The sequence below is a fragment of the Staurois parvus genome, unplaced genomic scaffold (assembly GCF_062004578.1).
Source record: "Staurois parvus isolate SC_StPar_1 unplaced genomic scaffold, SC_StPar_1.0 ptg000448l, whole genome shotgun sequence".
In the NCBI taxonomy this organism is placed as follows: Eukaryota; Metazoa; Chordata; class Amphibia; order Anura; family Ranidae; genus Staurois; species Staurois parvus.
Window position 1 is genome coordinate 3973054 of NW_028318244.1, and position 491715 is coordinate 4464768.

At 43.2% G+C, this 491715-nt stretch overlaps 2 protein-coding genes and 1 pseudogene across 3 annotated transcripts; 2 read left to right on the plus strand and 1 right to left on the minus strand.

Moving 5' to 3' along the window:
• The first annotated feature begins 26766 nt into the window (after window positions 1-26766).
• LOC149453566 (pro-opiomelanocortin) lies at window positions 26767-47021 on the plus strand. The gene is made up of 3 exons (XM_089688183.1): window positions 26767-26899; window positions 43264-43407; window positions 46034-47021. Exons 2-3 carry the CDS (start codon window positions 43279-43281, stop codon window positions 46685-46687), a joined length of 783 nt encoding a protein of 260 aa, XP_089544309.1. The 5' UTR covers window positions 26767-26899; window positions 43264-43278; the 3' UTR covers window positions 46688-47021.
• Window positions 47022-64032: 17011 nt separating this feature from the next.
• On the minus strand, window positions 64033-438573 carry LOC149453567 (protein EFR3 homolog B). Of its 2 annotated transcripts, none has more exons than XM_089688184.1 (23): window positions 438164-438573; window positions 221408-221484; window positions 208536-208663; window positions 169536-169686; window positions 153580-153701; window positions 149035-149184; window positions 143781-143915; window positions 140474-140552; window positions 139423-139558; window positions 133255-133416; window positions 126135-126246; window positions 123664-123715; window positions 120471-120643; window positions 112264-112339; window positions 109392-109553; window positions 105477-105608; window positions 102286-102353; window positions 94283-94410; window positions 90599-90690; window positions 85363-85411; window positions 76281-76387; window positions 71976-72025; window positions 64033-69647 (listed from the first exon to the last, which is right to left on the minus strand). In XM_089688184.1, exons 1-23 carry the CDS (start codon window positions 438201-438203, stop codon window positions 69542-69544), a joined length of 2487 nt encoding a protein of 828 aa, XP_089544310.1. In that variant the 5' UTR covers window positions 438204-438573; the 3' UTR covers window positions 64033-69541. The 2 variants fall into 2 exon arrangements, with proteins under 2 accessions (XP_089544310.1, XP_089544311.1); XM_089688185.1 differs by lacking the exon at window positions 438164-438573 and adding an exon at window positions 356750-356875.
• A 25024-nt stretch (window positions 438574-463597) lies between these two features.
• LOC149453568 (ras GTPase-activating-like protein IQGAP2) lies at window positions 463598-465339 on the plus strand (annotated as a pseudogene).
• Window positions 465340-491715: the final 26376 nt, after the last annotated feature.

Consider the following 491715-nt stretch of genomic DNA (forward strand, 5'->3'; position numbering starts at 1 on the left):
GTATTGGCACTCACATTGGTGGCTAAGGCCTTGAGGATATTTGCCGAGAAGATAGAAGCAGTTCTTTGGTCAGAAGCAGAGGTTCCATCAGTATTGAAGATCTTGACTTCGTAGGCCTGACCCACCGCTGGTGATCCTGTTGGAGGTTTAGTCCAGGGCCAGTGGGAAAACACTCAGATCGAAGTTTCCAATCTGATCAAACTGAGAGCAGCCTTTCAGGCCTTGAGGGCATTTTGGAGGCAGTTCCTAGGAGCCAATGTGTCCCTTCACATGGACAACAAGATGGTGGTCGCATATGTGCGTTGCCAAGGTGGAACACAGAGCCAAGTGCTCCTGTTGGATGTGTTGCCCATTATGTCCTGGGCTCAACAGAATCTGGCACATCTGTCAGTGGCTTACATTCTGTTTTTTTACTGGAACTGCAACCAGTGGGGCTATCCAGATTTGGATTTGACGGCAACATAAAATGCAAACTCTTCTTTGCAAGAGTGAAATTTCCAGAAGCAGAAGCAGAGGATGCTCTCAGCTCCAACTGGGTTTGCAAACTAGCATATGCATTCTCTCCAATACCACTGATCTTCAGACTGCTGAACAGGATTCGCAGGCATCCAGGCCTTGTAATGGTAATTTTTGCTCTGTGGCCTCTCTGGCCTTTATTCCCTCTACTACAATCTTTGGCAGTGGAGTTTCCAATCCTGCTTCCAGAGATACCAAATCTACTCCAACAGGGGCAGGTATTACACATAAGCCCAGTCAACCTCCATCTAGCATCTTGGAAATTGAGAGGTGAAGATTGAGGAGAACTGGATGCTCATCAGCAGCACCTGAAACTTCACTAAAGGCAAGAGCCTCTATGACAAAACATATTTATTCCAGTGTTTTAGAAAAGTTTGCTGCCTTTTCTGAAACAGGAAATTTTGATCCCATGTCACCGTCAGAATCACATGTATTACATTTCCTGCAAGCAGGCATGGAGTACATGTCATTGCTAACAGGAATAAGGTGGGCCACATGCCAACTAGTTTGCCAGTTTCTTAGGGTATGTGCAAAAATCTATCCTCCAGAAAGATTGTTTGTACCCCCATTGGATTTACAAGTAGTACTGGATGTGCTTTCCCAGTCACCCTTTTTGGTAGATAAATTATGGAATGCAACGTTCAAAACGATATTTCTCACAGTCATGTCTTTAGGACGTTGGGTGTAAGACATCCAAGCTCTAGGCTTCAAACTTTAGCTAGTCTTTAGGCTGATGACCCTACATGACAGGGCACAATTCCTACCATTGATAAGAATAATGGGGTGCTATTCCTTCAATTGACAACTATGGGGTACTATACCTTACACTGCCACTAACAATGGGGGACTATTCATTTAACTGATACCAACAATAGGAAACCTGTCCTCCCTCTGATACCAATGATGGGACACTATTCCTCCCTCTGATACCAATGATGGGGCACTATTCCTCCCACTGATACCAATGATGGGGCACTATTCCTCCCACTGATACCAATGATGGGGCACTATTCCTCCCACTGATACCAATGATGGGGCACTATTCCTTTCACTGACACCAATGATGAGGCACTAATCCTCCAACTGACACCAACAATGGGGTACAAGTTCTCCCACCGACACCAATGATAGGGCACCATTCCTCTCATTGATATTACCAATGATGGGACACTATTCCTCCCACTGATACCAATGATGGGGCACTATTCCTCCCACTGATACCAATGATGGGACACTATTCCTCCCACTGACACCAACAATGGGGCACTATTCCTCCCACTGATACCAACAATGGGGCACCATTCATCCCACTGTCATCAATGATGGGACACTATTCATCCCTCTGATACCAATGATGGGGCACCATTCCTCCCACTGACGCCAACGATGGGGCACTATTCCTTCCACTGATACCAATGATGGGGCACTATTCCTTCCACTGATACCAATGATGGGGCACTTTTCTTTCCACTGACACCAATGATGGGACACTATTCCTCCCACTGATACCAATGATAGGGCACTATCCCTTCCACCCACATTACTAATGGAGCACCTTTCCTCCCACTGACACCAATAATGGAGCACTACTCATTCCACTGATACCAACAATGGGACAATTTTCCTTCCACTGACACCAATGATGGGAGACTATTCCTCCCACTGATGCCATTGATAGGACACTACTTGTCCCACAGACAGCACCAATAGGGCACCTTTCCTCTCATTGACACCAGCAATGTGGTACTATTCCTCCCAGTGACACCAACACTGGAGCACTATTTTTTCCACTGACACCAACAATGCTACATTCATACAACAATGCTGGTGTTATGTGAGGTTCAATGTGGAAATATGCAGACATTCTGCATTATTAAGCTGTGCACCATTCTGCTGTGTGAATAGCTGAATTGAGTGTACACTTCCTAAACTTCCAATAAAGTTAAAAAAAAAACAATTTGTAAAATGTGTAAACAATATGATGCAATGTACTGGAAGAATGTTGTAGTGTGCAGGCATTGTAAATAGTTCCTCAAGGTTGCAATGTATAATTTGTTAGCACAGATGAAATCATGTTTTGTCTTCTTATGTACAAAGAGATGGGCCCATATAAAGTGAACATGTGCCAGTAAGCATGTCTGGGGTCTGGTTCAGTACTTGTGGAGGCCTATTAGTTAGGTAAGGCCACTGAAATATGGGCCCAATAAAAGTTAAAAAATGTTAAATACTTAGAAGTGTTTAAAGAAGAAAGTTCTTAAAATTTTTCTAAAAGATTTCCTGTCCTTTTGTATTTACCCCCTGCACATCTGGCTGGTATAAATATTGCAATGTGGATCTCCAGCCAGATGTTCCTCTTCTTCCTGCTGCCTGTGTGTGCCCAGTAGACTTTTATGGACCTGGGAAGGGGTGGGTCCTTGACACTGGAGGCTCACAGGAAGTGAGCTGAATGGTCAGACAAAGAGTTACTTCAACATGCTGTTTACTAAACAGGTAAAAATGTAGAATCTCTAAAGCCAAACAGGATCAGAACAGTAAAGGGCAGGCATACAGTGCAGACTAATACACAGTTCATATGCGAGCGAAGGCATGATCTGCAACCAGGTGAGAGGTCCTCCACTGTCAGAACCAGCGTGCAGACATCTTGGCCACAGCCTAACACTGTTAATTTTGATGTCAAATTTCAATTTAGTTTTAGTCATAGTCTTTTGACTAAAATGCCAGTTTAGTTGCATTCTAGTTATCTGAATTGTTTTTATTTTTATTTGTCTTTTAGTAGATTTAAATCTCCAGTATCATAAACAAACAAAAATATAGCTTTTTGAAAAACAGAAGTACAACTTTAAAATATAAAAAAAAAAAAAAAAACCCTGTAAACTCTATTAGCTGTAATGACATTGCACATGTTACCTGGATATAAAAACTTTAGCAGTTCTCTTTTAAGAATAAAAACAAATATCATGTAACATCTTTATAAGAAAAACCAAATTTCATAAACAAACAAGAATATTGATTTTTTGACAATTTTATGTTTAATCTTACTTTTATTGAAAAAAAAAAAAAAAATTTCAATATACAAACTATCAGGAGTTGCAACAAAAATCCCCACAATTTGAGTAAAGGGGAAGCATAACAATAAAGTAAACCAGATACCAACTGATAGTGCACACAAATGGGAACATGAAAACAAAAAAAGAAGAATATACAATATATGAGGAAACAGCCCATATCTCACTACAGTCGTAGGCAGCTGGGGACAAAATGGTTGACACTTATGGCAGGGCAGAGAAGTCGCAGAAACGATGAGGAGACATAAAGGAGAGTACTATCCATACATTCTGATCTCAGATCTGTGGGTATAGGATTATAATTTTTTTTTTTTTTAATGGGTGAACTGGATGGACTTTTGTCTTTTTTTCAGCCAGACTAACTATGCAACTAAGATCCAGATGACTACTAGCCACGAATACAAAGTGCAATCCCGGCCCTTCAAGCCGGGCACCTAGAAGCACCAAGAGGGTCCACCCAGTGGGCCAAAAAGAAAAGGACTAAAAGCCCCATCAACCCGCCAGGATGTCACAAAGCTCAGCTGATTCTCTGTACATATTCCTGGAGAGCCAGTGTGATGACAATGGTCATGCGTACCCAGTTCCTGTGCTATGAGAGACCCCATTGGCTTAATGTGATCCATTTCCTCAAGTGACTCCACTAAGGTTGGAACAGCGGTTGAGAGTCAACGGCAAGGTATGACTAATCTGGCTGCCGTTAGACAATGCCTGAGAAGACTCTTTTTAATGCGTTTATAGGAGCCAGGTAAGATAGAGAGTAGAACAATCTGTGGTGTGTTAGGTACAGTCAATTAAGTAACTGCAATGTATATGCGAAGGATCCAACCCGAAAAAGCATGTATGGTGGGGCATTCCTTCCAAACATGAAGCAAAGACCTGACTCCTGTAAGGCAACATCAGCCCCTGTCAGAGACCAAGGGGTAAATCCTGTGAAGAAAAGTGGGGCACCTTTACCATCGTGAGAGTAGTTTGAAATTAGTCTTCTGTGCCTTGCAAGCCAGCGACAGACGATGGGTGAAAGTGAAGGATTTCTCCAAGTTGGACAACTGGGTATAAAGGTCAGATGCCCATTTAAGTGTGTATTCCGGTGGGCATTGGTGGAATCTAGAGAGGAGAATTCTGTAAACCGCCGAGACTGACCACTGTTAATTATGACATCAAAGTTCTATTTAGTTTTAGACAAAGTCTTTTGGCTAAAATGCCATTTTAGTTTTAGTCATATTCTAGTCATATGAATTGAAGCTGAGTTTTATATTCGTTTAATTTTCATCACCGAAAACATACAGCCTGCAAAATCTATGCCAAAAATATTTTTGTCATAAAATTAACACTGCAGCCTAATAGCATGCAGCTTCTCCAGAAGCCTTAATTAAAACGTGTGGGGAGCACCTCCCCCGATTACTACCGGTCTACTGCAGTTCCAGTTGGGTGCCCCTCCGGTATCCTCAGTTCCTTGGTTCCCTCCAGCTGTTTGCCTATGTTATCAAAGATACCCTGATCTTCACTGTGAGGGACACTGTCTGACTATGAGGATAATTACAAGTAGCCAGGTTGTGCTACAATTTTACTGAAGTAGTGATAATCGGTTTGATTTGGTTGTTCTACAGTCTTATGGAGACTATACTATGCAGCTACATTACCCTGACTGAACCACAGAGACATTTCAGAGCCCATGTTTGTGCAGCTTTCATATGTTTGTGCAGCTTTCATATCAGTATCATCAGTTCCCCCAGAGAAAACAATAATTACCTGATGAATAAAGGTGGGAGAGAAAGTTGCTCCATTGTACAGAGAAGAGTTCAAGTAGCAGAAGAGGGTACCTGCCCTGTTTTCCCAAAAATAAGACCTAGAACTATTTTTGGGAATTGCTAAAGTATAAGACCTACCCAAAAATAAGACCTAGTTGTGATCAGGGATTTTTTTTTATGGAACTATTTTACTCAGGTCATACTTTCTAAAGGGAAACTGCAATGAGTTAAAAAGGGGATGATAGAGTTCTGTGAAGAAAGCAATGAAGTGTGACGGGAGTTTTGGGTGGAGTCAACCAGATTTGGTGACTTTCTTGGAAATGAATAGCCCCACCAATGACACCCTCTGAGAGGAATGGGAAGTTCTGAGAAGCCTGCCTGCTGTATATGTATGTAATTGGAGTATTGATAGGATGACTGCTTGTAATGTCCTGTCTTGGGACGAGCAGTATTGGAGCAGCGTTAGGCCTGGTTTCTGAGTAGGAATGAGCTCAGGGTTTCAGAATGATATGGCCAATGATGTCACCACTATCCCCAGCATTCAGGGAGCTGTAATTCGGCTAGTGGTACAATCGGGATGGTTCAGCCGTATGTGCTGGGTCATGTTTTTTTTGTTCTTTTTTTCACCGGGCAGCCGGCTTCATAGCTGACGATAGATTTACAACGAGGGACTTTTTTGGGATATTTTTATTTTTTAATAAAGGACTTGAGAAAACATTGAGTGTCTTAATTTCTCCATGTCTGCTGCTCCTGTAGGAAATTAGTTTCAGGTCCCAAGTCAAGGAGACTATCAAGCAACTTACTGACTTTGACCTGGGGAGAAACCCAGCCAAGTACATACTACACAACTGTGATCTCTTGAGAAAAAGAAAACCTTACAGGAAGGGTGAAACCTCTATATCTACAGAAAATGGTAGGCTGAGGTCCGGACCCAGACCGAGTGACTATCCAGACCACCAGTCATCCAGTCCCCAAAGCAGGGTCCACTTCTCCTCTGGATCCCCAGCAGCCTAACAACCAATGTTGTCTCGTGAGTGCCCCATCCCTCGAATCACAGGAGGATAGAAGTAGAATGTCCTCCGTCCAGACCTGCAGCCTGCTCCACCTTTTGGCCTCTGCCTGGCTAGCACTAAAAAGGTACAGGGACACTCTGATGGGGACACCGAATGTAAGGGGGCAATCTAACGGGAACACCTGATATAGTGGAGGGACTCTGATGGGGACTCCTAATGTAAAAGGGGCACTGTGATGGGATACACCTGATGTAAGGGGGCTCTATGACAGGGACACCTGATATAAGGGGGCACTCTGATGTAAGATAAGGGGGCACTCTGATGTAATGGGGCACTGTGATGGGAGACAGCTGAAGTAAAGGGCCACTGTGATGGGAGACAGCTGAGGTAAGGGGGCATTGTGATGGGAGACACCTCATACAAAGAGGCACTGTGATGGGAGACACCTGAGTTAGGGGGGCACACTTAAATTTGACAATAAATATTACTGAAATGCTATGGAAATTGTACATTACTTACTTTTAGACATAAAATGACATATATGAATACAGTATGTACTAGTATGTGAGTCATAGCACAAAAATGACCTCTGCTGTAAGAACATTTTACTGACTGGACCCCTTTGAACTTTAAATCAATACCCCTGCTCTATATGATTGTGTTGCCTTTACTAAAATTTCAGATTGGAGCACTCTGCAGGCAGCATGAAGGACAACTGTGGATCCGAAACTCCAATGTGCTGCCAACACAGGTCTATTGCACTCAGTAATAAAAATGTAAGGTTTAGTTTGACTTTAAAAACCTTTGAGAATCAACTTTTTAACAATCTCTGATCCGGCATCTCAGTTCAGGAAGTCCATGGTGATCCTGGATGATGCCTAAAGAAAGATGTCGCCATCCTTCTGGAGAGCAACGCAAATGAAGGCATTATCAGGGGTAGTACTGTGTGATCTGTATGAGACGCAATAAATGCTCTTTGCAATCTCCTTTAGACTTACCAACGCAGTTGTGCAAGGGCCTGCCTGATTGTTTACAGATTAATTAGATTAGGTAGGCTCATTACATTTTTTTTAGAAAAAAAACAAATTTGATTGTTTAGAGATTGATACAATCAGATTGTAATGTGTATGGTAGCCTTTATACACATAATTTGGCTACATTGATTTAAAGTGGTTGTAAAGGCTGAAGATTTTTTTACCTTCATGCATTCTATGCATGAAGGTAAAATACCTTCTGTGTGCAGCAGTGCTCACAGCCCCCCCCCCCCCAATACTTACCTGAGCCTCATCGTGATCCAGCAATGTGAAATACAGCCTCGACTGTATGGGGTCTCTGCCTCCTCAATGGCTGAGACAGCAAGTGGGAACCATTGGCTCCCGCTGCTGTCAATCACAGCCAGTAAGCCAATGAAGAGAGAGAGGTGATGGGGCCAAGTCAGGGCTCCGTGTCTGAATGGGGTGCCCCTATAGCAAGCTGTTTACTGTGGGGGCACCCAACAGACAGGAGGAGCCAGGAGAGCCTGCGGGGGACCCAAGTAGAGGAGGATCCAGACTTCTCTGTGCAAATCCACTGCACACAGCAGGTAAGGATAGACATGTTTGTTATTTTCCTAAAAAAAAAACAAAAACAAACCTTTAGAATTAACATGAAAGAACATTCAAGATACTTGGTCCACTTTAAGAGGTCCCTACCATCCCAGTGTTTTTTGTTTGTGCACACTTCACACGACCCTTGAGGGATATCCTATAGAGGAGCCAATCTTTTATTCCTACAGGGGAGATCCAGAATGCACATAAAAGTCCTAGAATCACATCCCTTGCCAATTTATTTTGGCCCTTCACACAAGTCCAAAAATGTTGTACCACATGTATGAAAATAGTTTGGCTGGTTTATTGGACGTTGGCTCGCAAGCAAAAAGCAAACCATCAATTGGTTGCGCGGGTTGCAGGGGCTTATTAGAGTACCAAATGAACCACAAAAATGTTTATCTAAAATGAAAAACAATATATATTTGTAGCACTGGTCGCTTAGTCTGGTTTCCACACTTGTACTTTCAGAGTCAGTAAAAATAGTTCTTGAACTAGTTTTTGTTGTTTAGGGGTTTCAGCTCAGGGTGGGCCTTAATCATAGACCACATGTATGAAAATAGTTTTGGTAGTTCATTAGACATTGACTCAACCACGTGATATTGTGGAATCTGCTCTTGGGGTAAAAAATCTTCCTAACACAGTTTTCTGAATGTTTCCATTTCTCCGCTTCCCCACTTAGCTGATGCAAATCACCAGGGCCGCCATTACAAAACATAGGGTACTGTACAGCCTAGCTGACGTTTACCTCCCCCCCCCAATCCACACAGGACAAAATAAATTACTCAATATCCATCATCACAGGACATAAATTGCAAGGTATCCAACCAAGGTGGACCCTCATGTTGTGGAGTTGGTGAGGGGGCATTGCTCTTCACTTGGGAATTCTAATAGAACCCTGCATAATTGGTAGAATTAGGGGTGGAACCAGAAACAGGTGGAAAGACTGGCTATGAAGGGATGACATTGCTGCTGGTGATTTGGCCACACATAGACATTTAAGGCACACGTGTTAAGCCTAGTACACACTATATAATTGGATGAACCATTGTCCGATTATCCACGAAGGTGTGTATTATGATGGCAAATGTAGGAAAAGGTAGCTACATACTAGCGTAGTAGGAGAGGAAGTGTAGGGTTGTTCTTTGCTTCTGAGCTTGAGCATTTTTTCTATTCTATCATTTCCATACGATTACTGTGCACATTGAGTAAAAATCGGATTTTGAGTTCATGTACGATACAAATTTTACAGCTTGCATTCTTCTTCACACACATGTAGAGTAGGGCTCCGTAGATTTCCCATCTCTCAACCCATCTTTCAGGAGACGTCCAGTGGTAGATTTGCTCAATTGGGGAAGGGGGCAAAAATTGAAGGGAAATGTTCCAAAAACTGTGCATGATCCAATTTGCTCCTGCAGGAAAAAAAATTCCTTCCTGATCCCCCGAGAGGCAATTGGATATTCCCTGGATCAACTTTACCTATAAATGTTATATCCAGTTATATTCTGTGTATCCAAGAAGCAATCCAGGACTTTTTTGAAGCAATCCACTGAGCTGGCCAGAACCAACTCTTGAGGGAATCTATTCCACATTTTCACAGCTCTTATTGTGAAGAAACCTTTCCGTGTTTGGAAATGAAATGTCTTTTCCTCCAGACGTAAAGAGTGCCTCCTTGTCCTCTGTGATGACCTCAGGGTGAATAGTTCTACACCGAGTTCCCTATATGAACCACTGATGTATTTATACATGGAGATCATATCCCCCCTTATGTATTATACATGGAGATCATATCCCCCCTTATGTATTATACATGGAGATCATATCCCCCCTTATGTATTATACATGGAGATCATATCCCCCCTTATGTATTATACATGGAGATCATATCCCCCTTATGTATTATACATGGAGATCATATCCCCCCTTATGTATTATACATGTTGATCCTATCCCCCTTATGTATTATACATGGAGATCCTATCCCTCTTATGTATTATACATGGAGATCATATCCCCCCTTATGTATTATACATGGAGATCATATCCCCCCTTATGTATTATACATGGAGATCATATCCCCCCTTATGTATTATACATGGAGATCATATCCCCCTTATGTATTATACATGGTGATCATATCCCCCTTATGTATTATACATGGTGATCATATCCCCCCTTATGTATTATACATGGAGATCATATCCCCCCTTATGTATTATACATGGTGATCATATCTCCCCTTATGTATTATACATGGAGATCATATCCCTCCTTATGTATTATACATGTTGATCCTATCCCCCTTATGTATTATACATGGAGATCATATCCCTCTTATGTATTACACATGGAGATCATATCCCCCCTTATGTATTATACATGGTGATCATATCCCTCCTTATGTATTATACATGGAGATCATATCCCCCCCTTATGTATTATACATGGTGATCATATCCCTCCTTATGTATTATACATGGAGATCATATCTCCCCTTATGTATTATACATGGTGATCATATCCCTCCTTATGTATTATACATGTTGATCCTATCCCCCTTATGTATTATACATGGAGATCATATCCCTCTTATGTATTACACATGGAGATCATATCCCCCCTTATGTATTATACATGGTGATCATATCCCCCCTTATGTATTATACATGGTGATCATATCCCCCCTTATGTATTATACATGGAGATCATATCCCCCCCTTATGTATTATACATGGAGATCATATCCCCCCTTATGTATTATACATGGAGATCCTATCCCCCTTATGTATTATACATGGAGATCATATCCTCCCTTATGTATTATACATGGAGATCATATCCCCCTTATGTATTATACATGGAGATCATATCCCCCCTTATGTATTATACATGGAGATCATATCCCCCCTTATGTATTATACATGGTGATCATATCCCCCCTTATGTATTATACATGGAGATCATATCCCCCCCTTATGTATTATACATGGAGATCATATCCCCCCTTATGTATTATACATGGAGATAACATCCCCCCTTATGTATTATACATGGAGATCACATCCCCCCTTATGTATTATACATGGAGATCACATCCCCCCTTATGTATTATACATGGAGATCACTTCCCCCCTTATGTATTATACATGGAGATCACTTCCCCCCTTATGTATTATACATGGTGATCACATCCCCCCTTATGTATTATACATGGAGATCATATCCCCCCTTATGTATTATACATGGAGATCATATCCCCCCTTATGTATTATACATGTTGATCATATCCCCCCTTAATCTCCTCTTCTCAAGAGAGAATAAATTCAGTTCCTCTAATCTTTCCTCATAGCTGAGCTCCCCCATGCCTCTTATCAGTTTGGTTGCCCTTCTCTGCACTTTCTCCAGTTCCCCAATGTCCTTTTTGTGAATTGGTGCCAAAAACTGAACTGCATATTCCAGATGAGGTATTACTATGTTATGCGTTACATAGTCCTACCCACTCCAATTGGTTGTTAAAGCATTTAAGGGGACCTGTAATGTTTTTGGGTCAGTTTATACACACACAACAAAATATTGTTTTTACAAAAACACATTTATCACTAAGAACCCCTCCATGCCCTTCTCCCTAGTCCCTTAAACTACCCTAAGCAGCACCTCAAGGGGAGGGTCTCTTACATCAGTAAGGATCTAATGCTAGGTTGCCCATACTTTTGTTCCATATATGTTCCATATACTTGAATGGGCCATTGCTCCAGCAGTACAGGTATGTTCCATTTAAGTCTATGATGTGGATGGCTCAGCATCTCTTTCCCTGCTCAAAGCAGACCTTCAATGGCAAGCGGAAAACCTGCTTTTTTTTGCCAGCCTCTTCTCTCCAACACAAATGGCTTTAAAAGGCCATTGCCCCCCACCCCCCAAAAAATCTCCTTGGTCAGAGCCTCCAAAGCATCCTGGAGACATGGGTGATGCAACCATACCTCCTAACAAAGCTGGGAGCTTCAAATTCCACAAAATTTTACCTTGGCCCCAGTCTCCAAAACATTCAAAAGGCAGAGGTAATGCAACTGTTACTCCTGACAGAGCTGGAAGCAGAAAATCCCACAAGAATGCACTACTGCCCATTGAAAGGCAGGTAAGACATGTCAGAGCAAGTCGTATCTAACTGGGCTTTTCCCCAACCATTCCTGCTGGCATTGTACCAGACCAGCCAGCCATCCACGAATCTTTTTACCACCATCCATGATGTTTTTTTACCATATGATTCTGTGTATGCAGTCTCTGGGGGGGGTTGAACCCTCCTGACCCCCCTCTTATTTACGTCCCTGTGTATAGCTATGTCTACATTACCTGGCATGACCTTTCCATTATTTTCATTTCCATTATTTTCATGCTGGACATTTCCAAGATATGCTTGAAAGCCTCCTTCCTTACAGCATTTTGTTGTGGCTCTCCAAGGCCATATGCCTAGTATCAAGCTACTTAACGTGTTACTAAATCCACAACAGTAAAATCAGTCTGTATATGCAGTAAAGCATGCTTGTTATATTCACTGTGGAACCTGAGGGGTTAATCACCTGCATTGTGTAAAAAGGCTGATCCTGATTTCTCTGCCCCTCCTCTTGTTGAAATGACCACCTGATACATACTGAACCCATGGTCACATGCACATGTTCAGTTTGGTGTGTATTGCTAGAGAGGGTTTTTTTTTTCTTGGGAGAGTGTGATCAGCACAGGGCCAATCAGCACTTTTCACTATATGTATTTAAGAGGATTCCTTGTGCAGAGCATTGCATACCATACTGTATTGTTCTCTACCCAAGTGACTCTTTATATGGATTGAACAACACAATATATTGTTCCTTACACAAGTGTTTTGTGCACAGTTGCATTGTTCATAAAATGTATCTTAATGTTATTTCATCATCAGCTCCTGTAGGGTCTATCAAGGCATTTTCAGCACAGTCTATTTATGCTGATATTCGCTTACCACTATGAACCTCTATGGTCGTGTCATTGAACTGGATTTTACAGAAGTGGCTTTACATGCTGATTTGGATCCCATTTGACAATCTTTGCACTGCACTGTTCTGGATTGATATATAAGCTTTGTGGAAGATCTGTCTGGACATTGTGGACACTCCAGCATCTACTTGGCAGGTTTGTATATTAATAACACCTGGATATGCTGTATATCTATTATCATAATATGTTGGTTTCCATCAGGGTATACTGGCATATGTACAAAACTCTACATACGTATATTTACATATCTAGGACATATAGAGGATTCTTATTGACACCTTTTGGCATTTTTTTTGCTACTATCTGGATGAAATACTTTTTGAGGCCGTCTTACAGCATGGCAAACATAAGCGTGGATTGTCACTGATGGACACTAATTTTTGTGTAAATTGTTACTTTGACATTTCCTGGGATGATTTTTGCTATAAACACATTTTTTCATAGGTTTTTGAGTTTGCATCCTAGTGTTTAGTAGTAAGCATTATAGTTGTTGCATGTCTTCATTGTATTTATGTTAGTGTTATGGATGGCAGATAGCAGAGATGTAGGGATCGGGATTCTATATGTAGTGCTATCCCCGAAAAGGCAGCTAGTAATAACTGTTTTTCACTAAAAGTACAGAGGCTGCCCACCACTGTTAGCACCTGTCCATTCATGCCGGCTCCAAAAACGCGGTCTAGATGTCTTTTTAAGATTTATTGCTTGAGGAAACTTTAACAGGAGGAGGGTTAGGGCATGGGATACTTCAAAATGATTAGCAGATACAGGACAATCTTCTCCATACTTAAACATGAATGTTGGACAGCCTAAACCCCCACAGCTGAAGACCATGAGGTAACTTTCTGAACAAGCTAAGACCTCACAGCTGGGGATCAGGAGGCAAGTTTCTGAGTAGTCTAAGGCCTCACAGCTGAAAACCATGAGGCAAGTTTCATAGGCAGCTGGTTACCTTGCGACTATGCAAAACTACTGGTAGCCAAAGCAATTTCCAGAACATTGAACAATCACAGGGATCAATTTAATTTCTTTACTCACAAGTCTCCAGGACAGTTGCCACCTTACGGCTTATTACAGAAATGGTCATGTGAAGGAGACAGTTCTTCTCCAGACCAGATCCCTTGTGGTGAGTTCCTGTAATAACCTTCTAAGCAGATCCATCCAGGCCCTCAATCCTGAATCAGATGAAGCCTCCAGAACAGCTACACAGTCCATAGGCTGCCTAAAGGCAGTAGAGTCTCGGGCTTTGGAACCCTCCTGAGGAGAAGGAACCCAGTTCTCCAGTGCCTCAGACTATTTATCACATCTCAAGTCCTTTCTGGACACACTTCTTTGGGGATTGGCTGGAGCATGATAAATATTCAGGCTGGTATTTTGCATCTCCCTACCTAAGCTCTGGAAGCTTCTTCCAAAGGCAGGGGGCAGCAATCAAACTCCTAGCCTGTGAAACTCTGAACAGACCAGTACAAATGTTCACCACTCCCTTGATTACAGAATGAGCCAAAAACAAAATTTACTCTCTTGATTACAGAAGGAGCCAAACACTAAATGTACCCATATATTTCTACTGTATTAATTATTTAACTTGCCTTTGCATATGTCACTGTGCCTCAGGATATGCTTTAGTGTTCTCCTTTGCTGCTTATTAAAATAGTCTTTTTTTTTTTCTTAACCATTTCAACACCGGGCACTTTTACCCCCTTCTTGCCCAGGCCAATTTTCAGCTTTTGGCGCTCTCACAGTTTGAAAGACAATTGCATGGTCATGCAACGCTGTACCCAAACTAAATTACTATCATTTTTTTTCACACAAATAGAGCTTTCTTTTGGTGGTATTTAATCACCACTGGGTTTATTTTTATTTGCTAAATGAAAAAAAAAAAAAAACATTTTGAAAAAACAAGTTTTCTTCGCTCCTGTCATAAAATTTTGCAAATAAATTGTTCATAAGTTTAGGCCAAAATGTATTCTGCTACATTTCTAGGGTGAAAATAACCCAAATTAGTGTATATTATTTAGTCTGTAGGAAAGTTATAGAGTTCAAAAACTATGGTATATATCTGAAAATCAACTAATCCTAATGTACTGCTGGCACTGATCTAATTTCTTGATGTGTTCAGGACAGTACAGATATCCCCCAAATTACTCCGTTTTGGAAAGTAGACAGTCTGGTATTTAGTGAAAGGCATGGCGAGTTTTTTTAAATTGTAATTTTTTGTAATTTGTTTTGGAAAATGAAGAAAATAAAAAAAAAAAAATCACAATTTTTTTTCACATACTGTCACTATGCAGTACAGCATCATCATGTAACATCATCATATAACTTTTTTTGTTTGTTTGTTTTCAACTTTTTATATTTTTTTTTGCTTTTTACAATTTTTTGGTGCAGTCTGCAAGGCTCGGGACATTTTGATAACGCTAGTGACGTTAGCTGTGTAAAGTCACGGTAAAAACATGAGTTTTTCAGCTTTTATTGAGCGTTTTTGCATTAGTGTTTAGTGGCATTTTGCCGTGATTAGCGACGTTTTCCTGCATTTGCATTTTTTTAGCATTTTTTGGACGAAAATACATTTTTTTAAATAAAAAAAGTCCAAAAATGCCGGTTTGTGGCAGTTTACCGCATTTTACTGTGTTTTGTTGCGTTTTTCAGTGTTAAAGTGTTTTTAAAACTAAAAAAAACTCCTCTAGAAACCCGCTAGTCCTGGGTTTTTTTCCAGCAGAAAAACGTTGATTACAGTCTATGTGTGCATGGACATTTAGGATAACATGCTGGGGGGTTTACTGTCTGTAGAAAAAAACATCAAAAGTCAAAAAGAGCCGCTGTAAAAATGTCAAGTGTGCATGAGGACTAAATGTGATCACTGGCAACACAATTGTATACAATGGATGGCATGAAATGAAGCCATCTATTGTTAACAATTGTCATGTGACCTGCTGTGATTGGTCACAGTGGTCGCATGGTACAGGCAACAGACCGGTACACAGATTGGTTGACCTGTGGGCACACACAAGGCGGCAATCAGGAAGGACGTCATATGATGCCCATCCGGATCGACGAAAGTCCTGCTTGGCCATCATTCTATTATAGTCCAGGCAGGAACTGATTAAGATAACTCATTGTGTACGGTACAGTACTGTTATCTACCCAAGTGACACTTGGATAGATCTCATGACTCTGAATAGTTAAATACTGTGATAGTCAATATCATTGCTTCTACAGTGCTTGCTTTTTTTTTTTTTACTGACTACTAGACAGCCTCTTTCAGCACTTGCTGCATTGTTGGAAGACGTGGGAGGATCACTGAGGCCCTGAGACCTGAGATGCTGAAAAAAGACTGGGGATCTATTGAGGACATAGTGGGTAGATGGAAAGTTAATGGTAAAAGTTAATTCCCTGCTCTGTTGCCCCTCTTTCCTGACAACTTCTGTCCACAGCTCTGCTTCCTAGTAATGTACTGGCTATGCTACCTGTCTTTAATTTAAGCCCAGTGCACATGGGTTGAAAATCATCTAGATCATATCCGTGTGTACAGCTGTCTGTTCAGCAGAAGCTGGTCTGATGACCTGTTAGAGAGATCCTTGCTTCAACATTGCTTGTATTGATGCGGGGATCTGTCAGTTTTTTTGTTCAATCCACTGGTTGAATGAAAAAAAAAACTGTATGTGTGTACCCAGCTTTAGACACACTTTATGTTAATATCAATGACAGTGGTGAGGTTGCTGGGGAGGCCTATTAGAATTTTACTTTAGGGTACCATGATCTGTGGTTACGCCCTCAAGAAGTCACCAAGTTTTCTGGCTTCCGAGTTCCAGAAATGCCTTGTTTGACATAACCCTGTACACCTACTGTAGCTAGGTTTCTTTTGCCTGTGTCTCTAAACTGTTGATATTTGGACAAACCACACCTATTTAGGTAAGCTCCACCCCTAAAGAGACTGGGGACTGGGACAAATAAAACAGCTAACAACTGTTTAAATATATAGCAACCATTGACCATTATGCAATGGAATTAAATTCTTGGGTGCCCATTCCTCATTGTTGGTTGCTGGCTTCCTGCTTCTGACTATGAACCTTTAGGCATACAGTGGTTTACGGATGCCCCAGTCTTTTCTTTGACCCATGACTTCTGACTCAGCTCCCTGTTCCAATGCCATCCAGCCAATGACTTTGTATCAATGTTTGGTTTGACTTTCAACATTGCTTCTGCTCAACTCCTAGCACAACACTTGACCAGATGGGAAGTTGAAAATAAGTGAGCGCTCAAACAACACAGGGAATAGCGACTATGCACCAAATAAGACCTTCAGGTAAACAGTAATATACTGAAAGGGTGCAGCGCTGGTAAATCACAAATATAATGTATATATGCTAAATTCATATATAGATAATTAATCATCAATAAGGTGACATTGTGCAAATTCATATGCAACTAGAATCTGTGACTAATATTGAAAACGAAAACGAGAGAGAAGCGTCAGTAGCTGTAAGCTGAATCCCTATGACTACGAGCCATAGCTTGAAACGCGTCAGATTATAGCTACAACTGATTGCCGCTACACCGCCGGCACCACGAGGAGTCCTGGCGGCCATTCTGTTTTGGTCAGTATTACTCTTTTATACCCATCTGCCTGAACTTTGGAATAAATATCCTTGACATACTACACTATTGGCTTCCTCTGTTTTTTGAGCCCCTGTGGGAGCTCATCATGATTGCAGAGCGTATGCTATTGGAGTATGGATTATGAAGCAGTGGAGGCTACATGACCAGATCTGACCAGACCTATGTGAGAACGTCTGATGCGTTTTTATGATATACATATGCGCATAAAGATTGCGTATCTGGTGAGTGCGCAGTCTTTACCTTATTTTCTCACCTTTTTCACGTTTCCGGTTATTGGACGCCTGAAGATCATCAGCGATCTTGTTCACATTTTTTGGACTCAGTTAGATTGGTTATAGATCTTTCACGATATTAGCCACATAATATAGTGGCATATATGCTTGCACAATGTCACCTTACTTATCTATTTATATACAAGGCTCATTAATTTGTGGACGTCTATGTGTCCGTCTGTGATTTCAACCACACTGTCACCTTTTGGTATGCTCAAAAAAAAAAAATGTTTTTGTTTTGCAATATTAGTCACAGATTCTAGTTGCATATGAATTTGCACAATGTCACCTTATTGATGATTAATTATCTATATATGAATTTAGCATATATACATTATATTTGTGATTTACCAGCGCTGCACCCTTTTAGTATATTACTTGACCAGATGGTTTGTCTCTTGGCTTGACTTTGATGTTCACTCAACTGGTTGGTATGACTTCTTTCAGTTACCAACAATTTTTTTGTATTACCTTTATCTGGGTACAGTTACTGTGGTTTTTATAATCTCATGAATACAAATTTGGGCAATATCTTACAATAGATGTCTAATTCCACATAACAAAATATATTCAATAGCGTCCAGCAAAGTCTCAATACAGTCAGGTCCATAAATATTGGGACATGGACACAATTCTAACATTTTTGGCTCTATACACCACCACAATGGATTTGAAATGAAACGAACAAGATGTGCTTTACCTGCAGACTGTCAGCTTTAATTTGAGGGTATTTACATCCAAATCAGGTGAACGGTGTAGGAATTACAACAGTTTGCATATGTGCCTCCCACTTGTTAAGGGACCAAAAGTAATGGGACAGAATAATAACTATAAATCAAACTTTCACTTTTTAATACTTGGTTGCAAATCCTTTGCAGTCAATGACAGCCTGAAGTGTGGAACGCATAGTCATCACCAGACGCTGGGTTTCATCCCTGGTGATGGTCTGACAGGCCTCTACTGCAACTGTCTTCAGTTCCTGCTTGTTCTTGGGGCATTTTCCCTTCAGTTTTGTCTTTTGGCTGAATATGAGCAGATAATATTCCCGAAACAGAAGAAGAGTATGGAGAAGGAAAGGAACTGCTCATGATCCTAAGCATACCACCTCATCAGTGAAGCATGGTGGTGGTAGTGGTGGTAGTGTCATGGCGTGGGCATGTATGGCTGCCAATGGAACTGGTTCTCTTGTATTTATTGATGATGTGACTGCTGACAAAAGCAGCAGGATGAATTCTGAAGTGTTTCGGGCAATATTATCTGCTCATATTCAGCCAAATGCTTCACAACTCATTGGACGCCGCTTCAAAGTGCAGATGGACAATGACCCAAAGCAGACTGCAAAAGCAACCAAAGAGTTTTTTAAGGGAAAGAAGTGGAATGTTATGCAATGGCCAAGTCAATCACCTGACCTGAATCCGATTGAGCATGCAATTCACTTGCTGAAGACAAAACTGAAGGGAAAATGCCCCAAGAACAAGCAGGAACTGAAGACAGTTGCAGTAGAGGCCTGGCAGAGCATCACCAGGGATGAAACCCAGCGTCTGGTGATGTCTATGCGTTCCAGACTTCAGGCTGTAATTGACTGCAAAGGATTTGCAACCAAGTATTAAAAAGTGAAAGTTTGATTTATGATTATTATTCTGTCCCATTACTTTTGGTCCCTTAACAAGTGGGAGGCACATATGCAAACTGTTGTAATTCCTACACCGTTCACCTGATTTGGATGTAAATACCCTCAAATTAAAGCTGACAGTTTGCAGTTAAAGCACATCTTGTTCGTTTCATTTCAAATCCATTGTGGTGGTGTATAGAGCCAAAAATGTTAGAATTGTGTCCATGTCCCAATATTTATGGACCTGACTGTATATTCCCATATAAACTAATGAAATCTTCATGCTTTTAATAACTTTCAAACTTCTTCAGACAAAATTCCTTTTCTTCCTCTTTTCACCTCACAACTACACAATTACCCTTAATACATAACTAAGACAAATTATAGTTCACTCACATCCAAGTGTTCAAAATGTGCTCCAAATAACCAAGTGTCCTTCCAGTGACTACTCATACCCACATCAGATGAATAACTTGCTTTGCATAATTTCTTGACTAGTAAGATCCTTCTTCAGAAATTCTTCCCAATAAAACCAGACCCTCCAAGAAATGTAAATCAAATATAGTGTAATATTGTCAACACATAATCATCATATCATGTGAATCAGTGCTTTAAAACTACACACCAGTGATTACCAAACAGTGAAACAGCCGAGTGATCCAACACCTGTCAATCCACTCACCTTACCAGAATGACAGGGAACAGAGGCTTTGATCAAATAGACTCCTGCTCCAAACACTGTGGCTTTCAATGCTCCAACGACAATGATAGTATATGCCCAGGAAAAGAATAAGCAATCATCGCATTCCAACTTTAAAAGCTCTTAATTTATTAATAAAAAAGCGCGTACATATGCAGATTAAACATCAGCGTTTGTGTGTTCCTTAAACCGGATCTCTTTTACACTGTGTATCCTAAGACCGGACCTCATCCAAAATGGCCACCGCTACACTTCTGGCAATGTCTGACATCACTTCCTGACGAGTTTAATCATCACAGCTTTATCAAAGGATGCATCAGTCAGACCTCAAAGGCTTCTTAGTTTGAGTTTAGAAAGTTTCTTATCCCAGCTGGTAATTGTTGGATGTAGGATAAATGTAGGATGTAGAAATATCAAAGCCTCTGTTCCCTGTCATTCTGGTAAGGTGCATGGATTGACAGGTGTTGGATTTGATTTACATTTCTTGGAGGGTCTGGTTTTACTGGGAATAATTTTTGAAGAAGGTTCTTACAAGTCAAGAAGTTATGCAAAGCAAGTTATTCATCTGATGAGGGTAAGAGTAGGAATTACAGTCACTGAAAGGACACTTGGTTATTTGGAGCACGGTTTGAACACTAGGATGTGAGTGCACTATAATTTGTCTTAGTTATGTATTAAGGGTAAAGCACTATGTGTAGTTGATCTCTTTGAGGTGAAAAGAGGAAGAGGAGGAATTTTCTTTGAAGAACATTGAAAGTTATTAAGAAGCATGAAGATTGCATTCGTTTATATGAGAATATATTGAGACTTTGCTGGACACTTTTGAACATATTTTGGTTTTGGACTTCCTGGGTGGAAAGGTTATCTTGGCGGCCAAGAGTACACTATTGCTATTGAATATTTAAATTTTGGAGGGTGCTGTGGTTCATATACATAATTCCACATACAGACCAAGATTTTGGGGGCATCTCCTCAGTTCATTTAGCGAGATACACCTGGCTTAATTCATTACTCTTATCTTATATTAGTTCTAAAACTGTGGTTAATGGCCCCAGAGGACTGTAGGGGGAGAGTAGTGGTCTAGTGCATTTCAAACCTAAAATATATGTAAACCCAGTCACGAAAATGTCATGCTTTAACATGTTCCTGCATTTTCAAAAGACACTTTTAATATTTTTACATTTGCATTAAAATAATAGCTGAATGTCTGGCCAGGAGGTTCTTTCTACTGGCATTTCCTGGTACAGAATGAAAACACTCTGTCCTTGCCTCCTAATTGTGCTCTGATGTTGTCACACAGGTCTTCAATGATGACTACAAGTGGCTAGTTCCATATATATTATGCAGGCATGGTCCACTGTTGTCACATACGAAAAGCCATGCAGCTATCATTGGAGTGTACATGGACATGAAGTGGTTGCACAAGGAGCTGCAGGAGATCTGCAACACTAAGATGTATGAAAAGAGGAGAAAAGGTAATACCAAGTGTTTTATGAAAAAATGGCAATTGTTCATGAGACACAGTGCTTTAGTAAACTAGAAATCATTCTGCTAGGGTTCAGGATTTTTACATTTCAAAAAGACTTGCATAATATTTTAGGATATGTCAAGATTATTCATATTAAAAAAAACTCACTAAGCGATCACAAATGACTTTTGTCAGTTACTTTTTAAAGTTTGGCCTGTTACTTTCAAAGCTGAGAAAAAGGAGAAATTCTAAAAAACTACCATTGCAGTAGAGTTCCCCCTCACTGCAAGAATTAAATTTTTTTAAAGTTAGGTAAGACCTTCTGTTCACAAGAATCCCCCTAGATGTTTAGCTCTCTTGGCAGCAGAAAACCTCTAAACGAGGCAAAAATATACTGCATTTACCTGCGTTTATCACTCGGACATTTATTTATTTGATTGGCTAGAGCAGTGGTGGGCAACCTTTTTTTTCAACTGAGCCAAATCTCGCCAAAACCACGATTGAAATTTATTTTGAGAGCCACATTTTTAAAACTGAAAATACATCTCCCATATAGTAATTCATCCCCCATAGTAATTCATCCCCCATAGTAATTCATCCCCCATATAGTAATTCATCCTCCATAGTAATTCATCCCCCATATAGTAATTCATCCCCCATAGTAATTCATCCCCCATAGTAATTCATCCCCCATATAGTAATTCATCCCCCATAGTAATTCATCCCCCATATAGTAATTCATCCCCCATAGTAATTCATCCCCCATATAGTAATTCATCCCCCATAGTAATTCATCCCCTATATAGTAATTCATCCCCCATATAGTAATTCATCCCCCATAGTAATTCATCCCCCATAGTAATTCATCCCCCCTATAGTAATTCATCCCCCATAGTAATTCATCCCCCCTATAGTAATTCATCCCCCCTATAGTAATTCATCCCCCATAGTAATTCATCCCCCATATAGTAATTCATCCCCCATAGTAATTCATCCCCCATAGTAATTCATCCCCCATATAGTAATTCATCCCCCATAGTAATTCATCCCCCATAGTAATTCATCCCCCATAGTAATTCATCCCCCATATAGTAATTCATCCCCCATATAGTAATTCATCCCCTATATAGTAATTCATCCCCCATAGTAATTCATCCCCCATATAGTAATTCATCCCCCATATAGTAATTCATCCCCCATAGTAATTCATCCCCCATATAGTAATTCATCCCCCATATAGTAATTCATCCCCCATAGTAATTCATCCCCCATATAGTAATTCATCCCCCATAGTAATTCATCCCCCCTATAGTAATTCATCCCCCATATAGTAATTCATCCCCCGTATAGTAATTCATCCCCCGTATAGTAATTCATCCCCCCTATAGTAATTCATCCCCCATATAGTAATTCATCCCCCATAGTAATTCATCCCCCATATAGTAAGTCCCCCATATAGTAATTCATCCCCCATATAGTAAGTCCCCCCTGTGTCAATTCACTTACCTTTGCTGCGCGTTCCTCTCGCCGTGTTCCCGCGCCGTTCTGGTCTTCAGGGCGGACTGTGAGAGGAGAGGAGTTTGTCACGCTGCCCCGCCTACATCCTGGCTGCCCCGCCTACATCCTGACAGCTGCAGAGTCCTGACTTTTAGGGCGGCCGCCCGAGAGGAGGGAGGGGCGCGGCCGCCTGAGAGGAGGGAGGGGGCGGCCTCCCGAGAGGAGGGAGGGGAGCGGGCGCCCGGCACACAGAAGAGCCGCATTGAAGTTTGTAAAGAGCCGCATGTGGCTCGCGAGCCGCGGCTTGCCGACCACTGGGCTAGAGTATTTTTCATTGACATGAATAAACGCCCAAGCCATTTAGTGTTTTTTGGCCAAAATGTTCCTTTCCTGAACAAGATTCTTCTGCATTCAGGAGAGGAACATTTAACTACCCCTAAACGATGCTGCTCCTATACTCTGGTGAAAGCCTATGTGTACATGGACACATAGGTTGTTGTTGAATTGAGTTCAGGGGCTTTGACAAAAAGACGCCAAAAGCTCCTAAACTCACATTTAGGAGCAGCAGCGTACATGAGGAATAAGTTTTATTAACCACTTCCAGTCCAGACACTTTTACCCCCTTCCTGTCCAGGCCAATTTTCAGCTTTCAGCGCTGTCACACTTTGAATGAAAATTGCGCGGTCATGCAACACTGTACCCATATGAATTTTTTACCCTTTTTTTGAGACAGATAAAGCTTTATTTTGGTGGTATTTATTCACTGCTGGGATTTAAATTTTTTTTGCTGTGTAAATGAAAATGTCCAAAGATTTTGAAAAAATGTGTTTTTCTTATAAAATTTTGCAAAGAAATAAGCTTTCATCATAAATCTTGGCCAAAATGAATTCCGTTATCTCTTTAGTAAAAAAAAAAATAAGCCAAATTAGTTTATAACCAAAAATTATAATTTTTAAACATTTTTTTTTAATTTTTAATTTATTTTTTTATATTATTATTTATGTTTTTTTTTTTACATACTGTCACCTTAGCAGTACAATGTCACAATGTACTACTTGTGGGGGGTGATGAAGATTTATTTATTTTTTTTACAGTGATTGCTTTTACACCCATATAGGATGTAAAAGCAATCATTTCTCTTTCTCTCTGTCTGCATTCTTGCAGCCATTGAGAACTACTGAGTGAGCTGTGATTGGTCACAGCTTGTCACATGGTACAAGGCTGTTGTGAATAGCCTTGTACCACGTGACCTACTTTGCATGTGATCACTGATTGGCCAATAAGTGAGCACATGATCGGGACCTCGTACAGAGGTCCCGTCCGACGATCGGAGGACACAGCGGGCACCGGATAGTGCTGCACGCTCCCAGGGAGTGCGCACATCTAGAAACGGCGGGTGCCGTTTATGAACGGCAACCCGCCCCAGGAGTGCCACCGTCCTGCTGTTTATAAACAGCAGGCGGACGGCAAGTGGTTAAAATTTTCTTAAAGTTTTTCAGAGCAAGTTAAAATCCATAGAATGTTTCAAGATTACATTATCAGCTAGAGAAAGAAAAATGAGGTCTAGCTGGGTATAGTGTGGTTACAATAGAAGAAATTGAACCTTGCTCCAAGAGATCCAACATACAGTATATGACTAACAACTACATTCAAGTACATAGCTAAGATGTTGAACAGGTAACAGAAGTCTATTCAATACAAAGTCAAGTGGTGATAGACCTTGCGTGGCTAACCGGTTATCCCACATTTAAATAGGGTTGCTGTACGTTACTGGTGGAAGTTGGAAAATGGTACAGCAGTCACATCACATGAAATACTATCCAGGGTTGCTTGACAGCACACAGTCAATCACGTTTAGTGTATAGTCTGCAGTAGTCACACGTGAAAGCATTGTGCAGCACTATAAAGCAACCATCTTCCTTCTGACAGTCTCTCCCTCCACCCGGGGTCATTAGTTCTCATTGAAATGGAATCTCTGCTTACACCTCCTCCATAGGCACACCTCTCCTGAGACCCTCCAGAGGAATAGCCTCACTCAGGGAACTCTTGGCCATGCCAAAAAGTCCTTTTGCAACACGTCCTAGCCCAACCTCCCTAAGGGTCAGGAAGGCCATAGCCAGCTCTCCTGGGTGCAGATCTACCTCTCCCCAGCCTCCAGCCCTGGCTAGGGCCTCCACATGCTGGTTACATCTGTCCTGGTGTGGGGTGTTTGGCCTCCATGCCCCAACTACACTAGGTCTCCTCCTAACCTGGCTTCTATCTTGGTCTTGACTCACCCATGACATAACCATAGGAGGGTTCTAGCTAAAAGTGGCCTAGCTCCTGATAACACCTTCTGTAACCAGACACATTTCTGGAAAAGAATCACCTAGTGGCAGACTACCTAACTGCACCTTCGTACAAGCAGCCTAGCTGGAATCATTGCTATCCTTTAAAGCAAACCTTGCACGCCAGTGATAAAGTCCTCCTCTTCAATAGGCTCTCCTAACTCCTCTCTTCTATGCTGGATGAAAGTGCAAAATAAAAAAGAACTGGGGGGGAGGACTTTATATAATATATTCACCTTTACCCAGCCCCAACTTCCTTTCGTTGTGCCTAGGCTAGGGTCAAATCACATCTCATGCTGAGTAGCCAAGATCTTGGGAGAAGAATCCTGCACTGAGCTGTAGCGAGATTTGGGCTACTCAGCATTCCCGGGGATCTTGTTGGCAGAAGGATGTCACCACCCCCACAGTATGGAAGTCATGGAAAGATGAGCCCGCCTGCCCTCACTTTTAAGGAAGGAGGGGCACATTGAGTAAGCAGACCTTGCCTGCAGAGCAAGGTCCACATTAATGACTACAACCCCATTTGGTAGCCACTATAGATCCTGCACCTTGTATCCTACCCCTCCAATGTTATTATTACTGACAGTGTCTTCCACTTACGGTGACAAACACCCCCATATGCCTTTGCTTGCTGTCACAGGGACAGGAAGTAAAGTTACAATGTAACCAAGGTCAAAACTTTCCCATGTAAATTTGGATAAGGTGGTAAGAGGCTATTATCACTGTCTTGAATGGGGTGGCATTCAAGATGAATTACACCGCAATGCAGTATATCACGTGTTGCGGTCAGAGTTACATTACCGCACCACAGAAGTTTGAATCTGGTCTTATTCTTTCCAAATGTATCCAAAGTAGAAAAGAAAAAAAGTTATAGAGTTGAACTTAAAAAACAAAATCATGTGTTAGGCAGAAATAAAAAGAAGTTACGCTTTTAATAGAACATTTAATCGTAGATTGTTTTGACACCTGCCCAGCAGGTGACTTACACCATACACACTAAACACACCACATATCCAGATTAGGGTGTGACAAAAACAGATTGGTTCAACCTATTTGGAAATAATTTTCCAAGGCACATTGATGTCATCCCTTAATACCAAATCAAAAGGGTCAATGATCGCTTAACACTCCGCTAATCTCAGTTATGAAAATCCAATCAAATATGATTGGAAAAAAAGGTTCATTTTAATACGAGGGGAGCTAATCCTTTCTGTTTACGGAGATATCACATACATAGGTTGAATCATTCCTTTTGATCACTCTATGAAATTCAATCCTTTTGCTATTCTTTTCCTTTCTCTCTGTGGTTTCAAGAAAGCCCTCGACGACTGTTAATGAAAGCACCTCCCTGCCCTAGACACACAAGTATAAGAAGACCTGGTCTGGTGCTTCCAGAGGCTAGGACACTCAGGACTGAAGATAAAACCCACTGCACACTAAGCTGAACAAGCAACAGGTAAGCAAGATTTTATTTTTATTTTAAACTTATGCTTTTTTTAAATTATTTTTAAACATTGTATTAGTACAGGCAACATTTATTTATTTACATACATTTAACAGATTGCAAAAAAAAGTCTGAATAAGCTTTTTTTTTTTTACTTTTGCTTTTATATTGTATTGCAATCTTTGCCTATTTAGCTATACATTTACATATTCTGTTATAATGATGTATTTTTTTTAAAGTGTTATCACTTTACACTAAAAGGAAATCAATTAAAATGTTACTTTATATTATGGCTTTTTTATGATAAATTATGCTTAAATATATTATTATTATTATATCTAATTATCTTTTATTACTATGAAAGACTAACAAAAAACATTTAAAATTTTAAATTATTTAACTGACTGCAAGACAATTATTTGAATAAGCATTTTTTTAAGCTTTTATATTCTATCAAGATCTTTGGCTATTTCGATATATTTTAAATACTTTTTTTTTTGCTTTTATGTTATGTCAAGGAACAGTTATTTTTCTTACCATTTTTAGTATTTTTTTCTGTTTTTAATGTGTTATTATTTGAATCTAATAGGAAGAACATTAAAATGCATCATATTTTTTAATTTTTTTTTTAATTTTATGATACATTATAATTGGGTATATATCAGTATATTACTATTAAAGTCAAGTATGAGAAAACCTCACTATACTGTATGTTTGTTATGTGTTACCATTCATACAGCATATATATATATATATATATATATATATATATATATATATATCATTTTCTTACTTTTAAAATTCAAAGAACAAAAAAGCAGAAAATGGAACTTTCTCACTGAGTAGCACATTGTCAAATTTTCTGCTTTTTCAATTTCTTCAATTATATATTGTATTGGGATGTAGTGCACAGTTGATCCATCCAAGCCACTGTAGCATTTATCAGGGTTTTAGATGCCTCATGGTTGTTTCTAGAATTCAAAGAATTTCTGGACAGTCTCACGCTATCTTTGCCTTTTGTTCAAAATTATGAAGTGGCCGTTATCCTGATTTGGCTGCAAAAGTGTAAATACACTTTAGGCTGTGCCATATGCTCATGAATTAATTTTTTTCAGCCTGAACAAAAGAAATCTAACAATCATCTATCCATGCTAAACAGTACAGATGGACAAATCTCCCACTGTGGCTACCGTATTCTGACAGCCAGTGTCAGAACACCCGAACAGTGCCTGCACCTTATTGGATGCAGGAGCTGTGCGGATGACAATTTTCTGCCTTCAAGTTTTCAATCAAAGGATGTCGGGTAAAGTAATGCCTACAGTGCCACCCACTGCTGGAATTTCAGCTGACTGATTTTTTTTCTTAATTTTAGTTTTGTTTTACCATATGGAAGGGTTGTTAATGAATTTTACAGCCTAAAAATTAAATGTATAATAATGATACTTGGTGGGGGGGCGGGGATTTACTAGAACTGGAGCAGACAGAATCTGGAGAAGATGTGTATAGCACCCAATCAGCTTCTAGCTTCACTTGGTAAGCTTTTAAATGAATTGTAAAAGCTGATTGGCTGCTATGCAAATCTGCTCCAGTATTAGTAAATTCCCCCTATTTGAGGTGTGGATGTTTTATCCAAAATTGTATCGTTTTTACGTTTACAGGAAATCTTATAAAAACTGAACAGCCTTTCTCAGAGTTTTAAGGAACTTTAGGGTTCCTCGAGAAGCTGCGAGGGGTTACTTGAGCAATGAGCAATTTCTGACTCATAGATAACTACTCACTGACACTAATGATCTTTTCTAGCTATCTTTAAAAGGGGGGCATTTTCCCCACTGACCGCCAATGAAAAGTGGTCTTTCTTCCACTTACCCTCCCACTGATCACTAAGGTAAAGGGGTTCTTCTTTCACTTTCCATCCCAATGATCACCAATGTAACAGGGTCCTTCCCCCACTGACTCTCCCAATGAGTATCAATATAATTGGGTCCTCACTAACCCATCAAAATAACCACCACTGCAATGAGGTGCTTCCTCCACTTCCTCACAGTGATCACCAATGCAGTTGGGTCCTTCCTCTACTTATCTTCCCAATGACCAATGACCATGAATGAAATGGGTTCCTTTCCCAACTGACCCTAAAAAAAACCCCATAAACAACAATGTAATGTAGTCCTTCCCCACTGACAATCCCAATGACCACTAATGTAATTGGTCTTTCCCTTACTGACCCTCCCAATGACCACCAATAGGGTACTTCCCTCAATGACCCATCAAAATTACCACCATTATAAGGGGGTGCTTCCTCCACTTCCTCACTGACCTTCATAGTCATCGCCAATGCAGTAGGGTCCTTCCCCTACTGATCTTGCCAATGATCATGAATGAAATGGGTTCCTTTCCCAACTGACCCTCAAAAAAACACGAATGTAATGTAGTCCTTCCCCACTGACCATACCAATGACCACTAATGTGATGGGTCTTGCCCTTTCTGATCCTCCCAATGACTACCAATGTAATGGGGTCCTTCTCCCACTGACTCTGCCAATGATTACCAATGAAATGGGTTCCTTTCCCCAGTGACTCTAAAAAAAAACACCAATGTAGTGTGGTCCTTCCCCACTGACTCTCCTAATGACCACCAATGTAATGGGGTCCTTCTCCCTCTGATCACCAATGCAAAGGGGTTCTTCTCCCACCGATCACCAATCTGAGGTAGTCCTTCTCAACTGACTACTCGTGTAAAAGAGAAACATCCCTCATGTCCTTCTTTTTAAAGTTTGAAAAAGCTTTATTGCCACTTGGTTACATACACAAAACCAAACACACAGCTCTCCTCCAGACCCTGCTCCATCTCTCCAATGCATTTTACCCCAACGTGGGCCAAGTCATAGAGGTGTAAGGGAGCACTAGTTTAAGAGGGCATTCTTCTGTCCATCATTGTAAAGGACTGTCCTTAAATGTACATGGATTTTTCTCTACTAAGCACCAGTATAAGAGAAACTACAAATTTCACTGTCTGCATTTCCTTTTCAGCCAAAACTGTTCATATCGAGAAGCCTTGGGCGTCAAATACACCAAGTATTCCACATTCCTTATCCTCAAACTTAATCTTCTATCTCAACCTACTGTACACACTGTTGTACCATGAGTTCTAAATACAACTCCATCCAAAAAATTAACTTACTTTTGTATAGAGTATAGCAGGGTTTAATAGGTTTTATAGCTGTCAGTGTCTTTGTTAGGGAAGATTCACCCTCTATTAGTCCTGGTGACCATTGTCCCTGGGACTGAAAGTGATGGGAAATATCAACATGTCCTCCTTATTCTTTTATTTAATTCTTAAACCACAACTAATGTACCATGAGCTAAAAATTGGAACTCCATTCAATATTTTAACTGGGTAGCATAGGGAAGGGTTTGAAAATTGTTTCTATATTCTTGGTACTTTATGTATTTTTTTGAAAGTTGGGCACCACCCAAAGATTTTTATTACTTGATACACATCATTAGGGGGTTATAATATATTTTCCTACTTAACTTAGTTTTTTTTATTGCTACCTCTGTGTTTGGGTGGAGATATTTCCCTTCTGAGTGAAAATCTGCCCAATAGAGACTAATGTAATGGGTCTTTCCCTTTCTGATCCTTCCAATGACTACCAATGTAATGGGGTTCTTCTCCCACTGACTCTGTCAGTGACTACCAATGAAATGGGTTCCTTTCCCCAGTGACCCTAAAAAAAGCCCACCAATGTAATGTGGTCTTTCCCCACTGACTCTTCTAATGACCACCAATGTAATGGGGTCCTTCTCCCTCTGATCACCAATGTAAAGGGGTTCTTCTGTAAAGATACAGAAAAGGAACTGACAAAGGTTCATCTATACATGAAAGTAAAAAATAAAGGTTCATCTATACGTGAAAGTAAAAAATAAACTTAATTACTGTCTAATGTAATGTGTTTTGACATACATTACTAATTCACCCACTAGGAGTTTTTTTTTTTAAATAATAATTATATTTTTTATAATTTTTTATAATAATTTTTATTTTTTAGTTAATAAAACTGTAAAATTCTTTTATAATTTTTGCCTTGTGGCCATTATTATACAATTTTGCGTGTTGATGCACAGTGAGCACAGATAGCACTGATAAGCAACAGTTAAACCCTGAGCAAGCCTTGAAAGGCAGCGAAACGTATTGGGTTATGGGGAAATAGTTTTAGGATGTTTTAGTTAGAAAGAAATACCAAGCAGAGCAGAGTATTTAGGAGAAGAGTGGTATATGAGAAAGAGATAAAGATAGCAGTGGAAGAACCTTGGAGAAAAAAGATGAGGAAGTATCAAAAAGAGGAAAAAACATGATAGTAGATTCCAGAAGGAGTAGCAACAAATGGGGATACCAATGTTGTATCTCTCCCCAAATTGAAATAAAAGCGTGTGTAAGAGTAGTAGAAAAAAACACAAATTTGATTCAAATTATAAAAGAATTTACAGGTTTCTTCAAATAAAATATGAAAGTTTGGTTTCACACAGCTTTGTAGGAGGTAGACATGCAAAACGTAGTGATGTATGTCAAAACTCTGTATGCTAGACATTCATTACCCTGGATTCGGATTAATGACTGTTCATAGGAATTAAAACCTCTTTATATATTTGATTATTGAACTTCTTTAGTTGTAAATTGAGAGGCTCTTATTCCAATATAGTTAATATTGGGCAATACAAAGCGAAAAAATGATAGAACAATACAAAAAAATTAATTTTCCTGTAATGCTGAGTACAGTGCATCACACTGTTTATTATTTTTTATTATTATTATACAGTATTTATAAAGCGCCAATAGTTCACTCAGCGCTGTACATTACAAAGGGAGACAGAACATGTGACAGAACAATACCAATACAATGCGATACATGAGGGGATCGAGGGCCCTGCTCTTTCGAGCTTATAATCTAGGAGAGAGGGGATGGTGGCACAGGAGGAGATAGCTGTGGGGGATGGAGTGGTAGGAAGAGTGGAGGAGGTCGGCAAGTTAGCAGGGGGTGGGGTAGGCTTCCCTGAAGAGATGGGTTTTCAGGGTGCGCCTAAAGGAGAGGAGAGTAGGTGATAATCTGATGGGTTGGGGCAGGGAGTTCCAGAGGATGGGTGACACCCTGGAGAAGTCCTGGAGGCGGGCATGGGAGGAGGAGACCAGGGAACTAGAGAGAAGGAGGTCTTGTGAGGAGCGGAGTGTGCGTGCTGGGCGGTACTTGGATATTAGGTCGGTGATGTAGTTCGGGGCAGTATGGTGGACAGCTTTGTACGTCAGCGTTAGGATTTTGAATTTGATCCGTTGTGCAATCGGAAGCCAGTGGAGGGATTGGCAGAGGGGGGTGGCGGAGACGGAGCGGTTGGAAAGGTGAATGAGTCTGGCAGCCGTATTCAGGATCGACTGAAGCGGGGATAGCCAGCGGCGAGGCAGGCCAGTGAGGAGGGAGTTGCAGTAGTCGAGTCGTGATATGATGAGGGAGTGGATGAGCTGTTTAGTGGTTTCTGGGGTTAGGAACGTGCGGATTTTGGCGATGTTGCGGAGGTGGAGTCTGCACGAGTTTGTTAAAGATTGGACTTGGGGCTGGAAGGATGGGTTGGAGTCCAGAATGACACCCAGTACTCTGGCCTGCAGGGCGGGTTTGATGGTAGCGTTGTTGGATGTGACGGAGAAATCAATGGGGGGTGGTGTCCGGGCTGGGGGGAAGACAAGAAACTCGGTTTTGGAGAGGTTCAATTTAAGGAAGTGGAGCGACATACAGTCTGATATGTCGCTCAGTAGGTGTGTGATTCGGGCTGAGACCAAGGGGGTGAGGTGGGGGGTTGAGAGATAGATTTGTGTGTCGTCGGCATAGAGGTGGTAGTTGAAGCCGTGAGAGTGTATGAGTTGGCCAAGGGAGGAGGTATAGATGGAGAAGAGAAGGGGTCCAAGGACAGAGCCTTGAGGGACCCCAACAGAGAGGGGGAGTGAGGGGGAGGTGGTAGCATTATAGGTAACGCTGAAGGAGCGTTGTGACAGGTAGGATGAGAGCCAGGAGAGAGCAGAATCTCTGAGGCCGAGGGAGTGTAGTTTTTTGAGGAGGAGGGGGTGGTCGACTGTGTCGAAGGCCGCAGAGAGGTCAAGGAGTAGGAGCACTGAATAATGGCCATTAGCTTTGGCGGTTAGCAGGTCGTTGGAGAGTTTGAGTAAGGCATGTTTACTTTTTTCTCAACTTTATTGAAATGACAATGTAACATTTTTATTCACCGTAGAGCACTGCGACATGCTGCGGTGAAAAAAGTACTGCACATCCTACTCTTTTTTTAAAAGCACACCACCATTATGCAGTGGTGTGAACTGAACAAACAGGACATAAGGCATGGAGTTCATTGGTATTAGCATTACAATTAGGGCCCATTCTAGGTCCAAAACAGGCTTGAAAAAATGTATGAATAAATCACTGGGACCAGATGGCTTACACCCACGAGTGCTCGGAGAGCTTAGCACTGTTATAGTCAAGTCATCATTTCATTATTTTACTGTACCAAATTGATTGACATGTGGAAAATGTGGTGCCAATACTCAAAAAGAGTTGAGAAGTATACCATGAAAACTGAAGACCAATCAACCTAACATGAGGGGTATTTAAAGGAAGACTAAGAGATTATTTCCAAGAATTTGCCTGAAAATGGTATCTTTTGAGGCAACCACTCCCTTTTTGTCTCAATGACAGGGTGTACCACAAACAGGACATAAGGCATTGAGTTGACTGGTACTAAATTTACAAATAGGGCCCATTCTAGGTCCAAAACAGGCTTGAAAAAATTAATGTGAATAAATCACCAGGATCAGATGGCTTACACCCATGAGTGCTCAAAAAGCTTAGCAATGTCAGTTCTTTTTTTTTTTCTCAGAGAATAGGTGCAGGAACTCAATCATGCCATCTGCATCTTCCTTGTCCCTGTTCTGCACTCAGTGGGATCTGCTCAGGAGATCTGACCTGCAGGAGTTGTTGGGAGACAAGCTATCACTTGTAAACACAAAAACCGAACTTCTGTGTTTACAAGTGATAGTGGTGAGCAGGGAGCAGAGTTCCACCATGTCCAAGCTGAATAAAAGCCCTGAGTACTGTTATAGTCAAGTCGCTGTTCCTAGCTTTTATGGTACCACATCATTGGCATACGGTAAATGAGGTACCAATATTCAAAAAGAGTCGAGACGTATACCAGGAAACTACATACCAATCAGCCTAACCCATATGGAAGTAAAATATATTTGAAATATATTTTAAAAATATTCTTCTCAAATATATTGACATATATTTGAAATGCTACAATTTTGGCCATATTCAATATATTTAAAAAAAATAAAATTTTATATATATATATATATATATATATATATATATATATATACACACACACACACACTGTATGTTGAAATGCATTTTTATTACAAAATATATGAAAAATATTTGTAAAAATACATTTCAAATATACTCCATGTCTCTAAAAATACAAATCCACATTTTTGGAATGCATTTACAAATATATGTAAAAATATATGTCAAGAATATATTTAAAAAATATATATTTTCAAAAATTTTAAGTATTTGAAGTATAAATTTGGGTATTTGAAGGAAGGCTAAGAGACTCTTTCCAGGAATTTGTCTGAAAATGGTACCTTTTGAGGGAACCATTCTCTTTTTTTGACTCAATGACAGGGTGTGCCACAGGGACAAGAATTGATGGAAAATATACTGTATACATTATTATTATACAGGATTTCTATAGCGCCAACAGTTTAAGGGAGACAGTACAATTACAATACATTTCAGTACAGAAGGAAGAGGAGGGCCCGGCTCGTGGAGCTTACAATCTAAAGGAAGGGGGAGGTGATACAAAAGGTAATAGCTGCGGGGGATGATCTGGTGGAGGTGATTCAAGTACAGTTCTTAGGTGGAGGTGGGGTAGGCTTCCCTGAAAAAGTGAGTTTTCAAAGATCGCCTAAATACATCGGGGACACAATCAATGAAACATTTTTTTTTACAAATTGGAAAAGGCTAGAATGTCTGTCATGTTCTTCCTCTCTGTGGCACCAGTTTATTTTTTGACAGAGAGTAAAAGGCAAATTAACATTTCACAGTTGTCTCCAAAACAATTTGACAGGTACCCGCTCCCACTTCCGTTGCGATTGCCTAGGCTATCGGAAGCGGAAGTTGTCCTCCCCCTTCCCTCCCCATAGTTTTCTGGGACATGTGACAGGTCCCAGAAGACTATGGGCCATTTAAAAGCGAAGCGCTTCTCGCACATGTGCAGTGGACACCCGGATGTGAAGCTGCAAGCTGTCACAGCTGGGTGCCCACACTGAAGATGCTGGCACCAGGGAGAGAAGACGGCCGGTGAAACCAGCGGTGGTGAGGACACCACTGGACCGAGGGACAGGTAAGTGGCTGTATTTTAAGAGTCAGCAGCTACAGTTTTTGTAGCTGCTGACTTTTATTATTTTTTTTTTTCAGGTGGAACTCCGCTTTAACTCACATTTAAATAATTAATTTTTATTATTTTTGAACTTTTTTCATTTTTCTTCTACTTCTGCTTTACAGTCATTTAAATTTAATTCAATGCATTTGTAGTTCCACATTAAAAAATGCAAATTGAAATTGAAAAAAAAAAAGCTTTCATTTATTTGTAAAGAACTTTACCTGTACCAGAATCATAGCAGTGTTATTTTAAAAAGAACAAATTAATTAGATTAAATATTTACTTTTTTCCTACAGTAACAACTTTCTTTAACTAACTAAAAATGTTTTGTTCCTTTATTTTTGTTTATGGATTGCAAAAATAAAATAATTTTTGCAAGACCTATCAGCAAAAAAAAAAAAACAGCCTTGTTTGGCCTACTGGTAAATAAACAGGCCCATAGCAGAAATGTAAAAATTGCTCTGATCCATATGTGGTGTAAAGGGCTGAGAGCCGAAATGCTTAGCCTTCTAGTTAAAACAACCCCCGACTTGACACAACACACAAAATGTCATGTTTGCTACTCTCTATACCAGAATAATAATAATACAGGGGAGGAAATCACAGACAATAGCTGTCTTCTGTGTGAATGGCTCCTGGCATTGATCTATATTTTTAGCTCTACATTATCTGAATAAAGGAATGGGAGTATTAAGTACTGGAAGGAACTATATGATCTAAGTTACCAACTGATACAACAATAAATAATTCACTAATGGCCTCTCCAAGGTAAAGGTACAGAAAATGTACTGCAAGGCTCACCTATGCAAATATGCTGCAATATAATGTGAAGGTACTTTATATTATATATCTTTTTATGTCGCTCTTTAGTGTAATAAAATTATGTATATTACGTAAAAGGCAAAGGATACAGTGCAGTCATCAAAGTTCAGTACAATTTTATAATAAGATGTTGTTGTTTGTTCAAGGTCTCATGAAAAGTCTGATTCCTTAATATGGCTCATTCATATCGCTCATTGAAACGCGTTGCCATGCTTTTTTTTTTCCACAGATATTTATGTAAAACAAATGGAACCGTAAAGGTACATCAATTCCAATCTTGTAAAATCAGTCATTTCTAATTTCTCTTCCATCTAAATTCGTGTACCCTGTTAAAAAAAAATCTAAACACATTATAAGGCTGGTAATGTTTGTCACGCAAAATAAATCTTGCATACAATATTTGATGTTCTACATTATTTTTGGCTGAAAATGTAACAGCTCCCTACACGTTTCATGGACAAACTTCACTTCTTCAGGAGAATGTAAAAATATTCTATATATCTGATGGAAAAATGTCATATTTCCTTGTTATTATGGCTAGCTAATATATACTAATGAATCCTATGCCTGTTTACCTTAGCTGACGTCATAATGGATTCTTTCTTAGATACACAAAATATAACTGGATACTAACATTTATAGGTAAAGTTGATCCAGGGAATATCCGATTGCCTTTCGGGGGATCAGAAAGGATTTTTTTCCCCTGCAGGAGCAAATTGGATCATGCTTTGCTGGGTTTCATTGCCTTCCTCTGGATCAACTGTGGGTATAGGATTCTAACTTTTTTTTTTAATGGTTGAACTGGATGGACTTTTGTCTTTTTTCAGCCAGACTAACTATGTAACTATAGGAATGTCATTAAAAAGTGACCAAATGACCAAGCCCCTTGAGGAATGTGTGTTATCTTCCTTAGAAAAGTAATAACATCTAAGGGTTATGATTGGTCAATACTACTAATTAGTCCTGTATATGCCATAGTCAAAACTTGGAATAAGTAGTCTCTTACCAGGGCTGCTTCATGCATGCATCTGGTTTGGTCATCATCTGCCAAGCCGTAATGAAAGAAAGCGGTACTCTTTGGTGAAAGGCATCAATAGATAAATATCTTGTTATGTTTTTCCAATATTATTACATTTGTTATCTTTAGCTATATAGTTACATAGTTAGTCTGGCTGAAAAAAGACAAAAGTCCATCCAGTTCAACCATAGAAAAAAAAAGTTATAATCCTATACCCACAGTTGATCCAGAGGAAGGCAAAATGTGGTGGAAATTGTTTTATCACAGTTATGTAATAGTTTGTGTTTTTGGTTTGTTTGTTTTTTTCAAGATGTGCAAAGAGAGATCACACAAACACTTGTAGGTAAAATCAAAATGTATAAACCATTTAAATAAGAAATTATAGATTTCATGCAATGCCAAGCTGCGGTTTCTAAAGCGAGCAAAATCCTCTCTGGTATTAAAAGAGGTATAGACTCCAGAGAGAGAGATATCATTTCCCCCGGTACAAATCAATAGTAAAACCACATCTGGAATATGCAGTTCAGTTTTGGGCACCAATTCACAAAACGAACATTGGGGAACTGGAGAAAGTACAGAGAAGGGCAACCAAACTGATAAGAGGCATGGAGGAGATCAGCTATGAGGAAAGATTAGAGGAACTGAATGTATTCTCTCTTGAGAAGAGGAGATTAAGGGGGATATGATCTACATGTATAATACATAAGGGGGGATATGATCTCCATGTATAATACATAAGGGGGGATATGATCTCCATGTATAATACATAAGGGGGGATATGATCTCCATGTATAATACATAAAGGGGATATGATCACCATGTATAATCATAAGGGGGGGATATGATCTCCATGTATAATACATAAGGGGGATATGATCAACATGTATAATACATAAGGGGGGATATGATCTCCATGTATAATACATAAGGGGGGATATGATCTCCATGTATAATACATAAGGGGGGATATGATCACCATGTATAATACATAAGGGGGGATATGATCTCCATGTATAATACATAAGGGGGGGATATGATCTCCATGTATAATACATAAGGGGGATATGATCTCCATGTATAATACATAAGGGGGATATGATCTCCATGTATAATACATAAGGGGGATATGATCACCATGTATAATACATAAGGGGGGATATGATCTCCATGTATAATACATAAGGGGGATATGATCTCCATGTATAATACATAAGGGGGGATATGATCTCCATGTATAATACATAAGGGGGGATATAATCCTATACCCACAGTTGATCCAGAGGAAGGCAAAAAAAACCCAACAATGCATGATCTAATTTGCTCCTGCAGGGAAATAAAAACCCTTCCTGATCCCCTGAGAGGCAATCGGATATTCCCTGGATCAACTTTACCTATAAATGTTATATCCAGTTATATTCTGTGTATCCAAGAAAGAATCCAGGACTTTTATAAAGCAATCCAATGAGCTGGCCAGACCCAACTCTTGAGGGAGTCTATTCCACATTTTCACAGCTCTCACTGTGAAGAATATTTCCATGTTTGGAGAGTAAATTTCTTTTCCTCCAGACATAAACAGTGCCCCCTTGTCCTCTGTGATGACCTCAGGGTGAATAACTCCACACCGAGTTCACTATATGAACCACTGATGTACATGGAGATCATATCCCCCCCTTATGTATTATACATGGAGATCATATCCCCCCTTATGTATTATACATGGAGATCATATCCCCCCTTATGTATTATACATGGAGATCATATCCCCCCCTTATGTATTATACATGGAGATCATATCCCCCCTTATGTATTATACATGGAGATCATATCCCCCTTATGTATTATACATGGAGATCATATCCCCCTTATGTATTATACATGGTGATCATATCCCCCCTTATGTATTATACATGGTGATCATATCCCCCCTTATGTATTATACATGGAGATCATATCCCCCCTTATGTATTATACATGGAGATCATATCCCCCTTATGTATTATACATGGAGATCATATCCCCCCTTATGTATTATACATGGTGATCATATCCCCCCTTATGTATTATACATGGAGATCATATCCCCCCTTATGTATTATACATGGAGATCATATCCCCCTTATGTATTATACATGGAGATCATATCCCCCCTTATGTATTATACATGGAGATCATATCCCCCCTTATGTATTATACATGGAGATCATATCCCCCTTATGTATTATAGATGGTGATCATATCCCCCCTTATGTATTATACATGGAGATCATATCCCCCCTTATGTATTTTACATGGAGATCATATCCCCCCTTATGTATTTTACATGGAGATCATATCCCCCCTTATGTATTATACATGGAGATCATATCCCCCCTTATGCATTATACATGGAGATCATATCCCCCCTTATGTATTATACATGGAGATCATATCCCCCCTTATGTATTATACATGGTGATCATATCCCCCTTATGTATTATACATGGAGATCATATCCCCCCTTATGTATTATACATGGAGATCATATCCCCCCTTATGTATTATACATGGTGATCATATCTCCCCTTATGTATTATACATGGATATCATATCCCCCTTATGTATTATACATGGTGATCATATCCCCCCTTATGTATTATACATGGAGATCATATCCCCCCTTATATATTATACATGGAGATCATATCCCCCCTTATGTATTATACATGGAGATCATATCCCCCCTTATGTATTATACATGGAGATCATATCCATCCTTATGTATTATACATGTTGATCATATCCCCCCTTATGTATTATACATGGAGATCATATCCCCCCTTAATCTCTTCTCAAGAGAGAATAAATTCAGTTCCTCTAATCTTTCCTCATAGCTGATCTCCTCCATGCCTCGTATCAGTTTGGTTGCCCTTCTCTGTACTTTCTCCAGTTCCCCAATGTTCTTTTTGTGAATTGGTGCCCAAAACTGAACTGCATATTCCAGATGTGGTTTTACTAATGATTTGTACCGGGGGAAATGATATCTCTCTCTCTGGAGTCTATACCTCTTTTAATACAAGAGAGAATTTTGCTCGCTTTAGAAACCGCAGCTTGGCATTGCATGAAATCTATAATTTCTTAATTAAATGGTTTATACAGTTTGATTTTACCTACAAGTGTTTGTGTGATCTCTCTTTGCACATCTTGAAAAAAACAAACAAATCAAAAACAAAAACTATCACATAACTGTGATAAAACAATATCCACCACATTTTGCCTTCCTCTGGATCAACTGGAGGTATAGGATTATAACTTTTTTTTTTCTATGGTTGAACTGGATGGACTTTTGTCTTTTTTCAGCCAGACTAACTATGTAACTATATAGTTACACTCCCCCTGAATTAGTGAATGTTGTTCATGAAACACGTAGAGAGCTGTCTCCAGGAAAGAATGATGCAATATATGCAGTTGGAATATGTTATTAATATGTGGTAATTTGTATGTAAGATATTCTTTGTGTGACAAACATTACCAGACTTATAGGGGTTTACTTACTAAAGCTGGAGAGTCCAAAATCAGACTCCCTTCTGCATAGAAACCAATCAGCTTCCAGGTTTCATTGCCAAAGCTTCATTGAACAAGCTGAGGTTAGAAGCCGATTGGTTTCTATGCAGAAGGGAGTCTGATTTTGGACTCTCCAGCTTTAGTAAATAAACCCCATAATGTCTTTAGGGCTCTTTCACACCTAAACGTGTTTCTGGAAATTCACATTTCCATGCGTGTTTCCCGGACCACTTTCAAAAAGCACTGCAGTTGCCATCTGCAGTGGGTGTCAGTTTTAAGTTAATGATACCACAAATGCAGTGTATTTGCCTGCACTGCATGGTACGTCTGTGATTCAGTTGCTCTGCAAAAAATAATTTTTTTCCAACTAATGCATGCAGTATTTTTTCTGCTGTCCGGTGTGATTCAGTCCATTCAAATAAAGTGGCTAAGTGGTTAGCACTTTTGCCTAGCAGAACTAGGAGTGTCAGTTCGAAGCCCAACCATACTACCTGCCTGGAATTTGCATGTTCTCCCTGTGCCTGCGTGGGTTTCCTCTGGGTACTCCGGTTTCCTCTCACACTCCAAAGACATGCTGGTTGGTTAATTGGCTCCTGTCTAAATTGGCCCTAGTATGTATGAATGTGAGTTAGGGACCTTAGATTTTACGCCCCTTGAGGGTTAGGGACTGATGTGACTGTACAACATATATGTAAAATCGCGGCGTAAATTGAAGACGCTATATAAGTTCCTGTTAGGGATCCGGGTATGACCAGAAATGTGTGGGAACACAGGTGTAGTCAGGGCTGGCGAGGTGGAATGGTCAGGCAGGCCGTTTGGTACTGTTAAGCACCGCCTGGCGGCGTCTCTAGCAGCCCACAGCACGGGGTTCCTCAGGGCGCGGGGTCTAAGTCCCAATCTGCTTATTCACCAAGGCCCCTGATGGTGGGGATGGACTTGGAGCAGACTGAGACCAGGTCGCCACCCCTGAGTACGTCCAGCAATGGTAGAGAGCGTTGTCAGAGGTGTGCGGGGAAAGGAGCCTGACATGAAGAGGCTGGCAGACCTGGTAACAGGGACAGATCCGTGCGGGATGGATCGTCTGGGTACTGTAAGGCGTAGTCAGGCAGGCCAGGTCAGCAACATGCGGGCAGCGAGGTACTAGAGGAGCAGGCAGAGAATGGTCAGGGTCACAAGCCGGGTTCAGTAACACACGGGCAGCGCGGTACAGAGGATCAGGCAGAAGGATGGTCAGGCATTGATATTACAAGATTGGAATTGGTGTACCTTTCAAGTCTCATCTGTTTGTATACATATTTGTTGAACAAAGCAGGGATGGAAGTACTAGGGTGATATAAGCCCATGGAGGGGATTTAAACCAGACCATTTTTTTGAAATTAGGTCAACTTGCGTCTTTCCAATTTTTGTAAAACTTCTATATTTTTCCATAACGTAGTAGTATGATGCATTGATGTGCACTGTAACATATTTTTTTTCTGCTGCATGTCTGCATTTTTCTCCAGTGCACACCAAGGCAGTGCTTTGGTGTGAACGTGGCACGTAGACGGCAAGAGTATTTGCTGTGTACTTGCATTAAGCTTACATTAATTAGCTCAGATCAATGCAGCTCAAGGCACTAGGCGTGAATGAGCCCTTAAAAGTTTAATATGGTATTATTAGGAAATGAATGCAGAACAGTCTTCAGTGTGACCTGGAAAAAACTTGAACCTCAAGGAGAAGCTTCCTGATCCTCAGATATGGGGTTGCTGGCATCTCAACTAACTCATCCAGCGGTAAACAGTATTGTGAAACATCCAGGATGCCATTTTCCTGAACCAACCTGTGTAAGATGAGACACTAGGTGGTCTCAGCCAGTGCTACTCCACTAACTATGCCCTTCTGACATGTTTTTCCGCGCAGAACAGTTTACACGTGTATTCTTTCAAGTCACAACAGCCTTTTACAATTCAGCTAATGTATTTTCTTCTTCGTGCTGATATCAGCCATAACAGTGGAGAAGTCTGCTCTGATGGGCTGAAAGATAGGCACACGGGAAGTGGGAAGGTTAGACAGCAGGGGCGGACTGGCCATTTAGTGACTCGGGCACTGCCCGAGGGCCTGGGTGTCAGTAGGGGGCCCCATGAGATGCCCCTGGTACCTTTCATAGGATTTTTTGGGTGTGGTTTGAGTGTGGGAGAGGACACAGGGGCCCCATGATTTCCTATTGCCCGGGGGCCCCATCAGTTGTAAGTCCGCTCCTGTTAGAAAAGTATGAATAACCCGAATGGCAGGCAAAAGGGTATCTGACACTAGACTATATGTTAGCTGCTTTCTCTTTGTGGAAAATAGTTCTCTCTCTCTGTAAAATGTCACATCAAGTAATTATTTATGGGCAACTGTACATTCAAAGCCAAAGAAATCAACAACCATTTACCAATGTTCCTTTAAGGCCATAAAACATCTATTTGGTTACCTGATTGTAGTGTTTATTAAAATATGTCATTAACTCTTGCATGCCTCTGTCATTTCCCAGCTGTTGGAAGGGAGAATGTTGCAGCCAGTCTGGAGCTGTATCCTGGCAATACTTGGGGTGTTCATATTTCATGTCGGAGAGGTCCGGAGCCAGTGCTGGGAAAGCAATAAGTGTACAGACCTTAGCAGCGAAGATGGCATTCTGGTAAGGAGAAGCTTCCTTCATCAAACATTATTACAGCTTACCAACTTTCCAGCTACGACTCCTCAGGGGTGAAGCTTATCTAAATAGGTGTTATTTATCCAGATATGGACAGGGCAGTCTACAGATACAGGCAAAAGGCACTCAGGTGTACAACGTTATGTCAAATTACACATCCCTGGAACTCTAAAGCTATCAAACAATTGACAGCTCAGTAGGGGTATAACTACAGATCATGGGGGGCCCCATTGCAAAATTGAAATGGGATCCCCCCAGCAACCTCACTACTGTCCTTCATCCTTACATAAAGTATGTAAACCTAAAGGAAAAGCAGCAGGGCAGCTGTCGCACAGTCAAGGACAGGAGACCAGGGCTGTGGATTGAAGCTGCCAGGGAAAAGCAGCAGTGGAGGGAATTAACTTTTAGTCATCATTTTACATGTAGCTGCTCTACCCTCAGTAGATCACCAATCTTTTTCATCATCCTAGATCTCAGGAGCTCAGTGTAAATACTGAGCCCTCTTACTCCTTCCACCACCACACCAAGTAGGTACTTAAAGAGGTGCTGCAGTAGTCATCAAAAAAGAAACAAGAATTGTAGTAGCAAGAATATTGAAAAGCAAAATATTTCATAGCATGACATAATTGTTAGTAGTCCTGCACTCAATTATTCTATAATTCCTAATACAAACTTCATTTTTTTCTGAAGAACTACAAAAATCAGTCCGCTTTTAGCAAAAGAAACACACTGGGATTTTTTGAGGAAGTCTACAATAGGCATACAGGGTTAATTTCAGTGCTGGTCAGGATGACCAGTGGGCAATAAACCTGCATTACTAAGACAGCTAAACAACTTTTCATTACTGCAATGGTGATCTGTGACTAGCGAATAATTATGAAGTTTCCTTCTGTACATCTGGGTTTGAAATGTTGCAGGGGGAACAAAGTCAACAGCAACCATTGTCATCCCAATAACACAGCACTGAAATTGTGTTGTCTTCAAATGTATAAAGATCGTCTATCTTCAAATTGCCTCACACAGCTCCTTTAATGGGGCCCCCTTTGACCCCCCAGGCCCCATAGCAGCCGCATGGGATGATATGGCTAGTTTTACACCACTGCAGCTTAGGGAATCCTTAGATAAGTTGTAATACTGTAGATGCCTGCAGCTTCCCCTACTTGTCTGTATTTGATTTGGAACACATTTTCTTCAGGTTTGCCAACATTTCTCATTCAGTACTAACCTGCCTCTATAGAGTTAAAAGCTACGGGGCTTATTAGACTTGATCTTTTTCTGTCTTGCATTTAAAGTGGTTGTAAAGACTCAAGGTGTTTTATCTTCATGCATTCTATGCATGAAGATAAAAAACCTCCTCTGTGCAGCATCCCCCACAGCCCCCCTTAATACTCACCTAAGCCTCCTCTCATTTCAGTGATGTGCACTGGAGTCTTGGCTAACCCAGGACTCCCTCTCCTCATTGGCTGAGATAGCAGCGGTAGCCATTGGCTCCTGTTGCTGTCAATTACAGCCAGTGAGCCAATTACAAGAGAGAGGGGGCCAGGCCAAGTTGAGACTGTGTGTGTGAATGGACACATGGAGTAGCGGCTTGGGAGTGCGCATGCTCGTGTGCCCCCATAGCAAGCTGCTTGCTGTGGGGGCACCCAGCAGGAGGGAGGGGTCAGGAGCGCCAAAGGGGGATCCGAGAACAGGAGGATCTGGGCTGCTTTGTGCAAAACCACTGCACACAACAGGTAAGTATAGACATGTTTGTTATCTTTTTTTTAAATTAAGCCTTTAGAATCTCTTTAAGTAGCTAAAGACCCTTTACTAACCATATGTCTGCAATTAAAGAAAGGGATTTGAATCTCTGGTATGCTGACTCTGGACATTGTAAAAAAATAATCCTCTGAGGCTCTTGGCCATTGAGGCATTGGAGATGAGTTATTAAACGCAATTAGGCTGTTTGCTTTGCAAGGAGTGTTGCCTCAAAGCTTAGTGAATGTGGTGAAGTTTTTGCTGGAAAAGCATGTAAGGAAAATTTAAAAAAAGCATTTTTATTTTCACATGATTGGATGATGGAAATCAGAGGCAGACTTCATCTCTTCCATTAATCTGGGGTAAATTTCGTTGCAAACTGCAACTTTCCTTGCACAGTGAATAGTTATTTGAGTAATTTAATTTCCTACTGGGTACTGAAGTGAAAGGATGGCCCCATCAAACTCTAAAGCATGCAAAACATCTTTAATTGGCCACCTTCTGATAAAACCCCGCAAAAAACTAGGTTTTTTGTTTCAACAATAAAGTAGTGATCATCACAAACCAGCATTTCAGGATGCTAACCTTTTTGGCCCATAGCTAGTAGTAGTTAGTCCACTCAACTGGACTTGTCTTGTAATGCTGAAGACGTTATAGAACATGCGCACCTGAATGTGACTAACTACTAGCTATACCATGACCTGGAACAATGAGAACCTTCGCAGACATTTTGGCACATGACTTTATATTCACAAAGGGTTTGATTTTTTGAAGAAAAGACCTCATTCTTGCAGAGGAGGTCTACTGGTGTAGATGGGTTGGACTCTTATAGTTCATGGAATAATTGACCATTCCTAATCCTTTTTTCTAACAGGAATGTATCAAAGCATGCAAGATGGACCTCTCCGCAGAATCTCCTGTGTTTCCTGGCAATGGCCACATGCAGCCCCTTTCTGAAAACATAAGAAAATATGTCATGAGCCACTTCCGCTGGAACAAATTTGGTCGAAGGAACAGCACCAGCAACGACAACAACAGTGGGGGCTACAAGAGGGAGGATATTGCCAACTACCCTATATTGAACCTGTTCCCTGGCAGTGACAACCAAAACACACAGGAGGGAATTATGGAAGATGAGGCTGTGGATAGGCAAGACAGCAAAAGGTCTTATTCCATGGAGCACTTCCGATGGGGAAAACCTGTCGGCAAAAAGAGGAGGCCTATCAAAGTCTTCCCCACAGATGCTGAAGAAGAGTCCTCAGAAAGTTTCCCCCTTGAGCTGAGAAGAGAGCTTTCTCTAGAGTTTGACTATCCCGACACCAGCTCTGAAGAAGACCTGGATGATGGAGAGCTGATGGATGGCCCAGTTAAAAAAGATAGGAAGTACAAAATGCACCATTTCCGATGGGAAGGACCACCCAAAGATAAGCGGTATGGAGGATTCATGACCCCAGAGAGAAGCCAGACACCTCTAATGACTCTTTTCAAGAATGCCATAATTAAGAACGCCCACAAAAAGGGCCTGTAGATGGGACAAGCTTCCATCTGTCCCCCTCTTCAGGTGAAACCAGCATGTCTCCTATTTCGGGTTCCATCGTGCACCTCATGATCAACTCTTACTGGCCCACTCTGTAGTTAGCTCTCTCCTGACCCCAAGTTTGAGTTCTCACTTTAGTAAGACTGTACTGTACAAACTTAGTACAAAGTCTGGAAAGATTGACCTAAAGCGGCATTGTACATAGGGAAAGTTAGATGTTTCTATCTGTTGATCTCTAGTTTTTGGTTTGCTAAATTATTTTCATATCTGACAAAAAATGTACAATACTGTAAATGAATTGGAAAAATAAACGTTTACAATCTTACTGGCTACCAGTCTGTTCCTTCTTTCTTCAAGTGTATATCATGGGGAAATAAAAACGCAGTACAGCTCTGCAATACATACACATTTCCCAATGGTTTATTCCTTTACAGTCCCATGATAAGGACTGGGAGGGCTAATTATTTTCCTTCAAATAACACGGGAAGATGACACTGAACATGGGGTAGCTCTGAATTTCTGATATGATCAATAGGTATTTTTTGCACTTATCAAACAGATTTAACGAAATACTTTAAAATGTATTTTTAACAGACCAAAACGGAGCAAATAGGAGAAGTCCATTGTGAGGGCTTACATACAGTACACTTTGGAGTAAATTTATTAAAACTGGAGCACTCATAATCTGGTGCAGCTGTGCATGGTAGCCAATCAGCTTCTAACTTCAACTTGTTCCATTAAGCTTTGGCAATAAAACCTGGAAGCTGATTGGTTTCTATACAGAGTTGCACCAGATGTTGCACTCTTCAGTTTTAGTAAATAAACTCCTTTAAGTCTGAGATTAAAGACTCTCTAGCTTTTCATGTTGATTTACACTACTCCCTCCTGAACCTGATGGAAGCCAAAGCTTATGTGTGTTTATGGTCTCCTTCATGCCAGTGGACAGGAAGCTCAGCATATGCAGAGCAGTAATGCTTCTCATTTCTAAGAGGTTAGCAACAGAAATGTAAGGCATGTATAAGTGTGTGTGTGTATATATATATATATATATATATATATATATATATATATATATACACACACCGGTATATATATATACACACATATATATATATATATATATATATATACACACACACACACACTAAAAGCACCAACCCAAATGGTAAAAGAATTCAAAACGCTTTGTTTATATATTAATCATATAATATATCCAACGCATTTCTGGGGTCAAACACACCCTCCTTCCTTTTTCAAAGTTTGCACCATTTAATTCACAGGTACAAATTGCTGCATCACAATCTTCAATCAACAACAAGCTAAGATCTATTTGACTATTGGCCTTGATGAGGGGGGAACTTATTTACAACAAAATGCATTGGTTGTTTTATAGGATCAGTTTGTGAAAAATTAAAGCATATTGGACTCTCTTACCATTTGGCTTGGTGCATGTGATCTACAGTATACAGTATATACTGTATACAGACATGCTGTAATTCAAATTCTGGGTCCCCATCAAAGGGGAATTTTGTTTCACGTCAGCCACCTTATCAGCTCATCAAATTATTTGTTTTTTCTGTGTTTTGGATGAAATAAGTGTTGAAGTCCCAGCACCTCTTTTGATATATTGCTTTGGAGCTACTGAAACCAGCCGTGATATAACCATACACCAACAAAGAAATAAGCAAGCTACCAGTGAGCATAGCTATGCATCTTCTTGGGCTGCACTGGTGAAGAATGTCAGCTTCAAGGCTGCTTTTTGCAAGGATGGAAAAGGTCAGCTTCAAGGCTGTCAATAATAATAGCATATGAATTCCTAGTATGTCCCTCTCATACTGTAGTAGGGTTGATATATATGTTCTGCTGTGTGAAAAAGAGCTCCCAGTTCTGCTAATTTCTGTTTTTAAAGCACCAATGAGCCATACGTAATATTCAGAAACTGCACACATGCTAGAGGAGATGGTCAGAGACTGCTGATATGATTTAGGTGTTGCTGGAGAATGGAAACCTGCTGTATGAGATGGTCAGAGATTGGGGACGTGTTTTGTGGGACTGTTAGAGATCACTGGCATAACGGATCTTTTGCAAATTAATGGTCCCATACCCACCACTTGGGTTGATAGAGTGCTACACATCAAGTAGTAAAGGGGCACCACTAGATAGTACACACCTGATGTGGTAACTTAGTTCAAATTAGTATAACCAAAATGTTCTAATTTTTCAACACTCTATACCTATTCATTACTGAGATGATGGTTATGACATACCTTACTCAATTCCATGTCCACCCTAAAGAGAGAACTTAAAATCAACCTTTAATTATTATTCAATAAAATTGTTGTGAATATACATTTTATCCTGTTGTGTGTTTTATGTAGCGCTACCCCCACAGGGGCCACTGATGTTAACTGGTTCTTTCTCAAACAGTACAGAGGCCACCAGCCACCCAAGCAACTGTTCATTAACTCGGGCTCCAATAAACAGTCTAACGGATGCCTTTTTGTAATTTATTGCTTGTAGAACTTGTAGCAGGAGTGGTTGGGAGTGTGGAATGCTCCAAAAACACTCGGTAGTAGTTAGTCATCATAGGACAGGCTATCCTAGTAGCAGTAGTTTTGATGGGAAGTCCAAGGTCCCACAGCTGGAGATCATGGGGTATGTCTTTGGGCATCTGGTTACCTTGCATCAATGCACAACTGTCAGTACCCATTGCAGTTTCCCGCACTTAGTCTCATGGATCAATTGAAAGTCACTACTCACAAGTCCCCAGAACAGCTGCTTCCTTCTTGCTTCTTCTGTCCAGAGAGTGAGAGGGCACCTGTCAAGGTTAAATCCCTAGTGGCGTGGTTCTGCAGTCAGCTCTGAACAAAGTCCATGCAAATCTTTAGTCCTGGCACTTCTGAGTCCTCATAGAGCAGCAGTTCAGCCCATGGGCTATCTGAAAGCAGCAGCCTGTGTACCTCTGGAACCCTCCTGGGCAGAAGGAACACTGCTCTCCAGTGTCTCAGACTATTTATCCACCTTCCAGTCCCCTACCAGACATGTTCCTCTACGGATAGGCTGGAACCTGATAAATATTTAGTCCGATTAGTTTGAATCTTTCGCCCTCTTCTCTTTCTTTTCCTCTCTCTTTCTTAATTCAAGAAATTTTGATCATGTATCTACTCACCCTTTGCCAGATTTGCTCCTTTTTCTCTCTCTTTATCTTTAGCAAAGCATCTCATTCTAACAGTTTTACCAAAAAATTAATTCCTACACATTTTGCCACTTTTTACAGATTCTGCAAAGGTGTAAAAGTGCTCACCATGTGCTCAAGGTGTAATACATACTTAATCATATAAACACTGCTCAAAGAAATTAAAGGAATACTTTTCAAGTCAATTGGGCTCCTGGGATATTGGAATGGTCAGTCGGGGGGGGGGGGGGGGGGGTTGTTAACCTCCCTGGCGGTATGATTATTTCAGATTTTTGGTGCTGAAAGCGGTACCATTATTTTGCATGGAAATATGTCGTTTTTTTTATTGTAGGCTGTAATTTTTAGGAATAACTCACTGAAATCTGTCCGAACAAGAGTCTATTAAACATCCCGGGTATGGTAAAATTTGAAACACGAAATCATAAATTATAATTTATTAAATAATCATAAAAAATAATAATATAATAATAATACATTTAATTCAATAATATAATCAAACCAAAAACACTGAAATTTGAAATAGAGCGCTAAGTTCGCACATTGCTGAGCAAAGTCGCAAAATCGTTTTCAGTGTCTGATGACGAATTTCCCCACAAATCATTATAACTCAATTCTGCAAGTGGTTCTGATTTACTATCGCTGTTCTCTAGCTGGTCTAAACCCGCTTTTGACCTAAAAGGACGCTTTTTGGACGCCATGGACTTTTCTAAGTTTCCAGGCAGAAAGAACAGTCAAAATGCAGGTAGGGCACAGGACAAAGTAGTAGGGACAAAATGTATGTGAAATGGGTTGAAACAGCAATGTTTTACTATGTAAAATTAGTTTGGAAAAAAAATGACATTTTTTAAAATTTTCAAATTTCGGCGGCGGCGCCCGTACGTCCCACCGTCACAGGGACCGGAACACAGAAGCCGGATGCCGGCATCGGCCAGAGGAGATGGCCAGGGACATTGCAGGGGACACATCGCGGGAGCGCAGGACAAGGTAAGCTCTGCAGGGAATCCCTATGCAGCGCCGCATGGTAAGCCCGAGTGTAGCTCGGGGTTACTGCTTTTGGTACTGACATTTTACCCCGAGCTACACTCGGGAATACCGCCACGGAGGTTAATCAGTTTCAGCTGCTTTGGTGTTCATGAAATTAACAACAGGTGCACTAGATGGGCAACAATGAGACGACCATCAAAACAGGAATGGTATTACAGGTGGAGGGGAAATGTTTTCCCCTCATCTTTTCTAACTGTGTTTCACTAGTTTTGCATTTGGCTAGGGTCAGTGTCACTTTTGGTAGCATGAGGCCATACCTGGACCCTACAGAGGTTGCACGGGCAGTCCAACTCTGCCAGGATGACACATCAATACGTGCCATTGCCAGAAGATTTGCTGTGTCTCCCAGCACAGTCTCAAGAGCATGGAGGAGATTCCAGGAGACAGGTAGTTACTCTAGGAGAGCTGGACAGGGCCGTAGAAGGTCCTTGACATATCAGCAGGACCGGTGTCTGCTCCTTTGTGCAAGGAGAAACAGGTTGAGCACTGCCAGAGCCCTACAAAATGACCTTCAACAGGCCACTGGTGTGAATGTCTCTAACCAAACAATCAGAAACAGACTCCATGAGGATGGTCTGAGTGCCTGACATCCTCTAGTGGGCCCTGTGCTCACTGACTGGCACCATAGAGCTCGATTGGTATTTGCCATTGAACACCAGAGTTGGCAGGTCCGCCACTGGCACCCTGTGCTTTTCACAGAAGAGAGCAGGTTTACCCTGAGCAATGTGACAGATGTGAAAGGGTCTGGAGAAGCAATTGGGGAGTTTTACTCTACCATCTACAATATAATATCCTCCTCAGCAGGAACCCAAATGATTTCTGGGATATCATTCAATTTCTGACACTAGACCAGGTTCAAAGTGGCCACTTAGATAATCCGCTTACATAGGATAAACTTAAAACTGCCATTCATTCATTACTTCCCGAGAAAAAAAATGGAGGCCCTGGTGGCCTTCCCATAGAGTGGTATAAACATAATTTCTCTCTCAGCTATTAAAGTCTTTTATCAGGGAACCCTACCAAAGGCTCAGTACTGTGCTGGCAAAGATGTAGAATTATGTGGCTCATATGGTCCCATATCACTATTTAATTGTGATATCAAGATTCTAGACAAACTTCAAGCCGATTGCCTCTCTAAAGATATTTTGAACTTAGTGGACCTAAACCAGATGGGCTTTGTACAGAATCAGGTAGATAATCAGGTTTGGGTAGCCTATGAGTCATTGCTATGGTGAGTTCAAATTCCTGAGCTTCCTGTATCAGGGCACGTAATAGTTGCTACAGGAAACTGTTCAATCCAGAAATAAGGATGGATTCAGGCACCCCTCGAAACGTAATATTATTTCGGCAGGACTTGTCCTCAAGGTCCACCAATTTTGCAAGAGTTTTTGGAAATCTGATTGTTGCTCTTTACATATATCCACTCTGGTATTGTGTTTGGACCCACATTTAACTAAATGATAACATTACTCTACACCAGTCTTTCTCAACCTTTTAACCCCAGAGGAACCCTTGAACTCATTTGCAGGTGTCTGGGAACCCCTGCTAATGTCAATTCATTGGTGGTCAATGGGAAAAATGAACCTTAAATTGGTGGCAGGTCACTGGATAGTCTGCTCTCTGTGCAATGTTGGTCAGAACCAGGGGTGGACTGACCATTTGGAAACTCGGGCACTGCCCGAGGGCCCGGGGTCAGTGGGGGGCCCCATGAGATGCCCCTGGTACCTTTTTCATAGACTTTTTTGAGTTTGGGCAAGGACACAGGGACCCCATGATCCCCTATTCCCGGGGGCCCCATGAGTTGTCAGTCCGCCCCTGGTCAGAACACACACCTTACAGAGAGCTAAAACGATTACTGGTGTCACGGAGCTGGCTTTATCAAGAGGCGCAAGAGCCATAAAATGGGAGGCCAGTCAGCCACAGCTCAAGGAACCCCTAGCAACCCTTGAAGGAACCCTATGGTTCCACGGAACCTGGGTTGAGAATGGCTGCTCTACCCTGACCCAGTTGCAAGGGTACATGCAAGCAATCTCAACTTTTCTTTCCTCCAGCCAAAACAGGGTACAATGCAGGGCTGCTCCTAACACCATTCTTATTTTTTGTTGGCAATAGAATAGACTTGCAAATCTAATAGGACAATATTCAAAACTCAAAGGGCTAATCCGGGGAGGACTCGAGGAAAGGATTTCACTCTACACAGATGACACCCTAATTTATCTACATTTGAAGAGGCAGTTCTATTTTAAACTTTTAGGGATTATTAAAATATTTGGTCTTTCTCAGGTTTAAAGAAATTAACCTGGAAAAATCAACTGTCTTTCCAATTGGACCAACACCACTCAAAATCACCCCATCAGACACACCAATTCAGTAGGTCGGTAAACTCAAATATCTAGGGATCATGATCCCATTACTCAAAAGCTACATTACACTGAACCTGACCCCTCTAGTTAAAACAATGTCAGACATACTTAAAGCCCAACTCCAGAAAACCTGAAAATTCACCCTTGCAGTGGGCTCATCTGTATGTAGATCTAGGGGGCATGGAAAAGTAGATTTTCTTACCCAATTTTCCGTTCCTCCACTCTGCTAGACTGGCCCCATAGGATTTTCTCCCTCATGCCCCAGAGATATATGATTGTGATATCATCAAGAAGGATGCGAGGTCCATAGAACTGCTTTGGATGGGAAGACACCGAGGGACAGTCCACCATTGCAGCATAAGGGAACACTGTCTCCTGGGGGACATAATATTGGGTAAGTAAGGGCAGTTACTCTCCCCTAGACCCAGTGTAAAGGAGGAATTTTCAGATTTACGATATTTTAAAATGTGGCAACACCTTCCAATAAAACTGACAGGGTGCATAAACTTAATCAAAGTGATCTACCTCCGGATGTTCTTGCATGTCCTGGATTTGGCACCAGTGTATATTCCAAATACTTTTTATCCATACACTCTTCACTGTTTTCATTTATCTAGAATGGTGAAACACATTAATTGAATCAATTTACTAGCCTATAAGGACATGGGAGGCTTATTGGTATCTACCTTTCAACACTACTATTGATTGGCCTCCCTCACTAGAAAACAAAACCACTGTTCTGGCAGCAGCTCTACAGGGTTCATGTGAAGGTATAGAAAAAAAATGACTGCTATTTGAAAAACACAAAATATATTTGAACAGGCAAACATTACATCTTTATTTAAGCAGTGCCTACAGATAAAGGTGATATACATGAATACAAAACCCAAGAAAATATTGCCTTCTGAACAATGTAATCAACAAAAAGATCAAACGATGCAATGGTGTAATGTGGGAGATGTAAGTACACCCTTGGTATCAGACGCTGGTATTGCCCCTGTAGCAGAAATGACTTGCAGACATTTTGTATAATTGCCCTTCAGTTTCTGACATCTACCTCCATGAAATTGCTGTTCTTCTCCTTGGAAACATTCATGGAAATGTTTGTGGGTTTATTCTCATGAACTGTCCGTTTCAACACTCACTACAAAATGTCAATGGGAATCCAATCAGGGCTTTGCCTAGGACAGTCCATAACCCTCTTCTTTTCAAGCTATACCTAGGTGGATTTGCTAGCGTGCTTCAGATCATTATGGTGTTGAAAGGCTCATTCCCACATATAGTACTCATCAAAAACTCCTTTATATGATCCAGAATTCATTGCTGATTTGATGACTACAAGCTAGCCAGACACTAAATCAGCAAAGCAACCCCAAACCATGACATTTCCACCATCAAGATTCACAATCGGTATGAGGTTCTACTTCAGTTTGTGTCAAATACGTCTTCAGCTGCTGTGGCCAAACAACTCTTTGTTTGCTTTATCAATTCATAGCTCATTATTCCAGAAGGTCTGGTCCTTGCCTTTACACCAATCAGCCATAACATTATGACCACTGACAGGCAAAGTTCACAACATTACTTTTCTTGTTCCAATGGCACCTGGAAGTTGGTGGCATATATTAGGCACCATGTGAACATGTTGCCCCTGAAACAGATGTGTTGAAAGGTAAAAAAAAAATGGATAAGCATAAAGATCTGTGAAACTTTGACAAAGGCCAAATTGTAATGGCTGAACAACTGGGTAAGTTATACTCCAAAACTGCAGTACTTGTGGGATGTTCCCAGGCTGCAGTGGTCAGGAACTGTCAAAAGTGGTCCAAGGAAACAAAACCTGTGAATTGGCTACAGGGCCACAGGCAGCCAAAGCTCATTGATGCATGTGGGGAGCAAAAGCTGGTCCATGTAGTCTGGTATAATAGAAGAAATGCTGTAGCTTAAATTGCTGAAAAAGTTAATGCTGGTTCTAATAGAAAGGTGTCAGAGAACACAGTGCATCGCAGTTTGTTGTGTATGGGGCTGCGTAGTTGGAGTGCCCATGCTGATCCGTGTCCATAGCCAAAAAGTGTCTGCAATGGGCTTGTGTACATCAGAAATGTACCATGGAACAATGGAAAAAAGGTATCTTCAAGGTGTTGACTTGGCCTCCAAATTCTCCGGATCTCAATCCAATCGAGCATCTGTGGGATGTACCAGAAAAAAAGTCCAATCCATGGAGGCCTCACCTTGCAATTAACAGGATTAAAGGATCTTCTACTGACGGGTTGGTGCCAGATACCACTAGCAGAGGTCTAGTGGAGCCTGTTCCTTGGCAGGACAGGACTGTTTTGCTGGCAAAAGGGGGACCTACTCAGTATAAGCTGGGTGGTCATGTTATGGTAGGTGGTCATAATCTTACAATGGTCTATGTTCAACAACAATCTGTACTCTTGATCTAATATTATTTTTGAAAAGCAAAGGCACACCTCCCATGCACTTTAAATTGATGCAATCTCTGATTGTAGAAGCCTGGATTTTGATGCCAGCTGTTGCGGAATTTACCTGCTGATCTGGCTATGACATTTGGGGTTCTCAGAGAATTCATTTAGCATCCAACTGTCAGCTCTTGGGTTGAATTTACTGTTCCTGGCAGTCCTGGAAAAATTAATAGTTGTCTGAAATCTATAACTTTTGTAGATTATTTTTGACAAAGTGGATTTAGTAATTTCAAATAATTTGGTGATATTTTTAAATCCCTTGCTGGACTCCTATGCAAGGGATTTTAAGGTTGTCAAATTATTTAAAATAAAGACTCCATTAGATAAATGCTCACTGTTCTGTTCACATCAACAGCAGATGTCCGCTATTATTCTAGAGGTTAGTCTTGAGAGGTATAATTTCTCTTTATTTTCTCTTTTAATAGCCTGAAATGATGCAAGTCTTCCCGCAGTAAAATATTTTGTTTTTTTTTGGATGGTCCCCTGAATGTCAGGAGGGGGTGCTGCATTTCCTCTGATGTAAGCAGTTTATTGGTGGTGTTTGATCACTTTGCTTGCTTCTTAGGCTGGTCCTGATGCAGAGTATTTAAAGGGAAACGATAAGGACTTTGGGTCAATTTTGTTTTTATTGTTTTTTTAAATGATATATAAACCCAAATATTAAAGTTGTGTACATGGCTCCCTTTTTGTCTTGGAAATGCAGAGGTGCAAATCTTTTATATAAATACCTGTTGATCCTACCATTTTTATTTTGAGGGTGACCACTATGTCCTGGCGTTGCAGGGCAGTGGTCACCCTCCTGTGTGAACTTGTTTTCTTCCAATTTGCTGTAGTCAGTGCCTCCTGCTGGTTAATTGGCAGCTGCCCTGACCATTTAGCAGCTGTGACTGGGGCTCCTGTAACTGTAATGGCCACTGGGCAGCTTGGCCTGTTAAAGTGTATGCAAACCTTAACAATGAACCTCTCCTATTTGCCCCCTTTTGGCCTGTTTAAAATACCATTAAAAAGAAATGTTGTTATATCTGTTTCATAAGTGCAAAAATAACTGTTGATCCTGCCAGAAATCTCAGCTGATAACTCTCCGTGCTCTCTGCCCTATGCTGAACTCCTATCAGTTACATTATTATAATTGATAATAACAATAATAATAATATATTATTACATTATTCCTATCTTTCTGTGAAGACTAAAGAACACCCTCCATGTTGTGGAAAAGCTGAGAGGAGTGAGGAGTGACAACATGTCCATAGATACAGTGCAGTAAGCGTTGTCATCCTAGGACAGGAAGTGTGTTACTGGCAGGGTGACCAGGTGAAAATAGGGGAAAAGAGCTTAAAAAAGAAAACAAATATAACTACATCTTTAGGGGCCCATTCACAACTTTCTAGTGCATTATATCGTGGTAGCTTGCATGCTGCCACAATGCACATGTGTTAGCGCACTGCGGTTCCATTCATTTTGAGTGGCAGCCCAATGCACTAATGCAAGCCATACATGGGTCGAATTCTGAATGATATTTTGTGCGAAAATCGAAAACGTCATTCGCTCGTTAATATGATGGTGGCATCAATGATTTCGAAACCAGGTCATAAAGTTCACCCCATATAACAGGCAAAACTTCTGTTCCTTCCAGGTCATGGCTCATGCGCATATTCTTTTCGGAAAAACAATCATACGTTTTGATCATCGAGTCGAAAATCGGTCGTTTTTTCACAAAGTTTTCAACATGCTGATCACCAAAAACCACAAAAACTGGCCGGTGCCATTGACCCACTAACAGAGTGAAAATCGCCTTGTTATTCTTAGGTCCGATTTTCGGATGAAACATCGGTTGAATTCCGACCCATGTATGGCCGGCATAAGGCATCACACCTCCAACGCTCATGCATCGCAGTGCACCGCCATGCAAGGTAACGTACCACCTTGTGTTCTTGTTTACTGCATTGCCAAAAATGGTGCATATCTGTTTTTATTGACATTTATTCAAAAGGGGATGACTTAACACAGTGCACTTTAATGTGTGAAAAAAACATTCATTAACATATGTGCATTATTGCAATGCACCAGCATGGCAAGGTTTGAACTTACCCTTCAGAAGGAAAAAAGAAAACGGATCACCTGACGGAATCAACAGGAAATAGATTTTGTTCCAACCCTGTAACTGTTACTTTTGTTGAACAGCTTGGCATTTTGCAGGAAGTGGAAAGATAACAGATTTACTGGCAGGATCAACAAGCAATAAAATGATATTACAAGGGGCACTTAGACAATAACTGCTGTGTTAATGCTAGTGACACACTGTATCATATATGTCATTTTGCAGGTTTCCCATGTTTTAAAATGCTTAAACTATAATTTTTTTTATAAATCTGTTTTGTACCAATATATATGTCCTGATGTTTATCCTGATGTTTGGGGTGATCTGGAATTCTATACATATTATAAAAAGAGATGAAAATGTTCACAATGTTTCAAGTAGAATATCATAAGTGCTGCTACAAGATTCATCCACCTTATCAAGCGTTCAGTGTCTGCTATCACTCTCTGCCAATCCCTCTGTTGGCTGCCACTCACCCAATGAATTAAATTAAAAATACTAACATCAACCGACAAAGTCATCCCACATCCCACTCTGCCCCAAGCTACAGTGAAGGAAATAAGTATTTGATCCCCTGCTGATTTTGAATGTTTGCCCACTCACAAATAAATGATCAGTCTAAAAATCGAATGGTAGGTGTAATGTAACACAGAGACAGAATAGCAACAAACAATTCAAAAGAAATGCATGTCTAACAAATGATGCACTGATCTGCATGTTCATGAGGGAAATAAGGATTTGATCCCCTTCACAAAACATGACTTAGTACTTGGTGGCAAATCCCTTGTGGGCAATCACAGAGGTCAGACGTTTCCTGTAGTTGGAACACATATCAGGAGGGATTTTGGCCCACTCCTCTTGGCAGATCCTCTCCAAGTCATTAAGATTTCGTGGCTGACGTTTGGCAACTCGAACTTTCAGCTCCCTCCACAGATTTTCATTCGGATTAAGGTCTGGAGACTGGCTAGGCCACTCCAGGACCTTAATGTGCTTCTTCTTGAGCCACTCCTTTGTTGCCTTGGCCGTGTGTTTTGGGTCATTGTCATGCTGGAACACCCATCCACGACCCATTTTCAATGCCCTGGCTGAGGGAAGAAGGTTCTCACCCAAGATTTGCCCCGTCCATCGTCCCTTTGATGCGGTGCAGTTGTCCTATCCCCTTAGCAGTAAAACACCCCCGAAGCAGAATGTTTCCACCACGTTTGACAGGTGGGATGGTGTTCTTGGGGTCATAGGCAGCATTCCTCCTCCTCCAAACACGGCGAGTTGAGTTGATGCCAAAGAGCTCGATTTTGGTCTCGTCTGACCACAACACTTTCAAACAGTCCTCCTCTGCATCATTCAGATGTTCAGTGGCAAACTTCAGACGGGCCTAGACATGTGCTTTCTTGAGCAGAGGGACCTTGTGGGCACTGCAGGATTTCAATCCTTGTCGGCGTAGTGTGTTACCAATTGTTTTCTTGGTGACTGTGGTCCCAGCTGCCTCACGTGTAGTTCTGGGATGATTCCTCACTGTTCTCATGATCATTGACACTCCACGAGGTGAGATCTTGCATGGTGCACCAGACCTAGATAGACTGACAGTTGTTTTGTGTTTCTTCCATTTGCGACTGATTGCACCAACTGTTGTCACCTTCTCACCAAGCTGCTTGGCGATAGTTTGGTAGCCCAGTCCAGCCTTGTGTAGGTCTACAATCTTGTCCCTGATATCCTTGGACAGCTCTTGGAATCTGATTTTGATTGCTCCTGTGGACAGGTGTCCTTTATACAGGTAACAAAATGAGATTAGCAGCACTCCCTTTCAGAGACTGCTTCTGTTCTCAGCTTGTTACCTGTATGAAAGACACCTGGTAGCCAGAAATCCTGCTAAATGATAGGGGATCAAATACTTATTTCCCTCATGAACATGCAAATCAGTGCATAATTTGCTAGACATGCATTTCTTTTGAAATTTTTGTTGCTTTTCTGTCTCTCAGTGTTACAATACACCTATCATTCGATTTTTAGACCGATCATTTCTTTGTGAGTAGGCAAACATTCAAAATCAGCAGGGGATCAAATACTTATTTCCTTCACTGTACATCACCAACCTCATCACAAAACAACACCCAAACCGTCCTCTCTGCTCTTCTAAGACCTTCTGCTCTCTTGTCACCTGCTTCCATACTTCCAAAACGTCTTCAGAGCCTCTACCATGCTCTGGAACTCCCTACCCCAATCTGCCCAACTATCTCCTACTCTATCCACCTTTAAATAATCCCTAAAACCCATCTCTTCAGGGAGGCCTGTCCCACCGATAATTAATATACTGAACTTTTACTTTCTTCATCATCTCATCCCTCACAGTTTTTACCTTTTGTATCACTTGACCTTTCCTATTAGATCATAAGCTCTAACAAGCAGGGCCCTTCATTCTGTCTTGTATTGAGTTGTTGTATAACTGTCCTGTCTGCTTCCATTTTGTAAAGTGCTGCACAAACTGTTGGCACTACTGTATATACATTCATATTAATAATAATGATAATAAATGAATTTTAATATAGTCACCTTTCCTGTGCTGAAAGAAGACCAGATGGAAGTGCGTCCTAGTATAGTTTTATGGGTAATTGATGGTGTACTGGAGACATTCAGGAGTTACTCATAAATAGGATTATAAGGACCTGGTTTAAAAAGACAATCTGCATAAACAATAAACAATCTGCATAAACAATAACTGTTAGCCTCGGTGTGACAACGGTGACATTTAATGTGAAAAGGGCACAAACGCTCTTCCTACATCAAGTATCTGAAACAGCAAAACATGGGACTCTTTCAGCACACTGTCTGTGTGATTTAATGAAGTTCAGGCTATCCTACATCCTTTAACGGGGATGAAAAGTGAGTCATTTTCTATAAAACAGCAGTTAAAAACATTGGATTACAGGAACCAGAAAAGTTTAAAGGTAATGCTTTTAAATTAGTAATATGAGTAAAGTTGGACACCATAAGGCCTAACAGTATGTGGAAACCCCAACAAGTTGAGTTCAGGTGTTTCCAGTGAAGGGTACTGGTAATACTACAACCTTATGGTAATGGTCTGGAGAAGGACCTTTTCTGTTCCAGCATTACTGTATCCTTTACACAAAGCCAGCTCCATAAAGACATGGTTTGACCAGATTGGTGTTGGGCAACCCAAGAGGCCTTCAAAAATCAGTGACTTCAACCCTAATGGACACCTTTGGGATGAATTGGAAGAGTGGAAGCTGTGATATACTCAGTGATGGAGCCAGCTCTATATTATTGGTCATGGTTTTGGACAGGGATGTCCAACAAAAAAGATATACCTGTGCTTAAATCCCAATAGCTAGTACATGCATTTATCCATCAGGTGCTAAAGAGGTGTAACCACATATTAACACTAGAAATTCTGACGGACCCTCTACACACTGGAATATATATGGGATGTCCAACAAATGCATATAGGTATTATAGTCATGTGTCCACTAACTTAGCCATATAGCATAGTTTTCTTTGAAACATCAAATCCCAGGGGGTGCTCTGGATTGCCCAGGTTCTGGTTCAAAAGACTGAGAGTCTAACTACACCATTTTCTCCTCCAAAGTCAACCTATTGCCCCATTATTGTGACAGACATCATTACTGGCCAGTATTTGGGCTGAGGAAGCAGGAGGGGAAGTAACAGGGTTTTGACCCTGGAAGCTGCACATGTTGTGATTCAGAGCATATAAACTGGAGGTGAACTTCATATGCAGGCATCTATTTGCTGACAGCTCCGGAGCAGATATGTCAGTGGCCCTTCAGATTCACTTTAAACACAAATTACATTTTTCATGTGAAAATGCGTTCACAAATTGTTATCTCAACAGATGATACCGATTATGAAGAAGTTGCTTGGCCTCTGAATGCATGGAGCTGCATGCATTGGGATATCCATCCATTATGTCTTGGTAATACTCTTGATCCTCCTCAGGGTTACATTTACAATCCTTGGTGATCACTCATACAATGGCACACAGTGGGAAGAAAGCAACAGGGTGGTCAGCGGGAAGAATGTTCCTTCCAATGGTGGTCAGTGGGAAGAATGTTCCTTACATTGGTGATCAGTGGGAAGAATGTCTCTTTCATTGGTGGTCAGTGGGAACAATGTCCCTTACATTGGTGATCAGTGAGAAGAATGCTCCTTACATTGGTGATCAGTGGGAAGAATGTTCCTTCCATTGGTGGTCAGTGGGAAGAATGTTCCTTCCATTGGTGGTCAGTGGGAAGAATGTTCCTTACATTGGTGATCAGTGGGAAGAATGTTCCTTCCATTGGTGGTCAGTGGGAAGAATGTTCCTTACATTGGTGATCAGTGGGAAGAATGTTCCTTCCATTGATGGTCAGTGAGAAGAATGTTCCTTACATTGGTGATCAGTGGGAAGAATGTTCCTTACATTGGTGATCAGTAGGAAGAATGCTCCTTACATTGATGATCAGTGGGAAGAATGCTCCTTACATTGGTGATCAGTGGGAAGAATGTCCCTTACATTGGTGGTCAGTGGGAAGAATGCTCCTTACATTGGTGATCAGTGGGAAGAATGTCCCTTACATTGGTGGTCAGTGGGAAGAATGCTCCTTACATTGATGGTCAGTGAGAAGAATGTTCCTTACATTGGTGATCAGTAGGAAGAATGCTCCTTACATTGATGATCAGTGGGAAGAATGCTCCTTACATTGGTGATCAGTGGGAAGAATGTCCCTTACATTGGTGGTCAGTGGGAAGAATGCTCCTTACATTGATGGTCAGTGGGAAGAATGTTCCTTACATTGGTGGTCAGTGGGAAGAATGCTCCTTACATTGGTGATCAGTGGGAAGAATGTTCCTTACATTGGTGGTCAGTGGGAAGAATGTTCCTTACATTGGTGGTCAGTGGGAAGAATGCTCCTTACATTGGTGATCAGTGGGAAGAATGTTCCTTACATTGGTGGTCAGTGGGAAGAATGCTCCTTACATTGATGGTCAGTGGGAAGAATGTTCCTTACATTGGTGGTCAGTGGGAAAAATGCTCCTTACATTGGTGATCAGTGGGAAGAATGTCCCTTACATTGGTGATCAGAGGGAAGAATGTCCCTTACATTGGTGATCAGTGGGAAGAATGTTCCTTACATTGGTGATCAGTAGGAAGAATGCTCCTTACATTGGTGATCAGTGGGAAGAATGTTCCTTACATTGGTGGTAAGTGGGAAGAATGCTCCTTACATTGGTGATCAGTGGGAAGAATGTCCCTTACATTGGTGATCAGAGGGAAGAATGTCCATTACATTGGTGATCAGTGGGAAGAATGTTCCTTACATTGGTGGTCAGTGGGAAGAATGTCCCTTACATTGGTGGTCAGTAGGAAGAATGCTCCTTACATTTGTGGTCAGTGGGAAGAATTTCCTTTACATTGGTGGTCAGTGGGAAGAATGTCTTTTACATTGTTGGTCTGTGGGAAAAATGGTCCTTACAATGGTGGTCATTGAAAAGAATGCCTCTTACATTGGTGGTTATTGGGAAGAATGCCTCTTACATTGGTGGTCGTTGGAAAGAATGCCCCTTAGATTGTTTGCTCAGTGAGAAGAATGCCCTTCTTACACTGGTGGTCAAAATGTTTTCCTTGCAAACAGCAAAAAAATGGCTGTGGACTGGAAAATACGCAGGCACCATCAAATGGGAGGTCAATTAGCTTAGTTTATGGAACTCCTAGAAACCTCCGGAGGGACCCTAAGGTCCAACCAACCCTGATTGAGAATGATTGTTATAAATTGTTTCATGAACTGATGTCAAAAAGTACAAAGGGATGACCAGGAGACTTCTTCACCTCCATTGGAAGGCATTCACCCACCAATCTTAACATGGAATGCTTAGATACTCTCTCACTCTACTGATGTCTCTGGGACAGGTGTAGTGACAGTCAGAATATATCACTAGAAATAAATGTATGACTAAGAGAATCTCCTACTCTACATTTCTATATCATCATCTACGTAACCAATATACCATGTTCCACTTGGCCTAGAACCAAATGCTTTGTCTTTCCACAATATTTTCTCCTAATGCCTTTTATTGGTTGGTAATATTTGTTTACATGATAAAATTCAATGAAGATTATAATATCTAAAAAAGGACACAGGCGGAACTTGTTCAGAAGGTCAACACAAACTTTATTCATAACAACTACAAAAAAAATGTCCATTCATTTCCTACATCCATCATTCTAACCTTCCTTCACAGATAAAATGGCAACAAGACATATAGACTTTGTACATCACTCTGTATATACATATTATGAGAATGACCTGGGACATTTACAGATATCATTAGGCATTAGGTGGGTTATCATTCTATTCCCAATAACGGACACAAAAATTGGTGTTTCACTGAAAACTAGGACATGGTAAAGTGAACCTGTCACAAAAAAACATAAGCAACCAAACTGTGCATGTGATTGAATATTTAATAATCAGAGGTGACTTTTCAAGAGATCAGTAAATCCAGAGGTAGTCAAGCAAGTCTAGATTCTTCTTGGAAATGCTTGACTTGCCCCTCCCTGCTCTGGCTCCAGAGACCTTATATTGGCCCTTTAATGTGCCTAATAAGGTGGCTGGCCAATCTCAACTAGTCAATATTTGCGTAAATATGCAACTGTATATATCTTTATGATCTACAGATCTGTATGACAAGGCTAATTTCTGCTTATGTATAAGCTCGCCATACCTTCAATCTGAGTTGCCCAGATTTGTGGCAGATTCCCTTTTAGGGGACAACCCTACAATAGTGATATTTCATGCTAAATCATCTAGTGCATATGTCTCAAGCCAAATCCAGCCCATCAGGCCATTTGATGTGGGCCTTGAACCCCTCCTCCTCCAGACTTTGCACTCTGCTTCCCAGCGCTACCCCTAGCTTCGTACTGGCAGCAGCACAAGGTAAGGGGGATGCACTGTGAATAAGAGTGTAAGGGACTCCTGATGGTGGGGGGGATCTTGACGTCTGATGTAAGGGGAGGGGGTTGGGGTGCTTTGGACACCTAGTCTTACAGATATAACTGGCCCTTTGAGGGCAACCATAATGCTGATGCAGCCCACAATGAAATTGAGTTTGACACCCCTGATCTAGTGGCTCCTCGCATATCGTGAGGATTGTATTTATGACAGGAACAGTAAGATCCTGATGTCACATAACCCTGTAGCTAGGGGAGTCAATGCTTTTTCTGCCTCTTCATAATATAGACCAGAAACTCCAAAGGTGACAAGCATCCCTTATGTTTTGGTTTAGCAAGTTGTATGGACTGCAGAGCTCAGACAGTTCCAAGAGATAAAAGAGCTCACCTGCAAAAACAAATAACTGACATTTTAGTTGGATTGATCTATGAAAAAAAGACAAAACCAGACTTATTCTTGTACCTTTTTAACGGGACTTCCTGACTAACATCAAGGACTGTCTCTACTCTTCATCAAAGTAATGAAAAATATTAGCTGAACTCCAGAACTTAGCTCCTCTTTCTGTATTTATTAACAAAAAAGACTGCATACTATCATGTCTCCACCCACAAACCAACCTTCCCTGTCATGTTTACCCACAGGGGCTGTGGTAGATGACACCTGGATCCATCTTTGATAAAGGTGCGAGTCTTGGGGGGAGCCATGGATTTAGGTATGTTCTTCTAACATCAAAGACTGATAGGGTGCCTGCTATCCAAAGTTCCTTATCATGCCTTCTAATCTTTCAATGTTAACATCTAAGAAGTTTCAATGATTTACCTGCTCAGACTCCAACCTAGTGTGACCATAAACTCCACTCACTGCGACTACAAATCCCTCCTTCAAACTCCACCACCAGCTGATGCTGATTACATTCAGGGAAAACTGTGGGTCCTTCTTTTTTTGTGGAAGAGTACCAGCAGATTTGTTCCCACCTGTATATCCTGATCTGAGTGGCTGCAAGAAAAATGTTAGGGGGGGGGGGGGGGGGGGTGAGCAGTGGAGAGGGTAATCATTTGCTTCATTGCCTCTTAGTCCATGGAAGAGGCTATGGAAGAGCAGTCAGCTATCTGGGGTACCTGTATCATGACCTGTAACAAACTAACTAGGTGGAGCATTCAGAGGCAGTGTTGGCCTACAGGTTCAGAGACTCCAATGGGGACTTTCACAACCAATATCCCAGGGTTTAGTTAGTGGGGAGGCCAGGTGCAGAGGGGAGGAAAGGGTGGACACATGCAGTAGGCAAGGTTTATCCCAATGGTGTAATACAGATAACCTGTCACTTGTGTAAACCAACACCAAAAGGTGATGGCACATAACGACTTATCGCTTCCTAAAGACTATGAATCCCCAAACCAATAAACTTACAAAAATTGTCTGTCATTCACCCCTATAACACCTACTGATTTACCTATAACGTATTGGAATCTTGTGAGCAAATCCTTGACAACTGTAGCATATCCTGTCAGGCTTATGTACATACACATACATAAGCCTGATAGGAAAATATATTTCTCAACATTTTGGTGCCTTAACCCGGATGTTATGACACCATCAAGTAGCAGCAAATGTGGACCTACATATATTAACATTTTCACCTGACATCTAATACAACCATGTCCTGAGACAGAAATAGCTCCAGTTCATAAGGGGGTGACAGGTACAATTAAACTGTACATTCTATGTGCAATCTCTTTCTGACTTACCATTACCTATGTAACAGAAGGGCCTACCTAAGCAATTCAAAAGCTTTGTATGCAGTCTAGCAGGCCATTTCACTACATCTGATTGTACAAGGTCCTTTAGCACCCAAGGCAAAAAAAGGCTAACGTGCGCCCCTGTTCTGTGAACTACCTCAGCAGCATAGGTTGCAGATCTCCTTTTTTGTGTACTCCCTCCTGCTGAAGCACCTCTTGGCCCTGCCATGTGGCTAGCTTTGGACCTCATTGTATATATCAGGCCCTGAGTGTCAGAATATCAGGATTCTTCATATGCTCTCGTCTTTCTAGAATATGGAGGTGACTTTACCAACACACAATCACACAATGTGGCCAACACAACTAAAACTAGTGCAATAACACAATGGTGAAATCACCCTCACTCACAGCTTGTTGAACACGTGTTTTGTGTCTGAAGATATGTACATACACGGGTTTATCATGTAACATTATCCAGAGAGCAACAGCTTGCAGTATCCCTTGGCTACAAATAAGAAATCATCTTATACAGCTCAGGGTAGGCAGACGTATGAAAGACGATTTCCGATTGGCTAACATTGCACACCATGTTATTAGAGGACTTGTTACTTACACAAACAAGAAACTTTATGTGAAAGAACTACTAGTAACATCAACAAATACATTTGTAAAAGTTTCCCAAATACACACAAAAAATATATGCTTCACATTACCATAATGTGGCTGTGCAACCTATGTGAGCAGCCATTACTGGCAAAATGAGGCTCAAATGTGACATTTGGCAGCATCAGTCTGTGAGCTTTCTGGCTAGAGGGTTATGTGTGTGCTGGAGAACATCGCTTTACCCATTGAACTGATATTTAAAAAATATATCATCCAAAACTTTGACATATTTATGTGTGCTGCAAAAGTTATTTTAAATACTGTATGCTTACTTACAGTTTATGCTTGGGTCATACTCACACCTATGAAGTTGAACTCCTGGCGGAATGTGAACACTATCATTATAGTGGTGCTCCCCCCCTTCATGTTTTGCATGGGTTAAATGCTCACTTTTGCTTAGGGTACCAATGAAAAGCACTTCTGCTTACGTTATCCCTTGCCCCTGCAGACTCCTCCTCTCTGCATGACAGGTTCGCTGAAGCCTTTTATTCCCGCGCTCCACCCAACACTCGCAGTCCAACTTCGTCATCTACAATGCAGGTCCGACAGTCTTGCATGGTAAAAACAGGATGCCAAGGGCTCGCCTACAACCCAAAGTACAAGAGGGAGGAGGAGAGCACCAGCTGCAGGGGGTCCGAGGGATAAGGGAAGTGAAACTTCCTTTTAATGGTACCCTAGACAGAAATTAATGCAGTGTAGGGTAACACCTCTGAAAAAGTAATTTTTTTTCAGCTTTAAACAAATGTTTGAGCATGTAGGATATTTTACTACATTCCTGAGTGTCTTTTACCGTACATGTGTTACAAGGCATGAACACAAAGCTACTGAACACACATGACAAATATATCAACACTTTTGCAAGACAAAAGGCTTGTATTATAGGTAGATTGGGGGCCGTCTATCTGTATAATACACCCGGGGAGGGGGAAGGAGAGCCTGCACTCCAATTTACACAGCTCAAACATTTAGTAACACCAACCGGATATCACAAAGCAACATAACGGGTCCATTTAGGTCATTTTGCGGCGCGTCTGTTTTAAAGGTAAATTGATGCAACGTCAAAGTAGATGCTAACTGGATGACATTTAGCGGTGTATTTACTTAAGGCGAACAGACTGTGCAAGTGCATTAGCTCCAGAGCTCAGTAAATGAGTGGAACCTCTGCTGACTTCCATCATCAAATCATGTGCAAGAAAAAAATACTGTTTTTTTTTTGTTATTTTCCTTGCATTTGATTGCATATACTTTGTAAAGTGAAGCTTCCCCTCATTTACTAAGCTCTGGAGCAACTGCATCGTCTGTTTGCCTTTAGTAAATCAACCCTATTGATTGCTAAAGCATTGTGTATCATAAATGTTAACACTATCTTTACCCATAACCAGGGGCGGACTGACCATTTGGAAACTCGGGCACTGCCTGAGGGCCCGGGGTCAGTAGGGGGCCCAATGAGATGCCCCTGGTACTTTTTTCATAGGCTTTTTTGAGTTTGGGCAAGGACACAGGGGCCCCATGATCCCCTATTGCCCGGGGGCCCCATGAGTTGTCAGTCCGCCCCTGCCTATAACCCTGCTTGTATTCCTAAATCTGGCCATAGATTCAGCAGGGAATGCTAGAGATACGAACCATGTATGGGCAGGCTGAATGTTGACTGATTGCAACCCGTGGTTGCAGGAAATAAAATTGCTCCATTTATGGCCGGCTTAACAATAAACCAACCCTCATGTAAACTCAACCCTTCTTTTGCATCTCACTGGGACCTTCTGCCCTTATGATCACTCTTCCTACCCCAAGAGATACCAGCACCAATATCTCCTACTTCAACTAGCTGGTGTTACTACATGTTTGGACCACAAATGCGCTGCATTCCAAAACCTTGTATTATAAATACATGTGTAAAACACAATGGTTTTTACTCAGGGAAGTGTGAATGGGGGTTTAAATAAGCCCAACACAATGCCGTCCTCTATCACTGACTACTGTAAAGGACCCGCCTAAATCTCATTAGTGACTGACAGGAGAGCTATACATACTATACATTACAGAATTAAAGGAAGTGTCCTTATGTATCTCTTCTGGCTGTACATCCTGCTTACAAGAACAAAGCAGCTTAATGTATGGAGAGGACATCCACAGGGTTTAGTGCAAACAGAGGAACATCTGAGCATATAGCGGTAATCTGGCACCGGGTGCTGCTGGAGAGGAAAGGGAGGATTCCCGTACCAACACTGCAGGTCTCTCACATAGAGAGGAACATGCTAACGATGGGAAGAAAAGGTGGCCGTACTCTGTCAGCTCTCATTGTTCAGTCAGTAGACGCAAAGGTCAGGGAACTTCATCTCGTAGACAGGAATCGAGTGGTTCTGTGTCTGCCCGTATGCTGCCGTGATGGTGCCTGAAGGACTTGGAGGGGGGCTGCAAAATATTAGAATAAATGTGACTATATTATTATTATTATACAGGATATTTATAGCGTTATGTTTGCAAAATAAAGGTAGACAGTACATTTACAATATATTTCAAGACAGGAGAGTTAGGGGGGTTGCCTCTTAGAGCTTACAATCGAAAGGGAGGGAGAAGTTATACAAAAGAAACTGTGTGGTGATGAGTTGTACCAGTAAAATTCAGTTGCTATCTAGAGGTGGGAGAGGCTACCCTTATAAAATAAGTTTCCGGGCTAAGGATAGAAAAAGCAGGAGAAAAATACACAGATTGGGGTAGGGAGTTCCAGAGGATGGAAGATGCTCTGGAGAAATCCTAGGTGCGAGCATCCAGGACTCCAGGAGGTGACAAGAGAGCTAGAAAACAATAGTGCCCCATCATTGGTATCAGTAGGAGGAATAGTTCCTCATCATTGGTATCAGTGGGAGGAATAGTGCCCCATCATTGGTATCAGTGGGAGGAATAGTGCCCCATCATTGGTGTCAGTGGGAAGGAATAGTGTCCCATCATTGGTATCAGTGGGAGGAATAGTGTCCCATCATTGGTGTCAGCGGGAGGAATAGTGTCCCATCATTGGTATCAGTGGGAGGAATAGTGTCCCATCATTGGTATCAGTGGGAGGAATAGTGCCCCATCATTGGTATCAGTGGGAGGAATAGTGCCCCATCATTGGTGTCAGTGGGAAGGAATAGTGTCCCATCATTGGTATCAGTGGGAGGAATAGTGTCCCATCATTGGTGTCAGCGGGAGGAATAGTGTCCCATCATTGGTATCAGTGGGAGGAATAGTGTCCCATCATTGGTATCAGTGGGAGGAATAGTGCCCCATCATTGGTATCAGTGGGAGGAATAGTGCCCCATCATTGGTATCAGTGGGAGGAATAGTGCCCCATCATTGGTATCAGTGGGAGGAATAGTGCCCCATCATTGGTATCAGTGGGAGGAATAGTGCCCCATCATTGGTATCAGTGGGAGGAATAGTGCCCCATCATTGGTATCAGTGGGAGGAATAGGGTCCCATCATTGGTATCAGTGGGAGGAATAGGGTCCCATCATTGGTATCAGTGGGAGGAATAGTGCATCATCATTGGTATTGGTGGGAGGAATAGTGCCCCATCATTGGTATCAGTGGGAGGAATAGTGCCCCATCATTGGTGTCAGTGAGAGGAATAGTGCCCCATCAGCGGGAAGAATAATACCCAATCATTGGTGTCAGTGGAAGGAGTGATGCCCCATCATTGGTATCAATATTTGCCCCACTGTTAGAGTCAGTGGGAGGGAATAATGCCTCATAACTTTGGGAGGAATAGTGTCTCAAAGTTTGGATAAAGGCTAGCAAAAAGCCGCATTTGGCCCTTGGGCCGCAGTTTGGAGACCACTGGTCCAGGAGAACAAAAAAGGAGATTTACCCATCCCAGCCCTCCCCCTCAGCTAGACTGGTCTCTGCAGTGTCTTCGTCCCCATGCTCCAGTGGTCTAAGGTCCTGACGTCATCAAGACCAAAGCTGGGTCTGTAATACATTGGATGTGATGATGTCAAAGGACAGTCCACCACCAAAGCGTGGAGAAGAGCCATCTGCTGGGGGAGCGGAGGATCAGTATAAAGGATTCTCCTCTGCTCTAGACAAAATCGGCAATGCCACTGCAAGGGATAATTTTATATTTTTCCAGAGCTGGGCTTATCGCAAATATACAGCCTCTCGGAGGGTGAGCTTTAATGCTAAGAGGCCGTAGATATGCGGCTCTAGGTAAACATTTTATTGTGCTGACAGCACACTCCCAGCACAGTAATGAATGTGAACCAAAAAGCTCTCAATGCATACTTGTGATTGGGAGCTTTCCAATCATGTGACCGCTGGGACAGCAAATCACAGCAGTCACATGATTGGAATGCCCACCTCTGCCTCCCAGCATTTAGTTTCTCTTAAAGGACTGGGAAGCAACGGCGGGAATTGTTTAAACAAAACCTTTGTTTGATTGCATATTTTAGACAGTAGTGTGGAATTGCAAGGAGTCATGCTGATAGGAGCAAAGAGCAAAGTGACAGAGTTGAGCTGGGGAGGGACAAGACCTGTAAATGTTACTGAACTGCAGTGGAGAAAAAAATCAGGTCTCGCCTCCAGCCCTGCTAGACAGGATTGTGTTGTGTGGCAGAGCTGTGTAAATCTCAGAATTGGATAGACAGAAATACAAATCCTTCAGCAGGTAATACAGCTCTCATAAACCTATTTAATCTGTATATCTTGCTGTTGGGAGTTCAGCTTTAATGGTTTATTTCACAAGCTGTACATGAAGATTATTACCGTATAGTCAGCTCAAAGATTTGGTTTAGTTTACTCTGCAGCAACGAGGCCTAGAAAAATAAGAGAAATGGTATAAGGTGCAGCAAAAGTAAATTAGAAGTAAACAAAAAGCAGCAAAGAAAGAAACAAAATTTCTATGTGATACAAATTCTCCAAAAAAGTGCTGGTGGCATGACCTGTCATTTATTTATTGGAGTGACCACTTACATCCTTTTCCCCTCCTACCTTATCTCCAGTTCTCTTTCCTTTTGGTTCTCAACATTTATTTTATTCTTTAGTTACCCTTAAAATACATGCTTTAATCTAATCTTCCAGGAACCACCAACACCTGACAAGGCCCAACCGCTTTCAAACTTTTTTTGGTACCATTTCAAATCCTTTATATATAAGCTGAACATTTTTATTGGACATTGCAAGAGGAAACATAAAATAAATAGTCAGAAGGGGCAGCAACTGGGGAGACTTACTAAAACTGGAGAGTGCAATATCTGGTTCAGCTCTGCATGGAAACCAGTTGGCTTCCAGGTTTTATTGTCAAAACTTAATTGAACAAGCTGAAGTTAGAAGCTAATTGGCTTCCATGCACCAGATTCTGAGTGCTCCAGTTTTAGTAAATCTCCCCCAAAGTCTACTCCACTGACACCAAAAAAATAAAGGCGACTCCAATAACATATATCAAAGAGGTGCTGGGGCTTCAAAACGTATTCATTCCAGCACAAGAAAAGTCCATAATCACTTACTCTGGTAAGCCCCGTACAGTGAAGTCGTACGATTAAAAATCGGGTGACATGCCGATCTCAGTTGCGATTTACAAGACATCTGACACAGATGTCTATGCAATTCACAACAAACGTAGGGCATGCACTAGAAACTTGGTTGGAGCCGCACCGATATGACTGCTCTAATAGCGGACAATAGGGTGTGACTTGGCATACAATTTGCAAGTCACATGGCATGCAAATCGCATGCCAAGTTGCACCCGATGTGATTGGAGTGTAAGGCTGCTTATGTGGAACATGCCTCCACAGGGGGTACCCAGACAATGACTCAAAACATGTATATACACTAAAAGACCAAGTGTCCAAAAATGCTTCAGTAGCTCGTAAAATTATCACATAAAAAAATCCAATGGGTTTCAGGGGCAAACATGATCTTCCTTCATCAGAGCTCAGTGATATGTGCACATGTTTAAATGAACATGTCTCTACTTGCATATTTCAGTCCTGAAACTTAAAAGGTTAGTTTACCTTCACCCAAAAACTGCCCATGCAGATAAGGGGCATCTGAAGAAAAAAACAAACTGTGCAGCTTTGATTAAAGTTGAAAAACGTCCTCACTATAGGTGTAGGCTACTTACGTACTTCCTGAAGCTTGGCTGGAAAACTCCCAGAGACAACATCATCCTGTCCTGCCTTGTTGCTAGGATGTTGCTAAGACACTCACAGCAATTACTGCTCACCCCCACCATCACGGGAGTAAGCTCTTTCTCTGATTCAAACCCTCTTACATGTGCTCTCTCTTCCCATCAGAGTAGCTCTGAGCTCAGCAATAATGCAATGGAGGAGATAGTGGACCATGCATGCGTGGGAGTTTCAAAGCTCACTCCTGTGATGGTGGGGTTGAGCAAAAACATCTGGGAGTGTCTTAGCCAAGTACTAGCAATAAGACAAGATTTGATGATAGCAACTTTGGGAGTCAGCCAAGCTTCTGGAGATACAGAAATGGCCTACACCTATAGCAAGGGTGTGACAACCCCAACCGGGACAGGAGCTCTTGGAGGGGGCTAGCCTTCTACCCACTGATTATGACCCATGGAGAGAGCAGATCATTACATTGTTGTCCATCATTAGAGAATGAACACTGGGAGCAAGGCTTGGATTAATTCTCTGCATAAATACAATACAATATTCTCTTCTGGACTGGATGGAAAGGTGTAATAGTAAAGTGTTACTAAACCCACAACAGTGAAATCAGTCTGTATATGCAGTAAAGCATGCTTGTTATAATCACTGTGGAACCTAAGGAGTTAATCCTCTGCATTGTGTAAAAAGGATGTTTGATCCTTTCTTCTCTGATCCTCCCCTTCTTCCAATGTCTCTCACATATCTCCTGATAGAACAGAGGCTAGGGACAAGCTGCACATGCTTAGTTTGGTGTGCATTGCTAGAGAGTATTTTTAATCTTGGGAAAGTGCATGTGATCAGCACAGGGCCAATCAGCACTCCCCAGACAGAGGTCAGAGGTCTTGTATCTTGCTACAGGAGAATGAAAACTCCTCCTACAAGTTTTAACCAGTGCTCTGCTGGACACTGACAGAAGTCACATTACTGCTCTAACTGCTGATGAGAAAAGGTATTCTTGTAGCAGTTTATATTTACTAAAATAGTTTCATTCCCATTTTCTGTGTACTGTGGGAGAGCACATATAGTGAATGTATGGTTCTGGGTTTAGTAACACTCTAATCATTTACAGGTTAATGGTCAGAGGAAATGTGGTGGCCCTCATGAGGACTGGGGGACTGAGGTGGTCATCTTCCCTCCCCAGCGGCAGTTCCACAGTCCAGAAGAGGAAGTGGTATCTCTCCCTCCCCAACAGTCAGCCAGAGTGAAGGATGTGGGGTCCCCAGTTGAAGCGCTGGTAACAGGGCAGAGCACCACTGGCCTCTGTCCAGCACCTCCCATGTCTTCACAGATCCAGGGAGTTGGGGCAGTCAGCCCCTCTCCCCAGCAGCATATGGAGCCCTGGAAAAGTAAAGACCTCCTAGCTGAAGTACTGGCAACAGGGCAGAGTGCCACTGGCCTCTGCCTAGCATTGAATGTGTCTTCATGGCTCCAGGGAGCTGGGGAAGTTAGCACCTAGCCCCAGCAGCAGACCAAGCCCTGGAATGGTAAAGACCTCCCAGCTGAAGAGCTGGCAACAGGGCAGAGCACCACTGTCTCTGTCCAGCACCTACAGTGTGTTCACGTCTCCAGGGAGTTGGGTCTCTCTCCAGTGGCCGACTGAGCCCTGGAATATTAAATACTTATCAGCTGAAGCGCTGGTAGCCGGACAGCGGGTCTACAACCTCTGCCCCTCACCTACCAATGACAGCTCTTCCCTGCAGACAAGAATGGCGATTGTGTGGACCGAATATGTGGGTTCACTCTGCCCGACTAATGCATGTCCAGACCAGGTGGAGGTCTGGGACCTGGTTAGCCGACTTTTGAGGGGGGAGATATGTGACAGACCCATATTTTGGCTTTTGGATGGGACCAGGAGCTAGCCTTCTACCCACTAATTATGGCCCATGAAGAGAGCAGATCATTCTTTAATGATGGACAACAATGTGATTAATGCTGAGAGCGAGGCTTGGACTAATTCTCTGCATAAAGACAATAAATCTTCCCTTCTGGAGTGGATAGAAAGATGTAATATTAATCTTGTAAAGGTTAATGGTCAGAGGAAATATGGTGACCCTCATGCGGACTGGGTTGGAGAAGCATCCCTATTTGGAACAGAAATGCTTATTAACAATCTCCCTCAAGTAATCTATGAAGATAAATTAATGACACTTTTTCAGACTGTTGGAATATTGTATGAGTTTTGTCTCATGATGGACAGATTGCACCGGTGGTGGCCAGACACCTGAAAGGCAGCATGTGTATTCCTATGTAGGCACTGGATTGTCTGAGTGGGCTCCCTGATTAATCAGCTCAAAACAACCTGATGCTGAGGATTCTTGCTGTATTCTGTTTATTAAGATGGGATGTGTTTACTGTGTCCTCGTCCCACTGTTAATTGAGTTAATTGAGTCACCTATTGTTTCTGTCAGATAGTCCCTAGAGGTGCCTAAATGATGGGATTAGCCTTGTGTCAACGTCACTTCATTATCTAATCAGTGTATGATGTTTATCCCAATGTATAATATTTGTTTTATTGTTCATGCAGGTACTGCCCCTATTTCTGAAATATATATAAAAACCTCCTGTTCTGTTCAATAAAGAGTTCCAGTTTGCATCTAAGCTAGTGCTGTCTAATGTTGGGTGCAATGCCCAGCTAAAATGCCTTGGTCATGTGTCCCAGCGGCGAGGAAACAGTTCTGTAATGGATTCATCCAATCGGGGTGAGAGGTGGTCCGTCACAAAAGGCATTATCCAACTCTAGTCAAAGCTGCACAGTTTAATTTTATCTACAGGGGTCCATTAACTGCATAGGAGGTTTTGGTAAGGTGAATTAACCCTTTAAGTTTTCTCTGGACCGCAGGGATCATCCTTACGCCTTTCTGCTTTTTGTAAAGATTAAAGGTGTGTGTTTTCTGAGTCTTACCCTGGCTCCACAATGAGCAGCGATTTCCTCAAATGGAGCCTTCTGGAACTTCTCAACCACTTGCCGCCTCCGCTCACGCTCTTGCTCTTCCACAGCCACACTGTCAACTACAAGCAGTAAAACACAGTGAGCAGAGTTTGTAAAGAGGACAGATGAAAAAAAATGAAAAATGTCAAAGCAGGTTTTATTTTTGGTACCTCACTCAGCGGTCACTTTATTATGCATACCAAGCAGCAAATGATGTAGCTGCGACTCAATACATAAAGCATGCAAACAATGGCAAATGCGCTTAGGTGCTCTTTGACTGAATGTTAGAATTGAAAGGACATGTTAATTAGAGCAAATCTGAACCTAAAACGATCATCTCTCCTATTGGAAATATATAGAAGAGAGGTATGTGCTTAATCAGTAACCTGAAAATCAACCTTTTATCTTGACGTCCTCCTGGAAAACAGCATTGCACTTCCAGTGCCTACACCTGTTTTGTAACCTCAAAGCTGTAAATTTTCATTGTGAGATCTGACTGCTAGTCTTGCCAGGTTTGGAGTGAGATTTGGTGATGTCACTGCTGTGCTTATCACTGTTCTCCTTACTGGAGGGGAAACTGTACCTGAGGACCTACAGTGTAAGAATTTCCATTCTTCTGCTTTGTTCATTATGTATATCTGTCCTTCCTCTACCTCTCCTTCTGCTTTTTGATCCTCACTCATGAGTAATCACATCACCAGTGATCAGGGGGCAGCAATGACACGAGGAAGCAAAAACTTGCTCCTCTACCAAGATGACCGCCTCTGTGCAGAACAAGGCATGGCAAGTCAGTAATGCGGAAAAAACATCAGATGCAGAGAAACTATGTGCAATACTGATAACTAGCCCTTTGTCCTCTGCCTGCCTATTTCGGGAATAAAGTAAAATTGGTGACATGGAAAGATGAAAGCTCTGGGATAAAGAAGTATTGGTGAGAAGGGAAGATGAAGGGTCTGGCATGAGTTAAGGTAGGTGACAGGGTCCGATGAAGGCTCTGGGAAATGGAAGATTGGTGACTGGGGAAGAAGAAGGCTCTGGGAAAAGAAATATTGGTGACAGGGAAGATAAAGGCTCTGGGAATAAGTAATGGTGACATGGGAGGATGAAGAGTCTGTCATGAGTTCACATTGGTTACAGGGTCAGAGGAAGGCTCTGGGAAGAGGTAGATTGGTGACAGGAGAAGATGAAAGCTCTGGGATGGGGTAAGATTAGTCAGATGAAGGCTCGTGGAAAAGGTAATATTGGTGACACGGTCATCTGGTTAGATGGAGGCTCTGGGATGAGGTAAGATTAGTGAGATCTCTAAGATGAGGTAGACTGGTGACAGGGTTAGATGAGGGCCCTGGAAAGAGGTAAATTGGTGACAAGGGAAGATGAAGGCTCTGGGAAAAGGTAAATTGGTGACAGGGTTAGATGAAGGCTCTGAGAAGAAGTAAATTGGTGGTGGGGTTAGAGAACAGTTCTGGAAAGAGGTAGATTGGTGACAGGCAAAGATGAAAGCCCTGGGATAGGGTAAGATTGGTGAAAGAGGTGAAGGCTCTGGGATGAAGTATATTGATGACAGGGTTAGATGAAGGATCTGGGATGAGATAAGAATGATGACATGGGAAAAGAAAGGCTCTCATATGAGGTAGATTGGTGGTAGGGGACAATGAAGGTCCTGGCATGAGGTAGATTGGTGGCAGGGGTCAATGAAGGTCCTGGGATGAGGTAGACTGGTGACATGGTAAAAATGAAGGGTAAGATTGGAAGATTCACAGCATGAATGTATGATGACAAACCAGCTGGAGTTGCTAGATCACTATCAAGTCTGTGTGAGGCTACACTTCCTATGCCTTGTTGAATCCATGCCATAAAGAATTCAGGTACTAGTCAGACATACCAATAAAAGCAACCACAGAGTATTTCACAGCTCTTTGCAACATTGAAAAAAATGAAAATAAACAAAGATGAATGTTATAAGATTAAGACGCTGGAATGCAAGATGGGAGAAAAAAATCGTTCATCTAATGTAAACTAGAAAAGTTTTTGCTATGTTTAGAGGGCAACTTTGGATTTCTGCATTGTGGGTGAAGTGGAGCAAGCTTTTATCACTGCTGGGTATTTATTGCAGTATGAAACCTATGCAGGAAGGTCTTATCCCTCTAGTAGAAAACCGTAAAAGGCCAAGTTTAGGTTTTGGCTAAGCTATTGTTGTTACTGCCTTTGAGCCTCCATATAATTCTAGACAGAATCCACTAGCAGATATGGAACAAAGAAACACTGCATCAAGTGCCTTCTAGTGGATTCTTCACAACAATGCAGTATATGGAGGACCCGCGCCCTGCCATATTATGTATTCTCAGTTAGGTCTAACCGCTACAATTGCAGCAGCAATCTCCTACTGTGTTTTCTTTCTATTTTCTATTATCCTAAACATTTTTGTTTATCTGCAACTGCAAAGTCCTACCATACAGCACTTTGATCATGCTCTCTATGCCCCTTGACAGTAGTTGGCAGTGGTAAATGAGCTTTTAGGATCAGGTGATCTTTTCTTTGCAGTCCTATTAGCCCCCAGCATCTCAAATGTGATGTTGCCTGTAACAGCCTGACCACACAGAGCATCCTGGGCAAGATCCTTTAGCACTCAGGGAGTAAAGGCCAGAGTGCCCCCTCCCTATCCCCCCTAATTGCATGGGTTGCAGGCCCTGTCCTTTTGGCACCCTCCTACCACTGAAGTGCCCAAGGTGATTAACATTTCTGCCTACTCTTTGGCCTGACCATGTTCGGGACATGCTTCCATGGGCATGTTTACCTGTGAAATTGCCTACTCTCAACAATGCGCACACAGGCACCTTAAATTGCTACAATAATGTCTTGGATTAAGGACTTCACGTGAGAATACTCTGCATTCTATGAGTTAAGGGATTAAAGAACAAAGGCAGCAAGTGCAAGAAATTAGTAAATTGTCAATGATAAGCAGCGAAAAAGTTATCTGCATTTATCAGCAGCCAGAATCCAGAAAACACCCTACAGTACCACTGGGAATATACAGTATTTTTTTCAGCCAAAGCAAATTTGCTCTCTCTGCTTCCAGTATTGCCAGTCACATGAAGAGGTCACAGAGTTCCTCTGTTGAAACAGGGCTTCTCAGATTGCAGAAATAAATGTCTGGGGTGGAATAGTGCATTACAGTAATGCATGCAAAAAATAATGAGATTTGTTCTGCACTGTACAAAGCAACCACATTCTGGGTATCATTATATGATATTGCTCCCTGCAAGGAGACGATCGTTGTTCATGGTTGCATGATCTACTTTATAAGCGGGATATTTTAATTCCTTGCTTAATATCCCGAATTTGAAAAAAAAAAAAAAGATAGAAATAAGCAGTAGAACTGTATTACCTTCATTTTCTTTTTTTTTTATAATCAATCTTTATTAACATTTTCAGATTATACAAAAGTATCACCAAATATGTTCACAGTGACCAGGTAAACAAACAAAAACAAGAAACTAGAGGACATACAGCAGCAGATATAAACCATAAATGTTGATTGTAAGCCCTACACAAGCTGGGTACCATTGTTACCCAGGAACACAATTCCTCTAAAAAAAAAAGAAAGAAAAAAAAATGGGGGGGGGGATTAGGGAAATAAGGCAGAGTAAGAAAAATCCCCTGCTCTAGGAACAAACAACACCCAGGTGGGTAAAACAACAAAATCAAGGAAATAGTTGCGTCCAGTAGATGGGGAGTGATGCTCTTTTTATGCAACTTCACAGAAGATGAGGTCACGTGAAAGAGGAGGCAAAGGGAGGTCTCTCTGTGTGGCTTAAGGTCAGTTTCTGGATCCAAGGAGTGATTGCATCCCAAAAGGCATTAATTTTGGGGCAGATCCACCAAAGGTGAAGAAATGTACCATGTTGATCGCAGCCTCTCCAACAGCGAACACTGGCAGTGGGAAATATCTGCGCCAAACGGGATGGGATTTTATACCATCGAGTGAGAAATTTATAAGAAGACTCCTGGATACGGGTACTGATGGAGGAAGTACGCGTCAATTTAATAATCCTATGTATCTGAAGTAGGGTAAGTTCCAAGGCCAGTTCCTTTTCCCATTCCCTTATGTAATACGGAACCGACGTAGAATGCATACTCAACACTAGTTTATACATTTGGGATAATAAAGGTCTAGAGTTTGGGTTTCTAGTGCACATAGATTCGTATGTCGTAAGGGTATGTCTAGGTCGCGGCTTAGGGTCCAACCCGGTTAAGAAGTTAGTCAGTTGACGGTGCCTCCAATCTGCAAGTGGAAAAGTCCCATACGTAATACATGGATAGGTAGGGGGTACCCTGAGGGGCAAATCTGGCACAGGAAAAATCTCCATCCACTCCCCAGGAGCGAAAGAATCCAAGATCCTTTCCTGGTGGGAACCAAGGATAACCCCCCAGTGGAGCTAATGGGGATGTCCCAGGATCATATAATCCGGACCCATTCATTCTATCCCACACTGCCAATGTGGTTCGAGTCAGGGGTGACGTCCAGTCAGAGAGTCCTCTGGAAGCAGTTGGGATCCAAGGGATACCCGCTAGATTCCTCCCCGCAATTGATTTCTCTAATGAAACTCACAGTTTAGTCGGGACATCATGCTGTCAGTTTAGAATGCGCACCAGAGCCATGTCCGGGAGCCCTACTCAACCATCCTTCTTATGTCTACGTAAGATGTCGTGTGCCAACCTAGGGTGCTTATCATGACAGATAAAAGTAAAAAATGCCCTACAGAGCCGTTTAAAGAAGGCCTGGGGCAAGGTAATAGGTATAGTATATAAAAAGTATATAATCCTTGCTAGGATCGTCATTTTTAAGTCACTCACCCTGCCAAACCAGGTTAAGGAGTGGATCCACCATTGCTGTAAGTCCTTTAATATGCCAGTCAGCAATGTGACGTAGTTAAGGTCATATAAAAGTTTAGGGTCGGGAGAATCCCCAAGTACGATAAAGAGTCCCTCCGCCACATGAAGGGGAAAGACTGTTGCAGCGATTCAGACAATGGGGGGTGGAACATGGATGGGAAGCACAACAGATTTATTATAATTTATTTTAAAGTTGGAATAGATACCAAACTGTTGAAGTTCTGTCATAAGTACCGGGACTGAGATATGGGCCTATAGTTGGCACAATATTAAGGGTCCTTGCCTTGCTTTTGCAATATGGTGATATGGGCCAGGAGAGCCTCTGGAGGCAATGGGTTGTTAGTGGCGAGTTAAAATAACTACAGATTGGGCTGGCAAAGATAGAGAAGAATTTCTTATAATCTTGATTAGTGAAGCCATCCAGTCCCGAGCTTTTGCCCAAGGAAAGGGCAGCAAAGCCTTTCCCAATCCCTCAGCAGTCATCTGGAGTTCTAGTTCCTCAATAATATGAGGGGAAAGCAGGGAAAGCGGAGTCCTGTATGTAGGCCTGCACAGTAGTAGTCTAAGTCATGTCATCCACAGTAGGGGAGTTGGTAGGGAGGTTGTAAAGAGAGGCATAAAACTGTTGAAACAGTCCATCGATAGCATGAGTGTCCTCCACTTGTCCATTCTGTGTTGTCAAGCCATGAACATGACGTATAGCCTTCTGTTTTTTTAATTGTCTAGCAAGGAGGCAGCCACATTTGTTCCCACGTTCATAAAAGCGATGGGCATAGAATCTACGTTTGTCCCTGGCTCTACGGTCTAAGCAGTGAGAGAGTGTGGTGTGCAAGGTTTCTAGCGCCTGAGCATCTGAAGGGTCAAAGCATGTCTTATGTTTAAGTGCTAGGGCATGAATTTTATCTAACAATTCCACAATCTCCCTCTGTTTTTCTTTTTTTAATCCTAGAGCCATGGGCTATCAGTTCACCCCTGAACACGGCTTTGTGACCTTCCCAAATCACCTGTGTAAACATGTCTTCAGGGGAATTAGTTTTGAAGTAAAACTGTAGTGAACGAAAGACCGCTTCAAAAACAGTTGGGCCACCCAGCAGGTTCTCATTAAGTCTCCACACCTTCTTTGTCTGGTAAGCAGCTGGGGGGCGAATAGACAACATCACAGGAGAATGATAGGAAATTGTTATGGAACCAATTGAAGAAGAAACCACATTACGCAGTTTAAATTGGTCAATAAAAAAAAGATCTAGACGCGAGTAGGAATCATGCATCTTCGAATAATAGCTGAAGTCCTTATCTCAGGCATGTGTCACCAGCCAGCTGTCCACCAAGTGAAGAGCATGTAAAAGCTGTTTAACATGCTTTAATGCATGGTAAGATAGAGACGTTTTGCCAGAGGACCTAGACAAGAATACAGGGCAATATTAAAATCACCCCCCAGAATCACCACACCTTCCCTAAAATCCATCAATTTTTTAAGGGTAGTAGATAGGAAATTAATACTATGGGAATTCGGGGCTTAAATCACTGAAAAGGTATATTTATGACCATGTATTAAACCTTTGAGAAATAGGAAACGGCCCCCTGGCCTTAGAAATAGGGGATGTACTATGATACCATTGGTCAAAAGTCACAAGAGGAATGCAGAGAGTGGAGTTGGCAGTGAAGTGCTGTCTAATGCAAGAATATAACATCTGGGGACAGGTGACGCAATTCCCGCCAAAGGCAGCCACTCTTCTACGTGGAGCAAAGCCCCCGAACATTATAGGACAAGATGTTCAATTTTCTAGCCATGGTAACAGCATAAAAGGGGTGCACAACCAACTATGTATAGCATACTTCTCCTTCAGATTAGCAGGGCTACATACACTGAATAAGCATTATCAGACAGATGAGTTCGGATCCTTTCAATCACCCGGATAAAAAACACATCGAACCAGTGAAAAAAACAAAAAGAGAAAAAGAAAAACAATCATTGTTTTGTTACTGTACTGTCCCCCACTATAATGTACAGCGCTGAGCAAACCTGTTGGGGCTAGATAAGTACTGTATAATAATAATAATAAGGTCCGCAGGGAAAAAGGCATGATACCCCTGGAGAGAGGGAAGGAACCTCTCACCGAGGGTGTCACCCCCACTGCAAAATCACAACATGTAAGTCCTCCACCAGAGGACCTGCCTAATGTGGGGGAAATGACCAAGGACATAGCAAAAACATCACTTAGCAACCCCTGAGCAAATCCAGTAAAATATAACAATATACAAAGCAGTGAAATCAGCAGCAGTGCATAATAGTTATGTTTTATAACAGTGCAAATAATAAAAGCATGACCAACTGTTATAAAACTAAGTGCAACAATAGAAGACCCAAATGCAGATATAAAGTTGACAAATGCATTTCCCGTATGAACTATCGAATAACAGCCATACCAGAAGTTTAATGAGAATGCAGTAGGCAAGCAAAAAGGAGAAAAGCACTTGAATCTAACCACAATTGTCAGAGCAACAAGTGCGGGAGAGGAACCTTACTTAAGAGATCAAGGGTAATCATGCTGGGGGAGAAGAAGCAGAGTCCAGGCCCCTGCAGCCTGTGCGGTTTCTCCTGCGGTTTCTAGAAGACGCTTGTTGACAGCGATCCAGACGTTGCGGAAGCGGGATGGAACTACTGTATGCAATATCCAGTCTGGGAAATCAGTTGGTGAAAGTTCCAGTGTTGTAAGAAAGTGCGATAGGTCATCCTTAGTATGCAGGATTGCGGTCTTGCCATTCCGGGAAGGGAAACCCCATCGGTATGGCACGTTCACTGCACGCAGGGCATCTAGCAGGGAGCGAACAGCACGCCTTTGCATGAGAGTCCTCCTGGATAAATTTGGGAAAAGGGCTATGCTGGCACCATCAAAATAGATATGTGGCAAGTTGTGAGCAGCTTTCATGACCGCTTCTTTCACAGAATATCTATGCAATTTGCAAATGATATCCCGTGGTTTATCCGCAGCTTGAGGAACAGGTAGGAGGGCTCTATGGACCCTGTCCAATTCAATCGTTTCAGAAGCAGAATCACCCAAGACTTGGCGAAACAGGCCTTGCACCGTAGGTAACAGGTCAGGTGTGCGGGTTGCCTCCAGAAGGTCACGAATACAGATATTCTGGCTCCTATCTCTGTTCTCATGGTCATCCAATTTATCTAATAAGGAGTTAAATACATCTTCATAGTGTATAACGGTCTCCTGCAGTGTAGTAACAGTCTGCAGAATTTCTTCATGATTGGTCTCCAGGGCCTCTACTCTATTCCCCAGGGCCACAGTGTCTTCCCTGATCCCTTCTATAGCCTGTTTGCATGAGAGCTCTGAAATGTTCCCTGATGTCCCCGTCAGCATCTGCGGTGTTAAACTCCGCTAGAGGGGGAGACCTGTCCACTGAGCAGGAGGGAGAAAAGGGACTAGGGCACAGTACCTGCGAGGAGGTGATGGTGCAGGAGAGCCACCACTGTGAGCAGGGGAGAAGTGCTGTGAGGCCTCATGTCCAGGCACCATCTTGGCTGCAGTTCTGGAGCCGGCTGTGTGCGGGGTGAAGAATGTCTGGGGTGTGAGGAAGTGCAGTGTTTAGAGAGCATAGTTTGGGGAGAGCAGGGAGGCTGAAGATTGCGCTGTGTAGAGGCATTTACCCAGAGCCAACGAAACTCAGAGCCCAAACATCTTCACACCATGCCACTAAGGCCTGCTTTAGCTGCTGACAGAGGTTCCTCCCCTGAGGTACTGGCTAAGACAGCAGAGCAACAATCTGCACAGTAACAATGGACAAACTATCACTGAAGAAGAATCCTGATTGATAGGTCCTATGCACGCCTCAGATTGTTGTAGCCCCTCCTCCCCATTTCTGCAGTTCTGTATTACCTTCATTTTCAGTGCTGATTAGATTGCACTCATAATAAAACTTACAAAATAAGAAAAAGGCTGTCATAATGATTTGGGCAGGTAGACAAGGTTGGGAACCCAGGTGCAAAAATTTCTCTTTGTCTACATCTAGAGTTTGCCAGATGTAGACAAAGCCGATAACCAGCCCACCTAGTGCAAAAACCTATGAAGCACTATAGAATAAAAAAAAATTGCAAAAATACTACAATTCCCCTTTAAAAAAATAATGCCGATAAGTTTGGTTCACTCACCTATTGCTTTTTTTAACGTCTCAAACGTTATCTCTTCTGCTGGAGCTTTCTGATAAGAGAAAATGAAAATAATTCACTATGGTTAAAAGAAAAACAGTACGAGAATTTCTTAGTGAGAAAACATAAATGCAGCATAAAACCATGTAAAGTACACATATAATAAGAAATAAAAATGTTGTGTATCTAAAGCCCACTTTTTGTCTCTGCTGGTGAGGTCCACTCTTTTAATTGTCCTGATGACCATTTTTATTGTGATAGGAAATGATGGGAAATCCAATATTTTGAGGTCTGATACCAGAAAAGGAATAAAGGGGAACTCTCCCGACAGAGATGCCTGCTCTTGTGGACACTGACTTACAGGATCAGAGTTAAGCTGTATGCAACCCTATGAACAAAACTGTAATATATTGCAGCTGTAGTCCATGTAGTGGCTCCATGATTTTGTTTTCAGGCTTTTTCCTTTATTTTCACCAGGTGATCCTGCCAGTAACGCATTCCCTGTCCATTTGTGTCTACACCGGTTTCTCCATCATATCTATAGAGGCATGGCTGTTTACCAGGCTGCACTTCAAACATGCCTGCTTTTGTTCATTTCCATTACATGGTGAACTGGCAGGACTAGCAGTTCACACAATAAAGATAAAGATGCTTGTGCTTTCTTTTCAGCTTAGAGGAAGTGACAAGGGCACAACATTTCTGGCAGGATCAGGTAAGCTGCAATATACATTGTGTGTACAATTATTAGGTAAGTTGTATTTTTGAGGATTTCATTATTGAACAACTACAGTGCTCTCGATCATGAATCCAAAATGTTAATAAATCTCAAACCTGAATATGTAAGAAAGTAAAGTGAGGTTTTGTCTTTCTTACGAGAATATCGATGTGTGCACAATTGGGAAACGGTAAGTGTGAAGAATTATTATGCAACTAAATGAAAAATGAAAATATTCCCATCTCACTTGTTTATTTTCATCTGTTAAAGTGAGAACAATAAACCAACAACTCAAAATTTACAAATAAACATTTCTGACATTTTAAAAAAAAAAAAATCATTGACCAATATAGCCACCCTTCTTTTCAATAACAGTCAATCCTTCCATTCACGGAGTCTGTCAGTTTCTTGATTTGTTGACGATCAACTTTTTGTGCAGCAGCAACCACAGCCTCCCAGACACCATTCAGAGAGGTGTATTGTTTTCCTTCACCATAAATATCCCATTTAAGAAGGGCCCACAAATTCTCAATAAGGTGTAGGTCAGGTGAGGAAGGGGGCCATGTCGTTATTCTTTCACCTTTAAGGCCTTTACTGGCTAGCCACGCAGTGGAGTACTTCAGTGCATGCAATGGAGCATTGTCCTGCATAAATATCATGGTCTTCATGAAAGATGCAGACTTTTTCCTGTACCACTGCTTGAAGAAAGTGTCTTCTAAAAACTGGCAGTAGGTTTGGGAGTTTATTTTGAGTCCATCTTCAACCCGAAAAGGTCCAACTAGCTCTTCCTTAATAATACCAGCCCATACCAGTACCCCACCTCCACCTTGCTGGCATCTGAGTCGAAGTGGAGCTCTGTGCCCATTACTGATCCAGCCACGGAGCCATCCATCCGTCAAGAGTTACTCTCATCTCATCAATCCATAAATTCTTTGAAAAGTCGGTCTTCAGATATTTCTTGGCCCAGTCTTGACGCTTCAAACTTATTTGTCTTGTTCAGTGGTGGTCAGGTTTCAGCCTTCCTTACCTTGGCCATGTCTCTGAGCACTGAACACTTTGTACTTCTGGGTACTCAAGGTAAGTTGCAGTTCTGGAATATGACAGCACTGGAGGATAATGGGTTCCTGGGGGCTTCACGTTTTATTCTTCTCAAATGTTTGGTAGTTAATTTGTGTCTTTGTTTGAAAAACACGCAACTCTGTTGACTATTTGCAACATAACGTTTGATGGTTATGTGATCATGCCCCCATATCTTAGAAATTTCTAGAGTGCTGCATCCCTCTGAAAGACTTTTTACAATTATTGACTTTTTAGAGTCAGTTAAATCAATTTTTTGGCTCATTTTGCCTGAGGAAACAAAGCTGCCTAATAATTATGCACACCTTGATAGAGGGTGTTGATCTCCTTAGGCCACACCCTCCCTCATTACACAAATACACATCACCTGATATGCGTAAATTCAATAAGCATTCGAGTATATACAGCTTGGAGATGGACAATATGCATAAGAATGATGATTCGGTCAAAATACTCACTTGTCTAATAATTGTGTACACACTGTAGTACTGGTTTGTTTTTGGATTTAGAAATGCTTTAACTCTATATTGTAAGCTTAAAGTGTATCTAAACCAAAAACCAAAAATGCAATACATTGCAGCTTACTAGTCACCTTGATGTGGTGGCTGCAATAGTTTTCTTTTTTCAAGCGTGCTTTATTTTCTTTAGTGATCCTGCAAATAACACACTTTCTGTCCCTGGATGGCTATGTCACCCTTCACTGTTATCTACAGTGGGAGTCATGGCTATCACCACAGACTGCTCTCCTGATATGGACTGAAAATATCTGCAGTATGAAAAAAGAAAACTAATGCAGCCACCACATCTAAGGACTAGTAAGATGCAATAGATTACATGTTTGTTTTTGGGTTTAGATATGATTTAACTCTGTGTTGTAAGCTTAACTTAGCCTAAGGGCTACTTCCGATAGGCTTAGATGGGCAAATGCAGCAAGCTTTTGACATCAGTTTGACAGGCGTATGTGACCTGCATTTGACATTCTTCTGACCTGCTTCAAGCCAGTTTTGCATTCCCATTGTCTTGTATGGGAAGAGATACAGTACAGCATGCAGGCCTTTACTATGTACTGTATAAGTAATGGTATATACAGTATATAAAAAAAGGAACATTCAAATACAGTACAAATGACTAAGAAAGAACGGCACCCCAAAGGGGAGACTTTCAGAAAAAAAATATATACCAAAGTTGTCTTTTCTGACAAGACAGGAAATGTTGACATAAGGTTTTATTGTGTATATTTGGTATGTTCAGCTTTCATGTTTTTGTATATTAGTAATAGAGCTTTGTATGTTAATCAAACAATTGTGAAGGCTCTAAAGCAAGGGTAGGCAACCTTACAGAGGTGGAGATCTACCTGAATAACATGGAAGAAGTCAAAGATCACCGGCCACAGTATTGCCTCCTCACACCTGATTTGAACATCTAATTTCCGTACTACCATTTAGCAATCGTATGCATTGCACGGCAATCATGGATTCAAATCAGATGGTGAGGAGGTAACATACCACCTCCTCATATCCTGTCAAGCACATTTGGATTGTTTTCAGAGAAGCAGCAGTGCCTGCTGCACTTGTGAATGAGCCCTTAGGGCTTGTTCACATAAAGTTGGGAAGTGGTAAAACCCTGTGGCCGATTCACGGTTTTACCTCCCCCAATCCCTCCCCCCTTTTGCTGCTGAGGCAGCAGCCAAAGGTGTACACGTGCCGCAGAAGGAATTCACCCCCTGTTGCTTTTGATGGGTACTGCTGCCCGCCAATCGCAACCCATTCAAGTAAATGGGGCCACAGTGCAAGCGCCCCACAACTGCATGCTTCTGCGGGCTCCAAGGGGTTAAAGTAGGAGGTGAGAAAGCAATACAATGCTGCCTTCTTTAACCCCTTGTTTGCTGTACTGCACAAGGTTTCAGGGCACTTGTAGAGCGGCCTCACTCACTTGAATGGGTCATGCTTGGCAGGTGCTACACCCACCAACCATGACAGGGTGTATAACTCCTGCTGCGGCTGTGACATGTGTACACCCCTGGCCACTGCAGCTAATGAGAGTGCGGTTGGGGCGGAGGTGGTAAAAAGTCTTAACTATGGGGTTTTACCAACCCCCCAAACTGCAAATGTAAATGAGCCCTTGCTGTTCTGAGCCTCCTATAAGGCTGCTTTCACACTGATGTACTGCGGTTTACCCACACCGGGATGCAGCACAGTACATCTGTGACTTTCCTGAGCTAGCTGCACTGTGCCATAGACTTATGTTATATCCTGCAGGTGTGGAGCACTTTCAGAAAGTGCATCAAACCCGCAGGATATAATAGAAGTCTATGGCTAAGCACAGCAAACCCCAGGAAAGCTCCAGGTACACTGCACTGCACCCGTGGTGTGGGTAAACCGCAGCACATCAGTGTGAAAGCCGCCTCATACTATTCTGTCCAGTGTATTGCTTTATACTGACCTGAAGATCTCTTCTTCCCTGCTGCTGGCACCACTCTGGAGGCTGCTAGCCGGGATAAGAGGTGGAGTGCGATTGGTATCACTGGTATGGGACAGGAGCCGGCATTACAGAGGAGGCATCGGCTCATGCGGCTCTTGCTCCCTACTGCAGCCCAAACTTTACAAGTAATCCCTCTGCATTGCACTCTGATACTCTGGGATGGTGGGTCACCAAGCCCAGACTGCGATCTACCAGTCACCTGGCCGTGATCTACTGGTAATCTATAGGTTGCTGACTCCTGTTCTAAAGAAAACTAAGCCAAATGATATATCCAGCCATAATTCTCTTTTCTTAATAACCAGTTGATTTAATTAGAATGTGATAGGTTTCCTTTAAAATGAAGAACAAAACTACTGCTCTGTTCCTGCTAACAAACTTGAAGAAGGAATTCTATGATCTTGCTCCACATGACAGAAAAAGGGATTTATTTATTAAAGGCAAAAAGTCTGTTTACTTTCAAGTGCGGTGGTTCCAGAGCTTAGTAAATGAGCAAAAGCTTTGCTGACTTCCATCATCCAGTCATGTGCAAGCAAAAATGCTGTTTTTCTATTTTCCTTGCACCCAGCACGAGTAGGCATTCCTAGGCACAATCCTTTTGTTTTGTTTTTTTCTGAGCTTGGATGGTTCGGAGGTAGGTGAACATATATGGACTCAAGTCTGTTTACATTTACCTGTCTATAGACCTCCATGCAACTTCTGATCAGGTCCGACTGAAGAACTGCCAGGCAGACCTGATCAGTGTGCCTGTGTGAAAATGGCCTTAAGCGGTTTCTAGTCAATAATTGTATGATGTTCATCATAATATAATCTGACTCCCCCTCATCTTTCCCCCACAGGTCCAGTGAATGGCCTGCAGTTCTCTCCTACTGCCTATTCACAATTTTACAGCAGCACTTAGCCAGCTTCATTCAAGGCTTTAAGAAAGGCGTTATAATATAATACGTCAATGCAGCAGATCAACATTACCTCCTCTTTCTCAGGGCTGTTCCGTGACTCCACTTCCACTTGCAAGGATATTGTCTCTCCAATACTCTTTCTCTTAGACAATCGGTCCTCATCTATAAGACAATGAGTAACTGGTTACTGCTGTCCTTGGTGCTCCGCTCTTCAATGGCAGCTGAGATAATGCAACCAATCCCTTTAAGGTGCATACATGGAATGTATTTGAAACTTCATCTCATTAAACAGTCAGGCCACCCAAAACTGATATGCATCTGTAAGGACTCATTTACAGGGCTCTTTTATGCTTCAAAATGTGGCTTTGGACATGCTTTTTTAAAGCACTCTTAATGCCAATCAAAGCACCTGCCACCAAATAAAATGGTAAGCTCACATTCCTGATTACACGTTGCTTTGCTTCACTACATATATGTTACCCCGTGTCGATTTCTTGGGGCTTCAAAGCCTCCACTGAAGTCTATAACAAAACTCACTAACAGCACCTGCTTGAGTTAGCTTTGCTTTGGAGGTATTGCAGGTATGATATATCCCAGGATGCACTGGAAAACCAACAATCAAACTGGAAGGACTTCATAAGCAGTCACTTCTGGCTCATGTGTATATATACTGGAAGTGTCTGCTGCAATCCTCACATCTAGTGCCTAGTGTGGAGCAAAAGGAAGGTGAGTGGGGTCCGGATTAGAGCGGAGCAACCAGCAGACAGTACACGTGGTCTGCAACATGGGAATGCTATAGTATAAGGTGAGCGGGGACTAGAGAGAGAGGACTGAGCAGCAGAGGAACAGCAGGGCTGGGGGACCGGAGCATGAAACACTAGCAATATCACACGTGGTGCTCACCGTGGGAGAAATATAGGAGGAGGTGAGTGGGGACCAGAGAGAAAGGAGGATCAGCAAAGCTGGGGGTTACTACTAAGCGGGGGTTCAGCAGACCTGGGGGTTGATACTGAGCAGAGGATCAGCAAAGCTGGGGGTACTACTGAGTGGGGCATCAGCAGAGCTGAGGGTACTACTGAGTGGGGCATCAGCAGAGCTGAGGGTACTACTGAGTGGGGCATCAGCAGAGCTGAGTGTACTACTGAGCAGGGGATCTGCTGAACAAGGGTGCCAATGAGCTGGGGATCTGCTGAATGAGGGTACTAAAGAGCTGGGGATATGCTAAGTTGGGGTACTCCTGGGCCCCTTTACAACAAAATCGAAATTCATCACACACACACACACAGGGCATTTGCTAAGCTTTATTAAAGCTTCAAAAAGCATCATTGAAGCATCACAGGAGCATTACAGAAGCAAAAACTAATCTAGGGGTATAGTGGTTACTTTTGAAGACAAAATGTAAGGACTGGTATAGAAAATGAATGTGGTTTATTTGAGTATAAATCCTTAATCAAAAATCTTTACATATCACATGTGAAAAACCTTTTAAAAAATTACCAGTGTAAGTGACAAGCACTGGCTAGCTTAAAACATATATAGAGATACATATAATGCAGGCAAACAGACTAGACAAAACATAAACAGATAATCAAAATGATTGCATCCAGACACCTTAATATGACCATACAACGGGATATGCCGTGGGTAATGCCACATGCAATTATTAGTAAAAAGCTAAATAATTCCAATTGTATGAGTATCGGGGTATATGGTAGCCTCTATTCCAATAATAGGTCCATTAGATAAACAATGGATAGTAAATGATGGTAAAGACCCACATGGTAATAATAAATTCAGGAGAAATAGATAAATAAAGCACACGTTATGTAGTTGTGTTGCAGTCCTATCCATCCATAAATAATAACCTCCTTGCCAGAGCAAGATGTATAAATATACATTCCACAGAGAGTGAAATATAATAGCCAAAACAGGATGAATGGTGTCCAATCCTTCTCCTGAATACTAATGGAGCAGCAGTTGAAGACACAGCAGGAATAAATTAGGGATATGCAGCGCAATAGCTTAGAAAGCAAAGCAATTCATGCCTAGCGGTAGCGGTCAGAGCAGACAGCAATATGTAAACAATCAAAGCTGGTATATGTAGCTTAGTGGAATAGGTAACTTCATAGATGTAAAGCTTCCATGACTGAGTACAAGTCCGGCCTACCAATCCACCATTCCAATATGTAGTTCTCCAGGTTGTACTAAATTAGGGACATTCAGCGCAATAGCTTAGAAAGCAAAGCAATTCATGCATAGCAGTAGCGGTCAGAGCGGAGAGCAAGTTGTATACAAACAAGGCTGGCTTAAGGAGCTTAGTGGAATGGGAAACTTCATTGATGTAAAGCTTCCATGACTGAGTGCAAATCCGGCTTACCCATCCACCATTCCAGAATACAGTTCCATGCGTCTCCAGGTTGTGTATGCAGTTATTTCAATACGGCTGCTCTACATCCACTCTCTGTGGACTGTATATTTATACATCTTGCTCTGGCAAGGAGGCTATTATTTATGGATGGATAGGATTGCAACACAACTACATAACGTGTGCTTTATTTATCCATTTCTCCTGAATTTATTATTACCATGTGGGTCTTTACCATCATTTACTATCCATTGTTTATCTAATGGACCTATTATTGGAATAGAGGCTACCATATACCCCGATACTCATACTCATGATTGCATCCGGACACCTTAATATAACCATACAAAAGGATATGCCGGCATATCCTCTTGTATGGTTATATTAAGGTGTCCGGATGCAATTATTTTGATTATCTGTTTATGTTTTGTCTAGTCTGTTTGCCTGCATTATATGTATGTCTATATATGTTTTAAGCTAGCCAATGCTTGTCACTTACACTGGTAATTTTTTAAAAGGTTTTCCACGTGATATGTAAAGATTTTTGATTAAGGATTCATACTCAAATAAACCACATTCATTTTCTATACCAGTTCTTACGTTTTGTCTTCAAAAGTAACCACTATAACCCTTCTATGGGGATTAGTTTTTGTGATAGGCTTTATGGGCTACGAAGGTATACTGGGTTCACAAGCTTTAATTACCCTCTTATTGAGTTTTTGTAGCATTACAGAAACTACCCCATTACATCAAAAAAGCATGTTGAAGCAGTAGGCACTTTAATGTGTGTTAAAGTCGAAGGGAAATTGATGGCGCTATGTAAGTAACTGAAAAAAATAAAAAAGTGCAAATGAGCCCTAAGTGTAAGTGACAAACTAATGTGGACAAGCCGAAACCACTGGCTGACACTTCTTGGGAAAAGAGGTGATTATGCAGATTAGAAAAACCAAGATAGGACAGAGTTGGGGGTGTCTGCACGCATTTACAATGTCCAAACAGCAGAGAGAGCTCTAGGATCCATTTCTTGTATTTACTAGGCTAACCTTTATTGCTTTGCTAAAAAAAAGACCATTGTTTACAGAGCTGAAGGTCAGATTAAACAAACAGGTAAATGATTAGTAATGATTCACAACGTCCTCCTCCATTCCTACTCTGTACAGCTGCACAAACACTTTCTTTTGGAGAGAGACAGTCTGAAAGCAAACTGATCCTGTTCTGCTTTTTCTCTTTTGAAAGCTGATAATACTGTGTGCAAAATTCCATGTGTTTATCTAGTGTTAAATATTTATTTATAAAGTGACTTATTTGCAAAAATAGTAAAAAAAAAAAAAGTTTGAAGTTACCATTTGCGCTTTTAACTTGTCTCTCCACACCTGAAAGCATTCTTACCTGTCAGTTGGGGCACATAGGGTGTGCTTAGCCTGTCGGAGTTATAACCGCTTCCCCCCAGGACCTCGCTGACTTTACTCTGCAGGAACAGTAGCTCTGTCTCAATGTGATCAACATTCTTCGACCACCTGTGGGACAAAACGACTCCATTGTCACTATGCATTTCATAGCGTGGATAATCAGATGAAATGCTAAGAGTGAAACTTCAGAGAGCAGTGATCTCTATGTCTGAACTGCCATTTGTTAGATTTGAGAGTGAAAAGTAGTTGGAGTACAGGGGAAGACTGGAAGCTTTTGACCACGGAGCCAAACACAACCAGCCAGCCCTGTCATGGTAGGGATGGTTCCTGTGGGCTAAAGAGAGTGAATCAGACAAAGTGTGCCACAGTGATTTGTGGGCATGGTGAAAGATTTTATCTGGCCCACAGCTAGGGTCAGTGGGGTATGTTCCATGTGCTATGACTGAGGTCAGCAGAGGCTGCCTATGGTCTCTGCTTCTCCTGCCAGTGTCCTAGCAACCAATCATGTGCTTGCCTCAGCATTCACAGGGGGACAGAACTTCCTCTGTCCAAACTGTCCTGCCCCTGTGCTCCTACAGCCAGGCTATAAGCCTTACAGTGGTATAGGGGAGCTCTGATGGGGACATTCATGTAACAGTGGATTCTAAAGTAAGGGGGTACTCTGATGGGGACACTGATGTAAGAACTCTGATGTAAGGGGAGGACTCTGATGGGGAATCTGATGCAAGAGGGACTCTGATGTAAAGGGGGATTCTGAAAGAGACCCTGATGTAAAGGGGGACTCTAACTGGGAATATGATATAAGAGGGACCCTGATGTAAATGTGGACTTATTCATTTATAAAACTGATTACTATGGTTTACGTTCAACTGGGTGCATGCCACCTAGAGGCTGTATCTCTTTATTTACAATTTCCATTTTTACTGAGCGCCAAGAGCATAGTTATTGGTATACTTCAGACACTTTGATTTTGGACCTTCTGGTCTCAGCTCCTGCAGCTCCAGAATCATAGGTAGCTGCTCTGCCCACCCCTCCCCTACTATACTTGTATTATGTGAACCCATTAGAAAAAAACCTTCTGTGAATGGATAGAAGAGGGGAGGGGCAGGCAGAGCTGCTGCTGTGTGAGAACGCAGCATCACTCCTGTCAGAGTGCAGAGAGTATAGTGATAGCTACACTCCCAGTGCTCACTAAACTGTCAGTTGTAAATAACAAGGATTAAGTCCATGTGGTGGCATGCACCTTTTTATGGATATAACCCAAAGTAAGACAGCAGATTTTAGAAAATGGCTAAATTCCTGTAGTTCAGCTTTAACAGCCAGTAGGTGGAGCTCCAAAAGCCTTGTCACGTTTGCCTGATTACTCTTAGATGCTCTGCTGAAAAAAAAGCCTGACGTCTGACTTATCAACAGATGAAGTAAAAACTTTACACACAGATAAATGAACCAGAGGAGTGACTACCTCCCCCCCTCATCTTTCTCTCTGAGGCTCTGTTCACACCTATGCAGTTTTTGTGTGATTGTGCGCATCACGTTTAGGACAGCACATTAAAATAAATGCAAAAATCTCACATAAGAAGTTCATGACCAAAACACACGGTACTTTGTTCCCATACCTTTTGGCATGCACGAAAATGTGCGACTTAGCAAGGTGCATTGGGGTGTATTAAGAATTAATTGCACTAGAGGGCACCTGCAAAAGGGATTCATGTTCTTTGTGTGTTGCAGGAATGTGCACAATTTCACTGAGTACTGGAATGCTTCTCGACTTTGGTTTACTGAAACTAAATATAATTTAGGCCGTGATACATAAGAAATATAAATAGAAGCCACCCTATAAATTAGGATCCCAAAGTACACCAAAGTATGGCAGGCCTGGACAGACAATGATCTTTAACTCTTCTAAAACCCTGACAGCACCCCACCACGAACCGACAGTAGCCTCTAGGAAACCTAGCTACCACTTAACACCCCAGGAGCCCCCTCTTCCCCTCTCTATCAATCCCTGCATGCACCCCAACAGTGCTTGGCCCTCCTTCCCCCTTCCCATTACTGATACTCCTGTATTAAAATGTTTTGCAGGTGCAAGCACTTATGAAAACATCATACCTATCCTTATGTATCATCATATGTATCATCAATATTGCACAATTTCAGTTGTAATCGCCCTATATTTCTTATTAAAACATACTGAATAAGAAAAAAAGAGCAGTTTAAAAACAAAATGTAGTAAAAAATAGTCAATATTAAATGGGATGAAAACAGAAGAGGTAAAGATAATAATGGAGTCTGAGTTTCCAGAAAATGCCCAATCAGGACGAAACGCGTTGAGACGTGGCTATTTGTTCATTACATCACTTCTGGTGATGTCACATCATCATTGGAATGCAAACCACTTCTGGTTTGTGTAGCGGTGGTGGCCATCTTTCCTCAGCAACGCTGAATATACCCAGTGCCGGTCTAATAGGCACACATGCAAGTGAGTGTATTACTAATATGTTTAGTATGATTTAAGAAAGTCAGTTGCTTTGTGCAATGAAAGTCTCTCCTTGGTATTGTTTCTCCTGAGTGGCAGTGCATGGTAACAGGAAGATTTGGACTTCTGATACCAAGGCCGAGTGGCTGGTAGGTCAAAACACTGTGGTGAGTGCAAGTCCACACCTGAAGCACATTGGGATTGAAGCTGGGCATGTGTTTATTTATTTATAGGAGCACAGGCACTCTTTAATTGCTGTTTGGCTACAAACAGTACGGTCACCGTGGGACCTATTGGACTTTCTTTTTTTTTTGGCTTCAAAATATTTTTTGGTTTCACATTTAAAATTATGGATTGTGAATCATAATTTATATGTACAGTTTGAGCAATATGCAAGTAATGGAATAACTGATCACGATCACACCACATAAATATTTGGTTACATTAACAAAAAATAGAGTCTGCCTTTGCTGACCTCTCCTTTCAAAAAAATGTAATTTTGCTTTGAGTTCAATTTTGTCTGACTAGTTTACCCTGAACAATTATAAGGATAAGGAATTCTCCTGTCGCAGTAGGATTGTACTGGGTCTGTGACACTGAAGTCACACACAGCCAAGCAACTAGCATTTTCAGGAAGAGGTCAACGCTGGCAGCCATCAAACATTCCTAAAAGATAGGCTCTCTTTAAGTCATAAGGCCTCTATAGAATGGTGGACAACATCCTACCATAACAGCTAGATGGTATTGTGCAATGTGGAGAGTATTGACATTCTGCAGAGAATATTACTTTATTTTAGACCACATGGACACAAAGCAATAACAATATAATACAAAATGCAACCCATTAGAGGGTGGGGTCAGCTTCTCAAGTGTTTAAGTGCTGCAAGAGCAGACAAAAAGCAAGAGTGGGCAGCAGCTTAAGTGCATTTAGACACAAGTGAGCATAGCTGTGCTGAAGTCTGATGAGTGGCTGGATGATGCGTCATTGTTTATTGCTTCCTGGCGATACAATTGTCTGCCATTGACATGCTTGTCCTCCACTAGTACATAGGCTATTGTTTCTGATATGAGATGATGTCACTCTATAGTGTGAACTTTCAAATAAAAAGTTACTATAGTACTAAAATGGTATTAAGACGATTTAACAATGGCTAGGGGCTGTCATGGTGGGTAAATCAGCCATTTTGTAAGGTGACAGAATGGCAGTCATTCTCTGAATGGGGAGAGCAGGCACAGTTCAAGTGTCAATGGCATCTGTGCCAACCAAAACAAATCTTAAAAAATACCTCTAAGCCAGTAGTGACAGATGTTTCCATAAATGTTGACAGCAGTAGGATGTCCTGCATATCTGGTGGTCCTGCCCAAGACTGGTAGGGTTCTTGTCCAAGGCTTTTGGCTTGCGCCAGACCCTTTTCCATCTAACAGTCCGTAAGGATGCAAAGTTGGACCTATTACACTGACCAAAACCCGGCTTATATGCATCACAGCAGAAGCTGGCTACTTATATTTTTATTTCAGCTAAACAGACCATAGCTCAATCCTGGAAGACCCAGGGCATAGCCTTCCAGGGGGTGAAGATACCTATGACTGCAATGATGCTTTACAAGCAAATGTCCAGTATTCTGAATGATTCACATGCCAAATTTCTCAAGTTCTAGGAACCCTCACTCCAACCGACCTGTTTGGGCCTTGCCTGACTCCTGCCCTTTTCACAGCTGATCAAAACAAAAACTACTGAATTAATCAGTGTCATTCAGTAAAAATGCTTGCTTATACCAATGAAATTAGTTGGTATAAGCAATCATAATGTGTAAAAAAAAAGAAAAAAAATCTTGATCACTTGCCCAGAGTAGTGCAATGTTACTATGGTAACATTGTATTGCTCTGGTCACAGGAGTAGAAAAAAAAATCATACAAAAATAAAAAAATGTAATAAGAAAAAAAAATCTTTTTTGTTGCCAGTCAGTGTCCCTGATCACCGTTACACCAGTTATATGACGACACTGTACTGCAATGGTGACAGTACGCAAAGAAAAAAAAAATGTTGACATTTTTTTTTGTCATTTCTTCATTTTCCACAAAATTAAAAAAAAAAAACGACAAATTCAAAAAACTTGCCATGCCTCTTACTAAATACCTCAGACTGTCTATTTTTCAAAAAGCGGTCATTTAGGGGTATTTGTACTGTCCTGGAGTTTTTGGGCTTCAAGAACTGAGATAGGCCGTCAGTACATCAGGATTTATCGATCTTTAGATATATCCCATAGTTTGTGGATTCTATAACTTTCCTACCAACTAAATAATAAGCACTGATTTGGGTTATTTTCACCAAAGAAATGTAGCAGAATACATTTTGGCCTAAATTTGTGTATAAAGATTATTTATTTACAAAATTTTGTAAGAACATAAAAAAATTAATTTTTTCCAAAATTTTATGTTTTATGTTTTTTTCATTTATAGAAATAAAAAAAACCCAGTGGCGATTAAATACCACCAAAAGAGGTCTCTATTTGTGTGAAAAAATGTAATATGGGTACAGTGTTGCATGACCGCGCAATTGTCATTCAAAGTGCGACAGCACTGAAAGGTGAAAATAAGCCTGGACAGGAAGGAAGTAAAAGTGCCCGGTAGGCAAGTGGTTAAAATTTGTCAGGTTCAGCAGGGACCAGACTGTCATGTTTTTGCCCAATGATCAGTGACGCCAGCTATAACCAGCAACACAGATCATTGTATTCTGATGGCAGGGAAGGCTCCACCCCATAAGAATACATAAGTGATTCTCCTATCTACCTCAAATGTGTGGATGAGGGAATTAGATAATTTATTTTTCATTCAACCCGCTGTTTAAATGGAAAAAAAAAGAAGATCAATGTATGGGCTGCCTTAGCCAAAATGTTTTTTTTTTTTTGGTTTGGATTGGTAGGAAATTGGTAAACCCCTAGTCAGTTTTCTTTTTTATTGTCCACGTTCTATTGGGAAGCTTTCTATTTATCTGGTATTAAGACAAACAGGAAGTGAGAAAAAATCCCCTCTGACATAGTTATCACCAGGAAAAATGTCCCCATTGAGAGATTTCTATTTCAATCTATTAGATTGTAAGCTCCAAGGAGCAGAGCCCTCCTTTCCCTCTTGTATTGAACTGTATCATTGCTGTTTTGTCTCCCTTTATATTGTAAAGTGCTGAGCAAACTGTTGGCGCTATATAAATCCTGTATAATAATAACTTCTGTTTCAGGGATAACTGTCAAATTTCGGATTTCCCATCCCTTATCGTTTGAGGAAAATTAGAGAGGGTAAAGAGGGTGGGGACACAACCACCAAAAAAAAGCTGATAGAGGGTCTAATCATTGCACAGTCTAATCAAAACTAAGAAATGCTTATCTAGCCATTTGAAGACTGCCTAATGTACCTGTATGTCAGCAGTTTCAAATGGTATACTGGGATCATGCCTGCAGCTACAGGCATCATCTCAGTATTGTTTTTTTCTTCAGACGATTGGCTTTTTTATAAAAGCAGTCCTAGCGGCTAATTAGCCGCTGGATTGCTTTGAAAGGCATGAGGGGGGTCATCCCACCCCCACCCACCAGTGCCTCTCCAGGCTCTACCATCCCACTGATGAAGCCGGCAGTTCAGCAGCCTTACCATAGAGCTGATCGAAGACTGAACGGTCCTCGATCAGCTCTATGGCATAGGAAACCGGAAGTGAATAGAATTTTGTCACTTTTTGACAGCAATAAAAGTGAAAGCAAAAAAAAAAAGTGTAAAATTAAAATAAATAATAAACATTTTTTTAAAGCACCCCCGTCCTCATGCACAAAGGCGAACATGCATGCTGGTCCTGCACAGATACGTAAATGGTGACTGCACCACACATATGAGGTACTGCCTTGAACATCAGAGCGAGAGCAAAAATTCTAGCAGTAGACCTCCTGTGTAACTCTAAACTGGTGACCTGTACAGGCTTTTGAAGTGTCACATTTGGAGATTTTTAAATACTGTAGTTTGGTGCCATTCCACGAGCGTGCACAAGATTAAAGTGTAACATATTAGACATCTATTTACTCGGCGTAACGTCATCTTTTATATTTTACCAAAAATTGGGTATTATATTGTGTTTGTGTGCATTAAAATTCATTAAAGTGTAATTTTTAGAAACCACTGCACAAATACAGTGTGACATAAAAAAATTGCAAAACCCACCATTTTTTTCTCTAGGGACTCCAAAAACATACACTATATTGCCAAAAGTATTGGGCCAGCCCTCCAAATCATTGGATTCCGGTGTTCCAGTCACCTCCATGGCCACAGGTGTATACAATGAAGCCCCTAGGCATGCAGACTGCTTCTACAAACATTGGTGAAAGAATGGGTCGCTCTCAGGAGCTCAGTGAATTCAAGCGTGGTCCCGTGATAGGTTGCCACCTGTGCAATAAGTCCATCCGTGACATTTCCTGGCTACTAAATATTCCACGGTCAACTGTTAGTGAGCATGAGTGAGTTTGGGGTGGAGGAACTTGACTGGCCTGAGTCCTGACCTCAACCTGACAGAACCCCTTTGGGATGAATAAGATGTTGTCCGACATCAGTGCCTGACCTCACAAATGTGCTTCTGGAAGAATGGTCAAACCTTCCCATAGACACCCTCCTAAACCTTGTGGACGGCCTTCCCAGAAGAGTTGAAGATGTTATATCTGCAAAGGGCGGGGCCAACTCAATATTGAACCCTATGGACTAAGACTGGGATGCCATTAAAGTTCATGTGCGTGGAAAGGCTTTTGGCAATATAGTGTATAATGTTTGGGGGTCCAAGTAATTTTCTAGCAATAATTTTTACATAACAAAAGTGTCAGAAAAGGTCTGGTCTTAAAGTCGCTAGAGATTCCTCCTATAGTCCTCTGCAAACTGACCTCTACCCCCTGCCCATATACACATACACACTTCCAGTACATACACAACCGTTACCAGCTGTCTTCTGGTTGAACACATAATGTACTAGGTCTAGGTGAGTGGTCCTGAATGATGCAGAGAAAGGACTCGCAGTAGTGATGTGTCTCCTGTTCTATCATTTTTCTGTGAAGTCAGGTGGGTGATGGTGACCACTAGGTATATGTCCATAACAGCTTGGGCTCACAGAAAGTGGTCTGATCGACACACAACGTCATTCAACTCAGAAGACAACAGTAGAACTGGATGCAAGTATTATATGAAAGAACACATCCGCAGGATCCCTTTAGACATACATGTTCTTCCATATATTACTTAAGAAAGGGCGCTGTGATGTTTACAGGAGCCTGTCAGCAGTCCCAGTCAACAAACCTGATATTACTATGGAGCAAAGACCAGAAAATAGGCCCAGCAATGACATTATTGGGTCTTAAAAATTTCTTGAAAACAAAATAATGCATGTTGATCAGGGAGAAGGGGCAGGATCATGGGAAGGTATAATATGCGACCATTACACCTCAGCTTTATAGTAACTATGTGGACAATTATGTAGAGCTTCTCACCTTGGCTTTTCCTCAAAGACGTCTTCTGGCAATAAATATGGAGCGTCTTTCTTCCTCATCTCTATCACCTAGTGCAGGGGAAGACATTAATACCCAAACATATCGCATAGAAAAATAGAAACTGTCCCCTGTGCAACTTGTTTTAAAGGGACAGGCTCCTTGGCCGTTACACCTATCCTGCCTTCATTACCAGGAAGCAGGCATCTAGGACAGTTTGATAGGTTTGAACTCCCTTCCTGTATGCTTGTTTCAGGACAGGGACTCACTAGGTACTGGAATTTACACCTTTACTGCCCAATTGAACCTTTAGCCACTTCCCGACCGGCCATTGCATAGAAACGGCCGGATGGTGGCAGTGCAGGGTCGGGTGGACGTTTACAAACAGCCTCCCCGCCCCCTGCTTGTGCGCGCTCCCTGGGAGCGCGCAGCACCACGATCCGGTGCCCGCTGTGTCCTCCGAACACAGTGAAACACCGATCGTTGGACGGGACCTCTATGCGAGGTCCCGATCATGTGATCACTGATTGGCCAATCAGTGATCACATGCAAAGTAGTAAGCAAGATGTCACTTGTGACATCATTGCTTACTACGTGTGAAATCTGTGAATGATCACAGAGGTCACATGGTACAAGGCTATTCACAACAGCCTTGTACCATGTGACAAGCTGTGACCAATCACAGCTCACTCAGTACTTCTCAATGACTGCAAGAATGCACACAGAGAGAAAGAGAAATGATTGCTTTTACATCCTATATGGGTGTAAAATCAATCAGTGTAAAAAAAAAAAAAAAAAAAAAAAATCTTCATCACCCCCCACAAGTAGTACAGTGTCACCATGGTGACACTGTACTGCTAGGGTGACAGTATGTAAAAAAAAAAAAAATAATATTAAAAAATAAAATAAAAATGTAAAAAAAAAATGTTTAAAAATTATAATTTTTGGTTATAAACTAATTTGGATTTTTTTTTTTTTTACTAAAAAGATAACGGAATACATTTTGGCCAAGATTTATGATGAAATATTACTTATTTGCAAAATTTTATTAAAAAAAACACTTTTTTTCAAAATTTTTGGACTTTTTCATTTACATAGCAAAAAAAATAAAAATCCCAGCGGTGAATAAATACCACCAAAATAAAGCTTTATCTGTCTCAAAAAAATGCTAAAAAATTCATTTGGGTACAGTGTTGCATGACCGCGCAGTTGTCATTCTAAGTGTGATAGCACTGAAAGCTGAACATTGCCCTGGTCAGGAAGGGGGTAAAAGTGTCCGGTCTGGAAGTGGTTAATGTAAATCAGCTAAATACATTGCAAGTGCATCAAAACAAAAGGAGTGCATCTTAATTAATATTTTTTTACTTCAGAAAGCAGCCACAACCTGAGCAGAAAAGTCTATCACCTGCCAGCATGTTGCAGATGGGGATCCTTGTTTTCTGTGTGGAAGCAGTGGTCTCACTTCTGAAGTCCTCTTGCTGAGTCAGAGCTAGAGCCCCTCAATTAGTAGGGAGCATGAACTTTGCAGTTTTAGCTCTAACTCAGTATGGGGCATGTTGGCAGAGAGACAAATGCTTCCACACAGAAAGCAAAGGTTCTTCTGTGCAGCATGCTGGCAGTGGGATAGGCTTTTCTACTCAGGCTGTGGCTGTTTTCTAAAACAATGCACCTGGAATATGTTTAGCTAATTTAAACTGAAAGTTCAACTGGGCTTTAAAAACAAGACAGTGGTAGTTGCTTCCACATTTCTATTCTCAGAGATGTGTTATTTCAATCAATTAATCTTTACAAAATATATGGCCAATCAACACTATATACACTATTCACTGAAGAGAAACTGTGTTGTTATTTATTTGTCTACAAAAGAAGTGTGGTCCATTTGTTAAAGCTACTCATAAGCTGGCCCTATTCAAGGATCAGTCCATCCAAACATGGTATTTTCTCTATAGGTAGAACAAAAAGGAATGAGCCACCCCCTGGCTTATGTTATGTCTTAGATGCTCAAGTTCCTCTGGTTAATATAAAATGAATACAAACACAAAATCTAGCAGGAATGGTGGGAACCGCTCATAATGGGCACAACAGGTATACAGACCCAGGAACATACAGAGGGCATAGTTACTGGGTCTGCATACCTGCTGTGCCCATTATGAGGGGTTCCCACCATCCTTTCACTGAGTTCCTGGGTCTGTATACCTGCCATGCCCATTATGAGGGGTTTCCACCATCCCTTTAATGGGTTCCTGGTTCTGCACCCCTGCTGTACCCAATATGATGGGTTCCCACCATCCTTCCACTGAGTTCCTGGGTCTGCATACTTGCTGTGCCCATTATGAGGGGTTCCCACCATCCTTCCACTGAGTTCCTGAGTCTGTATACCTGCTGTGTCCATTATGAGAGGTTCCCACCATCCCTTTAATGAGTTCCTGGTTCTGCACCCCTGCTGTACCCATTATGAGGAGTTCCCACCATCCTTCCACTGAGTTCCTGGGTCTGCATACTTGCTGTGCCCATTATGAGGGGTTACCACCATCCTTCCACTGAGTTCCTGAGTCTGTATACCTGCTGTGTCCATTATGAGAGGTTCCCACCATCCCTACATTGAGTTCTGGGTTCTGCATCCCTGCTGTACCCATTATGAGGGGTTCTCGCATGCCTACACTGAGTTCTGGGTTCTGCACACCTGCTGTACCCATTATGAAAGGTTCCCACCATCCCTTTAATGAGTTCCTGGTTTTGCACCCCTGCTGTACCCATTATGAGGGGTTCCCGCTAGCTACACTGAGTTCCGGGTTCTGCACCACTGCTGTACCCATTATGAGGGGTTCCCGCATGCCTACACGGAGTTCTGGGTTCTGCACCACTGCTGTACCCATTATGAGGGGTTCCCGCATGCCTACACGGAGTTCTGGGTTCTGCACCCCTGTTGTACCCATTATGTGAGGTTTCCACCATGCCTGCACAGAGTTCCTGGTTCTGCACCACTGTTGTACCCATTTTGAAGAGTTCCCACAATCCCTAGTGGATTTTAAAATATTTCTTATATTATAGAGAATGTAACAGGAGGACCTGGAGCACATAAAGGTGGGTGGAAACACCCAAAACTCCCAGGTGGACAGGAACAGAGACAGAGGTGGCACTAGACAGGAAGGACTGTCAGTATAGGAAGGGAAAGAATTGATCTGATATCTGACCTCATGAATATGTTGGCAGAAGGCGGGCACTGTGGTGAGCTGGCTGATCAGGTTCAGGTAAGCAGCGCAGAGGGCGTGCAATGCACAACGATTATACGCTGGAAGGTTATCCTCATTATTCAGAGATAAGTCCTGGAATACAAAAATGAAACTTGCTTACATCGCAATTACAGCCACTGCTTATTCTGAATCAAAAAGAATTTTGTTCTGACTTATATAAGAAGAAAGGAAAATTCAGTAAAAAAGGACTCATTTAAAACTAAACTCCATTAAAATATTAAGAACAAACATTATTGCAGCTCTGTATTGATTCATAATAAAAGTAATTAAATTTATTTTTAGATACAAGCAATGTAAGTACCTGAATGTGACCTGGCATCACCCTCTCGCAGTAGAGCTCAGACTGGGAGAGAGAGAAGCACCACAAGGAGCCAATCAGTTAATCTGCAATGCTTGTGTGCTAACAAGGTACATGCTGATAAAGAGAAAGCAGAGTGACAGAGAGATGATCTCATCAGTCTGCTGCTTCTCCTTTCATTGTCCAGTCACAGGCTGGAGGAAGGACAAGACCTGTAAACATTCCCGAACTGTAGCAGTTACAAATCAGGTATTCTGCCTTTCCAGATGGTGCTGTGTGGTAGAGGGCAGTGCATCATGGCCGATCTGTGCAGCGGTGTCTGGAAGGGTGACCAGGATATTCGGAGTTAGTTTACCTTTTCATATTTTGTGAAAAGGTGAACTTACCTCTTAAGGGCCGGTTCACATTGTAGAAACGCAGTCCAGATGTGTTTCTACATGTGTTTTTGTGTTGCGTTTTTGGCACATTCCGATTAATTATTTCCCCCTTTTTCTTCAATTGAAATAGGGACATGTGCGTTTCTGTGTGTTTTTGGTGCATTCCGATTAATTTCCCCCTTTTTCTTCAATTTAAATAGGGACATGTGCGTTTCTGTGTGTTTTTGGTGCATTCCGGTGTGATTTTTTTTATGCGTTTTACCGCATTCCATTACAGTTCTGTGCAGGAAAAATGCAGCCTGTTCTTTCTTTTTCTGCATCTGGAATGCACTGGAACTGCAAGCACTGATGTGAACTATGACATTGACAACCATATAACTTACTTTCTGTGCTTTTTGCACACTGAAACACATGTAGTGTGAACTGGCGCTTAACCTCCCTAGCGGTATAATTATGTCAGTATTTCTGTGCTCAAAGCGGTACATTTTTTGCATGGAAATATGTCGTTTTTTTATTGTAGGCCTGTAATTTTTAGGAATAACTCACTGAAATCTGTCCGAACAAAAGTCTAGTAAACATCCCGGGTATGATAAATTTGAAACACGAAATCATAAATTATAATATAATAAATAAATCATAAAAAATAATAATATAATAATAATAAATTTAATTCAATAATGTAATCAAACCAAAAACACTGAAATTTGAAATACAGCGCGAAGTTCGCACATCGCTGAGCAAAGTCGCAAAATCGTTTTCAGTGTCTGATGACAAATTTCCCCACAAATCATTATCACTCAATTCTGCAAGTGGTTCTGATTTACTATCGCTGTTCTCTAGCTGGTCTAAAACCGCTTTTGACCTAAAGGGACACTTTTTGGATGCCATGGACATTTCTCAGTTTCCAGGCAGAAAGAACAGTAAAAATGCAGGCAGGGCACAGGACAAAGCAGTAGGGACAAAATGTATGTGAAATGCTTTGATACAGTAATGGTTTACTATGTGATTTTAGTGTATTTAGTGAATGTCACTTTTAAAATTTTTGAATTTTCCACCGGTTCCATCCACCGTACATCCCGACGCTCGCAAGGACCAGAACCCGGAAGACGGATGCCGGCATCGGCCGGAGGAGATTGCCGGTGACGCTGCAGGGGGGACATCGCAAGAGCGAAGGTCAAGGTAAGTGCAAGAGGGATCCTGGAGCAACGCCGCATGGTAATCCCGAGTATAGATCGGGGTTACCGCTTTTGATACTGAAAGTTTACCCCGAGCTACACTCGGGAATACTGACAGGGAGGTTAAGGTTTGGGGTTAGGATATGTGGGGCACATCTTGGTTTCAACACTAAAAGCTCAACACTAAAAACAACAACACTGGGCTTTTGCTAGAGAAAAGCTGTGTACCGTGTCACTATTGCCACACTGGCCACATGATTAACATTAGAAAGTTTTGGAATTGGAAGAATCATAGCACAGATGTAAGCACCCTGCAGGGTGCTGTACATAGCGTCCTGAAAACATCACAGCACCCTGCCACTGTACTGTGCAAATGTGCAAGACTGAAGGGAAGGCTGGAGGTCAGATTTAACCTAACCTTTAAAGAGCAACTCTACTTTTGTTTAGAAAAAAAAACCATTCCCTTCTGGGTGATCTATGTACATTACAGGGATTTTTACAGAGTCCTATCTTTTGTTATTCTGAAGAAATAGCTGTTTGTTTTCCTGTGTCCATGTGCACAGTAAATCTACTGGGAGTGACTTTATAATTAGCAATCAGCTGCTGCACCTGCAGGGTTCTAATGAGGAAATTGGCAGCGTCAACCCCTTTAGACGTTTTTCCTTTGGGAGTATCTAATGAAAAATTTAATTTTTGTTGCAGGGGATGCCAAAAATATGACCTGTATCCTAGTGCAGACTTCTGGGAAAATCAGTCAGCCAAACACACAAGCGGGAAATGACATTCTCAGGAGGCGTTCTGTACACCATCTGTCTACAGAACACCTCCGGGTAGCCATATTGCATTGTACAGAAAATTACAGCTCTGCAGATTGAAAAGGAAAGGTAATTTTAATAACATTCAATTACAACATAACTTGTATCAAAATTATATATGCTATATATATATTTTTTATTTGCTAATATTTTTTCTGACGAAAGTGAAGTTAACTTTTAAGTGGACTTTAACACTTTATCTTCACTGGATTGAACATAACCTAAAAAAATGTTTTATACCTTCCCAAACATGTAATCCTTGAGCTATGGAGCTCTGTAGACATCAGTATTTTTACAACAAACAAATAAAAACTCAACCTGCTGCTGGCTGTATAGAAGATATACATACACAGTACAGGGGTGTATTTACCACAAGGCAAACAAGGCATTTGCCTAAGGTGGCATTTTTCAGGGGGGGGGGCAGCACTGCCCTTTGAAAGAAGGGACAGAAGAAGGGACACATGCGGCATGGGGACCTGGTGGGTTTCAAGATATGCTGTGGGTTTCATGACGGTGTTTTCACAGCCCGACTCTCGTTCCTGGGGATGTGCGAAGCTGTGAAGGCGAGTGTCTTTCTCTCTCTCGCCATAGGGGATGGCGGCTGGTGTATGGGGGGAAGTGGTAGTGGAAGGCTTGGGTGGAGGGCAGGGGTGTTCTTGGTCAATGTCAGGCTCTTTCTGCGGGGGGCGCCAATTTTTGTGTTGCCTAGGGCAGCACAAAACCTAAATACACCACTGACACAATATATATATATATATATATATATATATATATATATATATATAATTTTTCCCCCTTTTCTTTATATGCTAACACTGACTTAAATCCCAGTGCTCTCTAAAATCATATACCTTCTTTATAAGAGACAATCCCACATTTCCCACACCTAATCCTTACAGTCTGTGATGAGATTTTGGCCTTTTAGTAGATCCCAGGTGGCCAATATCATGTTGTCTGTCATATGGCCAGCACTGGAGGAGTTTGGAATTGGAAGAATTACATGACAAATATACCTATTTCACATTTATCTTCTAGTTTTCTTGCTATCAATATGGATAATGATTATATGATTATTTTTCCAGACATTGTAGGTTCTCTTAAATGAAGGTGTTATCATATATTTGTCAAACACATCAACACCATCACATACATGACTTATGACTCCATACTTCTTGCACTGACCACATTACCTGCACAGCAAGTACCAGTCGGACCAGATCCACCACCACTTCCTCATTGGCCAATTCAATACTGATCATGACAAGTAATGCATACAGAGCTTCATAGTGAGCCTGGACATTGCTGGGGTCATTACAGCTCAGGTAGATGTGCTGGTATAGCTGTTGGGAATGCTAGGAAAAAAGATACAGCAAAATTCTGTTTGACGGAAACAGTCCACATGACATATCACAGAATTGTAATAAATTACCTTAATTAATTGCAAATTTTCTGCAGTAAGCTAAAAATCTTTGTTAACTGCACCCTAATGCACATATACATTGTATTATAGCACCTCCAACACATAGAGATCTGTACCTCTGGCTCCCTCCATATTGGAGAAGCATCAATGACAGATACCAGTTCCAGTGTAGTGCCTGTCTGTGTGCTTTGCCATTCACAACCTATGATGACGCTGCAGTCAGCACAATGTTGCAACCAGGGGCAGACTGACAACTCATGGGGCCCCTGGGCAATAGGGGATCATGGGGCCCCTGTGTCCTTGCCCAAACTCAAAAAAGCCTATGAAAAAGGTACCAGGGGCATCTCATGGGGCCCCCTACTGACCCCGGGCCCTCGGGCAGTGCCCGAGTTTCCAAATGGTCAGTCCGCCCCTGGTTGCAACTGAGATACAGTGGATAGTGGGGCTGGGAAAGTCAGAAAGACAGGGGCATGTGACTAAAGGGGCAATATCACAAAAAAAAAATGAAATGTTTAGATAATAGGGATATAGCCCAAAGTCCTTATAATGCCAAAATGTTTGTGTTGGCTAAGGTCCCACAAGAACACTCAGAATGAAGAAGCCAGCTGTCGGAGATGAAACTCCTCAGTGATGAATGTAAACATGAAAAAACTGCAGCACTTTCTGATGGCAGTAGTCTGTAAAAGCAAATTTATTATTAAAACACAGAGCAACTCACAAAGATAGATCTCTAGGCTGGCATGTCACATAAAGGCTTCTCCTGCTGAAGCATTCCGGATTGTTGGGGGAATACTGATCCCGAGACCCGTCTGGTGGTTCCAGAGCTCCAAACAAGCTGAAGGATCCGGGGCTGATCGTGGTGATATCACCGGAAGCAGAAGCTGAGAAGCAGTCTGATTGGCGTGAGTTCGGAGCATGCATGCTCCTTCGTCCGCCTTGCTTTTACAAACTACTGGACTCCGAAAACGCTGCTGTTTTTTCACATTTACAATGTTGCAGCTGAAATCTGGTATAGATGCCTCTCCGATGTGGCAGGGAGTCAAAAGCAGAGCTTCCACTATATCTTATGGGAACAGCTTCATACAAGGTTAAAAAAAAAAAGAAGCATGAAACAATATACAAATCAAGATGCCTGGAGTTGGGCTCCAGTCCCTTCCTGCTGAGCCTATGCGTATGGGGCTGCATATATGCACAGCACACTCCCAGCCAGGGGCAGACTGACCATTTGGAAACTCGGGCACTGCCCGAGGGCCCGGGGTCAGTAGGGGGCCCCATGAGATGCCCCTGGTACCTTTTTCACAGGCTTTCTTTTAGTTTGGGCAAGGACACAGGGGCCCCATGATCCCCTATTGCCCGGGGGCCCCATGAGTTGTCAGTCCGCCCCTGCTTCCAGCACAGAAGCTGTAACCGACAGCTTTGCGTCCCGTGCCAATGACTGGAAACCAGGACAACTGAGCACTATGATAGCTTCTGATTAGCTATCACAGTGATCAGTCACTGTACAGCCCGCCCTTGTGGGTTTTTTTTTTCCTTTTGAATGGAGAAAAAGATACATTATATACATACAGGATATATTATATAATATTGTATTATATTTCCTTGCTAGTAAAAATGGTGTGCAAATAAATAAAACTAACTAAATAAATAAAATAAAGATAAACTAGATCAGGGTTTAATTTGGGCAAATGTCAGGGTTAGGGTCAAAGGTCATGCTCAGAGGCAAAATCAGGGTCAAAGGTCAGAGTCAGTGTATTTTAGTCCCAAAGTGAAAAAAGCCAAAAGCTCCAGCACATGAGTGTAGAGGGCTGAGGACAGGGAGGTATAGTGGAACCCAAATAAATTCGAAGTTTCAAGCCAAGCCAAGCCTTGCTGCTCCCGTGTATGACAGGGCAAGTCAGAAGTAACTGCAGGAAAAAATGGAACAAGAGTGCCCTGGCCTAGCGCATTATCCCAGATAACAATTTATTGAATGAAAGTTGAAATATACTCATATAGAAGAAGTGACAAATCACGCGACAAATGCAATCACTGGAAATATGCTCCATATGGCACCAAGGGCCCGACACAGAAGTGCCATGCAAGGGCCAAAGAAATTCTGACGCATTTCGAGGGCAACCCTCTCCCTCAGAGCCAGAGTCAGTGTATTTTAGGTAGGATTAAAAAATAAGCTTTTTTTTTAAATTTAGTATCAATATCAGGGTGTTTTAGTTAGGATACAAAAAGCAAAATGTGCATTACTGTTTCTACTACAGGTATGAACAACAAATAACAACCACACATGTGGCATCGCTGCTATCGTCACGGGCAGGGCAATGTGTTTTGGGTTCTTCTTTGATGATAGGTTATGGTAATAGCAAAAAATATCCTATTAATTTTTTTACATTTTTTTTTACCATTTTGTGCCAGTTTTCATTTGATAATAAAAAAGAAATCAGAAGATATCCATTATCATTTGCCATCAAATGAAATCTCAATTTGTCCTGAATAAAAAAAAAGGTATAATTATTCTGAATAACTAATTGTGATGATATGTACAGTTTTACTAACATTTGTCATACTTGCAAAGCTGTGTTCAGATGTTAGGATTTGTATTACCTTTGTTATGAAGGGGTTAATAATGCACATTATAAAAACAATCATACCTTCTTCATAAACAGCGTATCCGGCCTTGAACACTTGTCCACCTTCAGATTCAGGACAGAGATATCCGGGACTGTACTAGAATGACATTGGAAACAGAGTCAGTTGTCTCTTACCTGAACTCACCAGTGGCATCATGTTTTCTGGCCATTCTAATATACAGGGATACCTGGAACTATACTAGACTCACAATGGAAGTCTCTTCCTTGGAGGTGACATCATGTTCTTTGGGTAGGTAATGGGCAGTTTAAGTAGGACTGAAGAGTACTCATCAGCCACCTTACACAATCCCATCTCATGTGCAAGTAATGGCCCAGCTATAATGATCAGCATAACCATTGCTTTTCATGTATGCAGAATTTCTCCCTTACTATCACTCTGCTTGCCTGCACCTAATACATTTACACAATTTTAAAGGTTCTGCAATGAGGAAGGAACTTGGGACAGAGAAGTTTTATAATAATCAAGAAATTACAATAAAATTTACAAAAAAAGCAAAATATTATTTCAAACTTTTTAAATATGGCCCCCGATATACATAGTAGTAGTTGTCACATTCATCTAGACTTTAACTTTTTACTTGTTTGTGAACATGATAATTTGGGCAGCTCCCATCATCCCATCCAGACACGCAGCTCCTCCCACCCTCTGCCCTGCTGATAGGATGAAATTGTTGGCAGGGCCAGAGACCTTGGAGAGGACACACAGGCTGAATCCTGCTTCTGCCCTGCCAAAGGTAGGATTGTGGGAGAGAGAGAAAGGGCATGATTATAATGGGCACTGTAATTGGGAGGGGGGCTGTAATTGCTAGGGCCACTGTAGTATAAAGAGCCACTGTGATATAAAGGGGATTGCACTGTAAGGGAACACTGTAATCAGTACAGTACATTTCCTTTTATATCACAGTGCCCATTTACAGTGCAGTCCCCTTCACATCACAGCCCCCTTTACATTACAGTGCAGCCCCCTTCACATCACAGCCCCCTTTACATTACAGTGCAGTCCCCTTCACATCACAGCCCCCTTTACATTACTGACTGTTCTCCGAGTGCACCATCCTTCTCCTTCTGCTGCCTGGGTTTTCCTGTGTGCTCCCCTCCCGCAGCACTGCCAGCTTCCCTCCTCTCCCACTGGCTGCTGCAGGCACATGGGGGGGTTTCAGAATGGAGAGTGGGGGAAGAGGCTGGTTCTGCCAATGACACAAGCTATACCATTGCCTGATACAGAAGCCACAGGAACTTGGTTAGCGCCTTGGGTACTGTGATTCCTTCATACTGGATACACTGACCACACCACAGTCTGTATCCATTCTGTGAGTACCCCTCAAGGGAAGATTTTCACCTAGCAAAGGTGTGCTGCAGGCACTTGGGAGTGGGAGCAACAGGTATAGTTAATATTTGCCTTAAGGTGGACATTACAGTGCAAGTCCAATCATCTGAAAGTAAAGGCATTTAAGTCATGGTCTAGGAAGCAATTCCTGCGCGCTGTACTGTACAATTACGATATACGGTTATCTTTCATGTGTATACTGTTAATATCCCCATCCCCCTTTTAATAGAGAGTAGGAGAGGATGATGACCTATCTCTGTCCCCCTTTTCATAGAGAGTAGGAGAAGATGATGACCTATCCTGGTCCCCCTTTTAATAGAGAGTAGGAGAGGATGATGACCTATCTCTGTCCCCCTTTTAATAGAGAGTAGGAGAGGATGATGACCTATCTCTGTCCCCCTTTTCATAGAGAGTAGGAGAAGATGATGACCTATCCTGGTCCCCCTTTTAATAGAGAGTAGGAGAGGATGATGACCTATCCCTGTCCCCCTTTTAATAGAGAGTAGGAGAGGATGATGACCTATCCCCATCCCCCTTTTAATAGAGAGTAGGAGAGGATGATGACCTATCCTGGTCCCCCTTTTAATAGAGAGTAGGAGAGGATGATGACCTATCCCTGTCCCCCTTTTAATAGAGAGTAGGAGAGGATGATGACCTATCCCAGCAATGGGCAAACTACGGCCCGGCGGACCTTTTAATCCGGCCCGCAGCCAGGGCAGGCAAACATTGGCTGTCAGGATGTGTGTAGGCGGGGCAGCGTGACGAACGTGAGGGGAGCTAGGCTCCTCTCACAATCCGCCCTGAAGACCGGAACGGCGCGGGAACACGGCGAGAGGACCGCGCGGAGCAAAGGTAAGTGAATTGACACAGGGGGGACTTGGCTTACTACTTGGGGGGGAATAGTACTATGGGGGATGAAATACTATATGGGGGATGAATTACTATATGGGGGATGAATTACTATGGGGAATGAATTACTATATGGGGGATGAATTACTATGGGGGATGAATTACTATATGGGGGATGAATTACTATGGGGAATGAATTACTATATGGGGGATGAATTAGTATGGGGGATGAATTACTATATGGGGGATGAATTACTATATGGGGGATGAATTACTATGGGGGATGAATTACTATATGGGGGATGAATTACTATATGGGGGATGAATTACTATGGGGGATGAATTACTATATGGGGGATGAATTACTATATGGGGGATGAATTACAATATGGGGGATGAATTACTATATGGGGGATGAATTACTATGGGGGATGAATTACTATATGGGGGATGAATTACTATATGGGGGATGAATTACTATGGGGGATGAATTACTATATGGGGGATGAATTACTATATGGGGGATGAATTACTACGGGGGATGAATGAATTACTATGGGGGATGAATTACTATATGGGGGATGAATTACTATATGGGGGATGAATTACTATGGGGGATGAATTACTATATGGGGGATTAATTACTATGCTTACTATGGGGGAATATTACTATACTTACTATGGATGACACATACACATCATTCATCTACTCTTGGTCCGGCCCCCGGGTCCAATATATGAACCCATTGCGGCCCTCAAGTCAAAAAGTTTGCCCACCCCTGACCTATCTCTGTCCCCCTTTTAATAGAGAGTAGGAGAGGATGATGACCTATCCTGGTCCCCCTTTTAATAGAGAGTAGGAGAGGATGATGACCTATCCCTGTCCCCCTTTTAATAGAGAGTAGGAGAGGATGATGACCTATCCCCGTCCCCCTTTTAATAGAGAGTAGGAGAGGATGATGACCTATCCTGGTCCCCCTTTTAATAGAGAGTAGGAGAGAATGATGATTTATCCCCATCCCCCTTTTAATAGAGAGTAGGAGAGGATGATGACCTATCCTGGTCCCCCTTTTAATAGAGTGTAGGAGAGGATGATGACCTATCCCGGTCCCCCTTTTAATAAAGAGTAGGAGAGGATGATGACCTATCCTGGTCCCCCTTTTAATAGAGAGTAGGAGAGGATAATGACTTATCCCCGTACCCCTTTTAATAGAGAGTAGGAGAGGAAGATGTGTGTGGAGTCTAGCCTGGGTGATAACCACCACCTCTGCCCTAGATACAGTGCAGTGGGTGAGTGTTGTCACCCTGACAGAAAGTGTGTTGCTGGCAGGATGACCAGGTGAAAATAAAATTAAAAAAAATGAAATCTAATGCAGCCACCAAATCTAAGGACTGTAAACTGCAATGTATTAAATTTTTTATTACATTGCTTTTGAGTTATGCATTAAAGTTGAAGTCCAGAATACCCCTGCAGTGATCCCCATCCCCCAGACTGCAAGAATTTAATGCACGTTAAAAATTTAAAATATTTCAGCTTACCAATCATATGGCAGCTGCATTAGTTTTCTTTTTCTAAGCTGTTTTCACCACTCTGGGTGCCCCTACTATGGATGAAGGAGCACATGGGGCACCAAGGGACAGCAGCATTATCAGGAGTGTTAAGTAACTAGCAGGTTTAGATACACTAACACAGTGTTTCTCAATCTTTTTTATGACTAGGCACCCTATAAAATTAGACTGAAATTAAAATGAAGCTCTGAGATTTAAGACCCCACCCCCTAATGCAGCCACTCACATCAAAAAGACTTGTGATACTAAGCCTAGGATGTAAATTTTAAATAATAATGCAGCGCTACACCCTCCTGTGAAAAATAATTAAAGAGACATATATATAAAATGCCGTGCCAACATACAAAATTATTCAACAAAATTAAAAAACAAACAAGTGCATCAAATATTGTTATACAGTGACAATTGTAATTAGATGTGATCCCCATTCAGGGACATCAAAGTTCAATTGCTGAAAAGTCTTCTAATGGTCATCCAGTGCTAGTGAGACAGACTCTCGAGGTCTGCAGCTTACCAAATCCATAGACCATTGCTTGTTAAGGCAAATGGTCTAACAATACTTTGGGTTGTTCTGGTCACCCTCAGCCACGTTATCGCCACTCCTTCCATTAGACTTTCCAGCTTTGCACTCTTTAATTGAACTTTTTGGAAGTGGACTTATAACTTTGATGTCCTTGGTTGGGGAATCACATCTAATTACAATTGCCACCGTGTAGCAATATTTGATGCACTTGTTTGTTTTTTAACTTTTTGGAATTATTTTGTATGTTGGCACAGCATTTTATATATATGTCACTTTAAATATCTTTTGTGGGAGGGTGTATCGCAGCATTATTATTAAAATTGACACCCTTTAAAATGATGCACCCCAGGTGATACCTGGACCCTACAGAGGTTGCACAGCCAGTCCAACTCCTCCAGGATGGCACATCAATACGTGCCAATGCCAGAAGGTTTGCTGCGTCTCCCAGCACAGTCTCTGGAGCATGGAGGAGATTCCAGAAGACAGGTAGTTACTCTAGGAGAGCTGGACAGGGCTGTAGCAGGTCCTTAACCCATCAGCAGGACCCGTATCTGCTCCTTTGTGCAAGGAGGAACAGAATGAGCACTGCCAGAGCCCTACAAAATGACCTCCAGCAGGCCACTGGTGTGAATGTCTCTGACCAAACAATCAGAAACAGACTTCATGAGGGTGGCCTGAGGGCCCGACGTCCTCTAGTCTGCCCTGTGCTCACTGCCCGGCACCACAGAGCTCGATTGGCATATGACATTGAACACCAGAATTGGCAGCTCCGCCAATGGCGCCCTGTGCTTTTCACAGATGAGAGCAGGTTCACCCTGAGCACATGTGAAGGGTCTAGAGAAGCTATGGAGAACGTTATGCTGCCTTTAACATGTTTTGGTCCATCCAACGATACCAGGTTGCACCTGAGACTGTCCAGGAGCTCAGTGATGCCCTGGTCCAGATCTGGGAGGAAATCCCCCAGGACACCATCCGTCATCTCATTGGGAGCCTCCCCCGATGTTGTCAGGCGTGCATTAAAGCACGTGGAGGCCATACAAACTACTGAGGACCATTCTGAGTTGCTGCAATGACATTTCAGCAAAATGGACTAGTCTGCTGCATCATTTTTGCACTTTGATTTTCGGGGTGTCTTTGAATTCAGTCCTCTATAGGTCGATCATTTTCATTTCCATCAAATGATGGGGCATCCTTACATTCCTAACACATTACCCTGTCCATATCAGTATAGATATCCAGCAGGAGATTTTTCCCCATTGAGATCTGATGTGTTTTCAAAGTGTTTCTTTAATTTTTTTGAGCAGTGTATATTTGCCAGGTTTCGGAGAGTAACAGCTGAGGTTCCAGGGGCAGCTCATTGCTCTGAAACCGGTCAAATATATAATCAGTGTGGGAATCATTCCTATAATTATCATGCAGCAACAGCCCAAAATGCGTTGGCTTGATATACTTGTCGCTATTCTCAATAAACGCCTCTTAATCTACCATCAAGCTTGCCTTCTTTTAGACATTGGGTGCTCCTTCTTTCCTATCATTCCAAGTCTACATGTGGAAATTACCTTAAGACGGGGGGGGGGTATTTACTGTGAGGCAAATAAGACATTTTCCTTGGGCAGCAATTTTCAGGGGGGGCTGAAGAAGGGACACACGTGGCAGGTGACAGAGGATGGGGACTAGGTGAGGCACTGCATGAGCTCCGCCACATGGGATCCGAGAGAGTCTGCGGGCTGCTGGAGGGTGTAGGCCAACTCTCATTCCCAGGGATGTCCGGATAACTGTATTCTGGGATGAAAATCGGTGTCCGCTGAAGCATCTGAGCATGCTGTATGCCCGGATAATCTGTTGTTTCTGAATATCTCATCCCGGCTCCCTAATAACCCCAAGAAAAGGACTTTACGATAACCCAGTATCCAGTCTCCAGAGATGGAGCCCCTATACACCTGGTGAGCTGACCCGTCCATCCCTTAAAGGGATCTCTAGCATCTTTTCAGTTTACTTCAGAAGCCCTAGGATCCACACCTATCAAGTGAGGGATTTAACCGTATTCCTGCCCAGATTTGGATGACCTTGATGACATCAGGATTTTATAAATCAATGCACATTATATTATGCGTTCCGGTGAGTGCGCATTTCTCCCACACCTGATTGCACAAGCACTGAATCTTAGAGGATCACAGGATTCCTTTTTTGCACTAACAGTCTCTTATAAACTATATATATTTTAATTTACTTATTTTAATATTTGATTGATCTTGTTGCTTTTATGCACCTAGTTTTAGCGCTGCACTTTATTTTATCTTGTCTGTTTGAGGTTTATTGGTTACCTTTAGTGCTCAGCAGCTTTTTGTACTTTTAAGTGCGCTCGCAACCATCTTGTTATGTCCGGGTAAATGGCTGAGCTCAGTGCACAAGGACGACACTGGGCTTTCCTGACCATGGCTTCAGGGATGGCCAGCTGCTTTCATTCCAGGGAGTTGTGAAGGTGAGCACTGGGAGAACACATTGTTTTTTTTTACCTTCTTCTTCTTTCTCTCTCTCTTGCATGATGTGTGTGTGTGAGTTGAGATTTTAGTATTGCTTAGGACAGCACAAAACCAAAATACACCACTGCCTTAACCTCCTTAGCGGTTTTCCCGGTGTAGCTCGGGGTAAAATTTCAATACCAAGAGCGGTAACCCTGAGCTACACTCGGGCTTACCATGCGGCGTTGCTCAGGGGGTCCCTGCAGCACTTACCTTGTCCTTCGCTCCCGCGATGTGTCCCCGGCAGCATCCCCGGACATCTCCTCCGGCCGATGCCGGCATCCGGCTTCCGTGTTCTGGTCCCTGTGGCATTGGGACGTACGGGCGCCGGAACCGGTGGGAAATTTGAAATTTTTAAAAAATGTAATTTTTGCTGTCATTGCTGTTTCAATGCATTTCACATATATTTTGTCCCTACTGCTTTGTGCTGTGCCCTGCCTGCATTTTGACTATTCTTTCTGCCTGGAAACTTAGAAAAGTCCATGGCGTCCAAAAAGCGTCCCTTTAGGTCAAAAGCGGTTTTAAACCGGCTAGAGAACAGCGATAGTAAATCAGAACCACTTGCAGAATTGAGTGATAATGATTCGTGGGGAAATTCGTCATCAGACACTGAAAACGATTTTGCGACTTTGCTCAGCGATGTGCGAATTTGCCTCTGTATTTCAAATTTCAGTGTTTTTGGTTTGATTATATTATTGAATTAAATTTATTATTATTATGTTTTTATTTTTTTATGATTATTTATTAAATTCTAATTTATGATTTTGTGTTTCAAGTTTTATCATATCCGGAATGTTTACTAGACTCTTGTTCGGACAGATTTCAGTGAGTTATTCCTAAAAATTACAGCCTACAATAAAAAACTACATATTTCCATGCAAAAAAATGGTACCGCTTTCAGCACAAAAAATCGGAAAGAATCATACCGCCGAGGAGGTTAAGACCTTAAGAGGGTTTACCGCCCATGTCCACCACAGGGCACAAGCTACTGGAGGGGCATCTCCCTACCCACCCACACAATCACCCACCTATGATCAGTGACTGATTCAGTCAGTCCAGCGCAGTCTTCAGCACAAACAGGATATTAATCTTTAAAAAGTAAGCCTGCTTTGTCATTTAAACTAATTTAAGACTGAACATTTAGATTTTTGAATCAGCCCAGCTGTCCCATAATATTTGGTTTCTTTATACGAATAAATGTAGCAGTGGCTGTGGCACGTCCAGTGGGCTACACAGCAAAGATATCAGAGGAGCAAGGATAGGCAAGTATAAGGCAAAGGGGGTTGCAGGACAGGGGGCTTTTTAAAGGATAAATGTACTTTAATGCATGTTTAAATCATCAGGGTTGTTAAAAAAAGAGACAGGGATGAAAATGTGCCTGAGTACCTTCAGTATAACATTCAGTATGTTGTGGTACCTGATGGTGGAAAACTTGCGCCTGTTCCCATGGCGGTCTATCAATGAGATGAGAATCTCCAGTACAAACAGTCGGAGCTCAGCGTCTTCCATCAAGGTGGAGGAAAGCAGCGGGTCAAGGAAAGAGCTGGGTAACGCGGTCAGCATATTGGTACACTGGAAGCCCAGGGACACCTTTCAATTTCAGGAGGAGACAAAGCAATTAATGCAAAGAAAAAGAAATGAACAATATAAAAATGGAAGTAATCTGTAAGATATTGATCAGAAAATATCTCTTTTGCTAACCACAGTCATCTGAAATCTGATTTACTGTTGTATGTAATACTATCTGGAATTACTTTATTTGCCTTAAAGGACAATTTCACCTTTAGTTGTCAATTAAAGCTTACCCCCATAGTGTAACCCGCAGAGAAATCTACTTACATTTGGTCAAACTTAAGAGATCTCAGCTGTTCTGTCTTTGTAAGTTAAAAGTCCCAGCTTGGCCATATGCCTATGCATTCATTTCTATGGCTGGTTTGAGCTTATGGTGGCCCCCAGTCATCCAGTGGAGTTCAGCTCCAACCATAGGACTGAATGAGACCATGGCACACATGCATTGTAGGTGGAGGCCGTCCGCAACGTTTTTATTATTTTTTTTTGCAAATGTGGTGCAGCACTAGACAGAGCCACTCAGTAGGGAATGGTCACGGTCTGTGTCCCCAGAGATTCACTCTGCCTTTTTGTCCTACTGACGTCTTTGTTACTTTAAAGTGATGGAAAAATCGAAAATTTTGAGCTGTCTTCAAGTGTGCAATAGAGGGAAAAATCTCCAATCAGGTCTAAAACAGGATTTCACTTAATTTGGAAGGAGACCCTCTCACTTCCTGTCACTTCAAGGGTAATCTTTCCAATGGGACTCAAACAACAAAACTGACAGGAATTTTGATCACCCCCAATCTATTCAAAACCTTTCTTATTTTTGCTCTGAAAACTTCAGGTCAAGGTGAACCGTAATAATTAGATAATTACAGCCCAAGCCATTTACTGAACACAGATTGTGCACGCAGGGGAGAAAATGCACGTCTGAATGCACCGCAAAATCTGGAAGGTGAACAGACGCAATCCTAAAAAATGTCTACAAATGTTTGTTGCCTGCCTTCAATTTTTTCTGAAAGATCTGTCACAGATCTTTAAAATGCATTCTCTAAATTAGCAAAGCAAAGTGACAGTGTCGCTGCAAAGGCTACTCCCCCCAAAACACCAAGTGTTCAGTTTACCTGCGTTCCCCCTCTGCTGCATCCTCTGCCTCAACCAGCAACACTACCTAGTGCTTTCAGATATTATTATTATATAGTGTTTATAAAGCGCCAATAGTTCGCTCAGCGCTGTACATTACAAAGGGGGACAGAACATGTGACAGAACAATACCAATACAATGCAAAACATGAGGGGATTGAGGGCCCTGCTCTTTCGAGCTTACAATCTAGGAGATATAAAGCATATTTATCTTTTTCCCCTATGACAATGCTTGGGTCTAACAGCCAATAAAACCAAGCATTGTCACATGAGCAAGGCAGTGGCATCACTGCTCCTGCTGGTCGTTGACACTGGTGAATTTAGGGCTGGCTGCAACGAAGGATCTGCAAGAAGGCAGAGGTAAGGGGTATGGGGGGGTTGAAGGGCCTTTGCATGGACAATGCCACCTTGCTACATATAAGCAAGGTCACAGTGTTTCTTTAAAAGTAGGGTGACGTAGTATAAAACTAGCTACTACCCCTCTACTTGTTTGTGATGTAGATACTGGCAATAGCTTGATTTACCCCTTCACCTGTCTCACCTATTTACCACATATAGACCAGAACACTCATTTCATTTTATTATTATTATTATACAGGATTTATATAGCGCCAACAGTTTGCTCAGCACTTTACAATATAATGGGAGACAACACAGTTCAATACAAGAGGGTTAGGAGGGCCTGATCCTGGGAGCTTACAATCTAAGAGATTTTTTTGATTCATAAATGACTTATGTAATGATGTGATACATATTGGCCTTTTGGGGACAAACAATGCTTTCTCCTGATGGTACTGTCTTTCAACTAATTCTATATTTTTATATTTCTATTCTGTTTATTTTAGCTAGTTGGCATATGTAAATTAATGTTCTAGGATACAATATCTCGAACCATAAGAGCATCAATTTGTGCTGAAGTTATGAACTATTAGATGCACACTCCTAGTTTTGGGACTGTCACTGAGACATATAAGAAACCATTTAATGAGTTCAATTTCCATTTAATTAAAGTGGAACTAAACCCTCCTATCCTTTATCAATTGATGGTTTGATTGAGAGTACAAGCAACTGTGACAGTTTTCATTCATGGCATAACTTAAATGTAACTGTTTTCGGAAACCATCACTTCAATGGGTTTAGTACCATTTTAATTTCAAATATACTTCACTTGCTTCAGAGCACTAACCAAGTAAAGTACTAAACACACTTCTAAAACATATCACTGTTTATTATAAATGTGTTTTTTAACAGCTTTATCAAAGATGCAGCTAGTGGGACATCACTGCAATGCATGTGCATGAAGGTAAACAGGGCCTTAAAAGATAAGTTCACCTTTGGTAACATGTGACACCTGTATTTAGCGTGTAACTTGTTACCAAAGAGAAGCTGCCTGCACCCCTCCAATACCCTGCTGTGACAGTGGGCGGGAGATCTTCTCTCCGCAACCACTGTCAAAATATAAAAAGAGCACAGCCGTGTGGGGCTCTGCCCACATGGCCGCATCGTTTATTCCGGGAGTTGTGTGAATTAATGAACTACAACTACCATCTGCCATTGTAGCAAATGGTTTGTATTTCTCAATTACCTGAATGAGTGCTGGCGAGTGCTCTTGTACTTCACCGATCTTTCTCCTCGTACGGGAGATATGGGCGGACAACTATAATGAAATTCTACAGGAGCCTGACATTGCACCTGTGATCTGCTGATTGTGGCTGCAATGCTCTGCAGGCTCCAGAAAAAAAATAATAAAGGCTCATTTTTTTTAACTGCAAAAATATGAGCATTTATTATTTTTTTTAAAAAGTTGGACTTAGCCTTTATTCAGTCGCCACTTGTAATGCAGTAATAGGCAGATAAACAGTTCATTAGGCAACAAAAAAATGTATCTATTCATCAATGTAACCTATGAGGAGTACCTGAAGAAGTGACTTCAGAAGCATGACCTGAATCAGACGATTTCTGTTTTCTCTGTGGGAAAAAAAAATGTCTTTAATATTTTGAATTTTTAGTTCAAAGATGAACTGAAATGTAGAAGCTGTTTCTAAAACAGACAGGAAGTGGACTAAAGTCTAGTCACCGGTATTGCCTGTACTTTCCCATCAGCTGATCTTTCCACTGTATTGACTTACCATGCCTTGTTCTACATTGGGGATGATTTACTAAAACAGGAGAGAGTGCAAAATCTGGTGCAGCCCTACATATAAACCAATCAGCTTCCAGGTTTTGTGTCAAAGCTTAATTGAACAAGCTGAAGTTAGAAGGTGATTGGCTACCATGCACAGCTGCACTAGATTTTGCACTTTCCAGTCTTAGTAAGTCAAACCCACTGTGTCTCTGTGTGTAGGCAGCCATCTTGGTGGAAGCAGGGCTTTGCTTCCTCATGCCAAAGCCTCCAGCAAGGAAAACCATGAGCCGCACAAGAGTAACATCACAGAACCTCAAAAATTAGATATAAAGTTATGAATCTCACATACCCTCACATACCAGGAAGTGCGGTTACATTTCAGGAAGAATTCCAGTCAAAAGGTAGATTTTTCTGGGTAATGATTAGGCATGATTATCATTTCTAAATGTTCACTATAACATATTAAATCTTCACTTTTTATGTTCAGGTCCTTTTTTAATGCCAGGAGCGAATAGGGAATATTTATGACCCATGTTAGAAAAAACAATGGTATGGCTACTACTTGCAGTGTGTTGAGCACCGATAAAGTTGTCTGCTTCTCTAGTTATGCATTTGATCCAGCTAAGACTTTCAAGCTCATGGAACACCAATCAGCCAGCTACAATGGATATGACCTCTGACTTAGGGCCTGCGTTTCAAGCTCTTTATGTCAGAATTGCGTTTCTATTCCTACAAGTCAATAGGAAGTATTAAGCAGTTTAGAAAGAGGACAAAAACAGGTTAGAAGGCCAAAAGCAGCCTGGGGGCCCAATGTGGTGCTTTTGCACTTACTGTGCAGCCCTCTTGGCATCTGAGGTCAGTGATTTGTTGTGGTGCACACTCCGGCAAATGAAAGAACATTGTAGGCTGGATTTCAGTAGTTTATGGTTTGGTTTATTTCATACCATTCTGACCTTTTCTGTGCAGTCTAGTCCTTTCCTCTTATGTGCCGTTTTTGCCTCTGATCCTTTATGATGAATCTTGCTGAGAGAAATTTCAAATATGTCATGTGTGAAGTTTAAGGGTGCTGATTGGAGCACAGATGTGGAAGCACTGATTTGTAAAGTGGCTGTAATAGCAGTAACCTCTAGCAGGCTCATGTAATGCATCTTCAGTCTAGAACTGTTTCCTAAAGCATTTCTTCAGAGTTCAACAGCTGCTATAGCATGTCTGCAGGCTCTGACCATCTCCCATATCACGTCTGTAGTCTCTGACCATCTTTTGCATCATGTCTGCAGTCTCTGACCATCTCTTGTATCACGTCTGCAGTCTCTGACCATCTCTTGTATCACATCTGCAGTCTCTGACCATCTCTTGTATCATGTCTGCAGTCTCTGACCATCTCATATATCATGTCTGCAGCCCCTAACCATCTCCTATATTATGTCTGCAGTCTCTGACCATCTCCTGTATTATGTCTGCAGTCTCTAACCATCTCCTGTATCATGTCTGCAGTTTCTGACCATCTCATATACCATGTCTGCAGTCTCTGGCCATCTCATATACCATGCCTGCAGTCTCTGACCAACTTGTAAACCATATCTGCAATCTCTGACCAGTTCTTGTATCATGTTTACAGTCTCTAACCATCTCCTGTATCATGCCTGCAGTCCCAGACCATCTCCTGTAACCTTTCTGCAGTCTCTAACCACCTCATGTACCATGTCTGCAGTCTCTGACCATCTCTGGTATCATGTCTGCAGTCTCTGATCATCTCTTGTATTATGTCTGTAGTCTACACACGAAGCCATGGTGAAGACCCCTAGCACACAACTTACTGCTTGATGGCTTTGTGCATCTCCTTTAGAGACCTCAGCAGTCAGTAGTGGAAGCATTAATTTGTAAAGAGGCTATAATGAGAATGATCAGTAGCAATCTCATGTATCATGTCTCCAGTCTCTTGCTGTCTCCTGTAGTGTGTCTTCAGTCTCTAATTACCCTGTTGCATGTCTGCAGTCTCTGATTGTCTTATTTAGTATATCTAAATTCTATGACAGTATACTGTCATATAATGAATATTATGTGCTTCACTTTGGATCTATCAGGGGCCACAGTTGAGATCTACACTTTGTAAGTTGACAACCGCTGGTGTAGACCATTTAAAGCCCTTATAAAACACACTAAGGACACTTTTGATCAGAAGCCAGTTTATGTTTTAGTATGTTTTTGTAGAACATACACACTCCATTTAGAACGTAGTGTAAAGCTGGACTCAAGTCTTACCCTGCTTTTCCAGGTTCCATACTATGATGCACTGAAGGAAGTGGCACTTTTCCCATGATAAACAACATGACCTCTGACCTTTGGTAAGTGGGCAGAGTGCTGGCAAATGAACCTGCAAAAGAACACATGACTTACAAACAATGTTGGCTTACTAGGTCACATACACATACAATTAGCTTTGCCAGTCTGTGTCCAGTTAGGTCTAATGATGACCAGAGGTCAGGTTGTGGCTAAAATGTGGCCCTGGCATGTCAGCAGTCCATTTTCTTAAAGTAGTAGTCCATTACATGCCCACAGAGGGAGAATTCAGCTTGAATTCTAAATACGTTTAAGCCCTTGAAGAACTTTCGTTTAACTAAAGGTTCTGATCCATTAAACCTTTTCTTTTATTTCAAGAAGGCTGTATAACATGTGTTTGCACAATGCTGCCCTCTGCTGGACATTTATGGTAACAATGTGTAAGAGGATGACAAACTCTGTAAGGGACCACTCCTGAAATAAAAATATTACATACAAGTAGTAAACAACATTTTTCAAATATTTACTAACTAATTTAATTTATATTTCACAAAGTTTGGACTCTAAAACAAGACTTTCATGAAATATTTAATTGCAAACCTAAGAATATAGGGTTAAAGTGCTCCACGGAAACAGCCCAAAGTAAAATTCATATACATATAAGCTGCTTTACCTCTAAAAGGAATTGTAATTCTGTTTTCCTGGAGATGTGATTTACACATCTCTACCACAATGCACAGCCAAACAGGTGACAATACTATTTCAGATTCCTGTCACTCATCAACCTCTAGCCTTGCTCCTTGGAGAATGGATCAACATAATAATCATCTCTATTGAATCAGAATGAAGCTGATTCAGGAAGCTGGAAAAGTAAAATCAGGAAAAAGAAGAGTGATTTGTTTGGCTGTGCAGTGTGGGGAAGGTATATGAATCTCAAGACTGACTGAACAAAAGTACAAATATTTTGGTGGGCAAAACAGGTCACATACTGTATATATGCAAGATCTGGGATGAGTGGCGAGAGAGACCATTAAAGAACAGCAGTCTGAAATGTCAAGTGGAACTAAAACAGTTTTTTAGAGGCATTTGTACACCCCTTGCTACCTGCTACCCCAGTTAGCCACTTGCTTTCCAGAGGATTTACCCCCCTTCCTGACCAGGCTATTTTTCGCAATACGGCGCTGCGTTATTTTAACTGAAAATTGAGCGGCCATGTAACACTGTACGCAAATTAAATTTATGTCCTTTTTTTCCACAAATTGAGATTTCTTTCGGTGGTATTTGATCGACTGTGCGTTATTTATTTTTTACGCTATAAGCAAAAAAAACCTGACAATTTTCAGAAAAAAACATGTTTTTGACTTTTTGCTATTAAACATGTCCTGTAAAAAAAATTTAAAAAAAGCAAATTTCGCCATAAATTTAGGCCAAAATGTATTCTGCGACATGTCTTTGCTAAAAAAAAATCCAAATACGTGTAAATTATTTGGTTTACGTGAAAGTTATAGCATCTACAAATGGTGGTGTATATACAGTCAGGTCCATAAATATTGGGACATTGACACAATGCTAACATTTTTGGATCTATACACCACCACAATGGATTTGAAATGAAACGAACAAGATGTGCTTTAATTTGACAGACTGTCAGCTTTAATTTGAGGGTATTTACATCCAAATCAGGTGAACGGTGTAGGAATTACAACAGTTTGCATATGTGCCTCCTACTTGTTAAGGGACTAAAAGTAATGGGACAATTGGCTTCTCAGCTGTTCCATGGCCAGGTGTGTGTTATTCCCTCATTATCCCAATTACAATGAGCAGATAAAGGTCCAGAGTTCATTTCAAGTGTGCTTTTTGCATTTGGAATCTGTTGCTGTCAACTCTCAAGATGAGATCCAAAGAGCTGTCACTATCAGTGAAGCAAGCCATCATTAGGCTGAAAAAACAAACAAACCCATCAGAGAGATAGCAAAAACATTAGGCGTGGCCAAAACAACTGTTTGGAACATTCTTAAAAAGAAGGAACGCACCGGTGAGCTCAGCAACACCAAAAGACCCGGAAGACCACGGAAACCAACTGTGGTGGATGACTGAAGAATTCTTTCCCTGGTGAAGAAAACATCCTTCACAACAGTTGGCCAGATCAAGAACACTCTCCAGGAGGTAGGTGTATGTGTCAAAGTCACCAATCAAGAGAAGACTTCACCAGAGTGAATACAGAGGGTTCACCACAAGATGTAAACCATTGGTGAGCCTCAAAAACTGGAAGGCCAGATTAGAGTTTGCCAAACGACATGTAAAAAAGCCTTCACAGTTCTGGAATAACATCCTATGGACAGATGAGACCAAGATCAACTTGTACCAGAGTGATGGGAAGAGAAGAGTATGGAGAAGGAAAGGAACTGCTCATGATCCTAAGCATACCACCTCATCAGTGAAGCATGGTGGTGGTAGTGTCATGGCGTGGGCATGACGCCGCTTCACAGTGCAGATTGACAATGACCCAAAGCATACTGCAAAAGCAACCAAAGAGTTTTTTAAGGGAAAGAAGTGGAATGTTATGCAATGGCCAAGTCAATCACCTGACCTGAATCCGATTGAGCATGCAATTCACTTGCTGAAGACAAAACTGAAGGGAAAATGCCCCAAGAACAAGCAGGAACTGAAGACAGTTGCAGTAGAGGCCTGGCAGAGCATCACCAGGGATGAAACCCAGCGTCTGGTGATGTCTATGCGTTCCAGACTTCAGGCTGTAATTGACTGCAAAGGATTTGCAACCAAGTATTAAAAAGTGAAAGTTTGATTTATGATTATTATTCTGTCCCATTACTTTTGGTCCCTTAACAAGTGGGAGGCACATATGCAAACTGTTGTAATTCCTACACCGTTCACCTGATGTGGATGTAAATACCCTCAAATTAAAGCTGACAGTCTGCAGTTAAAGCACATCTTGTTCGTTTCATTTCAAATCCATTGTGGTGGTGTATAGAGCCAAAAATGTTAGAATTGTGTCCATGTCCCAATATTTATGGACATGGCTGTATATTGGGATTTTTTTTTTATACTAGTAATGGCGGCGATCAGCAATTTATTGCGGGACTGCGGTGGGCATTCTGACACTGGGGGGGAACTGACTAACTGTCACTGACATCTCCAGTGACTCTAATACAGTGATCAGTTCTAATGAAAAGCACTGACACTGTACTAATGACACTGGGCAGGAAGCGGTTAACATCTGGGACGATCAAAGGGTTAACTGTGTGCTGTTTTACTGTGTTTCACTGTGTCAGCACATTGCTTCATATTGCTCGGCTATGCCGAGCAATACAAAGCAATGTGCAGGAGCTGACAGGGGAGAGATCCGTATTGTTTACATACAGGTCTCTCCCCTGTCAGTGATTCTTGGTGATCGCCGGGTGCTGGTGGGGAATCACCGGCCAGGACCCGGCGATCGACAGCTAAAGCCGCCAATGGCAGCGTGGGTACGCCACGCATGCCCCCTACTTGAAATGCAAAATCATGTGTATATATGTAATTTTGCGTGGCCCTGCCACCCTGTACCAGTATGTCTGCTATAGGGCGGTGGGAAAGCGGTTAAAAAAAACAAACAAAAACAAAAAAAAGACTATACATACCCTTTTCCTGCAGTTTGCCTGCAAGTCTGATGACGTCACCCCTTCTTCCTTCATAGGCAGCAGGGGGTGGAAATTCTTTCAGGACACAGCTGCATTCACATATTGGTGTCTGCGTCTTAGAGTACTGTGAGCCCAGCCTGCGTGATGAGCCACCCTCCAGGGGAGAGTGCAAACAACAGGAAATGGGCAGAATTACATTGTTGAGTTTGTTCTGCCGAGAAGAAGACTGCCAGCACTGGACCGAGGAAGAAGTTGGGCAGGGTGGAGAGGGTAGGTAGAAACTGGGATTTTTTTTTAACACAGAAGTGCAGGGTAGGTATGAAACAAATGAAAGAAAAATGTTCTTGGAGTTCCATTTTAATTTGCTACTATGCAGATTATTATGGTAGAATAGACTCTGCGGGGGTTATTTACTTAAACTGGAGGTGCAAAATCTGGTGCAGGTCTGCATAGAAACAAATCAGCTTCCAGGTTTTATTGTTAAAGCCTAACTGAACAAGCTGAAGTTAGGAGCTGATTGGCTACCATGCACAGCTGCACCAGATTCTGAGTAAATCTCCCCCTGTATGTCTCTTCTGCTATAAAATCTCTCCCCCTGCCTGCTAGCTTTTTTTGCAAAATGTACAAAAAGAACAATGCATGTGCAGCTCAGTGTACAGTCCCAGAATCCTACAGTTAAGTGCTGAAGGAACACAGGCAATGGAGCGGTGAGGGGGAGCACTGACATATCACCTCTGGAGAACAGCACTTTGCAAGGAACAAGCGCCCTAATGTGCAAATATGCTGTATATACTTATGACAAAAGTTCCCAAGAGCCTCAAACGTTTAGTTACACTTTAACCCTAAATTTACAAGGATGGAACTTTTACCTCAGCATCTGAGATTATTTTACATGCTGCAGAACCTTCTTATTTTCCCACAATTAAAGAACCCATAAAGTAATTAGTTTTGTCTATAGAATTCCCTGCAATGTACACTTGTACTGTGCTGCCCTCTGCTGGACCTCCATAGTCACTAATAATCAAATTGTTTACATTTATGCACCCAACAGCCTACAACCTTGCAGGAGTATTAACCAACTCCCGTCCGGCCGTTGTATATAAACGGCCGGACGGTGGCAGTGCAGGGTTGGGTGGCCGTTTATAAATGGCCTCCCCGCACCCTGCTTGTGCGCGCTCCCTGGGAGCGCGTAGCACCGCGATCCGATGCCCTCTGTGTCCTTCGGACACAGTGGAACACCGATTGTCGTACGGGACCTCTGTGCGAGGTCCCGATCATGTGATCACTGATTGGCCAATCAATGATCACATGCAGAGTAGTAAGCAAGATGTCACTAGAGATGTCATAATGTTTACATTCCATAATGTAAAGCGCTGAGCAAACTGTCGGCGCTATATAAGTCCTGTATAATAATAATAATAATACTACGTGTGAAATCTGTGAATGATCACAGAGGTCACATAATACAAGGCTATTCACAACAGTAGTTCTCAAGAATGCAAGAATGAAGCAAGAGGGAAGGAGAAATTATTGATTTTACAGCTTTTATGGGTGTAAAAGCAATAAGTGTGTAAAAAAAAAAAAAAAAAATCTTCATCACCCCCCACAAGTAGTACAGTGTCACCATGGTGACACTGTACTGCTAGGGTGACAGTATGTAAAAAAAACAAAACAAAAACCCCATAAATAATAATATAAAAAAATAAAATAAAAATGTAAAAAAAATGTTTAAAAATTATAATTTTTGGTTATAAACTAATTTGGGTTATTTTTTTTTTTACTAAAAAGATAACAGAATACATTTTGGCCAAGATTTACGATGAAATACTATTTATTTGTAAAATTTTATGATAAAAACACTTTTTTTCAAAATTTTTGGACTTTTTCCTTTATAACAAAAAAAAAAAAAATCCCAGTGGTGAATAAATACCACCAAAATAAAGCTTTATGTGTCCCAACAAAATGCTAAAAAATTCATATGGGTGTAGTGTTGCAATTGTCATTCAAAGTGTGATAGCACTGAAAGCTGAAAATTGGCCTGGACAGGACGGGGGTAAAAGTGTCCGGACTTGAAGTGGTTAAAGGTAGATCTAAAGGTAGTGCAAGCTATAGATTAAAACATGTATTCAACAGGAATCAATAGGTATTTAGTTGCTAAAGGCTTTGTTAAAGACAAACTCCACCTTTTAGACTATGTTTCGTATTACACCCATATTTAGGTTGTGACATGAAACCTGGTCACATACAGTGGGGATGGAAAGTTTGGGCACCCCAGCTAAAAATTTGTATTAATGTGCATAAAAAAGCCAAGGAAAGATGGAAAAATCTCCAAAAGGCATCAAATTACAGATTAGACATTCTTATAATATGTCAACAAAAGTTAGATTTTATTTCCATCATTTACACTTTCAAAATAACAGAAAAAAAAAAAATGGCGTCTGCAAAAGTTTGGGCACCCTGCAGAATTTATAGCATGCACTGCCCCTTTGCAAAGCTGAGACCTGCCAGTGTCATGGATTGTTCTCAATCATCGTCTGGGCAGACCAGGTTATGTCAATCTCAAAGGTTTTAAATGCTCAGACTCATCTGACCTTGCCCCAACAATCAGCACCATGGGTTCTTCTAAGCAGTTGTCTAGAAAACTGAAACTGAAAATAGCGGACGCTCACAAAGCTGGAGAAGGCTATAAGAAGATAGCAAAGCATTTTCAGATGTCAATATCCTCTGTTCGGAATGTAATTAAGAAATGGCAGTCATCAGGAACAGTGGAAGTTAAAGCAAGATCTGGAAGACCTTTGGTCATGAGATCAATGTTGCCGCATTTACTACTTTTTTTTTGCAAAAGCAGAACATGCTACAGATAGCAGTCAAGTTAAGAACTGTCCTCAACGTTCCCAGAGAAGAGATGACAAATGTTTAGAGAAGTTCAGGAAATCAGTTCAGCCTGCTGACTGAATGTGGAGCTCTTCAATCAAGGGCCACAATAAATGAGAGGAGGTGACTACAAACTGCAATGGCTTGGCATCCATGCTCCCCCACAATTGCCATATAGCACAACTGTGCCTCCCAAAAATGACTAATGTATGAAGAGTAGCTGGGCGATCTACAACATATAGGTGGTGCCAAGTGGTTAAACGGCCCTTTGCCACCAAGGGGAACCAAGCCATGCTAGAGCGCCCTCATCCACCCTAGCGTCAGCTCCAGTGCCCACCTTTCTACATTCCCCAGAGCCCGGTAGAAGGATGTATTAGAAGGTGCCCTGATCTCCTCAAATTAGTTGCCTATATTTTTTCTAACCATCAATACGAAAAAAAAATTGGATCACAAATACAAAATCCTTTGACTCTGTACAAGGAACTCCACCACACACTGATCCCAAATGGGTGTTTTCATGTTTATGGCACCTTACTACAAGCTATTGCATCTTGTTGATGTAGAAGCATCTAGGAAATATTCTCCCATACCAATAGTCTTGATGACAGCTTCCTGGAACATTCTTTCTTCATGCTCTTTGATAATCTTGGTACCTATGTTGATGGCAGAGTCATAGCTGCCCGTAAGTTCATAGTCGATGCTCAGTCGCAGCTGCCTCAGAAGAGTGTTGAACACTTCCAGGACTGTAGGCCCTGAAAAACACATAAATAATGTAAGAATAATTATACAAGTCCAAACCAGTTGTCATACCAATGCAATACCCATCCGTGCCAGAAGGTGGTGACACAGCCTTACTGAAAAAAGAAAAACTCTCTGGAAACGTAAACAAATAGTAGATAAGAATCCCTATAATATAAAGAAGGGCATAACGATGAATTTGTATTGGGTCATAAAAAATTAAACATAAATTCTGCACAAATATATCCTGACTTCAAGACAAAGATCAACTCCAACCAAACTTTTTGTTCAGTTTTAGACAGCATGGAGAAGGGTTAGAACCTTTTTTGAGGCATGCGCCATTTTCGTTATATAAACACGCTGCTAGACGTCTGATGCTGAAGCACACCCCCTATGATTATGTGCAATAGCACGAAAAGCGTCAGGGAGGAGCTAAAGCGTCGTGACATCACGCCGCAGGCACCACGTGGGCCCCGGCTGCCATCTTTGCATTCTGCTCATGGTCAGTGATTTTGTTCTGTTCCCTATTTATCTGCTATCTATGTTGGAATAAACATACACCTTATCAAACGGTATCACGCTATTGGCCTCCTCTTTTCTGGGCTCCCTGTGAGCTTTTAACAACCCGCAGAGCTACATGAAAGGAGGGATAGAGCCATATTGACAGCGGAGTGAGCAGTGAGGGGAATACCTGACCAGACCATATACATCCATAAAGGGGCCTCCAGTTCATCCACTGAGAGTACTGTCTCTAAATGAGCTAATTGATTGCGCAACTGGTGAGTGCACAGTCTTTATATTATCGGTCACATCACCACAATACTGGATGGAACACCTATTATTGAAGATTATTTGATCTACCATACACTTATATTTGGACAATATGTCAACACTTTAATAGCACCATTGGTCACTATACAGTGACGGACTTCACGTTATCACTGAGTCACTTTATTTTGTATGATTTATTTGGCACCTTGTCACAAGTCACTTTATTTATTATGGGCAGCACAGTGGCTAAATGGTTAGCACTTCTGCCTGGCAGTACTAGGGTCGTTGGTTCGAATCCCAGCCACGGCACCTCCTGCCTAGAGTTTGCATGTTCTCCCTGTGCCTGCGTAGGTTTCCTCCGGGTACTCCAGTTTTCTCCCACACTCCAAAGACATGCTGGTAGGTGAATTGGTTCCTGTCTAAATTGTCCCTAGTATGTGTATGTAAGAATGTAAGCTAGGGACCTTGGATTGTACACCCCTTGAGGGTTAGGGACTGATGTTAATGTACAATATATATATGTAAAGCACTGCGTAAATTGACGGCACTATATAAGTACCTGAAATAAATAATAAAATAAATACATTTATATATTTATATGATTAATGTACAGAGTTTTCACATTGATGGTTGGAATTTCCACACGTAGACTTGGAATGATAGGAAAGAAGGAGCACCCAATGTCTAAAAGAATGCAAGTTTGATGGTAGATTGAGGAGTTTATTGAGAATAGCGACAAGTACATCAAACCAACGCATTTTGGGCTGTTGCTGCATGATAATTATGGGAATGATTCCCACACTGATTATATATTTGACCGGTTACAGAACAATGAGCTGCCCCTGGAACCTCAGCTGTTACTCTCTGAAACCTGGCAAATATACACTGCTCAGAAAAAATTAAAGGAACACTTTGAAAACACATCAGATCTCAATGGGGAAAAATATTACGCTGGATCTCTATACTGATATGGACGGGGTAATGTGTTAGGAACATAAGGATGGCCCATCGTTTGATGGAAATTAAAATTATCAACCTACAGAGGACTGAATTCAAAGACACCCCGAAAATCAAAGTGAAAAAATGATGCAGCAGGCTAGTCCATATTGCTGAAATTTCCCTCATTCCACCCTCATGAAGTCTGTTTCTGATTGTTTGGTCAGAGACATTCACAGCAGTGGTCTGCTGGAGATCATTTTGTAGGACTCTGGCAGTGCTCATCCTGTTCCTCCTTGCACAAAGGAGCAGATACCGGTCCTGCTGATGGGTTAAGGACCTTCTAAAGCCCTATCCAGCTCTCCTAGTGTAACTTCCTGTCTCCTGGAACCTCCTCCATGCTCTTGAGACTGTGCTGGAAGACACAGCAAACCTTGTGGCAATGGCACGTATTGATGTGCCATTCTGGTGGAGTTGGACTGCCTGTGCAACCTCTGTAGGGTCCGGGTATCGTCTCATGCTACCAGTAGTGACACTGATCCTAGCCAAATGCAAAACTAATGAAAAACAATAAAAAAAAAATGAGTAGGGAAAAAAATGTCAGTGGCCTCCACCTGTAAAACCATTCCTGTTTTGGGGGTCGTCTCATTGTTGCCCATCTAGTGCACCTGTTGTTAATTTCATAAACATCAAAACAGCTGAAACTGATGAACAACCTCCTCTGCTACCTAACTGACAAGATCAATATCCCAGGAGTTTCATTGACTTGATGCAATACTCTGATTAAAAAGTGTTCCTTTTAAAATTACTGTCTTGTAATGTCCGAGGCTTAAACTCCAAGATTAAACGATCTTTGATTTTTGATTATGTAAAAAAATATAAACCTCATATTATACTGTTTCAAGAGACACATTTACAGGGCTCCAGGGTCATGGCCCCGGAGTTCCTATATTATTCAAGTTTATCATGCGGATTACTCCACCTATTCCAGAGAGGTTGCCATTTTAATTGCTAGATCCTGGAATATACATGTCCTACGAATTAAGACTGACCCAAGGAAAAGATTTGTTATTTTGGTCTGTAAGATTTTTACTCAGTGTTTTACTATTGTGTGTCTATACATTCCCCCACCATTCTCCTTTACAGTGCTAGAGGATATTTTTTCGGTGGTGATCTCTGTGGCAGAGGAAGCTATATTGCTCCTGGGAGATTTCAGTGTGGTCTCTAATGCTGCTCTGGATCGCCAGGGATGTGTATCTGGATCTCATCCTGACTTGGCAACATGGCTGGAGACCTATGCGTTAGTGGATGTTTGTAGACATGGGAACCTGGGGATACGGGACTACTCAACCACTCAGAAAGTCACCGTAAACTTTCTCGAATTGACATGTATCTTACTAAGGTAGATAGCCTTCCATTGTTTCGACATGTTAAGTATCTACCGAAGGCAATCTCAGATCACTCTCCCATGGAAATCAATTTACAGCTGGGGGTTCGTTCAGGACTTAAACATTGGTGTATGAATGCTGGGTTGTTGCAGGAGAAATATGTGAAACTAGGTTGTCTGGAGGCAATAAATCATTAATGGACAACTATACTGAAGCTGATGTGTCTAAGCAGTGGGATGCTTTTAAAGCAACTCTTAGAGGTGCCTATATGAAAGTAGTGGGGGATTTCTCTAGAGCTTTGAGAGTTGATGCAGAAAGGCATTCCTACACCGTTCACCTGATTTGGATGTAAATACCCTCAAATTAAAGCTGACAGTCTGCAGTTAAAGCACATCTTGTTCGTTTCATTTCAAATCCATTGTGGTGGTGTATAGAGCCAACAATGTTAGAATTGTGTCGATGTCTTAATATTTATGGACCTGACTGTATGTAAGCTTATTTCCTCTAGGGACAAAATGACACAATTGCTTTATCTACATCAAATGTACTATACGCCTCAACGTCTCTTTCGTATGGGGAGATGTGATACAGCCACCTGTCATAACTGTCAGGCTAGTACAGGATCATTTTTAAACATGGTATGGGAATGCTCTAAAGTTAGGCCCTTGTGGTCTGAAGTCACTGCATTCATATCTGATACATTTGATTTAACTAATGTGTGTAGTCCTATGATATGCCTTTTAGGGGTACTTGAAGATGATACTATGAACATTGCTACCAAACATTTTCTGAGAAAGCTGATAGCGTTGCATTGGATACGTACTGATACTATTAACTTGATGGCATGGAAAAAATTGGTTAACTTGGATCTTCCGCTGTATGAAATGACTTGAAACAAGGGGGTGTACGGGGAAGTTTGGAAAGATATAGTCCATGTGGGTGGATTCCGCTGCAACAGTGACTGACAATCCTTAAAGCAGAGCTCCACACAAAAGGGGAAGTTCCGCTTTAAGCCTTTGTTCCCTCTCCCCATTAAGGATTGGCACCTTTTGGGGAGAGGGTACCCGAATTTGACAGGTACCTGCTCCCACTTCCGCTGCGATCGCCTAGGCCAGGGGTGGGCAACTGTGGCCCTCCAGCTGTTGTAGAACTACAAGTCCCATGAGGCATTGCAAACTGACAGTTACAAGCATGACTCCCAAAGGCAGAGGCATGATGGGACTTGTAGTTCACCAACAGCTGGAGGGCCACAGTTGCCCACCCCTGGCTTAGGCGATCGGAAGAGGAAGTTGTCCTCCCCACCTTCCCTCCCCGTAGTCTTCTGGGACACGTGACGGGTCCCAGAAAACTACGGGGCCACTCACAAAGCGCAGCGCTTCTTGTGCATGCGCAGTGGACACCCAGATGTGAAACCGCAAGCTGTCACAGCCGGTTGCCCACACTGAAGATGCCGGTGCCAGGGAGAGAAGACGGCCAGTGAAACCAGCGGTGGTGAAGACACCGCTGGACCGAGGGACAGGTAAGTGGCTGGATTTAAAAGTCAGAAGCTAGTTTTTGTAAGAATCTTACCGTGGACCTGGAGTGGATTGATTTTTCTAAACTAAAGTGGAATTTTACTTTAAATGCTTAGAATAGAAGTCCTATCAGATGTATATTGTTGTCTGTTTCCCTCAGTCTTGTCCTCATGAAAGTGATTATTGGGGCAGGAAGTCATGGTAAACCTAGCAAACAGGGACGCATGCATCAAAACAGACATCAGTTTTATTGATGTCTGTGACCTTACTGAGAAGAATACCCCTTACTACCTTTTTCTTTTTATATATTCTGGGAACACAGAAATGGAAATTTGGTTTTTGATGACAATACAGCAAAGATCAAAACAGTAAAGTGTATCACTAATGTTATATCTATTTGTCCACAATACGATCTTATGACAATAAAAAGAGTACACTGAACCTGATTTTTTGTTACAGTTTCTCATTTTGAGATTATCCTGGATTCACTTGTGAGGGTATTATGTCTGAACGGTCGCATAGTGCCCGGGTATAGGGGTATAACCAGGGGTGTATTTACCACAAGGCATTTGCCTAGGGCGGCATTTTTCAGGGGGGGCAGCACTGCCCCTTGGAAGATGGGATGGAAGAAGGGACACATGCAGCATGGGGACCTGGTGGGTTCTGAGAGATGCTAAGGGTTTCATAACGGTGTATGCACAGCCCGACTCTCATTCCTGGGGATGTCCGGAGCTGTGAAGGTGAGTGTCTCTCTCTCGCTCATCATGGGGGATGGTGGCTAGCGTATGGGGGGCAGTGGTAGTGGAAGGCTCGGGTGGAGGGCAGGGGTGTTCTTGGTCAGTTCTGTGGGGGGGGGGGAAGGCACCAATTTTTGTGTTGCCTAGGGCAGCACAAAACCAGAATACACCACTGGGTATAACTGGGGGGGGGGGGGGGGTGTAGGAGGGATAAGAGGATGGGGGCATGGGTTAGTCAGGGGAGGAAGGGTTCATGGGAAGGATAAGGCTGGGAAGGGGGGAAGCAGGGAAAGAGAGCGGGGGAGAGAGAAGAGTAATAAATAGGTGGATAGGTCGAAATAAGGCTGGGGAGTTGGGGAATATAGGGATTAGGAAGTGAGGTACAGGGACATAGGGGAAGGAGCCAATCAGATAGAGTCTAGGGAGCAGGTGGATGGGGCTAGGAATCAGTGTGAGGAAGGGGGGTGCATAAGGAATATGTACAGTATATTACTGATATGGGCAAAGTATGCCCTGTAAATGGTGGCCCCTTACATCCCATTTCATGTCAGTGGACCCTGGGGCAGGAAGTGACAGAAATTCCCCATACAGATCTAACCAGCAGCAAAAAACCTTTGGATGGAATCCCAAGTGCAACCTGCCATCAGGAATGCTGTTCAAACTTCCATACATACCAACAGGACCTGTGGCAGCTATGACCGCGGCCTCAGACAGGACCTCCACAATCCCAGCCCGTATGGTGGCGGCACTCTTGCTGTTTGCATCCAAGTGGCTGAGCAGCTGCTGGATCACCAGATGTGAGTGCTGGGGCTGCAGAATAGGTCAAATACACATGAAATAAATATGGTGCTCATGATATACTGTGGGGTAGTCATTTCATTGGCTGGAAGATGCTGGACTGGGCTCTGCCCCTTATACAAATATAAAATGAAATACTAACAAGGAGGTGTGGAAAGTCTATGCACTCTGAGCTATGACCTGTGCAGAAAGCAGAGGTGAAGCTAAGAGATCATAGAGAATGCCAGATCCTGCAATGGGCCTGCACAGCATCTGGGAGATCATAAAAAATACACTGGTCCTTCTGCAGAGGTCCAATATACACCCTGCTGAGTCAGTTTATACTCTCAGTCCCCTTCTAACTAGCTCATGCTTCTTGCTGATTGGAGAGCTCTAGCTCAAATTCAGGGGGTGCGTCAGACATCTGCAGAGAGACCACTGCTTCCACACAAAGAGAAAGGAGTTGATTTACTAAAGGCAAATAGACTGTGCACCATACAATGTGCAGTTACACTCTGCAAGTGAAATTGCTCCAGAGCTTTGTAATAAGAGATAATGATTCACTTTGCAAGGAATACCCAATCACATGCAAGGAAAATTGAAAAACAAAAGCACTTTTGCTTGCACATAATTGGATGATGGAAGTCAGCAGAGCTTCTGCACATTTACTAAGCTCTGGATCAAGTGCTCTTGCAGAGCACAACTGCACTTTGCAAAGTGCACAGTCTATTCGCTTTTAGTAAATCAACCCCTAAGTGTCCCTCTCTGCAGCATGCTGGCAGGGGAAAGATTTTCTACTCAGGCTGTAGCTGCTTTCTAAGGAAAACAACTGTAAGACTTTGTACACCTTTTTTTTTGATGTACCTGAAATGTATTTAGCTGGTTTATGTTGGGCTTTAAATGTAAAGTCAAATAGTTATTACACTGGTTGAGCTCAGTTTGACCTACCTGTATGGAGTACATGATTATCTTGAAGCATCGCACAGCGAAGACTTTAGGCTCCCACAAGGAATGGTTATCAAGGTGCCTGCAAAACAGGACACATCGATGTCAATGCTACAGAGAATCTTGGGTAGCTTTGCTGCTATTTACCTAAAAAGTGGTCCATATGCTGTACGCATGCAGCTACATTTCCATATGTAGAGCATAAATGGATCCTATTAACTGGGCTGACATGAAATATCAACAATGTGTAGCCAGCGACCCAGCCACCACTAGTTTCACAGTACTGAGGTTTATTAATCATTATTATACAGGATTTATATAGTGCCAACAGTTTGCTCAGCGCTTTATAATATAAAGAGAGACAGTACAATTACAATACATTTCAGTACAGAAGGAATAGGAGGGCCCGGCTCATGGAGCTTACAATGTAAAGGAAGGGGGAGGTGATACAAAAGGTGATAGCTGCGGGGGATGATCTGATGGAGGTGACTCAAGTACAGTTCTTAGGTGGAGGTGGGGTAGGCTTCCCTGAATAGGTGAGTTTTCAAAGATCGCCTAAAGGCAGACAGGGTGGGAGCTGACCGGACATACTGGGGTAGGAAGTTCCAGAGGCTGGGAGAGGCTCTGGAGTAGTCCTGGAGGTGAGCGTGGGAGAAGGTGATGAGGGAGTTAGAGAGGAGGATATCATGGGAGGAGCGGAGTGGGCGATATCTGTGGATGAGGTTGGTGATGTAGCTAGTGGCAGTGTTGTGGATGGCTTTGTAAGCTGTGGTTAGTATTTTGAATTTTATACGTTGGGTTAGTGGAAGCCAGTGGAGGGATTGGCAGAGAGGGGCATCAGTCGCTGATTGGCTGGTAAAGTGTATAAGTCTAGCAGTAGTATTCATAATAGACTGAAGGGGCGACAGCCTGTGTAATGGTAGGCCAGAGAGGAAGGAGTTGCAGTAATCAAGGCGGGATATAATCAAGGGTGGATAAGTTGTTTTGTGGATGTCCACCCTAAATGAGCTGGGCACGTGGTCGCAGCACACACGCAGAATGAGCTTGGACAAATCTTAATGACTGAAGGTCGAAGTCATTATGCACATTTGCCGCTGCTGCATGAATGACTCATTCAGGACCAACATGTAAGCATCAATATAGTGCAGTAAGTGGTGGTAGCGGCGCCAGCTATACATTGTTGATATTTCATGTCTGCCCTGAGCAATGGTGGCGGCTAGGGTCCATTTATGCTGTAGATATGTAAACGCAGAACAAACGTTTACATGTATACAGTGTAAAATACAGTCCAAAATTACGCTCCCTTAGCCTCGTACATAAGTATACACTGTACATGGCATTTTTGATGCCTATGAAAATATACACTAAATACACAGATGAAATATATATATGAGGGTGGTTTTACCTGCCAAAGGATTTGTATTTCTGTCCTTGCAATTCTGAGATAGACACAGAGCAGCCCTGTCTGGCAGACAGGAGATCTGATTTTTTTTATGCTGTAGTTAAAATGTAAGCCTAAAGTAGGCCAGAGATGGCTCGAATCCCAGCTGGTTCAGCAGGGACCAGCTGAGATTTGAACCATCTATGGGTAGGCTGATTGTAAAGAAATCGATTGTTGTATGACTTGGGTCAAACTAGCCTGGATCCTTCATGCGATTATTGCCAGCGGCTATAGCCACCCGCTACAATAATCGGTGTTCCCCCGGCAGGGACAGCCCCCTCTGCGCCCCCCCCCCCCCTCCAGCTGGGAGAACACAATAGCTTCATGGGAGGGATTTCCCCATCAACACTGACTGTGTTGATGGGGGAATCGAGCGATTTTCTTTCCTGCAACTGTGGTTGCAGGAACGAAAATTTCATCATCTAAAACTATGCTTAACCCTGGCGCCTCCCAGCCCTTTAAGAGTTTCAGAAGCCGGGAGACGGGACAGGCGGGGTTTAGGGATCATGTGACCGCCATGATGCGTCGTCACGGCGGTCACATGATCGGGAAAGGTCCCAATCGAAAGAGCAGACCAGGACCTTTCCGCGAGTACCGGACATGTGTGCTGGGAGCTCGCAGGGTGCGCGCTCCCAGCACATATGTTTTTTGTTAATTGCACGCAAATGTGCGGCCGCTCGGCGTCTAGGCCCAGATACCGGGATGCCGCACATTTGTGTGCAGCCGTCGTGAAGAGGTTAGAAATGCTCCCTTCCTCTACCAATCCTGCCTAACCTGTGTAAAAGAGATGTGCATACTTACCTATTTTTAACAGTCTGCTCCAGTCCAGTCACATGATCCCCTGTTTCAGTGAGCGGCAGCTGCAGAGGAGAGGAAGGAGCACTTGACAACAGCTGGGAATTCTGGGAGCCATGATGTCACACATGTCTGCACTGTCTCCTCTCCCATGCAGCCGCTGGTGCTACAGGATCACATGCCTGGACTGGACTACAAATAGGTAAGTGCACGCATCTTTTTTACACAGGTTTGACAGGATAGATATGAGAGGGAGGGGAAACATTGTAAAGCACAGTTAGACTGGAATTCTGTTTTAAATAAGCCTTACAGATCTTTCTGTCACTCTGCTCTCTACACCTATCAGCATGCCACATGTCAGCACAGTTGACTGACCTCTCCTCCTTTCACCAGTGTGGCTAAGTCAGAAACACATACTGGGGGAGATTTACTAAAACTGGTGCACCCAGAATCTGGTACAGCTGTGTATAGTAACCAATCAGCTTCTAACGTCAGCTTGTTCAATTAATCTTTGATAACCTGGAATCTGGTCGGTCGCTTTGCATAGCTGCACCAGATTCTGTGTGCACCCGTTTTAGTAAATCCCCCCCAATCTCCAAGCATATTAGAGCTTATTAGAAATGTTTGCATGCTTTGAAACTGTAGTGCCATTGAAGCAATACCCCCCCCCCCTTCCTTCCCATCTCCTGTAGCTCATAAGTGAGCTCATCTCTCTGTCAGCAGGCGCTCTCCTACTAATAGCATACTCCTTGTCAGAGCACAAGCACTGCAGTACAACTGTTTGGCCTCTCGTGCTGCTTCTCCCTTTCCCAGTCTGGGCTGTGCTGTCCAGGGACTGTAAGAGGGTGACACCAGTCAAATATAGGAATTTGCACTGTTTGCATTTAACAATGTCTTAATGAACGCAGAGCTGCAATAATTTGCTTCATCCCCATAAGGAAATATACATCTATCAGCCCTCCCTGTTCCAGAAACAAAATCCTTAAAATGTTTGAATACAGAGATCTACTGCTATAATGTTTTCCACAAACAGAATGTCTTCATGAGCCCGCAGAGGTCTGGCATGGTGCTTACATGAGAACTGGCTTAATGGCGTTCTTGATGTTACCATAGGCCGCTCTACCCAGCAGTTCCCTCAGACATCTCTCTGCCAGCTCCGCTGGATTCTCCTTCTCCTTGTCTGTGCTCTGCAGTGGCGATGGAGAGCGGCTGCAAATATAAAACACGTATCACACACAGTCTCACAACGACCACTAGATGGCAACCTAGACAAACCAAAAATTGCCCTGTGATTCTGAAGAACAATGAACTGTTTATTGGCTTTCTAACAATAATAATAGGGAGTGAGTGAGCCTGAATGAGGGCCAGATGACTAGTAACACTACACCTAGAAGTAAATGTTCACATTCTGTTATACTCATTTATGACAGGATGGCTGTTGCTTTGTGATTGGAGGAATTCTAGTGAAATGGGATTTTTGTGACCAGCATAAAATCCACTTGTTGGAGTCCAGTGAGGGACACGGGGAATTCACAGTCATTTTTGCAAGTGTCCAACCCTCCTGTAGGCATCAGAAATACCCAACAACTTGGAAGATCCTGTGTGCCTCAATGGATGAGAAAGAAAATGGAATTTTTGTATTTACTGTATAATCATTTTCTTGGAGTCTACTGGGGGGACACAGGAGTTCAGAGACTGATGGGTTATACTGCTGCTTACAGGAGGATTGAACACCAGCACAAACCGGCTGGATCCCTGTGTCCCTCAATGCATGAGACAGAAAATAAGATTTTAGCTTGCCATAAAATCTTTTTCTTGAATTAAGGGACACAGGAGACGCATTTAAGGCACATTAGGCAGCAGTATCAGCCAATGTCCCCAAATTACTTCTCTCACGTCCCTTGATGTACTCCCAAATTTTTTGGTGAGTTAAAAATAATATTTTCATAAGCCCTGGATGACACTACAATGATTTTCCAGCGATTTGCGACATTTTGGTGACATGTAAAATTGCAAGTGAAGTGAAAACACAGATTTCAATGGGTGGCATCTTAATTGTCGTGACTTGAGTCGCTGTGACAAAAAAAACTTTCTGCACTACTTTTCAACGATTCTTATACAGCACAACTCCCATAGACTTCAATGTAAAATCTCCAGCAAGTCGTACATTTGTCTTTAATTGCAGCCACTTTGCTGAGACTTCTGAGGCAGTGTTTTTTTTTTAACCCTTGCCTCTCCTCCCTGGTCATCCTTGCTGCCTAAAAACATCCTCCCTAGCACATCCCATTTACATCTCAGCGTAGCAGAAACACATGTTCCCGGTCACTTTTTTTTGGTGTGTTTTATACATGTAAACACGCATCGCATATAGGGCAGCCCATTCACTTCAATGAGCTACCCTACATGCGACAACCTCCCCAAAGCTCCTTTTCAGTCATGGAGCATTGCGCATTTTGGCAGCAAAACACATGTCTGCTAACCATTGCGGTGTCATTAACAATTAGCTTGCATTCACATCTGTGGGTTTCAGAACATGTGGCAACCCGCATTTAGGAAACACACGGCAAACGCGCATCACGCTTTTGTTGCCAGTTAGGCAGCATTCACATTTGCGTGATTCTGAACGCACACAACCCACACAGAAAAAGCATGCTTTATGGTGATGCAAGCGAAATGCGCAGTTGCAGTGCATTTCTGAAATGTGCGGCATAGCAAACGTTTTCTGTGTGGCTAGCTGCACATTGGAAACATGCAGATGTAAATGCAGCCTAATTGTTGATAGCACCCCATTCATGGTTGGCAGATGCGCATTTTTACACGCGACAAAATGCGTTACAAATGCGCCAAGGTGCGCACTGAAATTGTTCTAGAGCTACTTTGGAGCATTTATCGCACGTAGGGCACCCCGTTCAAGTGAATGGGCTGCCCTATATGCGACACACGTTTACACTTGGAAATTTTTAGGCAGTTAGGATGACCAGGAAAGAGAGGTGAGGGTTAAAAAAAAAACACTGATCCATCAAAGTTGCTTAGGAATGCTTATCAGTAAAGTCGCACCATGTGGCCTGGGAAGTCATATAGCAAAATTGCCTGGAAGTAGATGCGACTTTCTTGTTGTGCTAGTGGGAACCAGTTCTTGTTGTACGGTAACAGACACGTGAGAAGCAATTCAAGTACAATGGGTTATGCTGCAGCCTAATGTACCCGAATTACTTTTCCAATGTTCCTTAATGTACAATTATGAAAAATATTTTATTCATCTCTGTCTCACCTCTGACAGTGTAAATGGGTACAGACGATAAGTTTTCTCTTTATTTTTTGTAAGTTTTATTTATGCTGTAAGTAAAATAACATTCCAGAACATATAATGGTGTTAAATGTTGTTTTTCATTCCAATTCAACCCAAATCTAATCCATAGTTTATGGCTTGAAAATTCTTTGTATTGTGTTGTGTCTGATCAAGGAAAAATATGAGTGGGTGAGAACGATTTTAGTGTTTAGGGGTCAACTGATCCTTGTCTGAGTTTTAAATGGCTTCAGAAAAAGAAAATACCATAAAGATTGCTAAACCACAAAGGAAACATTAATTATTATTTAAATAGTTTGAAAAAAAACCATGCACCGCATTTCTGTAGCCTTTATCGGGGCTTAGATGTTGTCTATATTCTTGGAAAGACTCACACAGCACAATTAGCAAACTTTATGTGAAGTATGCATGAGTGATACAAGATCCAAAATTGTACTTTACCTTAAAGGATCCTTTACAAGATCTCCAAAAGAATATATACAACATCCATGCCCTGATGAGGGGGGAATGATCCAGGGGCGGACTGACAACTCATGGGGCCCCATAGCAATAGGGGATCATGGGACCCCTGTGTCCTTGCCCAAACTCCAAAAAGCCTATGAAAAAGGTACCAGGGGCATCTCATGGGGCCCCCTACTGACCCCAGGCCCTCGGGCAGTGCCTGAGTTTCCAAATGGTCAGTCCACCCCTGCTCCCCTGTCAGCTGCAGCACACTGCTTTGCATGGCTCGGCATTGCAAAGCCATACAAAGTAGTGTGCTAACAATGGAAAGCACAGACACTGGAATGATCAGACTCCCAAAACACCTTTTGGGCTGTTTTCTTTTCCAGTTATATGATGAAGGTTTCCTTGGACTCATTTGTGTTTTGTCGCTCTTTATGCTATCTTTCTATTTCTGTATTGTGATTATGGGTATCCTAGTTAAGGTGACCTAAGGTCACTGAGCCTTCAATACAGGGTCAACAAACTGCAACATGTCACCATTGGTTGTCAGTACTCCTTTCTGACTCTCTGATCAGTGGCTGCCAGCTTTTACCTGTTCTTTACATTGGACACAGCTCACGATTAGGGTAAGTCTGCAGTGTAGGAAAAACATGTAAGCCCAGGCTGCTCATGGGCAACCTCATAAAGCAAATAGTATCCGAAAAATTCTGATATCCAGGTAGAAGAGGCATTCCACCTTCCTCCTCCAACAAGGCAGTGCTATATGCCTGAGCAACCATTTACCAAGGGAGAAGGCTGGTAGCCATATCTAAACAAATACTGTATATTACTTGAATGAAGATATAAAAAAAAGGTAAATAAAAAAAATAAAGCATAAAATACCACCTTAAAAGGAAATGGGTCTTTGCAGTGGGAGAACACAGAGCCAAGATTTGGATTTAATTATAAAAAATACAATTGGCACTAAATGGTGCCCTTTATGCTAATGCTGATGTTTGATTCCTTCCCGCCCAGCCTCTGTGTCCCTTTAACAAAGTCTTTACACCTTGGGGTTGGAAAGGGCTAGCCAATCAATCATGTGATTGGCTGTCACAGTGGTCACATGATCAGCAGCCAGTCTCCCCAGTTTCAGATCATTAGTGGAGACTGAGATGTCAATGACAGCTCAATCACTGTACTGGAAGCATGCAGTGAGTGTGCCCTCAGCAGAGAAACCTCTGCCACCCATGAACACATATGTGTGGTTTGCAGGTGTTAAAGCCGGCCCTTTTTTCTGCTGCACACATGCATTACATGGGCGTCATGAGGTTAAAACTTACCTCAAGGCAAATGATTTTATTTACAGTTAAGATAAGTGGAAGTGTTTTGTCGTAATGGTCAAACGATTGTAATTTGTGATCCAGATACCCCTTCCAAACAGCAAAGCCAGGTCTTCCTTGTGACCTCTCTACAGACTGCACAGCAGATTAACAACACGGGCTAGTCTGGGACCCTTCCCAGCCTATGATTGGACAGTCACAAAGAAGCAGCACACAGATGGGGACATCACTCTGACCTCTGCTCCTGTGAGAAAGCTTCCAATGTTGGGTAGACAGCATGGTGCAATGCATGAGAGCCTGAATGGCTTGCAGTATTGCTTTCCCTAACTCGCTGTCTCACTATAATATTAAAGCTGAACATCAGCCAGATTTTTTTTCAATTAGTTTAGAGTAGAGAGGAGTTAAATATTTATACAGGTTTTTCATTTTTCTCTGTAACTTCAAAAGGGAGGTTTCCTCTCACTTCCTGTCCCTGTGACCCCTATACAAGGGAGTGAGTGGTTGTCACTGGGACAGGAAGGTACAGACATGAATTATTACATTATCAGAAGCTCTAATCCTTCTCTGCTCTACTAAATAGATATTTTTTTTATCTGTGCCAACATTGGAGAGATTTCTCATCACTTCCGGTCCAGGCAGGAAGCAAGGGAAAATCTCCCCAATAAGGACCATTAAAACTCTTCTCTCCTCTAAAATTGACTTTTTGTACTTACCTTAAAACTCTTTTTTCTTTCATTTATTGACTTGCACAACTGTTGATAGAAGATCAACCATATACAACTGGATTGTAGTGCCTACCCGTAGATGGCATTATAACCCACTCGATTTTTAATCAACAGCTGTGTCTCTCAATGAATAAAAGAGAAAATAAGTTTTGGGTATAGACAGGGGCGGACTGACCATTTGGAAACCCGGGCACTGCCCGAGGGCCCGATGTCAGTAGGGGGCCCCATGAGATGCCCCTGGTACCTTTTTCATAAGCTTTTTTGAGTTTGGGCAAGGACACAGGGGCCCCATGATCCCCTATTGCCCGGGGGCCCCATCAGTTGTCAGTCCGCCCCTGGGTATAGATGAGCTTTAAGGCATACTCACTCTCTCTTTGCCAGCTGTATGTAAAAACATTTAATTTTTAATGTATCTAGAACTAGGTAAATTGTTTTTATATCTGTCAGGAGTCTGGCTTTAAAAGATTTTACTGCCCTACAGACTGGCTTAACACGAGAACATAATTTCCAATCTTCTACAAGATGAGGGTCACCTCTCTGTCTCCTCCACATGCTGCAGATTGTACAGAAGTGATGGAACGATCTTGTCCATGTGTTGGGGCTCCCAGATGTTGGCCTGAAGTTCATCGTTCACAGTTTTCCTCACAACACCCTGGAGGCCCTTGATCCCTGACATCCGGATCCTGAAAAACACATTAAATTTTATTTATTTTTTCAAAAAAAGGAAGATTAATGTTTGCATGGTTGCAGAGAATTTAAACAAAGGTCTTACTAAAAGTGCTCACATAAACTATACCGCAGACATTTAAAAGTAGGATTTACTTACCGCTGACTATATATTAAAAAACATAGATACAGAAAAACTTGTTTTGTAATAAGAAAAACTGACATAATGATATGACATACTGTATATACATAATTTCTCTATAATTTATTGTTACACTTAACATTTTACCTACAGTCAGCTAGGATTTTCTACAATTGCCAAAAACCTTTCAAATGTCTCCCTCCCTTCCCCTGCTCCTGTAATTATCTCACTTTCTTTTCCAGAACACAGGCTGTTGTATAGATGTATGTGACAAATGCACTTCGCTTTACTGCTGGAAGAAATGCTTGCAAAGAGAGCTAAACACCTACACAGATGCAATGGTCTGGATTTACTAAAGGCAAATAGATTGTGCACTTTCCGGGTGCAGTTGCACTCATTTTCCCCAGAGCTTAGAAATTGTGGTAAAGCTCTGCTGATTTCCATCATCCAATTATGTACAAGCATAAATGCTGTTTTTTTTCCCTGCATGAGATTGGGTATTCTTTACAAAGTGAAGCTTTACCACATTTACTAAGCTCTGGGACAAACAAGTGCAAAGGCACCTGCAATGTGCAGTGTATGTGCCTTTAGTAAATCCATCCCAATGTATCTTACTGCACAACGTAGACTGACAGTGTGTGATTATAGTAAATCAAGATTTTCCACTCATTGTTCACTTTTAAAATGCCCTGATAAGGTCTTTTTTTAACCGCTTTACCACCGCCCTATAGATGAAATACTGCTACAGGGCGGCAGGGGTGTGCAAAATCACGTGTATATATATATATATATATATATATATATATATATATATATATATATATATATATATATATATATGTGATTTCGCATTTCCGGATAGGGCCTTGGCTGTCAATCACCGGCTCCCAACCGGTGATTACTCACCGACACCCGGTGATCGTCGAGTATTACCACCGGGGGAGAGAACTGTTATGTAAACAATACAGTTCTCTCCCCTGCAGGGGTGGATTGACAACTCATGGGGCCCCCCAGCAATAGGGGATCATGGGGCCCCTGTGTCCTTGCCCAAACTAAAACAAGCCTATGAAAAAGGTACCAGGGGCATCTCATGGGGCCCCCTACTGACCCCGGGCCCTCGGGCAGTGCCTGAGTTTCCAAATGGTCAGTCCGCCCCGGTTCCCCTGTAAGCTGCAGCACACTGCTTTGCATGGCTCTGCATAGCAAAGCCATACAAAGCAGTGTGCTAACAGTGGAAAGCACAGACATAGCCCACATAGTAAAACACACACAGCACACAGTTAACCCTTTGATCACCCCAGATGTTAACCCCTTCCTGCCCAGTGTCATTAGTACAGTGTCAGTGCTTTTTATTAGCACTGATCACTGTATTGGTGTCACTGGGGATGGCAGTGACACCAAGTCAGTTCCCCCCAGTGTCAGAATGCCCGCCGTAATCCCGCTATAAGTCGTTGATTGCCGCCACGACGTTATAACGTTAAAAAAAAACAATTAATTTACATGTATTGGGATTTTTGTTAGCAAAGACATGTAGCAGAATATATTTTGCCTTAAATTTATGACGAAATTTGATTTTTAACTTTTTTTTATTGGACATGTTTAATAGCAAAAAGTCAAAAATATTGTTTTTTTCTCAAAATTGTTGGTCTTTTTTTGTTTATAGCACAAAAAATTAAATCTGCAGAGGTGATCAAATACCACTGAAAGAAAGCTCTATTTGTGGGGAAAAAAGACATACATTTCATTTGAGTGCAGTGTTGCATGACTGCACAATTGTCAGTTCAAGTAACGCAGCGCAGTAATGCAAAAAATGGCCTGATCAGGAAGGAGGGTAAATCCTCAGGAGGGAAAGTCAATCCAAGTGCTCTGGGTCAGTGATTTCTAAACTATGAATCACGCTCAGAGAAACTGTCACGTTGGCCATGGAAGGCAAAGTGACAATGTCTCTGGAAAGGGCCCCTAGACCCACAGCTCCTTCTTCCTCCACAGCCATTGAGAAACCCTGATGCTCTCAGGTATGGGAGAGTAAGGCTTTGTTTAGATGGGTGCACCTATCCTGTGTGCAGACTGCCTTGTTTTGGAATCTGCATCCTCCCGGAGTTACTTGTAGGCAGTCTATAGCAGTGGATGCAGGGCAACAGCTGCCTGATAAAATATGACAGCCATGCAGGAGCGGCTGCATAACCCTGAATATACTGAACACTGCTCCTCTGACTGTACCTGGACCAGTTAGTAAATATGAGCACTGTCACATGACCAGAGAAGTGATGTCACCACTCAAATTATAATATTTATAATATAATAAAATATGAACAAAGCATATCCCTCTATAGTGTGTACTTGTCTCAATCCAGAGCACTAAGCGTCATTTCTGTCTGCTGCTTTGCTCCTCTGCTGTCAGCCTGAATTACTTCTGAGTTTCTGATACCAAGAGAAAAATGGTGACGGGAGGGACCTCCAGCAGACTGACAGCCTCAGCTCCGTTCCTGTGTGCTGTGTGATGGGGGTGTCTCTCTTCCCTCCAATGAGCTCTCAGAACTCTCCTCACTGAGCTCTACAGGGTGTAAATGCAGCTCTCTGACAGCAGATAAACAGGTACAACGTATGTAGGAGGATGTGTTTCCTCTCTGTGTATCACCTGAGGCCAGTCACTTCACTGAGTATTTGTAAGGGTTTACAACCACTTCAAGACAACAGAGTTGGGGTATTTGCACATAGTACTGATGTCTGAACATTGGTATTCCTGGCCAAAATTTCTTGCGCCCGGTTTGCACGCATTTTGCCTACACACATACAGGTGTAAAATAAATTCTAGCTCGCAGAATTCAATTCTAATCTCTTTGTATCAACATTGAGTGCATGTAAAACCCTGACTGGCAATGTAGATTTCTTTTATTTTTTTTTTTCTGATCTATACGCAGCGAATGATTAAGTGCCTGTGTGTACAGGCACCTTGAAAACAATGGTCTGCATTCACAAAAAAAAGAAGCCTACATTCCTACAAATGCTGCGTTTTTAGGCATCAGTGATATTATCTTGCAAAAATTATTTTATTTTTATGCAACTCAAAAAAGTAACAAAACTACTAACAACAAAAACTCAATTTTTTCTACTTGTGTTAGTTTAAAAAAAAATAGTGTCACTGTATAGAAAAAGTATGAAAGTTATTCCATAATTTGTCCTGTTTAAAATGATAAAGTGCTCATTCAGTTGGGCGCTGACACCTGTAGTCCATGGATGATTGCCTTTTTCAACGCAGGCTGTCTGTTTGGGGCCGCTCATCAGCACCTGTGCGGCTGTCAAACTGCAATAAGCGGCTGTGTCTGTACAGCTGCTGCATCCCAACAGACATGAATGTGCTGCCTGCATGCAGCACTTGGTGGCTGAAGCCGCATAAACAGGTTCTCAATCATGGACTATGGGTGTCAGAGCCCGTCTGAATGAAGCCAAAGGCTTTTTTCCCCCCCCCCCCGTTTTAGTTTTGTACTTTTTTTTAAGTACACTAAAAATGAATGAACAAAACAAATAAAAACGAAAAAAAGTTCAAATAGTAATGGTTGGAAAAACAGAAATAAACAAAAAAAAATCATCAGGAAAATAACAGCTAAGGGGAGAAGGGAAGAAGGAGTTAATTAGAGCTGAGTAGCGTAAATGAAGGGTTAATAAGAGGTTAAATAAGAACACACCTTTTTTTCAAGAAATTGCATTTTTTTTACTTGTCAGATTGCTTTAACTGATGTTATATGCAAATGGTTGCCTTTTGATCTGCAGATTAATGGAACAGAGTAGATAGAAAAGTAGCAATGTTACCTTGTATTACTCTGTCTGAACAATGTTTACAAACACTGTCAGCCTGTTTTTATGACAACAGAAACTTCTACAGCTTCTGTATTTACACAGCAACTCCCGGATGTCATTTTGACAGTCGTAAAATTCTAGAAAGTGCAAGGGGGGAAGCAACGACAGATAAAAAGACAGGGCGTACTACACATGTCCTTCTGTACTTCCATGAAATTTTTCTTCGGGCATGTGTAGCACATCCAACTCCACGAAAAAAAAAAAAAAAGAAATTCAGGATGAACAATTTCAGCCTCACTGGCTCAGAACTAACTGGCTATGATTACAGCAGTCATAAAAAGGAAACATCTGTCTGAGGTTCTCACAATGTTATTCTGCCAATGTGGACAGCAGATTATTACTGGTCTAACATTCATTAACTGCCCATGTGTGAGCAGGCCCCTGCACAAATAACTAGGTATGTGGTCCTTACTTGGTCCTTGTCTCCACATCATCGTAGCTGGAGTGGCACATTTCACTGAATCGAGACACGAAGAAGTCATAGCTCCGGTGGTAGGAGGGGGTGTCTTCTTCGATGTTTGCAAACTTTACAAACTGAAAGAGGAAAAAGGGTAAGGGGAGAGATGGAAAATGAAAAGACTGGATTTAGTTTACTTACAGTATACACAGCATCAGACATGTTTCATGTTAAGTCATTTTCAGGTATTTACTGGCTCTCTCAGAAATCAGAGTAGAGTACTCCCCCTGACAATGCCTTCATCTGTTTGTTTCAGAATGAAGGAGCCATAGTTGTTCAGGTCTCATCCATGGTCACTATCTACTTCCTAGACTGAGATGTCAGCTCAGAGATGATGCATTCATGTAAATCCTGGTGCCTATGCAGTTCTTAATTGTGTTCACAAATTTCTGGCGCAGATCAGCCCCTGCTGAAGCTGTCACCGTGAGACTTGCTACAAAATTGCAATGTTGAGTTAGAGGAGACTGATGAAATGCTGCCTCCTGGCTTCAGCAGATTGATGATGTCATCTCAGCGAAGACAAAGTCACTGTGCTGAAGGTCATAGGATATATATATAACAACTGTGCTCTATGTGTTACAAATCACTGTAAATATCATAGTGAGAGCAATAATTCTAGGGTCATAATTCATGGATAACTCTGCAATGGCAACTTGTAAAGGCTTAAAAGAATCACCTATGGACAATTTTGGGTACAAATATTTGGCACAAGACAATATGGGCACAAGAACATTTAAGGCAATTTTGATATGTATTTACTTATCACAACCTCATCTTTTTTGTTTTACAAAATTTGGGTAATATATTGCTTTTTCTTTGTGCAATAAAATTAACTTTAGAGTATTTGTACTGTAAATATGTGTTTGATAAATAGCTGCACAAATACCGTGTGGCACAAAATAATTGCAACTGCCACCACAATGTTTCCCCAGCCATACATGCCCACGCCATGACACTACCACCACCATGCTTCATTGATGAGGTGGTATGCTTAGGATCATGAGCAGTTCCTTTCCTTCTCCATACTCTTCTCTTCCCATCACTCTGGTACAAGTTGATGTTGGTCTCATCTGTCCATAGGATGTTGTTCCAGAACTGTGAAGGCTTTTTTAGATGTCGTTTGGCAAACTCTAATCTGGCCTTCCTGTTTTTGAGGCTCACCAATGGTTTACATCTTGTGGTGAACCCTCTGTATTCACTCTGGTGAAGTCTTCTATTGATTGTTGACTTTGACACACATACACCTACCTCCTGGAGAGTGTTCTTGATCTGGCCAACTGTTGTGAAGGGTGTTTTCTTCAGCCTAATGATGGCTTGCTTCACTGATAATGACAGCTCTTTGGATCTTATCTTGAGAGTTGACAGCAACAGATTCCAAATGCAAATAGCACACTTGAAATGAACTCTGGACCTTTTATCTGCTCATTGTAATTGGGATAATGAGGGAATAACACACACCTGGCCATGGAACAGCTGAGAAGCCAATTGTCCCATTACTTTTGTTCCCTTAAGAAGTGGGAGGCACATATGCAAATTGTTGTAATTCCTACACTGTTCACCTGATTTGGATGTAAATACCCTCAAATTAAAGCTGTCAGTCTGCAGTTAAAGCGCATCTTATTAGTTTCATTTCAAATCCATTGTGGTGGTGTATAGAGCCAAATATGTTAGAACTGTGTCGATGTCTCAATATTTATGGACCTGACTGTAGGTTTTCAGAGACTGCCTAAAAGTGGGCAGTGTAGGCGATAGTCGGATAGATTGGGGTAGAGAGTTCCAGAAGATGGGGGAGGCTCTGGAGAAGTCCTGGAGATGAGCATGGGAGGAGGAGACAAGGGAGCTAGAGAGCAGGAGGTCATGCAAGGAGCAGAGAGGAAGGTTTGGGTGATATTTGGAGACAAGATTTGTGATACAAATTGGGGCAGAGTTATAAATGGCTTTATATGTTAATGTTTTGAATTTTATTCATTGGGCAATGGGAAGCCAGTGGAGGGATTGGCAGAGAGGGGTGGGGGACACTGAATGGAGGCCAGTGAAGGGATTGGCAGAGAGGGATGGAGGACACTGAGTGGAGGCCAGTGAAGGGATTGGCAGAGAGGGGTGGAGGACACTGAGTGGAGGCCAGTGAAGGGATTGGCAGAGAGGGATGGGGGACACTGAGTGGAGGCCAGTGGAGGGATTGGCAGAGAGGGGTGGAGAACACTGAGTGGAGGCCAGTGGAGGGATTGGCAGAGAGGGGTGGAGAACACTGAGTGGAGGCCAGTGGAGGGATTGGCAGAGAGAGGTGGGGGACACTGAGTGGAGGCCAGTAGAGGGATTGGCAGAGAGGGATGGAAGACACTGAGTGGAGGCCAGTGGAGGGATTGGCAGAGAGGGATGGGGGACACTGAGTGGAGGCCAGTGGAGGGATTGGCAGAGAGGGGTGGAGGACACTGAGTGGAGGCCAGTGAAGGGATTGGCAGAGAGGGATGGGGGACACTGAGTGGAGGCCAGTGGAGGGATTGGCAGAGAGGGGTGGAGAACACTGAGTGGAGGCCAGTGGAGGGATTGGCAGAGAGGGGTGGAGAACACTGAGTGGAGGCCAGTGGAGGGATTGGCAGAGAGAGGTGGGGGACACTGAGTGGAGGCCAGTGGAGGGATTGGCAGAGAGAGGTGGGGGACACTGAGTGGAGGCCAGTAGAGGGATTGGCAGAGAGGGATGGAAGACACTGAATGGAGGCCAGTGAAGGGATTGGCAGAGAGGGATGGAGGACACTGAGTGGAGGCCAGTGAAGGGATTGGCAGAGAGGGGTGGAGGACACTGAGTGGAGGCCAGTGAAGGGATTGGCAGAGAGGGGTGGAGGACACTGAGTGGAGGCCAGTGAAGGGATTGGCAGAGAGGGATGGGGGACACTGAGTGGAGGCCAGTGGAGGGATTGGCAGAGAGGGGTGGAGGACACTGAGTGGAGGCCAGTGAAGGGATTGGCAGAGAGGGATGGGGGACACTGAGTGGAGGCCAGTGGAGGGATTGGCAGAGAGGGGTGGAGAACACTGAGTGGAGGCCAGTGGAGGGATTGGCAGAGAGGGGTGGAGAACACTGAGTGGAGGCCAGTGGAGGGATTGGCAGAGAGAGGTGGGGGACACTGAGTGGAGGCCAGTGGAGGGATTGGCAGAGAGAGGTGGGGGACACTGAGTGGAGGCCAGTAGAGGGATTGGCAGAGAGGGATGGAAGACACTGAGTGGAGGCCAGTGGAGGGATTGGCAGAGAGAGGTGGGGGACACTGAGTGGAGGCCAGTAGAGGGATTGGCAGAGAGGGATGGAAGACACTGAGTGGAGGCCAGTGGAGGGATTGGCAGAGAGGGATGGCAGATATGGAACGGTTAGTAAGGTGGATGAGTCTGGCAGCAGCATTCATGATAGACTGAAGAGGGGATAGTTGAAGACACTACAACTTCAACGCAAACCAATCAATGTACACTTATTGGGATTTTTTTTTTACCAAAGACATATAAGAAAATATATTTTGGCCTAAATATATAAAGACATTTGATTTTTAACATTTTTTTTATTGGATATTTGTTATAACAGAAAGTTATATCTTTTTTCCCCCAACAATCCTAAAAAAAAAAAATCCAGTGGCGAACAAATACCACTAAAAGAAAGCTCCTTTTGTGAAAAAAAATTATATAAATATAATTTGCATACAGTGTTGCATGACCACACAATTGCTAGTTAAAGCAGCACAGTGCTAAATAGCAAAAAACGCCCTAGTCATGAAGGAGGTAAATCCTTCCGGAGGTCAGTGGTTAAGCAATTCCAATCTCATTTTTAAAGGCTCCAGTTTAACACCATTTAGTTGTTTCCTATTTATTGACATTATGGGGTTTATTTTCTAAAGCTGGAGAGTCCAAAATCAGACTCCCTTCTGCATAGAAACCAATCAGCTTCCAGGTTTCATTGCCAAAGCTTCATTGAACAAGCTGAGGTTAGAAGCTGATTGGTTTCTATGCAGAAGGGAGTCTGATTTTGGACTCTCCAGCTTTAGTAAATAAACCCCTATTTGTCTATAAAAACACAGAGGAAGCCTCAGGATCAAAGCTTTTGTCTAATGGTGATGGAGTGGATTCTATTGGTCAGAGCTTGTCTTAGATCAGACATTAAATCCACCCAATAGTCATATTTTTCATTTTCTTCCTTTGAGTGTTTTGACAGTTTAGACGCTGCAGTCAAGCAGAGAGACGACGTGATAATTACATCATTGCGGCATCACTTCACAACATGACAAATCAAGCCTTGCTGTGCTGTATCCATGTGCATCTGTCATAGCATTGTCACTGCATGGCGGGAACAGATCGCAGGATTGCAATGTTACTAAATATCTGCGACACACACAGCAGAGATGAAGGAGATCTCTGCTCACAGTACAATCCTCAGCACTGTTTATGTATGGAGAACGGTTTAGCTACATCTGTCTCGCTCACATTTCAGTAGACCGTTGAGCATTGCACATTTGGTATTGTAGTGTGTGTTTTCTTTTTTGTTGCTCATTACTTGCTATATATGACTGTATTCCTCAAACTGACAAAGGCTGAGACCTCTCCTGGACTGAAGTGGCTTACTCTGATTTCACTGCACACTGTGAGCTTCTCACAATGTGCATTAGAAGCTGCAGAGAGTCAGAGAGAGCCCGCCTAATTCCAGGCTGGAGGGCGTCCAGCATCATCTAGTGCTTTTCACCCGAGCCTGGCTTGGCTTATCTCTTTCATTCAGTGAACTTCAGGTCTTTCAATCATGGAGGCTCAGCATTACATGTGGGTGTTACCTAGGGCAGTCTGCATGCAAATTAAGCCAGCATAGGAATGGCCACTTCTCCAGACTATCATTCTTCCCTGAAGGCATTTTCATAATTGCATAACCCCGCCCACTGATTGCATATGGGTGTTGCCTATGCAAATACAGCTTTCCGAGGAATGCCAACTCCTCCAAACATTTACCCATCAAGGCGTTTAGATTCTTGTGTAACACTTCCCAAGAGCTGGCACATTGCTTGCATCAGGAATGAGGGCTCTTGAGAGGAATACTAAGGCAAAGGCTGGTAGGTTAATTGGCTCCTGTCTAAAGTGGCCCTAGTATATGAATGTGAGTTAGGGACCTCAGATTGTACACCCCTTGAGGGTTAGGGACTGATGTGATGTACAATATATATGTAAAGCGCTGTGTAAATTGACGGCGCTATATAAGTACCTGAAATAAATAATAAATAATAAGGCAGGAGTTTTGCTGTTTTCAGGAAGCTTTGTACATCCTCCTACTGGCCCCTCCCACCAGTCCTGATCTGCCTGCATTGCATAAAGAAGAACAGTGACTCAATGATGACATCACTGGGTCTAAAATAAGGAATGCAATGAAAACAGAAAGGTATTTAAAAAGTTCATTAGCATGTTGGTGAGAGGGAAGGGGGAAGACAAAATATAAGCAGTTTTAAAAGTGCAGTCTGCATTATGACTGGTCACATCAAAAATCCAGCACATTTTCTAGCAAACAACCCATGTCCCAAAGCACACGTTGAAGAATTTTTCAAAAATTAGGATGTGTTTGTGTGACCATTCCTCCTCTTCAACATACAGTAGTAGTCCAAAGGCCTCATTCATACTACCAGACAGGGGCGGACTGACCATTTGAGAACTCGGGCACTGCCCGAGGGCCCGGGGTCAGTAGGGGGCCCCATGAGATGCCCCTGGTACCTTTCGTTGGCTTTTTTGGTTGTGGTTTGAGTGTGGGCAAGGACACAGGGGCCCCATGATCCCCTATTGCCCGGGGGCCCCATGAGTTGTCAGTCCACCCCTGCTACCAGAGCATTTTGTCCCAAAGTGCAACAGGGCTCAAGATGAAGAATCTCATTATTCTCAATGGACCCATTCACACCCTAGTGTGGTTCCACTTGTTGTCACGTGTTGTCTGTTGCATGAAGCGCAAAAACGTACACAAGCCTTAAATCAGGAACAAATAAGGGTCAGAGTTTGAGAATCATGGCAACCCTCCTACCTGTGCTCAATGTGTTAGCCAGGGTGATATAAGGAATTGGGGGGATATTGAAGCTCTCACTTATTTCCCTAACTCTGGGCTCATCTTTTTCCCTGCAAAAAAAAATTGAAAAACAAAAACACCTCTGGCTGTAATACTCACTTCCTCTTTAGCGCTGTCCCCCTTAGTAATTCTGTTCCACCAGTGTAGATCCTCAGTTTTATTGATTGGTACGTCATTTGTTAAAGTGACACTTCCAGGTGTTCATTACTTCTTGTACAGATCATAGTATTCTCCTGGACATTGCCTTCATCTGCTTTTCTCTCCAGAAGGACAGAGTCATCTTTTTTCAAGCATCATCAAGGGTCATCCTCTACTTACTGGTCTGAGATGCAGCTTAAAGTGGTTCTAAACCTAAACATTTTGTTACCTTAAAGTGATTGCAAAGGTTGGATTTTTTAAATTAAAATAAGAAACATGTAATTGAACAGAGCAGCCCCGAACCTCCTCTTCTGAGGTCCCCCGCCGCTGATCCTGGTTCCTCCTCTTGTCTGTGTGCCCCCATAGCAAGCCGCTTGCTATGGCGGCAGATGTGTGTGCTCGCTCCTGAGCTGTGTCTTTGGAGTCACCCTCCATAGACACACACAGCACGGCTCAGCCCTGCTCCCCAGTCCCTCCTCAATGCATTTGATTGACAACAGAGGGAGCTAATAGCTGGTGCTGCAGTCCAGGTCCCTGTGCGAAGAGGAAGAGAGGGGAGAGAAGACTGCATCCACGGCGCTGGATCCCTCATAGGCTCAGGTAAGTGTTTAGAGAAGGGAGGGGGAATAGTTAGTAGGATGTTTTTTTTTCCTTTAGAACCACTTTAATGCACTCCCTGCAATAAATTAAAAACATGTTTAAGTATTAGTATTGCACCTCCCCAATACTTACCTGAGCCCTCAATTGATATAGCACCGTAGCGACCTTCTCTGCCTTCACAGGCTTTTCGAAGGCAACAGGAGCCATTGTTGGTCAAATTCTGTGATGAAGAGGAAGGGGGGGAAAGCCGCTCCATCTGTGTCTACGGACGCAAGCAGTGTGGCTCGGGAATGAGCCAGCAGGTATGCCACAATAGTTAGCGGCTGATCAAAAACAAAAAACACAAAAAAATTTACGGATTCCCCCATCCACACTTTCAAGGTGGATGGGGGAATCTTCCTTGCTGTGCATTTGTATTCTGATAGCGGGACTTCTCTACTGCCAGAACACACTGATCAGTGCTGTAGGCGATTGGCTGAAAAATATTTTCCATCAGTCCCCTTTGTGAGGAGTTAATCATTAGTTCGACTTGAACAGGAATGGCCACAGATGGATCAAAATTCGACCACTCCCTACTGAACCAGCCAAATTTTGATCCACCCATCACCAGCTTTAGAGTGATGAAATCTGATCACTAGGGAAAAGAAGACTGAGGAAATGCTTTCTCCTACCTGCAGCAGACTGAAGACATCATCTCAACCTAGGCAAAGTCACTGAGCTGAGCTTAAGGACGGCTTTTTAATGACAAAAAGAAGAACTTTTCTGAAAAATATTATTGCTGTATATGACATGTCAGTGTTGTAAAATTACTGCTTCAAATAGCACATTTACTCAATTAGTTCAGATGCAAATACAAGAACCAAAAGAGGGAGTGTTGTGCAGAAAAGTACTAATGAAAAAGGACTATTGCACGCCGCACCCCATTCATAAAGCACCATCCAATTTAAATGGATTTTGAGCTCCGTGCAAAAGAGAAGCAACCCTCTGGAAGTTGACCCATGGCTCTTCTGTAGGACAGTCTGAAATAATGGGGAGATCAGATTGTAGAGACTGCTAAATATTCAGAGATGGGATACCTCCCCCCTCTTCAGCTATGTGGCTTAGTCAGATATACATGGAGTGTCGCCAAGCAAGTTAGAGCATATTAGAAAGCTCTGCATGCTTTCCAAACTGTAGTGTGATTAATGCACCCTGTCCCTCCCCTAGCCTATGACTGGACAGTGAAAGGAACAGCAGCATTCTGATGAACTCGTCTCTCTGTTCTCTCCTCCTATCAGCATGCTACTTTTTAGCACATGAACACTGCAATACAACTGACTGGCACCTTGTGCCACTTCTCTCTCTGAGCTCTGCTGTACCAGGGATTGCAAGAGGCTGATACAAAGTCAACCTTAGGTACTTGCAGTGCTTGCATGAAAAAAAAAAAGATTTATTAGGCTTCATTCACACAGTTGTACGGATCTGTATGCCTGTGAGAAGGGCCATCTTCTGTTGCTCAGGATGCACAGTTGAAGAGCATGTAGGCAGCCTGTTGATATCAAAGACAGGCAGTCAGTTGCAAGGACCTGCATGGACCATCCCACACATCCTGGAGTGCACATCCATGCGAGTCCGATGATTGGATGAAGATGTAGACAGATTGGTACATCCGAATGAATGAACCTCTAATGAATACAGAGCTGTATAAATTTGTCTTTTGTCTCTGCCTGGAGTTCAGCTTTCAACTAACCAATATAAGAACTCATAAACCGATTGCTGAGATGATTTGGCTGTTTGTGTTCCCCTCTGTTATTTGTACCCGGAGGACAATACAAGCACAGAATATCCAGCTGGCTGCATTGGATTTGATCACACAGTTTAAACGCTGTTTTTTTGTTGTGCTCATTGTTCAGCACTGAACTTTTTCTTCAGCATGAAGGATTTTCAGTGCTGGTGACTCATGTAATTCCAACTTAGAATACTGTACGAGTTTATCTTTCCATCAAACCAAAGTGTTTGTGCAATCAAATCTCACTCTGATGTCTGGGCCTGTGATTACAGAGCATTCATATTGCAACTGAAGCCTAAAGCCTGGTACACACGATGAGAATATTGGACGAATGATCAGCCCTATTTTTTTGTATGCTAGTCTCAAATTGAAAAAGAATAGGTTACTAAAGGTATGAAAATTCTCATAAGACAGCATACAACTTCCCACGATGATGTATTGTATTGTAATGCATTCCTTCATTTACGGGCATGCACGGTCTTGGTCACTCCATTTTGTATGGATGAATACTGTACTGATTAAACAAAAATAATTTGTTCTGTCATTTTATGAGAAAATGTTCGTGCTTGTCCCTTCAGATAATTTAGCATTATCTGTCGTGACCAGCTCTTGAAAGCTGTGTACTGGGTGCACATGCGCGGGACCGCCAGATTGCACACGTCTGACTGAGGGTCCACAACATAAGGGGAGAGGTAGCCGCTCGAGCGCTGCTCCCGGGCCCGCCACAGCAACACACCTTCTCAGGCAGCCTCCACAAGCATCCCGGGGCTTACTGAGATGATCCGCGGGGCCACCAAACACCAGCCCCAGGCGAAACCTATTAAACAGGCTCTAGCACAGGCCTTCTCCGAGATGGCGGTGGCATCTGCAGCACAGCCACACACATCACAGCAGGCTGCACATCCACAGTCCTGCTGCACTTCTGATGGTGAGTCTGACACTGACCTGGGGACCTCACCACAGGCTCCCACCCCAGACATGACCCATCCTGACCTGCTTAAATCAGTTTGAGAAAATGCTACATAAGGCCCTGAAACAGACCTCAGATCACATCACAACTGTCTAAAGAACTGGGGCAACGCCCCTCCAACTTGGAACAGCGGGTTGACGACCTAGACGCCACTGTACATTCTCATTCTGAAGAGCTTGAAATCTTACGTGATGAAAATCTAACCCTGCAGTTCCGATTAGAAGATTTCGAAAATAGGTCCCGATGCTCCAACCTCCGTATTCGCAGCCTTCCTGAAACCATAACGGATGTTTTGTCCACAGTTACAGCTCTTTTCCAAGAGCTAGCTCCCACAATTCCAATTGAACGTCTTGAATTAGACAGAGTCCATCGTGCGCTGGCCCCTCGCCGCCTGCACAGCCGGCCTTGTGATATCATCGCCAAGTTCCATTATTTTCACACCAAAGAACAGCTATTGCAACTCTGGGCCCTTAACCTTTCAGAGCCACAAGTACCAGCTATTCCAAGACCTGTGTCCTGCAACGATTGCCAAACACCGAGCCATGAAACCCCATCTACAGGTTCTCCAGCAACAACGTATTGCCTACAGATGGAGCTTTCCTTTCGCTGTCCGATTCTCCTATCATTCCCGCGACTACACCTGTAGGTCTCCAGATCTCCTTGCTACTTTGCAGCATCTGCAACTTCAACCCCTGGCAGCCTCCTGACGCGGATCACGCTGTCGCTCTGTGTCGTGCTCCCCGCAGAAAAGCCGATCCTCCCAATCTACAATGGGTCCACTTAGTTCCTACAAATGAGGGCGATATTCCTCTTCAACCCCGACTCCCCAGGACTCCATGAACTGAGATATACAATAGCTAGCTGGGATTCTTCCATGCCCTCTCCTGGGCCATGCCTCCTAGTAGGAATTACCTTTTCGGTCTTTCCCTCATTATATATCAGTCAAACTCTACTCTACCTGTTGAATTCCCCTGAAGTGCTTTCAGCCTTTCCTGGTTCAGAATCCATTTACCCTGCCTCTGACTCCTTTGGATGACAATATCCAGCAGCTGTCCACCTCCGCTCCCCCAGTTGTCCTATTCATCCCGAGCAACTGCCTTGGACTCTACGCACTCCACAGAGCCGCCAGTCAGGCAATTATCAGCTCTAGACCGGGTTTAACCTGGTCCCCTCACCCTAACAGTGGACCGATGTTGTTTAACCCCAACTGCCATCTCCTTTACTAATCTGTTTATGTAATTGAGATGTATTTTCTGGTTTGTTATCGTGTTAGCAATGTTTACTAAAGCTCTGTTATGCTCCCGGGAAGTCTTGGGCATAGATTTAATCACCACAATTTTGGTATTGCGGCTTTTGCCTCGCCTAAGCAGCCACTTTATCCAGTTATGATATTGGAGCCTCAGACTTCTTAGGCATACTGGGAGCTTACGGTACTTGTCCTCTTAACATATACACGACAACTTGTTTTAATGTTTTGGCTGTCTTCTCCCCAATGTCTGTCACTGAGCTCCTACCACTAGCCCATTCAGTACCAGACAGTTGTACTGTTCGGGCTATTTCTGGTCCCCCAGACATATTACTATGCATTAATCTTGGAGATCAGACTACAAGCCTTCGTTGTCCTTTCTCTTTCCTACCAGTCACTGTTCCCTGCTCCCTGTACTCTTTCCGCTTCTTCGTGTGACTACCCTTTTCTTTCCTCATCTCTTTATTTCCTTATCCCTCCAAGAGATCACACCAGGCACGCCATGTCCAGGAACTATCTTTTTTTCGCTGATTACGACATCCCACCATGGGACCCTTAAACATCCTTACCCTGAATGTGCAGGGTCTTAATGTCCCCCAAAAACGTACTAAGGCCTTTTCGATCTTTTCCCTCTAAAAAAAGCACACATCATCTGTTTACAGGAAATGCACTTTACTCCTGCCTCCACTTCCAAATTCTTTGACCCACATCACCCTCAAGTCTACACAGCCTCTGCCAATACCAAATGCAGGGGCGTTCTTATCGCTTTCCATCGCACAGTCCCCTTTACCCTCCATGCTGAGACCAAGGACCCAGAGGGTCGGTACATCATCTTGTCGGGACATCTCCTTGACTCTGAGTCACTAATGTTGCTTATTATGCCTTCAATCAGGGCACTCTCCCGTTCCTCTCACACTTATTGATTCTTACAGATTCACATAAGCGCGGTACCGTTTATATGCGGAGACTCCAACCACACCCTTTATCCCTTCCTAGACAAATCCCCTCAACCATCCCTTCCGCCCGCTTCGAAACACTCTGTTCAGCAACTCCTGCATTGCCACTCCTTGGTAGACTCCTGGAGAGAACTTAACCCGGTTAGGCACAATATACTTATTACTCTCACCCACACAAAACATTCTCTCGTATCGATCATATCCTGACCACCATCGGCTCCTCCTCTCGACTCCTTGCTTCTAAAATTCTCCCTATACCATGGTCCGACCATAGCGCGGTTATCACATCAATTTTGTCCTTGGCCCCTTCTACCACTGATGCATCTTGGATTCTCAACGACAACTTACTATCCCACCCATCTCATTGCTTAGACTTAGAGATTGCACTCAAAGAATATCTGTCCATAAACTCCTCCCCTGAGGTCTCTCCTCTACTCTTATGGGAGGCACATAAACCAGTCCTTAGAGGGGTTTGCGTCAGCTGCGCCAATGCCTTGAGGCAGCCTATAATCACTCCCATCTGGCATTCCAGTCCTGTCCATCTTCTGGCAACCAAAAAACCTTAGAACAGGCAAGATTGGAGCTCGACCTCTTCTTAACAGACCAAGCAGAACTGTCTCTCCGCAGATCTCGACATAAATACTATACTAAAGCGAACAAGCCTGATACTTTCCTGGCCCACTCACTTCGCAGACTAGACCGTGTCCCCAAGCCAATCTGTTTAAAGACAACTCAAGGTAGTTATACCAGCAACCCTGTTCGGGTACTACAAATTGTCCAAAAACACCTAGCCCAGTTGTACTCCGAAACAGAACCCTTTGATCAGTCACGAGCAGAAGGACTTCTCTCACCAGGAAACTCTTTAAGAAACCAATTTTACAAATGGAAACATTAAATGCTATTAAAGCCCTGAAGTCACGCAAGTGTCAGGGTCCAGATGAATTCTACGCCGCCTACTATAAGAAATTTGCCCACCTACGTTCCCCAATGCTAGCAAACGCCTTTACTGCTATCCTAGCCGGCTGGTCCTTTTAAAGCTGAAACCTTGACAGCCACAATAACCATGATCCCGAAACCAAACACAGATGACTCTACCTGGTCTAACAAATTTTTGTGAAATCTTGGAAGTCTCCTTCCCTTTGCGTCCTAGCAGCTACAAACAAGGTGACACAAGCAATGATCCATGCTAAAGTGGAAGCGATCATTACAGTCTCTAAATTCACGTCTATATGGGCTCCCTGGTTGGAACGATATCTTCCTCCTAATTTTGACGAATCATTGCTCCTTCCCTGACGACCTTCTGCCCAGATCCCAGAAAGCCTGGTTTGGTCCCGTGATCCTCCCCCCCCCCTCCTATTTGGTAGTCACACCCCCCTCCCCATGCCTTCCTCCGGGCCCCCTGCCCTACCACTTCTCCTCCCTGCTCTGCTTCCTTCCAGTCTTCTCCCCCGTTCCTTTCCTCTCCTTCATCCCTATTCTCGCATTTCCGCTAGCTGCCGTCTCTTCTTTCCTGGTGCCCCAATTTGTTCAAGGGAGCTACGCTCTTGTGACCGATCATAACGATGATTCACTGCTTTTTACAACGCAACATCTTTCTTCATTTAATTGTGGTTCCACAATGTTTAAACTATGATGAAACCTTCTGTCATATTGGTTCTCCCATTCCTGTATGCATTCTGTATGTTCTATGTTTGCTGTTGACTTGAAAACACAATAAAATGTTTGAACAAGAAAGCTGTGTACTGACGATCACTCCGAAAGTGGTATTTTTCATCTGATTTTCTGATTGTGTGTACTAGGCTTATAACTCAAGTCCTGCAGGGGCATTGGAGGTACAAAATATTACCCCAAGCAAAAACATGAAAAGCCAAAGAGCAATTGTAAAAACATCAAGTGTGCATGAGGACTAAGGCTGCTGGTGGGCGTTTCAACAGATAATGCAATATTTCCTTTAAAACAGAGTAGTGCCCCATCTTTGGTGTCAGTGGGAGGAATAGTGCCCCATCATTGGTATCAGTGGGAGGAATAGTGCCCCATCATTGGTATCAGTGGGAGGAATAGTGCCCATCATTGGTATCAGTGGGAGGAATAGTGCCCCATCATTGGTATTAGTGGGAGGAATAGTGCCTCATCATTGGTATCAGTGGGAGGAATAGTGCCTCATCATTGGTATCAGTGGGAGGATTAGTGCCCCATCATTGGTATCAGTGGGAGGAATAGTGCCCCGTCATTGGTGTCAGTTGGAGGCATAGTGCCCCCATCATTGGTATCAGTGGAGGGAATAGTGCCCCATCATTGGTATCAGTGGGAGGAATAGTGTCCCATCATTGGTATCAGTGGGAGGATTAGTGCCCCATCATTGGTATCAGTGGGAGGAATAGTGCCCCGTCATTGGTGTCAGTTGGAGGTATAGTGCCCCATCATTAATGTCAGTGGGAATAATAAAACTGGGCTTCAGCAAAATGGCCGCCTCCAGCAAGAAGAAACAGGTGCAATGCTGAAGGCAATTTACAGCATGCACTGATTTTGGGAAAATGATTAGTAATGTGGAATATATGTTCCTTGCTAAAGAAAATTAATTTTTATCAAGTTGTTATGGGGAAAGTTCCAGCATAACCACTCAGCCTCTGGAAGGTTTTACCCCTTCATGACCAGAACATTTTTTTGCTATTCAGCACTGTGCTATTTTAACCGTCAAATGCTCAGTCATGCAATACTGTACACAAATGAAATGTTTTACATTTTTTCACACAAATAAAGCTTTATTTTGGTAGTATTTGATCACCACTGGGTTTTATACTTTCTATTATATAGACAAAAAAGGCCAAAAATTAAAAAAAAACAAAACAAAAACCATACAGTTGTGCTCAAATGTTTGCACACCCTGGCAGAAATTGTGTAATTTTGGCATTGATATTGAAAATATGACTGATCATGCCAAAAAATTTTCTTTTATTTAGTGATCATATGAAGCCATTTATTATCACATCATTGTTTGGCTCCTTTATAAATCATAATGATAACAGAAATCACCCAAATACCCGATCAAATCTTTCCATCCCCTGAAATGTTTGGCCTTGGTACAGACACACAAGGTGACATACACACACAGGTAAAAATGGCAATTAAAGGGTCATTTCTCACATCTGTGGCTTTTTAAATTGCAAATAGTGTCTGTGTATAAATAGTCAATGAGTTTGTTAGCTCTCACATGGATGGCCAGATGCTGAGCCATGGGGGGCAGAAAAGAACTGGCAAGACCTGCGTAACAAAATAATGGAACTTTATAAATATGGAAAATAAATAAAAAGATTTTCAAGGACTTGAATATGTCAGTACTGTTCAATCACTTAATAAGAAGTGGAAAATTCGGGGATCTCTTGATACCAAGCCAAGGCTAGGTAGACCAAGAAGAATTTCAGCCACAACTGCCAGAAGAATTGTTCGGATACAAAGAAAAACCTACAGGTAACCTTAGGAGAAATACAGGCTGTTCTGAAAAAAGACAGTGGGATTGGGGTTTCAAGGAGCACAATACAACGATACCTGAACAAAAATTAGCTGCATGGTCAAGTTGCCAGAAACAGGCTTTTACTGCGCCAATGCCACAAAAGAAGAAACCCCTTTTTTCTGAAACATATGTGTATGAACAAAGGATATGAAATTATGAGAGAAAAGGCATGCTGACAACATGTTACATCTATTGTACATGGTGCCATCCATTGGTTGCTACATCACCCTACACCCAAGGTCCAGTACCAGCTGGGTGTGTGATGGAGATAACTCACAAATTTATGTTTTAAACACATTTTGTGTACTAAATCAGCTACACTGTCAAGCATACTGTATCTGCAAGTGTTTCAAAAGTGCACCTTAGCACTTCTAAGCTCGGTAATACTTCTGAGGTGAATTTCATAAGTGCTCTCGGTTATGGCTCAACATAAAAAAAAGATGAACATTTGCTATTTGGCAAAGCTGTAGCTTCAGAGGCAAAACCAACCCAAAGATTAATGCTAACATACTTGTACAAATAATTTGAACATCTGATTAGAGAAATGTGTCGTGCACATAACATCAGTGACACTAGATTGCCTCCACCTCTTGACTACATCTAAGGCCAGCAAACTCCAAAAGATGGAAAAATTGTTTCATAATGGGCTGCTTACTGAGTTTGTTCCTAGAATCTGGAGGTTTGGCTTTTCCGATTCTAAGAGTTTGGCCACCATCTTGAGAAAACTCTCCACGAACAGGTTGATGCTCTGACAATGACACGCCATCAGGAGCTGATCCAAGGCTTCCATGGCGATGCAGACATAGCTATGAAAAAAAGATGAAGATGAATCATCATTAAGAAGAAAGAACAAATAAATGCCGGAATTTTAAAATGATTTCCCAATACACAGGGAGACATTCATCAACTCTGTGGCACACAAAGGCAATGCTTAAAAGAAGACATAAGACAGATTATTGGAAAGATTTATTGTAATTAGGGAACTTTATTCATAAATTCTTCCTTTTACTGCTCTAAAGTAGCACAGAAAAAATCAGCCCCTGACCAATTCCTCATTGTGTGTATGCTTGGAGCAGCCTTTTTCAACCGCAGGGAACCCTTAAAATAACTATCGGAAATCAGGAAACCCCTGCTTACTATATCTAAAGCTCATTGAACATTGCATGATATACTTAAACTATTTAACACCCAGAGCTGCCCTATATAACAAAATTATTTTCAGTAATAATACTCAATGGAAACAGATAATAATTATCAAAAAAGAAATGCAGACAGTGGAATTATAGTATTCCCTCACATTGGTTGTCTGTGGAAAAGTGGCCCCTCAGATTGATGGTCAGTGGTTGAAGGACCACTTTAAATTGGCGATCATTGGGACAGGGGCCCCATTATGTTGGGGGGGGGGGTCAGTAGAAAGAATGCATCTTACATTGGTGGTCAGTGGGAAGAATGCTTCTTACATTTGTAGTCAAAGGGAAAAATACTCATTATACAGGTGATCATTTGTAAGAATGTCCCTTACATTGGTGGTCAGTGGAAAGAATGCTTTTTACATTGGTGATCAGTGGGAATAATGTCCTCCCTACATTGGTGTTCAGTAGAAAGAATGTCCCTTATATTGGTGGTGAGTGGGGAAAATGACTTCCTTACATTGGTGGTCAGTGGGAAGAATGCTTATTATGTTGGTGGTCAGTTCAGAAGAATGTCCACCAATGGGAAGAAGGTCCTCCTTAAATTGGTGGTCAGTGAGAAGAATGCTCCTTATATATATTGTTACAGGACCCTTTGTGATTACTTGCCACGGATATACAGGGGTTGGACAAAAATATGGAAACACTACATTATTTGCAGGTGTGAAAATGAGGCCATGAAAGAGAATGTGATGCAACATTCTTTTTCTTCCTCTGTGTGATGAGACACCTAGCTAAAAGGTGGGAAGCCTCACTTTCGTCATTAATTGCATGCGCTACTAGTAATACGGAGTCATGTTAGAGCTTACTGAGCTTCAAGGAAGGCAAATTGTTGGTGCCGCTGAGCTGGTGCCTCTGTGACTGAAGTTGTCAATTTATTTGCCGTGTCGCAAGGTACAGTATCAAAGGTTATAGCGGCGTATACAGTTTCCAGGAAAAGGTAGTCTGATAAGCATAGGCGTGGTTGACATGGTTAACTGACTGAAATAGACAAAAGGACATTGCACAGGACTGTGAACTGGAATAAGAAAACAACTGCTGCAAAAGTGACTGCAGAGCTCAATCTCAGTCTTCCAAAGTCCGTGTCCAGAAAAACTGCGCGAATGGAACACCATAAGCAAAACATTCATGGGCAATTGCCAAAACACTAGTGACCAATATTAATGCTCAGAAGAGGAGAGAGTGTTGCAACACACATAAATTGTTAACTATTGATCAATGGAAGACCGTAATATGGTCTGATGGAATCGAACTTCACACTGTTCCCAAGCACTGGATGTTTTTACATGTGGCAAACACCATTCCAAGCTTACGACAAGGACTGTCAATAAAAAAAAGAAAAAAGAAGGTTCAAAATCAACTTGCCAGCCAGCTTGCCAACAACCGAATTAACCTGTCTAACAGTATGCGTTAAAAACAGGGGTATTACGACAAGGACTGTCTTGTGCGAATGGTAAAGCATGGTTTGGGCAGCCATTTCTTGGTATTCTGCAGCCCCATCATCATCTTAAAGAGAGAGTCATTGCCAGCGACTGTATACAAATTTGGCCTGACAATGTGCATACCATGGTGCAAACATTGTTCCCCGAGACTACAATGCTCAGATTCACACAGCTGGTGTTGTCAAATCCTGGTTTGACAAGCATGCCACCTTCCCTGGGCGCTGTAGTTGACGGACCTCAATATCATAGCGCCACTACTGAAATATTTGAAGAAAGGTTCGGGCTCATTTTCCACCCCTGGCATCTCTGAAGAGTGGTGTCAGATTCCATTATTACCATCCAAGACTTATATTTGTCAATTCCCAGGAGAATTCAGGCCATCTTGGATGACAAAAAGTGATCCAACACCATATTAGGTAACGATTTTGTTTTTTAACCTGGTGTTTCCATAATTTTGTCCAACCCTGTATATACTTTTTATCTTGTGGTTAATGGTGTGCTGTCTATTAATTTTTTTTTCTCTCTTCCCTTTTTTGTTTCAATAGTTCTGAGCGGTATTCTGTGATTACATGTTATTCCTATTTGTCTAATCACCATACCCATTTGGGTGGGTGTATTTGTGGGGACTACAAAATTATAAACTTAAAAAACAGCGCAAAACACAAACTACCTCACACCAATCAATATATGTGAACAATGATAAATAACTTATTCATTAAATAATATTAATAAAGAATATTGCAATTTAAGTGTCACAAAAAAAAAAAATATATAAAAACAAAAGTCCAGTGACACATACAAAAACAAAAAGTCCAGTGACATATACAAAAAGAAGTCCAGTGCCCCACACAAAAAACTTATTTTCATTAAAAATCTTCAGTGCCAATAGTGATCCTTCCACCATCCACCAGTGTAAAACCAACATAAACCGCACTCACCAGATATTTGGTGAGTATAACGCCTTTCAGGATTAATTAGGGCTCCTGGACCCCCTTTGTAACCTCAAACTATTGCCACCTCAAAGATATGGATATTCCTCCAATTACTCCCCTCGCCAACTCCACCGGATTCCAGGAAGAAAAAAAACGAATAGTGTGATACTGTTATGACTCTCAATTATAATCAGCTTTAAGCCAGACCACTCACATTTTAAAAGGTAATAACCAGCATTTATTGAAGAAAAAAACGAATTCCACAATTCCTGTAGAAAGACCTCACAGCCTTGTACACAGCAGGATGACAGACCTCAAAGAAAACCTCCTCCACTGAGCAAAATGGCCACTTGGAACGCTCCGCTCGGCGTGCGTTCTACTCACCGGAACTGACGCAGGACGTTGGGATGGCCAGCCGGAAGTACGTCAACGCGTTTCGCCCCACCCACAGGGCGTTTGTGTGGGGCACTGGACTTCTTTTTGTATATGTCACTGGACTTTTTGTATGTGTCACTGGGCTTTTTGTTTTAATATATATATTTTTTTTTATGACACTTAAATTGCAATATTCTTTATTAATATTATTTAATGAATAAGTTATTTATCATTGTTCACATATATTGATTGGTGTGAGGTAGTTTGTGTTTTGTGCTGTTTTTTAAGTTGATAATTTTGTGGTCTCTATACCTGTGCACAGCGGCATTTCACTTAAAGAGTGTGGTAGGAAGGTGGTCCTGGGCGCTGTGGTTCTTTTTTGCATTTATTTGTGGGGACTACCTCTGTCCAGCATGCTCTTCCATTTGGTTTTACTATATGTTTACCTTGCACTTGATGCTGGGATGGTTTCTGGGTGAGCCTTTTCCTTGTAGGTAGGTTTAATAGTCATATAATGCTCATTGGCATCCCTTTTACTTTTATTAATATGATATATATTGTTGTTGCTTTATAATTTTTTAAAATTGTAGGTGTTAAATATAAGGACTTGTTGGAGGATTACATTTGAGATACAGTGGCCTTCTACAGTATATCCTGTATACACCAGTATATGTAGATTATCATTTGCTGTTTCTAGATCTTTCTAGTTTTTGGTTAAGATCAGTGTGTTCTGCCTTTTTCTTTCCTGCCTTTAGTCCCCCATTAGTGTTTGATTCCTGTTCCTTCTTGTGATCAGTGCAGTGCCGTTTGGGGGCAGTATTTTCCCTTCACATGTGCCTTTTTCTCTTTTCCCTTTTCTTGTTAGTCCGCTACTAAATGCTATATTGAAGACAAGAAAATTTATCCTGAAAAAGCTTTTTTCATTTTTTCAAGCAAAATGTGTTGATCCATCTGCTTTCTTCCACAAATTAAGTACCCCTTTTATTGGATGGTAGCTGATAATATATGGTTTTCATAATGTGCTGATTTTTAATGTAATAATAAATTGTATTTTTATTGATTTTTTTTCTTCTGGCATTACCTTGGCACTTAAATCCACATGTCCCGCTGTTCCCTTTGTGGTGCAGTGGAAATCTACAATTAGTTTTTTTAATGTCCCTTATATTGGTGGTCAGCAAAAAGAATACCCCCCTTACATAATGCTGAAAAGATCATTGGGGTCAGTGGTCACCAATCTAAAAGCCAGAAATTGCTAATTTCACATCTCCTCTATGTTATATAGACGAGGAGGTGTTCTGAAGTCCTAACACACTTGTCCAAGGATGACAATGTACCTCCTATTAAGATACAGTACAGTGAGTGAGCATTGTCACCTAGGACGAAAAATGTGTTACTGGCTGGTAAAAATAAAAGTAAAGAAGCCTGCAAACTAATGCAGATCACACATCTAAGAACTGATAAGCTGCAATAAACTACATTATGTACAAATGGATGGACTGCCTTAACGCACTGCATCAGACTGATTACAGGTGTAATGGGACTTTAAGACCCCGTAGCCTACTATTATTGATCATCAGATCTTAGGCTGTGCCTGGAGTTGTTGCAGACTGTGTTCCTTTCCAGTCAAATTCAGAATAGAGAGCTTGGTGCATAGGTTGGGATGTCGTTGGGAGACCTGCAAAGAATATAACTACAACATACTGGTGCATGGACAAACTGCATGGACTGCCACTGTTGGCTACCAGTTTATACTTTGAATATACCAGTAATACATTTATTCAGGCTGTAGAGACTGAGTAGGTCTTACAACCTAAAATCTGACAGATGGCAAAACTGATGTATGAACTCCTGTGGGGATGAGGTATGTGTGTGTGGGGTGCTCCTAATAATGCCAAGTGATGTGCATTTCTGGGAGACTAATATATATGGCATAAATGGACACTCAACTAAAATTGCACTGTGCATATGTCAGTTTATAAACTTGTAAATTTATTAAAAAAAACCCAAAAAACTAAATAAACCTCACCAAAAACACGGGTAAAAAAAATGGTGAAATGTCTGAGGGGTAAAACATATCAGGAGAGACTGCAGGAACTTCATATGTACAGCCTCAAGGAAAGAAGAAGGGGGTGGCATGATTGAATCCTTTAAAAAAATTTATGAGGGGCGCTTAGTTAGGATGTCTGCAAAATGAGAAACGGTCTGGCAGTGAAAATGGATAGAATTGTGGGGTGCATCACTAGGAGGAAGGAGGTCCCGATTCTCTTATACAAGTCTTTAGTTATCACTAGAGGGGTCACCAGCAGGAGGAAGGAGGTCCTGATTCCTCTATATAGATCTTTATATCACTAGAAGGATCACCAGCAAGAGGAAAAAGTCCTGATTCCTCTATATAGATCTTTATATCACTAAAGGGGTCACCAGCAGGAGGAAGGAAGTCCTGATTCCCCTATCTAGATCTTTAGTTATCACTAGAGGGATCACCAGGGGGAGGAAGGAGGTCCTTATTCCTCTATATAGATCTCTATATCACTAGAGGGGTCACCAGCAGGAGGAAGGAGGTCCTGATTCCTCTATATAGATCTTTATATCACTAGAGGGGTCACCAGCAGGAGGAGGGAGGTCCTGATTCCTCTACATAGATCTTTAGTTATCACTAGAGGGATCACCAGCAGGAGGAAGGAGGTCCTGATTCCTCTATATAGATCTTTATATCACTAGAGGGATCACCAGCAGGAGGAAGGAGGTCCTGATTCCTCTATATAGATCTTTATATCACTAGAGGAGTCACCAGGAGGAGGAAGGAGGTCCTGATTCCTCTATATAGATCTTTATATCACTAGAGGGATCACCAGCAGGAGGAAGGAGGTCCTGATTCCTCTATCTAGATCTTTAGTTATCACTAGAGGGATCACCAGCGGGAGGAAGGAGGTCCTGATTCCTCTATATAGATCTTTATATCACTAGAGGGATCACCAGCAGGAGGAAGGAGGTCCTGATTCCCCTATGTAGATCTTTAGTAAGACCTCATCTAGAATACCATGTCCAGTTCTGAAGACCTCACTTACCAAAAGATATCAATAAGATAGAACAAGTCCAAATTAACCTTAGAAAGTATTATTTTACTGAAAGAGGGAGTATATCAAAAGCAAGGTCTATGCTCACACAAAGGTTAAAAAATTTTGCTGTCACTTTTCTATGTTTTGCTACCCAATCCCATTTAAAGATCTATATCTAAAATACATTTAAACGTTGAATCCTGCAGTACTCTCATCCTCAGAAGCATTGCATAACCAGGTATTGATTGTTTTGTCACCAGTGAAATTATAAAACACAATTAGGAAGCATTTGTGGGTCATAGATAGCTTACAGACAACAAGAAGTCCCAAAAATCAATTTTTGACAACTTTAGCAAATCCATTTCTTTCCTAAAGCAAGGCACATTGCCAAACCTTCTCTAAAGCATAGATTTAGATTTCCAAAAAAATTACATAAATGTGAAATACAGATTAAACTGTGTTATCTATCAAATAATACAAAATTTCTAAAGCTATCACTTTGTATTGTACTTGCATGCATACTTGGGATCTTGCTGGCTTTTGGCTGGAGATGCCAGGTTTGCATGTGGTTTAGTGACTTAATCTCCAGCCTGTTGTGGTTTACAGGCTCATCTCCATCCTGTTGCATTGTTCACATACAATACAGGGCAGAAGGGGGTGGTGCAGGTTGTGATGGAGGCGGGGCAAGGACTCCCCTCTTAGGTGTTGACCAGAGACATATCCCAGAATTCCATGAGCTAGCCATTACAGCTCCATCACCGAGGGTGACCAATAAGACAAAGAGAACAGAGGTTGTGCAGTCCTAGAGAGCCAATCAAGACAGAGGAGGTGGTGTAGGTAAACTCTGGGGAACCAATAGCAATCAGGAGGGAGAACACTGCTGGAAACCCACCTGGTGAGAGACCAAGACAGCTCAAGGCACAAGCAGACTGCAGAAGTCAAGGGCAGAGAGAAGAAAGTGAGTGTAGCCAATCAAGTGGAAAACCGAGCACATTCCCCGCCCCTTTCTTCAAAAGGTTCTCAGGTATGCCTATATGTTGATTAAATTAAAGTGTATGGCGAGCCAAAAACTTTTTTTGTGTTTTGTTTTGGATAAAGTAGGGAAGGATTAGAACCCTGTCTGCTTTTACTGCTATCTGAGGCTGAGAATAAAATCTCAACTCTAGTAAATCAGCCCAATCATGTTCAGTAGCTAGCAAATAATGTTAGTGTTCCAAGCCACTAATGACTGCATTTGGAGCAGAAGCTGCACACTGCATCCACTATGGTGGCTTGGATTCTCAGGCAGGTGATATTGCAGATCGAACAGTATCAACGGTCAGTGTTATTTGTAGGATAAGCATCTATTTCGGACCCAATATCTCTAAAGAATTCCAGGTATGGATATATTTACATAGTTACATTGCTACAACTTGGACCAATGTAACTATACATATACCATACCTGCTGGATCCCTGTGGAAGCTGGAAATCATGCAGTTTTGCAAACTCCAAGCGGGCTTTCATTTGTCTTGCACTGAGTAGAGGCTTCTGTCTCGTTAGCCACTCTACCAGATTGGTGGAGGGCTGCAGTGATGGTTGTCCATCTGGAACTTTATCCCATCTCCACACAGGACCTCTGGAGCTCAGACTGAATATCGGGTTCTTGGTCACCTCTTTTACTAAGGCCATTCTCCCGATTGCTCAGTTTGTCCGGGCGGCCAGCTCTTGGAAGAGTCCTGGTTGTGCCAACGTTTTCCTTTTGAAAATTATGGGGGCCACTGTAATCAGAGAACAGAATTTTTTAAATTGCCTTCCCCAGATCTGTGCCTTGCAATAATCCTGTCTCTGAGCTCTGCAGGCAGCTTCTTTGACCTCATGGCTTTTGTTCTGATACAGTATGCATTGTCAGCTGTGAAGCCTTTTATAGAGAGGTGTGTGCCTTTCCAAATCACGGCCAATCAATTTAATTTACCACAGGTGGACTCTAATCATTTTCAATTTCAAGTGTTGTTGTACGGGGTCCGAATAATTTCAGACATTTCTAAAATTCGGTTGTTTTCACTTTGCCCTTATGGGGTACTGAGTGTGGATATCAGAAAAAAAATTAATTTAAAAAACTGTAGTATCAGGCTGCAACATAACAAAATTGAAAAAATCAAGCGGTCTGAATACTTTCTGAATGCACTGTAAATAATGCCTCGCCACAGGATATAAAAAGGAGAAATCAGCACATGGCAGACTCCAGCAAAACTGAACTGCTAGTAAATGGGCCAGATACACAGTCCAGTCTTTGGACTGGGTAAAGTGGTGATACAAGTAGTAAATAGAGTGGCACTATCACCAGCTTTAATGATTCGGTATAAAATGACTGGTGATGTTTGTAATACAATTTTAACAACATTTAACATTTTGATTGGAGTAAAATATTTAGTAAATCCCAAGGCTATCCCATCTATGACTTCATTAAACCTCAACTGGCTGACGCACTGCACTATATATGTATAAACTACCAGTAAATGATATCTTGGAGTGGTGGATGTATTTATCTAACAATCTGGTCACATGGGATGCGATTTGGAATGTGATTTGCATGCCATGCAACTTGCAAATCGTATGCCAATTTGCACCCTATTGTCCGCTATTAGAGCAGTCATATTGGTGCGGTTCCGACCAAGTCGGAACTGCAGCGATTTCTAAAGACTTCACTGTAAGTCGATTTCAAAATCAGCTTTGATGTGATTGGGGGCTTATCCACGCTCTACTGAAAAATAGAAGCAAACAGCAATGCTGGGATTGTGCCAAGTGCTCATGAGTTTACACCAAGCACCAGGATAGTCCAGGAAACACAGGAGAGCGTGCGCGTAAATGGAATTATTTCCACTATTATTGTTATTATTCGTAGATGTAAACCCAATCACTAATATTCCATAAAGTTAAACACGTTAATGTCATTTCCAAACAATTTTCAATATTTTTTAAATCTGCAGCTTTACATTTAAAATAATACCATGTGATCCTGCCAAGAAGGTCCTTGTTGACCATTTGAGAGCCCAAGGGCCTTTTTCTCCCTAATTCCCCTTCAGTGCCAGTTTTTTTTTTTCCATTTTGGCAATGTATTTTGGGTTATGTGATCTACCCTAATGTATTGTAACATTGTTTTTTTTTTTCCATGACTGATATACACTTAGGCTACGTTCACACTAGCGCTGTGTGCAGGCGGCAGAGAGGCGTTTGGGAAGCGTTTTTACCGCTTCCCAAACGCCTCTGACAATTCTGCACATTACAGCACATGGTGCTGTTCTAACGGGAGCGTTTGCGTTGCGTCGCGGCAAAACGGACGCCTCCGGACGAGTCAGGAGGCGTTGAAGCCTCCTATTCTCGTCTATAGTGCCGCTCCGCAAACGCCCGGCTGGCGTTTGCGGTGCGGTTGCGACGCGGTTGCGGGGTGTTTGCGGAGCGGTAACACCACTTAAACTGCATTATAGGTGTTTGTGGGGCGTTATTAACGCTCGGCAAACGCCTAGCAACCGCCGCTAAACTGCGCATGCGGCGTTTGCGGAGCGTTTGCCGAGCGTTAAAAAAAGCCCCGCAAACGCTGGACCAACGCTTGCCAAACGCTATAGGGGCGTTTGGCAAGCGTTGGCAAAACAGCCAAGTGTGAACGAGCCCTAAATTTGGTAACAGATGTGGATACATACTGTACATATGTTATTTTTTTTAGGAATAAATAGTAAAATATGGGAAAAATGCATTTTCCTGCATATTTTCCAATACAGCGTTTGTCATTTGCATACGACGACCCCAAAATATAACCAACAAAATCTGCTTAAAATGATGTCACATTAGTGTGACTGTAACGTACATGCATATATATGTTGGAAGGAATGCTATATACAGTAGACATAAAATTTTAACTCCCAGGGTATCATTCCATTAGCATAGGTCAATAAAAGTAGGTAATTTAAAATGGGACTTTAAATATACCCCCGGGGTTCACAAAAAATTATACAAGCAAAAAAAGATTTACAAAATGTATTGAATTAACATAAAAGAACCTACATCACAAGACACATCTTATATTTAAGAAAGATATTTATACCTATAGATGAATCTTCTTTTATGTTAACTCAATACATTTTGTAATTTTATACATAATCTTTTTTTTTTTGCTTGTATAATTTTTGTGAACCTCAGGGGTATATTTATAGTCCCACTTTAAATTACCTACTTTTATTGACCTTTTATGTAAAGTAGCAAAGTAAAAGTGTGCATTTAATTTTAGGAGGGCTTTAATCCCCTTTCGATGCACACAGGGAAAAACGGTTTGTATAAATTGTTAGAATAATGTTAAGATAAGATTAAGTCGGGTTGACGAGGACATACATTTTCACAAGTTTGCTATTACTAAACATTTCACTCATGTGTGCATTTTATGCTTGTGCAGTGAATGCAAAATTGTATCTGGGTCAACTGAGGACATTGCTGGGACCTGGAAATTTATCTTTCTGTTTGTTGATATATTTTTTTACAATTTTTTAAAACTTCTTCTTCCTTCATTGGATGGCTGTATCAGGTCAGTGGAGACTAGATCTAGACCTTTCCCCCCGATGCGGCTGTGCAAATTACTTCTAATACTGATCTATTGCTGGCTGAAATCTGCTAAGCAAACGTTCACTATAGCAGTGATCTACTGCTGTATGGAGAGGGTGGACATACTGTAGCTGTAACAGCTCTTTCCAAGCCTCCATCATGATAGGAAGTGCCATCATGCCACTACAATCCTAATGTAAACACTATGCAGAAGCATAGTGTTTGCATTTGTTTCTACAGCACATCCCTATGAAGGGATTTGTAAAAGCACTGGAAGCACAGCAGCAAATTTTTTCAGCTCTTGGGCTTAGTGCTGGACCCCAGCTGTTGCTGACAGCTGGCTATTCCAGTACTTTTTTTTAAAGTGGAGCCCAAGACTCAAGTGGTTAAGGCATTTCCTATTACAGGGTGACAACGCTCTGTTCCCTGTCTCCAACTTGTGGCCTTGCCTTTTCACCCTGTCACACAGGCTTCCAATGGAGGCTCAAAGTGACTGTTTCAACACATAATACGTATGTTCCCCTGCTGTCACTGCCAGGAAACCATTCCTGAGAACTGCCATGCACCCACCGGTGGAATGCATGTAGGCAAGATACCTACTGTAGGTATTTAGTTATGGCTGTCCTAGCCAGGGGGAAGGGGTTAATATTTTTAACGCCTTCCCTGGGCTACGTTTGCAGGTTTTTTGGGTCAGGCCCACCTGTGCTATTTCGTAATAAAAAGGGAGTCAGATCCCAGGGGCTCTCCCACTGAATTCTGCTTGAGGAACCGCATGAATGCCACAATGTAGAGGGACTACTGGGACTTGTAGTCAGAAGACACCGACTTGTCGGGACACCATCGTCATGGAGCACTACCACTCTGGACTTGCCACTATTGGATTCTACCTACGCAGGTATGTTGGGGCAGCCACAGTTAGAGTTAGCCAGTTAGGAAAAGACTCGTTGCCTATGTAAGCTGTTATGCTGAAGTGTTCTCTATAAAGCCTTTTAAATGTAGTCCTGCCTGGTCTGAAGGTATTCTAAAGGGGTGCATGAAAGTAACTGGCACACTACACGTAGTTATCTGAAGTTCAGGTCAGTTAAAGCACATTGGGGTATGAAGTCAGCCTCTTCAAGAGTTAACATGAGAAGCAAGTAGTGGAAAGAGTAACAAGAGTCTAACTAACCAGTATAAGCAGCCTGTCACGAAGCGTGGTACTAGTGCTAGGTGAGGTGTCCACTGGTAGCCAGGGGGTGCCAGCTTTGGGCTCCCTCCCCTGCGGGCCATCGCTTATAACAATGGGAGCAGATAAGCGTCATGGAGGCCTTCGACCTAGCCACCAGGTACAGGAGAGCAAGAAGAACAAAGTGCACACACGTTTGTGCACGGCGTTGACCTCATTTGTCACTGGGAGAGATGACAGAGGTACGCTGGACAAGTGGAGTAGGCAAGGGCTCAGAGTGTCCCTCCTAATTGCCAACAGTTACAGCCAAGGTGTAAATTGACACAGGATCAGAAGGTTAGCTGGAATCCAGTTTCTTCACTCAATGTATACGGAGTACTGCCCAGCTATAGGTTGGAGGACCACTTTAAGGTTGACTTTCCCTGAGAGGTCCCCGCCTTGTCCCTTGGCATTGATGGCCATGGCACAGCCAAGGTGCCCCATGTGCAGGGTGAGTGACCTTGTTCCCCAGAAGAACCCGCTCTGGAGTAGGCCTCTTATGTCACCCTACATTTTCGCGTTCATGGTGGGAGACATGGAGGAAGGCACACCTACTCTGCTTGCATGTAGACAGGTACAGTAGTAGCAGCAAAGTGACTGCAGCAAATCAGGAGCGTTGAGATGCAGCAAAAAATTAAAAAGAAAGGTGAAATAAAGTATTTACCTTTTAAAAATGTCAGTTGATTATGACACACAGCTCTTTAGCAAACTAATTATCATTAATTTAGGGTTTACATCTATTCAGAACCAACACTTTATGAATAAGACAAAAATGATAATGCTATTAAAACAGACAAATGGTAATCGTTTTGTTGATAAAAGTAATGGAAAAATAAAGGGATACTCAATGATTGGCACTGAGATGTCCATCAATGTTATACAACTATCTAAAAATGTACGTTCTAAGGGTTCATTTAAAAAATGTGTAAGGTTGAAGAATGTCTGATGGAAAGGGTACCATAAGAGGGATGCATCACTGGGAAGATGAAACCAGGAAGGACGGTTTCAGGATTCCATTGAGCAATCACAAAAATGTGCCAGATTGTCAATTGGTTCACAGGTTAGGACCAGAATTTTGAATTGCATCCCAAAGACAGTGAGCAAGGACCGAAAGCAATGAGCAGAATGCAAGCAGTAGAAGGGGGAGGCTGCACTACTTGAAATGAAGCCAACTGAACAGCTTTTTCTTAAGAGTACCTGCAGAAGCACGTCATCTTCGAGCAATGTGCGCCAATCTTCACCGAGGGAAAAAACACGAAGTACGCGGCACCTTCCCCAAAACGCCAAAAGCATCTGTAGGGTACGAGACTGGCAGGCGACAGAGGAGCCCGAATGAAGAATAGCCTTTACTGCTGCTTCTGTTCCAGCAGAGAACAGATGTGTCCCCTGAACCTATGATTCTATCACTAATCCTGAATCTCATGGCATTATCAGTGCAAATGGAGGACACAGCTGACATGCTGGCACTGAGCAAACATTTGCATTTATTAAGTAGAAAGCACTAAAGCTCTAGATATAGGACATACGATAACGTCCCTTTCGCTGACTATATACCCTGCATACGGGGGAGAAGAATACAAGTCATTGTGACGTTTCAACGCAAAAACCTTTTTACGGATTAACAAGGCAACTGCCCTGTGATTATGACACCAGCACGAATGGGGATTTGCGAGGCTCATGGCTGAGAAGATACTCCTCCAGTTCTAGAAGAGGCTGAGAGATTATCACTGAAATTTCTACATATTCATATCTGGGACAAACCACTGCAGAAACTTAGCTGGTGTTTTTCGGGCCCTCTTTCTCCCTGCTTGTGGTTTAAAGTGTTATTAAACCCAACAGAAGTTAGATATATTGTAGCTTCACTTACTTTTTTCTGTCCTAATAAGTCTTTATTATAGGTTAGTATCAGTTTTGCATTATAGGGTATTAGTGAAGAGTTTTATACAAGGTAATAGAATAACAAATGTGGAGGGAATTAGGGATTTATGGGACACAAACGTCTTTACAGTAGAATATAGAGCACCCCCTAGAGACAGCATAGAGCATAGATACATCTAGGAGAGAGGCTTCATTCCATCGTGCCTAAAAGGTAAATTAAGCAAGATAAACCTCTTTAAATGTACGGGTGAATGACTCTGGTTATTACTTGGTTAGGGCTTTAAAGTATTTGGGTAACTGTGACTTAATACAGCAGTATCAGGTTGAGAAGGTTTCTTCAGATTTATTTTGGTTAGATCACTCTTTCTCAAACTGTTCAACAACGAGGAACCCTTTAACCACTCGTCTACTGGGAAAATTCTGACATTCCTCTCCTACATGTAAAAATCATTTTTTTTGCTAGAAAATTATTCAAACATTTTATATATTTTTAAGCAGAGGCCCTAGAGAATAAAATGATGGGTGTTGCAATTGTTTATATCACGCAGTATTTATGCAGCGATTTTTCAAATGCAATTTTTTTGGAAAAAATACACTTTAATGAATTTTAATGCAAAAAACCCCAATATACAGTATAACCCAATTTTTGTTAAAATGTAAATTATGATATTATGCCAATTAAATAGATACCTAACATGTCTGACTTTAATATTTCACACACTCATGGAATAGTGCCAAACTACAGTACTTAAAAATCTTCATAGGCAAAGCTTTAACCTCCCTGGCGGTAGAGTTTTAGTACCAAAAGCGGTAACCCCGAGCTACACTCGGGCTTACTATGCGGCGCTGCATAGGGAGTCCCTGCAGCACTTACCTTGTCCTTCGCTCCCGCGATGTGTCCCCTGCAGCGTCCCCGGCCATCTCCTTCGACCGATGCCGGCATCCGGCTTCTGTGTTCCGGTCCCTGTGACGTCGGGACGTACGGGCGCCGCCGCTGGCGGCGGGAAATTTGATAATGTTAAAAGTCATTTTTTTCAAAACAAATTTTTCACAGTAAAACATTGCTGTTTCAACCCATTTCACATACATTTTGTCCTGAGTGCTTTGTCCTGTGTCCTGCCTGCATTTTTACTGTTCTTTCTGCCTGGAAACTGAGAAACGTCCATGGCGTCCAAAAGGTGTCCCTTTAGGTCAAAAGCGGGTTTAGACCAGCTAGAGAACAGCGATAGTAAATCAGAACTACTTGCAGAATTGAGTGATAATGATTAGTGGGGGAAATTCATCATCAGACACTGAAAACGATTTTGTGACTTTGCTCAGTGATGTGTGAACTTGGTGCTATATTTCAAATTTCAGTGTTTTTGGTTTGATTATATTATTGAATTAAATGTATTATTATTATATTATTATTTTTTATGATTATTTATTAAATTATAATTTATGATTTCGTGTTTCAAATTTTATCATATCCGAGATGTTTAGTAGACTCTTGTTCGGACAGATTTCAGTGAGTTATTCCTAAAAATTACAGCCTACAATAAAAAAACTACATATTTCCATGCAAAATAATGGTACCGCTTTCAGCACCAAAAATCTGAAATAATCAGACCTCTAGGGAGGTTAAAAATGTTTAGAGAGTACCTGTATAGTGTTACAGAGGTGGTCTAGCGCTATAATTATTAATCTCACTATAATACTTTCTTTTACATACACTATATTGCCAAAAGTGTTGGGACACCTCTCAAAATGATTGGATTCAGGTGTTCCAATCGCGTCCATCACAGGTGTATAAAATCAAGCCCCTAGGCATGCAGACTGCTTCTACAAACATTTGTGAACAAATGGGTCGCTCTCAGGAGCTCAGTGACTCCAAGCGTGGTACCGTGATAAGGTGTCACCTGTGCAATAAGTCCATCAGTGACATTTCCTGGCTACTAAATATTCCACAGTCAACTGTTAGTGGGATTATAGCAAAGTGGAAGCAACTGGGAACAACAGACACTCAGCCACCAAGTGGTAGGCCACGTAAAATGACAGAGCGGGGTCAATGCATGCTGAAGCACACAGTGCACAGAAATCGACAACTGTCTGCAGAGTCAATAGCTAAATACAGCTAAACTTTGCGTGGCCTTCAGATTAGCACAACAACAGTGTAGAGTGAAATGGGTTTCCATGGCCGAGCAGCTGCATCCTAGCCTTACATCACCAAGTGCAATGTAAACCGTCGGATGCAGTGGTGTAAAGCACACCGCCACTGGACTTTACAGCAGTGGACCTACATATGCATTCGCTTGTGTGCGCGAGCACGGGGGCACAGGGGCGCTTTAACATTTTTTTTTTATTATTATTATTTTATTTTTTATTTTTACACTATCCTTTTTCTTTTTTGATTACTTTTATTCCTATCACAAGCAATGTAAACATCCCTTGTGATAGAAATAAGGCATGACAGGTCCCCCTTATGGAGACATCTGGGTTTCCATAAGACCCCAGATATCTCCTCTACCCTGGAAAGCAGGAGATTTAAAAAAAATGATCTCTGCTTTCTAGAAATAAAAAAATGCCAGTGTTTACATCTGCCAGAACTGGAAATGACGTCAGGACGTTGCTTGCAGCCTCCCAGAACCATAGAATGGTCAGGGACCATATGGTCCACAGTCAGCTCAATGGCAACCTGGTGGCGCTGCTGGATTGGAAACCGCGCTATCCGATTGCACAGGAGAGTCCTGAGAGGCATTGGTAGGCGATGTCCCCTCCCACTGCCTGTAAAAGCAATCCAGTGGCTAATCAGCAGATAGGGTGGCTTTTACAAAAGAGGGAATCGCTTGCTACCAACTATGACTGCCTATAGGCAGTGCTGTGTTCTTTTTTTTTTCTGCCAAGTGTCCTACTCCTGTAGGTGGCAATATAACTCTACAATCAAGAATAACCAAGAGCTGTGTTCGTCAATGAACATAAGAGAAAGAAAGATACCGGGATGATCCCGGTAGCTGCAGCCATCATCCTGGTATTAGAAAGGAAACTCAAGGACATCGATAAATGTCTACCTGTTGGGAAGTTTTAAATAACTTTCCAATCTCATACAAACCCATCTAAAAACAACTATATCTATGATACATGTGTAGTGTGATGGTCAGTGTAATGGTCAGTGAGAAGAATGAGCCTTAAACTTGTGGTCACTGGAAAAACTTCCCCCCTCACAGAAATGGTGTCAGTGAGAACTTATCTGAGAGGCAGAAATTGTTCATTGCTCATGGAACCCCTAACAACCTCTGGAGGAATCCTGGTTGAGAAACCCTGGGTTAGATGCTAGCAAGGTCTCCATTGTAATCATATCATTTAAGATCTATTTGCCTTTAGTAAATAAACCCCAGTGTCTCAGGATGTCTTTCTTGATTTTAAAGAGGGATCTAGGTTTAACTGACAGGAGAGCAATGTGGGGGACAGACAGAGTGCTAGATATGCACATTCTTGTAAGAGGAGAAGACATCTCCAAAAGGGTATTGGAAGTCAGAATTCCCTCCAAATGTGGAGTGACCTCAACGGAGTACAGTACCATAGCTTTTTTTTCCTGAAAATAGGAAAACTCAATGTTTTCCTTTTAAGTGCCATCTTTGCTGCAGAAGAGAAGGTGAAGAAGTTTTTGTCAAGGTCCTACCTTTTCCCAGAGGTTATGTTACTCCATGTGCTGGCATCCATCTTGGATTTATGCTGAGCATGGTGGGAAGCTTTTATGCCTTCAGGTCTCTGAGGTCCATCCCCCAGAGGGGTGTGGCTGAGTACATATAAGCCTGTGATCCGCACATGCTCTTTGCACTTGTGTCTTGTGTCTTTGTCTTACTACAGCTCTGTGTATATGCTCGTGACTCTTCTGGTATTTGACTCGGCTTGTGACTAGACCATTCTCTGTGTTTTCCTTCGATCTGACCTTCCGTTGCTGAACCCGGCCCGTGACCTGTGATTCTCTGTCTACTGTTCTGTACTGTTTTGTCCCGTTGTTGTTGACCCGGCTGACTACGCTATTGTCATTCTCACCAGCTACACGCCATTGGTGGCGGCCATTACCGCAGCCGGGGTGTCTCGGGGGCCGCGACCTAGTTCCTGGCTGCGTCAAGTCCATCCCCACCATCAGGGGCCCTGGTGAAGGGCAGCCTGGGACTTAGACTCCGCGCCCTGAGGGACTTCGGTCTGTTGGTGGTGGTTGTCGTCAGCTAGTGCGTTACCCTGCCACTAGGCCTACCTGTCCGTTCCACAGCCCTGCCCTGACAGTTTTATAGTTCACGTCCTTCTATGGGATGGCTATAGTTCCTTCTACGGTGTCCCTGGTGGCCCAGTATAGTCGCTTTGATGTGTCCACTTCCAACCATGACGGCTGCTTTGTGTACAGACACACACAGGTAGCACAGAAAGGCTGTTCAGAAACTGGACAGCTTCTCCTTCTGTAAACTATAGATTGACAGCTGTTCTCAGCTTCTGCATCCTCCACTTTGTCCAGCTGAAAAAGCACGCAAAGGATCATGGGACACAACCTTTCTTAACTAGGATTTTGTGGAACCCTAGGGTTCCTCCAGAAGTTGCTAGAGGTTCCTTGTGCAAACAGCAATTTTTGACTCTCGGATAAGTAACCAATGACATCAATCATCTTTTTCATTATTACTGCAATCTACATGGACTGCATTTATTTTCTAGTCATTATTGCTAATGTTAGTTTCATCACATTATCATTGCAAAAAATGTTGTTTTATAGAACAGCCGAGTAAACCAAGTACAAATGAGACCTGGGGCCCATGATGTCTGAGAGGAAATCCTCCAAGCAGTCCCGTTTTGTCTTCCTCTCTCCCTCTCAGACTCACATAATCATTTACTGTACATAGAGCATATCGTACCCCAAATTTCCTCCACTGCAGAGGTTTGCTCCAAGGTTCCTGTTGTAGTAAATGTAACAGACCTCAAGGAAACCTGGCATATCTTTTATGGTGCTGCCCCAAACTCAGGCAATACGGGTCTGAGGTTATCACAACATTTAAAGTGTTATTAACCCCTTCACGCCGACGCCTCCCGGCCCTTTAAGAGTTTCAGAAGCCATGAGGTGGGGTGAGGTTTACGGCCATGTGACCACCACGACGTGCCGTCACATGATCGGGAAAGGTCCAGATCGAAAGAGGAGATCGGGACCTTTCCGTGAGTAACGGACATGTGTGCTGGGAGTGCGCGCTCTTGGCACATACGTCCTTTTTTATTAGAGCGCAAATGTGCGGCCGCTCGGCGTCTAGGCCCAGACGCCGGGAGGCCGCACATTTGCGTGCGGCCGGTGTGAAGAGGTTAAACCGACAACAGTAAAATCAGTCTGTAAATGCAGTAAAAGGTGCTTGTTATACTTACTGTGGAACCTAAGGGGTTAATCCTCCACCTTGTTTAAAAAGGCTGTTTGATCCTCTCTTTTCTGATCATCCCCTTCTTCCTATGTCCCCTAAATACAGTGAGGAACAGAAGTATTTGAACACCCTGCGATTTTGCAAGTTCTCCCACTTCGAAATCATGGAGGAGTCTGAAATTCACATTGGAGGTGCATTCCCACTCTGAGAGACAGAAGTTAAAAAAAAAATTCAGGAAATCACACTGTATGATTTTTAAAGAATGTATTTGTCTTGCACTGCTGAACATAAGTATTTGAACACCTAAGAAACAGCAAGAATTCTGGCTCTCAAAGACCTGTTACTGTGCCTTTAAAAAGTCCACCTCTACTCCACTCATTAATCTAACTTAGTAGCACCTGTCTGAGCTCTTTAAAGACACCTGTCCACCCCACAGTCAGTCAGACGCCAACTACTACCATGGGCAAGACCAAAGAGCTGTCAAAAGACACCAGAGACAAAATTGTGGACCTCCACAAGGCTGGAAAGGGCTACGGGGCAATTGCCAAGCAGCTTGGTGAAAACAGATCAACTGTTGGAGCAATTGTTAGAAAATGGAAGAGGCTAAAGATGACTGTCAGTCTCCCTCGGACTGGGTCTCCATGCAAGATCTCACCTCGTTGGGTATCACTGATAAGAAAGGTGAGGAATCAGCCCAGAACTACAAGGGAGGAGCTGGTCAATGACATGAAGAGAGCTGGGACCACAGTTTCAAAGGTCACTGTCGGTAGAATACTACGCCGTCATGGTTTCAAACCATGCATTGCACGGAAGGTTCCCCTGCTCAAGTCATCACATGTCCAGGCCCGTCTGAAGTTTGCCAATGACCATCTGGATAATCCAGAGGAAGCATGGGAGAAAGTCATGTGGTCAGATGAGACCAAAGTAGAACTTTTTGGTCTAAACTTCACTTGTCGTGTTAGGAGGAAAAAGAAGGATGAGTTGTATCCCAAGAACACCATCCCTACTGTGAAGCATGGGGGTGGTAACATCATGCTTTGAGGGTGCTTTTCTGCGAAGGGGACAGGACGACTGCACTGTATTAATGAGAGGATGAATGGGGCCATTTATTGTGATATTGAGCAACAACCTCCTTCCCTCAGTCAGAGCATTGAAGATGGGTCGTGGCTGGGTCTTCCAGCATGACAACGACCCGAAGCACACAGCCAGGATAACCAAGGAGTGGCTCCGTAAGAAGCATATCAAGGTTCTGGAGTGGCCTAGCCAGTCTCCAGACCTAAATCCAATAGAACATCTTTGGAGGGAGCTGAAACTCTGTGTTGCTCAGCGACAGCCCCGAAACCTGACAGATCTAGAGGAGATCTGTGTGGAGGAGTGGGCCAAAAACACTGTTGCAGTGTGTGCAAACCTGGTCAAGAACTACAGGAAACGTTTGACCTCTGTAATTGCAAACAAAGGCTTCTGTACCAAATATTAACACTGATTTTCTCAGGTGTTCAAATACTTATGTTCAGCAGTGCAAGACAAATTCTTTAAAAATCATACAATGTGATTTCCTGAATTTTTTTTTTAATTCTGTCTCTCAGAGTGGGAATGCACCTACAATGTGAATTTCAGACCCCTCCATGATTTCTAAGTGGGAGAACTTGCAATATCGCAGGGTATTCAAATACTTCTGTTCCTCACTGTATCTCCAAATAGAACAAAAGTTTTGAATCACTCTGCACATGTTCAGTTTGATGTGTATTGCTAGTGAGTATTTTTTTCTTGGGAGAGTGTATGTGATCAGCACACAACCACCAATTAGCACTGTCCAGACAGAGGTCAGGGGTCCTGCATCCTCCTAGAGGAGAATGAAAACTCCTCCTAAAAGCTGTAACCAGTGCTCTGCTGGACTCTGGTAGAAGTCACAAGATTGCTCCAACTGCTGATGAGAAAAGGTATTTAGCAGTTTATATTTACTAAAATAATTGCATTTCCATGTTCTGTGTACTGTGGGAGACCAGATATAGTGAATGCAGGGTCCGGGGTTTAGGAACTCTTTAATGCTAAAATGGGGTCCTCACTAAGAACCCTTAGAACACTGTAGATCCCTTAACATGTACCCATGGCTACTTTGATTCCTCTTCCCTGGATTAGTATGAATGCTTTGCAGTTTTCAGGTCACTCTTTGCTGCTTGTAGAATGCTAACTGTTAAAGAAGTACAGCAAAAAAGCTATTTTGGCTGTACTTCTCCTGTGCATCACAGGAGTGCATTTTGTTCTGAAACCCACTGTCAGCTGACGTCACCCAGCCGGTCCAGCCTAGGGAAACATCCTGACTTTAAATTCAGGATCCACTCCAGAGTCTGGAGCGGAACCTGGCTCAGCCTGTCAGCGATCTGCTGAGAGCCTGAGTCAGTTGCCCAGCAAGCCAATGATACAGGGACACGTTGGACACCCAGCAAAAGCACAACGGCAGCGGAAGGTGTCCAATGTGTCTGCACATCAAATTCAGCCAACAAGTTGTACAGATAAGTGGCAACCACTCCAATCTAACTAACCTTTGCAGTAAGGTGCACATGGAAGGGCCTTTGCACATTATAAACAACAGAAAACTACTCAGCACACTTACAAGCTAGCCTGCAATAAAACCAAATTAGCCCTGTCTAACAGTTCATGTTAAAGCAGAGCTGGTAAGTGTGCATAGACATTTTCTGTTGTTTATAATGTCCAAAGCCCCTTCCATGTAGGGACACATTGGATACGTTCAGCTTCCATTGTGCTCTTGTTGGGTGTCTAATGTGTCCCTGTGCCTTTAAGGAGGCATGGGCTACCTATAGGCAAACCTGCCCTTAATTTATATACTGTCATATGTGCTCCAACTTGGAGACTCAAAACTATAGAGTTAGGGCCACAGTATACAGAGGAGCCATGGCGAGGCACTGTGGCTTATACATACGAGGTGTGTCCAGAATATAATGAGAATGAAGTTCCTGCACTCAAGAAGGGCTCTGTGAAGAGAGAGCTGACCAAGGTCACTTGGGCTGGGGTACCAGGTATACACTAGAAAAATGATGAGTTGCATTCCAGCCTTGTCAGAGTTCTTTTTGCAACCCCGTTTAAGTGTCTCGTATAAGAAAAATGCAGTTTGGAACAGCGATACACAATAAAATGTTGTGTGAAATTGGGTTAAAGTGTATCAGAAACTTTGGAAATGGTGAGGAAAGCTTACGGAGAAGCTGCGCTATCATCTGCACAAGTGTACCAATGGCACAAGGCCTTCTAGGAAGGATGAAAAGGAAGGATGATTAACCAGGATGCCCCTCTTCGTCAAAAACGGAACATAATGTGGATGCAGTGAGGTCTGTTTTCAACCGTGACCAATGGCTCACTGGGAGCACACTTTGAAGGAGACAATGTTTAATTGTAAAATTTTTCAATAAAATAATTTTTTAAATATCTTTCTCATTACTTTCTGGACACACCTTGTATATTTTCAAATATATGCACCTCTGTTTTAATGCAAACTTTTAGACAGGGCCAATTTGGTTTGGTTGCAAACTAGCTGGTAAGTGTGCTGGAAATTTTTCTGTTGTTTGTAATGTGCAAACCCCTTCCATGTACCCCTTACTGCAAAGGCTAGTTATAGATTGGGGTGGCTGCCACTAATTTGTATTATGCTGGCTACATTGAAGCTGTTTCTAACAAATATGGGCTCTTTTCTTTTTACTTTTTTCGTTTCTTTCACATGTTATGTCTGAGTGTGTTTGTAACACTTTTAAAAAACTTTTTTAAAAATAAAATCTGATTAAAAAAATACACTGAGTATGCCTAATTCCTTAGTCTTTGCAACAGCAAATTTGAAACTTCAGGATCATGCTAATGCACCATGAGCTAAAAAAATAGTAATTATAAGCAGGGGTCTTCTGAGAACAAAAGTTATTTTTCCTATGTGTAAAATGAGTTCCTATGTGTAAAATGTGGTCCCCACATGTTGAGGGCGGGCACTCCTCTCTGCTCCTCTGCAAAATATTTGTGAATGAGTACTCACTGTCAAGTGGCATTCTGCAGCATTTCCATCAGTGACGTAGTGACATAAGTGAGAATTTTCACTTCTCTTTTTAGCTATCCTGTCTACGGCAATTTGTTGATCGCATCACTATTGTAAGTGTGATTGAATGAGGCCCCAACTGTTCTCCAGTTGATAAAAGCTACATTTCTTTACATAAATTTACAGTTAAAATGTTTATGGCTCCTTTCTGTAGACTAAAATGTTTTAAGGAGCTGCCCTTAGCAGCAGCAATGTGGCCCAGTGAAGATTTCTACTGATCAATCCATTTTTTTACTTGAGCTTGGAATTCTTTCTGAAAATAGGTGAGGGATGGGTAGGAGCAGCCTTTCTCAAACAGGGTTCCTCCAGAGATTGCTACGAGTTCCCTGAACAGTGGTGAATTGATCTCCAACCTGCATTGGCCACCAAGGTAAAGGGGCAACTCCCTTGCAAAAGGAGGTTCTTCTTTAATGAGCACAAAAGGTATGGATAATCTACACTGACCCTGACCACCAATGTAAGGGGCATTTCTCCACCAACGTCTGGTGAAAGAGGACACAAAAAATTTTCCCTTACCTTTCTGCATTTGTTTTTTTTATCTTTATTATTATTTTTAATTTCATGAATATTACTGAAAATAATTCTGTTGGATAGAGAAGAGGGGTGTAATAAAATGAACCAACCAGGAGTCAAATACTCTTATGTGTATGACACACCATGTTCCTTTTATTTCATATTATATCACCTCTGAGCTCTTATTTTGTGGACTAACAACCCATTTATGAACATTGCTACCATAAATTTGTCCAAATTGTACCTAGCGCTGCACTTATTTTATATACATTCCTTTTATTTCAAACTTTCTACAACTTTATGACCATGCAGATGTACTCTGAGCTGTAGATAAATAAATTTTTAACAGGGGTTCTCTGAGACCTGACATACCGTATTTTTCGCTCCATAAGACGCACTTTTTTCCCCCCAAAAAAGGGGGGAAAATGTCAGTGCGTCTTATGGAGCGAATATAAAGCGGCCGGTCTGGTATTTCTGCCGCCACCATGTCAGAATACCGGGCCGGCCGCTCAGCTGTTCTCTCCTGCAGGGCCTTACCTGTTCCTCGCTCCAGCGCTGCACAGTCTTCCCGCGCTGGCTTCTGTGACAGCCGGGTGCCCACTGCGCATGTGCTGCCCTTTGTGAATGACCTGGTGTCTTCTGGGACACATGACAGGTCCCAGAAATCGCCGGGCCATTTACAAAGCGCAGCGATTCTCGCGCATGCGCATTGGGCACCCGGCTGTCACAGAAGCCGGCCCTGGAAGAAGAGGGAAGGACAACTCTGCGGAAGTGGGAGCGGGTACCTGTCAAATTCAGGTACCCGCTCCCCCTCCCCCCCAAAGGTCCGCAGTCTCTGGTCATCCCCTGCGCTGTCTGCAGTCTCTGGTCATCCCCTGCGCTGTCTGCAGTCTCTGGTCATCCCCTGCGCTGTCTGCAGTCTCTGGTCATCCCCTGCGCTGTCTGCAGCCTCTGGTCATCCCCTGCGCTGTCTGCAGCCTCTGGTCATCCCCTGCGCTGTCTGCAGCCTCTGGTCATCCCCTGCGCTGTCTGCAGCCTCTGGTCATCCCCTGCGCTGTCTGCAGTCTCTGCTCATCCCCTGCGCTGTGTGCAGTCTCTGCTCATCCCCTGCGCTGTCTGCAGTCTCTGGTCATCCCCTGTACTATGTCCGCAGTCTCTGGTCATCTCCTGTACTGTGTCCGCAGTCTCTGGTCATCTCCTGTACTATGTCTGCAGTCTCCGGTCATCTCCTGTACTGTGTCCGCAGTCTCTGGTCATCCCCTGTACTGTGTCTGCAGTCCATTGGTTCAGAATATTTTTTTTTCTTGTTTTTTGCCTCTAAAACCTAGGTGCGTCTTATGGTCAGGTGCGTCTTATGGAGCGAAAAATACGGTATTTCAAGGGTTCTTCTGAGGTGAAAAGGCTGAGAAAGGCTGGGTTAAAGGTTCTGTCAAGTCTTTACACACTAGAATCTCAAAGGCTTTTAAAATTACAAAAAAACTTTTTGAATGAAGGTTCAATGATGTCGATAGAGGTTTTCAAAACATTTTCAACGGTAAAAAATTTGGTTTCTCATACGTTGCCATCGTGTCCAAGAAATCCAAAGCAGGTATAAGGACATACATTAATTCAATTAAATCAATATATATATATATTCTTTTAAATATAAGCAGTGTAAATACCTACATTTTACCTTGTATTAATCTCTTGTAACATTTGTACAGCAGAGCTTAGTTTTGGAGAGGGAGAAGCAGTACAAAGAGCCAATCAGCTATGCTGCAATGACCATGTGCAAATGAAGAACATGCTGATAGAAGGAAATAGAGTGACAGAACTACTGGGAAATGAGCTTATCAGTCTGTTGCTTTTACTGTCCAACCACAGGCTGGGGGAGGGGCAAGACATATTAAGTAGGCCATATATTATATAATTTTCTTGTTTAATTTCCATTGGATTTACCTTCAACTATGTAGTGAAAGGGCCTGCCAGGTCACTTACAAAGTGAATGTGTTTAGGTTTGACCTCATATTATATATTTGTGGTAAGCCTAGAGGAGAATTGCACAAGAAAATTGTATAATGTATGGCCAGTCTAAGTGTTACTGAACTGCAGCAAAGAAAAATATTTTGTAAATTGGCCAGCAGTGTGGAAATAAATACAGGACTGTGCCTTGGGTTGTTTGCAGCTCAGTATAAATCACATTTATTTATGTGTCTCATTTGAGGCCAGTTTTAGGAGGATTTATACCGATGGGCTGAGTAAACGGTACAGACAAGATAAAAGCAGCCCTGAGAGCTTCATTATTTGTGCTGCTACTTCTCCAGACCCATCCACTGCACACCTAATAGAATACAGAAGAGAATTTATGTGTATTTTCCAGGTGGAGAGAGAAAGTGAAGGAGAGCGAGAGGAAAGAAAGAATGAAGGAGGGAGAGAGGGAAGAGGGAAGAAGGAGGATAAGAGAATGAAGGGGGAAGACAGAGAATGAAGAATGGAGAGTTAAAAGGAGAGAGAATGAAGGTGGAAGAGTAAGGCAAGATAGAGATTTAAAGAGGGCAAAGGGAAGAGAAAAATGATGGATGGAGAAATAGACTGAAGAAGGGAGAGAGAATAAAGGAAGGAGAGTGAGGGGAGAAAGAGAATGAAGGAGGGACAGAATGAAGGAGGTAGAGTGATGGAAAAGAGAGAATGACGCAGTAAGAGAGAGAATGAAGGAGGTAGAGTGATGGAAGAGAGAGAATGAAAGGAGAGAATGAAGGAGGTAGAGTGATGGAAGAGAGAGAATGAAAGGAGAGAATGAAGGAGGTAGAGTGATGGAAGAGAGAGAATGAAAGGAGAGAATGAAGGAGGGAAAGAATGAAGGAAGGAGGTAGAGTTATGGAAGAGAGATAACAAAGGAAGGTGAGTAAGGGTAGAGGACGAATGAAGGAAGGAGAGTGAGAAAAAAAAGGAAGAAATTAGGGAACAAGAGGAGAGAGAGAATAAAGGAGGACAAGGGAGGGGAGAGAGGGAATAAAGCAGGGAGAGAGAGAATGAACAAGAGGGAGAAAGAACAAAGGAGGGAGAATGATGGGAGAGTGAGACGATGAAGGAGGGAGAGTGGGAGAATAAAGAAGAAAGAGAGTTAGGGACGAGAGAGTTAAAAAGAAAGAGAGAAAGAATGAAGGAGGGAGAGTTAGGGGAAAAAGAGAGTGGCAAAGGAAGAGAGTGAGGGGAGAAAGTGAATAAAGGAGGGAGGAAGAATGAAGGAAGAAGAAGAGTGAAATGAGAGAGAAAATGAGAGAGGAGAGTTACGGGAGAGAGAATGAAGGAGGAAGAATAAGGCAAGGGAGAGAATGAGAGAATATGGGAGTGAGAGATTGAAGGAGGAAAAGTAAGGAGAGAAATAATGAAGGAAGTAGAGTGAAGGAAGAGAGAGAATGAAAAAGGGGGGCGAGCAAGGGAATAGAGATTTTTTAAAAAAGAGAGAAAGGTGAGATGTAATGAAGGAGGAGGAGTAAGGAGAGAGAGGGGGAGAGAGAGAGAGAGAGAGAGATTGCTGTGTCATATACTCCACTTATATATACAAGCTGTTTTTTCTGGCTCATGGATGACAATCTCAGCTGATATTCTCTGTTTTGTATGCATCCACACAAAATAGCATTGCAGGAAGATGCTAATAATATGCAGTAATGATATTTACACCCTCTTGTCACATTTTCCCCGCACTCAATAACAATGGGGCAGCAAAGTGGCTAAATAATTAGCACCTCCACCTGGCAGTACTAGGGTCGTTGGTTCGAATCCCAGCCAGGGCACCACCTGCCTGGAGTTTGCATGTTCTCCCTGTGCCTGCGTGGGTTTCCTCTGGGTACTCCAGTTTCCTCCCAAACTCCAAAGACATGCTGGTAGGTGAATTGGATCCTGTCTAAATTGTCCCTAGTATGTGTATGTATGAATGTAAGTTAGGGACCTTAATTTATACACCCCTTGAGGGTTAGGGACTGATGTGAATGTATAATATAGATATGTAAAGTGCTGCGCAAGTTGACATCGCTATATAAGTACCTGAAATAAATAACAAATGTCTGCTAGCATTATGAGCTGGTACTCATCACAGGTAGGGGAGAGCTGGTGACAGGTGCTGTGATATGTGGTGTCTACACCTCCTATAGAATGCCCATAATCTGCTCCTGACCTTTATATGATCCGCTGTAAATGATCTCAGTAGAAGAGGACAAGCACTGACATATAACTACCCAAACAGGACTCCTGTGACATCCAAGACTGTAAAGGCCCCCAGTGACATCCACACAGGACAGTCAGCCCTTTAGTATCTTTATCCAAAATTCACAAGAAGACAGCTTTGCCATTTGCTAGACACCACTGACGTCTACAGAAGTGCAGGGGTTCCTAAAGCATATAGCAAAATAAAAATTAAATAGCACATTTCTTCATTATATGCACAGTTCTCCATGATTTACGCTTTAAAAAAAACTGATGGGTAAAATCCATTTTGCCAAAAAACACTTTGGACATGCACCATGCAGTGTACACGCTCAGTTCATTACCGAGGACAATGTAACTGCTAGGCACATCCCTGGCTGCCCAATAGCCAAAGAGGATCCCCACAGGATTCGGAAGAAACGGCAGCAGTGATAAGTGCCTGAAACCATCATCGCTGGAAGACGGCAGACAAGGAGATAGGTGTGTGCCATAATCGTCAAGTATACTGTGCATATAACTGCTGATTATGGCATCGGTTCACCCCCTACCACACAGGTTTAAATCCACTTCAAAAACGCTGAATGCACAGAAAAATACCCATTGATCTGGCAGAAATCCAGTGAGCCCCTAACTTGAAGGGCTCGATCACACTAGAACATGGTGCGGGAATCCTGCAATCCATGCCAGCTTCCTGCATCGCATTCCAATTGCACTGCCCTTGAGATCTGCAGTGGGTGTCAGTGCAAAGTTAATGACACCCCAATCACAGTGCATTTGCCTACACCAGATCACATGGTATAAAAGTACCATGCAATCCAGTTGCAGTGCTTTTCCAAATGTAGTGAATGCAACACTTCTGGTGCAGTGCGATTTCAACCCATTCAAAATGAACGGGCTGAAACTGCACTGCACGGAACTGCATGTGAATTGCACAGCATTCCTATGCGACTCACATGAAGTTCCTATTGTGAATGGGCCCTAAACCTCTGCTGCACAGAAATGCCAAGCAGTTTTATCAGCTCTGCTCAGTGTTCTTCTCCTGGACTACAGAACACCTCCCCAACTCTGGAGGGGCTGTCAGTTTTGTTTGTCAGTTCAGTGCAGCAGAGTCCTCTTACTATGGAAAGTTAGGAGCTCACTGGATTTCTGGCAGATCAAGGTTTTTTTTGTACTTCTGGTGTTTTTTAGTCCTCATGCACACTGGATGTTTTTACAGCGGCTGTTTTTGGCTTTTGACGTTTTTTTCTACAGCTAGTAAACCCCCCAGCATGTTATCCTATGTGTCCATACACACATGGACTGGAATCAATGCTTTTTGGCAGGGGCATTTTTTGGCTGGAAAAAAACCCAGAACTAGTGGGTTTGTAGAGGTTTTTTAGTTGTAAATACACTCTAATACTGAAAAACACGGCTAAACGCTGTAAATCGCAGCAAACCAGTGTTTTTAGATGTTTTTGTGACCCCAAAAAATTCTAAAAAATGCAAACGTGAAAAAACGCGGCAAAATACCGCTAAATGCTAATACAAAAAGGCTAAAAAACGCTGAAAAACTTGTTTTTAACGTGACTTTACACAGCTAACATTACCAGCGTTATCAAAACACCCCATGTGCATGGAACCTAAAGGGTTGTGGACCATAGGCATGCTACATATGCCCAAAAACAACTTCACCAAAAAACACATAGCAAGCCGTTTTCCTCTCCTCCACTGCCACTTGCTTGCTATAACAGCAGAGGCTGTGTAAACATGGAGGCTATGACACAGTGTTTGCAAACTCTGTTCAGGATCTCAATATTTTTTTTTAACCCTTTCACTGCCACCGATGTTGGTGGCATAACTGGCATGTAAAAACTGAGTCCTGGCTGCTGTTTAAACTTCTTCAACCAAATGTCGACTTTCTAGTGGAAGTAATTCTGTTCTATCTATCTGAATAGATTCTATTCTGCTCACATAGATACTAACATGTCATTGTACATCATGCATGGTATGCCATTATTCCTTTTGAATGGCAACCCAACACATGTGCATTGTAGTATGCCGCAACACAGGCTGGTGCATCGCAGTGCATTGCCTATTGACGGCATTTAGGGCTGCCTTAACACAACGCATGTTAATTTGCAATATGGTGCTCTGTAAAAATGTAAATGTATCCTTACTATCTGATTTTTTTTATTTTCATTTGTCCTGTTATTAATTTTTTTAAAACAGCTTTAAATTCTAAGCTTAGCAACACATTGTACCAGAATTGTGATTTTATTGTCTTTAAAATCAGGACAAATTATAGGTTAAAATGTATACTTTTTATCTACATTAACACTAACCTCTTTTTTTTTTTACCGAACAAATAAAAAAACATATTTGTTCTTTATGTTTACATCTGTCTATAGATTGCATAGAAAATATCACAATATCACCAAAGGAAAGCCTTGTTTGTCCTTTATTTTGCATATTGACAAGTGATTACTTGGTGAAGTAATCACCAGATAAACAGGCTCATGGCAGAGATGTAAAAATCGATGCACTCCATAAGGGGTATCCAGGTGCTAGAGTTTAAAGCGGATTTCCAGAGGTTTTTGTGTTAACAGTCAGCAGGTACAAAAACGGTCGCACTTCGCCTCCTGAATGGTCCAGCAGTCTTCTGGGACTTGTGAAGTGTCCCAGAAGACTGTGGGAGGAAGGAGGGGGGCCAAACTTCAGGCTCAGTTTGCAGAAGCAAAACTTGGTACCAACCCAGCCCCTCCCCTCCCCTCCAATAAGTGGCAAATGTGGCAGTGGAGGGGCGGAAAGGCAGACAAGCGGATCTTCCCTTTTTGGATGGAACTCCGCTTTAAGTGGTTAAAGCAGAACTATTCTCACTTGCTCTTGCTCCTTCACCAGCATTGACATCTTCATCAGCTCTTCTGAGTTTGTGCTTTTTGGCCATTTTGATTAGCTGGGCTGAATGACCTAACTCTCGTGCATGAACATGGGAGTTCATTCATTACAGCACCGAAGTGTGCCAGGAACATACATTGAACTGCACAAACAAGGTCAGTGTATGATATCTCGCGATCTTTCGGTAGGTAAGAGCATTGTTTTCCAATGTATGCCAGTTTCGTGGAATGTGCAGGCATAGAATCTTCCTTCCCGTCATTGTGTCCAATATCATTAATATTGGACACATAGAGCGCGGCTCAGGAATGGGCCTACATGAGTGTCACCATAGCATGCAGCTTGCTATGGGGGGAACTCGGTGGGGTGGGGAAGAGCCAGGAGTGCCTGGAGGAGGATTGGGGCTGCTCTGTGCAAAACCACTGCACAGGGCAGGTAAGTATGACATGTTTCTTATTTAAAAAGAAAAAAATAGGTTTACAATCATTTTAAGCAGCTGATCGCAGCTGACCTGCACATTTATGTTTTGGAATGGCAGAACTATAGACTGATTGCTTTCTGAAAAAGCACCCTGTCCAAATGCTGTTCTACAGGTGTGATTCACACTTGGTGCTTGCCTGTGGGAGCTCATCTCTTGGAAGTAATTACCTATCATGGCTCTAGAGAGGTGTTGCACACTTACCTGTACTGGATACTGAGTGCTCATGGCTCCAAGTGTACATATCAAGCACGTTCTGACGTCTTTCCAGTGTGGGGGTATACAGTAGGTTAAATAATTATTTGATCCCCTGCAGATTTTGTAAGTTTGCCAATTACAAAGAAACAAAGGGTCTATAATTTTTATCATAGGTGCATTTTAAATGATAGAGACAGAATATCAACCAAAAATAAGAAAAAACACATGATACAAATGTTATAAATTGAGTTGCAGTTCAGTGAGTAAAATAAGTATTTGATCTCCTACCAACCAACAATAATTCTGGCTCCCACAGACTGGCTATGTGCTCATGTGGTACACAGATTAGTTCTGTCAATTTAAGAAGGTGCTCCTAATGACAACTTGTTATGTGTATAAAAGACACCTGTCCACAGAATCTCTTTGTTGGGCACTACCATGGGCAAGACCAAAGAGCTGTCAAAAGGATGTCAGGGAAAACATTGTAACCTGCACAAGGCTGGAATGGGCTACAAGACCATCAGCAAGAAGCTTGGTGAGAAGGAGACAACTGTTGGAGCAATTATTTGGAAATGGAAGAAATACAAAATAACCATCAATACCCTCGGTCTGGAGCTCCATGCAAGATTTTTTGCCTCATGGGGTAAGGATGATCATGAGAAAGTGAGGGATCAGCCCAGAACTCCACGAGAGGAGCTTTTGAATGATATTGAGGCAGTTGGGACCACAGTCACCGAACAAACCAGTGGTAACACAATACGCTGCGATGGATTGAAATCCTGTTGTACCTGCAAGGTCCTCCTCCTCAAGAAGGCACATGTACGGGTCAGTCTGAAGTTTGCCAATGAACATCTAAATGATTCACAGAAGAATTGGAAAAAAGAACACCATCCCTACAGTCAAGCACGGAGGTAGAAACATTATGTTTTGGGGCTGTTTCTCTGCTAAAGGTACAGGCCGACTTTGCCACATTGAGGAGCCAATGGACGGGCCATGTTTTGTAAAATATTGGATGAGAACCTTCTTCCCTCAGCCAGAACACTGAAGATGGGTCATTGATGGGTCTTCCAGCATGACAATGACCCAAAACATACCGCCAAGGCAACAAAGGAGTGGCTCAAGAAGAAGCACATTAAGATCATGGAGTAGCCCTAGCCAGTCTCCAGACCTTAATCCTATAGAAAATTTATGGAGGAAGCTGAAACTTTGAGTTGCCAAGTGACAGCCAAGAAACCTTAAGGACTCAGAGATCTGTAAAGAAGAGTGGACCAAAATCCCTCCTGAGATGTGTGCAAACCTGGTAACCAGCTACAAGAAACATTTTACCTCTGGGCTTACCAACAAGGGTTTCTCCACCAAGTAATAAGTCATGTTTTGCTTGGGGATCAAATACTTATTTTACTCACTGAACTGCAACTCAATCTATAACATTTGTATCGTGTTTTTTCTGGATTTTTGGTTGATATTCTGTCTCTATCATTTAAAAAACACACCTATGATAAAAATTATAGACCCTTCAGTTTTTTGTAAGTGGGCAAACTTACAAAATCTAAAAGAAAAATAAACGAAACCAGCGCTCCAATCTTCATGCAAACCAAGGAATTGTCAAATGCCAACCAAAGAGGTGCTGCCCTTCTGAGATTGGGAAATCTGACCACTGATGAATAAAAACAAACAAGGGCGCACTCTAATCGTGCATTACCGTGGTATAACACGTAATTTATTAAATAAAAAGTATGTATACTCACAAACCAACGTGATATGGGCAGTATAGGTGATCCACAAAAACAGTCACAATGCATCTATGTCTAATGATGCGGATAAGCTGACGCGTTTCGGGAGCTGAACCCCCTTCCTCAGAGCTAGGGATGTGTCTGCTGGCCACAAGCCTATATACCAATGGGATGTCAGAAGGAGGTTCAAAAAGGATAATCCCACCCATTCTCAGCAGCAGTGAAATCTGATGTGCTGGTGACTGCTGTTTACCATAGAAATCTTCAGTCTTCTGCCTCCAAATACCTGGTATTTGGAGGCAGAAGACTGAAGATTTCTATGGTAAACAGCAGTCACCAACACATCAGAATTCACTGCTGCTGAGAGTGGGTGGGAGTGTCCTTTTCCACCCTCCTTCTGACATCCCATTGGTGTATAGTCTTGTGGCCAGCAGACACATCCTTAGCTCTGAGGAAGGGGGCTCAGCTCCCGAAACGCGTCAGGTAATCCGCATCATTAGACATAGATGCATTGTGACTGTTTTTGTGGATCACCTATACTGCCCATTATCACGTTGGTTTGTGAGTATACATCCTTTTTATTTAATAAATTACGTGTTATACCACGGTAATGCACGATGAGAGTGCGCCCTTGTTTGTTTTTATTCAAACTTACAAAATCTGCAGGGGATCAAATTATTTTTCCCACTGTATGGTCCAGTGAATGTTCCTTTCAGATGCATGGTTGTGATTATCACTGTGGTAAAGGTTACATTGTTGCAAATAATCATCGGTTTGATAGAACACTATTTAGGAACTCTAAAGCAAAGCGCTACATTTGGAGATTTTAGTTTGGCTTTAAATCTGTTCCATGGGATACCACAAAATTAAAATGTCAACTGCACAACCTGCCATTCTCTGGAGGGGACAGGATAACCACTATGCAGATGACAGATTAGTTCACCAGCATCTCACTTGTTCAGCTGCAAGGGTAATAATTGCAGAGAGACAAAACTCTGACTTCCAGCCCGCACTGAAATTTGAAAAGTCTTGTAATTGATGGCAGGAGCCGAAAGCTTTTAACTGTAATTAAACATCATTAGTCACATGGCTTTCTCACTTCGCTTCTGTGTGCTGGAATCTCGCTGAAAATTTGCACTTTAAAGGTTACATTTTAAACATCTCCCCTTCTACTTCTTTGGTGTCAATGTTCCTTTCCTTTGTTGAGCCTATAAAAAGGGACAGTACCATCTGATCTGAACCTGAAGGCCCACTTGTATCATTGTGTACCAAAGTTAAATCTGGTCTCCAGCCTTCCCTTTAGTCTTGCACAGTTGTAGAAGCTCCTCTCCTGGACTGAAATGGCTTACTCTGATTTCACTGCATGCTGTGCGCTTCTAACAATGTGCATTAGAAGCTGCAACAAGTCAGATAGAACCCACCTCATTTCCTGGCTGGAGGACATCCAGCGTCATCAGGACGCCCCTGGCCCACCCCTTCACTGGATTCAGTTCTTGCAAGCAAGGAGGCCTTAGCATCAGGTGTGGGCATTACCGAGGGTGGTCTGCATGCAAATACAGCCTGCCTAGAAATTCCCCCCACCTCCAGACTGACATTCACACATCAAGGTATTTTGATATTTGCAAAACTCCTCCAACAGCTTGCATCAGGGCTCAGGGCTCGAGAGTACTGAAGAAGGGTACTGTGATGTTTTTAAGAAGCTATATACAGCACCCTGCCAGCCCCTCAATTCCTGCCTGGTAAAACTGTGTCACTAGAACAGGAAGTGAAGAGAATCTTGCTAGTGGTGCCCAGGATAGTAGGAAACATAACAGTAATTCTAATCCTTCCCTACTACATCCATAAATAGAAAAAAAAATTGGCTATGGATACTCTTTAAAGGATAAGTTCATCCTTTATAAAAAAACAATAAATGCACATTTATTTGTAGGTAAAAAAAATGTGCATTTATTATTTTTGTCTACAGGAGCCTGGAAAGCATTGCACCAGCAATCAGTAGATCACTAATGCCATGCAGGTCTCCTACAGACCTGTCAGAACATCTGCATGCTGTACGGGATGTGCGGTCAGGCAGATATATTGACAGGAAGAATCAATGAACTATCACAGCGCTCCACAGTGCCATGGTAGTTCATTGAAAACTACAAGCCCACAGCCGCTAAGGCTGTTGGGACTTGCAGTTCATTCATTCACGGAAGTTCGTGAAGGAATGACACGACCGTGTGGGCGGAGTCCCACATGGCCGCGCTGTTTTCAAATCTGACAGATAGTACGAGGGAACTTCTAGCTATCAGAGGGAAGGGGGGGGGGCGGTGGCTGCAGCTGCGGCTATGAGAACATGTTATATGTTCCACCATAAAATCAGGTAGAACATGTAACGTCTTCCGAAAGGTGAACTTATCCTTTAAGCAACCTGGAGGAGGACAGAGGTACACCAAAGAAGGGTGATCTGTGACAATAGAAAAGGAAGTGAAGAGAAAGCTCTCTAACGGAGCCCAGGATGGCACTAAAACCAACAGGAGTTCTAATCCTTCTCTACTCCATGCAAAACTAGAAAAATAACGAGACCATAAATATACTTTAACCACTTCCCGCCCAGCCTATGGCCGAATGGGGGCCAGCAAAAACCCTCACCTTTCCGGGTGGACACCATATGGCGTCCTTTCAGGCATGCAGTTTGCGCGACTGCAGAGCCGCGCAGCGGCGCGATCTGTCACCGGCCGTGTACCTCGGACACGACCGATGACAGATCTGAGTACCGGCCCAGTTGCCGGTACCATGTGACCTGCTGTGACCAATCACAGCAGGTCACATGACAGTTGTATACAATGGATGGCTTCATTCATGCCATCCATTGTATACTAGTGTCTAGCTGTGAATAGTCACAGCTAATCACATGCACATGTCATGTGATTAGCTGTGGCCAAATCACAGCTAAGCACAAAAAACAAAAAAAAAAACCCTGAATGAATCGATGTCATTCAGGTAAATGCTTGCTTATAGCAAAGTAATTCTTTGCTATAAGCAAATTGTGTAAAAAAAAAAAAATACTGATCACTTCCCCAAAGTAGTACAATGTTACTATTTTGATCATAGTGAACTATGAAAAAAAATCTTAAAAAAAAAGAAAAAAAAAATTAATAAAAAATTTAAAATAATTAAAAAATTTGTAAAAATGTTTTTAAAAAATTATATATATTTTATTTTTCATACTGTCACCAGTCAGTGTCCCTGATCACCGCCATGCCAGTTATATGATGGCGCTGTACTGCACTGGTGACAGTATGTAAAAAAAAATAGTGAAAATAATTTTTTTATTTTTCTCATTTTCCGAAAAAGTATGACAAAAAAATACAACTTCAAAAAACTCGCCATGCCTCTTATGAAGTACGTCGGACTGTCTACTGTGCAAAAAAGGGGTCATTTGGGGGATATCTGTACTGTTCTGACATTCTTGGACCTCAAGAAATTAGATTGGCTGTCAGCACTTCAGGATTGATCAATATTCAGATCTATACCATAGTTTGTGAACTCTATAACTTTCCTACAAACTAAAAAATAGATCCTAATTTGGGTTATTTTCAGCAAAGACATGTAGCCGAATACATCTCGGCCTAAATTTATGAAGAACAATTATTTATTTGCAAACGTTTATAACAGAAAAAAAGAAAAATGTGTTTTATTTTCAAAATTTCGTTCTTTTTTTGTTAATTTAGCAAAAAATAAAAACCCCAGTGGTGATTAAATACCACCAAAAGAAAGCTCTAGCTGTATGAAGAAAATCATAAAATTTTAGTTTGGGTACAATGTTGTATGACCGCGCAATTGTCATTCAAAGTGTGAAAGCGCTGAAACCTGAAAACTGGCCTGGGCAGGAAGGGGGTAAAAGTGCCCGGTATGGAAGTGGTTAAGTACTCAGGAAAGAGGTCTACTGAAATGGGGTGATCTCCAGAGGGTCCTGCTCAGAGTATCCAGACTGATTCATTATCTAAGTCTCACTTCTTTACACTTCCAGTCACAGGCAGTCACAGTAAGCCAGTAATATGCACTGAGTGGAACAAGGTGGGGGCTTTGGCAGAGCAGTGCAGAGGATTTTTTTCTAACTAAGGGTGGAAGTGAACACTTTGTGGTACAAGATGATACTAGTAGATGATGCTTGTTTAAAAGGATGTTTATTTCATGTCTGATGAGCTATAGTATTCTAAGTGTTATTTGATATTTTACCGTATGCATTTTATTTAATTCTTGATTTGTATGTATACCATTTTCTAGCAGGCTGATTGGTTTATGCTGATAGTGTGGATTATCCTATTATTATTGGATTTGAACTCTACTAAAATACTTCCTGTTCTAGGGTGACAACACTACTCTTCCATAAATACAGTACTGATACAGAACAGTAAGAGAATGTGATCACCCTAGGACAGACAAGCTGCAATATATTAAAGTGTTAGTCTAAACTGAAGAGCGTTATTTTTCTTTTTTCCTTAATTTTCACCTGGTGATCCTGCCAGTAACACTTCCTGTTCTAGGATGACAACATCACCGACCGTACTGTATTTATGGAGGAGCAGTGTAGGGTAGGAAGTGTTTGAGGACGGGGGACCACCTCACCCTCTCCTCGCACAGTGTAACTGGTAAGAGTGCAGCACAGGCAGAGAGCGCAGGAATTTATCAGCTCACAAGATTTCTGGCAGGATCAACGGGCATTCTTGGCACTATATAAAACAGATGTAACTTAACACTTTAAATGGTCTATTTAACATGCCAAAACAAGTCATTGTTAAGGTTTATATACACCCTAACATTTGTTCTAGGACTTAGATACACGTTAACATACCCACTATTAAAATTTCACCTGGATTAGTTGGTGGGGATATATGGGGACAGAATCTGTCACCTTCAGCAGATAGAGACAGATCTGTTACAGTGGGAACCTTCTCAGGAAATCAGTGACATGCTGCCTGTATAGCAGTGCTGCACAGGGCTTGTGTTTTCCTGATGTTCTCTTTCAAAATATGAGAGAAATACAAGGACTCCCATTTCTCGTATCCTTTTGAAAATGCAATCAGCCTGGCAATCTCTGCCTTCAATGGGGTTGATTTCCGACAACCAGAGAGCGCAAAATCTGGTGCAGCTGTGCATGGTAGCCAATCAGCTTCTAACTTCAGCTTTATTACATCGAGTTTATATAGCGCCAAAGGGTTTGCTCAGCGCTGTACAAAAAAGCTTTGACAATAAAACCTGGCAGCTGATTGGTTTCTATGCAGAGCCGCACCAGATTTTGCACTTTCCAGATTTAATAAATCAACCCCAATGCCTCTGAATCATGAACCCCGGACAGTCATGCAGAAAGGAAAGAGGGTGAAAAATCAGAATCCTTTATTTCCTGTCTTGTTCCTGGTCAGTGACTTGAAAACACTGGAGCCAATGCACCAGAATGTCAGCCAGGCATCAGGAATTTTCAGGACAGCTTACATATTTCTCTCATAGTAGATATAGATTAATGGAAGTCTATCACTGTGTTCAGGATAAGTAACACGCCATAACGTCCTTACCCATAGCGGTGCCTGGCCACATCTCGACTCAGTCGCTCAGACAAGTAAGCCCCAATCCGGTCCAGCTTCTCCGGGGCTGACAGAGCGTAGAATGTCAGCTTCTCCATGTTTGCCTTGACCAGGCCATCCTGCAAATACCACAAAAAAGATGAGTGTGTTCTTCACCTGGCAGGTACCTCAGGGGTACTTCTAACATCATAGGGGCGGACTGACCATTTGGAAACTCGGGCGCTGCCCGACGGCCCGCGGTCAGTAGGGGGCCCCATGAGATGCCCCTGGTACCTTTTACATAGGCTTTTTTGAGTTTGGGCAAGGACACAGGAGTCCCATGATCCCCTATTGCCCGGGGGCCCCAGGAGTTGTCAGTCTGCCCCTGGTTCATCATAATTCATCAAAACAGTTTAGAACATCTAGTAGTAGTCAGTCACAATCATCTGGACTTGTTCTGTAATGTTGAAGACGTGTCATAGCTTTTCCAAGCCATTTCTTTAGTTCTAATGAGTGACAGGAACATAACCCAGCATTTATATCCACTCTGGGAGAACAGACACTTAATCCAATCACCGTGGAATGTGCAGATGTTGACTGTCCAAGAACAGGATGGGAGGTGAGAGAGCTATGGAACCACCTTGTTCTAGATACAACAACCTGTCCTTGGTGTCATGAGGTCTGCATAGGTGTCAGTCATTTGAGTCATATGTCTGAAAGTGTGCACTGTTGTCAAACTGGTGAGGTAGAGATGATCAAACAGCATTAAATGTGAAAAACAGATATCATTGAACACCCCCACCTCTGTTTAGGGATGGGTATTTCACTTGGATTACCTATTTCACACCTCTTGTGGTCCAGTTGTCCTTTCTGTCCTATGTGCACCTCACTGTCCTTGAAAGAATGATTAGGAAAACTGAGTGCAGAATCTGCACTCTTCTGTTGAACCAAAGACCTCATTCACACAGGTGTACCAATCCATGCACCCGTGAGAAAAGTCATCTTCACCCAGGCAGGATGCACTGGTGTTCCATGCAGCCCAACTGTTTAAATCAATGACAGATGGCCAGCTGCACAACCCAGCACAGATCTCCAAGCGCATCCCTGAGCTTACATCTGTGGGGATTGGATGCACGAATCAGGATGTAGTCTGTCTGTGATGCATTTGGAGATCCATACAGGTCCATGCAGCTGGGCCCCATCATTGATGTGAATGGGCTGCTTGCATGGAGCATCTGTGCATCCTGCGCAGGTAAAGACAGTCCTGCCCATGGGTGTACAGTTAGGCACACCCATGTGAATGAGGCCATAGTGTTCTCCACCTCATCCAGCATCATCTATCCCTTTCCTACCCTTCTTGACAGTCCCTGGCCCGCTCCTTTAATCAACTGGATTTCAATTCTTTCAATCATGGACAGGGGCGGACTGACAACTCATGGGGCCCCCGGGCAATAGGGGCTCATGGGGCCCCTGTGTCCTTGCCCAAACTCAAAAAAGCCTATGAAAAAGGTACCAGGGGAATCTCATGGGGCTCCCTACTGAACCCGGGCCCTCGGGCAGTGCCCGAGTTTCCAAATGGTCAGTCCGCCCCTGATCATAGAGGCTCAGCATGTGGGCATTAGCTAGGGCAGTCTACATGCAAAGGCAACCTGCATTGGAATGCCTACTCCTCCAGATAGACATCCACCCATCAAGACATTTCAATATTTGCATAACTCCTCCCAAGGGCCATCCCACTGCTTGCATGATGGCTCTTGAGAGGAGTACTGAGGCCGAGTGCTGTGATGTTTTCAGGAAGATATGTACCAGCTGGCCCGTCACCAGCCATGATCTGCCTGCATTGCAGAAAGAAGAACAGAGACCCCATGATTATGTCAATGGATCTATGATATAGCATGTATTGAAAACATATACATTTCATTAGCATATTAAGTTGGTGGAACTGGGAAGGCAAAATATGAGCCAAATTAATTTCAGCTTTAACACTTTTAAACATTCTGACAGCAAAATAGATGGTATGTACACATTTAAACGCCACACCACCTTTTTTTCCTTTTGGTGTGCTTATCAGATTCAACCTCAAATGCAAGAGCTCTAAATTCTGTAGCAGTAATGTGCTCATTTCCCTTTCTATATATGTATACTCCCTGGTGGCTCTCCATCTCCCCGTGTTTTGCTGGCTCAGCTGCTTTCTCTTTTATCGCTGCTGTGTGACACTAATAATTCCAATGACTTCTACTATGACCTTCTCAGCATCACTGGAGTTCATTAAAGCCGCCGGGCAGAATATGACTTCCTTCCGTTCGATGGCAGGAATCTCGTCTTACCCGGAGCAAGTGTCACGGTGTGCAGTGTTAATCCAAAGGACGCTGCATGGTGCCATATAAAAAGTGATATATATCTATACATGAATTGTATTGCTGAATGCTGACCTGGGTACAGAGCAAACACCGAGCAGAGGATCAATGTTATTGGCCTACTTTGTTAACCTAATCAACACCCTCTCCTCCTGCCCCCGCCGACTCTTCTCCACCTTCAACTCCCTTCTCTCTCCCCCCCCCCTCCTCCACTCAGTACCTCTCTCACCGCCCACGAGATTGCCACCCATTTCCACAACAAGATTGACGCTATCCGTAAGGACATCGTCAACTTGCAATCTACCTCCCCACCTAGCCTCCTCACCCCCGTCACCCCCTCATCCCCCCCTCCTCTGCCTTCACAACCGCACTGCCCCCCACCTCTCCCAATGCCCCGCCCACCATTACCCCCCCCCCCCCGCACTGCACTCCCTCAGCCCTGTCACTACTGAGGAAGTCGCCAAAGTCCTCTCAGAAGCCCGCCGCACTACCTGCCCCCTGGACCCTATCCCCTCTCAACTCCTCCAGTCACCCCCCGCCTCCCTCATCCGCTCCCTCACCCACATCTTCAATCTCTCCCTCTCTACTGGCGTATTCCCCTCCCCCCTAAAGCACGCGCATATCACCCCCATCCTCAAAAAGCCCTCCCTGGATCCCGCGGACCCCAACAACCTCAGACCCATCTCCTTGCTGCCACTCACCTCCAAGCTCCTTGAACGCATAGTCTACGATCGCCTAAGCTCCCACCTTACAGACAATAACCTCCTTGACTCACTACAGTCCGGCTTCCGTCCCCTACACTCCACTGAAACTGCCCTCCTCAAAATCACTAACGACCTACTAAACGCCAAAGCCAAGGGCGACTACTCTGTCCTCCTTCTCCTGGACCTCTCTGCGGCCTTCGACACAGTTGACCACCCCCTCCTCCTTAATAAACTACTCTCCCTTGGCATCAGAGACACCGCTCTCTCTTGGTTCTCATCCTACCTATCCCGACGCTCCTTCAGTGTCACCTACAATGGTGCCACCTCCCCCTCCCTCCCCCTCTCTGTTGGGGTCCCCCAAGGCTCTGTCCTTGGACCCCTTCTCTTCCCCATCTACACCTCCTCCCTGGGCAAACTCATACACTCTCACGGCTTCAACTATCACCTCTACGCTGACGACACCCAAATCTACCTCTCCACCCCTCTCCTCATCCCCACTATCTCCGCCCGCATCACTCACCTCCTAAATGACATCTCAGACTGGATGTCGCTACATTTCCTCAAGCTCAACCTCTCCAAAACCGAGCTCCTCATCTTTCCCCCTGCCAACACCCCCCCCCCATCCTATCCATCATCACCAACAACTCCACTATCACTCCTGCCCCGCAAGCCAAAGTCCTTGGCGTCATTCTTGACTCGAACCTCTCCTTCCAACCGCATGTCAAATCACTCACAAACACATGCAGGCTCCATCTTCGCAACATTGCCAAGATACGTACCTTCCTCACCCTTGACACCACCAAACTTCTAGTACACTCCCTCATCATCTCACGCCTTGACTACTGTAATTCTCTTCTCACCGGCCTACCCAAGTGCAGGCTCTCCCCGCTCCAGACCATCTTGAACTCAGCTGCCAGACTCATCCACCTCACCACCCGCTCCACCTCTGCCACCCCCCTCTGCCTCTCCCTCCACTGGCTCCCGATTGCCCAACGCATCAAATTTAAACTCCTAACCCTGACCTACAAAGCCGTTCAACACTGCCCCTGACTACCTCACCAACCTGATCCCCAAGTACCGCCCTACCCGTACCCTTCGCTCCTCACAGGGAGCTATCCTGCTCCCTGGTCTCCTCCTCCCATGCACGACTGCAGGACTTCTCCAGGTCCTCCCCCATCCTCTGGAACTCACTGCCCCAATCCATCAGACTGTCGCCTTCCCTCTTCACATTCAGGTGCTCCCTCAAAACCCATCTCTTCAGGGAAGCCTACCCCACCCTCACCTAACAGCCATTCTCCCTCTTTCCTCCCACCCCTCATTCCCCTCAGCCACTTCCTACTGTACCTTTACCCCCTCCCACCTAGATTGTAAGCTCGAAAGAGTAGGGCCCTCTTACCCCTTGTACGTTGTTTGTTGTTGTTGTACTGTGCCATGTATTGTCCCCCCCTCTATTGTACAGCGCTGAGCAAACCCTTTGGCGCTATATAAACTCGTAGTAATAACAATAATAATAATCGGGGGAAGAGGAAGAAGGCCTTAGAGTAAAGTGACCACAAGCATGACTCTAGTTATAAATACATGGTTCTGTTCACGGACAGAAGGAACTGTGTGTTTAAAGTGAACTTGTGGCCAGGCTTTTTTTTACATTTACATATTCTTAAAGTGGAACTAAAAGTATTTTATACCTATCTTTTCTCCAACGGTCCTGTCCCTCATCAGCATCTTCACCTGTGTGCCGGTTTTCAGGCAGCTTCATTGGCTGGCGCGGGATGATGTCACTCCTGTGCACACGCAGGAGGCCATCATTCCAGCACATGGAGATGGGGTAAGCTGAGCTGCACATGCACAGCTCAGTTTACATACTGGGGGATGCGGCAAACAGGTAAGTGTTGTTTATTGCAGCAAACAATGGTGGAACTTTAGTTCTGCTTTAACAAGCAGTAAATGAGCTGTGACAGACCCAGCAAGGACAGGGTCTTTTGGAGGAGACTGCAGGCTATCCTCTTGCCTACTGACTATGGGCTCTGGCATTGGAGGGGGCTCTATTCTTTGGGAGGTGTGTGCCTGGAGGACCTTTTGGAGTAATTTTATTTCAGATTCATGTCCATGTCTCCCCAAAACATGCAGACTCTGAGAACTGGAGAACCAGGATACAAATTTAAGGTCTCTATGCCCAAACCAGCATTGCCTGTTTCAAACCCTCTCCTAGACTCAGAGCAGATGTTAAAATAATCAGCTCAAAACAACCTGATGCTGAAGTCTCTTGCTGTAATCTGTTTATTAAGGTGGGATGTGTTTTCCGTTGTGTCTTTGTCCCATTGTTAATTGAGTTAATTGAGTCACCGACTGTTTATGTCTAAAGGTTCCTACATGATGGGATTAGTCTGGTGTCAACTTGACCTCCTTACCTAATCAGTGTGAGATGTTTATCCCAATGTTTAATATTTGTTTCTATTGTTAATGTGGGGACTGCTACTATTTCTGAAGGATATAAAAACCTGAATTTCTGTTCAATAAAGAGTTCCAGGATGCTTCTAAGCTAGTGTATTCTAGTTCTTGGGTGCAGTGGCCGGCTATAATACTTTGGTCCTGTGCTCCAGCAGTGAGGAAGCAGCTATCTGAGGGAAAAACCCAAGCAGGGTGCCATGCAGTTTGTCGCATCAGCTTTTAGGCTAGGTTTGCACTTTGCGTTCAGAAGCATGCGCAAGTTCCTGCACAGCGCATGTAGGCCAGGCCATTCCTTTCAATAGACTTTCTTACATGCGGGAAACATGCAAAAGAAGACCCTGATTCTTCTGCAAAATCAAGCCTCAATGAACTGCACATTAGCAGATGTATGGGGTGCCTGAAGGAAAGTTCAAAACCAATCTCAGAAAGTACTATTTTACTGAAAGGGTAGTTGATTCTTGGAATAAACTTCCAGCAGAAGTAGTGAGCCAGTCAACAGCAAACAGCTTCAAACATGCTTGGGACAAGCATAGATTTATACTCAGACAACCCCCCCCCCCCCCTCCAAAAAAAACCCCCAAACAAACCAAAAAACCAAAACAATAAAATGGGCAGACTCGATGGACCACTTGGTCTTTTTCTGCTGTCACCTTTCTATGTTAATAACAATTAATGGCACTGCCACGTGTCTGCTAAGTGGCAGCGCATTTCTGTGTGTGGCAGGAAAGCGCGCAAATTTGTATGCATGAGCCACTGAGTCACTGATGGAAGGGGGAACAGAGGGAGCATGGGGAGATAATCTGCTGAATCAATGGTAGGTGCTGGGTTACTGCTGAGGAAGGAGGGAGCTGATTAGCTGAATTAATTTTGGGAGAGAGGACGCTAAGCTGCTAAATCTGAGGATACACCAGTCGAACATTTTAATTTTAAGAACGCTCAATTGATTTCCTAATCGATAGGGGGATCATATCAATGTTCATTTTTTACCACAGTGATGAAAAAATTTGAAGAAGCAGTATGGAAATTTTTTCTGGAACTAACAAATTTCTAACAGTGTATGTGGCTTTTGTTCACTAAAGAGGATCTTCACTATAGAAAGATAACATTAAATGTTGGCATGTATCTATAAATTACATTATTTGATCACTTATTGGTTTAAGTCGAGTGACAGCAGCTTTTAATATAGGGATTCCATCTATATAAAGCGCAGGAGGATACCCCCAATCATTAAATGTTGGAAGCTACAAATATTGTAGCTTCTGACTTTTAATAAAAGGACACTTACCTATCCAGAGATTCAGACCTGTCTTCACCCGGGCTGGTTCTTTGCGAACCATAGAAAATAGAGGCCTAGAGAGCAATATGTATCGCCTGACGTACATAGTTTGCCCAGTAACCAAAAAACCTACAGCAAAAACTGTGAAAAGGGGTTCACAAAGAAAAGCGGTTACATAAAGGACAAATGCGATACTCAAATAGTATTCAAAGATATGCTTTATTGGCAAAGCTGCACATAGAGAACCCTTGTGCCAAGACTGCAAATAGCCATCACCTCAATAGTGGACATTACACAGGACAACCTTAAAATAAAAAAGAGACATCATGGCTGCTAGAAGTTTGCTACAGCAGCAGTCTCACTGACTTTCTCCTTGTCACTCTCTTATTACAGGATGGAGATATAATGCTACATCTTACAGTTGGTGCACAACATCTTATCTGCATAGTCCATCAAAGATCTATTCATCATTTTCACCTGATCCAGTTACTTAAAGAGACATTTTAATTCAGATCTGGCAGATAGCTATTTCTACATGCTGGCAGGGCTCTGCCATTTATATCCGAGACGGCGGTGGCCTTATGGATACTCTACCATTCAAGATAATACATCTATATATATATATAGCTTTCTGCTCATTACTATCTGCCTCTGGATGTTGACATACAGTCAGGTCCATAAATATTGGGACATGGACACAATTCTAACATTTTTGGCTCTATACACCACCACAATGGATTTGAAATGAAACGAATAAGATGTGTAACTGCAGACTGTCAGCTTTAATTTGAGGGTATTTACATCCAAATCAGGTGAACGGTGTAGGAATTACAACAGTTTGCATATGTGCCTCCCACTTGTTAAGGGACCAAAAGTAATGGGACAATTGGCTTCTTAGCTGTTCCATGGCCAGGTGTGTGTTATTCCCTCATTATCCCAATTACAATGAGCAGATAAAAGGTCCAGAGTTCATTTCAAGTGTGCTATTTGCATTTGGAATCTGTTGCTGTCAACTCTCAAGATGAGATCCAAAGAGCTGTCACCATCAGTGAAGCAAGCCATCATTAGGCTGAAAAAACAAAACAAACCCATCAGAGAGATAGCAAAAACATTAGGCGTGGCCAAAACAACTGTTTGGAACATTCTTAAAAAGAAGGAACGCACCGGTGAGCTCAGCAACACCAAAAGACCCGGAAGACCACGGAAAACAACTGTGGTGGATGACCGAAGAATTCTTTCCCTGGTGAAGAAAACACCCTTCACAACAGTTGGCCAGATCAAGAACACTCTCCAGGAGGTAGGTGTATGTGTGTCAAAGTCAACAATCAAGAGAAGACTTCACCAGAGTGAATACAGAGGGTTCACCACAAGATGGAAACCATTGGTGAGCCTCAAAAACAGGAAGGCCAGATTAGAGTTTGCCAAACGACATCTAAAAAAGCCTTCACAGTTCTGGAACAACATCCTATGGACAGATGAGACCAAGATCAACTTGTACCAGAGTGATGGGAAGAGAAGAGTATGGAGAAGGAAAGGAACTGCTCATGATCCTAAGCATACCACCTCATCAGTGAAGCATGGTGGTGGTAGTGTCATGGCGTGGGCATGTATGGCTGCCAATGGAACTGGTTCTCTTGTATTTATTGATGATGTGACTGCTGACAAAAGCAGCAGGATGAATTCTGAAGTGTTTCGGGAATATTATCTGCTCATATTCAGCCAAATGCTTCACAACTCATTGGACGCCGCTTCACAGTGCAGATGGACAATGACCCAAAGCATACTGCAAAAGCAACCAAAGAGTTTTTTAAGGGAAAGAAGTGGAATGTTATGCAATGGCACATATGCAAACTGTTGTAATTCCTACACCGTTCACCTGATTTGGATGTAAATGCCCTCAAATTAAAGCTGACAGTCTGCAGTTAAAGCACATCTTGTTCGTTTCATTTCAAATCCATTGTGGTGGTGTATAAAGCCAAAAATATTAGAATTGTGTCGATGTCCCAATATTTATGGACCTGACTGTATATCTCATCAAGGATCACCACGTTATACTTATGGCCTATCATAGGCCAGTCATTTACCTTGAGGACTGTGTCTTCTAACAATGATATTTGATTTATGGTTTACCAGTACCAGATACATATTTATGTCTTTATGGTCATTTTGTGATATCACTCTGCATGTATGATGTACATCCAAGTTGGTCTATTCCAGCCCCAAAGTATTGTCTTATGGGTCCCTATTTCCAGCTATTTTTGGAGTTTTACATGTCTTTATTATTGATGCATAGTCTATCATATGCTTTCATCTCATAAATATATCCCCACCGTGGTGGTGTACACCGATGTGCCTTTGCTATTGATGCAAAAGACCTGTGAGTCGTTGCCTCGATAGCATAGTACCACTTATCGCCTGCCATGATGCCTCTCTTTTTTATTTTAAGGACGTCTTGTGTATTGTCCACTATTGAGGTGATGGCTATTTGCAGTCTTGACTCAATGGCTCTGTATGTGCAACTTTGCCAATAAAGCATATCTTTGAATACTATTTTAGTATCACATTTGTCCTTTATGTAACCGCTTTTCTTTGTGAATCTCTTTTCATGGTTTGTGCTGCTGGTTCTTTTCCACTCTTTGGGTCCCTGGCTCTGGGGGAAGTCAGCTGTGACTCCTTGTGACATCACAGCCGGCTTCCAATTGCTTCTGTAAATTCCCCGCTGAGCTTTGTAAATGGTCCCAGAGCCTCCTGGGACCTGTGATGTGTCCAAAAGAGAGGGGAGGCCTAACTTGATCCAAGTAGAAGTGGGAGCAGGTACCTATCAAAACTAGATACCTGCTCCCTCCAAACAAATATGTATCAAATGTGGTAGAGGAGGGGGGGAAGCACATAAGCTGAATTCCCCTTTCGGGTGAAGTTCTTTAGGCTTTAAAGCCCATTCATTCCAACCCGTCAATGTACTGAGAATTATTCATACATTCATACAGATGTTTGTATCAATATTCACTAATCTACTAATGTATACCCAGCTTGAGTCACTGCTGGGAGTGGGAACAGGGGGTGAGCTGCTTAGTTGATGATGTGAGGGGGAAAAAGGTCACCTGAGTAGCTGAAAATTAAACTGAAAGTATTTTATATAGTATATTTTCAAGATGAATTACGCTACAGTGGCTGCAGCTACATAAGTCACAGAGAGATTGTTTTAAAAGCTCCTGGGATTGTTTACTGCTTGATGGGAATTAAAAGTCCATAGCCTGCCCACAGTTCTATTTTGTATCACCTTTTGGATAATGGTATTCCAGTTCTGTGTTAGAAAATTGGATAACATCAGGTTATAACAACTTATCATTTCTGGTTTTAATTCTTATTCTAAGTCCTCCTGCGCTTCTATGGAACCCCCCCTCCTAATTTTTCAGCTGCTAACACTCAAACTGGTACCCAAAACAGTGCTCAAATATATATTTAAATTAGTGTAGCGCTAAACATTCATTAAACCAAAATACTATTTATAAAATAAAAATAAAAACCATATATAATGCATATACTCTGTGATTAGTGCTATAATCCTCTCAGGGCATCGGCCCCTTCTTGTCTTCAGTCCACATCCCATCCAAGTCATGGCGGGTGATATAACTGAAACAGGGGAGCTCTACTCTCCATTAAGAGTTTGCAGAGAGTTGCTGGTGAGGATCCTATGAGGCACAGCAGTGAAGGTGTGGAGGAGGCCAAATAGGAGGAGTATCAGAGAGGTACCAAACCAGGATTCTTGAGGATCCAGAGTGATCTTAAAGGCTTGTAGGCCCCTAGGGGTCGTTGGAAGGAGGTGAGCAGGCATTGCAGCCGAAGTGGAAAGGAGTGTGTTTTTTACACGAGTGGCACTATATATATAAAGAAACACTGCATGTATATAAATATCACTTGGAGCATATTGATTTGGATTTGAACATTGGATGTTGAATTAAGTTGATGTGGCACCATCACATGATATTGATTTATTTATTTTTTTGAAGTGGCACTATCACAAAATGTATGTATAATTAATGGAATATGAGTTTCTATTGATTTTTGGGATATAGGAATACAGTTGTGTCCAAAATTATTCAACCCCCAATGCTGTAAAGGGGTTTAGGGACTATAGTGTACATTTGGAATTGTATTCAGAATCAAATCCTACAAGGACGTTGTAACTACCCAAATGCAACTAAAATGACATCAATTGTTTATGTAATACAGTAGTAAATGGTTCTTATGTGGTTTCTTCATTGCCACAATTATTCAACCCCTTAAAGACTACCACTCTGAAGAACAGAGGTTCATACAGGTGCTTTCCATCAGGTATTGAAAACACCTGTGGATGTCACCGAGCAGCAATCAAGCATAATAAGCACCAATTAGGCAGCTTTAAAATGACTGTGATACTCAGCTCCTTCTAGACATTTACTGGTGTGGTTACAAACATGGTGAAGGCAAGAGAATGGTCCAGGAAGACAAGAGAAGAGGTGATTTCTCTTCACAGGAAGGGCAATGGCTATAAGAAGATTGCAAAGATGTTAAACATACCAAGAGACACCTTAGGAAGCATCATTCGCAAATTCAAGGCAAAGGGCACTGTTGAAACGCTACCTGGTCGTGGCAGAAAGAAGATGCTGACTTCGACTGCTGTGCGCTACCTGAAGCGTAGAGTGGAGAGAAGTCCCCGTGTGACTGCTGAGGAACTGAGAAAAGATTTGTCAGATGTGGGTACAGAAGTTTCAGCCCAGACAATAAGACGCACACTGCGTAATGAAGGCCTCCGTGCCAGAACTCCCAGGCGTACCCCCTTGCTGTCTCCAAAGAATAAGAAGAGTCGACTGCAGTATGCCAAAAGCCATGTGGACAAACCACAAAAGTTGTGGGATAGTGTTCTGTGGACTGATGAAACAAAATTAGAACTGTTTGGGCCCATGGATCAACGCTATGTTTGGAGGAGGAAGAACAAGGCCTATGATGAAAAGAACACCTTGCCTACTGTGAAGCATGGTGGAGGGTCAATCATGCTTTGGGGCTGTTTTGCTTCTGCAGGTACAGGGAAGCTTCAGCGTGTGCAAGGTACCATGAATTCTCTTCAGTACCAGGAGATATTGGATGGAAACGTGATGCAGTCCGTCACACACCTGAGGCTTGGGAGACGTTGGACCTTTCAACAGGACAATGATCCCAAGCATACCTCCAAGTCCACTAGAGCATGGTTGCAGAGGAAAGGCTGGAACATTTTGGAGTGGCCATCGCAGTCACCAGACTTAAATCCGATTGAGAACCTCTGGTGGGACTTAAAGAAAGCAGTTGCAGTGCGCAAGCCTAAGAATGTGACTGAACTGGAGGCCTTTGCCCATGAAGAATGGGCGAAGATACCCGTAGATCGCTGCAAGACACTTGTGTCAAGCTATGCTTCACGTTTAAAAGCTGTTATAACTGTAAAAGGATGCTGTACTAAGTACTAAGATTGAATGTCACTTGGGGGTTGAATAAAACTGATAATGCTGTGAGCACAGAAAAGACATTTGTGGTTATTTCATTATAACTGTTATGTTATATTTGTCTGACCTACAAGTGCCTCTTTAATGTAAATGTAAGCAAGATGACTGAATGATCAAAAGCAATGTCAAACTGGCCAAAACACTCAATTTCAGTGGGGGTTGAATAATTTTGGACACAACTGTATATGTATATGTATTAAGTGGCATGCAAGAGCACTGAGAGGATTATAGCACTAATCACAGAGTATATGCATTATATATGGTTTTTATTTTTATTTTATAAATAGTATTTTGGTTTAATGAATGTTTAGCGCTACACTAATTTAAATATATATTTCTGGTTTTAAGCCTGACACTGGACTGGACTGTAGGACTCACTTCCCAGCAGGTGTGCAGTCTCCTGTGTAGATGGGGTCGGGAGCTGCTGCTTGACTGAATTGAATTGTGTGTAATGCTGGGTTTGATGTTCAGCATGCAGTGCAATTTATTGAGTGTTATTAAATACAAAATACCACATATAGTGGTTTTTAATGTATTGTCTACATGGATTGGTGTGACAGCCTGATCAAAAAAAGCTCCTTACCTCTGAATCTTCAGGGAAGATGTTATCGACTAGCCTCTTGTAGCGAGGACGCAGCGCTCCACAGCAGCCACACACACCTACAAAACAGAAAATGCCAGAACATTCATTACAGGATGCTAGATGGGCAGAAGCTTCAGTTCCACATATGCCATTTGAACACCTGTAGCGCTTGAACTTTTCAATATTTTTTAGATTTACATATAAAAGTGCTCAGTTGTGTTTTAATGCTTCAAGAATCTTTTATTCTAAGTGTAGTATTTTATTATTTATAAACCTAGGGGCAGCCATATTTTCTTATTACATGTGCAGGTTTTGCTTCCTGCTTTGCAATGCTACACAATAGCTGTGCTTTACTGCTTCTTTTCACAAACCAGGTAATTAACTGAAAACAACGCCCTCCATGTGAGGTTCATATGTTATCTCAAAGGTTAAAGCTGAACTCCAGCATTTCCTTTTTTTCCCCACACTTGTAGCAAATCCGTTCCTGTGTTGAAACAGATCCCTCTCAATTACCTGCAAACTTGCATCTCCAAAATATAACCCTGTGAAGCTGCAGCAGCTATCTTGAGCCCACCTTCATTTTTCTGTCTTAAATACTTCAATTGTCACCATTCCTCTCCCCTCCTAACCTATGTCGTCATTGATCCGTCCCTCACTGCAAATAGTTTTCTCATCCATGAATCATTTTGTTCCTGAGAATGAAATGAACACATCCCCAGCATCCCTTTAGAGATTCATGCTTCCTAGGTGGTGCAAACTGTAGCCGTGCAATCTGCAGATCAGTTGATTGATTAAAAATCAAGTAACTAATCAGCAGGTTGCACCACCCAGTGGCAAGCTGGGAGGAGCACACACATCTAAAGGGATACTGGCGATGTGTTCTTTCATATAAATTTCTTGAAAGACAATCCAAGGCAGTGTGCTATAACATTTATAGGGGCCTGCTATCCTATCCCACCTAAAACCAGCGGACAGACCTAGTTTCAAAAGAGGTATTTTTTTAAGACAAAGTTTTCTGATTGACTAGGGGGGACTAGGGAAGGTATTATATGTTTATATTTCACTTCACCTTGGAATGTAGAGCTAAACCTTATTCCCAGTGTTCATATATAATTGCAAGGTGCAGAGCTCCTTAAGGAAAAGGAAAGTATTTTAAATATCTAATTTTGTAAAAATAAATAAATAAGCAATTGTGACAAAGAGCTAAAATAGAATCCATGCAGCACAGATAGCAGATAACAGAAATTATATATATATATATATATATATATAATTGAAAGGTGCAGAGCTCCTTAAGGAAAAGGAAAGTATTTTAAATATCTAATTTTGTAAAAATAAATAAATAAATAAGCAATTGTGACGAAGAACTAAAATAGAATCCATGCAGCACAGATAGCAGATAACAGAAATTAGTGCTGTACTTCATTGTCTGTAATTGGGGATGAATAATCCCCAGAGAGGTATTGTATCCTGTGTATTGTGTGATCTGTACAAAGCTCCGCATAGCTGTATTCTGCATTATCTGAAGAACAGAGGGTCATAGAGGACAATGCTGAACAGCTATGAGCTAGTGAGAAACGTTAAGAGCGCCACTCTCTCATCCTCGCACCTTGCCAAACGCTCCAGAGACTCTCCGCTCCTCAGCAATAGGTTACAGGGCTCCCACAGAATCTAGATGTACTGACTAATGGGAATAACTCCGACCTGTGCACTGACGTGCGACTTGTCACGTATCACACTCCAGGGAACGTGGCTCTCCCGGGCTCTGAAATACTTTATGTAAACTCTTCTTAAAATGCAGCTCCAGGAGATAAATAAAATCAGCCAGTGGACTGATATTACCAAAAACACTCAGAAAACCCACTCAGATATCATTCACTTTTATATATTCTGTGGTGGGCCTGCAGCCTCTTGCCAGTCATTCTGTGCTTTACAAAAAAGCTTTGGTCTAGAAAGCTGCCTTAAGAAGAGTTGCTAATAACTATGTGATCACACCAATAAAGCATGCATGTCTGGGGCCCAATATTTAAAAGAGGCTCAGATGGTGGAGTTGGGAATCGCTGACCTGAAGAATCAGAGTTGTGATGTATACAAGCAATACAAAGGGTGAGTAGGCTGCCTCCCACGACTGAACCATTTCTCCATATTACATTTCCTTGTTTAGATTGTACCTTTAAAAATTTGGTCCAATTAAATTATCACTTGGACAGAATCAAGGAACTATGAAACACAAACAGTAGATAAAGTCCAAGGGCTCCATGTAGTCTGAACACTCATTTTATCCGATATATTATCCAATTTAAAATGCTTCGCCCACCTGCACAAATACTAAAGGTAAGAATTCTGGGTGATTCACAGACAATAAGTTAGATTTTATACTCAAATGTAACTCATCCTAAACACCACAGGGAATATTATTTTTAATTGATGAACGAGGAGTTAAACTACCTAACAGTCTCTTCTATTTCTTGGAGATTGTGAGATCTTTTTGCTGAACTCGCATGGTTGTTGCTGTGCCCATTATGAGGGGTTCCCACCATTCCTGCACTGAGTCCCTGTGTCTGTACTCCTGCTGTGCCCATTATGAGTGGTTCCCACCATTCCTGCACTGAGTTCCCTGGTCTGTATACCTGCTGTGTCCATTATGAGGGGTTCCCACCATCTCTGTACTGAGTTTCTGTGTCTGTACTCCTGCTGTACCCATTATGAGGGGTTCCCACCATTCCTGCACTGAGTCCCTGTGTCTGTACTCCTGCTGTGCCCATTATGAGTGGTTCTCACCATTCCTGCACTGAGTTCCCTGGTCTGTATACCTGCTGTGTCCATTATGAGGGGTTCCCACCATCTCTGTACTGAGTTTCTGTGTCTGTACTTCTGGTTTGCCCATTATGAGTTGTTCTCACCATCCCTGTGCTGAGGTTTCAGGTCTGTACCCCTGCTTTGCCCATTATGAAGGGATCCCACCACTCCTGCACTTAGTTCCTGTGTCTGTACACCTACTGTGCCCAGACAGCTATCCCTAACAGCCGGGAGGGCAGACCATCTGGGAGGGGTGGTGAGGGTAGTGCAGGAAGGCCTAGACAGTTGGTGGTAATAGGGGATTCTATAATCAGAAAGACTGATTATTATTATTATTATTATACAGTATTTATAAAGCGCCAATAGTTCGCTCAGCGCTGTACATTACAAAGGGAGACAGAACATGTGACAGAACAATACCAATACAATGCAAAACATGAGGGGATCGAGGGCCCTGCTCTTTCGAGCTTACAATCGATAGAATAATTTGTCGCCTCAACCGAATGGTTTGCTGTCTCCTTGGTGCCAGGGTTCGGCACGAGGTGGACCGGGTTGATAAATTACTTTGAGGGGCTGGGCATGACCCAGCTGTCTTGGTCCATGTTGGAACCAATGACAGAATACATGGAAGGTGGAGGCTCCTTAAGAATCAATTTAAAGAACTAGGCTGCAAGTTGAAGGGAAGGACCTCCAAGGTGATATTCTCTGAAATATTACCTGTGCCATGCGCAACTCAGGAAAGACGGGGAGATTAGAGAACTCAATGCATGGCTGAAGACCTGGTGTAAGAGGGAAGGATTTGGGTTTTTAGAGCACTGGGCTGACTTCTCATTGGGATGCAGCCTATATGCTAGAGATGGTCTCCACCTAAATGGAAGGGGGTCTGCAGTGCTGGGGGAGTTTTATGGGAAGGCTGGAGGAGTATTTAAACTAGGATTGAGGGGGGAGGGAGAATTCGATAACAGGGTAGACAGATCAGACAGGGGTCAGTACTTATTGGTGGGTGGAATGGGGAAAGATGGGGGGAGGGGTATGGCAGATGATAAGAAGGCTCCCATGTTACAAACAACCATTGGAATTGGTACCATTTGTATGAAAATAAAAAATGTGCAAAATATGTGTGAACAAGGTGTCAATGTATTAAAGTGTTTGTTCACCAATGCCAGAAGTCTGTCACGCAAAAGAGGTGAGTTGGAAGCTTTGGCGCATGAAGAGAACTATGATTTAATTGGTATTGCTGAATCTTGGCTTCATTCTTCACATGATGGGCCATTAATATTCCTGGCTATGTTCTGTTTCGGAGAGACAGGGTATATAGGAAAGGTGGTGGTGAATGTCTCTATGTGAGAAGTGATCTCAGAGTGTGAAAAAGGACCTAGTTGATGGAGAATGTGATGAGGCTGAAGTATTATGGGTGGAACTGCACATGGGGGTGCGTACTACAAAGGTAATCATTGGAGTTTGTTATAGGCCTCCCAGTGTTAATGAGGAGGTGGAGACTCAGCTTCTTGCACAAATCAAAAGGGCTGCAAGGGCTGAGACAGTGATAATAATGGGGGATCTAAACTACCTGGAAATTGACTGGAGTAATGGTAATGCAGGAACAGTTGAAGTCTCCAGTGACCCCAGAGCATCCTGTGTCTCCAGTGACCCCAGAGCATCCTGTGCCTCCAGTGACCATAGAGTATCCTGTGCCTCCAGTGACCATAGAGTATCCTGTGCTTCCAGTGACCATAGAGTATCCTGTGTCTCCAGTGACTTGAGAGCATCCTGTGCCCCCAAGTGACCCGAGAGCATCCTGTGTCTGCTGTGACCACAGAGCATCCTGTGTCTCCAGTGACCCCATAGCATCCTATGTCACCCAGTGACCCCAATGCATCCTGTGTCGCCCAGTGACCCCAGAGCATACGGTGTTACTCAGTGATGCTAGAGCATCCTATGTCTCCAGTGACCCCACAGCAACCTATGTCACCCAGTGACCCCAAAGAATCCTGTGTCACCCAGTGACCCCAGAGCATCCTGTGCCTCCAGTGACCCCAGAGCATCCTGTATCTCAATTGAGTCCAGAGCATCCTGTGTCTCCAGTGACCGCAGAGCATCCTGTGTCTTCAGTGACCCCAGAGCATCCTGTGCCTCCAGTGACCCCAGAGCATCCTGTATCTCAATTGAGTCCAGAGCATCCTATGTCTCCAGTGACCGCAGAGCATCCTATGTCTCCAGTGACCGCAGAGCATCCTGTGTCTCCAGTGACCCCAGAGCATCCTGTGTCTTCAGTGACCCCAGAGCATCCTGTGCCTCCAGTGACCCCAGAGCATCCTGTATCTCAATTGAGCCCAGAGCATCCTGTGTCTCCAGTGACCGCAGAGCATCCTGTGTCTCCAGTGACCATAGAGCATCTTGTGTCTCCAGTGACCGCAGAGCATCCTGCGTCTTCAGTGACCCCAGAGCATCCTGTATCTCAATTGAGTCCAGAGCATCCTGTGCCTCCAGTGACTCCAGAGCATCCTATGTCTCCAGTGACCGCAGAGCATCCTGTGTCTTCAGTGACCCCAGAGCATCCTGTGTCTCCAGTGACCGCAGAGCATCCTGTGTCTCCAGTGACCCCAGAGCATCCTGTGTCTCCAGTGACCATAGAGCATCTTGTGGCACTGTGACCCTTGGATATACAGTATCTTCTCATGACTCCTTTGCATCCTGGGCACCTCCATCACCCCTGCATCCCCATGCTGCCCCAGGTACGCTCTTCTACTTCCTGGACGGACCTGTTCCCATTCCTGTCCGTGACACAGATAACATCTAAGCAGAAATATGACCTATTCAGCTACTTTGCACTCTGGAAAAACTATCAAGCACTCTTACACACTTTGGGAGTATTGCTAGTAGGTTACAACAAGCAGCTATTACAGGGACATGCTCAGCGCAGAGACAGATGTGACTTGTTTGGCCCTCAGAAGTCTATGTACGCCTAGCCCTAGACCAACCAAGCCAAGAGAACACTGGAAGGAAAATGCTTGAACTGCAGCAATATTTCATTGTAGAGGGCTCCCTGACTCTCCTTTATTTTCCCTCTGGCTCCAAAGAAACATGCAGGTCAGACGCAGCATCCATCGTCAATAAAAATGAATGTATTTCTGGCTGACGCAAGGCACAGCAATAAAACACTACAATAATTCATTACTCTAAGTATGCTTCATTGGCCTACAAATCTGCTGTAGATGGATGGATCCAGACCAGCAAGCAAAGAGGTATTTATTAGTATTTTTCATCATAAAAGCTGCGATAATCCTGCAGCAAGTGGTCATTTTATATCATTACTTCAATATTATACTGATAAAATATCAGAATAATGTGCGACACCTAAAGTAGATATAAACCCAATCGCTACAATCTAACATAAACTCTTAACATGTCATTTCAAAAGTTATTTTAAATGTACAGCTTTCATTAAAGTAATCCCTGATGATCCTGCCATGAAAGTCTTTGTTCAGGCACTTCTTGTTATAGGGTGACAACACTCTGTTCCTGCCTCCCATCTGTTCTCCCGTGTTGTCACCAAGGCTTCCAATGGAGACTGCGAGTGGCTGTTTCAACTCACATTCCACTGTTGTCACCAGGGGCGGACTGACCATTTGGAAACTCGGGCACTGCCCGAGGGCCCGGGGTCAGTAGGGGGCCCCATGAGATGCCCCTGCTACTTTTTTCATAGGCTTTTTTGAGTTTGGGCAAGGACACAGGGGCCCCATGATCCCCTATTGCCTGGGGGCACCATGAGTTGTCAGTCCGCCCCTGGTTGTCATCATTATGAAAAACCAATAAGGAGAAATGGCAGGCAACCATTGCTAGGATGCATGTAGACAGGAAGTGGCTGTAAAGAGGTTGTGGATGATCAGCAGCACTAAGATGAAACAAACAGTTTAAAAAAAAAAGATAAAACATGTATTTTATTAAGAATAGAAAACTGTACAACGTTTTCTTCAAATTCTTTACTGTTAGGACTGGTTCCATTAGCACACACACTCTGCAATTTCCACTCAGTCCTATAGAAATGTTGTGCCATAGGAGTAGAGACTCTCTATAAGACTGAATGAAGATAGCAATGCACATCCACAGGACGAACCTGACCTGACATTGCAGAATGGGAAGAAGAGGCTGCTTATCACGCTTAGCCTGGTTTCTCTGGAGGGGAGACAAGTAGGCATAAGACTTTATGAGGAATGGGCTGAACAGGAACCTGAGTCCACTACCTGTAAGTGAATTAAAGGACTGGCTGTCACTTTCAGAAAGCATCAGTAAGCTCCAGTCTGTGCCTGTTTAAGAAGCATAGTGACAGCATATACCACCTCCCAAGACATGTATACTTACCCAGCCAAACGTTCACTGTAGCATCACGTAAGCGCCAGAGTCCACCAGTGTCAGAACCTAGACGGGGGGTTGCTCTCACGGAATCCTTCACCTAACAGTGTTTGGGCTTTAGTATAAGCCACTCAGGCTCATGCACAATCACATAGGGGAGGTCACTTTCTCCCTAAGACTAGGACCCCTGCTACATTAGCAAGGACCCTGGCAGTGCATGTGTGCTGGAGCTCCCTCCTGTCACCTTTTTAGATCTTGGCGTCAAGAAGACTTGTCAGAAGTGACCAGGGGCGGACTGACCATTTGGAAACTCGGGCACTGCCCGAGGGCCCGAGGTCAGTAAGGGGCCCCATGAGATGCCCTTGGTACCTTTTTCATAGGCTTTTTTGAGTTTGGGCAAGGGACACAGGGGCCCCATGATCCCCTATTGCCAGGGGGGCCCCATGAGTTGTCAGTCCGCCCCTGGAAGTGACTCATGTTGATAAGAGAGAAATACATCAGCAGAGAAAAATGACACTTAGTGCCTTGGAGAGAGGCAAGTAAACACTATAGAAATATGTGCCTTGTTCAGATTTCATGTCTGAGGTTCACAACCACTTTAATGCAGAGTTCTACTCAAAAGTGGAAGCTTCGCTTGTTTGCCTCCTCCCCCCCTCCACTGCCATATTTGGCACCTTTTGGGGGGAAGGGAGGAGCGGATACCTGTTTTTGACTTCCACTTCTGGCTCAGTTTGCCACGGCGAAGTGAGCCAGAAGTTCGGTCCCCCTCCTTCCTCCCGCAGTCTCCTGGGAACCTTCACAGGACCAATTAGAATGCACAGCGCGACTCGCGCATGCGCAGTGGGCACCCTGCTGTGAAGCCGCAAGCTGTCACAGCCTGGTGCCCACAGTTGTGATGCTGGCGCCGGGGAGAGAAGAGACAGAGAAGGGACGGCACAGGTGAGCACATCGCTGGACCCTTGGACAGGTAAATGTGTGTTTTTTAAATGTCATCAGCTACAGTTTTTGTATCTGCTGACTTTTAACAAACACTAAACTGACTGGAACTCCGCTTTAAGCTTACTTTTTTGGTGTGTTTGCTAAATCTGGTGGCTGCCTCTCACAGGAAAACTGCTAACAGGTCTTATCCAAACAACGAGCTAACACTACAAAAGCAGATCAGATGGATAGGCCATCACCCAACTATTAAGCCCTACTTCCCAAAGAGGTCTCACTACAAGGAAAACGGCCTCATTATTTACAGTTTTTCAATTCTATTAATATTATACATGATTTACACTTTACAAAATAAGGGGAGACAATATACTATAATTCAATACAAGAGGGTTAGGAGCAGGGGCGGACTGATAACACATGGGGCCCCCGGGCAATAGGGGATCATGGGGCCCCTGTGTTCTTGCCCAAACTCAAAAAAGTCTATGAAAAAGGTACCAGGGGCATCTCATGGGGCCCCCTACTGACCCCGGGCCCTCGGGCAGTGCCCAAGTTTCCAAATGGTCAGTCCGCCCCTGGTTAGGAGGGCCCTGCTCATGACAGTTTACAATCTAAAAGGGATACCAAAGACAGTATCTATGTTACTTGTGTCATTAAGTTGAGGCAGGATAGACCTCTCTGAAGAGATAGATTTTCAGGGATCGCCTAAAGGCATAAAGAGTAGGAGATAACTAGACAAATTGGGGTAGGGAGTTCCAGGAGATGCAAGAGGCTCTAGAAAAGTACTGGAAGTGACCATGGGAGGAGATGATGAGGGAGGTGGAGGTCTTGGGAGGAGCGAAGAGATGAGATTGGTGATGTAGCTCAGGCCAGAGCTGTGGATGGCTTTGTATGTTCTTGTTAGCATTTTGAACTGTATTTGTTAGGTGAGCAGAAGCCAATGGAGGGATGAGCAGAGAAGGGTTGTAGACACTGAACAATTGGCAAGGCAAATGAGTTTTAAACGATCCCTTTGACAAAAAGGCTCTGTATGTCTTTTGAACTTCTTCTTCAACATTACGCAAGCCCATCCCTCAAATATCTTCACTATATCTTTGGCCTTTTACTAACCAAAGGGTAGGGCCGCAACCCCTATTATATTGCATAGTGGAAGCAGGAGTTGGAGACTTCATGGAAGTGAGATTCTGAAAGCCTTTGTTAATACACATAAGCTCACCTGAGTCACTGAGATACAAGGAAAAGGCTATTAAATGCTAATCCATTGGTACAAATGTCCTTACAATCTACACTTAGAAGAACGTAGAAACAATACCTCCCGGCTACTAGAGTTGTAAGGCAGCAAAGACAATGTTACATGTCTGGTAGAGTTGCCCTTGTATCAAGTGGCTCTAGGAGGCCTTATTTAACATGGGGAGACCATAAACAATTGTCCAAAATAGCCCTACTACTGAGCGTACCTTACCATACCCCTAAGTCTTTACTTTGCATTTTTGTTTTGACCATGCACACACTTATCCCGAGACACTCATTCATCCACCATTCTAATCATACCGAATTGGGTATGAGAACATTCGTGCTGATGTGAATGAAAAACCCACCTATATGATACCCAAGACCATTTCAAAAATCTTTAGAGCCCTTAGATTCTCTACAAGAGCACTGAGGAGTACTGCACCCTCTCTACTCTGTAGATGGGGAGGTTTTACAACTATACCTATACAGGAACAAGTGGAGTCCCTGACTATTATAAGAATGCCAAGATTCTCTTTATGTGGCAGCCCAGAAAAAAAGGCTGGTGCTCCACCATATTCCTGAATGGTGTAGGCCACCTCAACCCCAATACATACCGGAGTTGTAACACTGCTCCCTCCTCCCCACCTTCTATCCAGACCCTGTTCCAAAATTCCCTCTCCTCACCCACCTCAACCCCTTACTTCCCATCCTCTCTATTATTATCCACACCCCCCCCCCCCTCTCAGAAGAGATACTTTTTCAGAGAATGCCTAAAGCACAGCCATCCAAGGCAGTGTGCTTACAGTGAAGCACAACTGACACGGCACCCTAGTAAAACACTCCCCGCACACAGTTAACCCTTTGATCACCCCTCATGTTAACCCCTTCCTGCCTAGTGCCATTAGTACAGTGTTAGTGCTTTTTTTTTTTAGCACTGATCACTTTATTGGTGTTACTGGGGATGTCAGTGACCCCAAATCAGTTCCCCCCCAGTGTTAGAATGCCCACTACTAGTGAAAAAAATAATTCCAGTATCTATACCGCCATTTGTAAATGCTATAACTTTCACATAAACCAATTAATTTACATGTATTGGGATTTTTGTTGTAGCAAAGACATGCAGAATTCATATTGGCCTAAATTTATGACGAAATTTGATTTTGAACATTTTTTTACTGGGCGTGTTTAGCCTCCTTGGCGTTCTAACTAATCAATATTTTTGAATGTCAAAGCGGTACATTTTTTGCATAGAAATTTGTTGGTAGGCCTGTAATTCTTAGGAATAACTCATCTAAATCTGCCAAAACAAAAGTCTAGTAAACATCCCGGGTATGATAAAGTTTGAAACACGAAATCATAAATTATAATATAATAAATAATTATAAAAAATAATAATAATACATTTAATTCAATAATGTCATCAAACCAAATACATTGAAATTTGAAACAGCGCATCGCTGAGCTCAGTCACAGAATCGTTTTCAGTGTCTGATGACGAATTTCCCCACAAATCATTATCACTCAATTCTGCAAGTAGTTCTGATTTACTATAGCTGTTCTCTAGCTGGTCTAAAACCGCTTTTGACCTAAAGGGACGCTTTTTGGACGCCATGGACATTTCTCAGTTTCCAGGCAGAAAGAACGATAAAAGTGCAGGCAGGGCACAGGACAAAGCACTAGGAAAACAATTTAGGTGAAATGGGTTGACACAGTAATGTAATATTAACAGATTACAGTGTATTGTGTGTCTGTCAAATTTTTACTTTTTTGAATCTCCCGCCAGTTCCGCTCCCCGTACGTCCCAACGCTTGCAGGGAACGGAACCCGGAAGATGGATGCCGGCTGGGGGACACAGCGGGAGGACCTCGCGGGATCGTGGGGCAAGGTAAGGCTCAAGGGATCACTGCAGTGTAATCTCAAGTGTTGCTTGGGGTTACTGCTTTTGGTACTGAAATTAACCCCGAGTCACACTTGGGATTACCGCCAGGAAGGTTAATAGCAAAAAGTAAAAAAAATTGTTTTTTCCTCAAAATTGTCTGCATTTTTTTTATAGCGCAAAAAATAAAAACCGCACGGGCGATCAAATACCACCAAAAGAAAGCTCAATTTGTGGGAAAAAAAGGATGTAAATTTCATTTGGGTGCAGCGTTGCATAACCGCACAATTGCCAAAGAAAAGAAGCACCGTTATGCAAAAAATGGCCTGGTCAGGAAGGGGGGTATATCCTCAGGAGGACAAATGGTTAAAAAAGTCCTGGATTCTTTCCTTGATACACAGAACATAAATGGATACTAAACTTTTAGGTAAAGTTGATCCAGGGAATATCCGATTGCCCCTCAGAGGATCAGGAAGGAATTTTTTTTTGGTTTGTTTGAACTGGATGGACTTTTGTCTTTTTTCAGCCAGACTAACTATGTAACTATGTAAATGTTTTCTTTTTTGTTTTAGATAGGCTAGAGAGATTTTAATATTTACGTTTATTTTTTGCTGTCTGTATCTTCTTGTGGATCTCCTGCAGACGCCAAACGAAGCAAGAGAAAACCTCTAAACAAACAATTGGAATTCCCCTCTTGGACAGGAGTCAGTAAAAAGGTGCCTCCATGTAGACATATGCACCCTGGAAATGTTTGTTTCATTTCATTTCGGATGCATGTGTTCATTGAAGAACCGATTCATTTGCGGATATTTGTTTTGTATCTTCTGCATTAGTTTCATATATTCATTGGTCCGGGTGGATTTGAAAAACTTTGCAGTTTTCCTGGAAGATTGCTATGTATTCAATATATTGTCGAATCAGACGGATTTCAATCAAAAGGATTTCTTATTTTTGGACTCTAGTACAACCCATCAAGAGAAATGGCAGCAGCTGACTTGACAATATCGGCTGGTGTCCTGTGCATCTGAATTAAAGAATGGAACGAAATTCAGATCCATTAGTTATCCGAATCCGAATTATCGAATGTATTAAAAAATTGAATTAATTTCCCCATGGGCCCGAACTACTATCGCATCATGTGACCAAATTAAATGGATAAAACAAATGCATTTGTTAATTTCGTTATAATTTTCTTTTCTTATTCGTTTTTGTTGACATTTGTTACTATGTCCATTTGGAGATTTGTATGCATCGAATCTCCAAAAATCAAATTTTTGCAAAAAATCGATTTATTACTAAACTAAATGTACACATCTTAAATAAAGGAATGCGCTACTATTTATTTAAGTTATAGCACTAAGAAATTTATTTGGTTTCTTTGAGGTGGAATTGCTGCTTTAAAGTATTAAGGGTGTGGCGCTTTTATTACACTTGTGATATTAAATGTACACATCTAACTGGAAGATTTTATCTTACTGCATGTTCCAGAGAAACAGTAAAATAAAATGTTGGATTTCCCATCAATTTCTGTCTTGTTGGTAGTAGCCACAGTACAAATAGGATCTCAGCAAATACTCCACGCAAGACAGCAGAAAACTCCCTATCCAAAACTAAAAAAAAAATTGTATTGTCTATGTCACATCACGCCTCAACTATTGTAACTCCCTCCTCATTGGCCTACTTCATCGCAGGCTATCCCCTCTTCAGTCTACCATGAATGCTGCGGCCAGACTCATCCACCTTACTAACCGTTCCGTATCTGCCACCCCTCTCTGCCAATCCCTCCACTGGCTCCCAGTTGCCCAACGAATAAAATTCAAAACACTAACACTGACATATAAAGCCGTTCATTACACTGCCCCAAATTACATCACCGACCTTGTCTCTAAATATCACCCAAACCGTACTCTCCTCTCCTCGCAAGACCTCCTACTCTCTAGCTCCCTTGTCTCCTCCTCCTATGCTCGTCTCCAGGACTTCATCAGAGCTTCCCCATCCTCTGGAACTCCCTACCCCAATCAATCAGACTATCGCCTACTCTGCTGACTTTTAGGCGATCACTGAAAACCTATCTCTTCAGGAAAGCCTATCCTGCCCTCAGCTAATACTGGAATCCTCTACTCTTCCAACCATTCCATCCCCCACAGTTATTACATATTGTACCACTAGCCCCTCCCTCCTAGATTGTAAGCTCCAAGGATCAGGCCCTCACATCCCTCTTGTATTGAACTGTATTGTTACTGTATTGTCTCCCATGATAATATAAAGCGCTGAGCAAACTGTTGGCGCTATATAAATCCTGTATAATAATAATAATACATACCCTTTGCAGTCTCTTGCACATGGGACTGTCTAGCTCCCGGTGTTTTAGTGTTCCAGAGGAATGGGCGCAGCATCCAGTCCTGCTGCAGGCAGCATGTCAAAGTCTATGGCAGGATGCCGCTGGATACAGCTGAATGCTCTACTAAGTGGTACCAGAGTTTAGAGCCCTGTACATTCAGGGACGAAGGTGTGGAACGCCGTGTTCTGAACCTTTGTCCCTGAATGTGCAGGAACTCATCCAGCCACAGCCTGCCATAGACTCTGAAAGGCTGCCTGCAGTGGCGCTAAGCCGTAAAGGACGCACAGCCCCTGTGTACAAGGGGTCCAAGTAGTGAAAGAAGTCTGCAAGGGCATCTTCCTTATTTCCAAGCCTGACCAGCTCCTTTTAAAATGACAGAAGTATCTAAGCAGACCCATCTGGATATTATGAATAACACAGTCCATGGCAGACAAATGACTTTCCCTATTTTAAGTCATTTAGAGCCTCGGGTCCATTAGGATCAGTTGTGGTTCAGAGAGCTCTTTATCACCGCTGACACTGACCTCAATCTGGGAGAATATGCTTTGAAGCATTCTTATGATGTCTGAGGAAGTAAACGTCAGTCATTTTATCCCCTCCTGATATAAGACGCCCCCCTCCCCAACGATTTAGAAGCTGCTGCTTCTTCCAGGAAATCCACATTAACATTATTGTTAAATCTGCTTTTCTGACAAATTTTATACCCTAAACTGACCCTATCAAAAGCTGAATGTTAGAATTTTTTTTTATTAATTTAAATCTGACCTCCAGCCTTCCAGTCTTGCACAGTTGTGCCGGCTCCTCTGCTGGACTGAAATGGCTTACTCTGATTTCACTGCACACTGTGAGCTTCTCTCAATTAGAAGTCAGATAGAGCTCCACCTCATTTCATGGCTGGTGGATGTCCAGCATTATCTAGACTTTTTTCTCCCCAGCATTCCCCTTCTATTCAGCACTTTCAATAATAGAGGCCCAGCACCACATGTAGGTGTTACCTAGTGTGGTCTGCATCCAAATACAGTCTGCCTAGGAAAGACCCCCCCCCCCCTCAAACTGACATCCATCCATCAAAGCATTCTGATATTGGCATGATTCCTCCAAAGAGCCAGTTCACTGCTTGCATCAGGGCTGAGGGCTCTTGAGAGGAGTACTGAGGCAGGGTGCTGTGATGTTTTCAGGAATCTAAGTACAGCACACTGCTGGCCCCTCCCACCCACCATGATCTGCCTGCATTTCATAGAGAAGTACAAAGACCCAGTGATGACAGCACTGCAACTACGAAAAGGTATGCAATGAAAACTGAAAGGTTTTAAAAATTGCCATTATATTGTTGATCAGGGAAAAAAAGAAACAAGGGAAGGCATAATATTAGCAGAACCTCAGCTTAAAGTTTAGTGATTTATTTTTTAACCAGTTCAGCTCCTTGGACATACTACATACGTCCAAAGAGTGAATCTTTAATCATAGGCTGATGGCTGCAGTAGCAGCCATTAGCTTGTGTGTGTTTTGTTCCATAGCTGCTTTCACAAAGCCAGCAGCACAGTGCCTGTGAAGGGCAGGGGAAACATTGGGGTCTATTAGACCCCTAATGTCTCCATAAAGAGTACCTGTCACCTGCCCAATGCTATCACATAGCGGTTTATTAACCTTCTTGTGGTAGCAATCAAGTAAAAATAAATAAAAAAATAAAGAAAAAACCTTTAAAAAAATCAAATCATAATGAAATATATATGAAAAAAAAGCCATGACTCCCATTGCCCCGCACACCTGGGCAAACACAAGCCTTCATATGTTAACTGCGGTCGCCCCACACGTGACATATCGCCGCGAAAGTGAGAACAAAAATTCTAGCGCAGGAGCTCCTAGTTAACTCTAAACTGATGAGCTGTAAAGGCTTTTAAAGCGTCACCTATGGTGATTTTTGAGCACCGTAGTTTTTGGCGATATCACGGGCGCATGCAATTTTAGGACATATAATGTTTGGTATCTATTTACTTGATGCAACCTCATATTTTATATTTTAAAAATAAATGGGTATTATATTGTGTGTTTTTGCAATAAAATAAATTTTATTATATTTTTTCCTGAAAATTCACATTTAATTTGCGCAAATATCTCGTGACATAAATATTTGCAACTATAACTTTTTAATTCTAAAGGGCCTCTGCTTTCAGAAAATATATAATGTTCTGGGGGATTAAAGTATTTGTATTGCCAAAACGTTACATTTTTACAAGTATGTGAAGAATTAAAACATTTTTTGGGGGGCCAAAACTGGTTAAAAAAAGCACCAAGGACGGTGTGACAAGTGTCCTGTTTGCTGGTGGTAGCTCTTCCTCTGACCCCCCCCCCCCACCTGGATACCCCTGCTATATAAAAAGCATAAAAGCATTCTATGAATGGAGGATGGACAAATGAATGAAAGATCCACCTCCTCCCTTCATAGAGCGCTTTTCATGGCAGTAAGAAAGAGTAAGGCTTTTTTTTTTTTTTTTAAATATATTTTTCAGATTTTTTTTAACATAAAAAAAGTCATTTTAACACATATTTTTACGTATATTTGTGAATGCATTCCAAAAATGTAGATTTGTATTTTTAAAGACATACAGTATATTTGAAATGTATTTTTAAAAATATTTTTCATATATTTTGTAATAAAAACGCATTTCAATATGCTATATATATATATATATATATATATATATATATATATATATATATATTTAAATATATTTTGAAATATATTGCCAAAATTGTAGCATTTCAAATATATGTCAATATAGTTGGGAAGAATATTTTTAAAATATATATCAAATATATTTTTCTTCCATGTGGGGAATGAAATAGAGGGCAGAAAAGGCAAGGATAGTTGGCACTTTTCAGGAGTGTCTGTCATAGGTGAAAACAGCAGCCACCAGCACACAGGACACTCATCATTAGTGTAAATACCAAGATAAAAGATAAAATCGCTAAACTTCAGCTTTAACCTCCCTAGCGGTCTGATTATGTCCATATTTCTGTGCTCAAAGCAGTACATTTTTTTGCATGGAAATATGTATTTTTTTTATTTTAGGCCTGTAATTTTTAGGAATAACTCACTGAAATCTGTCCGAACAAGAGTCTAGTAAACATCCCGGGTATGATAAAACTTGAAACACGAAATCATAAATTATAATTTAATAAATAATCATAAAAAATAATAATATAATAATAAATGTAATTCAATAATATAATCAAACCAAAAACACTGAAATTTGAAATATAGCGCCAAGTTCGCACATCACCGAGCAAAGTTGTAAAATCGTTTTCAGTGTCTGATGAGGAATTTCCCCCACAAATCATTATCACTCAATTCTGCAAGTGGTTCTAATTTACAATCGCTGTTCTCTAGCCGGTCTAAGGGCTCGTTTACACTAGGCTGTTTTGCCAACGCTTGCCAAACGCCCCTATAGCGTTTGGCAAGCGTTGGTCCGGCGTTTGCAGAGCGTTATTAACGCTCGGCAAACGCTCCGCAAACGCCGCATGCGCGGTTTAGCGGCGGTTGCTAGGCATTTGCCGAGCGTTAATAACGCCCCACAAACGCCTATAATGCAGTTTGAGTGGTGTTACCGCTCCGCAAACGCCCCGCAACCGCGTCGCAACCGCACTGCAAACGCCGGCCGGGCGTTTGCGGAGCGGCACCATAGACAAGAATAGGAGGCTTCAAAGCCTCCTGACTCGTCCAGAGGCGTCCGTTTTGCCGCGACGCAACGCGACGCGACGCAAACGCTCCCATTAGAACAGCACCATGTGCTGTAATGTGCAGAATTGGCAAAGGCGTTTGGGAAGCGGTAAAAACGCTTACCAAACGCCTCTCTGCCGCCTGCACACAAGGCTAGTGTGAACGTAGCCTAAAACCGCTTTTGACCTAAAGGGACGCTTTTTGGACGCCATGGATGTTTCTCAGTTTCCAGGAAGAAAGAACAGTAAAAATGCAGGCAGGGCACAGGACAAAGCAGTAGGGACAAAATGTATGTGAAATGGTTTGATACAGTAATGTTTTACTATGTGATTTTAGTGAATGTCACTTTTTCACATTTATAAATTTCCCGCCGTTCCATCCCAGCGTCGCAGGGAACGGAACCCAGAAGACGGATGCCGGCATCGGCCGGAGGACATTGCCGGGGACACTGCAGGGGGGACATCGCGGGAGTGCAGGACAAGGTAAGTGCAGAAGGGATCCCGAAGCAACTCTGCAGGGTATTCCTGAGTGTAGCTCGGGGTTACCGCTTGTGGTGCTGAAACTTTACCCCGAGCTACACTCGGGAATACCGCCAGGGAGGTTAATAATATAGGAACTGAACCAGGAAAACTGAATACTCCAAACTCCAAGGTGTGTGGTAACAAGCAGAGGAACTACAGTAGGGAGATGCTGTCACCCACAAGTGACATGAGAAGTCCATGGCTGAGTCAGCCCATCAGACTCCATCTATACCAGAAAAAAACCTATCAGGCTATATAAAAAGGAAATCTATGGTCACAGAATACACTTTCATCTTGGACTATTAGCAAACAATAGTTATATTTGACAATCCAATATAAGCTTACTTAGAGAATTTCCTTTCATGTTGTGAGTGCTGCCTGTCTGCTGGTCGTTTCTTTCCACAGCTTCCTGGATTCCCTGCATGCTTTGCAGCTTCTCCTCAATTTCTGCCTGCAAGCAGTGATTCCTGTACTGATCTCTCCTCCTCTTAGCATCTCTGCAGTTCAGAAGGCAGGCTCTGTGAAATGTGTGACACGGCAGTACCTACTCACAGGACATAGTTACTATGGGGGTTTATTTACTAAAGCTGGAGAGTCCAAAACCAGACTCCCTTCTGCATAGAAACCAATCAGCTTCCAGGTTTCATTGCCAAAGCTTCATTGAACAAGCTGAGGTTAGAAGCTGATTGGTTTCTATGCAGAAGGGAGTCTGATTTTGGACTCTCCAGCTTTAGTAAATAAACCCCTATGTGTCACAGAATTTAAGGAGGTGAATGTTTGGGGATCTTCACAAGGTAAACTTCAAGATCATTCAGATTGGGAATTGGGAGTAGGCTAGAAATAATTGGAATGGGATGTGGAAATGAAAATATGATTTTACATCATGACCAAAGATATGCTTTAAAGTGCCTATAAAAATGTAGTAGTCACGACACAAAATTTGCATTGGCTCAGACATAAACTAGGCAGTCACAAGTTATAAGAAAAAAGTGACCCTTTAGTCCTTTCATAACTGAGTACTTTGTGCTGCCAAAAAGATTTAACTAAGGCTCCATTCACACCAGCGCAATTTCAGATGTGACTTGAGTTGCACAGAATCGCAGGACAAGAGACATTATTTTCAATGGTGCTCGTTCACATCAATGCAACTCAACACGGAGCAATTTTGGAGCAGGTTCCTGTACTACTTTGGTGCAATTCGAGAGTGATTTTGGCCCCATAAAATATGCAAACTACATCCAAGTTGCACTACATAATCGCACTGAAAATCAAATCAAAATTAGATTGCAGCAGTGTGAACTGCGCCTTAAAGGCTTTCAGTTACGTAGTTGCTTTTTTCGCTATTGCCCACAAGGTGCTCATGCCTGGGGTAGTGATTAGTCACTCTCTGTTCCTTAACAATAGGTAGCAGATGCAGACAGAATGTTTTTTTATACCAGAGCAGTGATCATGGTCAAAGGGAGGTGATCACCTGATGGCAAAAGGAAGTATCCAGGTTCCAGCACTTCCATTGTGAGCTCAGGTGTTAACCAAGGGAAATATAGTTATTGTGAATGTGGACATCTGCACACGTCAGCCTGTGATTGTGAATGCTCATTTACATATATGTGTGCTTGTGTGTGCATGCGTGCAAATATTAGAAATGAAGCAGATCGATTTATGTTTTGGTGTTCTAAGACCCTCCTCACCAGGATGCAGTTCTACTTCAGATTGACAGCTATGGAGAAGATCTGGGATTCAGCACCTTGGACAAGTCCCTCTGAGGTTGGTGATTCACAGTGCAGATCACTTTGATTAGACTGTAAAGCTGAACTCCAGAAATAAAAAAAAACAAAACACTAATTCATGCAGTTATGTATTAAATCTGACCTCCGGCCCTTGCTTCAGTCTTGCACAGTTGTAAAGGCTCCTCTCCTGTACTTACACTGATTTCACTGCACACTGTGAGCTTCTCACAATGTGAATTAGAAACTTCAGCAGGTCAGATAAGAGTCTGCCTCATTTCCTTGCTGGAGGACATCCAGCATCATCTAGGCTTTTCCTCCCCAGGCTGACTGTCTCTGGCCTGGTTTCCTTCATTGGATTTCTGTTCAGTCAATTGTGGAGGCTCAGCATCGCACGTGGGCCAGCTCCATAACGTAATGGTTTGACCACTCTGTTGTGGAGGAACTTGAATCTCCTGCACAGGGCCCTGTACTCAATCCTACTGAACACCTTTGGGATGAACTGGAATGCCAGTTGTGAGCCATGTCTTCTCATCCAACATCAGTACCTGACTTCACCCCTAATGAATGGCTATGAGATGAATTGAAACACCAACTGTGAGCCAGATCTTCCTTTCCAATGTCAGTAACTAACCTCAACCCTACTGAACACCTTTGGGATGAACTGGAATGCCAATTGTGAGCCAAGTCTTCTCATTCAACATCAGTACCTGACCTCAACCCTACTGAATGGCTATGAGAAGAATTGGAACACCTGTAAGCTCCAAGGATCAGGGCCCTCCTTTCCCTCTTGTATTGAACTGTATTGTCTCCTGTTACATTGTAAAGAGCTGAGCAAACTGTTGGCGCTATATAAATCCTGTATAATAATAATAATAATTGTGAGCCAGATCTTCTTTTCCAACATCAGTGCCTGACCTCACCCCTACTGAATGGCTATGAGAAGAATTGGAACACCTGTACGCTCCAAGGAGCAGGGCACTCCTAACCCTCTTGTATTGAACTGTATTGTTGCTGTATCGTCTCCCATTATATTGTAAAGTGCTGAGCAAACTGTTGGCGCTATAAAAATCCTGAATAATAAAAATAATAATTGTGAGCCCGATCTTCTTTTCCAACATCAGTACCTGACCTCAACCCTACTGAACACCTTTGGGATGACCTAGAATGACAGCTGTGACCAAGGAGTTCTCCAACCTCAGTAACTGACCTGAACGCTACTGGAAACCTTTGTAATAAATAAGAACATTAACTGCAAGTAAGGTCTTCTCATCCAACACCAGTACCGGACCTCAGCTTTACTGAGTGCCTATGGGATGAATTGAAACACCAATTTTCAGTCAGGTCTTCTCCTCAAACATCAGCTCCTGACGTCACAAATTGGCCCAAATTCCCATAAACACCCTCCAAAATCTCATGGGAAGCCTTCCCAAAAGAGTAGAGGCTGTTATGGTCACAAAAGGGGACCAACTCCATATTAATGTCCATGGTTTTGGAATGGGATGACCAACATAGTCATACAGATACTCTACCATACAGTGTACAAATTAATAGCTCCCAAAAAATACAAATCCTTACGCAGTGCAAAAAAAAAAGGAAGCAGCAACAATGACTAAACAGAGTAGATGTAAACAAATGAATGGAGAGGTCCAGGTAGGATCCATGTGGATGGCAACGTTAAACCTGGACGAGCAAACTTTCTAACAATAGCGCAGTACGACATATGTGCCTCAAAATGGGAAATGGAGGAAGAGGAAAGGAACATAAGAAAGAAGGAGGGAGGAAAGAGGGGCAAAGGGGACACGGACTTGGGATCGTCAGCGGAGTCAGTCACAGGCTCCCAACGGTAGAAAACATCCTTTTACAATAACTGTTATAATAACAACTGAGAATGCATTCCGGCTGAAACAAAATCCACGGCGTCCCTTCACCATGCATGTTTTCTCCAGATATAATAAGTCTACCCGGATAGTTTGTTCAATACAAAGAAAAGTTTTCTCAAAAACAACAGGGGAACTTTTATTCTCGGCGAGGAATTGCAATGCAAACAATAGACCATCTGTTTGTGCAGAACAACAAAGCCTCTTAATAATAATAACAGCAAATTCAGTGGAAGAATGTGACAGCATGGGGAAAAACAGCCGATTCCAGCAGGAGCTGGCAGTGCCAGGTGGGACAGGCTGGTGTGCTCAGCAACCAAAATACCGACTGTCAGCTGATCTGTAAGCCGTGTGGGAGGAGGGGGGCTCCGCACGCTCAGCTAGAAACGTACCCTTTGGTTTATGCTGATCATACACATATTGACCCCATTGATCGATGAGCACCGCAAATTATTTTCAACCATTACTTCAATCCCTTGTGAGCAATTTTACAGGATGAAATACAAGTTTAGAACAAGTGAATGGAATGGAAGATGCGGAATGATTTTGTGCCAAACGCAATATACGTCAACGTGTGAAAACATGTGTGGTGACATGCGCATGCATGGTACGGTGTGAGTGACCTTTCATAGTAAGCCTTGGCCACCCCGATTACAATGGCATTTCAATTCAATTACAAGTGTGTTCCTCTCCAGTTCATTTTAACTACTTGAGCTCCGGAAGGTTTTACCATCTTTATGACCGGTCCATTTTTTTGCTCTTCGGCACTGTGCTACTTTAACTGGCAATTGCTCGAAACCCAAATTAAATTTTAGATCATATTTTTCACACAAATAGACCTTTCTTTTGGTGGTATTTGATCACCACTGGGTTTTTTATTCTTTATTATATAAATGAAAAAACACCTAAAATTAAAACAAAAAACTATTTTCTGCTTTAAAACATGTCCAGTTAAAAAAATTTTAAAAAATCTAATTTCTTCATAAATTTAGGGCAAAATGTATTCTGCTACATGTCTTTGGTAAAAAAAATCCCAATAAGTGAATATTAATTGGTTTGTGCAAAACTTATAGTGTCTACAAACTATGGTATATATACTGGAATTTACGCAGCTATGACGCTACACTGCTAATGGAGGTGATCAGCGACTTATAATGTGGTAGTGTGGCAGGCTAGCTGACACTGGCAGGGAGAGACACTAACTGCCACTGACAATAGTGACACTAATACAGTGATCAGTGCTAATACTGTACACTGTCACTGTACCAATGACACTGGCTGGTGAGGGGTTAACAACTAGGGGCAACCAAAGGGTTAACTGTGTGTCTATGTGTAATACAAAACTCTGTGCATGATTGGACGCAGCTGAACAGCTGACTACAGCCAAAATCATTGGCTGGCTGGCTGAAATCAGCTGCCAAACTTGTGCTGTGTCCAATCACAGCATGAGTTGGCAGGGAGTGTGCGCATGCGTGTCCTGAACCCAGGAGAAAGAGCACAACGTACAGGTACATTGCCAAGCCTGGAGCTGCCGCCCGCTCACAGTATAACTACTGTGGGTAGGTGGCAAGTGATTAAAAAAAGTGTTACATACAATGAGCTAAACCGTGCGCTTAAGAGAAGAAATCAGCAGCAAGAAAGAACTCTCTGTGAATGTCCCCACCTGTGTCAGACAATCAGAAGAATCTTTGTAACCATCTTTTTACAACCTCTTCATGGGCTATACACTTTGGTGTCCGTTTATGAACCAGCGGTAATAGATCGCTGCTCAGTTCTCCGGCATTCTCGGAGAACACAGTTCTCCTGTGAATGCAGCTTATGAAGCAGTTCTCCGAACGAGGGGAGAACGGTCTCCAAACGCTGGAGAACGGTCTACAAACTCTGGAAAACAGCTGATTTTACTATAATCTCGTGAGATTACAGTAAAAGATCAGTTTACTAAACAGAGGTAAATTATCTCTGCTTAGTTTGCGGTCCCTCTGATTCTCCAGCTCTGGGCTGGAGAATCTGGAGGGAGAACACAGATCTCCAGTGAAGGGCTGACATGATCTCCTGAGTGTCATAAACTGTGAATGACCAGAGAATAGCTGAGATCCGTTGAATCGCAGCTATTCTCTGTGTCATAAACGGACACCTTAGTGCGGCTGCTGGCTCTCCATCAGTGATAGCCACTGATCCTCACTGAGGATTGGAAAGCAGAGTGATTCCCGATCATGGGATCATCATGTGAGCTGTCAGATGATTTCTGCAATGTTAAGCAACACAGGATAATAATGATATTTGATGTTCCAGATGACACTGCTTTTCATAGGCCACAGTAAAAAAGCCTGAAAAACAAACCTTAGGCTAGGTTCACACCAATTCGTTTTTGCAATGCTTTTTGCACTTTGCGTTTTTACACACAAATTTTTTGTGTTTTTATCACATTTTGCATTTTTTTCAGCTTTTTTGTTTGTTGTTTTTAGTTAAAGTGGAAATGTTTTGCTTTCTGGGCAGAATAAAAATGCAAAACGGACAAAAAACGCACTACATGCATCTCAGCAGTGTCTGCATTGAACTCTACCGTAGAAAAAACACTGTTTTGCGTTTAAAAAGTCCCCAACCCTTTCCAAAAACGTAGCGGCTGAAAAACGCACCAATGTGAACATGTCCCATAGGAAAGCATGTTAAATGGACAGTAGTACGTTTCTGCAAAAAACAACAAAAAATGCACTGGTGTGAACAAGGCCTTAAAGTAGTTATAAACCCTTACATATACCCAGTGAAGTGACTGGCCTCAGGTGATACACAGAGAAGAAACACAGATCCTCCTATATCAGTTGTACCTGTTTAACTGAAGTCTTCTCTACAGCCATTCAAAGTCCAAAATTTATGAAGCTTGTCTGAGATTTCAGAAAACGGAGAGCAGAAATTACACACTGCAGAGCTCAGTCTAATAGACCAGTGTTTCTCACGTTTTTTACAGTCAAAGCACCCCTTAACCACTTACCAACTGCACTGTAGCCGAATGCCGACTACAGCGCGGTTGTTCAGTTCCGGGAGGCAGTCATATGATGTCCTCCCAGAACGTGCCCTCCCACGCGTCCCCAGCAGTGCGCACCCGGCTCTCTTCGTCATCGCTGTGTCCTACGGACACAGCTGATCACATGATGAGGTAAAAAGCCAATCACAGCGGCCTTTTACCACGTGATCAGTTGTGTCCGATGACACAGCAGATCACAATGTAAATACAGTTGCCAGTTATCGGCAACACTTTCCTCACGCTGTCGCAGCATGAGGAAAGTACTGCCGATAACCGGCAAATGAAACAGAGGACATCTGCACCGATCATCAGGGCACTGATGATCAGTGCCCAGCAGTGCCTCCCACCAGTGCCCAGCAGTGCCTCCCACCAGTCCCCAGCATTGCCACACATCAGTGCTGCCCGGCAGTTGCACCCTTCAGTGCTGCCAGTCAGTGCCACCCATAAGAGACACCTATCAGTGCCCATCAGTGCAGCCAATCAGTGCCAATCACTGCTACATATGTCGGCTGATCTGTAAGCCGTGTGGGCTTACGGTGAAATTTTTAGGCATTTTGCCTAGGAATCCCTAAAGAAAACTGAAGGTACCCCAGGGTGCCCTGACACCCTGGTTGAAAAAGGCTGTATTAGACCACTGATGTCCCATTAAAGGGAACCTGTCAGAAGACATTATATCACATAGGAGAGTATTTGTCCCCTACTGCATATGATATACAGTTGTGTCCAAAATTATTCAACCCCCACTGAAATTGAGTGTTTTGGCCAGTTTGACATTGCTTTTGATCATTCAGTCATCTTGCTTACATTTACATTAAAGAGGCACTTGTAGGTCAGACAAATATAACATAACAGTTATAATGAAATAACCACAAATGTCTTTTCTGTGCTCACAGCATTATCAGTTTTATTCAACCCCCAAGTGACATTCAATCTTAGTACTTAGTACAGCATCCTTTTACAGTTATAACAGCTTTTAAACGTGAAGCATAGCTTGACACAAGTGTCTTGCAGCGATCTACGGGTATCTTCGCCCATTCTTCATGGGCAAAGGCCTCCAGTTCAGTCACATTCTTAGGCTTGCGCACTGCAACTGCTTTCTTTAAGTCCCACCAGAGGTTCTCAATCGGATTTAAGTCTGGTGACTGCGATGGCCACTCCAAAATGTTCCAGCCTTTCCTCTGCAACCATGCTCTAGTGGACTTGGAGGTATGCTTGGGATCATTGTCCTGTTGAAAGGTCCAACGTCTCCCAAGCCTCAGGTGTGTGACGGACTGCATCACGTTTCCATCCAATATCTCCTGGTACTGAAGAGAATTCATGGTACCTTGCACACGCTGAAGCTTCCCTGTACCTGCAGAAGCAAAACAGCCCCAAAGCATGATTGACCCTCCACCATGCTTCACAGTAGGCAAGGTGTTCTTTTCATCATAGGCCTTGTTCTTCCTCCTCCAAACATAGCGTTGATCCATGGGCCCAAACAGTTCTAATTTTGTTTCATCAGTCCACAGAACACTATCCCACAACTTTTGTGGTTTGTCCACATGGCTTTTGGCATACTGCAGTCGACTCTTCTTATTCTTTGGAGACAGCAAGGGGGTACGCCTGGGAGTTCTGGCACGGAGGCCTTCATTACGCAGTGTGCGTCTTATTGTCTGGGCTGAAACTTCTGTACCCACATCTGACAAATCTTTTCTCAGTTCCTCAGCAGTCACACGGGGACTTCTCTCCACTCTACGCTTCAGGTAGCGCACAGCAGTCGAAGTCAGCATCTTCTTTCTGCCACGACCAGGTAGCGTTTCAACAGTGCCCTTTGCCTTGAATTTGCGAATGATGCTTCCTAAGGTGTCTCTTGGTATGTTTAACATCTTTGCAATCTTCTTATAGCCATTGCCCTTCCTGTGAAGAGAAATCACCTCTTCTCTTGTCTTCCTGGACCATTCTCTTGCCTTCACCATGTTTGTAACCACACCAGTAAATGTCTAGAAGGAGCTGAGTATCACAGTCATTTTAAAGCTGCCTAATTGGTGCTTATTATGCTTGATTGCTGCTCGGTGACATCCACAGGTGTTTTCAATACCTGATGGAAAGCACCTGTATGAACCTCTGTTCTTCAGAGTGGTAGTCTTTAAGGGGTTGAATAATTGTGGCAATGAAGAAACCACATAAGAACCATTTACTACTGTATTACATAAACAATTGATGTCATTTTAGTTGCATTTGGGTAGTTACAACGTCCTTGTAGGATTTGATTCTGAATACAATTCCAAATGTACACTATAGTCCCTAAACCCCTTTACAGCATTGGGGGTTGAATAATTTTGGACACAACTGTATATAGAGTCATCAATGCCCACCAGTGCCGCCTCATCAGTGCCACCTCATCAGTGCAGCCTATAAGTGCCGCCTATCAGTGCAGCCTCATCAACGCACATCAGTAAAGAAAAATTACCTGTTTAAAAAATTTTATAATATAAACAAAGAAAAACTTTTTTTCTTTTTCACATTTTTTAAAATTTTTTTTGTTTATAGTGCAAAAAATCAAACACCCATACCATATGGTGGCACATATACCAGCAAACGAAAGCTCTATGTGTGTGAAAAAATGATAAAAATTGTATATGGGTACAATGTTGCATGACCGCGCCAGCACTGAGAGCTGAAAATTGGCCTGGGCAGGAAGGGGGTAAAAGTGTCTGGTAGGCAAGTGGTTAAAGTTCTGCACAATCTCGAGGCACCCCATTCTAAAATGTGAAAAGTTAAAGTAATAGTTTTACACAACATTAACATCCACATATGTAGAACACCCAACATTGGAGGTGATTTATCCTTTCACAATGCACCTTTGCACACTGGTTCTTCTCTCCATCAATCAGGTAATGTGACCCCAGTGCTGATGGAGAGGGGCAGGGGAAGAGCCAACAAGGATGCAGTGCAGGCACCACAGGTCATCCTTATCAACCAATGAAATCATTAGTTGTTAGGATGCCAGTGGCTAGAAGGTTGTAATGGTGGACAATGAAAACCTGTGGCTTTGAGTAACTTAAAGGTAGGCGTGATCCACTCAATGGCTTTTGTGCAATTTTTAGGCATTTTGCCAAGGAACCCCTGAAGAAAACTGAAGGCACCCCAGGGTGCCCTGACACCCTGGTTGAAAAAGGCTGCAATAGACCACTGATGTCCCATTAAAGAGAACCTGTCAGAAGACATTATATCACATTGGAGACTATTTGTCCCCTACTGCATATGATATATATAGTGAAAAAAATATTACACTCGAGCACTTAAAAAATTGTCTAGACTGCTCCACCCCACACACACGAATATAAGCACACCTGTCAGCGGCGCCCACATACGAAAACAACCCCGTTACATATTGCCACGCACGTTGGAGTGAGTACAATACTTATAGGCCTATTTTTCACAGTTAGCTCTACCATGATAAGCTTTTAAACACAGTGGTTAAATGGTTAGCACTTCCGCCTGGCAGTACTAGGGTCGTTGGTTCGAATCCCAACCACGGCACCACCTGCCTGGAGTTTGCATGTTCTCCCTGTGCCTGCGTGGGTTTCCTCCGGGTATCCGGGTACTCCGGTTTCCTCCCACACTCCAAAGACATGCTGGTAGGTTAATTGGCTCAGGTCTATATCGGCCCTAGTATGTGAATGTATGAATGTAGGTTAGGGACCTTAGATTGTACGCCCCTTGAGGGTTAGGGACTGATGTGAATGTACAATATATATGTAAAGTGCTGCGTAAATTGACGGCGCTGTATAAGTACCTGAAATAAATAATAAAACAGGCCTATTTTTCACAGTTAGCGCTACCATGATAACCTTTTAAAGTGTAGCCTATATAAAATATAGGGTACAAAGTTTATTATAGTTTTTCACGCACACATAACTCCTCTGACCTCTGACATCAACAAGGCATTTTTCTCCACACAATTGCCGCTCACTGCATATTTTCTCTTTTTCGGACCATTCTCTGTAAACCCTTCAGATGGTTGTATGTAAAAATCTCAGACCAGCCCTTCTGGCACCAACAACCATGCCACGTTCAAAGTCACTTAAATCCCCTTTATTCCCCATTCTGATGCTCGGTTTCAACTTGAGCAAGTCGCCTTCACCACATCTAGATACCTAAATGCAGTTGATGCCATGTGATTGGCTGATTAGCGATTTGTTTTACCAAGTAATTGAAAAGGCGTACCTAATAAAGTGGCCGGTGAGCGTATATAATATTTATTGAGGTTTTCAGTAACCTTCTGGCATAAAATTATTTTTTAAACATGTTTGCATCCTATTGGGGAGATCATCCCTTCCTGTCCTCAAAATCAACAGAAAGTGAGAGGAAATAGTAAGGTAATTGTGCTCTTACACAGCTGTCATTAGAAAGAGGGTAGATTTGCCCTCTATCCCTGTTCTGATGGTAACTCAGAATTTGAGATTATCCTTCACTTTCCTTCCACATATAGAGGGTGAATGTCTCTGAGCCCTGGTTCACATATGCCCGTTTTAGGATGCGTTTTTAGTAGACAAATTCACATGACCACAGAAATAGAATGGATTCCTATGTAGGGTGTTCACATTTATATGGCACATCCGCAGTGCGTTTTTGGAAATGGGTTGTATGCAAGTTTTAGCAGTGCAATCCAAATTTGCATTTAAATCAAGTTCAGCAGGACCCGCATGTGAAGGAGAACCGCATGAGATTTGCACCAGCAGCATCGTAGTACAAAACTGAGTGATTTTGCAGCACAGATGTGTGAACCTAGGCTTGGGGCTTGTTCAGATTAGCGCTGGTCTCAGTTAAGCGATCCACATTTGGATAGCTTTTCAGTGAGCCATTGACAGGTGGTAAGGAGGCTTTGTATCACCTCCTTACCACCTGCGTTAACCCCCTTGATCCCTACGCTATCACTTGTGGAGTGACCACATTCCTATGAATGAGTCCCATTCAGCATGTGCTACATCCGCCTAAACTGTCAGGGGCATAATTCCTGCTGCGGCAGCATGTGTACACCCCTGACTAAAACCGTGGGGTTTTACCACCCCCCAAACGCTAGCGCTTTGTGGCTGCAGCATGAATTACACCCTCTGTTGCCACAGCTGCTGAACAGATCCCATTCAAGAGAATGTGGCCAAACTTCAAGTGCACTTCAACTATGTGCAATGCTAGTGCAGCTTTCAAAGGGTTAAAGCAGGCAATGCCTCCTCAGTGCCTGTCAAAAGCTCTTTGAAGAGCAATCGGAACATGGATCACTCTTCAGAGACTACAGCTAATGTGACCGAACCCTAAAAGCAACACAGACAGCAAAAAAACCTGACAGAGGTTCGAATCCTGCTCCATTCTTTCTAATTAAAAAGAAAAGATTTAGATACATTTTTATCTCCCCCACTATGGGCATAACAGCAATGCTTCCCACTTGTATGAACATAGAGAAATCAAATATCTTTGGGCACCCTCCCGCCCTCTGCTATGCACGAATAGCTATATTCGCACCAAAGCGAAGTCCTAATGACGTGCAGCTCACAGTTACCGTTTCATGCCGCCGTTTTCATATGTCAAATTAAAATTTCATTCCGCATCCGAGCCTCCGGTGCAAGCGCTCATTATCTCCGGCACTGATTGGGTGACTCAGGAGACGAAAAATAGAAATTATTAGTGAGAAAAATAACAAGATACAGAAACTGAGGAGAGGGATTAACTTCATCTGTGCTGTTGGCAGACACAGCGAAAACATCCGCCATCTTAATTAAACCTGGGACTATCTGCATGCAACCTGAGAGGCAGAGCAAAAATGAAGATTTCCAATTATTGTGTAATATTACCTTGGCCGAGGAATGGATCCTGACCTCCATACAGAGCCCACCAAAATCAATGCTAATACAACAGCTACTCATTCCCTATTTTATATTCAAAATGCTCCTTGGCAGCTGGGATTCTGTCTGCTTTGTTTAAATAGCCAAGTTTCTACATGATGGCGTATGTCCAGCCAAATATTTTTTTCTAGTTTTTCATGGTGGTGCAGAGCTGAACTTCTGTTAAAGTAGAATTCTAGCCTAAACCTAACAACGCCCCCTCCTGACACCTATGCTGGCTACCCTATGTAGGAAAGATTTATTTATTACAGGTACATATATAGCACCATCAATTTACACAGCTCTTTACATGTATATTGTACATTCACATCAGTCCCTAACCCTCAAGGGGCATACAATCTGAGGTCCCCAAATCACATTCATACATACACATACTAGGACCAATTTAGACAGGAGCCAATTAACCTACCAGCATGTCTTTGGAGTGTGGGAGGAAACCCACATAGGCACAGGGAGAACATGCAAACACCAGGCAGGTGGTGCTGTGGTTGGGATTTGAACCAGTGACCCTAGTACTGCCAAGCAGAAGAGCTAACCACTTAGCCACTGTGTCTATACTTACCTATGTTCATCCCGCTCTGGTCTGGTCACATTTGTTAGCAAGCGCCAGCTGCAGGGGGAGAGAACAGGGCACTCGACGACTGGTAATGCTTGGGAACAGTGACATCACACATAGGCTCCCATGTCCCAGGCATTGTCAGCATTCCCTCCTCTCCCCTGCAGTGGGCGCTGGCTGACACAGGGGAGCCAGATCACGGGAGCGGAGCAGAGTGGGCTGAAAATAGGTACGTATGTGCATCTTTTATACACAAGGTAGTCAGATTTAGTGTGAAGTGGGGGGGGAGCATTTTTAAGTTCCAATAATTTTTATGAAACAATTTTCAAATAACAAATAGTGCAGATAGACAGGCGTCATGTCATAATAAGTAGGTTTCAATCAACACAAAGAGCACGGCTTATCTAACATAAGACATACATTAGGAAACCAGAGACTCTGTAGAAAAGCAATTGAATAATTCAAATAGAGAGTCTCCATCATTTATCCAACTATTTATAGGTGACGAAGGTAGCGGCGGGGTAAGAGAGGAGAGAGGGAGCCTGGAAAGGGGCAGGAAAAAGGGGGAGTCAGGGGACATAATGGCGGAGGAAGGGAGAGAACCACTATTCGTAAAGGAGGGAGCATTTTTAAAGTGGTTGTAAACGCTTACCCAGTGAAGTGACTGGCCTCAGATGATACACAGAGATGAAACAAATCTTCCTACATAAGTTGTACCTGTCTATCTGCAGTCCTTTCTTCTCTACATCCGTTCAAAGTCCAGAATTTATAAAGCTTGTCTGATTTCAGAAAAAAGGGGGCAGAGAGATGAAATTACACACTGCAGAGCTCAGTGGCGACAGCTGATTGGAGGGAAGAGACCCCCCCCCACACACAGCACACAGCAACAGAGCTGAGGCTGTCAATCTGCTGGAGTTCCTCCGTCACCATTTTTTTCTTGGTGTCAGGAAAAACGTGTAAGAAGTAATTCATGCTGAAAGCAGAGGAAGGAGGCAGCAGACAGAGAGCCTGAGCCAGCAGCTCCCTCCCCCTCCACAGCCCAGCACTCTAGTGAGCATTGGGGGGGGGGGGGGGGGGGCAGAGCAGAGAGGGGTGACTGACAGTCATGCTCTCTGGTCAGAGTGGCAGTGAGAACTCAGAAATCAGCTGACATGTGGTTGCTGAATTCTCGCACTCAGAGCCAGCGGGAGACAGATGCAGTATGGGAACGATGCTGCATCCACCTAGGTAAATATGATTTAAAAAAAAAAAGCATACACATACTTATATTTTAACACTGCTGGGGTGCTTACAATGATCAGCTTTCATTTATTTAAGTTGAGTTGATTGTAGCCGTATTAGTGCACTTGCGACAGAAACAATTGAGTACTGACGTGATTTTTTTTTTTCACTAACATACAATTTTGAGGACAAGCTTTCGGGGTATGTCCCCTTCTTCAAGGTCCAGGCAGTACCTGGACCTTGAAGTAAAATTTATTAAATGAAGTAAAATGTATTTAAGTAAAACCTTTATTCTTAAAGGAAGAAGAAAACTGTTTGCTGTAACTGATTATAAAGTGTGAGCTTGAGTTCAGGTTCAATTTGTTAGTGTATCTAAATCTGATAATACTTTAACACTCCCCTCCCCCCAGACTGACGGTGCTGTTCATTCATCCAAAATTGGGGTGCTCTAAAACAGGAGTTGTGTTACTGGCCAGATCAATAAGTGAAAACAGAAGGGAAAGCCCCAAAGAAAAGAAAACTAATGCAGCCATCGCATCTAATAATTAATAAGCTACAATACTGTATATTACATTTTTGGTTTGGGGTTTAAAACTGCTTTACGAACACATACTTTAGTGTTTAATGACACTTTAACGTCATTCAGTTAGAGTTTACATCTACTTTAAAACCAGATGTGAACTTTCCGTAGAAAGAGAGAAGCGCCATGGTCTTTGCAAATGGTTAGAATGATGCACTGGAATAACAGACTATTCCATTGATTCCATTGGATTGACTTTCCATGTTATTAGTGGAGAAACGTGAAATAAATGTAGAGTTTGTCTTTTATAGGACATATTCCTCCAGGCAACCCATGGGCGGTTTTAGCTGATGCTGCCAGCAATTCTCCTGCAACTGATTATGAAGAAACTGCAACAGTTTGTGAAATCCTTAAAGTATAACTAAAGGGAATTACAGTAGGTATAATAGGTGTTTATTCACTATTTAGGGGCAGCTGCTATCACCGCTTTCTTCAAGCTGGCATCATCAATATTTGGATTACATTCACACTTATAGTTGATTTTTTAGGCACCACAATATTGCTTTTAATATTTATAACTAAAGGCAAAACTTTTTTTTTTTTGTTATATAGTGGAGATGAATTAGAGATTCACCCTCTCTATTTGTCCTGATTACCTGGCTCCCGATCACCTGATCTTTGTGAGCATCTTTGATTGGCTATTACAGTGATCAGTCACTGTACAGCCTGCCTCTGTTGTTTTCTCCTCTTGAATGGTGAAAAATATAATTTTGTACATTATATACAAAATACAACATTGCATATTTTTTTCCTTGCAAGAGGAGAAAGTTGTAAACAAAAGCAGTGTGAAAAAAACAATCATAACAGTAAATAAAGAAAAAATAGCTGGCTCAGAGTTTGATCTATGTCATTGTCGGGGTTAGAGTTGGGGCCAAAGGTCATGGACAAAGGTCAAGGTCAGTGTATTTTAGGTAGGATTAAAAAAAAAACAAAACAGTATTTTTAAATTTAGTATCAGTGTCAGTGAGTTTTAGGTAGGAAAAAAAGACGTAAAATGTGCACTATTGTGTCTGGGCCCTACTACAGGTACAAACAATACCACAGGTATGCACTATCGTTGCAATCATCAGGAGTAGGAGAATTTATTTTGGGTGCTTCTTTGGTGGTAGGCTATGGTAAAATGAAGAAAGATACAGATACATGTTCAAAAATTATATTTTTTACTGGTTTGTGCCAGTTGTAAAAGAGAAAATGTATACAAACGTCCCAGTAAAAAAGTACTTACCCTCATTAACAAAACACAGGAAGGACATGGAAGAGGCGTTTTCTACTAACAAAAGTAATGAACGGCAGCTTGCAGAGTCCTAACTCATGTAGGGCATTCACTTACACTTCACAGTTAGCTGGTTGCATTTAATTACTAATAATATTTTTTACATTTAGTAGCACTGACATACTACAGAGCGTCGTACAGAGTAAATAGGATCACACACATCGCAACTGTCAGACACCACCCGGCGGGATCTCTAGTGATCCACAGAATGGGATTCCCCAGGACGCGGAGTCTAAGTCCTAGTCTGCCTTTTCACCAGAGCCCCTGATGGTGGGGATGGACTTGGTGCGAGACTGAAACCAGGTCGCGGCCCCTGAGTGCACCCAACTGTGGTAGAGGGGTCCCGCTGAAGGTATGTGCCAGGGGTGAGCCTGATGTGAAGAGGCTGACAGATCCAGGTCCTGAGCGGGATGGATGGATGACAGTCAGGAGTGAGCGTGGTCAGACTAGCCGGGTCGGTAACGGTGGAGGCAGATAGGTACCAATCAGCAGACGGAGAGTAGCCAGGTCACGAGCCAAGGTTCAGCAATGGGAGGTCCAATAATAATAAGGGCAGGCAGAGGAATAGTCAGGGACAAGCCAGGGGTCAGAGCAGGAGAAGGTCAACACGAATCAGAACAGGCAGGGTCGGCAACAGGGAACGCACTTCAGGAACACAGGTAACAGGAACTAGGCCTTGCGGCAATCTGAACACCGCCTGGCCAGTTTAAATAGTGCGCCCTGCACCGCAATTGCCGCTGCGGACGCCCAGGTCCTAATGCCTGCACATTGGTGCGCCTAGGCAATCTGCACATGCGCAGACCTGTGCGCTGCGGCGAGACCCACGGTCCCTGACAGCAACCTAGCAGATGTTCTAATCCATCTGCAAGCTTTGGTTGAAGTTGGATTTTAAAGCTGAACTTCAGGATAAGCAAATATCGTCCTAAATCCATTTGTCATGTGTATTGTTTTTGAATCTTGGTATGCTTTGTGTATTTCTTTCAGGTCTGTGCAGTAATCCAGAGTGAAAATTTCCTGTAATAAAGACCGCTCATTACTGTTCTCTCTCCTTGTGCAGGGTGACTGGTCTTGTCTCCGCCCACTCCTGTAGTTTTCTGCAGATAGCTTGCAGTGGGTGGGACCTGCTGAGCCCCTCTCTCAGCTCTGTTCTCTGCTAAGGCCATGTAGAGCGCAGGGATTATGACTCTTTTTTTTTTTGTTGCTGAAAAAATATACTTTATTTTTATATAAGTATATAAAAAACAAGGTACTTTATAGGGGACATTCCACCATGTACTGCAACGCAGCGTATGAATACACCACATAACAGTAGAGTCCCAATCATACAATAAATACATTCAACCAGCGATACGATGCCTAACGTGATGTACGGATCAAAAGTTCCCCGAACCATCATGTCAACCCTGAAACCGCTTTGTGGCCCCCTAAGGTTCCACCGGAGTACCTAGCAGCGCAATGCCAGATGTGCAGTGCCTGGGTCATACCCCTGTCCCACATGTCCTACATGGCACTGCAGCATAACCATAGCATGCAAGAACGCTTCAAACATTACCAATAAGCAATTCAATATGCAACGGGCGTGATGGGGGGTGCTAAAGTCATTTGGTGTATGAAAAGTGGATTTACTCTATATCGTTTGAGGCTATTGAGAAATATATTTACATTAATGTTTTGTGCCCGAAGTTTAGATTTACAGAAAGCCCTTACAGAGGCTGCCATTTCTCTGCTCTGCTAATGAAAATACTAGTTCCCTGGGTGTCATGTTGATCCAATGGCTTCATTTTTGGGCCAAAACAAGCAAGTCAGCTATGGTATCCCTTCAACTGTCTCTTAGTAGAGGAATCCCCCACGTCTCCTACAGTGGGGCAAAAAAGTATTTAGTCAGCCACCAATTGTGCAAGTTCTCCCACTTAAAAAGATGAGAGAGGCCTGTAATTGGCATCATAGGTAGACCTCAACTATGAGAGACAAAATGAGAAAAAAAATCCAGACAATCACATTGGCTGATTTGGAAAGAATTTATTTGCAAATTATGGTGGAAAATAAGTATTTGGTCACCTACAAACAAGCAAGATTTCTGGCTCTCACAGACCTGTACCTTCTTCTTTAAGAGGCTCCTCTGTCCTGCACTCATTACCTGTATCAATGGCACCTGTTTGAACTTGTTATCAGTATAAAAGACACCTGTCCACAACCTCAAACAGTCACACTCCAAACCCCACTATGGTGAAGACCAAAGAGCTGTCGAAGGACACCAGAAACAAAATTGTAGACCTGCACCAGGCTGGGAAGACTGAATCTGCAATAGGCAAACAGCTTGTGCTTCAGCATGCGCTGACCCCGCTCTGTCATGTGACGTGGCCTACCACTTGGTGGCTGAGTTGCTGTTGTTCCCAGTTGCTCCCACTTTGTTATAATCCCACTAACAGTTGAGCGTGGAATATTTAGTAGCCAGGAAATGTCACGGATGGACTTATTGCACAGGTGACAACCTATCATGGTACCACACTTGGTGTCACTGAGCTCCTGAGAGCAACCCATTCTTTCACAAATGTTTGTAGAAGCAGTCTGCATGCCTAGGTGCTTGATTGTATACACCTGTGGCCATGGAGGTGATTGGAAAACCTAAATTCAATGGTTTGGAAGGGTGTCCCAAAACGTTTGGCAATATAGTGTGTGTGTGTGTGTATATATATATCTCCTAGATTGTAAGCTCGAAAGAGCAGGGCCCTTGACCCCGTCGTGTTTTGTTTTGTTACTGTATTGTCTCATGTTCTCTCCCCCACTATAATATACAGTGCTGAGCAAACCTTTTAGCGCTATATAAATACTGTATAATAATAATAATATATAATATTTGGGGGTTTAAAGTAATTTCCTGGCAGAAAGAGAGATTTTTACATGTACAGTATAAGAGAAATGTCAGAACTGGCCTGGGGGTCAAGTGGTTAAGAAAATATCTAGTACTTCCAAGTATGGAGGGGCATGTGACAGTGCTGTGCCAATCATCATTGCTGTTATGCAGGGAAGGTCTGTAGCCCTCTGTAAGATAAAACTGAGGGACTCTTGGCTTACACAGAATATATTCTCAACCAAGCCAAGAGGAAAAAGGAAAGGTATCGCTGCTGTGGCTTATTGGCGTGCACAAAACGCATATTATATAATTTCTTTATGCATAATCACACTGGTGTGAAAGCCATCAATCTAAAGCCTGTAAATTACAGGATCACCTTCATGCAATATGTTGGTCTCATGGAATGGGGGTTCCAGGCATCAGAAACACATTACTTAGCAGCAGGCCAGGTGATGTTCCCTGCTGCTCGGGAAATGCCACAGCATTACAACCTATTTAAAAGGCAGGGCCGAAGCTGCTAAACAACCTGTGAACTCAAAAGCAGCACTGCTGATAAATGTCACTGATTTGTTTTCCGCAGTCTCGCTAGCAGCAGAGCACCGCTATTAACGCAGCAAATAGTTGTATTTCTGGGATATGTCATTACAGAGACACAGAGCCGGAGCTGGCTGCAGATATTCCCCAGATAACAGAACCTGACTCCTGGAATTCCAACTTAACACATCATATACAGTACATACCATGCCAGCATTTCAACTCCAAGCGGATAAAAAAAACACAAATGAATGCATCTCTGTATTCCTTGATACATCATTTAATGCAAGCAGTGTAAGTACTTGAATCTAGCCTGGTGTCAACCCTGTACAGCAAAGCTCTGAGACTGGGTAATGGAGAAGAAGCAGAAGAAGCCAATTGTTTGCTGACAAGGAACATGCTGATAAGAGGAGAGAGCAGAGTGACAAGAAGAAGAGATCATCAGTGTGCTGCCTGTCCCTTTCACTGTCCAGGTAAGCCTGGGGGTGTGTCCATGACAGCCTGGGTTTAAAGGAAGTGGTTTGAGAGATAATCATCATTATTTAACCCAGAAGACTAGCGACATCTAGTGTGGGAAAAGAGGCAGTACAGGAACACCCCAGACTGCTGCTTCTGCAGCTAAAGGGGGAGTGGTTGACAGAAGGAGGGCAGTAATAACAGGGCTCAACTGTGGGGTTTTACTGCTTCTCAATTGCTAGCATGAATGAGCATGTCTCTGGAGCAGTATCGCTCCCCACCCCAAATACTTACCTGAGTCCTCCCTCGATTCAGTGCTATGTCTGTCTATTGTGGCTCTCTCCTTACATTCACAGGGCAGAGAGTCAGCAGTGGGAGCCATTGGCTCCTGCTGCTGTCAATCAAATCCTGTGAAAAGAGAGTGGGGGGCAAGCCACGCTCAGTGTGTCTATGGATGCACACAGCCCCGCTTGGGAGCAAGCCCGCAAATCTTCCCCCACAGGAGACGGCTTGTTATGGTGTGCAGACACTGAAGAGGAGGAGGCAAGGGTTCTGGCGGGGTACCCCAGAAGAGGAAGTTTGGGGCCGGGCAGGTAAGTATACCGTTTGCTATTTTAAGGGGAAAAAAATCTTTTATAACCTCTTTAAAGAGTTCTTCTCCTGTTTTTTTTTTTAAACTAGGATTCTGCTTTAAAGTTCCCCAGTTAACAGGAAAGACAATTGGAGTATTGCAACCTTATGACTATCTGAATGCCATGATTCTTAGGGCTGGCAGCTTCTCCATGCCTAAGGAATTCCACTGTCTCCTTGTGTTGTGACTGAGGGAATCTGAGATTGAAGCGCCATACCAAACTTTCATTGTCCAGATATAAATTTGTTGCAAAGTAAGATAAAAAACTTTATCACAAATCTAATGCTTTTCCAAGATCACTGAAGACCCCTCAGGCCAGCCTCTGACAGACTTTGCCAAATGTGTGCTTTATTTTACCAAATTGTTAAAAAGCAATCAGTCCAGTATATAAGCTTCCACTTCAAGCCCTGAAGAAACTGGCGTTCTTTGACTCCTGAAAGGAGTTGGTTTTGTGAAAACGTTTTTATCTTACCTTGGATTAAATCTGTATCTGGACAATTACAATTTGGCGTGGCACTTCAATCTCATTTTGCTCCCTCTGGGAAGGTAAACTACCTTCTGACAGGCTACCTCCCGATAAAAAGAAGAAAAGTGTAGGTGTGGTTTATATTCTGGTGCCCCATATTGGCAGTCCATTCAAAACTAAGAGGCAGCATTAAAGAGTATGTAAACCCAACATTTCCTATTCCTGATATGTGCCTGCTGTACCATGTACTTGTATGAAAAAGTATGCTCTTCTCTTTGTATTGCTTCCTTTGTGTGGAATCCCTGGTGTTCCTGCCAGTCCCCCTGCTTTCCTATTAAAAACTGACCACAGGCCAATGAGAACTCAGCTTGTTCTCCTCCAATGATCAGACTTGTCCTAATACCCTCCCACTGTACAGCCATTCACAGGGAAGATCAGTGTGCTGCTGTTTCTCCTCCCCCAGCTCTCTGAGCTCCTTATGCAGCTGAGAACAGAGGGTATGTGATAACTTATGAAAAAGGGGAAAAAAGGTGTTTGTATTGTTTTTTTTTATATCTACACACAAGTGTTTTACCTTTCATTCCTATTTTGAATTGAATGGGTTGTTTTACAAGGTGAGGATTTACAATCACTTTAATGCAAAACACTTCAATATGCAAAGCACATGCAGCCTCAAAAAAACGGGTAAAAGTGAAGGGGCTTCAAAGGAAAAAAGATTTTTCCCCCCAGTGTTCAGCTTTGCTGCTTTTGCTTGCTAAAGGTGGTGATTTACTAAAGGAGTGATTTTAATTCTTATTGGCATGAACCTGCATTCATTTCAATATTCAATCCAATACAGAGGAGCTAAAAGGGGGAAGAGGGAACGGTCATGAAGGAAGTAAGTGGGTTACCATTCTGTCTTGCTGATCATCTGGCCTCGGTAGGAGTCACTGATGCGGACCTAGATTGCTTATCAGAAATTCTGACTTCACTAGCTGCATACTTGTTCTAGGTCAGTGATGAAACAAGCTGATTTCAGACAGCACGTTGCAGCATCCTCTTCTCTTCTTGCAGTGTCCTGAGTCACTTGCAAGAATCCCGGTGTGAGGGAGTGGGCTCGTTATGGTGTGAGCAGCAATTAGTGATTATTATGAAGATTGTCAGTCAAAGGCTCACTGCGGTACCCTGATCCTACTGTGTCAATTAATAGTGAGTGTTAGGCTGGCCATACATTATACAATTATCTGCAGATTTTCTGCCCAATTTCCTTTAGATTTACCTTCAACTATGTAGTGCAAGGGCCTGCCTAATTGGATACAACAAAGTGTTGTTTAGGTTTGTCCTCCTATTATATGGTTTTGGTAAATCTAAACCAAAAATCTGCAGATAATTGTATAATGTATGGCCAGCCTAAGTCACATGGCATCAGAGCTACTTCCCTGCTACTGCCATCGATATAGCGCCAATCATTTCCACAGCACTTTACAGAGAACCCAAACCAATCACTTCTGTCCTCTCGTCATAGGAGACTACAGTCTAATGTCCGACCAAGAAAAACACTTACTATGGATAGGCAGACACAAATGTCTCCTAAGAGACCAGGGGCCCTGTGGGATGAAGTACGCCTACAACCGCATGAGACTCATAACTGATAGAACCCCCCCATTTCAGGATACTGGGCACCATACAGTGTCGTAGCCACCAACCTACGCAGAATACTGTGAACTATAAGGTTTTAGAGCACTCAACCCCCTCAAATATTAGGCACCATAAGGTGTCAGAGTCCCTTCTTACCAACAATACTGGACACCTTAAGGTGTGTACCCTAATAGGGATATTGAGGATCATAGGCATCAAAACCCTCCTCCATGATATTTGGAACTATAACGTGTCAGAACCCCTTTTTCCTCATAATATTGGGCTATGTATGGTATCAGAGTCTACCCTAATCAGGATATTGAGGATCACAAGGCATCAGAGCCCTTACCCAGGACACTGAAAACCATAAGGTGTCAGAGTCCCTTCTCTCCAAACATATTGGACAACATAGTGTATGGTATCAGTGCCCTTCCTACTCAAGATATTGGGTACCATGGGATTTCATAGCCACCTATCTACTCAGAATAATGGTCACTACATGGTGTCAGAGCACCTATTCCTCCCCCTCCCCAGGATATTATTCACCATAAGTGTCAGACTCAACCACATCACCTCATCACCATAGTATATTGTGCACCATAAGGTGTCAAAACCTTTCCTATTCTGAATATTGGCACCATAAGGTGTCAGAGCCCTCTAATCAGGATATTTGACATCATAAGGTGACAGAACCCTCTCTAATCAGAATATTTGAAACCCTAAGGTGGCAGAACCTTCTCTAATCAGGATATGGGGCACCATAAGGTATCATCACCCTCCCTTCTCAAGATAATGGGCACAGCAAGGTATCAGAGCCACCCTCCTAGTCAGAATATTAGGAACCATAGGGTGTCAGAACCTAACCAGTCAAAATATGGAGAAACATAAGGTGTCAGAGCCCCTTCTCTTCAGAATATTGGGCAATATATGGTATTCGAGCCCTTACTCCTCAGGATATTTGGCACCATAAGGTGTCAGAATCCTCCCTAATCAGGATATTGAGCATCACAAGACATCAAAACCCTCCCCTAGGATACTGGAAACTCCTTCTCTCCATCTCCTCAGAATATTGGGTAACATACTGTACAGTATCAGAGCCCTCCCACTTCAAGATTTCTAGTACCATAGGGTTTTGTATACACATACCTATTCAGAAAAATATATAGCGTCAGAGCATGCCCCACCTCCAGCAAGGATCTTGGGTACTGGGCAGACTCAACTCACCTCAGGATACTGGGCACCATAAGGTGTCAGAATCTTCCCTAATCAGGATATTGGGCTCCATAAGATGTCAGAATCCTCCCTAATCAGGATATTGGGCTCCATAAGATGTCAGAACCCTCCCTAATCAGGTTATTGGGCTCCATAAGATGTCAGAATCCTCCCTAATCAGGATATTGGGTGCCATAAGGTATCAGAACCCTTCCATATCAGAATGCTGGGCACCATAAGCTGTCAGAACACCTTTTTAATCAGGATACTGGACACCATAAGGTGTCATCACCTCTCCTCCTCAAAATAATGGGCACAATATGGTGTCAGAGCTGCCCTCCTAGTCAGAATATAGGGCAGCATATGATATTTCCCCAATGAAAATATTGAGCACCAAAAGGTGTCAGAAACCCCCGTACTCCCCCCCCCCCCCAAGATACTGGACACAATAACATGTCTGAGACCTCCCAAGATACTGGTAAGGTGTAAGAGCCTCCTCCAGGATATTGGGCACAAGGTGTAATAGCCTTCTTTATTCAAGATACTGGCAACCAACAGGTGTCATAGCCCTTCCCTCTGAGGATACTGGCCACCATATGGTGCCAAAGCTCTTTCTCCTCAGGATTTTGGGCACCATTAGGTGTCATAGGTATCCACCTATTGGCACTAGATGGTGTCAGAGTACCCACCTCTCAGGATGGGTACTATAGAGTGTCAGAGCCCCACTCAAATTATTAGACAGACAGGTAACTCCTGAATGCACTCCTTCTCTCCTCCTTCCTTCCTTCGCCACAGAACAGGATCACTGATTTGAACCCATAGCAGCCCAGTATAACGACAGATTTCAGGTAATTACAGTAGTAAATGTTTTCAAGATTTGTGGAGTTGTCTATAAGTGACCTACAAGGTGTTTTATATACGTGCTTAGAGTTTGTTCATAAATGATATTAAATAAAACATTTGTTAAATATGTGAGCTGTTAATCCGTACAAGCTGTCCGCTGGAGAGCAGAGCGAGTCTCGAGGAACCAGACAGATGCTCCAGATTAAATTACTTTCAGATCTGCACAGAGGCTTGAAAGTTTCAAATTAAATCAGAGCGTGAGCTGTTCTGTTCATAAATAAGTCAGACCTGCCCTTTCGTGACAGATGTTAATTAAAGTTTTCTCCAGAAAAGAGCGGGTCTGGGAATATGTTTGAAAACACTGCACAGGGCGCAGATAAACGCACGTTTACATCTCTGAGTTGTGCTATTTTTAGCCGAGGAGCAGCAACGCCGCCACAAGAGCAAGATTCCGTCTGCAACCTAGAAGACCCAATCTTAGGATGCTTCAAGCTGAACTCCAACCAAAAACACATTTTTGGACATTTACACTGTAACAATAAATTATCACTAATGAAATGTGTGCCATGTGTAGCTGCTGCTGTTTGGGAACATTCTTACTTTCATTCAGGACAAATGTCTTGAAAATGTACACTTCTGTCTGGAGTAAGCAAACAATAGCGGATCACTCGCTCTGCACTTCCTTCCTTACGAAAATGTCTTGCATTTTTTTAACAGAATACAACACGTTCTGTGATTGGAGGAGTGGAGTTTGTGATGTTCATACGCACCTCCTTCATTCACAGAACGCATTTTATTTAATTAAAAGAATGCATGGCGTTTTCCGAATGGAGGAGGTGCTAAGTGAGCAACCTGCTATCATCTGTACTCTTCAGTGTCCTCACACCCAGTGCAGGGCCCTGAATTCTACTTGAAAACATCAAAGGGCATCCAACCACTGGAGCATAGTGGGAAAGAGGCTGTGGGGACCAGGCTAGCAGAGCAGGGGAGCCTGCGGGAGCGGAGTGCTTTATTGGTCTCCTAGACCAGGACTCTCCAAACTTTTCAGTATAAGCACGAGTATATATTTTATGAATATTCGCAGGCCGGGAAAAAAAAAACAGTTTTGCAAATGAATGAAGAAAATATAAGTAGTTTTTTTTGTACTCAGTATGATATGATTCAGGACAGCGAAATAACTTAAGTAAAACAAAAGAAAGGAATTCCAAATCAACTTGAGCCATTAACCACTTTCCCTCCTGAGGATTTCCCCCCTTCCTGACCAGGCCATTTTTTGCGAGGCGGCGCTGCGTTACTTTAACTGACAATTGCACGGTCATGCAACGCTGCACCCAAATGAAATTTATGTCCTTTTTTCCCCACAAATGGAGCTTTCTTTTGGTGCTATTTACCTATACATTTTTTATTTTTTGCGCTATAAACAAAAAAAAAAAATTTGGAGGAAAAAGCAATATTTTTAAATTTTTGCTATTAAACAAATCCAGTAAAAAAATGTAAAAAATCAAATTTCGTCATAAATTTAGGCTAAAATACATTTTGCTACATGTCTGCTAAATAAAAAATCCCAATACATGTAAATTAAATGGTTTACGTGAAAGTTATAGCATCTACAAATGGCGGTATAGATACTGAAAATCTTTTTTTCAATACTAGTAATAGCGACTTATAGCTGGACTGTGGTGGGAATTCTGACACTGGGGGGGAACTGACTAACTGTCACTGACATCCCCAGTGACACCAATACAGTGATCAGTGCGAATAAAAAGCACTGACACTGTATTAATGATACTTGGCAGGAAGGTGTTAACATCTGGGGCGATCAAAGGGTTAACTGTGTGCTGTTTTACTGTGTGCGTTTCACTGCGTTAGCACATTGCTTTGTATTGCTCTGCTATGCAGAACAATACAAAGCAATATGTAGGAGCTGACAAGGGAGAGATCTGTATTGTTTACATACAGATCTCTCCCCCGTCAGTGATACTTGGCAATCGCTGGGTGCCGGCGGGGAATCACTGGCCAGGACCCGGTGATCAACAGCTGAGGATGCTAATGGCAGCGCAGGTAGGGTGCGCGCCCCTTACCTGGAAATGCAACATCACATATATATACACGCGATTTTGCGCAGCCCTGCCGCCCTATAGCAGAATTTCTATGTGGGAAAGCAGTTAATTAAGGTCGAACAGAAATACTGTACATTGTCTGCTACTTTCTCATCAGGGTCCCCATAAGAGTCCTCCCTTACATCAGGTACCCCATCAGAGTCTCTGTTACATCATATTCCCTCCTTACCTTACATCAGGGTCCCCATTAGAGTCCCTGCCTAAATGGGGGACTGCATCAGAGTCCCCCAAAATCAACGCTCCTATCACAGCCTCCCCTTTACATCAGGATCCTCATTAGAGTCTCTCCCTAAATGTGGGACAGCATCAGAGTCCCCCCATATCAACGCTCCTCTCACAGCCCCCCCCCTATACAAGGGTCCCCATCAGAGTCCCCCTTATATCAGAGTTCCCCTTACATTGGGGTTGCCATTATAAAGGTCTCCATTACATCGGAGTCCATGCCAGGGTCTCTCTTACACTGGGGTCCCCAATCAAACAGAGACTATGCAAATTGGCTGCAGACCAGAGAAAATCTTGTAGTGGGTCGTGTGTGGCCCACAGGGCGTATTTTGGAGACCCCTGTCCTTGACTTAAATCAGCATTTAACCCTTGCAGTGCAGGGGCAGCCCCACTGCAAGGGATGATTTTTACTTTCTCCCAAGGTCAGCTTGTAGGTTGGAGTTGCAGCACATGTCCATCGACCCCGTGGGAACACAGGCAGCCATGCTCTAACCCCTCACCACTCTTTTCAGACACTCTGGCTTGTTTAAAAGTGTGAGTACTTAAGGTTGAAAGTTGAGGTGGGGAAGGTAAATGGTGTATGAAAAGCCAAAATAGAAACTATTAGGGTAGATTTAGATGTATGTACCTTCTGAAGCCCGATTTTCTTCCTACAGGTGGTGAGGAAGCAATGTGACGCCTCCTCACCACCTGTTTTAACCACATTTTTGCCAACAATCTCACCAAAACCGTGTGCATTGCAGAAGGTTGTGGGGCATTTGGGGCACTTCCCCACTGACTTTCATTTGTAGTGTTCGACAGGCTCACCGCCCGCCGATCGCTACATGTTGAGTTAACTTAGCTGCAACCACAAGTCTAAATGAGGCCTTAGTCAGAGCTAGCAGTGCCTTAGATCATCTCAAACTGCAGATATACAGCTAAGAGGACACAAAACAGGTGTGTTCAAGCACAGGGGGTGCACTGCTATATTTCAGGAGGAATTCAAACCAATATGCATATTTTTCAAAATACTGCATAGGCAAAATTAAGATTTCTAGAGATTTCCTATAACACAGCAAATCTTTACTTTTTGAGTTTAGGTCTTTTTTGCCATTACTTCAATAACATTTTCATATTTTCTTTTTACTTATTTTGTCCAAATGCATGGCTCCATAATAAATGAGCAGCCCCTGTAAGAGCATTTAGTGCAAAGCACCTAATATTTTTCTTCACGTGTTGATGCAATGGTAAAAACACTTACAGGGTATAAATTATAGAATAAATTGTTCTGCCACCAGGCAGAAACTAAATGATAGACCCTGAGCACTAAATATTAAATGAGAATTTGTCAGAGCCCACACGGTAACTCTTCCGAAGGCTGGAATTACAAGCGAAGGAAGAGAAGCTAGTCTGGTAAAAGGAATGAGCTCGTGACAGAAGAAAAATAAATGGAGATAGTATGAATCATGCAGGTAGGTATGAGGCTGTAATGCTGATCGGTGCGGCGGTTTGCTCTTTGCTTCAAATAAATACATCACTGATGGACAATCAAAGGACAGACCATTACTGTGATCCACAAAAACACTCCCCTGGGCTCAACTACATTCTTTAAATATCCCAGATATTCATTTAATAACATCTGATAACGTATGGAACAGATCGAGATTCTACCTCAGATGCTTAAACACAACATGGACCCACCTGCCAATTTAATCATAATGACACCCTTCTCATAGAATCTTCTCTGTGCTTAACATACATTGGAGATATCAGATGGAGGCAGAAAAATGGTGACGTGTTCAATACTTATTTTTCCTGCTGTATGTAACAAGCGGGTAAAATAAGTATTGAACACATCACCATTATTCTAGGTAAATACAATTCTAAAGGTGCTATTGACATGGAATTTTCACCACATGTCGGTGACAACCCATGCAATCCAGACATACAAAGAAAACAAAACAAATAAGTTCAGAAATTAAGTTATGTGTAATAAAATGGAATGACGCAGGGAAAAAGTATTGAACACACTAACTGAAATGTACAGTTGTGTTCAAAATAATAGCAGTGTGTTGAAAAAAGTGAATAAAGCTCAAAATCCTTCTAATAGCTTTTATTTCCATACACACAAATGCATTGGGAACACAACATATTCTATTTCAAATAAAAACATGAAGAAAAATAGATCAAATTTGTGTTGTTCCTCTAAAAAAATTTAAGAAAAGTGAATATTAGACTGTTCAAAAAAATATCAGTGTTTGTATTCTTCTTTACAAACTCAAACATTCACTATATAAACTGAAAAATGTTTGAAGATTTTGCTTTCCTTTGAATGACTTAATGAATATTTGGTTGTAGTCGCACTGTTTCTGAGAACTGCTGTACATCTGTGTTGTATGGAGTCACCCAACTTCTGGCCCCTGTGATCAGGTATTCCAGCCCAGGATGATTGGACTACATTCCACAGTTCTTCTCTATTTCTTGGTTTTGCCTCAGAAACTGCATTTTTGATGTCACCCCACAAGTTTTCTATTGGATTAAGATCCGGGGATTGGGCTGGCCACTCCATAACGTCCATCTTGTTGGTCTGGAACCAAGATGTTGCACGTTTACTGGTGTGTTTGGGGTCGTTGTCTTGTTGGAACACCCATTTCAAGGGCATTTCCTCTTCAGCATAAAGGCAGCATGACCTCTTCAAGTATTCTGATGTATTCAAACTGATCCATGATCCCTGGTATGCGATAAATAGGCCCAACACCGTAGTATGAGAAACATCCCCATATCATGATGCTTGCACCACCATGCTTCACTGTCTTCACAGTGTACTGTGGCTTGAATTCAGTGTTTGGGGGTCGTCTGACAAACGGTCTCCGGCCACTAGACCCAAAAAGAACAATCTTACTTTCATCAGTCCACAAAATGTTGCGCCATTTCTCTTTAGGCCAGTCAATGTGCTCTTTGGCAAATTGTAACCTCTTCAGCACATGTCTTTTTCTCAACAGTGGGACTTTGCGGGGGCTTCTTGCAGATAGCTTGGCTTCACATAGGCGTCTTCTAATTGTAACAGTCCTCACAGGGAACTTTACACCTTCTTTCATCTTCCTGGAGCTGATTGTTGGCTGAGTCCGCGCCATTTTAGCTATTCTTCTATCCATTCGAATGGTAGTTTTTTCGCTTTCTTCCACGTCTTTCAGGTTTTGGTTGCCATTTTTAAGCATTTGCGATCATTTTAGCTGAGCAGCCGATCATTTTCTGCACTTCTTTATATGTTTTCCCCTCTCCAATCAACTTTTTAATCAAGGTACGCTGTTCTTCTGAACAATGTCTGGAACGACCCATTTTCGTCAGAATTTCAGAGAGAAATGCACTGTAACCAGCATGTACAACATTTGCTGCCTTCCTTCCTTAAATAAGGGCAATAATTGCCACCTGTTTTTCAAAGAATGAATGACCTCACTAATAGAACTCCACACTGCTATTATTTTGAACATGCCCCTTTCAATGAGTGATTCAATTACACAGAATCAGCAGCATGCATGTCATGACTGTTGGGTCTGTTGGATTTCTATTCCTCTACTACACCTGCTAGGAAATTCTTTGCCATGTAGAAATATCATTTCTAACAAAAACAGTGATTGATCCGGTTAGTGATGTCTGACTGCTATTATTTTGAACACAACTGTATATAATACTTTGTACTAGGCATGCTTCGATACCGGTTTTTAATTGGCGAGTATGAGTACAGATACTTTCGGTCAAGTACTTGCCGATACTGATATTTGCATTAATAGACACAAACTGCACTGCAAAGAATAGCATGCGATTTGAACAGGAATGCGATTCCTGTCCAAATCACAAGCGGTTTCCCCACTGCTCCTGTGCGAACCCACAGGAGCAGTGTGGAAACCTCCCTGCAGGCATCCCATGCTGAGTCTTCGTGGTCAGAGAGGTGAGAAAGTGGTGGGGACTTGAAATCCTCGCCACTCTCTTTCCTCTCCTTGCAGCAATGACAGTTCGGGCTAGAGGACTTTTGATTCCAATGCTGTCTAGCCCGAACTGTCATTGCTGCAGGGAGAGGAGAGAAAGTTGCTTCACAGGTCTGGGGATTTGAAATCCCCCCGGCTTTCTCTCCTCTCCTTGCGGCGATGACAGTTCAAGCTACAATGCATCTGAATGGTCAGCACTGTCCATGTGACGTTTTTGACCAATCAACATCCCTCTAGCCCAAACTGTCATCACCACAAGAAGAGGCGAGAAAGAGGCAGAGATTTCAAATCCCCACCACTTTCTCTCCTCTATTACCACTGAGACCCAGGCTTGTCACAGCCCGCATTCACACAGGAGCAGTGGGGAAAATGCATTGCATTCCTGTTCAAATGGTTTGAAACCAATTGAGAGTTTCCTTGGCTTTGTGTTTGGGATCATTGTCTTGCTGAAATGTCCACCCTCATTTCATCTTCATCATCCTGGTAGATGGCAGCAGGTTTTATCACAAAAGTCCTTCATTTTTTTGTTTTTCATTCATCCTTCCTTCAATGACATGAAGTTTACCAGTACTGTATGCTGAAAAACAGCCCCACACCATGATGTTCCCACCTCCAAACTACACTGTTGGGATGGTGTTTTTGGGGTGATGTGCAGTGCCATTTGACCTCCAAACATGGTGTGTATTATGGCATCCAAAGAGTTTAATTTTGGTCTCATCTGACCAGACTATATTCTCCCAGTAAAGGCTTGTCTAAATGTTGTGCAGCAAACTTTAAACGAGCTTCAACATGTTTTTTTTTCAGCAATGGAGTCTTGCATGGTGAGTATGTGATGCGAAGCATACTAGCACATTATGACATTACCTTGCAGGGGATTTATTTTTTTTTTACCTGGGGTTTACTAACACTTTAATGTAAAGGGCATTTTTCCCATTGTCTACCAATATAATGGACATTCTTCCATTGACCACCAGTGTAAGGAGGATTCTTTCCACTGACCACCAATGTAAGGAGCATTCTTCCCACTGATCACCAATGTAAGGAACATTCTTCTCACTGATCACCAATGTAAGGAACATTCTTCCCACTGATCACCAATGTAAGGGACATTCTTCCCACTGATCACCAATGTAAGGAACATTCTTCCCACTGACCACCAATGTAAGGAACATTCTTCCCACTGATCACCAATGTAAGGGACATTCTTCCCACTGACCACCAATGTAAGGAGCATTCTTCCCACTGACCACCAATGTAAGAAGCATTCTTCCCACTGAACACCATTTTAAGGGTTGGTTTCTTTCCACTGATTTCCAGTGTATGGAACATTCTTCCCACTGACCACCAATGTAAACGAGGCATTCATCCTACTTATCACCAATGTAAGGAACATTCTTCCCAATTTTTCTTTATTAAAAGTCTCGCAATCAATAAACATAAAATATTATACAGAATATAAAAAAATTATATATATTTACAGCAAAACGAAAATAAACATAGCAAATTCTGCTGTCAGACAAAACCAAACGCCTCAGAAATGAACTTGACATAATTGGGGAAATAAATCGTACTACCACTCACATCACTACACCAGACATCAAACCTGTGAGGTCAAGAAACCACCCCGCCCCCCTTATGCATGCAGCCCTTCTTCAAAAAAGATCTTAATCAACAAAAACTACGGGAGTGAAAAGAACAGTATAAGGAAAGAGCCCCTCACCCAGAGATGGACAGTTCACCAAAGGCAGGTCTGATATTCCTCCACGCCCTTATCCAGACCGCCCGAGGCTCTCTGACCCTCTCAAGACCCCGAATCTTCCCAACCTCACCCAGAATATCGTGCACCACCACCTCTACAGGGAGGACTTTCTTCCGGATGGTAATCTGACACCGTGCGTTCCATGTGAAGTAACGGACAACTATACTAACTAGAAAAAGTGTATCCAAATCAAAGTCCCAGCGAGCTGGGAATGCCCCGTACACCCACTCTGCATAACTCATGCGATAGAGAAAGGGGATGCCCAGAGCCCTCCCCACCCTTTTATACACCTCTATGTTAAAGGGACACAGGAGCAGAAAGTGGTCCATAGACTCCACTTTACCAACACACTCTGCTCTAGGACAATCCCGATCATCCACAGGGCGGTGCTTCAGGTTCCCTCTCACATAGAGCCTTCCATGGAAAGCGAGCCAGGCTTGATCCCTAAACTTCAAAGGGATTCTCTCCAAGTTAATTAAACGCAATCCCTCCCTCATTACGGAGCCTGGGCAATCCTTTAAGGCCAGTGACACACTGAAAGCAAAAGCCAAAATCCTCTCCCCCAGAAGCTTCCTGGGAAGGGACCTGATATCCTCCACTGTCACCTGCCACTGCCGAAGTATTTTCAGACACGGGGCAACATAAGCCGGGAGCTTGCCATGTCGGACTCTCAGACTTTTCACTGGGCCGCCATCTTCCCAGCAATGCAGAAAAGGCCTAAACCAAGACTGAAAAATACCCACCCATCCCGGCGGGGTCTCTGCTAACATATTACCAAGATTGTACTTTAAAAAGAGCAAAGAAAAGAAAACTATCGGGTTGACCATTCCTAGGCCACCCTCCCGCCTGGACAGGTAAGTTACATTGCGTTTGATCAAGTTCAGCCTATTTCCCCATAACAGTTGGAAAAAACAGCTGTAGACCCGTGCATAGAGAGATACCGGCAAGATACAGACGAAGCTGACATATAAAAAGATCGGGATCAGGTAAGTTTTGATCAAGTCAACCCTCTCTCTTAAGGAAAGCCTCCATCTCTTCCAGCTCGCTACTTTGGCATTGGCAACTACCAACCTGCTTTCCCAGTTTCGATGACCATAGTCACCAGGACCAAATTTGATGCCCAAAATTTTAATTTCCTGCTGGGGCTCTGGGAAGGCATCCGGAAGTTCGAAGCTTTCACCCTCCTCACCCATCCAGAAAACTTCACTCTTTTCATGGTTGACTTTAGAGCCAGAAGCCTCCGTGTACTGCTCTATCACAGAGACCACCTCCTGCGCCTCCTCAGTCCCAGAGATAATAACAGACACATCATCAGCATAGGCAATGACCTTCAAAGGCGGCACACCAGCAATGCCCAGAGGCACCCCGCACAACGATGCGCCCTCTAGCCTTCTTACAAAGGGGTCGATTGCGAAAGCATATAGCAGGGGGCTCAAAGGACATCCCTGGCGCACACCAGAGCCGACCTCAAAAGGCCGCCCAACCCAACCATTAACAAGTGGGAAGCTCTCAGCCCCTTTATATAATGTCTTCAGCCAATCTATAAACCTCCCCTGCAGGCCATATCTACCAAGCAGCAACCACAGATATTCATGATTCACTCGATCAAAAGCTTTTGCCTGATCCAATGCCAGCAAGTACTTTCTCCATCCAGCAGCCCTGCATCGTTCCAAAGCCTCCCGGATAGCCAAAACCGCTGAAAAGGTACTTCTACCTTGGACCGAACAGTGCTGATGGCTGGACAACAAATCGCCTGCTACTGACGACAAGCGCCAAAAAATAATCTTTGCCAAGATCTTTCTATCAACATTGAGAAGACTGATGGGGCGCCAGTTCTCAATCATTGAGGGGTCTTTACCTTTTGACAGAAGAATCACAGCAGATTGCCTCATGGAGGGAGGGAGCGAACCCTCTTCTAGACAGCTATTAAAAACCTCCGCTAAAAAGGGAGCCAGAATGGACTTAAAATACTTGTAAAATTCAGCTGTCAATCCATCTGGCCCAGGCGATTTTTTGGTAGCCAGCTTGTCTATAGCATGAACTACCTCATCCGCTGAAATTGGTTCTGTCAAATTCATCAAAAGCAATGCACCATTTCCCAATCCTGGAGTAGAATCCAGAAAGCTTTCCATCCTGTCCCGGCTAAGGTCCTTTCTTCCCAGGAGGTCTGCATAATACGACCCAAAGATCTCCAAGATCCCTGATCTGGACTATATCAGGGAACCCGTACTGTCTTTCAGGCCAATGACCGTCTTAACTGCTATGCCTTGCTTACAGTTCTGGTAAGGATCAGGTGAGTGATATTTCCCATAATCCCTCTCCAGAATCAAGGAGGCATGCCGGTCGTATTGACACTTCCTAAGAAGAAGTTTCACTTCAGAGATCTCCCCTGGATCTCCTCCATACGAGACAAGACGATCAAGCTTCCTCCGCAAATGCTGGTAGGCAATATACATACCAAGCTGCTTCTTCTTACTTATGGCCTTGAAAAGTCCAATCGCCCTTTGTTTCACAAGCTCCCACCACTCTGACTTACTGCTGCAAAAATCCAGAATAGAAACCTGTGCCTGAAAAAAATCCTCAAAGGATTGTCTTACCTCTACATCTTCCAGGAGAGCCGAATTCAGTTTCCAGACCCCCCTTCCCCTGGGTGGAGTGTCCGAGGCATTCAGAGTCACAGACAGCATACAGTGGTCAGAGAACTCCACCGCCTTCAACTCAGGAGCCGAGAAAGCAGAGTTCTCCTTTAAAAAAAACCTGTCTATCCTGCTCTGACTATTCCCTCTCTGAAATGTGAACCCCGTGCTGCCAGGGCAGTGCTTAATGTGCACATCTACCAGGCCTGCCTGTCTAACCAAATCTCTGAGAAAAACGCTATCATAACCCAGCCTGTCTATGGAGCCTCTCCTGTCTTCAGGCCTAATTATGGTGTTAAAGTCACCTCCAAAGACAACCTGCTGGGACGTAAAAAGGAAGGGCTTGATCTTTGTGAGGAGGCATTTCCTGCCCCATTTTGACTGGGGACCATAGATATTGATCAGGCGCAGGTCCTGCCCCCTAACAGAGACATCTAAGACCATGCATCTCCCCATTTCTACCTCAATTACCCGCCGGCACGTTACCATATCGGTTTTAAAAAGGACCGCAACTCCGCTGCAAGGTTCAGCCGCAAGAGACCAAAAGGAGGGACCACATCTCCACTCCCTTTTTGCTAGATAGACATCGGCCAATGTATTGAGCCAGGTCTCTTGCAAAAATAAAATCTCAGCATCAAACTCGCTGAGCAAAAATAAGGCCGTATCACGAGCTCTTGCAGATTTAATGCTGGCGACATTAATGGTCGCCACCTTTAACAGAGTGGGAACTGCCATCAGGATGATTGGGGTAGTTGTTTCTTAACCTCTACCACACTCTCATCACCCGAAACAGCTCTCTTCAGAGTATGTGACTCCCCCTCATCCATAGATGATAGAGAAATGGATATATCCGATACCATCTCATCACCTGACAAAACTGAAAAAGTATTGCCAAGAGGGACCCCTCCTGGATCTGATTCTGAGGAAGAGAGGACAGCTCTTCTCATTCTTCTCATCCTCCTCTTCTTCTTCTTCCTCTTCTCCTTCACCCTCTCCCACCCTTCATCAGCCGAATCCCCCCCAGCAGGAGGTGAGACATGGGACATGGATACCCCTCCCTGAGCCCCATCGGCTCCACCCCCATCCGGCACCCCCACAACCTCCTGACCACGTTTGCGCTGACGGGGGACAGGTACCGGAGGTGGAGTAGGCCGAGAGGGAAGATCCGCTAAACCAGCCCCCCCAGCAGCTTCCGCCAGTCTGGAGGATCTACGTACTGTAGGATTAGGGACAGGAGGGACAGACTCAGGGGTGACATTACTGGGGGAAACACAATCTGACACAACAGAGGGAACAGACACAGGAGGGGCAACTACAGTTTCCTCCCTAGCATCAGCTGCCTCATCCTCTTTATCCAGCCTCTGCAGCTCAGCCTCCAGTCCTGGCAGGTTGTGTAGTGCCTCTGGGCACAGACTGTATGGATGACCCAGCTGCTGGCACAAATTACACCGAATCTCGGTGCATTCTTTGGCCAAATGGCCAAAATCCTGGCACAGTGAGCACTTCTTGATGGTGCAGGACGATGCAAAATGGCCTTTCTCTCCGCATTTGTTACAAACTTTAGGCTGACCTTGATAGAAAATGGTCAGCCTATCTCTCCCCAGAAAGGCTGAGCAGGGAAGATGCTGAACCACATTGCCCAGCACCCTCAATTGCACTGACACCGTCCAGGCCCCTGTCCATATCCTATGCTCATCCAGGACCTTCCGCAGTGGGGTGAGGACCTCACCATGTCGGCGTAGCCAAACTACCAAATCAGCCTCTGGTATGGATTCATTCCGGACCAGGATTGTCACCGATTTTATCAAAGGCTGTCTGGAAACAACCTTTGCCACCAAACCTCTCCACTGCTGAAGGCTCCTGCACCTCCAATATCTCTCCCAAAACAGGTCCAGGCCTTCAGGTTTTACAAATGACAAATCGTATTCATAGCTGCCGACTGGGCAGATCAACGCAAACACATCACAGGCTTTAAACCCCATCTCTAGAATCAACTCCGCCACCCTCCCCCTTACTGGTGGGTTCCCTTCCCCCTCCCACTTCAACTGTACCACATTCCTTCTCCTGACCCCAACAACCATCCCACCACCAAACCTCCCCAAATTGTGACCATTAGCATTCCCAACACTACCCCCACCCCCCTTGGTGCGACTCCCCAAAACAGAGGCATAGCTCCCCCCAATCCTCCCAGCAGCAGAAACATTTGTATGTCTAGGAGCATCTGGTGCAACTCTAGCAGATACCGATTGCACAGATCTGGGATTGGATGGTGTATCCTCTCTCTGCTCAGCAGGGGGAGAAATGTCATTTTTACCTCCGTCAGCAATGTTAACCCCTTCACCTCCACCCACCACCAACACATCCATTGCTTTACCAGTCTCAACAGTCATAGACTTCACAGCAATGTCCACACTCACTGCTGCAACCATAGAAGCTCCATCAGTCATCTCTTGCTCCAAGAAAGAAGATTCAGCCCAGGACTGGATTGGATTCTCAGACACAGCAACAAGTGAGACATCCATGTGTGCTGTTTGCTCTCCACATGGTGCAGTGTGCTGCTCCCCTCCCTCACCAGCATCAATCAGCTCTGGAGCACCTGGGAGCTCAGGTGAAACAGTCTCTCTGCAGGTGGCAGCCATCTTGCCTGTAGAGGGACTACTGGTCTCAGCAGGAACAGCAGCAGCAATTTCCATCTGTGGGGTGCTTGGTGCAGGTTCACCCACATTCCCCTGATGGTCTGGAGACCTCTCTGCCAGGGATTTTTCCTCCATGTTGGATGAGGATTCCTCCACAGCAGGCTGCCTGCAGAGCTCCTCATCCACAGTACTCACCGCAGCAGGTGGGGCAGACATGCTGGGAGCAGCCATCTTGGTATACTGGGATCTCTCCACCAGTCTTGGCTTTGCTGCTCTGAACCTCCTCTGTCCATCCTCAGGGACTTCTGCAGGGTCATCGGTGAAGGCAAACTTGTCTGCTCTCAGGGGAGACTCCATGTGCTGGATGAACTTCAAGGTTCCATATTCACCCTCAACCCCCTGGCTGGTTGCTACTGACAACTCCTCAGCCTGACATGGGGGGAGAGACGCTGATGTAGATGGTGCCGGGTCATCCATTACCTGAGGCTGCTGATCCACAGAGCTCGCTGATGTCTGGCTGGCAAATCTCCTCTCATTATCAAATTTTTCTTTAAACGCTCCACTTCTTGCTTTCAACTTTTCTAATAATAAAGATTGTCTCTTTACTTTATCCTCCATGTGCTGGAGCGCTGGCTTCATGCCCAATCTGTTCTTGCTCCAGGCCTGGCAGTATTTGGCTCTGAAGGATTTGTGTTCAGATTTTAAAACATTAAGTTTCTCCTCAGCTCTTCCAATAGTCACCAATCTATCAGTAATCTTCTGTCTGAAGACACCGACATCCTCACCAGGGCTGGGACCCACAGTCAGGTCCTCCACCTCCTCCTCTTCACTAGGCCCGGTCTCATCAGGGGAATCCCTCCCAGGGCCTCCCCCTGGATCAGGCATGGTTCCTGGGCCAAGCTAGCAGGCAAGGCCCAGGCTTGAAAATGCTGGTTCTCAGGGAGAGCTCCTTCAGTGTGTCCTCCTCCTTCTCCCACTGACCACCAATGTAAAGGGGGCATTCATCCTACTAATCACCACTGTGAGTGGCATTTTTCCACTTACTTCCAATGAATTTGTCTTAGGAGAAGTTCCCAAAAACAAAAAACTAGGGATGTACTGAAATTTCAGCAGCCAAAACATGTTGGCTGAAAATAGCCCTATCTGCATTTTGCAGATAGGAACATTTTAGACAATACAGGTGCCGATAGGGGGCTGTGTGTACTGCATACGGGGGGGATGGGGGGCAGCGGAGAACGGCAGGAGAGGAGCAGTGTATATAGTGAGGTACCGCTAAATGTCACTGACGGTTTTTACATGTAATTATTGGCTTCTTTTCCCTTCACTATAGCTCCAAGAATGAGCTATCATTCTCTCCTCCACTAAAGGAAACTAAGGGGCGGGGTAACTGGGTAATGTCACTGGGTGACCCCCTTAGCTTCCCTTAGTGGAGCTCATTCTTGGAGCTATAGTAAACGTAAAAAGGTTGAGAAAGGGTACTGTCGAGTATCCTGGGAGCCTCCAAAAGATGGAGGCATTGCCTGTGGCTGAGTGATTGGGACCATCTTTTGCCATGCCTAACTAAAGGCCAGCGAGGCAGCCTATCATAGGTATGGGCCAGTAATGAGGCCTAATAGGCAATCCCAAACTCTTAATCATTGAGTCTGAACAAAGGCACTCTGAGAGCTTCAGCTTCATCTTCTAGGTATGTAGCCTGTGCTGGCATCACTATAAAACAGCACATCCTGGGAGCCCCAATAAAGATGGAGTTATTGTTCATGGCAGAGTGACTAGGACCATCCCTTGGCATGGCTCCCTAAGGCTAGTGAGGCAGCCCATCATGGATATAGGCCAGTTATGATGCTTGAGGGCTTTCTAGGAGAGTTTTAGGCCTCTTTATGAGTGATATAGATATTCATACAGGCATCACTAAATTGAGCTGTAAACATGGTATTGACATTGCCCTTTAAATCCTCCCTCTCAATGAAAACCACATGCTTTGACCAGTGCGGCACAAAACAATTGTCCTAGCTCTGTCCAGCTCCTACTGCACATGCAACACTGCTTGATTAATTCCTATGACTGGAATGACCTACTTCTCTGGGTGGCTTGGGGCGAACATGAGTATGGACCCAGCCACAGGTGTAAAGAAAGAATAGAAGTTAGATGCAGCTCTGATTTTTTTCGTAATGGGGCCACCAGATAGGGCCACGCTGCGAAGATGTGAAGAAAGGAAGGGATGTATTTAACCATGTGGATCCCACAGAAGGGGAATTGGGCAGGCTAAAAGGACATCTTCACAAAAAGGAAAGTGTCCTTTAAATTATTTAAACCAATTTTTTTCAACACAGAGGAACCCTTGAAATAACTTTCCAATCTCAGGGAACCCCTGCTAAAAATGACTACAACTCATGATACATTAGTGTGATGGCCAGTGGCAAGAATGCTCCTTACACTTGTAGTCATTGGGAAGAATTACCCCCTTACAGATAGCTAAAAGGATCAATGGTGCCAGTGGGAAGTTATCTGAGGGGCAACAATTGCTAATTGCCCAAGGAACCCATAGCAACCTCTGGAGGAACCCTGGTCGAGAAACCCTGTTTTAAACTAATGTTGATTCAGAGGAGCTGGGACGTATGGTGACCAGAGATACCTTTAACTATATAGTTCACCCAACCCAGAAGAATTTCAATGCAAATACAGATGTTTTGATATTCAAAGCAAATTCATGCCCCACATTGAGGCTCCTGGAATTATCATATTATATCAGATTATAATGTTTATCTGAAATCATTTGTTTCACATTTTTACATGCTTGCTCTCCCAATTTGGTATTCTTACTGAGGTTATATTTGACACTAAGGCATTGTACTGTATACAGTCCACACACAGATATATACAGTATATACAACACTTGGGTTGGCTGCACATGTAGCAATACTTCCATTAGTAAACCATGAAGCAGAAAACTGTGAAGTGAGAAATGCAGGCCACCAAGCCGGATTGCAGCTTCTGAAAATGTACTCTGATCCTCGGCAGCAATGCCGAGCTTTTCCACATCAGCAGGTAAGGTTTTCCAAATTAGCAACAAGAGTAAAAGTTTCAAAACATTCCACATTGATCATTTACGCTAAAGTCATTGTAAACCTCAGACAAGAAACATGAACAAAGCATAGCCCTCTATAGTGTGTACTCCATTCAGAGCACTAAGTGTCATTTCTGTCTGCTGCTTCCTTCCTCTGCTATCTGCATGAATCGCGTCTGACAAGTTTTCCTTCTTGTCACTTCTGAAAAGAGAAAAATGGTGACAGAGGAGGGCACAGCCTGTGATTGACAGCCTCAGCTCTATTCCTGTGCACTGTATGAGGGAGGCATGTCCCTTTCCTCAAATCAGCTCTCAGAGCTTTCCTCACTAAATGTAACTTCATCTCCCCACCCCCTGCTTTTCAGAACTAAGGCAAATTCTGCACTTTGACCGGATGTAGAGGAGAATACTGCAGATAAATCGGTACAACTTAAGTAGAAGGATTTGTTTCATCTCTGTGTATCACCTGAGGCCAGTCACTTCACTGGGTATATGTAAAGGTTTATAGCCATTTAAAAAAAAACAATTTTAATTCAATTTCAGATGGGTGGGAAAACGTTTAAACTCTGTAAGGTTTTTACTGATCAAAAATTAGTTGCATGAGAACCAAAAGAAAATCATTAGCAATAAATAGTAAAAATGACTTAAGCCCACAGTCTGTGTGCCCAGGCACCGAATTCTCTTGTGCAGATTTTGGATTCCTCAGTTTTCCCAGAAGGCTGTGAGAAGGCTATATGATGTCACTGGTGCCGAGTCACACAGTGAGTGGGATTCCATAGGCTGAGTGTACACAGTTGCACTTTGGTAATGTGCTGAAACATGCATTGGTGCCATTCACTGTTCAATCTGACCTTCGTCCTTCCACTCAGTCTTGTACAGTTGTACCGGCTCCTCTCTTCTGAAATGGCTTACGCTGATTTCACTGCACACTGTGAGCTTCTTACAATGTTCATTAGAAGCTGCAGCAAATCAGATAGAGCCCACCTCATTTCCTGGCTGGACGACATCCAGCATCATGGAGCCAGTTCCCCCCCAGCCTGATTGTGCCTGTCCTGCCCCTTTCATTGACTGGATTACAGGTTTTGCAAACATGGAGGCTCAGCACCATGTGTGGATGTTACCTAGGGAGAAACTCCTCTCAAGAGCCAACCATGCTACATCAGAGATGAGAGCTCTTGGGAGGAGTACCAAGACAGGGTACTGTTATGTTCATGGGAAGCTATGTACAGCGCCCTGCTGGCCCCTCCCACCAGGCATGATCTGTCAACATTGCACAGAGAAGCACATGACATCACTAGTGATGAAATCAGTCTAAAATAAGGTATATAATGAGATCAGAAAGGTTTTATTTGAACATGTCATTAGCATGTTGATGAGGGGGAAAAGGAGGAACCAGGGAAGACAAAATATAAAAAGATAAAATGTTAGCTTTAATGGCACCCCAATGCACCTAAGTTTTGGTATGCTGCATTACAAAAAACAGTTTGGTGCGTTAGGTAGCTCATTCAAATGAATGGGCCACCTTAACATAAACCTTTATTAACCCCCCTGGCGGTATTCCCGAGTGTAGCTCGGGGTTAACTTTCAGTAGCAGAAGCGGTAACCCCGAGCTACACTCAGGATTACCCTGCAGCGTTGCTCCAGGATCCCTCCAGCACTTACCTTGTCCTGCGCTCCTGCGATGTCCCCCCTGCAGTGTCCCCAGCCATGTCCTCCGGCCGATGCTGGCATCCGTCTTCCTGGTTCTGTTCCCTGCGACGTCGGGATGTATGGGATGTACGGGGGACAGAACCGGTGGGAATTTCAAAAATGTCAAAATTTGACATTCACTCAATACACTAAAATCTGATAGTATTACATTACTCTATCAAACCATTTCACATACATTTTGTCCCTACTGCTTTGTCCTGTGCCCTGCCTACATTTTTACTGTTCTTTCTGCCTGGAAACTGAGAAACGTCCATGGCGTCCAAAAAGTGTCCCTTTAGGTCAAAATCGGTTTTAGACCAGCTAGAGAACAGCGACAGTAAATCAGAACCACTTGCAGAATTGAGTGATAATGATTTGTGGAGAAATTCGTCATCAGACACTAAAAACGATTCTGCGACTGAGGTCAGTGATGTGTGAACTTGGCTCTCTATTTCAAATTTCAGTGTTTTTGGTTTGATGACATTATTGAATTAAATGTATTATTATATTATTATTTTTTATGATTATTTATTATATTATAATTTATGATTTCATGTTTCAAACTTTATCATACCCGGAATGTTTACTAGACTCTTGTTCAGACAGATTTCAGTGAGTTATTCCTAAGAATTACAGGCCTAAAATAAAAAAACAACATATATCCATTGAAAATAATGTACCGCTTTGAGCACAGAAATAGTGACATGATCAGACCGCTAGGGAGGTTAATGCACTGTACAGTGTGATTCTAGCCTTAGGAATTCCAAGGTTGTTTTCGACAAGTCTCAGCACTAACTCATTATTTTCACCTTAAAGTAGACCTCCAGCCAAAACATTTGCGAAAGTTTGGTATCTCAAACCACTTTCTGTCCTGGTGGAACTTTCCCTAACAGAGATAAAACAAAAAATTATATTTAAAAAAGTTTTTTTTGTAAGTAGTTTTGAAGGCTCTCATCTTATTACAGATTTCCTCTCACTCCCTGTACCAGTGAGGTTGTCAGTAAGACAGGAAGTGATGGTAAATCACTCAGAGGCACAAACAGTAACAGAAATCTAACAGGGATTCTTACCATTCACCACTTTATCCAACACTAAAAAACAGAAAAGAATGTGGAGTTAAAGCAGAACTAAAGGCACTAATCTTATTTCCTCTCCAGCAGTTCGCTCCCACTCCTGGCATTTTTTTCCCCAGCTGCTGGTCTTTGTGCATCTCCATTGGCCAGCATGGGATGACGTAACTCCTGCGCATGGTCAAGAGTCAGTCATCCCAACACACAGAGACCACGCCAGCGATGTAAGCTGAGCTGCACATGTGAGCAGGCAGGTAGGTGTACTTTAATGCAGAAGAGACATGGCATGCGATAATAGCCTGTCTACTCAGTCTTTTGTTATAGGCCTTTAGTTCTGCTTTAACCTCCCTGGCGGTATTCCCGAGTGTAGCTCGGGGTAAAGTTTCAGTACCACAAGCGGTAACCCCGAGCTACACTCAGGAATACCATGCGGCGCTGCTCCACGATCCCTCGATCACTTACCTTGTCCTGCGCTCCCACGATGTCCCACCTGCAGTGTCCCCGGCAATGTAATCCGGCGGATGCCGGCATCTGTCTTCCGGGTTCCGTCCCCTGTGAGTGTTGGGACGTACGGGGGAAGGAATGGCGGGAAATTCAAAAATGACAAAAAGTGACATTCAGTAAAATCACATAGTATTCCATTCCTGTATCAAACCATTTCACATACATTTTGTCCCTAGTGCTTTGTCCTGTGCCCTGCCTGCATTTTTACTGTTCTTTCTGCCTGGAAACTGAGAAATGTCCATGGTGTCCAAAAAGCGTCACTTTAGGTCAAAAGCGGGTTTAGACCAGCTAGAGAACAGCGATAGTAAATCAGAACCACTTGCAGAATTGAGTGATAATGATTTGTGGGGAAATTCGTCATCAAACAGTGAAAACAATTTTGCGACTTTGATCAGTGATGTGCGAACTTGGCGCTATATTTCAAATTTCAGTGTTTTTGGTTTGATTATATTATTGAATTAAATTTATTATTATATTATTTTTATGATTATTTATTAAATTATAATTTATGATTTTGTGTTTCAAATTTTATCATACCCGGGATGTTTACTAGACTCTTGTTTGGACAGATTTCAGTGAGTTATTCCTAAAAATTACAGCCCTACAATAAAAAAAATATATATTTCCATGCAAAAAAATGGTACCACTTTCAGCACCAAAAATCTGAAATAATCAGACCGCCAGGGAGGTTAAACTAAGTTTAAACTTTGAGCCTTAACCAAAAACTATTAGAGCAATGAAAAGTGTACTATCATGCTGCAAGCACACCTTTTATTTTTTTGGTGCTGATATACCAAATACCCAACATTACAGAAATGAAATCGTCTGTGCTTGCACTATATACTATGCACCTGATGCAGATAAAACCTCTGTACAGCTGTTATCTGCAGTTCACACACCACGCTGAGTCACAGCGCAGAGGCAGAGAGTGCTCCACCGCTGCTCTATCACGACTGCAGTCATTAAATCCAACGCCAAACTCCGCTTTGACTGGAACATTAAACACTCAGCAGAGGAGGGGGGTATTAACCTCCTCCCTGCTTGCTCGGCAAATGCAGCTGAAGAATCCTAATATCACATTAGCTGCAGAATAGGAATTATGTGCGGGACACCTGCATTGAAAATGATCCTCTCTGAAATGCACAGTGCCATTTTTAAACCTACACTCCAGGCAGAAAAATACTCCTTAACCTATTCACACCGGCCGCACACAAATGTGCGGCCTCCCGGCGTCTGGGCCTAGACGCCGAGCGTTCTATTAAAAAAGGACATATGTGCCGAGAGTGCGTGCCCTGCGTACGGTACTCACAGAAAGGTCCCGATCTCCTCTTTCGATCGGGACCTTTCCCAATCATGTGACCACTGTGACGGCGTGACATGGCGGTCACATGACCCTAATCCCCGCCCACCTCCCGGCATCTGGAACCCTTAAAGGACCGGAATGCGCCGGCGTGAAGGGGTTAATATCCATACAGGCTATAAATCCCCCTTTGATGCACCAAATGCCTTGGCAAATGCATTTGTTACCTTGTAGAAATAGCAGTGACATCATCACTGCGCTGTACATAGCCTGTATAAAGAACAGAGCTGTGTGAGGGACCAGCAGGCCCCACCCACTACAGGCTGCCTGCAGAAAACTACAGGAGGGGGCGGAGACTAGACCAGTCACCCCACACAAGAAGAGAGAGCAGCAGTGAGCGGTCTTTATCACAGGTAAGTCTCACACTGGATTACTGCACAGATCTGGAATAAATACACAAAGCACACCAAGATTCAAGGACAAATACATATGACTCTTGTATTTAGACAATATTTGCTTATTCCATAGTTCAGCTTTAAGCAGAATAACCTGACCAAAGATTTATATGCCCACAGTGTTGGTTCACACCATGAATCGCACAGGAACATGCTGTGAGTTCCTCTGCAAATTACATGTGATCTGGGTGCACTGCGATTCCAGCCCATTCATCTGAATAGGCTGAAATCACGCAGCAACAAAAGTAGTGCATGGACTACTTTATAAAACACACAGCAACTAGATCACATTGTAGTACTGTACCATGCGATCCGGTGCAGGAAAACGCACTGCATTTGTGACCTGCATTTGGGGTGTCGTTAAGTTAAAGGGCTTGTAAAGCTTTGTTTTTTTTTTAAATAACATAGAGGTTTATACTTACCTGCTCTGTGCAATGGAAACTTGTGTGGACTCACTCACGAATATCGTTGTCTGCTTGGCACCCCGCCCCCTCCCCCCCCCCCAGTCCCTCGTCATTGGCTTTGATTGACAGAAGGAAAGCTGGAGAAATCAGGGGAGGGGAGAAAATATGCAGACAGGTACAGCACTGGATCGATTGAGGGCTCAAGTAAGTAAAAGGGGGGATGAGGGGGGTAGCTGATGCCTAAACATGTTTTAATTTTAGTTTTTCTTTTATTACATTTTTTTTTCTATTACATAGATCAACATTATATCAAATTTAACAAAAAGTACCAGCATTTCACAACAATTATCTATCCCGTCCCCTCCCACCCTTATCCCGCACACCCTATTAAATTACCCCTGTACATGTAGTGCTTTCCATCTATTTCCTTCCACATTTTCCTGTCTATGTCCATATCTCTTTTCTCTTTTCCTTTTTCCCCTCTCTTCCCTTTCTCATCCCTTCCTTTTCTTCCTCCTTCCTCTTCCTGTCCTTATACTCTCCTTCTATACTTCCTCTACTCTCCTTCCTCTTCCTGTCCTTATACTCTCCTTCTATACTTCCTCTACTCTCCTTCCTCTTCCTGTCCTTATACTCTCCTTCCATACTTCCTCTACTCTCCTTCCTCTTCCTGTCCTTATACTCTCCTTCTATACTTCCTCTACTCTTCTTCCTCTTCCTGTCTTTATACTCTCCTTCTATACTTCCTCTACTCTCCTTCCTCTTCCTGTCCTTATACTCGCCTTCTATACTTCCTCTACTCTTCTTCCTCTTCCTGTCTTTATACTCTCCTTCTATACTTCCTCTACTCTCCTTCCTCTTCCTGTCCTTATACTCTCCTTCCATACTTCCTCTGCTTTTTCCTCTCTCTTTCTCACTTTCCTTTCTCTTCCTTCTTCCCTTTGCTCTTTCCTTCCTCTTTCTCTTCATCCCCTCTCTCCTCCTCCTCTCTCCCCCCTTTCACTTAACTTCATATACACTCATCCGGGTGTTCAATTTAGATTCTCCTACCTCAGACTACCGAGACTCCCACCACTTCCAGATATTTTTTAGATGTCTTAAAGTCGTACCATCTACCCCGCTCCTTTCCAAATTTTTCCATTCTACCCTCATCTATATGGTATAACTCCTCCATCTTATTATTATACCCTATTTATCCAGTCCTTCATTGTTGGGGGATCCTTTGCCTGCCAAAATTTGTAAATGAGTCCTTTGGCTGCACTAATTAGATGGTTTAATATACTATATTTATATTGTTTCACTGACATCTGACACACCCACGGATTCTTCTGTATGGTGATTCCCGATATCTCCTGTATATATTGGATTACATCTTGCCAAAACACCTGTACCTTAGGGCAATCCCACCGTATATGTGCCATTGTTGCCTTAGACCCACACCCCCTCTAACATAACGGTGAAACTTCTACTCTTTGTCTATGTGCCATACTCTGTGTGAAATAGCATCTCATTAGACATTTATAATTCATTTCAACTGTGTTCATACTCATCACCCCGTGTATTAATTTAAACATTTTATATTTCTGTTGCTCGCTCATTTTTGTTCCCAATTCCTTTTCCCATTTCTCTAAGAATGGCCCCATCAGTTCAGTGAGGATCTTATAGATCCTAGAAGTAGCATGTTTTTGAGCTATATTAAAATGCAACATTTTTTTAAAATGGGAGCATGTCCTCCGGGATCCTCAGTGGCTGAGGAAGCATTAAGACAAAATGTTTTAACTGATAGTATCTCAACTCATCCAAACTGGAAAATAAATCTTTTCTACTCTTTAACTCTTGAAAAGTGTGCAACTTCCTCTTGTCTACTATATCCCTTAAACGTGCATCTCTATCGTTAAACCACTTCTCGGAGATATTAAAAAAGAGAAAAACTCCATTCCCCATTTAAAAAGCAGAAAAACTCCATTCCCACTAGGGGAATCAACAGTGAATTACACTTCCAACTCCTTTGTTTGTGCATTCCATCCCATACTCTTAACACCTCTCCTGTCAACGTGCTACTATTTTCATCCAAATCAGGAAACGTTTGTGGTATCCAAATGATCCTCTCTAATTGTGCATTACTTAATATACCTTCCATTTTAACCCAACTTTTCTCCTGTGAATTATATGTCCAATCAACAACTCATGACAATATCACCGAAACATAGTAATTCTTAATATTGGGCAGGTTTAATTCCCCTTTCCCTTTGTTACTGCACAGGACTTCATATTTAATTATTGGTTTCTTATTAGCCCATATAAACTTAAGTATACAGTTTTTTAGTATCCCAAAGAAGGATCCTGGTATAAATAGAAGGAGCATATGGAACTTGTACAAGATTTCTGGGACTATCACCATCTTAACCAAATTTATACGCCCGATCTAGGAGACCCGGTCCCCTGAGAATTTTCTCAACTCATCCTTTATCTCATTTATTAATGGTATATAATTTACCTGATATATGTTCTTTATTGAGGGGGTTAACTTTATTCCTAAATATCCTAATTCCAGCTCCCTTCAAGTGAATGGGAAGTCTTTTTGTAGGATCTTCCTCTCTGTCTTTGAAACATTAATATTCAAAATTTCTGATTTAGAGGGGTTTATTTTCAGACTTGAGAGATCTCCATAATATTTTAATAATCCCATTAAATTAGGTAACGTTAATCTGGGGTTCACAATATAAAACATCATGTCATCTGCATACGCTGCTACTTTATATTCCACCTCACCTATCTTAATTCCTGTAATATCTACACTCTTTCTTACCGCCGCCAGAAGTGGTTCCAGTGATATGACAAATAGCAACGGGGATAAAGGACATCCCTGTCTGGTATCATTATACATTTTAAAAAACCCAAGAGGGATCCATTAACCTTAACCGCCGCTGACGGGCAACTATAAAGCCCTTTTATCCACCTTAACATTTTGGCCCCTATTCCTAAAGCCTCTAGCGTGTTTATCATAAATCCCCAGTCTACCCTGTCAAAAGCTTTGTCAGCATCGATCGACAGGATAATCGTCGGCCGTTTTTCTCTTTGCTTTTTGTAGGAGGAACAATGTTCTTAGACACCTAAACATGTTTTAACTTAATGCAGGGAATGCCTTAAGGTACAAAATATGTAGGCTTTAGAACCAATTTAACACTGACAGCTGCTTCAGATTACAAATGCAATGCGTTTTGAACTCGGTGCTGGAAACGCGCACAGAACGCAGGTTTCCCGGACCGCGTTCTGGTGTGAACTGGCCCACAGACCGGTCGATCCCAGTGTTCTTATTTGGACTGGACTGGACTGATAGCCTGATCTCACCTGCCAATGTTTATCCAAACCTGTGGTAACATTATTTTAATTTTTAATAAAATTACTTCAAAAGCTTTTATTTAGCGAGTACCTAGAGTAGCTCAAGAGCCCCCAAACCCAGGGTGCTCTAAAATGCAAATTCTGACTCCATCTAGGAAGTCAAAGCTTGATCCCGCCTCCTTCTGTACCTAAAACTGGTCATACACTAATAGATTTTTAGCCGAACAAGCATGGTAACAACTGAGGACATGAATCCAGCTAATCTCTCACAACCGGATCTGTGGCCAATAAAGGAGAACTCTGGGAAAATTATTCATGATCCAAAACCTAACTGGATGACTTTTGCTAAAGCACTGTGGTGGATTTAAAAAAAAAAAAAACATTACTGAATGCTAGCATTTTTTTTTTGTTAAAAAATGGTAAAATGTATTTTAAATGTTACTAAAAAAATGACCTGATTTCAACTTGATTTCAGCCTTTTGTAATTCGCAGTAGAGCTGAGTTCAGACTAGAAGAGGGAAGGGCACTTGGATTAAATTAGGTATCCAGACTTCACATGTGCTGAAAAGGAACATGCTGACAGGAGGAGTTTGCAAAGAGATTATCTCACAGGTCTCCTTCTGCTCTTTCACTGCCCAAATAGATGGGCACATAAATAGTACATACATCTCCGTACAGTACAGCTCAGAATACAAAAGGTAAGGACACTTAGGACCGATTATTTAACCTGACTTCACGTGTGACAAAAAGGGAAAGACTATGCAGAGAGGTGATATCATTGGTCTTCTACTGCTCTTTCACTGCCGAAACAAATGGTTATACACTGTAAATAGTACATACATCTTTGTACAGCAGAGCTCAGAATATAAAAGGGAAGGATACTTGAGACCAATTAGGTGTCCTGAGCTCACATGTACTGAAGAGGAACATGCAGACAAAAGGAGTATGCAGAAATATTATCTCATTGGTCTTCTGCTACTCCTTCACTGACCAAAAACAGATGGGTACATACAGTATACATAGTGCATATATCCCCTGGAAGATGTAAGGGAATCACTGGAGACCAGTTAGACGTCCTGAATTCACATGTGCTGAAAAGGAGCATGCTGATCAGAGGAGAATGCAGAGAGAGCACATCATCAGTAGAGTTGCTGTTCCTTCACTGCCCATATACATACATACACTTACCAGCCACTTTATTAGGTACACCTGTTCAATTGCTTGGTAACATGAATTGCTAATCAGCCAATCACTAGGCAGCAACTCAATGCATTTGGCATCTAGATGTGGTGAAGACAACTTGCTGAAGTTCAAAATTTGGAAGAAAGAGGATTTAAGTGACTTTGCATGTGGAGTGGTTGTTGGTGACAGACAGGTGGGTCTGAGTATTTAAAAAATTGGTGATCTACTGGGATTTTCACACACCACCATCTCTAGGGTTTACAGAGAATGGTCCAAAAAAAGAAAAAATATCTAGTGAGTGGCAGTTGTGTGGACGAAAATGCCTTCTTGATATTAGAGGTCAGAGGAGAATAGGCAGACTGGTTTGAGATGATAGAAAGGCAACAGTAATGCAAATAAACACTCCTTACAACCCAACCGAGATATGCAGAATATCATCTCTGAACGCACAACACATCGAACCTTGAAGCAGATGGGTTACAGCAGTAGAAAACCACACCGGGTGCCACTCCTGTCAGCTAAGAACAGGAAACCGAGACTACAATTCACACAGGATCACCAAAATTGGACAATAGACGATTGGAAAAATGTTGCCGACTCTGATAAGTCTCAATTTCAACAACATGAAAGGATCCATCCTGCCTTGTATCAATGGTTCAGGCTGGTGGGGGTGGTGTAATGGTGTGGGGGGTAGTTTCTTGGCATACTTTTAGACCCATAGTACCAATTGAGCATCATTTAAATGCTACAGCCTAACTAAGTATTATTGCTGACCATGTCCATCCCTTTATGACTCCAGTGTCCCGATCTTCTGATGGCTCCTTCCAGCAGGATAATGCACCATGACACAAAGCTCAAATCATCTCACACTGGTTTCTGGAACACGACAATGTTCTCCAATGGCCTCCACAGTCACCAGATCCCAATCCAATAGAGCACCTTTGGGATGTGGTGGAACGGGAGATCCGCATCGTGGATGTGCAGCCGACAAATCTGCAGAAACTGCGCGATGCTGTCATGTCAATATGGACCAAAATCTGAGGAATGTTTCCAACACCTTGTTGAATCTATGCTATGAAGAATTAAGGCAGTTCTGAAGGCAAAAGGGGATCCAACCCGGTAATAGCAAGGGGTATCTAATAAAGGGGTCGGTGAGTGTATATAATGCCTATATACCAGGGTGGATAAAAATCAATAATTTTTTAAAAAAATCAAAAAAATAGTTTTTTGATTTAAATCAGATTTTTTAAATTTAAATCGGATTTTTTTTATTTAAATCGGATTTTTTTAAATAAAATGCTTTTTGAGGAAAATATATTACCATCCAAAGGTTATTCCATCATGAAATAAAGATTAGTTTTTTAATTATGTAGAATAAGGCTGTATATGTTTAATTTTTTTGGTAAATAAATTCCATGAATCCATACACAATGTCATGCACTTCCAGAGGTTTTTGTAAGATTATTGGGCAGTTTCTCTGCCTACAAGATATTATCACAGATGCTTGGTTTACTTTTGCAGTTCTCAAAACTGAATTTGACTCAGCGGAGATCACATGCCTCTTCTTCACAGCAAAAATGTTATAACATGAACAGAGTTAAGAAAAAGACCTTCATCCTAACTTCTACAAACCTATGAATACAGAATCAACCCCTTCAGTGCTAAGTTTCAAGAAGTTCAGTGAATAGAATAGAAACAATATTTTTCTGATTGTTTGGAGTGGAATAGATCTGCACAAGAAGAAAGTGAAACTAAGTGTGAGGAGGAAGGGGCTGACAGTCTAAGTTTCTTCAAATATATATATTTTGTTTAGCCAAATTAGTTAACAAACATGGATGTTTGTTTAAGCAAATTACATGCTGGAATGTTATTGTTTCTGTTGAATAAATCTATTTAAATTGTTATTATTAATGTAATGATTAGTTTTCTCCTTCCTAAATACAACAGAAAAGTTGTCCAAATATATTAAACTGGGAATAAAAAAACTAATATGAAAAGTTGTTATTCTAAAAATCTTCATCTACTTGCATATTAAAGTTATACCAGCAAGAATTAGTCTTTATGTAGAAAACTAGGATTTAAATCAAGCCTTACTGACTAGTGATATAAATCGTGATTTAAATCAGTTTGATTTAAATCAAATCCACCCTGCTATATACTATATATAAACTGTTTAGCCATTTGCCTGATTCACATGTGTTAAGGAACTAGGAGCTTGGGAAGTGGGAGAGTTAGTATAAAGAGGAACCCACCAGTTGCTTGGTGATATAAGTACGTAGGGATTGCAGTCCGGAGTGCGATACAAGACCATGCAGAGACAGAGACTTTGGTGTCACTCTCCAGTGTTTGAACATACGTGTTATAGAACCAAGGTATAAATATTTTGCTGCAATAGTTGACATGTATAATATATCTCTGAATGAAGAGTGTATACAGCATGCAGCTCATGTGACATGCGTTTTTCGGAAACTTTGCACACCAGACACACTATGATACTCCCAATACATCTCAGTGGAAGCCTAAGGATCGACAGCAGCAACGTAACCCTTTATCATATAGCTCTTCAACACTTTTTTATTCCAGCACAGAGATAAATCTTGATCTATAACTACATTATCCCGAGACTGCAGCTCGAGAGCAAACATTTCTGCAGAAAGAAACCTCCTATTTTCTGCACGCGGCCTCCAGCAACAATAAGACACGTATCACAAGCTTGTAAATGTAGGAAAACAAAACCGTAACAATGCAATAACCTTAACTCACCTGACAATATTCCACAACATTATTACAAATTTACCCACTAGAACTACGTAATCCAGGGAATTCTTTCCTACGGTACTTACCAAAATGCGGAACCATGGGCCCCTTGCAGCCATGGGTGGACTGACCATTCGAGGGTCAGTAGGGGGCCCCATGAGATGCCCCTGGTACCTTTCATTGGCTTTTTCATAGGCTTTTTTAGGTGCGGGCGATGACACAGGGACCTCATGATCCCCTATTGCCTGGGGGCCCCATGAGTTGTCAGTCCGCCCCTGCTTGCAGCTGGGTGTTCTGCTTCAGCAAAGAACATGTCAGAGAACTGGACAAAATGGAGCTCAGTGCTCAGTTTTGGAATTGTGCAGACTTAAAATCTGCCCCGTTATTTAGCTTTACTGACCTTTAAATCTTGTTTTTCTGCTTGAGACTGAGGGAGTTGAAGTCAAACTGTTGCTGTCATGTCAGCTGACTGACATTAAAAACTGTCTTCCAGCCTCTAAGTGTGCATAGCAGTATCAAAAAGCAAATATCTTTAGCTGTTTACTTTTTCTCTGAAAGCCCAACTCCAGTTTACCCAACCCCCTTCCAACCGCCCGCATCCTAGCTGTGTGACAGTTTTTTGAATGTCTACGACAGGGATATTGAATTAAAATTCATGGTGGTCCAGTCATTACAAATTTCATCCAACAAGGAGTCTCATATTTATGCTATGACTCGGTTTCTTCATATCACAGCGTCTCCCCTTTACATCACAGCCCTCTTCACATCACAGTCCCCCCTTTATACCACAGCACCCCCTTTTACATTGCAGAACCCCCTCTTTACATCACAGCACCCTCCTTTACAATGCAGCCCATTCTTTAACTTACAGTGCCTGCTTTACATCACAGCCCCTTTAACATTCAAGTTCCCCCATTTTACATCACAGTGCCTCCTTTACCTAAATGTCCTGTGTCCCCCCTTCACATCAGAGCCCCCCCCTTCTTACATTTCAGACCCCCACCCTTTATATTAGTGTCCTCAGCCCCCACCTCACATCATAGTCCCCCTTTCCTTCACATCAGTGTCCTCTGTCACCCTTTCATATCACAGCCCCCCTCCTTGTATCCCAGTTCCCTTTACAGCCCCCCTTCCTTGTAGCCCAGTCTTCTTCACAGCACCCCTTTTTATGCACCCCAGTCCCCTTCACAGCACCCTTTTTCACCCCAGTTCCATTTACAGCCTCCCCCTTACTTGCATCTCAGTCCCCTTCACATTCTCCCCTTCCTTGAACCCCAGTCTGCTTCACAGTCCCCCTTCCTTGCACCCCAGTTCCCTTTACAGCCTCCCCCTTACTTGCATCTCAGTCCCCTTCACATTCTCCCCTTCCTTGAACCCCAGTCCGCTTCACAGCCCCCCTTCCTTGCACCCCAGTTCCCTTTACAGCCTCCCCCTTACTTGCATCTCAGTCCCCTTCACATTCTCCCCTTCCCTGAACCCCAGTCCACTTCACAGCCCCCCTTCCTTGCACCCCAGTACCCTTTACAGGCCTCCCATTTTGTATACTGGTCCCCTTCATGGCCTTCCTTCCTTCCTTGCAGCCCAGTCATCTTTATATGAATACCACCCTCCCTTATGTTACCCCCTGTCAATTACAACCCTCCTCTAATCTTTTTGATCCTACCTTACATAGCAGGTAGAAGGCAGAAGGCCTGGACAGAGGGTGGGACATTCTTTTCATGTTAACAGGCAGGCGATTGGTTGCTAGGAACACCTAACAACCAATCACCGGCTTGTTAACATGAAAAACTGGGCAGCTCCCGCCCTCTGGCTGGGCATGCTGTGCTTTCCACCTGCTATAAGGATAATTACTGTGGTGGTGGAGACAGGAGGGAGGAGGATATCAGCCGACAGAGGACATCCAGGCTGCTAAGTTGCGGAGCCACAGGCCACATAGGACTGTCATTCTGTCCATTTGCGGATTTAGTGATGCCTGGTCTACGGTATCAGTAAACCAGGAGATAGAGCGACCTTACAGCCTGACACAACAAAAGGGATAGATACTTGATGTAAGGGGTAATGTTGCAATATAAAAAAAAAAAATGAACATTTAGATTATTGCAAATGTCCACTGGTGACTGGGTCTCTTGAAGCCCTGCCTATGTTCTACCCCCAACTCCACTTCTTTTTCTACATATGGATCAGCTATTCATACTTTTGACAAGCCCCACCCGAATATCAGAACAATAGCCTTGGGAGCTTTGCTGAAGGATAATTCAAATGAACCAGCTTAGCGTTTCAGCCGCAGAAGGGTCAGAGTCAGAGTCCGCGGTATGTCGTATCAGAGTGCGCGGATTAAAACTCTGGTGTTGCTGCATAATCTCACGAATCAAAGCAAATCACTCCAAATGAAGCTTCTTACTGTCTAATCCAGGAGAAGCCGCTATCTTGTAATGACAGCAGTAATCTCGCGTTATCGAAGTCGGCCCTTCCTAAATATGCTTTTCTTTCTGCGAGGAAAAAAAATTGGACCAATAATAAAGCGGTTTTATTTTTCTGTGGTAGAATGTGATAGGTTATTTATCTGAATGATTATTACAACTGAAGAAAAATCTTACATGTGTATCGAAAGGACACCTCCTGGGAAAAAATAATACCAGTAAGAGAAATGCTAATGCTGCCCACAAAATACTGCAACTATGTGAAAGTCAGGAAATTCACTCCATTTACCTTCATTTTAGTACTAATACAATTGTGAAGGTAGGACATTGCAGCTTCAGCAGCAGCAGAACGGTATAAAAAGATGAACAAAAAAAGGGCGCACTCTCATCGTACATTACCGTGGTAAACAGAGCTTTGAGGAAGGGGGTTCGTCTCCCGAAACGCATCAGTCATCCCCAATTGGGGCACAGCATTGCAGTGACCACCATTGCGGACTATTCATACTGCTTTTATTATCCTTTGGTTTGTGAGTATATATCTATTTGATTATACAATAAATACGTGGTTTACCACGGTAATGCAGGATGAGAGTGCGCCCTTTTTTCGTTTTTTGTTCATCAGTACCCGGATTTCCCGATCTTTGAAGGGCTGAATCTCTTTGTTTGCCATTGTGAATTCCTCTTGGTCTGCATGGAGATTTGAGCGCTGGTTTCGTTTGTCTATAAAAAGATATCCAAAGTCTTGAATATGCCAGTCAGTACTGTTCAATCATTTATTAGGAAGTTGAAAATTTGGGGATCTCTTGATACCAAGCCAAAGTCAGGGAGGCTATGAAAGAATGCAGCCACACCTGCCAGAAGAAATGTTCGGGATACAAAGAAAAGCCCAAGGTAATCTCAGGGGAAATACAGGCTGCTCTGGAAAAAGATGGTTTGGTTGTTTAAAGGAGCACATTATGACGATACTTGAACAAAAATGAACTGCATGGTCGAGTTGCCAGAAAGAAGCCTTTACTGCACCAATGCCACAAAAAAGCCCGGTTACAATATGCCCGACAACACCTTGACACACCTCACAGCTTCTGGCACACTGTATCTGGAGTGACGAGAACAAAATAGAGCTTAATGGTCACAACCATAGGTGCTATGTTTGGAGAGGGGTCAATAGGTCTATAGTGACAAGAATACCGTCTCCACTGTGAAGCATGGTGGTGGTTCACTGATGCTTTGCAGGTGTGTAAACTCCAAAGGCACAAGGAATCTTGTGAAAATTGATGGCAAGATGAATGCAGCATGTTGACAGAAAATACTGGCAGACAACTTGCATTATTCTGCACAAAAGCTGCGCATGGGCTGTTCTTGGGACTTTCCAACATGACAATGACCTAAGCACAAGGACAGATTGACCCTCCAGTGGTTACAACAGAAAAAGGTGAAGGTTCTAGAGTGACCATCACAGTCTCCTGACCTTTATATGATCATGCTACACTGGGGAGATCTCAAACGTGCAAGAGGACCGAAGACTCTGCATGACCTGGAGGCATTTTGCCAAGAAGAACAGGCAGCTATACCACCTGCAAGAATTCTGGGCCTTATAGACAACTATGACAAAAGACTGCACCTCGTCATTGATGCTAAAGGGGGCAATACACAGTATTAAGAACTAAGGGGATACATACTTTTGAACAGGGGGCATTTCATTTGTTTACTTGTTGCCATGTTTTGTTTTATGATTGTGCCATTCTGATGTGACCGACAGGTGAACATGAATCCCATAAAAAATAAAAGAAATGGGTTTGTCTACTCATTCATGCTTTCTTTAACCGCCTCCCGCCCGCCATATAGTACAATGACGGGCGCAAGGCAGTTCTCTTGTTCTGGGAGGACGTCATATGACGTCCTCCCACTCTAACCGCACATGCGCGGCTCCGGAAGCGTGCAGTGCGGCGATCGGAGATGCGCTGTGTACCACGGACACAGCGGATCACAGATCAACGGAAAGAGCCAAAGATGTCGGCTTGGTCATGTGATCAGCTGTGTCCAATCACAGCTGATCACATGTAAATAGGGAAATGCCGGTTATCGGCATTTCTCTCCTCACGAGCTGTCACGCTGACAGAGGAGAGGAGAGCCAGTAATCGGCATTCCTCCGAGGGGACATGTGCACTGATCATCAGGGCACTGATGATCAGTGTAGCCCCAGCAGTGCCACCTGTCAGTGCTCATCAATGCCACCTGCCAGTACCCATCAGTGCCATATCAATGCCACATATCAGTGCCTACCAGTGCACATCAATGCCACATATCAGTGCCCATCTGAGCTGCATTTCAGTGTCACCCATCAGTGCCAATCAGTGCCACCTATCAATGCCAATCAGTTCCACCTATCAGTGCTACCAATCAGTGCCAGTCAGTGCTGCCTATCAGTGTGCATCAGTGCCGCCAATCAGTGTGCATCAGTGCCACCTATCAGTGCCCGTCAGTGCTGCCTAACAGTGCCAGTCAGTGCCGCCTATCAGTGCCAGTCAGTGCTGCTTATCAGTGCCGCCTAACAGTGCCAGTCAGTGCCGCTTATCAGTGCCAGTCAGTGCTGCCTATCAGTGTCATATATGAGTGCTGCCTTTCAGTGCCCATCAGTGATGCCTGTCAATGCCCATCAGTGCCACCTACCAGTGCCTCCTCATCAGTGCCCATCAGTGCCACCTATCAGTGTCCATCAGTGCAAAAACTTTTTTTTTTTTAATTTTCAGTGGCTTTTAGTTTGTTTAAGAAAAAATAAAAAACCCAGAGGTGATTAAATACCACCAAAAGAAAGCTCTGTCACAAAATAATTATAAAAATGTCATATGGGTACAGTGTTGTATGACCGCGCAATTGTCATTCAAAGTGTGACAGTGCTGAAAGCTGGAAATTGGCCTGGGCAGGAGGGGGTATAAGTGCCCGGTAGGCTAGTGGTTAAAAATAGTACATACTGTATATTACCAATTCTCCAAGGTGGTGCAAACATTTGAGCACAACTGTAATTTTGTCATATAGAGCAGCCCTGAGTGACAAATGTACACCACATTCTTTCTTATTTTATTTATTCTTACAATTCATTATTCATGTTAATGTATTGTGAGCTATAGATTGAAGTGATTGTAATGGATCACTTTTTATTTTTTTAAAATGACACACTTACCTGCTCTGTTCAATAGTAATGCACTGAGCAGGCCTGATCCTCCTCTATTGGGTCCCTCGTTGGCGCTCCAGGCACCCTGCCAAGTGCCTCCATAGCAAATCACATGCTAAGGAGGCACGCATGTGGGCTCGCTCCTGAACCACGCTGTGTGTGTCCACTGACACACAGAGCACGGCTCAGAAAATAAACTGTCCAAGATTTGAGAAGAATCAAATGTGAAGCCCCCAGGAACTCATTATCCTCCAGTGCTGTCATATTCCAGAATTGCAATCCATCGGGAGTGCCCAGAAGTACAAAGTGTTCAGTGCTCAGAGACATGGCCAAGGTAAGGAAGGCTGAAACCTGACCACCACTGAACAAGACACATAAGTTGAAGAATCAAGACTGGCAATGTAATTTAAAGAAGGATCTGCACTGTAAAGGGGGGTGCTGTGATGTAAAGAGGGGGTTCTGCAATGTAAAAGGGGGTGCTGTAGTATAAAGGGGGGAATGTGATGTGAAGAGGTTAGTCAGTGACCATGTGATCTAGCCAGCCTAGGCACAGGAACATCAGTATTTTTATAATTAATTACAAGGGACTGTGTTCTTACTTAAAATAACCATGTTGTTTGGTAATGCTTATTTGATACTCTTTAGTTAACCGCCTACCGCCCGCCATATATGGTAATGACAGGCGCAAGGCGGTTCTCTCGTTCTGGGAGGACATCATATGACATCCTCCCAATCTAAATGCGCATGCTCGGCTCCGGGAGTGCGCAGCGCAGTGATCGGTTGTGTGCTGTGTCCCTCGGACACAGCGGATCACCGATCAATGGAAAAAGCTGAAGATGTCAGCTCGGTCATGTGATCAGCTGTGTCCAATCACAGCTGATCACATGTAAATAGGGAAATGCCGGTTATCGGCGTTTCTCTCCTCACAAGCTGTCACGCTGACAGAGGAGAGGACAGCCGGTAATCAGCATTCCTCAGAGGGGACATCTACACTGACCATCAGGGCACTGATGATCAGTGTGCCCTGATGATCAGTGTAGCCCCAGCAGTGCCACCTCTCAGTGCCCATCAAAGCTAGCTATCATTGCCCATCAATGCCACCTGCCAGCGCCCATCAGTGCCTCATCAATGCCACATATCAGTGCCCATCTGAGCTGCTTTTCAGTGTTACCTATCAGTTCCAGTCAGTGCCACCTATCAATGCCAGTCCGTGCCACCTATCAGTGCTGCCAATCAGTGCCACCTATCAGTGCTGCCTATCAGTGCCCGTCAGTGCCGCCTAACAGTGCCAATCAGTGCCACCTAACAGTGCCAGTCAGTGCCGCCTATCAGTGCCAGTCAGTGCCACCTATCAGTGCCATATATGAGTGCTGCCTTTCAGTGCCCATCAGTGATACCTGTCAATGCCCATCAGTGCCACCTACTAGTGTCTCCTCATCAGTGCCCATCAGTGCAGTCTATCAGTGCCCATCATTGCAGCCTCATTAGTGCACATCAGTGAAGGAGAAAATTTACTTATTTACAAAATTGTATAACAGAAACTAAGAAAAACTTTTTTTTTTCATTTTCAGACTTTCTTAGTTTGTTTAGCAAAAAATAAAAACCCCAGAGGTGATTAAATACCACCAAAAGAAAGCTCTATCTGTCTCAAAGAAATGCTAAAAATTTTGTTTGGGCACAGTGTTGCATGACCGCGCAAGTGTCATTCGAAGTGAAACAGCGCTGAAAGCTGAAAATTGGCCAGGGCAGGAAGGGGGTAAAAGTGCCCGGTAGGCAAGTGGTTAAAAAACACGCCATGCCTCTTCATAAATACTTAAGACAGTCTACTTTCCAAAAAGGGGTCATTTGGGGAATATTTGTACTTTCCTGGCATTTTCGGGCCTCAAGAAATAAGTCATACACTGCCAAAAATGTCAGTACATCAGGACTGATCAATTTTCAAATTTACAGTGTATATATATCATCGTTTGTAGACTATAACTTTCACACAAAGTAATATACACTTTTTTTTCACCAAAGGCATTTATCAGAATACATTTTGACCTAAATTTATGAAGAAATTAGATTTTATCGGATATGTTTTATAACACAAAATGGAAAATATGTCGGTCTTTTTTCATTTATATAATAAAAAATTCAGTGGTGATCAAATACCACCAAAAGAAAGGTCTATTTGTGTGAAAAAAAATGATATAAATTTATTTTGGGTACAGCGTTGCATGAGCGAGCAATTGCTACGTTAAAGTAAAGCAGTGCTGAATAGCAAGAAATGGCCTGGTCATGAAGGAGGTAAAACCTTCCTGAGTTCAAGTGGTTAGAATAAACTCCAGGCAACCGATAACAGATATGCAGTTGAAATAAAGACATGATAGTGAATTTACCTGCCAATGTTTCACACAAACATTAAGCACAACCCGTTGTGTATGTGGCATCACATCTATTCATGGCTACCAAACTAAAGATCGCGAGGGCTTGGAAGACCCTCTCCTCAGCTTTGAAGCAGTCAAAAATTGGGTGAATTTTATCCCCTTTGCGCCGGCGCCTCCCGGCCCTTTAAGAGTTTCAGAAGCCCGGAGGCGGGGCGTGGTTAAGGGATCATGTGACCGCTGTGACGATTCGTCACGGCGGTCACATGATTGGGAAAGGTCCTGATCGAAAGAGCAGACCGGGACCTTTCTGTAAATACCGGACGTGTGCTGGGAGCGCGCAAGCACATGTTTTTTCTTACCTGAACGCAAATGTGCGGCCGCTCGGCGTCTAGGCCCAGAGGCCGGACATTTGTGTGCGACTGGCGTGAAGGGGTTAAAATGGTTAATTAGAAATTGACGGCTATTCTGTTTGACACCCACACGAAGTTTCTGCAGACGAGGTGTCCCTGGCTTGATATGGCCCAACCATCGAGATTTGACCAGACCCTTCTGTTGATATAAGATTTTTTTTTTTTCCATCGCGATCCCCTGGAGCCCTTTCTTTGTCTTTTGTCTCTTTTTTCTTCGTTCCTCTCTTTCTCTTTTCTGTTCAGCCTGTTTTCATGATATTTGCGCTGATTGTAACTTTTGGTTTAAGAACTGTACCAGCAATACTATATCTACCTGTTGGATTTCCTTGGGAGTCCTGGGTGTGGAGTACCAATGTGCATCCAGCGAGGCTCCGTGTTCTATTTTTCCTGCCTTCTGTATGTGGATTTTCTGATAATCTTTGATCTTAGTTTATTAATTAATTGGTCTTTGTCTGCCATTTTTGCAACTTATTACAGTGTGTTTTATTTTCCCTCTTCATATACTGTGCTTGTGTATTCAGTTTATTTCCTTGTCTATACATGAATTTATTGTATTATTCATCAGAAAACTTTTATTTTTGTTGGTCAGTGATTCTGTTTATGACTGTTTCTCTGATGTTATCTATTCTACAATAAAATTCATTGTAAAAAGAATTTACCTGCCAATGGATTTATGTTTTTGTTCTTCCAATCCACAGTCAGGAGGGTGACCTGACTTTTTACTGCTGCAGAAAAAAACAGTATCTGGGTCACCTCCTTGCCTCCAGCCTGTGACTGGACAGTGAAGAAGAGCAACAGATTGAGCTCAGCCCTCCGCTCTCTCCTCCTGTCAGTATATTGGCATGATGCTTACTTGACTGGCTTCTCATGCTACCCCTCCCTTACCAGTCCTACTGTACAAAGGAATTATAAGAGGCTGATATTAAAGTACAACTATAGTAAAAACTTTTATTTTCATTTTGGATAGAGTAAGGGAGGGTTATAACCCCTGTCATCATGTCCCATTGGGGAGATTTACCTTCATCTCCTGTCCTATAGCTGAAACAGGAAGTGAGAGGAAATCCCAGCAAATTAAGGGAATCCCTTGGGGCCCCCAGGTCACCAGAACTAGTGTCCCCATTAGATTTCCCCTCTAATACTCAAAAATTGGTATTTTCTATAACTTTTAGTTTCACATCAGTGCAGTGCGTTCCAGTACAGTCAACAAAAGTAGAACTTGCTGCATTTTTTCCGTATGGAACGCATCTGGAATTTGGCAAAATGCATCAAAAAACGCACCGAAATGCACATGTCTTGAAGTAAGATGAAGAAAAAAGGAGGGGAAACACACTGGAACGCTTAAGAAATGTGCATGCAGAAACGCATAAATTGTGGTGTGAATGAGCTCTCATTGATGTTGCTCCTACATTTGCCTGGGGTACAGCTAACATTAGGTTCACATTTATGTGTTTGCTGCAGCTGCGGGAATGCAGGAAAAAAAAATCCCTGCACCTTTTTGACAAGCATAGCTCCAGAGAAATCGCATGGTGCTTTTGTAATTTCCTACACTTGAAAACGCCAGTCACTGATAAACCACACAGAAAACACAATTGCTTTCTATGTTCCTCGTTCACATTGCAACGCAGCCCAGAGGTGTAGTATAGTGAGCTGCCATAAAATGCAGACATGCCGAATTTTATCACAGCACACACAATGACACCGTATATCAGAGCACAGCAGCTCTAATATACAGTTCAAATAAAGTTGCCAGAAAAAAAAAGAGAAAAAGAAAAAAGGGAACTCTGTGATGTGGGTAAAACGTGCATCACATCGCCCCCTCATCGTGGCTCACTGCACTCGAAAGGAGAGCTTCCCGCATACTAATCTACTCTGGTTTAGTGTGCAAGCAGTGTGAATGGGCCCTAAACATGTAGCTAAATTTGAAATTAAAAAATCAATATAACTGTCAATACCTGACCCTGTGCATAGATACACTATGTTGCCAAAGGTATTGCCCCCCCCCCCCCCAAATCACTGGATTCAGGTGTTCCAATCATCTCCATGGCCATAGGTGTATACAATCAAGCACCTAGGCATGCAGACTGCTTCTACAAACATTTGTGAAAGAATGGGTCGCTCTCAGGAGCTCAGTGACTCCAAGCGTGGTCCCGTGATAGGTGGCCACCTTTGCAATAAGTCCATCCGTGACATTTCCTGGCTACTAAATATTCCACGATCAACTGTTAGTGGGATTATAACAAAGTGGAAGCAACTGGGAACAACAACAACTCAGCCACCAAGTGGTAGGCCACGTCACATGACAGAGCAGGATCAGGGCATGCTGAAGCGCACAGTGCGAAGTCACTAACTGTCTGAGGAGTCAATAGCTAAAGACCTCCAAACTTCATGTGGCCTTCAGATTAGCACAACAACAGTGTGTAGAGAGCTTCATGGAATGGGTTTCCATGGCTGAGCAGCTGCATCCAAGCCTTACATCACCAAGTGCAATGCAAAGCATCAGATGCAGTGGTGTAAAGCACGCCGCCACTGGACTCTAGAGCAGTGGAGACATGATCTCTGGAGTGGCCAATCACGCTTCTCTGTCTAAAAATCCGATGGACATGTCTGGGTTTGGCGGTTGCCAGGAGAACGGTACTTGCCTGACTGCATTGTGCCAGCTGTAAAGTTTGGTGGGGGGGGATTATGGTGTGGGGTTGTTCTTCAGGGGTTGGGCTTGGCCCCCTTAGTTCCAGTGAAGGGAACTCTTAAGGCGTCAGCATATCAAGTCATTTTGGAGAATTTCATGCTCCCAACTTTGTGGGAAGAGTTTGTGGATGGCACCTTCCTGTCCGAACATGACTGCGCACCAGTCTATAATGACATGGATGAGCGAATTTGTGGTGGAGGAACTTGACTGTCCTGCACAAAGTCCTGACCTCAACCTGATAGAACACCTTTGGGATGAATTAGAGTGGAGACTGTGAGCCAGGCCTTCTCCCCCGACATCAGTGCCTGACCTCACAAATGCTCTTCTGGAAGAATAGTCAAACCTTCCCATAGACACCCTCCTAAACCTTGTGGACGGCCTTCCCAGAAGAGTTGAAGCTGTTATAGCTGCAAAGGGCGGGGCCAACTCAATATTGAACCCTACGGACTAAGACTGGAAGGCCATTAGAGTTCATGTGCGTTTAAATGAAAACAAAAAGAGGGGGTACACACTCCTCGCGCATTACCGTGATAAAAAGGAATTTATTAGAAAACAGCAAATGCATACTCACAAACCAAAAGGTGTTAAAAGCAGATGCAAAGAACCAAACACATCAGTCCCAGACAGCGGGGGTCCTTCAAAGGATAAAACTAACGTGTTTCGGGAGTTGTATTCCCTTCCTCTGAGCTGAAGCCTCTGAAGGGAGTATGACTCCCGAAATGCGCAAGTTGTTTTCTAATAAATTCCTTTTTATCATGGTAATGCACAAGGAGTGTGCGCCCCCTCTTTTTGTTTTATTTTGTTAGCATCAAGATTTCCCGATCTTTAGAGGGCTGCACCGCAGTGAGTGACAGACACCGGGTGCCTGTTTAGCACGAAGATCTGAGCGCTGGTTTAGGTTTTTTCTTGAAGCTCCAATACTAAGTTTGACAATAAGTGTTCCTTTATGTAGAATAACACTTAAAAATGGGCACAGCAGGTATACAGATCTGGAAAGTTAGTGCTGGGATGGTGAGAACCCCAAATAATGGGCACAATAGGTGTACAGACCCAGTTATTCAGCACAGGGATGGTGGGAACCCCTCATAATGGGCACAAAAGGCGTACAGACCCAGGTATTCAGCACAGGGATGGTGGGAACCCCTCATAATGGGCACCACAGGTGTAAGAAACCAGAAATTGGGCATAAGGATGGTGGGAACTCCTCATAATGCAGCAAAGCAGGGGTACAGACTTGGGAGCTCAGTACAGTGATGGTAGCAATCCCTCATAACGGGCACAGCAGGTGTACAGTCCCAGGAATTTAGAACAAGGATCTCATCAATACAATCCTCAAGAAATAGAAGAAACCATTGGGGGGGGGGGTGGGGTAGGTATACCTATCCAGTACCTACCAAACACTATATCAGTTTTGCATGGACTGACCCAAAAGGGAAAGGGAGGGAAGGAATAGTATAGACAGAAATAGAACGATTGTAATTTATCATGGATCTAAAATGTTATTCTGTAACAGTTCAGTACAGTATTATTATTATTATACAGTATTTATATAGCACTGAAGGGTATGCTCAGCGCTGTACAGTAGCGAGGGGGGCAGAACATGAGACAAGACAGTACAATACAATACAAGAGGGGGTCGAGGGCCCTGCTCTTCTGAGTTTACAATCTAGGAGTAGATTTCTTGCAGCGTGTTCTCTGATCCCATAGAACCCTCTCTAGCGTGGACCACTGGGTGGTCCCTATGGAAAGCCATGTTGTTGTTTACCAGCTTAGTGTGAAATAAGCAGTTGGAAATTTTGAATGAACTGCCCATCTGCCATTGTCCACATATAAGTAAACACGGAGACCAGAGCACTGCAGCACAATGTATAAACAGATGCTGACAGGCAGAATTTGCGACACCTCTGGAAGATTAGTGTACATTCCACATGATCTATAGCTGAGTGTTCTGGAAGATAATCATGAAGCATGTTGAGGGTTTGTACTTATATCTGCTTATCTCTCACTACCACATCCTGGAACATTGACCTGAACGTACTGGAACACCCTGCAGCCTGCTAAATAGGCTTTTACATCACTGCTAGATTTCTATCATTCCTTTATGCTGGCCATACACAATCATTCTTCACACAAAAGGGGTGGGAAGTCTTACAATAGGTTTCTTTAGAAAGCAGCCACAGCTTGAGTAGAAAAGTCTGTTCCTTGCCAGCATGCTGCAGAGGAGAACCCTTGCTCTCTGTTTGAAAGCAGTGGTCTTTCTGCAGGGGCCTGACACACACCTTTCTTACTGCAGAATGAAATGAAAACGAGAAGCGCACCAACCTTGCGCATTACCTCAGTAACCAAAATGTATTAATTGTAAAAAAATATACTCACAAACAGCGAATGAAATCAGGCATGTAAGTCCTCACAGGGACTTAAAGATAGCGTGAGTCCCATCAAGGGAATGGGTGTTCAATATAGCTGACGCGTTTCTAAGGGGGTCCCTTCTTCATCAGAGCTAACTGAACTGTGAGTGCTCTCTCCTCTATATATTCTTCCAGCTGATACCAATGATGGGGCACTATTCCTCCCACTGATACCAATGATGGGGCACTATTCCTTCCACTGATACCAATGATGGGGCACTATTCCTCCCACTGATACCAATGATGGGGCACTATTCCTCCCACTGATACCAATGATGGGGCACTATTCCTCCCACTGATACCAATGATGGGGCACTATTCCTCCCACTGATACCAATGATGGGGCACTATTCCTCCCACTGATACCAATGATGGGGCACTATTCCTCCCACTGATACCAATGATGGGGCACTATTCCTTCCACTGATACCAATGATGGGGCACTATTCCTCCCACTGATACCAATGATGGGGCACTATTCCTCCCACTGATACCAATGATGGGGCACTATTCCTTCCACTGATACCAATGATGGGGCACTATTCCTCCCACTGATACCAATGATGGGGCACTATTCCTCCCACTGATACCAATGATGGGGCACTATTCCTCCCACTGATACCAATGATGGGACACTATTCCTCCCACTGACACCAATGATGGGGCACTATTCCTCCCACTGATACCAATGATGGGGCACTATTCCTCCCACTGATACCAATGATGGGGCACTATTCCTCCCACTGATACCAATGATGGGGCACTATTCCTCCCACTGATACCAATGATGGGGCACTATTCCTCCCACTGATACCAATGATGGGGCACTATTCCTCCCACTGATACCAATGATGGGGCACTATTCCTCCCACTGATACCAATGATGGGACACTATTCCTCCCACTGACACCAATGATGGGGCACTATTCCTTCCACTGATACCAATGATGGGGCACTATTCCTCCCACTGATACCAATGATGGGGCACTATTCCTCCCACTGATACCAATGATGGGGCACTATTCCTCCCACTGATATCAGTGATGGGGCACTATTCCTCCCACCGATACCAATGATGGGGCACTATTCCTCCCACCGATACCAATGATGGGGAACTATTCCTCCACTGATACCAATGATGGGGCACTATTCCTCCCACTGATACCAATGAAGGGGCACTATTCCTCCCACTGATACCAATGATGGGGCACTATTCCCCCCACTGATACCAATGATGGGGCACTATTCCCCCCACTGATACCAATGTTGGGGCACTATTCCTCCCACTGATACCAATGATGGGGCACTATTCCTCCCACTGATACCAATGATGGGGCACTATTCCTCCCACTGATACCAATGATGGGGCACTATTCCTCCCACAGATACCAATGATGGGGCACTATTCCTCCCACTGATATCAGTGATGGGGCACTATTCCTCCCACTGATACCAATGATGGGGCACTATTCCTCCCACTGATACCAATGATGGGGCACTATTCCTCCCACTGATACCAATGATGGGGCACTATTCCTCCCACTGATACCAATGATGGGGCACTATTCCTCCCACTGATACCAATGATGGGGCACTATTCCTCCCACTGATACCAATGATGGGGCACTATTCCTCCCACTGATACCAATGATGGGGCACTATTCCTCCCACTGATACCAATGATGGGGCACTATTCCCCCCACTGATACCAATGATGGGGCACTATTCCCCCCACTGATACCAATGTTGGGGCACTATTCCCCCCACTGATACCAATGATGGGGCACTATTCCTCCCACTGATACCAATGATGGGGCACTATTCCTCCCACTGATACCATTGATGGGACACTATTCCCCCCACTGATACCAATGATGGGGCACTATTCCTCCCACTGATACCAATGATGGGCACTATTCCTCCCACTGAAACCAATGATGGGGCACTATTCCTCCCACTGAAACCAATGATGGGGCACTATTCCTCCCACTGATACCAATGATGGGGCACTATTCCTCCCACTTACACCAATGATGGGGCACTATTCCTCCCACTGATACCAATGATGGGGCACTATTCCTCCCACTGAAACCAATGATGGGGCACTATTCCTCCCACTGAAACCAATGATGGGGCACTATTCCTCCCACTGAAACCAATGATGGGGCACTATTCCTCCCACTGATACCAATGATGGGCACTATTCCTCCCACTGAAACCAATGATGGGGCACTATTCCTCCCACTGAAACCAATGATGGGGCACTATTCCTCCCACTGATACCAATGATGGGGCATTATTCCTCCCACTGATACCAATGATGGGGCACTATTCCTCCCACTGATACCAATGGTGGGGGCACTATTCCTACCACTGATACCAATGATGGGGCACTATTCCTCCCACTGATACCAATGATGGGGCACTATTCCCCCCACTGATACCAATGATGGGGCACTATTCCCCCCACTGATACCAATGATGGGGCACTATTCCTCCCACTGATACCAATGATGGGGCACTATTCCTCCCACTGATACCAATGATGGGGCACTATTCCCCCCACTGATACCAATGATGGGCACTATTCCTCCCACTGAAACCAATGATGGGGCACTATTCCTCCCACTGATACCAATGATGGGGCACTATTCCTCCCACTGATACCAATGATGGGGCACTATTCCCCCCACTGATACCAATGATGGGGCACTATTCCTCCCACTGATACCAATGATGGGGCACTATTCCTTCCACTGATATCAATGATGGAGCACTATTCCCACTGACACCAATGATGGGCACTATTCCTCCCACTGATACCAATGATGGGGCACTATTCCTCCCACTGACGCCAATGATGGGCACTATTTCTCCCACTGATACCAATGATGGGGCACTATTCCCCCCACTAATACCAATGATTGGGCACTATTCCTCCCACTGATACCAATGATGGGGCACTATTCCTCCCACTGATACCAATGATGGGGCACTATTCCCCCCACTAATACCAATGATTGGGCACTATTCCTCCCACTGATACCAATGATGGGACACTATTCCTCCCACTGATACCAATGATGGGGCACTATTCCCCCCACTAATACCAATGATTGGGCACTATTCCTCCCACTGATACCAATGATGGGACACTATTCCTCCCACTGATACCAATGATGGGGCACTATTCCTCCCACTGATACCAATGATGGGGCACTATTCCCCCCACTAATACCAATGATTGGGCACTATTCCTCCCACTGATACCAATGATGGGACACTATTCCTCCCACTGATACCAATGATGGGGCACTATTCCTCCCACTGAAACCAATGATGGGGCACTATTCCTCCCACTGAAACCAATGATGGGGCACTATTCCTCCCACTGAAACCAATGATGGGGCACTATTCCTCCCACTGATACCAATGATGGGGCACTATTCCTCCCACTGATACCAATGATGGGACACTATTCCTCCCACTGATACCAATGATGGGGCACTATTCCTCCCACTGAAACCAATGATGGGGCTTTATTCCTCCCACTGAAACCAATGATGGGGCACTATTCCTCCCACTGAAACCAATGATGGGGCACTATTCCTCCCACTGATACCAATGATGGGGCACTATTCCTCCCACTGATACCAATGATGGGGCACTATTCCTCCCACTGATACCAATGATGGGACACTATTCCTCCCACTGATACCAATGATGGGGCACTATTCCTCCCACTGAAACCAATGATGGGGCACTATTCCTCCCACTGAAACCAATGATGGGGCACTATTCCTCCCACTGAAACCAATGATGGGGCACTATTCCTCCCACTGAAACCAATGATGGGGCACTATTCCTCCCACTGAAACCAATGATGGGGCACTATTCCTCCCACTGACACCAATGATGGGGCACTATTCCTCCCACTGAAACCAATGATGGGGCACTATTCCTCCCACTGATACCAATGATGGAGTACTATTCCTCCCACTGACACTAGTGATGGGGCACTGATTTTCCCACTGACACCAATGTTGGGGCACTATTCCTGCCACTCACACAAACGATGGGGCACTATTCCTTCCACCGATACTAAAGATGGGCCACTGTTTACTCCCACTGACACCAGAACATTTTCTTCTCCCACTGGTTACAGTCTGCCCCCCCCCCCCCCCCCTAAAGTATGAAGGACAGTAAACTGGCTCTGTTTAGAAAGTTTGGAGATCCCTGACCTACAATGTCAAAATATTTACTAGAAGAAGTAAAGAGAAAAACAATGAAGTTGATCATTTTCCAAGCAATCAATTGCTCCATACATCATACAATAGGCTTGGAGCAATCAGAAACCTGCAATTTAGAGGATGATTTTCATCTTGAATTTAACAAAATTGGTCAAATGGTAGAGATTTAGATCCGATGACAATTTTTCAACGACTGTTCCATCAATCAATTGGATCAATACATTATGACCAGCATTAAAATGCTAGATAATTAGTAAAATAGACATCCATTTTACCTCTGTTCCCCCCTTCCCCACTATTGCTCCCATTTCTGCTAGGTCTTTACCACTCGGTCTTCGATCTCAGAGCTAATATGGGTCACCATATCCTCAACCTCTCATGATGGGGAAATTCACCATTGAGGATGGACTTGGGACAACTCACTGTTGATACTCATCAATGCAAATACCCTAACTCTAAGCCCTTATTTCCACCTAGCAGTTTGCTGTATGTTTCCCAAAGTATGAAAATGCTCAATATGAAGATTCCCATTATATAAAATGGTGCCCATTCACAACTGAGCATCGTGCAAAAAAAGTAAATGAGTTTTTTCTCTGACAGAAGTGCATGTGTTTGGACCCAAAGACTTTGATTGCAGATTCTGAAGATGTGTGACAAAAGAATTTGAATGCATTTTTGCTCCTAACAACTCCTCCTTCTACTCAGGAGTGTCCATGCTGGATATGAAGACTTCTTCTACCTGGTAAGGGCCTACACTAACCTCTATAGCCCCAGGGATGCCCATTACAAGAGTTGTGACAACTGGAAGAGCGCCTTCAAAGAAACTGTCCTACAGTGAAGGAAATACTTATTTGATCCCCTGCTGATTTTGAATGTTTGCCCACTCACAAAAAAATGATCAGTCCAAAAAGCGAATGTTCGGTGTATTGTAACACTGAGACAGAATAGCAACAAAAAATTCAAAAGAAATGCATGTCTAACAAATGATGCACTGATTTGTATGTTCATGAGGGAAATAAGTATTTGATCCCCTTCACAAAACATGACTTAGTACTTGGTGGAAAATCCCTTGCTGGCAATCACAGAGGTCAGATGTTTCCTGTAGTTGGCCTCCAGGTTTGCACACATCTCAGGAGGGATTTTGGCCCACTCCTCTTGGTAGATCCTCTCCAAGTCATTAAGGTTTGGTGGCTCACGTTTGGCAACTCGAACTTTCAGCTCCCTTTGGAATCTGATTGTTTGATTGCTCCTGTGGACAGGTGTCTTTTATACAGGTAACAAAATGGGATTAGCTGCACTCCCTTTAAGAGACTGCTTCTAATCTCAGTTTGTTACCTGTATGAAAGATACCTGGCAGCCAGAAATCCTGCTGAATGATAGGGGATCAAATACTTATTTCCCTCATGAACATGCAAATCAGTGCATCATTTGTTAGACATGCATTTGTTTTGAATTTTTTGTTGCTATTCAGTCTCTCAGTGTTACAATACACCTACCATTCGATGTTTAGACTGATCATTTCTTTGTGAGTGGGGAAACATTCAAAATCATCAGGGGATCAAATACTTGTTTCCTTCAATGTAAGTGACATCACTCATGAGCTCTGATAGCACAAGACAACACCAACACCACATGAAAAACCAGAAGCAGATAGAAGGAAGATGATGACGTGATGTCCCAGACTGCTTTTCATTGGCCAGAGTGGAAATGCCTGACAAGCAAGCCTTAAAGTGCTCCAGTGTGAATGGGGGCTCATGATGTACTTTCTAGGCTGCTCCATTACCCCTATGCGGGGGTTGCAAGGTTTTTATGCCTTCCCTTGAAAACTAATAAAAATTATTAAAATGGAAATGTAAAAGAGACATTTACTGAATGATTCTGATTTTAAAGTTATCACTCACTTTAACATTTTGCTGTCCATATAATGCATATGTGTGGTAGCAAAGAGAATGGGTTTTACCGCACCACATACCACACACATGCTTCCACGGATGGCAGAGTTTTCTATGCTGAGAACACACTCACTGGGTGCTCCCGGCACAGTGACTGAGCAGTGAAAAAACAGCTCTTGGTCTCTAATAATAATCAGGAGTCTGCGGGACCTGTTCCCGATCATGTGACCACTGTGTCAGCCAATCATAAATGTTGTTTAATTAGGGTTCACATCTACTTTAATTCTGAAATAACATTGTGATGATGTGCACTGTGCACACACAGACAAACTGCTGGGCTTTATGGCGTGAAAGAAAATCCTTGCCTGCCTCTCATAGAAGTTTCTATTATGATCACCATTTAATCCTTGGAATAAATTGCTCTCTGTCCTGCAGTAATAGATTTTACTGGGCAGGGACGGTTAATTAACACTCTCAATCTACGATTCAATTAATTCATAAAGCTTGAGTCAGGAGACAGATCAGCCACCTCTAATGAATGTGCAGCCTCAACCGTGTCCTTATATCCCAGCTGTAAGAGGGAACCACATACTGAAACTATGGCCTGCAGGGGTTGGGATAACCGTGCCCAGGTCTACAAAGTCCTGTGCTTGATTTCAGAATGGCCTGTCCCATATTTACTGGTTCGGTGCTCGTGTTATGCTATATACAGAATGAGCCAGACAATTTCCAGTCGCCAGGCCGCCATTGTATTTGAAAAATTCTTGTGCCTGGGTCATTAAAGTTTGGGTGTAGATAAGGAGGTGGGATAATGGATCCAAATAACCACCTTACATCAAGCCTCTGTGTGCAGCACAAAGCGCAAAGTTTCCATTTGGAAAAGAAATTACACACATTTTCCAGCAGCAGTAATTTGCTGCGGCTGGAATTCCCAGATATGTGCGAATAGCTACTGAGCTCTTACAATGCAATGACAGGCGGTTTGCACAGCACGTGACTATCTGCAGCTACTGTGGCTGGACGCACTCAATGCTGGGGAAGATTACAATCACTGCAGTAGTCGGCGTTACCACAGTGACACCTACAATCTTCTGGGTCGTGTGCTGAATGCCTGCCTCACTACACAATGACCAATAGGGGTCGCTCACTCAGCACTGCCATCATTCACAGAACATCTTGTATTTTTTTAAATAATACAAGGTGTTCTCTGACTGGTGAGGTGGAGATTGTGACGCCACTGCCCATTCTCTGCAACAAGCAAAGAACATAGGGCAGCACGGTGGCTAAATGGTTAGCACTTCCGCCTGACAGTACTAGGGTCACTGGTTCAAATTCCAGCCATGGCACCTCCTGCCTGGAGTTTGCATGTTCTCTCTGTGCATGCATGGGTTTCCTCCGGTTTCCTCCCACACTCCAAAGACATGCTGGTAGGTTAATTGGATCCTGTCTAAATTGGCCCTAGTATATGAATGTGAGTTAGGGACCTTAGATTGTACACCCCTTGAGGGTTAAGGACTGATGTGAATGTACAATATATATGTAAAGCGCTGTGTAAATGTACAGCGCTAAATAAGTACCTGAAATAAATAAACATCTTGTATTCAATGAAAAAAAAAAAAAGGTGTTCTATGAATGACGGCAGTGAGTGACTCCCTATGGTCAATGTGCAGAAAGGTAGCCACTTAGCACAGAACTCAGAAGATCACAACTATCACTGTAGCAGTGCTGACCACTCTCTATGTTTCCCAGTGGCCCATCAGGTATGAGATAGGCATACTTAGGGCTAATTCAGAAGGGCATTGATACCAATCCTGCATGATGAGCCACTGTATTCTACATTAACCATAGAGCCACGCGTAGGCAGCCTATAGAAGTGGATGCAGACACAGTGACCACCTTAGAAATATGCGCAGGCACCCTATAGAAGTGAATGCAACCACCTTAGTAATATGTGCAGGCAGCCTATAGAAGCAGATGCAGTGACCACCTTGGAAATATGCACAGGCAGCCCATAGAAGTGGATGCAGACGCAGTGACCACCTTGGAAATATGCACAGGCACCCTATAGAAGTGGATGCAGACGCAGTGACCACCTTGGAAATATGCACAGGCAGCCTATAGAAGTGGATGTAGATGCAGTGACCACCTTGGAAATATGCACAGGCAGCCTATAGAAGTGGATGCAGACGCAGTGACCACCTTGGAAATATGCACAGGCACCCTATAGAAGTGGATGCAGACGCAGTGACCACCTTGGAAATATGCACAGGCACCCTATAGAAGTGGATGCAGACGCAGTGACCACCTTGGAAATATGCACAGGCACCCTATAGAAGTGGATGCAGACGCAGTGACCACCTTGGAAATATGCACAGGCAGCCTATAGAAGTGGATGCAGATGGAGTGACCACCTTAGAAATATGCAAGGGCAGCCTATAGAAGTGGATGCAGACGGAGTGACCACCTTAGAAATATGCACAGGCAGCCTATAGAAGTGGATGCAGACGCAGTGATTTGACCTGTGCACCTGCTCCTACACCGATGTCAAATTTTGTCTGTGTCTATGCAGCTGCTGCATCTGCATGCACCTCTATAGATTGCTTGTGCGCAGCTCCAAGACGGATACAAAAGCAGAAAACAGCAGCTCAACATGCAGGATGGATGTGAACACCCGTCTGAATGAATGAGCCCTTACATTGTGCCAAACAACATCAATGTAATGTGACATTTGGAAAGGCGAGGTAATTGATGGATGCTATGTGTTACCTCGTATGCGTTCATATCTAGGAAACTAAGCTCCAGTCCGGGTTTTCCAGCCACTTTGGCAGGGTTAGTTCTGGACCGGATTTTGCGGTCCACTGATGACCACCAGCAGGTGGTATAAATAAAGCAGGAGTGGAGCAAGAGGGGGCTCTTGGCCTGGGACTCAGAGAGCCATAGCTGAGTGAGCTGTGGATGATAAAGTTTACTTTGTATAAGAAAGGAAAAGGTTTGCACACTGTTTTGGTTTTCCTGGTGACAGGGAGAAGCCCTTCACCTGTGAGATAGGAATCACTTTTGTTTAGTTAGTGTCTGGATGGGGAGAATTTATTTTCTGTTCTGTTTTGTTTCTTATGCATGCAACCTTTTAAAATAAAACTGGCGGATGGGCTTCGTCCTCGTTCTCTTCATTGCTTTTTGACAAAGTATCGGATGCCTCCCGGGGAATTGTTTTGCTACTACCAACTTATCTCTTTTATCACTAGCAAACTCAAATTAATCTTAGAACCTTGCACACTCACCCCTTTAGAGGTCTCCTGTGGGGCAGCTGGGATGATGAGGGCTCGTTTATCCATTCTATATGCTTCCCTTGTTGATCCAATCACTAAATTATCTTATATGACTCAATGGGAAGGGGATTTGAATAGCTCACTAGACCTGGATACCTGGCGGAATGCGGTCCATACTTTATCAAAGATCTCGATTAATACGGTTCTTATCGAATCCAATTATAAAACGCTACTTCCTTGCTATCTGGTTCCTATGCGCCTTGCTAAAATATACTCTTCCGTATTGCCTAGTTGCTTCCGACGCTGTGGACAAGAGGGCACTATGTTTCATATCTGGTGGAAACGTCCGGTAGTGAATAGGTTTTGGATCCGAATGTTAAATTTTATCCGGTAACAGGAATTAATATTCGTAGATCACCGGAAGTGGCCTTATTTCATTTGCTACCCGGTGACGTTCCCAAAAAATTTACTAAATTAATTTTATATCTCTTACTGGCGGCATGCATTACCATAGCTAGAAGTTGGAGACAATCACTGATCCCGCTAGACGGGGTTAAACAAAAACTTAGTTGGATAATGGTAAATGATAAACTTACAAGCATTGTCAATAATGATGTCTCTAGATTTGAGGTGAAGTGGGAACCGTGGATCAGTTATATATCTATATCTTAAAAGTACTGCAGCTGACCCTCTCTCTCCTCCCCCTTTGTTTTTTTGTTTTGTTTTTGTTTTCTTTATTCTCAATTCCTTTCCTTCTTCTTCTTTTTTTTTTTTTTTTCTTCTCCTGAATTGATTTGTATACTTTTGGTGCATTTCTGTGGCATTGTCTATGTTCATTGATTGATGGACCGTTTGTTACATGGTGGAGATGGTGTTCTCTTTATATATCGCCAATGACTAATAATACTTTTTTTCATGTGCTTATTTGTTCTATGAAAATGATTCTGCACTCCATTTCACCATGTAGGTGGAAATTGTTGCTATTTCTTTTGTATACCAATTTTTCAATAAAAAAATTGAAGTATAAAATAAAACTGGCTACGAGTCAGCTTTTTAAGAAAGACTTGACGTCTGGACTACTTTTTTTATTTCCCAGGGAAGGTGATCCCCCACAGTAAGTATGCAATATAAATAATTCCTGGCATTCAGCTTTAGCCTAGGCTCCCACTAGTGCTGCTGCTTGATAATTTACAGTGCATTTTTGTAGTGTGTTTTTGTGTGCTTCAAAGACTGGTTGTTAAACACAAGCCTGCACCACAAAAGCATGTACAGTATATGCTTTTTTTGCATGTGTTCCCAAAGAAGTCTGAGGACAAAAACACACTATGCTCTACTAAAAGGAAACACTGTTTAAAAAAAATTCCACTGCACTGTGTTGCATTGATATAAATGGGCAACATAGAGAATAATCTGATTTCCACTGTTTTGTACTACAACATGATGGGAGATGCAGGAGAAATTGCAGTAGTGTGATTGGACCCTTTAACTGCCACTACTGTATACCATGTGCTGGTGGGGGGGGTTACACACACGACCAGCAACTGTGGCTGCCAGGAGTGTGTGTAAATCTGACAAGCTTACTGTTGGTTGTCAGATGGAAGTTATCATGTAACAGTGCAGCAACCCAATCACTTCCCAGGCTCCTCACGTCCATCAGCGGACCCAGGACCAGCATAGTGGTAGAGGGGAGAAGACCAGCGAATGTCCATTTGCTGATTTCCCCCCCGATGATGATCCAGAAAGAACATGTAAATGTCACTTCTGGGTCCTGTATGGCCGGGGAAGAAGCTGATGGATTGTGATCTGCACTCCATTAGCTTCATTGGAGGGCAGGTGAGAGGTCAGGGGTCTTTTAGACCTCTGTCTCATTAAAAAGAACCTGTTGCCAAAACAATCAACACATGAGAGATTTTTTTCTTCCTATGTGATAAAAAAAATAAGTTGCAAAAAAATAACGTTTAGTGTAAAACTGAAAAAAAATTAAAGTGTTCAAAATGAAGTTACATCCAAGCACTTAAACCCCATCCCCCACATAAAAAAAGGTTGTGCCCCCTTCCACCACATGCATGCAATTACAAATGTAAATACTCTTGTCAGATGTCTACACACAAATACATTGATTGCAATACATATTACAGTGCACGCCAGAGTGAAAGCAATAATTCTAGGCCCATCGCCTATGGAAATATAGGGTACCAAAGCTTGATGCCATATCACAGCATCAAGGCTTAACATGTTGGGTAATATAAAAGAAAAATTATTCCTGCGCCAATAAACATCAATAAATCACCCTTCTAAATTGCTGCTGTGCAAAAAATGTGTGAAAACACAAACAGTATTATTAATACATTAATACGTATGCATACGGGACCTTATCGTCTGTCTCCCTTTGAAAGTCAGTGCAGACATAGACCTCATGCCCCGGGTTTGATTTCCTTGTTCTTCCATTATATACTATAGAACCCCTCCAGTTAGTTCCTATCACCAACGTTGGCAGTCTGAATTAGGGGGGACTTTGGATCAACAGGATTGGCAGACCATGACCCAAGCGCTAACTAAGTGTTCCAGGAATGTCATTATCCTTGAGAATGCCTACAAAATTCTGTACCGATGGCACTATACGCCTGCCCGTCTAGCTAGTTTTATCCCTACATATTCCCCGGTTTGTTTTCGGGGATGCCAACAATTGGGTACCATGGCCCACATCTGGTGGACTTGCCCTAAAGTGAACAGACTATGGATTAGGGTGTATGCCCTCCTTCGCACTATGCTTCACACAGACATTAAGCGTAATCCATATGAAGCGCTCTTATTTAAACCATTGGAGGGTCTCATCCGTTCTGAACGGCAGCTGGCATCACACTTATTTGTGGCAATGAAGTTGACAATTGCGAGAGCTTGGAAAACTCCTCTCCTTAGCTTTGAAGCTGTCAAAAATCGGATGAACTTCATAATGGTTAATGAAAAACTGACGGCCATATTGTCGGATACCCATACAAAATTTCTGCAGGTATGGCGTCCCTGGCTGGATGTAGCTCAGCCCTCGAGATTTGACCAGTCTCTCCTTTCAATATGAGGATAAATATTGCCGTGATTACCCCGGAGCCCTTCTTGGGTATGTGGTTTTTTTTTTGTTCTTTCTTTCTTCCTCTTCTCGTACGTGTCTCTCTACTGTTTGTCTCTTTCTAATCCATTGTCCAAACTATCCTTAATCACACTTTACGGATTGAATTTACTGTTTCATGTGCTACATATGCGTCACTATTTAGAAATACGAAACACTTATGCAAATCTTTTGATCTATGCCGCTACCAATGCATGACTTGAATTGATTTCCATTCATTTAGTACAATTTATATTTGATGGTCATTATATCTGTGATCCATATGTTTGTTTATGTTTTGCTTCATCTATAATAAAACCCTTTGTAAAAGAAAACACAGACAGTAAAATATATAGATAAACAGCGCAACATAGACCTAAATACAAATATTAGTAATCACACAATATAAATGTCCCATATTAAATAGTGCATGTATATATCAAAAAATCTTCTGAAAAAACCCATACAGTCCCTTGTGAAGATAACTGAAGATTCCAAAGATGTTTATAATCTTCCACCTTTCACCCGTGCACACCAACATCAAATACACTCACCAGATTTTGGTGAGTGAAAATACAAAATCCAGACCAGGTGAGTGGCCTGGATTTTGTCTTTTGGTATAATACTAATGTGGCAATATTACACTATATAAGTTTTCTCTTTGACGATATGGTGGAGCTAATTAGGAAGCCACGGTGAGGACCTGAAAGAAGATCTAAACTTGGAGGGGCAGGCTATTACTGAGCTGATGAAAAGGGGGTTGAGGATTCCCCAAAAATCCTTAAAGGCTTTTCACTCACCAAAATCTGGTGAGTGTATTTGATGTTGGTGTGCACGGGTGAAAGGTGGAAGGTTATAAACATCTTTGGAATCTTCAGTTATCTTCACAAGGGACTGTATGGGTTTTTTCAGAAGATTTTTTGATATATACATGCACTATTTAATATGGGACATTTATATTGTGTGATTTACTAATATTTGTATTTAGGTCTATGTTGCGCTGTTTATCTATATATGTTGGGTAATATGTAGCTTTACATTCCCTAAAAGCATCTTTAGGGTATTTTTTTGTGAAATGTTATATTCCATAAACTGTTGAGCTAATACTGTATGACATAAAAAGTGGAACCAGCGCTATTTTATTCTATAGGGTGTCTTCTTTCAGAGAATATTTAATGTTTGGGGGTTTTATGGTCAACTTTTAAAGGATAAGTTCAGCTATTTAAAAAATATTGAATGCACTTTTTCTAGGTAAAAAGAAATGTGCATTTATTATTTTTTTTATTTGGAGCCTAGAAAGCATTGCACCCATGATCAGTAGTTGAGGAAGAGACAACAGAGACAATGAACTACCACAGTACTCAACAGCGCCATGGTAGTTCATTGAGAGCTACAAGCTGACAGCTGCAAGGCCTGACGGTACTTGTAGTTTTCCATTCATAGAATACTGTGAATGAGTGACGTGGCCGGGTTGGACCGTTTTTTTTTTTTTTAAATGGTGACCGCTAGTGGGGGAGAGAAGATCCCCCTGTAAGCTGTCACTAGAAGCAGTGGAGCAGGAACATGTTACATATTCCACCATAAAACCGGGTGTAACATGTTCCTAAAGGGGAACTTATCCTTAAGCCAAAACTTATTGTTGTGGATAGAGAGGGAAGGGTTAGAACTCCTTTCAGGTACCTATTTCTCTGTTAGAGAGATTTACCCAGAATTCCTGTCCCTGGGACTGTGCAGGGTTGACAGAGAATACTGTACGTTCAGATTTTTTTTTTTTGTAAATGGAAAGCCAAAGTTTATTATACAGGATTTATATAGCGCCAACAGTTTGCGCAGCGCTTTACAACATTTAGGGCTCGTTCACACTTGACTTTTTTCCCAACTCTTGCCAAACGCCCCTATAGCGTTTGACAAGCATTGGTCCGGTGTTTGTGAAGCATTTTTAATGCTCCGCAAGCGCTACAAAAACGCTGCATGCGCGGTTGCCAAGCGTTCAAAGCGCCCCACAAATGCCTATAATGAAGTTTGAATGGTCTTAACGCTCCGCAAACGCCCTGCAACCGCATCGCAAGTGCACTGCAAAAGGAGCGGCACCATAGACTTGAATAGGAGGCTTCAACTCCTGACTCGACCAGAGGCGTCCGTTTTGCAGCGACGCAATGCTAAGGCTCCCGTGTGAACAGCACTATGTGCTGCAATGTGCAGAATTTTCTGAGGCGTTTGGAAAGCGGTAAAAACGCTTCCCAAACGCCTTTCTGCTGCCTGCAGACAACGCTAGTGTGAACGTAGCCAAAGGGAGACAATACAATTGCAATACATTTCAGTACACAAGGAAGTTCTACTTTAAATGGCATGACAGGGAAAACCCTAGTGACTGATTTCAGAGCGTGCTCATCTGCAACCTGCTCCTTCTAATGATATCACTGGATGTGACACCTCCCGGGACCTGAGTCCATACGGACCACTTATGTACAAAAATAACTCCGTGTTTATGTCTAGATCTGCTTTGCTTTGAAGCGACGGGTTAATTACCAGCATAGAGAGCAACATTAGAGGACCATACCAGCCTTGTAAATAAACATACTCTGATCTATTGTGAGTAGCTGTATTTGATGGAGTGCTGTTGATGTCTTAATAAAATGACACATTTGTTACAGCGAGCACAGCATCCATTATACCTGCCTCTGTCTTATCCCCTCTATATTATAAAGCCGGATAAATCTCTGCAGTACATACATAATTCACACCCTGCCAGAACACCATTAATCACTGATATGGGAGCCCGCTGTGAGCCCGGCTCTCTAAATCCAGATTGGCCTGACTACACTGGGCACAATTAGAGGGATTTGGCTTGCATTAGCTGATGAGGGATAATCAGCAGAGTACAGTCTGGGGCGGCAGCCAAGCAAGGAAGAGCCGGAGGTGAGAAAATTCTACCAGTTGATTCTGAGGGGAAATGTCAGAGGACACCAAGCTAAAAGAGAACTCCAGGCATATAACCATAGATGGATAGATAGACGGAGAGATAGAAAGACAGATACATATTAGATAGATAAAAATACACTTTTTTGAATTTTAATGCAAAGAAAAAACACAACATATAACCCATTTTTTTTTTGGTAAAATATAAAAGATGATGTTACGCCAAGTAAAGAGATCCCAAACTTGTCATGCTTTAAAACTGTGCACGCTCGTACAACCACGACAAACGATGGAAATTTTACTATCCATAGGCAAAGCTTTGAAAGCCTTTACCACTTTAGAGGAGATCTGGTGCTAGAATCGCAGGACATCCCTCCCGCTGCTTGTAGTAGCAATCGAACAGCTAGTTAGCTGCTTTGATTGCCATTGCTAAATGGTTAGCACTTCCGCCTGGCAGTACTAGGGTTGTTGGTTTAAATCCCAACCACGGCACCTCCTGCCTGGAGTTTGCATGTTCTCCCTGTGCCTGCGTGGGTTTCCTCAGGGTACTGCAGTTTCCTCCCACACTCCAAAGACATGCTGGTAGGTTAATTGATTCCTGTCCAAATTGTACCTAGTATGTGTATGGATGAATGTAAGTTAGGGACCTTAGATTGTACACCCCTTGAGGGTTAGGGACTGATGTGAATGTACAATATATATGTAAAGCACTGCGTAAATTAACAGCACTATATAAGTACCTGAAATAAATAAATTACAAGAGAGCCAACTGTCGGCTCTAAAAAACGGTACCAAGATGCTGCCTGCAGCTGCGTGACTGTTACATGCCTGGTCTGTAAGTGGTTAATCTGGGGGGAGGGGAGTGTTAGATGTGCTAGCAGATTTAGATACACTAACAAATTGAAGCCAAACTCCAGCTAATACTTTAGAAGCACTTACAACAAACAGTTTTGTTCCTTTTGGTATAAAGGTTTAACCCAACTACATAAAAGTTGACCGTTGTAAACACCCCTGTTAGTAATAAATGGTTTGTCTCATCCCTCCAACTGCTACATTAGCAGAACAGACTGTTCTGTTGAAAAACAACAGATATACTGTCTGAATCAGCAGGATAAAATAAAAAATGAAAGCCTAAGGTCTCATGCACAGAGGACATTTAAACTCTCCTAGAAGCCTTTCCTCCTGGCAGCAGTATTTTGGCAAAAGAAAAACAAAACAAAAATCTGACGCTGGTAAAAGTATGTAATGTGTTTAGGCACATTTAGCCATGTCAAGCATATGAGCGTTAATTCATTTAATTGGCCATTTGTGTGTTTACACGTGTCCTGTCTTTTCTGCAAAAAATCCTGCTGCCTCTACACTCACTGGCAGTGGGGTATTTTCCTGCTTCTAACAATTGTGTGTATGGACACATAGGGTAACATGCAGGAGAGTTTAGAGGAGGGAAAAAAAATGCACCAGACGCCCCTAGGAGCAGCTGTAAAAACGTTCAGTGTGCATGAGGCTGGAAGCTAATGCAGTCATCACATCTAAGAATTGGTAAACTGCAATATAATCTCCTAGATTGTAAGCTCCCAGGATCAGGGCCCTCCTTTCCCTCTTGTATTGAACTGTATTGTTACTGTATTGTCTCCCGTTATATTGTAAAGCGCTGAGCAAACTGTTGGCGCTATATAAATCCTGTATAATAATAATAAAAATAATATAATAAATGTTTGCTTTTGGGTTTAATACTGCTTTGACACATCATTATTTTTTTAAAAGCAAGTAGTGTAAGTACCTGAATTAGACATGTGTATTCTACTGTACAGCAGAGCTCAGAGAAGGGAAGGGATAAGCAGCACAAGTAGGCAATCAGGTGTGATGCGGTGCAAAGGGCATGCTGATAGGACATGGGAGTAGAAGGACTGAGATCATCAGTATGTTACTTCTTGCTTCACTATCAGGTCACAGGGTGGTGGTGGGGAGCCTAGGCAAATGTAACTATGCATACAGTTGTGTTCAAAATAATATCAGTCAGACATCACTAACCTGATCAATCTCTGTTTTTGGTAGAAATGATATTTCTACATGGCAAATAATTTACTATTAGGTGTAGTAGAGTAATAGAAATCCAACAGACCCAACAGTAATGACATGCATGCTGCTGATTCTGTGTAATTGAATCACTCATTGAAAGGGGCATGTTCAAAATAATAGCAGTGTGGAGTTCTATTAGTGAGGTCATTCATTCTTTGAAAAACAGGTGGCAATTATTGCCCTTATTTAAGAAAGGAAGGCAGCAAATGTTCTACATGCTGGTTACAGTGCATTTCTCTCTGAAATTCTGAGGAAAATGGGTCGTTCCAGACATTGTTCAGAAGAACAGCGTACCTTGATTAAAAAGTTGATTGGAGAGGAGAAAACATATATAAAGAAGTGCAGAAAATGATAGGCTGCTCAGCTAAAATGATCGCAAATGCTTTAAAATGGCAACCAAAACCTGAAAGACGTGGAAGAAAGCGAAAAACTACCATTCGAATGGATAGAAGAATAGCCAAAATGGCGCGGACTCAGCCAACAATCAGCTCCAGGAAGATGAAAGAAGGTGTAAAGTTCCCTGTGAGGACTGTTACAATTAGAAGACGCCTATGTGAAGCCAAGCTATCTGCAAGAAGCCCCCGCAAAGTCCCACTGTTGGAAAAAAGACATGTGCTGAAGAGGTTACAATTTGCCAAAGAGCACATTGACTGGCCTAAAGAAAAATGGCGCAACATTTTGTGGACTGATGAAAGTAAGATTGTTCTTTTTGGGTCTAGTGGCCGGAGACAGTTTGTCAGACGACCCCCAAACACTGAATTCAAGCCACAGTACACTGTGAAGACAGTGAAGCATGATGGTGCAAGTATCATGATATGGGGATGTTTCTCATACTACGGTGTTGGGCCTATTTATCACATACCAGGGATCATGGATCAGTTTGAATACATCAGAATACTTGAAGAGGTCATGCTGCCTTATGCTGAAGAGGAAATGTCCTTGAAATGGGTGTTCCAACAAGACAACAACCCCAAACACACCAGTAAACGTGCAACATCTTGGTTCCAGACCAACAAGATGTACGTTATGGAGTGGCCAGCCCAATCCCCGGATCTTAATCCAATAGAAAACTTGTGGGGTGACATCAAAAATGCAGTTTCTGAGGCAAAACCAAGAAATAGAGAAGAACTGTGGAATGTAGTCCAATCATCCTGGGCTGGAATACCTGATCACAGGTGCCAGAAGTTGGGTGACTCCATACAACACAGATGTACAGCAGTTCTCAGAAACAGTGCGACTACAACCAAATATTCATTAAGTCATTCAAAGGAAAGCAAAATCTTCAAACATTTTCAGTTTATATAGTGAATGTTTGAGTTTGTAAAGAAGAATACAAACACTGCTATTTTTTTGAACCGTCTAATATTCACTTTTCTTCAATTTTGTTAGAGGAACAACACAAATTTGATCTATTTTTCTTCATGTTTTGATTTGGAATAGAATGTGTCGTGTTCCCAATGCATTTGTGTGGATGGAAATAAAAGCTATTAGAAGGATTTTGAGCTTTATTCACTTTTTTCAACACACTGCTATTATTTTGAACACAACTGTATATATTACTTGGCCAATGCCCCTACAGACTGGAAATTACTGAATCACTGTTACTACATCTCCACTAGATTCCCGGTCCCACAGGAGGTCGTCCGCTGTGGGACCTGGAAGCTAGTGGAGATCGCTAGAGTACTGGTGGCTACTACTGTGATTTCCATCTTCTAGAGCAGCCTTTCTCATCCTTTTTGTCACAGAGGAACCCTTCCCATTCTCAGGGAACTCTGCTAAATATTACTATATCTACAACTCATAATAAATTAGTGTGATAGTCAATGAGAAGAATGTTCCTTACACTTGTGGTCATTGGAAAGAATTACCCCCTCATAGACAGCTAAAGAGATCAATGGAATTAGAGGGCACTTATCTGAGCAGCAGAAATTGCTCAGGGAGCCCCTAGCAATCTCTGGAGGAACCCTGGTTGAGAAACCCTGTTCTAGAGGGATCCCATAGGTATAGTATTTACATAGTTACATTGGTTACATTGGTAGGCCAATGTAGGGCTGTAAATATATTATTATTATACAGGATTTATATAGCACCAAAGAAATATATCCATGCCGCCCGGCAATTCCTCCATATACACAAACACGAATGCAGACCTGTGTAAAGTAACTGAGGCACGTGCCCTTGTGTGCATGAAATACACAAATGAGACGATGGAAGGCAGTACATCAAGATTAAAGAATTAAGATATGTGTAAGAAAATGAACTAAAAACTACAACATCCACCTACATTCAGCATTACTAGCCTGAAAACTGGAAACCTGCGTATGTTTTACAATAAAAACACAGGTCTCCATTGCACAGATTTGCATATATTTGAAAACGACACACCATGACACCTTGACATATTTAGTCAAGATTAGAAAAATGGACCATAATAGATAAAGAAAAAATTGGCCAAATTTCAGTGCAAGTTCAGAAACACAACCGCCATGTTTTACATACTTGCACCATATGTGGTAACCGATGTTTTTATTTACTCGATCTATGCTGGTGTCATCACAATGGTACACACAGAACAACTGTTTTCTGTGTGCCCTGTTCACACCTTAATGCTGCCTTGAGGTGCGTTGCAGTGTATTCCATCAAAGTGTAGACATGCCGTCGTTTTTCTGCACCACACCGCAGCTCACTGTTGGTCACCGCACCGCGGCGGAAATGAATGCAATGTCATTTTGACATTTCAATAGAGTTAAAGCCCAATTCCAGCATCTCACTTATCGTTGGATTAAAAATAACCAAAAACCTTTCTGAATCCTTAAAAACTAAAATATATGAGAGCACCACAAACTGAATAAGCGGTTTAATTCCTTTTTAATATTCAAAGCAAATTTCCCCATCCATCCATGTCTCCATGCTTTATTTTGGTGAGAAATCACTTTGAACCCCCCCCAGCAATTCTAGCTTTGCCCATCTTGAGTAAGGACAGATGATTCATGTAGCATTTACTTCTTGGAATCAATCTGCCTTTAGCTCTGGCATGGGTGGAGGGTGTGCTTAGTTGAGAATGCCTCCCCTCCCCTCCTGACAACTCATGGGATTTATGACATTATCTTGGCCTAGACCAGGAACCAGGAAGCAACTGAAGAAATGGAGAAAAAAAAAAGATTAAAACAAGTAAATATAATATACCTTCCTATCTATATGCTAATGCACAGCATAAGGATTAAAGATGGTTAAAGTGGAATTGTATGGGCATTCTATCCAGCGCTGTGATCTCCCAGAGCTCCCCAGCAGCCACTGTCATCTTCACCAGAATTGGCTTCTGGGTACCGATCTTTCCGCCATTTTCACATGTCCGGCCGAGATTATGTTACTCACGTGCATGCATAGAAGTTCATTCATCTTAGCATTGCCAAAATTTGTATGTTGAGCTGTGCATGCGCAGCTCAGTGTACAGGGCAGACAGGCAGGCAATGGAACTTTAATGCAGGACAGACATGGAGAAGATTGGGAGGGGAAGCATTTAGTAAAACTGGTGCCCACAAAATCTAGTGCAGCTTTGCATAGTAACCAATCAGCTTCTATATTTTATTGGCAAATCGCAAACGAACAAACTGAAGATTCTGTGTGCACCAGTATTAATAAATCTCCCCCAATATGTCTCTTCTGCATTAAAATCCTGCCTGTTTGCCAAATGTTTTTTCTTTTTTAAAGTTCCAATTCAATGTTATATAAATTAATTCAAAAATCAATTTATAGTGCCGCGCTCCTATTTAAAATCCTTAATTTAGAATATTCTCACACTTATAAATATACTAAAAGTGCTTCAGTTGATACATAAATAATATTATATCAAATAAATATCTGTGACTTATAAAAAATAAATAAGATAATATTATAAATTAATCAAGATCATAATCTGTGGTGATACATATCACATGTGATCAATTAATCAATATTGTGCAAATACATAAATGGCTGTATATAAATTAATAAAGTGCATAAATAAAGTCTCTTATAAATATGTGCAAGTGTGCAGGTGAATTCCTTTTCCTCCCTCCAGGTGCCGTGTAGTCTCAATATGCGCTCACCTTAATATTTGCCCAAATATATTTAGGCAAATAGACTTTTAATCCTTCCAGGATTGATGGGATAGTGCTCATAAGCAAGATGTTCCACGGATAATATAGATCTATTGGAATCCTCCTGTGCTCTCCTCTTTTTCCATATGCAGCTGCTCATGCATGAGTATAAACAGGCTCTATAGGTATCTCCTATTTCCCCTCCTGGGGACACCTCTTCCTCGTATACTCCTTTCACCAGTATGGGGAATATATATCAAATGAAACAAAGAAGAAAGACCATGGTGCCTTATCCTTGTATGAAAAAGTGATTTATTGCTGCCAGGTGCGATGATACACAGCAGTATATGGCACTCTTGTAATACAGGTCAGCAGTGGATACAAGATCTGCAGTAGATATATGTTATACTCTGCCTTTGCCTCTCTGTCTGCCTCTGCTTCTGTTTCTGCTGGAATCGCCGAACCTCTCCGATGCAACGCCGTGAAGTCAGAGCCCCTCCCCTACGCGTATCGTCACAGGGTCATGTGACTTCATCAGGGGGAAAATGATCAGTCCAATACAGCCATTTATGTATTTGCACAATATTGATTAATTGATCACATGTGATATGTATCACCACAGATTATGATCTTGATTAATTTATAATATTATCTTATTTATTTTTTATAAGTCACAGATATTTATTTGATATAATATTATTTATGTATCAACTGAAGCACTTTTAGTATATTTATAAGTGTGAGAATATTCTAAATTAAGGATTTTAAATAGGAGCGCGGCACTATAAATTGATTTTTGAATTAATTTATATAATTGAATAATAGCAACACAACTAAGTGGGTTTGTGTAAGTGCCAGCGAACCTAGTACACTATACTAACAGACAAGAAATAATAGTTTACTGAATACCTCATTCATAATAGCTCACAAGTAGTCACCTTTTAAAGTCCAATTCAATGTTAATTGAGAGAGCTTAGTCCCACTTTAATTTCACTTACCTTACCTTCCTGGATGGGTTCTTCTTCTGTGTGTCCATGTCACTGCCTGTGTGACATGGATAATTCCCATTGGCTGGCCACCACAGGGGTCTTTTCAGGAGTGGACTGATGTTGGACTGGGGAGAAAGAAGGGGACCAGCAAGCAAGGGTTACTACTATGCAGCACTGGACTAGCAGTCCCTGCAGGCAGAAACAGCATCAGAGAGGAACTTGGATGGGGGTTAGTATACCTGACTTCACCAGTAAGGAAAAATATACCCCTGGAAAGATGGGATTGAGGGGGTTGGGAGGAAGGAATGGGAAAAAATTGATTTTGCCAAGAGGTGGGCTTTATTTACAAAAAATAAAAGAAGTAGCTCCTTGCATTGAAACAACGCAAGGAACCAACCCCACCACTCGTACACATTGTCTCCTAGATTGTAAGCTCCCAGGATCAGGCCCTCCTATCCCTCTTGTATTGAACTGTATTGTTGCTGTATTGTCTCCCGTTACATTGTAAAGCGTTGAGCAAACTGTTGGCGCCATATAAATCCTGTATAATAATAATACCCCAGCCCATGCATGAAGGGTTCATATACTTCAAAGTGCGCATGCTAGTGCCTGCAGAACACACATATGCTGACTTGCACTGCAATTTATTTTTAACGCATGCTGCAGTGTGTTTTGTACACTTTTGTTTCCCACAGTATGCTTCTAACATGCACTGCAGCAGATTGCACTGCATTATAGATAGAATGCTCTGCATACGTGCAACAAGTCCTAATTTTTTCAGCTCACACTGATGCATTGTTGTGAACTGGGCCCATAGAACTCTTGTATTCTTGTGGTGTGACTGTTGGGCAATGAGCCCTACAACGCAAACACTGTGTTCCTTTGGAGATGAAGATGCTGTCAGTCTAACTGATTTCCTTCACACTGACATCTGCCAGGAGGTGGCTGCCCGGCGGTGTGTCACTGCGAGACTATTAACTAGTAAAATCAATTCCTTCCGAGCTGTGAATTATTAATCCATCCACAGCGCTGATTATAGACAGATTGACCAACCCACACACCGTACAATGAGCACAGCCTGAGCAGGAGCCGACACACTCCCTCCGTGCAATACTGCCGAAAAATCATTATTTTGTTCACCTTGGGAAGTGTTTTATGGTTGGCCGCCTGTCAATCAAAATGGCATTCAGAACAAACAGGGAACTGCAAAGTGAAGGCGGTCCATTGCTCTTTTTCTAAACAATGAAAACATATGAAATGTAACACATGCATGTACAAAGGTCGCTCTTCCATTAATGGATTTTGGGTGGAAGCCGAATAAGTCTACCAGTTTGTACTCTGAATTATTAGCTTTTAAATGATAGTAAACCCTCAGCTCCCCATTTGCGGATATCTCCTTAGTTAGCCGTGTCCTATTAGTTCACTAATAGGCGTTGCATTGAAAAAAAAAAAGAGGATTTTAACATAACGTATTGCGATGCACTACACCATACTGGAACGGTCGGTGACACATAGAAATGAATAGAATGTCATTTTGTAACATTTCAAGAATGTACGTTTACTTCTTGTTTCCGTTTAAGTGCTGCTCGCCACTGAAATAGACTGAAGAAAACCTTTCTTAGATAGGGATGAGCTTTGGTTCAGTTATTATTATCACAAGACCTCCTCTCTACTTCCCTGGTCTCCTCCTCCCATGCCCGCCTCCAGGACTTCTCCAGGGTGTCACCCATCCTCTGGAACTCCCTGCCCCAACCCATCAGATTATCACCTACTCTCCTCTCCTTTAGGCGCACCCTGAAAACCCATCTCTTCAGGGAAGCCTACCCCACCCCCTGCTAACTTGCCGACCTCCTCCACTCTTCCTACCACCCCATCCCCCACAGCTATCTCCTCCTGTGCCACCATCCCCTCCCTCCTAGATTGTAAGCTCTAAAGAGCAGGGCCCTCGATCCCCTCATGTTTTGCATTATATTGGTATTGTTCTGTCACATGTTCTGTCCCCCTTTGTAATGTACAGCGCTGAGCGAACTATTGGCGCTTTATAAATACTGTATAATAATAATAATAATAATTATTATACAAGATAAATACAGCACCAACAGTTTGTGCAGAGCTTAAAGTGTTACTAAACCCACAACAGTAAAATCAGTGCTCTGCTGGACACTGATAGAAGTCACAAGACTGCTCTAACTGCTGATGAGAAAAGATATTTAGCAGTTTATATTTACTAAAATAATTGCATTTCCATGTTGTGTGTACTGTGCGAGACCAGATATAGTGAATGCAGGGTCCTGGGAGACCAGATATAGTGAATGCAGGGTCCGGGGAGACCAGATATAGTGAATGCAGGGTCCTGAGAGGCCAGATATAGTGAATGCAGGGTCCTGGGAGACCAGATATAGTGAATGCAGGGTCCGGGGAGACCAGATATAGTGAATGCAGGGTCCAGGGAGACCGGATATAGTGAATGCAGGGTCCTGAGAGGCCAGATATAGTGAATGCAGGGTCCGGGGAGACCGGATATAGTGAATGCAGGGTCCGGGGAGACCGGATATAGTGAATGCAGGGTCCGGGGAGACCGCATATAGTGAATGCGGGGTCCTGGGAGACCGGATATAGTGAATGCAGGGTCCGGGGAGACCGGATATAGTGAATGCGGGGTCCGGGGAGACCAGATATAGTGAATGCAGGGTCCGGGAGACCAGATATAGTGAATGCAGGGTCCGGGAGAGCAGATATAGTGAATGCAGGGTCCGGGGAGACCAGATATGGTGAATGCAGGGTCCGGGGAGACCAGATATAGTGAATGCAGGGTCCGGGGAGACCGGATATAGTGAATGCAGGGTCCAGAGAGACCAGATATAGTGAATGCAGGGTCCGGGGAGACCGGATATAGTGAATGCAGGGTCCGGGGAGACCGGATATAGTGAATGCAGGGTCCGGGGAGACCGGATATAGTGAATGCAGGGTCCGGGGAGACCGGATATAGTGGATGCAGGGTCCGGGGAGACCGGATATAGTGAATGCAGGGCCCTGGGAGACCGAATATAGTGAATGCAGGGTCTGGGGAGACCGGATATAGTGAATGCAGGGTCCGGGGAGACCAGATATAGTGAATTCAGGGCCCTGGGAGTACCGGATATAGTGAATGCAGGGCCCTGGGAGTACCGGATATAGTGAATGCAGGGCCCTGGGAGTACCGGATATAGTGAATGCAGGGCCCTGGGAGACCGTATAGAGTGAATGCAGGGTCCTGGGAGACCAGATATAGTGAATGCAGGGTCCGGGGAGAGCGGATATAGTGAGTGCAGGGTCCGGGGAGACCGGATATAGTGAATGCAGGGTCCGGGGAGACCAGATATAGTGAATGCAGGGTCCGGGGAGACCGGATATAGTGAATGCAGGGTCCGGGGAGACCGGATATAGTGAATGCAGGGTCCGGGGAGAGCGGATATAGTGAATGCAGGGTCCGGGGAGACCAGATATAGTGAATGCAGGGTCCTGGGAGACCGGATATAGTGAATGCAGGGTCCGGGGAGACCGGATATAGTGGATGCAGGGTCCGGGGAGACCGGATATAGTGAATGCAGGGTCTGGGGAGACCGGATATAGTGAGTGCAGGGTCCGGGGAGACCAGATATAGTGAATTCAGGGCCCTGGGAGTACCGGATATAGTGAATGCAGGGCCCTGGGAGTACCAGATATAGTGAATGCAGGGCCCTGGGAGTACCGGATATAGTGAATGCAGGGCCCTGGGAGACCGTATAGAGTGAATGCAGGGCCCTGGGAGACCGTATAGAGTGAATGCAGGGTCCAGGTTTAATAACACTTTAAGGCTAGCTTCACAAAATGCGGGGTGGTTGCGGGTGCAGATATTGCAGCTGTTGCCATTCCCGCAACCACCTGCAGCCATAACACGCTACTCTGTATTCATTCTTAATGGCATCCCCACTCATCTCAAATTGCAGCACGCTTGCGGGTGTGGGAACTGCAGGTAAATCGCATGGTGCTTTTGCCGCTGGCCGCTACATTTCCAAAATGGTAGATAAACCTTTTTTCTGCGGGATAGGCAGGCAATGGGCTGCCATGCCTGTGCAAACTTGGCCCACTAACCTGCACAGATGTGAACCTAGGGTTACAACATGAAGGTAGATAGTACTGTTACAATACAATGCAATACAGTAGGAATCGGAGAGCCCGGCTCTTTAGAGCTTACAATCCAAGAGGGAGAGTAAAGTGATACAAAAGATAATAACTGTGGGGGAGAAAATAAAAATTCAGGTGTTAGGTAAGAGCAGTGTAGTCCGCTCTGAAGAGAAGGGCTTTACGGGACTGCATAAAAGTGGACAGAGTAAGATATAGTCGGACAGATTGGGGTAGGGAGTTCCAGAGGATGGGAGAAGCTCTGCAGAAGTCCTGGAGGGAGAAGGTGACAAGGGAGATCGAGAGCAAGAGGTCTTGGGAGGAACAAAGAAAACTATTTTGTTGGTTAGTGATATACAGTACTATAGCTGTGGGCCGAGTTGTGGATGACTTTGTAAGTTGTTGTTAGGTTTTTGAATTTAATTTGTTCAGTAAATGGAAGCCAATGGAGGGATCGGCAGAGAGGAGTAGGAGATACTAAACAGTTGGTAAGGTGGATGAGTTTGGCAGCAGGATTCATGATGGACTAAAGGGTAATCCAATGAGGGAGTTGCAGTAGTTGAGACAAGAGATGACTGGGGGTGAATTAGGAGCTTTGTGGTGTCATTGGATAGGACGGGGCATATTTTGGAGAAGAAGTGGAGGCAGAAGTTAGCTGTCACTGCTGTGCCAGTGAGCTGTGGGAGATTTCCCATGCTGCAGCTATACAAAGGGGCAGGGATGCTGGTGACATCATTGATCTAATATTGCCATGTAGCCTTGGTAGGTGAATAATGTCATGAACATCAGCAGTCCTTGGTGTATATCAACTGCAGCGAAGGGAATCTTCTGCCCACAGCTAATAGGCCCAGCAATGAAAGCAAACTTCTGTCATTGGGCGTTCAGGCAGCCTCTTGAATGCCTGTTTTTTTTCTAACACAATTTATAATGTGGTGAATACACTGCAACCACAAGCTAAGCATTTTGCTCACAGTTGCGTCATTGGCTTGAATCATTGAATTTGACAGACCCTGCCCCCCGTCAACTCGGCATGCTATATTAAATCTGAACAGCCTCTTCCAGCTGTAGGTTGTCAGGCGGTGGACAGAAAAACCGTGGCTCAGCCACCTATTTTTACTGCCCCCAGCCCATGTGAAAGAGGCCTTACAGTGATAGTACAATGACTTTGTCCAATGTTATTTTTGCTTTATTGTTTGAGTTTCTAAAGCTATTGTTTAGGCTTGCATTATCATTTACTGTACGAGTAAACATTTAATACATTTTGTATCTTTGACAAGATAAAAAAAGAAAAAAATTAAAAAACAGTAAACAAATGAGATGGGTTGTAACAATGCACAGCACTGCCCCTTCACAGCGCACATCAGCAGATACGCATTGTACAGAACACAATGAACACCTGCTGGTGTGAATGGGCACTCATAAATAAAACAGATTGCTTCCATGGATGTAAAACAGACAATTCTTTATGATAAATCAACTTCCCTCAACTTGCAAAACAAACAATTAGCAAAGCTGCTGGTGCAACATCACAAGTGTATGAAATCCTCATCCCCGGAATGTTTCCTTCCTCTGCGCTCAGTCAGTGCCGTGTGAGAATGACGCACCATCACCAAGATTTATTTCTGTGAATCCCTTTCATCATCTCCCGCTTCCCGTTTCCTCAAAGTTCTTTTATATATATATATATATATATATATATATATATATATATATATATATATATTGCATATAGACCACAGCGAACCCTTCCTCGATACAATTCTTCACTTTGGAAAGCCCCTTAAAGGAACAGTACAGTGGCTTTTGGTCAGTTCTTTTTTTCTTTATTGTTTTAGCTTCTATTGTATTGTTTAAGATAATGTATTATAATTTATTATTATTATACAGGATTTATATAGCGCCAATGGTTTGCTCAGCGCTTTACATTATAGTGGGAGACAATACAGTAACAATACAAGAGGGATTAGAGGGCCCTGCTCCTTGGAGCTTACAATCTAGGAGGGAGGGGTATTTACAGTACAAATAGGTATTTAATGCAATATTATAATAATATGAATAAATAGTAATATGAAAAAATAGCAATATAAATATGTATATTGATATAATATTTAACATTAATATATTTTTTAATTTGATTTAATATTTATTTGTATACTTCATGGCAAGTATACAGAGCCTACTAGGTGTCCTATCTGCACGCTTGTTGGCAGACTGTGTATAATTGACTAGGCCAGGTGGTCAAATCCATTGGGTGTCATCTGATTTCTCTTTTCAGGTCTACTTCACAGCGCAGAAGTAAACCAGCCTTCCCAATTCAGGTGCTCTTTCCACATTGTGGTCAATATTAAATATTCATATGCATTATTTCCTATTGATGTGATATTATTATTATTATAATACAGTATTTATAAAGCGCCAATAGTTCGCTCAGCGCTGTACATTACAAAGGGGGACAGAACATGTGACAGAACAATACCAATACAATGCAAAACATGAGGGGATTGAGGGCCCTGCTCTTTCGAGCTTACAATCTAGGAGGGAGGGGATAGTGGTACAGGAGGAGATAGCTGTGGGGGATGGAGTGGTAGGAAGAGTGGAGGAGGTCGGCAAGTTAGCAGGGGGTGGGGTAGGCTTCAAATAATAAAAAATAAAGTTAAGAGGTTCAAATATATATTACTGTATCACCCAATATATGGCTTCCATCCAGTAGCCAAAAAACATGCAGACCAACAAAGAGATTTGTGAAAAGAGATTCACAGGAAAGCGGCTACATTATGGACAGAATGCGATACTTGGAAAAATTTCCAAAAAATTATGCTTTATTAAACATTAATGATATACAAAGGTGTGGTGATGGTAAACCAGGGTGATTGCCCTATTGTCTATCATTAATGTTTAATAAAGCATAATTTTTTGGAAATTTTTCCAAGTATCGCATTCTGTCCATAATGTAGCCGCTTTCCTGTGAATCTCTTTTCACAAATCTCTTTGTTGGTGGGGTAGGCTTCCCTGAAGAGGTGGGTTTTCAGGGTGCGCCTAAAGGAGAGGAGAGTAGGTGATAATCTGATGGGTTGGAGCAGGGAGTTCCAGAGGATGGGTGACACCCTGGAGAAGTCCTGGAGGTGGGCATAGGAGGAGGAGACCAGGGAACTAGATATAAGTAAACCTGTAGTTTGTTTATGCAGTTCAAATCGCCAGGCTCACTTTATTCCTTGCCTGTTACCCCCAGTCAGCACCCCCTTTTACTCCACTGCTCAAATCTGACTTTCAGCCTTCTCTTAAATCTTGCATAGCTGGGCTGACATTACTTACTCTGACTTCACTGCACACTGTGAGCTTCTGCAGCAAGTCAGATACAGCCCATCTTATTTCCTGGCTGGAGGACATCCAGCATCATCTAGCTCTTTGTTCTCCAGCCTGACTGCCTCTGGATGTTTTTGGAGGAAAGGCTGAGTGGTCCTGGGCAGGGTCCCACAGTGAAAATTGTAGACAGGGGAAAAAGGAAGGTGTTTAAAACAGTAGGCAGCACTAAGGGGAAATCATTAAAGGACAGGTAAGGGTCCAAAAACACAGACATTTTATATATTTAGACTGGAAATAAAACAGGGCTATCCCACACCCCGGGGGAGATGCGCATGCTGCGTACATCCTGCCATACAAGTGAATGGCTGTATGTGCCCATACTCTTGTAAACACCGATGCTTCAATACTTCAGTGCCTACAACTACATGTATGTCTGATGCATTTCCTGAAAACAAAACTTAACACCCACAGGCAGAGCTTCCACGAATAAAAGAACTAAAATCCAACGAATGAAAAGGGCAAGCCAGGGACAGCTCAGCTGGGCTAGATGGTGCTGGATGTCCTCCAGCCAGGAAATGAGGTGGACTCTATTTATTTTCCTGCAGTTTCTATGAGAAGCTCACAGTGTGCAGTGAAATGAGGGTAAGCAATTTCCGTCCAGGAGAGGAGTCGGTACAACTGCGCAAGAGTGAAGGGAAAGCCAGAGCCCAACTTTAAACAAGCTTTGCTAAAAATAATTCACAGTATTCTGAGCAACTTCATGTATCTATTAAAATATATGTGTATATATAACATCGTCCCCGTAAATACTGCGAAGGGAAGAGCAGACTTTCCAGGCCTGCGTTCCTTAATAGCTGAGGTCTATTACATTACACAGCACATAATTAATATATAATCCCAGTGACCCCGGCTGGTCAATTATTTATCAGCAGCTGGAACACGGCAGTGTTTGATTTTACATTCACAGAGACCCTCCACAATGTAAACACAGCAGACTGTACTTCAGGAGGAAAGAATGAGCGCGGATGGGGTGTCACCCAACATACACGCCAATAGAATTATTATTAGCAGAAAACATTTGAAAGAACACCATTCTGTCCGTAAAGCGGAACCACACTGCACCTGAGCAGCACAAACCAAAAACACAATTTACTTCATTTTTAATATTCAAACCAACCCCCCCCCCCCCCATCCATCAATTCCTCCATGCTTTGTATTGCTGAGAAATCAGTTTGAAAAACACCCCCTGGCATTTCTGGCCATTTTAACCACTTCCAGTCCGGACACTTTCACCCCCTTCCTGTCCAGGCCAATTTTCAGCTTTCAGTGTTATCACACTTTGAATGGTAATTGCGCGGTCATGCAACACTGTACCCATATGAATTTTTTAGAATTTTTTTGAGACAGATAAAGCTTTATTTTGGTGGTATTTATTTATTTATTTATTTTATTTATTTATTTATTTTTTTTGCTATATAAATGGAAAAAGTCCAAACATTTTGAAAAAAGTGTTTTTTTAAAAAAATTTGCAAATAATATTTCATCATAAATCTTAGCCAAAATGTATTCAGTTATCTTTTTAGTAAAAAAAAAAAAATAACCCAAATTAGTTTATAACCAAAAATTATAATTTTTAAAAAAATATGTTTTGTTTTGTTTTTTTACATACTGTCACCCTAGCAGTACAGTGTCACCATGGTGACACTGTACTACTTGTGGTGGGTGATGAAGATTTTTTTTTTCTTTACACTGATTGCTTTTACACCCCTAAAGGATGTAAAAGCAATCATTTCTCCTTCTCTCTGGCTGCATTCTTGCAGCCATTGAAAAATGCTGTGTGAGCTGTGATTGGTCACAGCTTGTCACATGGTACAAGGCTGTTGTGAATAGCCTTGTGCCATGTGACCTCTGATCATTCACAGATTTCACATGTAGTAAGCAATGATGTCAGAAGTGACATCTTGCTTACTACTCTGCATGTGTTCACTGATTGGTCAATCAGCGATCACATGATCGGGACCTCACACAGAGGTCCCGTACGACGATCGGCGTTCCACTGCATCCAGAGGACAAGGCGGGCACCGGATCGCGGTGCTGCACGCTCCCAGGGAGCACGCACAGCTTGCAAATGCAGGTGACGTTACTGAACGGCAACCCGCCCCTGGACTGCCACCGTCCTGCCGTTTATAAACAGCGGCCGGACGGGAAGTGGTTAAGTAAGAGTAGATTAATTTACTTCCAGGAATGTGGAATCCATCTGCCCTTAGCTCAGGCAGGCAGGCAGGTGTGCTTAGCTGAGAAAGCCCCTCCTCCCTTCCTGAAGACTCCTGGGGTGTATGACAACATTTGCCTAGGCATGGAAACCAGGAAGTAAATGAAGAAATGTAAAAAAAAAATGAAAACAAGTATAATATACCTCCCTATATATTGACCAATATTAGCAGCATAAAGAATAACAATAGTCAATGTCGATTGCGAGAGTGAAGTTCCACTACAGGACTCGTTCATACCAGCACAGCTGGAGTGACGCTCAATGCAATCACACAGCAATTTTTCCTTATGTGCCATGGCTTCAGTTCACACCAACATGCGTTGGTGTACAATGGAAAAAAACAGGACATTCTGTTTTTGAAGTACGGAATGTGCTGTTTCCAGGCCCATGACCGGGTCACCCTCCAGACAGACCGAGTGCTAAATGCCAGGTTGGGGTTCATCCTATACCCAACTTACTGCACAAATAGAGAAAAAATATAAACTGGTGTCACTTCACAACATTTTTATTTATTTTTGCTGACAAGCTTTATTGATCAAGACAAATGAAGAGTTCCCATCTGCAAACTTCCTCCTCAGATGCATGTCACCTGCCAAGCTGGGCTTACGCGTTCTATTTCCGTACAGAGCGTTTCAGCGCCCTTTAACCACTTGACCTCCAGAAGGTTTTATCCCCTTCTTTAACTGGCAATTGATCGGTCATGCAACACTGTACACAAATTAAATTTATATAATTTTTTCACATAAATAGAGCTTTCTTTTGGTGGTATTTAATCGCCACTGAGTTTTTATTTTTTATTCTATAAATGAAAAAAGACCAAACATTTTGTGAAAAAAAACAATATTTTCTACTTTCCAATAAAAAAATAAAAAAAAAATAAAATTTCTTCACTAATTTAGGCCAAATTATGTTACACTACATGTCTTTGGTAAAATATAAAAAAAAATCCAATAAGTGTATATTAACCTCCCTGGCGGTCTGATTATTTCAGATTTTTGGTGCTGAAAGCGGTACCATTTTTTTGCATGGAAATATGTATTTTTTTTATTGTAGGCTGTAATTTTTAGGAAAAACTCACTGAAATCTGTCCGAACAAGAGTCTAGTAAACATCCCGGGTATGATAAAATTTGAAACACAAAATCATAAATTATAATTTAATAAATAATCATAAAAATAATATAAAAATAATAAAAAATTTAATTCAATAATATAATCAAACCAAAAACACTGAAATGTGAAATAGAGCGCCAAGTTCGCACATTGCTGAGCTCAGTCGCAAAATCGTTTTCAGTTTCTGATGACGAATTTCCCCCACGAATCATTATCACTCAATTCTGTAAGTGGTTCTGATTTACTATCGCTGTTCTCTAGCCGGTCTAAACCGCTTTTGACCTAAAGGGACACTTTTTGGACGCCATGGACATTTCTCAGTTTCCAGGCAGAAAGAACAGACAAAATGCAGGCAGGGCACAGGACAAAGCACTAGGGACAATATGTATGTGAAATTGGTTGAGACAGCAATGTTTTACTGTGTAAAATGAAAAAAAAAAAAATGACATTTTTTAAAATTTTTAAATTTCCCGCCGCCGCCGGCGGCGGCGCCCGTACGTCCCGATGTCACAGGGACCGGACACAGAAGCCGGATGCCGGCATCGGCCGGAGGAGATGGCCGGGGACGCTGCAGGGGACACATCGTGGGAGCGCAGGGTAAGGTAAGTGAAGAACACATGCCGGAGCAGCGCCGCATGGTATTCCCGAGTGTAGCTCGGGGTTACCACTTTTGGTACTGAAATGTTACCCCGAGCTACACTCGGGAATACCGCCAGGGAGGTTAATAGGTCTGTGTGAAAGTTATAGCGTCTACAAACTATGGTATATATACTGGAATGTATGCAGCTATGACACTAGACTGGTAATGGCGGTGATCAGTGACTTGTAGTGAGACTGTGATAGTGTGGCGGGCAATCTGGCACTAACTGACTGACACTGACATGAATAGTGACACTAATACAGTGGTCAGTGCTAATATTGTACGCTGTCACTGTACTAATGGCACTGGCTGGGAAGGGATTAAGATCTAGGGGCAATCAAGGGGTTAACTGTGTACCTAACAAGTGTGACATGTGCTGCTTTTACTAAGAGATCTGTTTTTTTTCCTCCCTGCTTAGCAGGGAGATGAAACATCCAGATTGCTGCTCTATGTACAGAGCCCTGTGTTGTTTGAAACATAGAGCTCTATGCTGTGATTGGACACAGCCAGTCAGCAGGTCTTTGTTGTAACATAATTAGGTGAACTCAGAATGAATTAATTACAACTGACTTGTGTTTCTCATAATACGGATTACAGAACATGGATGGTTCTTGTTTTTCTTTAGTCATCAAACAACAGCAATGACAGGATGAGGCATTTTCACAGGATGCCTCCTGCAGAGAGTGTGAATCCGCCAATACAAATACACCGCGCCCGACACAATGGAGATCACTTTGTTGATCATACACCAATACTGGAGTGTTAACCTAAAACTGTATTAAGAGTCTTACTGGGATAGATCAATGAAGAGTACTAGGACTGGAATAGTTTCCTAGAGAAAATGCAGCTACAGTCTCCCTGGAAAGCTTCTAGACCAGATGCCTAGGTCCCTAATCGCATGATCTTTAGTTAAGGCAAGAAACAGCCAGCCTGAAAACTGACCTTCTGCCTTGACAGACACCAAACACCTAGGTTCTAAGTAACTTCACAGCTTTTATCATTATTAACCTGCAGTCAGTGACTTTGTCAAGGATGAGATGATGTGATCAGTCTGCTGCAAGCAGGAGGAAGCCTTTCCTCAGTCTCATTTAGTGTTCGCTGAGAGAGGCTGCAGCAGGGGCTGATCTCAGTCAGTCATTTCTGAACACAGCGAAGAACTGCACAGGCACCAGGATTCACCATGAATTTTTCAACTCTGAACTGGCACCTCAGTCCAGGAAGTAGAAGCTGACCCTAGATGTCAGAACAAAGATGGCACTGTGCTTTTAGAGAAAAAAACTGTTGATTTTGCATCATGCTTGGCACGCATGCACTTAAGATATGTCTATGATGCTAAATGGTGAGTATTCAATGCTGAGGAAGGTGAAGGAATGGTGAGTATTCAATGCTGAGGAAGGTGAAGGAATGGTGAGTATTCAATGCTGAGGAAGGTGAAGGGATGGTGAGTATTCAATGCTGAGGAAGGTGAAGGAATTGTGAGTATTCCCTGACATGGAGGGTGAAGGAACAGTGAGTGTTCACTGCTGAGGAGGGTAAAGGAATGGTGAGTATTCACTGCTGAGGAGGGTAAAGGAATGGTGAGTATTCACTGCCAAGAAAGATGAAGGAACAGTGTGTTCACTGCTGAAGTGGGTGAATAAATGGTATTAGCTGCTAAGGAGGAACAGTAAGTATTCTCTGGTGGGGAGGTTAATCGAATGGTGAGTATTCAATGCTGAGGAAGGTGAACGAATGGTGAGTATTCAATACTGAAGAAGATGAAGGAATGGTGAGTATTCAATGTTGAGGAATGTGAAGAAATGGTGAGTATTCAATGCTGAGGAAGGTGAAAGAATGGTGAGTATTCAATGCTAAGGAAGGTGAACGAATGGTGAGTATTCAATACTGAAGAAGGTGAACGAATGGTGAGTATTCAATGCTGCGGAAGGTGAACGAATGATTAGTATTCGCTGTGGAGGAAAGTAAAGGAATGATGAGTATTCAAAGTCGAGGAAGGTGAAGGAATGGTGAGTATTCTATACCATGGAAGGTGAAGGAATGGTGAGTATTCAATACCATGAAAGGTGAAAGAATGGTGAGTATTCAATACCATGGAAGGTGAAGGAATGGTGAGTATTCAATACCATGAAAGGTGAAAGAATGGTGAGTATTCAATACCACAGAAGGTGAAGGAATAGTGAGTAAATCAATACCACGGAAGGTGAAGGAATGGTGAGTATTCAATACCATGGAAGGTGAAAGAATGGTGAGTATTCAATACCATGGAAGGTGAAGGAATAGTGAGTATTCAATATCACGGAAGGTGAAGGAATGGTGAGTATTCAATACCACGGAAGGTGAAGGAATGGTGAGTATTCAATACCCAGATACCCACGATACCATATATGTGCATGTTATTTGTTGTTTGTACCTGAACTACAGCCCAGAAACAATAGTGCACATTTTGTTTTTTGGTTTCTGTACCTAAAACACACTGACATTAACTGACATTGATACCAATTAAAAAAAAAAAAAGAATAAAAAATCCTGACCTTTGACCCTGACCCAAACACTAACCCTGCATTGTGGCATTGAACTAGATCAAACCTTGATATAGGTATTTTTTTCTTTATTTTTTATTTTATTTTTTTTAATATTTATTTATCCTTTTTTTTCTCTCTCTCTGCAAGGAGATAGAGAGATACATTGTATCTCTCTTTCCTTTCCATTCAGAGAGAAAAAAAACCAAGGGGGAACGGGCTTGACTTGACTGATCACTGTGATAGCCAATCAGGCTAGGTTCACATCTGTGCGGGTGGTGCCGCTGTGGATCCACACGAAAATCCATGCAGCCGCACCACCCACACAGAGAAATGCGGACCCACGGACGGGTACCATTAGTTCTAATGGCACGCCGCAGACACTGGAAAATGCAACCGTACTGGGAACCGAGGTTCCCATGTGGGCTGTGTTTTCCAAAGAAGTGCAGGGACTTCTCCCTTGCATGTCACGGGCACGGGAGTCCATTCAAATGAATGGGCTCTGTGCCCGCGCAAAACACAGCCCGCATGGCCGCATATATGTGAACCAGGGGTCAGAGGCTTTCACAGCGATCATGTGACACGGAATCGGGAGTCACAAGTCCCGATCGTTAGAACGGGACCCGGGGCTCTCAGTGACACCCCGGCCTTTGTGCTGGGAGTGCGCTGTGCGGCATACTCCCAGCACAAAGGCAGGTACGCAAATATGCGGCTCCACGGAAAAAAGCCTAGTTCTATGAGGCCACATATTTGTGTGACGTCAGCGGGAAGGGGTTAATATTCACTGTGGAGGAAAGTGAAGGAATGGTGAGTATTCAATGCTGAGCAATGTGAAGGAATGGTAAGTATTTAATACAAAGGAAGGTGAAGGAATGGTGGGTATTGGCTACTGAAAAGGAGGAAGAAATGATGAGCATTGGTTGCAAGGAGGGTGAGGAAATTGTGAATATTCACTGTCAAGGGAATTAACAAATGGAGCTTATTTGCTGCCAAGTATGGTGAAAGAACGGTGAGTATTCACTCCTGAGGATGGTGTTAGCTACTGAGGAGGGTGAAAGAATGGTGAGCACTGGTTGTGAGGAGGGTGAGGAAATAGTGAGTATTCGCTACTGAGGAGGGTGAGAGAATGGTGAGCATTGGCTGCAAGGAGGGTGAACGAATAGTGAGTATTCGCTACTGACGAGGGTGTGAGAATGGTGAGCATTGGCCGCGAGGAGGGTGAGAGGATAGTGAGCATGCGTTACTGACGAGGGTGAAAGAATGGTGAGCATTGGCAGCGAGGAGGGTGAAGGAATAGTGAGTATTCGCTACTGACGAGGGTGAAAGAATGGTGAGCATTGGTTGCGAGGAGGGTGAAGGAAAAGTGAGTATTCGCTACTGACAAGGGTGAGAGAATGGTGAGCATTGGTTGCGAGGAGGGTGAGAGGATAGTGAGTATGCGTTACTGACGAGGGTGAGAGAATGGTGAGCATTGGCTGCAAGGAGGGTGAATGAATAGTGAGTATTCGCTACTGACGAGGGTGAGAGAATGGTGAGCATTGGCTGCAAGGAGGGTGAGAGAATAGTGAGTATTCGCTACTGACGAGGGTGAGAGAATGGTGCGCATTGGCTGCGAGGAAGGTGAGGGAATAGTGAGTATTCGCTACTGACCGAGAAAAGGACATAAACAGTGTTATCATGCTGAAAACTCTGTTTAGATATATCAGAATAATACACATGATGAATAATGTTTACAAAGCCGGTGGCTTCCTCTTCCAGCCCTCATATATCAGCTGTGTCAGAAAGCCAAACTTCCACTTTACATTTGTCAAAAACACAACCCCAGTTATTGAAGAAACCACTCTGACGAGATCTTTTCAGAAGATGCCAACCAGCTCTTCTATCAATCACTGTCACAACAATTAGGTGATCTTAATCTGTCTTAAACCCTTTCTGCTATAAAATGACATGATCTGCAGCAAACTCTACATCAGCTCTGCACATCGCCGTGACATCTTGTGTTTTTAAGCCAGAACCGTCTGGAGCGCGGCGCAGCATTCAGAGAAAAGCAGGCGACTTGTATTATGGCATGCCACTGCAGAAGGAGCAACAGTGACCTAACACATGACAGTAACTGGGCTACAATCACAGTGGCTTACAAAACAATAAAAGGCAGCTAGAAGAATCAGTTAACTGCTACCACCATCCAGAAGTCACGGCACATAACTGCACTCACCCAGAACCCAGAAATGATATACAGTTGTGTTCAAAATAATAGCAGTCAGACATCACTAACCGGATCAATCACTGTTTTTGGTAGAAATGATATTCCTACATGGCAAATAATTTACTAGCAGGTGTAGTAGAGTAATAGAAATCCAACAGACCCAACAGTCATGACATGCATGCTGCTGATTCTGTGTCATTGAATCACTCATTGAAAGGGGCATGTTCAAAATAATAGCAGTGTGGAGTTCTATTAGTGAGGTCATTCATTCTTTGAAAACAGGTGGCAATTATTGCCCTTATTTAAGGAAGGAAGGCAGCAAATGTTGTACATGCTGGTTACAGTGCATTTCTCTCTGAAATTCTGATGAAAATGGGTCGTTCCAGACATTGTTCAGAAGAACAGCGTACCTTGATTAAAAAGTTGATTGGAGAGGTGAAAACATATAAAGAAGTGCAGAAAATGATCGGCTGCTCAGCTAAAATGATCGCAAATGCTTTAAAATGGCAACCAAATCCTGAAAGACGTGGAAGAAAGCAAAAAACTACCATTCGAATTGGATAGAAGAATAGCCAAAATGGCGCGGACTCAGCCAACAATCAGCTCCAGGAAGATGAAAGAAGGTGTAAAGTTCCCTGTGAGGACTGTTACAATTAGAAGACGCCTATGTGAAGCCAAGCTATCTGCAAGAAGCCCCCGCAAAGTCCCACTGTTGGAAAAAAGACATGTGCTGAAGAGGTTACAATTTGCCAAAGAGCACATTGACTGGCCTAAAGAGAAATGGCGCAACATTTTGTGGACTGATGAAAGTAAGATTGTTCTTTTTGGGTCTAGTGGCTGGAGACAGTTTGTCAGACGACCCCCAAACACTGAATTCAGGCCACAGTACACTGTGAAGACAGTGAAGCATGGTGGTGCAAGCATCATGATATGGGGATGTTTCTCATACTACGGTGTTGGGCCTATTTATGGCATACCAGGGATCATGGATCAGTTTGAATACATCAGAATACTTGAAGAGGTCATGCTGCCTTATGCTGAAGAGGAAATGTCCTTGAAATGGGTGTTATAACAAGACAACGACCCCAAACACACCAGTAAACGTGCAACATCTTGGTTCCAGACCAACAAGATTGACGTTATGGAGTGGCCAGCCCAATCCCCGGATCTTAATCCAATAGAAAACTTGTGGGGTGACATCAAAAATGCAGTTTCTGAGGCAAAACCAAGAAATAGAGAAGAACTGTGGAATGTAGTCCAATCATCCTGGGCTGGAATACCTGATCACAGGGGCCAGAAGTTGGGTGACTCCATGCAACACAGATGTACAGCAGTTCTCAGAAACAGTGCGACTACAACCAAATATTCATTAAGTCATTCAAAGGAAAGCAAAATCTTCAAACATTTTTCAGTTTATATAGTGAATGTTTGAGTTTGTAAAGAAGAATACAAACACTGCTATTTTTTTGAACAGTCTAATATTCACTTTTCTTCAATTTTTTTAGAGGAACAACACAAATTTGATATATCTTTCTTCATGTTTTGATTTGGAATAGAATGTGTCGTGTTCCCAATGCATTTGTGTGTATGGAAATAAAAGCTATTAGAAGAATTTTGAGCTTTATTCACTTTTTTTCAACACACTGCTATTATTTTGAACACAACTGTATATAATGTAATCTGTCAGTAACATCAAGGCCCCATGTACATTGGACATCTATCCCCAGTGCATGAGGATCGAGCGATTAGCTGGGCCAAGAGCACAGGTGCACTGCCGGCAACCAGTCAAACCTTATGAGAGGCAGACAGCTGATGGGGCTGGGTGGTGCACCTAGCTGTACTTACGTTTAGTGCATTATGTGTCCAGGGACAAGTGTCCTAAATGGAAGTACCACTGAGTGCACTACCAGTGTGCACAGGGCCTTTGTTTATACTAGTGCGACCTGTGAATAGAGACGTAGGACAAATCGAAACCCATTTATTTCAATGGCACCTGTTCAAATCACAGCGTCTTTAAAAAAAAAGGTTCCTGCACTGCTTTGATGCAACTCTCTTGCGACCTGAGTGCCATAGAGTGTAATAAGTCACATTTAAAGTGGTTGTAAAGGTTCAAGGTTTTTTACCGTCATGCACTCCCCCAAATACTCACCTGAGCCCCGTCTCGAATCAGCGATGTGCACTGGAGTCTCAGCTATCCCAGGACTCCCTTTCCTTATTGGCTGAGACAGCAGCGGGAGCCATTGGCTCCCACTGCTGTGAATCACAGCCAGTCAGCCAATGAGAAGAGAGAGGAGGCAGGGCCGAGCCATGACTCCATGTGTGAATGGACACATGGAGCAGTGGGTGCCCCCATAGTAACCTGCTTACTGTGGGGACACCCAACAGGAGGGAGGGGACAGGAGAGCCTACAGGGGACCCAAAAAGAGGAGGGTTGGGGCTGCTCTGTGCAAAACCACTACACACAGCAGGTTATATATGTTTGTTATCTTTAGAAAACAATTTAAGCCTTTAGTATTGCTTTAAGTCGCATGAAAGCAAAAATGGAAATCACGCCGCTTTAGAGTCGCACTAGTGTGAACCGAGCCTGCACTGCAACTTTTATTTTTCTAAGCCTTCCTATAACATAATCTGATTACCTGTTGATTCTGCCACTTTCATCCACTTCCTGTAACAGAGTGACAACACTGTTTGCTCTGCAGTGAAACTGTACAATAGCACTGTCATCCGGATCTTATATGGACATGTAGTTTTAAATAAACTTTAAAGAGAAATTTCATCCTCCCATGTATTTTCAGGTAACATTTCAAGTTTAATTCCACTTTTAATACTTTGTTTGGGCCAAGCTGGCAAAAACAAACTATTTCCATTACAGAACGATGGTGCCGCTGTGTAGTAGCTTTTGCTACATAGTAAATGGCGCTGTGTTCCAGCAGCAGTATGGGCAACTTCCAGTCTCCTGCCAGAATTAAAGAGTCTGGCTGAGACCTTCTCCACCATTCAGACGTCTTGTATTTTTATCAATAAATATAAGGCTTCCTCTGACTAAGGTGGAAATTGTGATGTCATCCACTCGCCTCTCCACTTCAGCCAATCAGAGGAAACTTTGCATTCATTGATAAAAATACAAGACTTCTCCTGAATGGCACTCAACCCGACACTTTTTAGATGGGAAGTTGCCCATACTGCTGCTGGGACACACCTCTGCTTACTGTATGCTGCTAATGCTACTATAATCCATTATAGCGCACAGAGCAATCGCACTGTTCTGTTATAGAAGTAGTCCTTTGGGCCAGCTTGACTCAAAAATTCGACTTTAGTGGTAAAGTTTCTCTTTATGCAAAATTGCATGTGGTAATAAGTTTACTCCACCAAAGCTGATATTTGTAAACTGCACCTGTGCCCTACACCAGGGGCCTCCATGCTTTCTAAACAAAGGGCCAGTTTACGGTCCTACAGAGTTTAGGGGGGGCTGGATAGTGGCCAGTGGGTGTAGAAAATCCCTCATCAGTGGGAGTAAACAATGCCTCAGGTTTGGTGGCATAAATTACATACTACCTGTGGTCAGTAGGAGGAGGAATAGTGCCCCATCTGGGATATATGTGGAAGGAATGCTGCCCCATCATTCGAATCAATAGAGAGGAATAGTGCCCCATCATTAGTATCAATAGAGAGGAATAGTGCCCCATCATTGGTATCAATAGAGAGGAATAGTGCCCCATCATTGGTATCAATAGAGAGGAATAGTGCCCCATCATTGGTATCAATAGAGAGGAATAGTGCCCCATCATTGGTATCATCTGGAAGAATAGTGCCCTATCATTGGTATCTGTGGGAGGTTTAGTCTCTCAACACTGGTATCAGTGACAGGAATAGTGCCCCATCATTGGTATCAGTGGGAGGAATAGTGCCCCATCATTGGTATCAATAGAGAGGAATAGTGCCCCATCATTGGTATCAGTGAGAGGAATAGTGCCCCATCATTGGTATCAGTGGGAGGAATAGTGCCCCTTCATTGGTATCAGTGACAGGAATAGTGCCCCATCATTGGTATCAATAGAGAGGAATAGTGCCCCATCATTGATATCAGTGGGGGGAATAGTGCCCCATCATTGGTATCGGTGGGAGGAATAGAGTCCCATCATTGGTATCAGTGGGAGGAATAGAGTCCCATCATTGGTATCAGTGGGAGGAATAGTGTCCCATCATTGGTATCAGTGGGAGGAATAGTGCCCCATCATTGGTATCAGTGGGAGGAACAGAGTCCCATCATTGGTATCAGTGGGAGGAATAGAGTCCCATCATTGGTATCAGTGGGAGGAATAGAGTCCCATCATTGGTATCAGTGGGAGGAATAGAGTCCCATCATTGGTATCAGTGGGAGGAATAGAGTCCCATCATTGGTATCAGTGGGAGGAATAGAGTCCCATCATTGGTATCAGTGGGAGGAACAGAGTCCCATCATTGGTATCAGTGGGAGGAATAGAGTCCCATCATTGGTATCAGTGGGAGGAATAGAGTCCCATCATTGGTATCAGTGGGAGGAATAGAGTCCCATCATTGGTATCAGTGGGAGGAATAGAGTCCCATCATTGGTATCAGTGGGAGGAATAGAGTCCCATCATTGGTATCAGTGGGAGGAATAGAGTCCCATCATTGGTATCAGTGGGAGGAATAGAGTCCCATCATTGGTATCAGTGGGAGGAATAGAGTCCCATCATTGGTGTCAGTGGGAGGAATAGAGTCCCATCATTGGTGTCAGTGGGAGGAATAGAGTCCCATCATTGGTGTCAGTGTGAGGAATAGTGCCCCATCATTGGTATCAGTGGGAGGAATAGTGCCCCATCATAGGTATCAGCTGGAAGAATAGTGCCCCATCAATGGTGTCAGTGGGAAGAAAAGTGCCCTATCATTGGTATCAGATGGAGGAGTCATAGTGCCCCATCATTGGTATCAGTGGGAGGAATAGTGCCCCATCATTGGTATCAGTGGGAGGACTAGTGTCCCATTGTTGGTGTCAGTGAGAGCAATAGTGCTTCATATCAGCAGGAAGAATAGTACCCCAAGGGCCAGATAAGGGCTAGGAAAAGGCAGCATCTGGCCCCTGGCACGCAGTTTGAAGACCACTGCTAGACTATGGACATAAACCACTGTACTACCACCATATGTTCCTAAACATTTATTTTAAAACAGTGTTCTGTTTTCTGCCAGGCGTGCATGCAATGGGGTTGATTTACTAAAGGCAAATAGACTGTGCACTTTGCAAGTGCTGTTGCTCAAAAGCTTAGTAAATGAGGTGAAGCTTCACTTAGCAAAGAATATTCAATCACATGCAAGAAAAAAATAAGATGAAAAAAACAATTTTGCTTGCACACTGGATGATGGAAGTCAGCAGAGGTATTCCTCATTTAGAAAGCTCTGGAGCAACTGCACTTGCAAAGTGCACAGTCTACTTGCCTGTAGTAAATCAACCCCATTTGCATTAGACAACTCAAATGACAAGCAAAATGCATAGAGTGGCTCTGTGGCTTGTGGTGGCCAAGCAATCACAAATGTAAACACTACAACTGTTTCCATTTGAGAGCCCTCCCCCTTTCCTCTCAAAATGGAGCATTTGTGAAAGAAGATTTTATGAATGAAGTTGGAGGTTTCAGTAATTTCATGACTAATTTGAAGGATCTTTTTGCACCCTTTCACTTGCTTCTCTCCCCTGTATATCTCATCCCCATCCAGTCTCTGTAGTACCTGTATAATAATGCCTTCACCTCCCTTATCCTGCCCATTAAAACCATCACCTCCTTCTCCCTCTGAACAACCTGTACATTAACCCCATGGGGGCCTTTAACACTGCAAGGGTTAATTTTTTCTGGTGCAGAGGAATAGGTATACTTGGCAAATAGCTTGCTAAAAACCCAGTGAGGAGGGAGTTTGGCCGAGCCACGCTATGTGTGTTTATAGACACACACAGCCTGACTCAGACGCAAGCCTGCAACGTCTACTCCCATAACAAGCGGCTTGCTATGGGGGCAGACACAGAAGAGAAGGAGCGAACAGCTCCGGCAGGGGACCCCAGGGGAGGAGGCTTGGGGCCTTTCTCAGTTCACTAGCCTGCTCAGTGCATCCATGTGAGAGCTAACAAACTCAGTGACTGTTTATAAACAGACACCAATTGCAATATAAAAAGCCACAGATGTGGGAAATGACCCTTTAATTGCAATTTTAACCCGTGTGTGTCACCTTGTGTGTCTGTACCAAGGCCAAACATTCCAGGGGATGGAAACATTTGATCCGGGGTATTTGGGTGATTTCTATTATCATTATGATTTAAAAAGGAGCCAAACAACTATGTGATAAATGGCTTCATATGATCCCTACCCATAAATAAAAGACAGCTTTTTGGTATGATCAGTCATATTTCCAATATCAATGCTAACACTTCACGATTTCTGCCAGGGGATGCAAACTTTTGAGCACAGCTGTATCTGGACTTATGTTATAACTCCTAACAACATACAGGGCTGGGAAAGTCCTTTGTGTGTTACTGTGTTGTATATATCATTCAGATACACAAGGAGAAGGTGATGACACAATGACAGGACAATCGGATTCCCCTGTAAACATATTTCTGCTGACAATCGTTATCTCAAGTAATGTGTTGATATGACAGCATGCATACCAGTCCAGCAGGCGACCTATTATCCACAGACAATGTAATAGCCAGCAGTAACTCATTGACACAGAGGCCCCTCTGGGTGACACAGAGGCTTATTATCCACAGACAGTGCAATAGGTAGCAGGGACGCACTGACACTGGGGCCCCTCCAGGTAACAGAGACCTATTATCCACAGACAGTGCAATAGGTAGCGGGGACGCACTGACACTGGGGCCCATCTGGGTAACACAGAGACCTATTATCCACAGACAGTGCAATAGGTAGCAGGGACACACTGACACTGGGGCCCATCTGGGTAACACAGAGACCTATTATCCACAGACAGTGCAATAGGTAGCAGGGACACACTATCACTGGGGACCCTTCAGGTAACAGAGACCTATTATCCACAGACAGTGCAATAGGTAGCAGGGACACACTGACACTGGGGCCCATCTGGGTAACACAGAGACCTATTATCCACAGACAGTGCAATAGGTAGCAGGGACACACTATCACTGGGGACCCTCCAGGTAACAGAGACCTATTATCCACAGACAGTGCAATAGACAGCAATGGCACACTGACACTGGGGCCCCTCTGGGTAACACAGAGGCGTATTATCCACAGACAGTGCAATAGGTAGCAGGGATGCACTGACACTGGGGCCCCTCTGGGTAACACTGAGACCTATTATCCACAGACAGTGCAATAGGTAGCAGGAACACACTGACACTGGGGCCCCTCTGGGTAACACAGACATCTATTATCCACAGACAGTGCAATAGGTAGCAGGGACGCACTGACACTGGGGCCCCTCTGGGTAACACAGAGACCTATCCTGTGCTGGTCACTGCACGCCTTCCAAACACTATGGAGACCTTTTAGAAAACTGGAAGAATGCAGGAAATAAATATGCAGCAATCGGCGGTGTACAATAATGCTGTGTGATAAAAGTCAGGATCCCTAATCTATGCAGCAATCTGTCCAAACCATCATCAGCAATTCTCCCAACTGCATTGTCTTGTTTGGTGTTAGGAGCACAGACATCTCCCCCATAACACTGCAGAAGGGGGGTCCCTGAATGATGACACAACATGGAGTGTGGGACCCCACAGGGGATCCCAAACTCAACATAGGACCTATTGACAAGGAAACTGGGTGCTCCAAATCAGTGATTCATAGTAACACAGGGTCCCTCCCACATATCCCAGGTACCTTTCCTGATACCAGGGATACTTCATATTTGGGTGGTTATACCGGGATAATGTCTGCCCCTGCAGGCATCACCCCCCGTAACGTTGTAGAGCCAACAGTCGACTCTCTTGTAATGGCAATTGGAGCGGCTAACTAGCCACTCGACTATTACAAGCAGTGGGAGGAGACATCTCCCCATCCCGCTGCCTTTCGTGGCTTGCTCTGGCTCTCCCGTCCCACTAGGAGACTCGAGAGATCGGCTTTAATCAGCTCTCTGCTATAATAACCCGAAAGCAATGACCTGACATCACTTCCGGATGTAAACGGAACATTTAAAAAAAAATCAAAAGCATTCCAAAACACCAATCTTGATGTTTTGAACGCTTTTAAGGGCAAAGGAGGTTTTTGGAGTCTCACTGACCCCAACACCCTCCATAAAGAGTACCTGTCACTGCCTATTGCTGTCGCAAGGATTTTGACATTCAAAAAAATAAATTAAAAGCAACAGTATTATTCATATTAATTAAGTATAATTAAATTGCAACAGCAATTAGCCCCTTGCCTACCGGGCACTTATACCCCCTTCCTGTCCAGGCCAATTTTCAGCTTTCAGTGCTGTCACACTTTGAATGACAATTGCGCAGTCATGCAACATTGTACCCATATGACATTTTAATCATTTTTTTCACACACAAACAGCTTTCTCTTGGTGGTATTTAATCGCCACTGGGTGTTTTATTTTCTGCACTATAAACAAAAAAAGAGCAAAAAATGTGAAAAAATAAGTTTCTTTGTTTCTATTATAAAATTTTGCAAACAGATAATTTTTCTCCTTCACTGATGTGCGTTGATGAGGCTGCACTGATGGGCACTGAGAGGCTGCACTGATGAGGTGACACTGATAGGTAGTATTGATGAGGTGGCACTGATGAGGTGGCACCAATGATGCTCCAGTGATAGGTGGCACTGATGGGCGACACTGACAGGCAGCGCTGACTGATGGCACTGACTGGAGGCACTGATGGGTGGCACTGCAGTGCCCTGATGATCAACGCCGATCTCCTCTGTTGCAACTGCCGGTTATCAGCAGTACTTTCCTCATGCTGTGACAGTGTGAGGAAATGCTACTTATAACTGGCAACTGTATTTATTACTCTGTGATCTCCTGTGTCGTTGGACACAGCTGATCACGTGGTAAAAGGCCGTTGTGATTGGCCTTTTACCTCATCACGTGATCAGCTGTGTCCATAGGAGATCGCTGGGTGCGCAACCGTGGGGGCACGCAGGAGGGTGCGTTCTGGGAGGATGTCATATGACGCCCTCCCAGAACTGGGTAATCGCACTGTAGTCGTCATTCGGGTATAGTGTGGTTACCAAGTGGTTAACACAACAGTGTAAAAAATAAATAATTTATTAAAAAAATAAATAAAGTGCCCTCGTCCCCTCGTGCTCATGCGCACACACACAAACAGCGATTGTCCCACACGTGGGGTATCACCATGAACACCAGATCATGGGCAGTAATTCAACACCAGACCTCTTCTGTAAATCTAAAGTGGTAACCTGTAAAGGCTTTTAAAGCGTCACCTATGGATAGTACATTTTACAAGGCTTACTAAACTATAGATAGTAAACTTCACAGGCAATTTTAAAGCATGACATGTTTAGTATCTATTCACTCAACGTAACGTAATTTTTTATATTTTACAAAACAAATGCATTATGCATTGTGTTTTTTTGCATTAAGTTTCTTAAAAGTGTATTTTTCCCCCAAGATATTGTGTTTGAAAAACCGCTGCGCAAATACCGTGTGACATACAAAATGGCAAAACTAACCAATTTATTCTCCAGGGCCTCTGCTTTAAAAAAATATGTATAATGTTTGGTGGTTCTTTAAGTAATTTTCTAGCAAAAATACTGATTGTTACATGTAAACAGAAATTGCCAGAAAAGACTTGGTCTGGAAGTGGATATTCTTTGATGGGGCCTACAAACCCTAAAAAGCTAAAATTTCCATTAACCTGGCCGACACTGTTTATTTCATAGCATTACGTGAAACAAGTAGTGATGGTTTCCACACGCGGCTGGCAACATGCTGCATGGTGGAGTTCTGCTCTGGAAAGCATCCCGATCAGTGATGATCCCCCCCCACACTATGTCAGTGGGCACTGATTCAATGCATAGTATGTACAGTACAGATGTACCACACTCTCTGCACTGTCATAGTGCTGCATGGTGCCAAGTGAGCTTCCGGCCAGCAGTGCTCCCTTTCCCTCCTCTGCAATAGTGGGCAGTGGTACACTGCATGGTATGTGCACAACATCATTACCCCACACTGTTTGCATGGGTACAGTTCAGCGAACAACACAGCAGCATCCCATTCAGTGCATTCCTTATCACAATGCTGGACTTTCAATCCCCAAACACAGTGCACAGTAAAGCAAGACTCAACATGTTCCCCTGCCCATCTATACAACCCACATTGTGCACCCCCTCCCCCCTCCACTGTCCACCAAACACAATACTGGACTACCCCTGTAAACAGTGGTAGTCACCCCACACTGTGCACCCCCACTGCCCACCCAGTACAATACTGGACATCCCTGTATACAGTACTATACACCCCACACTGTGCACCCTCACTGCCCACCCAGTACAATACTGGACTCCCCCTGTACAGAGTACTATACACCCCACACTGTGCACCCCAGTACAATACAGGACTCCCCCTGTACAGAGTACTATACACCCCTCACTGTGCACCCCAGTACAATACTGGACATCCCTGTATACAGTACTATACACCCCTCACTGTGAACCCCACTGCCCACCCAGTACAATACTGGACATCCCTGTATACAGTTCTATACACCCCTCACTGTGAACCCCACTGTCCACCCAGTACAATACTGGACTCCCCCTGTATACAGTTCTATACACCCCTCACTGTGAACCCCACTGCCCACCCAGTACAATACTGGACTCCCCCTGTATACAGTACTATACACCCCACACTGTGCACCCCCACTGCCCACCCAGTACAATACTGGACATCCCTGTATACAGTACTATACACCCCACACTGTGCACCCCCACTGCCCACCCAGTACAATACTGGACTCCCCCTGTATACAATACTATACACCCCTCACTGTGCACCCCCACTGCCCACCCAGTACAATTATGGACATCCCTGTATACAGTACTATACACCCCACACTGTGCACCCCCACTGCCCACCTAGCACAATGCTGGGCTCCCCCTGTATACAGTACTATACACCCCACACTGTGCACCCCCACTGCCCACCCAGCACAATACTGGACTCCCCCTGTATACAGTACTATGAACCCCCACTGCCCACCCAGCACAATGCTGGGCTCCCCCTGTATACAGTACTATACACCCCCCACTGTATGTCCTGTGACAATGCTGCCCAGTGCTGGCTCCGTGTACAGTACTGCATTCTTTCCATACACTGGAGCACGGTGCTGCACTCGGTGTACACAGGACAACACTCCCCACACTGGGCATTCATGGCCGGAATGCTTGACATCCTCTGTGTACAATGCAGCCCTCCCCTATACCCACCCCATGTAGACAGGAGGGTGAGAAGCTCTTACCGTACATCTCTGCTCTGTGCTCCGGCCTCCAGCATCAGGGAGGAGGCTGCCAGTGAATGGAGGAGCTGGAGAGGATCATTCAGCTTTGTGGAAGCCAGACTCGTCTCCCCAGAGAGAGAGAGGAGGGGGGAGGACTGGATGGAGGATCCCTCCCACCACTTCTGTCACTCTGACAGCACTCAACCTGTACTCACTGACTGCACCCTGTACTCACTGAATTCACTGCTAATTGTACTCACTGACAGAACTAACTGTACTTACTGTCAGCACTGCTAACTATACTCACCAACAGCACTGCTAACTGTACTCACCGACAACACTGCTAACTGTACTCACCGACAGCACTGCTAACTGTACTCACCGACAACACTGCTAACTGAACTCACCGACAACACTGCTAACTGTACTCACCGACAACACTGCTAACTGAACTCACCGACAACACTGCTAACTGTACTCACCGACAGCACTGCTAACTGTACTCACCGACAACACTGCTAACTGTACTCACCGACAACACCGCTAACTGTACTCACCGACAGCACCGCTAACTGAACTCACCGACAGCACCGCTAACTGTACTCACCGACAGCACTGCTAACTGTACTCACCGACAGCACTGCTAACTGTACTCACCGACAGCACTGCTAACTGTACTCACCAAGAGCACTGCTAACTGAACTCACCGACAGCACTGCTAACTGTACTCACCGACAGCACTGCTAACTGAACTCAGTGACTGCACTGCTAACTGTACTCACCGACAGCACTGCTAACTGAACTCAGTGACTGCCCTGCTAACTGTACTCACTGACTGCACTGTATCCTGTACTCACAGACAGCACCACTAACTGTACTCATGTGACTGCACTGCTAACTGTACTCACCGACACCACTGCTAACTGTACTCACCGACAACACTGCTAATTGTACTCACCGACACCACTGCTAATTGTACTCACCGACACCACTGCTAACTGTACTCACCGACAACACTGCTAACTGTACTCACCGACAACACTGCTAACTGTACTCACCGACAACACTGCTAACTGTACTCACCGACAACACTGCTAATTGTACTCACCGACACCACTGCTAACTGTACTCACCGACAACACTGCTAACTGTACTCACCGACAACACTGCTAACTGTACTCACCGACAACACTGCTAATTGTACTCACCGACACCACTGCTAATTGTACTCACCGACACCACTGCTAACTGTACTCACCGACAACACTGCTAACTGTACTCACCGACAACACTGCTAATTGTACTCACCGACACCACTGCTAACTGTACTCACCGACAACACTGCTAACTGTACTCACCGACAACACTGCTAACTGTACTCACCGACAACACTGCTAATTGTACTCACCGACACCACTGCTAACTGTACTCACTGACAACACTGCTAACTGTACTCACTGACAACACTGCTAACTGTACTCACCAACAACACTGCTAATTGTACTCACCGACACCACTGCTAATTGTACTCACCGACACCACTGCTAACTGTACTCACCGACAGCACTGCTAACTGTACTCACCGACAACACTGCTAATTGTACTCACCGACACCACTGCTAACTGTACTCACTGACAGCACTGCTAACTGTACTCACTGACAGCACTGCACTCTGTACTCAATTAATTCACTGCTAACTGTACTCACCGACAGCACCGCTAACTGTACTCACAGCACTGCTAACTGTATTCACTTACAGCACTGCTAACTGTACTCACTGACAGCACTGCACTCTGTACTCAATTAATTCACTGCTAACTGTACTCACTGACTGCAATGCTAACTGTACAGCCCTGGCCAAACGTTTTGAGAATGACGCATGTATTAATTTACCTGCAAGGAAACGTGCAGTCATTATTATTTTGCACAAAAAGGGAATCACAGACAAGGATATCGCTACTACTAAGATTGCACCTAAATCAACCATTTATTGGATCATTAAGAACATTAAGGAGAGAGCTTCAATTGTTGTGAAGAAGGCTTCAGGACTTCCAAGAACGTTCAGCAAGCGTCAGGACTGTCTCCTAAAGTTGATCGGGATCGGGGCACCACCAGTGCAGGGCTTGCTCAGGAATGGCAGCAGGAAGGTGTGAGTGTATCTGTACGCTCAGTGAGGAGAAGACTTTTGGGGGATGGCCTGGTGTCCAGAAGGGCAGAAAAGAAGCCACTTCTCTCCAGGAAACACATCAGGGACACACTGATATTCTGTATAAGGTACAGGGATTGGACTGCTGAGGACTGGGGTAAAGTCATTTTCTCTGATTTATCCTCTTTCCGATTGTTTGGGGCATCCAGAAAAAACCTTGTCTGGAGAAGTAAAGTTGAGCACTACCATCAGTCCTGTGTCATGCCAACAGTAAAGCATCCTGAGACCATTCATGTGTGGGGTTGCTTCTCAGCCAAGTGAGTGGGCTGACTCACAATTTTGCCTAAGAACTTAGCCATGAATAAAGAATGGTCCAAAAACTTCCTCCGAGAGAAACCTCTCCCAACCATTCCAGGACAGTTTGGTGATGAACAATGCCTTTTCCAGCATGATGGAGCACCTTACCATAAGGCAAAAGTGATAACTAAGTGGCTTGGGGAACAAAACATCGAAATTTGGGGTTCATAGCCAGGAAACTCCCCAGACCTTTAATCCCACTGAGAACTTGGGGTCAATCCTCAAGAGGCAGGTGAACAAAAAACCTCACAAATTCTGAAAAACTCCAAGCAGTCAGGATGTGGTCCAAAAGTTGATTGACAGCAGGCCATGGTGAACTGCAGAGGTCTTAAAAAAGAAGGGTCAACCCTGCAAATATTGACTTTTTGTGTAAACGTAATGTAATTGTCAATAAAAGCCTTTAACACGTATGAAATGCTTGCAATTATACTGCAGTATACCATAGTATCTGACAAAAAGATTTAAAACACTGAAGCAGCAGACTTTGTGAAAATAATATTTGTGTAATTCCCAAAACTTTTGGCCACTGTACTCACTGACTGCACTGCTAACCCAAATGTATAGTATCAGTATCTAGGGTTATGACGCCATATACAGTTTCCGGGAAAATGTCATCTGATAAGCACAAGCACGGTTGACATGGTCGACTGACTGACAGAGACGAAAGGACATTGTGCAGGATTGTGACCCGGAATAAGAAAACAACTGCTTCACAAGTAACTGCAGAGCTCAATCTCAGTCGTCACAGGACTGTCTTCACAGGACTGAAATTGAGCTCTGCAGTTACTTTTTGCAGCAGTTGTTTTCTTATTCCGGGTCACAATCCTGCGCAATGTCCTTTTGTCTCTCTTAGCTGACCATGTCGACCGTGGTTATGACGTTTTCCCGTAAATTGTATATGCCACCCTTACCTTTGATACTGTGGCAAATTGCCAACTTCAGTCACAGAGGCACCAGCTACGCGGCACCAACAGTTTACCATCTTTGAAACTTAGTAAGCTCTGACATGACTCTGTATTACTAACAGCGCATGCAATGAATGACAAAAGTGAGGCTTCCCACCTGTTAGCTAGGTGTCTCATCACACAGCGGAAGTAAAAGGATGTTACATCACTTCCGCTTACAACGGGAAATATGTTGTCACTTTCACACCTGCAAATCATGTAGTGTTTCCATATTTTTGTCTAACCCTTGTATCTCACAAATTATCAAACCTCACACTTTAATATAGTATACCTCATAAAATATGTTACGTCACAGTACACGTAATCCTATTTAGTATACTTCATACCTCATAATATTCCCTTAGACCTCATATAATATACCTCACACCCATTATACCTCAATATAATATACCTCACACCTTATCATACATCACAATATATATAACCCTGTTCAGTATACCTCACACCTCATTATATCTTACAGGTTTTATATTGCCGCTGTAGGCATGGTAAAAGTTTGACTGTATTTTATCAAAACGCACCGGTGTGAATACTCCGTACCCACATATTAGATTGCCATCTTATCCTTTATTCTTTTTTCTGACCTTCTCTAGATGAATCCATTCTACTGATATCATTCCCCATTTACACCTGTGCATTTTATGTGCAATTCAGGTGCAGTGCATCATAAAAAATGCACTTTTATCAAAACACACACATTCAATTCTCCTTTCATTCAAATGAATGACTACACATGTATGTGCCTATGCGTTTTTGCACAGTTGCATGCATTTATGCATGTAGGTGCTTTAAATATGCATATCTGTGCAGTCCTGTGGCGAAGAGCAGCGCCCATTTGCACATGAAGATGCAACTGTGTGTATGGGCTCACTGCTTACTATAGTGCTGCAGTTACATGTGCACAAAATTATACATTGTTTACATCTAAACGCAGTGTTTTTTTCTACCCTGGTGAATAAGCGCTAATACACTTGATTGCCAATACATACACTTGATTGCCAAAAGTATTGGGCCACCCTCCAAGTCATTGGACTCAAGTGTTCCAATCCCCTCCATGGCCACAGGTGTATAAAATCATCACCTATGCATGCAGACTGCTTCTACAAACATTTGTGAAAGAATGGGTCACTCTCAGGAGCTCAGTGACTCCAAGCGTGGTCCCGTGATAGGTTGTCACCTGTGCAATAAGTCCATCCGTGACATTTCCTGGCTACTATATATTCCACGCTCAACTGTTAGTGGATGCAACTGGGAACAACAGCAACTCAGCCACCAAGTGGTAGGCTACGTAACATGACAGAGCGGGGTCAGCGCATGCTGAAGCGCACAGTGCGCAGGAGTCGCCAACTGTCTGAAGAGTCAATAGCTAAAGACCTCCAAACTTCATGTGGCCTTCAGATTAGCACAACAACAGTGTGTAGAGAGCTTCATGGAATGGGTTTCCATGGCCGAGCAGCTGCATCCAAGCCTTACATCACCAAGTGCAATGCAAACCGCCGGATGCAGTGGTGTAAAGTATGCCGCCACTGGACTCTAGAGCAGTAGAGACGTGTTCTCTGGAGTGAGGAATGACACTTCTCTGTCTGGAAATCCGATGGACGTGTCTGGGTTTGGAGGTTGCCAGGAGAACAGTACTTGCCTGACTGCATTGTGCCATGTGTAATGTTTGGTGGAGGGGGAATTATGGTGTGGGGTTGTTTTTCAGGGGTTGGGCTTGGCCCCCTAGTTCCAGTGAAGGGAACTCTTAAGGCGTCAGCATACCAAGACATTTGGGACAATTTCATGCTCCCAACTTTGTGGGAAGGGTTTGGGGATGGCTCCTTCCTCTTCCAACATGACTGCGCACCAGTGCGCAAAGCAAGGTCCATAAAGACATGGATGAGCCAGTTCGGGGGTGGAGGAACTTGACTGGCCTGCACAGAGTCCTGACCTCAACCCCATAGAACACCTTTGGGATGAATTAGAGCGGAGACTGTGAGCCAGGCCTTCTCGTCCGACATCAGTGCCTGACCTCACAAATGTGCTTCTGGAAGAATGGTCAAACCTTCCCATAGACACCCTCCTAAACCTTGTGGACAGCCTTCCCAGAAGAGTTGAAGCTGTTATAGCTGCAAAGGGCGGGGCCAAGACTGGGATGTTATTAAAGTTCATGTGCTTGTAAACGCAGGCATCCAAATACTTTTGGCAATATTGTGTAGATTATTATTATTATTATACAGTATTTATAAAGCGCCAATAGTTCGCTCAGCGCTGTACATTACAATGGGAGACAATACATGAGACAGTACAATAACAATACAGTGCGATACATGAGGGGTTCGAGGGCCCTGCTCCTTGGAGCTTACAATCTAGGAGGGAGGGGATAGTGGTACAGGAGGAAAAGCTGTGGGGGATGGAGTGGTAGGAAGAGTGGAGGAGATCGGTAATTAGCAGGGGGTGGGGTAGGCTTCCCTGAAGAGGTTGGTTTTCAGGGTGCGCCTAAAGGAGAGGAGAGTAGGTGATAGTCTGATGGATTGGGGTAGGGAGTTCCAGAGGATGGGCGATGCTCTGCAGAAGTCCTGGAGGCGGGCATGGGAGGAGGAGACCAGGGAACTGGAGAGTAGGAGGTCTTGTAAGGAGCGAAGAGTACGTGTAGGGTGCTACTTGGATATGAGGTCGGTGATATAATTTGGGGCAGTATTATGGACAGCTTTGTACGTCAGTGTTAGCATTTTGAATTTGACCTGTTGGGCAATCGGAAGCCAGTGGAGGGATTGGCAGAGGGGGGTGACTGAGTCTGGCTGCCGTATTCAGGATCGACTGAAGCGGGGATAGTCTGCGGTGAGGGAGGCCAGTGAGGAGGGAGTTGCAGTAATCGAGTCGTGATATGATGAGGGAGTGGATGAGCTGTTTAGTGGTTTCTGGGGTTAGGAATGGGCGTATTTTGGTGATGTTGGGGAGGTGGAGTCTGCATGAGTTTGTTAGTGATTGGACTTGGGGCAGGAAGTATAGATTGGAGTCAAGAATGTGTATATGTGTAGATTTGCACTTCCAAGTGAATGAACCTTAATGGGCCTGTACACACAAGTGCATACATTTCTAGTGCGTGTGAATGAACCCTAATGGTCCTGTACACACAGGCGCGTAAATCTGTGCAGTGTGAATGAGCCCTAATAGGACTGTACACACGTGCGTAAAACTGCGCTGCATGTGAATGAGCCCTAATAAGCCTGTACACACGAGTGCATACATTTGTACTGCGTGTGAATGAGCCCTAATGGTCCTGTACACACAGGCGCGTAAATGTGCGCAGTGTGAATGAGCCCTAATAGGACTGCACACACAGATGCGTAAAACTGCGCTGCATGTGAATGAGCCCTAATGGGCCTGTACACACGAGTGCCTAAAGTTGCATTGCATATAGATCAATAAAAAAATAAGTAATCTGCATTGTTACACAGTATTTCACAGGCGTATACTTGTGTATGCTCTTAGGATATGACCCAAGAAAAGCTAGAAGACTTTTTTACGCCTTTGTACGCATATGCGTGAAAACGCGAATTTATTATACAACCCATCCTTGCTTTTTTACTCGGGAATGTCCTGGCAGAAATGTGATGATAAAACATCAGTACAAGTGTGCAAGTAGTCTTCTAGTTACCCCATTGCAATATACATGCATATACATGAACATACATGTATAAGCATGGAAACTGCAATTACTACACTCAAGCATAGTCTTCTGTTTTTATTTTACGGCTGTGCACTCATCACTGTCTTTAGGCGCCTGTGTGCATTCTTCCATAGACAACAATGCACCTATGTCCAGATCAGTAAACAGCGTGGCGTTGTTTTACTCCCATGTGCGTGGGAATGGTGCAGTAGGTCGATATAAGTCTGGCACAGGAGGAGGTTTTGCCACTGCGACTGAAGCTGTGAACTCAGATTGCCAGAGAAATCTTACATTTTGTAGGTGATTTGTGTGTCAAGGGAGGTGATCTGTCACAACCGTGAAGGTACCTGTTGTCACTCGGTCCCCTGAGCGTGGTCACATGACTTTGTTATTTCCAAACAGATCATGTCAACTCACTACACTGGAGCACAAACTGATGTCAGCCGGGGGCTGCTACAGCATGCTGGGAGATGAAGACACTGCTTTATACAAAATAATAAAATACACGAGGGTTACTATCATTTAAAGGGTTAGTCCACCTTTAGAGAGACTTCACACTCTGCCGCAGTGCTTTTGCTAAAGTGCAGCTAATCCACGGTTTTGTTGAGGGTTGTCTGCACTTTTCCATAGATTTATATGGAGCCTGGAAGTTTTAGTGTTGTTTCAGAAAACGCACAAAAACTCCTGCATGCTGAATCTTTGGTGCATTTTCTGATACCGCACCAAAACCATGGGACATAATAGAAAGCGCAGCTAACGAGCACAAAACCAGCAGGTTAGGGACAGTGTGAAGCTGCCCTTATCAAAAAAAAAAAGCCTATGCAGGTAAGAGGTGTCTGTAGAGTAACCTTTTCACTGCCAGAGCCATTTTTGTGCACCCAAGTTTAAAAAAATCACATTAGGTCTGAAGATTACATAAAACCCCACAAATATTTTATGTTTTGAATGTAGAGACCCTGGAGAACAAAATAATGGTAGTTCCAATTTTTTATGTCACGCAATATTAGCGCAGCGGTTGATAAAATTAAAAATTTTATTAAGGAATGCACTAACGTTAGGGCATGCAAATGCAATATATTCCCCAATTGTTTCATACAGTATAAAAGATGAGGTTGCACTGAGTAGAGACACAACATGTCAAGGATTAAAATTAGGCATGCCCATAAAATAGCAAGAAACTGCGGTACCCTCGTGTTTTCCATAGACGATGCTTTAAAAGCCCCTACAGGTCATCAGTTTAGAATTAACTGTAAATAATGGACCTAGAATTATTGCTGTCCTGCCGGCATGTACAGTGATATGTAACATGTGTAGGGCATTCAACATTGTGAAGGTGTCCCCAACGTGCGCATTTACGTTCGCATGTGCATGTATGTGGGGGTGGGGGCTCAGACATTTTTTTTGGGGGGGGGGATTGTAAACCCTTACATATACTCAGTGAAATGATTGGCCTCAGGTTATACACAGAGTTGAAACAAATCCACCTACATAAGTTGTACCTGTTTATCTGCAGTCACCTGTCCCCTACATTCAAAGTGCAGAATTTACACAGGATCTCTCAACTTCGAAATCAGGGGGGCGGGGAGCTGAAGTTACATCAGTGAAGAGAGCTCTGGGAACCGATTGAAGGGAAGGGACACACCCCCTTCACACAGAACACAGGGACAGAGCTGAGGCTGTCAATCTGCTGGAGGTCCCTCCCCGTCACCATTTTTCTCTTTGTGTCAGGAAAACTGGCCAGAAGTAACTCATGCTTATCTAGTTGCTGACTGCAGATAGCCGAATGACGGCTGCACTGCGGCCGGCCAGTCCTGGGTGGACGTCATATGACGTCCTCCCAGAACACACTCTCCTGTGTGCCCCCGGCGATCTCCGTGATGGGGTAAAAGGCCAATCACAGCGGCCTTTTACCACGTGATCAGCCATGTTCAATGACATTCTGCTCACAGGGAAATGCAATTGCCGGTTTTTGGCTGCACTTTCCTCACACTGTCAGAGCGTGAGGAAAGTACTGCCGAGAATCGGAAGTTGTCAGAGCAGGGATCAGCACCGATCATCAGGGCACATCAGTGCCACCCACCTGTGCCACGCACCAGTGCCCAGCAGTGCCATCCACCTGTGCCCAGCAGTGCCACCCCATCTGTGCCCACCAGTGCCCATAAGTGCAGCCCAGAAGTGCCACCAGTCAGTGCCCAGCAGTTGGCGCCAGTCAATGCCCAGCAAGGCCGCCTATCAGTGCTGACTATCAGTACCCATCATCAGTGCCGCCTATAAATGCCACCTATCAGCGCTACCTCATTTGTGCTGCCTATCAGTGCCCTTCAGTGCTGCCTATCAGTGCCCATCAGTGCTGCCTACCAGTGCCCATCAGTGTCGCCTATCAGTGCCCATCAATGCTGCCTCATCAACACACATCAGTGAAGGAGAAAAATTACCTGCAAAATTTTATAATAGAAACAAAGAAACTTTTTTTTCAAATTTTTTGCTCTTTTTTTGTTTATAGCGCAAAAAGTAAAACACCCAGCAGTGAGTAAATACCACCAAAAAAAAGCTCTATTTAACATTAACATAATACTATTTAAATATGCAACCAATGATGTTGTGGATCCCCCAGCTGGTTTGTTGAAATTTTTTTTTATTTTAATTCATTTTGACAGCACTGCTGATGAAGCCATATGGCATCCCTGCTGAGAAAAGCTAATTTAGAGGCAAGAGGGTCTTTGCATCCCCAAGTTTGCAAACATATACACCTGCAATAGTGGTTGGTTGTTAATTGTATATGATTGTTTTTCAATTTACTAATGCTGGATTCCCAGGAGTTATCATGGGAGTCATATATAAGGCCCGTATGACTGTCTATGTTGCTTATGGATACATGAGTCATTAGAAGCAAATGGTTTAAAACTCAATAGATCAGGGGTGTACTGAGTTTCATCACAGGCCGCATCAGCATTATGGTTGCCCTCAAAGGCTTGGCTGTATCTGTAAGACTAGATGTCTAGAGCACCCCACCCCCATTACATCAGATGTCAACAGCCCCCAACCATCAGAAGTCAAGAGTCCTCCACCCTCCTTTACATCACAGTGCACCCCACCTTACCTCGTGCTAATGCGGGGAAGAATCTGAGGGCGGAGCTGGGAAGCAGAAATTGCAGGGTCTGGAGGAAGACCAGAGGAGGGCTAGAACCAGCTGCTGGAGTCTGCTGAATCCTGAGACCAGGGGAGACGGAGATGAGGGGGTGCTGGGGCTGCACGGAAAGGCATAAGATTTGTAGGAGTTCTGTCCTCCTCCATGCTGCCGTCTGTTGAGATGGGGGGAGCAGTGGTGAGTGGAGACGAGCCTCTCTGTGGCTGCAGACAAGGTGGGGGTGGCAAAACGAGGGGTGCCGGAGCTACAGGAGAGGATTTGAGATATACATACAGTTCCTCTTAGATAGGGGCATTTAAATTGGGGTATGTTTTTAACAGTGATTTGAAAAACCATGGTGTTTTAACTGTGTTTTGTACAATACAATCATTTTTATAGAGAGATGGTTTTGTGTAGTGAGTTATTTATTAGTTAGCTAGTGATTTGGAACATAGGAGAACACTCCAATGGGTGGAGAGTGAAGAAGAGGCAACAGGAAACAAAGCCTCATGAGAAATCCTTTCAAGTGCAGTACTGGGGTTGCAGTCGTTTGTATTACATAAATCAAAAAAGTGATATAGGACCAATTCTCCAATCGGTTGTGTCACAGGACACCCAGTTGAGGGGTTCAATCAACTGGATAGTAAAGCCTGCAAGGAATTTTGCTTGGTTGATCAGTGCTGAGAGGGCAGAAGGATCTTGAGGAACCATGCGTGAGGAAACCCGCCTCCAAAAAAATGGCTATTGATCTGCAGAGGTGCCCGCATGGGAGGGAATGCTTGAGAGAATTTATAACATCAAGGCCTGGTGTTTATTGATCATGAAATACATACAAATCCCATGAATGTGTTTTGTTGCACTAACATTGGCCACTTTGTCAGGACAATAAGGATAGACAGACTGTGTGTGTGTATATATATATTTGTATTACCTATATTCATTATTACCTGTACTATAACACACACACACACATATATACTGTGTGTATGTATGTATATATATATATATATATATACATATATATATATATATATATAGTTGCTGTATATGTTTGGAGTTTTTAAAACTGTGTTCACCCACACTTTCCTAACACAGCAAAGCCAAGGGGGTAAAGGCACTATGCTGCAAGACATGCTGTGAGGCAACCTTTACTTTATTAGCCACACCCATGTTTTGCACACGGTACATGCTTGGTGTGTGGTGCATTTTTCTGTTCAGTCCCTTCAAGGCATCCTCCTTATTATTTTCAAATGCAGTTTGCTTCTTCAAAGCCCAAATATAACTTCCATGGCCACCATCATCTTCAAGGGTTTCTCCAGGGAGGGGAGATGCTTACAGCACTTTAAGAACCTAGGCCCAAAGTAGAACATCCATGGCAGCCAGCATCTGCAGGTTCCTCCAAGGTGGGGAGATTGTCCCAGCACTCCAATGCCTTGGCTCAAAGTAGAACATCTATGGCAGCCACCATCTTCAAGGGTTCCTCCCAGGAGAGGAGATTTTTGCAACACTCCAATTCCTAGGCACAAAGTAGAACATCCATTGCAGCCAGCTTCTTCTAAGATTCCTCCTGGGAGAGGAGATCCTTGCAGCACTCCAAAACCCTAGGCCCTAGTAGAACATTTAAAGCCGCCAGCATCTACAAGAGTTCCTCCCAGGAAGGGATAATAATTGGAACACTGCAAAACCTTAGATCCAAAGACCTGCAAGCAAGAGCCCAGGAGAATAGACCATGTGCCTCAGATATTTGATAACTTTCATGCATCAGCAGCCCCCCCCCCCTCTCCAAGCCTGATGATTGGCTTGTAGGACCTGAAATATCCATAATATAAAATGTCACCTCTAGTACATACTAATGGTGCTAACTCAAACAAGTGACTGAGATAGAACACTTCATACCAACAGACACATGCCAGGAGGCTTACCAAAGTTTCCTGCTTGTTAAAGAATCACTAAAAGGCAAAAGCGGAATTTAGAATAATACCACAACCCTGAATTGGTCAACTATACACTTCTTGTCCTGCAATCACAGGGACAGGAAGAGGGGGGAAATCTCCCTAAATATCACAGGGGGCAATAAAACTGCAACAGTACTTTCAGTTTCTGGGCCCAAAATTTTAAATAAGTTTTGGATGGTGTTGGGTCTTAAAATCTCCATGCATGGGGCTGAACGTAATAGGCTGACAAGCATGAAGAAGCCATCTTTCACAAGCATGGCTATCTCTCCAATAACCGCACTCCATGGACATTTACAGATCTGTTTGTGAAAGTCAATAGATGCTATTTAAGTGGATCTTTTCTCTTTAGCACTAGAGACTCGAAGGTCCCATAGCAGACTGTACAATGTGATGGGAATATTGAGCACTACGAGCGAGGCCTGCTGAACACAGCCATTGTCTGAACACTGAATGGGGGTTTTGTTCCACACAACTGCTAAACATTCCTCACAGGTTTAGTTCCTCTTCAAGCTATTTTACCACGCCAGCACATAGCCAGTGACTGATGATGCTGTGAACAGTTTAGTAAGTTCAGTGAGTTTCCAAATGCCCAAATTGAGACCCAAATCCTCTACTCTACAGCTGTCCCCCTTTTTAAATTATATGTAAATTCAATCTATAAAATCTCATATGAGAACACATAACATAGTGACAGCATTTAAAAAGTTCTTATTAATATTTTCAAATAATTCATTAGTAGTCTTCAAAGCATACAATAAAATGATCTCTGATGATCCTGAAAAACAGTTCCTTGGCTAGGTACTTCCTGGCATAGGGTGAGAACGCTCTGGGGTGTAGATAAGGGAGAGAAAGGGAGGTCCAAATCCCCCCCGAGCATCCATGGGGTGGTAGCTAGCTCTGATAGTCACTGTGTAACACTGAAGTTGCCGCTCCTGCTACCTTTCAGAACTCAATAGACAGGCAGCAGAAGTGCAGAGCGATGGAGGTGCTCCTTATCTCTTGCTCAGATCCGGTCACATGACACAGCTGGGGGAGGACTCCCCTTCACTCTAAAATGCCTGGTCTGGTGAATGGATTTCATGCAGAGGGGACAGCTGTACCGAATGGGAGGGAGATTTGTATGAGGGGGAATCTGTACTGGCGGGAGATCTGTATTGGGAGGGGAGGGGAGGGGGATATCTGTACTGGGGAGGGCATTTGGTTCGGGAAGAAGGCAATTTGTTGTTGTACCCTGACTACTGATCTGTACATTATGCACTCCTGACCCCTGCACTCTGTGCATTTCACACTCCTGACCCCTGTAAAGCCGGCCATAGATGCCACGCTTTTCTTTTCTACAACCACAGAGCCATTGTATCCTCCTGTGGTGTGTGTGTGTGGGGGGAGGTTTGGGGTTTAGCCTATCCTGCTGGGAGAACACAGTGATTACTGCTAGCAGCCTTAATAGTCGCTAGCAATAATCGCATGTAAAATCCAACAGGCTGGTAGTACCCAAGTTGATCGATTGATCAACTTGGGTACATGCAGCCTGCCAATTCTGTACTTGGTTCGAATCTCAGCCAGTCCCTGCTGAACCGGCTGAGATTCAAACTGTTTATGGCTGGCTTTAGATTTTTGTGTGTGGCACAGTGATTATAAAATATTTTTGGGGTACAATGATGATGTGTGTGTTATAGTGCACTATGCCCCTCCCACCGTTAGCACAGTTTTGACACGCCCACAATTCACCTAATTAATTTACTTTAGTTACGCAACGCTGAACCTTCCCAAGGGGAAAAAAACAAAACAGCCAAGTTGTCCCTGTCTCTCAAATGCTTTCCTGCTTAGTCAAACGCTCTCCCAACAGAGACTACAAATCTCTGTGTCGACATACATTGCACAGGCATGGTCTGTTGCTTTCACCATCAGAAAACAGGTGGCTGCAAAGAGGCTGCAGGAGAATAGCAGCATTAACATGCAACAAAGCATGAAAAAGGTGAAAACTGTACGTGCAGCTCAGTGTACAAATATTGGCAATGCTGAGATAAATGAGTTCCCTTACATGTGCAGGAACAACGTCATCTCAGCCGGAAAAAAGAAAATGGCCAAAGATCAGTACCCAGAAGCCGATCTGGCCGGAGATTACATGGCGAGTGGAAAGCTCCAGGAGACTGAAGTGATGGATAGAAGTAGAAGTATAGTTCTGCTTTAAGCTGGTCTAGTATTAGATTTTCAAATGAACATTCATAAGAATATTACTACATTCGAAGACTTAACGAATCTCATTCAAAATGTACTTTTCTTTTAACAACTGATTTTGCAATGAATGCAATTTCCTGAACAAAAACCACCTGCACAGTTTAATAGTCGTTCTTTCAAGAAAACAAAATCCATCCTGCTAGTGTATGGCCAGATTTACTGTAAAATTTGCTCTGCATAAACTATCCATTGGAAACGACATATGCTGCACATTGACCAAAAACCTTCAATTGTATATTTACCTTGCTGAAGAGGTTAATAATTAGAAAAGAAACTGTACTTTGGCCATTAAAGTGATTGTAAACCTCAGACATAAAACAAAGCATATAGTATGTGTCTTTTCTGTCTGCTGCCTTGATCCTTTGCTATCAGCATGAATCATTTCTGACATGTTTTTCTGACACCAAAAGAAAAAAGGTGACAGAGGAGGGAGCTCCAGCAGATGGACAGCCTCAGCTCTGTTCCTGTGTGCTGTGTGGGGGGTGTGTCTCTTCCCTCCAATCAGAGCTGAGAGATCCTGTGTAAATTCTGTACTTTGAATGGATGTAGGAGGAAGACGGCTACAGATAAACAGGTAAAACGTAGGAGGATTTGTTTCCTCTCTGTGTACCACCTGAGGCCTGTCACTTCACTGGGTATACAGTGGGGCAAAAAAGTATTTAGTCAGCCACCAATTGTGCAAGTTCTCCCACTTAAAAAGATGAGAGAGGCCTGTAATTGGCATCATAGGTAGACCTCAACTATGAGAAACAAAATGAGAAAAAAAATCCAGACAATCACATTGGCTGATTTGGAGAGAATTTATTTGCAAATTATGGTGGAAAATAAGTATTTGGTCACCTACAAACAAGCAAGATTTCTGGCTCTCACAGACCTGTACCTTCTTCTTTAAGAGGCTCCTCTGTCCTGCACTCATTACCTGTATCAATGGCACCTGTTTGAACTTGCTATCAGTATAAAAGACACCTGTCCACAACCTCAAACAGTCACACTCCAAACTCCACTATGGTAAAGACCAAAGAGCTCTCGAAGGACACCAGAAACAAAATTGTAGACCTGCACCAGGCTGGGAAGACTGAATCTGCAATAGGCAAGCAGCTTGGTGTGAACAAATCAACTGTGGGAGCAATAATTAGAAAATGGAAGACATACAAGACCACTGATAATCTCCCTCGATCTGGGGCTCCACGCAAGATCTCACCCCGTGGGGTCAAAATGATCACAAGAACGGTGAGCAAAAATCCCAGGACCACACGGGGGGACCTAGTAAATGACCTGCAGAGAGCTGGGACCAACGTAACAAAGGCTACCATCAGTAACACACTACGCCACCAGGGACTCAGATCCTGCAGTGCCAGACGTGTCCCCCTGCTTAAGCCAGTACATGTCTGGGCCCGTCTGAAGTTTGCTAGAGAGCATTTGGATGATCCAGAAGAGGATTGGGAGAATGTCATATGGTCAGATGAAACCAAAATAGAACTGTTTGGTAGAAACATAACTCGTCGTGTTTGGAGGAGAGAGAATGCTAAGTTGCATCCAAAGAACACCATACCTACTGTGAAGCATGGGGGTGGCAACATCATGCTTTGGGGCTGTTTCTCCGCAAAGGGACCAGGACGACTGATCCATGTACAGGACAGAATGAATGGGGCCATGTATCGTGAGATTTTGAGTGCAAACCTCCTTCCATCAGCAAGGGCATTGAAGATGAAACGTGGCTGGGTCTTCCAACATGACAATGATCCCAAACATACCGCCCGGGCAACGAAGGAGTGGCTTTGTAAGAAGCATTTCAAGGTCCTGGAGTGGCCTAGCCAGTCTCCAGATCTCAACCCTATAGAAAACCTTTGGAGGGAGTTGAACATCCGTGTTGCCCAGCGACAGCCCCAACACATCACTGCTCTAGAGGAGATCTGCATGGAGGAATGGGCCAACATACCAGCAACAGTGTGTGCCAACCTTGTGAAGACTTACAGGAAACGTTTGACCTCTGTCATTGCCAACAAAGGATATATAACAAAGTATTGAGATGAACTTTTGATATTGACCAAATACTTATTTTCCACCATAATTTGCAAATAAATTCTTTCCAAATCAGCCAATGTGATTGTCTGGATTTTATTTCTCATTTTGTCTTTCATAGTTGAGGTCTACCTATGATGCCAATTACAGACCTCTCTCATCTTTGTAAGTAACTTGCACAATTGGTGGCTGACTAAATACTTTTTTGCCCCACTGTATGTAAGGGTTTACGATCACTTTAAGCCACAAAAGAAATGCCATTGTTTAGAAATTAGTAATACGTGAATCTAAAGGGAGGGCTACAATATAAAGTGTATGTAAAACCAAAAACAGAAATGTCATGTATTGCAGCTTACCAGTCCTTAGATGAGGTAGCTGCATTAGTTGTCTTCTTTCAGGCCTTTATTTTCCCCTTGTAATCTTGTCAAAAATACTTCTCTTAGGATGACAATACTTATTCATTCTACTCTATTAGGGCAAATGGGAACAGATTAGGACTACAGAACTCTTCCCCTCTGCTTTTCCCTATACATAAAGGGGAATGGTTCTGTGATCCTCTTGAGGTAGTTGGAAACAATTCACAGGCAGACAGCACAGGGAGCTATAGGTGTACCATATTTCTGACATCATCACAAAGTCTTTTTCTTCACTTATCAAACAGATTTAGCAAATCCCTTTCAATGGTATATTTAACAGACTAAAAGGTACCATATAAGAGAAGATCGTTGTTGAGGTTTACATGCCTTTTAAAAGTAATACAGAGCAAGGAGTGGCATGGGATGTGTGGGTCACAGAGGGGTCTCTAACCCCTTCGCCAACCACCGACGTGACTATAATGTCAGACACAGCACCGGCAAATAAACAGCCTACCAGCTGCTGTATCAGCCAGGAATTTGTTTCTTTTTTTGCTGGTAGCAGAAGTGGCACAGGTGGCTGTAAAGCTGTCCGTTCACTTCTATGAACTGCATGAACATGCAGACATCATCAAGAGCAGTGGTCTCCAAACTGCAGCCTGAGGGCTGGATGTGGCCCTTTGTTCGCCCGTAACCGCTTAGGGACCGCCCACAGAACATTTACTGTTGCAGTTCGGCCCTTTGCACAGGATCACATATATATACGTGATTATGCATTTCGGTAGGGGGAGCATGCCCCGCTGCCGATCGCGCCCCCGGGTGTCAATTACCGGGTACTAACCATTGATTACCCGCTGCTGCCCAGAGATTACCAGCGATCACCGACAGGGAGGATGGCTGCATTGTTTACCAACATTCCTCCTCCCTGTCAGTTTGGGCACACTGCTCGGGATGGCTGAGAAGAGACATCCCAATCAGTGTGCTTAGAGTGAAGCACACCCCCCCCCCTGCCCCCTAGTAAAACACTCCCTACACACAGTTAACCCCTTGATTGCCCCTCATGTTAACTCATTTCTGCCCAGTGCCATTAGTCAGTGTCAATGCTTTTTTTTAGCACTGATTACTGTATTGGTGTCACTGGGGATGTCAGTGACACCAAGTCAGTTCCACCCCAGTATCAGAATGCCCGCCACAGTCCCACTGATCACCTCCATTATTAGTATAAAAAAAAAGTTCCAGTATCTATACTGCCATTTGTAAACGCTATAACTTTCACTTAAAACAATTAATTTACACGTATTGGGATTTTTTTTTTTTTAAGCCGACATGTAGCAGAATACATTTTGGCCAAAATTTATAACAAAATTTGATTTTTAAATTTTTTTAGCAGACATGTTTACTAGCAAAACGTTCAAAATATTATTTTTTCTCAAAATTGCCAGTCTTTTTTTTATAGAGCAAAAAAAAAAAAACTGCACAGGCGATCAAATACCACCGAAAGAAAGCTCAATTTGTGGGAAAAAAGGATGTAAATTTCATTTGGGTGCAGTGTTGCATGACCGCGCAATTGTCAGTTAAAGTAACGCAGCGCCGTAACACAAAAAAACACTTCTATAACTGCTTCCTGGCCGCCCTACAGCAGAAATACCGCTATAGGGCGGCACTGGGGTGCGCAAAATCATATATATATATATACACACTGTATATATACGTGAGTCGCGCTCCCGTGGTTTTCATGCCCCTCCAGGATAGCGTCAGATTGCCGATCGGTACACCAGTAATCACATTTAACCCCTTGATTGCCAGGAACAAGCTCATACACAATAAACCTCCATTGCTAGTATAGTGTCTGAACGGATCAATATCTTTGATCAGATCAGCACTATACCAGTGTTCACATTAGTATAGCGTCCCCAAAAACGCAGCGTTAGTGGGATCAGCCCCGGCAACTGCCAGCACCTGTGCTTAGCCCTACGCTTACCCCCCCCCCCTTCTCCCCCAGCAAGTGCAATGTCAGTAGGTCACTGTCAGTTGATACATTGCACACAAAACCGCAGTGTTCGCTGAATCAGGCCTGATCTCTGCTGGCACTTGCTGGTAAATATTGATAACTCTCATATGCAGCAGAGTGCCAGTACTGGTGCCACGGTATCTTTTGGTGAACTGGCGGGCACCAGCGGCCTTGTACATCCTGGTCTTTCACATACCAGCACTGCAGTATCACTTGGTGATGTGGCGAATCCCATAAGTGCAGTACAACCTGGTGCGGTGGCGAGCACAAGTATTGTCCCTAGTATTCTTCCAGATGTGCTTGCAAATCCCAATTGGCAACCCACAAATTTTGCAGCACCTGTACTTCCATTCACTGCCCAACCCGGAATTCAGGTGGAATCAGCAAATTTAACTACTCCCCTTGATTTTTTGGAGCCGTTTTTCACGGGAGATCTGTATGCATTGATTGTGGATCAAAGCAATTTATATGCACAACAATTTATTGCCGTCAACCCAAATTCAAACCTTGACAGTACACTTGCATGGAAACCCATTACGGTTTCCAAATTTTTATTTTTTTTGGGCCTAACCCTCAACATAGGCATTACTAAAAAAAAAAAATGAATTGTGGTTCTATTGGTCCACAGACCCGATTCATCATATGCCCATGTTCTCTGCTGTCATGACCAGGCATAGATATGAGAGTATATTGTGTTTTATGCATTTTAACGACAATACACTGTCGTCCTCGGGGTGACCCTGAATTTGACTGGCTCCACAAAATATGGCCCCTCGTACATCACCAAAAATTTGCAGATACTCCCCAGCAAAAAATCTGCGGTAATGAGTCCCTCATTACTTTTTCTGCCTGCCTTGCATTCAAACAATTTCTCCCCAGCAAGCATGCCAGATATGGGGTCAAGATGTATAAGACCTGTGAGAGGGCAACAGGCTATACATATAAATTTTGGATTTACGAGGGAAAAGATAGTCACGTGGAGCCCCCTGGATGCCCAGACTACATGGGGAGTAGCGGCAAGATAGTTTGGGACTTGCTGTCATCCTTTTTCCATTTGGGGTACCACTTATACGTGGACAATTTTTATTCAAGCGTGCAACTATTTAGACATTTGTACAATCATGTAATTGGCGCATATGGCACTGTGCGACCTAATGTGTGCCCTCCATTAGAAGTGGATGGATGCAGAGCGGTATATTCTAATGGTGGGCATAACACACACTTTTTCTGGCAGAGATTTCTTCTCTTTTTTTCATTCAGTCCACAGGCTGCATACAAAAAAATAAGAACATAGCATATACACCCAAGGATTAGCGTTGTACTGGTACATCACTGGACTTTGAATGGTTATACCAGGATGATGACTACAGCTGCAGGAATAATCCTATAATTTTTTTCAGCTGGCGATCGGCTTTCATGTAAAAGCAACCCTAGTGGCTAATTAGCTGCAGGATTGCTTTTACAAGCAGCGGGAGACGATCCCCCCCCTTCTCCACTACCTTCCACGGCCTTCTCGGGAAGTCCTGTGCAATCGGGGGAACCTGAGAATGCAGCCGGTGTTTCTGCCAGCTGACCATAGAGCTGATTGAAGACCGGAATGGTGCCAATCATCTCTATAGTCTAAGAATTCGGAAGCTACAAGCATTTCATCACTTCAGTTTCACAGGATATAAACAGCGCCATTTGTCACCTGGAAAAACATCTGATCATCTGACAATGTAAGGGCAGAGGAGATATCTAGAGTCTGATAGACCCCAGATTTCTCAAAAAAGAACATATGACAATGCCCATTGAAGTTATAGGGGATATTTACATTCACTGTGATAGCATTAAAAGTGATTAAAAAAAAAAAAACACCTTGCCCCCCACCTGCGCAAGCGTTGACCCTGTGTCGGTATGTAAACAGTGCTTGCACCATACATGTGAGGTATTGCCACAAACGTCAGATCAAGGGCAGTCATTCTAGCACTAGACTTCCTCTGTAAATCTAAAATGGTAGCTTGTAAAGGCTATGCATAATAAAAATGTATGCAGTTTGTCGCCATTGCATGGGGCATGCAGTTTTAAAGCATGTCATGTTTGGTAAAATATAAAACATGATGGTATGCCAAGTAAATAGATACCAAATAATTGGCCAATATATTGTGTTTTAGTGCATTAAAAGTAAAAAAAAGTGTATTTTTTAAAAAAATTTGAGTTTGAAAAATCGCTGCACGAGTACTATGTGACATAAAAAATTGCAGCACACACCATTTATTCACTAGGGTGTCTGCTTTAAAAAAATATATAAACATTTGGGGGTTCAAAGTAATTTCCTAGCAAAAAATACAGATTTTTTTTCATGTGAACAGAAAGTGTCAGAAAAGGCTTCGTCTTCAGGTGGTTAGAAGAGTGAGTGACCCCTTTTTGGAAAGTAGACACCCCAAACTATTTGCTGAGAATCATGTTGAGTCAATAGAAGAATGTATTTTTCTACCACAAGTAATTTTGTAAAATGACAGAATTTTTTTTTTTTTTTTTTTTTTTTAACACAAAATTGTCACTTAAATGATTTATTGCTCACACATTCCATTGGTATTAGTGGAATTACTCCCATAAATACATTCTGCTACTTCTCCCAAGTATGGGGGTACCACATGTGAAACATTTTGGCAGTCTAGCCAAGTACAGGGCCCCAAAATCCAATAAGCACTTTCAGGCTTTTAAAGGGCTTTATATCTTCATTACACTTCCTGATTACCTAGCACAGTTTCAGAAGCCCTAAAATGCCAGGAGAGCACCAAATCCCGCCCAAAGTTTTGGAAAATGAAGAAAAAAAACAAAACATATTTTTTCTTTTTTTATATATATATATTTCAAAACCTTGTGAGAAAAAATGAGATCTGCAAAATACTCACCATGCCTATTTTTAAGTTCCTTGGGGTATCTACTTTGCAAAAAGGGGTCATCTGGTGGGGTTGGTGCTATCCTGGCATTTCAAGGCCTCCGAAACTGATAGGTAGTGAGGAAGTGAAATGAGGAAGTTACGCACCTTCAGGCTTTCAAAGTGGTCATTGGATTTCAGGCTCCTGTATGTGGCTAGGCTCCCATAAAGTCTCACACATGTGCTATCCCCATACTCAGTAGAAGTTGCGGAATGTATTTTGGGGTGTAATTCCACATATACCCATGGCTTGTGCGAAAAATATATCATTTAAATGACAACTTTGTGTAAATAAAAAAAAAATGTTTTTGTCTTTTTCCAAAAACTTGTGGAAAAAACATAAATCTTCCATGGACTCAATACGCCTCTCAACATATAGCATAGGGTGTCTAGTTTCCGAAAAGGGGTCATTTGAGGGTGTTTGTACTGTCCTGGTATTTTAGCACCTCAAGAAATGTGATGGGCAGTCAGAAAGTAAAAGCTGTGTAAATTCCATTATCTATACCAGGGGTCCTCAAACTACGGCCCGCGGGCCACATGCGGCCCGCCGGGCAGGGGCGTATCTGCTGTGAGGCAAGGGACTAGGGTTTGGTAGGTCTGGAGAGCTCTGCAGGGCTCGGGCGGGAGGCAGGAGGGCGGGATCAGCAATTCTAGAACAGGGGAAGGTGGGCTCGGCTTATGAACACGCACCACTCAACTGGCCTCTCTTCAGCCAGCCGGCCATCTATTCTGATCAGTGCATGCAACCGTCATGGCCGGAGGGCGGAGCCTAGAGCTGACCATAAAGAGGGGGAGCAAGAGAGGAGACTGCATCGCTGCATGTCGAGTATCACGGCCACGGACCCAGGATAAGTGCAATAGATGATCGATCTCCTCCCTCTCTCTTTCCCCCCTCTCTTTCCCCCCTTCCTCTCTCTCTCTCTCCTTCCTCTCTCTCTCTCCCCCTCCTGTCTCTCTCCCCCCTTCTCTCTCCCCCTCCTCTGTCTCTCTCTCCCCCCTCCTCTCTCTCTCCTCTGTCTCCCCCCCCTCTCTCCCTCCTCTGTCTCTCTCTCTCCCCCTCCTCTCTCTCCCCTCCTTATCTCCCCCCCCCCTCTCTCTTTACATTGTACACAGATCTGACCCAACAAGGTGTCCTGCATTTACCGTATATTTCGCTCCATAAGACATACTTGGGGGGAAATGTCTGTGCGTCTTATGGAGCGACCGGCCCAGTATTCCCGCCGCCGTTGTATGTCCACAGTCTCTGGTCATCTCATGTACTATGTATGCATTTGTTCATAGTTTTTTTTTTTATTAACCTCCCTGGCGGTATGATTATTTCAGGTTTTTGGTGCTGAAAGCGGTACCATTTTTTTGCATGGAAATATGTATTTTTTTTAATTGTAGGCTGTAATTTTTAGGAAAAACTCACTGAAATCTGTCCGAACAAGAGTCTAGTAAACATCCCGGGTATGATAAAATTTGAAACACAAAATCATAAATTATAATTTAATAAATAATCATAAAAATAATAAAAAATTTAATTCAATAATATAATCAAACCAAAAACACTGAAATGTGAAATATAGCGCCAAGTTCGCACATTGCTGAGCTCAGTTGCAAAATCGTTTTCAGTGTCTGATGACGAATTTCCCCCACGAATCATTATCACTCAATTCTGCAAGTGGTTCTGATTTACTATCGCTGTTCTCCTAGCTGATCTAAACCGCTTTTGACCTAAAGGGACACTTTTTGGACGCCATGGACATTTCTCAGTTTCCAGGCAGAAAGAACAGACAAAATGCAGGCAGGGCGCAGGACAAAGCACTAGGGACAATATGTATGTGAAATTGGTTGAGACAGCAATGTTTTACTATGTAAAATGTAAAAAAAAAAAAAATGACATTTTTTAAAATTTTTAAATTTCCCGCCGCCGCCGGCGCCCGTACGTCCCGACGTCACAGGGACAGGACACAGAAGCCGGGTGCCGGCATCAGCCGGAGGAGATGGCCGGGGACGCTGCAGGGGACACATCGTGGGAGCGCAGGGTAAGGTAAGTGAAGAACACATGCCGGAGCAGTGCCGCATGGTATTCCCGAGTGTAGCTCGGGGTTACCGCTTTTGGTACTGAAATGTTACCCCGAGCTACACTCGGGAATACCGCCAAGGAGGTTAAACTATAGTCCGGCCCTCCAACGGTCTGAGGGACAGTGAATTGGCCCCCTGTTTAAAAAGTTTGAGGACCCCTGATCTATACCATAGTTTGTAGATGCTATAACTTTCACACAAAGCAATAAATATACACTTGTTGGAATTTTTTTAACCAAAAACATGTAGCAGAATACATTTTGGCCTAAATTTATGACGAAATGTGAGTTTTTTGGATAATTTTTTATGACAGAAATGAGAAAATATTTTTTCTCAAAATTTTTTTTGTTTATAGCGCCAAAAATAAAAAGCGCACAGGTGATCCAATACCACTGAAAGAAAGCTCTATTTGTGTGAAAAAAGGAGGTAAATTTAATTTATGTACCTTATTGCATAACCACGCAATTGTCAGTTAAACTAGTGCAGCGCTGTACAGCAGAAAAATTGTGTAAATTGCAGTATCTATACCATGGTTTGTAGACGCTATAACGTTCACACAAAACAATCAATATACACTTATTGGTGTTTTTTTTTTTTTCTAGCAAAAACATGTAGCAGAATACATTTTGGCCTAAATGTATGACCAACTTTGAGGTTACTATATATTTTATATATTTTTTATAGCCGAAAGTAAAAAATATTGTTTTTCTGCAAAATATTTGGTCTTTTTTTGTTTATAACGCGAAAAATAAAATGCTCACAGGTGATCAAATACCACCGAAAGAAAGTTCTATTTGTGTGAAAAAAAGACCTAAATTTTGTTTGGGTGCAGCATTGCATGACCGTGCAATAATCAGTTGAAATAGTGTAGCGCCGAATAGCAAAAAGAGGCCTGGTCATTAAGGGGGGTAAATCCTCAGGAAGGCAAGTGGTTAACCAGTCCTTTGGCGACAATTCTTTCAACTGACACCAATGATGGGACTCCATTTCTCCCACTGAAACTATCAAACCAGACATTATTCCTCCCATTAATATCAAAATAGGGGCACTATTCCTCCCACTAAATCAATGATGGGGCACTATTTTACCACTGATACCAATGATGGGGCACTATTCCTCCCACTGATACCAATGATGGGGCACTATTCCTCCCACTTATACCAATGATGAGCACTATTCCTCCCACTGATACCAATGACGGGGCACTATTCCTTCCACTGACACCAATGATGGGGCACTATTCCTCCCACTGATACCAATGACGGGGCACTATTCCTCCCACTGATACCAATGATGGACACTATTCCTCCTACTGACACCAATGATGGGGCACTATTCCTCCCACTGATACCAATGATGGGGCACTATTCCTCCCACTGATACCAATGATGGGGCACTATTCCTCCCACTGATACCAATGATGGGGCACTATTCCTCCCACTGATACCAATGATGGGGCACTATTCCTCCCACTGATACCAATGATGGGGCACTATTCCTCCCACTGACACCAATGATGGGTACTATTCCTCCCACTGAAATCAATGATGGGTACTATTCCTCTCACTGACACCAATCCTCCCACTGATACCATCGATGGGGCATTATTCCTCTCACTGATACCAATGATGGGGCACTATTCCTCCCATTGATACCAATGATGGGGCACTATTCCTCCCACTGACACCAATGATGGAGCACTATTCCTCCCACTAATACCAATGAGGGGGCACTATTCCTCTCACTGACACCAATGACAGGGCACTATTCCTCTCACTGACATCAATGACAGGGCACTATTGGTCTTACTAATATCAATGATGGGGCACTATTCCTTACACTGATAGCAATGATGGGGCACTATTCCGCCCACTAAAACCAATGATGGGACACTATTCCTCCCACTGATACCAATGATGGGACACTATTCCTCCCACTGATACCAATGATGGGGCACTATTCCTCCCACTGATACCAATGATGGGGCACTATTCCTCCCACTGATACCAATGATGGGGCACTATTCCTTACACTGATAGCAATGATGGGACACTATTCCGCCCACTAAAACCAATGATGGGGCACTATTCCGCCCACTAAAACCAATGATGGGACTCTATTCCTCCCACTGATACCAATGATGGGGCACTATTCCTCCCACTGACACTAATGATGGGTACTATTCTTAGCACTGAAATCAATGATGGGTACTATTCCTCTCACTGACACCAATGACAGGGCACTAATTCTCCCACTGATACCACCGATGGGGCACTATTCCGCCCACTAAAACCAATGATGGGACACTATTCCTCCCACTGATACCAATGATGGGACACTATTCCTCCCACTGATACCAATGATGGGGCACTATTCCTCCCACTGATACCAATGATGGGGCACTATTCCTCCCACTGATACCAATGATGGGGCACTATTCCTTACACTGATAGCAATGATGGGACACTATTCCGCCCACTAAAACCAATGATGGGGCACTATTCCGCCCACTAAAACCAATGATGGGACTCTATTCCTCCCACTGATACCAATGATGGGGCACTATTCCTCCCACTGACACTAATGATGGGTACTATTCTTAGCACTGAAATCAATGATGGGTACTATTCCTCTCACTGACACCAATGACAGGGCACTAATTCTCCCACTGATACCACCGATGGGGCATTACCCCTTTCACAGATAAACATCTATGGGGCATTATTCCTCTCACTGATACCAATGATGGGGACTATTCCTCCTACTGATACCAATGATAGGGCACTATTCCTCCCACTGATACCAATGATGGGGACTATTCCTCCTACTGATACCAATGATAGGGCATAATTCCTCTCACTGATACCAATGATGGGGCACTATTCCTCCCACTGATACCAATGATGGGACACTATACCTCCCACTGATACCAATGATGGGGCACTATTCCTCCCACTGATACCAATGATGGGGCACTATTCCTCCCACTGATACCAATGATGGGGCACTATTCCTCTCACTGATACCAATGATGGGGCACTATTCCTCCCACTGATACCAATGATGGGGCACTATTCCTCTCACTGATACCAATGATAGGGCACTATTCCTCCCACTGATACCAATGATAGGGCACTATTTCTCTCACTGATACCAATGATAGGGCATAAGTCCTCTCACTGATTCCAATGGTGGAGCACTATTTCTCCCACTGATACCAACATTGGGGAACGAATCCTCCAACTAAAACTAATGATGGGACATTGTCCATTCCCACTGGCCACCCAAAAGCCTGAAGGACAGTACTTTTTTTACTCTTTACAGACTTTAGAGTTTACAGGAATAGTGCAAAAAAAAAAAGATGAGTGGCTGATGGTAGCTAAAAACACTTTCCTAAAACCCAGTGAGAAAGCCCAGACTTACTGAAGCTGACAGGAAATCCATGACTGCATTACAGAATGGGCAACACATAGAACTTTGAAGATGACCGCTTACAGAACCAAAAGACCATACAGGGTTACTCTTCTCTTTGTTGAGAGCAAAAAACAAATCTACAGTGGGCAGGGGGTCACCAAAACTAGACAAATAAGCACAGGAAGAACATTTACTGGTCTATAGAATATCAATTTATATATAAATAATGTATAATAATAATAACAGAATATCAATTTCAACTGTGACAGCACATAATTGGCAGGGAATTTGGCGTTTACAGAAAGCCGGCTGTCGGCCAATATTACTCAGCCGGTCCAGGCTGGGGAAAGATCCCGACTTCAAAGTCGGGATCCACCTGAGTCTAGAGCGGCACCTGGCTCAGCCTCTCAGCAAGGTGCTGAGAGCCTGGCCAGCAGCTTCATCCCCCTCCACAGCCCAGTGCTCCAGTTAGCACTGGGCGGGGGTGAGCATAGAGCTGTGACTGACAGTCCTGCTCTCTGCTCAGAGCTAAGAGGAGAACTCAGCAATCAGTGGTCATGTGATTGTTGAGTTCTCACCCTAAGAGCGGGTTGCAGTTTTTGAGGGTTTTTTAATGCATTTTTTGATGCATTTCTGCTGTGTTTCTTTTGAAATCTATGGAACTAAAAACCAACCTGCTGCAGGCAAAAAAGTCCCTGCCTGACCCTTTCCAAAAAACACACTGGTTGAAATCACACACATATGAACGTGACCCATAGGAAATCATGTTAAATAGACTGCAGTGCATTTCTGCAAATCTGAAAATGCACTGCAAAACGTATATGTGTAAACCTAGCTGTAACATCCCTGGCAAAATCTAGTGGACATGCCTGCACACTAATGTCCCATACACCTAAATGGAACATACTTGTACTGCAGGAGCAAACGTTTTTCACCTGTATAGGATTTTGGTGCACTGGCATGGCTAGCCTGGGACTAGAATTTTTCCGTTTGGGATGCAGACAACAAGGCAGTCATCTGATATTGTTAGAGGTAAGTAAGCACCTTTAGGCCTCATGTACACAGGACATTTTCTAAACTCTCCTAGAGGCCTTTTCTCCTGGCAGTAGCATTTTGGCAAGAAAAAAAAATTCCTGGCGCTTGTAAAACTGTACCGTATTTAGGCGCATTTACCTGCATCAAGTGTATGGACGTTAATTCAGTTTACTGGCCAGAATAAATAATTTAGTCTGGCCACTGAAATGAATTAATGCTCAGGAAATAAACGTGCCTAGTGTTATCATGCGTTTACAAGCGTCAAGGGTTTTTTTTCCTGCCCTACTCTGCTGCTTCTGGATGCGCTGGCAGTGGGGTTTTATTTTCTGCCTCTAAAAAAACTCTCATGCCACTAAATGCTGCTAAAAGCCTATGTGTGCATGGACACATAGGCTAACATGCGGCGTAGTTTAGAGGCAGAAAAAAAAACTGCCAGACGCCCCTATGAGCAGCTGTAAAAACGTCCACTGTGCATGAGGCCTTAGGGAGTAGTCAGCTTACCCTAGTTAAGAGGGCTAATGCAGGAGGTTGTGATGGAGTGGTCAATTAAAAGTGTAAATCACTTCAGCAGGCTGTTTTGCAATAAGTACTTGTATGGTTTTTTTTTTAAAGCTACCTAAGTCTGCTTTTCAGAGTCATGTCCAGTGGATCCATGGATGCTGTAGAACTGTCATCTCTTCCCAATGTCAGCTCTCCTCTGCAGTCTTCTGAGGACCCTGCCTCTGGACAGCCAATAGGAAATGTCCACACCACCCAAGCAGTGACGTGGAAACCCAGAGAAAGACCCTTCTACTCTGCAGTAAAGAAGATAGAAGACTCAGGAGCTACAATGTCACATGACTGTGGATTTAGCTGAATATTTTGGGGCTTTAGAGCATTTTTTTTAAACTAACCTAGCAATTAGTTGGAGGAAGGCTATTGTAGGAGATGTGCCCGGAGTTCTATTAGTAGCGCCTATTAGTTACACAGCAATTGATATGACTGCCCCAAGCTGGCATGTGGCCAGGAACTAGAGGTCTGGTCCGGTAAGGTCAAGTAAGTATTGTGAGAACAGATGATATTTCCCTTACTACCCTTCTACTGTGCAGTGTGTAAACCTTCTCTGCGTTAAACAAGTAACATCCTCTGCACACCAGCTGACATTTCACATCAGGTTGGCCTTGGGAGTGTCTGACACAAAATAGACAGTAACTGTTCTAATGTGCAGCTCCTAAATTCATGAACTTGTCATTGTCATTGATAGAGGTTGGTTTATACAGCACAAGTAGAGTTTGGACACAATTGAAAAAGAGATATATGATTTTAGGCTTAGAAAATGGAGTTCATTTTCAGACTAAAAGGGGTTTATTTACTAAAGCTGGAGAGTCCAAAATCAGACTCCCTTCTGCATAGAAACCAATCAGCTTCCAGGTTTCATTGCCAAAGCTTCATTGAACAAGCTGAGGTTAGAAGCTGATTGGTTTCTATGCAGAAGGGAGTCTGATTTTGGACTCTAAAGCTTTAGTAAATAAACCCCAAAGTGTCCACAGACCTTAGATGACTGCTGGACATGATGATATGTTTAAGCCTTTGGCCTTCCTGAATAAATATGCACATCTGGGTCACCCAGGCATGTATGTTTATGCTGTGGGGCTGGAAGGAGGCACCTTCAGCTCCAATTTATCTTTGAAAGCACAACAGTGATTGCATACAGTTTTCAAACCTGATTATTCTGGTCAGCTGGGAAATCTGCTGATTCCATAGACATGAGATAGTCAATAGATCAAATGACTACTATATCTGTGGCCTGGCTAAAGAGACCTTCTCAGGTATCTAAAGAAAACAAACCGTCACTCCCCTGTAGTAGAAGAAGTGGTATACTTACTTTGTCAGCCTGTATTTTCTGTTTCCCCTCTGTTCCAGTGCTGCAACCAAAACCAGTGCCCTAGGCATTCAACAGTTCTAGGGGTTTCAGGTGCCCATGTCCTCAGCAAAGTGCCATGATTCTTTCCTCCAACCCTCATGTCTATAAAGGACTCAGCAGTGACTCATTGGTCAGAGGGGGTCACAGGCATCTGACACTCATGGAGGTGTCAAATGGCAGAGAGTCTCAAACAGAAGGGCTGTAGGAGACAAGGGCTAGAAGCGCAACCCTCCTGTTGCATAGGAGTACTGGATTGATTTTCTTGACAGGGTCTCTTTAAAGAAATCCTGTCATGGATATGGATTATTAAAGCTGACCTAACCATCTAGGCCCTTTACAAAATAATCTAGAGTGGGTGACTGGGGACAAAGAGAAGGCAAATTTATTAAATACCTTCTTCAGCTCTGTGTATACAAAGGAGCATGGGGGAGCTTTTGTCCATAATGGGCATGGTATTGACACAGCTCCAGATGATCCACATTGGCTCACAATTGATATGATCCAAAAATATTCAGACAATGTAAAGGTGAATAAAGCACCTGGACCAGTTGGCATACACCCACGGGTCCTTAAAGAATTGAGCACTATCATTTGAAAGCCATTGTTTCTAATTTTTAGGGACGCTTTAAGACTAGCATAGTACCACTGGATTGTCGTAAGGCCAATGTGGTGCCAATATATAAAAAGGGGTCAAAATCTTTACCAAGTAATTATAAACCTGTTAGTTTAACTTCTATAGTTGGGAAGATACTGGAGAGTTTAATAAAAGACCACATAGATGAGTTCTTGCTGGAAAAAAATATTTTAAGCAACAGACAGCATGGATTCATGAAAGACAGATGTTGTCAAACAAATCTGATTTCTTTTTATGAGGTGGTGAGCAAAACATTGGACAGAGGGGTGGCGATGGACATGGTATAATTGGACAGAGGGGTGGCAGTGGACGTGGTATACTTGGACAGAGGGGTGGCTGTGGACATGGTATACTTGGACAGAGGGGTGGCGGTGGACGTGGTATACTTGGACAGAGGGGTGGCGGTGGACGTGGTATACTTGGACAGACGGGTGGCTGTGGACATGGTATACTTGGACAGAGGGGTGGCTGTGGACATGGTATACTTGGACAGAGGGGTGGCAGTGGACGTGGTATACTTGGACAGAGGGGTGGCTGTGGACATGGTATACTCGGACAGATTGGTGGCGGTGAACGTGGTATACTTGGATTTTGCAAAAGCGTTTGACACAGTTCTCCACACATGGCTAATGTGTAAGGTAACGTCTACAGGCTTGGAAAAATCTGTATGTAAATGGTTAGAAAACTGGCTAAAAGATCGTATTCAGAGAGTAGTGGTTAATGATTCATACTCTGAATGGTCTGGGGTCATCAGTGGTGTACCCCAAGGTTCAGTGTTGGGGCCCTTACTTTCTAATTTATTTATAAACAATATAGGGCCAGAGATTAAAAATCCTATTTCAGTCTTTGCAGATGACACCAAGCTGTGCAGTGGAATAACGTCCTTACAGAATGTCTCCAATTTACAAGCCGACCTCAATGCTCTGTTTAATTGGGCAACTATGTGGCAAATGAAGTTTAATGTTGATAAATGTAAGGTTCTGAACTTGGGGGCTAAGAATATGCATGTATCATACATACTAGGGGGGGTACAACTGGGGGAATCAATGGTGGAGAAGGATCTGGGGGTTCTGGTAGATCACAAGCTTAATAATGGCATGCAATGCCAAGCTGCGGTTTCTAAAGCGAGCAAAATCCTCTCTTGTAATAAAAGAGGTATAGACTCCAGAGAGAGAGATATCATTTCCCCCAGTACAGATCATTAGTAATACCTCATCTGGAATATGCAGTTCAGTTTTAAAAGAACATTGGGGAACTGGAGAAAGTACAGAGAAGGGCAACTAAACTGATAAGAAGCATGGAGGAGCTCAGCTATGAGGAAAGATTAGAGGAACTGAATTTATTCTCTCTTGAGAAGAGGAGATTAAGGGGGGATATGATCACCATGTATAATACATAAGGGGAGATATGATCTCCATGTATAATACATAAGGGGGGATATGATCACCATGTATAATACATAAGGGGGGATATGATCTCCATGTATGATACATAAGGGGGGATATGATCTCCATGTATGATACATAAGGGGGGATATGATCTCCATGTATGATACATAAGGGGGGATATGATCTCCATGTATAATACATAAGGGGGGATATGATCTCCATGTATAATACATAAGGGGGGATATGATCTCCATGTATAATACATAAGGGGGGATATGATCACCATGTATAATACATAAGGGGGGATATGATATCCATGTATAATACATAAGGGGGAATATGATCTCCATGTATAATACATAAGGGGGGATATGATCTCCATGTATAATACATAAGGGGGGAAATGATCTCCATGTATGATACATAAGGGGGGATATGATCTCCATGTATGATACATAAGGGGGGATATGATCTCCATGTATGATACATAAGGGGGGATATGATCTCCATGTATAATACATAAGGGGGGATATGATCTCCATGTATAATACATAAGGGGGGATATGATCACCATGTATAATACATAAGGGGGGATATGATATCCATGTATAATACATAAGGGGGAATATGATCTCCATGTATAATACATAGGGGGGATATGATCACCATGTATAATACATAAGGGGGGATATGATCTCCATGTATAATACATAAGGGGGGATATGATCACCATGTATAATACATAAGGGGGATATGATCTCCATGTATAATACATAAGGGGGATATGATCACCATGTATAATACATAAGGGGGGAAATGATCTCCATGTATAATACATCAGGAGGGATATGATCTCCATGTATAATACATAAGGGGGGATATGATCTCCATGTATAATACATAAGGGGGGATATGATCTCCATGTATAATACATAAGGGGGGATATGATCTCCATGTATAATACATAAGGGGGGAAATGATCTCCATGTATAATACATCAGGGGGGATATGATCTCCATGTATAATACATAAGGGGGGAAATGATCTCCATGTATAATACATAAGGGGGGATATGATCTCCATGTATAATACATAAGGGGGGGATATGATCTCCATGTATAATACATAAGGGGGGAAATGATCTCCATGTATAATACATAAGGGGGGATATGATCTCCATGTATAATACATAAGGGGGGATATGATCTCCATGTATAATACATAAGGGGGGGGATATGATCTCCATGTATAATACATAAGGGGGGATATGATCTCCATGTATAATACATAAGGGGGGGATATGATCTCCATGTATAATACATAAGGGGGGAAATGATCTCCATGTATAATACATAAGGGGGGATATGATCAACATGTATAAATACATCAGTGGTTCATATAGTGAACTCGGTGTATTCACCCTGAGGTCATCACAAAGGACAAGGGGGCACTCTTTACGTCTGGAGGAAAAGAAATGTAATCTCCAAACACGGAAAGGTTTCTTCACAGTGAGAGCTGTGAAAATGTGGAATAGACTCCCTCAAGAGTGGTTCTGGCCAGCTCAGTGGATTGCTTTAAAAAAGGCCTGGATTCTTTCTTAGATACAGAGAATATAACTGGATACTAATATTTATAGGTAAAGTTGATCCAGGGAATATCCGATTGCCTCTCAGGGGATCAGGAAGAAATTGTTTTTCCCTGCAGGAGCAAATTGGATCATGCTTTGCTGTTTTTTTTGCCTTCCTCTGGATCAACTGTGGGTATAGGATTATAACTTTTATTTATTTTTTTTTAATGGTTGAACTGGATGGACTTTTGTCTTTTTTCAGCCACACTAACTATGTAACCAGCAAAAATACAGGTACAATGAGGCACCTCTCCTTTGAGAGCCCCAACAGTAGCCAGTCTTGATGTTCTGATTAGAAGCGGAGGATAAGGCTGTGGCATGCCCAACTCCCACCCTTTCTATTGGTCAGACACACTCAGACCAATGCATCATGTGATATCCCGGAGTTTCAGTTTCGGAACTAATGGCTGGCATTTGCAAACTGAGTGGTTTACATTGCCATATACAGAAGTGTACCCAGGTCAAATCAAAGATTAGTACCAAGAAGACCATAGCGAAGGCATAGAAATCCACCAGCCTCAACCCCCAGAAGGGCAAATCCAGAGAAACCTGGACAATGCTCATTGAAAAAAAAAATTGGTTACATTGAATGACAAAATGGTCCCTTTTGAAAAAGAGGGTCCTCACTGAGCCAACACTGCTTACCTACAGACCACTGCCGCCACCTACTAATTCTCTAAATAAACCTTATAGACATACATTGTTATCCCCTAGGCCTGACCTGTTCCCCCAGCCACAGACCCCCTGACCATTTCTCCTTTACCCCCACCTTATATTCTACCTTTCTTCCCTTTCCATCCAACAATGCCCTATTGGGTGAACCCTGATAGAACATCAGATTCATAGATGGTGACATTATTTATGTAATCTTAAGACTGCCCATATGCATAATAACTAAGTGCCTTTCATCATACTTCCAATGTTGAGTTGTCTATATAAATTGTTTAACTGTACTCTTATTAAAACATTCAATGAAAATTATTGAACATAAAAAGAAGAATTGGTACCACAGAGAAAGAAAGATATATTGTATGTGTAGGCAAGAGCTGTTATTCCCGCTAGGAAGCAAGCTTTTATTTCCTTGATAAAATGTCTCTTGAAACCATACTGATGATTCCCTCTATATCATCTTGGGATTTTTCTTCATCAAGGTTGCCACAGCTCCTGCATATAATGAGAGACTTCCTCCGCCTGCAGCGATCTAGTATACGTGACTGGAGCGAACACTTGAAGGTGATCAACCAGAGCTTCTTCCTCGATGTTTATTTCTGGAAACGGTCCCGAAACCTCAGCTCTCTGCGCTACAATAAATATTTTATACAGCTGAGCAGGCACACCAAATATGATTGTGTTCCTGTAATATCTTCTTTACTCTAGAGGATACTGTCTCACCAGTCCTTGGGATGTGACGATAGCATGTGATGGGTTTCTGTACTTCAAGCTCAATGTCGAAGAAATTTTTAATGGCGGGATTGCTTTACAATGTTATACAATTGAAGACTATGTACTGTCAGACTGCAGGCTTTGCAAGATCTCTGAGTAAGTGGATTCTGCTCAATCAGGGAAAGAGACACTAGAACTGTAGTGTAACAGTAATTCGAATTTACACAAACAATAGAGGTTACACTGTTGGTGACAGTGCTGCAGTCTGTGCCCTTCACTGTTGGTGACCCAGTGCTGCAATCTGAGCCCTTCACTGTTGGTGACAGTGCTGCAGTCTGTGCCCTTCACTGTTGGTGACCCAGTGCTGCAATCTGAGCCCTTCACTGTTGGTGACCCAGTGCTGCAGTCTGTGCCCTTCACTGTTGGTGACAGTGCTGCAATCTGTGCCCTTCACTGTTGGTGACCCCGTGCTGCAGTCTGTGCCCTTCACTGTTGGTGACCTAGTGCTGCAGTCTGAGCCCTTCACTGTTGGTGACCCAGTGCTGCAATCTGAGCCCTTCTCTGTTGGTGACCCAGTGCTGCAGTCTGTGCCCTTCACTGTTGGTGACCCAGTGCTGCAGTCTGAGCCCTTCACTGTTGGTGACCCAGTGCTGCAATCTGAGCCCTTCACTGCTGGTGACAGTGCTGCAGTCTGTGCCCTTCACTGTTGGTGACCCAGTGCCGCAGTCTGTACTTTTCGCTACACGGTTCAGCATTAACCAGGGGTCAGAAAAGAAAACCACAACATGGGTGAGGGACACGTGTCAAATACCAAATATATTTACATAGGCGCTGGAATGAAGCAAAGGTAGGAGACACACGTTGCTGGAAAGGTAAGTATACCAATTCTTCTTCGATGCACTTACAACAAGGGACATTTTTGAGGGGATTTTTATTCTTTAATAAGGGACTTGTTAAACATTTGGGTGTCTATTTCTATGTAACATTTTTTTGTTATACAGTCAGGTCCATAAATATTGGGACATCGACACAATTCTAACATTTTTGGCTCTATACACCACCACAATGGATTTGAAATGAAACGAACAAGATGTGCTTTAACTGCAGACTGTCAGCTTTAATTTGAGGGTATTTACATCCAAATAAGGTGAACGGTGTAGGAATTTTAACAGTTTGTATATGTGCCTCCCACTTGTTACGGGACCAAAAGTAATGGGACAGAATAATAATCATAAATCAAACTTTCACTTTTAATACTTGAATGCAAATCCTTTGCAGTCAATTACAGCCTGAAGTCTGGAACGCATAGACATCACCAGACGCTGGGTTTCATCCCTGGTGATGCTCTGCCAGGCCTCTACTGCAACTGTCTTCAGTTCCTGCTTGTTCTTGGGGCATTTTCCCTTCAGTTTTGTCTTCAGCAAGTGAATTGCATGCTCAATCGGATTCAGGTCAGGTGAGTGACTTGGCCATTGCATAACATTCCACTTCTTTCCCTTAAAAAACTCTTTGGTTGCTTTTGCAGTATGCTTTGGGTCATTGTCCATCTGCACTGTGAATCGGCGTCCAATGAGTTCTGAAGTATTTGGCTGAATATGAGCAGATAATATTCCCGAAACACTTCAGAATTCATCCTGCTGCTTTTGTCAGCAGTCACATCATCAATAAATACAAATACAAGAGAACCAGTTCCATTGGCAGCCATACATGCCCACGCCATGACACTACCACCACCATGCTTCACTGATGAGGTGGTATGCTTAGGATCATGAGCAGTTCCTTTCCTTCTCCATACTCTTCTGTTCCCATCACTCAGGTACAAGTTGATCTTGGTCTCATCTGTCCATAGGATGTTGTTCCAGAACTGTGAAGGCTTTTTTAGATGTCGTTTGGCAAACTCTAATCTGACCTTCCTGTTTTCGAGGCTCACCAATGGTTTACATCTTGTGGTGAACCCTCTGTATTCACTCTGGTGAAGTCTTCTCTTGATTGGTGACTTTGACACATACACCTACCTCCTGGAGAGTGTTCTTGATCTGGCCAACTGTTGTGAAGGGTGTTTTCTTCACCAGGGAAAGAATTCTTCGGTCATCTACCACAGTTGTTTTCCGTGGTCTTCTGGGTCTTTTGGTGTTGCTGAGCTCACCGGTGCGTTCCTTCTTTTTAAGAATGTTCCAAACAGTTGTTTTGGCCACGCCTAATGTTTTTGCTATCTCTCTGATGGGTTTGTTTTGTTTTTTCAGCCTAATGATGGCTTGCTTCACTGATAGTGACAGCTCTTTGGATCTCATCTTGAGAGTTGACAGCAACAGATTCCAAATGCAAATAGCACACTTGAAATGAACTCTGGACCTTTTATCTGCTCATTGTAATTGGGATAATGAAGGAATAACACACACCTGGCCATGGAACAGCCGAGAAGCCAATTGTCCCATTACTTTTGGTCCCTTAACAAGTGGGAGGCACATATGCAAACGGTTGTAATTCCTACAACGTTCACTTGATTTGGATGTAAATACCCTCAAATTAAAGCTGACAGTCTGCAGTTAAAGCACATCTTGTTCATTTAATTTCAAATCTATTGTGGTGGTGTATAGAGCCAAAAATGTCAGATTTGTGACGATGTCCCAATATTTATGGACCTGACTGTAGGTATTTAGCCCTTACTCATTTACATAGGGGAAGGGGGGCAGTATCTGGGTGCCCATAATAATCAAAGGGGCTTCCAGATACCGATAAGCCCTTCACCCGCCACCCCACAGCCACTGAGCAATGGTTGCGGGGAGTCACTAGATTCTTTGGAGCCTGGAGCTGTTTTTTAAGTATAGCTGATGGGATTCTTTTACAAATCGACAGTTTACAATGATTTATAGACAGATGCTTCTCTTCAATATAACCCATAGATATACAACACATCTTACAGAATGGGTCACTCACCTCCAAGGCAGTCAGAAAACACAAAATTACTTTTTAGGATTAAAGTACTGATAGCAGATGTCTTGAGGAAATGAATTGTGGGAAGGTTCAGTTCCAGGGCTGTACTTTAATTTTAGAGTACTCTCATAGATGAATGTCAATCCCGGTGTACAGATGAAGGGATTGATTTCCCTCATTTTCCACCATTATCGATGGGCTGTAGTGGTGAAATAATGGGAAGTATGTAGCTAGCATACAATCCACGGCGATTGGAACACAATTCAATATTTCTATCAAAAGTACAGTATCTGAGAGGAAATTATATATAATGTCCACAGCAACTAATCAGATGTACTCTCTACTCAAACGTGTCTCAAATGACATATGATAAAAGGATAAGATTGATTTTCAAACATCTTTGGAGAATTGGTCATTCCGGTAATTTTTTTTAATTCAAAAGCTGCTTTCTACTCACTAGCTCACTGATGACTATACTGGCTAGGTAGGTGGAGGAGATATCTCCAGAAAACTCTGCTGAGAGAGGTTTTTAGGCCTAATTTAAACACTTGGAGTTAGATTTACTAACACTGGTGCATTCAAAATCTGATGCAGCTGTGCATGGTAGCCAATCAGCCAATCTAACGTCAGCTTGTTCAATTCATCCTGGAAGCTGATCGGTTTCTATGCAGAGCTGCACTAGATTTTGCACTCTCCAGTTTTAGTAAATTAATAAAAGTCCTTAAAATAAACACGTGGCAAGGCTTTGAACATTCAGGTTTTTTGCAAGCAGGTATTTAGCTTTAATAATAAGCCCTCCCTAATCTCTATAGCTGCTAGCACTGTGGAAAATTTTACCCTGAAAGTTCACAGTAGATTCAATAAAGTTGTTTTAAGATGGTCATACATTTGTAGATTATAACAGATTCCTCCATTCACGCTAAATTGTATAGAAGAACAAATCTTCCCCGCTGGCTTTTGTGTTCTGATAGCCTGTACCAGTGGCTGCCAAAATACCCAGTGTGGCTGCATCTGATTGGATGCGGCCACTGTTCAACCAGTAGTTTTCCACCCAGCTCTTTTGACAAAAGTCAATTGAATAAGCAAGTTTTGTCAAGGTGGATAGCGCTGACAGTGGCACCTATGGCTTGAATTGTGGACGATTCAGAAAGACGTACATGGCAGGCTTAAGATAGCTTACCCCACCCTCCCAGAAGTGATTCAGCAACCTTCAAGCCTTAGGAGATCTAATGAAAATAGAGATCAGGAGCTCTGGGGGGAGGGTGATGACTTGAACGACCTTAATATCTCTTAAGTGAATTCTGAGGATGAATTGCTCCACAGTGCCTGTATAGGTCAGTAGGGGCTTGTAGATTATAATACAAAATTTATAAATCTTCAATTGCCCATAAATGGGCCACAGGTTCATTTTAAAGCACCCTTCCTTTCATGTCCAGGCGCAGTGGTTATGGACCTTATTGGCAATTCTATCTGTTTTTTAGACAAGCTGCATTGGGCTTTAGCAAGATTCGAGCTAACATTTGTGCCAAAAGCTTGTGTAAAGCTACAACCAGAGATCCTATTAGACTCTGTATTCAATGCACTGACTAAAGCTGAAGGGTGCTTGAAAGGGCTGCAAGTAAGCTGTTGAAAGCTTATCAAATGCTTTGCAAATATGCTTGATCAGAACTTCACTCCCCCAGTCAACACTGACTACTTTTAATCCTTATGCTGCTAGCATTAGTAAAATAGAAAGCTGTCATATTGACTTTGAACTTTTGTTTTGCATTTCTTCTTGGTTTCCAAGCCTAAGCAAATTATGTAATACATTCCAGGAATCTTCAGAAAGGAAGGATGGGTTCTCTCAGCTAAGCACACCCTTCCCCTGCATGCCTGAGCTGAGGGCAGATGGATTGCAGGAAGTAAATGCTACATCTGCCCTTACTCAAGATGGCCATGGCCACAAATGCTAGGAGGGTGTTTTTCAAACGTGATTTCTCACCAAAATGAAGTATAGAGATATGGATGGATGGGAGAGTTTGATTTGAATATTAAAAATGAATAAATAGCATATTTGGTTTGTGGTGCTCTAATGCAGAGCAATTCCGCTTTACTGAATTGGATACACTTTAGGTCTACTGGAAGTTGCTCTTTAAATTAAAGTGGAACTATACTCACCTCCAATCCTGCAATGCACTGTCCTAGAGCTCCCCGCCTGGTTGCTGACATCTTCGGGAGGGTGGCTTCAGGGTCCTGAACACTGGCCGCTGTCATTGGCCGGCGGAATGACATCACTCCTGCACATGCGCGGGAGTTCTGTCTAATTCGACACTGCCAAATTTGTACAGTGAGCTGCACCTGTGCAGCTCACTGTACAGGGGTGGACAAGTAGGTGGGTAGCTTTACAAAGCATGTCTCTTCTGCAATACAAATCCTGTATGTTCACCCATTTTTAATTTTTTACCTGAAGTTCCACTTTAAAGTCTAAATAGGGAGTTGTGCATTACACAATGAAGCACATCCTGTAACCAGGAGAAAGAAATGCTGTCTGAGCTGGTGTGTGTTTTTTTTTGTTTAATATTTGTTCTCTAGGGCAATCCCCAGCAACCTTTCTGACATACTATTCCTTTCTTGATGGAAAAGTGGAGTGTGTCACTACCCATTTTTCCTGCAGATCTGCAACATGGCAGCACTGATTTGATGGGGGAAAGCTCTATTCTGTTAAATACGTGTAACAGCTCAGGTGCAACTTGAACTCCTTTATTGAACAGAAATACCTATTTTTATACACTTCAGGAATAGGGGCAGTCCCCGCATGAACAAAAAAACAAATATTATACATTAGGATAAACAGTCCGCAATGGTTTAAAATATAAAGTGGACATAATACTAGTCACATCTCCAGAAGGACTTGCAGACAGACAGAAACAATAGGTGACTCAATTAACAATGGGAATGCACACCTAGGAGGCACACAAGGATAGAAAGACAGTAAACACATAACACCTTAATAAACAGATCAGAGCAAGAGTCCTCAGCATCAGGTTGTATTGAGCAGATTATATCAACATCTTCTTAGAGTGACTGGGTCTAGGAAGGGGGTTTGAAGCAGTCTATGCTGGTTTGGGCACAGAGACCCCAAAATCTGTATCCTGGTCCTCCAGTTCTCAGAGTCTGTGTGTTTTGGGGAGACATGGACTTGAATACAAAGTAAACTACCCCCCAGGCACACACCTCCTAAAGAATACAGCACCCTAAGATTCCATGGCCATGAACAGTAAGCAAGAGGCTAGCCTGCAGTCCCCTCCAAAAGCCCCTGTCCTGGTTGGGTCTGTCACATATGAGTACAGACCAGGAGGCAAATAGGGCAGGGGAGTACCTTTGGCCAATGGATTCAGCACTAATAAAAGCCTATCTCTATGCAGGAATAAAATATTTAAGATTGCTCCATCCCCTGCTGAAGAAGAATGCAATATGTTTGCTTGTTCTTCTAGGAGATAATCTATATCAAATAAATATTTACCTTAATCCATGGTTTCTCAGTCTTCTTTCTCATTGATTCTGGTTGTGGAGGTAAGGTTGGCAACTGTCCGGGATTTGACAGGACATTCCCACATTTTGGCCATCTTGCAATGCTGATGTTGTGTCCCCAGCATCAGCTTTATTTAAGTTACTGCATATGTCCACTAACTCAAAAAAAACATTCATTACCGGGATCAGGGCCATGCCTGAGCAGTCCATACATATTTGGATGTGAGCTCTGAGCAGGACCAACCCGTAAAGTGGGCATAATGATTTCACCCTGTGTATTTAGAAGTGGAGCCTCTGCAGAACCAACCTGTAAAGTGGGTTGAGATTGGGGCACACAAAGCCAGAAAGCGAATCAGCGTCATTGGGTCCTTGACCAAAATGTTGCTAATTTGTGAAGGCCAGTCCCCTGAAACCATTCTTGCCAGTCATATCTCGTTACTGCGTCTCTCACCGATATCATCATGAACAGTGCAGGACCACTGCTAGTCCTGCATTACACATGGTGACGTAGAAGTGCCCACCCATATTCTGGTGCAAGAGAGAAGAGGAACAGACTGCCAACTACCACGGTACTCTAGAGTATGGTAAGTAGGCATTGTTAATGATGAAAATCTGCTTTAAAAGGCTAGTCCATACAAAGGAAACATTCAGGTATAGGTGAATTCTGGTAAGTTGTCACCTTTGGCTTCTTATCTCTTGAGTAATCCGGATCCCCCTTCCTAACAATGTTCCTGCAGGAGGATGAAGCTGCTGGACCATTACGACTACTCATCTATCCTTTCCCAATCACCTTATTGTAAACATGGAGTTTATACTTACAGCCATTTCCCTATCCCACAAGAGGATTACTGGCCCATCATGGGTGCTACCACTATATCTTTTCCCATAATTCCCTGTTTTGGAAGCACAGAGTTGGCAATCACATCACTGTCCTGCATTAGAATAAAGCTATTGGACCATACTGGTTTCTATTACTTCACAAAATCCCCTGTTATTGTAGATATGGAGCAAGTGATGCTCCACCAGGTCTCATGCATCTCTGATTGTCCGCTGTCTGAAAAGTCATTAAAGCTTCACTGGCTGAACACAGGAAAATCCACTCTTTTTGTAATATTGACATACCCCTGCAATAATAAAATGAACAGAAATTTAAAAATTACACCTTCTAAAGAATGGTTCCCCTGCAGCTCCATTCTCCAATCACGCTTCGAGTTTCGCAGAAATCGGACACTTCGGTTTTTCATTACCTAAAGCAGCAATCTCTCTCTTTATTAATAGTTTAAGTAACGTCTCTTTCTGGCCCCAGAGATATCCTCCACCACTTCCTAACCGCAGTAATCTATGACATCCGCCACGTTTTGTATCTCCCATCCCACAGCTTAATTTACTCCAATCTCTCCTGCGTCTTTGAGCCCAAGCTGATTTTTGCAGCTCCTTCTGTTCTATTAGATTTATAGATCATGCATAGAAATGGTGTTATTATCCTGTAATGTTTTGTTCTCTCTACCCAGTCCTGTTTTACACCGTCCCCTCCCCTGCTGGGTGTAATAATGGCAAAATGTTACGGTCCTCTAGGGTGCACAGTTTGTGGTTTTAGCTTTGAGAAGAAAACATGGTGTATTAGCCTCTTCAGGACATGATATACAGTAACTGCAAGAGGAACTGCTATAACTACAAAGACTGGAGATCCTGGAAGCGACACTTCCTGCACCTGCAGGATTCGGGGACTATTGTATGACTTTCCTGAGCCTGGAACAGCAGAAGAATAATCAGGAACATTAAAGTGAACCTTCCTTTATAATATAAAAAATACAATTGCTGCTGTAACCACTTCAGCTCTTGTATATTTATACTCCTTGTGGATTCATTCCATTATTTCCGCAAAGAAATTTCATAGATGGACTTATTGCACAGGTGACAACCTATCACGGGACCACGCTTGGAGTCACTGAGCTCCTGAGAGCGACCCATTCTTTCACAAATGTTTGTAGAAGCAGTCTGCATGCCTAGGTGCTTGATTTTATTCATTTATGGCAATGGTTGTGATTGGAACACCTGAATCCAATGATTTGGAGAGCTAGCCCAATACTTTTGGCAATATAGTGTATATACTATATTGCCAAAAGTATTGGGACACCCCTTCAAATCACTGGATTCAGGTATTCCAATCACAACCATTGCCATAAATGAATAAAATCAAGCACCTAGGCATGCAGACTGCTTCTACAAACATTTGTGAAAGAATGGGTCGCTCTCAGGAGCTCAGTGAATTCAAGTGTGGTACCGTCATAGGTTACCACCTGTGCAATAATTACATTTCCTGGCTACTATATATTCCACAGTTAACTGTTAGTGGTATTATAACAAAGTGGAAGCAACTGGGGACAACAGCAACTCAGTCTCAAAGTGGTAGGCCACGTAAAATGACAGAGCGGGGTCAACGCATGCTGAAGCACACAGTGCGCAGAAGTCGCCCAATAGAACACCTTTGGAATGAATTAGAGTGGAGACTGTGAGCCAGGCCTTTTCATCTGACATCAGTGTCTGACCTCACAAATGTGCTTCTGGAAGAATGGTCAAACCTTCCCATAGACACCCTCCTAAACCTTGTGGACGGCCTTCCCAGAAGAGTTGAAGCTGTTATAGTTGCAAAGGGTGAGCCAACTCTATATTGAACCCTACAGACTAAGACTGGGATGCCATTAAAGTTCATGTGTGTAAAGGCCGGCATCCCAATACGTTTGTCAATTTAGTGTATGTGTGTATATATGTATATATATATTGTGGGAACTAGCCTCAAGGGTAGAGTTTTAACAACACACAGCCACTTGTTTTCTTCTTTTTTAAGGGCTATTTTTGCCCAATTTTATTTAAAAGAAAGTTCCATATAACATGTTTCCCACGCAGGGGTATCCACCATCAATACAAATGAAAATATTCCGCGTCCTGGCTTTCTTTATTATTATTATACAGGATTTATATAGCGCCAACAGTTTACTCAGCGCTTTACAATATAACGGGAGACAATACAGCAACAATACAGCTCAATACAAGAGAGTTAGGAGGGCCCTGATCCTTGGAGCTTACAATCTAGCACCGCTGCTCAGGCTTCATGCCTCAGTCCTCTTGAACCTTCACATACAACCTACTGCACCTGGGTTAGCGCCAGGGGCGGACTGACAACTCATGGGGCCCCCGGGCAATAGGGGATCATGGGGCCCCTGTGTCCTTGCCCAAACTCAAAAAAGCCTATGAAAAAGGTACCAGGGGCATCTCATGGGGCCCCCTACTGACCCCGGGCCCTCGGGCAGTGCTCAAGTTTCCAAATGGTCAGTCCGCCCCTGGTTAGCGCCCTTTCTCAGCACTCCTGCTTCTCCAGCCCACGGGCTTGGGCTCGGTCTGCTTTCAGACTATACTGTGCCACCATGCACACTTGTGGCTGCTTCTTTGCAACCACATGGACTCCTCAAGAGGGTGGAGCCCAGAACCCTAGTCAGGTTATTATTTAAAGCCCTGCACACACCTGTACAATTAGTGTGCTGGGGGTTCAGAAAACATGGACTCAGGATTGGAGATTTCATCCCTCCCAGATCAATTTGAAATCTCCAGGCTCCAGATCCCCAAACAGACTTTACGAACAAATGAGGAAAGTGAAAAGCCACTTTTCTCTGCATCAAACAAGTACCCTGGAGCCCCTCAATCTGCCTTGTTGAGAATCCCAGATGAAATATCCTTTTTATATCGTGACAGATCGCCACACTGTCACATAATATATATATATATATATATATATATATATATATACACACACACACATATAAATGTTTGCCTTACATTTCTATTTTAAACTGAATAGGTTGTTTTACAAGGTGATTCTTTACAAACACTTTAAGACCAATATGGCAAACACCCTTTAGTGCAGGTTTTTGTTCATTTAAAGATGAACTATTAAAAGTTCTCTAATTTGGCAGGAGCACAATCAAAGGTCTCAGAATGGAAACACATTTGTTTGTTGTTGGACAGAGGTCCATAATGAAAGAGTGGGATTCAGGTGGTGGTAGTCCTCAAAGTTCTAAAGGGGTCAGACAAAAAAAAAAGCAGAGCCAAGGTATTCTCTGGCAAAAGAGAGGGGAGAGCCCTGTATTGTGTAATATGTATCTAATATCGTTATTTTCTCAATTAAGAGAAACACGAAAAAAAGTTGACTTACATCTGGTGAGGTTGAGGTGACCCAGGTTGCTAGAACCTTGCAACCATCTGCGAATGCAGGAGGAGAAAAGGTTACTTTCGAGATTGCGGGGGTCCCAGTCCTGGATCTTCTTGAAGCACTATTCCTTCGACTGATAAAAGGATCTTCTTCTCCCACTGATACCCACAATGAGGCATAATTCCTCCCACTGACACCAATGATAGGGCACTATTTCTCCCACTGACACCAATGAAAGGGCGCTATTCATCTCAATGATATCAATGTTGGGGCACTATTCCTCCCACTGACAGAAACAATGGGGCACTATGCCTCTACACTGATACCAATGACGAGGCACTAATCTACCCACTGACACCAACGATGGGGCACTATGCCTTCCACAGACACCAACAATGGGGCACTATTTCCCCTACTGATACAAACCATAGGGCACTATTCCTCCTACTGATACAAACCATAGGGCACTATTCCTCCTACTGATACAAACCATAGGGCACTATTCCTCCTACTGATACAAACCATGGGGCACTATTTCTTCCACTGACACCAATTATGGGGCACTGTTTTCTCATTGACACTAATGATAAGGCTCTATTTATCCCAGTGATACCAATGATGAGGCACAATTCCTTCTCCTACTGACCACAGTCACTATGCAATTTTCTTAATTCTTAATGACCATAAAGGCTCTAGCATCGTTTTCTCCTAGGATATTTTCTGCTCTCACTGGTCACAGTCTGGCTCCCCTAAAGTCCAAAAGGACACTATACAGGCTTTGTTTAGAAAGTTTGGAGACCCCCTACTCTACCTATTGTATGGCACCCTGCTTATATTATGGGATGAAGAGGGGATGTTCCTCAGCACCAGCATTCTAAACAAAGCGACACTACAAAAATTCTGACCCTTCCCCACTAAAAAAAATTTGGATTAGGGTTGGAGTACATTTATTTATACAGATCTGTGCATCAAATATAAAAGTGGGGCAGAGGGTTGGGGTCCGTAAGTGCCAAAGCTTAGGTCGATGAATGAAGTGGAATACGTTTATTTTTTTAAACTACTTTTAAAGCTAAAAATACATTCAAAGCAAGACAGAGTGCAGACAGATTTTCTCAATAATGAATTTCAGCCCTAGAGAAGAAGCGAATAAAGCTTTACAAATTCAATTATTATATGGCACAAGAACTTGAATGGTAAGCATGCCCTGAGGAATGGCAAAGAATTATAGTGAACAAACGCTGGTTTACTGGAGACAAGCTCTGGCTGTCTTGTCAGAATAATGCTCAGTGAGGCATAGGAGCAGCTTAAGCTTCAAAGGAGCACAGGAAAGCAAGGCTGTCGCTGGAGATGAAGGTACTGATCTGTTCAAAGTCAAAAGCGACCCAAATGGGGCGAGAATGAACAGCCTCAGTCAATTCCAAAAATGGTGGTGCACATTTCTCCTTGACAATCTTTGAGTACTTAGCAGCTGGTGGAGGTGCAGGCTTTGATGAGAGGCGGATATACGTTGGGCAGCAGCTATAAGGATTCACAGCAGTAATACCAGTCTGGAAGACCCCAGAGGACAGTTTTAGAATAGTCAAGAAGGGATGAGATGAGAGTATACACTCACATCTTTGTTGTATCATGTATGAGAAACAAATGAATGCGAGATATGTTTTTAGAACCAATGCAAAGCCAATTAATAAACTCTACTACAAGCTTTAATATACTAATGTTATTTTTAAAGCTGTTTTCAATCTCTTTAAGTCTGTAGCGTGAACAAAAATAACACCTTCTCATCCTGCCATGAAGGTCTTCAATCCAGCACCCTGAGGATCAGCAGTCACCCTTAACTATGCACCGGCCACTGTTGTCATTTTGAATAAACCAGTCCAAACGGTGGGGCGAAATGCTACTATGAGTGAGAACAAAGATCTTCCTCTACATTAAAGAGAATAATGTTGGGTACACACGATCCGAATATTGACTGGTTCAGCAGGAGCTGGATAACATTCATACAGCGTGTAAAGCTGTCTGTCTGACAGAAGCTGGTAAAAGAACCAGCTTTTGTCAAAAGGACATGTTGGAAAACCAGCATCCAATCAGCGCTTGCAGCCAGTGGCTATTAATGCTGATCGGTATGTTCCGGCGGAGAGGGGGGGCAGTCCCCCTTTAAAAACACAATAGCTCAGCGGCAGGTTCAACCTGCTGGGTTGAACGAAAAAAAAAAGAATTAAAGTGTGTACCAGGCTTATGGCAGAGCAAGACTTCTCATGACTACTCAGAATGCCCTTCACTAGCATATCTAGCACGGCAGATGGTTACCACATGGTTCAGGGTCATCCACCAGACAGTTAGCATAAACTATGTGTGCTTCTTTTGTCAAGAGTCATTAGGCTTTAGGTTTACCACCAGTGGCTCTCCAGCTGTGAATAGTAAGTGACCATCCATCTTTTTCTCTCTGAAAACCTTGGGGAAGCACAGGCAACAAAGTCATACTACTCCGTGATAAACCATCTACAAGGCAACCTCTTATATGTCGTCTCTTCCAAGAGGTTAAAGGAAAGAACCCCTCACTCACCAGAAACTTCCTCAATGATCTCTTCACATAACCCAACCCAATGTTCAGAACCTTGGTGCAATTCCACCTTACTGGAGAAAACCCCGTCACAGGAAGAGCAAGTCATATGATACTCACTGCAAGACCTTCTTGCATAGACAGGGAGTGGCTGAAAGAGACTAAAGGAGCACCAAAGGATGAGAAAGGTGAAAACAGGATTTTATGGAAAAAAGTGGCAGTTGTTTATAATGCTCAGTGCTTTAGCAAACTAAATGTTATCCAGATAAATTTGAGGTAAAGATGGAGTAATTGTGAGTTCAAAATAAGGGAGCAGAATCGGGTTACAGTTGTTGGGGGTTGTTATCAGTGCTACAGGTAGTCAGCGCTGGGCCCAGGAACCAGTCTGGTTTTGCTTTGCAGATGTTCAGTCATTCGGGGTTAGACGGAATATGTAAAACCTTCCCACTCCCTTTCCAATGGACAGGTATGTCTTCGTTCCCCTAATCCCCCTGAAATGCATCAGTTGGTTTTCCTTTATGCCACTTATTATATCTTAACATGCCAAGGGAAAGTATAATTAAATGAAACAAAAAAAACAGCATATAGCTGAACTAAAAAAAAAAAAAAAGATAAAAACGTATTCAGAATATAACAAACCTGGGGGAGGGGCGTGAGCATGGCAGCAGGGGTTAGGAGCTCTCGCACCCACCAAGTAATGGTGCTTACCCAACTCCTCTACCCGACTGTGTCGCCGCAGTGAGATCTGGAGGAAAGGGGCACTGTGTGGTCGGTGGATCTGGAGCCCAGGAGAGGCACAGTGGCGGAGGAACGCGAGGCTGCTGCCTGTCACTAGGACACGGCGGAGAAATGAAGGAGGAGGAAGACCCAGGTCAGGTGATCGGGCAGAGAAGCCTGGGAGCCGGTGAGCTAATCTTCTGAAATAGGACGGAGTCCATCCCTTTCTTCCTGAAAGGCCCCCCGGTCTGCTCCTCTCTCCAGTGCGGTAGATCTCCCGCGAGGAGGCAGAGGGAGAAGTGGTGTCAGCGGCACTATACAGCGAAATGAAGATTACATTGCAGAGCCAGAGCAGAGACCTGGGACAGAGACTGTCAGGGCTGAGAACCCCCAAACAGAAGAGCGTGGGAGACCCAGGAAAAATAGGAAACAACTGACAGCAAGCCATGGGAACAGAGCTCAGAAATGGGTGAGTGGCCATGGGAGGCAGTAAACCCCTAAAGTTGAGCTGAGTCCCAGTGTGCTGTTGTAGAGACTGGGAGATACAAGGATATGGTCTCAGTGTTTTGGGGGTCTCAGGCATAGAGGAGACAGTGCGTTCAAGACTCTATTTGAAAGTAAATTGGTATCTAGCAATATAAGCTTTTTGCACATTTTTGAAAAATATGAAGAGCAGATCTGTCAAAGGAGGGGGAGCGAAGACACCTCAAGGGAATTTAAGTACAAGTACAATACAGAAGTACTTGCCTTTGCATGAGAAAAGGCCCTGAGGAACAACCCCCAGAAAGTCATGGAGAGGAAAATTGTATCGGAGATCAAGCGAGATTATCGTTTGAAGTAGCGGATAAAAATCATTTGATGGAAATCTCAAAACCAGGTAATGAAAGGGGAAAAAGAAATACGGAGGAGCAGGAAATAAGGCTACAAATGCCCACAAAAGTGGAAATTATCGATGTTTGCAAAACTTGAAAATTCCATAAAAAGTGAAATAGCGGTTTTGCACTGTGAAATGGGACAAATCCTGTCACGAGTAGAATAAACAGAAAGGAAATTGGAAAAACAGGGGAGAGGGAGGAAGGAAAAGGAGGGAAGGTCTTCTTGTTACAAAAAATTCTGCTTACTCTTACCCTCACAATGGATACATAGATGAAAATAGACAAAATAGATAAAATGGGTGGTAAGAATATGATTAATTTTATGACATATAACGTAGAAGGATTAAATACTCCAGCAATAAGGCATAAGGCCTTAAGGGAAATATACCAATGATCTATTGAAATGAGTGTTCATACAGGAGACACATATATCCCAGGATTCAAACATTAATCTATACTCTAAATATCTTCCCACCTGGTATTATGCAGACTCACCAATAAGACGGGCAAAAGGAGCGGCGCTAGGTTTCGGAAAAAATATAAAATATACTCTGCACGAAAAGCTGTAGATCCAGCAGGCCGCTATTTATTTTTAAGAGGGAATCTGCAGCGAAGATTGTACATTAGTAAATATATACTGCCCTAATAAAAATCCAACACTATACTTGGAAGGAATTTGGGCAAAACCTACAGACTTTAAAAAGGGGTAGTGTGATTGGGGAAGGTGATCTAAATTTTTGCATGGACCCGGGGACGGATGCCTCTACATGCACCAGGAGAGAGGGAGATAGGAGTCTAAGGAATATTTAAAAAAGGCTACATCAATGTCAGCTGATGGATGCTTGGAGGGTTAATCATCCAAAGGAAAGGGACTATACCTTCTCTGCGGTACACAGGATGTATTCAAGACTGGATTATATGTTGATTGAACATAGACTCTTGGAATCTTTGGTGGAAAATATTATAGATGTAATATCTATATCGGACCATGCTCCTATCACAATGAGACTACGGTTTGGAGGGTAGCAGAGTAAAAGAAACACGTGGAGATTAAATGAAACTATCTTACAAAATGGATTATTGATAGAAATGCATGTTTAAAAGATATTGTGGATAAAGGGGTGGTATGTTCTTTATATGATTTGAGGAATAAGAAGGAAATATTTTCTACACTAGATGAATGGCGGTATGGTCAAATAAGACATTTTGTTTCAAAGCTCCCACAGCCACTAAGGACCGTGGAAGAAATGTATGCTTTAGAACAACTGTTGAGTACAAATAGAACACAAAAACACACTACCTCTAGCATTTATAGAATCCTTACAAAAATAGAGGGATCGGTACCCAAAAATTCCTGGAAAAGTGGTAAACGGAGCTTGAAACAAAATTGAATGAGCAACAAAAAAGTAAAAGTTTAGTTTGACACATGGAGCGGTGAATATGAATATAGTAGAAATTAATTATAAATGTCTGGTTAGATGGTATATTACTCCTAATGTGATGCAAAAACTAAGGCCAAGGATCTAATCCCAGTGCTGGAGGGGATGTGGGAGTAAAGGTACAATGGCACATATCTGGTGGAACTGCCCCAAAATACAGGAGTTTTGGGAGATAGTGCTATATATACAAGAGATCCAGAGGATTAGTGTACAGATGGATCTGTGGGTTTGCCCATTTCATAAATCAGAGCTGTCGGTGAAGCAATATAAATATATGTTATTGTTCCATCTTTTAAATGCAACCAAAAGCCTTATATTGGAAAACAACAGAAGCCCCCCAAAAAAAGGACTGAATGGAAAGAGTTCAGTATATATATTGGATGGAAGAATTATACCATGTAGATGAGGATAAAATGGAAAAATTTAAGAAGATCTGGGAAGGATGGTATATTTAAAAAAATCAAAAAGATTTTTATAAGTGGTTGGAGTGTAGGAGAATAAAGAAAATAAATAAGGAGCTGGGAAAAACAGAAAGGGAAAAGATAAGGAGGAGAAATATTAAGATCAAGAAGTAAACAGAAGGACAGTAGGCAAGAGGTGGTGGTGGGGGGAGGGGGTAAACATGGGAGTTGGGGTTGTAATTAAATATAGATTTTTGTTTCATAAGATGTTGATTTGAAACTGATTTGTATGATAAAAAATGTATAAAGATATAATAATAATAAAAAAAAAGAATATTTCAAACCTAATATTCTATCTCCCAGTTTAGTGTGCAGGAATTTGCTGTCATTTATACGAGTTCTGCAAAGAAAAACAGAGACTTAAAGCAAGCCTGTTACAAGTTCCGCTCTCCAAAACTAACCTGTTAAATGAACCCTAGAGTCACCACTAGCTGCTGAGTGGGGAGGAGGGACTGCAAAATCCTATAGCACGTGTCAAACACAAGTCCCACAGGCCAAATCTAGTCTGCCAGGTCAGTTCATGTGGCCCTTTGCACCTCTCCTGCAGCTGCAGCATCCCCTTCATCTCTGCCCCTACCTTGTCTCAGCAGTCAGCAGAGAGAGGAGGACAGGACTACTCCACTAGATCCTGAGCTTCTCCATGCAGCTGCAGAGGGGTTTGTCTCTGCTTTCCACACCCTCGTCTCAGCAATCGGCAGCAAAGAGGAGGACAGAACTCCTCCTACAGATTCTGCACCTGTGTGCAGCCACAGCACCCCCTCATTTCCACCTCCCCTGGTCTCAGCATTCAGAAGATTGTCAGCTCAATCCAATTCTCCTTTGGTCCTCCTCTAGACTCTGCACTTTCTGCTTCCCAGCTCCACCCCAGCTTCTTCCTGGCAGCAGCAAAAGGCATGGGGGTGCACCGTGATATAAGGGAAGGAGGGCTCTTGACATCTGATGTAATAGGGGGTGGGATGCTCTTGATATCTAGTATTACAGGTACACCCATCCCTTTCAGGGCAACCCTAATGCTGATATGCCCACAATGAAATTGAGTTTTACACCCCTGCCATAGAGGATCCATAGTATGCAATGTTAGCACTAGAGCACTGAGGTCCACCACTTTTTCTACTTCTGTATACCCCAAAGAAGTGTATTTAACTCGGTTAGATGGCTTATGTAAAACCATCCCACCGGGAAGGCATGTCACTGTTCTATAGACCCCTGTGAACACAAGTCCTCTCTACCCCTTAGTATATCTCAGTATCTAAAGTGAGAGTGTGAATAAATTAAAAAAAAGAGTAAACAAAAACTAACTCCATAAAAATCCAATTACGCCTACACAATTTTACAACCCAATAAGAATGGTTGGGCCAAAAGATATCATTAAATGGTTGGACCATACACACATGTTAAGCCTATCATTAATATATAGCTTTGAGGGCTGAGGTATTGACAGGTCCACTTTAACCACTTGCCCTCCTGAGGATTTACCCCTCTTCCTGACCAGGCCATATTTTGCGTTACGGCGCTGCGTTACTTTAACTGACAATTGCGCGGTCATGCAATGCTGCACCCAAATAAAATTTACGGCCTTTTTTTTCCCACGAATTGAGCTTTCTTTCGGTGTTACTCGATCACTTCTGCCTTTTTTATTTTTTGCGCTATAAGCAAAAAAAGACCAAAAATTTTGAGAAAAGAACAATATTTTGCTATTAAACATGTCCAGTAAAAAAAAAATAAAAAATTAAATTTTGTCATAAATTTAGGCCAAAATGTATTCTGTGACATGTCTTTGCTGAAAAAAAATCCCAATATGTGTAAATTAATTGCTCTATGTGAAAGTTATAGCGTTTACAAATGGCAGTATAGATAATGGGATTTGTTTTTCTATTAGTAATAGCGGCGATCAGCAACTTTTAGCAGGACTGCGGTGGACAGACTGACATGGGGGAAACTAACTTGGTGTCACTGGCCAATCAAGTGACACCAATACAGGGATCAGTGCTGAAAAAAAGCACTGACACTGTACTAATAGCACTGGGCAGGAAGGGGTTAATGTGAGGGGAGATCAAAGGGTTAATTGTGTGCTGTGAGTGTTTTACTAGGGGGCGGGTGTTCTTCACTGTAAGTACACTGATCGGGATGGCTGTACTGTGCACAGCCATCCCGAGCAGTGTGCTCGAGCTGACAGGGAGGAAGATTGTTTGTAAACAAAACAATCTTCCTCTCCATCGGAGATGCTCGGTAATCACGGGGCTCTGGCGGGTAATTACTGGCCAGGACTCGATGATTGACATCCGCGGCTGCGAATGGCGGCGTATGTATACGTGATTCTGCTTACAGGTGCCGCTCTGTAGCACTATATCTGCTATAGGGCGGTCCTTAAGCGGTTAAGGTATCCAAAGACATGAGATGATGAACAAGGCCACGTTGTCAACAGTCTGAAGACTAATACTGGCCACACAGGCATGGATTTTTCAACAAGAATATTCTTATGAACATTTGTATGAAATTTCCTTTGAATGACTGGATGAATGTCGCCTGAATATTTCACTGTCTTTTAACACTCAATTTTAGAATGAATAATTCATGAAAAAAAACACATACACTGTTCAAATTTAATTTGTTTGAGAAAAATGTTCCATCCTTCTCCTTTGAATTTTGCCATCACTGTAGCCAAAAACAAATGTCAATTTGAAACCATTAACAATTAGAAAATCAACTGAATACTATTGAAATTAAAATTTTCTAAAGAAAATCTGGGACAGGGAGAACCCTGATCAGACAGGTTTGAAAATTAATTCAACCCACTGACCTACAGAATCCAAATGATCCAATGACCACAGTGGTGAAGAAGAACCCAATGTCCCTTGTTTTCGGAAAAAGCTGATGAAGTTTGGGGATATTTGAGCTCTATACATGTATGCAGCTCAGATGTGAGGTATAATGTTATTTAAGCCTTGTACTGCAAGTTAATTACATGAATTCTATTTAAAGATGCTCGTTAGGCTCCCTCAAAGATGAGCACAATTTAATTATCACTTCCCGTTCGCTTAGTATTGTCTCTACAGACTGACCTACATTACTTAAATGTGAACATATGTTCGCACATTTATGATGCATCAAAGGATTAAACATGATGAAGGAAACATTTCTGTAGGCCACACGAGTGACTGTTGTAAACTGTTTAAGCTACCTATAGACACATACCATGTGGCTGCCGAACAACCAAGATCACTGTACAGACAAATACACTCATATTGGACTCATGCAGGGGAGGACAAGTGCACTGAACACATCTCAATGTCTCTGATTCAACCATAGTTATGGATTCCATCTGTCTTGGTTTTGCCAGGACACTCCCATATCTTGGTCCTCTGTCAATCCTATGCTGTGATCTGAGCTATGACCTAGGATCACAGCAGCAGCCTTATTTAAGTTGCTGCACATGTGTCGTAACTCAAAAAGACATTAATTGCAGAGCTCAGAATCATGAGAGGGTAGGCCCTGCATATTTATGGAAGAGGTCTGGGTGGGGCCAACCTGTAAAGTGGTCGCACCCAGAAAGTGGGCAAATGAAATACAGATCACGGACAGGGTTAACAGTATCATGGGATCTGGAACCATAATGATGCTAAGTAGTGAGGGAACGTTCTCTAAACACTGTAGGCTAGGGGTTCTTAAATGTTTTAACCCAAGGGCCCAAAAAAGAAAATAGCTGCCATACAGAATAAGACATTTTTAGAAAAATGTAAACAAACAGAAAAAAACATGGGCATATAATAAAAAAAGAAAGAAAAACACAAAGAACAATTAATGCAACCAACTAAAGTGAGATCATAGATATCGAACTTGCTGATTTTGCAAGCTGTGCATCCACCTGCAGTCCAGTGAAGGAGGGGAGTTTGCTGTAGGGTTGGGGGGATGGAGGAGGGGAGTTTGCTGTGGGGTGGGGGGTGCAAGGACTGCACTGTGAAACAACGTGTATATACTGGTGGTATTATGCTAGATGGCCACCTACGGCTACTGTCTGGCTACAAGCTGATTCTGCTTCTAATGATTTACACTTCCATGGTTGTGCTTTTTTAAAAAGTTCTCTGTGTTGCAATTAAACAATTTCTTCGGTTTGTTTTCAAGCTGGGAGTGTTTTGTTAAGAAATTCCTTCTTTAGCTTGTTAAATTTAAGGTTTCTATTATGAAGAATGGTCCCAAATAGGACAAATTGCAGGCACTCTTTACCATACCTGTTTTAGTATATCTAATAGAAGTAAATAATTTCTGCAATTCCATCTAGTGCCAGGCCTAATTCACCTCCTTATCTTTCAATCTTGACAACATGTTGTGTTTTCATAATAGAGTGCAAAGCTGAGGGCAGCGTGTGTTGTGATGTTCTGCAGTATACAAATAAATGGCACCAAATGCACAAACAGTTTTGTGTGAATGCAAACATTTTGAAAATGCACATTAACAATTGTGCATGCGTGCGTAGCTACAAATCTGCATTACGTTTTGAAACAAGCTGTGAACTCTGACAGGTGGCATGCCTCCATGATGAACCTTCTTTTGCCCATGTTATATGCTGGACCCATCAGACACAGTGGACCATGAGGCCCCTTATTCTGTCCATGTTCTCTGTTGGACACATCAGACACAGTGAACCATGAGGACCCTTCTTGTGTTCAAGTTCTCTGTTGGACTCATCAGACACAGTGAACCATGAGGACCCTTCTTCTGTTCAAGTTCTCTGTTGGACTCATCAGACACAGTGAACCATGAGGACCCTTCTTCTGTTCAAGTTCTTTGTTGGACCCATCAGACACAGAGGACCATGACCAACAGATCATTCTTCTTCACCGCTGGGCCCATCAGGCACAGTAGACAGTGAGGACCCTTCTTCTGTCTGCTTGACCCATCAGGCACAGTGAAACCTGAGGACCATTCTTCTGTCCACTGGATCCATTAGTCCCTTCTTCTTCCCTGTTGGACCCATCAGACACAGGGGGGTTATTTACTAAAACTGCATGGTGCAAAATTCGGTGCAGTTTTGCAAAGAAATCAATCAGCTTCCAGATTTTGTCAAAGCTTAATCGAACAAGCTGAAGTTAGAAGCTGGTTGGCTACCAAGCGCAGCTGCACCAGCTTCTGAGTGCTCCAGTTTTAGTAAATCCCCCCCAAGGTGTTCAACCATGAACTGTTTGTTGGTTGGACCTGTTGAACTCAGTGGAGTTGACCATGATCTTTGTGCACATGTGGATACTGCTCCTATTTGATACATGCTACTCGATTCAATGGATAGCCTGCAATGGGAGTGATGCTCTCTAGAGAATTGGTGAGATCTTTCCTTTTTTTGAACTATATACTGTAGCATTCCAACATATTTTTGCTCTCATTTACAGCTTTCTAACCTATCAAGCTGCCTTCATCTACAGTGGGGATGATATTTACTCTGGAGAGATCTGCGTTCATAAGCATAAACAGACATCCTAATGAGCATATATGGCTTTTTTCCTTCATGTGGATGATTATATGGCATGTGGGATTACCTTCAATTTCTAAGAGATGCACACGGCATTATACGCTGGATTACAACACATTACTGTTCAGATGGTTTATGCTCCATTAATATAAGTATTACAACATACTTTTTGTGCACAGCAGCAGGACTACATTATATTGTATTGAATTCAAATGCACGGTACGCGGCTGATGTTGAAAATTTATGGACGCAGCTTGAACTTTATGCTTTATGGAACATTCAGATGTCATACTTATCCTGTGTAGACACGGCCAACACATTTTCTTTTTTTATGATCATATAGGAGAATCTTTTGCTTTTAACCACAATCTGAGCCACTGAAGTGTCTGTTTATACACTGAAACTGAACCACTAGATTTGCAAAGGAGTAATAGAAACAAACAAACTGATGTTCATGGAAAGAGATAGAATTGAAATTTGGATACACAAGGAATGTATATATATATATATATATATATATATATATATATATATATATATATACACACACACACACACACACACACACACACAGTTAGGTCCATGTATATTTGGACACAGGCACAACTTTAGAGTTTTTCAAGTATTTACCTAAATATATTCAAGCTACAGTTATGTAATGGATATGTGCTGAAAGTGCACTCTCAGATTTAATTTGAGGGTAAGTACATCCAAATTGGAGGAAGGGTTTATGAATTACATCTCTTAAGAGTAGACATTTTTCAAAGGACCAAAAGTAATTGGACAAATGAATATAATCATAAATAAAATGTTCATTTTTAATATTTTGCTGAGAATCCTTTACTGACAATGACTGCCTGAAGTCTGGAACCCATGGACATTAGCGAAGACTGGGTTTACTCTGTTCTGATGCGTTGCCGGGCTATAACTGCAGCTGTCTTCAGTTGTTCATTGTTTGTGGTCTTTCTGCCTTTAGTTTTGCCTTCAGCAAGTGAAATACATGCTCAATTGGGTTGAGATCAGGTGATTAACTTGGGCATCACTTCTTTTCCTTCAAAAGCTCCTGGTTTTGGTCCTTTGAGAAAGGGTTACTATTAAGAGCCGTAATTCCTAAACCCTTCCTCCAATTTGGATGTACATACCCTCAAATTAAATCTGAGAGTGTGCACTTTCAGCCAGTATCCATTATATAACTATAGCTTGAATATGTTTTGGTAAAACTAAACTGAAAAAAAGTAAAATTGTGCCTGTGTCCAAATATATATATGGACCTAACTGTATATATATATATTTATACACTATATTGCCAAAAGTATTGGGAAGCCTGCGTTTACACGCACATGAACCTTAATGGCATCCCAGTCTTAGTCCTTAGGGTTCAATATTGAGTTGGCCCCGCCCTTTGCAGCTATAACAGCTTCAACTCTTCTGGGAAGGCCGTCCACAAGGTTTAGGAGGGTGTCTATGGGAAGGTTGGACCATTCTTCCAGAAGCGTATTTGTGAGGTCAGCCACTGATGTCGAACGAGAAGGCCTGGCTTGCAGTCTGCACTATAATTCATCCCAAAGGTATTCTGTCGGGTTGAGATCAGGACTCTGTTCAGGCCAGTCAAGTTCCTCCACCACAAATTTGCTCATCCATGTTTTTATGGACCTTGCTTTGTGCACTGGTGCGCAGTCATGTTGGAACAGGAAGGGGCCATCCCCAAACTGTTCCCACAAAGTTGGGAGCATGAAATTGTCCAAACTGTCTTGGTATGCTGATGCCTTATAAGATTTCCCTTCACTGGAACTAGGGGGCCAAGCCCAACCCCTGAAGAAAAAACCTCACACCATAATCCCCCCTCCACCAAACTTTACACTTGGCACAATGCAGTCAAGCAAGTACCGTTCTGCTGGCAACCGCTAAACCCAGACACATTCATCAGATTGTCAAGCAGAGAAGTGTGCTCTAGAGTCCAGTTGTGGCGTGCTTTACACCACTGCATCCAATGCTTTGCATTGCACTTGGTGATGTAAGGCTTGGATGCAGCTGCTCGACCATGGAAACCCATTCCATGAAGCTCTCTACACACTGTTGCTGTGCTAATCTGAAGAACACAACACACTCTGCAGACAGTTGGCGACTTCTGCGCACTTCAGCATGCGCTGACCCCGCTGTGTCATTTTTCGTGGCTGAGTTGCTGTTGTTCCCAGTTGCTTCCACTTTGTTATAATATCACTAACAGTTGACTGTGGAATATTTAGCAGCAAAGAAATGTCACGGATGGACTTATTGCACAGGTGACAACCTATCATGGTAACACGTTTGGAGTCACTGAACTCCTGGGAGCGACCCATTCTTTCACAAATGTTTGTAGAACAGTCTGCATGCCTAGGGGCTTGATTTTATACACCTGTGGCCATGGAGGGGATTGGAACACCTGAATCCAATGATTTGGAGGGGTGGCCCAATAATTTTGACAATATAGTGTATGTGTATGTATATGTGTGTATATATATATTTTTATCTATACAGAGGAGGTCCCACAGCGATCTTTTCTGTGCACAGATATTATTAAAGTAATAAAGTTTAGACAATTGTATGGTTTTTTGATGCATTCTTATTTGTCAAGACCCTAATTACATTAATTACTGGTAATAAGATCTATCGTGAGATCATACACTTTCCTTTTATAACATCAGTAATGTAATAGCAATACAGACAATAGATTGGCAATCAAATATAAGCTTACTCAGAAAGTCTCCTTTCATGTTGTGAGTTCTGCCTGTTTGTTGGCTGTCTCTTTTCACGGCTTCTTGGTTTCCCTGCAGGCTCTGCAGCTTCCCCTCAATTTCTAAGGACTATATATCCCATGGTACCTTGCTGGCTGCAAGCACTAAAAAAAGGTGCAAATACAAAGCGCAATGAGGTTCCAGGGGATATGTAGATAACCACAGTACGAGCAGCTCCAACAACTCGTCCGACCAGCAATGAGACATGAACACAAAACAAATCATAAAGGAGCGTTCCCAACCCTGTGGAAGTCAATAGAATCAGAAGACCGGGAACAGATAAAATCGAAATTTACTTTAATGTTGGGTTAAAAAGCATGACATGTAGGAGTACCTAGATTGATATATCACCAAGCCAGTGGAGAGGAGAAACACATATTCTCAAAAGCTGGAGGATGACATATGATCCTGAACCCTTTAGATTGTAAGCTCCACAAGCTGGGTCCTCACATTCCTTCTGTACTGAAATGTATTGTAATTGTACTGTTTCCCTTATATTGTAAAGCGCTGCGCAAACTGTTGGCGCTATATAAATCCTGTATAATAAAAATAACCCAATAGTAGGTTGCTCAGCCCAGGAACCTCAGGACAGTGGAAGGAGTGTTTGGATGGCAACTGCGTCATGTGTCTCAGATCTGGTTGTAATGTCATACACCTGGCAAAAGATCTCCCGAACAAGGGTTGGTGAGGGCAAACTGGAAGCCTAGGGAAGCACTCAAGCCATGTCAAACCAAAGGAGAGAAGCCGGTCATCATGATAACATGTTTCAGGGACTTGAACCTTACTCACATTCCAAGGACAATGAAAGGAGTGACAGCCACCAGGATCACTAAGATGGCCCATCCACCGGAAGTCACGTGTCCCAGATCCGGTTGTAAAGTCATACACCTGGTGAGAGACTTCCACAGGGTTGGGAGCACACCTTTATATGTTGTTTTGGCTGCAAGCACTGACTCCACCTCTCAACACCTCTGTAGTTCAGAAGGCAGACTCTGTGAATTTTGTGATACAGCAGTGTCTACTCACAGGACATAGTGACTACGGGGTGGATTTTGGTAAAAGCAAAGAGACTGTGCACCTTTCAAGTGCAGTTGTACTAATTTTCCAAAGAGCTTAGTAAATGTGGTAAAGCTTTGCTGATTTCCATCATCTAATTATCTGCAAGAAAAATGCTGCTTTTTCATTTTACTTACACCTAATTAAGTATTCTTTACAAAGTAAAGCTTTATCACATTTACTAAGGAAAATGAGTGCAACTGCACTTGCAAAGTGCACAGTTTATCTGCCTTTAGTAAATCCGGTGATATATTTTTTCTCAGCCTGTAAATGCTCCTCTTTTAATACACCTGTAAATGCCTATGTGTGCATGGACACGAGGCTAGCATAGAGGTGATCAAACACCTGTAAAAGCGGCATTTTTTAAGCCTACAACCTTCCCTGTTCCATTTTACTCATGCAGATGCTATGTCTCGTTTGCTAAACTTGTAACACTTAATGGCAACATTGCATTGTATGTTTCATTTGCCGTCAATTGTTCAAAGCATCTACCTGTATATGTCCTTGAAAATCAATAAACAGACTTAACAAGAAATACAGTGTAGAAATTAATATGTGGTTTTCAATTTTGATCATAGATATGATGTAAAAGTGTATATATATATATTTATTTATATATACACACACTGGCCTCTTTATTAGGTACACCTGTTCATTTGCTTGGTAACACTATTTTCTAATCAGCCACTCGCATGGCAGCAAGTCAATGCATTTAGGCATCTCGACGTGGTGAAGACGACTTGCTGAAGTTCAAACTGAGCATCAGAATGGGGAAGAAATGGTATTTTTGGTTGTTGATGCCAGACGGGCTGCTCTGAGTATTTCAAAAACTGCTGATCCACTGGGATTTTCATGCACAACCATCTCTAGGGTTTACAGAGAATGGTCTGAAAAAGAGAAAATATCCAGTGAGTGGCAGTTGTGTAGATGAAAATGCCTTGTTGATGTCAGAGGTCAGAGGAGAATGGGCAGACTGATTCGAGATAATAGAAAGGCAACAGTAACTCAAATAGTCACTTGTTACAACCCAACTGAGGTATGCAGAATACCATCTCTGAACACACAACATGTCGAACCATGAAGCAGATGGGCTACAGCAGCAGAAGGCCACACTGTGCCACTCCTGTCAGCTAAGAACAGGAAACTGGACAACAGATGATTAAAAAAAGGGTTGTCTGGTCTGATGTGTCTGAATTTCAGCTGCGACATTTAGATGGTGGGGTCAGAATTTGGTGTAAACAATATGAAAGCATGGATCCATCCTGCATAGTATCAATGGTTCAGGCTGGTGGTGGTGGTGGTGTCATGGTGTGGTGGAGATTTGCTTCGCACACTTTGGGCATCTTAGTACCAATTGAGCATCTTTTAAATGCCATGGCCTCCTTAGTATTGTTGCTGACCATGTCCATCCCTTTATGACTCCAGTGTCCCCATCTTCTGATGGCTCCTTCCAGTAGGACAGTGCACCATGTCATATGACTCCAGTGTCCCCATCTTCTGATGGCTACTTCGAGAAGGATGATGCACCATGTCACAAAGCTCAAATTATCTTACACCGGTTCCTTGAACATGACAATGAGGTCACTGTACTCCAATGGCCTCCACAGTCACCAGATCCCAATCCAATAGAGCACCTTTGGGATGTGGTGGAACGGGAGATCCGCATCGTGGATGTGCAGCTGACAAATCTGCAGAAACTGCGCGATGCTGTCATGTCAATATGGACCAAAATCTGAGGAATGTTTCCAACACCTTGTTGAATCTATGCTATGAAGAATTAAGGCAGTTCTGAAGGCAAAAGGGGATCCAACCCGGTACGATATGAACCAAAATCTCTGAGGTATGTTTCCAACACATTTTTGAATCTACGCTATGAAGAATTAAAGCAGTTCCGAAGGCAAAAGGGGGTCCAACCCAGTACTAGCAAGGTGTACCTAATAAAGTGGCCGGTGAGTGTATATGTATATATAATATACATAAAACCCTCTTAGTGGTTAAATTAGTTACAAACACATTCAGCACTATGGAGAGCTCCAGCTGACAAACATGCCTTCTTGGTTAAAGTAGAAAAGCAGAACTATAGGCAAAACTTTTTCTTCCTATTTTGGATAGAGCAAGGGAGGGTTATAACCCCTGTCAGGTTTTTTGCCATTTGTGCCCCATTGGGGAGATTTCCCTTCTTCCCATCCCATAGCCATATCTGAAGTGAGAAGAAATTCCTCCAAAGTGAGGGAATCCCTGGATATCACCAGAACTAGTGTCCACATTGAAAGATTTCCCATCTAATACTGTTCTGATGTCAATCCCAAATTTAGGATTTTCTTTTACTTTCGATGATAGCAGTAAACAGGACAAATAGTGAGGGTGAATTTCCTTAACGGGGGCACAGACAGCAATAAAAAACCTGCCAGGGGCTCTAATCCCTCTCCACTCTGTCCAAAACTAAAAAAGAAAGCTTTGGCTTTAGTTATACTTTGAAAACTGTTTTCTCAGCTTACTGCAAGGGGGGCAGTCACAGGCTGTTCAGTGGCTGTCCGCATTATTCTGATGCTCAAGCACCCTAGTTACAGTCGTGTAATACAGTAAGTACACCCCATAGAAATTATTCACTTTTTCAACATATTTGAACAGGCAAACATTAAATCTTCATAGACAAAATATCTCAACAAAATTATGGGACTTTTAAGGTGCACCGATCATTTCAGGAATGGAACAATACACACATTATGTACAAATTGCATGTACTGTATAACATATCAGGCACCATTACACATCCAGAAAACTCCCATGAGTATGTATTATATCATAGCCATACCAAATAGGAGAAATTGCACATAAATCTTTCAATAATTCAATCCGGATGTTAGTTTCGTAAATAATGCTTCATCAGGAGAGGCTTAAGTGAGCTGATACAAATGCGGGGGGACGCCAGCATACCAATAAGGGAGAAAACCTCAGCAGAGGATGAACACCTAGCGGCCTGGACACCACGCCTGCACCTGCCTGGAGAGGTAATATATTGGGGAGAAGAGTCCAAGCCAAACAACTACCAAACTACGTATCCCAGGGTAGGAGTCCTGAGAAAGAGAGGCACAACCAGTCAAAAAAACATCAGCCAGGGCATTTCAGAGCTCTCCTAGTAGAGTATGGGGCTACAAACACCTTTTGACATACACTTGACATGCCGGCTCCATCCACCTGAAAAATGGCTCCTAATGTATCTGCAGTTTCTGATAGTCCTCTCAAGTATTACATATACATACATATTTTGAACATTATGCACAATCCTTTGGTGATGTCAGGGGCATCATTTGAGGCCCCCTTGAGCTCATAGGTTGGCATCATTTGAGGCCCCCTTGAGCTCATAGGTTGACAACCAATACATTAGAACCTCCTTAGGGAGTATGCGGGTGGAACCTGTCTTATTTAAACCACAGATATCTAAGGTATGGTGTTCTCTTTGCTATTGACGTGTGGTGTCATCATGCCAAGTCAAGAGAGCTCTCTAAGCTACTCAGAAAGAAAGTTGCGGTTGCCTATGAGTCTGGCAAGGGATTTAGAAAGATTGCCCAATTATTTCAAATCAATCATTCCACTGTAAGGAGAACAATCTATAAGTGGTGTAGATTTCAAGCAACTGTAGTTTGTTCAGAACTGGCCAGCCCAGCAAAATTCAAGCTGGCGATGCTGAAAGAAGTCTCCAGGAAACCCAAAATGTCATTACAGGGTGTTCGGGTGACTATGGTTGGGGTCAGAGTGCATACATCTACAATCAGTAAGAGACTGCACCAATTCAATTAAAAAAGGAGCCCTTAATGTCCAAAAATAACTAACTGTGAAACACAGTGGTGGAAATATGGTTTGGGGTTGCTTTTCAGCTTCAGGGCCTGGGCAGCTCACACTTATAAAGTCAGTTATACAATCTACATCATATCAAAGTGTGCTTTCATAGTGTGCCACCTGTTCAAAAGTTGAAGATGAACTGCAAATGAGTCTTGCGACATGACAACGATTCAAAGCACACTAGTGAATCCACAAACGAATGGCTCAAAAAGAAGAAATAAACAGACCATAGCCCATTTGTGGGTGGGATTTCCTCACCCACACATTCAAGGTGGATGAGGGCATCTTCCCTGCTGAGCTAAATTATTCTGACATTGGGGAGACTTTCCCACCATTAGAATACACTGATTAGCATGGCTGGCTATAGCTGGCAGTGCTGATCAAGTGGCAAAAATCTGATAGGGCAGTTGTATTGAAGTCTATCAGTACAGCCGCCTTGCCAATACATGGATCATAAATTGGCTGGTCCCTGCTGAACCAGCTGAATATTGATTGATATATGGCCAGCTTTAGAGGGTTATGGACTGCCCTAGTCAAAGCCTTGATATGTTTCCCACTGACATTTTGTAGGGGGCTTTTGAAAAAGGTAGTTCATGCAAGGAAACCCACAAACATTTAGCAACAGAAAGAATTTTGTATAGAATAGTGGATGACAAGTTCGAAGACTGGTGGGCAGTCATACAAAATGCCTACAGAGAGTAATTTCTACTACAGGAAGCAACACCACCACTTTTGGTGCCAAGTACATCTCTCCACAATACACCATTGCGTCAATTAATACTTTGGTTAATTAACCTTTTTACGCCGGCCGCACACAAATGTGCTGCCTCCTGGCGTCTGGGCCTAGACGCCGAGCGGCCACACATTTGCGTTCATATAAGAAAAAAAATATGTGCTGAGAGCGCGCGCCCTGCACGCTCCCAGCACACATGTCCGGTACTCACGGAAAGGTCCCGGTCTGCTCTTTCGATCGGGACCTTTCCCAATTATGTGACCGCCGTATTTTAAAAATACAATTTCTTTATAAATTTACACCAAAATGTATTCTGTGACATGTCTTTGCTAAAAAAAAATCCCAATACATGTAAATTAATTTACAAATGGCGGTATATATACTGGAATTTTTTTTTCACTAGTAATGGTGGCGATCAGCGACTTATAATGGGACTGCGACGGGCATTCTGACATAGGGGAGAACTGACTTGGTGTCACTGACATCCCCAGTGACACCAATACAGTGATCACTGCTAATAAAAAGCCCTGACACTGTACTAATGACACTGGGAAGGAAGGGGTTAACATCTGGGGCAATCAAAGGGTTAACTGTGTGCTGTGTGTGTGCTTTACACTGTAAGCACACTGCTTTGTATTGCTCTGCTATGCAAAGCAATACAAAGCAGTGTGCAGGAGCTGACAGGGAAGAGATCTGTGTTGTTTATACACAGGTCTCTCCCCCCATCAGTGATACTCGGCGATTGCCGGGTGGCGGCAGGGGATCACCGGCCGGGACCCGGTGATTGACAGCCGAGGCCGCGAATGGTGGTGTGGTTAGGGTGCACGCGCGCCCCCTACCCAGAACTGCAAAGTCCCGTGTATATACGTGATTTGCGCAGCTGTGCCACCCTGTAGCAGTATTTCTGCTATAGGGCGTTGTGGAAGTGGTTAAAGGGTGAGTCCACCCACAGCATGGTTCTGGCACTGGGCTCCAGGATTTAGCCTGGATCTGAAGCCGCGAGGATTTTATTGAAATCTTGGGATGGTCCTTCCCATTCCGGGATGGTTTATAGCTATGCAGTTTCTGGATATACCTAAGAAATATATACCCCATTCTCTGCTTTATTGACCTGCCATGGGCATCACAATGGACAGGCACATTCTGTCCTGGACTTTTCCTTAGTTGGAATGCAGCAGTAGGAGTGAGACTCCTTAGTGTGCAAACATGTGGTTCAGAGATGCACATGGAAGCCTCCAAGCAAAATATGTAGCCAACGGGTGAATCAACACTTCAACGTTTATATATCCCTGACTGTGCCCCTGTTAGGGAGAATCACACTCTCTATTTGGCCTGGTGACCATTATCACCAAAAAAAATTAAAGAAAATCGCAAAGTTCGGGTTGACATCAGAACAATATTAGATGGGAAATCTTTCAATGGGAACACTAGCACTTCCTCTTTTGGCTATGGGACTGGAAATGAAGGGAAATCTCCCCAATGGGACACAGGTGCCACAAATAAAATGAGAAGGGTTATAGCCCTCCCTTACCTTATCCAAAATAAAAAAAATGCCTTAAGTTCTACTTTGTTACTCCAAACATATAAAAAAATACATTAGTGAAACAAATATGTAATTTTGTCCAACCAGCCCTGATCTCCATCCACAGAGCACAGCTGCGTTGGTGACCCCACTTTCATCCTGGTCACCTCCTTGCCTCCAGCCTATGATTGGATGATATCTGAGAAGCAGCAGAGCGTTGAGCTCATCTCTGTGCTCACTCTGCTCTCTCCTCTGTCAGAATGTTTCTTGCCAGCACGTCTGCATATGTCAGAGTCTGAAAGCTTCCGCTTCTACTGAGCAGAGCAGTTGGTAAGAAGATTCTAATAAATAACTGCATACTTTTTGAACCCGTCTGGACTACAGCTTTAAAATCTACACTTTTTTGGACAGTTTACATTAAAGCTGAACTCAAGGATAAGCAAATATTACCTAAATATTAGAGATGAGCGAAGAAATGAAAAATTCGATTCGACTGATTCGGCGAATTCGTGGACAATATTCGATTCGAGTCGAATAAATTCGCTGTGAATTTAACTTAAAAAAGGGTGTTTCTAGGCTTCAGAGAGACTTAATATTAGTGCAGAACACTGTACCTTTAATTTAAATGCCCTTGGAGTCTGCTGGGGAAGAGAAATAATACTGTCTGTCAGTATGACATGCAGATGAGTGCCGTCGATCTTAGAATCACTGCACACTTCACTCCTTTGGCCAGTCACGGGGCGAAAACCAGTGTTTGGAGCCACAGTGTGGCGGTGGAGGCAGCAGCAATGGGAGGCCATACAGCAACCTATGACAAAATGGAAACCAGCAGGAGCGTGAGGAGACCTGAAAGTGGCACATGGCAGAGTGGGAGCAATGGGAGGCGGTACAGGGACCCAGGTCACACTGTGGGCCCAGCAGCAGCGTGACCAGGCGGTACGGGGGCCCATGGCCGATATGGGGCTTGGTGGCACCTATGGAAGGCCTGTAATCTGCCAGCAACCTATGACAAAATGGACAACCGCAGGAGTGTGAGGAGATTTCAAAGTGGCACATGGCAGAGTGGAAGCAATGGGAGGCCGTACAGGGACCCAGGTCACACTGTGGGCTCAGCAGCAGCGTGACCAGGAGGTACGGGGGCCCATGGTCGATATGGGGCCTGGCGGCACCTATGGAAGGCCGCTAATCTGCCAGCAACCTATGACAAAATGGAAAACCGCAGGAGTGTAAGGAGACCTCAAAGTGGCACATGGCAGAGTGGAAGCAATGGGAGGCCGTACAGGGACCCAGGTCACACTGTGGGACCAGCAGCAGCGTGACCAGGAGGTACGGGGGCCCATGGCCGATATGGGGCCTGGCGGCACCTATGGAAGGCCGCTAATCTGCCAGCAACCTATGACAAAATGGAAAACCGCAGGAGTGTAAGGAGACCTCAAAGTGGCACATGGCAGAGTGGAAGCAATGGGAGGCCGTACAGGGACCCAGGTCACACTGTGGGACCAGCAGCAGCGTGACCAGGAGGTACGGGGGCCCATGGCCGATATGGGGCCTGGCGTAACCTATGGAAGGCCGCTAATCTGCCAGCACCCTATGACAAAATGGAACCCTGGGCTGGGGCAGGCAGAACCGCCGTATCTTTATCACGTTTTTCACAGGCCACCGAATGGCGACGCTGCATATGCTGACGCAACGCTGTAGTCCCAACATGGGCCCCCTGGCCACGCTTGACTTTCTGGCCACATAGTCGACATACGGCTACGTTTACTTCCTCGGGCGGCTTGACGAAAACTTGCCACACCGCCGAGTAGGAAACTTTGCACCCGCTACTCCTCACTGGCTGACTGCTACTTCCTCCGTGCACACCGGCACCACTACTGGCTGTGGTGGTAGGCTGCAGTGGAGCTACTGCTCTACTCCGTGGCCGTTTGCCTCCACTGACACAGCTGCGACCCTGCTGCCTCCTGGCAGCAGCAATGGGAGGCCGTACAGGGACCCAGGTCACACTGTGGGCCCAGCAGCAGCGTGACCAGGCGGTACGGGGGCCCATGGCCGATATGGGGCCTGGCGGCACCTATGGGAGGCCGCTAATCTGCCAGCAACCTATGACAAAATGGACAACCGCAGGAGTGTGAGGAGATTTCAAAGAGGTACATGGCAGAGTGGAAGCAAAGGGAGGCCGTACAGGGACCCAGGTCACACTGTGGGACCAGCATCAGCGTGAACAGGCGGTACGGGGGCCCATGGCCGATTTGACCTCATTCATCCCATAGTCCTGCCGACTCACGAATAGCGTGGCCTCCTCAAAGGGCCTGAGCAAGCGCAGGTGTCACACATGAGCTGACAATGGCTGACATCTAAGTTACACAGGGAGTACCTTTATCCGCTTTTAACATCAGGAAATCTGTGATGGCCTTTAGCTGTTCGTAAAGGCGGTCTAACATATGTAGGGTTGAATTACACCTTGTTGCAACGTCACAGCATGAGGAGTCGGTACGGGGCCCATGGCAGATTACATGTCTGGCAGCAGCAATGGGAGGCCCGTAATCTGCCAGCACCCTATGTCAAAAAATTCAACACACCAGCAGTGTGAGGAGACCTGAAAGTGGCACATGGCAGAGTGTGGCGATGGAGACAGCAGCAATGGGAGGCCGTACAGGGACCCATGAGAGACTCTGGACCTAGCAGCAGCATGAGGAGGCGGTATATAGGGGCCTATGGCAGATTAGGGGCCTGGCAGCAGCTATGGGAGGCCCGTAATCTGCCAGCACCCTATGTCAAAAAATTAAACACACCAGCAGTGTGAGGAGACCTGAAAGTGGCACATGGCAGAGTGTGGCGATGGAGACAGCAGCAATGGGAGGCCGTACAGGGACCCATGAGAGACTCTGGACCTAGCAGCAGCATGAGGAGGCGATATATAGGGGCCTATGGCAGATTAGGGGCCTGGCAGCAGCTATGGGAGGCCCGTAATCTGCCTGCACCCTATGTCAAAAAATTTAACACACCAGCAGTGTGAAGAGACCTGAAAGTGGCACATGGCAGCAGAGTGTGGCGATGGAGACAGCAGCAATGGGAGGCCGTACAGGGACCCATGAGAGACTCTGGACTTGGCAGCAGCATGAGGAGGCGGTATATAGGGGCCCATGGCAGATTAGGGGCCTGGCAGCAGCTATGTGAGGCCCGTTATCTTGCAGCACCCTATGTCAAAAAATTAAACACACCAGCAGTGTGAAGAGACCTCAAAGTGGCACATGGCAGCAGAGTGTGGCGATGGAGACAGCAGCAATGGGAGGCCGTACAGGGACCCATGAGAGACTCTAGACTTGGCAGCAGCATGAGGAGGCGGTATATAGGGGCCCATGGCAGATTAGGGGCCTGGCAGCAGCTATGTGAGGCCCGTAATCTGCCTGCACCCTATGTCAAAAAATTTAACACACCAGCAGTGTGAAGAGACCTGAAAGTGGCACATGGCAGCAGAGTGTGGCGATGGAGACAGCAGCAATGGGAGGCCGTACAGGGACCCATGAGAGACTCTGGACTTGGCAGCAGCATGAGGAGGCGGTATATAGGGGCCCATGGCAGATTAGGGGCCTGGCAGCAGCTATGTGAGGCCCGTAATCTGCCTGCACCCTATGTCAAAAAATTAAACACACCAGCAGTGTGAAGAGACCTGAAAGTGGCACATGGCAGCAGAGTGTGGCGATGGAGACAGCAGCAATGGGAGGCCGTACAGGGACCCATGAGAGACTCTAGACTTGGCAGCAGCATGAGGAGGCGGTATATAGGGGCCCATGGCAGATTAGGGGCCTGGCAGCAGCTATGTGAGGCCCGTAATCTGCCTGCACCCTATGTCAAAAAATTTAACACACCAGCAGTGTGAAGAGACCTGAAAGTGGCACATGGCAGCAGAGTGTGGCGATGGAGACAGCAGCAATGGGAGGCCGTACAGGGACCCATGAGAGACTCTAGACTTGGCAGCAGCATGAGGAGGCGGTATATAGGGGCCCATGGCAGATTAGGGGCCTGGCAGCAGCTATGTGAGGCCCGTTATCTTGCAGCACCCTATGTCAAAAAATTAAACACACCAGCAGTGTGAAGAGACCTGAAAGTGGCACATGGCAGCAGAGTGTGGCGATGGAGACAGCAGCAATGGGAGGCCGTACAGGGACCCATGAGAGACTCTGGACCTAGCAGCAGCATGAGGAGGCGGTATATAGGGGCCTATGGCAGATTAGGGGCCTGGCAGCAGCTATAGGAGGCCCGTAATCTGCCAGCACCCTATGTCAAAAAATTAAACACACCAGCAGTGTGAGGAGACCTGAAAGTGGCACATGTTTGAGGCATGATTCATGGCGGATTTAGTCAGTTGTGTCAGGAACTGGTGGTTTGAAATCCAGACTAATCCACGCCTGATTCATTTTCACAAACGTGAGTCTCTCCACACTTTGGGTGGACAGTCGTGTCCTCCGCGGAGTTACAATACCTCCTGCCGCACTAAACACGCGCTCCGATGCCACGCTACTGGCCGGGCATGACAGCCTTTCAAGGGCAAATTCAGCTAGTTGGGGCCAAAGGTCAAGTTTCGTTGCCCAGTAGTCAAGGGGATTGTCTACCTCGGTTGGCAGGGTGCTGTCCAAGTAGGCCCAAGCCTGTTGTTTGAGCTCCTGCTCCAGGTCCACCTGATGCTGCTGCTGCTGCTGCGGCTGGTTAGTAGTCTCCTCACTGCGCTGGTGAAGAAAGCTACTCATCATCGACTGCAGACTGAGGCAGCCGCTGCTGGTGGAGCTGCCACTGCTCCTACCACCCCACCCCTCCCCTGCTGCCATGCCAGCGGAACGCGAGCGCACAGGGCCCACAGTGTCTGAGGATGGACGTTGGCGCACAAAGGCAGAGACCAACTGACTACATAGGTGGTTTTTATAGTACGTAATTTTGGCCTCCCTCTCAGCAGGTGTGAAAAAGGCCACCATTTTGGACCGGTAGCGAGGGTCCAACAAGGTGGACAGCCAAAAGTCATCCCTCTGTCTGATGGTTATTATTCGGCTGTCGCTACGCAAGCAACCGAGCATGCTATGGGCCATTTGTGCCAAGGAATGCGAGGGACTCCCTGCCTCCATCTCCACAGCATACTGCCACGGTGCGTCTGGGTCCTCTGTCTCCTCCTCCTCCTCCTCTACCAGATGCTCCTGCTCCTCCACTCCTGTCCGCTGAGTGGAAAAACCACCCATTTCACTCAATAATTCCTGAGCACAAATGTCCTCCTCTACCTCCTCCTCTTCTTCCTGTCCTGCCCCCACAGGGGTCATGTGGCGTTGACATCTGTGCGCCACGTCTACCGCACCCTGACCAGCCATTGTTAACAGCATTTGTTCCAGGACGTGCAACAGAGGAATGACGTCGTTCATCCCATAGTCCTGCCGACTCACGAATAGCGTGGCCTCCTCAAAGGGCCTGAGCAAGCGGCAGGTGTCACGCATGAGCTGCCAATGGCTGACATCTAAGTTACACAGGGGAGTACCTTTATCCGCTTGTAACATCAGGAAATCGGTGATGGCCTTTCGCTGCTCGTAAAGGCGGTCTAACATGTGTAGGGTTGAATTCCACCTTGTTGCAACGTCGCAGATCAGGCGATGCTGTGGAATTCCGTTCTGCCGCTGCAGCTCAATGAGGGTGTTCTTTGCGGTGTAGGAATGGCTGAAATGCATGCACAGTTTACGTGACATTTTAAGGATGTCTTGCAGTGGGATGGTGGATTTTAGGAACCGCTTGACAACCAGATTGAACACGTGAGCCATGCATGGCGCATGGCACAACCTTCCTTGACGCAGAGCAGACACCATGTTCTTTCCGTTGTCAGTCAACATGGTTCCGATTTTTAGTTTGCGCGGAGACAGCCATCTGTCGATTTCTCTGTTCATTACACTCAGCAGTTCCTCCCCTGTGTGACTACGTTCGCCAAGGCATACCAGGTGCAGCACAGCGTGACACCGTTGCGCCCTGCACATGTGATATGCCGGTCGGGTAATGGGACTTGGCACGGGGGTGGCGGCTGAGGACACGGCGGAAAAAGAGGTGGTAGAGGCGGACATGCTTGCTGGACCAAGGACGTGCAAACGTGGAGGCAAAAGCGTCGTGACCTGTCCAAGTTGCTGGTGCGGCTGTGCCGGCACCACGTTCACCCAGTGGGCCGTAAATGACATGTACTGTCCCTGACCGTAGTTACAGCTCCACACGTCGGCGCTGCCGTGCACTTTGGCAGAGACCGACATGCTCAAAGACTGGCCCACCATCTCTTCTACATGTGAATGCAGGGCTGGCACTGCCTTTTGGGCAAAGAAATGACGGCTTGGCACTCTCCACCGCGGCGCGGCACAAGCCATCATTTCTCGGAAAGGTGCTGAGTCCACCAGTTGGAAAGGGAGGGACTGCAGCACCAGCAACTTGGACAGGAGGACGTTCAGCTTTTGCACCGTCGGGTGCGTGCTCGCAAACTGTTGTCTCTTGGATACGGATTCCAAGAAAGACTGTTGACGGAATCCGAGAAGAGGAGTAGCAGGAGAAGGAGCATCTGAACGAGCGGAAGATGCCAACGAGCGACAACTCCCCTCAGCAGAGGTGTTGGAGCCTTGACTGGCTGATAGAGGGCGATTGACGACGTCGGGTGACGGAGCAAGTAACGGAGCGGGTGATGGAGCGGGGGCTGGGGCAGGCAGAACCGCCGTATCTTTATCACGGTTTTCCCAGGCCACCGAATGGTGACGCTGCATATGCTGACGCAACGCTGTAGTCCCAACATGGGCCCCCTGGCCACGCTTGCATTTCTGGCCACATAGTCGACATACGGCTACGTTTACTTCCTCGGGCGGCTTGAGGAAAAATTGCCACACCACCGAGTAGGAAACTTTGCCCCCGCTACTCTTCACTGGCTGACTGCTACTTCCTCCGTGCGCACCGGCACCACTACTGGCCGTGGTGGTAGGCTGCGGTGGAGCTGGTGCTCTACTCCGTGGACGTTTGGCTCCACTGACACTGATGCGACCCTGCTGCCTCCTGGGCAACCCACCGACTGTTTCGCTCGCTGCCAAGCTGGCACCCTCTTCTCCTGATGATGCGGAAGAAATTGCCTGATGACGACGAGGCAGCCAAGTGCGATCAACCTCCTCATCATCAAGTACGGTCTCCGCCTCACTACTAGCCCCCTCGGCTGCGTCCGGGTCAGGAGACAGACCTGTCTCTAGACCGGCTACCGAGCCACTCTCCTCGCCAGTACTTGTTCGCTTGGCTGCTGAAAAGGCCGATGTCTCCCCCCGTTCCTGACCGCCCTCTGTTAACTCTTCCTCACTGTACAGTGGGGCTGAGCCCACAGCATGCGATACTTCGCTTGGTGAGGGAACAGCAAAGGACAGGGGCAGGTAGAGGACACGTGATTTCAGTGGGCTTGCTCCCGGGCCATGCCAACTAACGGTTGTGTCTGACGTACCCACCGACCGTTGGCTGTAGGTGTCAGAGGTGACCTGGGAAGAGGAAGACGACCGAGCCAACCAATCAATGACGGCAGGGTTGTCGGTGGAGACACGACCGCTGGATGACACCGGGAGCACTGGCCTCTGGCTGCGAATACTGCTGCCTCGACCCCTTCCTCTGCTGCCACGTCTGCTCGCTCCTAAAACATTGCCTCCTCTGCCACTCCTCTGCATGTTGTCTGACATACTATTTAATTCAACGATTAGGTGTCCCTGAGTAACAATTCTCTGGCACTCAGTAACAATTCTGTCTGTCCCTGAGTATGAATTCTGTGGCCCTGAGTAACAATTCTGTGTCTGTGCGAGTAACAATTCTGTGTCTGTGCGAGTAACAATTCTGTGTCTGTGCAAGTAACAATTTTGTGTCTGTGCGAGTAACAATTCTCTGGCACTCAGTAACAATTCTGTCTGTCCCTGAGTAACAATTCTCTGGCACTCAGTAACAATTCTGTCTGTCCCTGAGTAACAATTCTCTGGCACTCAGTAACAATTCTGTCTGTCCCTGAGTAACAATTCTCTGGCACTCAGTAACAATTCTGTCTGTCCCTGAGTATGAATTCTGTGGCCCTGAGTAACAATTCTGTGTCTGTGCGAGTAACAATTCTGTGTCTGTGCAAGTAACAATTTTGTGTCTGTGCGAGTAACAATTCTCTGGCACTCAGTAACAATTCTGTCTGTCCCTGAGTAACAATTCTCTGGCACTCAGTAACAATTCTGTCTGTCCCTGAGTAACAATTCTCTGGCACTCAGTAACAATTCTGTCTGTCCCTGAGTATGAATTCTGTGGCCCTGAGTAACAATTCTGTGTCTGTGCGAGTAACAATTCTGTGTCTGTGCAAGTAACAATTTTGTGTCTGTGCGAGTAACAATTCTCTGGCACTCAGTAACAATTCTGTCTGTCCCTGAGTAACAATTCTCTGGCACTCAGTAACAATTCTGTCTGTCCCTAAGTAACAATTCTCTGGCACTCAGTAACAATTCTGTCTGTCCCTGAGTATGAATTCTGTGGCCCTGAGTAACAATTCTGTGTCTGTGCGAGTAACAATTCTGTGTCTGTGCAAGTAACAATTTTGTGTCTGTGCGAGTAACAATTCTCTGGCACTCAGTAACAATTCTGTCTGTCCCTGAGTAACAATTCTCTGGCACTCAGTAACAATTCTGTCTGTCCCTGAGTAACAATTCTCTGGCACTCAGTAACAATTCTGTCTGTCCCTGAGTATGAATTCTGTGGCCCTGAGTAACAATTCTGTGTCTGTGCGAGTAACAATTCTGTGTCTGTGCAAGTAACAATTTTGTGTCTGTGCGAGTAACAATTCTCTGGCACTCAGTAACAATTCTGTCTGTCCCTGAGTAACAATTCTCTGGCACTCAGTAACAATTCTGTCTGTCCCTGAGTAACAATTCTCTGGCACTCAGTAACAATTCTGTCTGTCCCTGAGTAACAATTCTCTGGCACTCAGTAACAATTCTGTCTGTCCCTGAGTATGAATTCTGTGGCCCTGAGTAACAATTCTGTGTCTGTGCGAGTAACAATTCTGTGTCTGTGCAAGTAACAATTTTGTGTCTGTGCGAGTAACAATTCTCTGGCACTCAGTAACAATTCTGTCTGTCCCTGAGTAACAATTCTCTGGCACTCAGTAACAATTCTGTCTGTCCCTGAGTAACAATTCTCTGGCACTCAGTAACAATTCTGTCTGTCCCTGAGTATGAATTCTGTGGCCCTGAGTAACAATTCTGTGTCTGTGCGAGTAACAATTCTGTGTCTGTGCAAGTAACAATTTTGTGTCTGTGCGAGTAACAATTCTCTGGCACTCAGTAACAATTCTGTCTGTCCCTGAGTAACAATTCTCTGGCACTCAGTAACAATTCTGTCTGTCCCTGAGTAACAATTCTCTGGCACTCAGTAACAATTCTGTCTGTCCCTGAGTAACAATTCTCTGGCACTCAGTAACAATTCTGTCTGTCCCTGAGTAACAATTCTCTGGCACTCAGTAACAATTCTGTCTGTCCCTGAGTATGAATTCTGTGGCCCTGAGTAACAATTCTGTGTCTGTGCGAGTAACAATTCTGTGTCTGTGCAAGTAACAATTTTGTGTCTGTGCGAGTAACAATTCTCTGGCACTCAGTAACAATTCTGTCTGTCCCTGAGTAACAATTCTCTGGCACTCAGTAACAATTCTGTCTGTCCCTGAGTAACAATTCTCTGGCACTCAGTAACAATTCTGTCTGTCCCTGAGTAACAATTCTCTGGCACTCAGTAACAATTCTGTCTGTCCCTGAGTATGAATTCTGTGGCCCTGAGTAACAATTCTGTGTCTGTGCGAGTAACAATTCTGTGTCTGTGCAAGTAACAATTTTGTGTCTGTGCGAGTAACAATTCTCTGGCACTCAGTAACAATTCTGTCTGTCCCTGAGTAACAATTCTCTGGCACTCAGTAACAATTCTGTCTGTCCCTGAGTAACAATTCTCTGGCACTCAGTAACAATTCTGTCTGTCCCTGAGTAACAATTCTCTGGCACTCAGTAACAATTCTGTCTGTCCCTGAGTATGAATTCTGTGGCCCTGAGTAACAATTCTGTGTCTGTGCGAGTAACAATTCTGTGTCTGTGCAAGTAACAATTTTGTGTCTGTGCGAGTAACAATTCTCTGGCACTCAGTAACAATTCTGTCTGTCCCTGAGTAACAATTCTCTGGCACTCAGTAACAATTCTGTCTGTCCCTGAGTAACAATTCTCTGGCACTCAGTAACAATTCTGTCTGTCCCTGAGTAACAATTCTCTGGCACTCAGTAACAATTCTGTCTGTCCCTGAGTAACAATTCTGTCTGTCCCTGAGTATGAATTCTGTGGCCCTGAGTAAGAATTCTCTGGCACTCAGTAACAATTCTGTCTGTCCCTGAGTAACAATTCTCTGGCACTCAGTAACAATTCTGTCTGTCCCTGAGTAAAAATTCTGTGGCCCTAATAACGTTTCTGTGGCCCTAAGTAACAATTCTCTGGCACTGAGTGAAAATTCTGTCTGTCCCTGAGTATGAATTCTGTGGCCCTAACTAGCGTTTCTTTGTCCCTAAATAACGATTCTGTGGCCCTCATTAACAAGTCTGTGTCCCTGAGTAATGGTTCTCTGTCCCTAAGTAACTTCTCTCTGTCCCCAATTCTCGTTTCTGTGGCCCTAACTCTGTCCCTGTCCCTAGTACAGAGCGGTCTGCCTCTGTTCAATGACTGCAGGCAAATGAAGATTTCCAAAATGGCCGCTATATATACCTCGACCATTACACAGTGCTGGCTGGCTGGCTGCTGATTGGCTGATGCGATCACATGTCGTTGAGGAATGCATTATGGGGCAGCGCGCCTTGTCTGCGCGCCTTCCCCGACATCCCCGCTCCGTCGCCGCACATGTCAGCCGCCATTTTCGGAAAAATTTCGATTCGCGCGTCCGAATTAGGCTGTTTTTCGGATTCGGCACGAATCGAAATTTTTCCGATATTCGACTCGAATTCCACTTCGGATACTTCGATTCGCTCATCTCTACTAAATATATAACAGGGGTGTAGAAAAAAAAATACATGTCCAAGGGACTAAACCGGGGTCCCAGTCTACCTGCCCCTCATGACAGTATAGTTGTCATTATTTATTTATTACAGGTACTCATATAGCGCCGTCAATTTACGCAGCACTTTACATATATATTGTACATTCACATCAGTCCCTAACCCTCAAGGGGTGTACAATCTAAGGTCCCTAACTCACATTCATACATATACATACTAGGGAGAATTTAGACAGGATCCAATTAACCTCCCAGCATGTCTTTGGATTTTTGGAATTAACCGACGCAGGTACAGGGAGAACATGCAAACTCCAGGCAGGTGGTGCCATGGTTGTGATTCGAACCAATGACCCTAGTGCTGCCAAGCCGGAGTGCTAACCATTTAGCCACTGTGCTGCCCTTATAAAAAAAAAAAATTTTTTGCCAGGATGTAAAATATGAAGGGTTGATGTTTTTTATTAGGCAGAGGTGCTTTTAGGAATGTCTGGGGCTTTGTAAAACGAAAGGGGCTTTGTGGCGACCTAAACTTTTATTGTTTTTTATTTTTTTGCACAAAAATTATTTAGAACCCCCAAGCATTATATATATATATATTTTAAAGCATAGGCCCTAGAGAATAAATTGGTGAGTGTTGCAATTTTTTATTTCACACGGTATTTGCGGAGTGGTTTACGCAGAAGCAATTTTTTGGGAAACAATTTACACTATTTAAAATTTTAATGCAAAAAACACAACACACAATTCTTGGTAAAATAAATAAGATGATCTTACGCTGAGTAAAAAGATACCAAACATGTAACGCTTTAAAATTGCGTATTGCTATGCAACCGCAACAAACTACGTAAATGCACTATCCATAGGCAACGCTGTAAAAGCCTTTACAGGTTACCACTTTAGGTTTACAGAGGAGGTCGGGTGCTAGAATTACTGCTCATGATCTGACGTTTGTGATGATACCTCCCATGTGTGGGACGCATGTGTGTGGGACCGATGCGTGTGTTCAACTTTGTGCACGTACATGGGAGGATGGGACATCCCTCCTCTACCCATAAAGCATTTGATTACACCAAGATCTAGGTAATTAAATGCTTTTCTTTTTTTAAAAATGATGCTGTTTACATCTGGGGAAACTGGACATGATGTATGCTTATTGCTTCAGGTACCCTACATCATAGAGGTGGACAGAGCAGTTCTAGTCTTTGTCCCCCTCTATGATCAGCTGGCGGAAGTGTCGGCTGATTGATTGAGTGTCCCACTGGGATGGAACAGCCCTCGGAAGGTGGCGCTGCTTGTAAAAGTGATCCAGCGGCTAGTTAGCCACGCGGACTGCTTTTACAAGAAAGCTAGTCGGGGGGGTATTGAGGGCCGTACTCTCAGGCTAGGTTCACACTTGCACCGCATTCTTGTGCAGATCACATGCGATGTCTGTGAGGTGTGATTTGAGTCATACATTTTGTATGGCTCAAATCACATCACATCTGCACCACAATGGTGCAGGACCCTTTTTTTTTGGCCACACCTGAATCGCATTACATGGGTGTTTACACACACGTGCAATGCGATCTGGCAATCTGCGTTTTGCAATCTGTTTCGGACTGTTGTTAATTTAACATTGACCCCTGCAGCAGATCGCATGGACGCTGTGCGACTGCAATGCAGGAAATGCACAGGATTTGAATTGCATTAGTATAAAGAGGGATCAGAGGTTTACAGTATATGAGGACAGATATCAGTGGCATCTCCATTCCCTGTATGGTGGTCTCCCCCTTACCAGGCATTCCCCCCTTCATGAAGTCTGAAAGGACCACCAAAGGCCCCCGAGTAAAAATCTAATCTTTACTGTCTCTGTCTCTCCCTGGTGACCGGACTTGACTGTGCTAGAGGTCCAGGCAGATGAAGAAGGTGGGAGCGCGCACTAGCCCAGCGGTGATGTTCCGGGAGGAGCTCCCGACCAAGACCTCACCTTACAGCAGGCTAAGGACAAGGGGAGGGGGAGATGTGGGCCACACTGGTGGTGACGTGTCTGAAGGGGAAACTGCCGAGGGAAGGAGGAGGGGGACCGTCAGCTTTAAACCCTGCTGCTTGCCCGCAGCAAGGCTAAATATGAAGAAAATCCTCTTGCCCGGCGCCCGGAACTGCATGCCCTGGGCATCAGGCGATAGGAATCAAACATCCCTGATATAAGTCATGTATTCCTTCCTAAATCTTGGTGTGATTTGTGTATTTCTTCCAGATCTTTGCAATAATCCAGTGTGAGACTTTCCTGTAATAAAGACCGCTCACTGCTGCTCTCTCTGCTTGTGCAGGGTGACTTGTCTTGTTCCAGCCCCCTCCTGTCATTTTCTGCAGGCCGCCTGCAGTGTGGGGTGCCTGCTGGGCTCCTCTTACAGCTGTACTCTCTGCACAGGCTGTGATGATGTCACTGCTACTTTTACAAGACAATAACTTGTTTTGAAATGACATTTGGTGGGTTTTTATCCATCGTGGCTATTGAAGACTATATTTACTGAATTTGAATTGTTTTGTGCCTGGAGTTTATCTTTAATACACTTAATTGGCATCTTAGTTTATATCTCACTGTCTGGTATTGGTCCATAGTTCCACGTCTCAGTGTGGTCCTATTCTTATTACTTTATGTCAGCCTTGAAACACAGAGATGGAAGCAGAAAAAAATACTATGTAATGTTACAGTTATACTTATAATGCACAATGGTTGTTTAAAGTATTTTAACCCCTTCCCACCCAGCTACTGCATCCATTTAACTGGGTTATTACACCCGGTAGGTTGGGGATGCCTGCCTAATCATATGACCCCTGTGATTGGCTGTCACAGTAGTCACATGATCAGGAGTTGGTCCCGCCAGCTTTTGATCATTAGTAGGGACCAGGAGCCGTTTTTGACAGCTTGGTCACTGTGCTGGATACATGCATTACAAGGGTATCAACAGGTAAACATGTTGACGTCAAAAGTCAATATGTAATATAGTAAATATGCATCTTACAATAAAACAATCCCTGGGTCAGGTGTAGTCAGGGCAGCAAGGAAGCAGCTTTTAGAAACGTACTTACCTGAGCAGACATGGTGGTCAAACAGCGCCATGCAGTCCATAATGCCAGGACAGAGGAACGTCCTTGACCCTTTCAAGTACCTTGATCTGGTGTACTTAGGTGTCAGGTGAACCCTTCACACACATCCCCAGCAGGCGTTGCGTTCTCTCTGGCAATCTCCAATCACATTGCTATCATTGGTGGTGATTCTGCATCCTAAAACCATACCCGTCTTCATTCAGCTCTTTTGTTGTCTCCCTATCAATCTCCTCTGTGTGTTGGTGTCATCTCATCTTCAGCACGTTCATTACTCAACACCCTCTTCTAACAACAGATGACATTTCCTGGATTAATCCTATAGGCGAGCAGAAGAATAAATGAGGATATGTATACAGTGTGTACAACCCCCCTTCGCTCTGCTTCCACCAACACTGCCCATGCAATGACTGTAGTATCCCTTCCCCCACTATTCACAAGCTCACCACTGGGCCAGTTTGGGATGAATGGATTGAAGATCCTATTGGCTGGCATTATTGCTGCACTGCGATTGGCTACACCACCATAACAGTATAGTAACATGATGCAGAATTGCTGCAGGGACAGATTTGTGCGTCTTCTGTAAACGTGTCATTTGCAGATTTATCAATTTTATGCATTTGAGAGCATTTTATGAATCAATAAATGTATATATGCAAATGTCAGTATACATATACGACTGAGAGACCATGCAGAACTTGGCTTCCTTGTACGTTGCATTATTGCACATGCGTTAATAGGTGGACTTTCTTTTCTAACATGCATTGCACTAAATCAGCCCATTCAAAAAAATTAGCTGGTAATATACAAAGACCTCAGAAAAACCCCAAAAAACATGCACCACTTTTTACGAACACAAAGCACCACAACACACAGTAGTTAGTGTGCATTGTGGTGCTATGCAATGCATGTGCATAGGAGCTGCATTGCCATTAAAATAAATGGCACCACAACACAATGGGGTTGAGTTACCTACAAATAGTCTACAAGTGCAAGCAAATAGACTTTGCAGAGCTTAGAGCAATGAATAGAAGCTCTGTTCAATTACATCATCCAATCATGTACAAGCAAAAATGCATTTTTTTTTATCCTTGCATGTGATTGGGTTTTCTTTGAAAAGTGAGGCTAGGTTCACACTAATGCGGTGCGGTACATCGCATGTGATTCGCACAGGAACTGCCCCGCATTCCTGTGTAAATCACATGCGATTTGTGTGAGGTGTGAATGGAGACATACATTTTGTATGGCTCAAATCGCACCGCACCCTCACCAAAAAGGTGCAGGACCGTTTTTTGGGTCCGCACTAGAATCAGATTGCATGGGTATTCACACCTATGCAATCCGATTCTGCACATCGCACCACGTTTTACGAACTGATTTTGGGGTGTTGTTAACTTAACATACACACCCGCAGCGGTTCGCAAAAAAATGTAGACCAAGTTTCTTACTTTTTTGCTCAAGGTCAACAGTGGTCATTTGATGAGAAATGTTTAAATTGGAGCACATTAGTGCAAATATAAACAAGATATTTGAAGAAAGCGCCTTTAGCAGTCTAGTACAGCACTGCTCACCACAGAAGACAGAAAGGCCCTGATTTACTAAGAATTGAGTCTACCAGCAGACCCTGAACATTCTGGCAGACTCAATTCAATCAATCAAGCCTGTCAGTCTACAGGAAGGTGTTTGTGGGGGTCTGCGGGCGGGGGGCTTATCAGAATCTGGAAGCCCCCTTTAACAAGGGGGCTCCCAGATCTCACCCCCCCCCCCCCACGTGAATGAGTATGCAGTACATGGTGCCACTACTAATTCACAAAAAAAACAAAAAGTGTAGTGTAAAAAACCACAGGACACGGTCTTTGACAAGTCCTTTAATAAAAGAATGTCCCCCCCAAAGTAGATCCAACGTCAATCACGGTGTCAGGCTCCGGCGAATCGAAAAAAAAAAATGTTCCGCTTATGACGGTGGCTGCCAGCCTTCTGCAGTGAGGTTCGTTGACAGTTCATAAATATGTAAGGGGCGGGGCCAGCCGGGGACATCATCCGAGTGACCCCGCCCCATGTGACATCATTGATGTCAGATGGGGTGGGATCACATTTTTTTATTGAAGACGTTTATTTTTAGATTCAGCTGTCAAAATATATATTATCTAGACCTTTGAAATAAGTAAAATCATTACAGAAATAATTATAAAGGAGAAGAAACAAAAACAGAATCAATAGAACTAAGGAAATCAAATTAGAATAAAGATATGCCTAGCTACAAATAGTGCTGTTTGTTAAACACAGTAGACGCGATCGAGTGCCGCGAACACGGCAGACGTCTAAAATGTGTTCTGCATGTGTTTCCGGCCATAGACGCTGGAAAAGCGACTAGTTCTTCACTGTCATGACTTGCTTTTAAAAAACTATTTTTTACACATTTTAAAATGTTTTTGAAATGTCAAATATTGTTTAAAGTGAAGTCCTGATATTTGGCAAAGCAAAGTTCAATGAGAACATGTCTCTGCAGTGATTTTTCATGGTGTTAGACTTGCTTCTTAGTAAGTCTGCTTTTTGAGTCTGATTCCTGGATTGAGCCTGGTTAGTAAATTTGATTTGGCGTCTACTTGTTGACGCTTTCTTTAGTAAATATCTTTGCTGTCTAAAAGTAGACGATCGCCATTAAAAATTAGACGTTAGCCCACAGAAATGCGCCTAGGCACAATAGTAAATCAGGGTCCAGCTGTCTTCTGAGGTGAGCAGTGCTGTACTAGACTGCTAAAGGTGCTTTCTTCAACTATATTGTTTTTACTTGCACTAATGTGCTCTAATTTAAACATTTCTAATCAAATTACCGCTTTTGAACCTGAGCAAAAAAGTAAGAAGCTCTACATTTTTTTCCATATTTTGAACAAAAACATGTTTTTCTCATTCATCTCTACCTACAAGTACTGTGCACACACATTCATAACACAGGCAGTGACAAAGTCAGCTCCTCTCCCTATTCTTTTCTATTGAGAGCTGAATCTTGGCAGCCATCCAGCCATCTAATAGAAACACAGCAGGTGCTGCCCCCTAATGGGAACACAAGGCAGGTGCTGTAACATCTTTGTTGTTTGGTAATAATGACCTCACATTATATACAGCTAGAGGGGTTAGGGTGGGCTTGTTTTAAAGCTCCCTTACTGCTTGTTAAATTATAGGAATACTTTAATGTCCATAGTCTGGGCACAGATGCTCTTTAGGCTTACATGTATTTATTGTTTGTCATTGACGCCATATACTTGTTTTACGTTGTGTACATACAGCCGGATAATATGTGACAGATCTGCATATGTAGCAGAATGTTATATAGTGTAGAATTGGTTCTCAACATTATAACTTTATTATGCCTAGTGTGGACAGGCTTTGGATTAAACTGTTACCTGAGCAATTTTAAAGTCAGAAGGGATATATCTTACATGGTAGGTGTATATCCCCTCATTTTTTTTAAGTGGCCCCCTTAAGGACCAATCCAAGGTTAATGAATGGTGAAAAAGAAATAGGAAGAGGAGGAGGGGGTATCGGGCGTGGGAAGGTTGTTGTAATGTTCCCAAGCCACTGCTCTGTGTGTCCATTCACACACAAAGCTGCAGTTTGGCCCTGCCCCCTCTCTCACCTCATTCGCTAACTGGCTGTGATTGACAGCAGTGAGAGCCAATGGCTCCTGCTTGCTGTCTTAGCCAATGAGGAGGAAGAGACAGCCATGGACAATGAGGCTGTCTTGCACATTGATGGATTGCGATAGGGCTCAGGTAAGTATTTGAGAGGGGGGCTGGGGGCACTGGTGCACACAGAATGTTTTTACCTTCATGCATAGAATGCATGAAGGTGACAAACCTTGAGCCTTTACAACCACTTCAAGTCAGCCTTTTTTTAATGTGCTGCCAAAGAGGCTCAATTTCTGTTTATTTCCATGTGGCTGAAGACAAGCCAGCTAGGGTCACAATAATGACAGTGCTTTGGGACAAACATTTTGGTGTCTAATGCCCAGAAAGTCACACTATACAGTATATATTCACAATTTTGTTTTCTTAGTTTTAGACAAAGTGAGGAAGCGTTAGAACACTATTAGACCAATTTTCTTTTATTTTACAGGTTTTACAACTATGGAGAATCAGGGTCTGTCATCCCTTAAAATGAAAGAGGTTGAAAAAGATAAAAAGGATAAAGCAGGTGATGAAAAAACAAATCGGCATTATTTTAAACACAGTGCGAAGCCCTTGTAAAAATACGCTCGATCGTCAGGAGCAAACACACTGGAAAGCTTTCCAAGAAGTTGTTCCGCACCAAAATTCCATCAGTTAGCTCCATTCAAAAGGATTCCCATTCCTCGGAATCCTTGGTTATCAGGTCTCCACAAGAGGTGTTGATACACGACCTAGAGGGTAAAGTTTCTACTAAAATGGACGCCATCCAAAAACTGTCATCCTTTACGATGGAAGAGGTTGAAGAGGATAAAGAGGATACAGTAGGCGATAAAAAAACAAACTGGCAATATTTCAAACACAGTGGCGAAGGCCTTGTAAAAATAAGCTCGATCGTCGAGAGCAAACACACTTGAAAGCTTTCCAAGAAGTTGCTCCTCACTAAAATTCCATCAGTTAGTTCCATTCAAAAGGATTCCCATTCCTCGGACTCCTTGGATATCACTTCAACCCAAGAGGTGTTGATACACAACCTAGAGAGTGAAGTTTCTACTAAAATGGACGCCATCCTAAAACTGTCATCCTTTATGATGGAAGAGGTTGAAGAGGATAAAAAGGATACAGCAGGCGATGAAAAAATAAACCGGCAATATGTCAAACACAGTGGCAAAACCCTTGTAAAAATAAGTTCGATCGTTGGGAGCAAGAACACTGGAAAGCTTTCCAAGAAGTTGCTCCGCACTAAAATTCCATCAGTTAGCTCCATTCAAAAGGATTCCCATTCCTCGGAATCCTTGGTTATCAGGTCTCCACAAGAGGTGTTGATACACGACCTAGAGGGTAAAGTTTCTACTAAAATGGACGCCATCCAAAAACTGTCATCCTTTACGATGGAAGAGGTTGAAGAGGATAAAGAGGATACAGTAGGCGATAAAAAAACAAACTGGCAATATTTCAAACACAGTGGCGAAGGCCTTGTAAAAATACGCTCGATCGTCAGGAGCAAACACACTGGAAAGCTTTCCAAGAAGTTGCTCCGCACTAAAATTCCATCAGTTAGTTCCATTCAAAAGGATTCCTATTCCTCGGACTCCTTGAATATCACTTTTCCCCAAGAGGTGTTGATAAACGACCTAGAAGGTAAAGTTTCTACTAAAAATGGACGCCATTGAAAAACTGTCATCCTTTACAATGGAAGAGGATGAAGAGGATAAAAGGGATACAGTAGGCGATGAAAAAACAAACCGGCAATATTTCAAACACAGTGGCGAAGGCCTTGTAAAAATACGCTCGATCGACAGGAGCAAAAACACTGGAAAGCTTTCCAAGAAGTTGCTCTGCACTAAAATTTAGAGATGAGCGAATTATTCAAAAATTCGATTCGGCTGATTCGCCGAATTTGCGGGAGAAATTCGATTCGATGCGAATTTATTCGCTACGAAGTTAACTTATAAAAAGGGTTTCTAGGCTTCAGAGAGCCTTTAAATTAGTGCAGAACACTGTACTTTAAGTTAAATGCCCTTGGAGATGAGGAAGGAGAAGGAGAAGGATGAGAAGAAGGAGAAGGATGAGAGGAAGGAGAAGGAGAAGGATGAGAAGAAGGAGAAGGATGAGAAGAAGGAGAAGGAGAAGGATGAGAAGAAGGAGAAGGAGAAGGATGAGAAGATGGAGAAGGAGAAGGATGAGAAGAAGGAGAAGGAGAAGGATGAGAAGAAGGAGAAGGATGAGAAGAAGGAGAAGGATGAGAAGAAGGAGAAGGATGAGAAGAAGGAGAAGGATGAGAAGAAGGAGAAGGATGAGAAGAAGGAGAAGGATGAGAAGAAGGAGAAGGATGAGAAGAAGGAGAAGGAGAAGGATGAGAAGAAGGAGAAGGATGAGAAGAAGGAGAAGGATGAGAAGAAGGAGAAGGATGAGAAGAAGGATGAGAAGAAGGAGAAGGATGAGAAGAAGGATGAGAAGAAGGAGAAGGATGAGAAGAAGGATGAGAAGAAGGAGAAGGAGGAGAAGAAGGAGGAGGATGAGAAGAAGGATGAGAAGAAGAAGGATGAGAAGAAGGAGAAGGAGAAGGATGAGAAGATGGAGAAGGAGAAGAATGAGAAGAAGGAGAAGGAGAAAAATGAGAAGAAGGAGAAGGAGAAGGATGAGAAGAAGGATGAGAAGAAGGAGAAGGATGAGAAGAAGGAGAAGGATGAGCAGAAGGAGAAGGATGAGAAGAAGGATGAGAAGAAGGAGAAGGATGAGAAGAAGGATGAGAAGAAGGAGAAGGATGAGAAGAAGGATGAGAAGAAGGAGAAGGAGGAGAAGAAGGAGAAGGATGAGAAGAAGGATGAGAAGAAGGAGAAGGATGAGAAGAAGGATGAGAAGAAGGAGAAGGATGAGAAGAAGGAGAAGGATGAGAAGAAGGAGAAGGAGAAGGATGAGAAGAAGGAGAAGGATGAGAAGAAGGAGAAGGAGAAGGATGAGAAGATGGAGAAGGAGAAGGATGAGAAGAAGGAGAAGGATGAGAAGAAGGAGAAGGATGAGAAGAAGGAGAAGGATGAGAAGAAGGAGAAGGATGAGAAGAAGGAGAAGGATGAGAAGAAGGAGAAGGAGAAGGATGAGAAGAAGGAGAAGGAGAAGGATGAGAAGAAGGAGAAGGAGAAGGATGAGAAGAAGGAGAAGGATGAGAAGAAGGAGAAGGATGAGAAGAAGGAGAAGGATGAGAAGAAGGATGAGAAGAAGGAGAAGGATGAGAAGAAGAAGGATGAGAAGAAGGAGAAGGATGAGAAGAAGAAGTAGGATGAGAAGAAGGAGAAGGATGAGAAGAAGAAGTAGGATGAGAAGAAGGAGAAGGATGAGAAGAAGGAGAAGGATGAGACCTAGAAGGTAAAGTTTCTACTAAAAATGGACGCCATTGAAAAACTGTCATCCTTTACAATGGAAGAGGATGAAGAGGATAAAAGGGATACAGTAGGCGATGAAAAAACAAACCAGCAATATTTCAAACACAGTGGCGAAGGCCTTGTAAAAATACGCTCGATCGACAGGAGCAAAAACACTGGAAAGCTTTCCAAGAAGTTGCTCTGCACTAAAATTTAGAGATGAGCGAATTATTCAAAAATTCGATTCGGCTGATTCGCCGAATTTGCGGGAGAAATTCGATTCGATGCAAATTTATTCGCTACGAAGTTAACTTATAAAAAGGGTTTCTAGGCTTCAGAGAGCCTTTAAATTAGTGCAGAACACTGTACCTTTAAGTTAAATGCCCTTGGAGATGAGGAAGGAGAAGGAGAAGGAGAAGGATGAGAAGAAGGAGAAGGAGAAGGATGAGAAGAAGGAGAAGGATGAGAGGAAGGAGAAGGATGAGAAGAAGGAGAAGGATGAGAAGAAGGAGAAGGAGAAGGAGAAGGATGAGAAGAAGGAGAAGGATGAGAAGATGGAGAAGGAGAAGGATGAGAAGAAGGAGAAGGAGAAGGATGAGAAGGAGAAGGATGAGAAGAAGGAGAAGGATGAGAAGAAGGAGAAGGAGAAGGATGAGAAGAAGGAGAAGGAAGAGAAGAAGGAGAAGGATGAGAAGAAGGAGAAGGATGAGAAGAAGGATGAGAAGAAGGAGAAGGAGAAGGATGAGAAGAAGGAGAAGGATGAGAGGAAGGAGAAGGATGAGAAGAAGGAGAAGGATGAGAAGAAGGAGAAGGAGAAGGAGAAGGATGAGAAGAAGGAGAAGGATGAGAAGATGGAGAAGGAGAAGGATGAGAAGAAGGAGAAGGAGAAGGATGAGAAGGAGAAGGATGAGAAGAAGGAGAAGGATGAGAAGAAGGAGAAGGAGAAGGATGAGAAGAAGGAGAAGGAAGAGAAGAAGGAGAAGGATGAGAAGAAGGAGAAGGATGAGAAGAAGGATGAGAAGAAGGAGAAGAAGGAGAAGGATGAGAAGAAGGATGAGAAGAAGGAGAAGAAGGAGAAGGATGAGAAGAAGGATGAGAAGAAGGAGAAGGATGAGAAGAAGGATGAGAAGAAGGAGAAGGAGGAGAAGAAGGAGGAGGATGAGAAGAAGGATGAGAAGAAGGAGAAGGATGAGAAGAAGGAGAAGGATGAGAAGAAGGAGAAGGATGAGAAGAAGGAGAAGGAGAAGGATGAGAAGAAGGAGAAGGAGAAGGATGAGAAGATGGAGAAGGAGAAGAATGAGAAGAAGGAGAAGGAGAAGGATGAGAAGAAGGATGAGAAGAATGAGAAGAAGGATGAAGAAGAAGGAGAAGGATGAGAAGAAGGAGAAGGATGAGAAGGATGAGCAGAAGGAGAAGGATGAGAAGAAGGATGAGAAGAAGGAGAAGGATGAGAAGAAGAAGGATGAGAAGAAGGAGAAGGATGAGAAGAAGATGAGGGAAGAAGGAGAAGGATGAGAAGAAGAAGAAGGATGAGAAGAAGGAGAAGGATGAGAAGAAGGAGAAGGATGAGAAGAAGGAGAAGGATGAGAAGAAGAAGAAGGATGAGAAGGAGAATTCCAAGCTGGCAAAAAGTGTATCTGCAGAGCTCCGCTATTTCTTAGCGGAGCTCTGCAGATACACTTAGCGGAGCTCTGCAGATACACTTTTTGCCGGCTTGGAATTCTTCTTATTTTCATCCTACTTCTTCTTCTTCTTCATCCTCATCCTCTTCTCTTCTGAGGATGAAGAAGAAGAAGAAGAAGTAGGATGAAAATAAGAAGAATTCCAAGCCGGCAAAAAGTGTATCTGCAGAGCTCCTCTAAGTGTATCTGCAGAATAGAGGAGCTCTACAGATACACTTTTTGCCGGCTTGGAATTCTTCTTATTTTCATCCTACTTCTTCTTCTTCTTCTTCATCCTCAGAAGAAGAAGAGGATGAGGATGAAGAAGAAGAAGAAGTAGGATGAAAATAAGAATAATTCCAAGCCGGCAAAAAGTGTATCTGCAGAGCTCCGCTAAGTGTATCTGCAGAGCTCCGCTATTTCTGACAGTTCTGTGACATTCACTCCATACAGCGGTTTCAACAACATTCACTCCATACAGCGGTTAAAACATTGTATCTATTTGTTTCCATAAATGGAAACAAATAGATACAATGTTTCAACCGCTGTATGGAGTGAATGTCACAGAACTGTCAGAAATAGCCTATTTCTGACAGTTCTGTGACATTCACTCCATACAGCGGTTGAAACATTGTATCTATTTGTTTCCATTTATGGAAACAAATAGATACAATGTTTCAACCGCTGTATGGAGTGAATGTCACAGAACTGTCAGAAATAGCGGAGCTCTGCAGATACACTTAGTGGAGCTCTGCAGATACACTTTTTGCCGGCTTGGAATTCTTCTTATTTTCATCCTACTTCTTCTTCTTCTTCTTCATCCTCATCCTCTTCTTCTTCTTCTGAGGATGAGGATGAAGAAGAAGAAGAAGTAGGATGAAAATAAGAATAATTCCAAGCCGGCAAAAAGTGTATCTGCAGAGCTCCTCTAAGTGTATCTGCAGAATAGAGGAGCTCTGCAGATACACTTTTTGCCGGCTTGGAATTATTCTTATTTTCATCCTACTTCTTCTTCTTCTTCTTCTTCTTCATCCTCATCCTCAGAAGAAGAAGAAGAGGATGAGGATGAAGAAGAAGAAGAAGAAGTAGGATGAAAATAAGAAGAATTCCAAGCCGGCAAAAAGTGTATCTGCAGAGCTCCTCTATTCTGCAGATACACTTAGAGGAGCTCTGCAGATACACTTTTTGCCGGCTTGGAATTATTCTTATTTTCATCCTACTTCTTCTTCTTCATCCTCATCCTCTTCTTCTTCTTCTGAGGATGAGGATGAGGATGAAGAAGAAGAAGAAGAAGAAGTAGGATGAAAATAAGAATTCCAAACCGGCAAAAAGTGTATCTGCAGAGTTCCTCTATTTCTGACAGTTCTCTGACAGCTCCTTCACATGTACAGCGGTTGAAACATCTGTTTCCGAATAAAAACATCTGTATCCTAAATGGAAACAAATAGATACAATGTTTCAACCGCTGTACATGTGAAGGAACTGTCAGAGAACTGTCAGAAACAGCGGAGCTCTCTGCAGGGACACTTTTGCCGGCTGATCGGGAAAAATCCGATTCGCGCACCCGAAGTAGGCTAATATTCGGATTCGACGCGAATCGAATTTTTCCTGAAATTCGTATCGAATTCCACTTCGCCTGGTTCAATTCGCTCATCTCTACTAAAATTCCATCAGTTAGTTCCATTCAAAAGGATTCCCATTCCTCAGACTCCTTGGATATCACTTCAACCCAAGAGGTGTTGATACACAACCTAGAGAGTGAAGTTTCTACTAAAATGGACGCCATCCTAAAACTGTCATCCTTTACGATGGAAGAGGTTGAAGAGGATAAAAAGGATACAAAAGGCGATGAAAAAATAAACCGGCAATATGTCAAACACAGTGGCAAAACCCTTGTTAAAAATAAGTTTGATCGTTGGGAGCAAGAACACTGGAAAGCTTTCCAAGAAGTTGCTCCGCACTAAAATTTCATCAGTTAGTTCCATTCAAAAGGATTCCCATTCCTCGGACTCCTTGGATATCACTTCACCGCAACAGGTGTTGATACACAACCTAGAGAGTGAAGTTTCTACTAAAATGGACGCCATCCAAAAACTGTCATCCTTTACAATGGAAGAGGTTGAAGAGGATAAAAAGGATACAGTAAACGATGAAAAAACAAAAAGGCAATATTTCAAACACAGTGGAGAAGGCCTTGTAAAAATACGCTCGATCGTCAGGAGCAAACACACTGGAAAGCTTTCCAAGAAGTTGATCAGCACTAAAATTCCATCAGTTAGTTCCATTCAAAAGGATTCCCATTTCTCGGACTCCTTGGATATCACATCTCCCCAAGAGGTGTTGATACACGACCTAGAGGGTGAAGTTTTTACTACAATGGACGCCATCCAATAACTGTCATCCTTTACGATGGAAGAGGTTGAAGAGGAGAAAAAGGATACAGTAGGCGATGAAGAAACAAACCGGCAATATTTCAAACACAGCGGTGAAGCCCTTGTAAAAATATGCTCAATCGTCGGGAGCAAACACACTGGAGAGCTTTCCAAGAAGTTGCTCCGCACTAAAATTCCATCAGTTAGTTCCATTCAAAAGGATGCCTATTCCTCGTACTCCTTGGATATCACTTCTCCCCAAGAGGTGTTGATACACAACCTAGAGAGTGAAGTTTCTACTAAAATGGACGCCATCCAAAAACTGTCATCCTTTACAATGGAAGAGGTTGAAGAGGATAAAAGGATACAGTAGGCAATGAAAAAACAAACCGGCAATATTTCAAACACAGTGGCGAAGGCCTTGTAAAAATACGCTCGATCGTCAGGAGCAAACACACTGGAAAGCTTTCCAAGAAGTTGATCAGCACTAAAATTCCATCAGTTAGTTCCATTCAAAAGGATTCCCATTCCTTGGACTCCTTGGATATCACTTCTCACCAAAAGGTATTGATAAACGACCCAGAGGGTGAAGTTTCTACTAAATTGGACACCATCCAAAAACTGTCATCCTTTACGATAGAAGAGGCTGAAGAGGATAAAAAGGATACAGTAGGTGATGAAAAAAAAAACGGCAATTTTTCAAAAACAGTGGCGAAGCCCTTGTAAAAATATGCTCGATCGTCAGGAGCAAAAACACTGGAAAGCTTTCCAAGAAGTTGCTCCGCACTAAAATTTCATCAGTTAGTTCCATTCAAAAGGATTCCCATTCCTCGGACTCCTTGGATATCACTTCACCGCAAGAGGTGTTGATACACAACCTAGAGAGTGAAGTTTCTACTAAAATGGACGCCATCCTAAAACTGTCATCCTTTACAATGGAAGAGCTTGAAGAGGACACAAAGGATACAGTAGGCGATGAAAAACAAAAACGGCAATATTTCAAACACAGTGGTGAAGCCCTTGTAAAAATATGCTCGATAGTCGGGAGCAAACACACTGGAAAGCTTTCCAAGAAGTTGCTCCGCACTAAAATTCCATCAGTTGGTTCCATTCAAAAGGATTCCTATTCCTCGGACTCCTTGAATATCACTTTTCCCCAAGAGGTGTTGATAAACGACCTAGAAGGTAAAGTTTCTACTAAAAATGGACGCCATTGAAAAACTGTCATCCTTTACAATGGAAGAGGTTGAAGAGGATAAAAAGGATACAGTAGGCGATTAAAAAACAAACCGGCAATATTTCAAACACAGTGGCGAAGCCCTTGTAAAAATACGCTCGATTGTCGGGAGCAAACACACTGTAAAGCTTTCCAAGAAGTTGCTCCGCACTAAAATTACATCAGTTAGTTCCATTCAAAAGGATTCCCATTCCTCGGACTCCTCGGATATCTCTTCTCCTCAAGAGGTGTTGATACACGACCTAGAGGGTGAAGTTTCTACTAAAATAGACGCCATCCAAAAACTGTCATCCTTTACGATGGAAGAGGTTGAAGAGGATAAAAAAGATACAGTAGGCGATGAAAAAAAAAAACGGCAATATTTCAAACACAGTGGAAAATCCCTTGTAAGAATACGCTCGATCGTCAGGAGCAAACACACTGTAAAGCTTTCCAAGAAGTTGCTCCACACCAAAATTCCATCAGTTAGTTCCATTCAAAAGGATCCCAATCCTCGGACTCCTTGGATATCACTTCTCACCAAAAGGTATTGATAAACGACCCAGTGGGTGAAGTTTCTACTAAAATGGACGCCATCCAAAAACTGTCATCCTTTAAGATGGAAGAGGTTGAAGAGGATAAAAAGGATACAGTAGGCGATGAAAAAGAAACCGGCAAAATTTCAAACAAAGTGGTGAAGCCCTTGTAAAAATATGCTCGATCGTCAGGAGCAAAAACACCGGAAAGCCTTCCAAGAAGTTGCTCCGCTCTAAAATTCCATCAGTTAGTTCCATTCAAAAGGATTCCCATTCCTCGGACTCCTTGGATTTCACTTTTCCCCAAGCGGTGTTGATAAACGACCTAGAGGGTGAAGTTTCTACTAAACTGGACGCCATCCAAAAACTGTCATCCTTTACAATGCAAGAGGTTGAAGAGGATAAAAAGGACACAATAGATGATGAAAAAACAAACCGGCAATTTTTCAAACACAGTGGCGAAGCCCTTGTAAAAATATGCTCGATCGTCGGGAGCAAACACACTTGAAAGCTTTCCAAGAAGTTGTTCTGCACTAAAATTCCAACAGTTAGTTTCATTCAAAAGGATTCCCATTCCTTGGACTCCTTGGATATCACTTCTCCCCAAGAGGTGTTGATACACGACCTAGAGAGTGAAGTTTCTACTAAAATGGACACATCCAAAAACTGTCATCCTTTACAATAGAAGAGGTTGAAGAGGATAAAAAGGATAAAGTAGGCGATAAATAAAAAAAAACAGCAATATGTCAAACACAGTGGCGAAGCCCTTGTAAAAATACGCTCGATTGCCGGGAGCAAACACACTGGAAAGCTTTCCAAGAAGTTGCTCCGCACCAAAATTCCATCAGTTTCATTCAAAAGGATTCCCATTCGTCGGACTCCTTGGATATCACTTCTCCCCAAGAGGTGTTGATACATGACCTAGAGAGTGAAGTTTCTACTAAAATGAACGCCATCCAAAAACTGTCATCCTTTACGATGGAAGAGGTTGAAGAGGATAAAAAGGATACAATAGGCGATGAAAAAACAAACTGGCAATATTTCAAACACAGTGGTGAAGCCCTTGTAAAAATATGCTCGATCGTCGGGAGCAAAAACACTTGAAAGCTTTCCAAGAAGTTGTTCTGCACTAAAATTCCAACAGTTAGTTTCATTTAAAAGGATTCCCATTCCTTGGACTCCTTGGATATCACTTCTCCCCAAGAGGTGTTGATACACGACCTAGAGAGTGAAGTTTCTACTAAAATGGACACATCCAAAAACTGTCATCCTTTACAATAGAAGAGGTTGAAGAGGATAAAAAGGATAAAGTAGGCGATAAATAAAAAAAAACAGCAATATGTCAAACACAGTGGCGAAGCCCTTGTAAAAATACGCTCGATTGCCGGGAGCAAACACACTGGAAAGCTTTCCAAGAAGTTGCTCCGCACCAAAATTCCATCAGTTTCATTCAAAAGGATTCCCATTCGTCGGACTCCTTGGATATCACTTCTCCCCAAGAGGTGTTGATACATGACCTAGAGAGTGAAGTTTCTACTAAAATGAACGCCATCCAAAAACTGTCATCCTTTACGATGGAAGAGGTTGAAGAGGATAAAAAGGATACAATAGGCGATGAAAAAACAAACTGGCAATATTTCAAACACAGTGGTGAAGCCCTTGTAAAAATATGCTCGATCGTCGGGAGCAAACACACTTGAAAGCTTCCCAAGAAGTTGTTCTGCACTAAAATTCCAACAGTTAGTTTCATTTAAAAGGATTCCCATTCCTTGGACTCCTTGGATATCACTTCTCCCCAAGAGGTGTTGATACACGACCTAGAGAGTGAAGTTTCTACTAAAATGGACACATCCAAAAACTGTCATCCTTTACAATAGAAGAGGTTGAAGAGGATAAAAAGGATAAAGTAGGCGATAAATAAAAAAAAACAGCAATATGTCAAACACAGTGGCGAAGCCCTTGTAAAAATACGCTCGATCGTTGGGAGCAAACACACTGGAAAGCAGTTAGTTCCATTCAAAAGGATTCCCATTCCTTGGAATCCTTGGATATCACTTTTCCCCAAGAGGTGTTGATAAACGACCTAGAGGGGGAAGTTTTTACTACAATGGACGCCATCCTATAACTGTCATCCTTTATGATGGAAAAGGTTGAAGAGGATAAAAAGGATACAGTAGGTGATGAAAAAACTCCCTATGTAATGCAGGCAGATCATGGCTGATGGGAAGGGCCAGAAAGGTGCTGTACCTAGCTTCCTGAAAACATCATGGCACCCTGCCTCTGTACTCCTCTTAAGGGCCCTCAGGCAAGCAGTGGGCTGGATCTTGGGAGGAGTTATGTAAGTACCAAAATGCCTTGATGGGTGGATGTCAGTCTGGAGGAGTGGGAGTTTGCATGTAGACTGCCCTAGGTAACTCCCACATGTGATGCTGAACCTCCTTAACTGAAATAACTGAAATCCAATGGATTCAAAGGGCAGTCCAGGGATAGTCAAGCTGGGGCGTGAAGATACATAATGGCGGATGTCCTCCAGCCAGAAAGTAAGGCAGGCTCTATCTGACTTGGCAAACTTTTTATTGCAAATTGCGAGAAACTCAGTGTGCAGTGAATTCAGAATAAGACATTCAGTGTAGGAAAGGAGCAGGTACAACTGTGCAAGACTGAAGAGAGGACTGGAGGTTAGATTTTTTTTCCAGGTTTTCCCACTTTAACATTGCTCTGCAATGGAATCTCCTTGCTCTACCGTCTTTCACACTAAAATTATTGTAGATATTCCTAAATTTCAATTAGTTTATAAGCTGTGAATCCCTTGCATTTTCTGCTGAACCTCTGCTATTTATATCTGAAGGTGTGGGTGTACCGGCACGTACAAACATTATAACAATTCCGTAATGGCAACATTGTTGCCTGATTATGCTAATCCCCTATTATATTTCATTTTCAAACTATTTTTTGAAATGGGGAATTAGGTGGTAATTGTTTTTGGATTACTGAAGCCCTGGGTAAGTAATTGCCTCTTAGAAAACTGCCAGGATTGACATCGACACAAAGAAAGCTTGTAATAAATAGAGACGGGGCTGCACTGTATAACCTGCAGTCTGGTAAACATCTCAGGAGCCGTGTAGTGAGCAGATGGGAATGACTACAGCATGTTTCACTCATTTGCAATTTCAACTTTAACCACTTCCCGCCCGGCCTATGGCTGAATGGCGGCCGGTAAAAACCCTCACCTTTCCGGGTGGACGCCATATGGCATCCTTTCGGGCATGCGCAGTTTGCGTGCCTGCAGCGGCACGGTCTGTTACTATGGTAACATTGTACTACTTTGGTCATAGTGAAATATGAAAAAAAAATCTTAAAGAAAAGAAAAAAAAATTAATAAAATATTAAAAATAATTAAAAAAATATATATATTTTTTTTCATACTGTCACCAATCAGTGTCCCTGATCACCGCCATGCACAGGAAGGGGGTAAAAGTGCCCTGTATTTAAGTGGTTAACAGCATACATGCTCATTTCAGAACACAAAGTGGTAGAGCTGTCATGGTCTAGTATTCTCTAGTATTCTGGCATTTGACCCCACAATTCATCCATCCAATTACAGACCTTAGGTCAGACTCTTCTTCATCCAATTACATACTTCAGAACAGACCCTCATTCATCCCATTACAAACCTCAGATCAGACCCTCATTCATCCAATTACATACCTCAGATTAGACCCTCCTTCATCCAATTACAAACCTCAGATCATACCCTTCTTCATCCAATTACAGACCTCAGATCAGACCCTCCTTTATCCAATCCTTTTCCAGTAAAAGACCCAAAATCAGACTCCTAATTCATTATCTTGCTATGTCAGACTTCAGCCAAGGAAGGTCCTTTAAATTCTTTAGATCCAAGAGGCCATAACAGGTCTCTTCTTCCTGATAAGGAGAATTAAGAAATCCTTTTCCATCTAGTTCCAATCATAAGACTTAGAGCAGACCCTTCTCCATATTTGTTCAATACCAAACTTCACGTTACTGCCAACTTAACTCAAGATCCTAGTCTGTTCTCCTCCCCCAGCTTCAACCTCAGACATGACCTATCTTTCAGACTTCATTAAGCTCTTGGTCTGTTTTTTTCCTCTAACTGCAACCATAGACTGCACTTATCTTTCATCCACCTTCACTTGCCAGATTCATGTAAGGTCCTGGTCTGTTCTCCTTCCCCAACTGCAACCTACTGTTGCATATGTACTGATGCATAAAGAGTCAGAGGCATTGAGCACACTCTAAAGTACTGCACATGTCTGGCTGTACAGTAGCTGCATGCTCTGTAGGTTGGCACACTCTAGGCGAGTAAAAGATTGTCTCTTTGACACCTAGCCTGACAGGACCTCTTCATCAGATGATAAAAAGAACCATCTGCAATTTGTTACATTAGCCTGATGAAGGGGGCCTAACATGATCTGTAACATCAGGATTTCCTGATGTGATCTACTCCTGCCATAATAGGATGCTCTGCCAGAATACCAACCTGGAAAATACCTGCATGGAGTTTGCATGTTTTGTCTGCCCCAACGAGAGTTTCTTCCAGATTCTCTGATTTCTGCCCACACTCAAAAGACACGTTGGTAGGTTAATTGGCTCCTGTCTAAATCACTCCCTGCCCTAACATGTGTTTATATATGAGAGTTCGAGTCCTTAGATTGGAAGCTCCATGAGGGCAGGGAGTGATGTAAATGTACAATGTAAAGCAATATGTAAATTGTCAGCACTATATAAATATCTGTAATGATAAATTAATTCATTCATTCATTGAAAAGTGGACATTATTCTGAATAAGCTGATGTACCTGCAATGACAATCGACATTGGCTAACACACCATATATTAGATGGTCAGTTCTAGTAAGATATGCAGTAGGAATATCTGAACTGATTACCAGAACCAGCAGAATACCCACTTTGTCTTAGGTACCCTCCGATTTCTATATTTATTTCCACTTCCATGCTGCTCAGATCCTCAACATCACCCTTGCAAAGTCACTAGTGAGCAACTGGGGGATCAGTTGGTGGACTTGCATGTGGGAGGGGCCTAATGTGCCATGCACTAGGGGTACCTTTGCCCGAGGGCACACTTACCAATGCCTGGGACTAGGCAGGAACTGCAATCATGTGAACAGTCTAACATCAAGGCATTCTTCCATCTCAGTTGAGCTCCCATGGTGTATAGTAATAAATTGGATATGTGTGTTAGGTGGTTTCCCATCGCTATACACCATGACTTCACCAGCCAGCGTACCTCTGTTACCTCACTGCCAGTAACAGAATGAGATCCCGCCAGACACAGAGCGCAGATCTCATGTGTATCCTGTTGTAACTCATTCACTCTCATACCATATGGCTAGGTTGAAGGTCTCCGTAATGCTGGTCTGGCCCACTTGCTATGGGAGGGGGACCGCTAGGGAGGTACCCACAGCAGCAACCCACTTACTACTGTAGAACACCTCACCTTATCTAGGTAACACGCCTCGATTGGTTGCCATGTGACATGCATATCACAGCCCTCTGCGAATGAGTGACGCTGTCAGGCGAGCGCTAGCTGTCAAAGCAGGGGTTTGAGGGCTGGTCCTTTCATTCATAACATGTTACATCCTGAACATGAGTGTAACATGTAACATGCTGTGAAAAGTGAACTTATCCTTTAATATACAAAGTATAAGTTGTATTAATTTTTCATTTGTTTAGTTTTCCTATTGATTGAAATAGCGATTTGTATGTAATATTGTATGTTTACACTGACTATTGAATATTAATGATCAATGATTTGATATCACAGCTTACCTCTGCCTACCTGATGAAGCTGATAACAAAACACATGGAATTACAACACTCCCTTCCTGCCCATTGAAGAAGGTTGATGCAGCAGTTGCTATCTTTGAGCTGAGTTATGTAAAAGGACTAATAGGCCAGATGCTATCTTATCTATGTAAATATATATGGTAACAGGAATTGTAATTGTAATATGATAAGGAGCTTTGACTTACAGAGGTACAGTATATATACAGAATATATATAACCCATGTAATGAAATGTATTTGTTGCAAGCAATTTTATGGAAATTGTGCTTTTATTAACATTTATTGAATACAAAAAATTAAACATAAAAAAAATCAGCTACCAAAAAAAGGGACCATGAAGGAGTTAAAGAGGCACTGTGTTTGCACCCATTCATGATCCCTCTAGACAAGTCTTAGGCAGGGTGTTATGTGACTGAAATGTATTGACATTATTCAAACCCATTTGAATGATCTCTCTACTGGGAATTACCAAAGGGCAGCATTGCAAAATTTTATCTTCCACTGTTTTAATCCCAACAAATCTTTTTTAGTAAATTGGACTTTTTTTTTTTTTACTTCTTTGCTGAGTTATTCATTTTTTTGCTATTCTCTAGCTTACATAGATGATCAGTGAAGAGTTTCCTTACGTTGATGGTTACTGAAAAGCTCACTTAATCTGGCGGTAAGCAGAAAAGGGACTCTTTAAACAGGTGGTCAGTGGGAGAAGGTCCACCTTACCTGTGATCAGTGGAAAGAATGTACCTTACATTGGTCCTCGATAGGAAGAATGCCCCCTTAAAGATAGCTAAAAAGATCATTGGTGTCAGCGGTTACTCTTTTCTCAAGGAATATCTAGCAACCTCTGGAGGACCCCTAGGGTTTTATAGAACCCTAGCTCAGAAAGACTATTCCTTCACATACCTATGCCCCCCACAATTGCCCTAGACCCCCTACACCTGTTTCCCTTCCCCCTCCACTCTCTATTCCCTCCTTTCATAATCACTACCAACAACATTCCTTTCCTTACTCTGCCCGACCTCTTCCCTTTTTCTCCCCTCAAAATCCTTAGATCTTCATGGTATGCCATACAAATTGACAACATTATGTGATACAAAAAAAGGCTTATGGTTTGTTTGGGGGGTCAGACAAGGAAGAAGGAACGCTTGGATTTTTTTAATCACATTTATTGGTTTAAGGGACATGCAACGTACAGTATGTGCCAACCATGACTTGTATACTAACATTCTTGCCCTCTATGTTCCAATGGCAATAAAGATAAATGATATAGAAAACAGAACAGATATATCTTCCCTTTTAGTCTTGGTGACAAGGGTTTTACCAGACAAGAAGTGCAACAACCACTGTTCTAGCCTTTACTAACTTCTAAAAAAAAAAAAAAAAGCTCTTTTATTCACTGTAGCTGTTCCAGATTTTACCTCATTTCCTATCTGATGAAACCCATGTCAGCAAGAAAGGAAGGACATCTCTGTATGGAGCCCCGGATAGCCAGTGCCAAATTACTGCAGTTCTAAGGGGCTTGATTTGATAGTGAAGAGCCTGATAGGGATACATTTGTGGTAATATGGTCCTCTAAGCTCTGCATGATAGAGGAATACCCACTATACGTGAGGACCCTGCACAACCCATACCAGGCTTGAAAACATCTAGAAAATGTATGCTAAATAAAAAGCTTAAAATACACACAGGGGCATCTACAGAGGGGTCACTGAGGGAGACCCTGAAGCCCAGGGTTGGCCTGCGAGGCCCAAGAACTGACTATCTATAACAACACTAAACATGCAAAAGACCCCTGAGGCCTGATTTGAGAAGTGGAATTGTCATTTTAGCCCCAGAAGCTTACTATCTATTGTCACAGTCAGTGGAGTTAACGCTGTTTAATAAAAGACAGACCTTTTTATGAAAAGCGTTGTTGCAGTTTAGGCTCAGGAGCTGACTGTCTATGTACATAGTGTTCAACCTGCTGTCTATGGATACTTATTGTGAGGCCATCGGGACCCCACAGCCAGTGTTTTCCTTGCCTAGGTGTTCTCCGTGTATTGTAACCATGGCCCAGTTGTTCCCATTGTATTGCATATTAAAGCGGTATTAAGCCCAAAACCAAAAATGTAATAAATTGCAGATTACCAATCATTAGATGTTAGTTTTCTTTTCTGAAAGGAATGAGATAGGAGGCACAGAAGACAGCACCAGTTTGTTGGAGGTAGGGGAGTGTAACAGGTATTAGCAGATTTAGATACATTAACAAATTGAATCCAAACTCCAGCTCACACTTCATAATCATTTACAGCAGTTTTTTTTAATTTTGGGAAACCCAAGCTTCTCAAGCTTCACTCCCTCTGTGATGTGAGTGTTGTCTTACCCCCCTCCCCCCTTCTTTGCTTTTGCTGTGCCTTATCTCTAGCCTTTTTTTTCCCATCTCTTCTAACATTCTGATGAAACTTTGTGATTTGTATAGTACTGCTTGGACCTTGAAGAAGGGGACACTCCCTGAAAGCTTGTCTTCAAAATTGTATGTTAGTGCAAATACAAAAAGTATCACGGACAGTACTCAATTGTTTCTGTCGCAAATGCACTAACAGGGCTACAATCACCTCAAGCAACATGAATAAATAAAAGCTGATTATTTTAATCACCCGTCAGTAGAACTACAGGCATCCCTTTTTTTAATTTTGGATAGAGTAAGGGAGGGGTTATAACCTGTCAGAATTTTTTTTTCGCCATCTGTGCCTTTCCCTTCACTTCTTGTCCCATAGCCAAAGAGGAAGCGAGAAGAAAATCCCAGCAAATTAACAGAATTCCTTGGAGACTCTAGTGTCCCCATTGGAAGATTTCCCCCCTATTACTTTTCTGGGAACAACCCAAAATGTAGGATTTTCTTTTACTTTCAGTGATAATGGTAATCAGGACAAATAGAGAGGGCAAATCTCCCTAACGGAGACACAGACAGCAATAAAATCTGACAGGGGTTCTAATCCCTCTCCACTCTATCCATAACTAGAAAAAAAGGTTTGCCTCCAGTTATACTTTAAATGGTTTGCCTCATCCATGTACACTGCAACAATCTGCTGGAGAGCTTCCTGTTTACATTAAATATACTGTAGATTGATGTGTGTATAGAATATAGGCATACTATCCTGGTGTATTAATTCTGTGAATTAAACCTCCAGTGTCCCCTCTGAAAGGCAGACAACATCATCACCCAACAAGCAATCTAATCATGGCTCTGGACTTGCATTAGTACGGGTAGCACTGTTTATAAAGGTGTGTTGCCCATCCCCCATACCATGCCTCAGCAGCAGGTTGAAGTCTCTAAATTTGAAAAAAATGACTGTTATTTTCAGTTGAATCCACTGAGATTTGAAAATTACAGTTCCACAGCTAAAGGTGGGGGATGGAAACCGCCTAACAACCCCCCCCCCCCCCCACCAGCCCTATCCCAAGACAAACTGCTGTAAATTAACATTTGGTTGATTTATTGATTTCAACAATTTCTCCTATTAAAAAAGCCTGATTTTACACCACTCTACGGGCTTCATTCACAAAGCTAACACACTAAGATACAAATGTTATTTTATATATAAAATATTACAGTCATTTTCAATGTAGTCAAGTTTAAATATTACATGTGAGCACAATTAATATATGTATTCAGGGGTTTGTGAATTAATCCCATTAGTATTCCTGATAATTACAGAGCATAACCCCTTATGTAACATATTACTGGGCTCCTTAGACCAGAGTTCTTTGTTCAAAACAAGATCTAAAAATAGCAACCAATCAGCTGTGCTCACTGTGGTCATGTGACCTCTGTGGTCATGGACCTCTGTGTGATGTCACAGTGTAGCAGGCAGACACTTTCTGTCTTCCGTGGTGAGCAGTACTGTACTAGACTGCTAAAGGCGTTTTCTTCAAATATCTTGTTTATATTTGCACTAATGTGCTCCAATTTAAACATTTCTCATCAAATGACCACTGTTGAATCTCAGCGAAAAAGTAAGAAACTTTGTCTACATTTTTTTCCCATATTTTGAACAAAAACATGTTTTTCTCATTCACCTCTACCTACAAGTACTGTGCACACACATTCATAACACAGGCAGTGACAAAGTCAGCTCATCTCTCTATTCCTTTCTATTGAGAGCTGAATCTTGGCAGCCATCCAGCCCTCTAATAGAAACACAGCAGGTGCTGCCCCCTAATGGGAACACAAGGCAGGTGCTTTAACATCTTTGTTGTTTGGTAATAATGACTTCACATTATATACAGCTAGAGGGGTTAGGGTGGGCTTGTTTTAAAGCTCCCTTACTGCATGTTAAAATATAGGAAGACTATATATATATATATATATATATATATATATATATATATATATAATATAAATATATTATATATAGTATGTAAGCATACTATCCTGGTGTATTAATTCTGTGAATTAAACCTCCAGTGTCCCCTCTGAAAGGCAGACAACATCATCACCCAACAAGCTATCTAAACATGGCTCTGGACTTGCATTAGTACGGGTAGCACTGTTTATAAAGGTGTGTTGCCCATCCCCCATACCATGCCTCAGCAGCAGGTTGAAGTCTCTAAATTTGAAAAAAAAATGACTGTTATTTTCAGTTGAATCCACTGAGATTTGAAAATTACAGTTCCACAGCTAAAGGTGGGGGATGGAAACCGCCTAACAACCCCCCCCCCCCCCCACCAGCCCTACCCCAAGACAAACTGCTGTAAATTAACATTTGGTTGATTTATTGATTTCAACAATTTCTCCTATTAAAAAAGCCTGATTTTACACCACTCTGCGGGCTTCATTCACAAAGCTAACACACTAAGATACAAATGTTATTTTATATATAAAATATTACAGTCATTTTCAATGTAGTCAAGTTTAAATATTACATGTGAGCACAATTAATATATGTATTCAGGGGTTTGTGAATTAATCCCATTAGTATTCCTGATAATTACAGTGCATAACCCCTTATGTAACATATTACTGGGCTCCTTAGACCAGAGTTCTTTGTTCAAAACAAGATCTAAAAATAGCAACCAATCAGCTGTGCTCACTGTGGTCATGTGACCTCTGTGGTCATGGACCTCTGTGTGATGTCACAGTGTAGCAGGCAGACACTTTCTGTCTTCCGTGGTGAGCAGTACTGTACTAGACTGCTAAAGGCGTTTTCTTCAAATATCTTGTTTATATTTGCACTAATGTGCTCCAATTTAAACATTTCTCATCAAATGACCACTGTTGAATCTCAGCGAAAAAGTAAGAAACTTTGTCTACATTTTTTTCCCATATTTTGAACAAAAACATGTTTTTCTCATTCACCTCTACCTACAAGTACTGTGCACACACATTCATAACACAGGCAGTGACAAAGTCAGCTCCTCTCCCTATTCTTTTCTATTGAGAGATGAATCTTGGCAGCCATCCAGCCCTCTAATAGAAACACAGCAGGTGCTGCCCCCTAATGGGAACACAAGGCAGGTGCTGTAACATCTTTGTTGTTTGGTAATAATGACTTCACATTATATACAGCTAGAGGGGTTAGGGTGGGCTTGTTTTAAAGCTCCCTTACTGCTTGTTAAATTATAGGAATACTTTAATGTCCATAGTCTGGGCACAGATGCTCTTTAGGCTTACATGTATTTATTGTTTGTCATTGACGCCATATACTTGTTTTACGTTGTGTACATACAGCCGGATAATATGTGACAGATCTGCATATGTAGCAGAATGGTATATAGTGTAGAATTGGTTCTCAACATTATAACTTTATTATGCCTAGTGTGGACAGGCTTTGGATTAAACTGTTACCTGAGCAATTTTAAAGTCAGAATGGATATATCTTACATGGTAGGTGAATATCCCCTCATTTTTTTTAAGTGGGCCCTTTAAGGACCAATCCAAGATTAATGAATGGTGAAAAAGAAATAGGAAGAGGAGGACGGGGTTATCGGGTGTGGGAAGGTTGTGGTAATGTTCCCAAGCCACTGCTCTGTGTGTCCATTCACACACAGAGCTGCAGTTTGGCCCTGCCCCCTCTCTCACCTCATTGGCTGACTGGCTGTGATCGACAGCAGTGAGAGCCAGTGGCTCCTGCTTGCTGTCTTAGCCAATGAGGAGGCAGAGACCTTGGACAATGAGGCTGTCTTGCACATTGCTGGATTGCGATAGGGCTCAGGTAAGTATTTGGGGGGGGGGGGGGAGCTGGGGGGCACTGCTGCACACAGAAGGTTTTTTACCTTCATGCATAGAATGCATGAAGGTGACAAACCTTGAGCCTTTACAACCACTTCAAGTCAGCCTTTTTTTAATGTGCTGCCAAAGAGGCTCAATTTCTGTTTATTTCCATGTGGCTGAAGACAAGCCAGCTAGGGTCACAATAATGACAGTGCTTTGGGACAAACATTTTGGTGTCTAATGCCCAGAAAGTCACACTATACAGTATATATTCACAATTTTGTTTTCTTAGTTTTAGACAAAGTGAGGAAAGGTTAGAACACAATTAAAACCATTTTCTTTTATTTTACAGGTTTTACAACTATGGAGAATGAGGTTATGTCATCCCTTGTAGAAATACGCTCAATTGTTGGGAGCAACCACGCTGGAAAGCTTTCCAAGAAGTTGCTCCGAAGCAAAAGATTATCAGTTAGTTCCAGTCTAAAGGATTCCCATTCCTTGGACTCCTCCTTGGATATCCCTTCTCCCCAAGAGGTATTGATAAATTACCTAGAAGGTGAAGTTTCCACTAAAATGAATGCCATCCAAACACTAAAAGAGGAGTTGAATACCTTGGACAAGAAAATATCAATTCTTGTGAATGGGAAACGGACACTAGAAAGCCTTGTGTCCCGATTTCCAAAACTAAAGCTGGACAACAGAATGGACATTGAAGATGCGATGTCCATTGACAGACAACGCATGCTTGAACTGAGCAGGAAGACACAGAGGTTGGAACCCTATCAGCACCTCTTCTATCATCTACAGACCCAACCAAAGTACCTGTCCAAGCTCATATGTCAGATGTCAGTACATGAGTATACCATTCTTGAAGAAAGGCTTCTTCCCGGACTCTACAATCATGCCTCAACTCCAAGAGAGGAATATCATTTTGTCAAGTTTTTGGGAAATGCTATTCAGTATGAGGTCGAGAAAAAATGTACTCATATCAAGGATATAGTGGAAGGAAAATTAATGGGCATTGAGACTGCCTTCAGCTTTTACAGGCAGACTGCAAAATGTAATGTCCTCCACAACAAGCTCACTGAAGTGATAGATGGGATATTTCACTTACATCACAGATTATTGGAAAGACCTTCTCTCACTACTAACATGGCAGACCTAGTCTTAAATGCAATATTCTCAGATGTGCACAGTATACCTTATGGAATAAGGTATGTGACAAGAGTCCTAAGACAAGCCCTGCATAAAAAGTTCCCCCAGGCAAGTGCAGATGAAGTCTTTGAGACTCTTAGCCTTTTCATGTACCAGTATTTCCAGCCAGCTATAGCAGCTCCAGATGACTTTGGAATACTGAAATTTAAAATGTCAACAGAATCAGGGCAAAAAGAGAACTTCTTGATCGTGGCTGTGCTTGTCGGCCACACCTTAATTAATAGCCATTTCCCCAAGGAAAATGCTGGAGCTTCAATCAAGAATGACTATATAATCAAAAACCATCCACGTTTCAGGAGCATGTTTGAGGAGGTTTTTAATGTTCCAGAACCAGAGGAAGAATTTGGCTTCAATGAATATTCTGACATGATTTCCCTAAAGAATCCAGTGATAGAGCTTCATGCAATGGACATTGTAAGCACACATAAGCTGCTTTCAAAATATGAAAAAGTGGTCATCCCAAACCAACAAGACAGTCTTTATCAAATTTTCAAGGATCTTGGACCAGTTCCTAAGGTTAAAGATCTTCTTTTTTATGAGAATGCAGCTGCTGCTAACAGAGGTGGAGACTTGACAGCAACTAAAGTCTGCCTCTCCTTAGGCAGCAAATATATTCCACAAAAAGAGAAAAATTTGACAAACCCAAAGGCTGTACAGGATGCTGGGCTTTCAAAAGCAATGGACTCCCAAGATATCCTGAACAATACTGACATGGATGTCACAAAGGAAAATGAATTTCAGCTGCAGCAACAAGCTGAAATAACGAAGCTCAGCCAAGCAGTGGATGCCCTTAACGTCAGCTTCAAATATTACCAGGACAAGGTAAACCAATATCAAAGGTTCTGGAACAGTTGCCTAGAAAACCTAGTGGGCCAAATGTCATCCAATATTGACATGAACAAAAAGATGCAGAAGGAGACGGAGAAGCAAGATGGCATTAAGATTTTGGGGCTGAAGGAAGAGAGGAAAGAAAAGGAGAATAAGCAAACTAGGAAGAAGAGGACCTGGCTTCATAAATTGTTCAGCCCTAAGTCACCCACTAGCATCAAAAAGGTCAAATATACTGCAGAAAAACTGCACTACAAAGGTGTCATTGTTGACACAACATGTAAGGAGACCAAAGAGCTGGAGAGAAAACTGCTGACAATAGAATTTGAAGATGACCACCAAATTAAAGTCAGCATCGGCAAAAAGTTTGTTCTCCTTCCCATTGCTGACATCCTAAACCTCCATTACAGCAGAACACCAATCATGGAGTTATTCTGCTATCGGGTTGATGTCAGCATGTTGTTGTTTTTAGTGTACAGCAAGCTTTATGTCAGAACAACACATAACGCACTGTATCAAGAAATAACACCATAGGTTGTTGATTCAGGGAGCATTCGATGGCCCTAGGGCGGGTTCAGCAAGACGCTGATTGCAATCTACCACTCGACTGCGGGCAGGCGACAGATAGATCGTTATCTCTGCCCTGCTTCCCCCAGCCGCTGCTGCTCTCATGTTCACTGCAGAGCGGAGAGCGAGCATAGTGATGGATGGAGGGCGGAGCTCCCTCAGTAACCTTTCGAATTAACCAGCAGGTGATTGGTTGCTAGGCGGGCCTAGAGAGAGAGAGGGGGAGAGAGAGAAAGAGAGGGGAGAGAGAGAGGGAAGAGAGAGAGGAGAGAGAGATATTGAGGGGGGAGAGAGAGGGAAGAGAAGAGAGGGGGGAGATCTCGGGCTGGACACCGGACTGAGGCACTTCGGGCTGGACACCGGACTGAGGCACTTCGGGCTGGACACCGGACTGAGGCACTTCGGGCTGGACACCGGACTGAGGCACTTCGGGCTGGACACCGGACTGAGGCACTTCGGGCTGGACACCGGACTGAGGCACTTCGGGCTGGACACCGGACTGAGGCACTTCGGGCTGGACACCGGACTGAGGCACTTCGGGCTGGACACCGGACTGAGGCACTTCGGGCTGGACACCGGACTGAGGCTCTTCGGGCTGGACACCGGACTGAGGCTCTTCGGGCTGGACACCGGACTGAGGCTCTTCGGGCTGGACACCGGACTGAGGCTCTTCGGGCTGGACACCGGACTGAGGCACTTCGGGCTGGACACCGGACTGAGGCACTTCGGGCTGGACACCGGACTGAGGCACTTCGGGCTGGACACCGGACTGAGGCACTTCGGGCTGGACACCGGACTGAGGCACTTCGGGCTGGACACCGGACTGAGGCACTTCGGGCTGGACACCGGACTGAGGCACTTCGGGCTGGACACCGGACTGAGGCACTTCGGGCTGGACACCGGACTGAGGCACTTCGGGCTGGACACCGGACTGAGGCACTTCGGGCTGGACACCGGACTGAGGCACTTCGGGCTGGACACCGGACTGAGGCACTTCGGGCTGGACACCGGACTGAGGCACTTCGGGCTGGACACCGGACTGAGGCACTTCGGGCTGGACACCGGACTGAGGCACTTCGGGCTGGACACCGGACTGAGGCACTTCGGGCTGGACACCGGACTGAGGCACTTCGGGCTGGACACCGGACTGAGGCACTTCGGGCTGGACACCGGACTGAGGCACTTCGGGCTGGACACCGGACTGAGGCACTTCGGGCTGGACACCGGACTGAGGCACTTCGGGCTGGACACCGGACTGAGGCACTTCGGGCTGGACACCGGACTGAGGCACTTCGGGCTGGACACCGGACTGAGGCACTTCGGGCTGGACACCGGACTGAGGCACTTCGGGCTGGACACCGGACTGAGGCACTTCGGGCTGGACACCGGACTGAGGCACTTCGGGCTGGACACCGGACTGAGGCTCTTCGGGCTGGACACCGGACTGAGGCTCTTCGGGCTGGACACCGGACTGAGGCTCTTCGGGCTGGACACCGGACTGAGGCACTTCGGGCTGGACACCGGACTGAGGCACTTCGGGCTGGACACCGGACTGAGGCACTTCGGGCTGGACACCGGACTGAGGCACTTCGGGCTGGACACCGGACTGAGGCACTTCGGGCTGGACACCGGACTGAGGAATGATATTGCAAGCCGACTGAGGCTAGGTGTAACAAATCTGTCCATGTCTGCAGTACTGGTTGAACAAAACTCAGCTTACACATAGCCTGTCTGATCAAAGACTGCACTGCGTTTATGCAATCCATGAGCACATGTGATGGACAAGCTGCATAGTGCTCATGGAAACAATCTGGATCATCCTCCAACAACCATACCAGTGATTCCACTTGATCCACACTAAATGGGGGAAAAAAGTCATTCCTGCTTTCAGGGGTACAGGACCGAGCCAACTCAACACAAACCTGGATCAATGGCTGCACCTCAGAAAACTCTGTGCCCTGATCAACTAGACAATGAGCGATCCTTATACACTCTAGCAGTTGATCCCGGGTATACTCCTTCAGAGTCTGATAAGCATATTCTCTGTCATCAAACACTAGCAGAGATAAATACACAACCTCATCAAGATCCATCCTTCCCAGCAACAAGCCAAGATGGCTTCCCTGTGCAGCCACTTCTGGTCAGGATGGCCTTGTTGTAATGTCAGGGATGCGGGTGTGACCAGAAGTGTGTGGACTGACACAGGGAAACGCAGGTTTCAGATATAGTAAATAATATAATTTATTGAGACTAACAATACAAAACGCAGTGCAAAACTAAACATAACACAGTGCAAACAAACTGAACCAAACCTCCAACAGATAACAAACATACGATACAATAGTCAGGCAGGCCGGGTCATAGCAAATGGGCAAACGGAGTACCAGGAGCAGGCGGGAGAGTGGTCAGGACTAGCCGAGGTCAGTACGGGCAGAGTTCAGGCAGCGTCAGGACAGGCAGAAACAGGATCAGGAAACCAGGGCCAAGCAAACAGTACAACAAGGCACAGACTGCAGGTCTGGCCATCACTTAAATACACCACCTGCAATCAACCCCAGGTGATGGCTAATTGCCGAAGTGAGCCTCTGGTTGTTGAGAGCACCCGCTGGCCAGCCCTGGTACTGCAGCCCACAAGGCAGGTGAGTCCCACCACTATTGGCTAGTCAATTCCTGACATATGTGCTGTGTGGGGAAGAGGAGATCTCTTAAAGTGGAGTTCCACTCAAAAGTGGAAGCTTCACTTATTTGCCTCCTCCTTCCCCCTCCACTGCCATATTTGGCACCATTTGGAGGGGAGGGAGGAGCGGATACCTGTTTGTGACAGGTACCCGCTCCCACTTCCGGCTCAGTTTGCCACAGGGAAGTGAGCCGGAAGTTCGGCCCCCTCCTCCCTCTTAGTCTCCTGGCAACTTTCACAGATCCCAGAAGACTGCCAGAGCAATTAGTATGTGACTTGCGCATGCGCAGTGGGCACCAGGCTGTGAAGCTGTCATAGTTTGGTGCCCACAGTTGAGATGCTGGCGCCATGGAGGACAGAAGGAGAGAAGGGACTGCGTGTGTGAGAACATGGCTGGACTCTGGGACAGGTAAGGGTGTGTTTATTAAAAGTCAGCAGCTGCAGTTTTTGTAGGCTGCTGACTTTTAATAATCACAAAAATGTCTGGAACTCCGCTTTAAGGGCTCTGCCAACAGGGACACAGTCCTCAACTCTCACTGTCTTCCGCCATGCTGACTCCTGTACCCTGCCGGTACCGATCACTCACTGTGTTTATTTAGAGAAACCTGCCTTCATGGTGGGTCACAGTGGGACTTTAATTCCGCTTTAACAAGCCATGCTACCTAATGTCATTGACCATATTTGGTCAATGACTTCACTCGGAGATACCCGCTGGATTGTTTACTACATGAAACAAGCCAGCGGGAGGGGAAGTCACTCATTTAGTGGCAGTAGTGATACCACCACCAACTGATACAAAGTTTGGCTACAGAAATAAGAAATAACACCATAGGTTGTCGATCCAGGGAGCATCCGATCGTCTTAGGACAGGGTTCGGCAAGCTGACGATTGTAATCTACCGACAGCTGGCTTGTGAACACGGCTCTGCTTCTCCCCAGCCTCAGCCACTCTCTTGTCCACTACAGAGCGGAGAGTGGGAGGCAGCATAGTGCTGGATGGAGGTCAGAGTTCCTTAGTTAACCTTTCGAATTAAGCAACAGGTGATTGGTTGCTAGGTGGTACCACCACTAACTGATGCAAATTTTGGCTACAGCAGCCGCTGGAGGATCGGGTAGGCAAACAGGCGAAATCTGGCCATTTAGCTTTCCTATGTAGCAAACCTTCAACAACTAGAGTTCAAGTGCAATTCTCTGTCGACCCAAACTCAAAGCTTATCCCTAGTATGGAGTAGGAATGAGCTTGAGGTTTGGATCCATGTTGAGTTAGACCCAAACTCTAGCTGGTTCAAGTTCTCCAAACTGAATGGCCACATTTGCCCAGCTCAATGACCCAAACATCAGCCTGCTGCAGCCAGACGTCATTTACTTAGTAATAGTATCACTACCAAAATGGATCCCCCGTCATTAGTTTCTAGGTAGATAGCTACCTCCACAATTAAAAACTAAGCTTCTGGAGCCTGCAGTCACTGAATCACGGGTGCAATATTAGGCTGCATTCAGACTTGACTGTTTTGTAGCTTGAATCCCCAAAAAAGCTCAAACTTAAAAAATCAATTGCTCTCTATGGTGCCTGTTCACAGTTGATCGAGCAAACAGGCACCATAGTGAACAATCGATTTTTTAAGTTTGGAGCTTCGAGCTTTAACCCCTTTGCGCCGGTGCCTCCCGTCCCTTTAAGGGTTTCAGAAGCCGGGAGGCAAGGCGGGTTTAAGGTCATGTGACCGCTGTGACACGCCGTCACATGATCGGGAAAGGTCCCAATTGAAAGAGGAGACCGGGACCTTTCCCTGAGTACTGGACATGTGTGCTGGGAGCTCGCAGGGCACGCGCTCTCAGCACATATGTTCTTTTTTAATAGAACGCAAATGTGCGGGCGCTCGGCGTCTACAAAACAGGTTAAGCTACAAAACACTGAAGTGTGAATGCAGCCTCAGGCTCCTGCACACAATACCTGCAGGTCTGTGCTTACTATAAGGTTAGGCACCAAAGAAATGTCTCTATGAGTATGACACTCCTCCTATACCAACATTATTGCGCCAATATAACAGAGAGTGGATATAATTAATAGGTGCTGCTATTAATAAAAAACTGTAAATAATAATAAGTTGTGATAAACAAAATAACCACAAATAATAGCGCAATCCTAAATTGAATCAATAAATTAATTTGCACAAATATATATAACCACCACCAAATATGTGCAAATTAATAGTGCAATAACATAAATAAGGAATCTCAATATAGTCCATTCAAAAAAGTCCATATATCAATGATCCTCAATCAATGAAGTACTGAGATCCTCCTTCATCAAATGTGATATTCAGTGCTCAGAACACCCCATCAAAATGCACACTCACCATGTGCTAGTAATTAACCAGCATATTAGTATATATTCACCAAAAAGACTCCAAAAGAAGATCCTCATGTGTTGGTAATCAATCAGCATATCAATATATATCCGGTATTCCACCAAACAAACTCCAAAGGAAGATCCTCTCATATCCAAATTAGCACATGTGGGTAAAGAAAGAACTCGCCAGTGTAATATTATCCAACAAATTTATTGTAAAAAAAACCCCTTAAAATCACACTCACAATAAGTAAGAAAAAAGCATTTGATACATCAGGGCACAGAGCCCTGTATCCAGTGTCTCACCAGCCTGCATGCACTCAAAATGGTGGTAGTACGATCACGTGATCCGGACACGTGCGTCGGAGTGCGTGGTGACGTCACCGCTAGCCACACCCTCTGTGCTTATACCAGTGTTTCTCAACTCCAGTCCTCATGGACCCCCAACAGGTCATGTTTTCAGGATTTCCCTCAGATGAAACAGCTGTGGTAATTACTAAGGCAGTGAAACTGATCAAATCACCTGTGCAAAATAATGGAAATCCTGAAAACATGACCTGTTGGGGGTCCATGAGGACTGGAGATGAGAAACACTGGCTTATACCAACGTACGGGCGTTCAGTTGCAGAGCTGTAGGCAGTGTGAATGGACTATGAGCGAACTGATCAGCATGCTCGCAGTCTTTTGAAACCACAAGTCGAACTGCCTTTGTGGATCATTAATTCACATATCTATGCCCACTGCACAGCCACACCATTTAAAAAATTTGGCAGCAGGTACACAGAGAAGAACCCACAGCTGCTGTCACAGAGAAAGGGGCTCTGGTACAGGGTCAATAGGTGCATGCAGGGGTGGACTGACAACTCATGGGGACCCCGGGCAATAAGGGATCATGGGGACCCTGTGTCCTTGCCCAAATTCAAAAAAGCCTATGAAAAAGGTACCAGGGGCATCTCATGGGGCCCCCTACTGACCCCGGGCCCTCGGGCAGTGCCCAAGTTTCCAAATGTTCAGTCCGCCCCTGGGTGCATGTTACGTGTTACACCCATGTTTAGGGTGTAAAATGTAACATGCTACTAAAGGTGAATTTAGCCTTTAAAACCATTGACACTGTGTGGCCCCCACTGCCTGCGGTTTTTCTTTTTTTCAAATTATAAACAAATATTTGGTGAATGACTTCAGCCAATATCACTGACTGGTCTGGACATCCCAGTAGGAGGGGATTGTTGGCGCAGGTCGTCACGTTTATATTGGCGAGTCGTCGTTCATTGCGATTGATATTGGATCTACTTCGCTGGACAACGTAACTGATGCTGGATTTACACCGTGGGACATATTCATTGACCATCGGTGTGCGATGTCGTGTTTGTGTTGGCGAGTCGGCCGGGCATTGCTCATTGTGACTGACACTAGATTTAAATTAAATCGCTGGACAGTGTAATTGATGATGGATTTACACTGTGGGGCATGTTTTTTAATGGCAGAGTGAATAGTTGTGCTTCTATCAGAGGGTAGTAGGGTGTTGTTCATTGTGATTACATCGCTGGATGATGGTGATGAATTAACACTGTGGGACTTTTTTTCTTTTCATACATTGTCAACAGTGTTGGTGTGTTTATTTACAGTGTATTTTCGGTGGGAATGAGTAACCAGACAAGATATCTGGGGACCTGCTTATCCTTATGGCGCCTTTCACATGAGCAGACTAATCAGGCCTGGTTGTCTGTATTTCAAGTGGATCCGATCGGACGATCCATTGCTCTTTATTGAGCGGTGGGTGTAAGCGGACATGTGTCCGTTTACACCCTCCTGCATCCGGTTCGATCCTACCCACTAAAAAGAGACGGATGGGGATCCATTCCCCATCTGTCTGACGGATTGGATCAGATGACGGGTGGAAATGGACAGGTGGTCCGTTTACATCCAACAGCCCATAGAGGACAGCAGGCTGTGTTCATGTCTGCTCTGCATAAGCGGAGCGGACATGGATCTGTCACCTGCTTCCTCAGCGGGGATCAGCGGACAGATCCCCTCGCTGAGAGAGCAGATGCGCTGATGGGTTCCACCAAGTGTGAAAGGGGCCTAAGAGGAATTCCAGGTTCTGATAACTACAGTATGAGCCTCCTGCGCTACTAGATGAACAATGCTACCGAATTGGGAGGGCTGCTAGCACCCATCCATATATCAAATGGATACTAGAGTAGACAAATATATATATATATATATATTGGTGCAGCGCTTAACCTAAATGTTACCTACTAATAAATAAATACAATAATCATTATTTTTATGTGACTATTAGTGTACACTGAATAATAGTCCCTTATCGTGAAGTGAACTGATCCACTCAGGGATCTAAAGTGAAAACAAAGAAGTGACTAAACATGGTACCATAACAAAAAACAGTGAAAACAAAAAGTCCAAATGGGACTGTACTGATGTGAATAAAAAACAAATAGTATACAAAGAATCCCTGAAATTGGGACCAATAGCTCACAAAATAGTGATCACAATGGCTCAATAATGCCCAATAAGGAAAAGAACCAAGTGACAATAAGTGAATCCCTAAATGAGGGATCAAATTCCACAAAAGTGACAAGTGCTGTGTTATAACATCAAGAGAAAAAAAATATACCAAAATTATATGAACATATAAAAATAATGTTATGAAAAACATCAACACCACTTAAATTTAAATAATATTATGCAATAAGTCCAAAAGAAAAATAAAAAAGAATATACAAAAAAAGTATATAAAATATATTAAAAAATTCAAAGTTGCGTGAAGTGGATGTGCATAAGAACCAATGGGAAATAATCCATAAGCGGCTGAATTGCCCCCTCACCTCCTTGAAGCGACCCAAACGGGCCAAAACGCTTGATATCCCCTTCACTGCTATGCGTAATAAGCAGCAGGGTCACCTCCAGAGATGTTTAAATGAGATACAGCCAACTCACATTAAGATTAAGAAGGTAGAGATAGAAGAGATCTTCCATAGTGGAAATCAGTTTAATATACTTTTAAGAACATATATAGCCAATTGCCCACTCAATTTGCATTAAAATAGAACAAGCTGTAAAACCACATGCTATGGGTGTACTTGCATGGGTTTTTAGGTGTAGCAAGATGGCATCCACGCCAAAAATACGTCACCACGTTCCTACGCGTTATGTCCCGTTATCACGAGACTTCCTCAGGGTAACGTCATTGGTGACATGCGGCTTTATATAGGGAAACTGGATGTCAATCACAGTTCAGAGGCGGACCTGCCTTTTGCTCCTACCTCTCAGGAAATCTCCTGCAGCCATTACCAGGGAAAATGTAATATTATTGATGATACTTATATTTCTACGCTTTTATTTATGTAACTGATCAATATATATTAAACCGGAGCATGTGAAATAACACTTTTAAACTGTAGGTAACCCTACGGTGGCCATTTTATTGGGGTCCTGTATAGAAGATAATCTATGAGATGCTCCTACCTCTCAGGAACCTCCAATAGCTATACAAATCGGGGGACTATTAATATCTGAAACCTACACTTTTATTAAATCTAAAAATATAAGTTAAAACAGGGCATGTATATCTGCACTAATGCAGTTCTAAACCTTTATTAACAGCAATCAAAAGTTGAACAACGTAATATAAATGCATATATGGAATGTACTAAAAATATATAAGGAAGTGATGACTATTTAATATGGCGATCTATACCTATTTAAAATCATTTTTGTTGATATCTATAAAAACTAATGCCATAAATACTACATAGGATAAAAAACTATACATTTTACAGAAGAAAAGAGAAAAAACTGCTAATTACTATTTAATCTTATTGTTGTATATGGCCCCAACCTAATGTCACAAAAAGATATATGATACGCTAAAAAGTGCATTTTGGAGTGACTATTTATGGTGTATCAATGCGTTATAAAGTGCGTTTTGGGATGTCACCTAAAAAGAATGATTATTGTATTCATTTATTAGTAGGTAACATTTAGGTTGAGCGCTGCACCAGGTTTTGATAAGTCCACTCCCTAAAGACTCCCCCCCCCCCCCCCCACATCCACCAGGCTAGGGATGTGGTGATGAGGCCCTTGTCCCTATGAAGCAGGCAAGATACCCTTACCAAGTTGAGGGCACGTGGCGTGGCCTGGCATGGTTCAGGAAGTAGGGGGGTGCATGCTTCCTGCTTCTCTATTTCCTGACCAGTCAAGCTGAATGGCTAGATAAGGATTTGGTATAGATTTTGGAGGGACCCCATGCAACCATAAAGAATTACATTTATCAGCAATTCTTTTTTTCTGCATGTCACTTTTGCTGGACTACATCTTACAAGTGTGCCGCTTCATGGGCAGATTTACAGTATTCCCCAACATGTTATCTGAAGATATTTACCTGTGAGACAGGTAAGTCCAGATTTATTATTTTAATTGGCATTTTAGTCTTACCATGGTGATTCCAGAATTTATTTGTAGAACAAACACAATTCTCATTTGTACAGTATAGTACATGACACAGGATCTATAGTTTTAACCCTGTGTTATGCTGCCACCTTCAGGAGATGGGATGCTAAAACAAGAAAGCAGTAAGGATGGCGCAGAATAACTCCTCCAGCTCTTAGCATGCCTCAGTTTTTCGCTATTATCCTTAAAAGGAACTTTGCCCTAAAAAAAAAAAATACTGTAGCTGCTGACTTTTAATAAACATAACAGGGATCCAGCGCTGTCCTCACCAAGGCCAGTTCTTTGCCGGTCTTAGGGTTCTGCGGCATGGCCATCTTGGATGTGGGAAGCCGGCGCTGACTTTCTGGTGCTTTACAGCTGGCTTCCCACTGTCCATGCACAAGTAGTGTTGCACTTTCCCAATAGGTACCCACTCAAAAAAAAAAAAAAAAAAAAAAATATATATATATATATATATATCATCCATGGAGTCTGCCAGGTTTGTCATTGTAACTTTCATGTGGGGGACTTTCCAGGCCTTGTAGCCTTTTTTTCTAAGTATTGCCATGCCTTGGACCTGTCTACTGTATCAAGGGTCTTCTCAATGCACACTTACTTATTACTAGTAAACAAGGATTCTTGCTTTCCATATATTGCAATACATATTCAAGCTGGCCAAATGCATCAAAGTGATCCCTCTTTAGCCATCTGCTACTCTACTGTGCAAAATGCCAACAGGTCAGTCAACATCCATCAGACTGTGCAGATCCTATTGAGATCCGGGATGATCCTCAAATTCTAGAAATAGAACTCAGAGCTGGATCCTTTCATTGCTCTGAATATCTGAGCCTGATTCTAATCCTTGTCCTGTGCAAAGTTTTTCCTTCCCCTAGAAATGCTCCAAACTTTTCACTCCCATGTTCAGACTCTGAAGTCTAGGACCAACCGACCCTGATTTTGCATGAGCGTTAAGGATTTAATGGGGTCCTTCTTGGGGAAGTCCCATATCCCCATCTTCACACCAGACTGTTGCTGCTTACCATTCTGCAGCATGGGACATGAATGTGTAATACCTGGTTTATCCCATTCGCTGTCAGGCAGGACCAGGCTTGCCCTGATGTTCAACGCTAGATGCAAAAAATGTCCTTCCTCCCAATGCTTTGGTTGGTGCTGTTGACGAATGTCAGCTTTTTCGGCTCAGCAAAAGTTCTAGGCACCCTTTTAGTATGAAGGACTTGGTCATTGCCAAAAATAATGTACTAGTAGGTGTAGTAGAGTAATAGAAATCCAACAGACCCAACAGTCATGACATGCATGCCGCTGATTCTGTGTCATTGAATCACTAATTGAAAGGGGCATGTTCAAAATAATAGCAGTGCGGAGTTCTATTAGTGAGGTCATTCATTCTATGAAAAACAGGTGGCAATTATTGCCCTTATTTAAGGAAGGAAGGCAGCAAATGTTGTACATGCTGGTTACAGTGCATTTCTCTCTGAAATTCTGAGGAAAATGGGTCGTTCCAGACATTGTTCAGAAGAACAGCGTACCTTCATTAAAAGGTTGATTGGAGAGGGGAAAACATATAAAGAAGTGCAGAAAATGATAGGCTGCTCAGCTAAAATGATCGCAAATGCTTTAAAATGGCAACCAAATCCTGAAAGACGTGGAAGAAAGCGAAAAACTACCATTCGAATGGATAGAAGAATAGCCAAAATGGCACGGACTCAGCCAACAATCAGCTCCAGGAAGATGAAAGAAGGTGTAAAGTTCCCTGTGAGGACTGCTACAATTAGAAGACGCCTATGTGAAGCCAAGCTATCTGCAAGAAGCCCCCGCAAAGTCCCACTGTTGGAAAAAAGACATGTGCTGAAGAGGTTACAATTTGCCAAAGAGCACATTGACTGGCCTAAAGAGAAATGGCGCAACATTTTGTGGACTGATGAAAGTAAGATTGTTCTTTTTGGGTCTAGTGGCCGGAGACAGTTTGTCAGACGACCCCCAAACACTGAATTCAAGCCACAGTACACTGTGAAGACAGTGAAGCATGGTGGTGCAAGCATCATGATATGGGGATGTTTCTCATACTACGGTGTTGGGCCTATTTATCGCATACCAGGGATCATGGATCAGTTTGAATACATCAGAATACTTGAAGAGGTCATGCTGCCTTATGCTGAAGAGGAAATGCCCTTGAAATGGGTGTTCCGACAAGACAACGACCCCAAACACACCAGTAAACGTGCAACATCTTGGTTCCAGACCAACAAGATGGACGTTATGGAGTGGCCAGCCCAATCCCCGGATCCTAATCCAATAGAAAACTTGTGGGGTGACATCAAAAATGCCATTTCTGAGGCAAAACCAAGAAATAGAGAAGAACTGTGGAATGTCGTCCAATCATCCTGGGCTGGAATACCTGATCACAGGGGCCAGAAGTTGGGTGACTCCATGCAACACAGATGTACAGCAGTTCTCAGAAACAGTGCGACTACAACCAAATATTCATTAAGTCATTCAAAGGAAAGCAAAATCTTCAAACATTTTTCAGTTTATATAGTGAATGTTTGAGTTTGTAAAGAAGAATACAAACACTGATATTTTTTTGAACAGTCTAATATTCACTTTTCTTCAATTTTTTTTAGAGGAACAACACAAATTTGATCTATTTTTCTTCATGTTTTGATGCACATGCTGGATCGAAATGGGGCTCAGGTAAGTATAAGGGGGGCTGGGGAGCTGCATTCAGAAGGTTTTTTTACCTTAATGCACTGAAGGCATTAAAGTAAAAAAACGTTCTGCCATTAGAACAGATTTAAACTGAACTCTGCATTAGTTCTTCGCTGTATGGTCTTCAGCCTTCCTGTGCAGAGCGATAAGGGGGTACCTATGGTCCTCCTGTATGGGGCCCAGAGCTTGCAATTCAACAGGGGTCCGTCGGCAGAGTGGGACCTTTTACTTCCATGTACTGCTGACTGCTCTCCTGGTCTGCAGCAATTAAAAAAACTTCCTGGGCCCCTGGCGGAGTAATCCTTGTGCTACAGTACCCGACAACTGAATTAAAATTTGTGCCTGTTTGTGCCTGTATCAATGTTATTGCTGTGAACTGCAGTTGGATGTTGCAGTTGCAGAACCTGCTCCAATTTTTAAGTTTGTGAGAGTAGCATTGAGTTTATTCTTGCAACACTCTTTATCAACTCCCCCACTGAATCTACCAACATTTATTAAAATACCAATAAAAACATGAAACGTACATCTTTGTGTTTTAGTGTTAATATACGCAATTGGAAAGTATCTTAGCTCAGTGATTTTCAGCTTAGATTAAGTACAGTATGTTTACTTTTTTATAATTCAATGTTTACCAAACACACCCTGCGGTGTGTTAATATATCTCAAGCATAGTTCAAAAACTTGCGGCACTTCAGAATACCAGTAATCCATCCATGTCATTAAGCCAATTTGGGTCACCTCTACCTAAGACTGAAAAGGCTCACCCAAAAGAGGTGACTCCACAATGGGAAAGGTCAAATGCTGAAGGTATCTCAAGTAGCCTTTGAACACAGCCGTCTACTATCTGATCCAAACGCCCTGACACCCTTCCTCCAAACAAATACACCAAAAAGTAAAATATACCCCAGGATTTGGTTAATAATTGCATTTACCAGCCTAGTAAAAAAATAAGTCCCATCACTGTGACAATGGGAGCAACATAAGTCTCAAATTTCTGTGTCATTGAGAGAAAAATAACCCCCATAATTGTTATCAGTGGGATTAATTTCAGTGGAATAAAATAAACAATGAAATGTCCATGAAATAAAATGAGCCCCATCCTTGGTATTAATGGAATAAAATGAGCCCCATCCTTGGTATTAATGGAATAAAATGAGCCCCATCCTTGGTATTAATGGAATAATGAAGCCCCATCCTTGGTATTAATGGAATAAAATTAGCCCCATCCTTGGTATTAATGGAATAAAATGAGCCCTATCCTTGGTATTAATGGAATAAAATGAGCCCCATCCTTGGTATTAATGGAATAAAATGAGCCCCATCCTTGGTATTAATGGAATAAAATGAGCCCCATCCTTGGTATTAATGGAATAAAATGAGCCCCATCCTTGGTATTAATGGAAAAATGAAGCCCCATCCTTGGTGTTAATGGAATAAAATGAGCCCCATACTTGGTATTAATGGAATAAAATGAGCCCCATCCTTGGTATTAATGGAATAAAATGAGCCCCATCCTTGGTACTAATGAAATAATGAAGCCCCATCCTTGGTATTAATGGAATAAAATGAGCCCCATCCTTGGTACTAATGAAATAATGAAGCCCATCCTTGGTATTAATGGAATAAAATGAGCCCCATCCTTGGTATTAATGAAATAAAATGAGCCCCATCCTTGGTATTAATGAAATAAAATGAGCCCCATCCTTGGTATTAATGGAATAAAATGAGCCCCATCCTTGGTATTAATGGAATAAAATGAGCCCCATCCTTGGTATTAATGGAATAAAATGAGCCCCATCCTTGGTATTAATGGAATAAAATGAGCCCCATCCTTGGTATTAATGGAATGAAATGAGCCCCATCCTTGGTATTAATGAAATAAAATGAGCCCCATCCTTGGTATTAATGGAATAAAATGAGCCCCACCCTTGGTATTAATGAAATAATGAAGCCCCATCCTTGGTATTAATGGAACAAAATGAGCCCCATCCTTGGTATTAATGGAATGAAATAAGCCCCATCATTGGTGTTAGAGAAATAAAATGAGCCCCATCCTTGGTATTAATGGATAAAATGAGCCCCATCCCTGGTATTAATGGAATAAAATGAGCCCCATCCTTGGTATTAATGGAATATAATAAATTTGCCATCATTGGCGCTAATGGAATAAAATGAGTCCCATCCTTGGCGTTAATGGAATAAAATGAGTCCCATCCTTGGCGTTAATGGAATAAAATGAGTCCCATCCTTGGTATTAATGGAATAAAATGAGCCCCATCCTTGGTATTAATGGAATAAAATGAGCCCCATCCTTGGTATTAATGGAATAAAATGAGCCCCATCCTTGGTATTAATGGAAAAATGAAGCCCCATCCTTGGTGTTAATGGAATAAAATGAGCCCCATACTTGGTATTAATGGAATAAAATGAGCCCCATCCTTGGTATTAATGGAATAAAATGAGCCCCATCCTTGGTACTAATGAAATAATGAAGCCCCATCCTTGGTATTAATGGAATAAAATGAGCCCCATCCTTGGTACTAATGAAATAATGAAGCCCCATCCTTGGTATTAATGGAATAAAATGAGCCCCATCCTTGGTATTAATGAAATAAAATGAGCCCCATCCTTGGTATTAATGAAATAAAATGAGCCCCATCCTTGGTATTAATGGAATAAAATGAGCCCCATCCTTGGTATTAATGGAAAAATGAAGCCCCATCCTTGGTGTTAATGGAATAAAATGAGCCCCATACTTGGTATTAATGGAATAAAATGAGCCCCATCCTTGGTATTAATGGAATAAAATGAGCCCCATCCTTGGTACTAATGAAATAATGAAGCCCCATCCTTGGTATTAATGGAATAAAATGAGCCCCATCCTTGGTACTAATGAAATAATGAAGCCCCATCCTTGGTATTAATGGAATAAAATGAGCCCCATCCTTGGTATTAATGAAATAAAATGAGCCCCATCCTTGGTATTAATGAAATAAAATGAGCCCCATCCTTGGTATTAATGGAATAAAATGAGCCCCATCCTTGGTATTAATGGAATAAAATGAGCCCCATCCTTGGTATTAATGGAATAAAATGAGCCCCATCCTTGGTATTAATGGAATAAAATGAGCCCCATCCTTGGTATTAATGGAATGAAATGAGCCCCATCCTTGGTATTAATGAAATAAAATGAGCCCCATCCTTGGTATTAATGGAATAAAATGAGCCCCACCCTTGGTATTAATGAAATAATGAAGCCCCATCCTTGGTATTAATGGAACAAAATGAGCCCCATCCTTGGTATTAATGGAATGAAATAAGCCCCATCATTGGTGTTAGAGAAATAAAATGAGCCCCATCCTTGGTATTAATGGATAAAATGAGCCCCATCCCTGGTATTAATGGAATAAAATGAGCCCCATCCTTGGTATTAATGGAATATAATAAATTTGCCATCATTGGCGCTAATGGAATAAAATGAGTCCCATCCTTGGCGTTAATGGAATAAAATGAGTCCCATCCTTGGCGTTAATGGAATAAAATGAGTCCCATCCTTGGTATTAATGGAATAAAATGAGCCCCATCCTTGGTATTAATGGAATAAAATGAGCCCCATCCTTGGTATTAATGGAATAAAATGAGCCCCATCCTTGGTATTAATGGAAAAATGAAGCCCCATCCTTGGTGTTAATGGAATAAAATGAGCCCCATACTTGGTATTAATGGAATAAAATGAGCCCCATCCTTGGTATTAATGGAATAAAATGAGCCCCATCCTTGGTACTAATGAAATAATGAAGCCCCATCCTTGGTATTAATGGAATAAAATGAGCCCCATCCTTGGTACTAATGAAATAATGAAGCCCCATCCTTGGTATTAATGGAATAAAATGAGCCCCATCCTTGGTATTAATGAAATAAAATGAGCCCCATCCTTGGTATTAATGAAATAAAATGAGCCCCATCCTTGGTATTAATGGAATAAAATGAGCCCCATCCTTGGTATTAATGGAAAAATGAAGCCCCATCCTTGGTGTTAATGGAATAAAATGAGCCCCATACTTGGTATTAATGGAATAAAATGAGCCCCATCCTTGGTATTAATGGAATAAAATGAGCCCCATCCTTGGTACTAATGAAATAATGAAGCCCCATCCTTGGTATTAATGGAATAAAATGAGCCCCATCCTTGGTACTAATGAAATAATGAAGCCCCATCCTTGGTATTAATGGAATAAAATGAGCCCCATCCTTGGTATTAATGAAATAAAATGAGCCCCATCCTTGGTATTAATGAAATAAAATGAGCCCCATCCTTGGTATTAATGGAATAAAATGAGCCCCATCCTTGGTATTAATGGAATAAAATGAGCCCCATCCTTGGTATTAATGGAATAAAATGAGCCCCATCCTTGGTATTAATGGAATAAAATGAGCCCCATCCTTGGTATTAATGGAATGAAATGAGCCCCATCCTTGGTATTAATGAAATAAAATGAGCCCCATCCTTGGTATTAATGGAATAAAATGAGCCCCACCCTTGGTATTAATGAAATAATGAAGCCCCATCCTTGGTATTAATGGAACAAAATGAGCCCCATCCTTGGTATTAATGGAATGAAATAAGCCCCATCATTGGTGTTAGAGAAATAAAATGAGCCCCATCCTTGGTATTAATGGATAAAATGAGCCCCATCCCTGGTATTAATGGAATAAAATGAGCCCCATCCTTGGTATTAATGGAATATAATAAATTTGCCATCATTGGCGCTAATGGAATAAAATGAGTCCCATCCTTGGCGTTAATGGAATAAAATGAGTCCCATCCTTGGTGTTAGCAGAATAAAATGAGTCCCATCCTTGGTGTTAGCAGAATAAAATAAGTCCTGTCATTGGTAATAATGGAACAAAATAAGCCCATTTTGGGTGGCAGTGGGAGCAAGATAAGTCCCATTGTTGATGCCAGTGAGCTAAAATAAACTCTATATTGTTGAAGTTATTTGGATAACAAAAACCCATATCTGGCATCAGAGGGATAGAAGCCCCATTGTTGGTGTCACTGGAATAAATTAGAAGAGAAAAGAGCTAGAGCCTCAAGGACTGCGAGGGGAGAGGTAAGTAATACCACCTGTTCATTCCCCCATGAACATGTAACCCTTGTAACGCATCAGGGCCCCATTGCATGAGTTTTTTTTTTCATTCTGGAGTTGGGATTTAATGATTGGTGTCAGCAGGATAAAATTAGCCCCATCAGTGTCAAGGAAATAAAATAAGTCACAATAAATAACACCAATCTTTGGTGTCACTGGGATAAAATAAGCAGAATTATTCATGTCAGAAGGGTAAAGTCATTGGTGTCAGTGAAATAAAATAATCAGAACCATTGGTGTCAGAGACATAAAACAAGCCTGGTTATCGCTATCAGTAGAATAGGATAAGGGTCAAATTGTTGTCAGGGGGAAGAAATAAGCCCCAGACTGTTCATACCAGTGGGATAAAAAGCAATATCATTGGGTGTCAATGGAATAAAATAAACACCAATGTAGTGACAACGGGTGTAAAATAAGCCTTAGCACTGGTGTCAGTGGGATAGCATAAACTCTAAGTTGTTGCTGTCAGTGGATCAAAATAAGCCCCATCTTGGTGCCACTCAGAGGAAACATTGTTAGTGTTGGTGTCAGTGGCCCTTGATTTCCTGCCCTGACACCTCGGAATGACCCCTATTGATTATACACCTGGAGTGCTCTCCAGGCAAGCCATTACTTTTCCACATTATCCCCAACTCAATTTTTTAATAAAAGAACATTATCAGATTTGAAATCCTTGTGATCTGGTAAAGGCCCACTTGGACACGCTCTCCCAATACCCGACTCTGTGTTGTCTACATCAGAGGAAGAGCTACATCTCCATTTAACCGCTTGCCGCCCTGCCACTGTGTTTATACGTGTGCAGGGCGGCAGTGGAGCGCAAAACCACGTTTAAAAACGGGTTCCGCGTTCCCGACACTTTCGCCGGCAGGGGGCGCGCGCGCGCTCCCGCCGACCCGCGGGTGATACTATTTGATCCAGGAGGGATCAATCATTAGATTTCAGCCAGTGATTTCTGGCTGAAATCATATGATCGGTCCCTGTCCTATCCTGTCCTGTGTTGATATTTACACAGGGCAGGATATGATGTCATTCTTCTCTGCCTGGACACATTCCGTTCCAGACAGAGAAGAAGACATCCAAAAAGTGAGTACACAAGCACTACACTACAGTTAGAACACTCTAGGACACATTTAACCCCCTGATCGCCCCCCCCCCCCTCCAGTTAACCCTTCACTGCCCTGTCACCAGTGTTACTGATCAGTGAAGCGATTTTTACTGATCAGTGTCGCTGGCGACTTCCGATAGAGTTTGCGCCCCTCCCAGATAGCGCCAGTTTGCCCGCCAGTACACCAGTAATCCCGTTTAACCCCTTGATCGCCCCCCCCCCCTCCAGTTAACCCCTTCACTGCCCTGTCACCCAGTGTCACTGATCAGTGAACCAATTTTTACTGATCACTGTATCAGTGTCGCTGGCGACTTCCGATAGAGTTAGCGCCCCTCCCAGATAGCGCCAGATTGCCCGTCAGTACACCAGTAATCCCGTTTAACCCCTTGATCGCCCCCCCCCCCTCCAGTTAAACCCTTCACTGCCCTGTCACCCAGTGTCACTGACCAGTGAACCAATTTTTACTGATCACTGTATCAGTGTCGCTGGCGACTTCCGATAGAGTTAGCGCCCCTCCCAGATAGCGCCAGATTGCCCGCCAGTACACCAGTAATCCCGTTTAACCCCTTGATCGCCCCCCCCCCCCCCTCCAGTTAAACCCTTCACTGCCTGTCACCCAGTGTCACTGATCAGTGAACCAATTTTTACTGATCACTGTATCAGTGTCGCTGGCAACTTCCGATAGAGTTAGCGCCCCTCCCAGATAGCGCCAGTTTGCCCGCCAGTACACCAGTAATCCCGTTTAACCCCTTGATCGCCCCCCCCCTCCAGTTAACCCCTTCACTGCCCTGTCACCCAGTGTCACTGATCAGTGAACCAATTTTTACTGATCACTGTATCAGTGTCGCTGGCGACTTCCGATAGAGTTAGCGCCCCCTCCCAGATAGCGCCAGATTGCCCGCCAGTACACCAGTAATCCCGTTTAACCCCTTGATCGCCCCCCTCCAGTTAAACCCTTCAATGCCCTGTCACCCAGTGTCACTGATCAGTGAACCAATTTTTACTGATCACTGTATCAGTGTCGCTGGCGACTTCCGATAGAGTTAGCGCCCCTCCCAGATAGCGCCAGTTTGCCCGCCAGTACACCAGTAATCCCGTTTAACCCCTTGATCGCACCCTCCCCCCAGTTAACCCCTGCACTGCCCTGTCACCAGTGTCACTGATCAGTGAACCAATTTTTACTGATCAGTGTATCAGTGTCGCTGGCGACTTCCGATAGAGTTAGCGCCCCTCCCAGATAGCGCCAGATTGCCCACCAGTAATCCCGTTTAACCCCTTGATCACCCCCCCCCCTCTCCAGTTAACCCCTTCACTGCCCTGTCACCAGTGTCACTGATCAGTGAACCAATTTTTACTGATCACTGTATCAGTGTCGCTGGCGACTTCCGATAGAGTTAGCGCCCCTCCCAGATAGCGCCAGTTTGCCCGCCAGTACACCAGTAATCCCGTTTAACCCCTTGATCGCCCCCCCCCCAGTTAACCCCTGCACTGCCCTGTCACCAGTGTCACTGATCAGTGAACCAATTTTTACTGATCACTGTATCAGTGTCGCTGGCGACTTCCGATAGAGTTAGCGCCCCTCCCAGATAGCGCCAGCTTGCCCGCCAGTACACCAGTAATCCCGTTTAACCCCTTGATCCCCCCCCCCCCAGTTAACCCCTTCACTGCCCTGTCACCAGTGTCACTGATCAGTGAACCAATTTTTACTGATCACTGTATCAGTGTCGCTGGCGACTTCCGATAGTGTTAGCGCCCCTCCCAGATAGGGCCAGTTTGCCCGCCAGTACACCAGTAATCCCGTTTAACCCCTTGATCACCCCCCCCCCCTCCAGTTAACCCCTTCACTGCCCTGTCACCAGTGTCACTGATCAGTGAACCAATTTTTACTGATCACTGTATCAGTGTCGCTGGCGACTTCCGATAGTGTTAGCGCCCCTCCCAGATAGCGCCAGTTTGCCCGCTAGTGCACCAGAAATCCCATTTAACCCCTTGATCGTCCCCCTCCCCCCCCCAGTTAACCCCTTCACTGCCCTGTCACCAGTGTCACTGATCAGTGAACCAATTTTTACTGATCACTGTATCAGTGTCGCTGGCGACTTCCGATAGTGTTAGCGCCCCTCCTAGATAGCGCCAGTTTGCCCGCTAATGCACGGGATTTTTTTTACCAAAAACATGTAGCAGAATACATTTTGGCTTAAATTTATGACTAACTTTGAGTTTACGATATATTTTTTATAGCTGAAAGTAGAAAATATTGTTTTTTTTCAAAATTTTTGTGGTTTTTTTGTTTATAGCGCAAAAAATAAAAAGCGCACAGGTGATCAAATACCACCAAAAGAAAGCTCTGTTTGTGGGAAAAAAAGGACGTAAATTTTGTTTGGGTACAGCATTGCATGACCGCGCAATTATCATTTGAATTAGTGCAGCGCCAAACAGCAAAAAAAGGCCTGGTCATTAAGGGGGGTAAATCCTCTGGGGCTCAAGTGGTTAATAAAAAAACAAAAAAAAACAAACAAAATCAAGCGCAAATCAACACCTCAAACAATGCCTTAAATATAGAGTAAAAATCAATAAACATATGAGATTTTCAAATTAATTAAAGTGACTAGAGATGAGCGAATCGAACATGACGAAGTGGAATTCGTTTCGAAGATTGGGAAAAATTCGATTCGCGACGAATCCGAAAATGAGCTAACTTCGGATGCACGAATCGAATTTTCCCAAAAATGGCGGCGACATGTGTGGCGACGGAGCGGGGATCTCTGGGAAGGCGCGCAGACAAGGCGCGCTGACCCATAATGCATTCATTCATGACATGTGATCGCATTAGCCAATCAGCAGCCAGCCAGCCAGCACTGTGTAATGGTGGAGCTATAAATCGCGGCCATCTTAGAATTCTCCATTAGCCTCCGGTCATTCAAGAAAGACAGACCTGTCTGTATTAAGGGACAGAGTTAGGGCCACAGAGACTTTAGGGCCACAGAATCGTTACTCGGGGACACAGAATCGTTACTCAGGGACACAGAATCGTTACTCAGGGACACAGAATCGTTACTCAGGGCCACAGCTATCAAAGAATCGAAAATTTAAAGTGACATACACCCTTTTTTGTTTTGGTGGCTGTCGTGCACAGTTGGTGCTGCAGTTTGCCGATTGTGCAAAATAAACTGACTTTCTGCTTCACAACCACTATTGTACGTTCAAAGAGTTAAATCCATTTACACGCCGGCTGGCGGTAATATTTTTTCGGTGATTAGTGCATTCCAGTGACACAAACGTACAGTTTCCAGCCAACGGCAAGCTGCAATTGACCGATTGTGTACAATAAACTGACTTTCTGCTTCACAACCACTATTGTACGTTCAAAGAGTTAGATCCATTTACACGCCGGGTGGCGGTAATATTTTTTGGGTGATTAGTGCATTCCAGTGACATAAACGTACAGTTTCCAGCCAACGGCAAGCTGCAATTGACCGATTGTGCAAAATAAACTGACTTTCTGCTTCACAACCACTATTGTACGTTCAAAGAGTTAAATCCGGTTTTATTTTTGGGGTGCTTATTGAATTAAAGAGTATGTTAGACAACACGCAGAGGAGTGGCAGAGGAGGCAATGTTTCAGGAGCGAGCAGACGTGGCAGCAGAGGAAGGGGTCGAGGCAGCACTAGTCGCAGCCAGAGGCCAGTGCTCCCGGTGTCATCCAGCGGTCGTGTCTCCACCGACAACCCTGCCGTCATCGATTGGTTGACTCGGTCGTCTTCCTCTTCCCAGGTCACCTCTGACACCTACAGCCAACGGTCGGTGGGTACGTCAGACACAACCGTTAGTTGGCATGGCCCGGGAGCAAGCCCACTGAAATCACGTGTCCTCTACCTGCCCCTGTCCTTTGGTGTTCCCTCACCAAGCGAAGTATCGCATGCTGTGGGCTCAGCCCCACTGTACAGTGAGGAAGAGCTAACAGAGGGCGATCAGGAACGGGGGGAGACATCCGCCTCTTCAGCAGCCAGGCGAAGAAGTACTGGCGAGGAGAGTGGCTCGGTAGCCGGTCTAGAGACAGGTCTGTCTCCTGACCCACACGCAGCCGAGGGGGCTAGTAGTGACGCGGAGACCCTAATTGATGATGATGAGGCTGATCGCACTTGGCAGCCTCGTCGTCATCAGGCTATTGCTTCCGCATCATCAGGAGAAGAGGGTGCCAGCTTGCCAGCGAGCAAAACAGTCGGTGGGTTGCCCAGGAGGCAGCAGGGTCGCAGCAGTGTCAGTGGAGGCAAACGGCCACGGAGTAGAGCACCAGCTCCACTGCAGCCTACCACCACGGCCAGTAGTGGTGCCGGTGTGCACGGAGGAAGTAGCAGTCAGCCAGTGAGGAGTAGCGGGGGCAAAGTTTCCTACTCGGCGGTGTGGCAATTTTTCGTCAAGCCGCCCGAGGAAGTAAACGTAGCCGTATGTCGACTATGTGGCCAGAAAGTCAAGCGTGGCCAGGGGGCCCATGTTGGGACTACAGCGTTGCGTCAGCATATGCAGCGTCGCCATTCGGTGGCCTGGGAAAACCGTGATAAAGATACGGCGGTTCTGCCTGCCCCAGCCCCCGCTCCATCACCCGCTCCGTTACTTGCTCCGTCACCCGACGTCAATCGCCCTCTATCAGCCAGTCAAGGCTCCAACACCTCTGCTGAGGGGAGTTGTCGCTCGTTGGCATCTTCCGCTCGTTCAAATGCTCCTTCTCCTGCTACTCCTCTTCACGGATTCCGTCAGCAGTCTTTCTTGGAATCCGTTTCCAAGAGACAACAGTTTGCGAGCACGCACCCGACGGTGCAGAAGCTGAACGTCCTCCTGTCCAAGTCGCTGGTGCTGCAGTCCCTCCCTTTCCAAGTGGTGGACTCAGCACCTTTCCGAGAAATGATGGCTTGTGCCGAGCCGCGGTGGAGAGTGCCAAGCCGGCATTTCTTCGCCAAAAAGGCAGTGCCAGCCCTGCATTCACATGTAGAAGAGATGGTGGGCCAGTCTTTGAGCATGTCGGTCTCTGCCAAAGTGCACGGCAGCGCCGACGTGTGGAGCTGTAACTACGGTCAGGGACAGTACATGTCATTTACGGCCCACTGGGTGAACGTGGTGCCGTCACAGCCGCACCAGCAACTTGGAAGGGTCACGCCGCTTTTGCCTCCACGTTTGCACGTCCTTGGTCCAGCAAAGATGTCCGCCTCTACCACCTCTTCTTCCGCCGTGTGCTCAGCCGCCACCCCCGTGCCAAGTCCCATTACCCGACCGGCATATCACATGTGCAGGGCGCAACGGTGTCACGCTGTGCTGCACCTGGTATGCCTTGGCGAACGTAGTCACACAGGGGAGGAACTTCTGAGTGTAATGAACAGAGAAATCGACAGATGGCTGTCTCCGCGCAAACTGAAAATCGGAACCATGTTGACCGACAACGGAAAGAACATGGTGTCTGCTCTGCGTCAAGGAAGGTTGTGCCATGCGCCATGCATGGCTCACGTGTTCAATCTGGTTGTCAAGCGGTTCCTAAAATCCACCATCCCACTGCAAGACATCCTTAAAATGTCACGTAAACTTTGCATGCATTTCAGCCATTCCTACACCGCAAAGCACACCCTCCTTGAACTGCAGCGGCAGAACGGAATTGCACAGCATCGCCTGATCTGCGACGTTGCAACAAGGTGGAATTCAACCCTACATATGTTAAACCGCCTTTACGAACAGCGAAAGGCCATCACCGATTTCCTGATGTTACAAGCGGATAAAGGTACTCCCCTGTGTAACTTAGATGTCAGCCATTGGCAGCTCATGCGTGACACCTGCCGCTTGCTCAGGCCCTTTGAGGAGGCCACGCTATTCGTGAGTCGGCAGGACTATGGGATGAACGACGTCATTCCTCTGTTGCACGTCCTGGAACAAATGCTGTTAACATTGGCTGGTCAGGGTGCGGTAGACGTGGCGCACAGATCTCAACGCCACATGACCCCTGTGGGGGCAGGACAGGAAGAAGAGGAGGAGGTAGAGGAGGACATTGGTGCTCAGGAATTATTGAGTGAAATGGGTGGTTTTTCCACTCAGCGGACAGGAGTGGAGGAGCAGGAGCATCTGGTAGAGGAGGAGGAGGAGACAGAGGACCCAGACGCACCGTGGCAGTATGCTGTGGAGATGGAGGCAGGGAGTCCCTCGCATTCCTTAGCACAAATGGCCCATAGCATGCTCGGTTGCTTGCGTAGCGACAGCCGAATAATAACCATCAGACAGAGGGATTACTTTTGGCTGTCCACCTTGTTGCACCCTCGCTACCGTACAAAAATGGTGGCCTTTTTCACACCTGCTGAGAGGGAGGCCAAAATAAAGTACTATAAAAACCACCTATGTAGTCAGTTGGTCTCTGCCTTTCTGCGCCAACGTCCATCCTCAGACACTGTGGGCCCTGTGCGCTCGCGTTCCGCTGCCATGGCAGCAGGGGAGGGGTGGGGTGGTAGGAGCAGTGGCAGCTCCACCAGCAGCGGCTGCCTCAGTCTGCAGTCGATGATGAGTAGCTTTCTTCACCAGCGCAGTGAGGAAACTACTAACCAGCCGCAGCAGCAGCAGCATCAGGTGGACCTGGAGCAGGACCTCAAACAACAGGCTTGGGCCTACTTGGACAGCACCCTGCCAACCGAGGTAGACAATCCCCTTGACTACTGGGCAACGAAACTTGACCTTTGGCCCCAACTAGCTGAATTTGCCCTTGAAAGGCTGTCATGCCCGGCCAGTAGCGTGGCATCGGAGCGCGTGTTTAGTGCGGCAGGAGGTATTGTAACTCCGCGGAGGACACGACTGTCCACCCAAAGTGTTGAGAGACTCACGTTTGTGAAAATGAATCAGGCGTGGATTAGTCTGGATTTCAAACCACCAGTTCCTGACACAACTGACTAAATCCGCCATGAATCATGCCCCAAACATGTTATTTTTAACATAGGCCTCTGTATGGCCTTCAATTTAAGCTGCTTACGCTTCGCCACTCTGCCATGGGCCCCTGTACCGCCTCCTCTTGCTGCTGCCAGGTCCAGAGTGTGTCATGGGTCCCTGTACGGCCTCCCATTGCTGCTGACTTCATCGCCAGACTCTGCCATGTGCCACTTTCAGGTCTCCTTACACTGTTGGTGGGTTCCATTTTGTGATAGGGTGCTGTATGGCCTTCCATTGCTGCTGCCTCCACCGCCACCCTGCGCCATGTGCCTCTGTCGTCTGCTCACGCTGCTGACGGCTTCCGCTTTTTAACCGAGGCCTGTGTTTGGCTTCCGAATACTGCTGCATCCACCGCCACCCTGCGCCATGTGTCTCTGTCGTCTGCTCACGCTGCTGACGGCTTCCGCTTTTTAACCTAGGCCTGTGTATGGCTTCCGAATACTGCTGCCTCCACCGCCACCCTGCGCCATGTGCCTCTGTCGTCTGCTCACGCTGCTGCCAGGTCCATACTGATTCATGGCCCCCTGTACCGGCTCCTCATGAACGTGGTTCAGCGGGTTTGCATCACTTAACGTCAAATCGTTGACAAACGCTGGGACGTTCAGTGTTGTGCGCATTAAGCCAGACACCAAAGGGCAGCACAGACCTGTTATTACTCGCTCAAGCATGGCTG

What these genes read in the sequence shown, in the direction of transcription:
- LOC149453567 (XM_089688184.1), bottom strand. Translation starts at nt 438,203, where the DNA reads ATGGACTGCATGGCGCTGTTTGACCACCATGTCTGCTCAG. An exon ending in CGCAAGTTTTCCACCATCAG is followed by an intron (nt 112,340 to 120,470) that starts GTACCACAACAT and finishes ATGTCATTCTAG; the next exon opens with TACAGTCCCGGATATCTCTG. An exon ending in GTCTTTGAGGAAAAGCCAAG is followed by an intron (nt 94,411 to 102,285) that starts GTGAGAAGCTCT and finishes TTTGTCCCACAG; the next exon opens with GTGGTCGAAGAATGTTGATC.
- LOC149453566 (XM_089688183.1), top strand. Translation starts at nt 43,279, where the DNA reads ATGTTGCAGCCAGTCTGGAGCTGTATCCTGGCAATACTTGGGGTGTTC. An exon ending in GCAGCGAAGATGGCATTCTG is followed by an intron (nt 43,408 to 46,033) that starts GTAAGGAGAAGC and finishes TTTTTCTAACAG; the next exon opens with GAATGTATCAAAGCATGCAA.